Below are 565,238 nucleotides of genomic sequence, written 5' to 3'. Positions count from 1 at the left end.
CTAATGAAAAGCCTGAAACTATAAATGGGCAGGAGTGAAAGAAGAACACCAGAATATTTATGTGTGTAGGCAGGAGTGGAAAGAACAAAACACAAATGTGTTACATATTTTACAGCCAATGGAAAAATTTAAGTAAATGGGTAGTCGGCAATGAGCAACTTAACAAGATGTGGCCAAATATTAGCAGGAAATTAGTCTAAAAAAAAGAAAAGAAAAAACAAGAAATTACCTGAAAATAAGCAAAAAAAAAAAAAAAAACTAAAAACAAAAAAAACAAACAAACAAGGAAAGTAAAAACAAGAACAAACAAGAAAATGACCCACAAATACCTAAATCTTTGAAAAAAAAACATGTATTTTTTTTCTATAACACAACTTTAAATATATGGATATAGTAATTAATTAATTTTTTCCTGAATTTTTACATTTTCCTCTTTTTTTAAATTAATTTTCAGGTCATTCTTGTCACCTTTTACAGCACAAGAAACCTAATCCAGATTTCAAGGGGTTAAGTACATCTCTGTGTACTTTTTACTTTATGTATATGACCAGTACTACAAACGCTTACTTATCTTTTTATATTTTTAAGTATATTTTTTCCAATATAAGTTTTTGCTTTTTACAGGTTTTACATGAAATTGTGTCATTTTATATTGTAGACTTTCAACTTATAAGTAATACTTGATCAGTCATCTTTTAATCTAAAGAAAGAAAGAGTAAACTGTCATAGCATAGAGCTACAAACACACCATCTCTGTGCTCTGATGTTCATTTCCATGTAAGACTGTAAAAAAATAAAAGATTAAATAGTGTGAAAGTAATAACAGCTACATGGACTTATTAATACTAAGATAGCAATCAATCATAAAGTATGTGTTTCTTCATGCACGCACAATTTCATCTATTTTAAAATTCACGTGAACACACACTGTCATGAACATGGCTAACGTATCTTCTATACATATTTCATAATTGCAGAAGGCCTAATTTATGCATTTTTCATATCCTTTGAAATATTGCCTGCCTTGATACACATCAAGTCATTCTGTATAAAATATGCAGTTGTGGAGTACGCTGTAAATTAGTGTGCAGCATGTTTGCGTAGTGTGTGTGTGTAATGCAACACCTGATAGTGATTTCTATCATTTAGCAAACATTATGCACAGCGACATGGATGTAATTAAAGCACATTATTGACTAAATAATAGTTTATGGCTCTCTGGGCATTTCTATTTGACCAGAAGTCCTTTGTTTTACACTGATGTGCTTCATTATTATTACATTTGAAAGATGCATACAATCTGTCATCATGTCTTACATTATGTATCTGTAATGACTGTGTTATGAGGGTGTTACCCCTACTGTTCCTTCAGAAGGTACTCACTGCCTTGAGGTTGTGCAAATTGCACTGAAGATTATTATATCATGGTCATTATGGCTGTAATGAACTCATAAGCTGCTTTTAATGTCTAATGTCCAGTGCTTAGAGGAGAGGGACACAGGCATTCACCAAAAATACAGGACATGAGGTATTGTTCTCTTCTGTTAGAGCTCCACAAAATGTGACAGGAAGAAACTTTGCTGCTCGCCGTGGGGAAATGTGGTATATTTTTAAGAGGAGCAAGAAAGTAAAAGAAAGCTACAAGTATGTCAATGTTTTATTCCTGGACCTCCATGACAAATGCGTCGCCAAATTACACCCCTGACACTTCCTCATTTTGAACGGTGGCTGCCTCGGAGGATGCCTTTGTGGCCTTTTCAAATCCCTCACCACAAATCCTCCTCTACCTCTGTTATGTAGATGGGAATACAACTACAAAGCCACACCACCCAAACAGGGTTTACACAGGCTTTTCAGCCTTCCTGTTCAGCCTCAGCTGCTGCGACAAAGCATTTTCCTTTCTCATGCATCAGGTAATAATTCATGGTGTGGACAGCCCTACAAAATAAACAGTCCTTTGAGAATTGTGCCAGGATACTGGGTCAAATGTTTAACTGGTGCTGACTGTCTCTGCTGGGGATATACTGGCCTAAATCAGCCACTATATCCCTGATTTACCATAAGAGGCACCGACACAACAATAAACCTCAATCAACATTCAAACCTGTGATACAGGTTGGCTGTTCTCGACCAGAATAATTCACTTATGTGCCGTCATGTGCTGCTTTCAAAGGCACCACAACAATATCAGTAACTTTTCATTTGCACAAGATGCGTTCATGCATCGCAGTCGTTGAGTGTGGGTCAAGGGGGAATTCAGCAAGAAGCTGTCTTCATCAGGAAAATAAGAGTGTTGGTCATTTGTCAAAGCACTTGAAGAAGTGGACATTTTGGAGACATTTTGGAGATACGCTTATTCACCTGCCAAGAGCTGGATGAGAAGATTGGTATCGCTCTGATATCTGTCCATTATGAGAAGCTACAGCCAACAGATGGAGAGCTTAGCATACAGACATGAAACACATGGGAAATGACTTGCATGAGAGCGGCATCAATCTTCTCCTCTTACTCTCAGCAATACAGCGAGTGAAAGTATTTCCCAAAAGTTAAAAGTTATTCCTTTAAAGGAACTGTGTGTGCAGGGTTCCCACGCAATTTCACCAAAGGAATTTCAAAACTTTTCCATGACTTTTCAAGGATCCGTTGTTGTAGAAAATTTTGTTCTCTTGATGAACTGATACATGAAAAGGTCAACTTGATTAATGAACTTGATGAAAAACTAAATGAACTTGATGAGTGATGAAATAAACTCGTTGAGCCTCAGTTGTTCTTACTTGAATATATGTTTATCACACAGATCTGATCATGGCAATCAAGACCATGGATGAATCATACATTCGTACAATCATTTGTTTACATTTACTTAATTTAATGGTATAAAAATAAAATTTTCTACAGCAGTTCCCCCTTTTTTGATTTCGTATAAAATACTAATTCTGCATCACCCATATTAACTTTTTTCTTTCCCCACATCTCGTGGTTTTTGTTGGACAAACTCTATTCAAACATAATTTTAATGTCATACATATGCCAAATACGGTTTTAAAAAATTACATCATTAAGTGGAAAACAGTAAAAATAAAATAGTACGATGCATGCTTTTATGCTACGTTGCCATGGAGATCAAAAACTGCAGATTGAATAGGTTTCAGTGCATTTTTTTGCACGTCACAGTATGAATGAAACAGTTTTGTTTACACAGTGCATTTTAGACTTTTTGTAAGAGCTGAGCTGGAAATTACAAGATGGAACAAAAATACACAATCTTGCCAAAATTTATATCATATACATGAGCACAGCCAAAATGATCAAAAAAATGAAGAATGAAAATCATTTTTATCTTTTATCTTCTTGTCATGTCTTGTATGTTTTTTTATGTAGAGTCTGAAACTGTGTCAATGGATGTACTTTCTACTGCAAACCAAATCTACCTATACGGGTACAAATAAAGTAACCTCTCCCTGGCAGCGATGCTTCTGAACCTGCCTCTTCTCTCCTAACTTCATTACTTAGTTTAATTTAGGTTAACCTTTCTCCAGACAAAGTTCTGCCCGATTTAATATAGTATCACCCAGTATAAGTACAGATTGTGCTGAACTGCTTCTTCTAAGTTTAATTTCCACCCAGTAATGAGATCATGTACCCATACTGTCATCTTTCCACTCTGGTGGCATCAATTCCAATCAAACTTCAGCACATTTGAATCTCTCCATTCAGAGGTAACTTGACGACTGCACTACAAAGCAAAACTGTGAGCCATTTCTAAACAAATGAGATAATCATTCTCCAGTCTAACATTGACCTCTATGTGCACTCCATGTTTTCTGTAAAATCCTCTTCTCTTCTGATTTTCATATTTTCTGATAAGTTAATGCTCCTGGGTCGAGGGAGTTATTCAACCTCTTGGGCTCACATAACTCTTCCATTACAGAGTAGATAAAATCAAAAATGCATCATCATCCAGAAAAACTAATGCTTCTTTCTTACATTTGCAACTATCTGTTTTTTGATGAATGATGGCTGGGAAGCTTTCCCTGCCCTCTTCATTCACCCACAGCTGACTTTACACCGTTACTGTGGTTTTAGAGTATCAAGCTGTTGTACGATGAGAATTTGACTTTAATGACTTAAAAATGTACTTTAACCAGGCTCTTTATGGTGTATATGAATAGTTATGTCAATGCATCCACCACGGGGGTTGGGGGGCTTACATTTCTTAGTTAACTGACCTTACAGTAATAGTCAGGAAATACTTGGTATTTCTGCTGTTTGCAGAAACCTCTAAGTTTCTGTCGGAGCAGTTGCACTGCTGTGGTATTACATTAAAGGGAAACTTCGTCAATTTTACACATCAAAGTCTGTTTGCAGATCTTGGGGAGTACTACTGCATGTGTAAAAAAAAAAAGAAAAAGTTATATAAAGTATTTTTTGGCTCCAAAGGGAGCTGTGTGAAATCTGAATTGCCTCGAGTAATGTCACTTGAGTCTGTGTTGGTGAGAGCTGAAACCTACAAGATTGAAAATGAAAAAAAAGAAAAGAAAATCTGGGGATGACGAGTTAGAAAGAAGTGAGCTTACTACACCTCTGGAGCCTGCTCCTCATCTCTGCTTGAGCGGCTTGAGCAAAGATGTACAATAATAACTAAAACAGGACCCATGCTGTCTGTTCAATTGCTTGGCTGACACAAAAAAAAGAAAAAGCTTCTAGTTTTGGGGTCTACTTTTGGGACATACAGCCCACTGAACATGCGCAGTAGTCTCTCTCCCACTGGATCCGCCCACGAGCTGCGACTCATAGACTTTAAATTTTGATCACGGATTCTCACCTTGAGGAAAGTTTGCAAATGAAAAACCTCCATAGATCAAAGCTTCATAATAGAAAGAGTCATAATTGACCTTGTTTGCAGTTTGAGGTGTCCTGTCAACAGTTTTACAGATCTTTTTTATAATGACGATTAATGAGGAAAATGATTTTTTTGGAGCAGTAGTAGCAATACTGGGAGTGGCTGCTGGGAAAACAGTAACAGTGAGGCAGTAAGGCTGAACAGCGTTCTGGGGGCCTGAACTTGAAGCTAGATTAGCTGCTAAGAGTACAAGCACACATGGATCTCCTTCTGACCTGTCAGAGGTCAAGTTGTTTTGTTGTTAATGTAGGCGAGTTTAGACGAAGAAGAATGTGTGGAGCAAAAAAGAGGAATCTCTAAATCACTGTCCTCGTTCCAAGCAAAAATGCAGACATTCGTTTTTTCTGAAATTCTCTTTTTTATTGAGTTATGAAAAGGTTGAAACAGATTGTCCGCAAAGGGCTGAGTGGCTTTATCTCTCCAATCAGAAGATACTTCTTAAGCGAAGGTAAAAAATACAGAAGCTGTAAAAAGGGCCAATAAAGTAAATATAAGTATAGATATGAACCTAGAAAAACAAATTTTAAAAAGGGAATGTTGCAAATAGAACCACAATGTTGGGGTGAGTCTTCATGATACTTTAGTCAGTTTACAAACAAGCATGTGAAAATGATTAAAATAAAATAAAATATAATAAAATAATTAAACATTTCATTTATGGGAGCCTTCCTGGATACTCAAGGTGACCTTACAGATACAATAATAATAAAACAACAATATATCAGGACAAGTTTTGAGGTGGGATTTGAAAGTGGGGAGAGAATCAATATCATGGATAGTTTGTGGGAGAGAGACGGCTGCACGGCTAAAAGCTCTGGACCCCACAGGAGATAAACAGCAGGAGGTGCAGTGAGGACATTATGTTACATGACAGATGCAGTTATTTTAACCATTTGAAACCTGGATCGACATCAGTTTTCTTGTTCTGCATTCTGACGCCTTTCACAAGCACTTCAACCTCTATAACGTGAGCACATTAGTTTGAGTTCTTTCAAAAACATAGGGGAAATGGAATCAGTAATTAGGCAAGAAATCTTTTTTTTCTTTTTTAGGTTTATTTTTTGTAGCCTTTTTGTAGCCTTCTTGCTCATTTTGGGTTTATTTTTTGTTAAATTGCTCATTGTAAATTTCTGCAGGTCTCAAAGAGATAACACAAAAGCTAATAGTTTATCTAAACATAACCAAGTCATTTCTAACTGTGGCCATTTCATTACATCAAGTATGTGTTAAAATTTGCATCACATATATACACTAAAGAGTGCCCTGTGCATTGCTATCAGAAGCTGAGGGGTGTGACAAAACGAGTACATTTGAGCAGGGAAACAGAATGGGTTATGTGCGTTATTATCTCGCTGTATACAGGACAGGAGATGTCATGGGTGCTGCAGCTGAAAACTCTTTTATGTGTTGTGCATCAATTTGCACCTCTTATTATTTTGGAAGGCTCACAGCCATTTAGCTTGGCAAACCTTAGCAAAAATTTAATTAATACATTTTAATGAATCCTTGTTCAATGCCTTGGAAGCCTTGAACTTTTCTAATGGTGCATCCTCTTTTGCTGTACTTGAAGCTTCCTCCCACTTCACATTTATCTATTTCCATTAAATTTTGCAGATTGTTGAAAACAAATTGAACATCATTTAAAACTGCTCCAAACAATCCACTCACTAACTTTAAATGTGCAAAAGCATTTCCCTTTGACAGCTTTAAGACTGTAATTTAAAAGTAAACTCTGTGAGGACAAAAGCAGAGTCAGAGCTGAAAGTCAGACAAGATTCAACTCAGTGGGTTGTTTCAATGTTAACAGGATGACAGATGTTTTCTTTCAGAATCTCATCTACCACCTCAGCTGAGAAACAGTAAGAGCAGAGAAACACTGATGGAAGATGGTCGTTCAAAACATCCTCTCAGGCCTGACCTTTTTGCTCTTTATTCACTAGTTGCTGTTTTGCAGTATTTCCAGATCCACACAAATTTTGGCCTTTAGCCCTGTCAAACCGACCTGTTCTCATTCCGAACTTGTGAAATAACGCCTCTGTATCAGTGCTTCTGGTGTACAAGTGTGACATCAAAAGTCACCTTCCGTGTCCACATGCAAGGCACGGACGGTGTCAGATGAGAATGTGGTCGGACAGAACTGATGGCGTTGTTATTGTACGCTGGCGAATGGCCGCAAGGCACCAGGTGCTTCAACATGCAACGTGCACAGACGTTGTAACTTGAGAGGGAACCAATCGCATGAAACGGTGCAGGACAGCATCAGGTAATAGAGTGGTGAAGGGATGACGTACTTTTGTAGGCCAACCAGGAAGTAAGCATCACACTGGTTCCCTCGTCAAAAGCCTTATGGGATTTTTGCATGGGATTTTCGATTATCGCCAAAAATAAGCTCTGTGACGAACACAAGTACACGTTTTATTCAGCATTATAATCTTAACAGCTGAACACCACTTTGTGTGTTTTGAAGCGGGAATGAAATCACCAGAAGTAAAAAGCTATTGTAAGGCTATATACAAACTACATGCATGACTGTTGCTATAAAGCTGTAAAGGCGGCGAGTGAGTTTAATGAGTTTTTGTGTCCGGTGTGATGACGTCGAACATCCCCGACAAATACTGTAGTCCCATTTAGACACTTGTTAACAACCGCCTTTTTTAAGATGCATAAAATCTTAAAAGTTCAAAAATTGTGTTTGTATGGACGTATTTTATGTTGCAGAAAAAAGCATCTAAATATCTTTAGCCTGTGTAAACCACGGATCTTATTTAAGGCATTTAACTGAAAATCCATTCAAAAAACCCAGAGATTTTGAGACGAGTGAACTGGATGTGCTAAAAGGCTAACGGACTTCTGCATTTTAGGACTCATTACTTCACCACTCTGTAATGCTCTTCGTAACCATGTAATATAAGGGTCCCAAAAACAATAACTTTCATGTGGGAGGTTGGAGTTCATTTCCCGTGTAGATATGCATGTGTGTGTTTTTTCTACGCCTTGCCATGTGCCTCTTTTGCCTAAACCTAACCAGCTGTGAGGTAGACGTGGAAGGTCCTGACAGAGCGGCACCATGTGATGAGCTCAGAGTAAGAACGTGTTGGTCAAAGATACCATGAAGATTCAAATGGCTGGATGAAAGTAATAGTTGACTACCAGTGTATCAAATTACTTGAACCTGCTGTGGAGCTCCTATTAAATGCTGGAAAAAGTACACTGAAGCAGCGGTGGAGTAAATGTACCATTGGTCCTTCTCCCCAAATGTTACTGTGGTTTCTGAAACCTGTCTGCTCTATTTATCTCTGTCTGCCTGTGGATCCCTCTGTGCCTGCCTTTCTACCTCCTGTCTCCTAAGCTGAAAACTAATGAATTAACATCTACCCACACTGCACTGCCTAAGGAGTTCTTAAGTACTTCATCAACAGCACACTTTCTGATTCACTTCCACTAAAGTGGTTTATCAGGCGTTAAGTTTAACTCAAGCTACTTGTGTCTTTTACTTAAGGGTATCTACTTCCTCACCTCTGCTTGTCTCCCCACTTTTCCAGTGTTGTCATTGGACAGAAGTTGGTCCAGACTCAGTTGCATTCGTCATTGTCACCGCGTCTGCCTGTCACTCTTTCAGCTGGTCTATTTGCCATTCTGTCGTTTAGGCTTAACTGTCAGCTTACAACTCCATCTTCCTGCTGTCTACCTGTAGTCTTTCTCTGCATCTTCTTCTTATGATGTTGTCATTATGGAGATTTGTATTATCCATTTTATATTTTATCTACATATTATTTATCATATATTTTCATGTGTTGTTGACTTCATAGCGAACTCGATCAGAGGGTTAGCCAGGATCTCAGAAATACTGAGGTCGTATTTTCATTTATTTCCTGACATGAAAGTCTAAATCCAATTTAAAATTGTTTATAGGGCTGATTATACAATCAGCAGCAACATAAAAAAAAAACTGACAGGTGAAGTAAATAACATCAATCATCTCATTACAATGCAATGTTTTGCTGGGAAGTAAAAGGCTAAAAAGCCAAAAAGCCAGTGATCACTTGCTCAAACAATGGATTTTGTTTTATGTTGGAATTGAACAGTGGTCTGCATCTTGGCAGGGATCTTTCCAACATGCCTCACCATCTACCAGCCCCCCCCAAGTGACAAAGTATGCTTATATACTATGTCACTTCAGAGATGTTGACATGATATGAAACTTGCAAATGTAACATATCCATGGTTTGCAGAAATGTACAATACCAACATTTTCTTCTTGTGACTGGGCTGTTCAGCCTTTAATTTGGTCCATCAACCACAGCTCTGCTGTTCTGGTTCATTCTCATGGCCCTTGTCAGCATTGTGTTGCTGATAGCAGGCAGTTGTTTTCAGTAAAAAAAAAAAGAAAAAAAGCAAGAAAAACTAGTTGTATGTACCCACTCTGTATCACCCTCTCTATGAACCCAACTTTGTCCTTCACTGCACTGGCTTCTTTTTTCATTCCCCTGTGGTGATGGCGTTGGTTTGACAATCTCAACAACAGAAAACTAGACACCATCATGCTGTGAGGCACCCTCAACATGAGTTTTAAGGACATTTAAAGGACGATGAATCTTTTACATTTTATAGACATTTTTGAGAAATTTCCAGAACTCTAATAAAGAAATTAGACACAGCTCGAGCTGTAACTTATAGACCATCATCTGGACCATAAAATTTAGTACCACAGGTGTTCCAGACATGCACTGTTCAACAGGGACCAACGTATATCCCACTGGCTGAGTTTCCATCACAGATTTTGTGCAACACCAAAGCGATATTTTCAAAATGTCAATAAAACACAACTGAAAGATGACTGCGTTTCCACTGAATGATATTAATGCGACTTCTTCTCTCGTGATTCCAAGAAGCATGGCGATGGATGTTTAAAACATTAGCAGGTTTATTTCTGTTGCAGCCACCACACTAGCCGTCATTATTTCCAATAGAAGGCGACTTAGGCGTGTTATGTGAGTAATAAGGCAAGGCAATTTTTTGTATAGTATATTTCATACAACAGTGCTTTACAGAGCAATAAAATATAAAAACATAATAAAAACAATGGAATGGAAAATAATGGAAAGGCAAGCACAGCACCTTATACGTTGAAGCAGCCACATATGAGGGATTTCTGGGAGGTGATAGTCAACAATTTTCCACTGGAACTGTGGATCCAAAACTTCCAGATGATCTGCTCAACTTTTGAAGAGTTATGCAATGCAACAACACCTCTTGTAGCGCCTGCTGCACATGCCCGAGGGAGCCAGGTCCTACAGACAAGCGCATAGCCATAGCATCACATGACCTATAAAAGTTAAAGAAATTCTGTAGGTGGGTTTCCATTAACCCTCAAACTGTGCAAATTGAAATTGCCTATACCAAATACGCCTAATGGAAACGCGTTAATTTTGAAAAAACTCCTGTTTATTGCAAAAAAGTTTTTATGCTTGCATGAGGTGGTATTCCAGGAGATTAAAAACATATTTCACAAAACTGCAATGGAAACACTTTTTTCACTTTTATAGCTCATATGATGTGCAACACCGGGTGGCAGTAATGCCACTTTATGGATGCCAACCGTGGTTACACCAAAAGAAGAGGAAGAAGTACAACAAAGTCACATGACATTTTGGACATCCATCGCCATGCCTCTTAGAACGTTATTGTGAGAGAAGTTGAATAACATCACTCAATGTAAACGCAGTCATCTTGCAATTGTGTTTCTTTGACATTTTTGTGCAAATCTGTAATGGAAACCCACCTAGCTGTGAAATATGGCTTTTCCGAATTGCCTGAAATACTACCCCATGTTAGCGTAAGAACTTTTTTTCCCTTATTTTTCTCTCGAAATTCACGTGTTTCCATTAGGTGCATTTTATATTCAAAATTTCAATTTGTGTAATTGGAGGGTTAATTGAAACCCGCCTACTGACAACCTGCCATGTAGATGCTGCACCTTCTGACAAGCGCCAAAAAATCACCGTAATGTTCTTATAATATTCCCCAGGAAACTAATAGCTTGCCTGAGGTGGTCAATAAGCTCCTTACAATGAGTGTGATGTACTTTATGATACATTTATCTCCTGCAGTGTCAGTACAGTCATCATACAATATTCCTTTGGGGAATTATGCGCATGTGGTAATCAATAGTGAGTTTACTATGACCAGATTGTACTGATGGCAAGCAGCAGTGGTCTCTCTCTGTCTTTTTTTCTCTTTTTACCCCCACTGACCCTCTAGAGGAGCCCCCTGCTAGAGTAGGCGAGAGAGAAAGGGAGAACACAGAAACAGCAATATCCTCCAACAATATCTGACACAGGATGTCATTTTCAAGAGTCTCTGCTTTCGTCCCACTGCACCGAACTGCCTGTAAACACACACACACTCACACACACACACACACACACACACACACACACACACACACACAAACATAAAGTTGTCCACTCACTGTAAACCCTCACTCACTTACTCATCCTCTGCAGCCTTTTTACAAATACACCACACACGCTGGCACACACACACACACTTTAAAACTCTTGTTTCTCACACACACAAATGAGGGCGAAGCATCATGGGGATATTAATGGAGCCAGAGACACAGACGGAGTCAATTGAGCTTTTAATAGAGCAGCTCCTCTTCCTCTGTATGGATAAATAATACAGCAGTCAGCAAATCTGGATCTAATAGATGATATTGACCTTTGGGGGTGGGAAAGGGGAGGAAGGGAGTGAGCGACGGGACAGTGTGAGCGGAGAGAGATAGAGAGGGGGAAATAGAGAGCTGAGAGAGTTGTGATGCAGAGGAATACACACAAGTGTCAATAGAAGCAGAGCGCTCAGACAAAGCATCTTAATCAGAGTGCGACAAAGCGGTGATCAATCACGAGGATGACGATGTAGCAGCGAGTTGCAGAGCCGGAGAGGCCCTGACCTCAGCTGCACTGCAGATAGAGCAGAGAGGCTGGCTGGCCAGTCCCGGCCCCTCAGAGACTCTCTTTCTTCACTTTTATTCTTTTCTCTCTCCCTCCGTTCCTCCTTCCTGCCTGCATTGTGTCCTCCTCTCCTCCTCTATCTCTCTACATCTCCCTCTTTCCATTCTGATTACTCTCTGCAGCTTCATCCCTCTGCCCCCTCCTCCCTCCTTCCCTTTCTCCCTATATTTCTGTCTGGTACCCACCATCTGTCATCCGTTGTCTTCCTCTGTCACCAACACCCCCCTCTCCCACTCATTTTCACTCTCGCAATCCAATTCAAGGAGCTTTATTGGCATCATAAGATGAATTTTACTGTCTCTCTGACTCTGTTTCTGGTACATTTGTCTTCCTCTCACTAATTCCCCACTTTTAATGCCACTCCACAAAACTCTGCTGCGTCCTGTAAAGGCTGCACAAGTCATGGTCAGCGTACAGTGAGTCCAGTACTCGGTATCACATCAATATTGAAGTCAAGGCCAAATATTCTTTATTACGTTGCTCATGAACAAGCAGGGTGAAACTGAAAGGCTGTTTTACAGGCATGGGGGATACATGAGTGTAAAGCCAGCCTAGTAAAGCGACTAAAAAGTAGTCCTATAGTTTGAGACTGCCTTTAAAGTGACTTTTATGCGCATAGTGACACCATGTGGAGATGCTCTGCAACAGATTCATCAGTATTTGCTGCCTATATTGCAGGAATGCAACTGAGTTGTTGTTCTTTTTTTTGTTTTTGTTTGCTCTTACACCTTTAAATTTTTAAAGTAGTGGTTCCCAACTGGTCCAACACCTGGGTCCAGATTTCTCCTTACACATTAGTTCAAGGTCTGCAAATGGTCTTAAAAAACAATTAAATAAAGCATATTGCAAAAATAAGGTGCAACTGGTTAAACCCAGGGGTGTTTCAAGCTTTCAAGGACCATAGGGGCTTAGCCTGGACCTCCGTAGGAATAAAAACACCTTCAAAAAAAAAAAAAAAAAAAAAAGCAAACATGTTTGGAAGGCATGTTTTCTTTAAAAAAAAATTGCAATTATTTTTTTCTTTTCAATTTTTTGCATTTTTCCCTTTAAAATTTGGCTTAATTTTCAAAACAACATTTAACTTTTTTTCATTAAAGTTGCTTTATTTTATTTTATTTTTTAAACATTTTGGTGATCTTTAAATTTTTTGGATGATTTTCTTTTCCTCTGAAATCTTTTGGCATTTTTTCCCTTGAAAATGTTTGGCTGTTTTTAAAGAAAACACACCTTCCAAACCACAGGCATGCCAAAAATAAAAACAGCCAAAATGACACCATTTATCACAGCCAGAAACTTATAAAAACAGAAATGATCATTGAATTTTCAATTTCTGACAGTCCTTCAACACGTCATGTGGGAGGAACATTTCATGCAAGTCACTCAGGGAGGCTCAAGGAAAAATATTTGTAGCTTTAAAAAAAACAAAACAAAAAACAACCAAACAAACCACCAGATGGGAGCCATAAAGGATCAGTGTGTAAGATTTATGAGGATATGTTGGCAGAAATGAAATCTATATATATAATATATATATAATAAGTATGTTTTCTTCAGTATATAATCACCTGAAAATAACAATTGTTGTGTTTTTGTTACCTTTGATTGACTCATTTTTATCTACATATTGGAGATTGACATGTTGTGCGGCCATATTTCTACAGTAGCCCAGAACTGTCAAAGCAAATATTGGCTTGAAATACAGCTGTTCGCATTTTGGCGTTTTCACGTTGGCCACCGTAATACAAAGCCCAGCTGCAATGAGCAGCGCCGGAGTTGCACTGTTTGTGACATGAATGTGCTTTAGTCAGTGTTTCTAGCAGTTTACATCAGCGAATCTATTTTTTTTGAAGAGACTGCAAACTTTGTGGATAATTTGGCTTGAAAACCTTCTGAACATCTAGATCATAAGAGCAATCTGAGCAAAAGGGTGACTTCACATTAGCATGTGTTGAAGTAGCCTCCCACAACGAATGCCAAAGTGTGTCAGAAATACATGTATTTTTAAGCTGAAACTGGAATATTTGGTTTTTGATCAGCTTAAATCACTAGTTCTATTTGTTTTGGAAAGGAGGAGACCTCTCAGGATAATTCAGCTCATGATGAAAACCTCCTGAATCCGCAGAAGGTGAGGACACATTAACTTATGAGAGAAAAGGGGTGATCACGATGTGAGTGAGCAGCCCGTCCCCAACATGCCAAACTGCATCAGAGATTTACTGTTTTGAAAAGTAAAACTGCTTTATTTGGTGTTTATAGCAGTTTAAATCATCTGTTTTTTTTTGTTTTGGCCTCTCAAGACCTCTGTGGATAATTCGTCTGCCAATAAAAACCTCCTCAGTAGTGAAGACTGAAGGAATTCTCGCCGTAAGATGTTTAAGATAGTTGCAATCGCCACCAAAATCCCTCTAAATTTTAAACACTTTTAAATAACTTTAAAAAAGATCCAATTCTGAACCAAAGCAGATTGTAACCACTTAAAAGATGCTGAAAATGAAAACACAAGTTTATATTGTGTGATGCGTGTCTAAACGTTGGGTTGAGTCCTCTGTATATGATGCTTTTAGACCTTTTATATAGTGTAGTGGCTTTACTCTGTATAGAAATTACAGAAACTGATCCATCTGCATGTCTGCTGTCAATTAACTGGCTTGACTGATCCCAAAAAAGGGGCCCATGGACACCAGGGGACCTCGAGAGTGCCCCAGTAGGACCCCACCACATAAAGGAATCATAAAAAATAAACTATAATCTATAATTTTCATGTTATTATAGCTCTGTGCCATTCATATTTTGCTCAGATGTTTTCAGATAGAACTGTGCTTAACATCACGCAGTCTTTCAGATGTTGTAATTTGAGGCACTATCACATCAAATGAGGGCCAGAAAGCAGTCATGCTGCTCTCTAACCTGAAGTTAACAGTTAGCTGCCTAAGTGCCACCCAGACTTTCTCTAGTACTTTTCCGAGAGGCAGTCAGCACTTTGTCAGGGGGACTTCTCTCTGTATCCAGGAAGTGACGGGGAGGACTTGATGGGGTCGAAACAAGCCGAGGGAGGTCGTCCCGTCTCTACAAAAGAAGTTTTGGGTGGAAGAAGAGCCCCATCATGCAAGCACGAGACAGACAGGAACACACAGGAAGTTAAAGGGTTGGGCCTTCAAATTAAGAGCACACAAGGTGGAAAAGTAGGAAAACAAATCCGTGAACCATATGAGATATCAGCTGGCAAATGCCTCCATTTATTTCTTATATTATTTTTATTGTCTTTCATTTATTCTTATATTTTCTTAACACTTTATTCATTGAGTACTTTAACTGCCTTTATCACTTTTGCTCCTTTTATTTACTCTATTCTTGTTGACCTTTTGTATACGCATTTTGTTCTTGACCTTTTGTTTGACTGTTCTTGACCTTTCTCTGTTTGGTATGTTTGGTATGATGTTTATTTGATTATTCCCTGTGTTCCTGCCTGTGCTTTGTCTGTCAAAGACCTTTGTAAACAATTGTTTTTAAATGTGCTATATAAATAAAGTTATTGTTATTATTATTATTAATATTACATTCAACATTTGGAAAAGTCATATAGGTGAATATTCTGATGATAATTACTTTTTACCAACTCCTGTGTTCAATTTGAGTCTTGTGTTGTGTTTGAGTCCAAGTCCAACTCTGAGTCACTAATGAAGAGTCCAAGTCAAATCCGTGTCAACATTACCCGAGTCTGAGTCCTGAGTCATGCATCTTCAAAGACCTGATATAATGTACATCTCAGAGGGAGACTGATTAAAATTGCACTCTTTATAATCATCTTCAATTATATGAACATCATAACATTAAAATAATTAAAACCATAATGCCCTGTTAGGGACCTCAGGGTCTATTTTTGGATAACTGATTGTGGTAAAGATGTGTATTATTTTTTCAGGTGTTATTTTGTTTGACTGTTTGTTTGTTTGTTTGTTTGTTTGTTTGTTTGAAGCAATCTTTCTTACCGCTGTATAGATATAACTATTTTTGTAGTGTGTTTTAAAAAATCACTTCATTTATTGATGTGAGTGATTATTCATGATAATAAAAAAAATAAATAAATCATTTTACTTTTTATTTTAAAAAAAGTCTGTTTTGGAATGGACGGAAAACAACAAACAATAAGTAAGTAATAAGCAAGTACGCTAGTTATATATTTTGTAATTATATGATTAAATATTTTTTAATGATATTTACAGAGCAATAACATATAAAACATGATAAAATATATAGATCAACAATAAGATACATGAGATAAGATATAAAAAGTAAAAATAATTACCAAATGATTTAAAAAATCAAAATCAAAATCAAAATCACTATTTAAAATAAAATTGCAGACAAGAGGTGCACAGATAAAAAGACGATTTAAAATCAAGTTTAAACGAAATTTGTAGTCATTAGTCATCAGATACTTTCAGACAGAAGTAATATTCTCAAAAGTCACTTAAACTTCTACAAAAGTCATTTTCTGGTGAGACATCTCTATTTTTACTCAAATGTGGCTTTGAGATACTACATCCACCACCGGTAATCACATTTAACGCTGCAAAGATTTCTCATCTAGCGTTTTATTTTGAAAACGCTCACCGGAACACCTGTGTTGCGTTATGTCTGTTGTCGCTCCTCGCGAGCTGTGGGAAGGTGGTCCTGGGCGAAAAACACCGTCCAGAAAAGCAACCGACGGGGCAAGTTTATGTGTTTTTGTACAGTCCCTTCATCTCCAAAACAAACCCGTAAACTGCTTAGTTGACCCAAAAATGTCGCTAACAGATGAAGTGACGTTTTTGACTTGTTGGTCCTCCGGAGGAAAGTTGGGAAAGTACGAGGTGAAAATGGAGAGCCCAGCTGAGTGAGAGTGGGGTGAGGAGGCTGGATTTGGCAAAGTTGGGAGTCCTGCCCTGCTGCTAGCAGGCTAGTTAGCATGCTCAGACTCTGCGCTATCTCGGATAAGTAAGTCACCTTTTACATTTGTAATGTTGAAGTTATTTGTGAACGTTTTTACAGACTGTCTTGGTTCTCACTATTGTTGCTTAAAATAACGGTGAAATTAGTTTTGGGCTAAAGAAAAAACACTGACATGAGTGGGGCCTTGTCATTTTTTATTTTAACTTAACTTTAATGCAGTTGTCCATTAAATTTCTACTGTAAATGCAGCTTTGACTTATGGTTTCAAGTACTTTGAACTTTCAGTTTTGTCTTCTTATAGCTGTAAAAGTAAAGTAAGTTGATAAATATTTTGTACTGACAACTTTAAACAAGCATAATTCCAACATTTGATGCTCGGGATATAAGTGACCATCTGTGTTAGTGAAGCTATTTCTTACAATGGCAAAGCCCTGTTTTCTTTCTTGGCCATGATTAAACATGTCTGGATAGCTGTAATCATATCTTGGCTGCAACTTTCACAATATGGCCCCATCACGCAACTTCTTATACAGAAATGGTGTGTGACTTTTGTGCTAAAATTATCAGTGTGTTTATGTGCTTGGCCCTAATTGAAATCTGCTCCTGTCTACTCATGCCCATGTGTGAACCTAACCACAACACTCAAGATTTCATTTTGTGTTTCTGCATTTCAGAGCTTCCCTGCGCTGCTCTCCAGCCTGTGATTCTCCAGGGGAGCTGCTTTATCTGTGGCAAGACCGCTGCTGACATTGCAGCTTCCCCCCATGGATGGGAGCATAGTTGATGATCTTATTTTCTGTGGAAGTTGTGACTGAATCTTTCTGCATTTCTCCTAAAGGCAGCAGCACTTAAACTCCTTTTTTTTTCAAGAACTTCTCCCCCCGCTTCCCTTTGCCCCGATCGATCATTTTGGCCCACAAGTATCCATAGAGCTGCACTCAATTTTCTCTCAAACATTCAACGTATTACCACATCTGAGATGGGGCCCTGGTAGGTTCTTAAAGGGGCTTGAGGTACCCCCTGCCTGCCGACTGTGCAGCCTGTGTGTGTGAGACCCACTGGCACAGGCCTATAAAAGAATACTTTCACAAAAAGACAACCAGTGATACAGCAATTGCTGATGGAGCCGAGATGCACAACGTGTTTGCCCAGAATATATTCATGAACTCTCTGACTTTTTAAACTGGACTTAAGTGGATGTATCGGGTGTATTCATGAACTGTGACTGCTGATGCCAGCTCATTGGGACCGGAGTGGGTGTAATCGGCTTTATTCATGAACCCTTTGTCTGAGTCTGGGTACGGCCTGGATGTTGGATGCCCTGCGTGTGTTGAATCGGCTGTTGCGGTGATGAGGCAGGGCTCCTGGTGGCCTGTGTGGCTGGCTGGGCAGGGGCCCAAGGTGATGTGATGGGGTGCAGGAACAGTAAGGTCCTCCCTGAGCCTCCAGGGGATGTTCAGTTGGACCTGGTCAAAAAGGTCAGTAGGACAACGCTGTTAATGTTGCTATTAGTAAAAGCAGCAGTGCTACGATTACTGCTAAGTACACCATTACCAGTGTTAGTATTGTTAACACTAACTTTAAGGGATAGTCCAGGTTTTATTAGGTTTCGGATTCTAAGTTTCAGACTTTATGAGATATTTATCTATAGTCAGTGCGTTGAATACAGTAGATGGCGGTCAATGCACTCTCTGTTTTCAGAGACAGACAGGGCTACCACCCCAGAAACTCCGTTATGCATTGCTGTGGACGAGGGTAGACAGCAAAATATGTTTTAGCCACTTGAAATGCTTACCAAAAGAAATCATATCAGTCAGTGGACTTTGGATATTGAATATGTTTATTGCTTTACCTTGCTGTCAGTTGTGTATTCCCACCAAGGAAAAAAATATATTTCCCTTGATGCCCAGGTATCTACTGTATGTAATACACTGACTATAGAGATGTATGTATGTAAAAAAAACTATCCTTTCTTATAGAGCTGTGATTATTTTTTTATAATTGATCATTCTATAGATCATTTTTTACTGACAGATGAATCGTAGTGTCTAAATGTCAGAAAAAAATGTCAGTGATAAACAGTAAAACAAGGTACAGCAGTTATATGTTTGAGAAGCTGGAACTTGAAAGTGATTGGCTTCTTTGTTTAGTAAATGACTTAAACAAATTATTGAAAATCAAAACTTTTGATGACTAATTTTCTATAGATCACTGAAGCCCCTATGTGTAAAATTTAGAGTGATTATAACACCTATCAAAGTATTATTATTTTTTATTGTCAGTGTCTCCATGCCTGATACATGACCCAAATGCCAATAAAATTTTAGATTGATAAATTCTAGGGATGCACGGTATTGGATTTTTTGCCGATATCTGATTTGCTGATATATAACGCCTCATTTGGCCAATAACTGATATCGATATATCCACTTTTTTCCCCACCTAATTTTAGCGGTCATTATCAATATCAACCTCAAAAATTCAGTTTTGGTCAGGCTATCCTAACGATACATCAGCTATACAAATCTATATGCCAGTGGCTTTAGATAGGACAGTTAATTTAATCTTTCTGCCTTTCTCTGCAGAAAATTAATCAACGTTTGTTCTTCTTCTCTGGTTTGCATCTGTGAAGAACTGTGTTTCCGTATTTTTCAGGTTGATCCTCCCCCACCTCCTCAGACTGATATCTATAAGCACTTCATACGAGGGGATGGCACCAGGAGCAAGATGGGTGGGGCCGGCGGAGGTGGAGGTGACAAGGCTGGCTCCACCTCCCCTAATCCGGCCCTGGCCCATGCTGCCACTCCCACTGCCTCCGCCCCGCCCCCTAAGGACCCATCCGATCTGTCGGACCCTCAGCGGAAGAAGGTGGCAAAATATCGAGCAAAGTTTGACCCCCGGGTCACGGCCAAGTACGACATCAAAGCTCTGATAGGTCGTGGGAGTTTTAGCAGGGTTGTTCGCGTGGAACACAAGAGCACGCGACAGCCGTACGCCATCAAGATGATCGAGACCCGCTACCGGGAGGGCAGGGAGGTGTGCGAGTCAGAGCTGTGTGTTCTGCGACGAGTCCGTCACACCAATATAATCCAGCTGATGGAGGTCTTTGAGACTGCAGAACGCGTCTACATGGTGATGGAGCTGGCCACTGGAGGAGAGCTCTTTGACCGCATCATTGCTCGCGGCTCCTTCACAGAGCGGGACGCCACGCGGGTGCTGCAGATGGTGCTTGATGGCGTTAAGTATCTCCACACTCTGGGGATCACTCACAGAGACCTGAAGCCGGAGAACTTGCTGTACTACCACCCCGGAGCCGACTCCAAGATCATCATCACTGACTTTGGCTTGGCCAGTAGCAGGAAGAAAGGAGACGAGTGTCTGATGAAGACGACCTGCGGCACGCCAGAGTACATCGCCCCTGAGATCCTGGTGAGGAAGCCCTATACAAACGCTGTAGATATGTGGGCACTGGGGGTGATATCGTACATCCTGCTGAGCGGAACCATGCCCTTCGAGGACGACAACCGCATGAGGCTCTACCGGCAGATCCTCAAGGGGAAGTACAGCTTCTCTGGAGAGGTGAGGACTCACATCTGTCACACACTTTCTCCCTCAGACACACACACACACACACACACACACACACACACACACACACACACACACACACACACACTCTCCATCAGACTTAACCCATATTTGGAATACTTGACTTCAGACTTCAGACTTCTTAGAAGTTCAGCTTTTCTCATAAGGTGACATCACTTAACACACACACATTTTCACACACACAACTTCACACTTTACACACCTTTACTTCACATTTACATGATGGTAGGAAAAGTTGAATTATTGTATTAGTTGGACTAAAACTGGACTTTGAAAGTACATGTAAACATGTTAATTTTGACTAAAATTATGCTAAGTTAATTTTTCTAGAAGTCAGATTAACACACCTAGATAATGTGATTTGGAATTGAGCTAATCTGTAATGTATACGTCTCAGTCAAACCTAAACTGGCCTTGGCGTTTGGTGCATGGTTCATAGTCTTTGTGCTTGTACCCCGAAATGAAACAGTATAAATTCGTAGAAGAAAGCCTGGAAAAACAAAAGAAAAAGAAGATGGGAAGGTACCAAGTTAAAAGTGTAGGGTATGTATGAAATGTACAGCCCGAAAAGTTATCCATGTTTTCACTGTTCAACACACAACCCGTATAGCACTAATCAATCAAACAAACTGTAACACAAAGTGCTTCTTACAGTAAAACCAGAACTCCCCACCTCAGATGTGGTAAATAGAAATATAGAAATAAACGAATAAGGAAACAAATAAATAAAGATATAAAGTAATAATAGTAATAATTAAAGATAAATAAGTGAAATAAATAAGAGGTAAATGACAATAAGTAAAATAATAAATATTTTCAAAGTGATAAAAGGATAAAGGAAGTAGCAAAAAACAGACGTAAATGTATAAATAGTAGATAAAGTTCAATTCAAAGTCAGACTAAAAAGGAAGGTCTTGCTGACTTGTTTGATATGTGACGCAATAGGTCAACATGAAGAGGGTCCAGTAACAACGAGCTGAAAGGGGGCATATTGCACCTATAGTGGTGGAGTTGGACATATTTGAGTCAATAAATCGATTCTCTCGATGCTTGTACACTTGGACAATGACAGTAAATGGCCTAATCGAGCTTTAACTGCAGGGCGACTCAACTGTGCGTGTAAACGTACGGACTAATCATCTCACAGCTCACGTCTCTCTCATGTACCCGTTACCTTTTACCTAGCCTTACTCCCTCTCATGTCCTCTCTAAGTCAATATGCCCTCCCTCGAAGTGTGTATGTGTGCACAATAATTTATGCTCTATCTGTGTATCTAGTTGGAAGAATGCTGAGTCGTCCGTTTCTTTGTTTCATAGCGTGGGATGTTTATGTTGCCAGTGAGCTTTACAAAAGGGGCCCTTGGTTAATGTTTGCCCCACATACAGCCACTCCAGCGCAAATAATAGCTGAGTAGTTTTGTAATATTTAGTGAGGAGGAGAGGTTGAATCATCTCAGTTTTCTTGGAACTTGTCCAAATCTGAACTTCTCAAGTGTCTGACAGGTAAGGTAAGGTCAGGTTTGACACTTTTAATAATTGAAATCACAGAAGAAGGGAGTCTGTATTTTAGCTGAGGTTTGCAGATAGTAAAGCAGAGCCTCTGGGTGAGAAGTAAAAGACCCCTCCAGTGGAATCAATCATTATGCATTCTTAGGATGATATCGAGGTTATTGACTTGATATTGTGGTCTTAGTTGTCACAGAAAAGACTCTTAAGTTTTAAAAGAGGAAGATTTCTCATGAGAGCAATGACAGAGCAGTCTTTATTCTCTTTTAACATGAGTACAAACTAAAAATTGATATTTCCGTAAAGATTATTCCTGGCATTTCTGTTTGAAAAATGACAGGGGGGAGAAGGCAGAAGGATGGCTTGATGTGAGATTTGGGAGCTGATGTTCAGCTCGCAACTTTGCAGCTTACAAGGACACACAAATCCAGGTTCAAGTAATAAGCCGAGCTATTGTGCCATGAAATGCCACTTAAACCTGCAATAACTGATTTTTTTGGACACTGGGGGGCAGCAGACACAAACCGTCACTGACATATTAAAACTTTTCATTTTATTTGTCAAATTGGTTGACTATTTACACATACAGATGATTTGAAGCAACATCAGCATTTGTATGGAGTCGTCTGGCCACTGACCTCTGAGGGACCGAAATATTTGGCTTTTCAAATATTTGTTAATAAGGCAGGTATTCAACTGAGGGATTTGGAATATTCTTCTTTTTTTCCAGAGGATGAATGTCATTTCAATTTCAATGTTTGTGAGAAAAAATTAATAAATACAATTTAAATGATAGATTTTTTTTGAGTTAGTGTGCTCTGCTTCTTTTTCACAGGGCTTTCTCGGGTAATAATGAGTAGTTTATAGTTTTATAATAATGTCACAAAAAGTGCATAGAAATGTCACATAATATTTTCTTTAAAAATCAGCAGTAAAATACATACAAAATAAAGCCACTTAAATCTGTATGCCCTTTCTTAAAGTGAAAATAAAAAACATTCAATCCCAAGTGCTTGAAAAATCATCTGACATCCGTCCCCCCTTTTGCACTACCCCCCTACAGTCCCTAAGTTATATGAAGATATAATTATATTGAAATAGTTAGTTCTAATCCTGAACAGATTTTCCTTTTTTTTTAAAAAATGATATTTAAAAAAAAACAACAAATATCATCTAGTAATGGCAAAGAACAGAGTGAACAGAGAATTTATGCTCTTTAAAATTTGCCTCAAAGTCCTGGAAAATTATTTATAAAAACATGTATAAACCTTTACTGCGACGCTTTACAGTGGCTCTGAACACAACTCGGACATTCATAACTGAAGACTATCACTATATACAACATTATGGCACAATGCATGGCAGCAGAGGGGCCTGTGACCTGTTGCTAAAGAAAATCGTGTCCTAAGGGTAAATGGGAGGTGGAGCTGCGGTAGGACAGACTTGAATGCACTTTCCTCGGGGGACTTTATAGCTGCAATAAATAATGTTCACATTTACAGCTGCAGTCCAGGAACTATCACAGCCAGGACATTGTTGTAGGTGGAGTACAAATGTATGTCTGAGGGCTTATATATGTGTCATGTATCTTTAACCAGCACTGGTAATTTACCTGCTGTGTGTAGAAGGGGGTTAGTTGTCTACGGGGAGACTGAAAACACAGCTGGTTGCCAAGCAGGACATCATGTACAAACCGTGTGTGTGCGTGTAGAAAGGCATGCAGCGTTGATATTCCCATTCCTGTCTAAGCAGGGGGTAGAGTTTGACTCACTACCAGTCACTCTTACTAAGTTGATCCCGGAAAAGAGAACGGTTTGCTTTAAAGGACATTTTACATAACATTAGATCTTTTGGAAACATGAACTCTTGAAGCAAAACATATACTATTCAAATCGCCACCCCACACCCATTATTGAGTCTGAATATATCAAAAGACCAAGAAGACTCGTTATCACATTGAGTCGAATAATCTAAACGTCTAACTTGGTCAAATGACTGAGCTTTTTCTGGAGAGTACAGTTCTCACTAAACACTCTCCTCTCATATCACTATGCTGTCCTCTTGTGTCCAGTGAACAAAACTGCACTGATTCCAAACAAACTAACATCTGAATATTTGTGTGTCACTGTGAAGAATGACGGATGTTCAGGGTTTGACACTAGACGACTGTTTTAACTGTCATCCACTGAAGGTAAAAAGTTTCTCTGCACTTAACTTGAATCAGAGTTAAATCAGAGATGTGTACTTGCAAACGTGTTTTTGTGACAGTAGTCTGGAAGCCAGTCATGTTCCTCTGTGCAACTTACTAAGAAACATTAAACCTCCAGTACACTTACACTGAGAATGGATTTTTCATCGAAATAGAAAACTAGAAAATAAGCTTCTGAAATGAGCAATATCTGCATTTTTTTTTGTATAAATGAAAACCACAGCCAATACTTTATTTTTTAAATGACTTGGAGGGCATCTTTAAAGATATACTATAAAGGATTTCCCTAAACATATAGACCTGCACAGAAGTGATCCCGCTCAATAATCACTTATGACTCTGAAGAAATGTGCGGCTGTGTGTTTTTGTGCAGAATCTGCCCTCTGCCTTTACGTTTATGAGCGTTTACCGCCACATAACAAGAATAAGCTCTGTGGTAAACAAAGGTCTATGATACTTACATTTTTTGTTCATTAAGATAATCTTCTCAAATGAACACCACTTTCAGGATTTTTGAAGCCTAAATGCAATCGCCAGAAGTAAAAAGCTGATGTTAGGTTATAAATGAAGTACACTACAGTCACCTCTACAAGGCTGTAAAACCTGTAGTGTCATTTAGCCACTTGCGAGCAACCACGCATTTAAAGACACATAAAAGCTTAAAAGTTTGCAAATGGGGTATTAATTGTCATATTTTACCCATTGACCTTGAGACGAGGGAACCAGAGGTATTGAAATGCTAATTCATTTCTGGGTTTTCTCTAGAATATGACACGACTGCTGATGTTGTCACTGTTCCCACATCCGGTCAAGGAAAACCTGCTATTTTTTGGTTCCAGTTTGGATTTAACTTTTAGGTTCCAAACCAATTTATTTTTGTTTGAAATGCTGCAAACAGTTTAAAATTGGGTACAGGAATCAGAAAGGAACCTGTGGTGGAAAAAGGATATGAGAGGACCACTGGTTTAGACTGTTTAGAGTACTGGGGTACCAGTGTTCACTGTACCCAGTTTGTGGATTACCATGTTGTCTCACATCTGTCTGTCCTCTGCAGCCGTGGCCCAGCGTGTCCAACCTGGCCAAAGACTTTGTGGAGCGGATTCTTACGGTGGACCCCAGCGAGAGGCTCACAGCTGGCCAGGCCCTCAAGCACCCCTGGATCGTCAGCATGGCCGCCTCCTCCTCCATGAAGAACCTACAGCGCTGTATATCTCAGAACCTCCTGAAGCGGGCGTCCTCACGCTGCCACAGCACCAAGTCGGCGCAGTCCACTCGCTCCAGCCGCTCCACCAAATCCAACAAAGCACGGCGGGTGCGAGAGAAGGAGCTGCGGGAGCTGAACCGGCGCTATCAGCAGCAGTACAATGGATGAAACAGGGAGCATGACCGCGAGCGACTGTAACGGACCTTTTTCTTTTGGGGGAAACAGCACTACAATGAACTTTTACAATAACCAGCGCCATTCAAAGTTGCTGCCAGTGTTAGAGGCCAAAATGGCTTCAAAATCGATTTAAAAAAAAAAGGGCAATGACGTGACTAAACCCAGCAAAGGTAGAACTAAGGTTGAAATGTAAGTGCTGAGAATTCGTCTGGCGGCGTGCTCCTGATGAGCACAGAGAAGGACACACCAGTAAAGTTTTGAACTCCCAAGGGTTACATCATCTCTCCATCCATTCCTCCACCTTTTCTCCGGCGGGATGGTGCCTTCCACTCTTTGCTTTTGTTCTTTCAATCCCTGTGTCTCTACATATTTATTTATTATTGTTGACATGATTATTAGTCTCCATTCAAATGGTCACTGGATAATGACCTTCCACGAGGATCTGTTGAACAGAGTTCTGGGTACTGAAGTTTCTAGGAAGAAAGGGATACTTTTAGAAGAGGGGAGGGGAAAACAAATTCCCCTCACTCATTCCTGATTTAAAATTGCTGTGAATTTATTATTGTACTAATTGTACAGACCTTGTCTTAAGATGTGGGTGATGCGAGCACATTGCAACAAAACCACACCCTTGAAGGTCAAAATGAAGGCGTATTTTTTAGTAGTCACTTCTAAGCTTATCTAATCTTGCCATTATTGCTCTGTTTATATCATTGTTCTGAAGCTGTCAAAAGATTGTGAAGCTGTTTTGTGTTAAATCTTCAATGTATTGCATTAGATAATAGGCCACACAGCCCCGCTCCCAGTGATTTTTATACATCAGTACATTCAGTCATGAAGCACCTGCCTTCGTGTTGAAGAGCAGTATTCAAATTATTCACTGTTTTATTAAGAGGATGTGGCCGTATAGGGTGTTGTGTTTTACAGTTTGTCTGTTACAGTGAGAGTGGCTCATGAAGTTCAGGATGTATGCTGCAGGTTGCACCAGCTCCTTGTAAGTAATGCATACTAAGTGGCAATTAACACACATCTAGATTAAAGCATGTTGCACAAAGATTGAATAGCAAACAAATCTGCAACTAGTGAAAACATGCATAACAATAAAAATAAAGAAAAAAGGCCTTAATTTGTAATAAACATCTTAAATAAATCTTTAAAAGTCATAAAAATGCTTAGACAGGGTAAATAGGATTTTATCAATATTTTTTTCTGATGTTGCATTGTGAAATCTCAGAATAATTGGTAACAACTATTTTTTAAATAATTTACCAAATGCCTGTTGCAAATGTCACACAGATCAGAGTAAAAAATTGTCATGTTTCCTTTTTGTCAATTTTGCTTGTAAAATTGGTCTTAAATTTTATTCTAATTGGCATTTAAAAAAAAGTCTTATTTATTTAACCTTTATTTAACCAGGTTGGTCAGGTTTAACCAGGTTGGTTGAGATTAAGAATCTCTTTTTCAAGGGAGGGATTTTTGTCGAAATCAGTTAAATATTCAGCCCCGAAAAAATCTTCTGGATAACATTAAGCTTCTGGCAATCTTTTCTCCAACATTCAGTCATGTTTCCACTGTTTTCTTCCTGCAACAAGTCGCCTCTCATGAGACTTCCTTTAGCGTGACTTGGACACCAGACTTACTGGAACAAGAGAAAGGTACGGGAGAATGTTTAATTTCTCTGTCGGGCGCTCTCTGTTATGTTGTAAGACGTTCATAATAACACTCTGAGCCTGTTGAGCCTGTGTAACTTAGTAATGGATTTACAAACAGCTGGTGCAACCCAAACCTAGTTGCAGAGAACAGTCGCTCATAGACAGAAAAAAACACCGTCCTAAACTTGTTTACTACACTTGTGACCAAAATGAAGGAAACCACTGAAGATGATGAGGGGCATGTAGAGGAGAATCAAAGGACCGTTATTATGTATGAGTAGAAAATATGTTTTACAGAACAAGCACATGCAATCTTATGTATATGTTTTGTTTACTCTGGAGAGGCTACCATTGTCTGAAAGTGCACTTAAATCAGAATAAATTACAAAAGCTTTACGAGAGACAAACTATTTTTAAAAATCCATAACACTAATAGAAAAGAAACAAAAGATTGCAGCTCTCATGTTCTGCACACTCTGTTGTCGGCATCCTTACATAACAAGGTTTTGTGAATCCTGTGTTAGTCAGAGTCTTTAATATCATAATAATCTGAAATGAGACTGAATTTTGGATTTTTTTGACACATTGTGGTATGAAAGGGTTAAATGATTTCAAATGATTTATCCTCAACTTTGGTAAAAATGGCGATATTTGATGATAAAATATTTTCCAAAAGTAGCACAACTTTTCTGATAAATAGGTGAGGATTGTTTGCCTTTTTTCCCCTCCTTTTTCTGGCAAAGCACTTATGTTAAAATTGAATTGCAATCTTCTCTTCATTGGACCTTTTTACTGCGTCTTTATGTCTTTTGTTCCTTCTGAACGCCCTCAGAGTAAATCAGTTGCTACAGTGTGGTCTTCTTTAAAGGAGTATTTTGCTGTGATCTACCCCAGACTTATAAATTGTGTTGCTGTTGTGAACTTTTTAACACATACTGGAAACCTAACCGAGCCATGTCAGCTGACCTCAGTTTTTTTCCTTTCTTTTTTTTGTTCTTTGCTTGTTCTAGGATGCTCTGTCGTATTTCCTTTGCCCTTGATGTAAATCAGATTTGAAATCTTATATTCTTTTGTCCCACTGCTGTTATCTGCCCTGATGTCTCACCTCTTGGTGGGACTAACTTGTTTATAAAAGACTGTAAATGAGGCTGATGTTGGGACTGGTTTTGGTACACTCAGATCTTCACTCTGGCTGCATTTTAAGAGATTTTTCACCTTAAATGTGTCCTTTTTTAATATCAAATTCACTTTCTGTATGCTTGAAAAGATGCATCTCAAAACAAAGATTTTGGGTGAGGTATCACTCAAAGGTCATACCTTCTGCACCATACAGTATCATGAGGTGTCCTAAATTCTGGTAGCTACTTCATCGACTACTCCTACAGCAGAGATACTCAGCTTACTTTGCCTGGGGGCCACTTTTGCACAGTGACAGCAGGCTAGGGGCCAGTCGCTGTAGTCAGCATATATGTTTCTAGGATTTTAGAAAGTTTCTCAGATTTTAGGATGTTTCTACGATTTTGTGATATTTCTAGTATTTTGGGACGTTTCTAGGATTTCAGGACATTCCTAGGATTTTAGGACATTTGTAGTATTTTTAAGATGTTTCTAGTATTTTTAGGATGTTTCTAGGATCTAAGGACATTTCTAGGATTTCAGGACATTTCTCGGATTTTAGGGTGTTTCTTGAAGTAATGGACATTCCTAGGTTCAGGACGTGTTTTGGATTTAGGGGCTTAACTGTCGTGGGGTGCGGAGGATCCTTCACTGGCGCTTTTTCTGATAAGCAAGCTAAGTTTTGATGCTGTTTTATGAACTCAGTGTGCATAAGGCGTCAAAGTACAAAAACAACTGCCAGTATTAATCACTTTATTTTTATTGTGAATTAGAAAATGGTTGGGGGCCACCTGGCATCCTCTTGGGGGGGCAGATTTGGCTCACGGGCTGTAGGTTGAGTATCGCTGTACTAGAGCATAGCATCTATGTGAAATAGACATTTTTAACCTGTTCCAAAATATCAGCTTTAATACTCACAGTCAGAGTAATAATTTGGATTCAAAGGGATTCCTGTGGTTGAATTAGTCAACAACATTGCTGAGTGCCTATTATGCACCACGATCAATAAATAACCAAATCAGTTCATTAGCAGAATGTCAGCACATTTGTAAAAGTGTTTCCTTTCATGTTTTTATATATCTGTGTGATTTTATATAAATGCTGTTGTCCTAAATGAAGTAGCCAACTCATCACTGTTATCTGAAAGCAGTTTTTTTTGTTATTATGTGTCTAAATGAATGATAACACTTTGATTCTTCTATTATTAACTTTTTTATTTTTTTAAACGGTGAGTTGTATGTGCCAATAAAACACTCGAACCTGACTTGCTGGATTGCAAATGGCTTTTGACACGGTTACATGTGACGCTGACACTGCTGACTCTTGTTTGTGATTGGTCCAACAGGTCACAGAGTTTATGTGTAAGTTAGTCAGAGCGCAAAACAAGAAATTGGTATTTCTTCAAATTTGACACAAACATCCTCTTAGACTGTGTGATGAACTGATTAAATACTTGTTGTCATGGGTCAGGGTCATGGTGACCCTGTACGTCTCGTTCTTGTGAGCACGATATTTTAAGAACAGCTCGAGGGAAATTTTTCAAATTTGGCACAAACGTTCACTTACACTCAAAGCTGAACCGATTAGGTTTTGGTGGTCAGAGGTCAAGATCATTGCGACCCTGTCCGTCACATTCTTGTGAATGCAATATCTCATGAAGGACTTGAGAGAGTTTCATCAAATTTGCACAGTCGTCCAACTGGACTTAGGAATCAACTGATTCAAATTTGGTGGTCGAAGATCAAATGTCAAGGTCACTGTGACCTCACAAGACATGCTTTTGGCCATAACCATGAAAAAACTTCACACAAATGTCTAATACAACATAATACTAAAGTAAAAAGATCAAAGATCAACTTCACTGTGACATCCTGATGCTCTGTGAAAACGCTTTCCGGCTTTTAATCAATAAATCAGGAACAAAAGAAGAAACATTTGGTCCGAGACTGAATTGGTGACACTGACCCTGTGTGCCCATCTTGAGACTGTGCTGATGATAGAGTTCTTCAGAAGATGTGTGTGTGTGTGTGTGTGTGTGTGTGTATGTTTTTCACAGTAAATAAACCACTGGAGTAAGGATGAACAATATTGAAATTTTTGCCAGCATCCGATATGATAATGTATAACAACTCGTTTGGCCGATAATGGATGCTAATATTGATATATATCCACTTTTTTCCCCACCTGTTTTTAGTGATCAAGTTTCTTCTGTAGTGGAATTGACATCATATTATGCATAGACTTACTGTGATGGCCCACCAGCAGATGGAGACATAAAATACAATGCTTTTCAATGTATGTATATTCATTAATTGTAATACTTTAACTTGGGGTTGATGTTTTGTGCGTGTTCAATTTGTCAATAAGAAATAAATAAATAAATAAATAAATAAATAGTTTATCTGATTCTGGATATTCCATTTTAAAGCCAATATCTGCCGGTACCGATGACATGCAGATATTATCATGCGTCCCTACACTGGAGACAGTACAATGGCCATTTACATGTCTAAATACTTCAAACTTTAAAGTTGAAGTTGGAGTACTACAAGCTGCAGAGCAGCTGTGCAATACTGCCATGGTTTAATAATAATAAAAAGACAGCAGCACTGAGTACATCAGTTTATTTGGTTTACATTTTACATTATAATAGGTAAATTAACTTAATTAATTTGTGTATGCCTACTATATGTCCATCTTATTTACAGCCCTGTTTCCTGGCTGTAAACAGCGCCTACTGCTGGAAAACCCGCAAAGTGACCGGGACGGCTGGACTCGAGAGGCAGCTCGAGGCCCGGTGGGTTGCCAGGTTTGATGTAAAGCGTCACACACTATAATCAAATACATCTATGAAAAAGGATGGGAAAGCAATCACACTAGCGTGAGTTACAGCTTAAGGTCATACGAAAACATTACATGAAAACAAACATCTTTTAATTTTGTACATTATCTGATATGAAGCGACGAGCTGGCTTTGCCCGGCGGTTTAGGAGGATGAGTTAACCAAACCTGGCATCCCTGCATAACCAGACGTCAGTGGTCTGCGGCTGTAGCGTTTGGTGAGTTTGCTGCTAGCTTTTGTTCGGTGGACAATAAACTACCTAACGAGTAGCTATCAGCTCAGTAATACACGGACAGTGATAAATACAGAAAGATAACTGTGCTGTGAGAGACGTTGTTCATCTCGGTGAGTAATATCAACACACAAACCACCAGCAGATATACTGTAAATTACTACTAAGCTAGCTAGCTAGCGCTGTACATGTGAGAGGCTGCTGGAGCTAAAAGACCTATTAGCATGTCTTTTTGTTTACAACGCCTATTTCAGATGACTAAGTGTGGCTTTTGCGACATTAACATGTGCTGTTGTGTTTTTTAAAATAACGTCCAGTACTTCCGATGTGATGTTTGTCCTCTTCTAAGATATTTAGCCCTATCCTCCAGCATGTGTCTGCTGCTATTTGCTTTGTTTATGCACATAAAGTCGTCACTTATGTTTGGAGACATGGCTTTGGTCATTTTGGCTTAGTTAGCTAATTAGCTAACGTGTTTTATAAATGTTGTGTCGCACAGCAAAGCAGCTATTTGTTACTGTATCTCATGGCCCTATCGACGCTGATTTTGTGCCAAACGTAAATCCTAGTTACGCTAACACTGGGTCTTTTATGCGCTTACTTAAGTAAACTAAAGGCGTTTAAACGTGTGTGTATTTTGTAGTGTGTCTAGTGTGCTTAGGGAGTTAACCACGAACACTACATAGAACAAAATAAAGTCTGTTTCATTAATAACACACTGGGAGTTAAATCTGTTGTATGTCCTGCAACCCAGGCACCCTTTATGTCAGTGATACTCACATCTGACCACCAATAGCTTTCTAATTCATGATAATAATAAAGTGATTCGCACTGGGATTATTTTGTATTTTTAAGTATACATTGTGTGACAGAGTGCATAAAACAGCATCAAAATAGAGCTTGTTGTTGTAGGACCTCAGACCGAGGTCCTACAACCCCCTAAAGTCCTAGAAATTTCCTAAAATCTTAGAAAGAAATCTTCGTAAAACTAAGAAACTTGCTACAATCATAGAAACATCTTAAAATTGTCCTAAAATCCCAGAAATGTCTTAAACTCCGAGAAACATCATAGCATCATGCTAAAATCCTGGAAATGTCCTGAAATCCAAGAAATATCCTAAAATCGTTGACAGTTTCTGAAATCCTTGAAATTTTCTAAATGCCTGGAAACATCCTAAAATCTTAGAAATGTCCCAAACCTTAGAGACATTCAAAAATCCTAGAAACATCCTTCAGTCCTAGAAATGTCCGAAAATCCTTGAAATGTCTGAAAAATAGAAACGTGTTTGGGACTGCTGCGACGGGCCTCCTGTCATTTTGCAAAGGTGGCCCGCAGGCAAAGTAAGTTGACCATCCCCGTTTTATTAAATATACACTGTAGACTGATTCATACATGTTTTGATGATCAAAACAGCTGCTGTTCATTTCCAGTAGTCTGTCTTTCTAATATTTATTTTCCAGTTTTGGTATCATTGTGTTTGTAGGAGACAAAACTGGCAAAACTGGTGCAATTTACACCAAATTTCTGCCTAAAGTAAAAATGTTCGACGGGACTGTTCTGCTATAATCTAAATAACCATTTCACTCCTTCAGATTGCTCACAGCGCTGTGGATCCCTCCTCTTCCCCCTGATTGTGGTTGGGGGGGCTTTCCTAGCTACTAATCTATATTTGCCTGGAGGTTTGATGCCATTTTTGTGGTTTAGTGTTATGTTGACTCAGGTAGCCCCAGCCTGTCTTTTATAGCCCTACCCTAACCAGTGGGGCTATTTTTAAAGCCCTAGGTCTAAACCAATAGTAGTTAGCTGTATTGTTGTCTCAGACAGGCGGGGATCCTGCCCCGAGCAGGAACTGGTGGTGATTGAGCCCCCTCCTCTCAGACCAGACCGTCCAGGGGCTTTAATTACATCCTCTAAACGTCTGTCACTTGTGTAGGCCCATATCTACAGAGTTTATCTACTGAATCATTGAGTTTGAGCTGGGATAGCCATGTGACTGAGGAGACACATAAAACAACAGTTAAGAGCAGGAATCGAACTAGTTTTGGTAATTTGTGTGGTCTTGTGTTTCCCTCACAACATTTGACTTGAGCTTGTGTAATACTGAGAAAGAAAAATTGTCAGAGATACGTCATTTAAAAAACCACATTTAGTGTGTTAAATTCAGACAAATTAAATAATTTCACCCCTCTGTGCTCAAGAACTTATTCATATTATGAGCAACTTGGTGCTAAAAGTTAGGAGACAACTGTCGAACATTGGCTGTGATTTTTCACATAAAAAGCAAAAAGGAAACATTTCACAGAATACCACAGATTTTCCTTCTGGATCATAGAAACACATTTCAAAATTATTACATTATTGACTCATCAAGGTCAGTAAAAATTGTTGGTCATGTCCATATATTGTACAATATATATAATATTATAATATTGTAATATCATCCTTGTGTTTATATTTGTGTTTGATTACTTAAGAATATCACCAACATTTTAGCTAGCATGATGCCAAAATATTTTTTTCTGAATAAAACATTCAGGATATTTTAATATTTCTTTCCACATTCCAATATCTGAATATTTTTAAGAATTAAAAGTTAATTGGTCCCTGAAAGAATGTATTGGCAAAGGGTTGGGAATCATTAGAGTTACGATACAATATTATTGCAATTTTAAATGTTTTGCAATATGTGTAGTATTGCGACAACATATATTGCAATGTGTTGTGATTTATTACCCTTTAACAACTTTAAATTAAGAAAAAAATCATCAGCATTTGTTTTTATATAATAAAATAAAGTTTTTAGTCTGTTCATTTCACTTCATTTTTATTGCAGTAAAATGTAACTATCAGACAGAAAAAGCAATTGAATTTAATATTCTCGTATGCTACCAAATTTACCCTGGTTTAATAATTTGCATAATTAAATATTGCTATTTGGTATCTGTGTATTGAAACAATATTGCGAGACTATCAGTCTTTTCACCCACCTCTAATACTTGCATTATTATGCTAATATATTATCATATCAGTGGCATAAAATAGTCTTAAAATGACAATTATGTCATTTATGGCCATAATTTCTGTGACAATACATTGTCCACAAAAAGTAGGTATTATAGTAGGCCCAATCGCAGTTGAGAACTAAAAAAAAATCTGCAGATTCTGTTTTGGTATGAGTTATGAGTAATGTTTTGCTGGTGTTACTTAAGTCTCCATAGAGGACACGAAGACATCAACAGGAGAACCAGATGGCTTAGATTATAGGCATGTGATTCGATAGTTAAAAGCCAGTTTAGATATCACCACAAGTATAGGTATATATGGACCGACAATCTGGGCTTGTTTTCACTACTTTGCCATGTAAATCGAATTGTTTTTGCTCCTCTTTTTGTGGCAGTTGTACCATTCAGCATTCATACTGTTAGCACAAATATAATACTTGATGTGGTTGTTTTCACCCTTTGATGGGAGTGTTTGATTTGCAGTGACAGTGACAATAGATTCATGCCTGCTAGGATAAAATAGACAAAGTATTCACACGCACATTGCGCACTGCACATGTGCACACTCAGCTCTGGAACATGTTGCACACGTGCTCTGTGCAGCAGTAAAGCTAAACAGTCGGAGCAGCTGGTCCATGGAGCGCTAACAGTAATTATGAATGCTAATAGATGAAATAAGGATGGGTTTGGTGCTTAAATGTAAAGAAAATAAAAAATAAAAACGAGAAGTCCATCTTCTGTGTCCCTCTGGTGCAAGGAAGGAGGCTCTGCAGGAAGGGAGGTCGTCTTATGTAATCTGGGCTGGACAGTCAGTCAGCGCGGAGCTGGTTCTCATGAACTCTGGTGTTGAGCTTGGCAAATGGCTGTGTGTGTGTGTGTGTGTGTTGGAGAGTCATATATCACACAGCTTCAGGTCAGTTGAGGCTGCCTGGCTGAGTCGTTTTGTGCTGTGTATCTGTGGAAAGTTCTTTGTGGAGTTAAGGACGGCATTAATTGCAATGTGAAGATGTGTTTTTGATGAGTTTGTTTTAAAGCACCTCAAACAGGGTTCCCGTGGTTATAAAAAACCTGGAAAATCATGGGATTTCACAAACTGTTTTTTACAGGCCTGGAAAAGTCATGGAATTAGTTAAAAGCATTGAAAGTTTTGGAAAAGTCATAGAATTTTTTGTGTTTAATGAAAGTGATTTTACAGTAACCATTTGTGGATAACTTTCCACATAATGTAATGGCAAATTTATTTTCTGTAAGTCAGTTGTTGTCACAACATAGCTCTAATATTTTTTGACTTAGAGGTGCATTAATCCATTAATCATTTAAGCATCGACATGGCGATGTGTAGCAGTCGCATCAAAGGATGTACAGTGTCATCAAGTAAGGCCAATTAAGTCACACTACTAATTTGCTGCTTGATACAAATGGAAACTCATGTAGTTTTCTCATTTTCCATGACTTTTACCGGCACAGTACATGTGATGTACTGTTGCAGCGCTGTTATGGAAAGCGAGACTCTGTGTGTGTGTGTGTGTGTGTGTGTGTGTGTGTGTGTGTGTGTGTGTGTGTGTGTGTGTGTATAGAAAAGTACCATAGGTGGGCTGGCAAGTGCCATAGACACAGTGAAGTGCATGCTCTTCTTAAATGGAAATTTTTATTATTTTTCCTTGAAAAGTTATGGAAAAGTTTTGAAATGCCATCCATGAAAATGTGTGGGATCCCTGCTTGTAGTTATCAGCTATGTGTTGAGTCTCTTCACTGGATCTGCTGCCTCTGTATAACTAGGCAGTGCCATCCTCGCAGGTGAGATAAAGTTTTATCTGAGAGTACGTGCTCTATCTAACAACAGGGTTGTGCCCAGAGGGCAGCACAAACTCTCCCCTGAGTGGCTAAATGTGGGAGGAGTGGTCAATACCACATTCAACATCTCTTTGCAGTGCACCCAACACCTCCCTTCCTTCCCCTGGCACAGCGAGGAAATGCTTTTTTCTCTAAACACTGAGGATAGAAATGGGAAAACAGCCTGTGTAAGGGTTTTTGTTTTTAACCCTGGTGTTGAGAGGATAAAAAATAATCTAATTTGTTATCTCTGCAAATATGATGTTTTTGACTTGATTTGGCTTGTCAGCCAGCAACAGAATTCCAAAACATTTGGACAGATTTTCAACACATTTTGATGGACAGATAAGACCTGAGGCCAAGGAACGACTGAGAGGAGTTTGGTTGATAATAATTAAGCCTGACTGATATATCAGGGCTGGTATCATATCTGCATCGCATAAAAGCTGAAAGATAAGCAAAAAGAAATTGCAGAGCAGTGCAGCAATACATGTTTATAGGCTATATACTATATATAGCCTATAAACATGTATTGCTCAAGGTTGTTTGGTCTCTGTTTCTTTGTGTTAACCGGGCAGAAGCGGTCATAAGTGGAGCATTTTAACCAGGTTTTTAAGTTATATGATGTCTGGATCTTAAGTTATCAGCAAAACAAGCCGAGCAAATGCCAGCTAACTCTGATAAAGCCTCGGATAAACACTGATTTCTCACTTGAAACTGCTTTGTTCGGTGTTTTTAACAGTTTAAATCACTGTGTCCGTTTATTTGAAGAAGAAGAGACCTCTGTGGATAATTCTTCCGTGTTAAAAACCTCCTGAACATTTGGATCTTAAGAAAAACAAACTGAGCAGATGTAAGGCGCTGAGTTAGTTCCCCCTTCACAACAAATTGATTGGCATTGGAGAAACATTGATTTTTAACATGAAACTGCTTTATAAAGTGTGTCTACCAGTTTCAATCACCTTGTTGTCTGTTTTGGAAAAGAAAGGACCTCTGCGGATAATTCAGCTCCCAGTAAAAACCTGAATAATGAACACCAAAGAAATCCTAACCAGGAAAAACTGACTGCAATGACCTCCTGTCTAGCAGTGTAAAATTGCATATTGTACATTTATATTATTTTTGTACATTTGTGTCTTTTACTTCTGTTTATTAGAATTATTTCAACTCTATTGTTAAAGATAATCATAGTGTTATATTTACAGTGACATATTTTCTAATAAAGGTTTATCATTCAAGTATTAAATATCCTGCCCCAGACATGTCTTCATAACTCAAATTTGAAGAGCAATTGCGCAAAAAAAAAAAATGTTATTTGAGGGTTTTATGTAAAAACAAACACGACATGACTTACGGTTATCTTATTTTCATTATTCTTAAGTATTGATTTTGGGGTTGTGGCCTCAAAACAGCAGTATTTTCTGGCTCCAATCTGAATCTTGGATTTCAGCGATCAGATGTAGATTGTTTTGCAGCCACAGCTGTGACAGTAATGGAGAATTGATTCCATATGCTGAGAGTATGTGTTTGCACGGTCACAAAATCAATTTGCAATTAATCTAAAGTGATAGGAATCCATGTTTGTCGGTGTAACAGCATTTCGTTCATTGCAGGTAGATGTTTTAAAAAAAAATATATTGCACTTGCTCGACACTCGTACTTACATTTAAATGTCAACAAGCTTTGTCCTGACTTCTAAAGACTCATTTTGGCGTTTTTCTCATTCTCTTCTAGATAACAGGAAAGACTGCAGCTGAACTTTAAATTAATACCAGCATCTTCCTCCATCACTGCTCCCACCCTCCTCCCATCCATCCACTGCTCTTACTGGTTGACTCCTCCACTTCTCAACATGGCGACTATGTTCCTACTCTGGCTGTGCCACTGACCTCCACCCTGGACTACCACCATGGAGAGAAAACGCAGAAAGAAATTAATCTAGCTGCTCAGGCCATTTGCAGTATGGACTCATTTTTGGAGCTCTGGACCTGAAATGCTCTGCTCTGACCCCTAACGCCAAACCAGGTTTTAGCTGCTCATTTTTCATCTGAAACGGCACATCTGCTGCTGGAGTTTCAAAGAGCCTGGTCGCATCTATGGTTTGTGCTACTTCACCACTCAAAATGCTCCTGCTTCCTGTGTGGGCGTCCATGCTTTTGGGGCTGCTGATGGGCTTCCTGCCAGTGGTGGGGATGGAGCCAACGGGAGGGGCCAAATCTCAGTCCGACCATGCCCCAAACACAGAGCCCCTTCCTGCATCATCTGGCTCCAACTGCTCCCAGTTAACCCTCAAACTGGAATTTTCCTCCCAGGTGGTGGAGCATGGTAAGGAGAAATTGTTCAAAGGGGCGGATGTGCTTTTAAATGTGTCTTTATAAGCTGCATAAATGTTCCCACCAGATTTTCTCAATTATTTTTAAATTCTGAAAGTACCCAAAGTTACTGGAAAGCTTCAATATTGAGTATTTACATTTCAGTTACAATGCATAATTGAATTGGCCCTTCCTTAAAACAGGAAAGCCTTGTCCTCATTGTGATCCCAAGAATCAAGGAGATTCTAAAAACTTTAGAGTTTTTAAGCTTGTTTCATCTACTATATGGCAGTGTTGAAGGTTTTAATGTTTCTTCACTTTGTAACAGTCTAACTGAAAAATTTAGACCATGATGTGAAACGCTTCGACATTAAACCAAACACCACAGCGATCCCCTGTACTGAATTTTGCGAGGTGTCCCATTTGACTCTGCAGCATGCTAATGAGAGATCATGATAAAATGCAACAAAAGTCATCAGCAATGTAAAGTGATAATGTTGCAGGTTCGTAATGTGTCTTTATCCACTGAGTATTTTTCCATAGGCTTTTGAAAATGTCTCCTTGTGTGTTGCTAATGCTCTCTTCAGCAGGCAGCAGCATGGAGAGCTTGGACCTGTGGGTCCCATTGAATGTTATATATTAGCAAATCTTCCCTCTTGTCTGTTCTTTAAAATATTCTCCTCTCGCCTCTCTGTCTCCTCAGAATACATCGTAGCATTTACGGGGTATTTCTCTGCCAAAGCTCGCAGCCTGTACATCAGCAGCGCCCTGCGGAGCGCTGGGGACGGAGCGCTGGAGTGGCACATTGTTCCCAGGGAAAACCCAGCCTCCGACTTCCCTAGCGACTTTGAGCTGGTCCACATCCGTCAAGCTTCGCCCAGCCGCCTGACGACCTTAGAGGACCACCCTTACATCAAGAGGGTGACGCCGCAGCGCAAAGTGTTCCGCATGCTCAAATACATTCCCTGTGAGTCTGACATATGACGTTATTGTGTAGGAAAAAGGATCAAAGTGTCTTTAAGGTTGGCACATCTTCCCAAGAAATAGAAAACTCTGGATGGGATACAGAAAGCTGTTTGTCTGCTACAGTTAACAGAATGTCTCTTTGTTTGTAGAGTCAGAGGATGCATTTCTCTCTCCACTGTGTTTGTGGTGCAGAAAAGGATTGTGTATCTTAGTGTGAAGGGCACGCCAACTAGGGGGTTGTTGATGCAGGATAGGGTGTGTGTGCGTGGTGTTGGGGGATGGGGGGAACAGAGAACGTCTGTTTGCTCACCCTGGGAGGGAGTAGGTGAGTCAGTGTGGCGGGGCTTGCCTGGACAGGGGGCGGCACGCCCTGCGCCTGGCACTGGATGAAAGACTTCAGTGTGCCCCCAGCCGGCATATACACATGCACTATCAGTATGGAGGCCATGTGTTGCACATGAAACCTTTTATGCACTGGATGCTTGAAAAAGGAGCAACAGGTTAGGGTTAGTCTGTGTCTTTGATGGCTTTAAATGTTTATCTTAAAGTTGTTTTTAACGTTATGAAAGGGTATTTACTCGGCAAAGTTTGTGAGAGAGTAAAAATGTGTTTTCCCTGTTTTTTTATTTATCAGGGATAGTTGTTTTTAGATTATTTTGGGGCTCTTTTACCGTTATTAGATAGGATAGCTGGAGACAGGAAAGGGGGGTGCAGAGAGAAGGGACTACATTGCCACAAGGGCCTAAAGTTGGAGTTGAACATGGGCTGCTGTTAAGGACTCAGCCCTAAGTATATGGGGTGCATGTTTGAGCTTTAATCTGGCCCAAAAAAGGAGATCTGACCTTACGTGAACCTGCATTGTTTCTGTCCAAGCCCAACCTAAGCCTTGAATTTTTACTGTTAAAAAAAATGTTTTTTCTTTTTTTAAAAAATATTAAAACTTTTTATCAACTTTTACTCGATGGGTTAGGGGGTGGAGCGGGTGCCCCATGTACAAAGGCAGTGTCCTTGCCGCAGGAGCCGTTGGTTGCTGCATGTCATCTCCCCTTTCATAATACACTGTCCTTTCAAATAAGGGCAAAAAAGCCAAAGAATAATCTAAAAAAAACATCTTATTACAAGCTAAAGCACATGTTTCCTTGAACCACTTCTCCTTCACTCCTTTCATTTATTTTAATCTTGAGAATCTGTCAGCTCTGTTTCTCAGACATGAAAGTCTCAGCAGAGCGGGCTGTGCCCTTCAGTGCTTCTTCATCTTCGAGTGCACACGGTGGTCCATGGTAATGCGGCATGCAGATGATGATCACAGCTCTCCACTGCATGTTACGCACATCTCTCCCAGTGCTGGGGAAACAGAGACAAGCACTGTCAAACAGATTATCTTGCAGCCTCTCTTTCCCTTTCTTTCCACAGCTAGTACATTTAGTCAAGACATTACACAGACTGTAAGGTCTGCATTTAAAATGTACTGAAAAACAAAAAACAAAACAAAACAAAAAAAAACAGGGAAGTTGGCATAAACCAGACCCAATTCAAGACTGAGGAAATTTTAAGAAATAACAGCCCTGCTCAGCCTGAGCACAGCAGGTCAATCACGTCGAGCGCACACTCTACACGCTGATCTACCGGGGCGCCCCATGGATAATCAGTTTTATAGTTTTTTTATATTAGCGATATTTGAAAATGTTCTGTTAATTCAGGAGATTATAAAAAAATGTACAACCTTGTCATACTTTGCCAAATATTCATTTAATCATTTGTCAGTCAGATAAATGGACAGTATGCTTTTTTAAAAAAAAAACCAAAAACACATTAACACTTTCTCTGTACTTGATCATTCAGCCTCAAACTTCTGCATCGTCTGGACGTTATTGGTGAAGCTCAACTTTTAAATATAGTTCGTACGCATGGAAGTGTACAGAAGAAAACTTCAAAACCATTCCTCTGCAAACTCCACTTCTTTATGCATTTCATTGATCATTTCCACTTATTTATTGCTTTCATGGATTTTCTGTCATCTCAGTTTAAGTTTCAGACTTAACATCGGACAGAATGTTCTGTTGGGTGATATCACACACTCTGCGGTTCAGCTGTAAAAATTTTCAAACAAATATGTCTTTCACCGTAGCGATTCCTTTATATGCAAAGGCAATAAAAATGATATTTTAATAATGCCAGCGACTGACACACATGATAAGCCACATTTAGCCCCATTTCACAGCCATGAGCTATATTTCATTTTATAAGAGCTCAAACTAGAGCCCTCTGTAGAAACTAATCGAAATACTGCAGAGCAAGTCTTGCCATGTTTAGCTCAATAAGTCACCAAATGGTTTGTTTATTAACTGAAGTGTGAGAATTTATCCTGAATGCATGAGAGAACATCAGTGGATGTCAGAAATAAGCAACAGGTTTGCATTTTGTGCACTGAATTCTGAATTCATTTCATACCGGTTATAACTGAGTGGCATGTCTAAAGCTGTTGTGAGGAGACTTTTCAGTGTTGTCGTTAGTGGAGAGAATTTGGATTGAAAATCAAGATGGAAATGGGAAAAGAGTCATCCCCTGAGGCAATCATTGGTTGGAAAGTGGCTGTAGTGTCTAAAGCCCTTTCCCATTGCATAAAAAAACCCACTAACACCTGCCAACATCTAACTTTTGTATGTAATGGGAAAGGTTACAATCGGCATTCACACCTGCGCCAAATGACTCTGCTGCAGTCATGGTTATTTATTGGCTCCACTGATGGAAAAACAACAGCTGGGTGAATGATTAATTTTAGCCCTTAATTGGCAAGATGCAGTGATGTGCCACCACAAAATACCGTTTATCTCTGCCCAAGCAGCGTTCAAGCATTGTTCCAAATTCACCTAAATTTTGGTAGAAAAGGGATTATTATTGTCTTTACTCAGTCTCCTGGGAATGTGATAGGACTCAGTCCTGTTTATAGAAAATTTAGACCACGTTCACTGGATTTGTGCTCTATGAGTCACTTGAAGTCCATGAAGCTGCTACCTAGTGAGGTAATTAAATAGCAGGCAAGATAAGAGAGAAGACATCACCCTGGCTGCATTTCACTCCTACATTAAAGGCATAAAAAGCCCTGCAGGGCCCTGCTGCTGTTTGCTAATGACCTTGTGATCATTTGTTCTGTCCAAGTGATTGAAATTGTGATAAAATTGGCTGAAATGAGGTTGGTGTGATTAGCAGCTAAAAGATAGAAGGGGGAAGAGAAACAGAAGGAAGAGGAAGATGGTAAGAGGGAAAAAATGACTTGAAATGTGAGATCAGAACATGATAGGCATGATTAGGTTAACAGGAAGATTGTGTCTGCTGGAGGGGCTGTAATGGTAGACAGAAGAAACAGGGCATTTCATCATTAGCTGCAGCCCTCCAGGGAGAATAAGTTGTTCATTAAGTAACATTTTAAGTTAAAATATTTCTGTGTCTCAGTAAAGTTTCAAATCATAAAGTCTCAAAGTCAAACCAGTAGTCACACTGAATACGGTATTTAGAATACCTTTTAATTTTACCTTTGTTTTAACACAGTTTCTTGTGGTGTGTCTCCGTAGCACCCGAACCTGCTGCACCCTGCAACGCCACCCGTGGGACGCAAAAATGGCAGTCGTGGCAGTCATCCCGGCCTTTCAGACGAACCAGCTTGTCATTGGGCTCGGGATTCTGGCACGCCACTGGTCGCCACTCCAGCCGGCGTCTGCTGCGGGCCATCCCACGCCACGTTGCCCAGATCCTGCAGGCAGACGTACTCTGGCAGATGGGACACACTGGTTAGACCTCACACCTTTGACTTCTCTGTTAGTGGGCAGGGACAGAGGGGACTACAAACATCTGCCTCAAAATGTTCATATGATCAAATGAGAAATGAAGAAGTGCTTTTGATGACTAATGACAATGGGTGTGCCAGATTAACTAAAAGAAAGAGAACATCTATTTGTTTTTGCTCTTAAAAACTGTGTGCATTTCTGGCAAGTTGTAGCTGGAGGCATTGAGTTAATCCTTTTCTCCTGTGTGTGCAGGTTCTGGTGTGAAGGTGGCAGTGTTTGATACAGGCCTGAGCGAGAAGCACCCACATTTTAAGAACGTGAAAGAAAGGACCAACTGGACTAATGAAAAGACACTGGATGATGGTGAGGAGGGAAAACATAGTGAGGAAATTAGTTTGGTCCGTTTGCAGTTTATCTGGTCCGGTGTACGGACATAAACTGGTTTGATTTTATGCAAACTGTCCAAACTGGCGTTTGTCATTATGACGTGATCTGGAAAAAGTAAAATGTAGCCTAAATCATCCACCTATGGTAACAGCATCACGGTGCTCAACCTGCCGTGTGTTGCATTAGTAAAAGCAATATAGCAATGTTATTGACACTAGTGTCCGACAGGCTGTGCACGATTTACTGCTGAGCACTAGCAACATGAACGAGATCAAATTAGATAAGTAGATGGAGAGTGGTGTAAAATGTGTTTGTTTTATTAAAAAGTTCATGTGTTTTTTGGGATGACAAGACATAGCAGAGTTAGTCTCTCAAGTAAATTAAAGCTGTGCCAATACGGCAACACTTAAGATTTGAAGCTGACAAATGAGGTGTCCTAAATGGCCATGAGTGCCCCGTTTTAACCTGAACTTTTGTATAATGCCTATTTATTCCTGTTGCTCGCTTTGAAAGTTCTGCAGTAATCGAGGATCAGCAACTTCAAAAAGTTAAATTTAGGAATTTTTTAAACAATACCTCCTCATTACACTACAAAGTCCAAAATTAGGTGGCAGCTTGCTGTAGGGACATCGCCATGGACTTTAAAGTTTCTGGTAAATGACAATCATTAACAACAACAACCTACTTGCTGTTGGCTCTATTATATGTAATTTCCAGAGAATATCATAATATAAAATATGTGTTTTCTGTTTAAAAAGTACAAACATAGGAAGAGTAAAATTCACTATACTGGTCTGGTGTATTGTTTGGCTTAATATCAAACCCTTTTTTAAAATTTTATACCGGCCCAACCCTGGTAATGATGATGATTAAGACATCAATAGTAATACTGTTATTAATGATAGGTATGACTACTATTGCATTAACAGGATGTACTGTGTACATAGTGTATTTGAGGGTGGTGGAAGCCCAAAAATAGGCTGCAGTTGTACTGGGAGTGCTGGAATGAGACCTAAAGGGTGTGTGTGAGAGAGATAAAGAGTGTCGGATGATGATCAATTTCTTGTCCTATTTTTCAGGTCTGGGCCACGGTACATTTGTAGCAGGAGTGATAGCCAGTATGAGAGAGTGTCAGGGCTTTGCTCCAGACTCAGAGCTGCACATCTTCCGAGTATTCACCAACAACCAGGTACATACCTCTACATCACACTGCTTTAATCCAGTTGTTGTTGTTATATATATCATAAAATATATATGAAAAATATATTAATGAAAGCTCAAAGAAATCTTTGTGCTAGAGAAGATGATTATTTGCGTTTTCGTTACCTAAATAAATAGTTCAATATTTCTGGGTAACACATTCTGGTATATACAACCTCTGTAAAACCACAAATAGTCATTTAAAATGTCACTAGGTTTTGCATTGATTAAAAAACCCCATTGTGTGACATGTTGATAAGTGAGTTTTAGTGGTGCTGGACTGGAGTTTTTATCTTTGGACAGAGCCAGGTTAGCTGTTTGCCCTGTTTTCGCTCTCTCTGCAAAGCTAAAAGCTGTGACTTCAATGGGCAGACATGAGAGTGGTCTCAGTCTTGTAATTTAAACTCACAGCAAGAAAACAAATAATGTATTTCCCAAAGTGTTGTTAAACAGTGTTTAGAATTTATTTTAAAATGCAGGATTTACTTTTCTATTCAAGCGCTGTGAATTCTAGTGTCGTTTTATGTCAAGTGTATGATTTATTTAATTTAGTGTTACATGCTCCAGTGCAGCTTTTTGCACAGTAGTTACACTGTCAGATCCAACAACAAAATAACCAAAAACTCTTATACTATAGTAAGCCTTCTCCACAAGTCAATAATTTATCAAATACCCCTTTTTTTTCAAAATTAGTGTGTGCACGCAGGTTTTTAAACACAAGCAGGCTGCTAGTAGACCAGTGCTGCGTGCATGGCTCTGCAGCAGATGACTATGCCTTAAGACGGATGGTATTTTGTGGTGTCCTGTCAGTGCATCTCACTGGTTAAGGGCCTAAAATTAGCAGGTTAACCCGGGAGTTGTGTTGTCATCACTGCTGATTAGACCCAGAGCTGTTGTGAATGACGATTGTAACCTTAACCATTGCATTAAAAAATATGATATTAGCAGTTTTTCTGTTCATTTTAAAAGGGGCGAAAGTCTGTCTTACTTCAGATCAAATTGTGCTTTTGATGCGCTGAGGTATGTGATGTATTTGTCTTCATTTCCCAGGTATCGTACACCTCGTGGTTTCTGGATGCTTTCAACTACGCCATCCTGAAGAAGATTGATGTTCTCAATCTCAGCATTGGAGGGCCTGACTTCATGGACCACCCATTTGTTGATAAGGTAAACATTTAGCCGGCTTTGACTGATTTTTAACCGGGTTGATAAGAACAGGAAGCCGATGTTTTTGATGTTTGTCTCAGCATAGAAGTCGTCAACAAACCACCCACCCTCCCTCTAAGTTACACCCATTTCACAATGTGGTAATGAGCTTGAAGTTAAACAGGTCAACTGTCGGTGCGAACAGGTCGAACCAGGCGAGAAGACAAGTGCATGGCAACGATTGAACTCCATGTTCACTGCTCACAGTGAGCAGAAAAACAACATTTAATCTGCTACATTAAATACTGAATATAGAAATATATCATTTTGTTGTTTCAAGTTGACAGGCCGCAAGGCATTTGACCTTTTACAGGGCTTTTTGTGAATTGCATACTAAAGAACAGGAACGTGGATCCGCATGTGTAAAGTGCAGAAGCAATCAGAGTTGTGACACAACTCATGCTCCTAAAAACAAATAACTGAAGTCCATCCATACTGTTTTCTCTGTGTGAGCTTATTGCTGTCCCAGTAAAGAAATTCAAAAGAAGTAATTAAATGTTACCCACTGGGAAAATGGTGTATTTTTTCCAACAAATTTTCTTCTTTGATTTACAGGTTTGGGAGCTCACTGCCAACAGAGTGATCATGGTCTCCGCTATTGGCAACGATGGACCTCTTTATGGGTACACTTTTCACTTTAACTTCCAAATAATGGCATTTGTACTTATGAAGAAAAACATTTCGGAAAATGCTTAATCCTAAAATATTATGATCTCTACTCCATCTCACCTTTTTTGAAAAGCAGAAAATGTGGTTCCTTTAAAGAAGTCCTTCTCTTCTTCTTGTCTTGAATATTTTTGCATTACTTATACTTTTTTAAATCCAGTTGTGGGCTATCCAATCATGAAACCCACTGGCTTTCATCTAACATCTATAAAGCCTCCGGGGGGAAAGAGCCAGTGTTTTGGGAGATCCTGGGAAGTCGGTGAACATCTAAGCCAAGACTCGTTCGTGGGCTGGTCACTGTTTACAGTTCAATTAGCAACTTAAGACAAGCCCAAACAACATTTCAGCAGATCTCTATAAACAGATATTTGAATATCTTTAAGTGCCGCATCATTATCGTGTTTTGTCGCCAAGTATCTTCACCATTAGTCCATATGGATATTTTCTTCATTTTTAAATGTTCTTACTGTAGAATTTCACCATTGTTGTTTTAATGAAATCCCTGTTTAGTTGCATTGAAACACTCACTTTCCCTCCACCACTTTGACCGCTTTAATTATCCAACTGTCCCCCTGGCCAACTGGATTTACGGCCCCGCTGCACATCTGCTGACTCGTTCTTGTCTGTCAAGGACCATTAAAAGTACAAAATAGGAAAGAAAGACTCTTTTTTGCACTCTTGTGTCGGAGTGATGAAATTTAACTGTGAACCTTTAATTCCTAAAAGATTCAAAAAATGTTATTATCTATCAAATAGTGACAGAAAATTGCCTTTGGTTTGGGGCACAAATAACATAAAAACAAGCATTCACACCCATGAGACTCAGAAAATCACACAAAAAAATCACACAACAGTTCCGTAGATCAATAAAGACATGTGTGCAAAGCTGCTTTTGAAAAAGTCATGACTACTATCGCGCCTTGTTTAAAAAGTATTCTGCAGTGGGGATCAAAGAGTTCTTGTAAATTTTCCTTTTGGCCAGGGGAATTAAAGGAAGTTTGTCTTTCTCTCTCAGCACCCTGAACAACCCAGCAGACCAGATGGACGTGATTGGGGTCGGAGGGATCGACTTTGAGGACAACATTGCCAGGTTTTCCTCCAGAGGCATGACTACCTGGGTGAGTTACCCCAGAAAGACACACACTCAGCCCCACACACACATATCTTTTATCAGTTTAAGGGCAGACATCTCCCGTAGAGACCTGCCCTTTGCTTTACAAACTAGTCAACCATAATGTAAGCTCCTGATCTCTCATCCATATCCCATCAGCCGTACACACACACACACACACACACACACACACACACACACCACTTTCTTTATCAGTCATAGCCCAGAGCAGACGTCTGCTTTGGGCTATGACTGATCTGATTAAGACTTTCTGTGATCCAGTCAGTCTCTCTGCCCACTCAACCACTGTCAGCCAGCCATGAAGAGGCCAAAAGGAGCAGACGGCACCCACTCACCCACTCAGCTCTCCAACCTGAATAAATAAAAAACATTTTAAAATGCAGCCTTTTTTTAAAAAGAGAGATTTCTCTGCTTACGGTCATTTTCTCCTACTTCCTACGCTTTTTTTCTCACCCTCTGTTTTAGTCGTTTTCACTGTCTGCTCAGTCCTCTCCGCCTCTCAGTGTGTTGGCGTTGAGTAGTAATGTACATGAGTTACATCACATATACAAACAACACCTGATGTCCATATTTTCAGCAATAGCTGAGCTTTGGGTGGCTTTAAATTGCCTCTGACTGGAGTGTGACTTCATGGTGTAGGCGTAATGACATGAACTAAGACATATGCTTAAGTATGTGAATTAGAGCTATTTTTAAATCTAGAATTATAGCTTAAGTTGTTGCTTTCCAGAGAACAACTGTGTGTGTGTGTGTGTGTGTGTGTGTGTGTGTGTGTGTGTGTGTGTGTGTGTGTGTGTGTGTTTGAAATGCACTGCAGCATTTCAGTGTAAAACAATGGCACAGTTCACTCCTCACACAGATAAACTGCAGTGCATGTTATGTCTGGCTTCCTTCTCTGCATTTCAATCTCTGTCTTTATCTCATGATCTGTATCTGTCCCCCATTTCTGTGCAGGAGCTGCCAGGTGGTTACGGCAGGGTGAAGCCTGACATCGTCACCTACGGTTCTGGCGTTCGGGGATCAGGGATGAAGGAGGGGTGTCGCTCTCTGTCTGGCACCAGTGTTGCATCTCCTGTGGTGGCTGGTGCCGTTACTCTCCTGGCCAGGTCAGTGACACAAACAGAACAGTGTTGTCATTAAGTGACTGGAGTTTCATCTTTTCTTGATTTAAAGAAAGGAAAAAATCTTACATTATTAGAATTTTGTGAGACTGTTGTTCAATTGTAGGTTTATATATGTTTATTAGTGGGACTTTAAGTTGAGTGTTGCCATAAAGTCTCAGTCAGTAAATTTACATATTGTTAGAAAAAGTCAAATTAATTTGTTGATCTGACTAAAACCGGACTTAAATACATGTAGACCAACTAAAATCAGACTGAATCTTCTGAATATTTCTCGAAGTCAGACAAACAGCCAGATAACGTGACCGTAATTCATTTTCTTCTGTCATGTGCACACCTTAGTCAGACTTTCACTGGCATAGGCGTTCTGTGTTTGCTCCTCCTCACCGCACCGGCTTCCCTAGGTGGTTAGGGATAGGGAGTGTTTGTTATTTCTGAGGGAGGAGGGGGTCCTGCAGGATGGGTCAGTTATAAAAAAATGCGCACTTTATTTGAATATTTGTTCTTTTTTACCTTCCACAACAGCTGATGGAGGCAGTAGTAGAGCAGCAACTCTGCCGTCCTGTGGAGTAAAATGACTGTTTTTCTCAGTGGAGTCTGGTGTTTCTGATGTAACGGCTTTGAATCCCCATTATTCAGGGCTGTCTTATGGCAAGGTAAAGCAGTTAGAATATAGTAAATATAGAGTGTACTTAAACTGATATTGATTTTTTTAGGAGGCAGAAATCTAATCAGTGAAGACAGAGTTTGCTCAGCGCCGTTTGAATATATGGACGTGATGCAGCATTTTTTTTACCCTGAAGTTATTGTGAATAAATAGTTGTGATTGTAATTCAGTCTATATCATAGACTGTACAAATAATATAGGTTTATTGCAACTAGCTGAAAGGGGCACATCACCACCATCAGAGTTGGACATACTTATGTCAGTAAATCGATTGTCCCCCGGTGCTGTATACTGGGACAAGGACACAAGTGTGATTAAAAGGCCTAATCGAGCTATAACCGTAGCTCAACTAAACTGTGCATGTACACGTATTAATTGTTAAATTGCAGCTGTTATTGGTGATTCCGTGTTATTATTTTCATGCCAAGACAGCATAGCTTCAGGCCTCTAACCACTAGTACGCTGTGTTGATTTATGCTACGGACTTCTGTGGCCCTTAAAGTTTTCCTCCAGCTCCATCATCACACTTTTTTTTCCAGTCCTTTGGTTTGTGACTATATATGACGTTCCCATCTGCCTCAGCTGTACTTCATGTTTTGTCAGCAGTGCTCTAAAGTAAAATGCTGAACATGTTAAACACAAGAGACCATCTTGCGATGTAATCACTCCAGCTGTGATTACAGCTAGTCCTGACATATATTGAATGTGGGCCAGGGGATTAAATGTGGTGGCTAATGGCCCCTTTCCTGCTTCAAATACAACATGTTAAATGTTGTATTTGTATTCTGGCAGTCTAGTCATGACAATATGTCTCTTGTAGCATGGAGAGCCACTGGAAACTGTGCTGAGTAGTTTTAGATGAAGTCTGGAGCTCTCTGATGCTCCTCTGTGATGGCTGAAGTGATGACACTCCATGTGAGAGTGCTGTTACAGCTGACCTGTAGAGGAGTTTGACATCAGAGGATACATGTAGGTTGATGTGGTGTAAGATGATGTAATCTGGATGAGCAGGCAGTGAAATGTGTCCCAGAGGAAGGAGGTGTGCTGCTGATTAATGCCGGGTATTATTGTCAGTCTGTCAATATCCCGCCTTTACATGGTGAAAGCCGTCTTGTTACACGGCTGTAAGCGAGCTGATTCTGTGAGCTCATGTTTCCGGGTTAAACATCATACCACCCTTGTTGACAACAGGCACCTCTTCCATCTCCCAGGGGAGTGACACACATGCATACACACAAATACCAGCCCATCCCTCTTCTTTCCTGCAGCACTGTTATGAATTAAAAGCTTTGGAATCTGACTCTCAGTTAAAAACTAACCCCGCCTGTCCTCCTCTGTCCTCCAGCACCGTCCTGAACAGGGAGTTGGTGAACCCAGCCTCCATGAAGCAGGCTCTGATCGCCTCGGCCCGCAGGCTGCCAGGGGTCAACATGTTCGAGCAAGGCCATGGGAAGCTAGATCTGATTAGAGCGTACCAGATCCTCAACAGCTACAGACCTCAGGCCAGGTACATGTCTCAGTGCACACTGATCCTTAATGAGCGCCTGCACATGTACAGACATGGAGCACAAGTTCGTGGATTCAGAAACCTGTGTAAAGACAGACACTGTGCTCTCTGCGACATGGATCACACATGTACATTAATGTCATCCTGCACAGTTTGGCTCTTTCACAACAGTTTCATAACGCTAAAGGAGATCATACGTCTCTGGGAGGAAAAGGATGGGCTCAAACTGTAAGAATCAGAGAGCTCCGCTGAAAATCAGTCTTTTGGGTTTCAGATACTTACTGCCTGTTTGCTCTGTAATGCGGCTCTGAAGGTTTGTAGTAGGGCTTGGCGATATGGCTTTAAAATAACTTTGTGATATTTTAATGCTGAATCACGATACATGATACATGTCACAATATTTTTAAATATCCTTTAAAGTATTGTTAACTAAAATGTGTGTATTTGAGAGGCGCAGAGCCATACCACAGAGCAAGAGAACCAAAACACACATGGCCATTTATACTCGATGTTGGCGATATAGTCATTTTATATATCGTACATGCCATACCTTGAGTATATTCGATATATCGCCCACCCCTAGTTTGCAGCCAGCTCCGTCATGTTGGACAGCAGCTGTAGCAAGTTTCCAATCCCAAAAGTAACAATGGATTCCAATAGCAAAACAGAGAATCAGCAAAAATACTCATCAAAGTGGATGCATTTTGGTAAAGTGGATTATCCCACAGATGCCTGAGGGGTTTGAAAGGTTTGTTTGGACCATACCTGTATATGTTGGACCTGTATATAAAGATGGACAACATGTCCCCACTAACCCCCACGACACAAAAGTAATGCCAAATTATCCTGGATACAGCCACCGCTATCTTTCCCAGGTTGTGTGGTTGGATGTTGTGGTGGAGCTTCAGCCCATACACCCGTCTGGACCAAGCACACTTAAAGGCGCACTCAGCTGTCAATCATGATGTCAAACCATATTTTTATAGCATCAAATAACTAAATAAAAACAAACTTATCAGAAAAACAAACACCAGCATGTTAATAACTACATAAAATGACAGAAACCATTTTTAGGAAAAATTCATATCACTTGTTCTTTGAGTTTAAAGTTTGGCTCATGTCCTTTTCACTTATATAGAGTTGAGGTTTTGGAACTATTACCGCAGCCAGCCACCAGGGGGCGATTGATCACTTTATTGGAACTGTTGTGCCATCCATCATTACATACAGTCTATTGACATTTTAAGATTCAGCGGAGTACTCCGCAAACATCTTTTACTGTAATTATAGATAGTAGAACCAACATATCTTACATCCATCACATCTTAAAAATGTAATTGTGACTGGTCTGTGTCTGTTTTCACATTTGTTATTGTGCACATCAGAAATCAAACATCGCTGACCAAAACAGCGCTGTATGATACTGAAAACATTATCTCCAACACTTGGCAACTAAAAAACTTGAATTATCTTGAATATTATTAAGATGTTTGAATTCATTAGCTTTAATCTAGACATACTGACAGGGATATAGTGACACATAATGGTGAAATCATGTTATACAAGTGATTTTAATGGTAGTTTTCCCTCACAGTTGTTTTAGCCCTGTCCTCTTGTGCTATGCTGTTTCTGCATGTTTGGTGGTTTGTCTCAGACAGAAAGCATGAACAGGTTTGTTTCAGCAGAATCAGAGTAATACAGCGTCCTTTTTCGCCTTGTCCGCTCCCAGTCTTTCTCCCAGCTACATCGACCTGACAGAGTGTCCGTACATGTGGCCTTACTGCTCTCAGCCCATCTACTATGGAGGGATGCCCACCATCGTCAATGTGACCATTCTCAACGGCATGGGCGTCACAGGCAGGATTTTGGACAAGGTGCACACACAAAACTACACAAAGAGAAATCTAAGTTTCGTTTTTGTTAAATGCTATTTTACAAATAACGCACAATTTTCTGAATATTATGTCCACAAGTTTTGTAAGAGGACAAGCGTTTTGCATCATAATGAAATCAGAGTTGTTGAAAAAAAAAAAAAAACATCCTCCCTATAAGCCGTCTAAAAGTTGCTCTCTCCTGCTCAGCCCATCTGGCAGCCCTACCTCCCTCAGAACGGTGACCACATCGACGTGGCGGTCTCTTACTCCCCCGTGTTGTGGCCGTGGGCCGGCTACCTGGCTGTGTCCATCTCCGTGGCCAAGAAGGCGGCATCGTGGGAGGGAATTGCTCAAGGTCATGTGATGGTCACGGTGGCGTCACCAGCAGAGAACGACGTGAGTCACTGCAGCAACACCTGAGCCCAAACCTCCCCAAACGTTTCTGCCACACATACTCGCACATCCTTATCAGATCATATACACCCATCACGTTTCAGATATCAGATAAGAGTGGCACAGACAAATATGAACTCTTTTTTTTTTTTTAGAAAATTGAATTGTTAATGTTCAGGCTGGTTTTGTTAAGTTTGTTTTTGGGTTACCACCACTGAGTTACATAAATAGAACCTTTTAACCATATGTTTTCTCTTTAGCTATTTATACTGTTCATATACATAGGGAAGCAGAGATTTTTAAAAATTCTGGGACAATATTAATACCAATGTTAAAAATAACAGTTTGGCCAATAGTAGGTCAGGATGTTTTTTTGTTTCGTAACTAATTTGTTTTTGATTTTATTTTTTCCCCAAAATAAAAAAGTGTGCACTATGAACGTACCAGTTCTGTTTAAAAGTCATTCAGCCCTTCATTTCTTCATTTGAACGAGCAAAAGTGAAAAACCAGGACGTGTCCCCTGATGCGTTGATTGTGAGTTTACTGCATCCTTTTGTCCTGAAGGCGCTACTGGGGAGATCTCAGTTCATCCCAAATACATTTTCTGTTCTACCTTAGACAAAGTTAGTCTTGATAGGCAGATGGCAGTCGACAAGGCGATTATCTGCCGATGCCGATGTCGGCTGATAAATTGGTGCATCCTTATCATGAATTAATTTTATACTTTTGTTTAACTAGTTACTAATAGCTACTAGTAGCATTTATTTATTAATTTTAGATAGATATTTTTTACTTGCTCTCAATTCCAACTTGCGGTTTTTAATCTTTTGTAGCTGATTTAGGTTGGTATCAATCTTGTGCAGTTGATTACTCCTCTTCAGTATGACCCATTCATCTTGTTAACTTTTCACCTTTAACCCCTTGCAGTCTGAGGTGGGCGGTGAGCTGACATCCACAGTCAAGCTTCCCATCAAGGTGAAGATCGTGCCAACTCCCCCGCGTAGTAAGCGGGTACTGTGGGACCAATACCACAACCTGCGCTACCCGCCCGGCTACTTTCCCAGAGACAACCTGCGCATGAAAAACGACCCACTAGACTGGTGCGTGTGTGTATGTTTACTCGATGTCTGTAGCCTTTTTCACTGCACCCGTCTCGTCTTGCATTTTGTTACCGTAATCAGCTGAAATTTTTGTTGATTATTTTTTAAATTTTTTTATTTTTTTTTCCAGGAATGGGGACCACATCCACACAAACTTCAGGGACATGTACCAGCACCTGAGGAGTATGGGATACTTTGTCGAGGTTCTCGGAGCGCCAATCACCTGCTTCGATGCCAGCCAGTATGGTAAGAGCACAGAGACAAAAAAAACGCACAACAGCAGAATTAGAGGGTTTCCACTTTAAAATGCCGACCACAGCTGCGAGCTCTTAATGAAGCTTTTTTTCCTCAAAGTGCTGTTTGTTTATGGTTGAGCAAAAAAATAACAAGCTAATGGGTTGTTTGCCACTGTGTCTCTGCAGGCACATTGCTTATGGTGGACAGCGAGGAGGAGTATTTCCCTGAAGAGATCACCAAGCTGAGGAGAGACATCGACAATGGCCTGTCGCTCATTATCTTCAGCGACTGGTACAACACCTCGGTAATGAGGAAGGTCAAGTTCTACGACGAAAACACCAGGTAATCATCAATGATTTTAATTTTTACTGCTGATTAATGTCATCATAGCAACACTGGCTAATGTTAAAGGCCATTAAAACCTAATTTCTTCTGTCTTACTGTAAGACATGAGCTCCTACATGAACAAAGATACACAAATTAACAGAAAATAACATTTAAACAGTTCTTGTTGTTGTACTTGAGATGTTTCTGTATGTGTTTTTATCTTCTTTCCGGTTTTAATTGGGTGGTAAATGCAACGGTAAATCGATGATGCCATGTGGCTTTTTTACAAAGGCCACAGTTTATCAATATTTGGTCCAAAGTCAGTGTTGTTGGTGTTTGCTCGTGTTGCCGATGCTGCCATTGAATCTGATCAAACCACACCCAGAAACACAGAAAACAGCCCAATGTAAAATATTAAACAGAATATGCTGTTTATATATTACTGTGTATATTCTTTATTGCATGTCTTGGTCTTTTTTGTCTGGTTGAGTTTTGTTTTCTTTCTTTTGCTGATGTGTTTAAAGAAGTCTTTAAAACTATATGTCCTATTTCTTTGTTCTTTTTGCTTTGTTGTTTTTTTTTAGGAAGTCTTGTGTAACACCTTTGCCAAGGGACCGCAGATGAAAAAATGCCTCCTGGCTAATTCTGGCATTTTTCTACCTTGTGTATTCATTAATTTGCACTGTCCCTTTTTAAATACAATAAACATAAACCTGCATGATAGAAATCAAATTCAGAATGTTGTCATCTTCTGAATAACATGCGAATATTAGTGTGCAAGTAACCGTAGCCATTTAGACACTTCATGAAACTGTATTAGCTCCCTGTGGAGCCACAAAGTAGTTTACTCACTTACCAAGGCCGGTAAACAGACTTTGATGTGTAAAATCGTCAGTTTCCCTTTATTAGCTCTCCTAAATTGAGCTAATGTGCTTCACCATGTCAGTGATGTTGTGGCTCCCTTAGATTCGACTGAGATTTACCAAACAACCCACCAACTGTCATCAGATAATGATTCAAATCCTAATTGGTGCACAGACACCAACTGAGCCTCGTCTTCTTCAAACCAGTGAGAAGAGCTCGAATAAAAACACAAAATACAGACTGTGACAGAAAGCAACCCAAGCTGTTGTAGCTTTGGCAGAAAACAGTGTGTCCCTGCAGGACCTCACACTCATACCGATTATTTCTTAATCGACAAGCTGATTAAGAAAATAAGTTTCAGGGCCTTTAAAAAATGATTCCCTAAATGGCAGATGTAATACACTTTTGGCACTGACTCACACTTGACGATGCTAAATTGCAGCATCAGCAATTATAGACAAATTCAATAAGTATTACAGAGTGTTTTTTTGATTAATTGTGTTTCTGTAGAATGAGTTGTAGGAGCTTAAACTGTGTTGTTGTGCAGCAGCGCTTTAAGGTCCTCTCTGACTATAATTGCTCTTATTTGGGAGGCTCCCTGTGTCTCTTTCTTTCAAATGATCTGTGTGTCCTCATCCTCCTTTATGGGACAGTTCAGTGATTAAACTTCTGCTTTCACCAGTAGCTTTATCATGTTGTAATGATCGCAAGATAAACTGTGTTGTGTAGTTAACAGCCTGCTGTATCACAGTTTCTGTCCGACTCTGCAGTGCTGGACTCCATTTATGCCTCTTTGCTCTGTAATAGATGCAGTATATCACGACTTTTCACATTCAGAGCTCCTCATGCAGAGCTAAAAATTACTCATGACTCCTCGCTGCTCCATTCACATCCCGCCCAAGCTGTTGCACAATATCCACAGGAATAAAAGTCTTAAACACAGTTAAATATAGTCTTTATGGCCTCAAAATATTATGCTGAGTAATTCAATTTTAATTGGATGGCGATGGCTCATTTCAGATTTGTTCATTCACTGCAGCCTTTCTGGACAAATAAATCCTGAGACAGAAAACTGAATTAGGAGCTCAGCTTGTTCCCTTCATAAATGTACTGCTTTTGTAGTTTTTTCCCCTATTTTGATTTTTTAAAGTTGCCATTTTTATCCCTTAAAACCTGCTATTATTTCTGCAAAAATGACTTTTTCATGAGCTTTATTTTCCTTAAAGGGAAAGTAATACACATTTTTCCTCTTACCTGTAGTGCTATTTATCAGTCTAGATTGTTTAGGTGTGAGTTGTCAAGTATTGGAGATATTTGAAAAACTCAGCAGCAATGTCTCTTTCCAGAAATCATGACTCGTGGCTTAAGATAATCCACAGATCTTGTTGTGAGCAGTTTAATGAAGCAACTATTTTCTTTCTGTCGGACTACACCCACAAAATTGATCACTGTGCCGAAGGAAGCGTGCATCTTCTCATGGACGAGAGAGAGGCTCGTGTTTGTGACAGCTTGAGATGTAAACAGTAATGGCATCCTCTCTAGCTAAGTTTCGATAGCTCAGTGGTGCTAGGTGAGCTCGTAGTAGGTGCACGCTTTCCTCTGAACAGTGATACGGTTGGCAGAATAGTTCAGTGCCATTGAGTTCCATTATATTGTAGAAAAGGCAGAAATCTTTACTCCCGATATCTTCAACACTCCAACACAGTAGATGTGCACTCTCTACTCTGTGATAACATTGACGTGTGTTGTTCAGTGGCAAGAAAATAGTTCCTACATGAAACTGCTCACAGCAGGGTCTGTGGATTATCTTGAGTAACTGGGTCATATTTTCTGGAAAGAGACATTTCTGTTTTTGAAATGATTTTTTTTTTAACACCACAAGCCTGGTGTCATCTATTTTTTATTATATTGGAGAGAAGGCAGACATTTCTATAGCCGATATCTCTCTGAAACTCACACAAAACAATCCAGGCTGATAAATAGCACTACAGATTAGAGGAAAAGTATGTTTTTGAATTTGGGGTGAACTGTCCCTTTAATCAATCCTCTGTTTGTGGCAGATGTCAAATTGAAATGTAATGCTTAGTTCTGTTCTAATTTGCTAGAGCGGATGATTTCGTGGTTGTCATTTTTCTGTCTGAATTGTTGTAAGGATGGTTTTCTTGATGTAACCTGCAGGCAGTGGTGGATGCCAGACACAGGGGGAGCTAACGTTCCAGCTCTGAACGACCTGATCTCAGTGTGGGGGATGGCGTTCAGTGACGGGCTGTATGAGGGAGACTTTACCTTGGCTGATCATGACAGTAAGACACACTCACACATCCTCTGCAGTTTCTGACAGCATTATTCTGGTCATCTTAGGTATTGGTTCACTCACACATTTCTGCAGAAAATAAAGATTTATTTTCTCTCTCGTTCTCAGTGTATTACGCCTCAGGCTGCAGCATCGCCCGCTTCCCAGAGGACGGAATAGTGATTGCCAAAAATCTAAAGGACCAAGGTACCAGCAACCCCTGTTAAAGTATTGAACCCAGCGTAGTGGAGCACAGTGCTGGCTGGCAGCCACGCAGGCTGACAGAGAACTTTAATCTGTGTGACTTTGGTTCAGATATAACACTACTGTGATTGTGTGTGTGTTCTTTTCACAGGTCTGGAAGTGTTAAAGCAGGAGACAGCTGTAGTAGAGGGAGTTCCCATCCTTGGGCTATACCAAACACCGTCTGACGGGGGAGGTCGCATCGCTCTGTACGGTGATTCTAACTGTATAGACGACAGCCACAGACAGAAAGGTAACCTCTTTGTAGAGTGTAATTATGTGTGTATTCTTTATCACTTTTTACTTACGATAAACAGGGCACATTGAAGTAATATTTGTTGTGTCTGCTCCCTCAGACTGTTTCTGGCTGCTCGACGCTCTCCTTCAGTACACCTCCTACAGTATGACTCCCCCCAGCCTCAGCCACTCCCACAGCAGGGTAGCACCCCCCACAGGCACCGAGCGCCCACTGCCACAGAGACTGGAAGGTGAGGACAGAAATCACACAATATAATAAAAGTCATGTCTAGGTTTGTGCGAAATGATGAAATATATCATCTGATGATTAAAAAAAGAATTTCGTTTCATATTATTCTATATCACTTACGTAATCTGATCGTATCGGCGGTATTTCGGTATACCAGGGTATTAAGAAAACCCAGATATATGTTTTTCAATACAGTCACAAATACAGACACTCCTATTTCAATTAAACTCATTGTACGTAGTGCACAGCATGCACCACCAGAGCTCAATCCACAGTCTCTAGTGGAACAGACAGCAAAGCTGAAAGACACCATGACACCTAGTGGTAGAGGGAGAAGTTACAAGACTGTAAACAGCCGGGGGTCAGCAACAGCAGAGAGAAACTGGGAGGATTAATAGCGTGTTTTTTAGCGCTGCATACTTATACTGTCATGTAACAAATGCCCCTGTGAAATTTAAGGAAGGTGTGAAATATGACATACTGCCCAAGCTCACACCCAGCCTGTCCAGATCACTCACGATAGTGTGTTAGCAGATAGGGCGTGTGTTTTTGTATCTGCAGAGCTTCTGACTGCTATTTAGTCACATTTTGCAACCACTGAGCACTAGTGCAACATGCAAATATTATGAATATATGAAATTGAGAGTTGTTGGTTTGTTTCCAGCTCAGAGTGAATAAATCCTCACATTGAACGTTGCTGTGGTTATGGTTTAACTTTTTATCTGCTAACATTTTACTGTTGACCGGGTGCTTCAAGTTTACAGCAAAAATCAATACTTCAGCCAGATGCTTCCGAATAAAAGCACCAGTGGTTCTGCTTTGATTTATTTCACATTATTTATGTAACATTACTTTTTTTTTATAACAGTGCTGCATTGAACTTTCTTGTAACTGAAGTTTATTTATTGGTTTAGTTTTTAGTTGTCTGCAGTAGTTTAGGGATATCAAAATATCTAGTGTCTTGTGATGTAGCCTAAAATATCACAATATTATTTAGATGATATTGCCCTCATCTGAAATATTGTATGTTTTTCTGTCCTTGTTTCTACCCTGCTATAACAGGATTGTTTTTGTCATATCTATTATCATTCAAATATATTCTTTCCATGCTTTCAGGCAACCACCTTTACCGCTACTCCAAAGTCCTAGAGGCTCACCTGGGAGACCCAAAGCCCCGCCCACTCCCAGCCTGCCCCCACCTGTCTTGGGCAAAGCCACAGCCACTCAATGAGACCGCACCCAGGTAAGTCTGATGAAACAACAACCTTTAACTTATATCTATATTCCTGATGCAAAATAAGAATTTGCACCTCTCCTCTTAGAAACCAGTCTTTATTTATGACCATTGCACAAAAAGATTTCTCGGAAATGTGTGTACGACACTTTTTAATCATAAACTAAAATTCCTTTTTGAAAAATTGCCGAATAAATGCGCTTAAAGTTAGAGGAACTCTGACCCAGGCGGAAACTGGCTTCGCACACAGTTCAGTGATGAATTAAAATTGATTGTGGAGATTAAATTTGAGAGGAATTGTTATACATGTAAAAAAATGTCTGTTCACACATTACTTCTAGATCCACTTCATAAACACTCAAATGCAGTGTTGATTGTGAGCCTTAACTTCCCCACCAGCACCTTTGAATTGTAAAAGATAAAAGTGAGCTCCAATCTGAAATCAAATTTCACTCAATATTTCATCAGCGCTTTCCTTTCCCAATATTCTTAACCACTTTAACTGATGAAATTATCGTTGTCGGTTGTAGAAATCCAAGATAACATCAAACAGTTTTATCGAACTGTAGAACAAAGCATCAACATGTTGGTGAGGATTTTCGGTTGTCCAGGTCATAGTAACTCTCAGTGGTCCATCGTCGGCGACTGGAGTTTCTTGAAGACGTTTCTTCTCTCATTGGAGCAGCTTCTTCGGTGAAAAACTGAATCAGAACTAACTTTTATAAAAGAGGAACCAGTTGTCAGTGAACATGGTTCAGTGTTTTGACGTCTCTTCCTCACATCTACAGTGACGACATTTGAACGTCTGTACGTGGTGTTTGTTTTGAACATGGCAGCTTTCTTTGCTAACTTCGCAGGTGCTATTTTTCTAAAACAAGTCTGAAAGAGATTATTTTGAGTTATGTTGTTTGTGCAGTCTGCCAGAGACAACATTTTAGCTCCTTTTCCTGCAGTCACTCCACACAGAGAAGAATGCATGTCTCCCAGTAGGTGGCCAACTCAGTTTCACTGAGACATTACTTTGAGTTAGTCTAGCTGTTCTAACATTTGTTTTTTGTGGCAGCAACAGCCTTTTTTCCAACCAGTCAACAGCGAATCAGTGTATAAACCCATAAAGTCACATTCTTTGATCAGGACCTTTTAATGTGAACAGACGTGAACATACTGCGACTCAAGGTGGCCGGTAGTGGTAAAGCTCATGCATTATTTTTGCCCAGCCTCACCTTTTCTGTCCCATCGGTAATTAAACTCATTAAACACACACTGGTCTCTCTGCCAGCCCGTTCTGTCGTCAAACCGGAGGTCACAGTCCCTTCTTGGCAGCAGTTTTCTTTTTTTTCTCCATCCTGTCAACACAGTGAATCAAAGAAAAAATGAATCAAACGCAGTAAAGCTTTGGTTTGGTGACAGACTCAACACCCACACACACACACACACACACACACACACACACACACACACACACACACACACACATTCGTCTGAATACATTAGCCTCTGTCTCACCCTCTCTCTCTCTCTTCATGTTTCTGTCTCTCCGTGTCGCACTCTCAGTAACCTGTGGAAGCACCAGAAGCTTCTCTCAGTTGATCTGGACAAAGTGGCTCTACCCAACGTGAGGGCGTACCGTCCCCAGGTCAGACCTCTGTCTCCCGGAGAGAGTGGCGCCTGGGACATCCCCGGAGGTAACACACAGTTCAGAATCATTACTTTAAACCATCTGACTTTGAGTTTAAAGCTGTGTTTCCTTTTGCTTTACAGCTTTGTGCACAGTCCAAAACCTTTTATTTAACTTAAAAGGTCATTTTACCCCCATATCAATATTTTTCCTCTTCTCTGTAGCACTCTTTATCAGTCTAGATTGTTTTGGTGTCAGCTGTACAGTGTGGAGGTGTCTGCCTTCTCTCCAGTATAATGGAACTAGATGGCACTTGTCTTGTGGTGCTCAAAGTACCAACAATAAAATTTTAAAAACTCAACAACAATGTCTTTTTCCAGAAATCATGACCCATTACTCAAGATAGTCCACAGACCGTGTTTTGAACAATTTATCATGAGGAGCCATTGATGAAGAAACATTTTCTCCCTTTATTAAATTAAGTTTCAGGTCATGTCATCGTCACCTTTTACAGCCTAGTTTGTGGGACATTTCAAGTCAAGTTGCCTTTTTCCTCATGTTTTCAGAAGAAATCAAACCCATTTGCTCGGGTTTCAAGGGTTGAAAAGCTGGTGAAAGGCATCTAAACGCTGCACAAGAAAAACCGCTCTTAATCCAGGCTTCAAAGGGTTACATAAAAGGACTGACTGCAGTGTGTACAAATAAAGATGTTAAGGTAGTTACTGACCTGTGACTTCCCCCCCTCAGGGATAATGCCCGGTCGCTACAACCAAGAAGTGGGCCAGACCATCCCTGTGTTCGCCTTCCTGGGAGCGATGGTCGTCCTTTCCTTTTTCGTGGTCCAGCTCACAAAGGCCAAGAGCAAACCGAAGCGCAGGAAACCTCGCATCAAACGACCCACATACCTCCAGCAGCAGCAGCAGCAGCAGCAGACGACGACCGGGAAAAATCCCACAGTTTGACCGCAACTGTGAGCTGCTGCAGGAGATCCACCTCCAGAACTGAGACGCTGTTAAACGGACAACATGTATCGAGCAGCGACATCGGAGGTGTCAAACTACACAGAGTCTAATGAACCGCTTAAAGTCCAGCCTGCCAGACACCGACGACTCTGGGCATCTGATACAGTCTTTGTGCCTCTTGTCTGTTGAAGGCTGTCCGTGGGTGTTTGTGTGTGTTTGTGGACTAATGAACAGTGTTAGGCAGTGTCACACACGATGTAAAACACACACCTGGTCCTGAAAAATGCCTGTTTGAAACAGACATGTTGTCTACATTTCCCACTCTTCTCTTCGACCAAACTGTTTCTTTATGAATGAATTGTGTCTGACTTTTATATTTATTGAATTTGTTCGTACCCTAAAACACTCAGAAGTACAAGAGATTTCACACACACACATACACACACACACACACGATACATACTGTATGCACTTTAACAATAAAGCAGTTGGCATACACGCGGACAGAAGCACCCCAACACAATCATGCAGACATTTCAAACTCGAGGACCATTGGATGATTCCTGTGTCCCCATCCACTGTTTCCTACGTCCTGCCCATATCTGTAAAAAGTATCTGTCTTTTCATTGTTTTTATATTTTATATGATGAATGAACTCTGGCCAGGCATTCTGTTGATATCCTCCTTCATGTCGTGTTCAACAAAGTAGCATCGACAGACTTGTTCAAATATATCTCATCAATTAAAAAGCATAATCAAAGTGATGTGCTTGATTATTATCTTTGCTTTTGTAAATGCATTGGGTTTTTTTTTGGTGTTGCTTTTGAAGTCATGTCTAATTCATCTCTCTGTTAACCCTTTGAAACTTGAGTAAATTGGCTTAATTTCTTACAAAAGCATTGGAAGAATGCAATAGGAAACTTTAAAATAAATAAACCTCAAAATTAACAAGATTTATTTATTTATTTATTTTTTTAAAAAGGAGAAATTACCTGAAAATTAGCACAAAAAACAAAACAAAAAAAAGAAAGTAAAAAAATAAGAAGAAAATTACATGAAAAATTAATATTTTTTTTAAAAAATATTGTTTTAAATCTTGTAATTTGTGGGACCCTTTTTGTCAAGTGGCTCATTGCCTTTTTTCCCATGTTGTCAAAGAAGAAATTAAACCACTTTGCCTCGTGTTCAAAAGTTAAAATACTTGTGAAAGGTACCTGAACACAAAAGAAAAATGATGTCTCTCCAGGTTTCAAAGGGTTTAAGTCAGGATGTCTGTCGTTCCAACGTATGTCTGTAAATGTTCCTTCTGGCTTAATTCAGACGTGACAGGACGATTACAGGACGAGTGAAGATACTTACACCACATTTGACAGTTAATGCATGAGGGTACATGCCACTGCTTTATACCAAAGGTAAGTTTAATAGTATTTTTTCAGTTTATTTTATAACATTTTATGTTGTGATAAATATATTACAATAGTAATGATAAGGTGAGTGAATGTGAATTTTATCTTTTTTTTTTTTTAGACTTGTGCTTCTGCAGAAAGTGATGTGAAAATGTTTCTGGATCCAACTTAGTGCACGCCAGTAAGTATACCAGTGTGTGTGTTTCATTAAATGCTTTCAGGTATAATATGTACTTGGTCCTCTGGGGGCTGCTGTTTTTCTTTTGTTTATAAAAAGCTACACAAGCACACAACTGTACAACTCTATTTTTCTTCTGGCAACAATTATTTTCTTTTCTCTAGTTTTCCCTCTTGTGCAAAGAGTGGAAATCCATGTGCTATTCCAATAATCACAGAGAGTTCAGTCAATACCTGTGAGCAGGAACACATCTCCCACCTCCAAAATCGACAGCACCAATATTACAAAGGGGAAGCACCTGGAGCTTTTTGTGTTTGTACAAAATGTGATCATCCCAGTAGAATCGTGTAATGGGTAGTGTTTTTTTCCCCAGTTTTGGGGGGAAGTTTTGCTTTTATTCAGAAGTAGAGAAGCAGGAGATGACTGGTAACAATCACAGAGAGAGCGATAGGAAGAGGTTGCTGTACACATGTACGTGTACTGAATTAGATGAAGTGAATATCCAGTTAAAATGGCTAATAATGAGGATTTGCTTGGTTGTTTTTTTTATGCATTTTCTTGTAATATGATGAAAAATTTGGCTACAGTCACCACAAGCACTGAACAGAAAAAATGAAGGTTATGGGTGGGTGATTCACACTGGGAATTGTTTTTGTACTCTTAGGTTACTCAAAGGTGCCACAAAATGGTGTCAAAATAGGGCTTGTTTATCAGAAAAGTGGATCCTCAGCATCCCCCGACAGAGGTCCTAACTAAGCCACATATGTCCTAAAATCGTAGAAACATCCCAAAGTCCTAGAAACGTCCCAAAGTCCTAGGAACGTCCTAAAATCCCCCAAACATCCTCAAATCCTAGAATCTGCGAAATTTAGATCCTAGAAATGTATGGCGCTGCTGCGACTGGCCCCTGGCCTCCCTGTCTTTTGCAAGTGGCTCCCAAGCAAAGCAAGTTGAGTATCCCTGCTCTAAGCTAACAAACAAAAAAAGCCCAAAACAATAAAACAATAAGGACGGCACAGTGGTGAAGTGGTTAGCACTGTTGCTTCACAGCAAGGCGACCCCCTTCTAAGGCCCCTCTGTGTGGAGTCTGCATGTTCTCCTTGTGTCAGAGTGGGTTTTTCTCTGGGTCTTCCTCCCACAGTCCAAAGACTTGCAGGTTAATTGGTGACTAAATCAGCTGTATGTGTGAATCTGAGTGTGAATGGTCGTCTGTCTCTCTGCGTCAGCCCTGTGATGGTCCGGCGAGCCCCGCCTTTTGCCCAATGTCACCTGGGACAGGCTCCAGCGCCCCCGTGACCCTGTACCAGGATAAGCAGTGACGGCTAAAGATAAGGTATGTGCACATCTTTCGTGCATCTCAGTCAGTTTTTGCCTTTTCATTTTTTGTTATTCTGATGCTCTCCACATACATTTCAGTCAAGCATGTATTTATTTATTTATTCATTCAACCTTTATTTAATCAGAAAAACCTCTTGAGATCCAAAATATCTTTTTTTAAAGAGTGTCTTGGCCAAGACTCACAGCAACAAAAGGTACACACAACATGGTACAAAAATATATAACTCAACAAACAACAATATAAAACACAAAAAGAACACAAAATATAGTTACCACAAGGAAGGACTAGAAAGTATAATTATATATACTATAAGTAAATCATAAAAACAAGACAATTAAAAGACCAGCTTTGATACACCCTGACATTGGCATGTAGAAGATGACAGAAAAGTCCTGCAACAGTGCTTTGAGACGGCGTAGAGGGACCAAAGAGTGCAGCTTTAAGAGCCGTACCGGTCACTGCTCCAGCATGTTCTGACTGTGATAATCACTCACAGATAAACACCTTAAGGTGGGGTTTGGGGGGCCGAGGCGGCTGCCTCTGTCGCCTATGGGAAGATCCGCCTCTGGTTAATCTTGTGACATGAGTTAATTCTTTACACTTCTGCAGTTTAAGTGAAATGTATTCATTCCCTGGAAAAGAAGCAATAATAGCATTTTTTTCTTCTACACGGTAATTATAGATTGGATGGACTAATTCCATCTCACTCGTGGGTTTGGTTATGGGCCAAATTCAGTGATGCAGGTTGATTTCATCAGAGGTGATGTGCGTCGGTGTGCTCGGGGGTCTGAGCTTTGGCTCCTTATCCGAGCCTAATAGGCCAGATCAGCCTGTGAATCTGTCACCCGTCCTGTTGGATGACGGCCCCACTGGAGAACTAATCTCCCCCGGAGCCTTGGGAAACTGGGAAATGACCCCGGAGCCAGCTAGCTGTGCTAACAAGATTTGGGAAAGCTGGTGGTGAGTGGAGGTCACATGCCCTCTTTCCCTCGACGGTTCCCAGATGCCAGCACTTCCTGTCGGGCCAATCAGGTCGCCCGCTCACATCCTGGACAGGCAGTTGAAAGAGACAACGTGACGGCTCTCAGCTGAACCCTCAACCCCCCATCCTCCAATTCATCAGTTCCTCCCTCATCATCTGTCCCACCAGCCTGTGCCTCTCCCCGTCCGTTTTACCATTCAGGTCTGCGTGAACGTAAAAGGCGAACATGGTCACTCCTGCTTTTCCCTGCAGCCACACCTGTTCATGTGTCCTCCTCCATGTCTCCCATTTGTCCTCTCAGGGCAGAGACTTAAATAAAAATGTTGCTGGCTGGTTGGAGATTTTTTTTTTTTTTAACAAAGAAGTTGTGACTGGAGTTCACATGACTTGGACTTGAGTCAGACTCGAGTCATGATGGCTTCTGGCTTGACATTTAGACTTTGACTTGAACACAGATGACTTGTGACTTCACTTGGACTTTAGCCTTTTAACTTGGAATCACTTGATATCCTGCCCAAGCCCAAAGATTAAAAATTATGATATAACAGAGCTGCACATCGGATAAACTGACACCATCGAAATCATCTGACAGGTCCGCCTGCGATCGCTTAGGAAGCGGCCGATGATGACGTATGAGCAGGAGAAGCAGAACACACTCTCAACACACACTCACTAGCGGGTCCGTTTGCGCAAAATTGTGATATTTTAGAAATGCTGATTTAACACAAGTGCAAGATGACTGCCTTTCTGCTGAGTGATGTTATGCAACTTCTCTCTTTATAACGTTCCAAGAAGCATGTTCAAAACATTAGCAGGTTTATTTCTATTGCAGCCGCCGCGCTAGCTGTCACTATTTCCAATCGAAGGCGACGTAAGCGAGTGATAATGGAAAGGCGAGCTCCTTATACGTGGGAGCTGCCACGTATGAGGGATTTCTGGGAGGTGATAGTCAACGATTTCTCAGAGGAATTGTGAATTCAAAACATAGGGCATGCTGAATCGTGCACGAGGGCGCCCGCTCCAAGCACATAGCCATAGCATCATGTGAAAAAAGTGAAGAAAGTGTTACCATTGCAGTTTTGTGAAATGTGGCTTTTTCAAATCACCTAAAACACCGCCTCGTGAGCGTAAAAACGTTGCTAGAAATATTCACAAACTACTGCATATTGTATATGACTGTATTCCTTTATATTTTAACACACTTTACACTCTCAGCGCATTATACATACATACTACTTCTACTACTACAATACTTTATTTATAAAGCACCTTTCAAAGAAGGGATGCAACTCAGAGTGCTTCACAATAAAATGCAACACAGAAGGAAAAAAGATAAACAAGCAATTTTAAAACATTGGTTTAAAATAAAAGCATGAAAAAGTTTTTCAGCATCTTTAGAGGACAGGGACGCATTGCAATGTTTCTTATGTGAAAAATGCTATTTTTAAATACTTATATACCAGTGCTAATTGTTTTACTTTTACAGTATTTCTATATATTTAATTTTTTTACATACTCTGTGCTTATGTTCTGGTTGGTATAATTCTCCACCTCTAAAAAACAATGACAGATAATTAGAATATTTTTTGTACCACATGAAACAAATAACAAGGCACAACCAATCATAGAGCTTTCAAATGTTATTAAGTTTAATTGAAAGTTATAAATGCCAATTTTAAAGAGAGCAATGCTCAGAGGTTTGTGAGGAAAGAGAGCATGAGTGAGAAGCTCTGGAGGAGGATGGGGAGGAGGTGAAAGGTGAGAGGGGTGTCAGAGGGGTGAGGCGGGGGACACAAGAAGACATCTGTGTGGGGCCAGAATGTGTCCCCCAGCTGGCCGGGCGATCACATGCAGTGAAGTTCAGACGTCACAGGAATGAGGGGGTTGATCGAGCCCCACGTGGACAAGATTGTTTTCGCAAAAGATAAAATCAGTCGCTGATGACTTTTTATGATGATGAAAGCAGTCTTATTACACTTCAAGTATTTTTCATGAGGAAGGCCTTTTCACCTTCTTTGCTTAATTCAGACAGCCTTTATTAGACGTTAGAGGAAGGATGTGAGAGGGGCCTTTCCAGTAGTGTTTCTGTTATTCATCCTTAGAAAAATTTGCATCAATTTGCTGCTGTTAAAGATAAATTGAAGATGATGGAAATGGAACTGCTGCTTGCACAGCTTTATATGTTTTGACTCCCCTGTCCTGTCCTGTCCCCCTCACCCCCGTCCTCCTTCCAATTTAAAAGCTTTCATCATTTTTGTCTTTTGATGTCAACACAAAGAATGACTGTTTTTGCCCATGACTCATAGCTCTGCAGCCTGTATGACCCAAACATGAAGCCGTCACAATTACTGGAGAAGTGTCGAGTTGCGGTAACACAGGGACATCAACTTGCACATTTCATGCACAGAATTGATTTGATGGGCACAAAAGCCGAAAACATATTGAGTTCTGCCACAGAACTACACCAACGTCACTTTTTTTTCACTCGTGAAATTGAGTTCCTGACTTTTAATTTCATGGATGAAAATGAAAAAGCAACACAAATCAATTTCCTGCGGTACAGTCGCAGGGTAACAGATTGTACCCCGTAGGTTGAAGCGTCCTGCTCTGTAAAGGAAAGGAAGGAATCAGGTAGTAATATGATGATTTGCATGCATAACCCTTCTGTTTATAATTTACAGGAACAGTGAGGAACACTAATCTCACAAATTCTCAAAGCATATACATATATATATATGTGTGTGTGTGTGTGTGTGTGTGTGTGTATATAGAAAGAGAGAGAGTCCTGAGTACATAATAAAGACATAAAACAAACCATTAAAATGTACAATATCAATTATTGTAAATTAAATGATTTGAAAAAAAATCCTAATTAATACTAAAGCAAAATATTACATTATTTATATATTATATTATTATTATATTACTCCTTTTACCCTTAATCGTTAAGAGGAGTGAAAATATGGCGGGCAGTTCTTTCACTGCTTAGGTGTTGCAGGCATAAGATCAATGGCACCGCCAAAAAATTTTGGGGGGATGTAAAGTCGTCTAGCTGCGGCATGATGACGCTGTGTCGTCTCAGCCAAATAACTTTAGCCAATATATTTTTTATTTATTTTTTAGCACTTTTATTAATGTCATTCTTGTTTTTCCCTTATCTTTTTTGTGTTGCTTATCCATCCATTCATCCATTGTCATACGCTTATCTGAGGCCGGGTCGTGGGGGCAGCAGGCTGAGCAAAGCACTCCAGATATCCCTCTCCCCAGAAACGCTTTCCAGCTCCTCCTGAGGGACCCGAAGGTGTTCCCAGGCCAGACGAGATACGAAATCCCTCCAGTGTGTTCTGGGTCTGCCAAATTTCTTGTAACTTTTTACTATTTTTTTGCAATTTTTTCTGTCCAGTTTTTAAAAAGTGCTAATCGCCTTCTTCCCAATTTGCTCAGGTCTTAAAGGGTTAATAAGCTGTTAGCGTTTTGCTCCACTGTGCTGAAGTACTCAGTCATCTCCCCGAGTGCCACACTCAGGCAGGACGTCACACTTTACTGTTTATCCATGCAGCTCCCTCCATTCCTGTAACTTTCCCATTCCTATTCCCCACATTTTCTTCCCCCTCACTTCTTGACATCACCAGATTTGACAGTGAGCCAGGCAGCCTAACACTCACCTACACACTCCCACACACACACACACACACACACACACACACACACACACACACACACACACACACACACTACCATGCACACACTGTGTCTCTTAGTTTCATGTGAATATATTGAGGATTTTAACATAACACACAGCCAAAAAACTATTTTCAAGATTTCTAGGCGCCAATATCTGGCTGATGATGAGAAATGTGTTGTTAGGCAAAACTTCATGTTATTGTTTTTGCAGTTTGGTTTCTTTGTAGACTTCTTGTCAACAGTGTGTGTGATGATTGTTGTTGTACAGGGCTCACAGTTACAAACACAAACCCTCAAAGGTGCTTTTGTTTATTTTTTAGATACCATTGTTTTGCATAAATTTGATATGTGCCGTTTATGAAATGGTTGGCCCTATATGTTTATGTCCTTTATTTAACCATGTAAAAGACTCGTTGAGATTTAAAATCTCTTTTTAAGAGTGGCCTGGCCAGGAGGGCAGCTTAAAACAAGGTTACAACAACAAATGCAGACAAGCAAATACAACTATCAAGCAAATACAACTATCAAACAAATACAATTATCACACAGTACAAAGAGCAAGCACAATCTGCAGTTAAAATGCGAAAAGTGCAATCATCAAATTTCAGTTATCACTGGAGTAGCAGTCACATTGACCAATAGTGCTATTTTCTTGACCTTATAAAGTGACTTAATTTCCCCGATAGTGATCAACTCAGACAGTTTTAGGCCCTATAACAACAGTATTTCATACAAAAAAGAAATGATGAAATTGATCAATATTTTGACTACCTTCATAGGTAGAAAAAGTGTATAATAAAACCCTTCAGGTGATAGAGAGGGCACCCACTTAATCTCATGTAAGGATTCCCCTTTTACTTAGATATATTTCAATCAATAGGAATCTAAGGAATCTATTTACTATCTACTGTATCTCTATTATCTCTCTCATATATATATATATATTTGCTGAAACTTTTGCTGGAAATATCAGGCTATATCAGCATAAAAATTAAATTAAAGCATGCCATTATATAAATATCATACCACCATTTTTTGTAATGACAGGCAGCATTGCTTAAGTGATGGTAATGTTGTGTTATTTACATGAAGGGGGTCATTGAAGTGTTTCTCACAGTTTCCGAGCCTAACCTGAAGGCAGCAGCGGGCCCTCCCCTCCCTCCTCCCTGCAGCCGGCTCACCTTGCTCAGTGAGCGGCCCGGCCCACACGGCGCGGCTCGGTGTCCGGGGAGGGGTCGAGAGCTGACCGGCAGCTCGTGCGGGTGTATGTATGCAGCTTGTGAGCGCGCGCGTGCGTCAGTGAGTCCTGCCGCGAGGTCCACGCCGGTTGCAGCATGGAGGAGTTAGCCAGAGAGAGCATCAGCCTGCTGGCTTCAGCCTCAGCCAAGCCCCCGCTGGACGTGGCCTCCGGGCCGCGGCTCGGCTCCATGGGGGCCATTTTCATCATGCTGAAGTCGGCCCTGGGCGCCGGGCTCCTCAACTTCCCCTGGGCCTTCGAGAGAGCCGGAGGCATCCACAGCGCGGTCACCGTGGAGCTGGTGAGTAAATATAAAGATTTCTGCTCGTTGAATGTGAGGTTTCTCGCCGCTCCGGGAAGTCGATGCAGCCAAACTGCTTTTGATCAAACTTTTTATATTTATTTTTATTGCAAGTTTGTTGTTGGGCAGATGCATCTTATCTACAGAGTGCTGAGGTCCACTGAGATCAATTAAGGAGATTGTGATCTGTTCCACCTGACAGGAGAGCTCATGTTAGACTTGACCTCAGCCCCTTTTCAGATTCACTTTGTCCTTATCAGTCTGGCTTTTCTCCTGTTGCTCACCTCTTCACTGTCACTCTGCAGTATTGAAATGGTTGTGGGGATTTTCTTTTTTCCCTCATCTCCAAACATGTCTGGTTCTAGGCTGCTTTTAATAGGGGGGCCGGTAAGAGATGTTGGTGAACTGTTTTTATCCGAAGCTTTTTGATAAGCAAGCTCAATTTTTGTGCCTTTTTATGCACCATGGCAGTGATACCTTACTTTCAGTACCAATACACTGGAATTTATTTATTTAGTACTTTTAGTATACATGAGGTGCAAGAGTGCAAAAAATGGCATTAAAATAGAGCATGTTTATAAAAAAAAGTGCAAAAAGTGCCAGTGGAGGAGCCTTCAACAGAGGTCCTGGCTAAGACCCTTATGTCCTAAAATCTGAGCAACATCGTAAAATCCTAGAAATGTCCTAAAGTCCTAGAAACATTTTAAAATCCTAGACTAATATCTTCGAAATGTCCTAAAATCCAAGAAATGTCCTAAAATCAGAGAAATGTTCTAAAATCAGAGAAATGTCCTAAAACCCTAGAAATGCCCTTAATCCTAAATATATCCCAAAATGCTAGAAATGTCCTAAAATTTGAGAAATGTTCAAAAATCCTGGAGACTTCCAAAAATGTCCTGAAAACCTAGAAATGTCCTGGAATCCTGGAAATGTCCTAAAATCCTACAAATGTCCTTAAATCCTAGAAACATGTATGGGCAATTTGAGTATGCCTTTGTTTGGCGTAAGTGGGGCAGGTGGAGCATTTGGGGTAACTGCCCCCTCATGTCTAGAAGCGTCCTCTACCCAAACCAAAACTGTGTGTAACCTTTTTTACTCAGCTCGTCATCACATTGACCCTGAAAATGGATCTCTGTTTTAGTCATGTCTTAAAAGTTCCCACACTTCCCTCAAATCCAAATCCAGTTTCGGGGGCTATTTTCCGTGTGGTTGATGGAAACTCAACACTAGTTTTGGAGTTTGCTCAGAGAGGAAAGGAAAAACTCAAATCAGATAAAGGATCAAGCAAACCAGGCATTCCTCTTTTACTTATTTTTGTGTAACTCTACAGATAAAACTACTGTCCAAGACTTTAATAGAAAACATAAATCATTCTTTTATTCTCCTGGTGTCGCTGCCTCGCTGTCACTGGCCGTCCTGCTTTCTAACTTCTACTTTGTCTTTTTGGATGAATCACCGAGATGGGCTCCATTAATCTGATCTTTGAAAAGTACTCACTTCAGTGAATCTGCTTCTTTTTGCCGTTCTTCCTTTTTGATTTGTCGTCCTGCAGACTTTGGACAAAATAAGGTCTAAGTGTGGCCTAAGTTTGTTTTTACGTACCTTTACCTTTTCAGTTTTTAATCCTGTGGAACCTAGGCTTTAAAAAAGGCAATGAGGAACTTAAGCAGAAATTTTCCCAGAATTTAACAAGAAATTAGTAAAAGAAAAAATACAAGAAATACACCTAAAAATTAGCAAAAACAATACAAAACAAAAAAGTGAAAAAACATCAAGAAAACAAGGAAATTACCTAAAAAAATCTTTAAAATATAGTATTTCTGTAAAATAATTTAAAATCCAATTGTGTTTTATCAGCATTTTGGAAATATAGCTTAAGTTTTGCACAAACCTGTAATGTAAACCCACCTTGTGTTGTCGCCAGCAGCGCATTAACTCCACTTCTTCTGTTTTTGCCTTTCACAATAAAACCCCTAGACTGACGCCACATTGCTGCTCACCAGGGGGAACATGTTTACACGCTGGGACTGTGGTGATGAGCTGGTTAATATATTTCAATGATTTTGCTTCAGATTTCGCTCTGGCCTCTTCTTTAAGGTTATTAGATGGTACTTGGCTTGTAGGACGCGAAGTTTCAAAAAATACATTAAAGAAAAATTCAGCAAAGTCTCTTGTCAGAAATCTGCGTACTCGAGATAATTCACAGACTTCGTTGTGAGCTGTTTTATGTAGGACCTATTTTCTACAACTGCTAACCATGTCACTGCGCAGAAGGAAGCGTACATCTACTGCCAGCTCACCGAGCATCACTGAGCTATCGTAACAGCTCAGCCGAGGAGGACGCCGTTAATGTTTACATCTCACGCCGTCACAAGCAAATGCATCCTTCTGTGTGGTGATTCGGTTGTTGGGTGTAGTTCAGTAGGAAGAAAATAGTTCCTGCATGAAACTTCTCACAACAAGGTCTGTGGATTATCTTTAGTGAGCGGGTCATGATTTCTGGAAAGAGACGTTGCTGTTAAGTTTTCCAGATGTATTTTTTTGGCACTTCAAGCACCACAAGCCGAGAGCCATTTAGAGAAGGCAGACATCTCAATGGCTGATATTGCCAACACTCGGTATCCCACACCAAAAAGATCTAGACTGATAAATAGCACTATAGATAAGAGGAAATATGTATTTTTTTGATATGGGGGTGAACTGTACCTTTAAGGTTGAAACACATTATGTATTTCATAAGATTATAAAAGATTTGGTTGTGTTTTCTGTCTTTTTATATTGAAAACTTTTTAGTTTGGGACTGTTGTATTTGGGCTTTGAAAACTTGTGACAGCAATTACATGTACTATTTGTATATATGCAATGATTAGTTGAAAAAATAATATTTAAATTAAGTAGCAATTTAAAAGAAATGAATCAGATATTAAAAAATTAAGGTCATATGATGTTGGCTCTTAGACCCTCCATTAATCCAGAACATCTTGAACTGGAACGATGCCCTGTACTATTCAATGCTTAAAGATTAGCACATTTAATATCTTTAATCATGGCAGCATTAAAAGTTGGTGCCGGTCAGTACATGTTTGGCTTGTAACGCATTGTTAAAGAGCTCTGGCATTGTTTTCCTCCTATAATCTCTGAAATAAATTCCTGTTCAGTGTATACTGTTTGGCGCTAAAGGTGGTCAAAGACCTGAGACTGAAGTTTTTTCTCTTTACTTGCCAGGTCTCCCTATGACACTGCAATCTAAATATCTGATCGGACACTTGACGGTAACTTTAGGGCTTAATTGGATCGGAGACTTTTCTAGTTTGTAACTAAACTTGCTCATTTCCACTCTTCCAAAGTCACTCCCACGTGTTTTCCCCACGGATCTTCTATACAGCTTATTTGCATAATTGCTGTCATTTGCTTGTCCATGTCGTAATGACTAATTTCAGACTGCGACCTTATAGCTGTTCAGCAGGGATCTATAACCCTGACAGATGCTTCCTCTCTCCATTGTTTTTCCTTTCTCTCTGTTTGGGTTATGTGGCTGCTTTTCTTATTGTTATTGGTAAAACACTTTATCTTCCACACCTCTCATTAGAGTTCAGTAACTCTCTGCTTCTTAGCAGCATATTAACCCAGAGGACAGTGACATCCATCCTGATGCACAGCAGGGAGGGAGGGTTAACCTTTGGGCTGTGAAGGTAATTACTTAGCACTCCTCTTGTGTAGAAGTTTAGTGTAGTGATATTCAACTTGTGGCCCACGGGCCAAATCTTGCCCCTGATAGGTTGCCAGATGGCCCCCACAAACATTATTGAATTTACAATTTGAATAAAGTGATTCACACTGGGAATTGTTTTTGTACTTCTAGTATACATACAGTGCCAGAGTACATAAAACAGCATCCCAATAGAGCTTTTTGGTCAAAAAAAGTGACAGTGGAGGATTCCCCACCCCCCTGAAAGAGGTCCTAGGGAACCTCTTAATGTCATAAAATCCTACAAACGTCCCAAAATCCTGGAATTTTGAGAAATATCCTAATCTGAAAATTAGGACCCCCTCGAAAATGAAGTTATCCTTCCAATACATTTCTGAAATGTCCTAAAATCACAGAAATGTCCAAAAATTACAGAAACATCCTAAAATCTTAGAAATGTCCAAAAATCCTATAGGACTGTCCATAAATTCTTGAAACGCCCTAAAATCTGAGAAATATCCTTAAATCCTTGAAATGTCCTAAAAGTCCAAGAAAAATCTTGAAATCTGAGTGTCCTAAAATCCTAAAAAGTCCTTAAATCCTAGAAATGTCCAAAAATCTGAGGAATGTCCTAAATCACAGAAAAAACAGAGAAAATGCTCTCATATCCTATACCATCTGAAAACCTGAGAAACGTTCAAAAATCTTAGAAATGTCCCAAAATCTTTGGAAGATCCTAAAAAATTAGCTTTTTTTGCCTTTTATCTAATGGCTACAATAGTCTAAAGTTAAACGGATGATATGGTTAACTTAGCTTTGTCAGTTTATCTGGGTCCCTTCCCCTTCGTCTGTCTCAGGCCTCCAACGTTCAGAGAAATCATTTGTGAAGACACAAAGGAACATTAAAAAGATAGATTCAGTATATTTGCATTTCCATTTCAAACCCAGCGGAAAGCTTTTCAAAAAGCTGCTCCTTTCTTATTAATTTTCCCTTAGTGTCATTTTTCACTATAATCAGGTTCATCCACAAAAGCACTTTTCATTAAATCCACTTGTCACACTGCTTTACAGCCTCTAAATGACACTCATCCACCTGTCACTCAGCAGTTGTATTAGTGGCATTTGTATTATTAATCAAAACCGCATGCCATACATTTAAATAAGTAATAACAAAGATGATATGAAGGTCAGACAGTGGAAAATTTAATTTTCCAGAACGAAAATGAAACTTTCTTTTCCGTACAAGCAAAAAAACAAATGACTGTTATCTTTGACTTTGTCAGCCTGTGCGTCACTGATGGCCTTCGCCCAGGGAGTGCAGATGAGCTTTTAGCTGTATCTGTCACGATAAGTTTATTGTGCATAGTCACTGTAAAATAAAGAATAAAAATCAAATTAATATTTTAAATCTATAATCTACAATATAGAAGGACGAGGCACTTTTCTTTAAAGACCCCTTTCAGACAAAATGAATTTCTTTAACTTTGTAACGGCAACTAACAACTATTATAGTCAGTTAATCTGTCGGCTATTTGCTTGATTACTTGATTAGATGTTTGGTCTATTAAATGTCAGAAAACAGTGAAAAAATGGTGATCAATGTTGAGCTTGAGATGACGTCTGTAATTGTCTTGTTTTTTTCTACAACCAAAAGAAATTAAGTGTAATGTGAAAGTATAAAGTAAAGTATAAATATTCACATATATGATGCTGGAATCAAAGAATTTTGCCTTTTTTGCCTTAAAAATGACTCAAACAAATTAAACAATTATCAAATGAAATTAGCTGGGGATTAATTAAGTAGTTCACAACTTATTTATTAATTCTGACATCTGGATTGTTAACATGTCCATATGTTTTTTGTTTTTTTATGAATCTGATTAGAACAGGTTTAAAAGCCTAAACAGTTTAAACATGATCCATATAAACACCTTAATCAGCTTAAACAAGCGCAAACGGATTAAAATTTAATCAGCTGCAGAGGGGTAATTTACAAACCTTTTCAAAAACCGATCAAAAGAAGATTAATATCGTTTTATTTGTATCTATCTTCAGTCTGATTGAAGATTTCATGATAACGAAAAAGGGTGCATGTAAATGTAGGTAATGACTGTCTCAAAAACCCTGATTCAGCCAGTCAGGATTTATGTCACGTCACATAAGGAAACAATCCTGTCAATTTGCGAAATGAGGGTTATCAGAGGAGAACCCAGGTGTAGCTACTGATCGGGAACAAGGTTTCTCTAACAATATCTGTACTTTGGCTGCTCGATATGAATATTTCACCTTTTTTTTTTTCCATATCACGTTTTAAAGTTTGAATGGGCTCAGTGGGTTCTAGTGTTTGCCAACACTAGATATAAAACAAGAGCCAGAGACTGTATCATATTAAGTTTAGTTGTAAATTCATCACTTTTGAACAGAACGTCTCTCCTCTCCTCCGTGCTGCTGCCTGCATGACCGCAACTCCCTGTACCAGAGAGAAGTATGAAAGTAAAGAGCACTCACTCTGCAGCAAAATCCGGGGACCTAAACCTCACTGGAAGTACACTGCGCAGCACTGATCAGCAAAAAAAAAAAACAGACTACTCGACCTGAAGTATTCTCAGTAGATTGAGGGTCTTTGACTTTCAAGGGGCAGCCTTAGTTTCTAAAGTTGTAGAGAGCCAGAGACGACCGGGGTCGAAGATGAGACGGTGCGGGGTCAATTTACATGTCCATAGATTCAACGAGGCAAAGGTGTAGAGTTTCTTCTAAGGCATTTTAAAGCATGAAGGGATGGTTTTAATTGGCAAAAAACTTCTCAATATGTAATTTTAATGAACAAAGATAATTTTTTAGGGCTTTAATTGCTGCCTGGAAAGCCACTACTGTATGTCTGGGATTCAACAATTCTTCTTTTTTGTATTGTGAATGTGATTTCTTGTTGATATCAAAACAGCTTTTTCTCCTTAAACCTTACCAACCTTGTTTTCTGTTCAAGGGTCACAATTCTCAAGTGCTGAATGTTGTCTAAGATAAAGCAAGATTGAGGGTAATTTTAGAAATTGTGTTACAATTACATAATTCGTCCACCAGAGAGCACTGATAAGATGATTTTTCAACTACACAATGTCCATTTCTGTATTGATCTGGGTCACAATTCATTATAAACAAACCAAAAAATTGGGTGGCACTTAAAAGTATTACGTTTTGATGCCAAGTTCTATCTGGTGGTATTACTTACCTCAGATAAATGGGCTGAAACACTGAGTGCACCAACGTTCACTTAAATCATCTCATTTTTTTACAACCTCACACTTCAACAATCTCTCAGACTAATTTCTAAGATGCTACAATCACATTAAAGTTCAGCATTCAGCGGCTTCAAGGTATTTGGTTCTCATGTCAGTGCCATCGCATTAGACGGCGTTACGTGACACCCTGACTTAAAATCATCTGTATCTCTTCGCTCCATCAGTCTTACTTCCGTTATGCCCGCAGGTCTCCCTCGTCTTCCTGATCAGCGGTCTGATCATCTTGGGCTACTCCTCGTCCATCAGCGGTCAGTGCACTTACCAGGCGGTGGTGAAGGAAGTGTGCGGGCCGGCCATCGGTCAGCTGTGTGAGGTCTGCTTCGTCTTCAACCTCTTCATGATCTCTGTGGCCTTTCTGGTCATAGTGGATGACCAGCTGGAGAAGTGTGAGTTTGAAAATCTGTAGAGTGAAGGCCGTACCACGAAATCCAATTTTTATTTTTTTTTGTCTTTTTTTTGTTAAACATTATCATTTATAGTTATTTTTTTTAAATAATACATTTAACTTCGAACAGACCTCCTTTTGTTTCCTCAAACCTTTGAGCATCTCTGCTGTGTGAGTGCCTGAAATATAGCCCGGACAATGGGGAAAAGGAAACATAATGTGGTCATAAAGAAATATTTCACCAGTTTTCAACCAGCTCTGTATCATAACAGTATGGGAAGTATGTTTAGATGAACTGTGGTAAAGTTTTCTCCACCTAATCAGTGCCTAGATATCCCTCCTCCCCCATGGCGAAACTCTGCCAAATTACGTAATTTACATTATTAGGCGAAGTTTCACTGGCTGTTAGCCTGTTGCTGAAAGTACAGGCTGCACTTCCGCATTTTCGTATTGCTCGCCAACCACCGCTGCCACGTCATTGAATTGTACACAGCTGATTAAGAGGCACACCTGCCCTTCTCTCTGTCTCTCAAACTCAGATTGAAATTTGATATAACAGTAAACTAGGCAGCGCTGATCGAATATAAATTAAGATTATGTCCCTGCACTGCCTGTAAAGATGTTTTCAGAAACATATTTTACGATACGATACGATACGATGCGATGCGATGCGATGCGATGCGATGCGATGCAATACGATGCGATACGATACGATACGATACGATACATAATCCCAGTTACACCTAACACAATATTGCGCATACAACGCTCATAACACATATCACTCACCCAATAATGAAACGCTCCGTTTCACAGTAGTGGCAAGAGTTTTTGAACTGGAAGTGGGCGCCATCCTGCTGTCAGCGTAGCGAAAACAGAGGCTGAAAAAAACGGATATCAAACAGTAAAACTAAGCAGCGCTGATCAAATATAAACCAAGATTCTGTTACTGAGTTGCATATTTCTGTATTTTAGCTTACCATTTAGCTGTAATTCAAGATCCAGCTGGCCGCCATCATTTCACACGGACCGTTTCACATTACGTCAGGTGCATTGCACTCTGGTGTTGTAGTTTTTCTGGGATCATGTGGCACCAATTTCAAAAGTATTTGTGCCTTTTACTGCAGAGACGGCCTGGTTTTATGTGAGGCCTGTCTTTATATAGACACCATACTGGGGTATACAGTATATATCGCTATCAGAAGTCTTTAAGTGGAGTCTGTTTCCTCCTTGAACTTGACTTTGAATCTCTTGGTGTTTATTTTGTTAGTGAACCAGCTCACCTGTTTCTCTCTGAATTAAAAACTGATCGATAACGATCTCTCTCTCCTCTTATGTTAGAGAGGATGAATACTCTGCGACCTTGCCCGGCTCATGTCTCCTCTCAGCTTAAGGGCAGATTTATGTTTGCTGAGTGTAACTTTATAGTTCACATTGTGGTGAAATGGCCTCTAATATTTGGTCTAAAGCATGTTTCTTTTTTTCCTGTCCAATCACAGTTGTATTAGTCTTCATTTTCCTTATCTTTGGGACAGATACAGTTTATTTAACAATTTCTATGCTTCCTTCCTCCAGTAAATGAGTTACGTGCATGTCGTGTGTGTTCTTGTTCACCGTCAGTGTGCGGCTCCTTGTATGAGCTGGTAACTGGTTTGCCGGAGTCCGAGATGCCGTACCACTTCTACACAGACCAGCGCTTCGGCCTGGTGCTGCTCTGCGTCCTCCTCATCCTGCCGCTGTCCATCCCCAAAGAGATCAGCATCCTGAAGTACATCAGGTCAGATGACACACGTGGGAGTGCATGCATACATAATGTGGCCAGTCACACACATCCAGTAATTTGTCTACTCCGGTTTAGAAATAAGACATACAAACAGTATGTTTATCAGTTTTATCGTTTTGTACTTGAAGTTTTTTTTCATAATAGAATTTTCCCAACTTTTAAATATAGTTTGGTTTGGTATAAATCTTGGTTTTTTTGTGTTTTATTGGATTTTACAGAAATAGAGAGTTGACACTTCACTGCACAATTATGCCCACTTTCCTTCACCTGCTCAAGCCCACCCTCCACCGCATGGCACGAGTGATTAAAGAACATAATAATAATAATTTAACATTCATGTATAAGGGACAAAGTGAACACAATAAGAAAAAAATATAAATAATGATAAGAAAGAAAGAAAAAGAACTGTTTTCCAAGATTCATTCAGTCATCAGATTTAGTGTTAATGGTCACCGCAGGCTGATTCCTAATCATTGTGATGATCACATAGCCTTTTAAGTTACTCTAAGTTACTCTTCCTAAAAAATCGTCTTCACCATCAGTTTGATACGTTATGAGGTCGCTCAAAAGCTAAAAGCGAGATTTCCACAAAATTTAAATGGAAATATCAATCTAATGTCCACATATTTAATGTATGTTTACATTACTCTATTTTTAAAATCTGTCTGTATGAGCTTTTCTCCAATGTAATGCGTCAGAATGTCCAAATTACACACAAGATATCTCATGACCTAATAGACAGATGCTTGAAAGTTACGTGTGATTTGATCACAGATTGACAGAGTAAACAAACGTAAACGGCATCAAAGATGCGTTTTGATCCATTCACTCAAACCTCCCTCTCCCACTTTTTTTTGTCGCTAATTTTCTGGTCACCTTTGACTATTTTACGGACATTTCTTTCCATGTTGCTGATTGCCTTTTTTCCAAGATTTTGAAAGAAATCAAACTAATGTCAGGGTTCAAAGGTGTATAAATGCTTGAGAAAGGCGTCTGAATGCAGCCAAAGAAAACTGCAGTTGACTCGGGTTTCAGAGGGTTGAAATGCGTTTTGTTCATGGTGAGGATGCGAGTCTTTGTGACTGTCACAGTCATGCACGTGAGTGATTGTGGATAGGTGCCGACCCCTGCAGTCAGTTTCCAGTAATCTACTCGTCCATTGCACTTTGACTCAAATGTCTCTGTGTTTGTGTGAACGCGGTGCTTTGTCTCTGTCCTCTCACAGTGTTCTCGGCACTCTGGCTGCAACCTACCTGACCGTTGCCATCATCGTCAAATACCACACCATGTCTTCTGTCATGGTTCACGTCACCCCTCTCTACACTAGTGGGTATGTATGTATGTGCGTGAGTGTGTGTGTGTGTGTGTGTGTGCAGGGGTGACAAATGATGGCATCCAGGGCTCCAAGCAATGCAGTTGCTCCACTGGTCCCAACAGCTTGTAAAGTCAAAATTAGTCTTGAGAGTAAATGTGACGAGTTGAGATCAGGAGTGTGTCCACTGAGTTATCAGTGCTGACTACTTTTCAGTTTTGCATGTCTTTATGTTTTTCATTTAAAAAAGTGTTTTTTTTTTCATGACATTTAGAGCTACACTCATGCGCTGTTTTACAGGGAGTTGGGTTAAAATATTGAAACCACTCTCAAATATGTCCGTTAAATATGACGCTATGGCCAGGTAGCAGGGGGAAATGGGTAGCTAAAATGCAAATTAACATTTTTACACTTTGGTGTTTTGCATGTATTAGATGATACATAGATCAATATATTGATACAATGATCATTGATTCAATATAATTGAGGTTTTCAATTGTTCCTGTGACAACAGGACGACGTTAGTCTGGAGTCTGGGCCTTCGCAAAGTTAAAGTGACACAATAAATATGGGCTGATACCCCAGAGTGTGTGGCACATAAATCCGTCCATTCCCAGTATTTACTGATATAATGTCATATTGATTGCAGGCCCCTGAATCGAATTGAATAAAATTTGTATTGTGGCAGACTTAGTGGTAACAGAAAATATCATATTGTAGTCCAAAGAATCGATATAATATCGTATTGTGATGAAACTAACGATTGACAACCCAACCCGCCTGTCACTGGTCTTCATGCAGAGCAAAGCTGCAAGTCTGTTGGCTGTAGCTCCATTTTTAGTAAACAGACATGAGAGGGATGCTGATCTTAGTTAATTCATGGCAAAAAAAGCACATTGTGGTATTCCCCAAAATGTCAAACTATTCTTTTAAATTGGTTTTGGTTTTTCATAATGACAACTCACTCCTGTGAATATATGCTTAGCAGTGTGTATTTACTGTTGTCTGCACAGCTGAAGCAAAGTGTTTAATGTGCCTGCAAACCTCAATTTCAATTCAGTTCAATTCAAACAACTTTATTAGTCCCACTAGGGGCAATTAGTAAAGAGCAGCATGTTAAAACTACAAAACAAAAACCCACATAGCAGCATTCACAATATACAACCAGGCGAGTGCACCAGGAGCCAAGATGGTTCACCCAACCACACCATATACAGCTGTATAACACTTACAGGGAATTTAGAAGTCTGACTGCTGAAGGGATAAAAGATTTTGCATGGCGTTTTTTTGCAAGCAGGTGATGCATAACGACGCTCTGATGGCAACAGAGAAAATTCACCTGCAAGGACATGCCCTGTGGAGGCAGGGTACTTAGTGCCTTCTGTAGGATTTGTTGGTTACAGTAGGCAGTAAAGTCTCTCTGTCTCACTCCAATGATTTTCGAACAGATTTTTATAATACTGTTCAGGCTGTTCCTGTCAGGCTCTAAAACCAGCGAATAAAAGAAAAACTTAAAAGACTCAAATAGTTTGGTAGAAATGAAGAAAGAATTGCTGGACCAAAATACTAAACAGTATTAATATATGTGTCCTTTTTTAGGAAAAGTTTTACATTCGAGGTCCTCTTTTCATTGCCATAAATGGACTTTATCACCATAACAAGTTCATATAATGAGGTTGCTTTCAGGAAATATGACTGGTATGCGTCTGATCCATAAATCAGTTTTGAATTCAGGCCACCAGGACAGACAAAGTCGATGAAACTGTCCTGCTCGCTCTTCTCCTTGAACTCCTGTGTCACTGCTAGGACGCTCTGTCTGGCTCACTGACTTGCCTCCGCTGCTCTTGTCAGCCGTGCGCCTCTGATTGACAGATGAACTCTATGGCGAAGCGTCTCTAAATGCCGCGGCATTATGAATGGTGCCCTAATAATAGCTTGTTTCTTCTTCTTCTCGTGGCATTTGTGAACTCCAGAGAAGTGACTCTGATGTCTCCTCCTGTCTGTGTGCAGGATCAGCTCCTGGGCTTCCACCTTTAGCGTCATCCCGACCATCTGCTTCGGTTTCCAAGTGAGTGTGACAACTAAGAGATGTTTTCATGCAAGGCCCTCTGAGACGTGGTTAACACGTGTGTGAACATCACGCTGTGGTACGGCTGGAGGCCACCGAGTGTGCAGCTGTGTGTGGGAAGCTTTATGTATGCATGTTTCAGTTACAGCTGCAGAACTGCAAATACATGCATGTGACTACATTAAAAACTGATTACCCAGCAAGTAATGAAATCTCCAAAACCATCTGACCTTAAAGGGATAGTTCACCCAAATTACAGAAAACATATTTTTCTTGATCATAAAATCTAACTTGGCAGAGGAAGTGCTACTACATCAGGGTCAACGTCACAGTGACACGATAACTTTTTTGGACCATTATTCAATATCACATCTCAGTAACAGACGGGAAGACATTTGGTTTGGTGACAATAATCTTGGGCGTCCACCTTTAAACTGAGCTGATGTATTGATCATCTGTGTTGCCGTGTTGAATATTGGCAGAAGCATCTACATTTTTAAAATATGTTGCTCCTTTGCAGCAGCATCTGTATTTTAAGCATCTCTGCTATCAAGGCTACATGTGAGCCTGGACCAACTTCGATGTAACGTTAGCGGTTGGCAGAGCTGCACAACCTAATTCTAGTTTTTAAATGTGATGTTTCAGAGCTGTAAACACCACAAACAAAATTCCATTGACTTCCATTATATTTTCTCAGAGGCAGGCTAGAGGTACGCGAGTGTTTCTGAATAGTTCTGTTGCAACTGTAGCAGACATTGAAGTGCTTTTCTCAATAATCTTTAGGACGTGGGCTTTCTCGTGAGAGTGTGTTAAAGTGTAGGAAAGGTCATCAGGCTGGCGCAGCCCGGGGCCGCTGTGCTCCGCAGGATCTCGGCAGAGTTAGCTTTTCATATTTAATAGCAGGGTAGAGCGCAGGAAAAAGATCATTGTGTCAATCCAAAGCACTGCAGACTGATGTGTAACTTCCCAAGTTGCCAAGGTAACCCCTGAGGGATGCTGGCAGGATCTAATAAAAGGAGGTATGAACGGACTGATGCACGTCCTTTCTCTCACACACACACATAGACGCCCTCCCTCAGGGTGACTGATTGCACTGCAAAGGGTTGAAAAGAGAGCTGATGAGATCCTGAGAGCAGTGGAAGAGGCGACGGCAGGAAAAGGGGAAGCGAGATTTAAAAGTGGACGACGGCAGCTGGGATCAAGTGGGGACAAGAGTCTGTATCCTGACCTCGGAGATGATTTAACTCACCCCAATGTGCCACTCGGAGCTCATGGCCTTCATTTAATTCCCCATCTCCTCTCAGTTCATCACAGCAGCAGAGAGATCAGAGATAATAAGACCTTTGGATCCACACTCTGCACCATGAGCTCTAAACAGATGAGCAAAATACAAGGTTGGGCGTCAGAGAGACACACAATGTGTTTGACCAACAAACTAGTCTCTGTTTCATCTCTCAGCAGATCTGTGTTTAGTCGCATTAGGAGTTTATTCTAACCAACCACAGCAGCAGTTGACCCCACCTATAACTGCGTTTAATCACCCTGTATGTGTTTTTAAGTGCCACGAGGCGTCCATCGCCATCTACAGCAGCATGGAGAACCAGCGGCTCTCCCACTGGGTCTTCATCTCTGTGGTCTCCATGATCTTCTGTCTCGTCATCTACTCCCTCACAGGTCAGACAAGCTTCTACTTCCCCTCTCTTCCACAACACTTTTACACGATTATATAATTCATCTGATTAGTTTTGGCGCATTTCCAGTGCAGCATGAGAAACAGAGGAAACCTCAGGAGCAGATCAGCTGTTGTGTGTGTGAGGTTTTGATACAGTGAAGTTTATCCCTGAGGTGTGATTAAACCACTTTTCACAGCTATGTGGGTCACATCAAGGGGAAGTGAAAAGCAGGTCGCAGCTTCTGGGTTGTAAAATGATGCTTCAAAGAAGTTATTTCTTCATAAAAGAAAAGGATTTTAGCCCCTCAGAGAAAGGCGGTTTAGGTTGGTGCACTGCTTTGGTGCATATTGAAATATCTCAAAATCTTTTGGATGGATTTAAGTGAATTTTTCCTATGACCTCTGGTGGAAATGTATAGTTATGTCATTATTAATTACATATTTTCACATATACCACACACACTCTCAGCTAAATTAATGACACGTTTTACATCACTGTCACAGGTTGTGTTACGCTGGCTTCATCAAGGACATCTAAAGTTCAGTTTATTGAACAAACATGTTTTCATGGTACCTCCATCAGATAATTTTAGGGATTTTTAGTTAAAAATCAGGAAGAGAGTCTGTTTTTATTGGTGTGTGGAAAAAGAGCCAGCCCCTCTGAGAATTTATATCAATATATATATCAACGTGGCATGCTTCAGTGGCTTTGCAAACCAACTCAGGTCATTTATGAAAGATCTTCGTACTTCTTAAGGCTACGCTTCAGAGAAGTTTCATTTTGAGTTAAAAAAGTACAAATCAGGTCGATTTATCGATATTGATAATTATCAAGCTAAAAAAGTAAGTGTTATTTCAAGTTTAAAAGCTATTTTTCCTCCTGAGTGAAAGAAAAACAGAGTTGTTTTTTGACAATGGAAACAGAATAAATAGACAAAACAAAAATCTCAACTGATTTTAATACAACAGATGAACTTTGATGACATCGTGAAGTAACGTGGGATCAATTATTGCGGATGAAAGTCTTTCTAAAGCGACTCAGCCAAAAAATAATGTTTATGGACAAAGAGATGTGTGATAGATTTACTCATGTTACCTTTAGTCGCTTTACGTCATATCATTCTTTTGACTGTTTCCTCAGACACATTACCATCAGCGTTAGACGAGTCAGCTGTGCAGCGGCTGCAGCTAACATTATCTGGTGATAATAATAAGAGCCCAGCGCTCTTATTAAAAATAAGTTTTATTCACAAATTCAAGGTAACACGCAGTGAATAATTGATAGACAAATGGTCATTTTGTATTGAGTATTCTCTTTAAAGACTGTGCTTGAGAGATATCAGAAGGTTAGCCTTTTCATTGTGAGAATATTGGCATGCTGGTTTTACTATTTAGCTTCCTTTTCTTTCTTTCGCAGGGGTTTATGGGTACCTGACATTTGGAAAGGACGTGAAAGCCGACATTTTGATGTCGTACACTGGCGATGATATTCTGATGGTCATCGCCAGACTGCTGTTTGGAATCTCCATCATCACCATCTATCCCATCATCCTGCTGCTGGGCAGGTCAGGGACACGGCCACAGTGAATTTACTTCATCTCAGTTCAATCTTTTAAAAGGTCTCAATCTTTCTCACTCGAGTTAAATCATCCAAAGTCATCAGAAGTTTCAATATAGTTGTACACAGAACTTTGGGCGTCCTTAAATTCTGTGCCTGGGTTACCTGATGTTTGGCCCAGTGATGAATGAGGTTTTCAAGTAGACCAAAAATTGAAATAGCGCATGAAAGATTTTACCCTCTAGTGTACCAGTGAGCCAAAAGGCTAAAAAAACACACTGTAAGTGAGGCCAGTAAAACTCTTCCAGCTTACTTATCCTGGATGACATTGACCTAATGCAAGTTTTAGGAAAAATTGCTCCAATGCATCACAATCAACTGGATGTCATGTTTTTGGTTTTATTTAATTTTTCCGTTGTTGAAACTAATACAGTAATGTCCGTGGCAGACAATTGTTTTTTTTTTTGTGATTGTAATGTCTAGTAATTCTTAAACTTTGTAATACCCTGAATGCATTTTTATATTTGATAAACAGAGATAATTATATTCAGTAAATGCGCTTTTACACCTCTGCACCGGCAACAGCTGAGGCCGGAGACAATATGTTTATGGGTTTTCCGTCCGTCCGCCTGTCCGTCAGTATGTCCGACCCGTTTTTGTGAATACGTTATCTTTACAACACCTCAAAGGAATATGTTCATATTTGACATAAACATTCACTGGGGCTCAATGACGAGCTGATCAGATTTTGGCGGTCATAGGTCAAAGGTCAAAGTTACTGTGACCTTGTCTGTCTCATCCTTGTGAACTCAATCTTTTAAGAAAACCTTAAGGGTTTTTTTTCAAGTTTGGCACAAATAACTCGAGAATGAACTGATTTTGCCCTGCAATAGTCTGGCGACCTATCCAGGGTGTACCCTGCCGTCTGCCCGATGACAGCTGGGATTGGCTCCAGCCCCCCCGCGACCCTTACGAGGACAAGCGGTTACAGAAAATGACTGACTGACTGAACTGATTTTATTTTGGGGGTCAAAGGTGAAGGTCATTATGACCTTGTCAGTCTAATTCTGTTCTTGAGAACACAGTATCTCAAGAACACCTCTTTTCTTTAAAATTGGCACAAAAGTTTGAGTGGAGTCAAGGATGAACTGATTAGATTTTGGTGGTCAAAAGTCAAGGTCACCGTGACCTTGCAACCGTCTCATTTTTATGAAAACAATATCTGAACATGGCCTTAAGGGAGTAGTTTCTTTAAATTTAGCACAAACATCCACTTGAACTCAAGAATTCACTGATTAGAGTCTGGCGATTGAAGGCCAAAGGTCAAGGTCACAGTGACCTCATACAACATGTTGGATATCCAAAACTGCTGATTGTGGAGATCTTCTGTGCTGCCGGGGGGAAGATGTGTGTGAGACACACAACCACGTGGTGATATATCTAATTTTTTTAAAACATTTTCCTCATTTTTTACTTTATAAAGGGCTTTGGACATCAAAATTGCATGTCACGTCATTGGCTTATTTACAGAGGATAATGTTTTGGCCACACTGTCTGATCAAAAACACACCTATGTCCTGCACATCAGATCAGTGATCCAGGACCCCCTGCTGAGCTGGCGGCGGAGACGGGACGGTGCCGTGACAGCGGAGTTCGAAAGCCGCAGCCGCTACGTGCTGACGGTCCTGTGGATAATGGTGACACTGCTCATTGCCACATGTGTACCCGACATCAGCAAGGTCATCAGTGTGATCGGAGGGATCAGCGCCTTTTTCATCTTCATCTTCCCAGGTAACACTCGCTGATTGCAGATTCATATTCTCCCAGAATGCGTTGCAACCCTTTAACGCTGCGATGTGTTTGAACAGGACTCTGTTTGGTGTTTGCCATGCAGTCTGAGCCTGTCTCATGTAAAACAAGGTGAGAACAAACTTCATTTAAATGATAATGTATTGTAAACATGCATTTGAGTGATAATCCAAAGAAATACTCAAGAGACGAGGAATGAATGTGGTGAAATAAGCTTGAGTGGGAACCCCTGAAGATGAATAGTTTAATCCTAACAAAAAACTTTTGACTGGCGCTAAACTTTTAGTACATTAGGGTTTTTTTGCAAATAGACAACAGTTTTAGGATGCTGATGTCTTCTTGTCAGTTTTTTTCCGTCCAGTTTCGTTAAAACTTCAGTTAATAGCCTGGGCTATTTTTGTAGGCATCTCTATGGGACAGGCTTTTATTTCCTCACAAACTCACAAAACTTGCTCAGCAAAGATGGAAATACAATCAAATTATTTATTTAACCTTTTAAAACTGGGACAAATTGGCTTCATTTTATTTTTCAATAAACGGGAAGAAGTTAATGAGCAGCAACAGAAGAAATGACCCAGAGGTTAGCAAGAGATCTGTGAAAAGTCCCAAAAAATGACATGAATTCCAAGCAAAGAAAAACAGTTAAAAAAAAAAAAAAAAAGGAAGATTAAAACAAAAAACAAGACAAGAAATGACCTAAACAAAAAACGCTTAAAAATGATAATAATTCTGTAAAATTATTTTAAATATAAAATTATGAATATAGTTCACTGGACATTTTTTCCCTAGATTTAAGAAAAAATAGCCTTTTTACATCTACTAATCCTTTTTTGTGTCTCTCTTTACTGTGCCAGTAATTCTGTCTTCTTTGGTGCTCATGGTTTCAGTAAAAGCTAATCGTGTGTAGCCTATCCATATTGACAAAAGTTTAAACATATTTCATGGTGTATGTGCTAACTAACGTTATCTCCAGCAGGTCGCCAACAACCTGGTTTTAAACATCCAAAGAACTTCTATAAAAATGAATTGCATGGTGACCGGACCGGGCCTCCAATTGAGACAGGCCTATATTTGTCAAAATGTGTTGCAACAACCAGTTAGTTAAAGGGGCTGTGCGTTTAATTGGGAGTAGGATTTTATTTCAAGATTCACGATACTTTGACACATTCATATCCATATGTAGACATTTATACAGAAATATAGGCAGGACAGAAAAACAAACAAACAAAAAAAACCAGATGTTATATTTCTCTTTGTCACCTGTGCCCTCTCCTCTCCAGAATCATCCTCACAGTGTGGGGGATGGTGACCCTGATCTGCGGAGCTTTCATCTTCGGTCAGAGCACCACCATCGCTGTCATGCAGGTCATCGGAAAGATCTGACTGTTTCCTCGTCCCTCGCTCGTCCAGAGCTTTTCATGAACACTCCTTTCTTTCCTCTAAAGAGCCCATGGTGACTTATGGCCACCATGGGCTTCAAAAATGGACATGAACTCTGGACAATCGAGACGCCCCCCCCCAAAACTTGCAACTTCTGGCCTTTTCCCCAGTGGACTAACCTCGGTAAGAATTCCTCTCACCTTCGGTGTCAAGGTATGCCATGGGTTAATTGTTCTTAGTTGAACCATGACGACGAGCTGTCTGCCAGTTGCCACGCTGAGATCACTTCAGGTTCTTCTACAGTTTGATGTGTTTTATTTGATCTACTGTTGTCACATTTATTAATGGATGTTTGTGCTTATCAGCATTAGACCTGCTTGTATTCAGAAAACATTCACACACAGTCTGCAAGATGAAGAGATTTAAACCGATAGCGTGCACGGTGTTATAGGAGGTGATTTTCTTGAACGCTATATTTGGCTTTAATGGTGTGTAGAATATTCGATTTTCAGTAGATATTTAAAAAAAAGCCAGAGCATTGTACCAATATGAAGCTAGAACTTGAAAGCTATTTTCGTGTGTGCATGGTGCAGCAAAGCAGGACGATGTCGATTGTTTGCACAGTCTGCATGTTACCACTAGATCATGTAATCAAGGCCTCGTTGTTGATATTTCCAAGACCAGTTGGTAGACTGAGCTCTCAAAGGTTGCTTGATGGTGCCACAACTGATGGGGAGGGAGGACATTTCGATGTTTCTGTATATTTCGGATTTGAGTGTGTAAATAAGTCATATCTTACATCTTTTTGTATGGAAAAAAAAGAGCTGCATTCTGGTATTTGATAAATACTTAAGGATGTGTAAAGCAGTCACGTTAACAGTGAATATTGAGTTAATGAAAAGGCAAGTGAATAAAATAATTTTTATATGAAACTGTTAAATTTGCATCCGTTTTCTGTTTTAGCATACAGTACAAAAAAAAAAAACAGAATAAGGGATATATAGGGTTATAGATGTATGTTAAAGCCTGTCACTCCTGTAATAATAATTTTGTAATAATAATAAAAATAAGGCAAAGTACTGCAAAACCAAGGATTTTAAATACAGAACAAAAACACTGATGTACAAAATATGGTAAATACTTAACATGTACATTGTAGCTGTTTCAGAGTCAGAGAACTGTTATATTTTTGTGCAAAGATGTGCAAACGTGTTTAGCAAGGAATGTGCAAATGTAAAGCAAATATGCAATATACAAAGATAATAGTCCAAGGTGTGTGTCAGTGTAACGCATATAGATTGATAGTGTCTATGGGGGGGTCTATTTCAGCGAGGGCCTTGGCCTTGTTGATGAGGCCCACTGCAGTGAGGAAGAAACTGTTTTTATGCCGTGAAGTTTTGGTCTCGATGGACCGCAGCCTTTTTTCAGAGCGGAGTATAACAAAAGAGTTTCTCTCTTTGGTGGGAGGGCTCTGCCGTGATCTTTCCTGCCCGCCTCAGAGTCCTGGAGTTGTGGAGGTCCTGGGGGGATGTCAGATTGCAGCAATCACCTTCTCAGTGGAGGAGATGATACGCTGCAGTCTGCCTTTGTCTTTTGTGGTGGCAGCAGCGTACCAGATAGTGATGAAGGAGTTGAGGATGGACTCAGTAATGGCAGTGGAGAAATACCTCATCACTGTCTTTGGCAGGTTGAATTTTTCAAATGTCGCGGGGAGAACATCCTCTGCTGTGCTTTTTTTGATTATGGAACAGATGCTAAGCTCCCGGTTCAGGTCCTGAGTGATGAAGGAGCCCAGGAAGATGAAAAAGTCCACAACATGAACAGGGAAATCTCACATGGGTGATGGAATGGGTTTGGTTTTTCAAAAAGATACATTTTCTAGGATGCTATACAATAATATTTTCATATGCTAAACTATCACATTTTATGGCATTTTTGATGAATGCTTTATGATTTCTTTTTATGGCATATTTTCTAAGATGCTACACCGTGGCATTTTCCATTTTAAAAAATCAGAAAAAAAAAATTTGACATGTCCAAAAGACAGCTAAAAAACACTAAGTATACCATGTAGAGGCATGTTATGTTATAGAATTTTGAAAAAATATCCAAAAAAAGCCCCAAAACGCATGAAATTGCTTGCTGAAAAACTGAAACAGCAGGGCAAAAATGTCAAAATTTGACATGTCCAAAAAACAGCTAAAAACCACTGAGTAGAGCACAAAGAGCCATGTTATAGTGTACAGTGTAGAAAAAACATCCAAAAACGGCTTAAAAACTGATAAAATTGCATGTTGAAAAATGGACCGAAGAAGCAAGGCTATAGTATGGCAAAAATGTCAAAATTTGACATGTCCAAAAAACTGCTAAAAACCAGTTAGTATAGCACGTAGAGGCATGTTATCGTGTACAGTGTTTAAAAAACATCTACAAATGGCCGAAAAAATGATAAAATCACATGTTGAAAAAATGGACCGAAGAAGCAAGGCTATAGTATGGCAAAAATGTCAAAATTTGACATGTCCAAAAAACTGCTAAAAACCACTTAGTAGAGCACGTGGAGCCATGTTATAAGATATATTGTTGAAAAAACACACAAAAATGGCTTAAAAACCGATTAAATAGCACGTTGAAAAAGCGACCAAAAAAGCAAGGCTATAGTATGGCAAAAATGTCAAAATTTGACATGTCCAAAAAACAGCTAAAAACCACTGAGTAGAGCACAAAGAACCATGTTATAGTGTACAGTGTAGAAAAAACATCTAGAAATTGCCCAAAAATTGATAAAATTGCATGTTGAAAAATGGACCGAAGAAGCAAGGCTATAGTATGGCAAAAATGTCAAAATTTGACATGTCCAAAAAAATGCTAAAATCATGTAGTATAGCACGTAGAGGCATGTTATAAGATATAGTGTAGAAAAAACATCCAAGAACGGCTTAAAAACTGATTAAATAGCACGTTGAAAAAACGACCAAAAAAGCAAGGCTATAGTATGGCAAAAATGTCAAAATTTGACATGTCCAAAAAACTGCTAAAAACCATTTAGTATAGCATGTAGAAGCATGTTATAAGATATAGTGTTGAAAAAACACACAAAAAGGGCTTAAAAACCGATTAAATAGCATGTTGAAAAAACGACCAAAGAAGCAAGGCTATAGTATGGCAAAAATGTCAAAATTTGACATGTCCAAAAACAGCTAAAACCACTGAGTAGAGCACAAAGAACCATGTTATAGTGTACAGTGTAGAAAAAACATCTAGAAATTGCCCAAAAATTGATAAAATTGCATGTTGAAAAATGGACCGAAGAAGCAAGGCTATAGTATGGCAAAAATGTCAAAATTTGACATGTCCAAAAAAATGCTAAAATCATTTAGTATAGTACGTAGACGCATGTTATAAGATATAATGTAGAAAAAACATCCAAGAACGGCTTAAAAACTGATTAAATAGCACGTTGAAAAAACGACAAAAGAAGCAAGGCTATAGTATGGCAAAAATGTCAAAATTTGACATGTCCAAAAAAATGCTAAAAACCATTTAGTATAGCACGTAGAGGCATGTTATAAGATATAGTGTAGAAAAAACATCCAAGAACGGCTTAAAAACTGATTAAATAGCACGTTGAAAAAACGACCAAAAAAGCAAGGCTATAGTATGGCAAAAATGTCAAAATTTGACATGTCCAAAAAACAGCTAAAAACCACTTAGTAGAGCACGTAGAGCCATGTTATAATGGACAGTGTTTAAAAAACATCTAAAAATGGCCGAAAAAATGATTAAATAGTACGTTGAAAAAAGCGACCAAAGAAGCAAGGCTATAGTATGGCAAAAATGTCAAAATTTGACATGTCCAAAAAACTGCTAAAAACCACTTAGTATAGCATGTAGAAGCATGTTATAAGATATAGTGCTGAAAAAACACACAAAAAGGGCTTAAAAACCGATTAAATAGCATGTTGAAAAATGGACCAAAAAAGCAAGGCTATAGTATGGCAAAAATGTCAAAATTTGACATGTCCAAAAAACAGCTAAAAACCACTTAGTAGAGCACGTAGAGCCATGTTATAGTGGACAGTGTTTAAAAAACATCTAAAAATGGCCCAAAAAATGATAAAATCACATGTTGAAAAAATGGACCGAAGAAGCAAGGCTATAGTATGGCAAAAATGTCAAAATTTGACATGTCCAAAAAACTGGTAAAAACCATTTAGTATAGCACGAAGAGCCATGTTACAGTATACAGTGTAGAAAAAACATCCAAAAACGGCTTAAAAACTGATAAAATTGCATGTTGAAAAATGGACCGAAGAAGCAAGGCTATAGTATGGCAAAAATGTCAAAATTTGACATGTCCAAAAAACTGCTAAAAACCACTTAGTAAAGCACGTAGAGGCATGTTATAAGATATAGTGTTGAAAAAACATCCAAACACGGCTTAAAAAGTGATTAAATCACACGTTGAAAAAACAACCAAAGAAGCAAGGCTATAGTAGGGCAAAAATGTCAAAATTTGACATGTCCAAAAAACAGCTAAAAACCACTTAATAGAGCACAAAGAGCCATGTTACAGTATACAGTGTAGAAAAAACATCCAGAAACGGCTTAAAAACTGATAAAATTGCATGTTGAAAAATGGACTGAAGAAGCAAGGCTATAGTATGGCAAAAATGTCAAAATTTGACATGTCCAAAAAACAGCTAAAAACCACTGAGTAGAGCACAAAGAGCCATGTTATAGTGTACAGTGTAGAAAAAACATCTAAAAATGGCCCAAAAACTGATAAAATTGCATGTTGAAAAATGGACCGAAGAAGCAAGGCTATAGTATGGCAAAAATGTCAAAATTTGACATGTCCAAAAAACAGCTAAAAACCACTGAGTAGAGCACAAAGAACCATGTTATAGTGTACAGTGTAGAAAAAACATCGAGAAATTGCCCAAAAATTGATAAAATTGCATGTTGAAAAATGGACCGAAGAAGCAAGGCTATAGTATGGCAAAAATGTCAAAATTTGACATGTCCAAAAAACTGCTAAAAACCATTTAGTATAGCATGTAGAGGCATGTTATAAGATATAGTGTAGAAAAAACATCCAAGAACGGCTTAAAAACTGATTAAATAGCACGTTGAAAAAACGACAAAAGAAGCAAGGCTATAGTATGGCAAAAATGTCAAAATTTGACATGTCCAAAAAACAGCTAAAACCATTTAGTAGAGCACGTAGAGGCATGTTATAAGATATAGTGTTGAAAAACGAACAAAATGGCTTAAAAACTGATTAAATCACATGTTGAAAAAATGGACCGAAGAAGCAAGGCTATAGTATGGCAAAAATGTCAAAATTTGACATGTCCAAAAAACTGCTAAAAACCATTTAGTATAGCATGTAGAGGCATGTTATAAGATATAGTGTTGAAAAAACTAACAAAAATGGCTTAAAAACTGATTAAATAGCACGTTGAAAAAACGACCAAAAAAGCAAGGCTATAGTATGGCAAAAATGTCAAAATTTGACATGTCCAAAAAACTGCTAAAAACCATTTAGTATAGCACGTAGAGGCATGTTATAAGATATAGTGTAGAAAAAACATCCAAGAACGGCTTAAAAACTGATTAAATAGCACGTTGAAAAAACGACCAAAAAAGCAAGGCTATAGTATGGCAAAAATGTCAAAATTTGACATGTCCAAAAAACAGCTAAAAACCACTTAGTATAGCACATAGATGCATCTTATATGATATAGTGTTGAAAAACATACAAAACGGCTTAAAAACCGATTAAATAGCATGTTGAAAAAACGACCAAAGAAGCAAGGCTATAGTATGGCAAAAATGTCAAAATTTGACATGTCCAAAAAACTGCTAAAAACCAGTTAGTATAGCACGTAGAGGCATGTTATAAGATATAGTGTTGAAAAACATACAAAAACGGCTTAAAAACTGATTAAAATACCACGTTGAAAAAACGACCAAAGAAGCAAGGCTATAGTATGGCAAAAATGTCAAAATTTGACATGTCCAAAAAACTGCTAAAAACCACTTAGTATAGCATGTAGAAGCATGTTATAAGATATAGTGTTGAAAAAACACACAAAAAGGGCTTAAAAACCGATTAAATAGCACGTTGAAAAAACGACCAAAACAGCAAGGCTATAGTATGGCAAAAATGTCAAAATTTGACATGTCCAAAAAACAGCTAAAAACCACTGAGTAGAGCAGAAAGAACCATGTTATAGTGTACAGTGTAGGAAAAAACATCCAAACATGTCCCAAAAATCGATAAAATTGCATGTTGAAAAATGGACCAAAGAAGCAAGGCTATAGTATGGCAAAAATGTCAAAATTTGACATGTCCAAAAAACAGCTAAAAACCACTTAGTATAGCACGTAGAGGCATGTTATAAGATATAGTGTTGAAAAACCATACAAAAACGACTTAAAAACTGATTAAATAGCACGTTGAAAAAACGACCAAAGAAGCAAGGCTATAGTATGGCAAAAATGTCAAAATTTGACATGTCCAAAAAAAATGCTAAAAATCATTTAGTATAGCACGTAGAGGCATGTTATAAGATATAGTGTAGAAAAAACATCCAAGAACGGCTTAAAAACTGATTAAATAGCACGTTGAAAAAACGACCAAAAAAGCAAGGCTATAGTATGGCAAAAATGTCAAAATTTGACATGTCCAAAAAACAGCTAAAAACCACTTAGTATAGCACGTAGAGGCGTGTTATAAGATATAGTGTTGAAAAACCATACAAAAACGGCTTAAAAACTGATTAAAATACCACGTTGAAAAAACGACCAAAGAAGCAAGGCTATAGTATGGCAAAAATGTCAAAATTTGACATGTCCAAAAAACAGCTAAAAACCACTTAGTATAGCACATAGATGCATCTTATATGATATAGTGTTGAAAAACCATCCAAAAACGGCTTAAAAACTGATTAAATAGCACGTTGAAAAAACGACCAAAAAAGCAAGGCTATAGTATGGCAAAAATGTCAAAATTTGACATGTCCAAAAAACAGCTAAAAACCACTGAGTAGAGCAGAAAGAACCATGTTATAGTTTACAGTGTAGGAAAAAACATCCAAACATGTCCCAAAAATCGATAAAATCACATGTTGAAAAAATGGACCGAAGAAACAAGGCTATAGTATGGCAAAAATGTCAAAATTTGACATGTCCAAAAAACTGCTAAAAACCACTTAGTATAGCATGTAGAGGCATGTTATAAGATATAGTGTTGAAAAACCATACAAAAACGGCTTAAAAACTGATAAAATACCACGTTGAAAAAACGACCAAAGAAGCAAGGCTATAGTATGGCAAAAATGTCAAAATTTGACATGTCCAAAAAACTGCTAAAAACCACTTAGTATAGCACATAGATGCATCTTATATGATATAGTGTTGAAAAACCATCCAAAAATGGCTTAAAAACTGATAAAATTGCATGTTGAAAATGGACCAAGAAGCAAGGCTATAGTATGGCAAAAATGTCAAAATCTGACATGTCCAAAAAACAGCTAAAAAACACTTAGTATAGCACGTAGAGGCGTGTTATAAGATATAGTGTTGAAAAACCATACAAAAACGGCTTAAAAACTGATTAAAATACCACGTTGAAAAAACGACCAAAGAAGCAAGGCTATAGTATGGCAAAAATGTCAAAATTTGACATGTCCAAAAAACAGCTAAAAACCACTTAGTATAGCACAAAAAGCCATGTTACAGTATACAGTGTAGAAAAAACATCTAAAAACGGCTTAAAAAATGATTAAATAGCACGTTGAAAAAAACAACCAAAAAAGCAAGGCTATAGTATGGCAAAAATGTCAAAATTTGACATGTCCAAAAAACAGCTAAAAACCACTGAGTAGAGCAGAAAGAACCATGTTATAGTGTCCAGTGTAGGAAAAAACATCCAAAAATGTCCCAAAAATCGATAAAATTGCATGTTGAAAAATTGACCGAAGAAGCAAGGCTATAGTATGGCAAAAATGTCAAAATTTGACATGTCCAAAAAACTGCTAAAAACCATTTAGTATAGCACGTAGAGGCATGTTATAAGATATAGTGTTGAAAAAACATACAAAAACGACTTAAAACTGATTAAATAGCACGTTGAAAAAAACATGGACCAAAGAAGCAAGGCTATAGTATGGCAAAAATGTCAAAATTTGACATGTCCAAAAAACTGCTAAAAACCATTTAGTATAGCACGTAGAGGCATGTTATAAGATATAGTGTAGAAAAAACATCCAAGAACGGCTTAAAAAGTGATTAAATAGCACGTTGAAAAAACGACCAAAAAAGCAAGGCTATAGTATGGCAAAAATGTCAAAATTTGACATGTCCAAAAAACAGCTAAAAACCACTTAGTATAGCACAAAAAGCCATGTTATAAGATATAGTGTTGAAAAACCATACAAAAACGGCTTAAAAACTGATTAAAATACCACGTTGAAAAAACGACCAAAGAAGCAAGGCTATAGTATGGCAAAAATGTCAAAATTTGACATGTCCAAAAAACTGCTAAAAACCACTTAGTATAGCACATAGATGCATCTTATATGATATAGTGTTGAAAAAACATACAAAAAATGGCTTAAAAGCCGATTGAATAGCACGTTGAAAAAACGACCAAAAAAGCAAAGCTATAGTATGGCAAAAATGTCAAAATTTGACATGTCCAAAAAACAGCTAAAAACCACTGAGTAGAGCAGAAAGAACCATGTTATAGTTTACAGTGTAGGAAAAAACATCCAAACATGTCCCAAAAATCGATAAAATTGCATGTTGAAAAATGGACCAAAAAAGCAAGGCTATAGTATGGCAAAAATGTCAAAATTTGACATGTCCAAAAAACAGCTAAAAACCACTTAGTATAGCACGTAGAAGCATGTTATAAGATATAGTGTTGAAAAAACACACAAAAAGGGCTTAAAAACCGATTAAATAGCATGTTGAAAAAACGACCAAAGAAGCAAGGCTATAGTATGGCAAAAATGTCAAAATTTGACATGTCCAAAAAACTGCTAAAAACCACTTAGTATAGCACATAGATGCATCTTATATGATATAGTGTTGAAAAACCATCCAAAAACGGCTTAAAAACTGATAAAATTGCATGTTGAAAAATGGACCGAAGAAGCAAGGCTATAGTATGGCAAAAATGTCAAAATCTGACATGTCCAAAAAACAGCTAAAAAACACTTAGTATAGCACGTAGAGGCGTGTTATAAGATATAGTGTTGAAAAACCATACAAAAACGGCTTAAAAACTGATTAAAATACCACGTTGAAAAAACGACCAAAGAAGCAAGGCTATAGTATGGCAAAAATGTCAAAATTTGACATGTCCAAAAAACTGCTAAAAACCACTTAGTATAGCACATAGATGCATCTTATATGATATAGTGTTGAAAAACCATACAAAAACGGCTTAAAAAGTGATTAAATAGCACGTTGAAAAAACGACCAAAAAAGCAAGGCTATAGTATGGCAAAAATGTCAAAATTTGACATGTCCAAAAAACAGCTAAAAACCACTGAGTAGAGCAGAAAGAACCATGTTATAGTGTCCAGTGTAGGAAAAAACATCCAAAAATGTCCCAAAAATCGATAAAATTGCATGTTGAAAAATTGACCGAAGAAGCAAGGCTATAGTATGGCAAAAATGTCAAAATTTGACATGTCCAAAAAACAGCTAAAAACCATTTAGTATAGCACGTAGAGGCATGTTATAAGATATAGTGTTGAAAAACCATACAAAAACGACTTAAAAACTGATTAAATAGCACGTTGAAAAAACGACCAAAGAAGCAAGGCTATAGTATGGCAAAAATGTCAAAATTTGACATGTCCAAAAAACTGCTAAAAACCATTTAGTATAGCACGTAGAGGCATGTTATAAGATATAGTGTAGAAAAAACATCCAAGAACGGCTTAAAAAGTGATTAAATAGCACGTTGAAAAAACGACCAAAAAAGCAAGGCTATAGTATGGCAAAAATGTCAAAATTTGACATGTCCAAAAAACAGCTAAAAACCACTTAGTATAGCACGTAGAGGCGTGTTATAAGATATAGTGTTGAAAAACCATACAAAAACGGCTTAAAAACTGATTAAAATACCACGTTGAAAAAACGACCAAAGAAGCAAGGCTATAGTATGGCAAAAATGTCAAAATTTGACATGTCCAAAAAACTGCTAAAAACCACTTAGTATAGCACATAGATGCATCTTATATGATATAGTGTTGAAAAAACATACAAAAACGGCTTAAAAACTGATTAAATAGCACGTTGAAAAAACGACCAAAAAAGCAAGGCTATAGTATGGCAAAAATGACAAAATTTGACATGTCCAAAAAACAGCTGAAAACCACTGAGTAGAGCACGTAGAGGCATGTTATAAGATATAGTGTTGAAAAAACGAACAAAAATGGCTTAAAAACGGATTAAATAGCACGTTGAAAAAAACGGCCAAAGAAGCAAGGCTATAGTATGGCAAAAATGTCAAAATTTGACATGTCCAAAAAACAGCTAAAAACCACTGAGTAGAGCAGAAAGAACCATGTTATAGTGTACAGTGTAGGAAAAAACATCCAAAAATGTCCCAAAAATCGATAAAATTGCATGTTGAAAAATTGACCGAAGTAGCAAGGCTATAGTATGGCAAAAATGTCAAAATTTGACATGTCCAAAAAACAGCTAAAAACCATTTAGTATAGCACGTAGAGGCGTGTTATAAGATATAGTGTTGAAAAACCATACAAAAACGGCTTAAAAACTGATTAAAATACCACGTTGAAAAAACGACCAAAGAAGCAAGGCTATAGTATGGCAAAAATGTCAAAATTTGACATGTCCAAAAAACAGCTAAAAACCACTTAGTATAGCACATAGATGCATCTTATATGATATAGTGTTGAAAAAACATACAAAAACGGCTTAAAAACTGATTAAATAGCACGTTGAAAAAACGACCAAAGAAGCAAGGCTATAGTATGGCAAAAATGTCAAAATTTGACATGTCCAAAAAACTGCTAAAAACCACTTAGTATAGCACGTAGAGGCATGTTATAAGATATAGTGTTGAAAAAACATCCAAAAACGGCTTAAAAACTGATAAAATTGCATGTTGAAAAATGGACCGAAGAAGCAAGGCTATAGTATGGCAAAAATGTCAAAATTTGACATGTCCAAAAAACAGCTAAAAACCATTTAGTATAGCACGTAGAGGCATGTTATAAGATATAGTGTTGAAAAACCATACAAAAACGGCTTAAAAACTGATTAAATAGCACGTTGAAAAAACGACCAAAAAAGCAAGGCTATAGTATGGCAAAAATGTCAAAATTTGACATGTCCAAAAAACTGCTAAAAACCATTTAGTATAGCACGTAGAGGCATGTTATAAGATATAGTGTAGAAAAAACATCCAAGAACGGCTTAAAAAGTGATTAAATAGCACGTTGAAAAAACGACCAAAAAAGCAAGGCTATAGTATGGCAAAAATGTCAAAATTTGACATGTCCAAAAAACAGCAAAAAACCACTGAGTAGAGCAGAAAGAACCATGTTATAGTTTACAGTGTAGGAAAAAACATCCAAACATGTCCCAAAAATCGATAAAATTGCATGTTGAAAAATGGACCAAAAAAGCAAGGCTATAGTATGGCAAAAATGTCAAAATTTGACATGTCCAAAAAACAGCTAAAAACCACTTAGTATAGCACAAAGAAGCATGTTATAAGATACAGTGTTGAAAACCATACAAAAATGGCTTAAAAACTGATAAAATTGCATGTTGAAAAATGGACTGAAGAAGCAAGGCTATAGTATGGCAAAAATGTCAAAATTTGACATGTCCAAAAAACAGCTAAAAACCACTGAGTAGAGCACAAAGATGCATGTTATAGTGATACAGTGTTGAAAAACCATCCAAAAACGGCTTAAAACTGATAAAATTGCATGTTGAAAAATGGACCAAGAAGCAAGGCTATAGTATGGCAAAATGTCAAAATCTGACATGTCCAAAAAACAGCTAAAACCACTTAGTATAGCACAAAGAGCCATGTTATAAGATACAGTGTTGAAAACCATACAAAACGGCTTAAAAACTGATAAAATTTCACGTTGAAAAATTGACCGAAGAAGCAAGGCTATAGTATGGCAAAAATGTCAAAATTTGACATGTCCAAAAACAGCTGAAAACCACTTAGTATAGCACAAAGATGCATGTTATAGTGATACAGTGTTGAAAAACATACAAAATGGCTTAAAAAACGATTAAATAGCACGTTGAAAAAACGACCAAAAAAGCAAGGCTATAGTATGGCAAAAATGTCAAAATTTGACATGTCCAAAAAACAGCTAAAAACCACTGAGTAGAGCACAAAGAACCATGTTATAGTGTACAGTGTAGAAAAAATATCCAAAAATGTCCCAAAAATCGATAAAATTGCATGTTGAAAAATTGACCGAAGAAGCAAGGCTATAGTATGGCAAAAATGTCAAAATTTGACATGTCCAAAAACAGCTAAAACCATTTAGTATAGCACAAAGAGCCATGTTATAAGATACAGTGTTGAAAAACCATACAAAAACGGCTTAAAAACTGATTAAAATTGCATGATGAAAAAACGACCAAAGAAGCAAGGCTATAGTATGGCAAAAATGTCAAAATTTGACATGTCCAAAAAACAGCTAAAAACCACTTAGTATAGCACATAGATGCATCTTATATGATATAGTGTTGAAAAAACCATCCAAAAACGGCTTAAAACTGATTAAATAGCACGTTGAAAAACGACCAAAGAAGCAAGGCTATAGTATGGCAAAATGTCAAAATTTGACATGTCCAAAAAACAGCTAAAAACCACTGAGTATAGCACAAAGAGCCGTGTTATAAGATACAGTGTTGAAAAAACATCTAAAAATGGCACAAAAACTGATAAAATTGCATGTTGAAAAATGGACCGAAGAAGCAAGGCTATAGTATGGCGAAAATGTCAAAATTTGACATGTCCAAAAAACAGCTAAAAACCATTTAGTACAGCACAAAGAGCCATGTTACAGTATACAGTGTAGAAAAAACATCCAAAAACGGCTTAAAAAATGATTAAATAGTACGTTGAAAAAACGACCAAAAAAGCAAGGCTATAGTATGGCAAAAATGTCAAAATTTGACATGTCCAAAAAACTGCTAAAAACCACTTAGTATAGCACATAGATGCATCTTATATGATATAGTGTTGAAAAAACATACAAAATGGCTTAAAACCGATTAAATAGCACGTTGAAAAAACGACCAAAACAGCAAGGCTATAGTATGGCAAAAATGTCAAAATTTGACATGTCCAAAAAACAGCTAAAAACCACTGAGTAGAGCAGAAAGAACCATGTTATAGTGTACAGTGTAGGAAAAAACATTCAAAAATGTCCCAAAAATTGATAAAATTGCATGTTGAAAAATGGACCGAAGAAGCAAGGCTATAGTATGGCAAAAATGTCAAAATTTGACATGTCCAAAAAACTGCTAAAAACCATTTAGTATAGCACGTAGAGGCATGTTATAAGATATAGTGTTGAAAAACCATACAAAAACGGCTTAAAAACTGATTAAATAGCACATTGAAAAAACGACCAAAAAAGCAAGGCTATAGTATGGCAAAAATGTCAAAATTTGACATGTCCAAAAAACTGCTAAAAACCACTTAGTATAGCACGTAGAGGCATGTTATGAGATATAGTGTTGAAAAAACATCCAAAAACGGCTTAAAAACTGATAAAATTGCATGTTGAAAAATGGACCGAAGAAGCAAGGCTATAGTATGGCAAAAATGTCAAAATTTGACATGTCCAAAAAACAGCTAAAAACCATTTAGTATAGCACGTAGAGGCATGTTATAAGATATAGTGTTGAAAAACCATACAAAAACGGCTTAAAAACTGATTAAATAGCACATTGAAAAAACAACCAAAAAAGCAAGGCTATAGTATGGCAAAAATGTCAAAATTTGACATGTCCAAAAAACTGCTTAAAACCACTTAGTATAGCACATAGATGCATCTTATATGATATAGTGTTGAAAAAACATCCAAAAACAGCTTAAAAACTGATAAAATTGCATGTTGAAAAACTGACCAAATAAGTAAGGCTATAGTATGGCAAAAATGTCAAAATTTGACATGTCCAAAAAACAGCTAAAAACCACTGAGTAGAGCACGTAGAGGCATGTTATAAAATATAGCGTTGAAAAAACAAACAAAAATGGCTTAAAAAATGATTTCATAGCATGTTGAAAAAACGACCAAAGAAGCAAGGCTATAGTATGGCAAAATTTTCACAATTTGACCACCAAGTAGAGCATATACAGGCATGTTATAGTATACAGTGATGAGAAAATACAATAACAGTCCAAAAACCAACAACATAAGATGAGGTAAAACTTTATTGATCCCACACAGGGGAAATTCACTTGTCACAGCAACTAAAACAGAAATTAGAACATATACAAACATAAGAAAATACAAAACATAAAATGTTAAGTACTCAGGAGTATTTACAGTATATTCACTTTTCAGCAAGATTTCTACAGTGCGATACACATTGTGGAATAAACATTGCATAGAGATAAAAAAAACAACGTGAAAACATACAGTATTGCACAAGGCAGGGAAATAATGAGTTTTACAGCAGACATAACAGTGCTACACCAATTGGTGCTGTTAAAAAGTCTGATGGCTGATGGGATAAAGGACCTGCAGTGACGTTTTCTCTTGCACTGTGGGTGCAGCAGACTGCTGCTGGATGATCATGTTGGAAAATTAACCAAAGAAGTAAGGCTATAGTATGGCAAAAATGTCAAAATTTGACATGTCCAAAAACAGCTGATAACCACTTAGTAGAGCACAAAGAACCATGTTATAGTGTACAGTGTAGAAAAAACATCTAAAAATGGCCGAAAAAATGATAAAATCACATGTTGAAAAAATGGACCGAAGAAGCAAGGCTATAGTATGGCAAAAATGTCAAAATTTGACATGTCCAAAAAACAGCTAAAAACCACTGAGTAGAGCAGAAAGAACCATGTTATAGTGTACAGTGTAGGAAAAAACATCCAAACATGTCCGAAAAATCGATAAAATTGCATGTTGAAAAATTGACCGAAGAAGCAAGGCTATAGTATGGCAAAAATGTCAAAATTTGACATGTTCAAAAAACTGCTAAAAACCATTTAGTATAGCACGTAGAGGCATGTTATAAGATATAGTGTTGAAAAAACATACAAAAACGGCTTAAAAACTGATTAAATAGCACGTTGAAAAAATGACCAAAAAAGCAAGGCTATAGTATGGCAAAAATGACAAAATTTGACATGTCCAAAAAACAGCTGAAAACCACTTAGTAGAGCACGTAGAGGCATGTTATAAAATATAGCGTTGAAAAAACAAACAAAAATGGCTTAAAAAATGATTAAATAGCACATTGAAAAAACGACCAAAGAAGCAAGGCTATAGTATGGCAAAAATGTCAAAATTTGACATGTCCCAAAAACAGCTAAAAACCACTTAGTAGAGCACAAAGAACCATGTTATAGTGTACAGTGTAGAAAAAACATCTAAAAATGGCAGAAAAAATGATAAAATCACATGTTGAAAAAATGGACCGAAGAAGCAAGGCTATAGTATGGCAAAAATGTCAAAATTTGACATGTCCAAAAAACAGCTAAAAACCACTTAGTATAGCACATAGATGCATGTTATAAGATATAGTGTTGAAAAAACACACAAAAAGGGCTTAAAATCCGATTAAATAGCACGTTGAAAAAAACGACCAAAACAGCAAGGCTATAGTATGGCAAAAATGTCAAAATTTGACATGTCCAAAAAACAGCTAAAAACCACTTAGTGGAGCACATAGAACCATGTTATAGTGTACAGTGTTTAAAAAACATCTAAAAATGGCAAAAAAACCCCCAATAAAATCACATGTCAAAAAAATGGACCGAAGAAGCAAGGCTATAGTATGGCAAAAATGTCAAATTTTGACATGTCCAAAAAACTGCGAAAAACCATTTAGTAGAGCACGTAGAGGAATTTTATAAGATATAGTATTGAAAAAACAAACAAAAATGGCTTAAAAACCAATTTAATAGCATGTTAAAAAAAACGACCAAAAAAGCAAGGCTATAGTATGGCAAAAATGTCAAAATTTGACATGTCCAAAAAAACTGCTAAAAACTACTTAGTATAACACGTAGAGGCATGTTATAAGATATAGTGTTGAAAAAACATACAAAAATGGCTTAAAAACCAATTTAATAGCATGTTGAAAAAACGACCAAAAAAGCAAGGCTATAGTATGGCAAAAATGTCAAATTTTGACATGTCCAAAAAACAGCTAAAAACCGCTTAGTAGAGCACGTAGAGCCATGTTATAGTGTACAGTGTTTAAAAAACATCTAAAAATGGCAAAAAAAGAGGATAAAATCACATGTTGAAAAAATGGACCGAAGAAGCAAGGCTATAGTATGGCAAAAATGTCAAAATTTGACATGTCCAAAAAACTGCTAAAAACCATTTAGTATAGCACGTAGAGGAATTTTATAAGATATAGTATTGAAAAAACAAACAAAAATGGCTTAAAAACCAATTTAATAGCATGTTGAAAAAACGACCAAAAAAGCAAGGCTATAGTATGGCAAAAATGTCAAAATTTGACATGTCCAAAAAACAGCTAAAAACCATTTAGTATAGCACGTAGAGGAATTTTATAAGATATAGTATTGAAAAAACACACAAAAAGGGCTTAAAAACCGATTAAATAGCATGTTGAAAAAACGACCAAAAAAGCAAGGCTATAGTATGGCAAAAATGTCAAAATTTGACATGTCCAAAAAAACTGCTAAAAACTACTTAGTATAACACGTAGAGGCATGTTATAAGATATAGTGTTGAAAAAACATACAAAAACGGCTTAAAAACCGATTAAATAGCATGTTGAAAAAAACGACCAAAAAAGCAAGGCTATAGTATGGCAAAAATGTCAAAATTTGACATGTCCAAAAAACAGCTAAAAACCATTTAGTATAGCACGTAGAGGAATTTTATAAGATATAGTATTGAAAAAACAAACAAAAATGGCTTAAAAACCGATTAAATAGCACGTTGAAAAAAACGACCAAAAAAGCAAGGCTATAGTATGGCAAAAATGTCAAAATTTGACATGTCCAAAAAACTGCTAAAAACCACTTAGTAGAGCACGTAGAGGCATGTTATAAAATATAGCGTTGAAAAAACAAACAAAAATGGCTTAAAAAATGATTTCATAGCATGTTGAAAAAACGACCAAAGAAGCAAGGCTATAGTATGGCAAAAATGTCAAATTTTGACATGTCCAAAAAACTGTTAAAAACTACTTAGTATAGCACATAGAAGCATGTTATAAGATATAGTGTTGAAAAAACATACAAAAACGGCTTAAAAACCGATTAAATAGCACGTTGAAAAAAACAACCAAAAAAGCAAGGCTATAGTATGGCAAAAATGTCAAAATTTGACATGTCCAAAAAACAGCTAAAAACCACTTAGTATAGCACATAGATGCATGTTATAAGATATAGTGTTGAAAAAACACACAAAAAGGGCTTAAAATCCGATTAAATAGCACGTTGAAAAAAACGACCAAAACAGCAAGGCTATAGTATGGCAAAAATGTCAAAATTTGACATGTCCAAAAAACAGCTAAAAACCACTTCGTGGAGCACATAGAACCATGTTATAGTGTACAGTGTTTAAAAAACATCTAAAAATGGCAAAAAACCCCCAATAAAATCACATGTCAAAAAAATGGACCGAAGAAGCAAGGCTATAGTATGGCAAAAATGTCAAATTTTGATATGTCCAAAAAACTGCGAAAAACCATTTAGTAGAGCACGTAGAGGAATTTTATAAGATATAGTATTGAAAAAACAAACAAAAATGGCTTAAAAACCAATTTAATAGCATGTTAAAAAAAACGACCAAAAAAGCAAGGCTATAGTATGGCAAAAATGTCAAAATTTGACATGTCCAAAAAAACTGCTAAAAACTACTTAGTATAACACGTAGAGGCATGTTATAAGATATAGTGTTGAAAAAACATACAAAAACGGCTTAAAAACCGATTAAATAGCATGTTGAAAAAAACGACCAAAAAAGCAAGGCTATAGTATGGCAAAAATGTCAAAATTTGACATGTCCAAAAAACAGCTAAAAACCACTTAGTGGAGCACGTAGAGCCATGTTATAGTGTACAGTGTTTAAAAAACATCTAAAAATGGCAAAAAAAGAGGATAAAATCACATGTTGAAAAAATGGACCGAAGAAGCAAGGCTATAGTATGGCAAAAATGTCAAAATTTGACATGTCCAAAAAACTGCTAAAAACCATTTAGTATAGCACGTAGAGGAATTTTATAAGATATAGTATTGAAAAAACAAACAAAAATGGCTTAAAAACCAATTTAATAGCATGTTGAAAAAACGACCAAAAAAGCAAGGCTATAGTATGGCAAAAATGTCAAAATTTGACATGTCCAAAAAACAGCTAAAAACCATTTAGTATAGCACGTAGAGGAATTTTATAAGATATAGTATTGAAAAAACAAACAAAAATGGCTTAAAAACCGATTAAATAGCACGTTGAAAAAAACGACCAAAAAAGCAAGGCTATAGTATGGCAAAAATGTCAAAATTTGACATGTCCAAAAAAACTGCTAAAAACTACTTAGTATAACACGTAGAGGCATGTTATAAGATATAGTGTTGAAAAAACATACAAAAACGGCTTAAAAACCGATTAAATAGCATGTTGAAAAAAACAACCAAAAAAGCAAGGCTATAGTATGGCAAAAATGTCAAAATTTGACATGTCCAAAAAACAGCTAAAAACCATTTAGTATAGCACGTAGAGGAATTTTATAAGATATAGTATTGAAAAAACAAACAAAAACGGCTTAAAAACCGATTAAATAGCATGTTGAAAAAAACGACCAAAAAAGCAAGGCTATAGTATGGCAAAAATGTCAAAATTTGACATGTCCAAAAAACTGCTAAAAACCACTTAGTAGAGCACGTAGAGGCATGTTATAAAATATAGCGTTGAAAAAACAAACAAAAATGGCTTAAAAAATGATTTCATAGCATGTTGAAAAAACGACCAAAGAAGCAAGGCTATAGTATGGCAAAAATGTCAAATTTTGACATGTCCAAAAAACTGTTAAAAACTACTTAGTATAGCACATAGAAGCATGTTATAAGATATAGTGTTGAAAAAACATACAAAAACGGCTTAAAAACCGATTAAATAGCACGTTGAAAAAAACAACCAAAAAAGCAAGGCTATAGTATGGCAAAAATGTCAAAATTTGACATGTCCAAAAAACAGCTAAAAACCACTTAGTAGAGCACGCAGAGGCATGTTATAAGATAAAGTGTTGAAAAAACTAACAAAAATGGCTTAAAAATTGATTAAATAGTACGTTGAAAAAACGGCCAAAAAAGCAAGGCTATAGTATGGCAAAAATGTCAAAATTTGACATGTCTAAAAAACAGCTAAAAACCACTTAGTAGAGCACGTAGAGGCATGTTATAAGATATAGTGTTGAAAAAACTAACAAAAATGGCTTAAAAACTGATTAAATAGCACGTTGAAAAAAACGGCCAAAAAGCAAGGCTGTAGTATGGCAAAAATGTCAAAATTTGACATGTCCAAAAAACAGCTGAAAACCATTTAGTATAGCACGTAGAGGAATTTTATAAGATATAGTATTGAAAAAAACAAACAAAAATGGCTTAAAAACCGATTTAATAGCACGTTGGAAAAAAACGACCAAAGAAGCAAGGCTATAGTATGGAAAAAATGTCAAAATTTGACATGTCCAAAAAACAGCTAAAAACCACTTAGTATAGCACGTAGAGGCATGTTATAAAATATAGCGTTGAAAAAACAAACAAAAATGGCTTAAAAAATGATTTAATAGCATGTTGAAAAAACGACCAAAGAAGCAAGGCTATAGTATGGCAAAAATGTCAAAATTTGACATGTCCAAAAACTGCTAAAACCACTTAGTGGAGCACGTAGAGGCATGTTATAGTGTACAGTGTTTAAAAAACATCTAAAAATGGCCAAAAAAAACCGATAAAATCACATGTTGAAAAAATGGACCGAAGAAGCAAGGCTATAGTATGGCAAAAATGTCAAATTTTGACATGTCCAAAAAACTGCTAAAAACCATTTAGTATAGCATGTAGAGGAATTTTATAAGATATAGTTTTGAAAAAACAAACAAAAATGGCTTAAAAACCAATTTAATAGCATGTTGAAAAAACGACCAAAAAAGCAAGGCTATAGTATGGCAAAAATGTCAAAATTTGACATGTCCAAAAAACTGCTAAAAACTACTTAGTATAGCACGTAGAGGCATTTTGTAAGATATAGTGTTGAAAAAACATACAAAAACGGCTTAAAAACCGATTAAATAGCACGTTGAAAAAAACGACCAAAAAAGCAAGGCTATAGTATGGCAAAAATGTCAAAATTTGACATGTCCAAAAAACAGCTGAAAACCATTTAGTAGAGCACGTAGAGGAATTTTATAAGATATAGTATTGAAAAAACAAACAAAAATGGCTTAAAAACCGATGTAATAGCACGTTGAAAAAAACGACCAAAGAAGCAAGGCTATAGTATGGAAAAAATGTCAAAATTTGACATGTCCAAAAAACAGCTGAAAACCATTTAGTAGAGCATGTAGAGGCATGTTATAGTATACAGTGCAGAAAAAACATCCAAAATGGTCCAAAAACTGATTAAATTGTATGTTGAAAAATTGACCGAAGAAGCAAGGCTATACTATGCCAAAATGTCAAAATTTGACATGTCCAAAAAACAGCTGAAAACCACTTAGTAGAGCATGCAAAGGCATGTTACAAGTTACAGTGTTGGAAAAACATACAAAAACATCTTAAATACCTATTAAATAGTACGTTGAAAAAACGACCAAAAAAGCAAGGCTATAGTATGGCAAAAATGTCAAAATTTGACATGTCCAAAAAACATCTAAAAACCACTAAGTAGAGCATGTAGAGGCATGTAATAGCAAACAGTGTTGAAATAACATCCAAAAACGGCCCCAAAACCAATTAAATAGCATTTTGAAAAAAACGACCAAAAGAGCAAGGCTATAGTATGGCAAAAATGTCAAAATTTGACATGTCCAAAAAACAGCTAAAAACCACTTAGTAGAGCACGTAGAGGCATGTTATAAGATATAGTGTTGAAAAAACTAACAAAAATGGCTTAAAAACTGATTAAATAGCACGTTGAAAAAAACGGCCAAAAAAGCAAGGCTATAGTATGGCAAAAATGTCAAAATTTGACACGTCTAAAAAACAGCTAAAAACCACTTAGTAGAGCACGTAGAGGCATGTTATAAGATATAGTGTTGAAAAAACTAACAAAAATGGCTTAAAAACTGATTAAATAGCAGGTTGAAAAAAACGGCCAAAAAAGCAAGGCTATAGTATGGCAAAAATGTCAAAATTTGACATGTCCAAAAAACAGCTGAAAACCATTTAGTAGAGCACGTAGAGGAATTTTATAAGATATAGTATTTAAAAAACAAACAAAAATGGCTTAAAAACCGATTTAATAGCACGTTGAAAAAAACAACCAAAGAAGCAAGGCTATAGTATGGCAAAAATGTCAAAATTTGACATGTCCAAAAAACAGCTGAAAACCATTTAGTAGAGCACGTAGAGGAATTTTATAAGATATAGTATTTAAAAAACAAACAAAAATGGCTTAAAAACCGATTTAATAGCACGTTGAAAAAAACAACCAAAGAAGCAAGGCTATAGTATGGCAAAAATGTCAAAATTTGACATGTCCAAAAAACTGCTAAAAACCACTTAGTGGAGCACGTAGAGGCATGTTATAAAATATAGCGTTGAAAAAACAAACAAAAATGGCTTAAAAAATGATTTAATAGCATGTTGAAAAAACGACCAAAGAAGCAAGGCTATAGTATGGCAAAAATGTCAAAATTTGACATGTCCAAAAAACTGCTAAAAACCACTTAGTGGAGCACGTAGAGGCATGTTATAGTGTACAGTGTTTAAAAAACATCTAAAAATGGCCAAAAAAAACGATAAAATCACATGTTGAAAAAATGGACCGAAGAAGCAAGGCTATAGTATGGCAAAAATGTCAAATTTTGACATGTCCAAAAAACTGCTAAAAACCATTTAGTATTGCACGTAGAGGAATTTTATAAGATATAGTATTGAAAAAACAAACAAAAATGGCTTAAAAACCAATTTAATAGCATGTTGAAAAAACGACCAAAAAAGCAAGGCTATAGTATGGCAAAAATGTCAAAATTTGACATGTCCAAAAAACTGCTAAAAACTACTTAGTATAGCACGTAGAGGCATTTTATAAGATATAGTGTTGAAAAACATACAAAAACGGCTTAAAAACCGATTAAATAGCACGTTGAAAAAAACGACCAAAAAAGCAAGGCTATAGTATGGCAAAAATGTCAAAATTTGACATGTCCAAAAAACAGCTGAAAACCATTTAGTAGAGCACGTAGAGGAATTTTATAAGATATAGTATTGAAAAAACAAACAAAAATGGCTTAAAAACTGATTAAATAGCAGGTTGAAAAAAACGGCCAAAAAAGCAAGGCTATAGTATGGCAAAAATGTCAAAATTTGACATGTCCAAAAAACAGCTGAAAACCATTTAGTAGAGCACGTAGAGGAATTTTATAAGATATAGTATTTAAAAAACAAACAAAAATGGCTTAAAAACCGATTTAATAGCACGTTGAAAAAAACGACCAAAGAAGCAAGGCTATAGTATGGCAAAAATGTCAAAATTTGACATGTCCAAAAAACTGCTAAAAACCACTTAGTATAGCACGTAGAGGCATGTTATAAAATATAGCGTTGAAAAAACAAACAAAAATGGCTTAAAAAATGATTTAATAGCATGTTGAAAAAACGACCAAAGAAGCAAGGCTATAGTATGGCAAAAATGTCAAAATTTGACATGTCCAAAAAACAGCTGAAAACCATTTAGTAGAGCACGTAGAGGAATTTTATAAGATATAGTATTTAAAAAACAAACAAAAATGGCTTAAAAACCGATTTAATAGCACGTTGAAAAAAACGACCAAAGAAGCAAGGCTATAGTATGGCAAAAATGTCAAAATTTGACATGTCCAAAAAACTGCTAAAAACCACTTAGTATAGCACGTAGAGGCATGTTATAAAATATAGCGTTGAAAAAACAAACAAAAATGGCTTAAAAAATGATTTAATAGCATGTTGAAAAAACGACCAAAGAAGCAAGGCTATAGTATGGCAAAAATGTCAAAATTTGACATGTCCAAAAAACTGCTAAAAACCACTTAGTGGAGCACGTAGAGGCATGTTATAGTGTACAGTGTTTAAAAAACATCAAAAAATGGCCAAAAAACCCGATAAAATCACATGTTGAAAAAATGGACCGAAGAAGCAAGGCTATAGTATGGCAAAAATGTCAAATTTTGACATGTCCAAAAAACTGCTAAAAACCATTTAGTATTGCACGTAGAGGAATTTTATAAGATATAGTATTGAAAAAACAAACAAAAATGGCTTAAAAACCAATTTAATAGCATGTTGAAAAAACGACCAAAAAAGCAAGGCTATAGTATGGCAAAAATGTCAAAATTTGACATGTCCAAAAAACTGCTAAAAACTACTTAGTATAGCACGTAGAGGCATGTTATAAGATATAGTGTTGAAAAAACATACAAAAACGGCTTAAAAACCGATTAAATAGCACGTTGAAAAAAACGACCAAAAAAGCAAGGCTATAGTATGGCAAAAATGTCAAAATTTGACATGTCCAAAAAACAGCTAAAAACCACTTAGTAGAGCACGTAGAGGCATGTTATAAGATATAGTGTTGAAAAAACTAACAAAAATGGCTTAAAAACTGATTAAATAGCACGTTGAAAAAAACGGCCAAAAAAGCAAGGCTATAGTATGGCAAAAATGTCAAAATTTGACATGTCCAAAAAACAGCTAAAAACCACTTAGTAGAGCACGTAGAGGCATGTTATAAGATATAGTGTTGAAAAAACTAACAAAAATGGCTTAAAAACTGATTAAATAGCACGTTGAAAAAAACGGCCAAAAAAGCAAGCTATAGTATGGCAAAAATGTCAAAATTTGACATGTCCAAAAAACAGCTGAAAACCATTTAGTAGAGCACGTAGAGGAATTTTATAAGATATAGTATTGAAAAAACAAACAAAAATGGCTTAAAAACCGATTTAATAGCACGTTGAAAAAAACGACCAAAGAAGCAAGGCTATAGTATGGAAAAAATGTCAAAATTTGACATGTCCAAAAAACAGCTAAAAACCACTTAGTATAGCACGTAGAGGCATGTTATAAAATATAGCGTTGAAAAAACAAACAAAAATGGCTTAAAAAATGATTTAATAGCATGTTGAAAAAACGACCAAAGAAGCAAGGCTATAGTATGGCAAAAATGTCAAAATTTGACATGTCCAAAAAACTGCTAAAAACCACTTAGTGGAGCACGTAGAGCCATGTTATAGTGTACAGTGTTTAAAAAACATCTAAAAATTGCCAAAAAAAACGATAAAATCACATGTTGAAAAAATGGACCGAAGAAGCAAGGCTATAGTATGGCAAAAATGTCAAATTTTGACATGTCCAAAAAACTGCTAAAAACCATTTAGTATAGCATGTAGAGGAATTTTATAAGATATAGTATTGAAAAAACAAACAAAAATGGCTTAAAAACCAATTTAATAGCATGTTGAAAAAACGACCAAAAAAGCAAGGCTATAGTATGGCAAAAATGTCAAAATTTGACATGTCCAAAAAACTGCTAAAAACTACTTAGTAGAGCACGCAGAGGCATGTTATAGAATATAGTGTTGAAACAACATACAAAAACGTCTTAAACACCAATTAAATAGCATGTTGAAAAAACAACCAAGAAAGCAAGGCTATAGTATGGCAAAAATGTCAAAATTTGACATGTCCAAAAAACAGCTGAAAACCATTTAGTAGAGCACGTAGAGGAATTTTATAAGATATAGTATTGAAAAAACAAACAAAAATGGCTTAAAAACCGATGTAATAGCACGTTGAAAAAAACGACCAAAGAAGCAAGGCTATAGTATGGAAAAAATGTCAAAATTTGACATGTCCAAAAAACAGCTGAAAACCATTTAGTAGAGCATGTAGAGGCATGTTATAGTATACAGTGCAGAAAAAACATCCAAAACGGTCCAAAAACTGATTAAATTGTATGTTGAAAAATTGACCGAAGAAGCAAGGCTATACTATGCCAAAATGTCAAAATTTGACATGTCCAAAAAACAGCTGAAAACCACTTAGTAGAGCATGCAAAGGCATGTTACAAGATATAGTGTTGGAAAAACATACAAAAACATCTTAAATACCTATTAAATAGTACGTTGAAAAAACGACCAAAAAAGCAAGGCTATAGTATGGCAAAAATGTCAAAATTTGACATGTCAAAAAACATCTAAAAACCACTAAGTAGAGCATGTAGAGGCATGTAATAGCAAACAGTGTTGAAATAACATCCAAAAATGGCCCCAAAACCAATTAAATAGCATTTTGAAAAAAACGACCAAAAGAGCAAGGCTATAGTATGGCAAAAATGTCAAAATTTGACATGTCCAAAAAACAACTGAAGACCACTTAGAATAGCTTTTAGAGGCATGTTATAGTTTACAGTGTTGAAAAAACATCCAAAACGATCCAAAAACCGATAAAAATTGCATTTTGAAAAATTGACTGAAGAAGCAAGGCTATAGTATGGCAAATATGTCACAATTTGACCTGTCTGAAAATTTTCTGAAAACCACTTACACAGTGTTGAAAAAACATCCAAAATGGCTTAAAAACCAATTAAATAATGGCGAAAAATGTCAAAATATGACTTGTCCAAAACACAGTTGAAAACAACTTGAAATAGCATGCGAAGACAGGTCATAGCAGAGAAAGTTGCAAAAACGCCCCAAACAGTGTAATTTGGAATGTAGAAAAAACACATTGAAAATACCAAGGCTATAGTATGGCAAAAATGCCAATATATGACCAAACAACAGCTGAAAACCACTTAAAATTGCGCGCCTTGACATTTCATAACAAGAGAAAGGCGCAAAAATGAGCAAAAAGATACCATAATATAGAATGTAGAAAAGTCCACCAAAAGGGCCATTAATATATTATGGCGAAAAATATCAAGATATGATGTGTCCAAAAAAACTACTGAAAACCAATTAAAAAAGCGTGCAGAGACGTCATAGCAGAGAAAGTTGCAAAAATAGCTAAAAACACCATCATATAACCATCAAGTAAAAAACCCCCACCAAAAACACAAATAGAATGTCTTTTGAAACTTGCCATGGTGTAGCACTTTGAAAAAAAGGCTCAAAACGTCACAATACAGCATGTTGAAAAACCTTCTGAATCCCCATAGTTTATAGAATGGTAAGAAACCTCAAATTTTGACATCCCAAAAATGGCTGAAGGCTGTATATTATAGCCTATAGAGACACGCGATGTTGTAGCACATTGAAAAAAGGGCCCAAAACATCATAATATAGCATGTACAAAACACTGCCAAAAACCACATCATATAGCTTGTCAAAAAAAGGCCAAATTTTGACATGTCATAAAAATGGCTGTTATTGTCGAAAAAGCCAGATTACATTATGTAATAATGCAACTGAAACACATTCGAATTGTCTGAAGGTTTAGTTCAGTTGGGTAGAGGGCTTGCCTGCAGACTATGGGATCATTAGTTTGAACCGCACGCAGGACAGATGAATTCAGTTGTCCAAAACAAAGACGTATATTCAAGGTAAAAAACAGGTGAAGTGTCAGATGCATTGGTTCTGCCTGTTAGAACACATACTCATAAAGAAGAACGCAAGTTTAAGTTCAACAGAACATCGAAAACATGTAAACTGTCAGGAGGTTTGGCTCAGTGGGTACATCAGGTGAATAGTGTGCCTGAGTTTGCTGGTTCAAGTCCTCCCTGGAACAGGTTACTTCTGATTTATGTAGGCATAAATAAAATAAAATATCAGTTGCTATATCTGTCTGCTCTACTGATTTAAGTCATTGATGACGTACCTTGCAAGGACCACTTAACACAGTTCAAAAACACACATTTGTCTCCTTGTCTCCTGAATCTTTATATACTGAATACTGAATTTTCCCTGCCAAGAACTTAGTTGATTATTGGCCTGACTCATACATCAGTCGACATTTCGACAGCCATGCCAATAGTGTCTAGAGGTTTAGCTCAGTGGTTAAATCAGGCGATTGGTGTGCATGAAGTTGTTGGTTCAAGTCTCGTCTGGGACACACAAATTTTAAAGACTGAGCTAAACCTAGAGCAGGAAAAGCTAAAGGGAATGCTGAATACATGAAGTTAAGAGACAGGAAGTTGGGGGAAAGACAAGAAGTTAGGTTAAGAAACAGGAAAGTCAGTCAAGTTACATGCAGGTAGGTTGTGAGACAGGAAGTTGAGGTGAGAAACAGGAAGTTGAGGTGAGAAACAGGAAGGTTAGTCAAGTTACAAGAAGTTAAGTTGAAAGACAGGAAGTTGAGTTGACAGATGGGAAGCTGAGTGAAGGTAGGAGGTAGAGGATAAGAGTATAAATAAAATATTGGCTGGTAGAGCCGTCTGCTCTGCTGATATAAGGGTCATAATGGTGTTGAAACACAAAATTCACTTTCGGCAGTGACGTCTGTCGAAAAAACTTGTCTGATATACGAGTCAGACCAATATTCCTTGATTTCCACAGACGAATCTGCCTATACTGGTGTTACCTGTTTCGGGACAACTTCACCCAATTTATCAGCTAAAACGATATATCAATCAACTTTATGTGCCTCAATTTGTTCTGCAATATCACAGGCAGTGTCTAAACTATGAATCTACAGCCAAATGATATTTTATTGCATAAATAAAATGAAATATCGGCTAATATCTGTCTGCTCTGCTGATATAAGGGTCATATGGTGTTGAAACGCATAATTCAGTATCGGCAGTGACGTCTGTCGAAAACGCGACTGATATACAAGTCAGGCTGATATTTCTTGATTTCCACAGACGCATCTGCTGATATTGATTTTACCTGTTTCGGGATAACTTCACCTGATTTATCAGCCAAAACTATATATCACTCGACTTTATGTGCCTTAATTTGTTCTGCAATATCACATTCATTGTCTAAACTATGAATCTACGGCCAAATTGCATTTTATGGGTTAAGTAAAATAAAATATTGGCTGATATATCTATCCACTCTGCTGATATAAGGATAATATGGTGTTAAAACACAAAATTCACTGTCAGCAGTGATGTCTGTCGAAAACTCGACTGATATATGATAATCAACTAAGTTCTTAGCAGGTAAAATATACTCTCATTCTTTTACCTTCATCTTCTGTCTTCACTCAACTTCCTGTCTGTCAACTCAACTTCCTGTTTCTGAACTTAACGTGATGTAACTTGACTAACCTTCCTGTCTCTCAACCCAACTTCCTATTTCTCACCTTAACTTCCTGTCTCACAACCCAACTGCATGTAACTTGACTGACTTTCCTGTCTCTTCACCTAACTTCTTGTCTTTCCCCCAACTTCCTGTCTCTTGACTGTCTTTCAACTCAACTTCATGGATTCAACGTTCCCTGTAGCTTTATGCTTGCTTTGGGTTTATCTCAGTCTTCAAAATTCACCTGTCCCAGATAAGTCTTGAACCAGCAACCTAGGAGACCCTATCCGTCTGCTCTACCCACTAAGCTAAATCTCCTGACAGTTCATGTGATATCGATGTTCCCTTTAGCTCAGTATTGGCAGTGATGCCTGTGGAAAACTCAGCTAATACATGAGTCAAGCCAATAATGAACTAAGTTCTTGGAAGGGACAACAGAGGAGACAGATCTATCAGCCGATATATAATTTTATTTATCCCATAAAAGTCAAATGTTACCTGTCCCAGATAAGACTTGAACCAGCAATCTCAGGTACACTAATCACCTGAATTACCCACTGAGCCAAACCTCATGACACTTTAAATGTGTTCGACGTTCCCTTTAGCTCTGTGCTAAGTCATCAGCCTTCAAAACTCACCTGTCCCAGATAAGACTTGAACCAGCAACCTCAGGTACACTAATCACCTGAATTATCCACTGAGCTGAACCTGCTGCCAGGCTATATGGTTTCGACATTCCCTTCAGCTCAGTATTGGCAGTGACGTCTGTCGAAAACTCGAGTGATATATGAGTGAGGCTGATAATCAACTAAGTTCTTGGCAGGGAAAATTCGGTATATGAAAATTCAGGAGACAAGAGAGACAATTGTGTGTTTTTGGACTAAAAATGGCCGACTCCCTTTTGGGTTTCTGGGGTGGTTCCAAGAGGCTTTTTTGTACATCTGGACATGATAGACGTGTACCAGATTCCATACATGCAGGTGAAATGCAGTGAGAGGGCTGCCACCTTGAAGTATTTTAGGGGACGCTACTGAGGCATTTAACACACTGACAGAAAATTAGCATGTAGACCCGGGCAGGGCTTTGCCACCAGGCAAAGTTTGGAGAACATACGAGCATGTGCAGTAAAGTTATAAAAACTTCCCCCTATACAATGAAATATCGACATTCGATGCTAAGCCACAGACAAATGGTAAAAGTTTTGCGCAGACCTTTGATAATATTTAATCACCAAGGTTAAGAATGGACACACCAAATTTGAAGTCATTCAAAATAACCCTGTAGGACAAGTTCGCAAAAATACGAGGCCTGAAATCACCAAAAATCAGTGCAAAACTAAAAATGGCTGACTTCCTGTTGGATTTGGGGGATGGGTCCAAGAGGCTTTTTAGTGTGTCAGGGCATTATTCATAAGTGTACCAAATTTTGTAATTGTAGGTGAAACTGGCCATTGGGGCTAAACATTAGGGGGCGCTGTGGAGCCATTTTGCCATGTTTCTGAAACCACCAAAATACAAAATTTTGCGCCAGGCTGGACATACTTACTAAGTTTCATGAGCATTTGAGCATGTTAGACCTCCAAAAATGTAATTCACTCGTCAGAAAAATAATAATAATTCTTGTATTCCAAGAGGGTCCTCTCACCGCTAGGTGCTCGGGCCCTAATAAAATACAAATATTTATATGTGTATAAACTGCTGCTGGTGCGGCTGCTAGTCCATTGACCCACTGTGCTGTCAGCTTGCAATTAGTAATGGTAACCTGTCGGCCTCCTTCTGTCCCTCTGAAAGTGAAAAAGATGACAGTAGTGAGTAAATCATAACAATCATTACATTATTAAGACTGAATAAGGATTTGACTGCTCTTGACTACCGTACGAGATTAAAGTCATAATTTAACAAGCAATAAATAGCACCCTGCTCCTTTACCATGGTAAGGTAAGTCTAAAATATGTCAGCATAACCATATATGTCATATCCGCATCACTCATATTTATACTGTGTAACTATACATTTTACACATAAATGTACTATATATATATTTATTATTTATATAGATTTTTCTTTTTATTTGATATAATTTGCATTTTAGCATTTAGCATTCAATCACTTTTTTTCTATTGCCTCTGACTCTTGAGCTGCTGAAATGTGTGAATCTCCTGAGTATGAGATTAATAAAGTCGAATCTAACCCTAGCTGTTAACATTAATCTTCAAAATTTTCAAATATTAGCATGTTTTACTTAAAAAAAACCATCATAATGTAACTACATACGATGTGCTCCATGTATATTGTTAATCAATGCCGTTATTGACTGCTACTTACCAAAAATCCGAGTTTTGTCTGTCCATATTATGTATTCAAATGGCCCGCCAAAGACTTCGGGGAACTATCTGAAGTTGACGTGAGTCACGTGACGCTCATTTTGAACTTCTGTTGTCAGTACTCTGTCTATTCTAGTGCACTACTGGTCTACATGCACTACATGTCACAGTATAGCATACCAAAAAACTTCCAGAACCGACAATATATTTCATGTCGAAAAAACGGCGGAAAATTACATAGTTAACGTGTCGAAAGATGTCAAAATTTGAAAGGTCCAAAAAAGCTAGAAAAACAACATAGCATGTGACAACATACACGAGTATGAAGTTTTGGTCGGATTATGATGTCATAGTATAGTGTGATGTTTTAATAAAATATTTGACATTATACTATACTATGATATTTTGATCAAATTTTAGATGACATACTACAGTATGACATTTTGCTAGGATTTCTGACGACATACCATACTAACTACTAACTGACAAAATACTATACTGTGCTGCTTTAGTCAGGTATTTGACGAAAATTTGACCAAAACGTTATGATATAGTATGTCATCAAAAAACGACAGTGTATTATGTTGTCCAATATTTTTTGCAGTGATATAGTAAAGTATGTTGTCTGAAAATTCATACAAAAGATATAGTTTAGTATGCAATTGAAAAATTAAATTAAAAATCATAAAAACGATGCAGTATATTATTTAATCCAAAAAATTATAAAACTGACAGTCATTAGCAAGATTTAAAAACAAATCAAGGGAGTTCATTTATCAGTTTTATAGTTTTATTGAATTGCATCACTCTACATCATCTAGAATTTCAACAAGATATTCTTTTAAGACCAAATATAATACTTGCATCCCTGCATTAAGTCTCTACACTTAAGAAGAGAAAGCAGTTTTACTGAAACATACATTAAGAATTAATATTTCATTAAACATTGCCATAAAAGTGTTCATTCTTGTATGCCATTTTTCTAGTCATATATATATTTTATATAATAGATTTTAGTCTCTGTCTCCTTCATAGGAATACTAGAAAAGAAAGAAGAAGGTAAGAAATGCACAAAACCCATTGAAGAGTAGCATGGCCTAATACTACAGCAAAGAAGTTACTGGACATTCAGTTGACATGCACTCAGTTGAAGGATAGAAAAGAACACAGCCATAGAAGGGAAGAGTTATGGCCTCGATCAGTTTGGCAAATTCCTGATTGGCTTGGTATCATGAGGTAAACCTGGTGACACACTTTCTGTCCACCAGCTTCCCTACAGCTACAGAAAGCGACGCTGCTGCCTGCAGGAGGCTAATCTCCACATATTGTGTCCTCCGCTGTTTCATCTTTACATGTTGCCAGGAAACAATCAAGGCCTGTTTCACTACAATTCAGCGGCATAACTCTTTCATTGTATGACGAAGCACAGGTTGCACTGAGGAGTATTAGGATAGAAAAGAACAGGTTGCACAGTCTGAGGGAAATTCAGGAATGTATCAATAGGAAACAGTATTGGCATTTCTGACAGTTCACTATCTACCTCATATACACAACCCAACTGAGCTGGGCACAATGTACAGGAAAGGAACCCTCGATTAGAGCATGTGGGCTGCATTTAGCTGGGCGCGCGAGTACTGTAAAACTATGGCTATCAGTATAGTAAGTCACTGACATGTTAACATCAATCCATGCAATATGGCTTTGTGTTTCTATTCAGAATACAGCAGCTCCTTCTTGAACGCAAACAAGATTTGGCACAGGAGTGCAAGTAGCTATACTTTTTTAAGAAGTGAAAGATTAAAGGTGCCCTTTGGAGCTTTCTTGCAGCAAGCCAAAGTTTTCTTTACAAGCAGTGTTTCTCACTATTGTTCTGTCATTGGACTCAAGTCACAAATTTGATGACTTTAGACTCGACATGACAAAATCAAAAAAGACTTCAGTTTGACTTGGACTTTAACACTAATGAGTCTTGACTTTTCTCGGCTTGAGCCTTTTGTCTTAAAAAGACTTGATTCCTTCCCCCAAGGCCAACGATTAAAAAAGCATTTTATTCAAAAAGTGTGCAAAGAATTAGTTAATTTCCCTTAATTTACTGAATCAACAAACATTAATGCTAATTATTCCCAGCAAGTTAGCACCAACCCAAAAGCATCCAATCAAGCTGCAGGAGAGAAACGTTACTTTTTTGAGCAGCAATTGGAATTTTTTTTTAAAAATTACTTTTGTGTTAAAATTGGCATTACATTTTATGAAGGGGGCAAAATACTTGTTTAGGACTCAAAACTCAAAGATTAGGACTTGGGAATTGACTTAGGACTTGAGAGCAAAGGCTTACTTGTGACTTGCAAGATAATAACTTGGTTCCACCCCTGCAATCTAGGATCGGACTACTTCTGATGGTTTAAGGTAATATTATATCTGTATTGAGGTTTTTAAAAAATTGGACAAATAAATGCTAAAAAAGATTAGTGTCGCAACTGTCTACAGAAGGGATGATAATTGCAAAGCCATTTTTTTTACATTTTAAATCTTGAATTGTGTATGTTTGCTCGTAGCCTTTTTGTCAATGCCTTCGTTGTGTATCCTGTCCTGAAGCTTGCACCATACAAACAAGTGGATCCATTCATATTAACATTGCTCCACAGCACCACCAGTGGTAAAAAACTCCACAGGGCACCTTTAACACAGACACTGAAAGATTAGCAGATACATTTCACAAATTAGGCAGCGACGCCTTTGCATGCCAGCTCTATAAGCCTACTGTAATACATACTTCTGTCACAGTATATGTAATAATATTCAACACTTCCACACAGTCCTGCCCTGCTCAATGCAGCCCAATGCGGTGCCAGATCAATATAAGTATGAGTGTAGCTGGATCCCGACTCACCGCTACCACAGTACTGTCATTCACATGTGAAAATAGAGAAAATAGACACAACAGTGAAGTGGATGGCAAAGTGGCACCTTTAAAAGTATAGAGCTATAAAGAAGGAATGATTCATCAACACATCTTTAACCAGATAAACTGTAATACGATATACTCTTTAAATACTGTCATCATACTCAATAACCTCTAATATACTGTATCTTTAAGTCACAATATTGTCTCATTTTTACATTGTGCTTTCTGAGTGAGACTGATTGTATTACAGTGTTGGACTTATAGTAGTGATAGTAAGGGGTGATGTTAGGTGAGGCGTCTGGGGGATTGAGTCTTGACCTGGATTAAGTCATCCCAGACTGGATGGATGATTTTGGGCGAGATTTTGACCCAAAGTTAAAGAACGATCACTACAGATGCAGAAGTGGGTCAAGAACACTGGACTGGCCAAACACCGAAATTATGAGAAAAATTAGACAAGACTTAACCTCCATCGAATCAGTTTGTTTACCTAATTATTGTTTTTCAGAGTGATGAATTGCACTGAAGGAATGAAGAGTTTCTAAATTAGCCGATCTGTGGTAACATGATCACTTATATATATATAGTTATTAACTGTAAAGGTTTCAATCTACTTAAACCACGTCAATAAAAAAGGGTACATACAGGAGTCAAAGATATGACCCTGCATCCTGTTGCACCAGCTGTGTGTATGTTCTTTCTTAAGTTTGGGTGCAAAGTCCACGCTAAACGCTACGCTGAAACTAGTTTGTTTATTACCAAAGCTGTGTGGATGTTTGGTTGCATCACTGAGACGTAAGGTTCATCAGCTGCATTGGCGTAAAGTCCACACAAACCAAAATATTGTCGCAGCAAACGGCGTTTTCACTGTTGCCATATTTACGTTTAAATCCGAAGGTTGGTTAATTTGGTTATAGCCTATCTGTCATGAGCCCTCCTCGTCATTACTGTATTGTAATTACCCATGTCCTCTCAGAAAATAAAGTAAGTTACTTGTGTTGTCAATCACTGTGCTGACTGTTGTTTTTAATGTAGTGTTATTTTACAACTATATAATATATTTATATATATATTTTTTTTGAGTCTCTGTTCTGCAAAACAGAATCAAGAGCGTATATCAGCATCATCATAAATATCATAAGGATGCAGTGTGTCATGTAGAATGTGCGACCACGATAAATGAGGAAGAAATTGGTCATCATCATCACCACCAAAAAACCCTCTTTCCTGATAATGTTGTTGGTTGAGTTAATAACAACTTTACATCCAGTCTGAGGAAGGTGTACATTTTTAAGTTATATCTCAGTCTTATGTCGGAACTACCTTGAAGGTGCAACCGCCAAAATTGAGTTATAGCATAAATCACCCCCTGTGTAATGCCTTAAGCTATGTTCTAACTTCCATGCAGCTGGTGCTACAGGCTGCTGATCTTTTGTTGTATGGTGGCATCTTTCGTGCCAAAGTTGACTTTTCGTTGGTTGCATGGAAATATCATGCTCATCAGAGCTTCCAGATGTTGTCTTATTGTTTGAGAGCCCAGACCCAGCTGATCAGACCCATCCGGCATTTGATTCTGATGGTTCATATTTTTCTGTAATATCCTCCAGGTGAGTCATAGGCATTGAGACCCTTGTTTCCTATTGTCTACATGATCATAGTGCGGTGGAGTGATTGATGCTGCAGTGGTTGATCTATCAGCTACAGATGCTAATGGATGTAATGGCCTATTGCAAAATCACGGTTATTTTTCAGTCATGTGTTATTGACTGAAAAAGGTCAATGAACAGAAATCGAATGCGATGGAGAAATGTTTTTTGTAGAATTAATATGTCAGTGCAACAAAACATTTGTGTCGTTTGATCTAATGGCAAGAATTCAACAAGACCGCTAATGGGCATTTCCCTGCTTACCGGGAGATCACGTCACACCAAAAAACAAAGTCATCTTTTAAAATCCCTTAAAACCTCCTCTACCATGTGGTGATGTTTAAGGCTTTATATTCAATGTCATTGAGATGGGATTATCTGTCTGAAGTGTCTGATGGTAGGTATTTAGATTCAAACAAACTGTTACAAGAAGCTGCAGCGCCTACAAAGCTACTGCCACTTCCACTGAGGAGAAATCTGCACCATAGCACTAAAAGATGTCAATAAATACAAATCTAATCATAATAGAACAACATTTTCCATATGTACAATCTCTACTAGACTTACACAGCTAATATAAGCTACCCACCGCCAATTCAGACAAAGGATACACAAACAGAAGGCAGAAATTAAACAAACTTTAGCTGCATGGAGAACAGTGAGGTGCTGTCTTTATCTCTCTACTTAGTCTCTTCTGTCTCAAGGTAGCAGCAGACTCTTGTCTAAGTCACAAATTATCCTTTTACAGCAAAACAATCTAATCATCTGACCTCTTAAATGACCCTAATGTCATTGCTAAGAGACTCAACCCCAATGTGGTTCATGAAATAAAAGCTACATAAAGAAATCTAACTCACTAACTCTCTGGATGCTTCTCCACATTTGTTGCACAAAACCATATACAAACCCAAATATATTATAAGACTGACATCTTTTCATTATTCAGTATAATGAACTGGCCCTCTCGCATTGACTGGACACCTTGTGATGTAATCGTTGTGTTTGGCTTCACAGAGATTTGGGTTTAGCGTTCTGTTGCTCATTCTCTTGCTCTGTTTACACATGCTAAATAAGTTCCTACCACTTTAGACATTACTCCCACAGCAGCCATTTCACATAAATATACGAACCCAAAGAGTCTGAAATATGCAAGTAAGTCAACCTAAAGGTACAACTGTAACTCTGGTTCTCTTATAGCGTGAGTGTGTAGAGGAGTGTACCCTATAGTGAGGTATTGAGCCAATGCTGCTCTCGTTAATCTAAAGGAGAGTAGTGGTTATTATTACAGTAAAATACCTCAGTAAACTAGTCCACATATCAGAGCCAACTGGAGATGGACTTTGAGACGGTAAAATGGCAAAATGTAGGTCGTCTTCAGGCAAATATTACAGCTAGCTTTCAGAATCTAACAACAGTGCTGTCTTTAGGTCCCTCTGGGAAGCTTTCCAAATGACATTAATGGTATGTACGGATGCTGTATACCTTACAAAATTGTATTAATACATATTTTATCAACTCATTAAACTAGCAGATATGCAATTTTACTGCTTTTTTCTAGCTTTAGCTAACTCTTGTCCATGTTAGTGCAGAAAATCTTAGACTACATTTTGTACCAGGCTTGGGCAGTATCACCGTATTACAGTATACCAGGGTATTAAGAAATCTTGAAGGTATGTTTTTTAATACTGTAAGAAATACAGGCAGTCTTCTTTTCAGTAAACTTATTGAATGTAGTGCACAGCACGCACCGCCAGAGCTCAGTCTCAGGTCTCTATGGTGGAACAGGCGGCTGAGCTGAAAGACACCATAACACCTAGTGGTGGAGGGAGAAGTTACAGGACAGTAAACAGCCAGTTGCCAGCTTTTTTCCTTCTTCTTACTTTTAACTTGGTGAATTAAGGATTTATTTTGATTTTGATGATTTTATTTTGTTTCTGTTGAGTTTGAATGAAGTCTGTTTCATGATGAGTTAACGAGGCAAGTAAGCCTCATCAGTCTTCCATGACTGAGAGAAAGTTGAATTCAGAAGGTGTCCAATTGTATTTCTCTGTTTAATGAAAACAGGTGTGAGAATATTGCTTTTCTACACATTTTTTTGGGTTTCTAGTGTGTACTTGTTAATATGAAAAGCTGAGCATAAGAATTGCACTTGCTGTTGGAGATGGATGGGTGGGGGGTATTAGTGCCATGCACTTATGTGGTCATACACCGTATACCCCAGAGAAATTTCAGGACGGTATAAAAAATTGGATATCGCTCAAGTCTTTTTTGTACTTGTACCCAGTCAGTACTTGCACTTCATGGTTTTCACCCTAATATGTATATATATATGTTTTTTTTTTTATACAACCCCAACTCAGTTACTTAGAGACTCAGAAAAGCAAGTGTGACAGCTAGCCAGGGAGCTAGCTAACCTTCAAGCTGAAATTAAGCATTCAGTTTTCCTGAGATTGCGAGCTAATCTGGCAACTAAGTCTTACGCAACATGTCGATGCGAGTTCAGAATGGCTGATGTGAGAATAATGTCCAGAGCATTTCATCAGTTACAAAATTAACAAAAAATGTAATTATTAGAGTACTGTGTATGGGAGCAAATGTGGAATGAGCGGCTACTATGACTAATGGCTGACTAGATGAGCTACCTGTGGTCAACCCTAACAGGCAGTGGTGTGATGGAGGGTATTCACAGGTGTATGGGGTACAACCATCATCTTTTGTGGTAATTTACAGAATAGCCACCTATCAGCCAGAAAGCCACTGGAATATGTTAGGGAGTTCGCCCTATTCCTCTGTAACTTGCCCACCTACGTAGTACTTCAGCCACCTCATCAACTACCACTACACCACTGCTAACAGGAGTGAAAAAACCACATCCCAAAATGCACTACCCCAAAACAGTAACTGCTACATGAAAAACTCAACGCCAGGGTCCTTGCTACATGACAAACTCCACTTTACAGTGGCTCAAAGCTACTTGAAACGTGAACATGACATAATCCAACATCTTGAGCCAGCAAACTATGGTGAGATGCAAACGCATTAGTAATCTCACATCGTAAAACGCACTGTTTGTTCAATTTTCACTGCAGTTGACACCATTCATTTGCACTGTGTAAACATGTACTTACAAAAAGAGTTGAGGAATGTGAGGGTTGAAAGAGGAGGGGATTGGGGAGGAGGGAGAGAGCGGGTGAAACGCAGGGGTGGAAAGGAGGGGTTCGAAAGGAGGTGGGAAGTGTCCAGGAGTCGTGGCGTGTAGTTGAATATTTTCATGCTCAGTCCCTGTTCACACTGCACCAGGCGGCTGCAAACAGAGAGAGAGATGACAAGTTAGAAAAGGAGGTTAGAGAGAAAGACGGAGGTTTGTAAAGAAAATGAGGCCCGGGGGGGAGCACAGACAGAGAGTCGTGCGAGGAAATGAGAGGAAACAGATTGAATAGAGATGAGGAGAAATTTGGCGAAGAAGAAAGTAGTCAGAGAGTGAGCGGGGAGAGGGTGGGGTGAGGAGAGACACATAAAAATAATGAGCAAGACAAGTAAAAAGTACAAATGGCAGTCTGCCAGGCATCACCTCGAGTCACTGACAGCCTCTGCCTCAGAGCATGGAGGCATGCCAGTGTCAGTGGTTTAAATGGTGCCAGGTTGCTTTAATTGTTCAGAAAGCCTCTGAGCTTCGACTAATTACACAGCCAGCCTTACTGACTAAACACTAATCAGTTTCTCAGGATTATGCAGAGACTGTATCATCATTCATTTCTGCTCTGTAATTATGTATTTTTATACCATTTCCTTATTTTCTGGTTATTACTGACTAACTTTTATTTTCCTTTTTTGTGTTCTATAAGAGCTAAAATAATTAATATTCTGTTTTTTTATATCTGGTTGCATTCAGGTCGTTGGGTGGGAACTTGATATTGGGCACAATTTCCGATTGCTACAGCACAGATGCTCCAAATGATGTCACCAGTGCAAGATTGACAGCACTTGTATCTGGAATATTTTAGCTTCTGTTTTGTACAAAGGGAGGACATGTCGTCCATCTTCGTACGGAGCAGACCCATTCTTACTTTTAGCCCTTAGGCGAATCAGTCTCCGAAAAACAGTGAATAACAACTAAAACTAATTTTCATAAACTGGCTTTTCTGTAACTTTTTTGATTTGTTGCTTTAGTTTCTGAGAAGCACTTTGTAATACTGTTTGAAAGGTTCTACATAAATGAAGTTTTATTGATCTAAACTTACAAACTAAATGCCCCTCTGTTTATTTCCTAACTCAGTTTTTCATCAGGCACATTTCAATGGAAAGTAAATCTCAATGTTTGAAGTCCTGCTCCTTTGAGCGATTACAAAAATAAAGTTCTGAGTATTGTTTGACTCTGTAGTATGTCATCACTGACCTGGCACGGCTACAGAGGACATGGCCTCCGGCTGGCACAGTGTATCCACCTTCACATGCTGAAAGGCTTTGTTGGGGGCCGACTGGAGGTGCCTGAAATCAGAAGGGAGCGTATGAGAGCGCGCGCACACACACACACACACACACACACACACACACACACACACACACACACACACACACACACACACACACACACACACACACACACATAGCTACGCACATAATACGTATGTACACGAGCACTTGCATCTGTGCAGTCACTCAAGCACACATGGCCTCAAACCGCTTAGCACGGCCCTTAGCCTTTACTGTAAGGGTTGAAATATTAATGGCAGCGGGATGCTGCAAGCAGTGGAGCAGAAACTCAGATCAGCAGGCAGCTACATCAGCAGCCTCTCCTCACGCCCAGCACCGGCACCATCACTAAATCATGATGACCTGACGCAACTCAAGTGCTTCAGCAACTCTGGAGTGAGCGAATGTCTGAAGAACGCTAATTAAAAGTGGATGGAGGAATTTTTCCAACAAGCTCATGACAGTAATGGAGGAAAAGTGAGCGCTCTCTTATTTGGCAATCACCAATCAATGAAAACAATGGCAGCAAGAAACGGCAAGCTCAGCTCCAGAAAATCTTTCAGAGGAGTCAGAGTGCTGACTCACAGTTATTTTCAGAAACGAAATGAATGTCCACACTCAGTAATGACTTTTAATGCTTTTAAGGTGGATCAGCATTAGTTATGATACATTCTGCAGCAAAGGGCCTTTCCCAAAATTTACAGTTTAAGTCTGCCAGCTGATTTGACTCTTTTTTAGTATCACAGCAAGACCGTGACCAACTAGTAATTTCAGTATATTTCAACCTGGACCCTATTTTCCCACATTTTTGTGTCTAAGAGACTACTATAACAATCTTTGAAACTTGTCTGGTATTGAGAGAGCACGCTGCAGCTGGCAGCTGCGAAACAGGCTGCAACGTAACCACTCGGGCATTTGTGTATCGTCAATTTACAGCCACTGAAAGTGCTTGTTTTTGTCACTTACAAGCTCAGATTGTTAAGTGTCTGACAAGTTTATGGAAAGGATCCCTACAAAAAAAGACCTTTTTCTGTTTAAGATTAGGATAATTTTTGTTTAACAATAAACAGCCTGCAAAATTGCTTCCGCAAAACCCACCAATTAAAGAAGACCAAACACTTTTTTTATCACCGTAAAACACATTTCATTCAAAGTCAACAAAAAAGGAAATAAAGATCACAAAGACATTTTGGTTCGTCTTTAAACAAAACCTACCTAGTTAGATGTGAAAATATGCCATCTTTATACACACTAAAAATCACTGTTTATTTAAATGAAGTCAGGCGGCTTTAGTGAAAGTGATTTCGGGGTTGGTTCTGGTTACAAATAGGATCTTACTCTAAAACGAAAAAGTCTATTTCTGTATGTTTTATAGCCCTCCAAGGTGAATTGTTATTTGTGATACTGGACTGTATAGATCACATTGAAATTGAATTGAAATTACTATTCGCACAGCCCTTTAGGCATGCTTTGTGATTGGCCTACATGAACTTTGACTTGACTAAGTAAGTAAGCACTTTGGGATGTCATTAGGTATCACATGTGCTATATAAATAAATTTGCCGTGTCTGTAGAGATCCTTTCCATAATGTTAGCTAATATAACAATGCTTAGAATAACAGCCTTTCGTGGAAGTGAACTGCTGGTGCACAAATGCCCCAGGTGATTTCACTGAAGCATGTTTTGTGACTTCTGTCTGAAGCCCTCTTACTCAATACTGGACCAATAGAAAACCCAAGTAATGAGTCCTAAAACCCAGACATTTGTCAGCATTTCAGCACCTCTGGATCCCTCATCTTAAAGTCTATGGGTTTTTTGTTAGATGCCTTAAACAAGGTCTGTGGTTACTGCAAACTGAGGACACTTTCATGTTTTGTTCTTCGACATCAAATATTTAGTAAATACCCCACTCTGTACTTTGAAGGTTATTTGTGCATCAAAAAAGGCAGACGCTAATAAGTGGCTAAAGAAGAATACGGTCATCACAGCCAGTCGCACCAAACACGGCTTTACAGCGTTGAAGTGGCGGCAATGCAAATTTAGCGTAGTTTGCTTATAGCCTAATATTAGCTTTTTACTTCTGGCTTTAAATCCTGACAGTGATGTTCATTTGTGGAGATTATCTTCCAGAACAAAATGTGTCAGTATCATATTTGTTTGTTTATCACAGAGCGTTTTTTCTGCAGTAATTCTAAATCCAATGGAAAAATCCCATAGGCTTTTTGATGAGGGAACCAGGGCGAAGCTAACTTCCACATCAGCCTACGGAAAAACGTCATCCCTGGGACACACTTTCAGAAATGGCTGTTTCCATTAGCCATTTAGATACAAAAACATGGGAAAACAGCATCCGGCTTGAAAAATACCAAAGTTACCCTTTAACTGCTTTTTTAAAAGCTTGTTCATGTCAAATACAGAAAATCAAACAGATATTAGCCCGGGGCTTAGGCTTAAGATTGAAATGTAATTATTATAAAGCCACATGTGGCTGAAAACCCACCTCTTCCACTCCTCCTCTCCATCCCAGAACTCGTAGACGACGAAGGATAAACCGTCCGGCAGACGCACCGCAGTCACACTGGAGCAGAGACAGAGGAGAATGGTAATGAGTGGATAACACAGGAGGGAAGGTGGCGTGGAAAGTGACGGGTGAGGAAGTGAGAGTTATGGCAGAATGGTAAGTGGATCAAGGGGAGAGGAAGAGGTGTGACAAAGGAGATGCACGTATACAACAGATTGACCGCATAAGTGATGGAAGAAGAACAAAAAAAACAGATTAGACATAGCAGAGGAGAAATGTGGAACCATGAGTTAAAGAGTTGACAGATGGAGGATGGAGAGGACATGAGGTAGATAAAAAGAGAAGGAAATATACATTATGTCATCTGCACATTAAAAACACATTTTTGAAATGAAAAAAAGGAACATTTACACAATAGTTTCAGGGGAAAAAATGGAATTGTTGCACCATCCTGCACAATATCGACATAGCACTTAACATCATGATGACGGCTTAAAGGCTGCATCCATCTATCACAATGAAACTTGCAGTAATACAGTGGAACAATTAATGACCAGGTCAGTGCAAATGGAGGAAGTCGGATGTTCCTGGCCAATTTTATAAGACAATTTAAAGGTTTTATTTTTCTGTAATGAACAAGGGCTCCATGTTACCTCAGAAGCATTTATGTGTCAAAATATGGGTTCAACAAGGGGGTGAAAATGATTTCACAGGGGGGTCATTGTCCTTTTTTCCTTGATAAATATACTCTGTTTTCACAACAACTGGAACCACTGTCATGTTACAACAACCTTCACTCACTGAGAAAGTGTGTTGTCTTGCTGAAAATGTCCATTTGATAAAAAAAAATAATGACCTGAAAAAGGATTTCAGCTTTCCAGCAACAATATTCTAGCTTTGAGTGGCAGAAAAATGGCACTTAAAGGAACTCCTTTTAATATTCAGAGCATTAACATATAAGCAAAAAAATATTTTCTTTTGTGATATAATCCAAGCATTCCTTGATACAAGCATGAACTACTTTAGGCTCTATGATTCACTGTACATCCTGAGATACTAAGAGTGTTTATATGGCAAGACCCAGCGGCCTTTAATTTAGCAAACAGCAGCACCAACACAGTGTGATCCCATTTTCATCTTACTCGAGTCCATTACTTGCACTTGGCCCTGTTTGTTAATTGTCCGGTGCTAAATGTATTGCGACGAGAGGAGTGGAGCAGCTGAGGTGGTGGTTATGCAGATCAGGCGGAGCACTGCAATTTTGGTTCTTGTTTCGGCATGAAATTACACTCACATTTACGCCCGCTCGGGGTACCTCTTATCACAAACACTATTTTCGTTCCAATTTTCAAAGCAATTTTCACGGTGCAGGCACAGAGCTCTCTAAAAACACACAAAATCACCTCTATTGAAAGCTGAGTTTTGCCTCTTTTCGCATTGTTATATATTCTTTATCTAGTACAAGTTTAAATGCCCAGAAACATGGCCCGCAGTGTTTCTCCACAGCAGAGAGGTAAACAGTTACACAGTGATAGCAGGTGCATTATAACAGGCATCCTGAGCTCCATTAAACAACAAAAAATATAATCAAAGTCATGTTTTCTGTCACGTCAACAAGATTATGAAGTCCAGTCCAGACTGTTCTTTACACCATTTGAAGGAGTAACACTACTGTAGTGTATTGTATTATTGTACGTAAATGTGCACACACGATTAACTGAATGCAACATTTTTAATGACCTCATAAGATTTTATGCAACAGACAGTAATAATGGGAAAATAAAATATTTGAAAAATTTTGAAAAATCTTAAATATTTTCACATCATTAAATTTTGGACCAGCCTGCCTGGGGATCTGAGAGGAGCAGGAAATATTGATAATTTTAAACATAACTTTTATGGTTTATACTTATTCTATTTATCAAAATCAATTTTTTAAAGGTCAGTTTTCATTTATTTCCCATGTTGTTGTTGTTTTTGTGTCTTCAATCAAACTGTAAAGCACTTCAAATTGCGTTTCATTTGTTTAAAAGTTGCTAGAAACATTTAATTTATTGACTGATTGATTTATTGAATAATTAGTCAAAGGAACTTCATGCACTGTGAATCTGAAGTGCTGTGTATTAATCTGTGCTTTGTAATAACAGCCTGGACTCTCTTACCGGACCATTTAACTATCAGATGCTTTTAGATGGGATGAAAAGAGCTCATGTAATTGATCTCACTCGTGACCAATTAAAAAAAGATGTTTTCAGATCTGTAAAGCAACTTTGAAAAGGAAACTATACCATAATGTCCCACATATACAAATACTATAGAGCACCAGCGTTTCCAATATAATGAAACTTATGACCACATGAACAAAAGTGTTCCTTACAAGTTATTAGTTTACATTGTTTTTTATTTCATAATGCCATTTTCCCTGTGACATTTTTATTTCATGTCACTTTTGAGTCCATAGCCATTTTTTTGACAGTGGAGGGTGTCTCCCTTTCAGTGTTTAATCTTTACACTGTATGTAAATATGGATGACATGACAGCTTCCCAAAAGTGAAGCCAAGTCTAAATGGTGCTGTATGTTGAAATTATTTATCCTATTACGAAATAAATTTTAATTTAACAATGAAATAACATTACATTATAAAGAGTTTTAATGTTTTCTTTAATTATTTAATGATATATCCCTTGATATATGTTTGCACCGTTTATTCTTATAATTATTTGTCATATTTTCATGTTTTTAACAAAATATTTAACACTAAAGGGCTCCAAATATACAACTTATCATAATTAATGAAATGTGAAATGCTCTGCTGATGGGAAATTTAAAGGTGCTACCTAGTATTCAGTGACTCTGGACAGACAGCTATGACTATTAGTATGTACAATACCAATACATTGGCATTTCTTGTATTTTTAAAAAGGTAGTTCTTCCCTGAACCTGAGGGGGGCACTGGGGGGACGGGCTGCTGCTGCTCTCTGGCTCCTGTACAAATGGCTTAAATAGAATTAACTTGAGTTGTGTGAGCTCTGCCGGAGGATATGATAAAGTGTGTCTGCATGTAATCACACATTCGCCCGTAAAGATAATGAGCAGGGAAGGCAGAGACTAAATAAACTGTATATATATTACAGTTAGTTAGTGCAAGATTAAATGAGGAGAGAGGAAAGGAAAGATACGCCATGATAAAAAAAGACAGAAAGAACGAGGCAGCACACATGAGAGAAACGTCTGTTGGAGGGTAATGAACAGGCTTCCTCTATCAAGGAAGCTTCCTCTCACTCATACATTATTTACTCCAGCTACCTACAAGAACTGTGCTGCAACCACATTCACTGATAAAGTAAGAGAGGAAGAGTTTACTGATCTCAGCTGAATCACAGAGGACAGTTTGTCTCCCTGGAGCAGCGTGTCAAGTAGACTGAGTGCGATTTACTGTAGTAACGCTTCTTATCTGTTAGAAATCGGACCTTGAAAACCCTTGAAAGTTTGTGAATTACAAAATATGGTGTTTGAAAGTGGATGGATGATAAAGTAAAATGACCAAATTCACCAAGCAGCAGCAAGTGTAGTTTGGTAAAACAGTTACATTTTCCTGTGGTGGGAGGCATATTCATGTGTTGCAGGAGGGAAGAAATTATTTGTAACATAGATCAACATGCCACAGGAGTGACGATACTCTGTTTATTGACTGATTGCAGTATTCTGTGGCTGCAGTTTGCCGCCAAAAGTTAACCTATCCCCAACTTTTACTTTGGCCGCACTTCCCTCAGAGTCAAACGGCTGCAGCTCGTTGAGCTCCGAGCAGCCACCGCAGCTTTCCTTTGAAATGCGTGGCCCAGTTTTCATTTGAATGCAACATTTTTATATTAAAGGATTTTATGATTTATTCATCTAAAAACTAATTTGTCATGTTTCAACTTCATGTTCACCATAAAAGTAAAAAAAGGTTATAGCCACATTAGCAGCTAACATGCTATGATATCACAGACATGCAGCACAGACCTACACTTCTACAAAAGGCAATGCTGGACCAGCTTTCATGATGGAAGTTTTTGTGCTTGCAAAATACTGTTGGAATCTGCAACAATGAGTCGCTTGCTGAACTTTCACAGAAGCAAAAAAAGGGTTTCATAACAGAGTTTCCAAGGTTGAAACGTACAATATCAAGTTTCATGCCACGGCTCACAGCGGGGCTTCGATTGTATGTGACTAACTTTTTCATAACAGTGTAAGCCTGCGGCACTACAGCACTTCCCAACCAAAAAGATAAACAACTTGCTCTGACTCTGAAACCTTTGCCCTGTTCTACTTTCCATCAGGATGACTTTGGACATTATTTGCTCCCTCAGCGCAGGCACCATTTCATTACTATGCTGCCACGACTCTGTTGGGAGGTCACAAAATGTGGTGAACTAAATTGGAATGAGGTGGGTGTAGTCTGAAAACGTTGGCAGCATTAAATCTTGCTCTCGGTCCTCGCCCAGTCACCCCCCTTGAGTCAGTATTTAAAGAGGCACCTTTGGCAGCAATTACAGATCTCCGCCGCATGTTGCTCTCACCGCCGTGCGTCATGGTGTGAATGGAGTGTTTCTGCAATGTGGTGTTTGGATTACACCAAACTGTTCGGAGTGATTGCCAAAAAGCTCAGTTTTGGTCTCACCGGACGCCCCAGCCCAGATATCATCTTGAAGATCTTAAAGTCACAGCTGGTAAAGCACCCAGCCAGCAGCTCTACCATATGCAGGTCTCATCCATGAAATGCTAATAAATCTGTGAGCAGAGATGCACATAAAACAATTTGGTGCTTAAAACCTACACTGGATTCATGAACACCGTGGGCAACTCAGATTTGATCATAGCCACATATTCATGAATGCCGCTCAATAGTGAATTGACGGCGCACTGCCGCTAGTCAGCATTTAGCATACATCCGCGCCCATGAACAGCCAGGGACCACCATATATGGAGGTGATAATTACTATTGATAGGTTCATCCTGTCCACCAGGCTGTAATTTTTCAGAATTCCCTCGGGCTTGAATCGGGTTCAGGTTCTCACCAGTTTAACATTTATTTCAGTTCTTTTCTTTTATGAAACTGGCTTGAATTGTCTCATGCTTAAATGACACTTTTGAAGAGTTTTAATGAACTCAATCAAGAGGGAAAGAGAGAGAGAGAGAGGACGGAGAGAGAGGAAAGAAAAAGAAATACAAAGTAAGTGAAGAACCAGGGGAGCGAAACAGAGAGCACACTCGAGTGAGAGAGACGTCAAATGAGAGAAAAAGAAAGGAGGGCTGCAAGGTGACTTGGTTGACAATGTTGTGCTAAACATGCAACGTAACAATCTGCGTGCTACGTTGCCGTGGATCGCCGAGCGTACAAGACGCACCAAAGCGCGCAGCCTGCTTTGCTGAACCTGTCATGCACGAGATGACAGACTAACAGAAGAAACAGAAGGCAGAGAAGTAGTAAGAGGAAACACGCCAGCCCTTCACTTGTAATACATTTTTTAACAAATAAAAAAGATTTATTTTATAATTTATAAAATGTAATTTAATATGGGCCTATTTTTGTCATTTTTAACCTGCGTGTTTCATAGGCATCTACGTATTGTGAACAAAACAGAGCCCAGTACAAATTGTAATTTCTAATAACGACAAACAATTTTTATTCATTTACACAAGCACCACGAGCAGCCAGAAGCAGGTGTGGATTTTGTTAGTACCTACGGACCGGAGCTATTAACATATTGATGTATGCCAAATTACACACAAATTCATTCTGCTCACCTTTAATGAATGAGACCCAATGTTTCCTTTCTCTCCTGCTGAACCCTCCACGGTGCACAAAAGCCTCATAGTGGCCTTCTTAATTTGTGCATTTCCCTCACAGGAGGGAACCACAACGGTTTCAAATATATATATTTTGAATTTTTATAACTGACTGTATTGTACTCTGAGGGATATTCACAGTTTTTATTGTGTCAATCAGATCATATGTACTTAGTTTAATAAATGTCTCAGATGTCTTTGTTCTTTGTGCTGTTAAACTGACAGTGCAGCAGATACATGTGTATTTTAGGCTAAGATACTGTCTTATCTTAATAAAACACAAATCCCTCTATTCAAATAATTATATAACTACTAAAAACAGTTGGCTTTTCCACTGATGAGTCACCAGTGTTGGCTTAGAAGTGTCACAGTCAGGGAATGAACACTTGGTGAATCATTTATATCTTGTTTTTCCACTTAATTCAGATCTATTTGAAGAGATTTGTTTTCATTTGACATTAAAGAGTATTTTACTGTGAAACAGTGTAAGAAAATCCCAATTACACGAATCAATGTTTTGAAACACTGAAATATGAATAAGTTGAGTGTGGCAGCTTGGATGCTTTTTATGGACACTGTAGTTAGATTTGTACCTAGTGTTTGACTTGTCTGCCACATAGCACTGGCAGTTTAGATAGTTTTATTTACATTTAAAGCTGCTATAATTAACATTTTCATGTTAACAATGGATCACAAAAACTTGTGGTGATGAACCCACAGATAATCCCCCAAATCTACAGTCCTTCCAAATTCAATTGAGCATTTTAGCAAATTTAAGCTAATAGTTTTTGGTTTTCCTTCCCTTAACTTGACTTTTTTGTTCAATCTCACCACCCCCTGTGTCATTTACAGACTCAAAAGGCTGTTTTTAGCGACAGAGCGAAACTGAGCTAAAAGGAGAGTAAATATGGGACTCAGCATTCAGAGGGTGCCCAGAGACACAACTTCAAATGGATGATAATGTTGTTCTGTGGCTGCTGGATGTGCAAATACCATATTTGCTAACATGTTAGCCATATCAGCTTAAAGGTGATGTCAATGTTATGCTTAAAGGATGTTCTGCTGTCCCTAAGTGGTAAAAAAAACTCACTTAACACTGGATCACTGGAAGCCATAATAAGCTTTTTATGTCTTAAACTACTTCACAGGTATTGAATATTATGTGAATGTACTATGCCTACTGTGCTAAATGGAGTTATCAAGCATTTTCCATCTTTGCAGACCTTTTATCCAAAGTACAGACTGCGGTAACAAGTGGGAGGAAATGTAATACAAATAGAAGAAATGCAATGGAGCCAGATCCTTCAAGTCTTGCCAAGGGCATATGCAGAATGACTCTGGACTATGCATGCAGCATATTGAGTCTGGGATTTGGAGAAATCTCTCCAGATATAAGACTGTTTCACAGCACCCTAAGGCTCCGAGTGGGAGGCACAGGGGGTTCAAAACAGGCACAGTAGGTGAATATAAGACTATATTACAGGTACAATATTATACACATTGGGTATGCCACATGATATTAGTATCTGTCTAATTTAAACCACCTGGGAGTTGCACAAGTTTTTTTTCAGATTTTGGAAAGGTAATGATGAAATACAGTACCTGTTCAACTTCACTGAAAAAGTTTTTCATGTGTGTGCGTGCATGCACACCAAAGAATACTGACACAACCAATGACCAAAGAAGGATATATTTGAGGTAATCCTTAATAAAGTGAGAACAGTGAGGTCCTGACACTGAAAATGGAGCTTATTAAATATTAAAGATGATTAGGGTTATGGTGCTGCACTCTGCAGCAGCAGCGCAGTTGTGAAAATGTGGAGCAGTAGTTAGACTTACTGAAAGCAGTCTCTCTGAGTGGAGACATTCTTCAGGTACTGCTTCAGAGCCTCACAAAACTCGCCAAGCTTTTTCTGGGAAACCACCATCTCCTGACGAATCAGCAACAAGGACTGTAGAGAGAGAGAGAGACAGGAGGTCAATTTTGTGCTGACAAATTTATATTAGTGCAAGCCATCGCATTTGTTACAAGCAGAAAGATACAAAGACAAAAATATGTATAAGGTCCTGTACAAAACATTCAGTACATTTACATGCACAGTTAAGTTGAGCTATATATACAGCTATAGTTATAGTTATAGCTCGATTAGGCCATTTCATTGGACTACGGTCTTTGTCCCAGTGTACAAGCAGCAGTGGAGAATCGAATTTGTTGACGGAAGTAAGTCTGACTACACCTCGGTAGTTGGCAATATGCCCCCTTTCAGCTATTTGCTATTGGACCTTGTTCCAGACCTGTTACATCACATACCAAACAAACTGGCAAGCAGCAAATGGGTTGCATGTTGAATGGTGACAACATGGATTACTTTTTGCCGTTTTACATTCAGTACATTTCCTGCTTTACTTGGTGCCTTTGTCATGTTTTTCTTTCTTCCCTTCCTCTGCTTCTTCTTTTGTTTTTCCCAGCTTTCTTCTACAAATTTTTGCTTTTTCGACTTCCGCGTCAAAGCCTGGCATGGGAACTATTAAGCATGCACAGAACATCTAGGCCAGTTCAGGTCTGACTGAGGCGTATAAATGAAAGAGTAAATCAATCCTCCCTCAGTTGCATTATTTAGTTGTGAACTTTGAGAAATTCGACTAAATATGAATTCAGTCAAACATGTTTACGAGTATTTTAAAAGTCTAGATTTAGTCAGACTAACTTAATATGACTTTTTTTAAGCTTTACATGACTTGAAATTTCTCATTTTATGTGCTGACATTCAAATCAGCATCGATCTCTGAACAGCTCTCTGACTATGATTTTGTTTTGTACTACCTTTTTTAATCCATTAATCTGCATTTATTTGCAAATACTTGTTTCTCTAGATTAGCCAAAATGTTCAGAGACTTTATTGTGATCAATGCATTCCCACTCTCCACATCAAGTGTTAACCTAAAACATAATTTGTCATTACTACTAAGACTACAAGTACATCACAAATGAAAACAAGAATGCTTCCGATACCAAAATCTTGTACTGTTGTCTATAGTTTCTCTATACATATGCCGATATGTGTTTATAGAGATTACCTCAGCATTGACTTTTTCAATTATTAACCTAGACAATAATCAACAATCATATGTATTACTTCATCAAAGGCTACAATGACTTTGAACAGTTTATTGTTTTTGTTGTGAGGATGGCAAAGTTAGTTTGTTTGTCCAAAACTTTGGTCCAGACTAAAATATCTCAACAGCTGTTGGATGGATTACCATAAAATTCGGTATGGACACCATCATTGTGTTAATATTTGAAGATTGAAATCTCAACAAATATCGGATGGATTCACACATGATTTGACCCACTGATGTTCCCCTCATGGTGAACATTAACAACTTTTCGTCTATAATGCTATAATAATAATAACTCTTTGTAATAATTACAATACAAAAAGTTTAGAAAATACCCGTAAAAGTAATGACATTCCCATCAACTAACTTTGTTTATAGTGATATTTAGCTAATGTTAACATGCCAAATTAAGACTGTAATAATTATGAGCATCTGCAATAACAGGCAGCTTTGTGATGCAAACGCAAATCCTTTATTTATCTGTTCACAAGTGTTCTGCATCCTCTACAGCTACAGGCAATTTCTCTGGTGCTGAAGTGCAATGGGAGTGCATAAGACAGTGTCCCTTCACAGTCCTAGTTTCCTACCGATAAAAGCAAACTGTTCATAATCTCACAGAGTATAATAATGTTTTGATGGACGCTTGGGGACCCAGTGGTCTAAAGAGCAAAAGATGTAGCCGTAACAACCTTTGTGTGTTTGCGTGGGTGAGAGAAAAATTGAACAGATTTTTCTGTTGTCATATTCTTGTGTTTGATCTCAACTTTCTGTATAGTACAATAACTCTCGTCCCAGTGGGCCAGTAAGTAACAAAGCTTTAGTGTGTGGAAAGTGTGTGTATCTGCATAAGTGTGTGTGTGTGTGTGTGTGTGTGTGTGTGTAAGTGGTCCTGTACAATAAGAGCCTGGAGGATCATTTGCAATTATTTGTATAAATCTCACTTATAACAAGGAGAACCAAAGAAGTGCTGCTGCACTGGTTTTGATCAGATGAGATTAGCTGCTATCTTCATCTTTTCATGTGCCACCATAGTGTAGCTCACTACAGTACAATTAAAAATTCATCCACTATGACCTAGATAACTCCAGCAGTGTTTCACTGAGACTTCACAATAGACATCACACACACACACACACACACACACACACACACACACACACACACACACACACACTCACATACACACTCAAATATCACGTGCACACACATACGCACGTGCTGTCTAAAATAAAGTCTATCCTTAGATAATCTCATTCTGTTTGATATGAATTTATGATGTCCGGTGCTTTCCTGCAGTTGACTTTTAACTGCTGAAATTGAGCTAAAACAGTAAAAGCATTATCACACTTTATCAAAAGCCTGGAGCATATCTTTTAGCATTTGGTTGTTTGATTTTAAAGTAATAATTTGGGATTTTTGAAGGGGAGCTGCATGAGATATTTATGTATATTAAAGAGGCCTTCCTAAAAAAACAATATGCTGCAAGTCTTGAATGGGTTGTAAAATATAAAAGATTTAATAAGAATCTTAATGTACTGATTGGCGATTATATTTTTTTGGGGGGGCAGTGGTGATACAGTTTGAAATATAGGTTTTCATTCTTATAAGTATCCAGTTGCAGAGGCTATCAAGACATTTTTTTAAAAAAAAAAAAAATCAGTTTTAAAGATTGAATGAGACACACAACTGGGTGTCATCTGCATAACGATGGTATGTGAAACTTCGTTAAAGTGACTTATATCATGTCTCAGGGGTATCGGACGCAAATGGAATAAAATGGGGCCGAGAACAGAGACTTGTAAGACTCCACATTACATAAAAGCTGGGGAAGAATTTCAGTTATCAGCTGGGACATTAAGAACTGTTTTTAAAATCCACACAAGTAGATATGAAACTGAAACACAAATCACTAATAACTGTATACTTCAGTCACAGTCTTCCTTAAAAGTTTGCTGGCTATTTAGAAACTTATTTCTCCATTTGCCCTAATCAGTCTGACTGACTTTTGACAGAGTTCTCACTGCATTTTTTTTTCACCTACTTGCTTTCTGCCTTGCACTAATCCTTTTCCAGCTTTTCTATTCTTGCTCCCACTCTTCTCCTCCTCCCCGCACTTTTCTCTCTTTCCTCATTCTGGGTCTCCTTTAGAATACAGATGTGCTTAAATCCTATTTATCTGCATGGAAATCACTGCTGCTCTCTCTCTCTCTGGCTACCCTGCTGGTAAACCCCTGTTGGCTACTGTTTTCCACAACTGTCTGGTTCTGTTTTTATCTTTCACTCATTGTCCCTGACACATATTGGCCTAATAATCCTTAAGATACTGGCAGTGACTTCCGAAACAGGAAGTGTTGCTGCTCATCCCAAGACAGATATTACATATGAGATAATGCAGCTGTTGTGGAACTTGAAATTGCGTGCTGTAAAACAGCGTAATTAGAAAGCTCTCTATATTTAGCAGATTATAGCTACAGCTCTTGCAGCTTGGGCAACATGCAGGGTCTAAGGATTCAAAACATCTGCATCCACTCGTGTGTGAATGTGCCTCTGTCAATTTGATTGTCTGTTTTATTGGCATGTAATAACTATTTATCACTTGACATCAGCGTTTATCTGCTGCCATTAACTTAAATTGGTGTCATGAGGCAACAGTGTTAGTGACACATTAAGCTGCAAGAATTAACACCTGTTTGCTCGTTCATAAAGATACACGTCGCATGTTTGTGATGTGATTTATGAGGCAATGATTACATGGGTGTGTTTGAAGCATCCATAAAAGTGATAGATTCCAACGGGCTTTTGACTGCTGCACAGACTACCAACACACACATACACACACAACACACATAGACATCCTACCAACTAAATTAGAAACACTACATTGCCCAGCAGCCTCTGTTAATCTAATAACTACCACTCCATTAACCATCCTGCCTCCCTGATCGAATCAGTACGATAACATCTGCTCCCTTCTGACACTGTGGCCACGCAGAACTGATAAATCAGGAGCCTCTAACTCTCCGGCTCTCTTTGCACCACACTGCTAACCTCTGTCTTAACAGCCAGCATCAAAGGTACATCCATGAAGATAACAGGCTCTTCTCTTGAAGCCCGGTTCTTTTATTCCCAAGAAACTGACAGTCGCAGTCCAGTAAAACCACATATATCATTAACATCTTGGTCTTGATAGCTGAACAATACAACTGAGCGGCTGAAAAAGGAACAGACTAATCGCATCAGTGAAAGAAAAAAAGCCAAAGAGAATAACTTGAGTGATCAGATTACAAAAGTAGTGCTGATCTAATAGCACAACAAAAAAAAGAGTACACAAACTAGATTAGATAGTGGGAAGGTTGCCATGCATGTAAAGCAACATTGTAACATTTTGGGAAATACACTTATTATAATACTCATATAAAGATGTATGCATTTATTATCAGCCCTTTGAAACCTGCACAAATTAGTGTAGTTTCTCTCCAAAACATGGGAAGAGGGTGACTAGCAACCATGCAAGAAATGGCCCAAAAATAAGCAAGAAATAAGTAACTATATTTGTTTTAAATACCTGAAAAAGGGGAAAAAAGTGTCAATATGAGGTTGCCAAGAAACAAGCAGAAACTCTAGGAATTCACTACTCCAGCACATAGTTCAAATAAAAGCACAACTTTGTGCTTAGTCGAGTTAAACATCTGTTGTCTAAACTAAACTCAGCTAAAATGTCGAGCTTGTCTGCTAGGTACACTTTGACAGAAATATTGGTAGTAACAACACATAATTATTATTAATTGATTTTGGTTAGTTTTGGGTACTGATGTTTTATATTAGAGGAAAAGTGTGTTCAGGGCTGTAATCTGGATTTTAGAAATACCTAGATCATTGGTCTGTATTACCCCTGAACAACTCCAACCAGCCTGATACATTTTTAGCTAGCCACAAAAGAAAAGAAGGCTTTTTCTTTCTTTCTTTATTTTTTAAAATTTTGAACATTTTTAATTAATTTGACTGCTTACACTTTTTCTGTTCATTGTATCTCCCTACATTGTCTAAATGCTGTTTGAAAACCTCCACAATGCCATACTAAATCTCCTTGACTCTAAAAAATATGCTGGAATCAGCCTTCAGTGTCTAATTTGTGTGTGACTGTGGACAATAAACTCCCCAATTTAAAGAGAAATAGTGAGGACATGTCTTCTGTGGCTTCAATTAGAGTTCCAGTGTTGTTTGAAATATTGTGGCAGTATCAAGAAACAATATCTACATCAGGCATCTCATTAATGCCTAAATTGCTTAAAATCCTTTCAGCAAATGGTTTTAATTTGCTGAATTGAACTGAGCCATCACTTCAATACCTGACATGAATTATTATCATTCATTGTGCCACTTTAGCAAGGTTTTTGCTAATTTTACAAAGTAAAACTTCAGATGCATTTTCCAATTGCTTTCTGAACATATTATCCATTTGAATATGTGGAAGTCATATTGAGGTATCTCAGAAATAGGAATTCATTAGATGCACTTAAAAAGCCTGATACTGCAAGAAGAAGAAAGGTGAGAGGAATGACAGGTATAATAAACCTATTATGGACTATTTTCTTTTAAACTGTCCATTACTGCTTGTACTACCTCTGCTGGCATTGTGCAATGAGAGAACAATTGCTTAGACGGGGAGAGGGATGTGATTCCTTTTAAAAGGTATTGTGTAATATGTAATTATCTTCTAGTAAATACCCAGCAATAGTCGTTACTGTCATCTAAAGAAGTATTAAAATAATGTGTTACTTCCAAAGCCGATGGCAAACCATAAATTAACGACAAAGGGGAGATTTAATGGATGCAGAGGTTAAGTGTGAGTGTTAGGGTCAATGAGGTAGTGCAGCCATACTTCATTGGTGCTGTCATCCCTACCATCAGTGCAAATGCTTCTTTATACATGAACTGATTCATTTTCCTCCAGGCAATGATATAACTTAGATGTTCAGAAGTCCCACAATGTTGTGCATTTGATCAGAAAAATCAGACTATAATGAAATAGATTAATATAAATGCCAATATGACAGATTTCTAAAAAAAAAAAAAAAAATACACAAAACCTATTTGCAATAATCTATTACAAAATCAATGAAGTGGTGGTGAATATAACCTTTGTCAGTATCATGGTATTACCAGGCTATTTAGAAACCTCAACAGTATGATTTTCAATATAGGAGCTCCTCTTTCTATTAAATTCATTGTATGTAGTGCACAGCATGCACCACCAGAGCTAAATCTGCGATCTCTACTAGTGGAAGAGGCAACTGATTTAGTGAATTAATTAATTATTTTGACCAATCCCGAGCTTGTGATTGTTGGAATAGTGGACATACTAACTAGATTACTAGCAAGAGTAACCAAGGCAGTAGATTTTGCCTTGTTTCTATCGAGTTTGAAGTGTTTTATGATGAGTTAAGGCAATTAAGTCTACCGTGACCGAGACAAGATTGAATTCAAAAGATGTGTAGTTGTTTTCTCTGTTTAAAAAGGAAAGTAAATGAGAATATTACTTCTTTTAACATTTAATGTGCTCCTTGTGTATTCATAAGTCTGAAAAGCTGAAAGTAATCGCACACTCGTCATCGGGGGGCGGGGTTAGCACCATACACCTATACTGTCGTATGCCGTGAAATTTTAGAAAGGTGTTAATGTATGAAGTAGTATATGCCGCCCAAGCCTCGGTGAATACTTTTAATTATGTTGCTGTTGGAATTTTAATAATACCAAATCTGACAGTTCAGGTTCAAATCTTTGTTCTGGTACTTGAAGTCTGATTGAAGTTCAAGTCTCATTTCAGGCCTATAGCTGTTTTTTTTCGAGAACAAATAAAATCATAACAATTTGCCCACGATGGACTAAAACTAACAACGTATAAACCCTTTCCCTTAGACGACCCGCCAAATTTAGTGAAATTATAAATTGAATAGACAAAGAGTTTCAGTGGTAGGTAGATGTTTAAGATGCAGTGAAATAAATTAAAGTTCGATGATATTAAGCAGTGTGTATGTTGTTATTTTCCCCAGAGACCCACCAGTTTTGAAATATGCACAGACTGCTGTTGGAGGTCTGAGGCTCATTTTATTACATGAACTGCCTCGAGCTTTCAATATAAATGATATAATGGTGCTTTGCCAGCGTCTGTTCAGTATGTGCCTGAATGTATGTTGTGTCAGCAAGAACATATATAATGGTGCTCTTTCTTGCGCCTATAAAACCGGAAAGTTTTGCATGCAGTGTGTGTGTGTTTTTATGGACACTATTGACTCTACAAGGTCTGTTTGGACAAACAACTGACTATAACCATGTCGTAAAGATTCATGGAGCCTTGTTCATAGTCTTGTATAAATAATATTGATTTCTGTCTTTATCCCCAGCATTCTTCAATACAATCTTTAAAAGTAGTTCCTCTGCTGCTGCTGCTGCGTCCTGTCAACATTTTTACATCATGATTTTGACCTCACAAGACATGCCTTTGAAGAGTATACTGTAGTCATTAACATAATAACACACTTTTCTATGATGTACTACTGAAATTCTACATTTAAAATATATCACTACACATACCTAAGATGTCAAAACTTCAATTTAGAGCTGGGAAATATATCAATATATCTACATCATGATATAAGACTAGATTAGAGTTGCAATGGTATGAGATTTTACAGCTACATCATGAAGGTGTTTGTTAATCTCAGCTCAGCATTCAACACAATCTCTCTCATGAAGCTGATGGGAAAACTTAACACTCAGCTTCAATACAACACTGGATACTGGACTTCCTCACATGCAGACCCCAGAGATTTCGAATTGGCAGTCACACCTCCTCTACATTAGTGCTCAACACCGGAGCCCCCCAGGGCTGTGTGCTAAGCCCCCTTCTGTTCCACTGCACTCACAGACATCAAGAGAACTCTACTGTGAAGTACGCGGACGACACCACCATCATTGATCGTATTACAAACAATGATGAGAGTTCATACCGGGAGGAAATCAACAGTCTTGCAGAGTGGCGCACAGAGAACAACCTACTGCTCAGCGTCAGTAAAACCAAGGAGCTGATTGTTGATTTTACAAAGAGGGAGGCAAAGACACACACCCCTGTCTACATCAGTGGAGCTGAGGTGGAGCAGGTGAAGAGCTATAGGTTCCTTGGAATTACTATCACTGAGAATCTATATTGGTCAGAAAAGGCTGTACTTCCTCGGCTCGACAGCGGGTGATTAAAACTGCCCAGAATATCACTGGAGCCGATCCAGGGTCAAGGCCCCTTTTCAGCTCCCTGGGGGGGATATCTGGGTGGCTGTTATTTATTGGGGTCTATCCTTCTGCATCTATTTAACTGACATGTGCACCACTATTAAAGTCCACCACGTGTACAATGTTTATAGCATCATCTAAATAACTTTCGGCTAGCACTGTGAAGGTTTCAGAGCCAGTCAAAAATGAATGCAGTGTATGTGTCTCATGCAGTAATTTTTGATACGACCTCTAGGAGGCACCACAGTCAGAAAATTCACACACTCAGTGGGACAATTCACTAAAACCTTGATGTACTAATGAGAACATACATAGGCAAATTTAAGTGAGCTGAAAGTATGTCAAATGTAAATCATTAAAAAAATTCTGTCATGCTCTGTCTTTCTAATCCCCCTAGTGAGGCTTTCATTGACAACGTAATAAAACATGCAGAGATCATCTCCATCTATCGGGGACACGTACTGTACTATAAGTGTTAAACGCATGTGTGTTTGGCATGCCGTTGTGGTGGATTTTATCCCCGTGGGCATAAAAATGGAAATAGCAGGAAGATGTGTGAGTATGTGTTGTAGAAAAGGGGAGGTATCAGTTTTGTGTTACCATGGGAACTGGGAAATACCACATTCAGGTCTTCCCCCCACACCTTCTCTCATTTTTGACCCCTCATCTCCCCACACACTTCCCCATTCTGTCATCTCCTAAGGCTTTCCTTAACCACTTCTCTTCATTGCCCTAGTTTTTGTTTTTGACATCTCAACGCTCTGCAGCCTTCTCGTATCTTTTTTCTCTTACGATGTCCCACTGTCCCTATATTTAGTCTCTTATTTCCTCCCCTATACATCTCTTCTTTTCTACATTCTTCTTCCTTCATCATCTCTCTTCTCTATCCTCCCTCCTCCTCCCTCTTTCCCTCTCTCCTGCTCTCCCTCCCTCTTGCTCGCGGCTCGAGGAATCCCTCACTTATTCAAAAAAAAAAAAAAAAGAACCCCTTCGTTAATTCAGGGAGAATTTGCATATTTCTCCTTGGGCTGCAATAATAGATGGATGACTACAGTATGGCTTACAGTGCCCCAACCTGCTGACTGCAGCAGTTGGAGAAGAAGAATAAATACCTTACAATAAGCAGCAGCAGCGCAACAGTGGTTGTCATCATTTTTGGCCTGCAGCACCTTGTCGTTCTTTGATTTTAGGCTATTTGACTTAACTTAAAAAACTAGTGCACTAGTAGTAGGTTGGCTCAAAAGTGGATGTGTAACAAAAAAGTATTTATCTGGCAGTCCAAATATAAAAAAACATTTTGGTATAAATAGATGTGTGCAGTTGCTCAGGTAACTTAGAGAGTCGAACTTGTGGGTGTGAATGGAGGGCCGTCAAAGGAAAAAGAAAACATAGTCCTGCCAACACTGTTTGACTGACAATCAATGTCTGCGAAACGCTGTGCAGAAACAGCAATCATCTTTTAATATCTAGAAACCAAAAACAAAAGCAGCAACAAAACAAATTAAATGTAAGCTGAGCCTCCAATTATAGCGTTGGTTAATGGATCCAGATTGTGGTTGTAGTGTGCAGCTCCCAGATGTTATCATGTGTATTGGGACTACTACTGCAAAAATAAATGGGCCAACTTCACTGGTGAATGAATGGCTGCACTGAACACTTTGGGGTTTCATAAAGTAGTAATGTGTGGTGGTATTGCAGGCTCGCTCATTCATATTTTGCCTGATAAAACAACAACAAATCTCCTTAGACATGTTGCTATTTATAGGGCGCTACAGATATGAATTCTTTACCTGCAATAAACAGTTACATACAACATTAACCTTATAAAAAGCTTTCAGAAAAATTTAAAGCAATCCTTTCTCTAAAACCCCAAACATATACCCTGCATTAGAATTGGGCAGCCCCTCCAGTTCATGTATGAGCAGTCTGTTCTTAGGCAAGCTCAGAGGATAATGACCGACCCATCATATATCCAACACACAGAATACGAGCACTTGTAGCAGACAATACAGAGTTCCCCACTGCAAACATGATGATTTAGCACAGGGTGTGTACAATATGTGTATGCAATATTTTGTATGTGAAATGTGGACTATGTGCAGTTTATTAGTGTGATTTGGTATAGCTACGACTGTTTTGTTCACTGGTTTGTTATGAATGTGAAGGCATTTATGTGTGTTTTCGGGGAGTCCAAGACAAATTTCCCTAAGGGGAGAATAAAATAAATCACATCATAGTATCATGGTAGTACAGTGTACCACAGTATTTAGAAATCCAAAAGGTATGTCTTCAATACCGTTATAAATAAAGGTGCTCCTCTTTCTGTTAAACTCACTGTAAGAAGTGCACAGCACGCACCACCAGAGCTCGGTCTCTACTGGTGGAAAAGCCAGCTAAGCTGAAAGACGCTGCGATACAAAGTGGTGGAGGGAGAAGTTACAGGACGGTAAACGGCCTGTGGCCAGCAACAGCAGAGAGAGACCATGGGGAATAACTGCATGTTTGTTTTACATCTAACTTGGTAAATTAAGGATTTATTTCGACCAAACTGAGCTAGTGATTGTTGGAGCAGTGGACTTACTACTGAGTTTTATTTTGTTTCTGTTGAGATTTAATGTGGTGTGTTTTTAATGAGGCAATTAAGCCTCATTAGTCTTCAGTGACTGAGAGAAAGTCCAATTTCAAAAGGTGTACAGTTGTATTTCTCAGTTTAATAAGTAAAGGAGGGGGGAGGATATTACTTTTTTTTTTTTTTTTTAGCCATTTAGTGGGTTTCAATTATATTATAAATATTCCACTGACATTGTCAAATAACATAATAAGGAAGGTATGAAAGTATGAAATATTACACATTACAAATCCACCCTGCATATTCACATGCTCATCTGTGCTAATTAACTTTAATTTGATGTTACACAACAGTTTGTTATTATTTGCTTTGATCCCCTGAGGTGCGATCAGGTCACAAACCTCATAAAGAAGAATCGAAATGGCAGCTGCCACTGACGTCCCATAATGCAACACCAGCTGAAATATTTCCAAGGGCAAATTCTTTTTTATTGCTGCCACCTTCACTCAATCTTTTTATCTGTCTCTGCCTGACTAACATATTCTCTGTAATGCTGCATGTCTCTCTTTATCCCCATGACACTCTCTCTCTCTCTCACACACACACACACACACACACAAACACAAACACACACAGATATCTTGCGTAGAAGCTCCCTGTTGAGCTCCACTGATGCAACCAGCCTGTATAGCTATTCACCAGAGGTATCACTGTTCTGTAATGCTCTCTTCTGTCTCCTGGTTTCTACATGACTCATTCTGTATTCTTTCAGACTATATTACTTTGATACTTTGTACGCAAAACAAAATTAGGTATTTTATATACTGCAATGACCTCCAAGTATAACTATTTTATTTAAATGACTGAATGCATTTAATAAACCTCAATTTACTCTTTGTTATGCCGATGAATTTTGTTCTCCTCTGCTTACAAATTCCTCCAAACATAAATATATTCATTCTCTTTCTTTCCCATCTGTCCTCCAAATTATTCCCTGAATCAATGTTGACATCTCCTGCTGAGGGATGTAGTTTTTGGTGTGGGACTTCTCTCTATGCATCTCAGTTCACAACAAGCATGTTTACAGAAATACACTTGAGCTCTGAGGACTTCAGATACTCCTTCAGTTCAGGTTTGTTTGGGCAGGCGAGAACAACATGATTTGAATTTCAGAAAGGAAGTTAATACCTGCACTAGCTGTTTGTCCTTACCCGAGAGAGCTGCGGTGCAGTTTGGTCAGATTGAGAAATTCAGAAAATCTTTAAATGACCCCAAAACATGAAGTTTTAAACAGTCAAATGACCTGAAGATGAAACACAGTTTGGACTAATGCACAAATTAGACAATAGAATAAAGTGCACCCTTGGTCTAATCAATACCCTCAGAAATGTTGCTGCAAAAGCCTTTTTTTCAAGTGTGACCAGTAATGTATGGGGCCGTAAACCCCATGTCCTTAAAATTACGTTGTATGTATATATCTTCACTGTTTTCACAATAACATTGCTTTGAGATTTTGTTCCAAGACTATGTGGTAAGTGAAGACCCTAAAAAGCCATACTTGAGCCATATCTTTCCAGAAAATGACTTTGGTAGAAATAAAACGCACCTATTGAATGTAGCTTAAGTAAAAATCTGTAAAGTATCTGATATTTACTGTACTGAAGAATCAAAATGAATTTAATGATATTAAATGTAATTAAGTATTAAAATCTAAAGTAAATGCTGTTACTAAAACTCTTACTGGCCTCTGACATCTTGTAATTATCAATAAAAAATAAAGTGATTCACACAGGGATTTTTTTTGTACTTTTAGTTGCCAGAGTGCAAAGAACAGCATCAAAATAGAGCTTGTTTATCAAACAAAAGTGCCACTAGAGGATCCCTCACATTCCCTGACAGAGGTCTGTGCTTAGCCCCTAACGTCCTTATATCTTAAAATCGTCCAAAAATAATAGAAATGTCCTAAAATGCCAGAAATGTCCTAAAATGCCAGAAATGTCCTAAAATCCTAGAAACTCCCTTAGTCCTAGAAATGTCCTAAAATCATAGAAATGTCTTAAAATCCAAGAAACATGTACAGGGCTGCTGCGACTGACCCTTGGCCTCCTGTCATTTAGCAAAAGTTGCCCCCAAGCAAGTTGAGTGTCCCTGGGATGGGGGTCAGAATGACAACATTGCCGTGGAGTTGTCACTCACAGTTCAAAAGTGCTGCTGCTGGCTAAACGCTGCGTTTAAACTTCATAATTTTGTTCATGCCAAAAAGACTTTCCAAACATTGCTTCTACGACACAGTCAAACTACTATCACTTTAAACACTATACAGAATATTACAGGAAACCATCAGGAAACATCATCGTCATCACTGCTTGCAGCAATTTCATTTCTTTCTTGCGTTTATAAACTCATTATGTCCCAAACCTTATCTACATTCCCTGTAGTGAAGTCAAACACCAGAGAGCTCCGTCTTTCACCTCCATTTACCGTCCGTCTCTCTGGATCTATAAATCTGCCTCACTGCCTTTACTACCTGACTCGCTCTCCTTCCATCTCTATTGTCCGAAGAATATCGACATTGTGATTCACATTCATTGAGCCCTACATGTGCGTGAAATAATGCTGCGCTGACTCAAAGAGACAATGAAAGGCACCGGGACTGACTGCAACACAAAAGAGCTGACACTGTACAGTGTGTGTGTGTGTGTGTGTGTGTGTGTGTGTGTGTGTGTGTGTGTGTGTGTGTGTGTGTGTGTGTGTGTGTATTGTCGAGGTTATAAATTAGTGAGGTTTCTTCTTTTATTGGAGCTTATTTACTGCATCTCTGGAGGAAGAAAATTCACACAGAAATGACAACATCCAAGATTTACACTATGCACGCACACACTTTATCTATAATTAGATGCATACAGAGCGACCTGTTGGCAGAAATACTTTTGTTTGTCTGTGAGGAACCTCTCTGTTCTCCTAATTTCTTTTCTTTCCCTCTCTGTTCTCCTCCTGTTTTCTTGCTCTCTGTTCTCCTTGTTTCCATCCTCTACCTTTCTTTACTCCTCATCTCTGTTCTGTCCTCCTCCCTCTTCTCATCCTCCTCTTTGTTCTCATTTCTGTTCTCAGTATCTTTTCTCCTCCTCTGCTTTCTCTTCCTCTATTTGACTTCTTTCTGTTCTTTCTCTTCCTATGTTCTCCCCTCTCTGCCTCTCCTCTCTATTCTTCTGTTCTTTTCTCAAACAGTCACATTTTTTGTGGCTTCTTTTCTTTCCTTTTTAACAAAAAGTCAAACGTAATCTGCTGTAATCTTTGTTTTCTTTGTTTTTTTTTTTTTTTTACCATTCTTCCTCTCTTACTCCTCTGTATGACTTATTTTCTTTTTGAGGAATCAGTTAATAAGACCTCACTGATTACATCACATTATGTTGCTTGGAGATAGTTTCAAATAAAAGGTTTGAATAAATGCATGTAGCAAGAGTAATACAGTGATAACAAACAATGCACAATTTACACAAATAAAAGAATCTGCCTATAAATCTGACTGGACTACTTTAAGGGCTTTTAGTTTTTTGTTTTTTTGTTTTGTTTTGTTGTGTGTGTGTGTGTGTGCGTGTGCGTGTGCGTGTGTGTCAGAGCTTTGATCCTAGGGTTTTTTTTTCCCTCTCCTCTGGATAATTCTCTTGTTTTTGTTGTTTGCCTTCATCCCCTATGACCTTCTGTTGCATTCACCAAAATCTTCTAAACTCATTCTCATTAGTTGTGCTAAAGGGAGCCTACTGTTTTGCTTTATTATTTAAATATGGGTCATAAAATGTGTTACTGTTGCAGAGCAAAAAAAAAAAAAAAAGAAAGAAAAAAAGGGTATGGCTTCATTTGGAAAATAAAAATAAATTAACAGGGCCTTTCGATACAGTTGGGTAAGTAGTCGGCTGGATACACGCCTGCAACAAAATGGTCAATGAAGTCAATTAAAGAGAGAAGGAAGGCAATAAAGGCTATGTCAAAATATATAGAGCCAAAGCAGAGAAACACACACACACACACACACACACACACACACACACACACACACACAAAGAGGAGTTGAGCAAGCTGTCAGTTTTGCAGGGTAAGTGGTCTAAATTGTGTTGCAGCAGTAACAGAGAGAGGGAGGGGAGAGAAACAAATAGCGAGAGAGGGGGAGACAGAGTGGGCTGTGGTTGATTAATGCACGTAGGGGTGGTTATTGAATTTACAGAGAAAATCTCAAGCGCCAAGAACACAAACAGCCACCAGGGAATTGGGGCCATTCAGGGAACAAGTGCCACCATTAATACATCAAGACAAGAGAGACTGAAAAGATCCAGATCTCATCAGAACCCTCTAACCGACAGGACTGTCAGATGTGACAGATTTTGATGAGCCTTTTATGACCCGGTCACGTGTTTCTTTCATATTTCTTAATAATATAGGCTATTCATGCAATGGGAATAAGAAAGCCACAGAAAGCCACCGGTAACTCTCAGCTATGCTACATCAGCTTTTAGCATATCAATTATTAGGACTGTAAACAAACCATTGGTGACAAGAGGAAGCCTCCTCTGGTGTTAAAGAAGAAGGCTGCCATATCAAAAGAATAGAAAAAGTATAAGAAGTAGGTAAGTAATAGGTAAAAGTAATACAATGACAGTTAAAGGAAGGCACACATGAAAACACATGATCACCAACATCAAGTATAAAATGGGAAGTGAGCGATTATTTATTTTACTCAGTAATGGCAATTGTGCAAATGGGCTGAATTACTGCAAATATAAAAAATAGTTAAATAGTACAATACAGCTTGAGCGTGTGTGAGTAATCTACAAATGTGCATCATAATCCTTCAATCAAAATGTTATTTTTGGATTCATGATCTTTTGCTGGTCTGCCATGGTTACCAATAGGTTACCAAATTTGGGGTTGCCCCATCACTTTGAGTAAGTAGGTGGCACACTGCTCTTACATGCAGCCAAGGGACTACAATTTTGTTTTTAATTCCTTCTTATTGGCTGATAGGGTTGTTACTGCTTGTGTTGTGCTATGCTAACTGTTGCACTACTTCCTCAGTATTCAAGTATCAATGCAAGTCATTAGCATAAGCTTTAGCATTAGCAACAGAGTTAGCATGGTAAGCTGGTGTTAGCCAACAGTTAGATCAGTTCAGCTTCCTGTGCTATGCATGTAAAGAGTAATCACAACCAACTGAAAGAGACACCAACAACAAACACACAGCTTAAAGGTCCTTATTTAAAAAAAAATGTGTTACCAAGTGTTTTGTCTGATTTCATCCATTTAGTTTCACCTTCCCACAGAGCTTCCTGGTCCAGTTTTCAAACCAGAGGTGGAAGAATCCAAAGACATTTATAGGGGAGGGGAGACCCAGAATGTACCATATGTAAGCAGTGCAGAGGGGTGTTTCTGTCAGTATGGAGGAAATGCTCTTGTAGGGGCCTTAAATAAATATGCACTCATGCTATTTCTGCGTCAGGATAGATTGATGCACAAAGATGTTTTTGACTGTGATGATTGCATACGTTGATTGATCTGCTGGACTGCTTTACAACACAAAACAGAGCAAGAGGGTGCTCTAAAACAAATGGCATTATGTGCTTTGGCTGTGCAAAATTAGTTTTTATTATAAAATTGCGACACATCACTTATATCAGAGATTCTTCCAAAGACTAATGAGAGAAAAAACAAAAACAAATAAAAAAAATGAAAAAAAAACCCCAAAAAACACTTTTAACATTTCAGCCAACCAAGATCTTTAACAAAAATAGCAATTAATATAACTATTTATTTAAAAAATCCCCATTATCTGATGCCAATGACACCAGCTTATCTTCCTTGGGTCCAAAATTCAGTACATCACATTTATATCATCACATGATGTACACAGGCATGTGTGTGTGATGTACATTAGATTAATCACAAAGACGCTGTGACCAACATCACATCTGTTCTACCTTAATCCCATCACATATGTACCTTAGTTTATGTGACAATAAGTGGTTGTAGAAGTACAACAGTGATGCACATTCAATAACACTGACACAAGTAGTCTTGAGATAAGTCCATGAATTAGCCACAACCCACAAAGCAATTTTTGGTCCTTAAATGTTCTGAAAATGTAACAATGCAACCACTGAATGTTTTGGTAACATCTTCATAGGCATATTTTCTTAAAGTTCAGGCAAAATTCTCTTTAAACATCAAAATATGTTATTTATTTTTATTTTTTTAAATTGTTACCATATCACATTTCATTACATTTTTATCTGGAAAAGGTCTATAATCTTAGTTCTCAATAACATTTTCTGAATGTTTGAAAATGTTCTTCCTTTGTTCTCATGTAACATTGTGGGAACGATTTATAAAGAACATTCAATGATCCGTCGCCTCTCAACATCAACAAAAACATCCTCAGAACGTTGCAGTTATAAATTACGTCTTAGTCAGCATTTAACCTTACAGGGATATCATTTGAAATGATAAACATCCTTAAACAATCTTTGAACATTAGATTAAAATGTTTTCTTTAAAACATTACTGCAACCTGTAGGTAACGTTAGCCAATGTCGTGGGAACGTTCCCTGCTAGCTGGGAAAAGCCATCACCAGAGAACAAGAACAAGTTGCGACCAACACTGGACCACTGATCAGCTGCTGAAGTCTGCAATTGTAAATTACGTCTAAATGAGGATTTACTGCTGGACTGGCATATGTAAATAAAAACAGGTTTTTGAGTAATGCTGTTAATCTTTACGATTACTAGCACTTAAAATGTGAGACATAACAGACACGACTTCTAAACATATCACACTCAGTTTCACACAATAACAGAGTGAGATTTAAATTGCTGCAGTACCTTTAAGTGAGGCTCATGAAGTCCTCTAACGGTTTATTGTAACAAATCCTGCAGCAATTTAACACTTTTCAGGGATATTCCCTATCAACAGAACAGGTGTATTTTTGCCAGAAGGAGAAAAACTCTTTCCTCCCTCCGCTGGGAGGTCAGAGGTCAAACTGTGCTGTAGAGCCTAAAGTTGGCAGGGATTCATCTTGCTCCATGACGCTGCATCAGGGGAGGCATTCTTGCTATAGAGCTCTGCAGCTACACTTGTCTCTGTGTATTGTTCAGCACCCCGCTGCCCTCCTGCCCTCCTGCCTCTGTTAAGTTTTGATGTGGTTTAAGCTGCAGGTCTGAGTGCTCTGGTAAATTCTGCAAATTTTCTCGCCAATCACTGTACTCTTTAATATTTCAAGTATTTCACCACTGGAGGTTGACCTCTCTCGGATGCTTTTTCATTCTCAATAATTCACTTAGTGTGCCATAAATATAGACACGAATGCTGCCAAGGTTTCACCCTCTGCAACAGTCACGGCATTCTTTGATACTGAAACATCAATCTGAAGCCAACAACGAATCATTTCTCAATCTTCTGAGTCATTTCTTTTCTACGATTTGATAACTTTCAAACATTGACAGCAATGCTAGTCCAGTGAAACTTCCACTGATGGCCCAAGGGCCATATCGAGCCCCTGATAGGATGCCAGGTGGCCCTCCGACTATTTTCTAATTCACAATAGAAATAAAGTTATTCACACTGGGAATTGTTTTTGTACTATAAGTATACATAAAGTGCACAAAACAGCATTAAAATAGAGCTTGTTTATCAAAAAAGTGCCAGTGGAGGAAACCACGCACACACTGACAGAGGTCCTTGCTAAGCCCCTAATGTCCTTAATCCATGTCCAAAAATCTGATAAATATGCAGAAACGCCAAAAACATTTCAAAATCAGAGAAACGCCCTAAAATCCGAGGAATGTCCTAAAATCCTAAAAATTACAAAAAAACCCAAAAAACTTAAAAATCTGAGAAATGTGCAGAAAACCTCAAATCTTCAAAAAATCCTAGAAACATCTCAAAATCAGACAAATGTCCTAAAATCCTAGAAATGTCCTAAAATCTGAGGAATGTCCAAAAATACTAAAAAGTCATTAAATCTGAGAAATATCCTAAAATCTGAGAAATGTCCTAAAATCCTAGAAACATGTATGGGGCTGCTGCAACTGGCCCTTGGCCTCCTATCATTTTCTAAAAGTGGCCCCCAAGCAAAGCACATTGAGTATTCCTGGACTAGTCATATTAAATCTTGCAGGGCTGGAAAATACCTGCTATACCCACGACTCTTTCTGTGATTGCTTTATAGTGTGGCTTTAATCATTTCCTAAATAAATAAAAATGCCCCAGTGAGAATAGCTTGTATTATTGAAGTTAAGAGTTTTGTGAATTGGAGAGAAGAAAAGACTTATTTGGAGCTAATTTTAACCATAAAAGCAAACTGGACCGTAATTTGCTTTTTGGGAGACGTAGCGGTGGTTGTTTTTAGAGACACAGTCAGAATAGGAGGATGCGAGGGATTCTCTCCACACAGACATGTTCACCAGCGATGTGTTCTTGTTCAAAGCAGCTTAAATCAACTGCTCCACTGGAGTGCATCTGCAGGCTTCAGGAAGCCATATGTAAGACTGCTAAGACCTTTCAACGCATCATAGAACTGCAATTAAGATTAGTGTAAAACCCAAACAGACAAAATTACAAATATAGATATTTTTTGACTAAAAGGTTTTTTTTTTAAAAAAAAAAACAACTAGAAAATATAACGCAACAATAGTGACAATGTGGGAGGAAACTTTTGAGATGCTGTTATGCTTTTAAATTTTTTTATTGTTGGACAGAGCACGGCTATGTTTTTCGAGTCTTCGTGCTATAAACTAAGCTATTCAGCTGCTGGCAGTAGATTTATATTATGTGTAGCTTACAGTGATATCTGCTCAGTACCTAATGATAAAAAAACGTTAATTGTTCTTTACAACATTTATTGCACCTCTGTCTGTCCTGGGAGAGGATCCCTCCTCAGTCGCTCTTCCTGAGGTTTCTAACAATTTTTTTTTCTCCTATTGAATTTTTTGTTTTTTTTGCGGGGAGTCCAATGTTTAATATGATGTTAATGAATAATAATAATTTGCCACCACAATTCAGAGCCTAATTTTCCAACTCTGCCTTTTCAAAAAAAATGACATAACTAAAGAACATGTAAATGATCATTCCTATATTACAATTTTACATTACAGAATGAACCCTCAGCTGAATTATGTGTACAGCTGGAACAACAAAGCAACATTATGTGCAGCTCACATGTATTAGCGGTAATGTGGGACCTATTTTACACTTGGGTCTCCATCTCGTCTGAGTCAGCACCGGTGCTGTTTGAGAATTATGGATAATTCAAAGAGCAGACCCGTCTGAGCGAGAGCTGCTGTAGAGTGCACGACTCGTTCAGACGGTAATATCCATATTTATAACCTCTTGATTTATTTTTAATAAGGATCCTGAATGTCCATCTGTGAACTTCGCCTTCTCCTCTCAGCCCCGACTGTCTGTTCCACTTATCTACTACTTATCGGAGCATACATTTTGTATTTAAACCCTATGCGGGAGCTCTTACTCATTAATCACGCAGTAGTAATTTGATTTATTTTCTTTGCTCATCCCGTTTCTTTCAGCTCTAATTTTCTCAGTATTCTCTCTTTTGTGTCTCAGCTGACTTATTTTTAAATGCCGTCTTGTCGCCTCTTCTTTGTTTTCACACACATTCTTTTCATTAATCTGTTATAGTTTTTTAATTGGTCTGTTCTGCTAATGGTTTTGGAAAGAAGTCAGTTTTGTCTGTCTGGTTGTTGGCAAGCTATGGTAATGTTTGTAATGTAAAGTGTTACAGAAAATTAGGCTGAAATGTGACATTCTCCCTGAGGATTAGTTTCACAGCTAGAGAGCGGTGCAGGAATGAGTGCTGAAACATGGATATGAGTTAGCATTTTAGCACTGCTGCTTCCCTCGTTTTGAAGTCAGTTTGGTTTGTGGTTAGAAGCCTGAAACAAGGTCTTTGGTTAACATTTTTAAGCTTTTAGGAGTCTTTAAAAAAGGCAGTTTCTGACAAGTTGCTAAATGAGACTACAGAACATCACAATACCGACTTGTTGTGGTGGCAGTAAGTGAGTTCCCATTACAGATTTTTTTCAAATCGCCTAAAATACCAACTCATGTGACCATTAAAATGATTTATTTTTTCAAAATGGGTGTTTTTTTTTAAATTGATTTGTTTCCATAAGGCGTATTTTGTATTTGCAATTTGAATTTGCGCAATTTTAGGGTTAATAGAAACTGTGCGCCCTTACACATGAGGAAAAGTAGCCTAACTTGTTAATTTTAAAAGTACAGCTTTTAGTTTTGCTGCTTAAATATTTGCTGCAGTTACATTACTGAGCGCATGGAAACGATAACAATTATTGCAAGCAGCCTGTTTAACTATTTAAGTAGATAATTAAAGAAAACATTCATACATCAATATAATACATACTTTTAAAAGGCAGCATAGCCTACAGGTAGAGGGGGAGTGAAATGTCCACGGGGGTGTGGTTCTCTAAATCGGAGCAAATAATTCATTCAGGTGTGTGGCGTACACTTTAAAAAGACACTATTTGTTTTCACCTAAAAAAAAGTTCAGTGTTAAGACTACCTTAAATTTTTAAGTTGACTAAATTTAAAAAGACAACTTAAATCAGTACAAAAAACCTAAAATGTTAAGGCAGCAGGGAAACGTTTTTAAGTTAAAAACAAAAAGTTTCTTTTTACAGTGTATGCACAGATTTAGATATTGTCAGAGCCGATCCGCACATTACTAATTATCATACCGGTGCATATAGTATATAAAACAGTGTATAGCCATATATATTTTATTGTGCGAAGCACTAAAAATGTTTGAATGAAAAGTAGGTTAATATTTAAAGAGATATATATACATTTTTAACTATATACTGAACACACAGAAACAAACACTTATTTCTATCTACCTTAACAATTATATATTCTCTCTCACTCTATCAGCTGTGTGTTATGCCTCTTTAAAATGTCAAGGCCAAAAAGACTTAGGATACACTTGCATATCCTCACTTACAGCTCCCCTGGTAAGCCTCCTCGCTCCTTAATGTGCATTTTGGGAATTGGGACGTCCTTCAAGATGGAGCTCTAAGGTCTATTTCCATGTCACAAGCCGGAGGAACGAGGAGGCACGAAATCGGGAAATGGGAAAGGCCTACAGTCTTGGTGGATAATACTGTATGCGCTAGTGGGCAAATCTACAATATCCAGGTCAGCTGTTCAGCATCACTGTATTCAAGAGATATTTTCTTGGAAGATCAAACCCTGGAGACGAATGATAATTTGGAAGCTTTGCAAGAGGGAGAATACTTGAGTGTTGGCGTAGGTTTGTGCTCTGTGCTGAGTGCTTTTCTTGTTAATTATGTGTTTTGTTTAAATAAACATGGCTGTGCAACGATGCTGTACACAATAATGAAAAAGAGGAGCAAAAAATGAAAAATTTGTGTTGTTGAGATGAAGACAGAAACACCTCAGGTGCAATTAAAAACACCCTTAAAAAACAGAAACATGCTCGTGTCCTTTTGGCCTTTTCTTTTTCTCGTTCCCTCTCCTCATTTCTTCTATCTCAAACGTATTACTCTGTAATCTGCCCCTTTATCCCACTCACCCCCATATACATCTTCTTTTTATTTTTTCTGTATTCCATCGGCGTCTTTTATTGCCTCTGTCCCCGTTTCTGATGTGCCTTCAGAGGATCAAAAGACTGACAAGATACAGTGGATGTGATTAATTTACCTCCTTCACATGACAGAAATCATTGTCGGCCACCTACTCAATGCTCACGAGTGTCCACTACAAATAAAATGCACATGCAAATTCAGCTCCACAACTGCATTTTCTCTGTCTCTTATACAGTATATGATGTTATTATGATCCCCTGTGTGGTGATATGGCTCACCGAGGCGTCTTTGTGCGGAGAGGGGGGATGATTGCTTTGACAGAAAGGAGAGGAGGTGACGGGTAATCAGGTTTGAGTCTTTCCTCTGGTGAAGAATGGAGGGTCGAGGGGGATGGATTGAGCCGTGGGAGGAAGGGTGAAATTATGTAAAGGTGAAGAGGAGCATGACCTTGTTAAAAGTAATCTGTGTTTAGAAGCAGGAGAGAGGGAGGTTACCGAGGAACACAAGGCTCCAGGGGTGATGATGATACACCGGGCTGAGTGGTGAGAGGGCGAGATGAAGACACAAGACAAGAAGGTGAAAGGTGGATGGTAGAAGAATTAAAGGAAAGTTTCATTCAGTGTTAGTTTTGTGAGTTTAGGAACAAAAAAAATCTGATTTCTTAACGATTTCCACATAGATTCAGAAACATAGGCCTCATTTCTACTGCATAACAAACACCTGCTAACACCTGGCTTTTTACACCCAGGTCAAATGACTGCAGTAGACATCGCCTCTGGCTCCAATCGGCATTGATGGAAACAGAGCACCTGGGTGAACATGCTAATTTCAGCTCTTTAACCGGCAAGATGCAATGATGAGCCAGGACTAATTATCATCCATCTCCTCCTAAGCGGTGCCAGAAAATCGATGCAAGTTAGTCAAAGAGAGACTGAACAGGTAAGAGAGAGATAAAGAAAAGTAACCACAAAAACCTTTTGCAAACCTCTGTCCATGCTGCTTTCTACTGTTTACCTTCTTTCCGGCCCGTCTTTGACATCAGACACACACACAAATAGAGCACCAGAATGGATAACTCAAAGAGCAGGCAGCCAGCTGCTTCTTTCTAAGAAGCCAAGAACACTATCAGGAGACAACCTGTCACTTAAAGTATCCCGCCCTCAATGAAGCGTAACTTTAAGCAATAATAAAATGTAAACAGGTGAGTTATATAAAAAACCCTTGTTAATGGGAAAATTAGCTACAGAGAACAAAACTGATCCTTTTTCCTTTTTCCTTTGATTTGCACCAGGCTGTAAACATGTTTATTTTTCTGTAAAGTTGGAGGTACACAGGGATTGACTAGCTCTTGGAGCCAGCCTCAAGTGGCCATTCAAGGAACTGCGATTTTTGGCATTCTGGCTTCATTTTTCAGCCCTGGAGGTTGCAGCTTGAAGCAAGGATTTGAAAGTTATCTCGTATGTGCAGTCCAGAACACTCCATGACCTGATGGTGGAGTAGCTTCCTGCATTAGTTCACTGCAGAGTAGGCAATCCTATCAGTAAATTCCTGTGTGTAATTAGCTATTGCTCCGTGTAAAGTTGATATTTTCATGTTACCACTGCATGTGCTATAATACTGACCTAAATCTTTTTTTTTAATGGGAATCAAAAATTAAAAGAGGTGAGTAAGTGTACCGAGGTTTAAGTGAAAAATGGAGTTGAGGATCAGCTTTAAAAGAATTAAAAGAGCTTCCTCCAAAGTGCATCTAAGACAGTAAAGTGAATCCCACTGTATGGCTACGCCACACTTTGAACGGTCACTATGTACTGCAGGGCTGTTATGAATGCAGATCAAATGCTAAACTCAGGATGTATCTTACAGCTACCGATGAGTCACACATGATCTCGAAACCTGAGTGTTTTTGTAAACAGTTAATAGGTTTTCATATGCTGTTCATATAGCCTGTTTGTACACCTGAAATTGAGATGAAGCTCCTGCTACATTAGCATGGGAACTGAATCCAGTGTTATCCCTGTCAGTGTGAATGCACAACTATGTTTACCTCAAAGACAAAATTTTCCCTGCAGGTTGCTTTAACTTGGTTTTTGTACTGTAGATCAACAAGCAACCAAACAGACCCAGGAAATGAAGGTAATTGCTGAACTAGGCAAAAAAGCCTTTAATGTGCTCTTGCAATACACCGAAGGACCTGAAATTATTAGGGCTGGTCACTATAGAGAGTGAATTTTAAAGGGTTAAGTAAATAGCATCCTTGGTCAATATGATTGCATTTAAAGACATACGCAGAATTTAAAACAAACAAACCAAAAACCCTGAGACTCACTTGCTGTGTACCCCAGTGACATTATTTTTTTCAGTTTTGCCTCAAAGTGTTTTTTTTTTTCTTTTCTTTCAGACTGTGCCCGCAATGACTAAGCTTTCCTGCTTTCAAATAAATGATTTTTACTGGTTCCTCAAATACATTTTCCTGTTTCTTACTTTTGTACTTTTGGTGGCAAATTTTTCATACATTAATCAATTATAACTATAAAATGGACAGATGCTTTGTTGCCTATTCATCTTTATTAGTTCACAGTTTTCAGCTATAGACTGAGAAAAATATAATTCAGTTCACTCCACAGCCCAAACGCCACTGTGGGCAGCCTCCGGCAACTTTTAAGGTGGAATGTTTTCTTGCATGTTACTCAATTCACCAGTTCACAATATTAATGTATCGACACCTTAAATATCAATATGAGAACTTTGACAAGTCCATGATTTTTTATTGTCTCCCTTGGATGGCATTTATTTCAGCAAAGAGTGGATCTTCATGCGTTTAAAAAATATATGTGAATTGTGACCAAATTGTGAGAATGCATAAATTCTAATCTGTGTCGGAGTGTTGCTCTGGTGCTGTTGCCTAAGAAGGACTCAATGCACAAACATGCTATTTTTGAATATCACATCAAGAGAGACTCTCGCTCCAGCCTATTCTTTCCTGTTCTAAAAAAGTCAGCGTGCAACCCCGTTCTGTGGACGAAAAACGAGGCGCAGATGTTCCTCTGCATCACCAGTGAAGAGGAAATACAGCGAGAGCTGGATGGAGCAGCAAGTGACAGAAAGCCTGCCTCGATTTAAGTGGAGCAGTGAAAACACTTAACAGCTCAAAGAACATGTCCATATAGGTTTTAAAGTTACTGTACCAAATGTTTTTCAAGGAAACATGGCTTAATAAGCGTTGTTTGTCAGGAGCTCTACGAGTGTTTCTTTGAGATGCAAATCACAGCTCAAAACTTCTCCCTCTCAGTGCATACGAGCAGTCTCTTAGAATAACCTCTCTGCATCTGTGCCCATGACAACTGGACAGTTTAGTCAGGGCTCTCACTGCTTGCCGGCAGCTAATGGGGAGGCATAAATGGCCCGACTGCTGTGGAAAAAAGTGCAATAGGTGATTATTATAGTAGTCTCCTGCAGGCAGAAGATTTGTTTCAAACGCTTTCAGGCACAGATGCATTTTAATGATTGAGTTATCTTTCAGCCACACGATCAGCAGCATGGTTCCAGCCTGGCAATGTTGGTTGGTTAGTCTACTATTTTGGTTCAGACTCAAGTTTCGCCACATCTATTGGATCCATTGCTATTAAATTTTTGACTTCCGTGACAGCCTGACATCCTCTAATGTCATCACAAGTGGTTTGGTTCAGACAGGTTCCTCTAACTGGTTTCCCACGCATTCATTTATTTCTGGGCAGCTCACCAAGATTAAAACATCTGCCACCACAACACAAGAAGATTTTTTATTTTATGGAGTTTGATTGTTCATAAGGAGCATTGTTTAAATATAGATATTTTTCAGTTTCACATTAAATCTCCGGGAGCACAGAGCATACTCTGGGCACAGATGGAGCAGCAGAACTTCAGATGAATTGAAAGTGATATGTAACCTTTTAATCTGCTGGGTCTAAAAGTTTGCATTCATTCACTGCAGCTGCTCCTCTCATCCATCGATATGATCTGATCAGCTGTGACTGGATTGCCAGATCAATTAACCACCCTGCAAGTGACAAACTGCTGCCAAGGGGGAGAAAAAAAAGAACTCATGGAGAGATCCACAAAAAAACAACAAAAAAACACTGCCCTAGGATGAACTGTAATAACTTTTCATTTAACACCATCATCAGATCAAACTTTCTGTCTAGTACTTTGATAGCAAATATAAATATTGTTTAGCAAATTACCTTCAAGCTATTTCAAATTAGCAAGTCTTAGCATGCTAACATGCAAAACTAAGATGGTGCAACAGCTTCACAGAGCCGCTAGCATGGCTGCAAACTGATAATTTTGATACTTTTGGCAATAAATGCTATCTCAGGATACACGATATTGGATTTTTTGCCATTACCCGAATTACTAATATGCCAATATAAAAACAACGCATTTGGCCAATGACCAAATTTTAGTGGTCATCATTCTCTTTTGTAGTGGATTGACATTATAGTCTTATTGGGATGGCCCACCAGCAGACGGAGACATAAAATACAATGCTCTTAAATGTAATTATTATTTATCCATTGCACAAAATAAGAAAAATACTTAAACTTAGGGTTGTTATTTTGTGTATGTGCACTTTGTCTACTAAAAAAACAAACAAACAAACAACCAAAAAACAGTAGGTGATATCAGCACAAATTAGCATGTTGGCCAATTCCAATATTTCATGTTAAAGCCAACATCTGCTGATACCAGTGGTGTACCAGTGTTATACAACATCCCTAATACGATCATTTCTTTTATTTCCAATAGAGGCATCATTTTACAGTTTTTTTGTTTTTTTTATTTGCTGCGTTTCATGTTCTTTATTGTGAAGCATATCTGTTTTGATAACTGTGCCATAAACTGAATTATTGATGAGTTTTCTGACGTTGAGATCACAGGTACATGTGTTGAATTAGTAATATGTGTGCTATACATAGCCACAGCCGAGAGCAATGGCTGCTTTTAATAATTGCTGCTATGGCATTGTTGAAGTACCTTGCTGATGTGGCTCAATCGGCAAAGCTGAACTTCCTGCTGTTCTCTCTGTTGACAGGTCTGATGATTGGTGAGATGCAAACGGATAATTAAGTGTGGGTTTTGATTCCTTTTTGGCTAAAAGTGGGCATGGAGATGACGCTTGTACATGTGTGCCCATTTCCACAATGATTGAAAATACAAAATCATGCATACATACCATTCTGATGGAAAGGTCACATGCATATTTCTGCCTTTGTGCTATGTAGTGAATCTAAACAGTCTTTTTTTGTAGTGATAGTTTATGTGAAAAGAAATGGATATATTTTTCCATTTCTCTCTTGTTCTGATGTAAACATATTGTAACTTTATACTGGCGCCAGCACTTGGTCAGCCTGTTTCATAAGCAAGAATCGATGTAGTGAACTGCAGCATCTAAACCACTTCCAACATATATGACCGACACCTTGCAGTTCTTGTTAGTGCACTTTCTTTACCCATCTCATGTATCTTCTATGCATTACAGAGTGTTTCCAGTAAAGTGCATGTGAATACAATAAATCTGTATTTCTCGAGGACACAGATTGCTTATAGCTTTTTGCAGGCATTCAGACCTGCAAGATAGCTTTTGGCTCTATTTATTGCACTTTTATCTTTACTTCCAAGTGCTGTATTTGACAGCGACCTCGGGTGAAATCTTATTGGAGAGTAGTGTCAAATAGTAAAGCTTCTGTAACTGAAATTTTTCTGATTTATGATTCAGTTCAAATACAACCCGAAAAGAAACAAACCCACATGGTGCTCCTGGATTTTTGTATTGAATCATTGATCATAATCACAGAGAGTATCATACATGCTGAATATGTTTCCAGGCCAGCTGATATGTTCTTTTCTCTGCGGGTGTTAGATATTGTAAGATAGTGTGTGATTCTTCCTGAGAATACTCAGCGTCTATAAATTATTCAGGTCTAGACAACAAAACAAAACAAGCACCTTTCCTGGGAAATAATTCAAAAGACCAGCACCCATAGGACAGGCACTGAGACCTGGTTTATTTTTGGATGCCGCTGGTCATGCAGGAGTGCTGTCCCATGTTAATTACATCAGAAAGTCATGTTACAGCCTTGTAACACTCAGCCTGAGGTGCTGCTGCAGTGGATGTTGGCCTTTGTTAGGCAGCAGTAAGTGATGCTGCACCTGGGGCTGTGTGTTGCAGTGTAATGTACAATGGTTATTCATTTAGTGTCTACTTACTGCGCTGGTAGTGCCATCTGTGTCTGTTAGCCTCTGGTGCAGATCAAACCAGACTGTCTGCAAAGGAGAAGCACAACAACAACAAAAGCGCCAACATGTCAATCAACGAGACCAACTACAGCAACTACTACAGCCACAGATTGAAGCAGACATGAGTCACTTACAACGAGAGGTGCTAGTGGACACGCTGAGAGCAGACATGAAAGCAGAAATGCCTTTTAAAGATGAAAATAAAGTTCAGCAGGGAATATGGGTGGAGGGTTCAGGGAGGAGGCGGATGCATGCCAATAAGATAAGCCCGAAATGAAACAGAATGACTCATATCAGCATAAAAGAGATAAACATACAACACTGAAATGCCAAATCTAATTGAAAATTATGATGCATGAGCTAAAGATTGTTTTTTTGTTTTGTTTTGTTGCAAAATACAGGGTTCCCTCACATTTTCATGGAATTAAATTTCAAAACTTTTCCATGACTTTTCTTTTTGTGATCAATTTTTATTGCGTTTAAATGTAAGTATATAAATATATATCTCATGCTTTGTGTTTACATTTAAATGATTAGTAAATAAAGAAATAAGCATTTTTAATAATCATTTAACTGCTTAATATTCAATGACTTTTCAAGGACACAATATTTTTTACTTGGCTTACTTGAACAAAGGGTCAAAATAATGACAAGCATTTGTTACATATCGATTAATATTAGAATTATGTCAGAAAATACATTTGCTATTATTTTACATTACATTACACACAACAAAATTCCATGACTTTCCAAAACTTTTAATGATTTTCGCTAATTCAATGACTTTGCACACACAGCTTGTATGATTATGCGGTTTGTTTGAATTTGCATTTCACTTAAGAAATAAGTGTTGTTTTGGTGATAATTCTCACTATACACCGTATGCTTGTTGCATTGGCACCTATGCCTAAATATATACAGTATATTAAAAAAAATGGTTAGAATAATATGGTGGAGAAAAGGTCATGAATTTTTCTCCTAGTCACTCTGGGAGGCTATAGGAAAAAATATTTATGGCTTCGGGGAGGGTCAAGATTTAAAAAAAAAAAAAAAAAAATCACATTTATAAGCCACTTATAAATGAGTATAGTCCCTTAGCTGGACATGCTAATGTTTGCAGCTCACGTAATCCGTTTCTACCATTGTGGCCCTTGTGTTTTTGGTTTTAGAAAGGCTTAAAAAAAGACACCACCCTTCAAGCACCTGAGATAATGAGTTTTTCTCTGATTACATCCCTATGCTGCTTCGGGATTTTAATGAAAGGTCAATTATTCACATTCAAGACTTCAGTGAAAGGGCACAATAAATAGTTCAGATAGGCCCCCACTCTTGAGACAAGACGTACTTAAAGCCAGGTGGGCTAATATTACAGTGTGTTTATGTGTGTGAGGATGATGAGACATTGATTTCTAGTGTTCTCTCCTGCTCTCAATGCCTGTGAGTCAGAGTTATATAAACCTGTTCTAATAAATCACAGGAAGCGCTGCAGGTTTCTGTCACCAAGGTGACTGATGAGTATCACTATTGCTACTGTGAATGAATAGTGTCTGCTTCGCTTGCAGGCCAACTGAGATTTCTACCCAACGCAGCAGGGAGAGTGAAGGCAGTGGGATCTGACACAGTGGGCAGGGGACACACACTCACACAAATACACACACTTGTACTGTAAAAGCCACCAGAAACATACTGAGCTGTAAGATTAATCATTTAAGCCTAATGTGACACAGCCTGGTGCAGCTGGACTGAAATGGAAGGTGCTGTGTGTTGTTGGTTGTTCAGCATATAAAAGACTCAGAGGTTAAGACTCTCAGTCTGCTCTCTTTTTTAGTGCAGAACCTAAACCCTTTATTATATGTCAAACACAGTTTCAATTTTCCAAGGAAGACATGTTGTTTTGTGAAAAAAAAGACATAACATGAATAATGGCTGCATCCCTTTAAACCTGAATTAATGGACTTTTTAACATCTTTTGCTTATTTACACATCCAGCACTCTAATTTTTAACTCTATTCACTGATCAATGAGAACAATATCTAGCTTTTAAGCTGCAAAAAGATCTACCACTAGCTAGTTGCTACCGTGTTCTGCTGTTTGGTGCTATGGAAGTAGTGTACAGTTGGTTTTCAAGCTTTTTCACTGACAATTCCAATCCAAGGCCTTTAAGATTAGTATCTGTCCATACTGAGTGTGATCCGGCACAAATGTTTACTAAAATTATGATTAAACATAAAGCCTGCAACATCAGACCCAATCACATATGTGAATAAGTTGAGAACCATTCATTTCATTTTGTTTTCCGACAGGAGAAATTGACGGACACAGACCAAAATGCCTCCGGATGCCTCTAGATATACTTACAAAAAAACATAATTTACAACCAGTCAACAAAATGTGTGATGTAGTGCTGGGCTGGGGCGGTGCCTGGTCCATTTTCAAGCAGAAAAAAATGGAAGCCTGGTAAAACACTTTCTCAAATTACAAATAAACTGCACACCACAATAGGAAACAGGCAATGCAGTGACAGAATCTTGAGTTCTATTTGATGCTTAGTTTGACAGTTTGATCTGAGTTTTGTGGGCCAGGCATGTTGCGCTGGACGGAGCAGAGACCGGTGCTGCTGCTCTGTCAATCATTGTATCAAACCTGCCGTATATTAGATAAGCGGTTGTAATGCCTGCCCAGGATCTGGCCGGGCGGAAATCTGTTTGAATGGAAGGAGGACCAGATGCATCTGCCAGAGCAAATGAAACACAAGCTTCATGCAGATTCCTGTGGTTCCCGGGCTCCAAAAATGTGTCTGAAACACTAAAATAACACATGCAGCCTTTTTAATTCTGCGAAGCTCCTTTTTTACAAGGTACTATTTGATCCACTTCATTTCATGATTCAAAACCATAATGCTGTACGCTTTCATATTAATATATGGCCGCTTAAACAGTCCACTCTTGGTTGCTCATTAGTGTTAAAGAGTGATGCTCTTTTACTTTATAAACATTTGTCAGTGCAGACACAGAAACCGGCAACTGCCAAGTTTAATGTTGGCCTGCCAAGTAACTCATGAAATCTGCATTTATTAGCAACAGCTTTTTAAGACCTATACTGCTGCTGACAATGTTTGTTTCGGTAACTTGTTAACTCATCAGTCAGTGCCGGCTTAAAAGAAGCTGCTTTCTGAATGTTTCATACACTGCTATTTGTTATTAAACTGCCATAAAAATCCTATAAAATAAAAAAAGCTTCGAGATCTGCCATTTCAGGACAGTAAAGGTAAAGTTATCAAGGCCAGGATGATATTTTGTTACTGCAAAAGGAGAACAAAGCTGCATCACTTTGCCTGACAGTGTTCAGCCCCGGGATCACCTATACGAGATGTGCTACTACAATCAAAAGCTATCATCCTGAGACTGATTCTTCCAGGTGAGAAACACATTTTCTTGTCTGTGGCACCCGGACGGCAATAAATAATCATATTTTGTAACCAAAAGAACAAACAAACTCCCAGGGGAGTGTTGAGGAAGACAGCGGGGGAATGTGAAAGTGAGACCGAGCAACAGAGGCAACATGAATTTGCCACTTTTTTTTTCCTTTGCAGGTAACAGGATTTCCAGTGTGTTAGCACAGTGCAAAGAGGCCAACACAGGGCACTATTTTCATCTCGCCAGGCATCACTCAGTGTGTAGCTGGCTTATTATTCATTCAGTAAACAATTCATGATTCACTCTGACGCAGTGTGATAATATCATTTCCTATTTCAAGACTCCTACACAGTCTTAATACTGAAATCCAGGTAATACTTGGCCAAACAGAGCGACAGAGACAAAGCCACATTCAATACGCATCTTCAAAGCCACATTTTCCTTTGATATGATTACTGCAGTGTACTGTCTGGCCTTCTAGAAATGTAATCCAGCAGAAAATGTCTACTCATTTGCTTTTCTTCAGCTCTGATTATTCCGAGAACAACATAAAAGTTTGGTGACCTACTTTCTTTTCGATGTACAGTGTTTTTCTGCTGTTCTCTATTGTCACTGGAAGAGTAATTCTGGGTGTTATTTGTTGTTTTCACAAAGAAAAGAACATGAAAGTGCAGCAGCCTTAAATTAAAAGTGTGACAAGGTAATGCTTTAAAATAAGCCATGATGTTTCAATTTATTTTTGTCTTTGATGTGTTTTAGGTTTGTTCTACAGTATTTTATTATCATTTCAAAAACATACACTGACTGCTTTATATCTACAGGTGTAAGGGTGAACCCCCTTAGGCTTTGTACCTTTGCAACCGCAACAATGTGCATTGTAATAATAATGATAAAGGACTCAAAAAAGTCCACATATAAATGAAAACATGAGTTATTTCATTGCAATATTGACACTGTACTGTTTCCCCATTTTTTGCATAAGACTGGCTGTAATTTAATATAAAATTACATTTTTTTACGCAGATGACACTATTTTGTATAGTTGCAAACTCCAGTCACATGAAAACCTCACACTGTCTTTGATGAAAGTGTTTTTGCTCCCTTGTCTTGGTGACAGCTACAGAGTCACCAAAAACTAGACTATATTATAAACCTGGGAGATTTTGAAAATATGATTAAGGACTTCTTGACCACTGAATGCACATGTCTGGCTACCCAATGCTGCTAATAATAGTTGTAATAATAAATAATAAATAAAGTAATAATATATGTTTTAGTGCAACAAGCTATCCATGCAATCTTCCTCATTATCCATCTTAGCACTGCTACTTTTTTATATATGCACTGTTTTAGTATTTGCACTGTTTTACTATTGAATAATGTGTTTATTATGTGGGGAATGGGTTAGTGTGTGTGTTATGTGTGCAGTGCACATGTCATGTTTACTTACTTATTTATTTTAATTGCACTGATCAGGAGTAGCACTCCAAATTTCACTGTATCTTGTACAATGACAATAAAGCTTTTTATTCTATTATATTTATATTTGTACTTGTAAAGCCTCTTTGAGTATTTTGAAAAGCGCTATATAAGTAAAATGCATTATTATTATTAGCATTATTATATTTTGTTTCTGGGACAATGCTTGGAGCTCACTTGAGGATGTTGCTTTGGATTTGGCTCGTTGATGAGATGTAAAAAGAATTAAATGAAATCGTCGTCATCTCAATCTTTTCATTTGCAAACTTCAAGCTTCAATTAATCACTGGATATTTTTCTGCAGAAAAAAAACCAAACCAAACAAAACACTAAATAAATCATTCCTAAGGAGATCTAATCTCCGTTACTGTCTAAACAGGTAAAAATCAGCTCTGACTGTGTTTAGTCATCCGTGAGACGCTGTGCCTTTGTGCCACAGTCACTCGAAACAAGTCAGCCTCTGAGTGGAGTAATGGACTCTCAGGAGGGCATCGGGGTCACAGGTGATTATCGAACAATTGTTTGGTGGAAGGCATTTCAATCATTTCTTCTACAGTAGAGGTGAACCGACTGAGTGGAACAGTTCAACTTAAACCTGGGCAATTTGTTAGAAGTATATCGAATTAGCATCTTGGGTTAAGGGGTGCAGGTTGTTTCTTAACTGGCGTCATGGTTTGAGACACAGGTCTATTCACACAAACAGCTATTCCACTATAAAAAAAGCATGATCAAACATGTACTCTCTCTCTCTCTCTTCTCCTCATTTTGTATTTTCTCTCAGTGATTCCCCTCCTCGTCCTCCTTCATCACTGGCAGCACATTGTGTTTATTCTTAGCTCTTTCTGCTGTAGTGGCCCGATCTCCCAAAGACAGCTGAGTCTGCTGGGGCTCCATTAGCTTTAACATGTTCAGTACTGGGCGGGACGGAGGCAATGCAGAGGAACGGAGAGACAGAGCAGGGAGGGAGGGGGAGGAATGAGGCAATAGATGAAAAGATGGAGGAAGGAAGGGGGGGAGGATGAAGAGGCATCTGGGACCAGAGAGCTGCTACAAAGAGGAGAAAGTACAGGAAAAGACGATTGCAGCAGTTTGTACACAAGGCCTTTAATTGCCTCCTCTGTCTCTTTCTTCAGCCACACCATACCTCCATCCTTTCCTCTCCATCTCTTACTGTTAATTAACTACTTATCCAACTCCCCACTTTTTCTTTTTTTCTCCATTTTTCCTTTCTCCTGTCATCTGCAGACCTTCAGCTTCAGTATGCTGCTTTGGCATTGGCCAAATTGGCCAATGTCCAACCTACAAATCCTCAACTTGCTGACAACATGGTAAAAAAAAGTTTATGTGGTGACAAGATCACTGGCTGGTGCTGTTTGCAGTGATGGAGGAGTAGAGCTAAAACTAATGGGAGGCACTAACAGCACAATAGAGTTCGCAGTCCATCAGTCTGCTTGTCAAGTTTGGTCTAACTCAATTTTTTATCTTAACTTATGTTGTTCATTCTCTGCAGAACATCTAATCCTTTTACACACACACTGCCCCAGCACAGTCAAATTATTTCATTACATTTCTTTACAAAATGACAGTGTCAAATAAGTTAATACACATTTTATCTACTCTAATAAATTTCCCTCTTTGTACCTGAATGGCAGGCCATATCAAACATGATATATTTGGTTTAATAAAATAGAATAGCACAATCTCCCTAAGAAGGTGAAAAGTCTGTGTACTTGCATCAATCATTTTGTAGAAAGAAAAATGATCAAAGAAATACATTATTGGGATTAACGAATATGGCAGACTGGTTTTGTATTTTTCTCATTGCCAAAATATTCCATTAAAAGACCAGAACCAACAATATATTAGTCTGTCTCTCAATACTTTGAGAGGGAATGATGTGTTTTTTCAAAAATTACTCTTTGTTTTATTATTTGCAAATTACTAGGGCCGTATCCCACTCAGGATTATGCCAGTGGAATCAGATTTGCAGCATCGACGTAACATAATGAACAAGCCAAACGCGCTAACACCAAGTCATACATGTGCAACAACATTATTTACTGACACTAAATATCAACAAAAACTACGTTGTATTAAATTCCTGTGAGCTTTAAATTCACCACTTAGAAGGAGAAGCTCTTTCTTCTCTTCTCCTCCGTGCTGCTGCCTGCATGTCTGCAGCTCTCTGTACCAAAGAGTAGCGTGAAAGACAAGAGTGCTCACTCTGCAGCAAATCTGGAGACTTAAACATCCCCATAAGTACGCTGCACAGCAAACTGACTAGCAAAATAAAAGAAAAAAAAAGACTGAGGTGGACTCCAACTGAATCTCCGACTTTCAGGGGGCAGCCCTATAAATTACTTAATAGATTTACCTTTTCAAGGCGCAAAGGAATACAATTTATTGATAGATAGAAAGACACTACTTGTTAACACAATCAATCATTTTTGGTGTTGTTCTTTTAGTGGGATTTGTTGACAAAAGGAAAAATATTGAATATTCCTGACCTCATCCTTTAAAAATCTGGCTTTGATTAATGTCAGGGCTGGGCATGAATGGTAAGCGTCCTGGGAATAAATGTAGTCAAAGCAAAATCTTCATAAATGACCAAAAGAGGTTTTTAGTGTGTGCGTCTATATTCCTTACCTTATTCTCCAGTCGTCCGATTAGTTCAGCCAGGCGGTTAATCTGAGCATCCAGACCCTCTTTCCTCACCTCTACTGCACCTGCAGCACAGAAAAACACACACTCTAAACACACTGAATAAACAAATACACATTAGCTTGCATCTCTTGATCTGATGCAGCTGAGTTACATTTATTCAAAATGTCTTACACATATTGAAACCAAATTGATGTCCTTTAAATAACTCATCTTTTTGTGACCCTGAATAAGTTCTCAGCCTTTGGGTAAGTGTTGGTGCCACACAATAGGTGCAGTAAAGACATGGCTCCACTGAGCAGGGACGTGAAGAGTTATACCACGTGATATAACACTATGTTTGCTCTTTCCTCCTCATCTTTCTCTCTCTCTCTTCATTCCCATTGTTTCATCATGAATATTTCATGAAAAGTGGGAGTTCCAAAGTGGCTGATAAATAGGCAATTATATCTGTTTATCGGAAGAAGCTCGGCCTGTTCAAAGATAGTAAAGATATGGGAAGATGGGAAGCCGCCTCCTTTGAGGTACTCTGTTACTGTTTATTCCAATGTGATATTCAGATACCACACTGGGCTGTTTGTAATTAGCTTTGGTCTTACAGCACTTTTTCAGTTTGGCAGAAATGCTTACTTTGTAGTGAGACAGATTGCTAATGGGGTAGAGGAGCAATGAAAATGATTGAAATAGTATAAATGATTTGCATCTATATTATTTCATATTTCATTTTCAATAACTGCAAAACATAACGGCCTTACGACCTTACATCACCAGAGTTGTGTGTTAAAGGAATTAGGGAAGCATATTTGGCGGCAGCCCTGTCGCACCTTGTATAGCACTACACTTCATGTAGCATAATGACGTTATCACAAATGTACAACATAATGACAATGACAGAGTATACAGAAGCCTTAGCTTACTGCTGCAGAAAGAAAGTATATCCATGTAAAAAGTGTCAATATTTGCCTTCTCTTGATGAAGGAAAAAATCTGGGTGGCTGTGTTTCATCTTTTACTCTTGCAATTAAAAACGATTTGAAGTGCAATCATGAGGTTGCTCGATAAATAGTTTTCTAAATAAATTTAGCAACTTCTGATCAATTAATATCAACTTCATGAGTAAAATTAACAATGTCCAGTTAGGTTCCACTTTTTTCAGTTAAAGACCACCCACTTCAAGTAAAGGTACAGATATGGATATTTTAGTTTATCAAACAGATACAGACAATGGTGTACTTGCTCATTACTTATTAACAACATTTTTTTTTAGTGTACAAAAAAAAATCCTGCACAAGGGTCCCTTTAATGTGTTTATAGTATTGCCATTAAAAACATTGCACCTTTAAGTATTTAACTCCCACAAGAAATGTGATTCTGTTAATCACCATCTTTGTTGATGATGGTTGCTTATTTGCGCGTGTTGGTGCAACTAAAAAACGGAAATAAGATTAAAGAACACTGAGAAAACATGTTTCCCTGTTATTCAAGCCTCTGTCTTCACCTTCTTGTCCCTGCTCTTTAATTCCTTCTCCTCTCTTGGTTTTCCTCCCTCTGTCTCCTTCCTCCCCCCTCGCCTGCACTGCCGTCATCCCCTGATGGCCCCCTCACTGCTAATTGGAGAGTTGGCTGCCCACTCTTCATTAAAAGCTTTAACAGGCAGTCAATTAGGAGCTACCTCACACACACACACACACACACACACACACACACACACACACACACACACACACACACACATCACCTAAACCATAGTCTGTAACCATGGAGACAGTTGGAGATAAAAGCCCAGTGGTCATTTCGATGGACTTGGAAAATAAGTGTCCCGGTCAATTATAGAAGTGTGTCAGGAATAACAGCCTTCAAATTTGGCAGTGGAGTGAGGGGAGGAGTAATGGGTCTCTATTGAGTTTCTCCTCAATTAAATCTAATTTGACTTATTACACATTCACCTAATTTAACTTTCTAGTCCATGTCAGCCAATGTTTAAATGTAATCACATGAATCATGAAAAAGTCCTTAAGAATGTGATATTACTTTTTAGACCTGGCATAAAAACAAATAATGTTGTAAAAAATATCGTCTAAGGTCCTCCACTGCATTCTTTTAGGAGTTCCTATTGTTACCGACAAGAAATTTGGTGAAGCTGCCTTCACTAGAAGACCACAAATAGATGCAGAGGAACTGCGAAGGGACGCAAAACAACCAAAAAGACAAAAAATTACCTAAAAAATTACAAAATGATCTCAACCGGACCTAAAATGACCAAAAAGGGACCAAATGACCTCAAAAGGACACAAAACAACCTCAAAGTGAACCAAAATACATACAGACGCAAAGTAAATATAACGCCACATGGTTCTATGTCTCCACACACCAGTCAAGTTGCACTTACAGTTTACATCCATGTGTGTGATAACAAGGATGTTTCACACACAGAAGATCTATACAGTCAGCACAGTTTCAAGGTGGTTCTTGAGTTATGGCCAAAAACATGTTGTATGAGGTCACTGTAACCTTGACCTTTGACCACCAGATTCTAATCAGTTCTTTCTCTGAACGTTTGTGCCAAAATTTGAGGAAACGCCCTCAAAGCTATCTTCAGATATTGCTTTAACAAAAATGAGATGGATGCAAGATCACAGTGACCATGACCTTTGAACACCAAAGTCTATCAGCTTTTAATTAATTCCCTCAATGTGTTCTTAAGATATCATGTTCACAAGAATGACACAAATGCAAGGTTACTGTGACCTTTGACCATGAAAAATCGATGAAAAATCACTTCATTCTTCAGTTTACTCGAACGTTTCCTCAGGGCGTTCTTGAGATATCGCTTTCACAAGAATGGGCTGGATATAGGTACGTACGCAAAGACGGAGAACTCGAAAACAAATTGCCTCCCACCATGGCTGTCCCAAAAAGATTTAAAAAATTCCCGAAATGAAAACCCTTAAAATGACCTCAAGGAGACAAAACAACAACAATGGCAATGAAAAAAGAGGCAAAACCACCACAAAGTGTGTGTATCTGCTTCTGTGTAAGAGAGGTGGTGGGGCCTTTTGCATGTCTGTGCCCTCTGGCCCATTGTCTCATGATCCGCCCATGCCCTAACTATGGTTACCCTTCTATCTTCTGTTATTGCTTTGATTGAGAGGCCCCTCGTTGCAGAAAATGGTATATTGTGTTTTTTTAATCAGATAGACTTGCTTTTGCAGAACATTTTCTGAATGTTATCAAAGGTTATGAAGCACTTCCAATATCAACATGTTTCTGGAAACAAGTTTGATCTTGGCTAACCCAAAAACCAGTTCTATGGGTTCCATTGCCACCAATAAAATATACTCTGCCTGGAAATGCAGTGCAATGTCCAACAACCAAAAAATGAGAGATTCAAGCTCAATGTTCATCAAACCACACATTAATGCAGAGGAATAAAGATTTGCCAACATCATGTCTTGGTATTAATCATTAATTGTGGGGATGTTTCTGCATTGTGCTGCCCACAGATTACCTGTCAATCAAACAGTGTGAGTTTTGTCTTGTTGAAATATAAGTTTCAAGTTGTGTCATACTAACTAGCAGCTTTTTGTTATATTTATGTAAGATCATCAGAATTTATTTTGCTGTTAGGAGCCTGACAGCCAATGATTAGGATGCTAAATATTTAAGCTCAACAAGTTAAATAACACAAAACAGAGAAGCCAGCATTTACAAGCTGAGGGCCTTTCCTCTGCCCTCCTCGCACAGACCCACTCATCCATTCCCACCCTCTCGAAGACCATCTCATCTCATCAGGACTGAAGACGTCTTGCCACGGATGAACGCAGAACATGTCATGCTGATGGTACTACACTAATCAACAGTATCTGCTTGTCCGACAGTGCAAAAGTGGAAAAATCATCCACTTGAAAATTCATTTCTTGAGCAAGTAACAGTGAAAACTATATCAAATGCTATTTAGAGTAATTACAAGCCACTGTTTTTCCCTATTTTTACCGACATCTGTCTCTGCAGACTGGAAAACATATGGCGACTCCATTTTCTTTACCATCACAGTCCCATAATGTCAGGCACAGCTGGGCTTGCACATGAACGTACATTACACACACAACCATACAAAAGCATAATATATTCTGTAAAATATATGCACATATTGCACACATGCAATTTTACACATTTGTACTTGAATAAATCCATACAAAAGAAGGAAGATTACTATACTTGTACGAAAAAAAACAAGCAGCAACAACCATTACGAGGAAAAAGTCCATCATCTCAGACGACTACAGCCTCTTGCAGACTGTGATTGTTGCAACCGTGTAAGTTTAGTAAAGCTACACTCTGCAACGGCAATCTTAATAAATGTCGGTATGACATCAAGTTTGATATATGCAGACTGTGCGATGACATCACATACTGAATCGCAGGGTACGACATAGGTCCATCAAAGTCAATACGCAAGAAAAAAATGTCCTCAGCATGCGTCATCTATCTAAGCCGCTGTGGTGGTAAGAATAAAATGTAAACAAACAAATCAAGCCCTCACTATAGTAGCATTTATGTGTGGCTGAAGAAGACCCTCTTTTGGGGAAAAGAAGCCAACCCGATCTCTTTTGAAAACATGAGAAAAAAAACTGCAAATAAAAAGTAAAAGGTAACAGGAAAATGATTTGAAAATTAGCTGGAAGGGATTATTAAATGTTGTCGGAAAAAAAACATGGGAAAATGTCCCAAAAACTATTTCTTATCAGTTTTATAATTATATTTTAAAAACTATGATACATGATGATGATGGCTAAAAATGGCATATTATAGCGTGTAGAGTCGAGTCATAGAATACAATCTCGAAAAAAGGGCCCAAAACATCATAATTTAGCATGTCAAAAAAATGGCTGAAAACCGCATAGTATAGTATGGCGAAAAACGACAAATTTTGACATGCCCCAAAAACATTTGACTAAATTCGTGTAAATTTTTGGGCCATTTGTTGTAAAGTTGTTCATTGTCTTCTTCCCATGATTTTTAAAAGAAACCAAGCAGATTTACTGAGGTTTCAAAGGGTTAAACCACAATTAACCATCTTCGGAGCAAAAATCCACTTTTAAACTTTAAAGAAATAATAATTTTATTTTTTGGTAGATCATTTTCAATATGGATTAATATGAAATTTTATATCATGATGAACATTTTTGGGCAGATCGCCCAGCACTACACCCTCCCTAACCTGCAGGATATCTACATCAAGCAATGCAGAATAAGAGCGAAGTGGATCGCCTGAGATCAAACAACAGACTGTTTTCTCTGCTGCCATCAGGGAGACGCTGCCGCTCTCTGAGGGCTGAAACGGAGAGGATGAGGAAGAGTTTCATCACTCAGGCCGTCAGACTGCTCAGTAACGCTGAGACATGAGGACTTCACTTCGCTCCTCTCATGTATTTACATGGCTGGAATGACAAACAAGAATCCTTGAATCCAACCAGACATGGTGTTTTCGACCAGTTCATCAAACTACTGCCTAATTAGCTGTTGTCATTTCAGTTGGCAAAACTGACAGCCACTGGTAAAAAAAAATAAGAAACCTGCTTTTTGTCTACCTTTGTTTAATATTGCAAAAACTGCTTTGAAATGTGGGCGATAAGTCTGTCATGGCGTTATCACTGAAAACATTAATTAGTGCTCACAGGAAAATATCTGTGAAACACACCATAAAACGTATGGATAACATCAAAGAATCTTCCTCCATGTTTCCACAAGTCAAAACACACACACATTCCTCGTATATAAATTAAGGCTGTCAGCATTAACAAGTTAATGGAGATGTGATTAAGGTCCGTGATTAACACATTCATTTTTTTCGTGGTAATAGCCTGCCTACATTCCTGTCTTTAAGAGGCTGTACTGGGCTGAGTTTTAAGGCCACATGGACTATACTGGCATCATAAGAAACTAGAAGACTCGAGGAACCATGTCTAGCTTCTTAGGAAAGGGACAGAATAATGCTCCAAAGTGAGGCTAAATTTTGGCGATGGAGAAACGGCGTGAATATTTCAAAGGGTTGACCTTTGAATCAAGACAATTTGGTAAATATTGCTTTACCCTGTCAATATGGACTTCAAAACTGTTTATAATGCATAGTAATGGAATTGAAAACGTGATTAAAAACTGCAAGTAATCACTATTAACTGTAGAAATTCCGTGATTAATTGAGATTAAAGACATTAATCGTGTGGCAGCCCTACTATAAATGCACATGAACACACACACACACACACACACACACACACACACACACACACACACACACAGTGTGATTGTGAGTGTATCTGTGCCTGAGAAAGCACTGAACAATAAACTGCAGTTCATTTACAATTAAAACTCTTCAGTAAAGTGACAGATGCACTTAGAGCAGATATGCACTGAAGCGCTGCAAACGACAATGCACTGGTCTTAAAGGTGGCGGTGGATATTTTTAGCTCTCTTATTCTGTTTCCTCCTCTTGCTCTCTTCCTCGCTCTTTGTCTCTAACCCCCGATGTCTCCCACTCGCTGCTTTATCTTTTCTGCTCCATTCTCGTTCCCTCACTGTCTGTGTCACTGCAGAGACGCTGTTCAATTTACAGTGGAAACAAACCTCATACACATACCTCTCTGTACGCTTTTACAACATGGAAAGATAAAACTTCAATGAGACTTCATATGGATGCAACCATAAGGAGAACAATAAGGGAAGAAGAAATGACTCAGAAGTGCAGTTATTCATATATACCTTCCTGAGACCTGGAATTTTATACTTGTCCTCTCTGGGAGATAAATGATCGAATTTATGAAGATATATTGTTTCTGTTCTTCATATGCAGAGTCTTAACAATCTGAAGTGTACATTAATTTTAAGCCTTTGAAAATAAACATTTTAAACCACGTCCTTTGGGGAATGCGGGGACTTGCTTCTTCTCATTTTCAGCCATTTTCCATACTTCAGGAAACAGGAAAAACTTTAAAGCCAGGCAGTGCAGCATGGTTTTAATGGTCAGAGGACATATCATCTTAAGAGAAGCCTGAGGAAGACTTAATTGGCATCCAACACTCATTTTGGGTTTATAATAGTGACTTATAATAGTGATTATTAAATTTGAGCTATCTGACATATTCAAGGAAGAGTACACAGAGATTATTTTTCATTTTTCAGATTTTTCATAGCCACTTGTCAAAGGTATATCTCGCCTCTTGCCAAGTAACAACTGAAATAATATTTAAAGCAGACCCCTACAGGTTAAATTACGTTAAAAAAAAAAAAAAACAACTTTTTTTTTCAACTGGGTCTCAGGAGGATACTGGGGGAGGTTGAGCAGTAGGACAGAGAGAGGATTTGAGAGTCATTAATCAATCGACTTGTCCCGACTGGAGACAAAGCGCAGCTGACATCAAGGTCTGCGGCTGTCAGAGCTTCTTTACAGCCTGCAGTATAGAAGAGAGGGGGAAGAAAAACTGAGAGATGTGACAAAGGGAAGGCATGAGGTTGGGGTGAAAGAGCGTGAAGTTGTCAAAGAGCACTAGAGCTGCTTTTGCATCTTTGCTTTGTTTTAGAATCAGGATGTATTTAACCCTTTGAAACCTGAGCAAATTGGTTTGAGTTTTGGGCCCAAAATCAGCAGAAATTAGTAAAAAGTAACAAGAAAATTACCTGAAAATAAGCAGATAAAAAAAAAGAAAAGGAAAAAAAAAACAGCTGGAGCCCAGCAGTCTGGCTTAATGTAAAAATGACAAAAAACGTTTTTTTATCTGCTGCAGACATAAAGCAGACCACAGCAGTTTGGCTCAATATTACCAAATGTCTTCATCAGAACATGGAGGCCGTACAATGACCGGAAACGCTCCAATTCCAATTCCCAAACCAGCTGGGAAATACTGCAGCGTTTTATCCTTCACCAACAGCTTCTGTGCCACCGGTGGTGTATAGCTGTTAATTTGGTGACCACTTGTGCTGAAATCACTTAACAGCATAAATATTTCTAAGCCTGCGTCTGCAGTATGTAGCTCAGACGCCTTTTCTGACACGCTATAAGCTCATATATATCCTGGGATACACTCTACTGACAGGTGACAGATGTTATGACTCTGAAAGAGGAAGAACTGAAAATCCTGTCAGTTTGAGCTGTCATCTTTTAATGTTTCATCCAACATGAATCGATTTTTCTATGCAGCAACAAAAACGCAGCTCATAGTGATACTTTGCTGTAGATCAGACGCATAAATATCACTGACACAAAAACTCCCAAGTGTCACTTGCAGTGCATATAACTTGATGCAATAACAGAAAGAAAGAGCAAGAAAGCCTGTTGTGATACATATAAGTAACAATAACTACATTTTTGTGCTGCATATGTTGCAAAAAGTGTAATAAAAAGCACTAAAATAATGTCTTCATCATGAGACTATGAGTAGTCAGCTTATTTGCAACGCTCAACACAAAGTGTGGTATCCTCATTAGAGAAGATGCTTATGTTGATCCACATGTGTCACCTGTTTACAGTATATATAATTGGATGGCACTATGAGAATGAAGTCTTATAATACTGGAGCTTTTCTTCAGTGTCATGCACTGTTTTGGTAAAACTCTTCTGAAATTCTTCCTGTATTGAAATTGTTTTTCTGTCAGATTCTAGAGGATTATTTATCTATTTTTTAAGAGTTATATATAATATGCACTTTGAAAAGAGCTTTGAACATTTACTTGCAATGAGCAGCAGAAGCAGGCAAATTTATTCTCTTCATTAACGATGATGCTCCACTGGTTTAGCGCCAAGCTCTCTAATAATAATAAAAACCTTTTATTTATGAATTTATTTATTTATAAGTTCAAAACAAAAGCTTTATTTTAAATCTCAGGTGATCTGTAGATTTTTTTTAAGATTATTTTTTGTTCTTTTATTGCCTTTATTACAGTGCAGCTAGAGAGTGACGGGAAAGGGGGAGAGAAAATTGGGACGACATGCGGCAAAGGGTTGCACCATTTGGGTGCACTTGGTATATTAGTGCTTTTTGAAGCATTTACATAAATAAATAAAGCAGAATTTTAAATACAGAAGACCATGTATGTCAGCCAGTTCTCAACCCCAGAGCAAATGCTCTGATAGTTTTAACCCCTGAAACCACTGATTTTCACAAGAAATTTTAGGTTTTATAAACATTTCACCAACATTTTAGTTGAAAATTTCAATGTCCAGTTTTGGAAAGTATGGGATGTCCTATAGAATTTAAAATGGTTAAATGGATTTGAGCAACGTTTACTGAAAAACAGGAGATTTGAACTTAGGTGACCAAAGCTGTGTTTCCTGTGGACACAGACCTTTATTTTGAAAAGAAACTATGCATATAACAAGGCAGCTTCATCAGTGGCTCTGCGCTTCAAACTATGATGCTCTGGGTAGAAGGTAACTCTTTAGCGTTAGTTTTGGACGGCATGTCAGTTTCTTAGATAAAGTTCTTCTCTTGGTTGTATTACACCTTTCCATGCCATAAACTCTTGGGGCGAGGTCTCTAAACCCAGAAGATATTGGGGCTGGATAAATGAAAATTGTTTTGCTGTGACATTTATCAGCAGCTGATCTTTCATACGCACTAAACGGCGAGACAAGAACGCTTCATGAATCACACACAAATGCTACTGTAGGAGGATTTCTGCACTCAGATCTGCGCTGGTTTGTATGTTAGATTGATAAATGAGGGCCACTGTGTCGTACAGTATTCACTAGGGACTACTTTATTACCCAGCAGCACCTTGGTTCTTTTTTTTATTGGACTGCTATGTCACTGTCAGTGGCCTGGGTAATGTCTTGCTCTTATCGTCTTTATTGACACATCCTTATCTGGGTCAGGGTCGCGGGCCACATATCCTTAGCCGATTAAAGGAGATACTATTCAATTAAAAATATCTCTTATTTTATTCTTGCCCAAAGGCAGGTTAATCAATAATTTACAAGCAGCCCTTTAGCTTTGCACAAAACGTGGACACAGGGAAACAGCTAGCTTGGATCTGTTATATTGTGGTTTAATTGTCCAGAAATTATTTTTACATTTTGATTTTTTGTACAGATTAAACAAACGCCATTAAATACTTTCGTTTGTGAGCTTTAGATGTGTTCATAGGCAGACTTACGGACTGAGCAAAGCTTGCTATTTCCCTGTTTCCAGTCTTCAGGCTGAACTGAAGCTAACTGGCTGCTGTATTAACTTCATATTTAGGCATACAGACATAAGAGTGGTATTGATCTTATCATCTAAGTAATGCTATTTTCATGAAATAACAAACTATTCCCCCAAGTCAAAATAGATAACAACATCCAAAAGTAGTGAAATAGGATTTTCCATCAACAACTACTCTGTGGATTTAGAGCATGTGGAGTTTAACAGTTGCACAAAAATATTCTCAACTGAAATTCAAAGACAGTTACTTTTCCCTGTATTTATATTCTTGTCTTCCTGTGTATTTCTACCAACTTGAGCAGGTAGTATCAGACTTCCACAAAGTCTCACGTAGGAATAAAAGACTCTTTTGTCATAACATAGTGTGTAGCATGTATGAGGATGTATTTTTGGAGATATAAGATAAAGAGTAAACTGTTGTTTGGCAGTGTGCTGTCAAAATCAAAGCTATGTGACAATAAAGAGCCATCACTGCCAATCCCCATCCAATCTGACAGCAATGTCAGAATCTGTGTGTGTGCGACATCCCAGTGAAACAACATGATTTATAGAAACAGGTAACTGTTCGAAAAACTCTCCTCACTTAACTGCATCAGTGAGGACACAAATCACTAAATCGCGTCACAGCGACCAACTCTCCAAAACCTAATTTGTTTTTCATGTTAAGTCTTTACAAAATTGATCCGGTCACACACAGCTGGCCTTGGTTTATATGATGTATATATTCTAACAGTGAACATATCGATGTTTTATGTAACCTGTTGTTGTAAACGCTGTTGTTTTCTGTCACAGATTTAGTTCAGCAAAAGGGTCAAATGTCGAACACTTTGCTTATTAAAACATAGAAGATTAATCTCTGCTTAACTGATCAGTCACTAAATCAATAATGGCTGTGACAACAGCTCGATTGTTTGCTCTATAGCACTCAGTGAGTACTCACATGACCATCAGGAGCTTTTTCCAGTTTTGAACGGGCATTTATAGATGTTCTCTGATTTGAATGTTCATTTACAAGCTGCTGGTATTTTAGTGCAGACGATATCATTAGTGAAATTATATAACATTTCAATCTCACATTAATAAATCATTATCATGTTACATTTGAGACGTTGTAAATGTGTATGATTTTGTTGAAAGTTTACTCTATTGCTTTACAACAGAAGTTCTCAACATTTTGCATGTGAAGGACCCCTAAATGTATACATTTTAGGTCATGGACCCCTTTTTGATAAGATTTTCCTTCAGGGACCTACATCTGAAAAAAATGTAGTTGCTGACAGCTACAGTTCAGCAGAACATTGTGGATAAAGTAAAACCTATTAAACAGAATGCTCACTCTTATGACTTTTACTTGCATTAGGTAGCTAATAATATATAATAATAATATATCAATATAATACAGCCCATTCTCATTCCGAAGTCATTAAATACTGCCGCGTTTGCAATACTTTCTGCATAAGATCTGGACACCAAAAGGCACCTTTCCCATCTGCATGATAGGCTGGTGGACAGCATCACTCTCTCTCATTCGGGTCCAGTGTTCGCTTCCCATCTGAATGTGATTTTTGAAATGTCAACAGCAGACGCAGATTGATACTTATGGAGCGTAATACGGTCTTCTGTTAGTTTTATACTTTTTACTGACTGTTTATTAGTGTCAAGAAACACAGCAATGCACCAAATAAGCAGTTAGGAAGAAGACTAGCTAGCATACATGAATGTACAGAAAGGATATTTTAAAAATGCCGCAAAATTCGCAAAAGTTTGAGAAAGAGGAACTGAATTCACCATGCTTGTTTGAATTCAAGGATATAGACAATGCAATGAGTTTTTGATAACATAGACATAAAAGTGAACCAGTGCTGTAAAAGTGGCAATAAAGGGACTTTAAAGTTCATTTCTATCTATCTATACCTGCTGGCCACTGTGACATTCTGTACATATCATTTATACATTTATAATGTTTACCACAGTATGTCAGGTATATTTTTTATTTCCTTTAAGTTTTCTAACCCTGCTGTCCCTCGACAAATGAGACGCTGCCCCTGAAGCGACAGCACCGCACACCTTTGACTGACACTTGTCAATAAACACATCTGAGGAGTGATTGATTATTTTGCCCTTTGAGGCTTTCGTCTCCTTTCGCATCGACCCAACTGTAATTTTCTTGTTTGACTCGTCCGTGAAGTTTGTGTTGCGATACAGTGATGCCGTATCTCAACAACCTCTGAAGTGTCATTTCTTTAGCGAGCAATTTGTTCGAGTGGGTGCAGAGTGCAGAGATAAGCGTGCGCTGCAGTGTTAACTACCAGCTGGTGGGAGAGAGAGAGAGAGAGAGAGAGAGAGAGAGAGAGAGAGAGAGAGAGAGAGAGAGAGAGAGAGAGAGAGAGAGAGAGAGAGAGACAGAGAGAGAGAGAGACAGAGAGAGAGAGAGAGAGAGAGAGAGAGAGAGAGAGAGGGAGAGAGAGAGAGAGAGAGAGAGGCCGACTGTAACAGAGTCAAATAGTGAGGGAGAGAGAGAGGGGGCATGTGCACAGCGAGAAAGAAAGAATAACAAGGGTCCTGCACATCCTCAAAGAGAACCACCAGCCTCAATCAATTTGTGTCTGTTTACGCTGCTGTAACACACACACACACACACACACACACACACACACACACACACACACACACACACACACACACTCCATAAAAAACAGCCCTACATAGCAGATTTTAAGTGTTAAGTGCTGACTCGAATCATACACACTTACAGGTTTGACTTTAACACTTTCCGATGTATTAACAAACTCTCTACCTTGGCTTCCTCAGCCTTCTTTCCATCTCTGGTCGTCTCGTCTTTAACTTCGTCTCTCTGCCTTCCCTCTTTATCCCTCCCCTCCCTCCCTTCTCTTTCTCCAACACTTTATCTGTGCAGCCCGTTTGCTGCCGGAACGCTGCATCAAACCTGTGCAGGTGGCTGACTGAGGAGTTTGACAATGGCGAATAAATCATGTACGGATGAGTGTGTGTGTGTGTGTGTGTGTGTGTGTGTGTGTGTGTGTGTGTGTGTGTGTGTGTGTGTGTGTGTGTGTGTGTGTGTGTGTATGTGTGTGTGTGTGTGTGTGTGTGTGTGTGTGTGTGTGTGTGTGTGTGTGTGTGTGTGTGTGTGTGCAGTGGATGAAAAACTGCTGAGTGGCAGCCAGAGTTTGATTTCTGCTCACCCAGAGTGTTGTCCCCATCACCAAAGGTTGTGATATGAGGCTAATCATACAGTACAAGTGCATAACGGATGGCCTCCTACCTCGAATTTAGAGGAGGAGCTACTGTGTGTGTGTGTGTGTGTGTGTGTGTGTGTGTGTGTGTGTGTGTGTGTGTGCATGCTTCACCTGAAGCAGTGTTGATGGTCCTGACAGCCTCCCTGGCACTGACTCTGTTGTTAGGGGGATAGTCAGGGACGGTGTTTTCGTTGCGCCTCTCTGACATCCGTGGACTCACCTTGGCAGGTAGATGACTGGAAAAGCGAAAGAGGGAGGAGGAGAGAGAAAGGGAAAAACAGAATTAGATGATGAGAAAACAGTGTTGGTGTGGGGAAGGGTGATAGAAAGAGAGAGAGAGAGCGGGGGAAGAATGATAAAAGAATTAGGATGGTGAAAGGAAGGATCCACAGGGGATGAGGAAGAGGAATAAGCGAGAGAAAAAAGTGATGAAATTGGGATAAACAGGAAGAAAACGTGTGTATGGGTGTGTGTGTGTGTGAGTGAGCGACAGATATTTTAACCAAAAATGATTTGTGCTTAAAACACTGCCTGGTTTCCATTATGACCGCTGACAATCTGAGTTTTACACACACACACACACACACACACACACACACACACACACACACATTCCCAATTTCACACATAACAGCCTGACACAGTGATACCCTCCTTGGCTCACCCTGATTGGCTGTGCTGCTCATCAATTGCATCCACGGCGCTCTCCACAGAGCTCAGGAGAGACTGGATCTGATTGGCTGATTCCTTCAGCAGGAAACGGGTCACAAATTGCTCCACGTTGGTTCCTCTCTCATAAACCTGAAGAAATAAAAGGGGGGAAAAAGTGTGATCATGTATGTCATTTGTAAACCTCATTTTTTAGGCTGGTCGTTTGCTCGGTTGGTTGGTCGATATGCTCTTGTCTGACCAAATTCTCATTAATCGGACAATCACTGGTGTTACTTTAACTCTTTGAATCCTGAATAGAAATCAGAATTTTTCTTCTGCATTCAGATGCCTTTCACAAGTATTTAAACTTTGAACCTTGAACAAATTGGTTTGAAACCTTTAAAAAACAAGGGAAAAGGCAGTAAACAACTTGGCAGGAAATGTCCTGCAAATTTCAAGAAATTAGCAGATTTAGAAAATTATTTTCAAAAACCTTAGGAAAAACATAATGCAAGGTAATTTGCTCATGTTTCAAATGTTAATATGCCTGTGTGTCCATCAAAGTGTTTCTTTTCCTGGCTGAAATTGGCAGTTGTTGTATTTGTCCTCTGTGATAGTTGGTCAATGTGGTATTTGTCCTTCTAATCTTCACTGTGATTGGATGGCTGGTGACAGTAGCAAGTTCAACGTTTAACCTAAAGTTAAATATTTTGCAACTCTCATTTTTATTCACAGAACAGATTAATAATTACAGAAGACATTCAGTGTTGGATTTATCTCTATGGATTTATTACATTACATTAAACTGATTGTATGTAGTGCACAGCATGCACCACCAGAGCTCAGTCTCTGGTCTTTACTGGTGTAACAAGACAATTTCAGTAACGAAGGGATAAGTTACAGGACTGTAAACAGCCGGCAGCAGAGAGAGTCGGTGGGAGATAACGGCATGTTTTTTGTACATCTAACTTGGTGAATTAAGGATTTATTTGGACCAAACCAGAGCTGGTGATTGTTGGAACAGTGGACTAACTAACTAAATTATTAACTCAGAGTAACCAAGACGGTTTGGGTTTTATTCTGTTTTATGACGAGTTAACAAGGCAATTAAGCCTCATCGTCTTCTGTGACTGAGAGAAAGTTGAATTAAAAAGGTATCCAGTTGAATTTATTTTTTTTAATTATGAAAAGAAGCATTTTTGTGGGTTTCTACTAAAGCTAAAATTAAGTAGCACACTTGCTGTCACATACAGTAGCTTGTATCTGACATCTTCAACAGCAGAGTTAAATTCCATAGTGCCCAGTATGTCAGATTTTGTCATCAGTCCTGCTCAACTCTCAGTGGTGAGATGGACTCTTGATGCAACTCAAGTGGAAAAATGTTTTAGGGTTCAGTTTATTTTTGGATGATATTATACTGGAGATCACATTTATTTTTCCCTCAAGGCATTCCACTTGGCTGAAAACCGAGTTTACTTGCCCTGGGCAAGTGTTAATGTGGAGACCTCTGACCAGGAAAAATTAGCTTTGCTGAACACACAACGCTCCCAGGTAGACTGTGCCGATTTAGTAAATTTAAAGATAACATGCAGATTTTTTTTTAGCCATCAACCAATTGTTTAGTTGAAGAATAGGCAGAATGTCAGTCAACTGAGCTTTTCTTTGGTTGACAACAGCCCTAATTATTTTAAACTTAGAGCGAGTTATTCCGTAAAAGGTTTTAATACCAAAATGTCTATAAAAAGTTTGGTTGGAAAAAAAAAGGCTGTGTCTTTTCCACTATCCTATGTCTTTCACACATCACAGCGCAGCCTCTCTCCTCACTCTGCTCCCTTCACTCCTCTGAAAAGACTTTCCAGCACAAATCTCCCAGAGTTCCTTTCTTGCATGCGTTTGACGGTAGAAGGGCTTATTGGACAGGCAGCGTGCGGGGAGGCAAAAATAACAAGTAAAAATAGACTAGTACCTTTCACTGCTGCCTCTTCCCCTTCTCTGTTCCCTCACTCTCTCCTCAATCTTTTCCCATGCTCCCTCAGAGCCCCCCTCACCCCCCCTACACTGTTATGACTTTAACCTGAAAGTTTGTTTCAAGCCTTAAAAACCTTTTAGTCTGAGCTTAAAGCCTGGCCCGAGGGGAATCAAAGTGCTGTTTTGAGGTTTCACTGTATATTATATCAGACTCAGCAGGAACAACACAAGGCCAGACTGAAATGTTATCCACCTTCTCTTATTAAACACAAAAGCATTATGACAAAAAAACCCAACAAAAACCTGGAAATCAATTCAATCTTCAGCTGTCAGCCTCAATCACTACTCAACACTAACTCCCAAATAAAAACCAAGCACTGTAGCTCATACAACATTCAGCTCTCAGCGTATTGATCCATAGGTAATCAATCATTTTCATTGGCCTGTTTTAAATTGTCACAAGAAGACCTTAAGAGTAAATCTATTCAAGACCCCTGAGTGTGTGGCGGACAGTTTGAAGTTTGTTAACCTGAGCAAGACTTTCTTAAAGAGAGGAATGAAAAAAAAGAAGGAGATGACATGCTGGCGACAGCATCAAAGAGTTTCTGAGCTGCTCTGCCGACGGCGTGAACACGGTGAACTGTCAGAGGAGTTGGGTCTTTCAGATAAGACCGGAGCTCCTGCTTAAACTCTAATGACCTTATCACGGCCACCTTTTAATTATTCAGGGATTTGACTGTTCTCTAAAAACACCTCCCGAACAATGACTATCCAATCATAGCTTAGCAACTGTAAGATGTGCACGGCAGGCCTGTCACATTTTGGATTTATACTCATATTGAAACTGTTTGCATGAGGCTGTAGAAAGCAACAGATACTTGTTGTCTGAGTGGTAGATCTGCCATCGTTAATTGTAAACGGAACAAAGAGTCCCCCAACCCACACGACCACATAAGTCGTATGTTCCTTCCCTGTAAATATGACCTAATAGATGAGAAGTTGCACTTCATATGATATCATACAAATTAGTGCCCCACAAATGTCCTTAATGTTCCGTTACGGAGGTCACGTTTAGGCAATAAAGGTTGCTGTGGTTAGATTGAGGAAAAAAAAATGCTGAGGACATATCTTAAAAGTTTCTCCAGGGCAAAAATCTGGACTTTTGTGACCAATCGACAACCCCAACCTGCCTCCTTGCAAGACTGCTTGAGACTTCTCCCTGATTTGCTCCCATCAGAACATTGGTCAGCCTTTCAAAAAATGTGGGATGACGACAAATTTGAGTGCGTTACTTTTCATAGGACAATGTACGAGGGGTTTGTGAGAACAGCAGACAACTGAATAAATGAAACTTGGATTACAGTGCACAAGGGTGTGTGAGAGTTTTTAATCTGGTGTCGTTGAATTAGTTTTGTTTTTGTTAAATGTGGTTACCAATCACTTAATCAGCACTGCCTAGCTTTACAGTTTGATCTAAGTTTGAGAGAGAAAGACAGAAGGAAGAAAACCCATTACCATACATCACAAAAAAGGTTTTGCTTGAGGTGGTATTTCAGGCGATTTGAAAAAGCCATATTTTGCAACACTGCAATGGAAACACTTAAAAAACCCTGTATAGGTCACATTATGGCTAATGGCTACGTGCTTGTCGGTAGGAGTTGGCTCCCTCGGGCATGATGCAGCAGGCGATACAAGACGTGATATTGCATCACATAAAAGTTTACACAAAAGTTTACTGGATCATCAGGAAGATTTGAATCTACAATTCCTCTGTGAAATCGTGAACTATCACCCCCAAGAAATCCCTCATATGTGGCCGCTCTCATGTATGAGGGGCTTGCCTTTCCATTATTGTTTGCGTAACATGCCAATGTCGCCTTGGATTGGAATTAATAATGGCAAGTGCGGTGGCTGCGATAGAAAGAAACCTGCAACATCGCCATGCTTCTTGGAATGTTATTTTGAGAGATGAAGTTGCATAACATCCCTCAACGGAAACGCAGTCATCTTGCGATTGTGTTTTATCAACATTTTGAAAATATAGCTTATGTTTTGTGCAAATCTGTAATGTAAACCAGCCTAGAGAGAGGCGATCACTTTCTGAAGCCACTTCTCTACTTCTCTTCTCTCTACAGCCCTAGAGCCAACGAAAATCTGCCAGATGACATGACACATGAGAGGTGAGCAGGAAGATCTGGACGCTGGTAGGACGGAGGGAGGTTTACCACAGTTCATTTGCACATACCCACATTGTAATGAGACAAAGCTGGTTAAAATCACTAAAGCATCCTAAAGCCAAAGATGTTTTGGACTAACATATGCAAACCTCACTATCAAACACCAGGCCATAATTGACTACATACTGTACGTTCTCCAGAGAGAAGAGTCAGTCGGTCATGTCAGCTTTACTGTCAGAAGTCACAGTGCAGTGATTCAGGGAGACAATTAAGGTTCGTGTGCACTCAGCCATTATCTGCTGCACTCTAATCAAAGGCAAACGCTCCCACAGGATGCAGAATCACACAGGTCGTATTGACTTCCATTATAACAATCAATGGCTTTTACACACATCCACACAAAAAACATGCACACTCAAACATACAAACACACATTCTCATCAGCTCGTGTGTGGAGTTGTCCAGTAAGCGTGTTCCTGGTTTACAACAGCATTCACTCTAGAGTTGGGTAAATTTCTGCTTTTGCTGGTCTGGTCTGGTGTACTAGCTCAAATCGGTTCTATTGATGCAAACCAGCTGAAAATGCATTTGGTATTATGAAATGTTTTGGCAAATTTAAAAGTAGCCAAAGTCACAGCGGTAAATCCAACTCAAATTGCATTCGTAATAAGCAATATGACTGCATGACTAATATACTATTATGTTTATAAATGGACTAAGGGAGCCGCTAGTGTCCAACAGGTCATGATTTACTGCTGAGACGGCAAGATAAGAGAGATCAAATTTCAGGAAAACGTGTTTGTTTACTTTTTGGGGCTGATGAGAGGAGACATGGCAGAGTTAGTCCATGAAATAAAACTACAACTGCCCCCGTATGACATTTTGGATTCAAAGCTGATGAAAGAGGTGTCCTTACAGGCTGCAAGCTGAACTTTCATCGGATGCTGTGTTTCTATTTATATCTGTTGCTCGCTTTGAAAGTGCTGCAGTGGAAGAGGACCAGTTGATTCATGAAGTTGAAATGAGGAATTATTTATATGAAACCTCCATTTTTTTTAACTACAAAACCCTAAAAAACAGTGTCAGCTGGCTGGAGGGATTGCCAGGGAGCTGGAAGTTTCTGCTAAGGTAAATGACTGTTGCTAAAAACAATATAAAACCTGTGTTTTCTTGCTTTAAAACTAACGTTACAATTGTAGGATGACAGCAAATAGGCTACTCACCCATCTTTTAAATGTTTATGTCTACAGTCTAATCTCAAGTGCACAGCTGATAGAAAAATGTTGTTTTTTTACATGACGTAACAGAAGTGCATATTTAATAGATTCAGTATAGACACAGCTAGGATGCGATGCGATGCCTCCTGATAGTTAGACGCTCTGTTCTCTTGGGACATGATGTTATTAGGCTACACTGAGGAGCAGCTGTTGAGTCAGTTAGAACAGCTGGTAAAATTCAATAAACCGGTTTGTTCCGATATTTGGGTTATTATCAAACCAGTTTGAAATTTCCCACTGGCACAACCCTAATCCACTGAGAGCATAAAACACTATGTAATACAACCAATCACGATGATTAAAAAATGTAGGCTTGTGGTACCATTTTCATTTGCCATTTTACGCAGGAAGCACTGATGTTTCACTAATGATTCACTCCATGAATCAAAATGCTCAGATTAAATTACCAAAGAGGGATACACATCTGAATAAACAGAAGTGATAAAGGAATTTCTTGGAGAGATTATGAATGCATTAGGAGGCCATTATGGCCACTTAGTCATTAAAAAGGAAAATGCTGATAGATTCTTGGTAGAGCTTGCTGTTTATTTGGCAGACTGCGCATGCTGATCTGATATAGCTTCTCTACAGTGTTATGCAGTATACACACTAACATTTATTTGACACAGTACAATGGACAAAGAGACAACTGTACAAGATACTGTTCTCGATTTTCCATGTGGATATTGATGCTGTGATCGCCTTAATATGCTGCTCCATATGTGTTACCTTATGTGTGGGTGCTTGGGGAGGGGGGGTTGTTATGACTTTTGAGTAGTGACATATTTAATGTGGAGGTGTAACCAATATATGAGTCTGCCGAAAGCAGACTGAATCACATCTTCAGTTGACTGGATAAACACTGCACACCCTCGTCTTCTTCTTCTACTTGTACACTAAATGATATGCTGATTTCACTTGCTGTAAGAAAAGAGGAGGGATGTGTTTGTGTGTGTGTGCATGATTGGTGACGCTTACTGTTTAATTGCGTGACTGCTTATGCACTTGGACTCAGATTAAATTAAATAAATTAGATTTTAATGGACATTATTGGGTAATGGTGCCACAATGGAGCAAAAACCGAAATAGTAAGCATTAATGGACTTAAACAGGATTAAAGAAAACAGAGTTGAAAACACCCACCACTCAACAAATCTAAAAGGAAAAAATTGATGAAATTACCTGAACAATTTGAAAATTCTCAAGCTGTGATCCCCCCAAAAATGCCATCAAAGCAGTGGTGTGGTGTGATGTGGGTGTACTTTGAGGTAAATGAGGTTACAGGGAAGGAAGTGGGTATAGTAATTAGGTCATTCCTGTGCTGTCCTGGGAAATACAAATTATTCGCCGGGCCACACAGCTGTGTAATCCCAAGTTCTCACCCCAACTCATCACATAGTGCCGCTCTGTCAGCGACCCGCTGCATCTGCTTATGACGTTTAAGGTATCCTTCTACGTCAGCTGTTTACACACATGGTGGGATGAAGCAACATGATCCTTGTATTTACAGCGCAGACCATCACGACAGTTAGGTTTAGGCAGAAGAGCCACTTCCACACAGGAAGTGAACTCTGGACTCTCGCATAAAAGTCAGTTGTTTGAAGGACCCATACTTCACCCACCCCACCCGCCCGCCTGCCTTATAAGCCCACTGGCGCTCCTTAAATTACGTGGTAACCAGCAGCATTATTACCTGACGCTGTCCTTCAGCGTTTCATGAGCACGCAACTGGTTCTGTTCGATTGCGTTCTCAAGTGACGTCTCCTTTGCGCACTGCATGTGGACGCGCCTGGTGCACTCCGGATGTCTGTCAACGTATAATGACAATGCCACCGGTTCTGTCTGAGTGTGTTCTCATCTGACATGGTCCAGACATGTTCCAGTTGGACACAGAAGGTGGCTTTTGGCGTCATGATCATATGCCGAACGCACTGACAGAGCGGTGCTAATCTACGAGTTCGGAGTCAGCACCGTCTGGTAATCTGGGTAATTTTGGGTAAAGAGAACTTCTGTAGCTCTATGTGCCACTGAGCAACAAAAGATCCTCCACAAGACAGGGCCTCAAGATAAATGGCAAATGGACTGTATTTGTATAGCGCTTTTCTAGTCTTTTTGAAAGCGCGTACAAGTTGCCACCTGCTACTCAGTAACCATTCACACACACTCACACTCCAATGACACAGCATTGGGAGCAATTTGGGATTCAGTATATTGCCCAGGGATACTTTGACATGTTGCCTGGAGGAGCCGGGGATCGAACCGCTGACCTTCCGATTAGAGGACGACCCGCTCTACCTCTCAGCCACAGTAAAATAATAAAGTAAAAGTCAAGACCTCATCAGCTCATATTGCACTTCAAAGGTTCAGGGACAGGGAGCAGCTGCCCACTTTGCCCAGTTTTAGATCAAACTTTGCTTCAGAGGAGCAAGGAATCCAGCATCAGCAGAACAGCCACACCACAGAGGATTGATTCAAAAATGCAGCGTGCCTTCTAAAAAAAAAAAGTCAGTGTGATGTGAAATTGTAGTTTCTATTTTAAAACTTTGCTCCACAGTTCACCCTGTCTTCCTCTCCCCTCTCTTTCTCCCCCTCTGTCCTTCCTTTATGTGTCTATCACACCTTCTCTCCCTCTGCTGAGTGTGTCCCGTGGGCCTGACTACAAAACCTGGGATAGAAAAGCTGTGATCTATAATTCACACAGATCACTGACCCGGGAGGAGATACACTGTCTCTCTCTGCTGGCTCCCCGAACAGCCTGGTGATTAGCTACAGAGTGTCTTATTGTTAGCACCTGTGAGTGTGTGTGTGTGTGTGTGTGTGTGTGTGTGTGTGTGTGTGTGTGCATCTACCTACTGGCGATCTGTATGTGTTTGTGGAGGTCATGGTGGGAGGAACTGAGTGTGTGTACTTGTGTTGATGTGCTTGGTTTTGGGTGACAATATGATTAAATAATTTGAGTGTTAAAGTGCAATAACATAGCATATTCAAAAAGCAGACAAAACCAAACAGAAAAGAAAAACAAACAAGTCAAGACAGAGTATTCTGCATATCTTAAAGATATTTATCAGTAAGGGCTGCGGGAAAGTGTGTGGGTGGACATTGGTAAGAGTGTGTACAGTGATGCTGGGATGTCTATATCGAGCACATAACGCTCTCTCTCCAGGACTTGTCACACCCACAATGTTGTTATGGTATGTATTTTCACACCGAAGGCATCATTGCAAATTGCACACAAAGGCGGCACATATGGAGCTGCAATATGCCCGGAGGACAGAGTCAGGAAGTATCAAGTGGAGGTGATGTAATGTTTATGGGATCTAAACAATGTAATCTGGTACAAGTAACTGACCGAGTCAGCGGGCTTATTCAGCCTGTGAGTGTGTGTACATGGTTGTGTTTGCTTCAGATCTTGAAGTTCCTACCATTTTCTTAAACATCTTAAGGTTAAAAATCTCATTATCATCCACCTACGCATCTGCACGTATGTAGCACTGCGTTAGTGCGCGTGCGCTGCGCGTGCGCGCACACACACACACACACACACACACACACACACACACACAAAGTCCTTTGTAAGAGGATGGCAGTGGCTGATTACAGGGAGTTGTAGGTGGTAATCAGTGATTATAGAGGTTGGTCTAGTTAGGGGAAATTATTCCATCTTCAGCATCTCAGATGGAGATACAGAAGCTTAGCGGAGTTGTGGAGGTGAAAAGGACGTGAGCTGATAAGATCACGCAGATGGAGTTTAGAAATCTTCTAGTGACTGTTGTCAAATTTGGCTGTTCAATTTGCCAAAAAAATCAATCAAAAAAACACAGCATGTAACATGGTGCATTGTCCCCTAGCAGGACGATGCCACATTGCAAAAAATGCTCAGAAATGGTCCAAGGAGTGTGACAAAGAGCTCCAGGCATCGACCTGGCCTCCAAATTCTACAGATCCCACTATGATCGAGCATCCATAGCACGTGCCTTAACCCCATTACACAACCAAAAGGACTCTTAAGGATCCGCTATCAACTGGAGATTTGATTCTCTGCCCGAACCTGATTCGGCCCGACACGACCTGCCGGGTTCAGGCCGGGCTGTGATTTCTCACTATTGCGGGTGTTGTGAGTCAAGTGACATTCACATGACTGCAGGATAAATTGAACATTGTTATTCACTTCTCCAGCCAGTGGTTTTAGTGTTTTGTCTGATCAGTGTATATTTTCGAAATATTTTTACATCTCTCCTTCTATAACCACCAATGAGGAATACTGATTGGGATCATACAATGTTGTAAAGACTTGATATTTTCACAATAGCCTTTCAACTGTGCAAAGATAAGTGCTGGAGTGACAAGCATGAAGGCTCTGCAAGCTGACTGGTGCTGACGAGTGGAAGAAGGGATGTAAGTGTTAGTATTGATCCGCTGATAATTCCCTATATCCTTCAGCTTAGCCTGAAGGAGCTCTATCGGTGTCACAGGAGGGAAATCAAGTCACCTCAGTCAGCTTTCAGAGGAGAGAAGAAGAGAGCTGCCTTATCGTGCACCTTATGTAGGTCCAAAAATAAACAACTCCATCAGAAAATGACCCCCATACCACCCCTACCCTGCTTCATATGACAGAACCTTTTGCTGTTTACTTCTCATACATTACTCATGTAGTCTCTGTGGCTCTATCATCTCCTGCCTGCCCTCGTTCTACTGTTGCCAGGTGTATTCTGAGACTTGTTCCCGGACTAACTGGTACAGAAGTGTCCACTTTAGATAAGTGCTCATATAGGCGTTAGATGGTGACAACATCTCATCTTGTGGTCCACTGACAAGGTGAGATGATGGGCTGTGGTGTACAGATGTCACATTTGGCATCTGTCCACCTCTCAGCCAACTCTCCCTCTCCTGTTTCCAGGTCAGGGAGAGTTGGCTGCAACATCTCTGGATAGGTGCAAAGACGATGTGACTCAGAGGTGTGGCTATGTAGGCCAACATGGCAGAAAGGGGTCTCTAACCCTTTTCATCAAATTCTGGGCAGATTGCAAGCTGCAGCCTCCCTTGCCGTTACTCTGGTGATATTTAGGACTGCTAGTTACAAGGTCCAAGAAGTCCAGTATGAGTAACAGAAGAATGGCTTGGCAGTAAGGGTGAGCAATATATCAAATATTCTCATGGTATCGCAGCTTGTTCCACGTGTGAGATATAAAATGACTATATTGCAAAAATCGAGTTTAAACTGTCACATTGTGTCTATGAGCCACTGGAGTTTTAGTTCCCTTGATCTCCTAAGGCTATCCCTCTCTCACAGACACACACACACACACACACACACACACACACACACACACACACACACACACACACACACACACACACACACACACACACAAAGCAGGGCTTTTGCAGATCTCCAGACCGTGTCTTTCAAAAAACACTTTTGTATTTGCAGAAAATGCCTCTGCTCGTTAGATGCATAAAGTCTTTTAAAAAATAAACTTTTAAAATAAAATAAAATGTCCTTGGGCAACATACATACAGGGAGTGAGCAGTGGGCTCCTGGGTGAAAGTCCGGGCCCGATTCAACTTCCCTCCTGTGCACCCAAACAAGACTCTCTAACTTCTTATATTACATTGTTACCAGCAGTGTTTCAAACTGATGCAGCAAAAGTGCCTTTTTGTTTTGGTGTCTGACACCAAAATCACTGACCAAGCGGTGGAATTTGAGGAGCTGGTAATGAGAATGGGCTGCTTTATTGGTTTGGGTGAACAGCTTGACAACAGCATCAGCAACAGTGGTGTTAGTCCTGCCTGCGGTGCTGACTTGATTGTTTTTTATTTTAACTGACAAACCGCACTTTCACGTCAGGATGCATGATGAATCAATCAGCTGGGTGTAGCTGTTGGATTTAAGAGTGTGGATTGAGGCAAATCAGTCAATGGAATTTGAATTTCCTACATGGGTCCATGTAGCACTAATGATGCAGGACATCAACAAAACTGTCCAATGAATGAGTTACCTGTCAGCCCATATTACTTAAAGCTTACAGCTCACATTTCATTGCTAAAAAGGCAGTGTGAACACAAAGCTGAACAGAACTAAAAAGCAATAATGCATCATTTTCCTGTGATCTAGACCAAATGAACTAAACTACAGGTGTGAAAGAGTCTGTAGCTTACAGCAGACACAACTGTAATACTGAGCTTTCTTTCCAACAGTGTCACGCTCTTCCATCTCAGGAGTTGTAAAGGACAGAAGAGAGAGAAATATACTCTGTCTTACAACGGAGAGTGGAGAAAAGAAGGCACAGCTTGTATTTTCCAGCATGTAGCCTATAAGCAATTTTCTGCTCATGCACTTTTTTTCAACTGGTCTTAAAACAGCTTCAGGCAGTACAACGCCCACATTTCAGTCTACCAAGGTGTGTTCTCTGGAGGTTTCCTGAGCTGCCTATTTTTAGATATTTTATTACTTTCTATTGGCTTGATCTCTTTTGCCATGGCAACCAATAAATGTAGTTTATGCTGCAGCAACTATCTGCTGTAAGAAGTTGTGCTGGATGTCAGCGGTAGTGTTTCTTTTATTTCACAGCTCAGGAGGTATCAACTCTTATTTCACAATTCTCTGCAGAGCCAGCATTGTCTCACTACAGTGGGTCTCTATCTGAGAGGATAACAGAGGTCTGATGTGTTGGGAAGCACAAGCGCAGCTCCCCGGCTGGCCCCGCTACCTCCGAAAACCCCCACAACCCTGCCTCGGCTTCACACATCAACCAATTAAAATGGTATCCTAGCAACCGCAGTCAATATGTCTCTAAGCAACACCGTTTTAGCAGTATGCAGGAAATGATATCTGAGCAGCACGCTGAGAAAGATATTCCTTTTAAATGTCTTGTCTTTCTTCTCCTGGTCTCCCTCAGTAACCACAAACTCTCACAGGCTCATGGCTCTGTTAAGTCAGTGTGTACACACACACTTACAAACACACGCAGGCAGAAATGCGTACGCACTCATTCAGCCTGTTTCTCGTGGTTATTATTCTCCTCCTCCATACTTTTTCACTGTACCATATTGGCTTCCTCATGTGATGAAGACATCCCAGCTGCAACACTCACTGACCATAGAGAGTTCAGCCACGTGTACACTGCCAGTGTGTGTGTGTGTATGTGTGTGTAGTTAAGCACTAATGGTGGTCTAGTATGACTGACCACCCGCTGCACCTCCTCTCGAGACATCTGCCAGTCCATTAGCAGGACACTAACCTGAACACAGAGACACACACACAGACACACACACACACATGGACACACAGACAGACAGACAGACAGACAGACAGACACACGCACGCACGCACGCACGCACGCACGCACGCGCGCGCGCGCACACACAATGCACTATCAGCATCTCTGCCTCAATTTTGTGGCCACTGTTTGTAGCTGTAGCTCCTCAGAGGAGAGGAACTTAATCTGACAGGAAAGACACAAACAGGACAAATCTTTCCTACAGAATCTGAATACAGTACAATATGTAGAAAAATGACTATTGTAAATATGGTAACTACTAAAATTGTGATCTAGATGGGATAGATCAGATCCATCACTGAATTAAAACCTAACCTAAGAAGTCAAATACTGAACATATGGTATATTTGGACAGTATTCTGAGTTTTTGGATTCATGGCTTCATCTTTGGTTCCACATCTAGGGGTGTGTGCACACTGCAGGACATCCAACAGCGAGCGTTCCCCTGTGGGCACAGACCTGACAAACCTCCCGCCCTCCCTCTGGTTCTCCAACATGCTCTGCGGGCCTTGGCTCTCCTCTCCCCTGCTGTGACTGCCTCTCCCACACTGTTAAGGCCTCCAGCATGCTGCAGCCTTGGCTTGACTCTCAGCTGCCTGGATCTTTCCCACAGCTTCCAAGCAGCCTCCAGCAAGTCGCACTGACCCGGGCTGCGCTCTGCTCCTCGCCAGAGAACCAGTGGAAGGTCGGGGGGTCAGTGGAGTCTGAGCCCACAGCCAAGGGCCTACTGTTGGTTTTCCCTCTGTGTCCACATACTCCTGGAGGTGAAGATGTGGACTGGGTATTTCGTCTCCAAACGTTTGCTCACTATGATTGGACAAACAATGTTTTACGCTCTAAGCAATCTTAGCACAGGAAGGATGAGCTTGCTAGGAAAAGCAGTGGGATCCATAAAAACGCATCACCAAGGGATTTAAAGAGCAGCTAGGGGAGACCGCCAGCTCACCTCGTAGAGTGTGTGCCCCATACTGGCTGAGTCCTTTGCAGTGACCCGTGTTTGAGTCCAAGCTGCAGCCTTTTGCTGACTATCATACCCAGTGTTTCCCATACATTTACTCTTCCTGACTGGCCTGCCCAGGAAGATAAAATCCGAATTCCACTGTTTTTTCCAATCAACAATGTCAGTTACGGTGTTTCCACCAGTGTTTCCCATTAATTACAGACTGTCTTTCACTTCCCAAAATCTGCAAATACCTCCTCACATCTATTGATCTGATCAGCTGTGAACGTATCAACAGATCAATTATCCACCTCAGGAGTGACATTCAGCTGCGAAGGACATAAAAAGAACTCTGCCTGCTGCTGTATTCACGGACCCGCAAAAACGTCGGATATTAGAGTGACACCACAGCTACAGTGATACTAACCGCTACGCCGCCGCGTGCCTGACACGTATGTTATATGTCACACTAGAGGATGACCCTGTTGTGTCATACACCACGTCCCTATTCCTCTTTTAAATCCAGAACACCATCATGCCCAACACGTTCTCACCCCAAGTTGTCACATATTGCTGCTTTTCAGTGAACGTCCACGTCAACATACTACGCTCTAGGTATCCTTTTTTGTCAGCTGTTGACGTTCTGAGATGCTGCTACTGTGATGTAAACACAAGCACATGGTGGATCACTCCCGCAGCAGAATCCAGGGTTTGTTGGATCCATAGGGACATTTGAGCTCCCTATATTATGTCTTTACCTGCAGCATTTCAACCTAACGGTGTCCAGTGACATATTATGTGGAAAGGACAGGTTCTGTCTAGCTGTGTTCTCAAACTGATGCTAACCATCGCGTATCATGCTGCCACGGCAGGTGATGTCCGGCTTTCAGGGGGTGTATAATAACACTGAACGGTTCTGTCCGGCCGCGTTCTCAGCTGACAACGGGATCTTACATTTCAAGCACTGCAAAAGCAGTGGGATTTGATGACTTTGAAATAAGAAGGGACTGTCATGCCATTACAAATCACACACTGGGGTGGCATTGTACCTGCAATGTTTGGTTCAGCGTGAAAAAAAGCACACATGGCAAAACAGAGAGTCCTTGTTGCTGCAGTATTGTGGGATCTCTGTGTAAAAAAGCCTACATTGAAGTTAGTCATCCTGCTCCTCCTCCTCCATCCTCCAGTAAGGACTGGACACAGCTATTAAAAGAAAAAGATAATACATCACCAAATTTTTTGGCTTACTGGAGAGATTTAACTGGTGGAAGTGACTGTTGGAAATGTGGAAGTAGTTAACAGCAGGCATAGCGCCTGAGTTTGTTTCTAAACAGACGGCAAACCCACTAACAGGCATCAGAAACATACAGACTCCTCAGAAATCATGCCAGCTTCATCTGCCTTCAGAGGGAGACACGAATGGAGGGAGGCGAGGAGGAGGATGGAGGATGGAGGAGGAAAGGCGGGGAGAAACAGTAGGAGGGAGAGAAGGTGCTGGAGGAAATGGAGATAAGAGGGGAGACGAAGGAGGCGGGAAGTGGGAAAAATTGGAGGTTCAGAGAGTAAGACCATAAAGGGGCATAGGAGAAAAGGAGGACAATGTGCTGTACTGTACATTGTGTTGAGCTTTCTGTTTCTTTGTGCACATTCTCACTCCTTCAATTCTCTACTAAATCCCCAAGTGGAGTTCCTCTCTCTTCTTTCACCCAATTATCCATCCACCTATCTCTCTTTATCACACACACACACACACACACACACACACACACACACACACACACACACACACACACACACACACACTTTCTGACTCCTACAGTCCTCTGCATTATTCATGCTTTGGGTGTAACCTCATCAGTCAACACACACCCAGCTGACAACACAACACACACTCTGCCAGTCCTTTTCTCTCTCTCTCACTGCCACATACACACTCATACACAAATTATTTATGTCCACATCATTAACAGTTGTGGGAGACACTGAAAATGCAGTCAGTCAGTCAGTCAGTCAGTCAGTCTACAGTCATATCGTCTACCTCCGCTCTACAAAACACCATGCTCCTAAAGAGGATGCAAAAAGGTACACATACAGCACGGCGGCTGCTGCAATTGTGAGAGGAGCAACTGGAAAAACCCTATCTGCAATGCTAATGTAGGAGAGATGGGGGGGGGGAGGTGTTGTACTGTTACGGTACAGGCTGGTTTCACAGAAATTATTGTAGCTTCTGATCTGTAAAACTCTGCCGGTTAAAAAATGAACTGCTGTCTCATCAAAAAAGTACTCAAAGTGTCGCAGCTATGAATAACTTTGGTTGATCCAGGTAGGCCACCTGTCAGTCCTCATTTATTCATGACAGTGTGTTGTCATAGTACAGTGTAATCTTCTGAAATGCAAGCGATGAGATGAGGGAATGTGTTGAGCCAACATGAGAGGATCTGCAGGGAGCAGAGACGGCTAAAGCTGAACATCTGTGCAGCTCGATGGGAAATGGCGCTCCCAGAGACACGCGGGGATGGATGAGATTTGAATATATACACAGTCAAAGTCTCATACTAGCTCAAGTGTGTAGTAAACATTGCCTACGTGCTCTTTTCTCCATATACTTAGAAAGAACAAGTACTTAAAAATGGCAGTTTATAAACAGCTGCACTTGGTAGGAGGCATGCAAATGCAATGTAAGAAAAAAAGCCTGAGGATGAGCAGAACAAGAGGCCCCACCAGCCAATTAGATAAAATCATTTCCCCCCTACCACCTCAGTCAAGTTATGGCAGTTATTACAAACTTCTATGTCTTAATTGTCATCATTAGAAAACTATAAAAAAAAAAAAAAGGATATAAATATATATAGGCCACCAAGATTAAGGGCCATATCTCACACCCTATGACAGGCGGCACACAGCGCAGCTCAAATAAAAATTTAAAACCGACGCAGTTATCATTTTTACGGCCAGCACCCGTTGAGTACATTTACATGCACATAATAGTGCTCTTATTTCAAAAAAGACATTATTTCTGCTAAGCTGTTTACATGGGCATTGAAAATGAATATTGCACTAATATTCCCGGTTACATGCAGCCATGCGTACTCCCATTAACGTGTCAAAACATCACGTCAAAATATGGAAAAATAGAATAGCTAGAGTGGCTTGTCATTTTGCTTTGCATAAGAATAAGATTTTTTCACAGTTTCCTACTGGAAGTGGGCTTGTTGGGCCGTGTGAGCTCAGAGCCCCTCTTTCATTCCTCTCTCAGCCATCCACACCGGAAAGGTTGGCGTTGCTATATTTGCTCATATCTAAAAAACTTGTTGAAATCCAAGTCTTGGAAACTCCAACCTTCTGCCATCACATGAATGCCGCAATGGACAAGTGCAAAACAAGTTACATGAACGAGAAAAGCCACTGAAGTGACATGTTTGAGCAAAGTCATGTAAGCTTCCACTCAGCAGCTGAATGATGAAATGAAACCATGTAATCACTCATCAGTTTCACTGACTGAGCTGCTGAGTTTACTCCTCATCCAGACAGCGATGGCAGCCATGAGACAGATGTGGAGCTTTGTTTCTGACCTCCCTCTCACTGTGTCTGGCCTCTTGCCTCGACTCAATCTCCTGTTCTATTATATCAACTCCTACACTCCCTTCAGCTTCTTGTTTGCGCCTTCATTCTTTCCTTCATTTCTTTTCTGTTTCTCTCAAACTCTTTGTGCACTTGCCCTTTATGAAACTCTCCCTCCCTCTCACTTTTCTTCATCATTAACTCCTTCCCTTGCCTCCTCTCATCAGTCTAGCTTTATTTATTTAACATGCATTATCCTGCTCCCTGGTTACCAGGTTCCGGAGGCTGAGAGATGCACTTGTCGTCAAGGTTGACATAGCAACGGTTCTTGCATGAAATGTTAAACTTTTGTTATGGTTTGGCCTTTCGTTCACACGACAACAGCGTTTTGGGGGCGCGAAAATGCAAAGTTTTGAAACTGCGTTCCAGAGTGTAATCTTTTGAAAATGCAGCCCCTCTGTTGACATGTAAACTGTCAATGTGCGGACCCTGTGAGAACGGCGACATCAATGTCGCACTTCACGCAAGTGCGTGGTGTTCTTTTATGGTGTGTCATTACAAAGTTACACCACCAACTACTGGCCTGGCGTGCATACTGCAGCGTTTTTGGTTGTTTTTGCAGACCCCTATACACAAGGATCGTTTTCACAAAACGCGAAGAAAAGACTTTTCCTCTTTAAGTTGGTCATCACCTAAACGTGGCCTTAGAGATGTGTATATATAATTTATGTGTGTGTGTGTGTGTGTGTGTGTGTGTGTGTGTGTGTGTGTCTGTCTTTGGGCTGCTATGATTGCAGGAGTGCCCCAGTCTGAAGTCCCTGGCACCAGGTGCTACACACACTCCTCACAAACACACACTCAGGAGCACACACTGCTGCCTGAGCACTGCAGTAAAATCACCTTGGGACATTCAGCAATTTGTAATCATTAAACCTGCCTTGTATGTAATCTATGAGGTGGCCTCACATTCTGGAGAAAGTTATCAAATTGTCATACAGTGAAGGCACAAAATAAGCCCTCTCATAATGTCTCACCTGATCTAACTGAACTTGAAACCCATGAATAAATAAATGCCATATCTAATTATTTATTTATTCCTTTTCCCCTATAATTTCTTTATGCTAATATGACAAGCTAGGCGTTTCCACTTGCTGTCAGAGATGGAGATCAACCCGAAGAGCTCTGCTGTTGCTACTTAGCAGAGTATGTAATTCAACCCTTAAGTTTTAACTGAATGCATAACGGACTGAAACATCTTATATCACTAAAATTAGCATACATCCGCATTTCTCTGTTACTATTTTGTACATTTTTTGTTGTTGTTAGTAATCTTTATGATTATTTTGTTTACTTAAACTATTATTATTTGTATTATTAGCATTTGACTGGTCATAAAATTACTTTTATGCACTGTCATTCGTCTTTGTGGCCTCTGTCAGCTGTCAATCAGCTGTCGTCTGTTTACAGACCTGTCAATGGGATGAATCCTCCACTGTGCAGAGGACTGTGGGTCAGAGTAACAAGCAAATCCTGCTGACATGCATACTGCACAATTCGATCAGATGTGGCAGAACATCCTGTATTTTTGGCATACAGCATTTGACATACTATGTATTGGGACCATAGACTGTATATCAAAATAGACAATGCACCACATTCAACCCCACTATGCTTAAGTGAAGCTAAAATCCTGGAAACGTCCGCTGTCATCTTGCGCTGGTGACATCAGTTCCTGCCAAAACACCTGTCCGACCAATCACGAACAGCCCCATTAAATGCTAGCGCAAATACAGCTGTCAATCACGGCAGAAAATCCCCTTTTTAAATAATTAATAACAATTAAAAATATAAAAAATATAAAAATATAGATACATATTTTATATTGAGATATATCCTAAAAATATTGCAATATAATTTCTGGCCATATCACCCAGCCCTACTATATAATGTGTCAGTATGCGGATCGGAACGCACAGTAAGTAAATGCCGCCACTTCTTGTTTCAGAAAGCTCTCTGGCGTTTCATGCACAGTCCAGCCATAAAGGCTTTGACCTAGTCTTGTTGACATTGTGCAATAACCTTTTACTGCCTTTTGTCAGTTTTCAGGCTTCATACATCGAGTGTGTGAAAGTCCATCTCACATGACAAAAGTTCAAAAGCACGTGCTCAGCTTCAGCAGTGAAACACTCCAACCCTGCAATTCCAACATACCGTAATATCTACACACAATGTGGGCCTGAAACCCCATTAAATCCTAATGAATAAGTGATGAACGCTCCACAAAGAATCATATCTCCTCCACCGAGTGAGCCAGCTGATGTTTTACACACCGACTTCTGTTTCATCCTTTTATTCATCACTATCATCACTTCACGCCAACCTCTCTCCACACCCCCTTTGCCTAACCTGCTCTCGTCTTTCCTATCTTTACTCCTCCTTTCTTCTCTTCCAAATCTCCTCCATCAATCTTGCGCCCATCTTACTCTCCTCATCCCACTCACACGTTATTGTGTACAGACCAAATCGCCTCCCTCTGCCCTGTGATCCGCTTCACCTTAATCTTCATGAAGAAAGGAGAAGGATGAAGAGGATGAGGTGGGGGAGGCAGCGATGGCTCGGGGGTGGAAGAAGACAATAGCGCGGGGATGAAAGAGGAGAAGATGAGAGAAAAGAGAAGCGAGAGGAAGAGGAGGTGGGGAGGAGGAGTCAGATGAGAAGCAGCTGAAAAGCTCATGGAGGGTCACTAACCGGCGCGAAACAATTTCCCGAACTGATTTTGAGAAAAAAAAACAAAAGACAGGCTTAGCAAGATTTTATTCTTAGAGAAACTATGTGTGTGTGCCTGTAGAATTGTAATTTTGTGTGTGTGTGTGTGTGTGTGTGTGTGTGTCAGCTCGTGCGGTTAAAGCTTAAAAAAAATAAAGTGCTAATGAGAGTGGCTCATTAAACATAGCATTTATACAGGAAAAGACAGGACAGGAGATTTAATGAATACTCTCTCTTCTCTTTTTGTCACCTGCTTTAGCTCTCATCACCCCAAACACGCACACACACGCACACATACAGTCCTCATGGGAGGGGCCGTTATTTATCTCCACCTGCTGAAGAGCCAATTAAAATTGTTTTCTGGAACCACTTCTGATTCTGATGCCATAAAAGCTCTCGCCAAAAAAAAAAAAAAAAATAAACAGTTAGTTGAAACAACACAGGATATGGAAGCATTTCAATACATTTGCTCCATCCCCGTGGATTATATATTTGTTCTCTAACGCTGTCTAAATCATGACATCCAAAGGCGTCAGCTGGGAGTATGAGTAAGATGCTGCTGTAGTTAAGATGCAGACATGCAGGAGGGCTTTCTCCAAATCCTTCTTGGCCAAACAAACTTTCAGTCTTTTCTTTCCTGAAGTTCTCTCCTACTGTAAACTTCCCTTTGCTGTTCATAATTGCTGATGGCCGTCATCTTTGATCACAAAATCAGGACTCTTGGAAATTGGTGCAACTGCAGTAAACTGTCGGGAAGATATCAGAGAAATGAGGCCCTGCGTGACGCCAGATGACGACATGCGGGGGGTCTGCTTGCAAATATCTGGTGGACACCCGAATGATGTCTTAACAAGCTTGCTTCATGGTGAGTTACATCAACTCAACATCTCCAAGACAACCATCCCCAAAGTATCCTGCCTCTATGGCAACCGTCACCATAGTAACCTGCGGGAACTATTGAGGTGGTGGCATGCTGACTTGAGCTGTAGTGGCATGCTAGGATACAAAGTTAATAGTTTACACTTTACACTACATTTCTTTTTTTTGTTCAACTTTGAACCTTAGCTTCATACTTTAAAGATTCAATATTCTAAAAAGTCATGTCTTTTTAATATAAACCAGGCATAGTTGCCATATAAATATTGCCAGAAAAAAACGCTCTCAATCCAAAGAAAAATGCACGCAGTCCGTATTCAGAAGCTGTGCCTTTAATCGAGCGGTTAGAGGACTTCCATGAAGCTGTAATGTCACAACTATACTTATGCACAGTTCCTACGGCCCAAAGCAACCTAGATTTAATACTTTTTTAAAACTTTTTGATGCAACTTGGTAAAAAATTAAATACCAATATTATGAACAATGTTTATTGTAACTTAAAAAATTAGTTTTCATCAAGTCAAGTCAAGTCTATTGTATTCATAAAGCCCATTTTTACAAATCACAGTTTGCCTCAGTGGGCTTTACAGCATACAACATCCCTCTGTCCTTAGACACATCGACTAAGAAAGTTGAAAATGTTCTGCTGTTGCTTATTTGAAAAAAGTTTTAAAATATAGATTTTTAAATCTAATCTAATCTAATCCAAAACAGGAGCATATTGCAGATGTATATGGGATGAAATTTGTCATAATTCTGCAGTGTTAATAAGTCAATAAAACAAATACGCAACAGACGGCTCAACAGACACAAAGCAGATGATAGTGTTTATCCACCTGTGAAGATGCTGCAGTAATCTCAGCATCTAAAGATAATGATGTCTTCCTTGCTGCTTCCTTCGTGCATTAGCAGGATAATTACAACTAATACCTGGGCTGATCTGATGTGAGGTCAGAGGTGATTTGAGTTTATTAATCACCACTAATTACTTTATGATCAGCTCATTTCCTGAATCTCATGAGCCTCTTAAGACGGGCAGCGACTGCTTCCACTAATTGATACCATGACAGTCAAAATAATGAATAACGCATGAAGTGAATGGAAATATCAGATTTGCATTAATTATTACTGTGTTGGTTGTTCCTCTGGGTTCCTCCCTCCTCTGGGAGGAAGGCACGATGAGCGATGGTGACACAGACAGATTCAGTATCTTGCTGGTGTCTAGTTTGTTGCCCAGCTGTTTGGATTACAGCTGTGAATCTAAAATTTAGTTTTAGAGGGACAGTTCACGCCCAAATAAGAAATACATATTTTTTGCCTTATGTACTATTTATTGGTCTAGATCAGGAATACTCAACTTCCTTTGCTTACGGGCCACTTTTGTAAGATTACAGGAGGCCAGGGGCCAGTTGCAGCAACCCCATTCGTGTTTCAAGGATTTTAGGACATTCCTAGGCTATTAGAATGTTTCTAGGATTTCAGCACATTTTTATGATTTTAGCATGTTTCTAGGGTCATAGGATATTTCTAGGACTTCAGGATGTTTCTATCATTTTAGGACATTTCTTGAATTTTAGGACGTTTCAAGGATTTTAGGAAGTTTCTAGGATTTAAAGACATTGGGGGCTTAGCTAGGACCTCAGTTGGCGGCCGTGGGGGATTCTACGCAGAGCTTTTTTAACAAAAAAAAGTGCCAACTTTGATGCTGTTTTATGTACTTTGGTGCTTTGTGTATACTATAAGTACAAAAACAATTCTCAGGTTGAATCACTGTATTTCTATTGTGAATTAGAAAATGGTTGGGAGGCTACCCAGCACCCTGTCTGGGGCCAGATTTGAACCACGGCCACTGGTCCACTGTTTTGGTGTGATATTGTTTAAGAGTGTTGGAGGTATCGGCCATAAAAATGTCTGCCTTCTCTCTAATATGCTGCTAGCTCAAACCTCTTAGGTCATTTGAGGAGGATGCAATAAATGTTGATTTCTCACACTGTCACAAGCTCAAGCCTCTCATCGATGAGTAGATGCTCTCTTCCTTCTGCATGCTAGAAGGAAAAAACTTGAGTAACCAGGTCATGATTTTTGGAAAAAGACATTGCTGTTGAGTTTTTCAAATGTAGACATCTCCATGGCCAATATCTCCAACATTCAGTATCCCACACCAATACAATCTAGATTGATAAAAAGCACTTCAGGTAAGAGGAAAATATGTTGTTGTTTTTTTTTATTTTGGGCTGAATAGTCCCTTTAAGGGATACATTCAGACAATGTTTTTTCTGGCCTTTATTCTTTACTCCGTTATTCAGCCTATTAAGTCATGCAGGTACTGCACTGGCTAATGTAAAATGTCTTATTGCAGGAGCAGGCTGTGATTTTATAAATCCTGTCCAGCATTGCAGGGATTTGGTAAGGTTTTTGCACCATAGCAAAGCCAATGCTACTGGAGTACATTTCAGCTGAATAATCTGGCGACCCATTTTATCTCTGCTGCAAACCGCAACTGGGTTACAGCCAAGTGCTTTTAAGAAGAAACCCCAAACACACACACACACACACACACACACACACCTATGGACACTACTGTAAGTAACAGCAGAGCACAAAGTCTGCCTTCCTATTCCACTCAGTCTCCCTCTCTCTGTGTCTATATTCATTGAGGTGAATGGAGAGGTAATCAATTCTCACTGAGCTCTAAAAGGCCAGGGCTCAGGCTGCAGCCTTCTGCTCAAGCTAATATCACGCTCTGTCTTTTAGCTCCACCCACTCCACCTCCTCACATCTGCCTCAGTTTGGACATTTTCTCCAGTTTTTATATGGAGGTTGTCCTGAGACTCTTTAAAAGCCACAAACAACAAGCGATTGGATGCATTGCTTTTACTGTTTTCTAATTCACAATATATTGATTACTCAGTCTTGACGTCTTGATAGAGAATTGCAGTAGTCGGGGAGCAGGGTGAGGAGGTAAATAATGAGACCAACAGTACAGAGAGGAGGTGGTAAAAAGAAGAGACAAAGTCGAGTGCAGGAGGAGAAGATAAAGAAAGGAGCATCACCGTTGCTCCTATTTTAAAGTGTAATGTTAAACTGAAACATATGCAGCTTTTACTGCCAGCCCAGTGACTGAGGCTTTTATCTCTACTGGTAGATTAGCACTCAGACCAGCCACTTAGACCTTTGCTGAGGAGGAGATAAGCTCCAGCCTCTGAAGAGGCACCATTTGAAACAAGAACTAGCTAACCATGAACACTGGAAGTGTTGCTCAAGAAATCAAGGGTGAATTTCAAGTAAAGCCTCCTGCAGACTGTGGGATTTTAACAATCTTATAAGTTTAGTGCAAGCAAAAATGTGCGACATGGACCTTAGTAACATCAAGTTTGACCTATGCAGATTGTATGATGACATCATCTAATTTGTACATCGACATCAATACACATGAACAAAACATTGTCAGCGTGTGTCATTCATCTACACCACTGTAGTGGTAAGAGAAAAATGTAAACAAACACATCGAGCCCTTGCTATAGTGGCATTTATGTGTGTTGAAAAACTTACAATGTTGTATATTTTGCACAAGCACATAAAATGATCACTACCTACCAGTTTCAGTCATGTACGTAGCTTCAGCCCATTCTCATTCCGAAGTTGTCAAATGTGCTGCTTTTGCAGCACTTACAGTGTAAGATCCCCATGCCAAAAGCCGCCTTTCCAGTCTGCATGATACGTATGATATGCTGGACGTCCTCAGCTTACGAAGTGACCTTACAGAACCAATTGCGGTTTTCTTATACGCTGTTGGACAGCCAGAATGCACCTGCCGTAGCAGCATGATATGCAGATGGTTTCCGTCATTTCAGAACACAGCCGGATGGAATCGGTTGCGTCTGCAAGATACGCCACTGGATGGAGTCAAGTTAAAACGTTGCCAGTAATGAGGTAATATGCGGTCCCTATGGGGCAGGTGGGTGGGGCAGTGGATGGATCCAACAAACCCTGGACTTTCATGCAGGAATTTGGTGTTTGCTTCCCGTCTGAATGTAATGTGTCTGCCTTAAGTAATTCCACCAGGAATGTGTGCTTCCTGGATTTGCCGATGCAGCAACTTGCTGTATGACATCATATTGGCAGCCCCATTCTCACCAGATTACCTCCATCAAAATGAAAGAGGGAGTTGTAGGTTATTTCATGCAGAGCTACTGCAGATTTTTCACTTAGCTCATAAAGAGCTCCAGTTTTGGGTGTCTGAGCCAATACTGCATTGGTCACCATCAAAGTGAAAAAGGGAACATATTGTAACAACAACATAAAGATGCAGAGGAATGACCACAGCGCAACAGAAAATCTAAAAACAAGTGTTTGCTAATTGACAGACAGCTGCAGATTGGTTTTGAAACATAGTAGAGATAGTTTAGCCTCAATTCTCTCTTTCTCTCTCTCTGCAGCAAAATCTATTATAGCCGTGAAATCTGAAACACACAAAAACCTCCATCAATATTTGACTCGTCAGCAGTGTCTGAGCTTCAGTTTGGCTATTTGACTCTTTGAGCTGGTCCACCCCATGAACCGCACCGCTGGAGCTCTGCCACACTGCCGGCAATAATGATATCACAGCCCCAGAGAAACGAGAGATAGTGTGTGTGTGTGTGTGTGTGTGTGTGTTGGGTACAGGAAAAAGGGACAGTATGAATAAGAGTAAGAAGAAAAGAGAGTACAAGCGATACAGCAGCAGAACAAGAGAGACACTTGACTGATTGATTGAACAATGGCTGCTCATTAAAAAGAAACTAGCCAGAGGTTTTTTTTGTATGAGGGCCAGCAAATGTGTGTATGTGTGTGTTTGTGTGTGTTTGTATGTGTGCGTGTGTGCGTGTGTGTTTGAGTGCCACTGAAAGGCCTGCAGCTGCAAGAAAGATAAAGACAGAGCTGTTGGATAGAGATATAGAGACACACAGAGCTGATTCAGAGTGCTACATGCACGCATGTGTGTGCGCGCGTGCGCGCGCACACACACACACACACACACACAGGAGCAGAACCCTGCTATAAATAGCACATAGGAAAAAAACTAGGATAACACATTAGTGATCTCCAGATGACTGCCACACACACGCAGTACACACTCTCTCTCTCTCTCACACGGACACACACACACACACACATGCAGTACACTCACGAACACATGCACTCACACACTCACAGACTGAGAGAACACAAGGGAGAAACTTGACATATCATTATTTTGCTGTCCTCCATAATGCACACACACACTTTTACCTTTTTGGTGAAGTCCATGGCTTTGAGGATGGAAAGGTTGAGTGTTTCCAGCGAGGCCAGCACGCCCTCGTAGTCCCCCATGTGCTTGGCAAAGTAGTCTGTACACACATAGGAGCAAAATGGCACAAGATTTACACAACTGTTGGAGTCAAAGAAATATTTGCAGTGGTTAGTGGCTGAATTGATATTGTACATTTAAAAGAAAAATAATTGCATTTCAACAGAGAAGTACTTCTTAATAATAGATAAGAAAGAGAATGAGGGCAGCGGTAGGGACATGTTTGTGTGTGTGTGTGTGTGTGTGTGTGTGTGTGTGTGGGCAGGCAGTAGACTTACCACAGAGTTCCTTAGTGTCAACATTACTATCACAGCACGGCAGAGGAGCAGCAGAGGGAGAAAGGGAGGCAAGGAAGGAAAGCAGGAAGAAAGGATGGAGAAGAGCAGGGTCAGAAACAGAGGAAAGGCTTTTTTTCATGCAGTCTGTCTAACACACACACACACACTCACACACACACTCACACACACACACACACACACACACACACACACACACACACACACACACACATTTGGAGTTTGGCAGGCGGGGAGCGATCTAACAAGACTCTCTGACAGGAGTCTGAATCAATCCACCGCCATCATTCATGCTCAGTTCACTGTGCAGGGACTCATTTGGCAGCGGATTCTTCACTGGCGTTATGAAGACTTTCTCTGGTTGACTTACCAGGAGAAAAGGAGATGAAAAAGGGAGGAGAGACAGAGACAGAGAGGAAAAGTGAGACAATGAAGGAAGAAGGAGGAAACAGCCAAAAGAGAGATGTGATATGTGACTGATGATGGGAGAACTGGGGACAGCGGAGAAGACAGGCAGAGAGACTCCATCTGTGCATCTGTTCATCTTAGAGTAACTATTAATAAATGTTCAATAATGCTGCACATTAAAGAGATTTTATAACCCTCAGGGCTCGCCTTAATATTACACACACTCGTATCGCTCTGCACACAAAATGCGCTTTTCAAAATCAAACTTTAAAAAAACGTACATTAACTTAATTTTCTACTTTCATTGAGTTCATTTTTTTCAACCGGCATCAATTCTAATCATAAATATCAAATATTCATTAATTTTCAGGATTTTGACCCTATAAATGCCAGGTTTTTGTTAGGATGCCACTATGTTTTTAGATGAAGTATTGTAAATATACTACATGCTAAGATTTTTTTTTTCTTAAGAAAATCACGTTCATGAGAATGGGATTAACAACCCGAAAACATAATGCCTCTGGCCATGCCATTGCTGGCCCATACAGTAAGTGATGTTAACCCTTTATTCATTGCTATTTGAACATTTAAATATCAACAAAATGCCCTTTAGTTTATGTGCTCTGTTGTGATTGAAGGATCTTCTTTAGACAGTCTAAATAACTCATTTCCTTTAATTTAACATCAGTTTTACTTCCATTCTCAGGCTGTGCCAGAATTAATCCTGCTGCAGCACTGTGACAGATGGGCTTCAAGTTATCCAACAAAAGTTTCTCCCAGCATTCAATGCATTTTCCTGTTTACTTATAATAACATAATGACATATGTAGATTAAGCTGCATTCCTGGGTGTTTGTCAGTGCTGTAAAACTGTTCCAACATTGAGTTGAGAAAATAAAAGTGGCAGATTGTTTATGATCCAAATGGTAGCTCCAGATGCTGCATTTCCACAGAGGAGGCAAACAAGTAATTATGTTGTTCACTGCAAGTGATACAGGCGCCCATTTCGTTACTGAGAAGATTATCCCTCAAAGTTTCATTAGTACTTGGGATTCCACCTTTGGAAATTAAGAATTCATTACAGTACATAAAGTACTTTTTGAGACTATCTGTTCTTTACTTGAGATTTTATATTTCTGTCAACTTTCACTTTTATTACACTACATTTTCTCTGAGCATTTTAGTTACTACAAAATAGGGGAGGAAGGTAAGAAGGAAGGAAGGGAAGGACGGACGGAAATAAGACAGGGAAAAACTAGATTTTGTTCTTTAAATCTTTTAAGTTGTAAAAAAAAATAGATGTGTTTTTTCTTCAGGTGTATAACAGACTCCATGTTTATTTCAAACTAGCTTTTCTATTAAAAGCACTTCTTACTTGTACTTGTACTTTTACTTTTGATACTCAAGTAAATTTAATATTATAAATTACTTTTAATACTTTCAGACTTTTAGTTAAGTAACATTCTAACAGGTGACTTCAACTTCTTCCAAAGTCATTTTCTGTTAAGATATCTGTACTTTAGCACAAGTGTGGCTTTCAAGTACTTCATCCACCACTGGGACACAGACGGACCGCTGAAGCTGCTGCTCTGCTCTCACTACACCTTCTGTGTAGATATGCTGTAAACGTCAGGACACCACAGCCTCTGCTGCACTAAATTTTGACAGTTCTTTGTTAAATGTCCCTTAGAGTAAGTCAGGGTTTTTTTTAAACTATATTTCACTAAATTTTGTAAGTACATATTTTCATTTCAAAACATTTTCAATTAAAAAACTTTTAAACAAACAACAAATCCTGTATTTCTTTAAATTTTTCATTTTATTTTTTGTGAGAATGAGGTAGTCATTGGTTTTATCATGTGTTACTCAAGAAATAAATGCAGGTGCTCTTGAAGGAAAGGGTCATCACATGGGAGGAAAACAACAAAGGAACAAATGCACTTGGATTTAAGTTGGTGGTAGAAGTTAAAAAGCCTTTATTTCAAATATCGCTACTTGCATCAATACACTGACCGGCTCTGACCCAAAGGTCTTCATCTGGGTGCAAAAAGGATGCAAAGTGGTCGGTGTTTTAATACCTTGGCCATGTTCTAAATACGGCCTTTTAACTTAATCCAAGTGCATTTGTTCCTGCTCCACGCATGAGTGCCTGAAGTTTGCTTTTTCCCCTCTAGTGTTTTTTTTAACCTATCAGATGTATTACTGGGCAAAAAATGAGACAAATGTCCCCTCCAAAAGGTAAAATAGGGTAGGGTAAAAGTATTTTATACAGAAACAGAAGTGCAGGAGAGGATTTGTCAGAAACGGCGGAAGACATTATGGATCGAGAAAGAGGTGATGGGCAGACTGATAGAGAAAGACTGAACAAGAAGAGCCGTGCAGAAATCTTGAAAACAGTCTGACAGGGACAGAAAGTCGGGAATGGGAGGAAACCAAAGAGTGACAGAGACAGTTAGACAAATGACTGGAAGCAGGACAGCGCTCAGTCTCTGCCTGCTTCGTCCCTCCTCCCCATCCATCAACTTCCTGCCTCGACAGGAAACGCTTACGCCATCATTTCTCCTTTTACTTGGACCAATCAATAACCTTATCTGCTGTCACATGATAGTGCTGCGGCCTGGCACGCGGCTGCCGAGTCTACTTAACTGTAATGAGAAGAAACTTTTCTGATTGCGCGCACTGCGGTGAATAAGATTTATAAAGTGCGACCATCTCCAAGAGTCAAGATGGCTGACGTCAGAGAGATGGCGGCGGTTGCATGGTCTACTTGCTGCACTGATTTAAAAAAGGAAAAAAAAAAATCCACTAATGGCCGAGCCTGCTGGAGGATTTATATATTGAACCTAATTCAATTCTACAACAACCATAAAGGTCAGCTTTTGTTCTGCTTGGTTTGATTTTATTTCAAGGCCCTGCAGGTTTCTGAGGTTGTTTAAATTAACAGAGCCGGTCTTCTGATTACTCAGATCCCACTGTGTCAGCACACTTCTCCTGATTGCAGGCTGGATGAGCTGATTGGCTGATTAAAAGGGGTCGATAAATTGATATAATGGAAGCCAATCAAAACAGAGCGTCCTGGGGAGCAGCAGACGTACAGTAGCGACTGTCCGGAGAGGTTTTGATGACTAATGCAGAAATAGACGCAAAAAGAGGGAACATTGAAGTGATAGTTTGGGAGTTTTTGTAGTCGGGCTGTATTAGATATTTATGTAAAGACTGTGTTGCACACAGTAGCTGGCGGTCGAGCTCAGCATTACCACGCTGTACAGAGGGGTCGATATCAAACTGCGTTTTAGCCACTTTTAGCAGCCTAACTAAAAAATATAATGTCCAGCATACGATATATTGAGAGTGTTTTCAACATGAAGTTTTGTTTCAGTCAGACCGTGTTACAGCCGCTAATGGCACTTTCTTTTTTATCGTCTTTTATTGTTTTTATTCTTCTATTTTCTTAACTTCATTCACTGAGTACTTGAAGTTATTGTTATTATTATTATTATTATTATCATTATTATTAATACACTGACTATTCATAAGTATCTCATACAGCCTCACTTCAAAAATCTACAACTATCCCTTTAACTTTTCTCAGCTTTCACCCACCTTTCATTATTTCCTCCCACTGTCTTTCACCTCGCCCTTTATCATTTTTTAATTTTGTTATTTTCATATTGAAAGTGTCACTGTCAACGTAATGGGCTTTGGTACAAAAGGTTCTCCATGAAGAGAGCTTTCAGAACAGGATGTGACATTTTCTAGCTGTGCACCAAAGCGTACACACACACACACACACACACACACACACACACACACACAGATTCTTGTACTTCTATCTTTTTGAGGACCTTTGATGTGATAATGCATTCCCTGGCCCCTTACCCGTTTTTAAGAAACAAATTAAATTTGATAATAAAACAACACTTTTACAAAATGAACAGTGGGAACAGTACAAGTGTTTTATATTCACATTTTAAACTCCATCATTTACGCAACTTACAGAGCCTTTGCCCAGACTTTTTTATCCAAACCTTCACAAAACCTAACCTAAACCTATAGCTGCATTTACACTGTCGCTCAAGCTGCCTAGCTTTTCCATATAGAACTTCCATCCACGGAAAGGGGGTACAGAGTTGTCTGAGCCGGGAACGAAGGTAGTAACAGTGCCAAAACGAGGTCTGTGTAAAATGTAAAGCCAAAACAAAGAAGAACAGCAGCCGTAAATGTCCGCAAACTGGGAAAAATATAAGATTCAGGAGCTCCTTACCGTCCGAGATCAGCTGCCATATAACAGAGAGGTAAATCATTGTGATTGACATATTATGCCTTTGTTAATGTTTATAAAGTGCTTCCAACATCTATATTTTATGTCACACTAGAGGCGGACGCTTGTGTGTTTAACATCACGCCCATAATGCATGACTGTGGGATGCCACAGTGCACTGCTTAATCACACACAGGAGCAGCATGATGCCACCATTGTTTGGTTTGTAAAAAATGCAGGGGCGGTACAAAGGGGCGACTTCGCTGCAGCCCTATAGCACAATTTTTGTGTGAAAACAGCTTATGTGTAATCTAAACCCCAAAATCAAGTCTTTACCCTCAAACAGATCTTTCTAAGAGTGAGGAAAGGCCAAAACATCCTAATATTCCCAAACTGTTCTCACTCTGTTAAAAGACGCATTTCTGTCCTCACAATGTAGCAAGTACAAGTATATATACACACACACACACACACACACACACACACACACACACACACACACACACACACAAAACTAAAAAGTGTGATATTGAGGCTGTGCAGCAGCAGGAAAGCAGCTGCATGCTTCTCTGCTCTTTTTCATAATTGATAGTGAGATGTGATCAAAACCAAAAGTCCCGCTGGAGTGAGCACACAGACACCTACACACGCAAAATTTTCAAATACTGTCTGTTGATTTATTTCATGCAGCCACACAGCCGTCTCGCACGCTGCAGACAAACACACATGGACACAGTTGTGGTGCAGTAGTGCTGACCTGGTGTTATCGGAGTCGATGGTGTGAAACAGCTTCTCCAGCTCTTCCTCGTTCAGAGTGCCATCGGAGAAGAAAGCCTGGAACTCATCCAGAGACAGCTTGCCATCATCTGCAGGAGACACACACACACACACACACACACACACACACACACACACACACACACACACACACACACACACACACACACACACACACACACACACATCACTTTGCAGTAGGGAGCATCCTCACAATGAGTGCTGAGTTCTGTTTAAGAATGTTGACATTTGTTCTTGCCAAAACAGTCAATATTTGACAATATTATTAAAAGGGAATTTTCGATTTTAAACTACCACCTTCATCTCAAACAATATTAAAAGGTGAATTCTGGTATTTCTCCAGGTGCCTATATTACTGTTTGTGGGAACAACACTTTTTGAAATTAGTCCAGTATTAAAATAGAGTGCTCTACCCTGAAGCAGCAAAATGAGCTAAAATGTAACCACACAGGTGCGCAGCTTCAATTCATGTCCATTAAAAGTGTTTGTATTCGCCACTAACAGGTTAAGATTGTTTTTATGAGTGTCTTACAACATTACAGAAAGGACCTAGCAGAGAAATGGAACATAATTCTGTACCTTTCGTCTGCTCCTGCCTGTTTGGTTTCCAGGTTTTGCTAAAGGAGAAATCTTGACTTTTCTATATTGTCAAAATCAGCAGGATATTCTGTCACTGACACTGGAAATCTTTTATGTAAGGGTGAGATGTGCTTTAAGTACAATTTTATCAAAGGACCTTTAAACCTTTAAAGGTCCTTTAATTACTCCACCCTGATTGTAATTCAGACTCTGTCTCTTTCACGTGAACACGGTTGTAGCTGAATTTGAAAACCCAGAGTTGATAGCCAGCTTTGTCACAGCAGTTATCCAGAATGGCCAAGTAACCCCAAGAGAGCCAGACTCAGCTTTACTTCCGTCCTGATCGAGGTCCCCGACACTGACCCTCGCCTTCGTCTTCTCTCCACTACAAATGCCTGTACTTCTGTCTCAGTCACACTTCCTTATTACACCTCCAACCTTTACTGAACGCAGTCACAACTTATAACAAGACTCAAACAGAAACATCACAGGGCCCCGAACCTTTCTTTTTCGCCTGTTATTTTTAATTTAGTTCAAGGTTTTAGTTGTGATTTTTTTAAGCTTGTCTGGGCCTGATCATTGATCTGCATCCCAGACCGTTCGACCCTGTACTGTATGAGTCAGAGTAAATGCTCGGATACTTGATACTTTTAAAAAAAAGAAAAAGAAAAGGTTTTGTCAGTCTGTAACCTGGCAGCTCAGGTTCCTGAGAGACTTAACAGCCATCCACAGTGGTGCAGCTAGCCAGACGATATGATAATACGCTTACAAATCTGTATTATTTAAAATCATTATTCAAGATACACTATTAGTGATTTCTTTGCTACTTGTTTGTCTTTAGTTGCCCAGATTTTGTCCTAAATTCATTTTTTGTTGTCATGATTATGATGAGCCTATTTTTTCTTATCAAATTTTGATATTTAATTCCTCTTTGCTTTGCCGTGCCATGTTCTCAGCCTCTCACACACACACACACACACACACACACAAATGCTCAGTGTGATCCCAGCCTTCAGTGCTTTCTCAAGCTGCTGTGAAATCAATTCAGCATGCGCTCCAGTCTGCTGCAAACCTTTAGCTGTATCCCTGCTGTCTGTGTGTCTCTGCACTTTAGTAAGCGCACAATGCCGATTATGTTTCAAGGCCTTTTGGGAAGCATTGATAACCAGCAAGCTCATGAAACGATACTGGATTTCTGCTCGTTATGCCTCGACTCAAGTACTACAACCCCTACACTATGCTGCCTTGGTTCTGTGTTCCCAGGGTGCTTCACTGGGATGCATTTATTGACATTTTTGTATTTAAGTATATTTTAAAATGTTAAGCCTCACTGTGTTGTTTAACTGTGAGTTTAAATTTGCTTTTGCAGTTAAAAAATAATGTTGACAATCATTTTATGCTTTTTTATTTGTAAGTATTGGTTCAGGAACAGTTTGGGTACCAGTACTGTTTTAAAAGTATTGTTTTGGTATAGATATTGGAAAATAAATAAATATATGACACCCACCGGTGATGTCACAGGATATTGGAGTATACCTCTACATCACAAGAGCAGGCTAAGAAGTTAAAAGACTACAGTTCTGCAAAAACAAGCTGCTTAGGGGGTTTTACTCAAATACCCAGACATTTTTTAAGTCCTTCACTTCTTCCTCTTTGAGAGGGATATGCATCTGGTCTCAAATGAAGACATTGCAGGCCCTTTATGATACACCTGTGAAAAAGTGTCTTATCTTTGGAGGAATGTATTCCTCCTGTACCTCTCTTTCTCCTTGTGCAGAAATTACATTAATATTGGATGTTTCTGCAGCATGCAATGTTATGTGCTAGTTTTAATGTAAAGCAAAGAGTGAAGCTGTCATGATCCCATCTCTTATTTATATTTAACCCTTTACAGCGGGGCTTTGGGATGACCACAGGTGAGGTGGTCTGCGAGGCATTATGTTTTTGGGTTTTCCTTACACTTTTACGTCTGGCTCACTCTTGTGAACGCGATATCTTGAGAATGCCTTGAGTATATTTCATCAAATTTAGTGCAAAGGTCCTCTTAGACTCGAGGATGAACTGGTTACATTTTGGTGGTCAAAGGTCAAGTTCACTGTCTCTCTCATTCTTCTCAAAGTGATATCTCATAAACAATTTAAGGGATTTTTTTTCAAATATGGTTTAAACATTCGAGTGGAATCAAGGATGAACCTATTCGATTTTGGTGGCCAAAGGTCAAGGTCACAGTGACCTTGCATTTGTCTTATTCTTGTGAACATGATATCTCAAGATCACCTTGAGGGAATTTCTTCAAATTTGACACAAACATTCAATTAGACTAAACGATGAGCTGATTAAAATTTGGTATTAACAGGTCACCCTGCATCCTTTTCATTCTCGTTAACGCAATATCTGAAGGTGGCCTTCAGGGAGTTTCCTCAAATTTGGCACAAACGTCATTTGCACTTAAGAATGAACTGGTTGGAATCTGGTAGTCAAAGTTCAAGGCTACAGTTCCCTCATAAATCAAAAATAATACATGCACAAAAATGTCTAATAGGATAAAATGATGACGTTTTGATTGAAGTCCAGGTCAACTGCGACAACTGAAGGGAGATATTTGGTCATATACTGACACCTACACCTTAGAACTTTGCTGATTGTATGGATCTTCTGTGAGTGAAGTATTCACAGATATACTTGTGCCGAGGCATTATTCTGTATCTAGAGCAAAACAATACAGCATAGCACATTTTTTTCCTTTTACCAATCCAACAACCAACCAACACAATGCAGCGTAGCTTTTCTGTGGTGGAGTGGTGGCTCTGCAGCAGGGAGTGGCTACTCAAGGCTTTGACTCCATCCTGTATCTGCTTGCTAGTATGCCTGACTGTCTGTCTCACCACATGATGTAGAGCTAGATATCAAATATTAATTCCCTCGCCCTCACAGTGTGTTTGTCCTTGAGTGTGGCTGACTGGATGCAGCAGGTTGAGCAAGGGGACCACTGCAGAGCGCTGGGAAACCACCGGTACAGGAGGACTGCAGCCTTACAGAGAGCTGAATTCAAATGTGCTGCTCTTAAGTCTCCCTCATCTATTCCCTCTGCTGTTTCTTAGTTACAGGATTTATGAACTTCTCATTTTACTACCAAGAATGTCTAATTTTTCATTACCCCCCCCCCCTCTTTCTTCTGAAATTTTGCTTGCCTCTTTTCTTTTTTTGCCCTCCACCACTCTGACGTAGCAGAGAGACAGCGAGCTGCACTCTTTGGCTTGGCTCGAGTTTTGACCACTCATGAGAAAATCTTCACATGCTCTTTAAAACAAACTGTCAAAAAACTTCCAGCTACTCCATAAGTATAGCCAGCCACACTTCTTTTGGCCCTCCACTCCTCCTCACTTTGTCTCCCTATTAGTCGAACCCTATCTTTTATCCTTCCTCTCTTCCAGCTCCTTGTTAGAGAAACACAAAGTCGAAGCTGACTCTCCGATGTTGTGCCATGTTGATTTCTGCTGCACACAATGATGCCGGCTAAGAAACGGCGCTTGGCATAACCTTTCCGCGACAGAAGGCATGTTTGTTTGAGGCGGACTTCTGAAATGCCACTTCTTGTGTTCACAGCACCAGTCCCGCTCTCCCTGTCCGCCCAGGCTCGACTGTTTATTCGGACTCTGAGGCCGTGACTATTTCTAACCTGCCCTTCTCTGGCATAGCAGTGAGGCAGCGCTGAAAAGCAGAGGCACTGGTGTTTAATTCAGCAGTGACCCAATTTACTGCGTGAAGCCAGCTAGCCCGGTTAGACCCACTTAGGAATACTCCCGTAACACAAGAAAGGCAGCAACACATACGCATACACACAAACACAACTCAAGCAACGCAGATAGCTGGCTAACCCCATTTCCTAAAGCATGAAATACACACGTTAAAAAACTACAGTTTCTATTGTCACTCTCTCATTATGATATACTGAAATGCTTCCGTTTTGTCACACGATGCCCTCTCACATGTGTAGTATTACACCTGCTTGTTCTCCGTAGGGGAATTCTCTTTTTGCATTCACCAAATAGGACAGTCAGGCATTATGGTCAGCTACTGAACAGCATCCACAGAACATTTCAGCGGCATCCCATCATCTGAAACCTCCAGCCACTAACTCACCCTGTAACTCCTTTAAAGAAGGCCCTTACATAAAAGTAGGCCGTCTCTGCAGTAGAACGATGAAAATACTTTTGAGATTGGTGCTGCATGACCAGAGAAAACAGAAGAAAAGAGTGTTTTTCCCTCAAGAGGGAGGACATCTGCAACTTGTGTTGCGGACTTCCATGTGAAAGAATGGCAGCCGACTGGATCTGGCATTACAGTTAAACTGTAAGCTAAAAAAAATGTTTCTGAAAACATTTGGTGCAAGAATTTGGAAACTCAGCAACAGAATATTTGCTCAACACTGCTTAGTTTTATCGTTTGAGCTCTGTTTTTTCAGCACCGTTTTCACTGTCCTGGAAGCAGTGTTGCGCACACTGTTAAAACACTCTTGCCAAAATGGGGCGTTAAAATATGTTTCTAAAAAGATTATAGTAAAAATAGGTAGAACAGTAACATAATCTTGACCTATAGTCGAGTTTGAGCGACAGAGACAAGCAAGTGGGTCTCTTGATTAGCTGTATTCTTACTAAGTGGCGGCAGCAGGGTTGGCAGCGGTTGGTGGGAAACACAAAAATGTGTAAGTTCAGCCTGTAGTTTAAGCAACCACCCAAGAGCCCAAGAGCCAGTGAAACACCACCCAAAAATCATTTGGCGGCGTTTTGCCAGGGGCGACATCCAGGCACTAGTCAGACGGAGGAAAAGTTACCCCAGTTCATCATCTACACGTACTACAAAGATTATTTTGATACAAAACTGCTTTAAAATCAGCAAAGTATGCCTTTAAGAAAACCCCTTTATAAATAAAATACAAGAACCCTGACAAGCACTCTCCACACTAACCTCATAAATTGGAAACAGAGGAGGTGATGCAACAGCCGAGAGCATCCTGTCTCTGAGTGAGACTCTGCAGATTTGCCCTATTTTCTGGAATTACCATTATTCTTACTGTCCAAAATAGTCCGAGGAGGAAAAGCATTGTGATGCAAAGGAAATGTATGTTTTACTTGCATTCATCACACATCAATTATCAAATCTCTCAAGTGATTTTCCCACACAAATAGATTCCCTATTTTTGGAGCTGGACTGTGTATTAGGAGCACCATTGAAATATATTTACCCTTTGGTTATGCACTGCATCACACTCTCGGAGCACAGCGTGTACTCAAGGTGCAGAGGGAGCAGCAGAATGTCAGAATGTCAGGCACGTAAAAAGTGATACTTTCTGCTGGGTCTACTTTTTTTTTTTTTAAAGAAATGTAGCTAAACTGACCATTTTTAAGCACAAAAATCTTAGATCGGGGCTCTGAAAGTTTTATGACTGACTGCCATATTCTTAATTTGGCACCCAGTCATAAAAGTTTCAGCATATGATTGAGGGCCGCACAGGAAAAATGCACACACTGTGACTTTTTCAAAGACTTTTTTTGGCATACTATACAATTACTTTTTCTTTTTAATTTACTCTTTATGATATACCATGACATTTTTATGAAATCTGCATGATTTACTATGTCTTTCTATGGCATTTTTTTGACAGACCAAACATTATAAAAACTATAACAGTCTCATTGGTTGTACAATTACACGATTACTCTCTGAAACTTTGGCCTGCGAACGCACATCACCGCACAGAGCAGGTCTGATTATGTCTCCTCTTAACTGAATCCCTGTCCTTGTTCTCATTGCTAACAGTACAAAGTCCCGTACTGCTAATATGATGGCAAGATTAAATTATGGAAATCAGAGATACACACACACACACACACACACACACACACACACACACACACACACACACTTATGCACACCTGAGTCACAGTTCATTTAGATCTGCTGGGAATTGACAGTTATTAGAATTAGATCACAAACAGAAATTTTACCTCTGAAGCTGACAGACGGCTACATTTTTTTTTTTGGTAAATCATAAATAAATAAATTCACAATCATGTCACGCCTCACAGAACAGTTGATTTAGTACTATTTGGGCAAGAGCAAAAACAAATCTTCCCTTGATGTAACGCAGAATGATGAAACCCTACTTTAGTTCTTTGTAATGTCGTAATTACGCCCAGAGTCGTAAACAGCATGGCATTTTCAGACCTTTTCTTTCATCAAAGTTGTTAATTTTGAAAATACCACACAGCAAATCATGCATCTACAAACCTCTTTGTTCAGCCAATCATGGAAAAAGGCAGATCCAGATAGTGGTGGTGCCATCTGTAGTGTTGCAAATTACAGGTGGGGAAATTGCCATCAACGCAACCCGTCATTTTCAGGCTTAAGTGGTTCCTAAGTGATTTAAGATTTGATTAACCTTTTTAAAAATGACAGGTTTCTTAACTGTTGCATGCCTGACTGATTTAAGGGAGGTACTTATTTTTGCAGAACAACCAACCAGCATAAAATCCAAAGTCACTGTCTGATCGCTCACTTTGTGTTTACTGATGTGTCTATAAGTCTGCATGATGATCTGATTTGACTTTCAGATCCGGAACTATTGAACTAATTTAAATTTAAAATGTTATTCTGAACGACTGAGTTGTACATCAACAATCACTGTCCTATCACATCACTTTTAACATGTGCATAAACTGTAAAGTAGTCTAGACTCTGAAGTCCTTTAAAGTCACGTTCGCACCTAAAACCTTTGGTATAATACCTTTAGAACCAAAGATAAACCCTATGAACAGGTACTGAGATGTGGTTTGTGTTTCCACCACAGACAGTACTCTTACATGTGGGCGGGGATGTTGTCACAGTCTAAAGACACAGCAGGGGTTCCATAGAGGATGCAAAAAAAAAAAAAAGCGGGGTCATCCTGTTAAAGCGCTGGATGGATGTCCATGCTGGGGCACTTAAATGTCATTAACCTGTAAGCACAGAGGCCACGCTGTCCACCAAGGAGAGGGCAAGAGGGGAGAAGAGGGAGAAAGGAGGGGGCGTGCCAGACGACACTTTGAAAACGGAGCTAGGTGAGGTTGAGTTGAATTTGACACAAACCTTTCAAACTTGTGCAATGACAAGTGAATAAACCATCACAGATGGTGAATACAAGCTGCGTTGTAAGTGGCGTTTATTTCACACGTTCACTTGAACAATGATTCAGCTGATCGTGGCATGTCAGATACAGGAACGTTTTTGTGGAGTTTTCATAAAGCGGCTGATTTTAATCAACTCATCCTTAAACTCCAGAGATGTAGCAGGTTTAAGGACACGTGTAATTTTGTTCTTAAAACTTTGTTTAAAAAATTAATGATAAATCTAATCTACCTTCAAGGATTTTAGGACATTGTCAGGATTTTAGGGCATTTGGGGGCTTAGCTAGGACCTCTGTCTGGGGGATCCTCCACTGGCACTTTCTGATAAATAATCTCTGTTTTGATGCTGTTTTATGCACTCTGGCACCATCTGGTAAACTAAAAGTACAAAAACAATCCCCAGTGTGAATCACTTTATTAATCTTTGTAAATTAGAAAATTTCTGGGGGACCACCAGGCACCCTGCCAGGGGCCAGATTTGGCCCGTGGGCCATATGTTGAGTATCACTCATACTTTGTTAATCCCCAAGGGGAAATTCAATTTGTAAGGGTTAAGGTTTTTTGTTACCCATGAAGTGTGTGCAGCTGCTTTCTCATTGGCAAAGCATCATGCTGCTGCCTGTATTCTCTCTCAATTTGGATTTGTTCATGTTAATTACATTTTGGATCAGTTCTTCTGTCCTAAAGTCTTCTTCCAATGCCTTCTGTTATGAAAATTAATACATGCAGATTCAGACTGGTCCAGACTAACTCCCTTCAAAAGTCTAGCCTGCCCGCCTCACTGGGACAGACACGGACACTAATCCATGCTCTGAAATAATCAACCAGCATTTCTGCATCAGCGAGTGAAGCCTCTTGTTTGACTATCACAGAGGGAGGTCATGTCTTCTAGACGATTAGGACAGTATGAAAGGGTTTAGGGTGAACACTCTGGGGTAGAGACGATTTGAGAAAAAAGATATTCACTAAAACTGACCCTGAGTGCTGCATGTGTGTGTGGGTGTGAGAGAAATATAGAAATATAGAAGGGACGTTCAGAGCGGTGGACCCACTGCGCTAACTGCTCTCTCTTTTCTCAGTGCAGACTAAAGAGAGGCAATTAGCACTTCCTTCTTCCTGCTGGGCACCACATCCTGCACACAGCACTGTGGAGGAAGACAGCCCGAGTGTGCCTTTCCCTCACTTCATGTCTGAGACACACACACACACACACACACACACACACACACACACACACACACACACACACACACACACACAGAGCCTGTCTCCACGTGTATGTACATGCATTTCAATGTGTCTGATACAAAAGAAGTTATTTGTTCTTGTTTTCCTCTCTCCTGTCTCTCCTCTCACTGCCTTTCTTGCTGTTTACCATTATTTTTGGGGCGCTACATGATGGGTTGTCATAGCAACAAGAAGAGGGGAATTGACCCTCCTTTCAGGCTCAGGATTTTTTACCATCTCCCTCTGTACACTATTAGCACACACACACACACACACACACACACACACACACACACACACACACACACACACACACACACACACACACACACACACACACACACACGCACCCTTCTTGGTTTCTCCATTTCTTCATTTCTCTCCTTTTTTCTTATCTCCCTCTTTTTGCTCATGTAACAACTCCTCCAGTCCTCTTGATTTAACTACTTCTCTCGTCCCTCTTTTCTTTGTGTCTCTCCCTTTATTACCTCTGCGGCCACAATCACCTGCTTTGTCAGTGAGAGTTAAAGACTTGTTCTATGAGCTGGTCTTTCCCTCTTTGTCTGAATTATCTCACTTTTGCAAATAATTCTTATCAGCAGCTGTTGGCGAGAGAAACATGTGTGTGTGTGTGTGTGTGTGTGTGTGTGTGTGTGAGTGAGAGAGGGAGAGAGATGCTGCCAGTGAGCTGTTTCATCTGATAGATGAGGAACAGGAGTGATTCTCACTGAGCTGTCAGCTCTTGTCCTTTCTCCCTATCAATCACTGCAGCCCACCTGGAACACACACACACGCACGCACACACGCACGCACGCACGCACACACACACACACACACACACACACACACACACACACACACACATACACACACACACACAATAATTTGGCATCCCACTTAGCATTCCCTCAAGAAGCATTATTTTAAAAGAACTGCAGTGTCCAATCAGCCCCCTTAGCTGTTGACAGGACCTTTTTGGCGCCCAGTGTCCACTCTGCTAAAATGTCCCTGAGCAAGAGACTGGATTAAAGTGTCACTCTACTATTGACCTGTGTCTCTGCAGCCTGATTCCACCAACAGATTCAAATTAACACAAGGTTTCTCAGTATTCTTGATTAACTAGCACATGTTGGGGCTTTGCAGTGGATTACATGTCTACATGTTACATTGTTGGTATCGTTCTGCACTTTCTGCTGTTTTTTTGGGATGCCATGCCGTGATGTTAACAAATACATATGTTGGGAAGACGCTGCATGTGGTTATGTTTACACAACACAAGCACATGGCAAGCAATGCCAGGAACGACAACAAAAACAAAAGCTGGCACGGATGGTTAGGTTTAGGCGGAAAGGACACAAATCCATCTAATTTAAACAGGAAGGGAACACCAATCTCCTACATTAAAGTCCAGGATCTGTTCAATCCAACCAGCGCCTCTCCTGCCTGCTCCATAGGGACTGTCCTGTCCCTTATATTACATCATTACTGGTAGTAGCGATTCATGCAGACTCTTCAGGTTCTGTCTATCAGCTGACACCGCCGTCCCCCTATCATGCTGCCGCAGCAGGTGCCGTCGGGTAACATATGATAACACCACAAACGATTTTTTCTCAGCTGACACCGTCCAGCGGTGTTTCATGAGGACATGAAAGGTGCTTTTCGCGTGCTTTTTGTGCACTGCAAAAGCGACAGAACTTGAGGACACAAAGCCATCAGATTAAGTGAAGGCAAACCATCGTGCAACACTCAAACTGACTCTCAGTACAAGCAATACTTTTGTTTATGCCATTTATACTTAATCTAAGCTTTTACTAAAGCATGAGCAGAGCACTCTGTGTATCACAGAGGAACTCTGAGGAAAGATAACGCAGTAGCACTGCAAGATGATCACTCCATTACTCTGCAAACGGGGTCATCACTTCAATCAGATTCATGGGAGCTAACATTGGAAACAACGTGCCTCATTCACCAACTGTTCTTAAGAGGAAATTTACTCCTAAAACCCACTTTTTTACAAAGATTCGGCCATTCCCCAATGTTCTCTTAGACCTTATTCCCCCTGCAAAAAAACCCCCTAACACCCGCTAACATCTGACTTTTTAATACAATGGGAAAGTTTACTATTAGCATTCAGACCTGGGTCAGATGACTGCAGTGGTCACGGGTATTTCTTGCCTAAAGCTTGAATTTGTTATGAATCTGACGTAGACTTTTCTTAAGAACAAATTTAAATAAAACTTAGGTAGACATTGGTGTATGAGGCCCATTGCTTGTTGACAAAAAGGCTTCATTACACAGCAGTGATTATGGATGACTGTAACCCAGTTTCTAAGCACTCAGTCTTAACCTTGATTTGGAGGACATGTGAGGCTCCAGTGAATAATCTTAAAAAGAAATGTAAATGAATCTTGAATACTTAATATGTGAACCTGATCTGTTTAATATTCATAAAAACGGCAACTTTACTTTTGTCTCTGTGCTTTAATATGTCTAGAACGGTGTTGCTCTTTCTTTTTTTTTTATTTTGGAGGACACAAGCTGGAATGATTCAGAGACCTTTAACTATTACTGCTGTGACGTTACAGCTTAGCCGACAAGGATGCCATTAATGTTACCATCTCTTGCTGTCAAAAGCACAAGCTTTTTGTAGACGAGTGCTTCCCTCTGCACAGCAATATGTCTAGTGGGTTTTCTTCAGCAGAAAGAAAATAGTAGGGATGCACAATATTGGATTTTTTGTCAACAGCCAATATGCTAATATAAAAGCAACACATCTGACCGATAACCAATACCTATACTGATATATCAGGTATTTTAACCTTAAGCATAGAGGGGGTAAGTGAGGCCATGTCATCCATCTTTATATACAGTCTATGTTGATCATCAAATCTCTTCTGTAGTGGATTTAACATCATATTATGTATATTCTTATAGTGATTGCCAGCCAGCAGATGGAGACATGAAATACAATGATTTTAGTGTATGTAGTAAGAAAAATACTTCAACTTAGGGTTGATGTTCACTGTCAGTAAAAAAATATATTGGTTTGTGATCATTTTAAAAGCCAATATCTGCCGATTCCGCTGATATGCCGATATTATTGTGTATCCCTAGAAAATAGTTCTACATGAAACTGTTCACAACAAGCTCTGTGGGTCATATAATCATATTCCAAGGCACCTGTCCATCTTTTAAGACCCAGGAATCATTTGGGTTTCTGTAACAACAGTAAAACATGCTGAGTCAACCGTAGTTAATGAGCTGCAGTAAGACATGCACCACCGTCACTGAGGTCATTTACATCCAATAGCAGCAAATATCTGGAGAGGCACACAGTGAAAATTCAAAATTGTGTAACTTAACAAGCTGCTTTGTGTGCAGTTAAGGCATCAACCTCCTCCTAATTTTTAATAAAAAAATGAGATGCGGGTCATCACTTTTCTTAATGAGGAGGATACGACCCTCTCTCCATCACCGCAGTGACAGATGGCTCCCTTGTGTAAACAGTACGATGTCTGTCTGTCTGGATGATGAGATGAGCCACAGTGGATGATCATCATTCACTCTTATCTATTTTCTGTCTCAGCGGAGAGTGGAATGATATGTAATCATCATCAATCTGCTGACTGAACATAACAACGTTATTATTAGAGGAGTGTGGCTGCACGCGGCACAATGGGTGTAATAGTGCTGAGGAGATGTGTGGTTGATACGTACAGTTTGGGAGTTGCTGCGTGTGTATGTGTGGGTCTATCCTAATGATGAGTAATCCTAGGTGATGGCAGATAATAGCAGCGTGTCAGTGCGCTTGTGAAGATGATACATTCAGGTGCCCGCCTTCGCCACGGATCCTACCATGTGAAACCCATTGGCCAGCCTCTCCTGCTTCAATCAGCCCTTTGAGGAGACCTCATTTGCACAAATGGTGTTTTATGGTTCCTGTTACAGCCAGATATGCTCCTCCACCAGCCTGTAATTGACTACCATTGCCCACAACGGTGCGTTTTTAATGCAGCGTGATGGTGTTTAATGGCAGATAATAGAACGTCGGCACACTAAACGAGGTCATTTCTGCACGTTGTGCCGGTCCTCTTTGCTGTTATCACATGGCGCCCTAGTGGCTCGACAGATTAACGAGCTTGCCAGGGAAGCTGTCCATATTGTGTTAATGCATAGACGGATTTGTTCTCATTACAAGCATCAAAGTATCTTTTCTTTTTTTAAACAAAAGGCTCTAGATGTGAGCGAGGAGATGTTCATATTTATTGCCTCTGATAGGGAACAGGTCCCCTGACCTCTCAAAATCCTGTTTTGTCCCAAAAAAACTTAAATATCTCTTTAAGTGTATTTTCTTCCTCTCTGGGTAACAAAGGATATAGAAATGTTGATTGCCTGCAGTTAACCCTCTGAGACCTGGTTAGAAGTCACTTTTATCGTGCTGCTTTCAGACGCCTATCACAAGTCTTTAAACTTTTCGGCCCTGAGCATATTGGTGCAATTTCTTTGAAAAACATAGGAAAAAAGGTCATGAGCAACTTGGTAAGAAATGTTCAGCAAAAATGTGTGAGTAGTTACTGTGTTTCTAGTGGCCACACCTGGCAAATGTTCCAGCTGTTTCCAGCCCCCAAAACTGGGTGTTTTTCAATGACCCGTTACTGTTTTTCTCGTGGCAATTTACCAAAAAAAGCAGTTGTTTTTCATTGAGACATTGCTGCATGTCCGTCCAGGAAATTGGCCCTAAATGTGGGTACTTTAGGTCAAAAGCTTAACCATAACCAATTGTTTTTTGTGCCTAAATCAAACACATTTACCACGGCTTTGTTGAAATGTAAAGTTTCAATGAATCCGCTACATAATAATGTGCAAATGTTAGATATCTGTGTTTTGCAGACACGTACAATGCCAACATTTTCTCTGGTGACTGGATTATTTTAACTGCTTAAGAGCTTTTTTTTTTAACCTTTGACTGATTATATTAAGAGATACAATATAATAAATGCCAAAAACACAAAAAAGTGCCTCCATTACTCTTATAGTGTAGTTTAATGTGCTGCTGTGTAAGCAAATACAAATTAAATCACCTGCTGAGTCAGTCCCCCTGGAGCTAAAACCTCAAAATGTTCAGCTGTTCACAGACATCAGGGAGCTCCATCACAACAGCAGCTGCTTTCTCATTACTGGCTGCAGCTTGTCAGCTCAACAGTCAAGGCCAAGGTTACAGCCGGTTGACACATTTCACCAAAATCTGCTCAGATGTTTGAGACACCACAAAGTGCTCCACACGCACCAGACTGGAATGGCAGCTTAGTTTACAAAGAGTTTCACATGGCCAGTCCCTCGCTGTCATGGCCTGCGCAGAGTAATGATTAATAGAGCTGTAGAAACATCTGACAGGTGGAGGCAAAAAGAGATGCTGAAGGGAGGAGACGGAGAACGGGTTAGGGAGGGACTGAGAGACACTGAGAGTTCAACTCAGTGTGAGGGACGGATGGATGGAGGAAATGAGCAGAGAAATCAGAGAGAAAGTGAAATAAGGGAGAAAATGTGAACGTGTTTGCTGCTCTTTGCTCCTTCTGTCTACACTGAACTCTCCCCCATCCTCCTCACCCTTTTGTCCCTCCTTCTTTGCTCCTTCCTGCATCCAAACATCCACTCCGGCCTTCCTCCGATAGGACTGCTGATGAAAAACTCCCCTTTTTTTTATTTCCATAGGGGATTAAAATGTTTCAATTATATTTTCATTCCATCCGCCCCCTCTCGCTCTCTCTGTCATGCCAGGCGGCATCCTCATAAAAGAAAAGACAAGAGAAGAAGAGAGTGGAAGAGAAGGGTCAAAGTTTGCCTTTATTCATTTTCTGTCAGCGAGCAAAGCTGACGTGCTGAGGGAGGATGAGCGGCAACAAGGCAGACAGTTAACAAGATGTTAACGCACACACGCACACACGCACACACACACACGCGCACACACACACACACACACACACACACACACACACACACACACACACACACACACACACACTCTCTCTCACACACACTCTACAGTGTGGATCCACTACGTTAGCTTTCATAAAATGGCCCAAACAGCCTGACAGAAAGGACTGAATGATTAATCACATTCAAACTCACATCGCGATGCAATAGAACGCAATTTTCACATCGCAAAGTCTGGGAAAAAACAACAACAACCAGAGTCGGTAACAAACTGGCCTCATGGGCTTCGAGTGCACACGCGCTGCCCTACACTCCACGTGACATATGCGAAAACATTTTGTATATTGCCACATGCAAGTTTAGATGCTCGCAATACTACTGTGTGAAAATGGCAAAGGCCGGCTTTAAGTGGATTACACATCTTTTACTGATGTATTATACTGACTGGGTGGCATAATGTAGTGAGAACAAGAGTGCCCGAAAGACAGAGATAGTAAACAGGTTCGGACAGCTGCTGCAGATCAGAAATTAACAGTGAAGTTGTTAGTAAATGTACAGTGTACGTTCATTTTAAATTTCATAAAAAAAGTCAGTGTGCACTTTAGTTTGTCTGATTTGTTACTGCAAACAAGTGAAGATGAGTGAGATCCATATTGATGTTTCATTGGGTTGTTTTGCAATGCTTTGTTGTTGTTTCAGATCTTTGAAAAGTTGAATCATGATGATTATATTACATAAATATAAGGCTTTAAGTGACAAAATATATTTTCTGGTCCTCAGGTCCTATTTGCCATGTGCTCGTGTGTTATGTTAAACATAAGGACGTAATCCCACTGCATGCATTTGATGACATCACAGTAACGGCTTCCCGGAGTATTAACAGCTGATGCAGACGAATACCTAAAACGTCATAAGTAGACGTGGAAAGCCACTAAGGCGGGTTTCCATTACAAATTTGCCCAAAAGTAAAGTGATATTTTTGAAATGCTGATAAAATACAATTGCAAGATGACTGAGTTTCCATTGAGCAGTGAAATGTGACTTCTCTCAGGATGTTATGCGACTTCTCCTCTCACAATAACAATCCAAGAAGCAGAACAATGGATTTTCAAAACATTATCAGGTTTGGTTCTATTACAGCCACCGAACTAGCCGTCGTCATTCCCAGGCGACGGTGACGCAGGCGTGTTATGTGACTGATAATGGAAAGGCAAGCCCCTTATACATGTGGGCAGGCATGTATGAGACATTTGGCCGGTGACAGTCCACGTTTTCACAGAGGAATTGTGGATTCAAAACTTCCGGATGATCGGCGCAACTTTTAAAGTTATGTGATGCAATAACAGCTCTTGTAGCTCCTGCTGCATCATGGGAGCCCGTTTCTACTGACAAGCACATAGCCATAGCATCATGTGACCTAGAAAAGTAAAAGAAAAGTGTTTCCATTGCAGTTTTGCAAAATATGACTTTTTCAAGTCACCTGAAATACCACCTCATGCGAGCATAAAAACCTTTTTTGCGATAAATGGGAGTTTTTCGAAATTGACCTGTGTCCATTAGGTGTTTTTTATATTTGCGATTTCAATTTGTGCAAATCAAGGGGGCCACTGATCAGGCTGCGCTACTTGACATCCTGCGAATGTGAAAGGGTTTGCAGGAGATATTGTGTGTACTGCTCTACCTCTACGCCAATCAAAACATCCACGCAGGGAAACTGATAACTATTTTAGCCTCGAGTCAACAAATCAGCAGAAGACGCTGAAGCGTGCGCAGCGTGTTGTGACTGAACTCATATGAGATGCTAATATTTATCAGCTGAAAGTGGAATTTTTGGCCTTTAACCTGACAAGTGTTTTTGTTCATCTTAGCAGGGGTGTGATTTAAATACAAGATACAGAGATGAGGTGCTGTGGGATAGCAAACACTGCTTTTTCATGCATCTATAGGCGAGTCTTGCCTGTGTTTGAATAATGTTGAAATGATTGTTCTTCCAAATCTTTACATGAGAATGTCCTGCAGTTCCTGATTGTATTCTTTATGCACACGTGCCCATTCCTGATCAGGGCAATGGGGACTTGAGGCTGTCCCAGCATGCATTGGTTTTGAAGTGAACACAGTGAAAGAAACCTCTGGCCTCTATGTGTTGAAAGAAAAAAACAATGAACACAAAGATGCCAGGCCCTGCCAGGAGCTGGCATCTTTGCCAGGACCTGATTTGGGATTTAGACCCAGGTCGATTCTGCTGTGCAAACCGCAGAGCCACGTAATAATTACAATTTTGAATACAATTCTGTGGGAGATGTGACATGGGTGTATATCTGTAAATAACAGATGTTGTACTAGATGGCAGCTGTAAAGTGAATAATAAATCTAACTCGACAGTAAATCAGTGAAGTGTGTCGGTAATATGGGAGCAGCTGTGATGTGACAGCAGAGGCATAGACGCAGGTGTGGAGAGAGGCAGATATCAAATACTATACTCATCTGCAACAATATCAATACCAAAAGGGTATTCTGATGCTGCCTTCACGTGCTCCTCGGAAATATCGTATTTACAAGTTACGAGCACATGAATGGCCCTCCAAAGTCATAATTACAAGTGGGAAATTTTGATGACATCCCCGACGTCGAGCTGTGACGTTTGCGTGATGTTTCAGGGCTGCGGAAATGATGGAAAGCATGGAAATAGTGTCAAAAATTGACAGTAAACAATTATAGATTTTGTTCCTAGTAGCTATAATTTACTTCTAGTAATTACACATTTTAGTATTTGCATCTATTAGCTATAGCAATCAAGCAGACTTTTCACTATTAAAGCATGCCAGGCAGGTATACAAACACTGATGACGACGTTATTTTATAACACAACTTGACGTTATAATGCACAAACATGGCGGGCAAAAGCAAGTGTTTGGTTGATGGTAAGGAACTTGTTTATTAATTCATGTGCTGACTGCTGTCCATGCAGAGCGTTCAAGATTAGTTAGAAACGTTATTTATTTAGCATAAACCCCGATAACAAGTCAGGTAAAGCTTTTTTGAAGCTGTATTTTAGTGGTTTAAAATATATATCTTTGAAATCATGGCTCACCTTTTCTGTTTCCTTGGCTCTTCATTGTTATAAAAAAACTGGCTCTCAACCTCTTGTTTAAATGCTCTTTGCATTAAAATGCATCTGCTTTGTAGCTTCCATGTTGTTTCCACTTTTACGACCTCAAAGCACACAAACACAACGAAGTTGGGAAAACGACTTCAAAACTCGGAAACTCCGACCTTCCGACATCAAAGCATAAATCCACCTGAAACCCCCCAAAAAAGACCGTATTGTCTCAGCTCGGTGTGTTGCAGAGAGGGCGACACCTGAGTGCAGATTATCAACTGAAGGCCAACAGCTGCCCACAGTATGTGACAAAATGACAAAAACAACTCCTCAGCAGAGTGCTGTTAGTCTTGTGTGGAGGAATTTTTTTTTTTTTTGGGTGGTGGGGGGGTTTGTCATGGCAACAGCAGTCCATAAGGCCTCATGGGAGGTGAACAGAGGGATGCTGTAACCAGGGGCAACTGAGTATAACTGGGGTTACTGTTGCCTTGATCTGAGCGGCTGTAAACTGCTTGTTCTGTGTTTTATTTAAGAATCCTAAAACCTTATTTTTACCTTTGTGTGTGGTAGTTCTCGGCTCTGTGAGGATTAAGTATCACTACACTCTTTCATTAGTTGACTGGCGAATTTGGATCTAAATTCATGCGTATTTTAAGCTTTGGTGTCATCATGAAAAACAGCTCAACGGGTCTACTGGCGGATAATACAAAGCAAAGCTCGGAAATCACAAAAAAAAAATAAAAACGCTGTCACTGTTTGAGTCCGCTCCAAATTGGCTGATTCCTCTTAGAGACCTTTAGGCAGAGTGATTATGCACATGACACACACACATTAAGACACACCCAACAAGGCCCCAGTGTTAATTATGAGGCACATAAATGTCATGTCTTAATTGCCCCTGGTGCTGCAGGTTCATAACATACCCCCACTCTTTCAATAATACACACAGACAGCGTGCACAGATACTAATCAGACTACACACACCCTCTCCTGAGTGGCAGCTCCCGACTGCTGCTCATTAAGAGAGAAAAAGTCAGGAATTAGCAGCCGCGGCTAGATTCTCTCCCAACGTGAAGCTCGAGAAGAACAAACACCGAGCAGCTTTGCCTCTGATCATCAACACTGCCAATCATCTGCTGGAGCTGCGTTCACCATGGTAACCCCACTGCTTTTTGACGCCGAGGCGCCTTACTTTTCAAGTGCTGTGACAGGTCCTTCCTCTGCTAATAACGGTGTAATCCAGCAACAGGAAAATTTCATAGAGAGATAATGGATGCTGCTTCCAAAACCGGCATCGTCAGATGTCAGATGCTTCAGTGCTTTTGTCCTTCAAGATACACGACACTCAACTGTGCTGAGATTGTGAGAAAATTTAACACATTGCAGGCAGATTTCATTCTTTTTATTTTTGAGTGGCCAGAGACTCTGCAGCTGTCAGCACTGAACAAATGCAACAACTAAAAGAATAGTGACATTACAAAAATAAGGATCTTGTAAGGCTGCCTTCTTCCAGCATTAACTTTATAAGTTGAATTACTTAAGGGCTGTAGAAAAAGCACGTGGAGAACGTCTCAGTTTCTTACTTTAATGTCCCTTTCCTCAGTAGGACAACTTAAGACACAGTAAGTTGATTCATAACTTCACAGCTCTCATATCACTCCGCGACTTAAACCATCCTTGACAAAAAAGGGAAGGTGCACCACCTTATGTAGTTCCTAATTAAAACTTAAAGGGGAGCATACAATATGATGAATGAATCTACCATGAATGAAAATAACTTATTTGTCTTAGGAATCAGAGAATAGAATAAGGTTATCTACAAATAAAATAAACATTTACAAAAACAAATCTAATCTTACATTCTTCCCCTTCTTCAGATGAAATGTCCTCATTTCAAAATCTCATGAAAGACTAATCTCATCTTGAAATATGATCCTGAACACACTGAGACACTGTGGAGGACAGTCACATCTCAGACATGCGGTTCAATTTAAAGTTTGTGTTGTGCGCTGCTAAATTAGCCTAATGAGCTAACAGAGCTATTGTTCCAGCGTTAAGGCCGAGAAGGGTCTAGAAAAGCGTTAGCAGCAAATCACACAGACTTTGTGGAGGTTTTGCCTCTGTTTTGTTGCTGTTCTGTGTGTCTTTGTATTATTTTATGTCTCTCTGAGCTAATTCTGTCTCTTCGTGGGTCCTTTTTTGTTATCTCTCTTGTGGATGTTTAGCCCTTTTTTGAACTTATTTTGTGTTTCTTTGCAGTTCATCTCTTTGAGGTTTTTTCAGGACTTTTCCTGATTCGTGCGTCTTAATTTGAGCAACACTTTGCAGACCTGTGCCCCCTAGACCCATTCACAAACCCATCCATGGTGTTACTTTCATTATTCAATCTGACTTGAGCTCCATTTTTGAGAATCAACACCAAAATTCACAATTAAGTGCACCTGTCGCAAACGCAAATCCCAAATCCAAAAGAACGCAGACATTGTACAAACCTCATTCCTGTCTTTAAGAGGCTGTACCAAGTTGCATACTTATAGGACCTTTTGTTCCTTATTTCACTGTACAATAGGGCAGAATAGCAACATATTTTAACACTTATTAGGGCTGTCAGCGTTAATGCGTTAATCACAATGTGATTAAAGCCGTACAAAGTGGAGGGTTTTTATTGGAATCAATCACAATTTAAAAAAAAAATAATCGTTTGACAGCCCTGTCATATATTAATTCACCTAATGAATAAAACCCAACCACAATAATTTAACCCTAATAACAGTTAGAGTACTAATAACAGCAAAATCAATTTTAAGTTGGGATCAATAATTGTCTTTAACTCATGAGAGACTCAGCAGCCGGATATTTTTCCATTAACTGTTCAGGAGCAGTTGAGATCGTCATGGTTAATGTTTGGAGTGAGAGGATTCAGTCGTCAATATTTTTGACTCTATACATGCTACCGGCTGATCTTTTTGTCAGTCGATGATCCAAACACACACACACACACACACACACACACACACACACACACACACACACAAAAAAAACCCACTGGATGTAATCTGCTCAGGACACATACAGCTCTGATCTCATCACTGTTTGTTTGTTTAGAGTCTCAAGAGGATCCTTGTGTGTGTGTTTGTGTGTGTGTGTTGTGTATGAGTATGAGAGTGGTTGAAAAGGTCACATCAGTGAATCAATGATTGCCTTTCACAACTCCGGCACTTAAGTAGAGAATCTGGATGGACTGATTAAAGGCTTTGCGCTGTTCCTAATGACTTGTTTAGACCCATAATTTCCTTGGCCTTTGGTTCCAATCTTTCCCTTTCTCATAACATCAGTCAATAGTCAGAAGACTGCTTAAGACATGTGTGCTGCTTCAGTAAAGGTGATTGTGAAGGTTTCTGACAACCAGTGAAAAGGGCTGATCTGATGACACGTGTGCCTGCGGCGCAAATGTGACCCCCCAACCTTTTTCAGATTCACAGGATTATTAAAGTAATTCACACTGGGAATTATTTTGTACTTTTTGCATACGTAAAGTGCCAGAGTGCATAAAACAGCACCAAATTAGAGCTTGTTTAGAAAAAAAAAATTGGAGGATCCACCGCACATCCCGACAGAGGTCCTATCTCAGCTCCTCATATCCTCACATCCTAAAAAAAACTTCCCCTGCGTACAGCACTGCTGGGACTGGCCCCCTGTCATTCAAAAAAATCAAAGCAAGTTGAATATCCCTAATCTAAGACAAAAGTGTTGTATTTGAATTGTGTTTGGTGTATAATGTTGCATGGATTCAGTGAGCACAGCACACAGCACCAGAGCTCAGTATCCAGTCTCTACTGGTGGAACAGGTAGCTGACCTGAAGTTACAAGAAGGTAAATAGCTGGTGGCAAACAACAGCAGAGAGAGATCATGGGGAATAACCGTCTTTTTTTTTTTACATCTAAATTGCTAATTTAAGGATTTATTTCAACCAAAAATGAGAATAAGACACAACATGCTCACTGGCAATGTTACTTTTTGAGACTGGGCGCTGAATCCTCAAAGTAGATATTAATGCAGCCAAGATAAGGACAGCACTGCAATTTTTTTTTTCCACATGGATGTTTGACAATGTTTTATGCCCTTCTTCAGCACGTACATTCAGCAGTATCGTAAAGAAAGTCCACAGGTGTTTTAAGTCCACGCTTGGAAACACCTACAGTGCATCACAGCAAGGGCAACAGACATTTTTCAGACACAGAATCACAGTAATATGTATTTAAATCATAAAGAAATGAAAAATAAAAAAATAAAAATAGATCAATAAGTAAATAAATTAAATGATAACAACAAAAACTAAACTAATAATAATTATAATAATAATAAAAAAATAAATTAAATTAAAATAAGATAAAATAAAATAATATAATATGGTAACCAAGCTGCACAGTCACACCGTCATATACCCTTGTGAAATTTCAGGAAGATAGGAAGGTATGAAATGTTATTCCATACTGGTCATCACTCCAAGTTATTACTCATTTACTTTAATACTTAAGAAAAATGAAAAATGGGATGCAATTCTTCTGCGTTGTGACACAAAGAGTACAGATTCTGATGAAAATTGCAGCAATTAGGTAGCTTCAAAGTACCTTAACTGCCCCATGAGAGCCAAACCACGTCCTCCCTTCAACTCACCCAGGGGAAGCATGTTTCACAGTCTGAAATCCTCTGTACTACACTGATATCTGCCTGTAGAGTGCCATATTTAACCAAACCCTATTGGAGATAGCATTTCATAATCATTATGAATCTGTTTAACTCTCCTATTGTCTGTCTTCCTTTTTCTCCCTCTGTCACACGCTGAGAGCTCTGTTTTGGAGAGGAGATCAGTAGCTGACGGAAGGATGGAGAGCGGAAAGCGAGGACAGAACAGACACGATTACACTGGAACGAGGAAGAGCCGTAGGACACGCTGACAAAGAAAAGTACAGTGAGAGATGAAGGCAACAGTGAGAGAGCTGGAAGAGATTGAAGGAGAAGAGTTGGGAGTAAAGGGTAGAGAATATACAGAAGGGAGTGCAGTGAGGAGGGACATGAAGGAGAAAGAGAAGGGTGAGGGTGCCAAATGCCCACTCATCCCACATGCAGCTCGGCTTTGTTTCGGCTGTTTCTGCCAATTGTGGTTCAGCCAGAAAGCCCTGCCACACGAGCACCACGGCACAATATAAAAAGCCTTGGTACACTACAGAGAGGACCAGAGAGGGAGAGAAATGATGGTGGGATGAAGGGAAAGAAAGAAGACGATAAGGCAGGAAAATTCAGCTGTTTGACAAAAAATAAAAACAGGATGGAAGAGCAAATAAAAAATCTGCTAATAGCTCCTAAATCACTCTGCTGCTCAGAGTATATCTCTTAAACATGCTTGTGACATATGAACCTTCTCAAACCCTCAGGACCCATCTGGGGCCGGCCTACTGAGCATCCCGAGCGTTATAGCAAAACATGGTGAAGACGCATTTTGTTATCATGCAGCACAAACCTGGAAAAACCTCCCAGATGATTTTGGACAAGCTGTAATGACTGCAATTTCATTTTTGAACTTGAAATAAATCATTTTCATTATTTTTTTGTCACCTCCTGTCGCCACTTTTGCTATTTTTAATGGTGATTTTTAGTATTATTTATATATCTTTAAGTATTATACTATTTATTTATAGTTTATTTATTTTTTATTGTAAATCATAGTCTCTATCCTTTAACAGGTTTTATTTACTGCTGTGTAAAGCACTTTCAATTGCCCTGTTGGATGAAATTTGCCATGCAAATAAAGCTGCCTTGCCTTGTCTTTAGGACTACTTTTTGTCCAAAACAATGATTTATAATTTGAAAATCCCAAACAAAAACATTTGCATTTTAAAATATAGGTGGTACATGTTAAAAGAAACCCAAACTTGGGTTGCTTCTTTGCAAGGTTCAGATATTTTAAATCTTTTGAAACCCTCAACTGAGGCTCCACAAGTTAAAGACTTCTGTTATATTCTCCTTTTTTTGTGTATTGGACTGATTTCAAAATACTGTACCCAAATCCAACCATTCTCCACTCTTCTATCCTTAAGAAAAGCATGTTTATGAATTTTAAATTCTGTATCTTAAGGCTTCCATTTCAGCTCTGTGATCTTGCCGTTTTTATACTGTAAAACTTTTCAGCATGAATGAGGTGAAAAGAGAAGGAATTGATCCCGACCCAGTGGAGGGCAAAAAGCGTCAGGTGAGGAAAAATGTCTTCAAAGGGCGTCTTAACTCACAGCCTTTGATCCAAATCCAGACGACCAAGACGGTGAACAAAGAGGCTTCAGTCCTCTCTAGTCTACTCCCTCCCTCGCTCTTTCTTTTGAAGGCCACCAAAGGAACCTGAGCACAATCCTTTTTACTTTTCACTTCACTGTTTCCTTTACATCACAAAACTCAAGCACGTAGTGTTAACTCATTCAAAATGACTGCTGTACTGCTGGGGTTTTTTTTATTTTTTCACAAAACTAAAGGAGCCATCTGATATGCAAAACTGAGGGTCTAGTCAAGAAATTTCATTGTGATGCCTCATTTTGTAGACTTAATGTCCACATAGATACTATTTAGTTTTAATTCACACACCACAAAAACTTGCCATCACAGTGTTTTAATGCAATGGAATAGTGTATAATCAGCATTCACATGTGGGTCAAATGACTCTGTAGTAGTCACAGGTATGTATCGCCTCCGGCTCTGATCGACATTGATGGAAACACAACATGAACATGAACATTTCAACTCCTTAACCAATGAGATCCAATGATGAGCCACCACTAATTACTGTCACTCTCCTCCTAAGCTGCACTAAAACATAGATCCAAATTAGTCTGCATTGAGTTTGACAGAGACCAAAAAAGTAAGACATATACATAGAGACGTAACCACCGTAAAGTTTTCACAAACCTTTTTACATAATTCTGTTGCCGATGTTCTCCGGCCTGCCTGTGATGAAGAATCTGACACACCAAAATAACCCATATATGCTTGTCAAATCATCATAAAACATACTTCAATCAAAATTAAACTCTCGCAGTCCATCTTGGTTACTCATGTTTGTAATCTAGTAAGTTCACTTTTTCAGCAATCACCAGCTCTGGTTTAGTTGAAATAAATCTTTAATTCACCGAGTTAGATGTAAAAAAAACCAAACAAAAAACATGCTGTTATTCCCCAAGGCCTCTCTCCGCTGGCCACCGGCTGTTTACAGTCCTGTAACTTCTCCCTCTAGGTGTCTAGGTATCTTTCAACTCAGCTGCCTGTTCCACCAGTAGAGACCGGAGACTCAGCTCTGGTGGTGCATGCTGTGCACTACATACATTAATTTTCATAGACAGCGGGGTGCTTTTATTTACAACGGTATAGAAAAACACACCTTCTGGGCACCCAGTAGCCCAGGGCTATGTCCTGACCGCAGCGGTTGAAGGTTCAAGTCTGGCCTCGGCCCTTTACTGCATGTCATCCCCTCTCTCTCCCCCTTTCACGCTGTGTCTGTCCTATCCAATAAAAGCAAAAAAGCCCCTAAAAACATCTTTCAAAGAAAAGAAAACCACACCTTCGGGATTTCTAAAAACCCTTGTATACTGTAATACTGTTATACCGCCCAAGCCAGGTGAGAAATGATCTTATCTTAAAAATGTCTTTAAAACTTTGTGTTATAGATAAACCAGATGTTGATAAAATTCTCGTTTGGGGACACAATATACAGATACAGAAATACATTGCAGTTTATCTCATTACATGTTATTGCAACACTCACACAACAGAGATATACACACACCTTAAACATGAAAGCTGCTTTTGGCTTAAGCTAAGGATCTTAACTCAGTGTTGAGTTAAAGAGTCACTGTAAGCAGTTGAACGGATAGTTGTAGTGTTTCAGCACTAGACAGAGGTGTAATGAAGTCATTTTAGACAGCCAACCAGCTGTTCATAACCCTACAGCCAACACACACTGAGATACTGAGTAATGTGGAAGAAAGAAATTACCCCTGATTTATTTTGCAATCACTCATTTTGAAATCACAGAGCTGTAGGAGTCATGGAGGCATATTTGCTTAGTTTATTCAACAAAATAAGAATTGATTGATGTCTCAGTGCAGTGGTGAAGGAATACGGTTTTCCTTGGTTAACAGGTAACATTCAGGTTGTCCTAACTAAGGGGACGTTGACACGGCAACGGTTCTTGCATGAAACATTGAACTTATATTGCGGTGTTTTGGGGGGACTGAAAATGCTAATTTTTGAAACCAGGTTCCAGAGTGAAATCTTTTACAAACATGTGAGACGAATAAAGCGGTTTTGCCTCTTGTGAGAACTGGGACCTCACAGCTGCACTTCGCACATGTGCGTAGTTTTCTTCTATGGTGTGTCATTACAACGTTACTTTGCCAACTACTGGCCTGGAGTGCATACTACAGCAGTTTTGGTTGTTTTTGTGGATACACGTATACAAGGATCATTCTCAATATGTTATCATATGAATGCAATTTTTTTCAAAAATGCAAAGGAAAGACCATTTTTAGTAGTGCCGTTCTCATCTAAAAGTGGCCTTAGTCTATTTTTCTGTTGTTCAGGCACTTTGCAGTGAACAGAGATCTAGGATGTGTCTTGTCATTTTCACATATGTAATGGCATTTTCAATTCTCGCTAGTTTTAAGCAGCTGACAGCAACAACAACATACTCTATGTCTGCAAGTTTCTCCTCTCAGTTTTTACTTTAGTTTTATGAAAACAATGTATCAGGCTTTCCATGAAAAAAACAATAGTGACAGCACATCCAGGCTTGTGTCCTACAGCAAAAACACGGTCCTCCCTGTGTTTTTCCTCCCTTTCCTGTCACTCTGACAGAACTTCCCCTCTCTATTCTCTCGTCTCGTCTCGGTCTCCCTCGAGGTGCGGCACTTTGGGGCTTGTTAGCACCAGCGTCAGTGATTAAAGACCGCAGGTAATTAGATACACATGACACCATTCTGACTGACTGAGGAGCTGTAGCATCTACTCGCAGACGAGCTCAATGCTTCCCTGTTCACAGTCAAAGTCCTTTCCTCCTATTATACCAGATAAACACTCAGTGTACGCGCATAACTGTTCATTTGAGTGCTCTGCATGATATTTTGCAATTTTACGTTCTGTTTAATAGAATGTTAGCCTCACTGGAGATGTTAAAATATTCAGGTATAGTATAGATAATAAAGCAAGTATTTCACTATACCATATTAACAGTGATATTTTAGCCCTTAAATCTTTAAAATTACTAGATGATTTATGATATTTTTAAAAAAAAAATCACCAATAAAAAATAGCAAAAGTGTAGACAAGAGGTGCAAAGATAATTTCTGGGCAACACTGAGTGACAGCAGAAATAATTCTACAGTATGTTTCTATGTAAACAAAAAAATCTCATACTGATCCAATACTCAAATGTTTTATATCACTTTTATATCACTCCATTTGCGCCACGTATAGATTTGATTTTTTTGGTGCTGGACCTTTCACTATGAGCACTACTGGAATATATATGTACCGTTTGGTTATGGACTGCACTGAACTGTCAGAGCAAGGAGCGCTCTCTGGGCACAGATGGCGAAGCAGAACGCCAGGTGCATTGAAAGTGAAATGTAACCATTCATTGCACTGGCTCAAAGTCTGCAGCAGCTGCTCCTCTCATCCATCGATCTGAATTTGCCACACAACACAGTAGCTCTATAGTCAACTTGTCCAATACTAATAGTACATTACCAAGTAAGTGTGACTGGCTAAATGGCTATTTCATTGGAATACTATAACTTGACTAAAGGTAACATGAATAAAACTTTCATAAATTTCCTCGTCCATATACATGATTTCTGCCTCTGTCACATCAGGTGGATTTTTCTTCATTTCTCACCCAGGAGCAAAAATCAGCCTTTCACATTTTGCACGAGATAATTATCGATATCAACCAATCTGGGCATTTTTATAATGATAACATTTTTAGCCATTTCGCCCATCCTCATGTCAATCAAAATGGTAAAAAATGTCAGGTTCCAGTGTAACCGGAAGTTATTACATCAACTGACGAGACTTGGGATGGAGTCAAGCATGCTATGTCAAGGAACTGTTCCTTTAAATGTCCAAAGTGCTGAGAAGTCTTCCTTAAAAACTTCGACCACAGGTTTGGGAAACGGCCTGTTAACAGAGATGTAACTCAGCCTCTTTTAAAGACCTGTGCACGACTGAATCAGCTGGCTCCTGCTGAATAAATCATGAACTCAATGCTCCAGTACGAGTCATCATGCTGCACATGTCTGCACCGCCTCATCTCTCGCTCCGGTCTCTCCCTCATGTCTGCTACTTGTCAGTTTTTCTTTCTCGACTGATTTATCACTTACTTTTTTCTCTGTCCAATTCTTTGTGTTGACAGTGACACAGCTAGCTCTCTTCATCCAAATCCTTGTCCTCATCCTCCCTCACCTCCTGCATTCATATTCCTGCTGCTCTGACACACACTTTCAACAAATCAACTCTTTTAAGTTCTTGTAAATTAGATAATGACTTACTGTTTATTCATTAGATAATGACTTAACAACTAGTAATAAATAATAAGTTATGAGAAGAAGTTGAAGCAAACAATGTAGATTAGTGATTAGTCCAAGGGCGTAGGTTTGCATATGGACAGTGGAGACATGTCCCTACCATTATCTTATCAAACTTGTTCGCATTATCCCCGTTCTAACAGTTCTGTGCACAAAGTATATGGGACAAATTGGGTCTTGTATTGATTCGGTAAGGTAAAGTGCATTTTATGTCAGGGGCTACTTTCGGTATTCCACCTCCAATAAAGAGCAGTAAACAACTGCTTTGCATTGTATGATAGTCTGTTTTCATATTTTAAAGTGTCACCATTTGTCTAAATTTTCTGTTGTCCTTTATCATTTCCACCAAAAACTGATATAGAAAAGTTCACCAACTGGCTGGATTGGTCATTCAGTAAACTGGTCGCACATTCACAGTTTTGCTCTCTTCAACTCAATTGACAATGCCAGTGCAGAAAGCCACAGTGAGCAGGGACGAGTCGACATTCACATGGAAATAATGATTTTTTTTTTAATCAAGGGAGAACATGTCTCTCTAAAAACCAGCTAGACTTGTCGCTACGCTCTTTTTGAGTGACTGAAGGGGTCTTAAAAAATGCTAAGTCTAGAGAGAAAATCATTAAGTTGGCAACACCAGCTATAAATTAAATGTACTGTACTTAACAACAAAAGAGAATCACACAATGCTGAACACAAAGTGCCTCTGGATTGAGCACACTGTGGTCAAGCGATACTAAGTGATGATGACTAACTGCTGCAAAACTAGAACCAACATTTAATTTTCATCAGAGATGACTGGAGTAATGGCAACTTGTTGCACTTTATTAGCTATGACAACGTGCAAATATTGTTGACAAAGGGCCATGATGGTTATCTAAGCACCGAAGAGAGAGATCTGATTAATGAGTCTCAATATATGAACAGAAGCTTGTTATAATCAGTACAAAGAAGATTAACTGGGCAGAGAAATCAGAGCCACATCACCAGCTGATATTCCTGTCTTTAAGAGGCTGTACCGGGCCGAGTTTCAAATCCAGAGTGATGATACTGGTAAAAGACCTGAGGAATTCAGTGGTACCAACCATGCCATGCTAGATTCTCAGTAACAGGGCTGAAAATTACTCCAAATCTAGGCCAAAGTTTTGCGATAGACAAACTGCATGGCCATTTCACGGGGACCCCTTGACCTCTGACCACAACATATCTGAATTCAATGAGGTTGCATGACAGTGTGCAAATATTGCGACTTTTACAAACTAGAGTATAATCTCAGGCAGCGGCTCCTCTGGCAGCAGCACAGTGCACAGCGTGCAGGCAGGAAAGAGTTAAATGGTTAGTTTACAGCTTTCACAAGGACCACTTAACAAAACCACTTCATTTTACACCATGCTTCACTGGATTCGGGAACAAAAGGATTGATTCTGAAAGTGCAACAGTGTAACGTCTCTGGGCTGTCCATCTGTAGAGGCAACACGCTCAACTTTCTGCAGAACCTTGAAGTCCTTTAAACTGCACGCTGAATGGTTCAAACCTCCACGTCGGCTGCTGTTAATTGACACCTCGTCGTACATGGTTTCTTATTTCTTACTTATTGTAGAAAGGGTTGCATGTCCAAACTGCACCATATCTGATAATGTCCGTTCTTGAGTTCCCAGCAATATACCAAAGTGTGAAGTAGATCTGATGAACAGCTCCTGGGTTGCACATCAATCCATCCATCTATTTATCCATCCATCCATCCATCCATCCATCCATCCATCCATCTCAGATAAAATGATTAAGTAGCTAGCATGGGTTATGATACCAACAGCAGAAAAAGAAAAGGAGCACAGAACCAAAAAGAGGCTCAGGAAAAAGGGGACAGATACGCAGGTGACAGGTGGAAGTGGATTACTCAGCTAAGAGCACTTCGGCACCAAATGTCCAAACAAATACAACCAAATAACTTTTGTTATTTCACAAATATAAAGAGAGTCCTCAAATAAAACTAAGCTGTCTATGCAGTAGAAAGAGCTCTATACTCTTTAAGTACGGGGTGGTTGGCGGGCTAAATGTGGAGGGTACAGCCAGTAGTGAAGGAGGGGGGGGGGGCACTGTTTAAATGGAGTCAAGTCCACCACAGTTCATTTACACACACTAAACCACATTGTTTAAATAAAATACTAGTTAAAAATTGGCAAAGTATCCTTTTGATGTAACAGTGATGAGCTCTGTTTGGACACACTGAGCAGAAGCAGCTGCACCCTCCTATTTGCTTTTAGCTGAAAGGTTGTAATTGTGTCTAGTCTTGACAGCGTGGATAAACAATCCTCCCTTAACTCCATCTGCTTTCTGTCTTTATGTCAAACACTGTGTCGATAATTAGCAGATGGCTGATGAGTCACAAGGCAAGAAGCAAAGAAAAAAGAGACAAAAAAAAACATCCGCTAACTGATGGGAACACAAATAGAAAATGTCTCTGTCTCTGGTTATGTCAGTGTCTCTCCACCAAGCTGTCAAAGTCTTAGTCAAGTCAAGTGAATCTTATTTATAGAGCCGATTATCACAAAACATGGTTTGCCTCAGAGGGCTTTAGTGTACGACATCCATCTGCCCTTAGACCCTCACATCACCCAAGGAAAAACTCCCGAAAAAGAACCCCTGTAACGGGGAAAAAAGAGGAAGAAACCTCAGGAAGAGTGGTAGAGGATGATGAGGGATCCTTCTTCCAGGACGGACAGACGTGCAATAGGTGTAGACGTCACAAATTATTTTCACCCTTAAGAAAAAAACTGAGGCAAAGATTCAGGTTCTCTTTAACTCTTAGGGACTGTTTGTTGCATTTTATGCATTTTTCATTATTAATTATTTTGATAATTTTGGCTGTGATAATCCATATGGCATACATTATGCCAGGATTGTGCATTTTTGTTTAATCTTCAAATCTCCATCTCAGCTCCTACAATAAGTCTAAAATACACTGTGCAAACAAAACTGTTACATTCATACTGTTAAGTGCAAAAATGTTGAAACCTATTCAAACTGCAATTTTTGATCCCACAGCCATCAAAACATAAAAGCACATATTGTATTATTTCTGGGTGTGATTCTGGGCTTTTACCTCAGAGTTTGTAGTTTTTACTATTTTACACCTGATGATGTCATTTTTTATCGAGTGGTGTTGAAAAAAAAAATAACTAAATGAAAGTTAAAAAAAAATAATATTGGTGTATAATATTAACTAAAGCTTGATTTTGAAAAGCACATTTTGTGTGTAGAGCAATGCAAATGTGTGCAATATTAAGGCGTGCCCTGAGGGATAAAGGAAGCAGGTTGAAAAAATAGCCTTACACTAAGTTTGGTGACTTCACATAATTCCCTGCATCATTATACACAACTTCAACTGCTGGCTCACTTTCTCACTGGGATGCTTAAATAGAACAGAGCCATCGTTAATGTTATTAGTAACACTGCTTTTCCGAAGGCAAAAAGTCAGCTGTCTGCTTTGAAAATGCCCTCTACTTTCTATGTACACTGAGTAGTGGGTGATGTAACTCAACGGATAAATAGTTACGTTGTTGGGATTAATTTCTTAAAAAGGTCCCATATAGGGTGGACGATGTATCCAATATACTTGAGGTATTGCAGCTTGTTCAACGTGCAATGCTTAAAATGACTATATTGCAAACACTGGGCGGCAGCGGAGCAGCGGTAACAGTGTAACTTAATGAGTAGCAGTGGGGGTAGAGTGAGCAGGTGAAGTGTGTGTTTGTATTTGCAGAGCTTTAAGCGTGACTATTTTGTCACATTTTGCCACAACGGAGCACCAGTGCGACTTGCAAATATCAGTAATATATGAGCTGGAGAGCTGTTTGTTTGTTGCCTGCTCTCAGTGAATAAATCCTTGTGGTTAAAGGCGCAGCAGTATCTGTTTAACTTTCTGCCTGAGACGAAAATAAAAGCACCAAAGGTCCCGGTTTGATTTATTGACTATAACAATAGTTTTTAAAATTTCATTATAAAAGTGCTTTATTTAACTTCCTTATTTTCCATATTTTGTCAAATGTTATTAATGTTTTTCATTATTATATGAAAGTAGCTACTTTGTTTAACTTTATTGTAATTGAAGTTCATTTGATACTTTTTTATTTTAGTAGTCAACATCAGTTTAAAGGGCATTTTGAAATACTGTGATGTATATTTTGTATTGAAATATAGCCTTAAAATATCGCAATAATATTTTAAAAGACATATTGCCCAGCCCTAGTCCCATATTGTAACAAGTCTTTTTTCCCATATAAAGCAGGTAAAGATGCTTTATAAATACTGTAAAAGTAAACCACAGAAATACTGACGAATAGGAGTAGACCGGACCTTTTCAGGACGGGTGCTTCAAGAGACAGCGTCTCAGAAAGAGGAAGAATACAGATATAGTCGGGCAGAAATTATGACTAAAATAAATTGTTTTTTGACCATTAAAGCATGTAAACATGTTCTAGTACAATATACAAATACAAGTGTGAACCTGAAAATGAGCATAATATGATACCTTAAGGGTTTTGTGTGCAGTCCTTTTTTTCAAGTTCAATGCAAGTAAAAAGGGAAAAATAATTATTCATGTTAAAAAAAAATAATTGTGCACAAGTTTAATTACATTTCAGGAAGGATTAAATGTGGTTTGAGTTCATTTTTGGAAGCGCAATTAAAATGCAAATATGACTTGACTCCATTCAGTGAGGAGTTACAGAAAACATGCAATTAAAATAGTAACCCAACTTATTATTTCATAACATTTTACTTGCAAAGATTAAGTTTCAAACAGCAGGAGCTCGGTGGATTGTGTCATATTAGAGGTGCTGCTGCAAGTGCAAACAGTAAACTAAGTGCTGTCAAATGATGCAACTATTTCATCCCGTTATTGGCTGCTGAAACATTCCACCTGCTGCATGACAATATCTGAATATCTGTGAGTCAGCCGTGATAATCACAAACAATGCACTCGCAGAATGCACACATATGCGTGCACAAATACTCATGCAAACAAGCTAAAGCATACTGATGCTACTTATAATACACACGGAAATGCTCTCCGATGCATGCAACTTTTATTTGAAGTGTAGGCATAATGCACACACACAGTAATGCACACATACACTCTCCCCTGGATTGCTGTTTCAGCAGCTTGGGGGCAGAAAGGCCAGCGCTGAAATCTGTGTTATGAATGTAAAGACAGAACTCGGCCAATTAAAGCTCAATTACTGACCCGTTGTCAGAGATCCCATACTCTCTCTTATTGCCCCGCTCCTCTTCCTCCCCTCTCCCTGCTCTGTTAGCCTTCTCTCCGTTTTTCGACTCTGCCACCCCCTGCCTCTCCTCCTGTCAATCTCTCCCTCCCTGCACCTTCTTTTCTTTTTAACAATTCTCTCCTCTCCCCGTTAGCATCTCCCTTCTCCCTCTCTCACTCATTAAAACAGTTCCCCGGTCTTCTCCCAGGAGGGAGGAGGAGGATAAAAATAGCTCTTCTTCAGCTTCTGCTCACTGGTTCTTTCTTTCCAGCTTGCGCTCCATACATCAAATAACTACGTTTTCTCATAATAACCATTGTGTCTTCTTCTTCTTCTTCTCTTTGTTCCTCACTGACTCTCAGTCTCTCCTTTCACTTGCTCTGATGCTCCTCACCCCCCACCACACTCATATCTGCCTCTTTAAAGACAGTTTGCAGCTGCGTGTTTCTACCAGCGAGAGTTGTCCCCAAGAGACTGTTATCATGAATTTGCACACAATCCTACTGCTCTATGTGATGGAGAAAGCTGCTTTATCGTTGAAACAACTCGAAGTGAATATATTTTGTTGTGTCTTAACCCTTTGAAACCTGAGCAAACTAGTTTGATTTCTTTCAGAAACAGGGGGTGAAGGCAATGAACTAAACAAGACATGGCCCAAACATGAGGTAGAAATAGGTGAAAAGTAAAGAGAAAATTACCTGAATATAGACAAAAATGTAAAAAAAAACAAAAAAAAAAACACATACATAAATAAAATAACATAATAAAATCATAAAAGGATACAACAAAAACAAACAAGGATAAAACAAGTGCTGAAAATTAAAAAAATATATATATCTATACATTTTTCCTGTGACATACATTCAAATATATGTATTCTAATACATATAATAATTATTATTATTATTAATAAGACAATAAAACAAGAAAGTGGCCTGAAAATGATAATGATAACAATATTAATAATAACAATTATTGTTATTATTATTATTATTATTATTATTATTATTATTATTATTATATAATGGTTTATTATTGTTAAAATAGTGTTCTGGGTATTTTTTCCTAGTCATTAAAGTCTAGTCCTAGTGTGGTCTATTCTAAATTTCCCCCTTTTAAAAAAATCATTTTCAGGTCACTTTCTTGTTATTTTTTATAAATTTCTTGCAATTTGTGGGACATTTTTAGCCAAGTTGCTTATTGCCTTTTTCTACTGTATTTTTGAAAGAAATCATGGGGTTAAGTAGCTTGTGAAAGGCATCAATGTGATGTTCAGTATCTGAGCGGTCGGTAATTAGGTACTGCAAGCATTCAAAATGTTGACAGTTGATGCCACAGTCTGTTGTAAAGGCACAATCATCTCTCAGAATTACCCCAGGTGAGATAAAAATGTCATCTATAGCAATGATGTCAAAAGTTAAATCATCTGAAAAAGTGTTTATGTTCGCTAGTCTCCCGCTTCAGTTGATAAATGGATTGTATACAGTGTCTACACACACAGACGCACAGAGATATTGTGTTAACAACTGCTGACACACAAGTCAGACAGATGACTGCCACAACTAAATTAACCGCCATGGTCGTGCACATAAAAGTGAACAGGTATCTTTAACCTTTTCCCCACGGCACAAAAAAACGCTAACACCTGTTAACATCTGGCTTTTTAATGCAATGAGAAAGTGTACAAGTGGCATTCACACACGGGTCAAATAACTCTGCAGTGGTCATGGGTATTTATCGCCTCCGCCATCAGCATTGATGGAAACACAACACCAGGGTGAACGTGCTTTAGCTCCTTAACCAATGAGATACAATGACAGGTCACCACTAATTACCGTTCGTCTGCACGTAAGCAGCGCTAAAACACTGATCTTAATTAGTCTACATCAAGTTTGAAAGAAAGACTGAGGAAGTACAAAGAGAAGTAACCGCCATAAAATTTTCACAGACGTCTCTCAATGCTGCTTTCTACTGTTTACCTGTTTGCCAGACTGTCCTGACAAGAACCGGAATAAACAACCACGCACAAAAATAAACAACCACACACGCACAGAAATGCAAACTTGTCTGCTGCAGAGCCCTGTACACAGCTCTGCTCTACTGGCTATGGGAAAGCAGTCTATAGCCTATGTTTAGCGCGTTTACCCATATCCAAAAAACCTGCTTGCACATACTAATTTTGGTGAAATGGGGTATTCTATACAGAGACACATTTTGGGGACAAAGCTCTGCTGGAGAGGAGGCAAAGAATTGATCAGTTTGGATAGCAGAAAAACCCCCTCCACACACACACGCACACACACACACACACACACACACACACACACACACACACACACACACACACACACACACACACACACACACACACACACACACACTGGAGGAGCAAATGGCCATCTGGCTGCTATAAAAGCACAGCTTTTCATGCGTTTTCCTCATTAGTTAAATTCTTTTTAGTCAATGACACAGTGTTAGGATAAAAGAGGAGAGGGAGGGAGAAGATGAGATAGAGAAAAAATGGATAGAGCACGGAGAGATGTAAAAGGAGAAGAGCAAGAGAGTGTGGAGAAGATGAAGCGATCGAGAAAGTAGCAGTACACGCGATGCCAGAGGGTATAAAAACAAACTGCTCACTGGCACAGCTACACAGCAATATAAACTTTACCCTTTTGAAAACACTTTAATGTCATAACATGCTAAAAATACAGCACGCTGCAGAAGCAGCAGCTCAGACAGCAGACAGACGGAGCTTCATGCTTGGTCGTTTCCCACTAAACAAAATGCTTTAGAGGCAATAAATCTCACGTCTGTGTTAAAACACAATCATCTGTCTGTAAAGCTACACAACAAGGCCAAAATAGTTCAGGAGCAGGTTGCTCAATTGTGAATTTTTGCCCCTGGAAGCAGAACTGCAGATGCAAACAGCACGGAAATAGAAGTGGTCCTTCAGAGAGCAAATATAGCTCTGCCAGGGCTGTGCAATTCTCTAAAGTTGTTATTTTACTGGAAAAACCTTTAAAAAAAAAAATGTTAAAGTAGACATTTGACTTGCCATTGCTAGAGAAAGCACAGAGGTAACTCCATTTTCAAAAGTGAACAAGTATGCACAATATCTGGGCACTGAAATACCAAAGTGAAATGCAGCATTTAATAATGTTATCAGTGACATCTCTGTGTCTCTGTGTTTACTGTCACCAATAAAAATATCTATGAAAATAGGAAAATTTTGAAGTTATAATTTGAACCTTGCTCTCCATCAAAATAGAGAGATGGACAATGAAGAGATACAACAAGCACTTTTTTTCATTCAACTTAATCCAAAGCTTGACATGAGAAAACTTTGGAAGAGTTCAAAAAATGCCTTTTGTTATGTTCAATGTTGAGAAACCCTTACAGAGAAAGTCTTCTTCTGCACAAATAAAACATCCCCATAAAACAAATACAACAATAAGACATCAATGGATATCTGCTGATGCACTATCATTCAATGTTTTCATCATTTTTATAATTTTTACATCATTAAACAGAAGTCTCTCTATCAGATAATGCTAAAGAAAAAAATACACTATACAAACTAATTAAGAGAATCAAATAATTTGCTCACCATCTTTGTCGGCTCTTCTGAATATCTGTAACAAAAGAAAGCAAGACTGCAGTTATTATCACTGAATTTATCTGCAGAAAAATGTAGACAAAAAAATGTACAGTCACATAAAAGCCATAAAAATGGGCAGTTTTAACACTGTCGATCTAAGTGTTTTTGGAAAGTTACTTCTTAGTGATGAAGTGGACAGTATGACAATTTCAACTCGTAGTCTAACGTAATCTAACACTTTACAAACACAATCTTAATGAAAATTTCACAAAAATATTTACTAACGGGCTCTGGTATTTCATTTATTTTCATTGTTTTAACCACGTTTTCATTGTAACATGTCTACTTCCTATATGTCATTAAAAGTGCTAACTGTGGGCACCCTGTGGTTCACCTACGAGAGCAGGCGCTGCAAGGTTATGTCCTTGCTGCTGGTATGATTCAAATTTTAGCCCTTTGCTGCAAGTCATCCCTTCTCTCTTTCGCTTTCACGTCAACTAGCAGCAAAGAGCCCCAAAAATAATCTTTAAAAGAAAGTGCTTACATAGTACTTTTACATTTTTCTTAAGTACTGTATTAATCTAATCTATAAGGTGCAGTCACACAAGTGCCATTTGAAAGAAGAAGAAAGAGGGCAAATCAGCCACTACTGGTTTATCACATATGCAGTATAACAAGGAGCCACACAAAAAACCTCATCTGCAATTCTCAGTAGGAAAGACTGCACTTAATTAAGTTTTTCTAGTCTGAGAAATGTCACAAGACTTTTTATTTTGCAAGTGCTAAGAAGCTACTAAAGTTATTGTGTGAGTGCAAAAGATAGATAAATGCACATCTTCTACAATGGCTACAAATAATTCCAAATGCCTTTTTCCATTATTTTATCTCATAAGTGACAGGGTGTTGCAGAAATTAGTGGGGATCAAAGTGCACAATAAGAGCTGGGAAATACAAAAATAAAAATACAAAAATACAAGAACGGACCTTGGTTCTTTGGATTCAGAGTCCATTACAACATGGAGCCTGGGTCAGACAAGCACATACCATTCACATCCTCATAAAGACATGCCACGTATTGTATTGAAGTGAAAAAAAAGGACAAAAAAGTAGTTTCTCCATTTGGCTGAAGGTGATCCTTCAGTAGACTTGGATTTAGAATCATCTGTTCACCTGATGACTTTATATTTGAGATAGAAACAGCCAAATGCAATGGCGACTTCCCTACAACATTCTCAGGTGGGCATTATATACCTTGCCAATTCATTTTAAGTGCAACAAAAGCATCATGTGGACATTTATTACCAGCATGGTCCTTATGCCCTGTTTCAGACTTCTTGAATGAAAAAACCCTTACTCAGAAAAAAGGTAACATTTTTGCTCTCATTTCACACAAAAGGCTCCACTAAGACTTGAACTTGGATTTGGCAGTAAAATCAGTCAAACACAACTGCTCCATTCTAATAAAGTTGCTCAGTGTAAAAACCTAATTTAAGTCAGATCAGCTTTAGGTTCAAATAACTGGTTTCTCAAAGGTCTTACACCCACAAAAGTCTTTGAATGGTTGGTATGGTGTATCATTTCTGAATGAAATCACTAAACTATTCTGTCATCTTTTCCAGAAAACTGTCACATTTTCTTTTGATGAAGACTGAATACTGAACATCAGAGTAAGATATTTGGCTATAATGTGGTGCTTTTTAAAAGCAGAACAAAATAACCAATTCTTTGCAGCAAAAAAAACCCCCCAAAAAAACAAAAAAACAGTGGGAGAATAAGTGCAAATAGGCTAACAAATTGAATGGAAGACCAAACATTTCTGTGCAGCCGGTACAGCACACACAGAGAGTAACCAGATAAAATGCACTGGGGTGTCGTAAGACTTGTTAGGAGCCACGGAACTGAATATGTCATTGTTGTGGCAGAGGATGAAACTCACAATTATAAACACACACACAGAACAAAGTCGCTGCACGCAGCTGATAGAGGACTATTTTCTGTTTATGTGTGCACCATGTTTAATGCATGTGTGAACACACGGGATTCTGGGAGCTAATTTATAGCTTCAGTGAGAGCTTCTTTCCCCTATGGAATCAGAAGTGGCAGGTCTGGTCCTTTCATCAGTGTTTCGGAGTGTGATGTAAACCGTTTCTGCTTACAACTGCCAGGAGACAGCACAATGACAGGTGGAAGACAGAGAGAGAGACAAGGTGAGGGGGGTGCAAAAGATGAGATGTACAGAAAGTAAGAGGGAGAAGCATGCAGCTAGTGTGTGGGTGTATAATGATTTATTCCATGCATCAGTCACGTTAATCATGAGCAAGTATTTAGTCATGTTTTGCCAAAAACAGCCTTTTACTTGAAACACAGTGTACATTCGGATGGATTGAGGAGAAGTGGGTTATGCTGCATGGGCGTGTTTTAAGAAGTTTCTTTGGATACTTTTTTTTCCTGAGAAACCTGTCACCAGTAGGCTGTTGTAGCTGTAATTGTTCTTGGGAAGGACAAAACTGACAACTTTAATCGGCGTTTTTCCAACCTACAGGGGATGAGTGGGTGGCACTCTGAAGATTTTCAGTGGGTTATCTCTTCAACTTATCTCCAGACAGGATGTGGAAGTCTGTGAAGTACATAGATTCCTTTCCAACACACTTGAGAACAGGACTGGAGCAGATCTTATATGAATTCTCACCTAAAAATGTATGAAACTGTCAGAAAAAGGTCTTTAGAGGAGACTCGTTTTTTCAGTGTTGAACTGTTTAAACTCAATCTCTGACTAACACATTTATACTTCAAGTAAAGATGAAATGATTAATCCATCAGTGGACCAAGATACAATTACTCTGCAACTATTTTGCTAACTGAGTTGTTTCTCAAGCAAAATGCCAAACATTCTCTGAAAGGATTTGATGCTTTTCTTGACAGTAAATAGGAGATTGTTGGGTACTGGACTGCTGGTTGCAGGATTTCCAACACATTAAATCATTTGTGGCGGCTCGGCATTATCAAAACTCATGCTGCCATGATTAAATTTTCTATTTTTGGATCTGGATTTTTCATTAGGAGCACTGTTGGAATACATACACTGTTCAGTTATTCACGGCACCACACTCTCGTAGCACAGAGCACACTCTGGGCACAGACGGAGCAGAAGAACACCAGGAGCAGTGAAAGTGAAGCAATTCATTCTGCTGGAACTAAAAGTATACTTTTGGTCACTACGCAGCAGCTCCTCCTCTCATCCATCCATCTGATCAGCTCTGACCTTATCAGTTATCCATGCTGCAACTCAAACTGCTTCTGAGGGATAAAAATAACTCTTGAGTTTCACCTGTGCTCCATTCACCAGAAAAAAAGTCTGAACACAAGCACTTGGAGGGATTAAGCTGCACGTGGTTATGGTTAGTCAACAAAAGAACACGGCAACCAACGTCGTGATGTCAACAAACAAACATGCTGGGACGGATGGTTAGGGTTAGGCAAAAGAGGCATATGGTAAGGCGCAGAAAAAAACATCACACTCAGACAGGAAGCAAACACTGGACTCCTGCATGAAAGTCTGGGATTTGTTGGATCCATCCACCGCCGCTCCCACCTGCCTACCTAATAGGGACTTTTTTGCATCTTATATTATGTCATTACCAGCACTGAGTCAACCTGACGCTGTCCAGCGGTGCATCACACAGACGTGACAGATTGCTTTTGGTATCAAGATCTTATGCCAAAAAGCACTGCAAAAGCAGTGGTATTTCACAACTTTAGATTGAGAAGGGGCTGAAGAAAACACAATAATCATTTTTGACTATTTTGGATTGATAGACAATGTAATTGATTATTTGTTGCTGCCCTTATTCCACAACAATGTGAACAACAATCACGACTTCAGTTCAAAACCATCAGGATGTAAATGACAAAACTTGCAAACTTATTATTCGTAATGTACAAAAGTTCATAAACAAAAGTACATAAAGTAGTCTAGAGCTTTACTCTACAAGTGTACTGCTTGTAAAACTTTTAAGTGTGCCGTGCATTCAGGCAGTGATGCGGCCATCTGAACAGGCCAAAGTGAAAATCATTAACTGCTGAGACACATGACGTTCCAAATGACAAGCTGTTCTGCATTGTTCTGCTCTCCTGCTGCACCCTGGGGCGCACTCAACTCCGCAGAAAACAGCCAACTCTGGAGCTGCTGGAGACAGACAGGCTCGGAGAGGATGGAAAGTGTCGCGGTGAGGAGGCGGGGTGTGTGTGTGCACATGTGTGTGTATAGAGTTGAAACAGAAATACGGAGTGAGAGGAAAATGACAGCAGAGGAGAGAAAAAGATTGAACAAAACAGAAACAGAAGACAGAGACAGAACGAGTGAGGCTGTTGCATCCATCTCCTAACCTTATTAGGAATTGATGTTTTCTTGGCCTAGTTGAAGAGAAAGAATGAGGAGGAAGACAAGAAAGATATGAAGAAAAGGAAGAAAGGTGAGAAGGAGGGAGAGGGAGAGGACAAAGGATGAAAGAAGTTTAAAGAACAGGAAGAAAGGTGCGTCAGGGGCAAGATGAAGGAGAACACGAAAAGAGCAAAGGATGAGAAACAAGCGAGCAGAGAGGGTCTAATGAGCAGAGTGCTGCCTGCAGACGCACAACACACACACACACACTCAATCTCTGTGGTGTGGACTTCTTCAACATGATAATAATGCTAGGGTCAATAATATCGGAAAATGGCAAAAACGATTAACATTTCAAAGTTCAAGCCAATGCAAAAGTGAGCTGGAGAGAAAATGCCAGATAGAGTTCACTGCTTATGTCAGAAGGCGCGGCTTGCAGTGTATATCGACCAAACAGTGTGAGTAAAGCAGATATCTGTGGTGCTGAGGGCATCAGTTAGATTGGTCGATTGGTTGTTTCGATTGCATTTCGGGGCATGCGATCGATATGGGCCGATATTATATGTCATTTAACACAGTGGGTCACAGGAGAAGCTGCCACTCCTTACTTTGCTTTTGGCCAGAAAAGATAAAAACGATGTTGATGTTGATGTTGCGTCATCGTTGCTCATTTAATCAATATATCGATGCAAATTGATGGATCGGTACACCCCTACAAACTACACGTATTTACATGATTAATAAAATTATAGTAATAATTAAAACATATTTTTACTTGTCAGCTGATAACCCCCTGATAAATGGTGAGGTCCAGGTTCAAACCAAGTGGCAACCCTCTGAGGCTGAAAAATGACGCCAATGTATAAGTGCCAAAAACTGCAGTTCCTCTATTGGCCACTTGAAGCTGGCTCCAAAATAGGATAAATCCTCACAGATCTCCATGTTAAACGCCAAACAGCAGAAATAAACATGTCTAAAGCCTGGTACAAAATATTGTTTTGTCTCTATAGCTAATTTCAACATTCATGACAACTGTACAGGGGTGAATTTGTATTATGATGCTGTTTACATTTTATTAAGGCCCAAAGGTACGCATATTTGAGTGCAGGGCAGCTTGAGTGACAGGCTGCCTGCAAGACATCACTACAGTGGAAGCTGAACGTGACAAGAGCTCATCAGACTGGCAAGTAAAATCCACTGAAGTTCGCTCAGTTTTAAAACCAGAATGAAGATACTGGTATCATATGAAACTAGACAACCAAAGACGACCTATTTTTGGCCTAGAAATATGTTTTAAAAGTTTCTCTGGAGCCGCAATACATATCTGTGTCTTATAATTAAGGTAACACAGTCTACTGAGTCAATATTATCCCATCAACATTACTGATAGTTCAAAAAGAGATTTCAGTGATATGTTTTACCACAAATTAGCTCCTCTGTGGTCAGTAATTTATGATAATTGGGTACTTTAACTTTGCAGCATTCAATCTGTCCAAGCACTACTAAGTTCTCAATTTTCATCTTAGACATCTCCTTTTTTGAACTAATTAAGCTTTTAAGTTTGACGTTCTTTCGAAAACAGGGGCAAAAGGCAATGAGGAACTTGGCAATAAAGAAATTATTATTTAGAAATATAATCTTTGAAAAGCTTGGGGAAAATGTCCAGAAAACTATATTTCTAATTATCATAATTATATTCATAAAAATATGTTAAAGGAGTTAATATATTTTCTAAGCACTTGTTCAGGTAATTTGTTGTCTTTTTAACTTCTGTTTTTTTTTTTTTTATTGCTTGGTAATTTTCTTGTATTTTTAAATAATTTATTGCTAATTTTGGGGCCATTTCTTCTTAAGTTGCACATTGCCTTCTTTCCATGTTTGTGTCTCATGTTTTAATGGTTATGGTAAAATGAGGACTATAACTGTCTCAGCCCTATTTGACAGAGAATTTTTCTGTTTTTCAAAATAACTGACTTGACTTTTTGTCCTTTTATTCATATTCAGATTATGTATGCCAAACAGAGCATGGCCTGGATGCGTTGTTAGAAACACGATCTCTGTCACTACAGAGCTAATGGCCAAGAGCTTGTTTGACCTGGTTGAATTTGAAAATGTAGAAATTCAACATTTTTTAAAAAATATTTCATGCCTGTAATCTAACTTTCAGAAACGCAGTGATGATACGCACCAGCTGGGTCTCACATCAGAAACAGGTCAGAGAGAGTAAGGGTTAAGAAGCCCTGCCCTCCTGTCGAGGGAGGAAACATCAGCAGCAAACTGGCAAGAGCCCTATCAACCCCTGCACACACTCACAAACACACACAAACACACACACACACACACACACACACACACACACACACACACACACACACACACACTGAATTAGTTTACTAGGGTACTAGGATACATTGGCCCTCTGGTGTTGATCATAATTAGTTTTTCATGGACCCCTTCTTTATTTGGGTCGTGGTCAGGGTCTGCAGAAACTGAACTACTTTTCTTTTGTTTTCTGGTAAAGCATTAAAAGCAACATCCGCTGATCTCGAGGGAAAAGTCTTAGTGGGCCGGTGATGAAAAAAGGAACCCAATAGTATTGATGAGTTGACCTAAATCGACACTGTGCTGCGTAATTGACACTTCAAATAAAGAAAGGCTGCATGCCTGGACAGGCTGGGGACATCGGGGGCAACTGTAACATCTCAAATTGCTACAAGCAGAAATGAGACAGAACCGTGAAACTCTACATATAGTCTGTGATGATCCCTCTCTGCCTGCCAAAGGGCAAACTGATATCTCATACTTGTCAGAGTCTGTCTCCCAAGACTCATTTTTGAGGCACAAAAGCATTTTTTTCATCAAAAGTGTTTTCCTCATACTGCCTTTACATTTAATTACCTTGAATTTAAATGTGGATAGTTTTGATGTCCATTTTGTTGTTTAAAATTTGATATATTTGTCAAATCTTAGCTTCATTGTTTCTTGACTGTAGGGTAGCTTGTGTCGTGGGTGGTACCACTGGGGCCAATTGTAACGCTTTTGGACCCCTTCTTTATTTGGGTCGTGGTCATGGTCTACTTTTTTCTTTTGGTCTCTATTAAAGCATTAAAAGCAACATCAGCTGATCTCCAGGGGAAAGTTTTAGTGGGGCGGTAAAGAGAAAAAAAAGAACCAAATAGTATTGATGAGTTGACCTATATCGACACTGCGCTGCGTAATTGGCACCTCCAATAAAGAACGACTGCATCTCTGCACAGGTTTATCCGCTGGCCTCATGAAATATCAGCTCATCACTCTGTAACACCGAGATCAATAAAAAAAATGTGATCGTAAGGCATTTTCATTAATAATTAAATTGTTGTGATAAAACTGCCTTAAGCATCCTTACAGACTTTAGTGATGCTGCTTTATGGGTGTAGCTGCTGAGCGGAGAAGTGCGGCGGTGCGCGTCGGACTTTCTTTAAACGGACAGATCACAAAAAGTAACGCTATACTGCACTGACCTGAATTTGTGGCGACTTATGTGTTGCTTTGGAAAATAGGTGCACAAACTGAACAAGGTATAAGGGAGGATTGGTCAAAAAACAAATGTAGTGTGGATTTTTTTTTTTTTTTTTGGGATGGGGCAACTAGGAAAAACATGTTAATGCACGGTAATGACAGACACGTGCGAGCCAGAGAGTCAGTTTTAATCAGGCAGATTACCCGCTCTGCTGAGCTCGAGCTACAAGCCTTGACAGAAGATAGTAAGCTCGTTTCTGTGCGTAAGTGCGCACTGCACCGGTCCGTACGCACTGCTCACTGGATATCTTCATCCCGCACACCCTCCCACCCAACCTGCCAAGCTGACCGCTGCCTCTCCATACTCACATCCAAAATCACGGAGATGCCTCTCCGCGGCTCCGGGGCGAAGAACTGCTCCTGAGCCACGGCCACCTCCTCCTTGCTGGAAGCGTACTCCCGGCTGGAGATGTTCTTGTTGTCGCTCATTTTGGTGACGATCCAGCGGACGAGCCCGTCGATTCCACCGGGCTGGGCGCCGCTGTTTCCGGACTGCGCTGCCGTCGCGGACTCGCTGTCCTGACCGGCTACGGGTTTCGGCTGCTCGCGGCTTTCTTGGGCTCGAAGTTTGGCTTGTTCTTTGTTAAGCAGTTTGTGGACTCCGTCCCTACAGTAGCGCGCTGCCTGCTCACACATCCTTTTGCTGCGGAGCGCTCATGCTGCGCTCTATGGGGGAGAGAGAGAAGCCCCCACCCCCCCACCTCCCCTGTTACATCACAGCACCCACCCCAAAACACACCCACCCATCCTGCATATCCCACATAGCCCCAGTGTTGCATATATAACGAAAAATGGTAATTTTATTCCCTAGGAGACTGATATTGTTAAGGTTTGAAGAGTTTAAAGTGACTTTGTTGCACTTACCGTTGTATCTCTCACATTAAAGGTCCCATATGATCATCATTTTCAGGATCGTACTTTCATTTTTGGGTTTCCACAAAAACATGTTTACATGCTTTTATATTAAAAAAAAACGTTATTTTTTTTCACACTGTCTGTTTTTGTATACACTTGTAGTCACCATCTGGTCTGAAATGCTCTGTTTTAAGGCCTGTCCTTTTAAGGCCTGTCCTGAAGGAGCACAGTCTGCTCTGATTGGTCAATCTCAAACTGTTTTGCACTGTTTTGCTATAATTCTGGATAAATAATAATAATAATTTTTTTTTAAATTGTTGTGCAACAGGCTTTGAGGAATGTTTTCTCCTGTTAGATAGGTATATCAGATGTGCTACCCAATCAGCAGAGACATAAAATGTCTAGTAGATATTTACTTATCATACTTAAATGTTTGGTTTAGATTTCACACTTGCTTTGGTGATATAAACATTTGTTTTCCATCCCCAAAAAGTCATTTGAACTGAACTGATTTAAACCTGCAATATTAAAAGTCAGTGCACCTGTGTAAAACAACGGGGTGTTCAAGTACAACACCATTTCTGTTTAAATAAATGTTTTGTTAGCACAACTTGTTTATTTCTTTTGTCATTTTAGTTGCAACAGATAAAGATAGAGTTAAACATGGTGGTTGGACCTATCTGATGTTTCTGTTGTGCTTATTTTTTTAACTGTGTTGCTTTGCTAACATCTTTTATAAACCAAATCTACCGGCACAGAAGGTGACTGACATACTGTTGTGGATTGTGCCGTAGCAAATCATATTTTAGCCACTTTAAAATAAATCTAAAAGTGTAAGTGTACACTATATTTGAATATTTTCTCTGCTTTTCCTTACACAACAGCTGATGGAAGCAGCGGTAGACCAGCAACTCTGCCGTTATTGAAGTATTATGATGTTGTCTCAATGGAGTCTGGTGTTTTGACTTCAAATCTAAAAAAAAAATAATTAAAAAAAATCTAAATATAGCATATACTTAAACTGACGACAAAGTCGTTTTACATGGGGTGCACACTCTACCAGGTGAGCTATCAAGCATCCCAACCAGCAGATTTCTACCTGTAAGTCATGTAAAATAAATGTTGTGATTCGGCCTGTATGGTATATTTGTGACATCACAAATGCACAGAAGTCCTAACGGCTTGTTTGAAAGCAGTTTCTGAATACAGACTGTGCATTTCTCTGTGGATTGAGCATTTTGATTGACTTTTACAGTTTTTATATAATCCTTTACCTGCATTTGAGTTAAAGAGAAATCTGACTTTTTACAATATAGGACCTTTAAGACACAACAATTATTTTATATTCTTATGAGGTCCATATCTCCATCACTTTTGCTGAATACTTTTTTCTATCTAAAATTTAAAAAATATGAGATCAACTTGTTTTTATTAATCTTTAGTGTGGTTGTTGTGGGCAACCAGGTAACATCCATCTCTCCTTTTGGGCTCTTAAAACAAGCCAATGGGTGTAAAACAAGGAATTACATCTTTTTTGGTTTGTCGTTCCTTTAATGTCAGTGCAATATCTCCCACATTTAATTTAAGCAGTCACAGCAGGTGTGGGTCTGTGGCTCACTTTGTCCCAAAGGGAGGATGAGAGGATTTCCTCTTAGGGTAGGAGGAGTGTCTTTTGAACTGTCAGTCCATCTCCTCATTAAAGGTTTGGGTGTGTTTGAGTGTGCATGTGTGTGTGTGTGTGTGATGTGACAAATCTAACCTTTGGTAATGAGCATCTCCTCCAGCGCTGCCCTTTCAGCTGAGTAGCTAGTCTTGCCTGTAATGTGTTGTGTGTCTAACAGCACACAGAGTGGTTTGGACAAATTAACCCCGGGTGGAAAGTTGACACCTTAAACATGCAGGTTATGAGTATGACCAAAAGACAGAAATGTAAATAATGAATCATCCTCTTTCACTGGAGCGCTTAAGCAGATAAAACTCACATGACATGATTGCCCCCATGTGGAGATAAGCGTGCAGTGACATACATCGCCTGATTTTTCTTTTTTCTGCAGGACTTATTCAGCAACTGTATTTAAATATTCATGATCATATTTGTGACAACAAATTATTTACACCACATAAATACACACAGGCAATTTTGGCCTTTGACATTAACATTTGAATTCAGGCTCCGGATAGAAAACTTGTCAACACATTTAAGTGAAGCATCACAAAAAAATAAGTTATACATTGAATAGTGCAAATGGTTTCCTGTGTGCATTTATTTTGGCATCTGTTTGTGAATGCTCTTGTGTGTGTAAATATGTCTCTAAGACGTGGGTCCAAACTTTTTTTGAACAGGGCCAGATGAGATGATGCGAAAACACCCAGGGGCCAGCGGCTTCTTACAACAAAAATCATGTGCAAATGAGACAAACTCAACTGTTTCATCTCTTAAAAAAAACAAACAATTTTTCCCACCTGTAAAAGCAGCAGCCCTGGTTGTTGACATGACACTTCTTTGCCGGAGGGCTGTGTATTTGCAATAATCTGGGGATACAACACAAGGGTTAAGATTAAATATATTCCCATATATAGTAATACTGTAATATGTTGTCAAAGGGCTGAAAAAGATTACAGCACGGCTATCTAGCAGTTTGAGTTTAAACCCTTTGAAATGTGAGCAAATTGGGTTGATTTCTTTCAAAAACATGAAAAGAAGGCAATGAGCAAAAAAAAAAAAAAAGAAGAAACTAGAAAATTAGCTAGATGTTAAGTAAAAGTACAAGAAAATTACCTGAAAAGGAGTAAAAAAAATTGTTTTAAATTTAAAAAATATTGAGAAAAAAAAACAAAATAAGGAAAAGACATGAGAAAAGTTCTTAAAATATTTAATAATTCTATAACCTAATTTCAAACATGTAACTATGATTTTTTTTTTCTTTTTAACCTAGAAGTTTTCTAAATCTACTAATTTCTCGCAGTTTGTTGAACATTTCTTACCAAATTGCTTGGTGCCTTTTTTCACACATTTTGGAAAACCGAAGGTTCAAAGGTTTAAATACTTTAAAGGCATCTGAAAGCAAGACTAGAAAAGTAATGTCGCTCCAGGATTCAAAGGATGAAACAACACAAAATGAAGCACTGCCACAATTTTTTTTCATGTACACTATTAATTAAAAATCCAAACTGTGTTTTTGAAAATAAAATCGCAATAATCAAAGTGTATCAAGGTTCAAGGTAGATTTCTGAATATTGTTTTTAAACGTAGTTTAAAAAAGGATACCAGGATGTTTTTTTTAAAAATGTAGTTTAAAAATTGAAACTAAAAATTTGTCCTTAAATCCTGCTGCATCTTTTGGAGTGAAAGGAGGAGTCGACTAATAAATCTACCTTGTACCTTCATATTTACTTACACCCCTGCTTTTCTGCGTTTATGTCTGCTACCTAACAGGAAATGCTTGCTGTAAGGTAATTGTTCCTTTGCTTATTTATTGTGTATTTATGAAAACTAATTAGCTCCCCATACGTAGTTTCTACTTCAGGTGCCTTACGAGGTTGTTTTGGGTCCTTTTGGAGAGGATGGCATCCACTTCTTTGACAGCAGAACAGGGTTTTTCCACCTGTGAGCAGGGTAAATGAGGCTCACATTTAATCAATTACAGACATAATATGAGGATGAGCTAATTAAATTTGAGTACTTTGTAGAAGCTGGAGGTGTGAGGAGTTGTAGTCTAAACATGAGCCTATAAAAGCCAGACTGCACACTTTATTTACTGTAACTGTTCCAGGCTAAAATTAAAGCTGCTCGCTTCATGCTGCCTGGCAGAGAACCCACAACTGCCAGCCAGAAAATGATTTCCTTGGATTTCAACAAATGCATCGGCTTTCTGCACAGCGGTTGTATTGGAAAGCAATTAATAGCTATCATCCTCAGTGACACCAATGCTTCTACAAAAATATCTCATTTATAACTTCAATCCGCTCTACGTTACCTGAAAGCAGAAACTGGCGGCCTGCAGGAATACATTATTGAAGGGGACAGTCACGTTTCTACCGGCCATGATGCTAAACGAGCTGTGGGAAGGAGGCAGATCCCACGCAACAGAAAGATGTCGTCAACACTGATTCCCGAGGACACGCTGAGCTGGCTTTTCACTTTCTCCAGCTGATGAGGTTCAAAACAAACCTCCACGCTGACCTCCGACCATCTGGAATCCCAGAGAAACACCAAATCTCTTGTTCACTATGATGTCCGAGCATTCAGTCTGCAGGAGAGAGACAACATCAGGGATTCTCAGCTCGGGGGCCACTTTTGCAAAATGTCAGGAGGCCAGGGGCCAATCACTGCAGCCCCATACAGGTTTCTAGGATTTTAGCACGTTTCAGATTTCAGGACATTTCTAGGATTTTAGGATGTTTACAGGATTTTAGGACATTTTGGATCATAGCACTTTTGTATGATTTTGGAACATTTCTAGGATTTTAGGACACTTTTTCAATTGTAAGACATTTCTAGAGTTTGAGCCTGTTACAGATTTTAAGACATTCCTAGGATTTTAGGACATTTCTAGGATTTTAGGACAATTCTAGGATTTCAGGACATTTTTCAGGACAATTTAAAGGAGTGGAATGTCAGAACGTACAAAACATGTTCTGCAATCAGTTTTTTTATTAGTTTTTTTTTAAAAAACTGGAACAGTATAAAATAAACTAAATCAAATTTCCGAGAGTTTAGACTTACCCACAGCCAACGTTTATTTGCAGGTATGAACATCAAGCAGGAACAAAACATCAAGCAGGAACAAATCATATTTTGTTTTTATATAAAGTTGTGACTCAACAAAGGACAAATATTCATTGAAAATGAATTTTTACCAAAAAATGATTTATTTATTTATTTATGTATTTTTGAATTTTAAAGCCTCTTTTATGCCTCCCATGTGCCTAAAAAACTTTTGCAAAGGATACACCTCTGCATCCTTGCTGATAGTCTCATCTCCCTCCTAAGTCCCCGAGATGCATTTAGGAATTGAGTATGCTTTAAGATGGCGCACTGATATTGATTAGCAGATCAGGAGGACAGAGGAGACGAGGAGGCACCCAACAGAGAAATAATACGAGCCCAAGAGGTCTCTATCTCAAAAAGAACAAGCGTCCTAGCAACAGCGCTTTAAACTTGCTATTCTCAGGTGTGTGCTGCCCTCTGCTGGACAAACTGAATTAAATGCACCTCTTTATTTTGTTTTCTGTGCTGTGATATCACAGAATTGATTGTGATTCCTATTATATGAGAATAAATGCTGTAAACTATTGTTATGGCTGATCATGTCTCTCTAATTGTTGCATATTTACAATTCAGTGTTGCCTTTCAAGAGCTGCAAGAGTGCAAATACAAATGGAAGAAAGGCATGGTTACTTACATGGTGACACAAAACACACTGCTGTATCAATTTTTGCCAAAGTGCTGCTCATTATGACTATGATTATGTCTTGTATTTGACATTGTCACCTGCTTTGCTCCTTAACCCCTTGAAATCTGAGAAAATTGGCTTGATTTCTTTAAAAAAAAAAAAAAAAAAAAAAAAATACCTGAAAGTTAGTAAAAAAAAAAAAAAAAAAATTAAAAAATAAATCAATTCTGTAACATAACATTTCAATATGTAATTTTGATGACTATGAATAAAGTTTTACCTATTTTTTTATTGACATTTCCCCTAGCTTTTGGAAAATATTTCTTTAAATGTACTAAATTCTAATACATTTCTTTTTAATTTCAAGTTTCTCATTGCCTTTTTTCCCTCATGTAAAATACTTAAAATTGGCATTTGAAAGCAGCACAAGAAAAGTGATGTTGCTCCAGGTTTCAAAGGGTTAATTAACTCACCATTTCTCCCTCCAGCTTCTCTGAGGGCTGAGGAGACTCTGCAGGTAATGCTTTGGTTGGAAATAAACCACCTCTCTGCTGAGATGCACTGTAACAGCAAGGAGGACCAAATATCAGCAATCAGATTATTATTTACCACATATTATTCACATTTCTGTGGTGCCAAAGTATTGGAAAATAATAAAGTATTTCTAAGTATTTAAAAATGTATTACCACTACCAAGTATTAGTATTGCAAGTGTATGAGCTCATTAAGAGAAATCCTGAAAAGTGGTTAAATTAACCTGATCTGACCACACGATGGCACCACAGAGTGGCAGCATACTGCTCCGTCATTGGTGTCCCTCATCAGTTTGCATGCAGTGTTAACACTTTGAGACTTGAGCAGATTGGCTTGATTGTCTGTTGAAAACATAGGTAAACGGCAATGAGCAACATTAAGAGGAAATGGCAAAAAAACAAGCCAAAAAATCTGTAAAAAGTTAAAACAAATTAAAACAAAAAAGCAAAATAAACAAGGAAATGACCTGAAACATGTGCTTAACAATAATAATAATTCTATAAAATAAAATTAGAAATATAATTATGATAATTGAAAATATATTTTTGGGACATTTTACCCTAGTTTCACTAAAAATAATCTTCCAAGTCTACTAATTTCTTGCAATTTGCAGTACAGTTCTTACCATGCTGGCCATTGCCTCTTCCCCATGTTTTTAAAAGAAAGCAAATCAAATTACTCAGATTCTGAAGGTTTAAATGTTTAAATACCTGTGAAGGTGTCTGAATGCAGCAAAAGAAAAGTGATACAAGGAATACGTCACCCACAGAATGATCATTTGCATAACAATTACTCACCCCATGTTACAACAACTTTGCAAATTAAACTTTCTTGTTTGTGCAGGCCTTAACGGTGAAGGACAGGAGAACCGTTTTTGATTTATTGGCGTAAAAGGAGTTCGCGTTTATCAACAGCAAAACTTTATCAAAACATCTGTTTACCATCTCTGACACAACTCGTGCAGCACAATCCAAGTCTCATTTATCCAGTCGTATGCCAAGTACTTCCTAAACCAATGCATTTTCATTAAAACCTTACTAATTAAATATTTTGAATTAACAGTCTCATGCACAAACAGTAGGAGTAGTGTGTCTCAGCAAGCAGATTGCCCAGGCATGCTACTCATATGCTGAATTGTTTTAAATATTACTTTTTTAGCAAAAATGCATGTGTTTAGGAAGCACCGACCATACAATTGGTTAAATTTGGACTTGGATCATGCTGCCTGGGTTGTTTGAGAGATGGTAAACAGATGTTTTGATATAGTAATAATAATAATAATAATAATAATAATAATAAAGTTTAGTTTTAGCATGTGGGTGTTTTTCTTTATTTCAATGTAACAAAAGACTTTGCCTTGAAAATCAACATCATTAATAAATGTCAAAATTAGCAGTATGGATTTGTGGGAGGGATCACAATGTGGTATGAAGGAAAACAGCCAATGCACACCACGACATCCGTCAATTTGCACAAGAACCACAGAACAAAAACAGCCAGATATTATTCATTAACCCAAAGTCTTTGAATTTCACAACACAGCTCTTTTTTTCAGTCCAGTGAGTAGACCATCTGTTCATCCAGTGTGTGTGTGTGTGTGTGTGTGTGTGTGTGTGTGTGTGTGTGTGTGTGTGTGTGTGTGTGTGTGTGTGTGTGTGTGTGTGTGTGTGTGTGTGTGTGTGTGTGTACTCACTGGCTAAGTCTGAGCCAGACTGAGGGTCCTTGTGTGTGCCTGTGCTCCAGCAGGCGACCGGTCACAGCGAGAGCTTTCTGTTTGACCATCGATCTCCATGTGAAGCAGCTCTTCATACTAGAGGCAGCGGGGGAAAGAGAGAGATGAAAAAGGGAGAGGGAGAGAGCAGGAGGGGTACACAAACACTCAAAAGTTACTAGAAAAGTGTTGAAGAGTTACATAAGACATAAAGTGCACAATTTCAGTGGTATGAAAAATATTTCATGGTACCTCTGGGCTCTACACTGCCCTGTTAGGAGCACATGTAAAAACGTTTACAGCTATCTAATGCGGCATTCATGTGATGTCAGAAGGTCATCGTTTCTGAGTTAGGAAGTCGTTCTTCCGAGTTCGCTGTGTTTATGTGATTTGAGGTCGTGAAGTGGAAACAACATGGAAGCTACGAAGAAGATGGGTTTAATGATAAGAGCGTTTAAACAAAAGGTCGATAGCCGTTTCCAGTTTACTTATCTTTTTATATTTGATTTAATTTTTTAGAAGTTTACATATATATTATAGGTCCTCTATGCGGACAGCAGTTAACATTAATACCATATTACACATTACGTGTGATCAAAAATCGGTATTTAATACGTGAATTAATAAAAAAGTTTCTTACCGTTGACCAAACATTGACTTTTCTCCACGATATTTGTGCATTATGACGTCAAGATGGCAACTTATGTTATAAAATTGGGTTTTTAGCAATATTAGTGTACTGGCCTGGATTAGCTCATAGTTAAAAGTCTGCTGGCTTGCTGCAGCTAATAGATGCATATGCTAAAATGTGCAACTAATAAATGTAAATGATAGCTTCTAGGAACAAAAGAACAAAATATATATATTTTACAGTCAATTGTTGCCACTGTTTTGATGCTTTCTGCTATTTCTGCTGCCCTGAAACGTTATGCAAACATCACAACTCAGCATCTCTGGTACCATCAAAATTTCCCAATTTTCAGCTTGTAATTATGACTTTAAAGGGCTGTTCATAAATACAATATTCCCATGGAGCATGTGAAGGTAGCATTAGTTGAGTTGAGTTTTGTGTCAGGAGACACACCTTTTCAGTTTATCTTTTATCTACTGTTCATTTATACATTTTTGTCTGTTTCATGGTTTTAATACTTCCTATATCATTTTATTGTTTTTAACCTGTTTAATGTATTATTTTACTTGCTGCTATCCTTTTATTTACCTCTTATAAACAGTTTGTGTATTTTTACTTTTTTATATTGTATTATTACTATTATCATTTTATTTATTTATGTACTCTTTTTTATTAATCTTTCTATTTATAGGTATTATGCTACCTCTGATGTCTAATCTCACTTAGGTTAGCATTTCCTCAGTTCCTGGTTTTCGTTTTTTCGTGTTTTTATTAACATTTGTATGTGTGTGTGGGATGTTGTTGTTGTTGAAAAAAACATTCCCTGTATTGAGATTATTCATTATTAAATATTATTATTTTGGTTACTGACTACAGTCAGTCTTATTTAAGAATTGAGAGGCAGAAAGCCTCCAGTAAATGGTACAAAAGAGAGAAGTGGTGTTGTCGTCTTTCTTCAATTCACTACACTTACGTTGTCCTTAACAATGACTTCTATGTTACGTCAAGTCACCCAGCCGCCTCTGCCTCTCAATCTATTTTTAGTAAGCAAAGCTCTTTGTCTCATCACATATACAGTACAGAATGACAGCTGCATGTCATTCACTTCTGACCAGTAAAAGTGATATTTTCAGCTCTCACTTGATGTGATTCAAAGCTGAAAAATGGAAACTGGTCTTTTTAAGCAGAGCTGACTTTCAGTTTAGATTTTTTTTTTTAGTTTAGGAAAAAAAAAGAGCCACATCCTTTAAAGAGCTCATGATCGTGGCATTTGTGGTGATGGAGAGCTTTGACATTTGCAGATTTGGGATGATCAGTTGCCCACATCAAATCATTTTTACAACCCTTGGCGCAGAAATGTTGGGAAATGACACGCACAGTTTTGATCTCTTAAACAGCAAGTAAACTTTATAATGGCAGTTGAAGAAATCCCAAATCTGTCTTACTGAAACTCCACTCAGTGCTGAAGCACGATAATATTGCAACATCATCGGTATCTGCAGATAGCAGCTTTAAAATGAAATATCAGCATTGGTCTGAAATTTCTGCCGATATAAGAGGCAAGATGGTAATGTTGCCAATTTGTCAGGTCATGCGCAGGTATCACTGTCCTTATCGTTCCTACCTTTATCTGCTATGAAAATATTTGCTTTTTCATTTTAGTGGTTTGGGGAGATGCCTGAGATGTCGCTGCAGCAACACACAAAACCATAAGTAAATACTGGGATAAGCAGAAAATAGCAATTTCCATTGTAATTCAATGGGTTTTGCCAACTCCCTGGGAAATCAATACAGATAAGAAGCAGTAGAAGCGCTGTAGAAAAGGCTGGTTACTAACAGCAGTGATGTAGTGGTACTGACAAATGGAGAAAAAGTATATCTGGAGCATGCACACTACATATGTTGACTACAATTGCATGCGTTATCTCTAAATACATACACATAAAACATCATAAAAAGGAAACTCTGAATAGAACTACTTCTTCCTGTACTGGAGCGAAGCATTCAGATTTCACCACACTACATACAGTATGTGTCCAGAATAATTCAGGAGATAAGGTTTTCATTGCATAACATCGGTGCAGTTTATCTCAGTCACTGACTGTGAGGGTGCAGATGGCCTCGGTTGTTGCTCCTCCACCTCCAGTGGTATTTCCATTCATAAGCTCCGCTCTGACTCTGTCTCCCTCCACAGCTGTTCTGGCCGGCTGCACCACATCACTGTGGAGCATTTCTCTGCTGTAAGGGGAATCAGAAATAAAGAGTTGTATTTGTGTCTTAATGTTTGTTTGCATGGAGGCATGATTATTAGGGTGACCTGTCCATTAACTGAAAGATTTGGGTTCAATGCTTTCTAATGCAAAAAGTCAGACAGCAAAACTGCACAAGGATTACTTATAATAAGAAAAATTCAATAAATAAATATAAAATAATAATAATAATAACAATAATTATAATAACTTAATTTATATAGCACCTTTAAAAAAGATTTGTACTGTACAAGTACTGTGACAAACAAGGTAAAGCAGAAGCAAAAAGGTTTTCTGGCAAAGAAAACATAACTATAAGAGCAAAAGAATAATGTCAGACTATGGCAAGACAAAAATTAAACAAGAATTAAACAAAAGATCTGAAGCAGAAACATATTAGGAAGACAGATGATCATGAGAAACAGAGACAGAAACAATTAATTGAATAAATAAAGATTAAAAAAACCCATATCAATAAGAGTAAATACCATTAAAAGAATAAGTAAAAACAGAATATTAATAATAATGAACTTAAGCAGGATCAAGACAGATTAAAATAACAAATTACAAGACAGGAGGCCCGGGGCCACCCGCAGTAGCCCCATTTATGTTTCTAGGATTTTTCGGATTTCAGCACAGATTTCAGATTTTCAGACATTTCTAAGATTTCAGGACATTTCTAGGATTTTAGGACGTTTCTAGGATGACAAATGTTCCACAAATTGCAAGACATTAGTAGATTTACCAAATTCTTTTTAAAAAGCTGTGTAAATGACCAGTAAAAAAGAAAAAAAGGAAAAGGAAAGGAAAATTTATATTTGTAATTATCATAACTAGATAATTTTTTTGAAGTATGTTTCTTTTTCTTAACTTTTATAACTGATTTTCAAGTAATTTTGTACTGCTTTTTTATTTCTTGGAAATGTTTTTGGGTCACTTTTGTTGCTCATTGCCTTCTTCACATATTAAAAAAAAAATCAAGCCAACTTGCTCATGTTTCAAAGGTAAAGACTAAACATATTATGTTTTTTTTTATTTGTACATTTGAGTTCATCCTTGTTGGTTTGCTGAAAAAGGACATGATCATGTGTCTGTGCGTATGAGTGCACGCTATGCACACACAGTTTCCAGGGCAACTTCAGACTGATGGTTGGGAACACTCCCTCTCCAGTCAGCGTAACGTCCTGCGGTGGCAGTAAAGCCACCTGCAGCTGAAGGCGTTTCTCAAACACCTCAGGGATGCCCGGGAGGTAGAGCGCACGTAGACGCTGCTCTGCACACACATCAGTGTAGCCCGGGACACAAATAAACTAGTAAAAAAATAAACCTTATACATAATAAATGACCCTCCCACATCTGAAATAGTTTCTTACTCACCATGTTTGGGATGACAATGGACCAGCCTGGAATGAACTCAGGTACTTTCTCATTTTGCTCCTTTTTCAGGGCCTCCCTCTGTCCCTCCTCCTCATCCTCAGTTTATAAATGTATGCTGAATGGTGAGAGTTAAAACTGCTTTTTTAAACTATTAGCACCTTCATTTTCATTGGAGGTAATGTGAATTAGCTCTCAAAGGTGATACAGTGCAAAAAAATAACAGCCATTTGGTTGTATGCCTGTGCACATTAGTCAAATTGTGCTTTCAGTTTAAATCCATGTCTGTGAAAATGTGGATGCTTCACACACATTTTCAACCCTGCAGCACAGAAGATCTAAACAATCAGCACAGTTTTAAGGTGGGCACCCAAGATTAGTGTCCCCAATTTAGTATCCGAACCAAATATCTCCTCTTCTGTTCCTGAGTTATGACCTAATGACCAGAAAAGTGTTTCTGCAGAACATTATGACGTCACAGTGAAGTTTACCTCTTGAGTTATGGCCGAAAACATGTTTCATGAAGTCACAGTGACCTTGACTTCTGAATTTTAATCTGCTAATTCTTGACTCCAACAGGGTGTTTGCATGAAATTTGCAAAATTCCCTCAAGGTGTTTCAAGAGGTACCGTCAACATCACAGTGACCTTGACCTTTGGCCAAAATCATATCAGTTCATTCTTGAGTCCAAGTGGACGTTTGTGCCAAATTTGAAAAAATTCCCTCACTTTTGTGTTCACAAAAGTGAGACAGACCAGGTCACAGTGACCTTGACCTTTGGCCTATGACCACCAACATTTAGTCAGTTCATCTTTGAATTCAAGTGGACATTTTTGCAAAATTTTACGAAATTCCCTCAAAGTACTCTTGAAATATTACGTTCACAAGAATGGGATGTACGCACGTGTGTACCTGTGGACAAGCCAAAAACACATTACCTCCAGCCTCTGCTATCAGCACAGAGACATAAAAAAACAATTTTCTTGAAAAGCATGCATTAAATTGGCCTCTGTTTTAACCTTATGGTTTATGGTAATATCTACAACATATAATGAAAATATAATAAACGATAATAGTAGCTGGTCGTATGACATGGGCACAATGGAATTATTATTTGCATAGTAAAAATAAGAAAAAGTGAGAGACAGTCACTTGTACATGCGCAGAGGAGGGTGTTTCAGGACTCCCTTGCTAATATGTATGAATCTAATTGACCACCATAAACAACACAAGGAGTGAGACGGAGAGAGAGAGAGAGAAAGGGAGAAAATAAAGCAAGAGAAAGAAAAGTGCTGAACAGACAGGAAGGTCAGAGAAATGTTCTGCTGAATCGCTCATTTCAACTAAATCAAAAATCAATATGTCCTTGTTTTGAATATCAATGATAACTGGTCTGGAAGGCTTGCATACTTAAAGAGCGGGTGGAAGTGCAAAGGACCAAAGTGTAAAAAACTACACAATGACATTTAAAGTTCCCCTGATTCCTCTCACCAGTGTTTTTGGGGCATAAAAACAAAACAAAACAAAACAAAACAAAACTATAAAATAAAATAAGCTGAAGAAGAAAAAAAAAGTGAAAACAAAGTATAATGAAATAAAATAAAAAGATAATAACGTTTAAACAGAGTTAAGTTCTTCTTCTTCTTCTACAAACAAGGCAAAGCAGAAGCCAGACAGATTTCTTGCAGTGGAAATATAACTATAAAAGCCAAACAAAATGGCCTAAAATAAGGCCAGACAAAAACTAAAGTGGAATTAAATAACAAATCTGAGGCAAAAACATATTAGAAGGAAGACAGATGATAATGAAATAAAGAGACAGAAACAATTAAAAGAAACAAAAATTAAAACTAAAAAATAACAGTAAATACAATTAAAAGAATAAAAGCAGTAAACACAGAATATTAATAATAATCAAATTAAGGAGGATCAAGACAGATTAAAACAATAAATTACAAGACAAATTAAAACAGATGATTTCAAACACAAGCAAGTCTATAAATGTGGGTTTTAAGAAGTGATTTAAAAGAAGTCACTGATTGTGCAAGCCTTATCTCCTCAGGCAGGCCGTTTCACAGCAGACAGGCTCTGATTATGTGTATCCCAAAGACATACAATCACTTATCCACAATCTGTTCCTCAGCATTACAAATGGAAAAAGTTAAATCAGATTGTTGGTCAAAACACTAAGTAAGTAAATAAGTAAATGATCAGGAAACAAACTACAGGCATGCAGCAAACACTCTTCACAAACAAATCTGTCACACTCCCCTCCCAGGCCTGTCAGTGTCATTCTGAAACTCACCCAAGTTTTTCAAAATCTAATTAGTTTTGTATGAAGTATCACGCGTCAAATATGGATGAGCAAACAGACAGAAAGGAAGAACAAGGACAAGAAAAGCAGGATAATAAGGAGGCATGTTTAACACAAGATAATGTAGCTCATAACATAGTAAAGGAGAGTTTTGCTCGACTATATTTATTGAACGGTGGTAAATCCTGCCTCCTTTACCTTCACCAGCAGACTCCAGTGCTAGTCACGGCACTTATTTTAGCCTCAAAGATGTGAGCAAACTAAGCTGAAACATAACATTTTGATTGGTAAAGCTGTGGGGATAAAGGGCAAAGGAGATAAAGTCAGGGTGAAGGAACCCCGTATACAAACCTGCAGACCACAGTCAGTAGGTAGAGTCGAGACTGTAGCTCAGTGACACTCAACTTATGGCCTTTGAGCCAAATCTGGCCCCCTGATAGGCTGGCAGGTTGTCCCCAAACCATTTTCTAATTCACGATAAAAAAAAGTGATTCACACTGGAAATGTTTTTTTTGACTTTTAGTATACATAAGATGCCATAGTACGTAAAACAGCATCAAAATAGAGCTTGCTTAATAAAAAAAGGGCCAGTGAAGAGGACCTAGCTAAGCCCAGAATGTCCTAAAATCCTAGAATTGTCTGAAAATCCAAGAACTGTCCTAAAATCCTAGAAACATCCTGAAATCCAAGAAACATCGTAAAATCCTGGAAAAATCCCAAAATCTGAGAAACTTTCACAATTCTGGAAATGTCCTAAATGCACTGTGCAGCTGTACTATTTAGGAAAAAAGAAGTACTGGATAGGGTGGTATCAGCAGATACTTGTTATTAAATTACTTGGATCGGCTTCAGGGCCAAAAAAACATGATCAGGACATCCCCAGCTCATAATGCAAAGAAGTGCGTATGTGGATGGGTGTGACACGTGCATGTTGTCTACCTTCACAGCACTGCAGCCTAGAGACAGGACATGACTCGCCCATCAGCTGCAGGCTTTCTCCATCCCCTGACAGAGTGGAAATCTCAGGGGAAACCTTAATTTGTTTACCAGTGAGTATTTGCCTACCTCTTCCACACCCACAGGGCGCTGTGTGCACCTGAAAAGGCGGTAAAGAGTGTTTTTCTGGACTTTTCTGCTCCATCTCTGCCTCCAGCATCTGTCTCTCTGTGATGGCAAAAATGATAATGAAGTAAAGTTTAATATTTTTCCCCCAAAATCAAAGTAAAGCTGCATAAACAGACATACAATAAATTAGATTATAACACATTTTCATGGACAGAATTTCAAAACTTTTCCATGACTTTGCAGGTATGCATATTTTTTCCAGCCTATATTATTACTAAAAACGTATTTTAAACTTGATTAAAAACATTTCAAATTATCTTTTTTTTTATCTTTGCATCTTTTTAATATATATATATATATATATATATATATATATATATATGTGTATATATATATATATATATATATATTTTTTTTTTTAATTTTATTATTATTTTTTAAATATAATTTGGTATAAATGTTACCTTTCATATCTTATCTCTTTACTACTATTCTAATATCTAATTATCTATCCTTTATTATGTTTGATGTTTTATTTCTCTGTAAGGCCCTTTGAATTTCCCTGTCATATGAAATATGCACACAAATAAAGCTGCTTTCCCTTTCCTAAACTTGCCTGTAATTGTAATTTCAGCTTGCTGGCATACTTTTAAGGTGAGTTGGAACGTGGGGAGAAAATGAAGAAACGTGATGTAACATTGACAGCTTCAGAAAATAAATGTACCGTTATGCTGCATTACATGAAAGGTTTTCCAAAGAAAATAACTATAACAATTTCTTATCGCACAATAAAATTCCATGATTTTTTTCCAAAAATTTCAATGATTTGTTTACCAATTCCATAACTTTTCCAGGTTTTCCATGGTGGGAACCCTGAAAATGGTGAAACACAGGGATAATCAATGACAAGAGACAAGGATGAGAAGAGAAATGAGAAAAGGAAAAAACATAAAACATTTACCAGCTTCATGAAAGTAAACAGTCAAAAGCGTGAAGATGTCCAATAGGAAGCAACATGCACGCAGAAAATGTGACAGCAACTAATATAAGCATGTATTGTACATCCAATATATCATTAACATATATTGTAATGCCCAAGTGGAGAAGAAAATCTTTAGCACCCCAAAGAACTCTGACTCTCATTTTCTCTCTCTGTTCTACTCTCTCCTTCCCTGTGGGATCAGACTGGGTGCATCCATCAAGTTAATTAAACAGAGTGTTCTATAATTAAGAGGAATTTTAATAGGCAAGCAGCAGGAAACAGGTCAGGATAGATTGCAGTGAAGTGCTGAATAAACATGGAAGAGAATGAAAGAGATTTAGTGAGTGAAGCCATCTCAAAGCTGGGCTGGACAAGTTCTATATTAAATCACCAAACACTGGCTATTGCTATAGTGTGTGTGTGTGTGTGTGTGTGTGTGTGTGTGTGTGTGTGTGTGTGTGTGTGAGTGAGAGAAAGAGAGAGAGAGAGCTTGCACACACGCAAGGATGCATTCAAGTCTGCACACACATTTGTCAGAGCTCCCAGGAATGCTATAGAGCTGGCGTGTCAGCTGATAATGCATTGACGGCAATGATGCAACCACCAGGGGGCACTGTGGTATGGTCAGTCTGTGATGAATGCTGCTGTAAGGGTACAAGCTGGCCTGATGTCTGGCCTTGGGGAGTTCACAAATTAGTACTTCCAACACTGTAAGATGCAGGGGATGAAAAATACTGTAGGTCAATGTCTTCAAAAACAGGATGCTTTTTTTGGTGGATGAGAGTTCGTAAGAGCTCACAAAAATCATTTGCCCCCCCTGTGAAGAAAAGAAGCTTTTTAGAAAGAGTTTAAGACCCACTGGTGCGGACAGAGGAACAGATGGTGAGACAGCAGATGATGACTCCGCAAGAGCGAAGCTCAAAACAGAAATAGCCTGCTCTGACATTCTCATATCTGTCTCTCTCTCACCCCAATCTTTTCTTTCCTTCACGGGTGGGTGTGACTGTTTCCCTATGTTCAGCCTCTCTTAAATTCTACACTTCAGTGGCCACTGAACCACAAACACACTTCCAGCTGATTGTTAGAAAATAAGGAGTGATGGGAGAAAGTACAAAAGATTTTAATGACTGCTGGGGTTACAAATTGTGAGTCAGAGTATGTGTGTATAAACCTTGGTTTTATTACTTTTATCTTCTCCAGTTTGTTTTAGTCATATTTTTAATAACTAGAAATGCACCAACAAGGATAACCAGTTTCACTTGTCTCCCATGCAAATGAGCTTTTTCAAAGGTTGTGTCATTTTGTTAATGCAAAACCAAACTGCAACCTCTGGGGCTGAAAAATGACGCCAACATGGCTGTGCCAGAAACTGCAGTTCCATGAATGGCCACTGAAGACTGGCGCAAGATGTCAGTCCCCATGGGAAAATGTCCAGATTTACAGCAGAAATAAACATGTTTACAGTCTGGTACCAAAATAAAATGGTCTTTATAGTTTCCCCTTCAGGACAAATGAACGGGCAGTGACATTTTATATGTCCCACATTTACATTTTGTTAAGTCTCACAGTTATGCTTATGTAAAGTCCTTAAAGAATCTTTATCTTGTCATTGCAGTAAATCAGTGATTCTCGACTTAAGGAGCACGGGGCAAGAGGAGGAACCCCACAACCCCCCACAGAGCTCCCAGCTAAGCAACTAATGTCCTAGAATCCTAGAAACATCCTAAGATCCTAGAAATGTTCTAAAATTATAGAAATGCCCTTAAAAAATTGAGGTCACTGTGACCTCCTCTGCCTCATTCTTATAAACACCATATCCCAAGAAAAACCTTGGGGGAATTTTTCAAATTTGGCACAAATGTTCACTTGAGACCCCCAAGATTTTGGGGGTCGAAAATCAAAGTTACCGTGACCTTGTCTGCATCATTTTTATAAAAGCATTATCTTAAGACTACCTTGAAGATATTTTTTCAAATTTGGCACAAACGGACACTTGGTCTAAAGAGGCCTAATTGGAATTTGGTTTTTGAAGGCCACATGTCAAGGTGACGTTATACGGCCACAACTCAAGAATTCATACGGCAATTATGACAAAATTTCACTTCACACGTCACATATCTCAGAGTCCTAAACTGGAAAACTACCAACAGTATCTGTATAGCAGAGTTGCCAGTCTCACCAAACATTAGCCTACTGCACGGCATTTTTACTTTGAAAAAGCCACATGGTCACCTGGACAGAGAATAGCTTAGACCAAGGAAATAAAGGTAATGGTAAAATTTTATTTGAACTTATGTCAACAGATCATGCAGCCTTTTTGTTGTTACTTTCATAGGGTTGTAGGACAAAAGGAGGCTAAAGCATCCTTGTTCTGTAAGACTTATTTGTTATGGAACCAAAAATGTTCAGAACTGAAGTATCCTGAATATCCTGATTCAGGGACAAGAGCAGATAGGATCGCAGCCATATATTAAAACTGTCCGGTGGGATGAGTCAGTACAGTAGCTATACATTCAACCCTCTGAACTGAAAGCCAAATCCATTATAAATTCTCTGGGGAAGACAAATCTACTGATTGTGTACTTAGCGTTACAGTGTGCCTCTCAAGCCTTTGCTTTGGCTCCCGTTCCTTGAAATGAACTGAATGCTTTAGTAGTCCGTCCGTCTATGGCCTTGAACCAACTTACTGCTAAAGCTCTGCAAGATTTATCACCCACCACCATCTTTTTCCCTTCCCCCTCTTTCATCTATTGGTATTCTTGCTTTTTGCTCCCTTCCTTGTACTCGTCTTAGGGTTTTACATTGCCATTTATCTTTCTTTTTTTTCATTTCCCTCCCTGCTATCCTCCGCCTCCTCTACCCGTTCCTCTGCTCCCTACCAAATCCTTATCAAGCTTCTCTTCTCGTCTCTTCCTTCACCCTTTCTCTCTCAGATTGTGACCTCGCTTAACAATCTGTCTCATAGGCCGTCCCGCTAATTAAATGGAGGCCTCACTCTGTGTGCGCTCTCTCTCTCTTTAAAGTCTCCTTCTCCCTCACAAAACCTGCACTATCTAGCCGTGTTCGGCTAATTACATCCCTATCAGTAATTAAACCACAGCCCTCGGAGAGGGAAATTTCAATAGAGCAAACTCTTTTCTGTCCATCTATCCCACTGATAGATAGAGCCAGTACAATGCATTTAAATATTGTTTTTCAGTCTTTAGGATTCTGTATCAGGTAGAAGTAAACTGGAACATTTTTTACTGCACTGTAGCTGCTTGTATGAATGATGGACGGGATCACTGGACACCTGAGAGGCCAACTGATCACTCAAAAGGAGGAGGCTAGGGGCCAGCAGCCTCATAAATGTTTCTAGCATTTTCTGATATTTTTCTAGGATTTAAGGATGTTTCTAGGATTTAAGAGCATTTCTAGGATTGTTGTACATTTCATGGATTTTAGCATGTTTCTAGGAATTTAGGACATTTCTAGGATTTCAGAATATTTCAAAGATTATGAGACATTTCAAGGATTTTAGGATGTTTTAAGGATTTTGAGACATTTCAAGGATTTCAGAACATTTCTAGGATTTTAGGACATTTTTTAGAATTTTGGGACTTTTTCATTGTAAATTTTAAGATGTTTCTAGGATTATATAACATTTCAAGAATCTCTGTAGGGGGCTGTCAGGGATCCTCCACCAGCACTTTTATTGTTAAACAAGCTTTATTTCAATGCTGTTTTATGCACTCTGGGGCCTTATGTGCACTAAAAGTACAAAAACAATAACAGTTTTAATTACTTTATTTTTTTTATTCTGAATTTGAAAATGTTTTCGAGGCCACCTGCCATCATATAGAGGCCAGACTTGGCCTGTGGGCTGTAAAATGAGCATCACTGCCATTGGCAATGTAAAATAATGGACCCAGTGCGACGTCAACCCATTAGTTAGCAGCCTGCATTTAAAGCTAAGGTTAACTGATAATATGAATATTACTTTTTGCAGTCAAAAAACAGGTTTAAAACCATAAAAACAAAATGTCCTTATGGAAAGTGAATATTCGCTGGAAAAAAATGCTGAACAAGACTACTTTAGGTGACAAATAGTTACAGATAACTTTAATGAATTGAAAACACACCGAAATATAGACCGAAATTGTTGTTTGCACCGGGCTGTCTATTTCTGCTGTAAAGTTTGCCATTTTAGCATGGGGGTCTATGGGAATTTAGTTTGGTGCCAGCTTCAAGTAGCCATTGGAAGAGGAAAATTTGCGAATCCTTGGATAATTAAGGACTGTCCCAACATACTCTTGACTACATTGACTTACCCCAATATTCCTTCTCTAACAAATCCCACTCCTTTTGCCTAAACCTGATCAATCCGACCAATGAAGGCAATGAGTAATAGCAGCTCAAAAGGAGCATAGGGCAGGTCATTCCTGCGTTGGCTTCATTTTTTTAGCCCTGAAAGCTGCTGCCTGGCTACGACAGGACGCGTGCCTTTGCATCTGTGGAAGGTTACAGCACCTCATGCTATGACTGAAATGTGATGCATGAAAATGTCTCCCTTGTGGGGGCACTCTCCTCTAACTGTGCTGCACAGGCCATTGAGGCCTACGCTACGGATGGACCTGGAAAGATAGATGTGTATATCATATAGCTGCATAATCACATCAATATTTCGGTGTAACATGAGATAATAGAGGTATAAGTAGAGCAATTTCTCCTTGCCTGACATAAGTAAGATAAAATATCCCCTTACTAAGATTATGATAATGGGTAGATATTAGGGTAGTGGTGGAGAGATAAGTTACAAGACTGTAAACAGTCGGCGGCCAGCAACGGCAGAGCGAGACCGCGGGGAATAATGGCATGTTTTTTTTACATCTAACTTGGTGAATTAAGGATTTATTTTGACCAAATCGGAGCTGGCGATCGTTGGAACATTGGACTTACAAACTAGATTATTTACAAGAGTAACCCAGATGGTTTGGGTAAGTTTTACTTTATTAAAGTTTGAATGAAGTTTGTTTTATGATGAGTTAACGAGGAAATTAAGCATCCTCAGTCTTCTGTGACCGAGAGACAGCTGAATTAAAAAAGTGTACAGTTGTCTCACATCTTTAAAGGGAGCATAAAAAAGGGCAACTGCTATACAAGCTTAATATTCAGCTCTGTGGATTGTTCGGTTGCATTTATTGGAATAAAGTCTAATGTAATGAGAAAACAGCTGTAAATCTTATGTTCATCTCCAGTCCTTCAACAAAGCCCTTCACTGTGCTCACTGTACTGGATATATAACTGACCAAGCAGTGGTCGGGATCACAATCAATGTTCTATATGGCAACTCTGTTGATGAATGGCTGGAACATAAACTTTTAATTGGGATTTTGAGAACAGACGCAGTGAAGCTTGGGCACTTTCAATGCCGATAGGACAACACGGTAGATTGTTTATCAATGGGGGAGAACGTCTTTGCTCAAATACTGCAGTTGACATTTGTGTTGCCTTACTGAAGCAAAGACTGTCCTGAAAAATAATATTGGACAAATAAAATATGAATATTCAGTTTGATGTGTGAGGCATCTCTGTTCAATCGCCTTGTAGAAAAAGACGCGTTTGAACAGAGATGCCTCACACAAGCAAGTGACTTTAGGAGTCATAGATCACTTTCTCAGCGTTTGTATGATTGGGCAAAGGAGCCGGTGAAAGCGAACTTGGTGTGGATCGATACGAGGGTGATCACAGCAAAGGGGTGGGTAGAGTCAGAAGAGGAGAAAGAGCAGGGGGTTGACTCCCCAGAGAGAGGAGCAAAAACACTGGAATCTCAATAATCACATCAAAACCTACTGCATCCCACAGCTTGATTAGCATTGATTGTTTTTTGAATGCAGCACAAGTCAAAAGGGCTTAGAGTCCAAATCTGTGCTGTACGTTGTACAGCTATCAACAGTACACCAGCCGGCATGAATCCTGCATTGGTGCGGAAGTGACCACTGGAGCCAGTTCTCCTGTTAAACATTATATGGCACAAAATAATCAATATATTGTAACGTGAATCCCATGTGGCTAATGTTTCTGGTTGCTAGCCAGGACCTTTTTTGGGGGTTAGGGGGTTGTTGTTGTTGTTGTTTTGTTGGGTTTTTTTAATCATTATTTCATCCCATATGGTCTATGTGATTTGCTTGTACTGGCTATTGCTGTCAAGTGTGTTTGGTATTTTCTGTCTGTTCTAAAAATGTAATAAAATCTTGTTTAAAAAAAAAAAAAGCTTGAATGCTATTCCTCACATCACACACTCTGGCTGCCGAGATATCTTTGACACTGTATACAATAATCAATAAAAGGTTGCACCAGAGATGGAGTCGTGGTTCATTTCTCACAGATGGTCACTTAGATGACAAGCAAGTGTGGATACCTTCCGCAATATACCCGCAATCTTCAGTCATCAGGTCTATCTGTGTGGCTCTCTGCCAGCCTATTGAGCGAGATATAATGTAATTCAAGGAGAATCTGCATCGATTGATGCCTGAGAGCGCAGGGGGGAAACTCCTTCCCTCAACACTGCCTCAGAGGAGAGGACAGGGTCATGCAGCTGCACTTACACAGGAATGTCTGTGTGTGTTTGAATTTGTGCACGTGTCTATGCCACATAGTATTGTGTCATAGGAAATTTATTTTCAGTGTTATGCCATGTAAAGCAAGAGAAGGGCGTTCAGGAGGCAAGTAAAAAAGCTGAATATGATGAACTTAAGATCTCAGGTAGTTTAACCCTTTGAAACCTGGATCAACATCACTTTTCCCGTGCTGCTTTCAGGTGAATTTCACAGGTAATTAAAACTTTGAACCTAAATTGGTGCGATGCCTTTTTTTTAAGAAACCTTGGACTGGGAAAAATATTTAAAACATTTTTAAAAAATAAAAAAAGGAAAAAGGTCTATAATTACAACTTTTAAATAATTTTTCTAAAATCTAAAAATATTGAACCATGATTATATAGTGATATTTTGTTTAACATGGTTTTCCTTAAGTTTTCATTGTTTAGAATGTTAAGTCTTGCACTGCTCTGTTTGATTTTTAATTTAACAGTTGTTTTTATGTTTTTCTTTTTGTGTTGTATTTATGCTTTTTTGTGTGTTTTATTGTGATTATATGTGTAAAGCACTTTATAACTGGTTTTGATAAGTGCTATAAAAATAAACATTATTACTATTATTATTATTATTATTATTATTATTATTATTATTATTATTATTATTATTATTATTATTATTATGTTGCTCACTTCTATCACATAAAGCTATTGTACTGAGATGGAAGTGAGCCACTGTCTTCAATATGCATGTGCTTTGCCTTGACAGGTTTTGTTCATGTCACTGCTCTATGAGTATCTGCCACATATATGTACACACAAAAATAAATAGTTAACTACAAACATCTCAACCTGATCAGACATATCGTAGCAGGCAGGTAGAGTGCTGTTGCTTGTCAGCCCCACTTTCTTTTCATGGGGCTGATCGAGGAAACACCTTTGAAAGTACAACACTGGAGTTTCTACCACAACATCAGGAACAACACACCTATTGACAAAGAGGAACAGCCAGAGAGAGGAAGAGAGAAGAAAAGATCTGAGGCATATTTATGAATCACAACAGTAATTGCGTTACTTCATGCCAAAACTGCAGTCTATTAATTAGAACTGATTCATAAATTTACAATGACGGTGATTGCCGTGAGGAAGCCAGATTACCATTGCCCTATTCTGAGTGATGGTGCAGGTGACATTCCAATGTATTATTATGCAAATGGGGCTCTGAATATTTAACACACACTCCACTGATTTGTCGACACCTGTACGGAGGTTCAATAGACCACATTCACAACTTGTCAAAGCAGCAGCGACAGCCAGAAGCACAGCAGAGGTTACTGCCTGAAAAGAAGGCACTTTACTTGAAGAGAAAGGGTGGTGGAAGAGTACAAAGAAAGATGCACTGCTGTTTTATGGCATCTTTTGACACAGATGTTACACTCATTTTAGAAGAGGAGATGATATTCCATGTTACTAGGACAGAAAGGCGGTGATTCGTTTTTATCCATTAATTTTTCATGAAGCATCTTTTCAGAATGGAAAAAATCCAACTGTGTTGTGAAAGAAGAGAGAAAATAAGATACGACTGACCTAATAAGCTGTTCATGGCCTGAATGTGCAAACAATACGTATTTGACTGCATCTTGTGACATACCAAGACTAACATCCGTTGATACCTGGGCTAAGTCGGCTTGTTTACTTCCAAAAAATTGGATAAAGGCAATGAACCTAAAATAAGCAAGAGAGTATTTGAAAAAAATATTTTAAGCAATAATAGAAACAAAAACAACAACAAAATCAACTACTAAATGGGAAAGTTTAAAAAAAAAAGAGAAAAAAAGAAAAAGCAAATGACCTGGAAAAAACAGCTAAAAGTTAGAGTGATTCTTTAAAATAATTTTAAATATAATTTTGATAGATTTTTTGCAGTTTGCAGTACATGTCTCGCCAAGTTGCTTGTTGCCTTTTTTCGCGTGTTTTTGAAAGATATCAAACCAGTTTGGTTCAAAGGTTTAAATAGTTGTGAAAAGCATCTCATTAATATGATAAGCAACCCTGACACTGCTTATGAGGCTGTTTTGGGTTGTTTTTATGAGTTACAAAATTCGCTAACTTCACCTGAAGGTCATGGTAAGTGGTTGAGGCTGTCCTGTGACAGTTAGCAGCAAGTACTCACAGAAAGCTCCCAAGATGCGACTGTGGAAGGTGACTTTCACAGTCTGGCAGGTTCCAGGGGGAGCAACACCTTCCTCAGGACTGAAGGAGAAACAGCGGCCGAAAGTCGTGTCAGGGCTTGACAGCCTGAGAGAGGCATCAATCAGTCCTCTGTTGTTCACCTGCACCTGGACAAAAAGAAGGATCCATTCATTCAATATTCAAGTCATGTTTTTCTTGTATGAGCCATCAAAAATCAAGTAATATGTGCTGCATTTGTTTTGTGGTGTCCATTTGGGTTCAGCTTTCATAGAAAAAAGAAAAAAGTTAAGGGCCATTCACACCAAGCACTGTAACCATAACGATAACGATGTGAGCATCCACACTGATGAACAATAACGTTCTGTAGAGCACGCGCTACGCACTCCATTCATACTTTTGTCAGTATAACTTGGCTGACATTGTGGCGATGGTAAAAGACGACATCAGTAAAGACAAAACCAGCTTCAGAGACCCCATCAGTGTCAGAGACCAATTAGCTGTATGTTTCAGCTAGCCGTTAACAGCTGTGATTGAGTGATTATACCATGTTAATGTTTTTTCCTAAATCCTGAATGAAAGATAAGCTGCAATTAATTGGCTGATATTAAGCACTTCTGAAATTTTATTTTGTAGAAAAATGTCCCTGAAAAATACTGATGACACCCAAATTTAACACTTTAAATTCAGAGGACTTGGATCTAGATTCAAAGTTTGTTATGTAGCCTATAAATCGTCATATTAAGGTGATGTTTTCTAATCAACATGTGGAACTTTTTTCTTTCATCTTCTTCTCCTGATAGCAGTCAACACCATCATCTGCTGGCCAGAATCTGATTTAATTGGGGAGACGAATCAATTATTGATGACAAATTCACAGGGATAAAAACAAAAAGAAAAGAAAACAGTAAAATAGACTTCATACATCTTTTTCAACGTAAAAACATACATTCTGTGGTCCAAATTAGGTGTCAGGATCTATGTTGGGTATGACGTCTAAATAAGACAGATTCTGATTAGTTAGTATCTCTATCGTTAATGAAATCGCTCTAGAAGTGATCCAAACAATATTGCCTGCCACTTTTGTTGGCGTTATAGTTGTAGTGTGGATTCAGCCTTCCACCTCAGTTGGAACTGGATTTTAAAAACTTAAAAATTCAAAAAAAGTATTTTTATTAAAGTTATAGTCATTGTTCTTGGTGTGGACAGCCTTTTGGTCCAAATACAAACTGTCCCAGTAATTGCTAAACATTCACTTTGGCGCAGTTTCTTTCTACTTCTCCCTCTCTGTGAACTTCTTAAAGGGCATATGAGTTCTATACTTCAACTTTGCTGAGTAAGCTTCTGAGTTTCTTGCAAAGTGAGGAATCAGGGTAGTCTGTGGTCCGGTTGCCATTGACCTGGGCTGGTGAGGTCGTCACCTGCCTCAGACAACATGGAAATTAATGTAAATCTGGCCTCCGGCGCAGAAGACACACGTGACGGCCACATGCAAATTTCCCCAACAACCTTTTAAAAGCACTGAGGTGAGTCGAATATTCCTGGGCCTCATGAGTGCATTGTCTAATATGAAAATGACATCAAGTGGCAGTAAGTCATCCAGTGGTCAAAGAATTCAGGTGGATTTAGGGGTTCATTTGTTTTTCTTCAACAAGTTTCAGCGCTATACACTGAAGGAGAAACATTAGAGAAAGGAGCAGTTGTTTTCGAACAATAACCAGACAGAGAGACATGGTTCACTACCCAGGCTCGTCTGTCTAACCTTTGTCTGCACAGAACCCACGAAGGGAAGGAGAATCTTTTATGAGAAAGCCGGAGCTATTGATTTTACAGCAGGAGTGTGCAGGCTGCTTGAAGTTGTTAAAACAATCAATTCCAACGTGTTGAAGAACTAACAAAAGAAAGAAGTTATTTTCTAGTTCTCAGATGATTTTAGTTCAAGAAACCTGCCGACTTTGTATGAGGTGCTGCTGTGAAATAGCTGTAATTGTAGGCCTTCATATGTATTCTAAGCTTGACCTTTAACCTTACCAGCTGTTAGTCATAATTTGATCCCTCGACCCTCCTCCAAATTCAACATTATGGGGTCACAGTGAAGTTGACCTTTGACCTTTTAATATATATAATGTCTTCACTTTATCTTTTTATCCCATTAGACATTTATGTGAAATTCTGTCATAATTAGCATAGAAATTGTAGAGTTATGGCCAAAAATGTTTCGTGAGGTAACAGTGACCTTGACCTTTGACCTTCAGCTATCTAATTCTAATAATTTCATCCATGATTTAGGGGGGGTAGTTTGTGCCAAATTTGCGAAAATTTCCGAGAGGCCTACTTGAGATACTGCATTCACAAGAATGAAAAAGACCAGTTCACCGAGACACTGACCTTTGACCTGTGATTACCAAAGTCTTATCAGTTCATAGCTCAAGTGGATGTTTGTGCCAAATTTGCAGAAATTACATCAATGGATGATACCATGTTCATGAGAATGGCAAAGGTGGACGGACAACATTTAAACATAATGCCTCCGGTCACAGCTATCGCCAGTGCGGAGGCATAAAATGTAGATTTAAACAGAATTTGGAGTACAATAAACTTAAGACCAGAGGGACAGTCACAGCTGCAGTAGAGCCAAAGAAGCACACTTTCATTAATTAATTTCTATCTGCGATCATTAAAATAAAACGCCAATAGAGATAATCTGCAAAATGCCAAATAAATTGTCGACCCCTAATAAAAACCGATTAATTATAATAATAATACATATTATTTATGAAGCGCTTTTAAAGGAACTCAAAGACACTGTACAAAGGATAATGCAGCAACTATAATAACACACAAATACACAGCAAGCAAATCAATGACAAACCAACAAACAAACAAAACAAAGGAAGGCTCTGTCCCCCAGGGTTCGGTGCTTGGTTCTGCGTGGTGGAGAGAGGAGGTTGGCGGCTGAAGAGCAGAGGCTGCAGGAAGGAGTGTGATGACGAAGGAGGTCAGTGAGATAGGAGGGGGCCTGTTGATTAAGGGCTTTGTGGGCGAGGAGGAAAGTTTTGAATTGAATGTGGAAGGGGATGGGGAGCCAGTGAAGATTTTGCAGGACAAGTGTGATGTGGTCACGGTTGCAACAGAGTTTTGGATATATTGAAGTTTATTGAGAACTTTGGAACATGTACCATAGAGGATGCTATTGCCGTAGTTGAGTCTGGATGTGATAAAGGCGTGGATAAGGGTTTCAGTAGCAGAAAAGGGGAGTAATGGATGAATGGAGGCTATGTTTTTAGGTGAAGGAAGGTGGTTCTAGTGAGCTGGGTGACATGTTCAAAGTTGAGGTGACTGTCAAATATAATAACAAGGTTGCGGATATGATGGGACGATGATACGGCAGAGGTGTTGATTTGGAGGGTGAAATTTTGTACGGATTTTGGGAGTGATTTGGGGCCAATGATAATTGGTTTGAGGACCATCCAAAGTTCATTATAGCACCAGCCTGACAGTGTGAATGGACAAGAGGAAGTTTTATGAAAAGAATTTCAACTGCTTTAATATCAGTGTGGAAAACAATGTGAGAGTTGACATCCACCTAAACTCTACACACACCAACCGTCTCACACCTACACCTGCGTGACAGTGTGTGTGAGTGGGTAGGTGGGTTTGTGCATGAGTAGACTGCTGACCATTTCTCTAAAATGCCCTCTCAAAGTTCGTGTTGTGACTGGCTTAGAGACTGTTTATTCTCTCCCCCGCACTTTCTCTCGCTCCTGCCCTCTCCCTCTGTTTTTCATCTGTCTCCTCTCAGGCTCTGCCCAGGGAGCCTGGATGAGTTGAGCGGAGGAGACACTGGCAGAAAAGGGGGGATGGTGGTGTCAGAACAGGTCAGGCTACCTGAAGGTCCCTGGGCAGAAGGGGCTAAGTCCGTGAACCTCCCGTTACTGAGGAGTCAGATCGGATTTACATTCAAACAACAGCTGAAACAGAACTCCTTGCAACAAATCTAATTTGATCTTTTTGGGGAAGTCCACATAAGATTCATCATTCATCATTCATTCCTTACAAAGAAGCATACAGTAGGTGGCATACCATGTAGAGTAGGGATACTCAGCTTGCTTTGTTTCTAGGCCACTTTTGCAAAACAACAGGAGGCCAGGAACCCCATAAAAGACTCTAGGATTTCAGGACATTTCTAAGATTTTAGGATGTTTCTAAGACATTTTTAGGATTTCAGGACATTTCTAAGATTTTAGGATGTTTCTAAGACATTTTTAGGATTTCAGGACATTTCTAAGATTTTAGGATGTTTCTAAGACATGTTTAGGATTTCAGGACATTTCTAGGCTTTAAGGACACTAGGAGCTCAGCTAGGACCTCTGTCAGGGGCTGCAGGGGATCCTCCATTGGGACTTTTTCTGATAAACAAGCTCTATTTTGATGCTGTCTTATGCACTCTGGCACCTTAAGTATACTTAAAGGACAAGACAATTCCCAGTGTGAATCTCTTTATTGTTATTGTGCGTTAGAAAATGGCTAGGGGGGGTTAGGCCAATGGGCAATCAGTTGATTGTCACTGATGTTGCAGGTAGTGTCCTTCATCCTAAGGACCCCATTTCAAACATCCAATCTTCTCAAGTTACAAGTTAGTGAATCCCTGCCAGCTCAGAGGAAGTTGTGTAAAGGTATGTTAACCCCCTTGGCATTAATGAAAGTATTATATTACTCAGACTCATCATGAGAAGTTATTATCTCTGCAGTACAGTCTTAATGAGGAGAGAAACTAAGCTACAAATCCATAGGTAGGGTGTGGAACCTGACAGATACTAGGCAAGAGGGATATGGAGAGACAGGAAATCTCTGACCCATCGCTGGCTCCACAGTTATGCAGCAGTCAGTACCTTTTACATGATGATAGAAAAAGTTAAATTATTGTGTTAGTCCAACTAAAACTGGACTTTTAATATACATGTAAACATGTCAACTGAAATCATACAGTCAGACTAAGACCCCAGATAATGTGGTTGGGAATCGATTTACTCTATCATGTATACACCTCAGTCAGACCTGGACTGGCCTAACCGTTTTGCACATGCTCCATAGTGCCCATGCCGGGCTTTGAACGAAATGTACAGTGCTGAAAAGTTATCCATGTTTTCAGCCTTCAACATGCAACCTGTTTGCCACTTGCTAACTTGTTTGGTATGTGATTTATAAGGTCAACCGGAAGAAGATCAAAGAGCAACTAGCTGAAAGGGGGCATATTAGCACCTACCGTGGCAGAGTCGAACATACTTACTTTAATAAATTGATTTTTTGTCCTGGTGCTTGTACACTGGGACAAGGACAGAAGTCCAATGAAATGGCCTAATCAAGCTCGACCTAACTGTGGATGGAGACGTACCGTGTGTGAGACGGCGAGGAGTTCCCCAGGCTGCAGCCTTCCCCAGAACCCTGGACAGCACAGGGAGGCGATGGATCACCAAGGGGTCGGACTCACAGTGAAGAAGCATATTGCTCCCTCTTCTCCTCCTTCTCCTGTTGGAGGGGTGAGCTCTTCTTGGAGAAATGGAGGAAGAGAGGACAGGAGAACCTCCTATTTCTCAACATGCCTTCAGAGTTCCTCAGTGATAGATCCTCAATGTTCCCTTCTCCCATGCCGCCATAAATAAATAAATAAATAAATAAATAAGAGTGACATGAAGATTGTCATTGACTTCTGGAAAACCAGAAAACCTCCCACTAAGCCTCCTCTGCTCTGAGGGCTCAATTGTTGAGACGGTTTGGTGCTACAACGACCCGAGAACAGCGAACGACATCCTGAACTACTACCTCCGCACATCTGCCACCCGCAGTGGCTGCGGAGACGCCCGCCGTCATCCAGCTCGGACAAACCAATGTCACAAACCTAAAAAGCAATATATTGTTCCAGGTGCAAGTTGTACATCTGGCGACACTGAACGAGGTCTTACATGGAGAATTTGGAGCTCAGTCAGAAGTTTGATTTAAAGTCAGTCTCGTAATTCTAACATGAGGTTTGTACTTTTTGTTTCTCTGTCTATTTTCCTTTAGAAAAATATAATGAAATTTGTCATCAACTCCTAAGAAACTTCAACTTGTTCAACAGTTTTTCCTGCTCAGTTCGTTAGGAAACATCAACAAGACCTGCTTCATCAACATCGATGGTCACATTTCAGTTTAATACAATATGGTGATGTCAGGGTTTGATACCTTTTCTATACAGGAAAAAAGTAGAAATGCCAGAGAAATTTCCTTTATTTTTTTCCTTGAGCACGAAAAATCATCAGTATTTAACAACATGGGAATGAAAATGAGTTATATCTTCAGGATTCACAGGAGTACAATGATGCCACATACTGAAAACATGGCAAATGGTTATAATCTTAGAAACATAGTGTAACAATACAGAATAGAGACCTCAAATGGAACATCATTATACTGCTGTGTAAGAAGATCAGGATTATCATATGCAATGGTTAAAGCAACGTCCTAAAGCTGCGTGACGCAGAGACAGTTACACTCTGCACATACAGTACTCCACAGGGTGCTGCCTTGCACAAAACAGTTCTACTCACTGTGCAGCCACTGCTGCTCCTCTGGGAGTCGCGGGCCTAATGTGGGCAGGGGATAGAGGAGAAACTCACAGTCAAGGACACACTGCAGAGTCCAGCTTTGAAAGACTGGATCTGGATCAAAAGGCCTTGCACATAGATTAAAATGACTCAAAATATCCTGGAAAACTGGCATCAAAATCGACCAGCTTTATTATGTTGCTAAGTGGCAGTAATGTGAAATACATCAGGATGAAATACATACGAAATGTTTAAAGCATAATGTAGTATACTCTGGGTAAATATGATTTCCCACGATACCCAAAGCAATTTATGAGTGTAATTCTCTGGAGTAGAGTTTAAAAACCACATGAGACAAAGTCCTCAGTGGTATATAAGGACATCTAATGAGTCTCTGTGGTAGTAACAGGGAGCTGCAGCCACAGTGTGCACACTTCCAACAGGGGGAGAAAGAGCAACAATAAGCAGCAACAAAAATAAGATGCAAAACAAGGTTTTGTATAAAGCCACCAAGAACAAGGGCTTATGGAAATTTAGGGATTGTTTGTTTACATTCAAATCATAAGGACTGAAGCTTTAGCCTGTAGATACACACTGCTTATCCTGAGATTATTTTTATTTGTATATCTGCGGAGGTTATATTTTTCAAATTAGGACAAACTTCAAGCTACCTCCACTCACACATTTTGGATGCAATATAAGGGGATGTCTGAATACTCTGGGCACTAGGGTTCCTCTCGCCATGTTTCTGTGGTTTTTAAATTCTTTGATACAGTATTACATTTCCCTTGCGTAAATGAAAACACAGATACCACGGTCAATTAAATTACTAGAGATAAAATCTGAGATCAAAGAGACATGGGGGATTTTCTCATTTGCAAACAGTGCAACTCATCGAGTCCAATGGGTATTTCATTAAAATGTGATTGTTGTGCTTTTCAAAGCTTGTCTCCAGCCAAAACAGCCGTGGAGACTTGCCATTAATTACTTTACAAAATTGAATGGGAGTGGACAAAATGATTTACAAGTTCCAAGTGCTCTGGAATGCAGGTTTATTCGACTGACTGGGAGGATTGATGGTTGCTCTGCAGAATGGTGAGTGAAATCCTGCTCTTGGCTGAGGATAAGAAACTTGACTCCAGTTTGACAATGCAAAAATTTTGAGGTCTGAAATTGCACCACTGCACTTGAACTGATGTGACTCCAACAGTTTTTAAATGAACAAGGGCAAGTTGTCATTGACCCAAAGCACCCCAAAACGGCAGCACATATCATCCATTTGCAAAGCTGCAGTGCCAGCAGGTTCAGGGCTGCAGCTCTGGACCTGCAGTTTGGCACAGAAACCAGAGGCAATTCTTCCTCAAAATGTATAAATGTTATTGTGTGCAGGCAAAATATGTATAATCTTCTGAAATATTGCTTGCAATCAATGAGCGTTAGACATTTTTAAAGTCAGTCATGAGTATTGTTTTAATAAACATGCTTAAACTGAGAATGCTTCTTGTGCCTCAATGTAAGGCAAACTCACTTATTTTATGAGAAATTTAGTCTTTTCATAAACCTTTTTTGCTAATATTAATTCTAACTTTGGTGTTATTTTCAGTTTTTTTAAATAATATTAATCCTTAATGTTGTCTTATTAATACTGGAAAAAATACACATTCTTAAAATAAGTTAAATTAAGAGACCAAAATACTTGTTTTAAACAAGTCTATCAAGTTTTCATTGGTTGTAATGAGCACAGGTTGCTTGAATTTTGACATTTTTGTCTAGTTTTAAGGCCCATTACGGTCTTTCAGTGGCTTGAAATTAATGATCATTTTAAGAATTCTAGTTAAGCAAAATCTGCTTCCATTTTTCTCAATTGAAGGCTGTTTCATAATATTTAAGAATATTTTTATTTTCAAGCAACATTTGGTGTTTTACCAGCACACATTTCTATTTGGGTAATTAAGAAATAACAAATTAGGTGAAAAATGTGAACCAAATGCATGCACAAGTTGAACAAGTTAAACAAAAAATGCACAAAAAAATGAGCTGTAACCACTGTATGAGTGCATAGCAGAGGTGAGGTGAGTTAGCCAGTGCAGACATACAGATGCACCAAAGTGCACACGGTAGTAGTGTGACTTTATTGTCTGCTTAGGACATCATTACTCCACTTTATCTTTACATAGAAAACCGTTTGCTAAATAGTTTGCTGCATTAGTAATGCCCTGAATGTCACATACACAATATTTAAGCACATTTGCTCATACATCAGCAAACAGATACAACTGTAAGTGATGACACATAACCTTCCTTTCCTATAGCTTGTTCTTCTGGTGAGAAACATGGAGCTACTTATATTTAAAAGATGCTCACATGGCGCATAAATAAGTGAGTTTCTGCTTAACTCATAGACTTTACGCTGTGATGACATCACAGATTTTTAAATAACTTTACAAATATAAAATCTTTATGGATCAAAAAAATCCTCATAGGAAGAGTTGCATCTCAAGCAGACTGAGATTTTGCAATCGTATGAGTTTAGTGGAAGCTACACTCTGCAACATGGATCTTAATAAACTTGGGTACAACATCAAGTTTAATGTACGCACACTGTGCTTCATCATCTACTGAATCGCTGGCTACAACCGACATCCATTGGCATCAAAACACATGAACAAACATCCTCGGCGTGCGTCATCCATCTACGCCACTGTAGTGGTAAAAACAAAATGTAAACAAACAAATGGAGCCCTTGCTATAGAGGTATTTATGTGTGTCAGAGAAGTCTGAAGAAGAGGAAGAGGAGAATGTGGATGTGGTTGTGACTGGGGGGAAAAATGGCCAGCTTGGCACACTAGTTTTACAACGAGAGCTCAGAGTATTAGCGCCTATTCACATTTAGCATTCATTAGCAGAGTCGCGCGAATCAGTGTATCATTTCATGCTGCATTTCTATTGGTTGGTTGGTAGACGTAGGTTGAAACAGCAGTCGTACAGTGCAAATGTCTGATCCTGTCAGAATTTTATCTCAGATTGCATGACCATGATAATAGCCATCAATGAACCTCTCTCACTTTGTGACGAAGGACCACTGTTTTAGAGCCATGACCAAAGACATCGCCATGTTTCTGTTGTTTCTGACATGTCAGGCTAACAACCTGTTCATAAGGACTAAAGCCATAAATATAACATAAGAAACAAATGTTTTTTTTCATTTATGTTTACTTAACAAAGGCAGTCAGGCCGAGATCCAGATTTGTTTTTTTCTCACAAGACCTGGCAAATAAATCAATGAAGACACCAGAGAAGTGGGGTAGGACTCAGTGATGAATCAACCAAAGCACGGACAGTTTCCAGGAGATTTATCCTCCACAATAATAAGCAAATGTGTTGAATTTTCATAAGATAAGCCATCCCATTAGGTTTCAAGTCCTGCTCAATGCAGGCTGCATAGAAGAGCTTTTAATCCATCTCTGCCTGTGCTTGAACACGACTGAGCACAAGTGATTAATTGGGACCTGAGATACCTCATTTCTGAGTAACATGAAAGCCTCAATTGAAGTAAAACTCTCCCAGTGTGACTTATTTAGTGTTGAGCTGCATCAACAACAAATTGACCCCAATCCTAGTTAAGGGGAAAAAAACACAAGGTAGACTGTGAAGAATGTAGGCTGGTTAAATCTGTACAATGACCGTACGTGCCCTACAGTAAAAACACATATTACAATTCAAGAAGAGCTCGCTTTTGCTTCCAACGGTCCAATTATCACTGAGATTTCCATCATGTACCTGGAGGCAGAAAGAGGAAACACTAAAAAACAAAGCTTGGCATAGTTCCACAGGTCTTTGCTTTTACTGCAGGAAAGACTAGAAACTGTGAGATATCATTGGATGGAGGAGAACAAAAGACAACACAGAGGACAGAGGATGAGTGATAGAAGGAAATGAAGGGGAAAGAAAGAAGAATTGGGGAACACAGAGAGAAAAAGCAATTATCTCCCAGCATCCGGATGCTATGACAGCAGTTGACAGGCAGGGAGAGCTGCAGCTTATTGCTAAGCTTTCATCACAGCTGTCCACCAAGCCGTCCTTCCCCCTCCCACTTTCCCTTCCCATAATTTCTCTATGTACACAGCGAGAGAACTTCTAAACCCCCTCAGCTACCTTTGATTACATACAGCAGCTCTGCAGTGTGTGTGTGTGTGTGTGTGGAGAGTGTGGATGCACGTGCTTGTACTTTTGGGTGTTGGTTCATGCATGAACGCTTGCTGTTTGAGTGTGTGCGCTCTCCTTTTCTAAAAGGCTGCTGTGCTGAGGTCCCTTCGGTGCTATAGCCCTGTCAAAGCAGATGCCTCAGCGCTCCCTAAGAGCTGTCCGTCTTTTCATTTAAATCAGCAGCAGTGACAGATGAGTGTGGTGTGTGGTGTGTGTGTGTGTGAGAGAGAGAGACAGAAGGAGAGGGTTACTGGAGCAGCACAGACTCTCTGCTCACTTTCAAGGCAAAACAAGGATTGTCTAAAACGGCACAACAGAAAACAAGCGAGCTGAGCAAACGATTATCTTTAAAAGACGCACTGGCTTTTAACTGACAATTGTAAATAAAGACGCGGCGTGTACCTGCATACTACATGCAAATTGACACACTAACACACACATGCTCACACAGGCAACATCAGCCAGCTTATGCTGAAGTCTCCAGCGGCCCCTCAGCAGAGTAAAGCCTTCTGCAGCAAGCTGACCTGAAACATACATGAGCGTGAGGGAGACAGGGAAAGGTGCTAAATTAAAAATGATAGTCTCTTGATGGGCTGTAAGTGGTGTTCTGGACCTGGACTGGCCCTCCTATTATAAAAGCTTAATGCCGCTGAGCGCCGTAACTGTTACCAGTCCTTCAGCAGACCTGCCTGTTTGCGTGGCCAGTCAGTACCCGTGCTCCTTTAAGGTCACGCACACAGGTTAAAAAAAAAACTTTTATAGAACACAAAAACTGAAAAACAAAACACTCATCTACAGACATTTTTTTATAGATCTGATTAAGTTTTTTTTACTGAATACAATCATCATTAAAGAGCTATACATAAAAGTTTTATCAGGTCTCTCTCAGCTCTGGGGAAAAGCATCACAATAATTAAATGATAAACTCAAAATGAATGAATATAAATCTGGATTCAGAACACTTCAGCTCTTATCCACCATTATCCAATCATAAACAGGCAGGTTTTTCACAAGGTGACTTTGATGTGGTCGAGTTTCGGGACTACTGACTACTGATAACGGAATGACTGTCGTGTCAGCATGCTACACAATTTCCCCTCACACACACACACTCACACACACACACACACACACACACACACACACACACACACACACACACACACACACACACACACACACACACACACACACACACACACACACACACACACTGCCTCACAGTAAAAATGGAGGTATTGCTACACTATATATCCACCCAGGTGACGCATAGCTAAGGGTGAACTCAAAGTCTTTTTGTTTCTGCGTGTGAAACTGGCGTTGCTCTACTGTATTTTTTGAACACCATGGGATTATTCTATCTTTTAGGGAGCTTTGAGCTGAAATTAGCTTTAGAGGAGACTTTGATGTGGCCGGCTCGGGTCAGGAGAAAGGCTGATTTGATTCTGATTAAAGCATCCCTCCAGTTAATCAATCCAGCCGGTCATGTTTGCTATTTTCAGCTACCGATGTTTAACTGGGAGCTCACATGAAATGTGAAACTAATTGCTCTTTTCTCATCGTCACATACTGCACTGTAAAAATTGGTAGGGTTCTGCAGTGAAACCTTCAGTTTTTAAAGAAGTATTTCACTGATATAAAGGGGATGGTCATATAAAACACAGCTGTCTATGCAGTAGAAAGACACAAATACTTTTGAAATTGGTGCTACATGACCAGAAAAAGGGGTGCTTTTTCTCAAGAGGTAGAAAACCTACAACTACCAGAATGCAGTGCACCATACCAGACCAATAAACACTCCTGCTGGCAAGTGATGTAAAGCAAACTTATCCATTTGACACAGTGGTGGCCGGCTGGTAACAAACGTTCTTGTATTACAGTTAAACAGTGAGCTAAAATATGTTTCTAAAAACATTTGAGAAAAGAATTTTGTTGATTATGCAGCCACCCTGTGGACAGGGGCGGTGACGTTACCACTATTAAAACCATAAAATACAACTGTCTAAGATCCTGCTCCTGGTGCTTCTTTTTTTAACTGGATATCTAACTGATAAAAAGTGGCCACTTTAATTGCTAATGGTATTATTTGCTATTGTGGGTGTTTATATTGCATACTGCACTAAGTGGGAAGGAAGCAGCATAACGTCCACTTCCTGTTTACAAACTTTCTCCATTACAGCTAAATATAGTAATATACAGTAAAATAATCTTGCAGTAACGTTATCTTGGTTTTTATTTGATGCTTAGTTTTACTGTTTTATCAGATTTTGGTGTGAATAGAGAAGAGATAGCGAGGCACAGGTGTGTCTCTTGATCAGCTGTTTACTCTTTGTGTTGCAGAGGCGGCAGCATTGGTGGCGGACAACACAAAAATAGTACAGCTTATAGGGATGTCTGGCCACTGGTTAGATGGGGGAAAGTTTACCACAGTTCGTTTACACATACTAGCCACCTTGAATTAACACAAACTGGTTGAAAATCGATGAAGTATCCCTCTAAATTAATGTTACATATTTGCCATTCCTAATCCATCTCCTGAATCAATGTAATGTGTTAAAAACAGAGAGCTAAAACATTTTCAACAGACTAAAGCCCAATTAAATCATCCCTTTCAACAGACTGGTGTCTTCCAGCAACTTTCTCCTTTTACCTCTAATTGATCCCCTTGTGTGTCGACAGCAGAAGTCAAAAGCTTCGTCCTTTTGCCTTTGATGTTAAGGAGTCTGGCTAATTGTGCAGGCGGCCTACCCTAAAATAACGTGTGACCAATAAGTTTAACAGTACAGTACAAGCACAAGTGTGGGTAGAGACCAGGAATCCCTCACACTGCTAACAAGATTATCATAAATGAGTAGATTCAACACCAAAACGCAAATTTAGAAGGAAAATAGTACTGCAAGTTTCCATTACAATTGCATGAGTCATTAGTTTATTGCAATGCTTGAGGTGAGTCTCGACAGAAGAACAAACAAAATGAATTTAAAAAAACTAATAAACAAACCGTGGATTTGTCTACGTTTTTTTTTGTTTTTTTTTTTAATTCTGTGCAGAGAATTAACATTTTGCTATTTGTGTCCAAGAAATGGCAACATTTAAATGTTGCCATTAAACTAAACTAAACTAAACTATCTATGAGTCCAAAGAGAACGTTTTGGGAGTCCGCTGTACAACCAGACAGGCTAAAAACATCGACATCCCATAGAATCTTTTCTTTCATTATATATATATTTATATATATATATATATATATATGAAAGATCAAGTCGACTCTCCACTGCATTATCTAGGTGTGTTAGTCCGACTTCAAGAAATTTGATTCGATTCGATTCGATTCGATTCAAAGGGAGAAGAGAGGAGAGGAGAGGAGAGGAGACAAGTCCTCAGAGAAAGCTCCACTGAGCAGTAAATACAGTACAGCGCAGCCATCATGGGCTGAATCGTCACTATGTTCACAGCCGAGTTCCCTGAGGATGTTATAGATTCTCCTCATTATCATTACTTATGTCACCTTTGACTTCACAGCCCCAAACAGAAAAAAACACACGAGCTCCAAAATACCTTGTTAGTATCTACCCACCTGCTACATTTAAGGTTAAAGGATCCATCTTTAACCTTCCATCCACCTAATCCAAAACCAGTCATATTCACACAAGTAAATACAGGACAATTCCAAATGTACACGGTTATATTTGAAAACATAGATTTTTCTACACATTTTGGCTATTTTTTTTCCATAAATGAGGCAATATTTCATGCAATAGTGAATGTGAACAAAGTAGTGCTAGCTCTAACATTGCTAACAGGATTTCTAACTAGGGCTTGGAGAAAATTGATATAGCGTAATATCACAATATGTTTATGTGGCAATATTATATCGTCACACAGATGCCAAGTATCAATTTAAAAAAATGTAATATAACAAATACAAATGAAACTTTTGGTAGCCCACTACAATAGGGTAATCATATATTCACACGAGCAAATACAGGGCTTTTCCTTACATATGCGGTTTTATTTGAAAATGTCAATTTTTCTAAGCCTTTTGTCTATTTTTTTAATGCATCAGAAATGAGGCGACATTTCATGCAATAGTGAATGTGGCCTGATGTAAAGGTTACGGTTATATCACTGTCTGTTGGTTTGGCATGCTCTTGACACAACGTTTTCATTTGGATGGAGATCTTTTCATAATAACGCTTGTGTGGACGGAAATGTTTTTAGAGAGCAAAGGATGGAAAAACCCTGTTTTCAAAAATACCCCTGTCTGTAAAGGCACACATGCAGTGTACTAGGTTTGAAATCAGGCGGCAAAAAGACAGTTAGAAAGGAGACAATGCACAGGTAATTGGTACAGCTAGGGCAATCTATCTGTGAAGGGCTGCTGCTGATAAGTGAATAGATGGAAAAAAACTCATAAGGGTTGCATATTTAACAAAGTCACAACAAAACACACACATGCAATAATACTGAAAGCAGTAAGTAGTAGAGTGAAACAAAGTGGCTGCACGTCACTTAAGTGAATGCATGTCTGGTAGCCATTATCATCAAACCCTGAGCTACACTGAGAAAGCTACAGTAACCATTGTGTGTGTGTGTGTGTGTGTGTGTGTGTGTGTGTGTGTGTGTGTGCGACAGTGCCGATGGTGGACCCTGTTTAGCAGTCCCGCTCTGCTTCAGGGTCACCATTGCTGCAGAAAGAGAATCTCATTATGGTGTTTACCTCAGTGATTACAGTAAACACATTCATCCTTTTAGTTCCACTCCATTTGACACTGCTGATTACGCAAGATTTTGCTTCCATCCGTGTGTGTGTGTGTGTGTGTGTTTGTTTGACTCTGCTGTATGTACTTGTGTGCATGTGTGGGCCACATCCTAACAGATACAATGAGAAGATGCACTTTGTTAAAGTGACACTTCTATTATTGTTTGTAGTTTTGCCGTGTGGGTTCATGTTGTGTGTGTCACAAAGGAAAAAAAAAGTTGCATTAATACTAAATCGCCACATTTAGAGGGAGCCAAATGAAATCTATTTGTGTGAGAAAGTAGGCGGATTTCCATTAAACTTCAAATTGTGCAAATTGAAATTGTGAATATGCAATAATGGAAACATCAATTTAAAAAAAAAACTCCTATTTCTGCAAAAAAACTGCTATGGAAACACTTTTTTCGCTTTTATAGGTCACATGATGGTAGGAACTGGCTCCCTCGGGAATGATGCAACAGGCTCTACAAGAGGTGTTATTACATCGCATAACTCTTCAAAAGTTGAGCGTAAAAAAAACAAAAACCTCATGGTTCAGCCAGAGATATCTCAGGGTATCACTACATTCATTAGGATTAATTCTTTGGGGGTACTAAAAGTCTGTAAAAAATTCAATGGCAATCAACAACAAAACCATCTTTGGACTTTGGACTGACTGACCATTTTTGGTATCCCTGGAGTAACGCTTCTTGCAAAGCAAAAAACTGTTGACAGTGGCGCCCACTGTAAAACAGTCATGACACACAGAGGGGATTATGTTACCTTTAATATAATGTTACTCCATTTAATGCTGACCTTTGCTTCTCAGGTGCCACTTTCTCCCACTGTTTCAGTAAAAGAGTCGACCAGAGGATGTGCTGGTGTAACCTGATACCTGACCCTTGACCCTTTACCTCAGGGAGACTCAACTTGCTTTGCTTGGGGGCCACTTTTGCAAATAACAGGAGACCAGGGGCCAGTCACAGCAGCCCCATACATGTTTCAAGGATTTCAGGAAATTTCTAGGATTTTAAGAAGTTTTTAGGGACTTGAGGATGTTTCTCAGATTTTAGGGACATTTCTAAGACTTTAGGATGTTTCCAGGATTAAGGACATTTCTATAATTTGTGTAAGTTTCTAACATCTCTTGGATTTCAGGACATTTCTCAGAAAGAGAAAGAGTGCTTACTTAAGAGTATTGTCTTTCTAATTTTACATTCTTACCCGCATCCTATCCTCTGCTTCCCTACAGGTCTGATTACAACTTTATCTGATCATCTTATCTAAATTCATTATCAGCCATCAGTAAATCTAGACTTATGTATGGTACTCTATGGAGCAGTCAACCTCCCCTCTGTCATCCGTACCTTGTTCCCCTCCAGGGGCTGAAGTCGACAGTAAAAGCAGCAAACAGTCCTGGCGCAACCGTTCTGCATCCTCTGGACCGCCCACATGGAAACACTCTGCGTCCTCCATCTCCAGCTTCACTTGTCATGGAACCTTGGCAAAAAAAAAAAAAATAAATCTCACAAACTTTATGAAATTGCAAACCACACACAGTAACAAACACAGAGCCAGGTACACACACACACAAGTGATGATTTATTCATTATTACTCGATGGTGTCTTGTACAAATTGCAGTGATAAATCTCCTCCAATCCCCCATGACCTTTTCCAATCATTCTGCTCCCTGTACACACACACCCCAAACACACACACACACACACACACACACACACACACACACACACACAAACAAACACACAGATGCTGTAAACTTTTTTCTCCTGCTGTGGTCAAAGCTTCCATATCCCAGCTGATAGTTATTGAAACATCAGCTCAGCAGCCATGCACTCAGTAGATGTTTTTCTCTCAAATTTTGGTTGCAAATTTGTTAAATCAATGATAGTGAGCATCTGTCATTTACATCCACCTGGCAGGTGTTGTATATCAAGAGGCTGATTAAACAGCATCATGTGCAATTTTATTGCACAACATAACGCAACAGATGTTCCTAATTTTGAGGGAGCTTGCCGCTGGCAGGCAGGAGTGCATGAATGTCTTTCAGAACTGTTGCCTGTAAACTTATAGGCCATGTCCAATGTTGTTCCCCTGAATTTGTAAAAGTTCAAAGTCCCTTTATTTGTAACTAAGGGTAAATTTATTGTGAAGACAGGAAATTCAGCACAATCCAAAACAAGACTCCCAAACACAAACAAACAAATTTGTGGTCAAAATTTCAGAGAACTAAGCTTTTTGTGAGAGTAGAAAAGGTAGCCTATTCAATCTTTAACTTCAACTTACAAAAAATAAGAACAAAAACAAGTGTTACACTTAATTTGTGCAAAATTAGCATAACATTATACATCTACCAGACTTTTTTGGAAGCATATGGTATTGTATTATTATTATGTATAAATGTATAACCTGCATTAAATGCAGGTTATCTTAAGTTAGTGGGAACACCTATGAATTCATATTGTTGATTTTTTTCATTCTTAAAGGTAGGTTTGACATTTTGGAAGATAAAACTTATTTACTCTCTTGCGTTTAAGATGAGAATATCGACAACACTCTTTAATTAGAGTTGTTATCAATCTTCTTATCTAATTCTCAGCAAGAACACAATAAGCACGTTTTCTAAAATGTTGAACTATTCCTTTAAGAGTTTATAATATGTATGAAAAATATGCCTCGTATCAGTTAACTTAAGTTATTTTCATTTACTTCTATCACTTTATTGCCAGTCAAAGAATATAAATAATACTTTATTGTATATTAAAGCACACCATTTTGTGGCTTTTAGGATGACCTAAAAGATCTTTCTGGTCATTGCTTTTGCTTACCACCTACAGTGGCCAACCATGGGGCTCATTCAGATTCACATTTGCATATCTGACAGTCAACAAAATCTGTGAACAGGGTGAGATACAAAAATAGGCCCTCCTAATTATGATGAGGGGGCATTTATTAATTTCATAGAAATCTCACAAACTTTTGATGGCATTTTGCTCCAAGCCCCCTGTTAAATTCTTGCTCTAAAAGTACAGAGTGCTCAGTCACATTGGTTGCCCTTTGCCCATCAATTAGTGTCTGCTGACGAAGGGAAAGCAACTTTGGTACAATGTTAATGACCTTAGCGGACAGCACATGTTCTGTATGCAGGAGATGAATGGTAAAATAATGAGATGTTTGAATGTCAATGTCTTTTTATTTTTCTCATCTTCTCGGGCAGTTGTTAATGTATTTAGTTCCCTTTCTATGCTCTCGTCAAAGCCACAAGACTGCATTGAAAAAACAGTAATTTTGGCTCTCTTAGCACGGGAGCTGCTGGTCTACGGTTGCCTTGATCAGTTAGTTAGTTTGTGTTAGTATTAGGATTGGGCCTGTGTGTACATTTTCAATATTAAGCCAAACACCGGGCCAGTTTACTGAATTTTACCAGGTGTCCTGATTGACTCAGCAGCTGCTCCTGAGAATGACACCGTGTCCAAAGAGACCAGACAGTCTATCGATCATGTAGCATCACATATCATTGGAGCTCTAATCCATTTAAAAATGCACTTCTGTTACTTTAAGTAAACAAATAACGCACCCATCAGCTGTGAGATCAGACTGGAGACGTTAAGGGTGAGTAGCAGACTTGCTACCTTTGCAATGTTACATTTTAAAGCAGAAAACCCAAATTTATATCGTCATATTCACTGGAAATTGCATAAAGTATAGCCAACAGCAGGTAAAGCTTTCAAAGCCACTGACAGGAATAAACAGAAAAAAAGCATCCCATGAAAGTTCAGCTAACACACCTGCAGCCAGTGAGGATACTTTTTTCCTCAGCTATGAATCCAAAATGGTGTCATATTGGTGCTGTTCTAGTTACTTTTTAAGAGAATAACTTTGCCATGTCTCCTCTCATCACACCAAAAAGTAAACAAACACGGGCGTGTGCCGCGCTCCCACCTCCCCTGTCAGCTGAAATTTGATCTCTGTTATGTTGCCGACACCAGCCGCCTCAGCTTGGCAGTAAATTACACACGATCTGTTTGAGTGGCTGTGTTTACCATTAACAAACATAATATTTTATTAATCGAGCTATCATATTGCTTATTACTAATGCAATTTGAGTTGTATTTAGCACTGTGGTAGGCTACTTTTAAAGTTGTGAAAACTGGAAACTGAGCCTTATGTGACTTTGTAGAGTCTGAAGTAATCCTTTTTACATACAAAAGTCCCACAATAACACAAACAATCTAACTAACTGAGGCAGCAGCAGCAGAGCAGCAGCAAGCTATTTAGCTTGTGTGTCCACACGCCTGCCGCTTCTCCGAACTGGAAAGGTGTCAGCCAACATCTACCGTAGATAATACACTGATTATGTATAAGTACCTCATACAAACCTACCTTAAAAGATCCAAACTATCCCTTTAAATGTGTTTCCAATACAAATTCTCCTATAGTAATGTCTAAGTATTGCATAAGTAAGACTGGGAACATGTTACAGGAGCAGTTTTATATACATTATTATATATCCTTGTGGTCTGGGAGTCTTTTGTAGCGGGGAGGCATTTGTCAAAATCTGATGCAGAATCTATTTTTGAGTTTTGAACGTTATGGTGGACTCCCCAGGGTTTCATTCTGTAAAGATGAAAGTCAGCAGCTGAAGCTTGTCTGCAGATAGCGGTGGTGATAGCAAACTCCTGTCCAACTTTTATCTTTTGCCGTAGGCTGTTGTCATCTCACAGCTGTCACTGATGGTATTGGACCAGCCTCTAGTTAGCATTTCAAGCTAAAAGAAAAACAATGGCATGTTTTAACGGCTCCATCAACCTAGTTATTAGTGCTTGTTGTCACCTTTCACTACTGTGTCATTTGCATCCATTTTTTTCTGGTTGCTCTCTCATAAGATTTTTTTTTTAAGTAAAGTGAAATTATAGCAAGTTATTAAGCTACAGAGGCATCACAACATTTGCTGAACTTAACTTACTGATGCATAGCCTCGGTCATGTCAAGCAGTTCCAGGATGCAGGACTGGTTCATCTTGTTGGTGTTAGCCAGGGGCTCTTCTGCACCGTAACATCTCGTCAGTGTAAACAGATGGAGTCACCTGCAGACACACAGCAGCCCAGGTTATTAAGCTGATTGATTTCAGTCTCTTAATTCAGCAGTGATGAGGCACCACCTCAACCAAGACTGTTACCAATGGTAGAGAAAACTGGAAAAAGATAATGAGCTCAAGAGCTGTCACATTAAAGCTGTCAGCAAAGACAATATATGCACAGACACCTGCATTAAAAACTCTTCTATAAACTGATTTCATCTGCTTGAAAAGTGTTCTCTTCAGTGAGGACTACCTGCAGCATTTTGTGGTTAATATCCTCTCCACACAATCCTCTGACACCTCTTTATCAGAGCACCAGAGGCAAAGAAACATCTAACTGCACTTAGCCTATTTCAAGGTTAGGTCAGAGGGATTTTAGCTTAAAATCTAGATGAATAATGCAGCAGAGGGGGTTATCTTATATGCAATATTCAATAGCTGCCAGTTAGGTGTGTATTCATAATACGCATCGTTCTATTATTCAGGGACAACAAAGTTGCTCGAGTAAACACTGTTCTTTAAAAAGCTGTGAAATGATGTGGCTTCTCATTAGAAGATAACTTCTCCTAAATTATAATCATTTGGTGCTGACATGGAGAGATACGGGCAATAATAGCTCACAGTACTTTAAACACCGTGTTGTGGGATATAATGGTTGCATTGCTTTATATACTATGAATATATATTATTGTCCTGTTATATGTGCATTGTTTTTTTATTACACCGTCACCTACTAATAGACATAGAGCAGTGACACTCAACTTACGGCCCGCAGGCCAATTCTGGCCCATGATGGGATGTTGGGTGGTCCCCCAACCGTTTGTTTTAATTCACAGTCAAAAATACAGTGATTCACACTAGGATTTTTTTGCACTTTTAGTATACATAGGGTGCCAGAGCGCATAAAACAGCTTCAAAACAGAGCTTGTTTATCAAAATAAGTGCCTGTGGAGGATTCCCTGATCCCCAACAGAGGTCTTAGCTAAGCCCCCAATGTCCCAAAATCCCAACAATGTCCAAAAGTCCTAGAAATACTAGATATGTCCTGACATCCTAGAAACGCCCTAGAATTCTAGACATTTCCTGAAATCCTAGAAATGTGCTAAAATCCTTAAACATCCTAAAACCCTTAAAATGTCCTACAATCTTAGAAAATTCCTAATATTCTAGAAATGTCCTGAAATCTAACAAATGTCATAAAATCGAAGAAGTGTCCAAAAGTACTAGAAATGTCCTGACATCCTAGAAACATTCTAAAATTATAGAAACATTGGAAAATCTTTGAAATATCCCAAATTCCAAGAAAAATCCTAAAATCCTAGAAACATCCTAATATTCTAGCAATGTGCTATAATCCTGGCAATGTCTTGAAATCCTATGAATGTCCCAATATCCGAGAAACCTCTTTAAATACTAGAAATGTGTTAAAAATGTCCTAAAATCCTTGAAACATCCTAAAATCCTGTAAATGTCCCCCAATCCAAGAAATTTCCTTAAATACTAGAAATGGCCTGAAATCCAAGAAATGTCCTGAAATGCTAAAAGTGTCCTAAAGTACTAGAAATGTCCTGACATCCTAGAAACGTGCAAAAATTATAGAAACATCGGAAAATCTTTGAAATATCCTAAAATCTACAAAACATCCTAAAATCCTAGAAACGTGTTGAAATTCTAGGAATGTGCTGAAAATGTCCTAAAATACTCGAAACATCCTAAAATCCAATAAATGTCCTACAATCCAAGAAATTTCCTTAAATACTAGAAATGTCCTGAAATCCTAAAAAAATCGTAAAATCCTACAAATGTTCTAAAATCCTAGAAATATATATGGGGCTGCTTCCAATTGGCCCCTGGCCTCCTGTTATTTTGTAAAAGTGGTCCAGCAGCAAACCAAGTTAAGTATTCCTGACAAAGAGACATTTAGAAGACTTAAACTACTATAGTGACCGCTGTTATTTAATCATTAATTAGTGTATGCACTGGCCTGATTTCTGTTATTACCCAGACACTGAGGAAGACAAGGTTTGTTAGATACTAAAAACAAGCTATCACCAAACTTCATATCAACATAATCAGCTGTAAGGACATAGCATCGAGTTTATGTGAATCTCATTTTGACCTGTTAAAAACCAAATTTAAGTAAAGCAACAGTACCTCTAACTTTTGTCCCCAACTCTCGATAACGTCACAGACACAAGCAGCCAAGGAGAAAGCAGGGACCTAAAATTGCTGAGGTCACTGCAACCAAACACTGCAGTCAGGTATTGATTTCTGTTCCCTCTAAGAAGCCAAGGTAATTATTAGGACAATTTCTCATTTGAAGCAGCTTCTTTAAAAGGATGGGACAATGTCCAACATGTGGGTCACAGGAAATTGGGCCCCTGTTAATTCATGAGAAAACCTGGTTTCATGGTCTGATTCATTTTGGCTGGATACTTCTAATTCTTTAAGCCTTAAAATGTCAGGTTTTTGTCATGATGCCACTATGTTTTAAGATGGAAAAAAAAACACAATATACTACATTCTTATCACAGTTTAGATTATCACAGTCTAGGATATGTCAATAATTAGCAGCAACAATGTTTTTTATAAATTAATATTTTTTGTGCAATATTAAATACTCACAGTCATACCGCTCTGCACATAAAAAGCGCTTTTCAAAATCAGGCTCTCAAAAATGTCATTCATTGATACCATTTTTCAACTTTCATTGAGTTTATTTTTTATTCCAACATCAGTCCTTATCATAAATATCAAATATTCATCAATTTTAGAATTGTTAACCCTTTAAATGTCAGGTTTTTGTCATAAAGTCAGTATGTTTTAAGATGAAAAAAAAAAAACACAAAAAATAATATTTTCAATATATACTACTTTGCAAACTTGCAAAGTAGATTTTTTTACATGATCACAGCCTGAGATATGTCAATAATTAGCAGAACACTGATTGTAACCGTGGAAACAGCATGTAGTTTCTCACTATGCCAAACATGGTTAAAATGACATCATCGGGCAAGAAATACTAAAAATAATCATTTCCAAGGCAAAAGCCCAGAATGACGTAATACAATGCATGTTTTTATGCGTTGATGGCTGTGGGATCAAAAACTGCAGTTTGAATGAGTTTCAGTGGGGCTTTTTTTGCACTTAACAGTATGAATGTAACAATTTTGTTTACACAGTGTATTTTAGCCGTAATCTAGGAGCTGAGCTGGAAATTCCAAGATTAAAAAAATACACAATCTTGCCAAAATGTATCATATGACCTATAGAAGCGGAAAAAGTGTTTCAATTGCAGTTTTGTGAAATATTTTCGAAATACCATCTCACGTGAGCAGAAAAACTTTTTAACGATAAATGGGAGGGGTTTTTTTTAATATACGTGTTTCCATTAGATGTATTTTATATACGCAATCGGGTTAATGGATGTATGATAGATAGTATGTCCCATCTTATTTTCAGCAGACAAACTTGATGAACTTGTCCCACTCTGACTCTCTAACACACACGTAGACACAGATGCAGGCACACACACACACAAAACCAATGCTAACTGAGCTCTCTCTTTCTGTGTGTGTGTGTGTGTGTGTGTGTGTGTGTGTGTGTGTGTGTGTGTGTGTGTGTGTGTTCAAGAGGGTCATTATAAGGACAAGTGGGACTACAAAGGGGATTTAAAAGCCCAGTGAGCGTGATGACAGGGCAGGAATTTCTAATCGAGTCTACAACTTAACAAATCCACTCATTTATCCCTCTTGACTGACTGTGTTCATGACAGATTTATTTGGACTGATATCTTACAGAGATTACTAATCTTTGACCCTGATCACCACTGGTAGGCTAAATATTTTTCCCACAGACCTCCATCTGAGAATGTCTTTTTTTTTTTTTTTACTTCGACTGACATTTCATCAAGCTTTAAATCAAAGTCATAATGTGAGGTTGTAGATTTACTAAACTGTGTATAGCTCTAGTTATAATAGCTTAAATTAAAATTTAAAGAGTTTATTTAAGAGTTTAGAGTTTATTTTTAAAGCTCTTAACGGTCTTGGTCCGAGCTATGTTTCAGATTTGCTTCTATCAGTGGAGTCTCTGTAACCCTTAGGTCTGAGATCTTTTAATAGTCCCAAAAGTTAGAAAAAATACTGGCAGTGAGGCATCTTTTTATGACTATGCTCCTCCTCTGTGAAACAGCCTGCCTGAAGACCTAAGGGCAGCAGACGATGTTATTTCTTTTTTTAAAGCAAACCTTTTTAAATATATTTTTTAATTATAATTTTTTTTATTTTTCAAGCATTTTGTTTATTTATCATATCAACATATTTAATATTATTATTATTAATAATAATAATAATGTAATGTTGTTTATTTTATTTTATTTTCTCATTTATTTTACTGATCAATTTTTATCTTTCTAACTATAGATTTTGTCCTGTCCTGATACTTTCTTACTTATAGTAGCGTTTCCTCAGTACCTGTTTTTGATGAGTACTCTGATTTTAGTGCTTTACTTAACTACACAGTCATGCTTTTGATCCACGTGCTTCTGTGTGTGGGGTTGTTTTATTGTAAAAGCACTATGCGTTACAGTTTTGTTTGTATGAAAGGTGCTATGCAAATAAAGTCTGATTGGCTGATTTGATTTCTCATTACACCATAAAGGTTTATAGTTCTCTTGACTACAGCTGTTCAGTTTTGTATTTTCTCTCGCTATCACTTTCATTCTTTCCTTCTAACCTACGAGTCAGCACTTTGAATTGTTGTGCAGCCTCTCTGTTTGTGTGTCTGTGTGAGAGAGAAAGACAGCGAGGGAAACTACCTGTGGGCAGTGTTGGAAGGGTCACTTTTGAAATGTAACAGGTTACAGATTACTAAAAATTTAATGTTATGTATGTATTTTAATAACATCTTCAAAGTAATGTAACTTATAGCATTTGATTACCTTTCCAAAAAATGTTTTAAACAGGGTAATAAAGCTGAAAAGGCCTAAAAAAAAAGCGCATAAATGTTACTCTCAAATAGTTTCAACTGCATTACATAACCCGTGTTGTCCAAAAAATATGCTAAAAGAAGGCATCCCTACACGGCAAAATGATGTAAAGCAACTGAATGATTTTTTTTAAACATATGCATTTTTTTTACTTAATAGACTTTTTTCTGTAACTCCTTTTAAAATCACCAATATTTTTGATAACTTACTTAAATTGTATTGAACATTTTTGTAACTGATGACAATTACATTTATTTTGAAATTTAATTATTGTAACTATGCAGTTAGTTACTCCTCAACACTGCTTGTAGGCTACAACATGTTTCAGTTCTGACAAATACACATTGCTCAGTATTTGAGGTGTTAACCCTTTAAAACCAGAGGAAATTGGCTTGATTTGTTAAAAAAAAAAAAAAAAAACATGGGATGAGGGCGACAAGCGATTGAACAAGAAAACGTACAAGCAAATTACAATGAAAATAACCAAACAAAAATAAAAGTTAAAAAACATAAAGACAGGTTTCTAAGATTTCAGAGGTTTAAATGCTAGGGCCCTCGGGAGCTCTGGGGTCAGCCTGCTGATGGTCCCAAGAGTCAGAACAACATGTGGTAAAGCCGCATTTTGTCATCATGCAGCACAAACCTGGCGTAAACTCACAAATGATGACAACCCCCGACTCTGACCACTTTTACGTCAAAGCTGAAAATGTTCCTTTTTTACACTGCCTACTCCACCCTGTAATGACTGCAAACTTCTTTTTAACTTGATTTCAAATTATTTTAAATATTTTTTTTATCTTTGCACCTATTGTCTGCACTTTTGCTTTTTTAAGGGTGATTTTTCTTTTTAATAATTTAAAATTGATTTTGACTTTTATTATATTTTGATTGCTCTTTAAAGATTCTGCTTTTTTTTTATTAAGGTATTTTTGTGGCTTTTTTTTTTGATAGGACAAACATAGTGTAATGGGGGGGGGGAGGGGATTACACGCAGCAAAGGGCAGAGGCCGGACTCGAACCTGCAGCCGGTGCAGCAAGGACACAGTCTCTATATACTGGACGCCAGTCCTACCAACTGAGCCAAACTTCCCTTGCCTTAAAGACGTCTGAATGCAGCACAATAACACTACTGTGGATCCAGCTGTTAGAGGGTTAAACCAAACTCATAGCACTGATAAGTTGCAAATCTTATCACTTCCTTCATCTTTCTGTTTATCTTTCCCTCTGCTGCCCTCTCATTGTCTCTCCCTCTGTTCCCAGCTCTGCCTCGGTCAGTGCACGGATCAGTGAGCTGCCCAGCCTGGTAGAAAATAGGATTTACTGTCTTCTTCAAAGGGACCGGCAGTCAGCTGAGGCCCCGCCCCTTCGCCCTGTGCGCAGTGACGTCGGCGCGCATTATGACCTCCGGCACTCCGTCCGCCGCAGCAGGATCTCCATCAGCCGCTTCATTACCGTGAACCGAGCACAGGAAGCGTCGATCAAACAAACACAAACAGAGTCTTATCGGTAAACTGCTCTTCATCAGATATGGAAGCGGCATCCTCCTCCTCCTCCTCCTCCTCCAGTCAGTGCGGCAGGTAAGAGAGATAAGGCTGCATGATGGTGAAGCGGAGTGAAATGAGCCTCATGGTTGTCAAGGCTACCGTGCTGCCTAATTATATCAAGAGATATCAGGTGGTGTTGACAGCACTGTGTAAATAGTGAGTTTACATCTTTGTTCGGACTGTTTTATTTGAGGAGCCGATACAGTAACACGAGCGCTTTATACCGAGGATTAGTAGCATATGGGGGCTTTCCTCCCAGGAGGACACCTCTCACTCTGACGTAATCGTGTCTCCCAGGTGGTATGAGCGAGACAAGCGATGTCATAACAACAAAGTATGCTTTCTGTTTACAAATACAATTCAAATTGATGTCTCGTGTCTCTGTATAACTGACAGCCTCCGAGTTTAGCAACAACCAGAGCTAGTCAAACTGGCGTGCTGTGGTTGCCAAAAAAATGTGTGGCAGGCTGACAATCCGGTTTGTGCTCGCGTGCCTGTATACAAAGTTCCGGCAGTACCACGGACAGCTCCGCGAGAGCCAGGGAGGCGCACGAGCTCACTTCCTGCTCTGACTTTAATCACTTACTCTGCTGTTGCATAATACTTACTGTGTTTTCAAAGGCATGTGAGACCTGTTTGATTATTATTATTATTTGATACAAGGTTAATTTATTTTGTTTTTTTATTATTATCATTATTATCATTATTATTATTATTATTATTATTATTATTATTATTGTTGTTGTTGTTGTTGGCTCAGTTTTGGAGGGTGTTTTTTCTGTTACTTTTTATTAATTCTGAGTTTTTGGTTTGTTTGTTTTTCTTTAATTGTTTTTATATTTTTTTGAGTTATTGGGGTGTTTTTTCTTTCATTTTTCTAATCATTTTGAGTTTTTAGGGTGCTTTTTTATTGTTTAGAATTTGGGGTGTGTTTTTTTCTCGTTTTTACATTTCTGAGTTTTGGGGGTGTTTTGTTTGTTTATTATTCAGATGTTTCAGCATTTGGTACTTTTACTTTTAATATGTTCAGTACTTTTTCCTTAATATACTTTATTACTTTTACTTAAGTAAAAGTTTCATTGCAGGACTTTAAATTGTACAAAGTATTTCAAAGTATTATTATTATTTTAAGAAAAAGGGAACAAAGAAGACATAAATGAGGGACTTTGCTCTATTTAAGCCTGCGACTCAACTTATGGCCCACAGGCCAAATCTGGCTCCCGATAGGGTGGCAGGTGGACCCCCAACCATTTTCTGATTAACAAAAAAAATAAAGTGATTCACACTGGGAATTGTTTTTGTACGTTTAGTATACATAAGATGCCAGAGTGCATAAAGCAGCATCAAAAAGTCCTAAAATCCTAGAAAATACAAATGTCTTTAAACCTAGAAAATGTATGAAGCTGCTGGGACTGGCCTCTCGCTTCCTTTCATTTTGCAGAAGTGGTCCCCAAGCAAGTTGAGTATGATTAGAGCTAATCTACTATGAAACACAAACATACACACACACACACACACACACACACACACACACACACACATATATATATATATACTGATATTAATATATACATTTTTTCCCACCTAATTTTAGTGATCAAGTCTCTTCCGTAGTGGAAATAACGTTACGTTATGCATACTCTTTTCATGATGGCCAACCAGCAAATGGAGACAGGACATACAATGTTTTTTAATGTATGTAATATTTATTTTTAAAAAGTACTTCAACTTTTGCACATTTTTGTAAATGTAAACAATATCGGTTTTTGAAATCGGCAGAAATCAGCATGTTGGCTGATTCCAATATTTCATTTTAAGGCAAATGTTTAGTGATGCAGATGATGTGCTGATATTATCGTGCATCCCTAATATTTTCTTAGTTGCCAGATGCTGGTTTGGACAAGCTAGTCAGTTTTTAGGAACTTTAGCTTTTTTCAGCAGCCGGACACATTTAGTGGTCAAATTAGTTTCCCCTTTAACATCCTCTGTGTTTATGAGAACATTTCAGTGATGCTCACATAAAACATACATGACAGCAGAATCATAAAACACATAAAATGTCATTGTGTTTTTGTTGGATTTGAGGTGTTTATGGCTATGTTACACACACACACCGGACACCTCTGCTGACGTCTCCACATTTTAATTTCTCGGGTTTATAAATCACTGATTACATAAAGAGGTTGTTCAGTTGCCAGGTTAAGTGACCTGACTTGCTGTCTTTCATTCCTCACCTTGTGCTGGCACCAGCAGTGACTCTGTTTATGATTCATCACGCACCAGCAGAACGGCAAAAGTTACAGCAGTTTGTCTGTCTGAGTGTGTGTATAACTGTGTGTATAACTGCGATTACCACCTGAAGAAATATGTGGAGGGAAACCTCTGCAACTGACAGGCCAGCAATGGCCTCTATACAACAACTGTGTTGAAGTAATTTGTGCTGTAGAATAAATTAATCACCTGTTGCCTAATAAATCTTTCACAAATTTTAGAGACAACAGAAAAACACTTCACCTTGTCCCAGGTAAAAACACACCTACTGTAATTAAAGATTACCAAGCTTCTTTTTGAGGTTGAATTAAACCTTTTAAACAACTTGTGACTCCTTACAAGTGCATTAAACCCTCTGAAACCTGAGAAAATTGGTTTAATTTCTTTCAAAAACACAAGAGGAAACATAATGAGCAACTTGGCAAGAGATTTCCTGCAAACTGCAAAGAAATAGTAAAAGCTGACAAGGAAATTATCTGAAAATTAGCTGAGGGGCAATTATAAGATTTCCCAAAAAAAAAAAAAACAGGGAAAGTGCCGTCAACTGTATTTGTAATACTCTTAATAATATATTTTAAATTACTTAGCAGAAAAAGATGTATTTTTAAGCACTTTCTTGAGGTCATTTTCTTGTCTGTCTTTTAACTTTTTTTTTTAACTTACTTATTGCTAATTTATGGGCCATTTCTTGTGAAGTTGCTCATCACCCTCTTCCCATATATATATATTTTTTATTCCCATCAAGCCAATTTGCTCAGGTACTAAAGTGTTGAATAAGGAGAAAAGGAGGAAATGTGGAAAGATTGAAAACCCAGGACTTGCCTGATGTTGCTGTCGTCTTAGACGGCAGCTCTAAAACGGGCTCAAAATCATCAGGCTCTCAGATTGGTTCGGTAAAGGCTGCAGCCTGAAGTGTCATTGTGTTTTAATAACGAAGCTTGAGGCACAGAGGAAGCATTAACAGGGACATAGCTTTACAACCAGATTTATAACCAGAATTACAGACTGTTTCAGACTTTGTGTAATGTAGTACCTCGAGGCATTTCCAATCAAATCAGTGTCCCTGAATAATAACATGGCTGGTACACTAAATATCAAATAATCTGTGAAATACACACCGTTCGTTATGAAACTGGCTAATGTTATGTCCACTGGCTTTAACCTTAATAGATATTTTCAGATCCCTCAATAGATGACAAGCAAGTTAAACTGCAGGTAACTGACAAAACTGAATTACTTTGCTTAAAGGTCTAGTTAAGTCTAGGATTTGGTAGCATTTAGGAATTGTGTTGCAGAACAAAACTTCTACCATGTCCCAAACATGTAGGACAAGGATACTCCACTTGCTTTGCCTGGGGGCCATTTTTGCAAAATGACAAGAGGCCAGAGGCCAGTCACCGCGTACATGTTTCTTAGATTTTAGGACATTTTTATGATTTAGGATGTTTGCAGGACTTAAGGAGTTTTCTAGGATGTTACGACATCGCTCGGTATTCAGGACGTTTCTAGGATTTTCTGTGGTTCTCGCAGAGCTGTCCGTGGTGCTGCCAGAACTTTGTATACAGGCATGAGAGCACAGAGCGGAGTGGCTGCCTGCCACACATTTTTAGACAAACACAGCACGCCCAACTAGCTTGACCAGATCTGGTTTTTGCTAAAACCGCGACGTTGTCAGTAAACCAGAAATACTGGACTGGCTTGTTAGTTAAAACAAAGCATCACAAAGCCCCATAGGGAGTGCTGACGCGATGATGATGATGATGACGTGATTTCTTCCCAGTGCTCTGAATGTTGAGGTGAAGAAATTCAATGAGGCGCGGGTAAACGGCAGGAGTAACTATGACTCTCTTAACCAAGCAGGAAAATGCACTTTTATTGACATTATTTGGAATTGTTTGTGTAAACAGAAACATTCGGGGCTTGGCTAGGATCTGTGCCGGGGATTGCAGGAGATCCTCTACTGGCATTTTTTTTGATAAACAAGCTCTATTTTGATGCTGTTTTATGCACTCTTGCACTTTATGTATACTAACAGTACAAAAAACAATTCACTTAAAATGAAGGTAACACAACACATACAGTCAAAATTAGCCTATCAATATTATTAATGGGTCTATATGAGCACTCATTAATATGTTTTATCACTGTTTGTTGTTACATTAACTTTGCAGTGTTGGTGGTAAAAATTAACAGATCTATCCGTGCACGATCAACTTCTCCATTTTCCTCTGAGACTTCTGATAATTTGGATTTGGAATCCATAGCTAGTCAAGCTTTTTTGATTCAGGACTACCCACCACTTTTGAAATTTGGCAAAATTCAGCAGAAAAGGCACCAAGGCCACAGAAATATGATGAATATTTTAGTTAATGAAATGCTAGTACATTTTCATATTCTGTGTACAGGCTACACATTTTTGCAACTGAAAAATGCAAGAGTAATTTTAGGCCTATAACAATGATAAAACTGAATGAAAATCTTTTTTAAATAATCGCTTTTTATTTCCATTTAATTTTTAGTCAGAGACACAGGAGCCACTGGAGAGGGGCTACAGAGTGGCATGTGGTTCCAGAGCCATAGGTTGCCCACCACGTAGTAGTAGAACTACGAAGGCCGGCATGAAAACGCTAATGACCCTGTCCAGAGACAGTAGTGTCCATAGTGTAGCCCACTATGCACAACACAAAGTGCCCCAGGGATGACGTTTTACTGTGGGGTAACACAGAAGTTAGTTTCGAACTGGTTCCCTCATCAAAAAGCCTGTGGGATATTGCATCTGATTTGCCAGTTGGAGACAGTAACCATGGGAACCCTCACCAATCTAAGCTCGACTGGTAATAAATATATATATATTTTAAAGCTACGATGCAAAGTGAAATCTTACACTGCCTTCATACTTACACTTAAATTGAAGCGTCATTGATGTAACACAGCTGTCTTGGTCGCTGTCCTTTGTGAAAGTTTAGGGTCCCCACTGTCATGGAAAACCTGGAAAAGTCATAACATTTCACAATCAAATTCTCCAGGCCTGAAAAGTCATGAAATTAGTGAAAATCATTGGAAGTTTTGGAAAAGTCGTGGATTTTTTTGTGTGTGTAATGACATAGTTACAGTAATCCAACACAGAGGACCTCTGTTCATCAGTTTAAAATTAGGAAATGTTAACTAGCTATCTTCAAATAATCTCCAATCAACAAAAGCCTAATAATTAGCAACAGGCTAACGCTAGGTTAAAATATGATATCTAAATCATGTGAAAACAATGTTAAAATAAGCAAAATACATATATATACTTACAATCCAGGCGATTTCCAAAACCACTGAGGGATAGCCGACTTCAACAACTTCATGCTAAAAACAAAAACAGCGCGCCATGTGCATCATTTATTAGCGTCCTCCGGAAACACTTTCCCATGTGTTGCACGGTCTGTTTGAAAAGCTGCGCGTGCGCATTGAAATCGACGTTCTCGTGCGTCACGTTGGTGAAGATGTTAGGTAAATGCTGCGCGTGTGTTGTCAAACGGATCTTCTCGTGTGTGGTCGAGTTAGTGTGCTCGTGCGTCGTCAGATTGCTGTTTCTGTGTGTCCTCCAGGTGGTGAAGACGTTTTGTAAATGCTGCGCGCGTGTTGACAAGTTGGTGGATATGTTCCCTCATTTGCTTGTTTTGGGTCTGTATGAACTCTCAGAGCCACCGTAGACTATTCATAACTTTAGATAAACAAGAGTTACTTTATTTATCCACGAGGGGAAATTCTTTTCGATTTAATGTAATTTCTTTTCTTTCTTTTTTTTAACTTAACCTTTTGAAACCTGGAGCTATATCACCTTTCTTGTTGGCCTACTGTTGTTTGACGAAATTTGGTTTGAATTCTTTCAAAAACTTGAAAAAGGGAAATGAGCATCTGAGTATGAAAATTTTCAACAATATTAATAAATTAGTAGATTTAGAATTTTTTGAAAAAAGCTAGAAATTTGAAAAAAAAAAAAACTATGTCTATAATTTTCATTATTACATTCCATAATTATTATAAATTTTAGGCACTTTTTCCCATATCTTCTTTGCTTTGTTTTTTCTGCTTTCTGTTTCTTTTTTTTGTTTATTTATTGAATGATTGATTTTTTTCAATAATTTTAATTAATTTTCTTCTACTTTTTACTAATTTCATGTTAATTTGGGTGCTTTTTGTGTTATTTACTGCATTCTTCTTGTAAGAAATCAAGACAATTTTCTCAGGTTTCAAAGGGTTAAAACGAAACTGATATATTGTAATATATTGTATTACGACAGAAATAGTGTATTTTTTATACGAGTTTATAAAATATGACGTTTTCTTATTAATTAAATTAGTAAACCGTTTTCACGAGAACAGCTGCAATTATAAGTTATTTATTCATTCAGAGGATTTACAGAAAAATTATTCCCAACTATTTTGATAAGTCTTTCTTTGGTTTTCATTTTCATAATTTTGGGGTTTGTTTTTTTAATCTGTTTTTTGGACTTACCTTATTTTTTTTCATATATATATATATATATATTTATTTACTACTTTTGAGGATTTGGGGCACTTTTTTAGAGATTTGTGTGCATTGGGTACTTTGACTTTAGTACTTTTTGCACATTTTACTGATTTTACTCACTCACTCTTAAGTAACATTTCAAATACTTCTTCCACCACTGAATATTTAACATTATAAAAATTCTTTGCATTACTTTCAGATACAGTTATGAAGATTACAAAGAGACAGCAGACTGGCTGCTGGCCCACACTGAGCAGCGTCCTAAAGTCGCCATCATCTGTGGTTCAGGCCTCGGCGGTCTGGCTGACCTGCTGGAAGACAAGACTGTGTTCCCTTATGAGGATATTCCACGTTTTCCTACCAGCACTGGTAAGCTATACTGACAAATTGCTTTTCACCTAAAACTTATTCTAAGTTTTTGGAAGTTTTCTGTGCATAAACAGCTGTTCATACTGCACTTTGCAGTGCCAGGCCATGCCGGTAAGCTGGTGTTTGGGAAGCTGGGGGGTCGTGAGTGTGTCTGCATGAAGGGGAGATTCCACTTCTACGAGGGCTACAACATATACACGGTAAGCTACAGTACATTTAGTGTTTTTTTTTTTGGTAATGTATTCAAAAGTATTTCACAAATTGAAAATCTGCTTGGAACATTTGTAGGTGTATGTGTTGCCCTATCAGGTACTGGAGAAAAACAAGTATCGTCTCGTTTTCAGAACTTTTGCTTTAACTTGGTACCTGAACATCAGTTCTTTTGACATCCCTCAGCTGCACAATGTCTGGGCCACTCTTAATATATATTGAGATATTTCTCAGGATCAGTGAAAATTCTAACTTGCTGTGCCACTAAAGGAAGAAAATCACATTATCACTAAATCTTATGGCAATGCAGCCAACATCTGTCGAGATATTTCAGTCTGAATCTAAGTGGTGGACCGTTCAGAAACATAATAATGTTTTTGATCTCAGAGGTTCATTTGGACCTGTCTACTTTGTTATTGGTATTGCCGGAAATACATGAATTAATAAATGAAATTTGAATGATATCCACGTGAACACTGGCTGGTGCAGAGATGCAGACAAATCCATTTGATAAACACTCTGAGTTGCCTCGTGAGCAGCTTTTTGTCTCGGTGTCTGTCATGTGCCAACTTGCTTCGGTATTTTGAAACCTTGCTGATGTGAATGATATACTATACAGGATAACTGAGCTAAAGCTGGAAGTTTAAACTCTGACTTTGTCAATAACTTTGAGAAAAACCTTCACAACTGTGTGTGTGTGTGTGTGTGTGTGTGTGTGTGTGTGTGCCTAACCTTTAAACCACAGACATATACAAACACTAACTAAGTTATTCTTGTCACGGAAGGACACACCTTTTAGTTTTTGCAAGATCTACTAAGTTCCAGTTCTTGCATTGGCCTGATAATTGTGGCTAAAGTCTTTGTACCTGTAATTACCTGTAAAAGACATTTTTTTCTTTTTCATTTTGCAAATGTAACAACTTTAAAGCTCAAGGTTAAAGCTCATAACTTTATTTCATTTAGTTCCCCTTCAGAGTAAACAGCTCTTACAGACACTTAAGCTTTTATCTCATCCTCAGTCATTATCTTTTCATTTTATAATGTTAAGTTGTATAAACTTGGTATATGACAGACCATAGTATGGCTCACAACTTACTGTGTGAGATGAATAATCAGCATCAGAATTGTGATGACAGTGAGAAAACCACCCAGTGTGTCATAGTGGCGATATGGGACTGGCCTTTGGCCTGTGGAGACACTGTATCCTGGTTTTATTTATTTTATTACCAGCTGTGATGTGCCATCTCCACATAAAATGATCCATATAACCGCACTGAATCATAACATCCACTTCCATACGGACAGAAATAGAAAGCCAGATGCATTACGGCCCTCCTGTATCCAGCTGAGCCTTCAACACTTCCAGCTGAATCACCATAAACTGAGTTAAACTTCAAAAGATTTGATTCCACAGAAGCCATATGAGTTAGATTTTAACCAGATAATATGTGTTATATATTAACTTTCTGGGCAAACTGAACAAAATCCTAAACTGAACCAAAGATCAGATGAGATGAGAATAACTTTTTAAGTTAATGTCAGTCTGTCAGGAGGTTTTATGCCTCCTTGTGGCCGGAAACATTATGTTTTCAGGTTGTCTGTCCCAGTCTCGTGAAGGCATTACCTGAGGAACGCATAGAGGGAATTTCTCCAAATTTGGCGCAAACGTCCACTTTGACTCAAGGGTGAACTGATTCGATTTTGGCGGACAAAGGTTAAAGGTCACTGTAACCTCACAAACATTTCCACCAAAGTGTTTTTTAACAGCTGAAACGGCAGGTGCTCGTTAGAAAAAAGCCCAGCTTGGAGTGTTTGAGAGCACTTTGGAAGCGCAGTGGTTGTTGTTTTTTTCAACTGAGAAGCTTTTGCTGCGTCCGGTTGCTATGATACGGGAATATCCGTGGAAGCAAACATGTCGGCTCGTTGTAAAGTACCTGCACTGGATGAGTGGACGGCTGAAGCGTGCAGTGAGAAAGAACAGGCCAGCTGGTCTGTGTGCGTTCATTACAGGAAACATATACAGTATATTACAGCATATCAACAGATTGCCCCTCCATTGTTGTTGTTGATCAGCGCTTGTTCATGTGTGACAGTTTGTGTTCATAGTAGGCTGTTTGTCCCTCCTCCACTGTGATTGAAGTGTGACAGTGATGAGCGCAGTGTTTTACCCAAAGTTTAACATTTTTCAAGTCTGGGCGCTCTGAAACAAAAACACCCAACCAGAAGAGCGATGAGTCACTCTGTGTGGATTTTGTGCTGATCGCCTCGTCATGCTGCTGGCGTTAAGTAGCACGGCATGAATACACAGTGCTCCCATTGCAAAGCATTAAAACAATACACTGGCTACTGAAAAAGACACCTTGGTAGATACGGCCCCTAACTCACATGTTATAATAATGACAGATTTTCTACTAATTTTTAATTGGATAAAATAGTGAAGCGATGACATCTGTCAGCTGACATTGTTGTGGCTCAGGAGGTAGAGTGGGTCGAGAGAGGCTTGATCCCACCTTGAAGTGCATGTGAATGTTTCATTTTGCCTGTATCGTAGCCTCAGCCACCAATGTATGAATGCGTGAATGTCGCGTAAAAGCTCTTTGAGTGGTCAAAAGACTAGAAAGGCGCTATGCAAGTCCATTTACCATTTTATATTCAAAAGGTCAACTTTACCATGACATCATAATGTTCTGCAAAAACACTGCAAATATTTTGATAGAGTCCACTCTTAATTAACATCCCCATGCAACAGTGTAACTACCAACAGTCCCGCTGTTACATGTGCAGCTTACAGTGCTTACATTTCATCACTAACAAGGCCACAAGTCAACTCACAACCCAGCTCACTGTTATAATATGCAAAACTCATATCAAACAGGCCAATGTTCCAAAATGACAGCTGTGACCTTATCAAGAAACCAGAGGGGTACTTGAAAACATTTCTGCACTAACTAGCAAAACACTTTCACAGGCAATTCAAGCTTCAGAGAAATGTGAAATAGAAAAAAGCAATTTCCAAATGTGACTGCAGTGAGAAGTAACAACAGTCATTTACGGGCCATCGGCTGCCCTATAAAGGTTAGTACAGAACCACAACTGTTTGAGACATGCACAGTTCAACAGAGACCGACAGTCATAAAAACGCTCGAGTCGACTGACATCAACGTTTGCAGAAGCTGTCTCTTTTAAAATATTGGCTCCTCATGTGATGATGTGTTTTCTCCTCTGTTGTTCCCAGGTGAACCCTGTCTTGTAACTCCCATTTGTAATAATATGATATGCATCAAAACAATAAAAAAACAACTTTATCTGTCTCTGAAGCACAGCGTGTTTGTCACTCCAGGTGACGTACCCAGTGCGAGTCTTCTTCCTGCTGGGCGTCGAAACTCTGATTGTGACAAACGCTGCGGGAGGACTCAATGACAGCTACAATGTGGGCGACATCATGCTCATCAAGGATCACATTAACATGCCGGGTTTTGCAGGGCAGAACCCCCTTTGTGGGCACAATGATGACAGGTACAGCCCAAACACCGAGGCAGGACTCTGGAAATGAAACTTGTGCATCAAATACACCTGTCTCATTGCAATGTCCCTTTCATTTGTTTCATGTCTCTCCAGGTTTGGAGTGCGTTTCCCTTGCATGTCGGATGCGTATGACAGAGAACTGAGAGCTCTGGCCAGGCAAACAGCAGTAGAGAAGGACTGCGACAGCTTCCTGCAGGAAGGGGTTTACTGCATGCTGGCTGGACCGACATATGAGACCATTGCAGAGTGCAGAGTCCTGCAGTTGCTGGGGGCCGATGCTGTCGGTTAGTACAGCTCTTTGATGCTCATTTAAAGGGATGCTGATGTGTTGTCGGACTGCCTCTCGATAGTGCATCTGCAACAGCTTACAAGGGATATTGAAAAGACTTTAAACCTTTATTTAAGACTTGGGAAATTAATTGAGGGAGACCCTCAGTTGTTCATTGCATGAAAAAAGACTTCAAAAACAATCAACAAGAAAGTAAATAACAGTTAACATAGAAATAAAATTGTACAATGCCACAAAAAATAAGAAATGAAAAGAAGTGTAAATAGCTAAAATTAAAAAAAAAGAATAATTAAAAATACAAGATAATAAACATGTAGAAGTATAATTAAAAACATTTACAATCAATTAAAACAAGATATGAATGATTGATTTGAACTGCCGTAATGGTGGAAAAGTGTCCAAGTTTAAGTTCCTTTGCAGATTATTTCATGTATAAGATGCATTTTAAGAGAGTTAAATTTTACCTAGTTCTGTTTTGGGGATTGTGGAGCAACAAACTATTCTGCGACTAAGATATATGTGAGTTTAGAGTTAAAAGGGATAAAAATATAGGGAGAAAGCATCTGTTTCGAAGCTTTATAGATGAATAGAAATCAATGCTGATCCCACCACAGCCAAATGTGGCCAGCTGACCTTTCGATAACAGTGGCTGTGGTGGGTACTGTAAGGATAACTGGTGATGAACCTTAGCATCCAGTCATCCAAATGAATTCATTATTCGCATGAGAACAGATACAACACAGTTTTGCAATAGTATGCCCCCTGAAATGGGAAGGTAAAGCGGTATGACTTTCCATGATGCAGACTTACCAAAATGTAAACAAATAGAGCTATAGCTGTGGATACTTTTAATTACGATTTTCATACATTTAGTGAGATTCCCCTTCAGTAACCTTACAGCAATGTTTGGCAATGCAGGATAAAGCTTGACAAGGGTTGCACAGGTGTTATTTTCATGTCATGAAGCCTGGCACCTTAAGACAAGAGACCTTTTTGGAATAGTAAATAGCTTTCTCATATAGTTTCATTGACACTTTACTCAAATCTCATCTGGACCACCTCCCACTGCATTAACAACCTCATATTTTTGAATTTCGCAATATGACCCAATGTGCTATTATTGTCCGGTATGTGCCAATACCTCTTTAATTTTTTTTTGTCTTAGACACTTCAGACCAACCTTACATTTGGGCCATCTCCCATTATTTTCACAGCATCCATTTTTATAGTAGAAAAATCGAACAGTATGGCCTGATTGTCTCCCTCAGAATTTCCCACACATTCATTTATTTGTGGCAGACTGCCACAACCAAATCATCCTCTGCCACAAATAGATTTTTTGAGCTGCACTGTTAATTAGGAGCGCTATTGGGATGTATATGCGTTCAGCTATTTATAGCGCATTTGGGACAAAGGCATCACAGCAGAGTGTCAGGCACATTTAAAGTGAAACTTAACATTGCATTCACTTACAATCATCTGCAAACCACTTGTCTTATCCATTGATGTGATCTGATAAGCTGTGAAGGGAATTACAGATCAATTATCCACCCCATGAGTGACAAACTGCTACAGAGGAAAAAAAGGAAGTCATGGAAACTGCACTTGCTGCGCTGCATTCACAGACCTGCAAAATTTTTGGACCTTGATGATATGATTATATGATGATGATTTTAAAAATACAAAAACAACACATCAAAGACATAGAGCAAGTTGATGGGTTTATGGAGATCATACAACCACAAACCGATAATTTATATTTTTCATACAGACTATCAAGCAGCTTCATTCAACTGCAAGATTTTTGACTAGAGTTTAGCGGGACGTTCATGGTTATAGCTACATTTACTATAGAAATCATCTTATGTTATCCTTATGAGCTCATATGTGCTAACTACTAATGACAGATCGGACATGAGCAACTATATTTTTTGTTGACACTAGATATCAGGCAGAAGCCAGAGACTGTGTAGTATAAAGCTGCTGGGAATTTACTTCCTCAAATTAGAAGAGAGTGTTACCTTAGAGTAGAGATACTCAGCTTTCAGCCCACAGGCCTAATCTGGCCCCCTACAGGGTGCTGGCTGGCCCCCTAACAATTTTTTAATTCAGAATAAAAGTAAATTCATTCACACTGGGAATTATTTTTGTAATTTTTAGTATACTTAAGGTATTTATTAAACAGGCATTATTAAAAAGGCTTATTAAACAGCATCAAAACAGAGCTTGTTTGTAAATAAATAAATGAAAGTGCCAGTGGAGGATACCCAGTATCCCCCAGCTGACGTCCTAGCTAAGTCCCTGATGTCCTTACATTCCAGGAACATCTTTAAATCCTAGAAATGTACTTAAAATAAAAAAAAAGTCCTAAAATTAAAGAAATGTCCTGAAATCCTAGAAATATCCTAAAATTTTGGAAATGTCCAAAAATCCTAGAAACGACCTGAATTTGAAAAATGTCCTAAAATCCCATAAACACATATGGGGCTGCTGCGACTGGCCCCTGGCGTCCTGTCATTTTGCAAAAGTGTCCCCCAAGCAAAGTAAGTTGAGTATCACTGAGTTACAGCCTGACCGGGCAAAGCGTACTCGCGTCTTCCGGGCAGCTGCCTCCGTCTCACTCAGACTCACGCTGGGTCTGGGTCCATAGCTGCTTGTACCAGTTGCAAGACATCTTCACCAAGCTGACGGGACAACTTGACGTAGTGTAATGATTTTACCCCGGAGAGCAGCTTGAAAGCAAGGAGCGCTGACTCTGCAGCTTTGAAATTTCCTCAGCAGTACAATGAACAGACTGACAAAAAACAAACAAAAAATGACTGCCTGACTTAAGAATCTCAATCGACTGTGGTGATCCAACTGATGGTTTGAATCTTTCGTTTTCAGGGGGCAGTCCTCAGGTTCTTCTTCTTATTATTATTATTATTACCTTATATACTCATGATGAAGTCAGTGCACCTGAACCACACTTCCTGTCTCTGTCCAGGTATGAGCACTGTGCCAGAGGTGGTGGTGGCTCGTCACTGCGGCCTGCGTGTCGTGGGTCTGTCCCTCATCACCAACAAGGTCGTGACAGATTATGACAGCTATGAGAAGGCAAACCACGAGGAGGTTCTGAAGACCACCGAGAGCAGAACCCAGGACCTCCAGAGGCTCGTCAGCAGCATCATCACCGAAATCTAGTATCGTCATCTGAAAGTTGCTGACAAAAAAACATCCAACCACACAATTAAGTCACTGATGACTAATAATAACTTTGAACAAAAGGTAAAAGTAGTTAGGTGCAGATGGTGAACTGGTCAAGTGTTTGAGTATTTTACTGGTTATCGTGTATTTTATTGGTTATCATGGTTAACTGATGCCCCTTAGCAATAAGTGGGACTTATAAATCATGACATGTGGAAATGAGGGTCAGGAAATGTTGTGAAAGTAGAATTTTCGAGTGTCTCTCAAATATTGACTTTTGTTGTGTGTTTGAATCCAAATCCAGAGTATTGTGGTGGCTAGTTTTGCTTACAGGATACCATTCCCTTATTTAAAATGGCCATGTTCTCATATATCCCAGATCATGGATCAATAAATGTAGTAGGGTTACAGCGGTGGGTATTGTACAACCTCCACTGGTTTGTATTTCTATCCTCTAACGATGGTTCAGGGTTGTTTGGGATTTCCCTTCTACGTGTAAAGGCAGCGTACAAAAAGACAGGGACATCTCTGATGGCTGAACTTGTACTGTGTATTCAGCCCGTTCACATTCCGAAGTCGTCAAATGCTGCCGCTTTTGCAGTTCTTTGGGCGTAAGACCCCGACGCCAAAAGCCACTTTTAGTGTCTGCATGATATGCTGCTGGACAGCGTCAGCTTAGAACGCAGCCAGACAGAACCGATTGCAGACGGCCGGATGGCACCTGCCGCGGCAGTATGATATGAGCAGATGGTCATGGTCGATTGAGAGCACAGCTGGACAGACCCCGTCATGTCTGCATGATACGCCGCTGGAAGGCGTCAGGTTGAAACGCTGCCAGTAACAACATAATATAAAGGGCGCAAAGGTCCCTATGGGGCAGGTGGGATGGATAGTTATGGATCCAGCAAACGCTGGACTTTCATGCAGGAGTCTGCATGAATTTTTGACACCTTACGATGTGTCTCTTTTTCCTAATCCTAACCATCCATGCCAGCGTGTGATTTTGTTGACACTCTTGTGTTGGTTGCCATGTACTTTTGTTGCCTAAACATAACCACATGTAACGTAATCCCACCATCTGCTTTTGTTGACATCACGGTAGCGAAATCACGGGAGCAGCATCCCGGAACGTGCACAGCAGACACATACGGATACCTAGGGCGTAATATGTAGACGCGGATGTCCACTGCAGAGTGGCAATATGTGACGACTTGGGATGAGAACATGTTGTTATATTTGAGTGCATCTAAACAACATAATGAATGTAAGACAAGACTGCTCACTACTAACGACTACTTACAGACGCATCAAACATTTATACAGTATATACACACATCCTGTTCTTGTTGAAGGAGACTCGGCAACATGTTTTTTTTTTTTTTTAAAATTTACCTCATCTTTGGGTGATTGTCTATGATTAAGGCTTGTAAAGTGATACCCTCCATTATTTATGTCTACATTTGTTATATGAACACATGCTGTATGTCTTATTTGCCTTTAGAGAGAGCAGTGTATTCAACTACCACCTATGAATCCATCATCTACTAGCTTTAAGGGACAGTTAAGGGACAGGCAGTTTTCACCCCCAATGAAAAAATACATATTTGTCCTCTTACCTGTTGCACTATTCATTAGTCCAGATTGTTTTGGTAAGTGTTGGAGATATCGGCTCTAGAGATGTCTGCCTTCTCTCCAGTATACTCAAACTAGCAAGCACTCTGCTTATGGTGCACAAAGTGCCAAAACAAAAATGAAAGTAAATTGTTTCTACGTGAAATTGCTCATTACAAGGTCTGTGAATTGTCTTAAGTAACCGAGACATTGCTGTTGAGTTATTCAGAAGTATTTTTGGGCGCTTTGAGCACCACAAGAGGAGTGCCATCTAGTCCCATTATACTGGAGAGAAATTTCTGTGTCACACCAGAAAGATCTAGACCAATGAATGGCAGGTAAGAGATTTTTTATATTTATTTTGGGTAAACTGTCCCTTTAATATGTATTCAGATGACACTGTGCACTTTTGCACTGGCCTTGATCTGTTGGTGCAGGGGTTGATGAAACAGCACATTTTTTTTCTCCAGCAGTGTCTTAGAAAATAATCCACATAATAAGAGTTGCTTATTAGAGGGAATATAGAAAAATTATTGTGAGTATTGGGACCAGCTGGCACCTAGCTTATTTTGTGATTGCCTGTTATTAGCAATGTAAAATAAATTCTTATTTTATCTATAAATCAAAGTGGATATATTTACACACCACTGTGAAATTAAGAGTTTATTTTTTAAATAGAAGAATCACTTATTTTAACTATCTAATTTATTTATTGATTTAAAAAAAAATGACAACATGGAAATGACGTGTCAATCCGAATCCTTTTTTTGACACATTGATTAAGTTTTAGCTGAATCAGTGTGTGAAAAGCCTGCCCACAATGTAAGCACAATATAATCTGAAAGAAATGCACAAAATCAAAGGCTAATGTGGTGAAGCAGAAGTGATGTATGAGGGTTTTTCTGGTGTGGATTGCATTTGGATGCATTTTATTTGTACACCAAGAGACCACGGCACTGTAATATCAGAGAGGGCCATTAGACCTCGGCCTGCACTTTTCAATCTGGAACCTCCTGCCAGCTCCTCTTGACCATCTCATTCATTAAAGCTGCAAAGGCCGGAGAAACCCTACATCAGCAGTCCACCTCTTAGACCATTTGTATCAGGCTTTACATCAAGATGCTAATGGAAGTCTTAAAGGGGAATTCCACGAGTGCCATCATGGAAATGTAAAATCTGGATCTGCTCCATACATCATAAACGGGGATATTAACATGCAATTAATTCATTTTAAAGACCACTACTTTCCTGTATGGGCATTACTCTAAACTTTGCATTTTTGCTTCCTTCTTAGGAACTGTTCATTATTTATGAGGTGTGAGGGGGTGGTGCAAAACAGGGGAAGCATGTCAAGTATTTTTGTTGGCACTGGGGAAGGACGTGTAACTTTAAATGGTTGTATTTTGTATTTATTTTAACTATTTGAAACCTGGATGGGCTCAATTCTTTAGTAAATTAGTAAAGTATTAAAACCTTTGCAAATAGGTGTTAATTCTCTTCATGAACATGGGAAAAGAGCAAATTACAAGAAACTGGTAAAAGGTTACAAGAAATTAACCTGATAATGTTAAAAAAAAAAAAAAAAGAAGAGAGACTATATTTATGGTTATTAGAATTATATATTCAAAATGTGTTACACCATGTATAATATTTTTAGATTTATTAATTTTTTTCCAGGTAATTTCCTTGTTTGTTTTTGTATTTGCTTTCATTTTTTGCTAATTATGAGGTATTTTTCATGTATCTTTGTACTAATTTGTAGCAAATTTTTGGGTCATTTCTAAAGTTGCTCATTGTCTTCCCACAATGTTTTTGAAAGCAATTAAGCAGATTTGCTCAAGTTTCAAAAGTTTCAAATACACTCTAAACCTCAGTCCGTCTGGCAGGTCTGAAAGATATGTTCTCTTGAAAAATTCCCCAAATTACACCATAAATCACTGTCATCAAATTTTCAAATTTCCGATGGGTCTACAACACATCATTTTTTGATTTTTTGATTGATTTTAGATCTGAAAATAAGTTGTTTGTTTTGGCCATTGCTGTCACCCCCTGTATGCTTGTTGCATTGACTCCAATATTGATGTAAATGTGAAAATGATGGTCATTTAAGGTGGAGAAAGCATCGTGCATTTTCCCCTTGTCACTCAGGGAGGCTCAAAAAAATATTTGTACCTTCGGGGAGGGCCAAGATAAAAAATAAAAGAAAAAACATATCAGCTACCTTACGCCTCTGATAAATAATTTACAGTCCCTTCGTCTTCTGTTGTCCGGTTTGTGAAGTTCTCCACACATTTGTATTTACTAAATTTGCTCATTTATATATATTGTGTGCTCGGCTGAATCATATAATATACTGTATAATTCATATACAAGCTAAATCTACTATGTCTCTATTGACTTACCAGATATTGCTGCTGTCAAATAAAACCTGCAGATGACATTCAGGTGTTTTCTGTCATGGTTGAGTGCGTGTGTGTGTGTGTGTGTGTGTGTGTGTGTGTGTGTGTGTGTGTGTGTGTGTGTGTGTGTGTGTGCGTGCGTGCGTGCGTGCGTGCGTGCGTGTGTGTGCGGGCGTGCACGCGCTGAGGGGTTATGTCCCCAGAAACAATCAATATGGCTGTTTTCAAGGAGAAAAAGAGTTTCTTCCAGCGATAATGATGATGGGTGAACAGCAGGGAGATAAAGAAGGGACACACACACCAACACATCCGCTCTTTATATCCTGAGCTTCTCTTCCTCGATCCTTCACTTTAAGCACACCTCAAACAGATGAAGACGCCATGAGATTGAGATGAAGTGGAAATGGCTGTTGCGTGCCGCACGCCTTTCTGTTACATAATTCATCTACATACAGCCCACTGTGGAGCTGAAATATTAATACAAATGAACCGGGCAGGCCGACAACACAAACACAACACCTTTACTGGGGTGGATTGTATTTGCACACAAATGCCTCACAACTGAGCCTCGACAAGTGAGACGTCTACAAAGATATGCATGTAGAATGCAAATAGCAGGCGCTCTGTTTTGAATGGAGGGAAGTGGCAGACCAGAGACAGAGAAAGACAGACGACAGGAGGGACTACAGAGAATAAGAGAGGAGAATGAAGTGTGTTTGAGTCCCTGCAGGCTGGCGACAGGCCTCATCTGTAATGTAATGTTGATCTATCTATTGTCGCCATGCCAACTGAGCCCAGAGCCCGCTATTGATTATTATAAGGTGAAAAGAGAAGCTGAGGAAATAGAGCAGGACAGCTCTGCTGAGTTTACAGTCTTAAACACTATCTAACACACACACACACACACACACACACACACACACACAAGCTCCTCTTATGCACTGTCATGTACCTGAGCCCACACAGGTTATGAGACAGCACAGCTCCTGTTAGTGAATGTGACTTTTACAAGCATAAGAAATAGCGTCGTTGAGGGAACGTCTCCGCTGACTTTCACACGCCGCCTCCAAATGGGAGTCGGCTGCCAGCAGTGTGTCAGCACTGTACTGAAACAGCATGCAGAGTGGATCTGGAAAATTACTGCTCCACCTCTGAGGAGACATGACAGGTCAAGTTCAACGAGGCATCTATATGCATGATGGTGCCAACTTGGTTTGTCTTGATCATCTTAATTATTTGCCTACTCTGCCTCAGCTTCAGTTGGGGTAACCTTGATTTATAGCCCTAAATGCACAGCGCACTGCCAGTGCTGGGCAGAGAGATAAGCTTTCTGTTAGAGTTTAGATTACAGAAACATCATATGAATTAGTGAAATTTGGAGGAATTCTGGAGAGAGCAACGCTATCTGCTTCCCCCAAGGCCCCAGGCTCTGATGCAAATTTTAAATATGGCCAAAAGTGGAATTACACTGTCTGAGTCCATCACGTAATGTCCACGGGCCCAGAAAGACTTTTTCCCATTGACTAACTTTGAGAAATAGACGTCTGTAAATCAGTGGATAATTTTTTGCGAGTGCCGAACCCCCGCATGAAATGACTCATTTCACTATTTAGATTTAAGCCATCAGTTCAATAACATTTGGAAAGTCTAAGACAGCCGCAAGATAACATTTTTTTAGACTAACATTTAAGCTAGCAAAAAGCTAAACCGAAAGTCAGTCGCTCTGCAGGCGGAGGTTACCCGCTCGGCCGCTGTAGTTCTCTTATGCGTAAGCCTTATGGCTGAGGATCCAGGTACTTTCATAACGCAGAAATATAGCTTTTTTTTGCTTCATGCATTACTGAGCATCTCTCATAGGAATGAATGGGGCTCCTCCTCCATGCTGTATCCAGATCTTTTAAATACATCTATGGTTTCGCCCTGCTCCCAGCCTTTATGCTAAGCTAGGCTAATTTCCTCCTGGTGCCAGCTCCATACTTAAAATACATGTTAACATGTTAGTCTGAAAGTTGGACCAACACACCTAGATGCTCACGTGGGGGTCAGTTTCTCTTTAATGTATATGCCTAAAATGGCCTATCGTCTTTGTGCCGTGCTTTGACCCAGAAGTCAAACTGCATAAATTCAGTCTGCTTCATTTTTCTGTATCAAAAATGACTGAAGTGAGATGAAAATCATATTAGGCTATAAAGAGACAAAGTTTTCCTTTTGGGGCATCATCTGTGTAACAGTATAAAAGCCTTACATTAAGTTGTATTTCCAGTTAACATTTGATAATTTCAGTATATATTTTTTTCAACTTAAATATTCTGACGAGTATTTGTGAATTTTATCTAAGTGAGTTATTTTCATTTGCTTTTATTTCTATTTTCCGGTAGAAATGATCATTTTTGCATTTCATGACTTAGGTACCTCCTGGCTTCCCGTAGCTCCTCCCCTCAGTTCCTCACAGTGCTGCTCTGCATTTCTGAAGGTAAGTTATGTGGGAAAACGCCCCTGCGTTATTTGATTATTTATGTTGAAAACAGTCATTTAAGTTGTAAAATATTGGTCTACGTTGTTAACTGTAGTAAATATGACGTTACCCTGTGAATTTGTGCTGTTCTGGACTGTTAAAAGAATCTCTGCACATCTGAATTTGTGACAGGTTTGTCGGAGTAGGGTGCAAAGAAACAAACAAAGACAAAAACGTTGTTTTATTCATTCACTTAAAATATCCGCAGTAAGTGTGACAGTCTGCAGGAGTTTTTGCTCTTGTTTTGGACAGTAAAATATGAGTTTTTGTGTAACTTTCTGAGAGGCACCTGGCTGCAGACACAGGTCTGCAAGCGCATGCACAATTGGCATCTCTGCAGGAGCATGCGCAAGAGTCTCAGTTGGCAGGATTTTTTTTAAAAATAAACTTTATTGACCGTTAATATCAAACTGTAAAAAAATGCACATCATGGTTCTGTTCACTTCATTCACATACACTGACCTGTGCCAAGGCAGCAATCAAACAAATTAAAATATGTAGCAAGTTGATAAGTAGAGAGTAAATCACAATACAAACAATAGAAAAAAAAAAACATTGTAAAACATAAGTGGTCATTCAGGAATTGGGGCACATAGATGATTATACAGATTATACAGGGCTTTTTTCCTTTTCCCAATATTTCAATGATCTTTTAAATAGTTTAATCTCAAGCAGGAAAACAATAAATATGGGAGAGGTCTTAAGAAAACAACATTTGTGAATAAAAAATCAAGATACCAAGAGAATTATGATTTCCAATTCCTTTCATTTAAAGACCAAGTGTGATTTTCTGCTAAGTGCTGAGACCTCTTGTGAGCACACACTAACGGAGGTCTGTGTTTGCAGCTGAGGAGATTTTTCACTTTATTCATATGTAAAATCTGCTGTTTAGGAGCTGAGGTGCAGAAAGTGAGACCAGGAGGAAACTGATCTGCCATATTTGTCTTCTGCGGGTATGTTATTTATTAAAGTTGTTTTTTTAAATATGCTGTTTTCATGGTTTTACGATGAAGTGTTAATGCATTTCATTGTAAATTTAAGGTTTTTTAGATCATTTCGGTAGCACTTAATTTGTATCTAGCGTTAATCTAACGTTACATATTTAAATGTAATTTTATTACATTTTTATGCATTGTTAATGTAAATGTGACCTCACACAGTATTGCTGAGGGAGCTGAGGTGCATAAAGTGAGACCAGGCAGCAATTTATATATCATTATTGTCTTCTGCAGACTGAATGAAATGCTGGAAACCAGTCCCTGTGTTGGCCTGTATGGCCTGACCTCATCCGTTATGTTTGCAGCTGAAAAAAAGGTAATAAGTCATTATATACTGTATCACAATACTCAACATAATGCAACATGTTTAAAATCACATTAATATTGTATTCTGACTCAAGTATCGTGATAATATTGGTTATTCCCACCCGTATCAATCAATAGTCTAATGATTAAACGCACCCACAGCTCTTATCACCTCGGAGTCAACTGAAAAATATTAATATTCTTCATGTGTGAAAAGACGTCTCTTAGCAGGAAAAGGCTTCTAGGGGTACTTGCCCTCCTGCTCATTACAGTCTTATTACCTCGCCCTGGATATGATCACCTCATGCAGTAAATGAGTTGAAGAAATATATATGAGTACATTTTTTTTCATCCTCATTCCCCTAATAGGATCTGTGGCTTCGCCTGCCCCTCTGCACAGCAGACTGGTCATTAATGAAAAAAGTTCTTTTTGCCTTTTTTTCCCCAGAATTTACATTTATTATGTGGGCTAATCACTGCTGGCTGGAGGCAGTGTGGGAAATGTGATTAGTGTGTGAGTTCTAATTAAGACTGTGAAGCCTCTCACACACACACACACACTGGCAGACAGGCTCGAGGAGCTGCACGCTTAGATACACACACAGATGTACACAGGAACACACTCACACACACAAACACACGCATGCATAGAGAAGTATGGGAATTCGCATGCATGCACGTGCACTGGATTGAACACAAACACGGGATCTACTGTAAAGCATGACGATGCAACAACAAAAGAATCTGCTCACTATCTGCATCTCTCTCTCCTTTACTCTCTCTCTCTCTCTCTCTCTCTCTCTCTCACACACACACACACACACACACACACACACACACACATATACATCAGTCTGTCCACTGCAGTGCCCAGTCCTATCACACAACCACATCAAACTTTAAAGCGCGCGCACACACACACACACACACACACACACACACACACACACACACACACACACACACACACACACACACACTCACACTCACACTCACACACACAGAGAGAGAGAGGCGCTGACTCAGATGGATGTGTGTCGGTGGCAGTGCGCCCCAAGCGGCGGTGCAGCGGCGCTACGGCTCCTGCGCCGGGGTTAAAAAGCGGCGGGCGGCGTGCCGGGGCCACAGTGTGGGGTGCGTTTGAACACGAGGCACAGAAAAGTTAGCGGATTTGTTTCTGGCGTCTGACCTGCAGCAGCAGCAGCATCCGTCGAGAGCATCATGGCAAATAAAGCACAGCAGCCTCCTCACCTGCACCTGGCCGAGGTCACCGCATCCCAGTTCCTCGACATTTGGAAACATTTCGACGCTGACGGTAGGTCACTTTCTAAAAAAGTTATTGCAAAGAAAGATTACTGAAAGATATGTGACTGCTGTAAATTGCAGCCCATGAAGAAGAAATGCAGGCAAATGAACAAAAAAGACTGAAATTAATCCTCCTTTAAAAGCGTCATGAAGCTGAAAATAACCGACCAGTACACCACAACAAAAGTTTATTTTTGTGTTTTATTTTTCGTGTATTAAGGTGACTTTTTTTTAAAAAAACAACAAAAAAACATAATATAAAATGGGTTCTGGAGGCTGAATTATGGGGACAGTTTGGTATTTATTTAGTGATAATTAATTAATCCCCCAACAAAAGCGAATTACAGACAATAACGCCACAGTTTGTTTGTTTTTTTTTGTCGGATAAAAAAGCGACTTTTTAAGAAGCCATAATGTAATATGGGATTCTATAACATCAATTTTGGGGACGATTTTGTATTAACTTCATGCTAATATTCTTTACTTGAAGTTTGATAGATTAATGGGAGTGTGAGCTGATTGCAGACATACCGAATTGCTGCAACCCTTAAAAAAAGTTCGACCTTTCGAAAATTAATTATTGATGCGGACCTCTCCCCGCACCACCTGGTGATTGAAATGCACAGACAGATGCATTATTTCCCATGAGAAAACTTTCAATCAAATAATAAATAAAATGATTTTTAAAAAACCCAATGTTTTAAATTAATTATTTAAAAAAATGATTTTTATTAAAAGAACCCCAAACAATTGTTAGAATTATCTGAAGAAGGCAAGTGAATCAAAGTTCAAATGCATTAGTACAGCCTTTTTTCTTCCCTCTATTCATTTTTATGAGCTCCAAGAGAACAATGCATGACTCTGACATTGTAGTTTTCCAGTAATTAATTGATTTAAACATGTTATTTTGCAATCAATTCACCATTTCATTGAGTTCATTTCATTCAGTGGGTTAACCTATTGACAGTTTGGTTGTTCCCTATAAGTGATTGGCTCTGCCTAATGCTCCTTGTATTTATATCCATTATCAATCAAACATTGGCTTATCTCATTCATCGATAAGTGCAGTCTGTCAGGTGGTGACGTGCCGTATGCAGTGGAAGAATCACAGTGTGAAAATGGATTTGATGAAATTGTCCCATCTACTAATTTATTCAGTGACCTCCTCCTCCCCGCTTCACACGCCCCGTTTCTTCAGTCTCAATCTGGATCAGTGTCTCTCTCCGTCTTGCGTCGGTGCTGTTTGCCTCCGTGCAGATTTGTCAGTTTAGTCTTTCTGCAAATATCTCTGTATGCATGTGTCAGTGTTGCAGTGTGACAGCATGACACGGGACAAATTCCTCCTCTGTGAAACAAATTGCCAGTGAAAGCCTCGTGGAAATCCTCTTCAGTGGATTGAGGACATTTTGATAAAAAGTGCTGATGAAACTCTTCTGAGAAGCGAAAAAGTCCTCAGTGATCAATCTGAAAAGTATAGGCCTTTTTTTTGATGTTGGACATATGAGACTGATTCCCAGCTGTCGTTATCAGACAGTCCTCGCTCTTGCTCGTTTAGTCACCTTTCTTGAGGTGTTCAAATACACCTGCAATCAAGGCGAGTGTGTTACACCTATTTTGTTTTACACACATCCTCCCGGGTATTCATTGTTAATGCAATCTGTTTTGATGCTTGCACGCATGCAGAAATGTATTCCACGGGGAAATCAGGGCACAATGAGGAGATGCATGATGTGGAGGGGCTCAGGAGCTGAGCTTCTCTATATGAGCCAACGCGCAGACGAAGTATAGTTTTTACTCCTTAGGATATCATTCCTACCACCCAGGTGTTTAAGTCCTGCTGCTGCTTTACATATCGTGCTTTTCAATGAGCCACTTTGCAAATCAAATACAGCCAGAGTGCATCAACAGATTTGGCTACAGTGTTTGATTTCTACACTCATTACTGGGAGTGTCTTCCAGCTCGCGAGAAAGAAAAAGGAGAGCTAATTTGTTTGCTCAGATTGAGTAAACATCTCTTGAGTTGCAGATAAAAATACACAGGAGGCGATGCACCCACAGATGATGAAACCACATATTCCCCTGTTGGTCCCGGATCAAGTCTCATCTGGATTGCGACTCTCGCAGCTCCTCCGCTCTGCGTCCCTCTCATCTTTCTCTGCCGTCTCTTGTCAGGCCTTCTCGATTCAATCACTTCAAAGCTGAGAGAGGAAACAACTGCAGTTCCTTTTTGCTAATTATAGAGCATTTGCTGTCAATTATTTTTATTAACCTGGATATGGAAATTCAGGAGGCAAAACCGGCTTCCTGAAGTGACCCCGCTGTGATCTCAACACAAAATATTTGAATAGACAGGGCTGCACTCTCTTTTGAAAGGCAAATGCACTTTATATAGGCTTTAAATATGCACTTAGTTGGCACAGCTGCCCACTTTGAGAGTTTTCCTGTGTTGGGGTTGAATTTTAGAATCAGAATCAGAGGAGTTGAAGCGTCTTTACCAGCGTCTCCCGGGAATGTAATGACGCAGTATCCAAAAAGAGTGTGTATTTGGGCCAAAAGTGGTTTTGGAAACCTTTTATCTTGCTGGTTGGTGCAAGCTTTAAGTGCTTGTGCAAAGAGACCCAAAGTATATGTAAGCAAGTTGGTAGGAGCGCCCTCATTACGGCATATAAAACGAGTTATTTGACATTTAAATTGAATGATGTGGAAGTGAGTTGAAGTCAGCCATAAAATGTATCTGCTGGCAGTGACTTTTTTTTCCTGCACATTAATGTTGACATTGACTTTCAGAGTATTTCAGTGTTCACTTGATGGTTTCAGGGCAGTTTACTGCAACATTAACACACTATAATTAGGCTGCAGTACATATAACATAGGGTACTTTAAGCATGTTGTTGTGGCTTAAAGGTTGATTAGAACAGAATGCACTTAGGGACTGTATGTAATTTATAAGTGGGGGATGGGGGGTGGTGGTGCAAAACAGGGGAGGCACTTCAAATAATTTTTTAAGCGTCAAGGTTATGAGTTTTGATTTTGCTTACGAAAGGGACATTCAGCTTAATTTGGCTGTATTTTGTATCAATTTTAAATACCCTGGGAAACCTAAAACCACAAGTGGGTTTGAAAAGCACCATTTCTTTAGAAATCTCCAAAATTACACAAAGTGTCATAGCTAGAAACTTTGAAATATAGTTATTTATGCTGGAGCACATTTTCCCATAGTCACTCAAGGACGCTGAAAAGGAAGAAAAAGTTTCTACCTTTGGGGAAGGTCGAGATGTAAAAAAAAAAAAAAAAAAAAGAAAAAAAGTCACCCCTAGCCAACTCCCTACTCTGATTAGTAAAGTTCATTCCCATTTTATTATTATTTTTTTAAGCAATGATGAGGTATTTTATATTTTTTGTTTTTATTTTGGGGTTTTTTGTTCTAGGGAAGAGACATACAGCTTTTAGTGGCTGTATATTGTATTTATTTTAAATAGCCTCTGAACCCCCCAAAATCGACCAGCGAGTTTGAAAAGTGCTTCCTTAAAAACTGCCAAAATCACATCATTTATTACAGCCATAAACTGTGAAATAAGGTTATTTATGGTTGAGGAAGGGTCACTCAGGAAGGGTCAAGGAACAATATTTGTAGGTCCGGGAGGATAGATATCAAGATATTAAAAACAAACAAACAAACAAAAATAAATAAATAAAATAAAATAAAAAGACGTCACCCCACAGCCACCCCCTACTCTGATAAATAAAGTACAGTCCCTGTTTTTTAAGCACTGGGAAGAGACTTGTGTTTTGTTTGTTTTTTTTAAGCTGAGGTGAGGGACATACAACTGAAAGTGGTCGTATATTGTATTTATTTTAAATAATCTCTGAGCCTGAAAACCCACCGGCTGATTTTAAAGGCATGTTTTTTGGTATGTAATGAAATTGTTAAAGTAATCTTCTGTGGATAACTGTCCACAAAATGTCACATCAGGGTAAATCTCATTACTGTAGCTGTTGACGTAACATAGCTCAAATTTGCGTCGATGTGTGATGTTTTTGTTAACCATCACATACGTGTTTTCATTTTCTCCCTGTGTTTAGTCTTTCCTTGTCTGACAGCTAGCTGAAGTTATATTTGAATAGAGTTTGAATCAGTTATGTTTGAAAAATTATGGGCAAGTGGGAAAAGAAAAAAGTGTCATTGGTCCTTGAAAAATTTTGGAGAAGTCTTGAATTTTCATCCATGGAAATATGTGGGGAAAAAAAAGTTACACCCCAGCCACCCCCCTCCTCTGATAAATAAAGAACAGTCCCTGATTCTATATCTGCAGAAGCCCAGAACAAACAGATGCTCCCTTATGCATAAAAATAATGGGGTGTATGAATCTATTGCCACATTTTTTGAAGGTATGACAGCCGCTCCAGCAAAATGTATTCGTAAATCTATTTTTATTGTCATTTTATGTCATTCGCCTTGTAGTCAATCACGTCTTACTGTGTTTAATTATCAAGCAGGCCATTTCTCTCCAGAGTGCTAAATGTCAATAAGACCCACAGGAGGGAGGCTCGATAGCAGCGAGGCATTTTACTGTCCCATTTATTGAAACAGCAGAGCTTGTATTCATGAGTTTCGATAACATCACTAAGGAACGTGCGCGTGCCCACACACGCACAAAACATTTCCATGGATAGAACAAAGACGCTAAGATGTTGGCTGGATAGGGAGAGGGAGTTAGATGGAAGATGACAGAAAGAGATGGGCGAGTTAGAGGGAGAGGGGAGGAAGTGGATGGCATAATAATCTTTGTTAGAGTTTAATGAGGCAGCTCTGCCTTCCAGGGTTTTATTGAAGCAGCTAGTCACATCGTTTGGAGCCATCTGTCCAGCTATTCAGCGTGCTTGTTGATAGAATATTGGCACGCGTTCACAGACTACCTGGGTGAAGCGGGCGTACTCGATCGTCTTCTGAATGGGTACTGTCAGGGCAGCAGGGCACCAGAGGTGAGGATGAAATAATATAAGGAGGAAATCAACTTGAGCTAAGTTTGACATGACAGAATCCCATCTTAGGAGCACATTTGACAAAAGTGACTTTTAGTCTGTCAAATTGATCGACAGCATTCAGTAAAACAAAACATCTTAAAGAGTTCACTCAAAAATGAAAATTCAGTCATTATCTACTCACCCTCATGCTAATGGAAAGTCGTTTAGTTTTATAGTCCACAAAACACTCCCGGAGGTTCATGGGGAAAAGGTGTTGCAATCATCTCCCAAACAATTGAAGAAAATGGTGACCAGAATTCAAACGTTAAAAAAATTACATAATAAAACCACAAAATGTCTCCATACTGTGTCCTGTAGCCCCAATGTGCCAAGTTGTTTTGAAAAATGTCACTAGCATCATGTTTTTAGCCTTGTTGTAGCCCTAGTGTGCCACCAAGAGCTCGTGGTATCTGCATGCCAGTGTTTACATACTACCTGGAAGTCTTCCCCACACACAGCGGTTTTAAATCTTCTATTTTGTTGTTGCTGCTAACTCCACAAGGCTCTCTCTTTGTGTGTGCGGGAGGCTTCTATGTAGCATGTAAACACTAGTGTGCAGATACCATGAGCTCTGCTTCTGCAGGCTACAACAAGGCTACAAACATGATGCTAGTGACATTTTTCAAAACAAGTTGGCATGTTGGGGCTTCAGGAAACTTGGACTACTTTGGACGAGCAGTATGGAGACATCCTATGGTTTTATTATGTATTTTTTATATGTGTTAATCCTGGTCACCATTTTGCCTTTTCCCCGCAAACCTCCAGCAGTGTTTTGTGGACTATAAAACTAGAGTAGATAATGACTTAATTTTCATTTGGGTTGAACTATCCCTTTAAAACATCAGCTGAGCTTTACTTCCTCATGACAAAATATCATGGCTTTCACAAGCCTAAATGATCCTAAAAGACAGAGAAATTGTCTCAGTACACTGTTATTGATATTGATTTGTGCCATTTGCCTAACTCCCCGCTGAAGGCAGTATTGATCTCCGTGGAATAAAAGAAGCTGCCGGTGGATCATCACCTTCAAAATCCCAGAAAAACAATCTTCCATATATAGCTTCTCCTTGCATACAACCCTGTGAACACAGTCTTTGAGGAGTGATCAGTTTGCATCGTGTCAGTCAATAGTCTGATCTATTGAGCCAGAGGGGAAGGAAGAGAGTTACTGGTAAAAGGCTCATGTTTGAATCAATACCCAGAGCTAAACCGAGCCACGCAGGGATCTGTTTGACACCGTGACACTGTCACCACATATGTGCTGATGGTTTTTTTTTTGCATGTCAGCAGTACTGGAAAACCTCTTTGTGGCGTGTAGCGATGACATATGTTTATGGTCTGTCTGTCTCCTAGGTAATGGCTACATCGAGGGGAAGGAGTTGGAGAACTTCTTCAGGGAGTTGGAGATGGCCCGGAGAGGAGCAGGAGTGGTGAGTTCAAGGACTAGAGATTAAACATGGATTAACACATGCTGACCTCGCAGGTTTCACTTGTGCTGAGAATAAAATGTTTTCTAGGACCCTTCAAACCCCACATTCAGAGAAAAGATGAAGGAGTTCATGCAGAAGTTTGACAAGAATAAAGATGGAAGAATTGAGATGTCTGAGGTAAGGCCTTGGTGCTTTTTTGAAAAAAATTATTAAGCCTGGTAATCTCATTGAAGGAGTAGATTGACATTTGGGCATTTAGCTCATTTGCCTTCTTGCCCAAAAAATCAAAGGCAAAGATTGATACCACTCTTTTTTATTGGTTTGATTTCTTTTTCTCTTTAAAAAAGAAAAAAAAAACCTAATGGGAAAAAAAGAAAAAACAACTTGACAAGAAATTTCCCGCAAACTGCAAAACACTTGAACAAACATCAGGGTGACGAAAACTTCCTTCAGTGACAGAAACCATCTTTGGGAAAAATGTATTTTGGTGTGTGCTTTGAGTTTGGTCTTGTCCCATTCACTAACATGGAAGGTGCAGGCTTTATGACCTGTACTGCAGCCAGACACCAGGGGGCGATTGAAATCGAAAAGTTACACTTTAGAGGAACTGTCATGTTATCCATCTTTATATATAATCTATGGTACTACTATGTAGCCACAGCCAGCAGCCAGCTGTCTCAGTTCGGTATAAAGACTGGAGACAGGGGAAACTGCTTCCTGTGTGCTTTCTATTAAGGGTGAGAAAAAGTTGTAAAAAGGAAAAACTGAGAAAATTCACAGAGCCAGAGGAATACAGTACAAGTGAGAGGCTTCAGAGTCTTTGGTCAATACTCCGATCGATTGCATAAATACAGTCTTTATGAGTGCCATTTTTGGATATTGCTTTCATTTTCGGAGTGCCATTTGAAAGAGATGCAAGAAGGAGGACCTCTGCAATATCAATAATTCACCAGCAGCATGGAAATTCTGCCAATAGGTTTTAGGCTCAGTCGTGGGGTAAAAATCATCTTCGTTCAAACCAAAAACATGATTTAAGAAAAGAAAATCTAACTTGGGCATAACCCGGCTTCTGAGGTTATGGCTCTCAATTATTTATGTATGAGTTGCCCATTTGAGGGTTTGCAGACAAAAAGCTCCCCCAGTCTCCATCATCTCCCGACATACCAGCCCAACCATCTTTTGTTCTCACCACTCCCCTTTTCCTGTCATTTCTCTCTCCAGCTGGCCCAGATTCTCCCGACTGAAGAGAACTTCCTGCTCTGCTTCAGACAGTTTGTCAGCTCCAGCGCTGAGTTTATGGCGGTAAGAGAGTGTTTCTCAATGTGTGTGTCGATGGGCTGGTATATATAATTATTTATGCAAAGCTGATGTCTCCCTCCTGCTGAACTCTGTCATTTGATCAGTTCTTTGTGATACTTTTCGTACAAAGGCTTCTTGTTTGCTAAGAAAGGCCATTAGTCAAGACACACTTACTCTAACCAACCATACATTATAGACCAGAGTCGGTCAACCGTGGAGGGGAGACAGCCTGCATGTTCTCATTCCTGCCTACTAGCTAATTTCACGGATTAATTCCCTGTCTATGGTTGAAGGTGAACTAATTAGTGAAATAAACTGGAGTAGTGTGGAAAGAAAAACGCAGACTCTCTGCCTCCATTGCACACGGCTGCCCATTTCTGCCTTTGAGATCTAGCAGTTGGATCACAATCGGAGCAGCCACACCTGGCTCATCCTAAACATCGGCTGTAGAAAAAAAAATCAAGGCTAAGTGAGCAGGGAGAGGTCTTTAAAAGACAGCTGTGGTATAAATCCCTTTAGCAGAGATAAAAGGAGCTTTGAATAGTTTGAAATGTCTCCTTCATTTAGCGTTTTGATCACTCAGTACATTTACATGATGTAGACTTTACATGATGAGGACATGATGAGGACTAATACTCCTAGATAATGCAGTCAGGGGTCGATTTATTCTCTAATGTGTATTTCTCAGTTGGACCTGAACTGGCTTTGGCTGGAATTATACTTGTTTTTATTAACTGTCCCGGTGGGCTTGATTTAGGACCTTACGTACCACCGATGTCGCCACTGTGGCCTTTTCTGCCTTGATCTTAGCATTAACATAACAGTAACCTCCTCGAGCGTCGTCATGTCTGTTGTTTATATCCCCTCCGTTAGTTGTATACGGCCCTCTGCTGACGTGTCGCGTATAGGCAAGTATATATACCCAAGCACTTGTGATGCAGCTGGACGCGTGTACTCAAAAACAGGTTAAACAGCAAGTATATCTCCGGCCTTAGGCAAGTCGAACAGCATAAATTTGTAGAAGAAAGCAGGGAAAAACACAAGAAGGGAAGAAAACAAAATAAGGCATCAACAAAAAGTAGTAGAGTAAATACCAAATGTACAGAGCGGAAAAATCCATGTTTTCACCGTTCAACATGCATTGCATGCCACTTTCTAACTTCTTTGGTATGTGATGTAACAGTTCAACCAGATGATCCCATAGCAACCAGCTAAAAAGGGTCATAACGCCACCTACTGTTGTGAAGACAGACAGAATTTTGTCGATAAATTGATTCTCCCCTGGTGCTCGCATACTTGGACAAGGACACAAGTCTAATTAAATGGCCTAATCGAGCTATAACCGTAGCTCGACTTAACTGTGCATGTAAACGCACTGAATGTAAACCCTCCTGTTCTTTGTTGTTTCAGCTGCAAAACAAAGGTCTGACTTAAAAGGAGGAAAGAATTAATGTAGTGAACATTAGTGCTAATGTTTTATGCTCAGTACCTGGGCAGTGTTAATTACTTAGGCTGTAAATGGTTCTCCAAAGATGCATGGGAATGTCTCCGCTGCTGGTCTACGCAGAGAAGTTATGGGTTGTTATGGGTGCAGAGAGGCTGATACTCACAACTCCCAAATCCCAATGCTCAGCGTGGACCTGAACATCAATCGTGATTGATTCAGTTCCTGTCAGGAGATGGGTTCGAAGCAGAAAAGAACAAAAGACAAGGACACTCCATCCTTAAAATCTGTACAAGTGGAAAATAAACAGCTGCATGAATGACCCCGAGGCACGTTTGGCTGGAGAGGAGGTGAAATCACTTTTGGTGCATCTCTCAGTGGCATTGCTTGAAGATATCTTGATAGATGCTGAATAACACTGGTGAATGTAAAGTGCCTTAGTGTCATGAGATGTGGAGCAGGTGGACCCAAACGCAGGAGAGGACCGGCACCAGGAACTCAATAGATCACTTTATATTTCAAGGGGACAGCAACTGAACATCACACAACAAAATCAAGGACAAACCGAACTGAAAACCAGGACTTAAAATACAAAGTAGACTAATGAGGGTTGAAGTGCAGGTGGAGAAAAAGGACAGAGAGGAATAAGGTGATGAGGCAGAAGAACAGGCAGCGAGCTGATTGGCTGTTAGCGAGTGAGGAGCAGAAAGGACTAACGAGATGCAGGACAGGTGTTCAGATGGTTAATGAGGAAAAGACAGCACAGGGACACAAAAGAGAAAAACACAGTAAACTAAAAAGAGAGACACACTAGCTAATGAAGGCAACTTAGTCCAGTCTTCCCAAAAGTATGACAGCACCAGGACACAGCAGAATGTCACTGGGTTTCCATCAACCCTCAAATTTAAATTCTATTATATAAAGTACGCTTAATGCAAACACGTCAATTTCCAAAAAACTCCCATTTAATGCAAAAAAGTTTTCAACCTTGCATGAGGTGGTATTTCAGGCGATTTAGAAAAAGTCATATTCAGCAAAACTGCCATGGAAATCGTTTTTTGGCTTTTATAGGTCACTTGACGCTATAGCTATGCACTTGTCAGTAGGAACCGGCTCCCTTTGGCGTGCTGCAGCAGGCGCTACAAGAGCTGACATCACAATCATCCGGAAGATTTGAATCCACAGTTCCTCTGTGACATCGTGGACTATCAGCTCCCAGAAATCCCTCATACGTGGCCGCTCTCACGTATAAGCTGCGTGTCTTTCCATTATCGCTCGCTAGTGACGGCTAGTGCACTGGCTGCAATAGAAATAAACCTGCGAATGTTTTGAACATCCATCGCCATGCTTCTTCGAATGTTATCGCGAGGGGAGACGTCACATAACATCGCTCGGTGGAGTCTTTTCGCAATTTTATTTTATTGACATTTCAAAAAATATTGTTTAAGTTTTGCGCAAATCTGTAATTGAAACCCGCCTTGTGACACTCTGCAGCACCAAAAGAATGATAGTTAAATTTTAAAATTGCCATTTTCTACCGATTCTCTCTTTCAACTAACTTAAAAAACTCCGGGTTCAATATTGCAGTGCTGTGACGTTTTATTGCGCAAGTTGATGATATTGATATATTGCACAGCCCAGCGAGCAGTGAGACATTATCATCACACAGAGTTTATGGTTGCCGTCTCTGTTCTGTGACTGTACAGCCGCCAAGTTGTGTGTTTAAGAATCTATTTAAGTTCAAAGCACAGTATAAACAAGTTTAGTGCTGCTGTGAACAATGAATAATGAATGACTGTAGGAATAACAAAAAGCCTTCAGTGGAGCAAGATGTGTGTTGAAAGGTACTAGAAAGGGAAATCATTTATTCCACAAAATACCTCTAGGAGATAAGAAAATGGCAGATTTCATGTTAGATCTGCCGCAATGAAAGAACGGAGCCAATTAGAAACCAATTACATGTAGGGAAGAGGCTGTCCTTGTCTCCTGTGTCATACTGGGAAAGAGAGTAATGAAATGGGAGGAGGAGGATGAGTGAAAGTGAAGGTGCCGGAGAGAGACGGATACAAAGGGCAAACAAGAGAAAGTGGGAACAGAGAGGACGTAAATGAAATGTCGATGGGAAGTTGAGAGCTGGAGTTTGGGAGCATAAAACAAGAGAGGGGGATTAATCAGTCTTTGTTGAAGGGTGCAGGGGAGGAGGAAGGGGGCAGGGAGGGTTTTAAAGGGTTAGAATGAGGAAGCAGAACCTTCTATTTTCAGAGTCATATATAATGGATAACACCACTGTAGCTCCTCACTGCAGAGCCCAGAGGAGGAGCAGAAAGGGCGGAGGAGGAGGAGGAGAGGAGAAGGAGAAAGGCCATCCATCTTTGATAAGGAGCCCTTCTTTGGACAGGGACAGCTGCTAGATTAAAACATTCATTAAAATGACTTTCTCTGCCTTGCTCATTTCTCTGTGTGTCTCTGGATGCCCTCTGCTCTGTATGCGGGCGAGTGGGATCGTATTGAAGACTGTTTGATTACAGTGACGGTCCGGGCTTTTGTGGTCGTCCCCCCGGAACGATTTCTGCTGTGCACCGGAGAAAAATCAAACTGTTTGCGCAGTTAAAGAGCAAGCCGGGGTTTGGTCAGAGAGGATCTATGTAAGGGGGGAGGGGGGCGGCAGAAATGTAAATCACTCAGGAGAAGAGTGTCTTTGTGCATCAGTGCTGAAAAAACACTTTTAATCCACTAACTCTTTTGTTTTGTTGATTTTTTTTCAGGCATGGAGGCGATATGATACAGATCGCAGTGGCTACATTGAAGCAAATGAACTGAAGGTATGTTGTAAATATATGATCCTCGGTGATACTGCAACTCATTCATGGAAATGAATTCTCTGTGATATTGCTGATAATTAAGGCTGGGCACGTCAATATTATATCGATATCATGATATGAGACAAAAATCATATTAGATTTTGGAAGTCATAATATCCTCAGTCAGTGTTACTCAGCTTGCTTTGCTTGGGGTCCACTTTGGCAAAATGACTGGAGGGCAGGGGTCAGTCGCAGCAGCCCGATGTTATCCAAAGATTTCTGGGATTTAAGGATATTTCTACAATTTTAGGACATTTCTAGGACTTTAGGACTTTTTTAGGATTTTTGGGCATTTCTTGTATTTTAGGAAATTTGGTGGATTTCAGGATATTTCTAGGATTTTTGGACATTTTTAGGATTTTTTCTAGGACATTCTTAGGATTTTCAGACATTTCTAGGATTTTTAGACTTCTCTACAATCTCTATGACTTCAGCACATTTCTAGGACTTCAAGGACATATCTAGGATTTTAGGCCGTCTTTGTGATTTTAGGGTGTTTCTAGGATTCAAGGAGGTTTCTGGGATTTCACAACTTCGCTACGATTTTTCTAGAAACATTTTAGGATGTTTCCAGGGGTGCAGGGGATCCTCCACTGGCACTTTTTTTGTGATAAATTCGTTTTACTTTGATGCCATCTCACTTATATATCCACAATACCGATGACTATTTATTGTGTCATTGCGTAAATATTTTGCGACAACACCAATAATATACTCTACAATATCATCAGAATTATCAGTTTTAAGTTATTTTATCAAAAATATTGTGATATTTGATTTTCTCCATGTCGCCCAGCCTTACTAGTAATATGTCCACATTTGAATCCAAAAGACAAGCATAACCAAAATACAGATATTGCAAATACCAGTTATTTATTTTGCTTACTTGTTTAAATTTATTCATATTTTGTTTTGTCTTTTTTCTTTCTTTCTTTCTCTCTCCCACACACATTCAATGCACATCCAAATGCTCACTAAAGAGCACCTACCCCAAACTGTAATTACCAACAGCTAGTAGCCACTTAAGGGTCTACTTAAACCATGTTGCCTATCTTTTCCTGTAATCATTTACATTTTATTTACACCTTTACATGTATATTTTAAACCACTGTAATGTTTTTATTTTGTTTTTCCCCTCCATGTATTTCACCTATCATTAATTAATTAATTTTGAGTGTAATAGTGTAGATTAAATGTCTTAACTGTATGGATATTTTTATTCATTTATCGCATTCTAGATATTTTATTGTGTTGCCCCAATAAAAAGAAAGAAAAAAAAGAGACAAAAATAATCATTTACATTTTTTGTGTTATGATCAGTAACTACTTTACTATCATATGGATTCTAAATCTGTCAACACAAAGCTAATTTCCTGTTGCCACTATAGATGTTGTATATAAAGACGGACAGGCTGCACTGTTTGTCCGTATACCTAAGAAGAGTAATGCATCACAATTTGTATATAAAACACATTATCATGAGTCAGTAATTTGTGCATAACTCTAAGACTCAGGAAGGCTGCAATCATGAGACCAGTGCAGCAAAGTTTTACATAAAGACGCAGGTGGAGCAGTGAAAGGGTCAAACAAGCACAGGACTTTTTCCCAGGGCACCAGTTCAGTGTTAATGAACTTTGTGTTTCCCAAGGTGCATTGTCACCATGTATATTTTCCTAAATCTAGCCTTTGTAACTTAACATTAACTACATAACTTCATGTTTGCTACAAAACCAACAAAAACAACAGTATTCGTGGGGCGCTAATTTGTTACATGTTTCTGGGATTTTAGGATATTACGAGCTTAGCTACAACCTTTGTCAGGGGGTGTGAGGGATTCTCCCCCTTTGTTGAGAAACAAGCTCCATTTTGATACAGTTGTATGTACTCTGGCAGCAAGTACCAAAACAATTCCCAGTGTCATTCACTTTTACTGAAATACATTCATTGTTTAGCATTATCTTCATGTTCAGTGAACAGACATGAGAGCTGTATCTGTCTTCTTAGCTAGTTTTCAGCAAGACAGAATAAGTGTATTTCTGGAAAAGTTAAACTTTTAAGGCCATTAAAATATCTAAAAAAAATATGCATTTTCATATCTGACTTCAAAGATACAAACATAAGAAACTGACATAGTAAGTATAGCTGAAGATGTAATCTTTGCACAGTCATTTCTGAAATCAACATTTCAAAGTATTTATCTCAGAGGGGTTTCAGAGTGATTTTTTTTTCTTTGATACATGTGAACATATGGGTCAGTAAAGCCAGGCAGCAGCTTTTGACAGAGGAGAGTTCACTTGCTGCTCTACAGGAAATCCTCCAGTGACCATGAGTGTTTTTTTCAGGTGAGGATTCAGATGTGAAAAGGCTTTTCAGATTGCACAAATGTTGTTCACTTCAACACCTCTAGGAAATATGTCAAATAATATAAAGGAAAGAGCGCCATGCTGGGGAGTTAGACATGTTTGGGGTCAGTGATTATACTGTAGGTGTCATGTACAGATTAGGCTGCTTGGGTTGATGTGGGATCACATTTCTTCCAGCTGACCAGGTGCAGATGAGTTACTCAGGTGTGGCCTTTTGAAAGCGGAAAGATGCAGATGAGATCAGCAGACATGTCTAACCTCGCATGACTGTGAGCAGACGTAGAAAATATCCGAGAGTATTGACTCGAGTGCTGAACAAGAATAGATTGAGATAACTGCTGGACTTCTTACCTAATGGCTTTACTTACTCATAAGTGCGGAGCAGGATTTCACAGACAAAACAGATCGATTATAATTAATATCACTGATATCATCATTTTTTCTCTCTTCATGCATCTTTTCCTTTTTTGGTCTTTTACATTCTTCCTTCCTTCCTTTTTTCTTTTTGTTTCAACCTTTTCTCTGCGTTTTCCTTCTTAATTTGTTCACTTTCTTTACTCATCAACTAATATGAAAACGTGGAAATCCCCAAACTGAAAAACAAACTGTGCAATATTTTAAGTTTGCAAGAGGATACTCTACTTTGCTTGTGTTGTTTGTAGGATTTAAGGAAATTTCTCTGATTATAGGACATTTCTCAGATTTTTGGACATTTCTAGGATTTTAGGAAAATAGGGGCTTAGCTAGGACCTCTGATGCTGTTTTATGCACTTATGTGTACCAAAAGTACAAAACCATTTCCCAGCGTGAATCACTTTATTTTTATTCTGAATTATAAAGTGGTTGGGGGGTTCAGATTTGACCTGTGGGCCGTAAGTTGAGTATCACTGAAGTAAAGCCTTGCTTAGTTTTTTTTTTTTCAATTGAGGAAAGTGTTGACCCCTTATATGCTATACTTATTGCATAGTACGACTTACTACATACTTACTACTGCATTATCTTCCTCATTTATTTATTTCTTTTTTTTTTTATTTCTGTGTGTCTCTGTCCTCAGGGCTTTCTGTCAGACCTGCTGGAGAAGGCTAACAGACACTATGATGACCAGAAGCTCCAGGAGTACACACAGACCATAGTAAGTCACACACACACACACACACACACACACACACACACACACACACACTCACACTCACACGTGTTTCGGTTCTCATTATGAAGCATTTATAAGTACACACTCATACACACAAACACACACTCACTCATACACACAATGTGGAGTCTCATTGTAACAGGACAGTTATCACTAATATGTTGGACTACATTTTATCTTCAGTTACAATAACATAGTACTCATTCTTTTCATTTTTATATATTTTGAAGGGAGGCAGTCAATTTAAAGTGTGTTTTACCCAGATTTTATGTCACAATCAAAATGTTGTGTTTAAAGATGTTGTTTTGCTGCAAGAAGACACTTTTTGCCACAGTGTAGTAAACTAGATTCTCTCTGCTCAGAAAAAAATGGAGAAAACAGAAATGAGGTGCTAATTTTGCATCAGTGTCTCTTAAGAAGGTAGAAAAATTAAACAATGACTATACTAAGGGCTGCATAGGAATTCTGTTAATATTATATCCATATCGTGATATGACACTGGATATCGTTTGATATTTTGCACATTGTAACACTTGAAGTATTGAATATTTCTGATCTTAAAAGCTGCATTACAGTAAGTGTTTCAGCTCATTTAGTCATTATATCCACATTACTGATTATATTTATCAAAACCTCACTGAGTAAATATTTTGTGAAAGCACCAATAGTCAAACCTACAACATGGTCACAATATCGTTATCAGGTATTTAGTTACATATGTTATTATATTAAATTTTCTCTATGTCACCCAGTCCTAACTAAAGTCAAATAATAAGTAAAATCTCAAAAACACTAATTAATCTTAGGGAGACACAGTCAGCCATATGCAGTCTTGACGGAGATATATCTCGAGTGTCGGTCTGGCCTGGAGGACCTCAGATCTATCGTGTTGGTGGCAGCGGCGCTGTTCGGCTGGGTGGTTGTGACCCATCATGCCTTGCAGGTTGTGTGTTTACAGCACAGATGCCTGAACATCTGCTTCTTCCTGGAAGCTCCAGCGTTGACCTGACCTGATTTTCTGAAGCAGCCTCCACAACAAACTGATACACTTGGTCATTATTCTTTATACCTTCATGACACATTTTTTAAATCTGTGGCTCCACCACAGAAGCAAGCAAGTTTTAGAGATCTGAAAAATTAAAATGAATTACTATCTTCAGCACTCAGCCTACGAACGAATCAAAGCCTTGATGATATTCAGTACGACAGCATGACCCAGAGAACGGCGGTATATCAGATCCGTCCATGGCAGCTGCTCCCCTCTTGGGCTGCAGGTCGAGGGCTTTTGCACGAGGCGGAAATTTGTTCATGTATTTTCTGAGCAATGATACCGCTCAGAGGAGATTTCCTCGCTCTTCAAGCACTGATACAATCTACGGTAACGTTAGATAATTACCAACAGTTAATGTTTGGCTAATTAATGGTTTAGAGCAGCTGTAAAGCGGAGTGATACACGCAGAAATAAAAGTCCCAGTGATGTTGTACTGTATATCAGCACTCATGGAATACCTCTGGACCAATGAAATTGCTTGGTTGAAACTAACTGTTGTATATCGCTGATGTCAGGCACGAACCTCAGGAATTAGGAAAAAAAAGGTTTTTAACAGGATCCAATGGAGATAGTAAGAAATGTTTTAAAAATACATTTCATTGGTTGAGAAATGGTAAAAACCCACTGATAGACGTGGAGGGGAATCAACAGAATTAATTTATTAGGAAAAAAAAAAGAAATTAGTGAAATGTGGAGACACAAGGTTTGCGCCAGACAAAAACAACATTATACAACAGTTTGTTTCAGTCAAGCTCTTAATCATATTCCTCCGGCCATTCCTGAAAAGTTTTTGTGATGTGACAGAGTGCATTATCCTGCTGGTGGGCCACTGGCATTGGGGAGTTGGTCCACAATTGTGTTTCGGTAGGTTGAGTGTATAAAAGTGACACATGGACGCAAGGACCCGAGGAATCCCATCAGATCATGGCATTGTGACAAAATGATTGATTTTATTCACTTCACCAGCCAATGGTTTTAATGTTTTCCCACCCCAAGATTTTCAGTGACCCATGTGGCCAGCCATCTGAAATATTTCTGGGGGGTTCCTTGGTCTATTGTGAGTGCGATACCACTCAGCACATCCGGTAGTCACTAATACGTCTTTTCACAAGACAAGAAATTATTTGTCAACAAATTGGCCTCCTTTTTGTTTCATACCAAATATATGTGTAATAACAAAATATTAGCAGCTCGCCTCTAACTTTTCTTTAAGGGAAATGTAATATTAAGAAAATCTGATTTTTCTCTTTTGTATTCTTTTCTCCTTCAGTCTCCCTCAAAAATGAGAGCTTTTAGGTTATTATTCTGTAAAAAAAAAAAAAAAAAAGTAGTTGAAGCCTGTTTTATGGACAGTCCCTTTACTGGTCCTCTGTTAAACATTCAGAACTTTGAAAAAAAAAGTTGTGTATGTACAATAAAGGTAGAAACTTTATGGCTGTCCATTCTGTTTCTCAGTCACATATTTGCTTTCATCTTGACAGCACATACCTATAAAAAACTTTCCTTTCAGTCTCTCGCCTCTGTCCCTCCCTGTCTCTGTTCTGCTTCCACTTTGTAGCTCAGGATGTTTGATCTGAATGGAGATGGGAAGTTGGGCCTGTCAGAGATGGCGAGGTAATGTACACTTTTTCTTGCCTGTTTAAATGTTGAAACATGCTGCCTGCTGATGTTCATTCACCGTTACTGGATTTGAATAATTTCACAAACTATTGTGTCCGCTAATGAAGTCCCTCTCTCCCGCAGGCTCCTCCCCGTCCAGGAGAATTTCTTACTCAAATTCGAGGTAGCCGATGGGACAAACACGGGGCAGAAAGAAATGTTCTTTTCAAACAAAATGACTACATTAAACACAGTTTAACTGAAATACGTACTATGCAGCAGCTATTTAAAAAAAAAAAAAAAAAAAAATTAAAATTAAGTTATGAGTTGGATGAGTTTTGTTTTACTGTGGCTTCTGCTGTTTGGTAATCTGTTGTCTCATAAAGTCAAACCGTGTTTTCACAGGGTGTCAAGTTGACTACTGACCAGTTCAATGCCATCTTCACATACTATGACAAGGTAGGTGACATTTTATTTAAGGTGGTAATAAATATAATCGTCCACTATTTTCCGTCCACTCCCAAACAGCACAGCTAAAGTCTGGCCATACTCCTGGTTTAGCCTCTCTGCCACTAGCGTTTTGGGATAAATGAGGGTAGTCTAAACTTTTTTGAATGGTGGCCACATTAGATACTTTTAATTTACAATGTATAAATGAATTTAACGTGAACATCCAACTGCTTCAAGTACAAAGCAAAAACATTAACTCCTCCAGCCTGAGACGAGGCGGTATTTAACAGTATTTTATTTAACTTCATTTTATGGCAGTAGCCACTTTATTTTTTAACTGTAGTTCATTGAATAACTGTGTCTTATAGTATTTTATAGTAGTTTAGAAGACATTCCAAAATATTGGATACATATCATATATTGTGATAAAGCCTAAAAATATTGTGATATTTTTAAAGTGATATCATCCAGCCCTGAAATGAGACAAATGCAACGAAAACACAAAATACTCTCAGTTCTGCCTTTCTGTATAATGCTAAAATAAAATAAAATACAAATTGTATGAAAAAATGAAAGAAAATTATTGCCAACATTTTTTTATTGCACAAATTGAACATTTAACTGAACTCAAAAGGCACCAATAAAAAACAATAGTTACCCTTTAAAGTGTGGTTTTCCACTGAAACTGTCTTTCAACTAAAATTCCTGAGTGCAATATTGCGATCTTTCAACATGCATTTATCTCACTTGCTGAAATTGTAATGACTAAGATTGGGTGGTATATAATATTTCATACCTTCCCAAAAATTCTCCATTCAGTATATGATGGTTTAAGGGTATGGCGACAGCAAAGGTAATATATCAACGTCGTGACACGACTTGAGGAATGTGCCAGAGCAAATTGCAACAGAGTTAAAAAAAATTAAAAAATAAAAAGAGTCTAGACTCTTAAGGCAAGTTGTCTGGATGACTCAGCACTGTTTGTTTTGGAGTTTCCCTTTTTTCAAAAACCCTGAATATGCAAATTCCTTGTTTTGCGCCTTGGGCGCTCCCCAACTACCTAGGGAAATGAGTTAAGCTTGGCGCACCTGTCCCTTTGTAAACAACTCAGGGTGGTTGAGCAGTGGCTCAGTTAATGGCCACATTTTCCACATTAGCAGGAGATTGGTGGGGAGGGACTACAGGGAGCAATATGATACAAGACAGACGGGAACTCAGCAGAGTTACAAGGGAGAGCTGTACATCTGCGAAATCATTTTTCTTATTTATGATATCTTGTGAGTTTTTGTCAGCCTGAGGGAGCAGCCATAATCTAGGTAGCTGTGAAAAGGCTGAATCAATTTCCGAGGAAATAAACAACTCAGTTTTATGTGGCACAGCACCAGTGCTCCAGGTAGCCTAGCTGTTAGCTCAGTTCTGTGCTAAATACTTCTGTATACTGCTATTGTTAGTTATAAACAACCTTGAAGATTTAAAAAAATCAACTCTCTAAAGGATAGATACTACAAGTACTTGATTTTGGAGTGAAAAAATGTATTTAATGTACATATTTAGTGTGTTTGGCAGAGTCCTTGTGCACTGTTAATGTTACATTTTGAATATTGTATTGCCATTTAATTACAACACAATATCAGTGTTTGGTCTGTTGGAAGAATGTGATTTGATGCATCTTGAGATCTCGGGAAAGTTTGTTTTAGGGATGTGATGTAGGCCTAGGTAGAAGTTTTAGATTAAGAAACCATCAAATCCCTTTTCCACCCAAATTAGTGCATGCACACAGCTTTTTTAAACACAGGTAAACCTGCTAAAAATAGGACATAGACTCCTTTCCCATTGCCAGTGGAGCAAATGTGTGTACACGGCTCTGCAGCAGCAGAAGAGTATGCCTTTTTGTGTGTGGGGTTGTTGTTTTGGTGTGTCCGTTTGATGTCACAGACACACCAGCAAACAGTAGAAAGCAGCATGGATGGAGGTCTGTGAAAACTTAACAGTGGTTACTTCTCTCAATATATCTCTTACTTATTCGGTCTCTCTTTCAAACCCACTGCAGACTAATTCGGATCGATGTTTGAATGCTGCTTAGGTTGAGACATACGGTAGTTTGTGTATGCGCATCACTGTGTCTCGTTGCGAGTTCACCCAGGTGTTTTGTTTCTGTCAATGCTGATCGGAGCCGGAGGTGATAATTATTTGTGACTACTGCGAGTCATTTGTCCTGGCTGTGAATGCTGTGTCTTCGCTATTGCATTAAAAAGTCAGATGTTAGCATTTTTTTTGTGCAGTGGAAAAGAGGCTTTAGAGAAGAAAAATGGAATAATACTCAGAGCTCATCTATGATTCAAAGGTTGTCTGCACACGGTTCTCAGCATGAAGGTGGCTGAGCCTGCGGCTAGCAGCTAATGTGTTGCTGACAATGCAGTGGCTTGCATGGCTTCATAAATTTGTGGAGTACTATTTTCTAATTTGCTGAAAAACATAGCAGCAGGCAATTCTGCAGCACCATGGCGGCAAAAATGCTGTCTGTGTGAACAGTGCACGCAAAAATCCTAATAAGAGGCGATTGTATGTTCCATATTTGGCTGTACCTATAAAATGATCTGACACTACAGTTTCATGGCTATAAAACCTTGACAAAACACCATTGGTCATTATTATTTACAATTACTTAATTACATATTGTTAACATTATTAAGTTCTACATTTTCCAGAACTTTCAGACACGTTTTTTTTTTTTTTAATCTACCAATGATGATTGGGAAAAACTCTCAATAAATTGTCAGTTGGTTGATTTGTTAAGAACTTTTTGTCAAACTAGTATTTCCAAGGCCAGTGACGAACCTTTAAGCTTTTCTATTTTCTTTTTATTTCTTGCAACTGTTTAGGCCCCATTTAACAGGGCCAGCTCTTATCGCAGTGGGTGGGTGGTTGCGTGCATGCTCCTGTCTCGGGTTGGACTGAAGGCAAGCACTCTCCAGCTCACTTGCAGAGGACAGGGTTGAATATTCAATTATAGATGAGCTGCTGCGGTCCATTCATGTAGTCTATCTGTGCGGATGGAGCACTCCCATTTATGGGTGTAATTAGTTTCATCATTTTGTTATGAGCTCAGCCCCTGCAGCTGAAACACAGCAGCCGCTGTCACTGGTGCTGAGAGATCGTAGGCAGGGCAGCGTGCGATCGGTCAGCTGAATGCTAACATGGCTCACAGTGCCACAGCCCCAAACCGTGCGAGGCCCTGAAAATGTCTGAAAATCCAAGATGGCACGCAACTTCAACAGACCAGCTGATACCTGATGTTGCTCCGCTTTCCCATTGTTCTGCAGAGTCGCAGCTCTTTCATCCTTAAAGTGAAAATAAACAGCACTTTATTCCCAAGATCTGGGACACTTCAGTCTAGCTTTGTAAACATCAAAGAGCGTCTCCCAAAGAAAAAAATAAGACTGGCAAACCGCTCAGCTCTGAAGTCATCTTGAGACTGAGCCTAGATGAACAGAACGGGATTTAGCTGCACTTGCCAAGGGAACGTTTCCAACAATTTGGACTTATTTCTTGGCCCCAAACTCTAAACACTACTGTGAGACATAACTCATTAATTAGCAAAGTGGCTCCATATTGACTTTACAGCTAACCCCCTTTACAGAGTTGTGAATGGGGAGTCTTTTTTAAATCATCATTCATGAACGGCCATTTGGCTGAGGCTTTCATGATGGCTGCCATAAAATATTGAATAATGTTGAGCAGCAGAGCAGGGCTCAGAAATCAGGAAGCTCGGGATCTAAATATAGCCGGTACACACTGTTTGGGAAGGAATGCTGGATTATTTGGTGAAAACAAAACAAAATCCATCAGACACATGCCTATAAAGGAAACAATGCCAAAGGCACACTCATTGCTCAGTGCTTGTGGGAATGTAACGTGCTCAAAAGTTTTTGGAGGGAGGTTCTTGATATGGCTCGCCAGAAAACAAAACTGAAAAGTTGTGTATCTTGGGTATTTATCCAGGTGGTTTTACTACCAGAAAGAGTGACTGTGCGCTAACTGACATGTGTCTCTTACAAGCTAAGAAAGCAATAACTATAGGATAGAAGGAATATATCAAGGATTTTTCAACATGTGTTGCTTTGGAAAAACTAACATATATTTAAAAAGAAGGCCGGCAGTTTTCGAAAATATATGAGGGAGCTTCATGGACTTTTTGAAACAAAATGTTGATAAAGACCAATAAAACCAAAGAAAGGGGTGGGGCTGGGCAATCGGAAATAAGAATATTAAGTGTTGTAGGCAGTGTAATCTTTAAGAGTTTTGTTTTTGGTTTGACTTTTCATTTTATGGTATACAATAATTATATGATATATATAATATTTGCTGCCAAGAGCATTTTATTTCTATGTCATATCTGTTATAATTGAAAACCCCAAATAAAGATATTGTTAAAAGAAAGAAAACAAAACAAAACCAGGCGTAACAGGCAGCTACATATTGTTGAGCTGTTGTGTAAATGGCTGCAGTTTCATTATGTTTCGAAGTCTGCATTCAGTCTACTCTGAATATTTAGAGATGAAAGTAACAGTTGTGTTTCTGTCTTCTTTCAGGATGGAAATGGCTACATCGATGAGCAGGAGTTGGATGCCCTGCTACGAGACCTTTACCAGAAAAACAAGAAGGTAAGATGGGGGGCTTTGGTAAAACTTCACTGGCATTTTGTATACCAGTGCATGATATGGTGTGTGTGTGTATACATAGTAAACTAAGAGCCAATGGTTGGCTGTTAGTCAATGTTGGACCATCAGTAGCCCTGGTTTTTCTGGTGTGTCAGCTTTTTTGCTGATTATTTAATGTGCATCTGTATGGATCATTGACAGCAATCTCATGGGCGATTTCACAAAGAATGGATTGTGGCTGCTGATGGCACCATGAATTTTGCATCACTTGCAACAGCTATTTGCTCGATCTCAAGTCAGCGCAAAAGCTCGGTCTAGTGTCTTGGACTCACAACATCCCCCTCATGTTGAGTGTCAGATGCTTCCATCAGGACAAGGGTTTAGCCTCCCTAAATGCAGCATGATGTGTTATAAATCATCCATGGCTTCTCCTCTCACAATAACGTTTCAAAAAGCATGGCGATGGATGTTCAAAACATTAGCAGGTCTATTTCTATTGCAGCCACCACACTAGCCATCATTATTTCCAACTGAACGCAGCGTTGGCGAGTTATGTGAGTGATAATGGAAAGGCAAACCTCTTATATGTTGGAGCAGCCACATATGGTATGAGGGATTTGTGGGAGGCGATACTCTATTTCAGAGAGGAATTGTGGATTCAAAACCTCCAGATGATCTGCTCACCTTTTAAAGAGTTATGCAATGCAATAACACCTCTTGTAGGGACCGACAAGTGCATAGCCATAGCATCATGTGACCTATAAAAACCAAAAAAGTGGCTTTTAAATATGGCTTTTTCAAATAGTCTGAAATATCACCTCATGTGAGCTCAAAAACTTTTTTGCAATAAATAGCAGGTATTTTGTAAAGTGACGTGTTTCCTTTAGGTGTATTTTATATTCACAATTTCAATTTGCGCAGTTTGAGGGTTAGTGAAAACCTGCCTAATAGCAGAGAGAAAAGGGAACCCAATATTTTCAGACCACAAGCTACAGGCCCTGATGTATAAGGCACAGAGGCACAACGATGCCTTCGCATGGCTACGATCACTGCTGGCATGATCACTGTAAAAGTGTGGGTGTAACACCCCTTTTAAATGTGTTCCAGTGCTTACCAGCTCTCTGAAGACGCTCATAATGTCACAGTAACTGTGTGTGGCTATTGGATCTGTGCAAACTGGACTGTTTTTGCAGTGAGGGTTAGTTGAATATAAAGGGGCCAATTTTGCACCAAATGTATGCATATTACCTTATTTCAAATAGTACAAGATCATCAATGTTATATTAAGTCTTTACTGGCAGCGTTTCAAGCTGACGCCATCCTGCTGCATTTCCTGTGGACATGACAGGTTCCATCCGGCTGTAGTCTCAAGTGATGCAGCAGGTGCTGTCCGGTTGTCCACAGGTGTATAATAACAAGGTGACCGGTTCCATCCGGCCCATTCTCACCCGATGCTGCTGAGCAGTGTTTCATGCGGACGCAAAAGGTGACTTTTAGCATTGCAATCTTATTGGCAAAAAGACTGTCAAAGCGGCGGCATTTTATGAGTTTGCAATGAGAATGGGTTGTACTGTCTTCTTAATGTCACTTATTGGCACTACTGACTCTAATCACATGCTCCTCCGTCTCCTTCAGGATGTGGACGTGAAGAGCCTGACAGGCTACAAGCAGAGCATCATGAGCCTGTCTGACGGAGGGAAGCTCTACCGTGGCGAGCTGGAAATTGTCCTCTGCAGGGAGCCAATGTGACTTTTCCTCCTCTCTTGTTGTGTATCATCATTTTCTCTGCCTGCCCTGCTCTCCCGAGACCACACCCACATCCAGCTGCCTGGCGACATATACCAGGTGCATGTGCCAGACACCCCCCCCATCCTTTCCCCAACCCCCTCCTAAAGTTACAACATCAGAACGAGTAAGTGCACTGTCAGCACGCAACGGCTCTTCCCCCCTCAAACCCCCATTTTCTGCAACCTGACCTCTTGACCCTAACCATGACCTGTCTGAAACCTCTACAGCAGCTTTTCACCTTCTCAACTCTCCCCCATGTCCTTTACCATTTCTGACCTCATGATCGTCCCTGCCATCCAAGCTGTGCCTGACTTGCAACTCCTGACCAAAAGCCCAAACCCGTCATTCCACAGAAATGACCTTTTGACCCGTTGATATCTCCCAAACCTTGACCCCGGCTTCATTGACCCCTCCATTCCCTCGCTCTTTTAACTTTGCATTAGATACAATATATAGTCAAACAAAACAACAAACAACTGTGTTTGAATTGATCTAATTATAGTCTGTGATGGAACTGGTATTGATTTCTCCACCTCTGTTTGTCCAGAAAACCTCTTGTTCCATTGCCAAGATATGATTTTCATTTTCAATGTTTTTGGCTGATACCGTCAATTGAAAATAATAATAAAATGTCTTAAGATAAACTCAGTTTTGAAATTGTATGCACATGATTTTGTTACAGTGTTAGTGCCAGTGGTGGTTATGCAGCATTGGGAAATGTAAAACTATGGTACCAGAGGCTTAAAGCTATAACATTTTGAGTATCAAATTAAGTGTTAATGTGTAATTTAAAAACAACACGTATTCAAATGAAACCCCCCACTTCTGGCTTGAGTGTTTTCTCCCTGACATGTGTGTGTAGCCAAAATGCCGAATTTGAGGCTTTAGAACAGCAGTCCACAAACCAATATGCGGCGTCACTGTGGCCATCCATTAGTTTATACAGAAAAAAATATGACACCGCAGAGCAAAACCACTAATTGTAAGTGTTACAAAATGGTCTAATTATAGTACATTATGGCACTTTTTGGCATTATTGATTGTACATTGTACAGAGGGCAAAATTATCATACCAATATGACATGTATTGTACAACTGGTAACACAGTGGTTATACCAGCTTAGTCAAATACTGCCACTTATGCTGTGATTTTGGCGTAAGATCCCGATGCCAAAATCCACCAACCGCTGGACGTTGTCAGCTGAAAACGCGGTCAGACCGAACTATTTATGGTGTTATCATGCGCTGCCAGATGGCACGAATGGGCGTCGTCAGGAGGGAACTCGGCTGGAAGGAACCCATGGCGTACGCATAATAAGCTGCTGGACAGCGTCAGATTGAAATGCTGCTGGGTGGAAGGTTCAGTGGATGGGTCCAGCAAACCCTGGACTTTCATGCGGTAGTCTGGTGTTTACTTCCTGTCTGAATGTGATGGGGGTGTTTTTAGCCTAATCCTAACCATGCGTGCCAGCATGTGCGCTTGTTTAAGTCCTGGCATTGGTTGCCACATAGTTTTGTTGCCTAAACATAACCATGTGCAGCATAATGCCATCGTGTCCATCTGGTGACATCAGAGCTGTGTCATCCTGGGACTTCAACAGTAGACACAGAAGTCCACTGCAAAGCAGAAATATGTGACGATCTGGCAAGAAGAACGTGTTGGTGTGACTCGATGTAAAGGACTCATCCTGGTCCTGCTTGTGCCTGACAGAATATTATAGAGCCATGCAATATTGTGTCATTCCCCTTAAGTTACACTTCCTGATTACTTTCTGTTGTGCTGACCTTCTGCTTACCAACTTGATTATTTTGTGAAGGCCTCCCGGCTTTAAACTGCTCCCTCGCCTTCAGTACACTGGCGTAAGCATAAAAAGGATTAATGATGGATGCAACCACAACAGGAGCAAGATGGTGCACAATTTAAAGCTATTGTAAAGTAAATTTAGAAACACACTAAAACTGGGCTCTCATGTAGATGCTGGTTGTCCGTGTTGAGCAGCTTAACACCAGCAGCTACAACTTTGAATGCTTTCCCCGGGAGCATATTGCTTAGTGTGCACTGGAAAGCAAGAAAATGATAGAAATAATGGCTGCATCGCTGTGGCACTGACTCAGACAGCTTTATTTGTGGCATGATGTCTTTCTCCCAGTTGCATAATGAAAATGACTGAAACAAGTAGAGTGATATTGCTGAGTCGGCGCTGCGAGGCATTGCCTGTGTTTTCCCTTCGTGTGAATGAAATGAGGCAGCATAACGAAACTCTTCTCCGCTCCCTTTGAGTCACTGAAGCAAACCTCGAGTGCTGCACAAAGCAAAAGCTGACCTGAAGTTCCGGTGAGCATAAATTTAAAATCAGCTTCTAATGGATTTACAATTTAGCTCCTGCCACTCAGTTGGTCTCAGGGAATTTAATTAAAGAGCATCAGGCTTAAAATGTTTAATAAGATGGAACATTTAAACTTAAGTAGGCCCCAAAATTGAAATTGATATAATAGCATTTAAATACAAATTGGGAGACACGTAAAAACTAACTGAGCCTGGAATTTTTCCAACTCGTAAATCTCAAAGGGAGATAATCTGATCCGACATCACCTAATACTAAAACCAAAAACCGTCTCAGAAGCTTTAAATGTCAATAGAAACATGAATGCAGAGCTTATTTTCCATAAAACTTGCAAAAATTTAACCACAAACCTAACCTTCACAATGATTTAAACTGACAACCAAAAAAAATTGGGTAAAAATCCAGCGGTTCACCAGAAGCCTCCATCTTTTCCAGTTAAATATATTGGGAGGTGTTCATTGCTCCTGAGCTGAGATGTTACTCCTGACATACCAGGACAGGACATGGTATTTCTCGTAAAACCCCTGTAATTGAGTTGACATGCTTTTAAAGCCATCTGAATAATACAGCAAGCACACAAACTCCCATCTCAATGTGGAGCTGGTGCAAACCTGCATCAATTAATCAGAAGCATTTAAATCTTTATATGACATGCAGGCTGCTCAAGGAAAATGCACGTCACTAAAATTGCAAAAAGAATTTGGCTGATCACAGCACCTATGTGTTAATATTGTTCTAATCGAGCTTTGTGTAACTGTGCACAGTAATTAGAATTTTGAATATATATTTATACAAATCATACTTTTCCAGACGTTTGCCCCTCGTTTTTGGGTCGTATCCCACCACAGCTAACCCCCCGCCCCCATGTTTTTAATACTTGTGAAAGACAAAACTGATGTGGATCCAGGTGTTAAAGGGTTAAGCTAACATGAGCTACCATAAGCTACTGGCACAGCTAACCTTCTGAGCAAGTATTTTTTTAAGCTACTTATGAAAAAGACATTTTCACCAGAGCGAGACTTCTTTGAGAAGTTATGTAGTCTCAAAACTATTATGCAGCAGATTTAAGAATTTCTGTCTTGCCATCAGAGCTGTCAGAATGATATCACGCTATATTTTCACATGGAATTATGTTTTGTTCATTAGGTTTGGTCTCCTTTAATCTGCACACAATTATGTCAGTGCATGTTTATAGTCCAGTGTCCACATGCAGATCCCTCAGCCTGTCATTTCACACACCTGCAGCTGCTCTGTGAGTAACGTCTGACAGGTGGGTCTCTGACGAAAACTAACAGCGGCACACACCTGTACTTCAATGCACGACTGTCTCACTGTTTTTGACAAAGTGCGATCTTTAATTACTGTTTGGTAGTGAACTACAGAGATGACTCAGCTGATGTCGTCAGTCTGTCTAACAGGGGAGAGTGCTTTGAAAAAAATGCTTAAGGGAGTGAGTGCATTGGTGTGGGAATAATTTCTTACAACTCCACATCATTAAAAAGGAGCTGCTGATAGAGTTTGGAAAGGAGGCACATCTAATTAAAGTTTTGCTGAAGATGCACCGGTAGAGAGATTGAACAACTGTAGATACCTTAGTGGCACGCCTGATAAGTCTCCCTCCAACAATATTGTGTCATTCAGAAATAAAGACACCATCCCCACATGTTCTGTACATTCTGCATCAGCAGGAAAATGTACTTCCTAAGATACTCTCGCAGCTACTTATAAATAATTCTCACTTGCTCCAGTCCTCTAAGAAAACCATCACTTATGAGTGATAACCTGCGTGGGATTTACAGAAACAATCTTAAATAAAGGCAGCACTACAGACGGCAAGAGGCATCTACAATCCCTGAACGCAGTTTGACTAAGCATCGCCTTCTGCTGCCATCTGAGAGCAAATTTCACATTAAAAATGAGAGTGATCTCAAACAGATGCAGGATGAACTCTGTTCTTTAGCTGTAAATCTGCTCAAAAGGGAAAATGACAAACTACAGCCTCATATTACATTATAATTTGACAACAAAGGTCAGTCTTAAGACTTTTATCTTGAAGATTTCATTTTTGTCAGAAATGTTCTCTCCTATGCTGCCCACTGTTTGGTGTTTTATAACACATTGTATACAGCATGTTATACTAACAACAGAGAAAAAGATCAATAATAATAATAATGAAAAATGCAACATTAACCCTTTGAGACCTGATCAAATTGCTTTGATTTCTTTCAAAAACATGGGGAGAAGGGTACAAGCAAGTTATCATGGCAGTGGTGCCTGGAAGCAGAGGAATTGCAGTTTTTGGTATTTCCATACTGCGTTCATTTTATGATCTCAATTCTCTTGTCTACATTTTACTTATTTATTTATGAAATGCATTTTTGTACTTCCACCCCATATGTTCATGTATGCAGTGCTGTTTAACATGTGTGCTCTAATATATATAATGTTCTTAATTTTGGTTATGTCGCAAGGGGAAGGGGGGTATTTCTGATATCTTATTTTTATTCTCTAAATCTTATGCAACCCTCCCCTCCCCCTCACTGTGCAGAGAGTATTTGAGCACACCTGTCCTTAATCTGCTGATTAGGAGCATGCAGCATGTGAGGACTGGAGAAGTGAAATGTTGGAGCCAGCGGGGGTGCTGTGTGCTGGAAACACAGACTGAAGACACTGGTGTTGCAGTCCAGCAAAGGCAGGTTGTTAAACTTTGGGTAGAGTGATTAAAAACACATCAGCGTTAACTGTTACATTTAGTGTGTCCCTTTCTTACACAGAGTACACACCATCGTTTTTGATCCAAATGTTTGTTGTTGTTGTTTTTAAGTCAAGGTCTGTTGCATAGATATTTCCAAATTATAAATTCAAGAGCAAATGTTTAACCTTTTGAAACCTGTGCTGCTTTCAGACGCTTTTCACAAGTGTTTAAATCTTTGAACCGACATCAGCAACCTGGTGAGAAATGTCCCACGCATTGCAAGAAATTAGTAGATTTAGAAAATTAATTTAAAAAGGGAAATGTCTTGCGAACAAAGGATGGGGAAAAACTATATTTATAATTTTCATAATTACATATTAAAACTTTATTTACATTTTATCTACATTTATGCACCTCTTTTTTGTTGCCTTTTTTGCTCTAGACTTTTTTTATTTTTATTTTTTTAATAGTGCTTTTTTCTTTCCTTTTTTAATTTTTTTAATTTTTTTATTTTATTTTATTTTTTTAGTAATTTCTTGCTAATTTTTGTGTCAGTTCTACTGCTTATAGGCTTCTTGTAATGTTTTTTTAAAAAAAAAAAAAAAAAAAAAAGATATCAAGCCAATTTCCGGTTTCAAGGGATTTAGATTTCCAATTTGGAAAAGAGGTTAAAACAATGCATTTGTTAAACGAATATGCCATGAATTCCTGAAATGAAGGGCATTCTCCTTCAGCAGGCTAAGTGTTTAAGGGTGATTTTTTTCTGCTGATATGGTCTTTTCTGAATTGCACTATTTTCTCTTCTGTTCAGGCAGACTGAATTTTCCTCGGGACATTAAACAGTATTGAATCTTAAATCGTGCTCAGAGTTTCACATGATGGCGTTATTGTAAACAGTATTTACACGAGCACGCTCAATCAGTAAATAGCTGAGTAGACTGAATAACCAAAGGATACTGTTGTGCGTGTAAACACACTCAATCATACATCTCGCTCGCTGTGATAAACTAATGTGATAAAGACCGAAGGCAGAGTACTACACTGAGCACAGGGGAGACAGAGAGAAGAAAATGTGAATACAAGAAGATAACGGTTATGATTTATTCATTGATGAAAGGTACCCTGGTATTTTATTTATGGTCTCTTTAAATATAGCTCATGTAAATTAAATAAGTGATTGAAAATGGATGTTCCAACCTAGATTCTTGTGTATCTCACACACCCGGGCGCATGCACTGAACACAGGCATGTGCACACACATTCACAAACAAATACAAGGTAACCCTTTGCATCCAGAGGAAGTCGGCTCAATTTATTTAAAATATGTGGGAATAGGGTGACAAGCAACCTAGCAAGAAATGAGCCCCATATAGTAAGAAATTAGTAAAAAGTTACAGGAAAATTAGCTAAAAACAAGAAAATGCTATAAAAAACAATTTTTTTCCTCCCCTTTTTGTAACATAATTTTAAATATAATATTAAGAAATTATAAGTATAATTTTATGGCCATTTTTTTCCTTGTCTTATTTTATTTTTATTTTATTTTATTTTTGCAGTTTACAGAATATTCATGCCAACCTGAGAATTTTTTTGTTTTTCAATGTTTTTGAAAGAAATCAAACAAATTTTCTAGATTTCAGAGGTTTAAATGTTAGTGAAAGGCATCATAATGCAGGACAAGAAAACAGATGCCAATCCAGTTGTTTAAGGGTTAATAAATCAAGGCACACACACTGACTTTGTTCTCCAATGTTGCTCCTGACTGACAGCTTTATCTCTCTTGGATGCAGCACAGTTACACAAAAGCAGCTGGATTGGCTACTACTGAAAAAAAAAACCAGTCTGTAACAATTCATCAGTTTATTGTGATTAAAAAGAAGAGTTCTCTGGAAAGAAATCACCCAGCATTTTGGTCTGGAGGATTCAAATGATTATTAATAACAGATTGGCCAAATGAAGTCGACATGTCACCAGGAAAATGTCTCTGCCAGCTCATTTCTCAGTTCAATGAAATAATTATACTTCTTTCATGAGCTGACATGACTGAGAGTTAATGTAAGCTTTTTATGGTCTCGTCAACAAAAAGTATAATAAAACTAATTGTGTTTTGGATTTTGGGAAATAAGGGAGAGTGGGTACAGTTCTAACACTTTTGTCTCAGCATATAATGCCCGAGGGATGCCAGTTTCTACCAACACGCTGTTGCACATCATGTGACCTATAGAAGCAGGAAAAGTGTTTCCATTGTAGTTTGTGAAACATGGCTCTTTCGAATTGCCTGAAATACCACCTAATGCTGGAGTAAAAACTTTTTTTGGCTATAAATGGGAGTTTTTTCAAAATTGAATTGCTTCCATTTGTGTATTTTTTTACTCTCAATTTCAGTTTGTGCAATTTTTGGTTTAATGGACAGTGTCATTTGGGATATTGTACCTCTTAAAAGACAAATATAGACACAGACAGACAGAAGAGTGATATCAGTCTTGTACTCTAACTCCTAAGAAATCTAATGAGGGTATTACTTTAAAAAAACAACCTTTTCCCTGTGTTAAACCTAAATTTATAGCCATTCGTAAATATGAGCCTTTTTTATACCAAGACTCTAATAGAGCGGTGAAGTAATGAGTCCTAAAACGTGGAAGTCTGTTAAACTTTTAGCACTTCTGGTTCCCTCGTCAAAGTCTATGGGATTTTTTGGGGGTTTTTTTTATGCCTTGGCCTGTGGTTAACACAGGCTATAGATATTTAGACATTTTGTTGTGCAACTAAAACTACGTCTGCTTAAACCCTATTTTTAAATGGGCCTACAGTGCTTGTCAGGGACGTTAGACGTTATTACACACCGGACACAGACACCATTAAACCCACACGTCCACCTTTACAGCTTCACAGAGTCGCATCCGAACTTGTAGATTTATCTGTTTATGATATTTTTCGATTGTGTCTTAGCGTGTTTTTACAGTATTTGTAGTGGTGACGTTTACATTGTGCGACCATGTTGTAGTTCGTGTATAGCAGAACAATAGCTTTTAGCTTCTGGTGATTTAATTTACGCTTCAAAACACACAAAGTGGTGTTCATCTGTGGAGATTATCATACTCAGCAAAACCTGCAACTATCATAAATTCGTGCTCGCCACAGAGCTTATTTTTGGCCATAATCGAAAATCCCATTAAAAAATCCCATAAGATTTTTGAGGAGGTGAACCAGTGTGATGCAAACTTCTTTGTTGACCTACAAAAAAACGTCATCCATTCACCACACTATTGAACCGAATGAAATAATATATTCAGTGTTGATGAACAGAATCTTCTACATAAAATCACAACAACCCAGAGTCATATTACCAAAGTTTTCTGTGAGATCAATGCATTTGCTATCCAAAAAACATCAAGGTAGTTCCCTTTCTCCTCCGTTTGCATAAAAAAAGTCAATTTATCTTTTCATCTCGACAGAGTCCCAGTGGCCCATTAATGTTTACTCCTTACCCCAAAGCCAATACAGGATGATTCAGGAAGAACATATGAAAGAGGATCCTGAAGGGATGCAGGGAAAGGAAGTACTATAAAAATGATCAATATTGCCATTTTCAGTTGCAGAGAATCCTTCTGGAGCGACTCGCCCAGGCTTTCCTCTTGGTTGAATGTTACACAGCCACAGAGAGTGTGATGCTTAATAAGTTATGTCTTCATCCTGCTGATTTTGCCTGACCTTGGTAATAATTCAAGCAGAGAGGCAGATGTGCAAAGAGATGTGACAAATAACCAGCGGGAACGTCTATAGCAGAGTAAATTGTGCATTTAATTGTAATTGTACTTTAAAGAAATGCCACTGTGCTATCTTGATGAATCACGGCGAAATCAATGCTTAAGACAGGGTTCTTCAATGTTTTTCAAGCCAAGAGTCCCTTTGCTGAACAAGCGACGGAGCAGAGAACTTATTCTACAAAACTGAGCTGAACTTCAGATAATTATCTGAACATTTTTTGGGTTTTGTCTCATTTGCACTTATGTGTAGCTGCTAAGTCAGCAGCAGTTGCAGCAAAGCTAGATGCATTGGCCTCATTCGACACTTTCACTAGTGGTTTCTTATGTCAGTCTCATTCACAAGATTGTCTGTACACTTGGAATAATAATACGGCTAATTGGCCGATGTGTTTTAATGATATAATATATATATATACAAGCACATTCCCGAAATCAAATATCAACAAATTTTCATTATCATTTAAAGTAAAAAGAGGAAGTTACCACCTGGTGATTGTCAAACCTCCTATTCATCCCTGTGCCGTGTGAAAAACATGTTTTTATACATTACTTTAAACTGCTTTATATTTGGACACTGTTTTAGCTTCACATTAAAACTGTTCCATATAGTTTCACTCCACAGATTAATGTACAAAAATGTTTCCTGTTGGTAAGAACACTGCAACTTTTGATATTAAATTTAAATTTTCCCCTTAAATTGTAACCCTACACCGGCCATCAGGCTGTAAAATATCTCACATAATCTGGGCTACAAATATGACTGAATCCTTTACTGCATACAGCAGATTTAAAACAGTAAACTATGACATATAACTATCTTGAGATAAGGAATATGAGAGGGGTCCTTGCTTTTTTATGTTTCAAAACTTGAAGTTCACTAACTTTACTCAGAAAAGATTCCTGTTTGGTCGGAGATAATCGCTCTGAAGCAGCTGTTTGAAGTAGCACCAGTCGGACATAAACTCTGGTGGACTGTCCACTTGTGTCTAAAGTAGCAGCAGGACTGGCAAAATGGAAACATCACATTCTGAACTGTCCCTCCGCCCCACTTACTCAGCGGACGGACCAACTGTAATCCCAGGCATTAAGTGACTGTGGATTTTTCTGTGGAGACAATACCTCACTATTGTGTACGCTTAGGAGAGCCAGTTAACACTCTGCAGCTTCAGGATCACAGTTCGGCACCGCACATTGTACCACGACCAACCCATCATTTGCTGCTGTGCTGTGTGCCAAAGTAATGTGTTCTGTAAATGGAAGCACTGAAGCCAAATTCCAAATTAACTGACCTGAAGCAGACCAGGGGTATCTGCTGCTCCCAAGCACCAGAAGCTTTAAGAAAATCTGGATTTAGGAGGCTGCCAGAGAAACCATCTGTGTGCTGGGACTGCATAAGCTCTGTCAGCTGTGCTGTCACCCTTATCTCTGCACCTCCATCTTAGCTTCAATATTTAAAAACTAGCTGAATGCAAAAGCAAAGGATGGGGACGCTTCTCTCCTTCACAACATTAGTATTCATGAAATGCAGACTAACTAATCATAAATAATGAATGGATCAGGAAAATCTAACTCTTTTATTAATATTGTCAACATTTAATTCTTAGAAAGTGCCCCTTTTATTTTGTCAAGTAATTTAATAACGATAACACAATGGAAGCAAACACGAGCAAATTATGTGAAGAAAACAGCAATGAATTTTACTATTTTTAGAAGCATTGTCACATGCTGAAGATATACTATGTAGGATTTTCTTACTCATACAGAAGTTAAACACCCTCAGCTGTCACTTATGACCCCACTACAAGTTTGTAGTTTGTGGTAGTACACACACACACACACACACACACACACACACACACACACAAACACAAAATCTTCTTTAACACACCCCAACTAATTTTCAGGTCATTTTCTTGTTCCAAATAGGCTTAATTTCTATTAAAAACCAGAAAGGAAAGAAATGAGGAACTTAACAAGAAACAAATTGGTAAAAAGCTGCAAGAAAAATACCAGAAAATTAGCCAAGAAGGAAAGAAAAATAAATAAATAAATAAATAAATATGTTTTGCGTAACATATTTTGAATTTATAATTCTAAAATTCATAGCCTACATCGTTTCTGGACATTTTTCCCCTTAGAAAAAAATAAAAAATTGTGTTTTAATTTTGAATAGTTTTGTCTAATATTTCTCTCACCCTTCTGTCATTAAAAAAAAAACAAACAAACAAAAACAGATTGTTTTATTTTTGACCAATGTCATGTAATTTGCATGTTTTTTCATGTTTTTGAATAGAATTAAACATTTTTCGCTCAGGTTCAAAGGCTCAGATACTTGTGAAATGTGTCTGGATGCAGCAAAAGAAAAACTGTTTTCAAAGGGTTAATATCTAACTGCTGAACTATCGCCCGCGCGTGCACCGTGGAGTGGTTTGGTCCAGCTGGTTTGGTCAAGTCCAGTGGAGCAACCCCCCCACCTACCGGGCGAGTCGCGCGACACCTGCAGATTTAGCAAAGCCCTGTCACGAGCACCATCCATCTGCACAGAGAGCTCACGCGCCGCGGGCTGCTGAGTGCAGCGTTTGTTGCAGGTGACACTAACAATGAGCAGGATCGTGAATTTTAAAAACTGCGGCTCTGTGCTGGTGACGGGAGCCAGCCGGGGTCTCGGGCTGCAGATAGTCGACTTCCTCGCGAGTGGAGGTTTCTCACCGGGCAAGATTATCGCCACGGCCAGAGATCCCGCGAGGGCGCAGGTAGGCTACACATCAATACCTACGAAGAGCGTAGCTTTGAAGCTAACAGTAAAATTCATTGTAGTTTGAGCTACGATTAAAAACGACCCGCGACACGGTAAATGTCGCGGTTATTCAGAGATGTTTGATATTTAAGTTCGCGAGAGTTCGTCGACATAAACAAACCTGACGTCACGGCAACATGGCGACGCAGTGAACCGTAAGTACGTCAGTGTTTACTGTATGCGGTGTTTAATTCGTTGTATTTGTGCTGTAAAATGTGCTGAAACAACGTTACAGCGCATAACAACTCTCTGCACCCATGCACACAATTCTGAGTCAGTCCACGTTATTACAACAACAAGCAACAATGGCCGCTGTTTCTCTTCGCTAAGGGACTGTTCGTTACTTGTGAGAAGGGAGGGGGTGGTGCCAAACGGGGGAGGCACTGTAGATGTATTTTGAGTTTCTATGAAATATTCTCAAGAATCCATAAGTGGGTTTTACACGTATGTTTTCTTCAAAAATATGTAAAATCACAAACTGTGAATTATTATTATTTTGTTATTTACGGTGAAGTGGTGAAAGGGAGAGTCATGTATTTTCTCCCTGTCACTCAGGGAAGCTCAAGACAGAAAAAAAAGTTAATTAATTGGTGTCCAGATTTCAGAACATCATATTCATATCAACATTTCATATACACAGGTGTGTGTGTGTGTGTATGATATACATTAGGTTAATCACATCTGTTTTACCCTGATTCCATCACATATGTCACATATTTATGTCTCCGTAAGTGGTCGTAGAAGGACACTGATGCATTAATAGTGATACATATCCAATAATATTCACATAATTAGTCTCGTGCTTAAGTAATGCAATCATAAATAACACCTAAATAAGGATTTACTATTGGATTGGCGTATGTAAAGGGAGCAGCTATTCCAACACTTGATGGCATGATAAATGCCTGTCCTGTTGAAAGCATTAGATTTTAGGCAAGCTGACATGATTTGACGTGTCCATCGCTTGGCGTTCTGGTGAAATGACCGAAAAAGTATATATATACTATATGTATTTCTTTCTTTCTATTACCCGATTATTTAATTTATGCACATATATAATTTTAGCTTTTTTTTCTCTGTTTTTCTCTTCTCTTTTTGTCCTTTTACTATTTGCACCGTGGGCATGGAGAGAAACGCAATTTCAATTCCAGTATGTCTAACAAACATGTCAGAATTGACATAAAGATGACGTCAAACCCCGTCAACTGGCTTGATATTGGCCACACATACATAAGTTTGTTGCATGCATGCTTTTGGTGCTTTTCCTGTGTGTGGATGCACTGGGATGCATTAGTGTCCGACTTGCAGTGGACTGAAGCATACACCACCTGCTGTAATGCTTTTAATCTGGTTTAATGGAGAAATCATCTACTTCTGCACGACACTGAACTGACTGAAGTTAGCGGGTAGTGTAGCTTACAGTTGATGAACTAACGTAAAGACAAAGGGCGCCACTGTTCCCCCACTGGTTATTTACAAATGAACAATGACATGATGTGGTTCTGACCTACAGAAACTTCAGGAGCTGGCACAGAAACATCCCAACATCCACATCATCACTTTGGGTAAGATGGAGAATTACAGTGGTGTGTGTGTGTATGTGTGTCTGTGTGTGTGTGTGTAAACAAACTGTCACAATATATAAAATTAGGCCTACTGTAATAGTTTTTTTTTGCATGTGTAAAAAACTAACATAAACACAAAACCCTCACTTAGCAACATGAGCGCCTGTAGAATGTAGATGTGAATTACTCATTTTAAATGTAAATGATTATTTATACACATTAAGCACCAAGAAACAAAAATTCCTCAATTTAAACCGGCCAACATCTTACAGCACAACTACATGAACTCATGCAAGTTTAAGCTTAAAAGCATGTAGAGTAACGAATAGGTGTCAGATAGATAGATAGACAGACAGATAGACAGATAGACAGATAGACAGATAAATAGACGGATACTTTATTGATTCCCGCAGGGAAATTCATGTATCCTGCAGCTCAAAAACCACATAACAGTTAATAAATAAATAAAATCAAAGATGATAAAAAAACACACTGGGAAAAGGGTTTATTTTTTAATAAATTAATAATTATGTCATTTTCTGTATTTAAGTAAGAATACTAAGCAGTGTAAATATAGAAGAAACAAATGTGCATTGTCCAAAAACAGTAACGGTCAGTAACTTTTATCAAATTCTTGACATGATATTGATATTGACATATTTGATATTGAAGTCCAGAAGTTTATAAATTAATTCAAATCAATGAATACATTTGAAAAGGTAACTTCCTCAAACAAAATACACAAAAGTGGAATGAAGATTGAATCATGTCCATTTTTTTTTTGACCCAGCAGGGACAACATTAGATGGAAAAAAATCTGACATATAGGAAAATATACTGTATAATTGAAAACAATACAGAATGTCTGAGAGCCTTGCATATTTTGAATTGTCCCCTGCTGCTTGAATTTTGTGTTTTTCTTTATCTAAATGAACACCAGAGGCATGCTGAAGAATATAGATAAAAAGATAATGATGATGTTAATGATAATGATAATAATAGTAATAGTGTTTATTAGTATAAATTTATAAATTAAATTTAGAAAAATGGATAGTATAGTAAGATAAAAATAATAAAATTATATATCATTTAGTAAAACAGAAATATATATTTATAAATAAATAGTCAATAAATAAAAAAATTGTTTAAGTTCAATTCAAAGCCAGACTAAAAAAAACTACGTTCATATTGTGTTTTCTTTCTTCCATTTTGATCAGCTTTCGGTGATTTGCAGTGTTGATGTGTCTTTTTACCAGATGTAGTGAAGCAGGAGAGTATCGAGAAGTCAGTGGAAGACGTGGAGCGGCTGGTACAAGAAGACGGTCTCAACTGTCTGATCAACAATGCTGGGATCAACGTGGTGGCCGACTTTCACACCGTCACCGCAGAGAAGATGATAGAAAACTTCCATACTAATACTGTGGCTCCTCTAATGATCACCAAGGTAAAGATGATTGTACGATCATTTTTCTATATTGTGAGCTTCCTGTCTGCTCGGGAGTTGCGGATTAGCTACTCAGTGACAAAAAAGGTTTTGTTTGCATTTTCTTCAGCTCTCGCTTCACCAGGTAGCGAAATAAAAAAGAAAAGAAGCTACTCTTCTGTTTGGTTCAGACACCAGGAGCAGGACCTGCAAGTTTCTAATTTCTTGAACTCTGCAAACTAAAACAAAAGGATGACCTTGATGGACAGAAGTAACAAAAACCCTCAGCACCGGGGCAGGCTGTGTTTCATAAATATTAATTGAAAGTCTGGTTTCAGTTGGCCCCAGAGCACAGGGCGGACTGCAGAGCAGCACGCTGTGCTGGTAAAAATTCGGCTGCTGATCGAGAACGTGTCAGCAGGGCATTTGCTTGCTGACAGACAATTTGCTCCAACTGAAGGACAGTGTCTCGAACTACAAACAGGCCAGACTGCTGCCGAATTGTGCAATAAAGGGGGCCGCCTGTAATAAATCGCATAAAGTAGAAACTTGCCGCTTCGCCCTTACTGGACTGAGACTTTAAAACATGCTTTACTCACATACTAAGGTGAAAGAATGAGTTGATTATTGGATTAGTTCAGATGGAAAAGATTCAGACTACTCATAATATTATATCTGGCAGTATTGTAATAGCCTGTTGGCATTATACAGAGTGTTAGAACAGGAAACACAGGAAAACTAAAAAGAAAAAAGAATTCTCTGGAAATAAATCGTGTGTCATTGAGTGTTAACCCTTAGGGTCTGTTTGCACATTTACAGGCTTTTCATTATTCATTAAAAAAAACTACTTTGCATGTAGTATATTGAAAATAAATAATTTTTTGTGTTTTTTTTTTCTCCAAAAAACATACCATCATCGTGACAAAAACCTGGCATTTAAGGGTTTAAAATTCTGAAAATTAATGAATATTTGATATTTATGATAAGGACTGATGTAAGTTAATAATAATATAATAATTTTTAGAGCCTGATTTTGAAAAGTGCATTTTGTGTGTAAAGTGGTATGAGTTTAAGTATTTGACACCGCACAAAAAAATGTATAAAAACTAATTATAACATGTAGTATGTTGAAAATAATTCTTTTTTTTTTAAATCTAAAAACATAGTGGCATCATAAGAAAAAAAAAAACCAACATTTAAACGGCTGACATTCTGAAAATTAATGAATATTTGATATCTGGGACTAATATTGATTAGTAAAGTACTTCAGTGAAAGTAGGCAAATAATAGCATGTATACTATTTTTGAAAGCTTGATTTTGAAAAGCGCATTGTGTGTGCAGGGCGAGTCAAGTGTGCAATACTAAAGCGAGCCCTAAGGGTTAACTGTGTGTTTCAAAGGCATCTGTGTATTGTGAACATAACAGAGCAAAATAAGAATTAAAATTATAATTTCTTATAAATACAAGCACTACGAGCGGTCAGTGGCGGGTGTACAAAAAGATCGGAGCTACTAATATATCGATGAATGCTGGAATAGATGTAAATTTCCGTCCGTGAACACTTTACACACAAATTGTTTGTGCTCAGGTTTTATGAATGAGACCAAATATGTTGCGGTATATTTCAGTCATTACAATAAGAGGCTTCACCGCATGTTGCCAGTTTATTAGGCACATCTAGCTAAAATAAATGAACTTTAATACAACAGTCCTGCAATAAACGTTATGATGTTGAGTTTTTGTATAACTGTCTAATAGAGGTGTTGACAGTACTTTTGAGGATTTAGTTTGTGGTGCTGATGATCTGTATTGTGTAATACTGACATGTTTTTCTGTTATTTAGTCAACAGTCATAGAAATAAATGGTGTGGACAAAGTAATAGAAATGCAATACCGTGTTTATAATGTTTCATCACAGAAAAATCTAAATGGAGAATAAAAGCAATTTCCTTGTAAAATGCACATGCGACCACCAGAGGGCACTGCTGTTATTCCTCCAAACACATACAGTGAGAAGTGTGTTTTAAATCTGTTTAGGTAGGTGTACTATAAGATGTTGACTGGTATTTATATTTAGAGTTTTCCTAAAATTTAAGATTTGTTATTGCGATAATTTCTTAAAATTGTATTTATAGATCTGTGCTCTTCATGTTTCAAATGCAAATGTACTGGTAGTTTTGTTATTAATATTATACATTATTTGCATTATTAATGGTATTATTAAAGTCATTACATAAAAATTTAGTCATAGTTCAGACTAATCACTCACCAATGGATTTTGAAGATTCAGGAAGCTCTGATGCAGTATTGGTGACATCTTCTGCTTTTGGCTCCATCTGATGAAAACCCTGTACAGTCGGTTGATGTGTTTTTTTTCTCTCCCCACTAAAAGGCCTTCCTGCCTCTGATGAAGAAAGCTGCGTCCAGAGGAGGAGCAGCGGGGAGCATGAGCATCCAGAGGGCAGCAGTTATTAACATGACCTCTCTGCTGGGCTCTGTGGAGCTCAACTGGGGGGAACGGGCCAACAACTTCAAATGGTACCCTTATAGGACGTCCAAGGTAATGTTACCGTTGGGTTTTTGTATTTGCTTGATAACAATTAATAATGATAAAAAGTACAAGACTGTTGAGGCATGTGACGTAGAATAACTTTATTATGGCTACAGAAAGGGAGCTTAGGCTGGGTATTGAATTTGTGACCTGGTAAGTAATTAGAAAATAATAAGAAAAAGAAAGCAGAAAGAAAATAAATTCACAAGTGCTCCTCTGATTAAATGTTTAACAACAATAGATTTTAAGATAAATGTGAATTATCACTTGTATTTCACACGCACATTTCAGAAAAAAAAAAGGCAAACTCCATGCTTGCGATAAATTTGTCTTTAATTATGATTATATTTTATGATATATTTTTTTGTAATGTATTTTATATATGGATTATACATTTTAATTTATGTTAATATTTATGTTTGATAGAAATGTATTTTATATATTATTATATCTATATTTTTAAATTTATTTTTAGATTTATATTTAAAAGAAATTTGTGTTCAATAACAATAATATTTGATAATATATATATTTTTTAAATTTAGATTTAAAAGAAATATTTTAGGCTAATATAAATCTTTGGTGAGATATCATCTTGAATTTGCACGGTTGTTGTGGTGTCCTTATAAATTAAAATAAGTAGAAAACATAGAGAATGTTCAGAGGAGAGTTACTGAACTAATTCCAGGTCTGAAAGAGATAACACATGAGGACAGTTAAGAAAATAACTTTTACAAACAGGAGACACAGAGGTGACATGATGTCTTATATAGTAACTTGTTTCTCTCAGAGTGCCCTAAACATGGTGAGTCGCTGTATGGCTGTAGACCTGGAGCCTGATGGGATACTCTGTATGGCTATACATCCCGGCTGGGTCCGCACTGACATGGGAGGGTCTGAGGTGAGCGTCTGCTCTGTCCCACTCTGTCCCACTCTGTCCCAGTCTCGTAGGAAATCCCTTAAAAGAGTTGTGATTACCAAAAACTGAACAAATTTGAATGTCTTTTCGTACTCTGGGCCTTTTTTTAAAATTTTTTTTTTAAAAATGAATTAGTGAGAAAAATGTTTTAGACATAGTTTTAAAATGTATCAACTGTTACGGTTTTTAGAATGACTTTACATTTTAGTGTCCTAAGTGATACAAAGGGATCATTATCAGAGATGAGAGTAAGTCACACATGTGCAAGTCACAAGCAAGTCTCAGGTCTTAAGGTCTGTCCACACCAAGAACTATAACCTTAACTAAAAAAAATACACACTATAACTATAACAACAACGAAAGTGGCAAACGATATCATTTTGATCACTCCAAGAGCAATTTATGAACAATAGAAATACTAACAGCCAATCAGAATCTGTCTTATTTAGACGTCACATCTAACATAAATTCTGACATCTACTTTGGATCACAAGATGTATGTTTTTATGTTGAAAAAGATGTATGAAGCTGTGGACTATTTTACTGTTTGTTTTGTTTTTATTCCTGTGAATTTAGTCATAGATTAGATTATTAGTCTCCCTGATTGTACCAGATTCTGGCCAGCAGGTGGTGGTGTTGACTGTTATCAGGAGAAGAAGAGGAAAGAAAAAACTTCCACATGTTGATTTAAAAAACATCACCTTAATATGATGATTTATTGGCTACATACAAATTTTGAATTTAGATCTAAATCTCTGAATTTAAAATGTTAAGTTTGGGTGTCATCAGTATTTTTATGGGTGTGCTGAGAGAGGACATGGAGATAGTTGGAGTCAGAAAAGAAGATGCAAAGAACAGGGAGAGCTGGAGGAGGTTGATTTGCAGTGGTGTCCCCAAAAATGCTGAAAGGAGAAGAAGAAGAGTGTCATCGGTATTTTTCAGGGACATTTTTCTATAAAATAAAGTACTTACAACATCAGCTTATCATTTAGGGTTTAGGAACAAACTTTAACATGGTATAATAACTCAGTCACTGATATTAACGGCTATATTACCATTTGTTGGGCTGCAGATTACACAAAAAGTAATTTGACCTGAGACACTCAAGCCAAACAGTCTCTGACACTGACAGGGTCTCTGAGGTTGGTTTTGTCTTTACTGTCCTCTTTTATGACCGCCAGAATGTCGACAAACTGATGTTGACTTATACCAAAGTACGAATGAAACTTGTCTTCAAAAGATGACAGCTCTCATAATAGAAATTTTGATTCTCCCGATTCCTGTCGTCTTTGAAGAATTTCATTTGTTTGTTTCTCCTCAAACTCCTCGCAGCGTACGGCAGTGGCAGCTCATTGGCATACGTCTTCGTGGAGTGTATACCGCATGCTTTGTGCTGCTGTTTACAGAAAGTTATCGCTTATCAGTATGGATGCTCATATTGTTATCGTCATGGATATGGTTATAGTTATAATGCTGAGTGTGGATGGCCCTAAAGTTACACGTGCGAGTCTCAAGTCTTAACCTTTAAGTCGCAAGCAAGTCTCAGGACACTGTGGTGAGAATCAAGCAAGTCAAGTTGAGTCTTTGCTAAAATTTAAGTAAGTTGAATCAAGTCATACTCACAAACTCATGAAGACAAAGTAAATAAACTGCCCCTGTGGTGAAATGTAACTAAAAGTATTTCATGGGGCACTGTAAGTACAAATCTGACTCTTTTCTTTTTATGCCACAGTTTCTTTACACTTTACTACATTTATCTGACAGCTCTGGCTACTTTACACATTAAGGTTTTTGCACACAAAAGTAGTAGTAGTAGTAGTAGTAGTAGTAGTAGTAGTAGTAGTAAATCTAATAAGTAGTCAACTAATAAACTGACAGAAAATGAATTGCCAACAATTTTATAACCACTTAAGTAATTTTTTAAATGCAGTACATGTCATTGCTCCAGCTTTCAAAAGAATACAAATATCAGAAAAGAAAATGTAACTTCTTAGTATCTAGAAAAAATTTAATATTGAATAAAAAAAAAGTAAATTCCTTTAAAGTCCTCTGCCTCAATTTATAAGTCAAGTCTCGAGTCATGATTACCAAGTCAAATTCCAGTCCAATCATTCATCACTGTTAGTCAAGCAAGTCTCAAGTCCTCAAATTTGCAACTTGTGTCGGACTTGAGTCATTTCGTGTGACTCAGGTCCCTTGCCTCTGATCATTTTATGATGTTTCTTTGAAATGTATCTGAAATGTTAATTTTCTGTGTTTATCCGTCTCTTTCCAGGCTCCACTGAGTCCAGAGGAGAGCGTTTCTGCTATCTTGTCTGTGATTGGTGGACTGACTGAAAAGGATCATGGCTCATTTCTGAACTTCACAGGAGAGGTGTTGCCGTGGTGACCCTGATTATTATATAACGGATCCTAATGGCCATTCAGCCACAGCTATGCAAAGATAAACATATCAGTGACTCAGAGTGCACAGCGTTAAATCTTAGTTAAGTTCTACCTTTTAATAGAAATCGTGCATTTTCCACCTGGATGCGACGTCATTACAGGAGAGCTACAGGGTTCAGTTTAGTTATGAAGAGATTACTTGAGTATTCAAGTACTGTAGAAGATGTGCTGTTTGTTGTAGCTTGTTTTTAGGCTGCATTATACATGCAGTACGCTGTTAGGGAAGTGCAGCTTAAACTTGTTGCAAAAATAAAAAAATATGTGTTTACATGTAAACACACAGTTACATTTCTTTCATTTAATCAAACTCACTGTTCCAGACAAATGGACAAGGTGTGTGTGTGTGTGTGTGTGTGTGTGTGTGTGTGTGTGTGTGTGTGTGTGTGTGTGTGTTTGAAAACTTCTTTTTCTCTTTATCTCTTATATAAAAACGGTGTTTTAAATGCTATTTTGAGGTTGTTACTGTTTAGAGCTTTTTAGCAGCAATAACTTAAACGTGGCAACAGCATTTTTGTTTTTGTTTGTCTTTTGTTTTCTGAACCTGAAAATGTGTTTTGCCATTTTAGGGACCTTATTTGTTGAGTTATTAAGATTCATAAGAATTATATCTTTATATTATATTTATGCATTTATAAGTGAGCTTATTAATGAAAATGTGACGTGAGAGAGCGTTTAATAACTGTTATACCAAATGTTTTTTTTTCAGTTGTTTTTTGTGTTTAATCTGTAAGTTTACAGGATTTGAATTTCAATCCTTATTAATGTATCCACCCTCCGTTCCTGGTATATAAAATACTGTGGTGTGCACAAACAAACAAGCAAGCAAGTCACTACAAGAATTAAAATTTACTTTTTCTTTTTCCATCATTTTTGATGATGAAAGCAGTATTGAAATATCCCTTATGATATATATGTATGTATACATTGCAAATGTATTTGTTTTGCACGTTTTGCAGTTTACTGTCTCTATATTTTATATGTTAAAAAAAGTGGTAGCCACTGATGGTAACCAAAAGACCAAAAACTTGCCAGTGGCTTTGATTATTGTCCAGCCCTGTGAGATAATATGTTTTCAGCTGTGTAGCTGCTTTTGTCATGAACTGTGAGATTATTAGAAGATGCTGCGACACAGTCTCACAGAAAAACCCGTGGAATGGACACATGGGCATGAAATGTGTTTCAGTTTCGTACTGGCATCACAAAAATAATGCCATTACAGTTTAGTTTATTACAAACAGTTGCGGTTTTTATTGTGAAATAGTCACAGTTTGGTTAGGTTTAGGGAACAAAAATACTAAAGATAGTGGTTTCGGCTAAATTGGGCGTAAGTGACGCATATTTGCACACATAGTGACAGGAAGTACCTAAATATAATACTTGTTGTAGTTGTGTAAAGTTATGTAAGTCCTGGTTGAAAGTCATTTTTTGTTTGACCCCCATACACTTTACACTGGCATTGCTTTCATGTTGCCGGCATGTATTTTAACACAATGCATTAAGAGCTGTGTCCATTTCTTATATTTCTTTAAAAATCACATACTGCTATGAGAATGGGCAGCTAAAAGAGATTTATTTTCTCACAGTTTTTAAGGAGATCATGTCAAACAGGGAAGTTAAGTCAAAATGTTTTTCTTCCTCATTCTTGGAAAGGCGAGCTTAGTCTGTAACGTTACCTGACCGTATCTTTGCCTTCCAGCAGGGTGACTTGACATGTTTTTATTGTTAAAGACCTATTTTTAGGTGAATTTTCTGTTTCCCCTTGTGTGTCTGTCTTTCAACAGGCAGTCCTGCAAAATAAAAGGTGACGAGTCTGCGAGATAATGACAACAATGAAAAGCTTATAAGGTAAATGCCATGTAAAGTCATTGTCCTGTCTTGCCTGGTGGCACTCGAGCTGTTAAAGTTGTGAGAGAGTCGAGTGTGTCTTATCACCGTCCTTTTACTGCACCTGTAGCTCCAGCTGGTTTGGGTACAGCTGGATGATAAAACAGAGGTAAAGTTGAATGTTTCAAACCTCCTAACAGTTTGTGATCGGATTATTACTTTAAAGTGCTTTAGAAATGCTGACCTTGGCACATAGTGGAGAAACATGCAAACATGCAGAACACATTTTGGGAAGCAGACCTGTAGAGGGATTTTGAAGAAAAGGAGACCTGTATATCAGGTCATGTTAAGCTCCCTAAAATGTCATTTAAATCTAAGCAAACCAGTTTGCCCAGAGAGGTGTGCAGGAAGTCATGTGCTGGGTGTGTGTATGTATGTGTGTGTGCGTGTGTGTGCGTACGTGTATGTGTGTGTGTGTGCGTACGTGTATGTGTGTGTGTGTGTGTGTGTGTGAATGTGGACAGTAAGAGGAGAGAGAGAGAGTTTGCCTCGAGAGTCCAAACCAGGAGGAACAGTTATATGATACGTTGTTGCTTTGAATTTCTCAGTCTAACTACTTATTTTGTTTCTGTGGACGAGCTCTGCATGGATTTACAGCACAAGAAGAAACTTGCATTTCTGAGGGAAAAACATGCCTTGAGTTTTATCACTTGCTACAGGTAATTGTGTCTGCATGTTACTGAAGTCCTGACTTTGTCTTTGACTTTCACCAGTCTTTAAAAAAAAAAAAGAGAGAATTGTCACTATTGTAGCTGCTTTGTTGAAAGGGGGTTATGCAAACTTTCTTTGTTTAAATACAAATACTACTCTCAACTTTTTTAGGTTTTTCCTTGCAAGGTTCATCTTGTTTTGCATGCAATGTGAGCAGGACAAGTGCTATTTGACTAAATTGATAGGAGATAATCATGTTTTTCTGACTACGCCACGGCTGAACCAGTTTTCTTTACCTCAAAGATTAATCCAACTATTGAAGTATGTTCATTTTCAGGAGTGTGGACATTTTGACCTGATCACCTGGGCTCTTTTCTAGGAAAACAGGTATGTAATTGTATCATTTTTGTAGCTGTAATCAAATAAAAAAAAAAATAAAATAATAACAATATATGAAGGTAGTAGAAATGGAAATAACCTACACACACACTCTCTCTCTCTCTCTCTCTCACACACACACACACACACACACACACACACACACACACACACACACACACATATATATATATATATATATATATATATATATATATGTATATATTGTCAGAAGCAGAACTGACATAAATATGCAAGTTGATCCACTGACTGACTTACCTCAAACTCAGGTCAATCCAGGACTCATTTAGTGCTGTTTGGCCTGCAGGCCTAAAAACACAGGTTTTACCATTAACATAAAAAATGGTTCAAACGGTGACAGTTTTTGGCGTGAGAAAGCATGAACAACACCAGGATCCTGAAACTGAAGCAAACTGAATATATTCATCATTTCTTTTATTATCTACACCTGTGCTTTTCATATCTTGAGATTTTGAAATTATTTGAAGACTTTGGCTGTGATCTTGATCCATTTTTACCAGAGTGCCCCAAATGTCTCTGTCCAAACAGTATCTTCAAATATGTTTTATTGTTACTATCTATCCGTTTTACATCTCTCATCTCCTGGAAAATTTTGCCAAATGACAGGAGGCCAGGGGGCAGTGAGAAAAGTCTCACATTTCTAGGACATTTCTAGGACTTTAGGACATTAGGGATTTAGCTAGGACCTCTGTCTGGGGGTGTGAGTAATCCTCCATTTGGCACTTTTCTTGATAAACAAGCTCCATTTTTATGCTGTTTTATGCACTCTTAAGTATTCTTAAAGTACAAAAACTAATTCTCAGTGTGAATCACTATTTTTATTGTGAATTTGAAATTGTTGAGGGGGCCACCCGACACGCTATCGAGGGCCAGATTTGGCCTGTGGGCTGTAAATTGAGTATAAATGATTTACAATATGTTCCCCTCACATTGTTTGTTGCACTGCAGAGGCATGTGTAAGCCACATGGAGTTGGAGAGTCATGGTCACGCTGATGGACCATCAGGGGCTGCAGTCGGCCGCTGGAGAGCTGAGTATGCCGTTCTCAGACACGGTCAAGTACTGCATCCTGGGCATCTCGGTCACTCTCCTCCTGTTGGCGCTGGGCATCTTGGTGTGGCAGGCTTTCAGATGCTGCACAAAGACAAACACATACACCTTGCAAGATACCTGTGAGTAAATTACGATACCAAACAGTACAACATATGTTGCTGACGCTTGGTGACTGACCAAGAGAGTAATTACCAAATGCAAACTTGTGTCTAATTTCTTTTGTAGTGAACAATGATCTTCTGTACGAAAAGTCAAGACTAGCAGGAAATCACTTAGGAGCTCCAAGTACTAGGGTAAGAGGAAATGCAATAAAGAGGTGTGGAAAGAACAAAACTTTTCATTTAAACTTATTTTCTTATGACCATATGTCAAATGATCTATGGCCATATTGTATCAGGTGTCCCAGAGTTAAAAGCAGCACCTGGACTGTTCAACATAAAGGTAGATTTATTAGTCATTATTAAGGAAAGTTTAAAAACCAAAATTATAATTTGTTCTTAATCCTGCTACATCTTTGGAGTTGGGAGGATGAGCTGATTAAAATATTGCTTCTGATGGCATCATACAGTTCTTGCAGTGCATTGCAGAGTAAAAACTGAAGCATAGCCACAGTTTGCGACCTTTGAGGAAGCTGCAGGGCGCCCCAGGATGTGTGTTTCAGTGAGGTGGATTTGAACTGTGAAAACTGACTTATGAAAACATTTTACATTCAGTTTCAAGCCAATGCAATTAATTACACTATCTGCAGGTACTAGTCTCTTTACATGCATGACTAGTTTGTTTTTGAGATGCGGATTTGAAATGCGATTGGTTTGTCTAAATGTTTTGACTGTACAAGGAGGCGGTGTAAGGTTATAATTGCTTTGAAAAAGAATTATGGACAGAAAAACAAACTATGTAAAAAAAAAAACCCAACTATATATGGTAAATAAGATCTGTAGGGACACAAAATCAAGAAAGTCTTCTTGGAAAATGTAGATTTACTTAGGGTGTGATCTGCCAGTTCATTATTTTAAATAAGTACAACATGACTTCAGACACTAAGACATTTTGATATGACCTGTTCATAGAGATGAAAAAAAGTCAGTCAGCCTCTTGCAGAGTCTTAAGAAAACCTTTAGTGTACATTTCTCTCCTGACTTGGATGTGTTTAGCAGCATTATTCATATTTCTGTGAGAGGAGTCAGGTTGGGTGAGGTTTCTCTGTTGATTTTATGCTCCACTACACGTGAACTGTGTTTGAGAAGTCATTTTTTATTTGGACAGCCTTCTGTTTCCCTTCCTATCACCTGATCTGACTTGTGTTAGTAAAGCCGTACTGAGAGTAGAAACAGTTTGTAGCTTGTACAGCGTTTGGACAGGATTAAAGTTGAATTTAGGGACAAAGTAGAGTTGGCTGATAAAGTGGGACAAGGACTGCACTGCCATCAGGTCGGGGTTAATTTCAAAATTATAGGAGCACTTATTAGGGTTTGTACAGTCACAAAAAAAACTTGGAAAAGTCCTGGAATAACAATTCCCACACCTGAATAGGTTTTGGAAAACTAAATATACCCTGAACTTTTTTATAAAAATCATGACATTTTCTTTCACAAACCTGTATAATAACACACAATGTGTTTAACAACTATCATAATCAAAAGTTTCTGGCTGTGATAAATAGTGTAATTTTTAGTGATTTTTAAAGAAAAATGTCTTCCTTTTAAAGGCATAAAAAGGCTTTTTTTTCTTTAAAAATTGCCAAGAAATTCTTTTTTTTAAAAAGAAAACAGAGCATGTTTTTTGATGGTCATTTTGTGAATGTATCATCTTTAAAATTTGCCTTAAAGTCCTTGAAAAATCATGTAAAAGTCATGGAAATTTATTAGTAAAATGTGTATGACTTTTCAACCTTGGTTTGGTATAACCAAAATCTACAGCCTTACAAATCAAACATCTTTGACATAGTGAGAATTGAATCATAAATTTCTCAAATATTTTATTAGTTTCTACTTTTTAATTTCATTTTATTTGTAAAATATTACACTATATTATTCCTGTTATTTTGTTCAGACCCAGTAATGTGTGGAGATGCTTCAAGTAGGCAACATTGCCTGTGTACATAAAGATTAACTTAACAAAAAAAGAGTTGGGACTTGTCACAAGTCAAATAAAATCTGCAGGTGCGGTACTGTAGTTGTTATTAGAAAAAGAAAGAAGAAAGAGAGATAGAAACGGCCTGTATGTCTTCGTGATCCCCAGGTGGAGGACGTCAGCACAGAGGTCCGCAGGCTGAGTCACTGTCTGTGTCAGGCTTCAGCGCCCTCCTCAGGATCCAGCCAGACGGACGGCGACATAGGGGAGCCAGCCAGCATCAAAAAGGTAGCGTTACATGACTTTAAAATCCTGTCATTATTTGACAATTATTAATTAATAATTTTTGTTTGTCTTTTTATTATCTTTATCTAATGGTGTGTGCTCCTCTCATCTTCTAAAACCCATTCAGGGTTCCCTTATCAATCAATCAATCAATCAACCAATAAATCAGACTTTATTTATATAGCACTTTTAATACAAGCAAAACTGTAACACAAAGTGCTTTATACAATAAAACCAAAACCAAAAAAAAAATGTTTAAAATAATAACAATAACAACAATAATAATGATAATAATAGTATAGCTGGATTAGGCGGTCTGCATGTGCTCCTAGTTGCCGCGCTGGCCTCCCTCTGTGTTTACGGATAGACATTGTTTGTCCCTTATGGGGGAAGGGGTGTTGCAAAACAGGTCGGGCATTTTAAAAAATGTAAACATTGAGGGAGGATTTGACTTTAATTTTGGCTTTGGTTGGGGACATACAACTTAAAAAGGTACTATTTCATATTTACTTTAGAGAGAATACACAGTGCATTTCACATTTTCAAACAATATCAACAGCATCATTATGTGCTTGGTGTCTTCTCTAACACCTCGTCTTTTACCAGGTGGATGGATCTCTACGTTTCTCCGTTTATTATGACCAGCTGCAGTCCCAGCTGGTGGTCACCATCCTGCAGGTGGAGGGACTTCTGGAGGACAGCCAGACACGCAGCTTCCAGCCATTTGTGAAGCTCAGACTCATGTGGGCAGGTTCAGACGGAGCTGAAGTGGAGGACAACACGGATGATGAGGTAGTTTTGCCCTTATTAGTTAACACACAGGCTATAATATGTCACTGACTGAGTCAATCAAGTGTCAGCCACAGAAATGACAGCATCTTATTTTGGGAAATATACCACTATTCTTTTCTCCTTTTATGCTTTTGTAAAAAAAAAAAAAAAAAAAAATTGTCAGCACTGAGTACATTTACATAATGTGTTAAAAAAAGTAGAATTATTGTGTTATTTTGACCAAAACTGGACTTTTAAAACACATATAATGATATGGCAGCTCAGTCGGACTTTAATTGGACAAGATGTTAAGCACGACCTGCTAGTCCCCGAGCCATCCTCCCTCAGTGGTAGAGATAGGGACTGTTTGTTAATAGGGTCAGGCATTAAAAAAAGAAAAAAAAGTAAGCACAGAAGAGAGACCTGTGTTATTAATTTTGTCTTAGGTGAGGAAAATACAACGTGAAAATGTAGTATTTTATATTTATTTTAAATAGAAAAGTCACACCCCAGTCACCTCCCTCCTCTGAAAAATAATTAAAAACTCCCACAACACCGGCACTAAAGCGACGTGATGTAGTGCTGTGGACGGAGCCGCTGTGCCACCTAAAAATATCAATATCATAGACTGTATAAATGATATAGGTTTATTGCAACTAGCTGAAAGTGGACATAGCTCCACCTGCCATGGTGGAGTCGGACATATTTCCGTCAATAAATCAGTTCTCCCCCAGTTCCTGTATACTGGGACAGTTAAATGGCCTAATCGAGCAATAACAGTAGCTCAACTAAACTGTGCATGTAAACGTACTGAGTGTCCTTCAGATTCGAAGCCTTGGAGCAGTGTCTCTGTACTGTGTAAAAGCGTGTTATAAACCACATGCTTAAACTATGGAACAGCCTTAATGTGGAGCTAAAGCAATGTCCAGACATAAACCAGTTTAAAATATAACATTTTATAATATATCATATAATTTTATAATTATATAATTTTAAATTTTATATAATATAAATAAATGTATAAAAACATGATTTTCACGAGATGCAGGGATGAAAAAGAGGTTTGACAATCACTAGGTGTTTACAGGGTTACTGTTTATTTAGTATTTATTTTTTCCTAGTTTATCTTTCTCTTTTTCTGTGAATAATAGTGAAAAATTGTAGACATTTGATTTTGAGTGTGTGGGTGTATGTATATATTTAATCAATTGTAGTATAAGTTTAAATTAATGAGGAAGCTGGTTAGTTAAAATTCAGTGATTTATGGAGAAGGTGAGATTAAATAATTTTTTTGTTCTTCTCACTCCTTTTTGAATATGTAAACCAAGTCATCATTTCTTTTGCTTTATGTTTTTCACTGTCTGTAAAAGATATAATTTTTTTGTCTGTCTGCTTTTGTTTAATAGTTTCTCTATTTCCTTTTTTTCCATTTTCAAAATAAATCAAATCAAAATCAAAAATCGAACTGCTGTGACTCTCTCAGAGCGAAGGGACGGCGCCTGTCCTGTGGACGGTGCTGCAGGAGTGGCGGACTCGCGTTGTGAAAGGCAGCTTTAACCCTTTGTATGGAGACCAGTTCAGCTGTATTCTGCAAGATGATAAAGAGCTTCATCACATCAATCTGCGGATGGAGGTCCTGTAGTAAAACACACCCATTTCTCACATTCAGTATCTGTCAAATCATAGGAAATTATTCTGTCAGTTGAAAAAAAGGATCTAAATAGAGGGGAAGGAGTGTTTACTTCTGGAAGTAAACTGTGTGTCTGTCGTGTGTCTGTGTGCAGGTGAGGGACTTTGATAAATTCTCGCGGCACACAGTGTTAGGAGAGGTGAGGGTTCCTCTAGGGCAGCTCAACATCTCCTACCCTCTGGAGCTACAAGAAGATCTGAGGATGCCCCAGAAGGTACAGTAAGACGTCATGCTTATTGCCTCACATGCTGCCTCACATGCTCCTGTCCAGCCAAAAATCTCACATACCCCCTGCAGTACTCCAGAGTACCACTAGGGGTGCCCCTGCCCCCATTTAAGAACCACTGGTGTCAAGTATGTTTACATGATTATAAAAGTAAACGAGTTAATAAACTGTTATGCTCCCAGTCTGTTTTTGTTTTCCAAACGTATTATTTGTTTAGAAGAATTAGAATTAGATTATTATAATTTAACTCTTGAACATACAGAACATAATTTTAAAATATTGAGGGAAAGAGTTTAAGGGAAAGACATTACACTATAATAATATAATAATTATTATTATATTGTTATTTAAATAAGTGATGAGGCATTTGCAGAATAGAGGGAAGACAACTTGATTCTTAGAGTAGAAAAAGTACCAAACAGAATAGTAAAATTACCATTATGTTAAGTATTTGTGTACCTGCTCGTGGGGAACATTTCTTTTTGGGATTGAGTCTTGATTTATTTATTTCCTTTTTTATTTTATTTATATATTTATTTTTTTAAAAATTTGGGGTTAATTGTTATATATATGATTATTCCTTTTACACTCATTTTTTGCTTGAAAATGTCATTATTAAGTAATAATCGAAGATTGATTTCTTAAATTTTCAGTAAATCCCACCTTCACCCCTGAGTTACAAAAGAAAGGACTCTGTGAATGAACTCTATCTTTTGAATTACAAGCATACTGTAGCAATTAATTTTATTACTTGCTGCTTACTATTATTTCACATATAAATACACACATATTACCTGTTGAATGCTGTTATTTATGGTGCTAAGAAACATATTTTGTGCTTAAATGTTATTCCTCCCTCTCTCTGGACAGGATCTCGTGGGAGAGGTGCTTCTGTCTTTAAAGTTTCTTCCCACCTCTCAGAGGCTTGAGGTTGGATTGCTAAAGGTCAGAACGGTCGGCCCAGAAATACGTTCAGATGCAGGTAAATAACAAACACCTCTATCACCTGATAATGTGTAAATTTCCTTAAAATGTAAAAACGACAAAAAAAAAGAAGAAAAAAAAAGTAATAATAACCAATAATGTAATAACTTGAACAATAATGTAATAAAATGTCCTGACTCACTTTGTGAAATATTTGTTTTTAGGTAAGTGCAAATTGTGTTACATTTTTAGGCATTACAACTTTTTCAGTAAATTATTACATTATTGGATGCTACAAAAACCTTTATAATCTGTTGAAAAATTGTCCCACTATAACAATAACCCAACATAATGTGTGTTTTTTTCATGTTTACCTTTTCCTCTCTTCTGTTTCATTGCATAATTATTTCTGTCCTCATCTGCCTGTCCCCTCTTATTTCTACTTTTATTATAGTCTATATATATATATATATACTTTTATTATAGCCTTTAGATATATATATATATATATATACTTTTATTATAGCCTTTAGATATATATCCACTTAAGGGTTTTCTGGGATTCCCCTGCATGTTGCCTTTCCTTAAAATATATAATATTGTAGTTTTTAATATGTACTAAATAAATCAAATTACAAAAGCAAAGTTACAAACATTCAACTGTCATATAAATATACATCACATACAGATCCCAATTTGCCTGTTTTGTGTTGTACAGCCTTGTACGCCAGAATCAGTGTGCAGTGCAACCAGTGCAAGCTGAGGTACCAAAAAACCTCTGCGGTGGCCCGCTGTCTGGTTACCATCTTCAATGAGGTCCTCATGTTCTCCCTGCCAGAGTTTCCTCTGGAGCGGTGTAAAATACTGGTTTATGTGTATGAGACTCACACGACAAGAAAATCAGCCAAACAACTGATCGGACAGTTGACTGTGGGGAAGGAGATGAGTTCAGAAGACGAGCACTGGAGCTTAATGATGCGCTCAGTCCGCCAGCCAATAGCAAAGTGGCATGGCCTGCTGATCTGACATGAATCCCATAAATACTCTCCTGCACTTCCTAGATGTTGGTACCTGGTTTTACGTCCCTGAAAGCGGCGGAGCATGATTATCCGGCTGTAGCCGAATCTGCAGCTGCTGAGCTGCAGGCCAAACATGGACTCCTGTGCTTGATGACACTAGTGGTAGTTACTCAGTCTACTTGTGTCTCTTATCCAACTTTTTAGAGCTCTTAAGATCTAATACTTGCCTTTTTTCTGATGATTGGTTTAGTTTTGCACTCATTTGTTGCTGTTGTTTGTGTTACTGTTATAGTTATCTTTAAGACGTGCTGCCCTTTAGTGCATGTTGTAAAACTCAGATAATTCTGCATTATTAAATCTTTGTATTGCAAGTCTGAATGTTCCAAAAAACAAACAAACAAACAAACAAACAAAAAAAACAAAAACAAAAATAAACTGTAAATAAATAATAACTTATGGCTTTTGTTTAAGAGAAACCAAAACATATGAAATAATAAATAAATATTCCCAAGGATAGGCAAAACAAAACATACTATTCATGTAATAAGTGGTCAACTTGTAATAATAATAATAATTATTATAGATTTTATTTATAATGCACTTTACATTTAGCAAAATCTCAAAGTGCCACAGACACGGTATAGGGACAGTAGAATAAAAACATTAAAAAACAAGGCAAAAACTAAGAGCAGATATAAAACAAATTTAAAATTTAAAAAAAAAAAAACAAAAAAAAACAGTGCATAAGATTAGGCAAAAGAGAGAAGCAAACATGAAATAAAAAGCTTACAGTTCTGGTTCTGGTGGAGAAGCGGTGAACAACCAGCACCAGCATGCTCTCCCCACAACTTGTATTTATTTATTGTTAGAAATGCTCTGCTCACACTTACAGTTAAACTTGCAACACCTAATTTTAATTGTTAGTTTTAGGCTGAAAGGTGTTTTTGTCTTTTGAGACTCATCACTGGCTGTACTAAAGCGATTTCCTGCATTGATTTCATATCAGGCCTCTGACACCATCTGCTGGTTTGAAAATTCATTTTGTGAAATACATTTGCTTTTATCCTGTGAGCAGTCAGTAACTGAATCAGGATTGGAAGTGATGGTAAATAATATTTTTTTTTTTTTTTTTTATAATTTCACAATATGGATCTTTTCTTGTTACCGAATTTGTGATAATAAATAATAAATGTAATAAAACAATACATTTCCATTTCAAGATAATCCAAATGTTTAAAATCTGAATTGAACTGTCAATAATTCCAGGATTGCTTAATTACAGAAACACTTTTCTATTTATTGGAAGTTTTTACCACAGTGGGATAAAAAAGGATTTTATTACTAATAGCAGTTAGTATTATTATTATTATTATTATTATTATTATTATTATTATTATTATTATTATTATTATTTCTACACTAAATTTAATGATGACATTTTTCAGCATTTTTTTTTAAGACACCATTATTTCAGACCCTCAGCAGGCTGTTACAGTACTGCAGAGGTCTGTATTTCGGTAGTGCGTGATGGTAAGGACACACTCAACTACTCAACTAGAAATGTTAAATTTGTAACTACTATTAATGTCAGCATCATGTTGTTTATTTCGACCTTTTTTTTCTTTTAAATTTTAATTATTTTAGAATGTGTAAGCCTACGTAATTATTTTTCTATCACTATTTTAACGTTAGCTAGTTAGCTACACTGAGTTAGTAGCTAGAAAGCTAGGTTAAGTAAATGGCTAAATAGCAATGTTAAGTTCATAACTATTATTAATGTCTGTATCATGTTGTTTGTTTCGACCTTTTTTTTTTTAAAAGCTTTTATTTTAATCATTTTAGAAATAGTTTTCCTACCTGATTATTTTTACATTACTTTCATTTTAGCTAGCTAGCTACTAGCTCGACCTTGCGAACTAGCTAAAATGAAAAGCTAGCAGGCTAGATAGCTAGCTAGGCTAAGTTAGTTGCTGGCTAGCTACTAAAAACGTCTCTATATGTGGGACAAGAGACCATGAAAGGGACAAAAGATAGAAATGCTGCACTGCTCCAGTGGTGTTTTACTACTTGTGAAAGGCACATGAATGCCAGTTTGAAAACACATGAAAAGCGCCAACCAGCAGAGAAGACATCCGGTCCTTTCTTTAATGGTAAGGGTACATTTAAATAAAAACATTACTCTAAACTTTAGGTCAGATGCATTAATCTTATTAATGTCAGTCTCATGTTGCTTATTACGACCTTTTACAAAAGCTTTTATATTTTAGAAAGAGTTATACTACAGAGTTATTTTCTGTTTCTATTTTCATATTAGCTTGTTGGCTACATTAGTTAGTTAGTAGCTAGATAGCTAGGTTAAGTTGATGGCTAGCTAGCTAGGTTAAGTTCGTAGCTAGCTGGTAAAAACTTTGTATTGTCATAATTTATTTATTTTCTTATTTATTTATTTCCATGGTGCTATTTTGATGTGGCAGGAGGCTTCAGACATGCGCTGTCAGAAGAGTGACACTCAGATTTGTCATGATGGTGGAGAAGATTTAAAAAATCCAAGTGGACCAACCGAGTTCACCAACTGGCACTGCCTGGGTATGATGTCCGACTTACAGCTAGCAGTTATGACCAACTCAAAGTTATGACTAGTGCACCAGTTAGACTTGAGGCTTGTATTTGTAGAGCCTTGGTTTAACTTTCTAACTTTTTGCCAGAAAGGTGAAAGGAGGATGGCAGCATGACTTTTGCATTACATTAAAAGGATAGTTGTGGATTTTAATCCACTGTAGCCATGGTTTTGTGTAAACAAAATAAATACAGAAATACAGCATCAACATACAGAAAGAAAAGTTCTGATCCATATATACATAAAGTTAGAGTCAAATTGAGTTAAAATGATTGACATTTTAACTTATTGAATCACAGCTTCTCCATGTACATAACTGGAATAAGTTCATACCACCATTTTCATGGTTTGTGCATGGTAGGATTACTGTCTTTGAGGAGTGTTTTTGCTAGTACCATGCCCATCATCAGGGTTGTTTGAATGTGGGACGGGAGAATATAATTAAAGTCCTCAGAGCATTCAAAGAGAGAGTGAGGGAAAGAGGGATTTCACATTTGCTGTGAGCCATGGCTGTGAATCAGGTTGTGATTGAAGGCAGGTGTGTCTGGGTGTGCCTCTTCACTCTGTTGGTTAGTGCTGCAAGCACTGGTGGCTCTCATGCTGTACTTGCTCCTTGTCTGTGCAGGTATGGTGTGGATGTGAGTGATTATTGTAATTATTGTAATTGTTATTATTGTAAGTGAAAGACAGTTTTAGGCCCAGCAGAATGAACGGTTCAGTTTCACTTTTAATGCGCCTGACGTTCTGCTGCGCGTCTCTGCCGCTGCTGCGCTACAAATAAATCAACAGTGTTTTAATATGGCTCTTAATTAACAGTCCAGCTCCATTGAGACTATGGCGGGACAAATTAGACTATGGCGGTATGGCAGTATGGGAAACACTGGTGGGGCTTAAGGGCGGACGGTCTGTATGCACTATAAAATTGCATCGTTGATTGGAGAAAACAATGGAATTCGTGTTTTATCTTCCTGGGTGCAGAGTATATATATTGGAAACACCGCTTCTCATACAAATTGTATTTCTGGAAAGCCAATTTCCCAGTCTAATAATCAGCTCGTGGGGGAAACAATACAATAAAAAGAGTAGGCAGTGTAAGTGGAACAAAGAAACATTTATTTGATAGCATATTTCACATCATATTATATGATTAGAAACAGCTGATCAGGTAGTGTGCTTCACTCAGCTGCCTCTTTTCCCTAAAAAAAAAAACACACACACACACACAAAAAAATGGGTTCAGGTTCATTCATCTCAAACTTAACTGAAAGTGACTTTCTGTGGGAAATGCTTTTAAAATATGATTTAGGTTGAATTTGATTTGGTCTTGATAAATGGAATTCTATATTTACCTTTCCAGAGTCACGGCTCTTAGCTCTCAGTTTGTTGACCTGGGACTCTGCGATGTCAGCACGCTCCTCAGCCTCCTCCAGCTCATGCTGGATCTTCCTGCACTTGGACAGATGAGCATTGGCCTGCTCCTCCTGAAATACAGTACACATTATTTTAAGGTAAAGCGAAGGTAATGTGAAATTAAAATGCTTTTGGTCATTATTATGTGTGCAAAAATAATTAATTAATTTAGTTTAGTTTCCAATGCCTAAAACATGATGGATTATAATACTCAAGTATTATAGAGAATAATTGATGCTATGCCTGTACTATTGCTTTGATGTATTTTATTTTTATTTCAACAAGTAGGCATAATCTGTGGATCAGTAGTGAAAATAAATGTTTTGGCCTTACCGCTTCCTCAGCCTGCCTCTTGTAGGCCTTCACCTTCAGCTGCAACTTGTCAACCAGATCCTGCAACCTAGCAACGTTTTTCTTGTCCTCTTCAGTCTGTGATGGAAGGTAAATTGGCATCCTGAATCGTATTAAAAACTAGATATGTTTTTCGTTTATATTAACTTGCAAAGTGACTGTACCTGATAGGTGAGCTCCTTCACTCTCCTCTCATATTTACGAACACCCTTAACAGCATCTCCTCCACGTCTCTGCTCAGCTTCAACCTCTGCCTCCAGCTCACGTACCTTCAAGAAGGAAAATGAATTGAACATTTAGAATCAACATTTTCTTAATTTTTTTTTTAACAGTGCAGATGTCAACATGACTTTCTCACCCTAGACTCAAGTTTCTGGAGCTGCTTCTTGCCACCCTTCATGGCCAGATTCTCTGCCTCATCCAGGCGGTGCTGCAGGTCCTTAACAGTGACCTCCAAGTTCTTCTTCATCCTCTCCAGGTGAGCGCTAGTATCCTGCTCCTTCTTCAGCTCCTCAGCCATCATAGCAGCCTAGAGGAGATAGCATAAAATGTTAATTAGAAATGTGCTGAAAAAGCAAAGGAAAACATATAACAAAGGAGTAAGAATGACTGAAATTTAAACCTACATCAGTGATGGCCTTCTTGGCCTTATCCTCTGCGTTCCTTGATTCCTGAAGAGTGTCATCCACTTCACCCTGAACCTGGATCAGGTCAGCCTCAAGCTTCTTCTTGGTGTTCAGAAGGCTTGTGTTCTGGAAAAGAAATGATTGAAACATGTAAGTAATCACATGCCTCATTTTTACGTTATTTAAAAATGTCATTAGAATTTTGAATTATTGAATAAATGATTGGGTTTGTTCACCTGAGAGTGCAGAAGTCCAACACGCTCGCTGGCGTCCACCAGCTCCTGCTCAGCAACTTTGCGGCTTCTCTCTGTCTGTTCCAGAGCAGCTCTAAGTTCCTCAATTTCAGCGATCATGAGACCGTTCCTGCGTTCTACCATAGCAGCTTGTTCCTTGAAGTCATCCTGGGCTCTGACGGCATCATCGAGGTGCAGTTGTGCATCCTAGAAAAAACAAAAATCAGGAAAGCTTAAAAAAAAGTATTTGTACTGACCATAGTCTGTGCAACAACTCTGTCTTACAATACCTTGAGCTGTGCCTGCACATTCCTCAGCTGCTTCTGGGACTCAGCAGCCTGGCGATTGGAGTGGCTCAGCTGAATCTCCATCTCATTCAGGTCTCCCTCCATCTTCTTCTTGATTCTCAGGGCATCATTCCTGCTTCTGACCTCAGAATCCAGAGTGCTCTGCATGGAGTCAATCACCCTCTGGCTGTTCCTCTTGATCTGCTCCATCTCCTCATCTTTCTCTGCCAGCTTCCTGTCCACCTCACCCTTAATCTGGTTGAGCTCAAGCTGGACACGCAGGATCTTAGACTCCTCATGTTCCAGAGTTCCCTGATCATATCAAAGAATGAAATGTTAATGTGTTACTTCAAACCTTTTACAGTATATTTGTCCATGATTTGTATTTTTTGTTTTCAAAAGTTCTCCTCAGAAAAAAATGTACCTCAGCCTCTTCAAGAGCTGTCTGGATCTCAGCCTTCTCTGTCTCCACCTGCTTCTTAGACTTCTCCAGCTCGTGGATGCTCTTTCCAGTCTCACCAATCTGTTCAGTCAGATCTGAGATCTCCTCTGTAGAGAGATACATGTGTTTCTTATTAAGCCTTAAAAAATATTAACAGTGTATTGTAGGATATGAACATGTTGAATACAATGTAATTGCTATATAAGGTAGAACTTACGCTGCAGGTTCTTGTTTTCACGCTTCATGGTCTCCAGCTGATCCAGAGCTTCCTCATAAGAGTTCTTCATCTTGAACAGCTCAGTGCTGAGAGAACGAGCCTCCTTCTGAGCTCCCTCAAGCTCTGCCTGACCCTCCTCGAACTTCTGTTTCCACTCTGCCAATACCTGAACAACACAGTGAATACAGTTCAGTTAGCTATTTAGCAATATGAAGACAATTAAATGTATCGTATTTCAGTGTTTGTATGGCTTGGCTAGACAAAGTAAACAATGCTACCTTGTCAAAGTTCCTCTGCTTCTTGTCCAGGTTGGCAGCCAGCCCATTGGCCCTCTCCACATCAATCATGAGGTCCTCCACCTCGCTCTGGAGCCTCTGTTTGGTCTTCTCAAGAGAAGCACACTTGGAATTCACTGCCTCAATCTGCTCCTCAGCCTCCTGAAGGCGCTGGGCCAGCTTCTTCCTGTTCAAAGATTTTTCTTTCAGTAATAAGATACCTGAAGTCTCAGTAACAGAAATCTGCATAGTGAGTTCTTAAAACATTATGTAACAGATAGCTGAATCCATTCTTCACAACAACAGAAATCCTTTTTGAATGGATCCTCCCTGTGTAACACTGGTTGGAAAACAGGGCGCCGCAATGTACGACTAGTGTGGTCTTATATTTGAACCTTTATGGTAATAACATGTTTTATATGAAGATTTATATGAAAATACGAAAGCAGAGCTGGAAAATGTCTGCAAGAACAGACTCTTTTAATTTTTGTTGTTGTTTTTTAAAGTAATTTGTTAAATCTATTTAATGTAAGTATTGATACCAGTGATGCAGTTGTAAGTTGAGGTATGCTAAAAATTTGCACCTCTGAGCTGGCCATTAGATTGTTTGAATGTTACTCACTTGGCTTCCTCAAGTTCCTCAGTGCGCTGGATAGCATCAGTTTCATACTTGGACCTCCACTGAGCCACCTCACTGTTGGCCTTGGACATACCACGCTGCAGCTCAGCCTTGGCCTCCTGCTCCTCCTCAAACTGCTCCCTCAGCAGGTCACAGTCATGACGGGCTGATTGCAATCCATGGGCAAGAGCATTCTTGGCCTGGTGTAAGATATAATATTGAGGTTATAAAATTCCTAAATCCCAATTTAGTAATACAAATGCACACAGTCTCTTACCTTAACCTCCTCTTCAACATGTCTCTTCAGCTCCTCAATCTGCTGTGTGAAGGCCTGTTTGCCTCTGGTCAGCTGGGAGACAAGAGCTTCTTTCTCCTCAAGTTGACGGCTGAACTCACCTTGTAAGAAATATGTCATGATACATTAGTTTGTGTTATGTTTCTGAATAATACACAGCAGATCAATTGGTGATAATCTGTATATACCATTTTCTGTCAGGAGACGGGCTTTCTGTGCGCTTGCGTCATTGATTTGACGAACATTTTCATCATTCTTGGTCTTCAGTTCGCTAAGTTGGTCCTCAAGAGTGCGGCACATCTTTTCAAGATTTCCCTAACGAGGAAGAAGCGAGATGAGATCAGTGATAAGATGGTATTTATAATATTACCTTATTTAGTATAGCAATTTGGGTATTAAAATAGCACTTAAAATATTATGTACCTTTGCTTTAGCAACATTCTCCATGTTGCTGGAGAGGTCATCAATCTCCATCTTGTATTCACTCTTTTCCTTCTCAAGCTTCTGCTTGACACGCTGGAGATTGTCGATCTGCTCTCCCAGCTCAGCAACGCTGTCAGCCTGCTTCTTGCGAAGAGCAGCAGCAGTGGCTTCATGCTGCAGAGTGGACTCCTCAAGGTCACGACGGAGCTTCTGGAACTCAGCTTCACGCTTCTTGTTCATCTCAATCTGAGCAGCGGTGGCACCACCAGCCTCCTCCAGCCTCTCGCTGATCTCCTCAAGTTCCCTGGAGAGGTCAGCTCTCTGCTTCTCAACCTTGGCACGAGCAGCACGCTCAGCCTCAATCTCCTCCTCCAGTTCCTCAATACGGGCCTGTTGAATTAAGGTGTGATGTCTTTCAGTAAACTTTTACTTTGAATACACAAAAAGGGCATTTGAACTAATCATTATTTTTTTATGTCACAGAATTTGTCACCTGAAGCTCCTTAATCTTCTTCTGGAGCTGAGCACCCATTGACTGCTCATCTTCAATCTTGCTAAGGAGCTGACTGATTTCAAAGTCCTTCCTGTAAGAATAATAGATGAGAACACATAGAGTTTAGGTATTTGACCACATTAATGAATGGTTAGATCATAATAAAAGAAAGAAAGAAACAAACAATGAACAAAACAAAACAAAACAACTTTACTTTTTAATTTTCTCATCAGACTGCTGCTTGTCATTCTCAAGATCCATGATGGATTCCTGGGCCAGTTTCAGATCACCCTCAAGCTTCCTCTTGGCTCTCTCAAGGTCCATGCGCAGTTTCTTCTCTTGCTCCAGAGAACCCTCAAGCTGAGGAATAATATGATTATTAAAATCATATTCAGGAAAAATTGCCTTTCCATTTGAAGTGACTTTGTAAACTTACATCATCCACTTGCTGCTCAAGCTTGGTCTTGGCCTTGGTCAGAGTGTTGACTTTGTCCTCCTCGGCCTGCAGGTCATCAAGAGTCTGCTGATGAGCCTCCTGAAGGGCTTTCTTTTCCTTGGTCAGCTTGGCAATGCTCTCATCCTGAGAGGCCATCTCCTCAGTCAGGTTCTTCACCTAAGTGTGCAAGAAAGATCTTGTCATTAAATTGTAATCATTATAATCTTACTTGACTTGCTGGACAGAGTTTTATTTACAAACCTTGTTCTCAGTGGCATGTTTCTCTTTCTCCACTTTGGCCAAGGTAAGCTCCAGGTCATCAATGTCCTTCTTGAGCTCAGAGCATTCATCCTCCAGCTTTCTCTTCTTGGCAGTAAGCTCAGCATTGATTTCCTCTTCATCCTCCAGTCTCTCATTTGTCTCTTTGAGTTTGGCCTCCAGCTGGATCTTACTCTTGATAAGTCCCTCGCATCTCTCCTCAGCATCTGACAGATTCTCTGCTTCCTAGTTAATTTTATGAAGATACATTTTAGCATATCATCACTTAAAAACTCCAAAAAACACAACTGTCTGTCGATGTATACATACAGATGCTACTTGAAGCTGCAGATCATTCTTCTCCTGCAGAAGGGACACCATTTTCTCCTCCAGTTCCTTCTTCTTGGCCAGGGCAGCAGCCAAGTCACTTGTCATCTTCTCATAGTTCTCCTTCATGTTTTGCAGTTCCTTCTCAGTTTCAGCACTCTTCAGCAGAGGCTTGATCTTGTAGTACACCTTCATCCATGGCCAGTGTTTCACATTCATGAATGAGCGGACATTGTACTGAATGGTATAAATGGCTTCCCTGCAGAGAATAAGAGGCTGTTATGGACAATGTTGTTTAGAATTTTTCATACCATCTTTCAGAATGAGTTGTTTTTCACATGCCTCCTTTCCATCATCTTGACAAACTCCTTTCTCATGACGTAACCACGGCACAAAGCCTGAGTCATGGTGACCAGAGTAGCCAGTTTTTCATCTCTCATCTCCTCTAGGACACCCAGCAGACCGGCCTTAAAGAACACCTGAACCAAGAAAAATTGGAAATGATTGCAGGATATAGTCATGTAGTGAATACTTCACACCCTGTAAAACAGCAAGAACAACAAAAAATCATCAACAACAAAAATCCTCTATCAGGTTCTAAGGCAAAGGTGTTCTCTGGGGGGGGGGGGCAATGTGCTTACCTTGGTGTGTCCGAATTTATACTCATCGTGGTTAACATCAATTGACCCAAGCAGCTTCTCTGAAGCCTTCTTGTTGTCAATGAACTGGCCCTCAGGAATGACGCTTGCATTCAGCACCTTGTACCTTTTATGAGAGAGTCAATGGTAATTGTGAGCATTTTCTTTTAATAATCTACATCAAAACTCGTTTAAAATAATAATTGATACCTCTGCTTGAAGTCACCATAGAGGATTCTGCTGGGGAAACCTTTTCTGCAGATTCTGATACCCTCCAGCACACCGTTACACCTGAGCTGGTGGATGACCAGGAAGTTCTCCATCAGACCTGACAAAAAAAGAAATTTCTCAGTTTTTTTTTTTTAACGAAATAATCTCTTTGTTGATGAACACAAAATTAAGTAAACCACACTAACTAAACCAAACAAATCCTTAAAGACTCAATGGAGGTTATGTTCTCCATTTACCTGGAGTCTTTGACTCATTAGGAATCAGGCAGCGCACAAAGTGAGGATGGGTGCTCCTCAAGTTAGTCATCAGTTTGCCCAAGTTCTCCTGTAGATCCAGAATGATTAGTGTTATCTGGAGTGTAGTTGAGTTTTAACTGAGATATGGAAGATACATTTACAATGTTAAACCTTACCCTAAACTGTGAGGACACAGTCTGCATAGAACCACCCTTCTTCTTGCCTCCCTTCTTGCCAGCCTCTGTTGATAATTTTAAACATGATTTGTTAGAATGTGTCATAAAATTTACATTAACACGTAGTATGTTTAGTTAAAATTATACAGCATGTATAACCTTAAATGCGTATTAGTTTACTGTAGTTAATATCATACCCTCAACAACGGGAGGATACAGAAGAACCAGCAGTTTCACTGAGGATTTCTGGTACAGCTGCACCACAGAGTCATTCAGTGGGTCCTTGTTCTTGTCCAGCCAGCCAATGATGTTATAATCAACGGTGCCGGCATAGTGCACCAGGGAGAAGTGGGCCTCAGCCTTGCCCTTGGCGGGCTTTGGCTTTTCAAATGCTTTGTTTTTGCCAAGATGTTGGTCATACAGCTTGTTCTTGAAGGATGTGTCTGTGGCCTTGGGGAACATGCACTCCTCTTCAAGGATGGAGAAGATGCCCATGGGCTTGAAAGAAGTGGAAAGAAGTAAGTCATCAAGAGATACATTTTGTAAAATTAAGAACAATTACAGTCACAAACTGAAGTGATTACCTTTTCAATCAGCTCAATGCAGGCAGCCAAGTCCATGCCAAAGTCAATGAACTCCCAGATAATACCCTCCTTCTTGTACTCCTCTTGCTCCAGGACGAACATGTGGTGGTTGAAGAACTGTTGCAGCTTCTCATTGGTGAAGTTGATGCACAGCTGCTCCAAGGTGTTGAACTGTGACGGGACAAATAATCAGCATAATGTCTTGCAGGCATCAAGAATAATTGTATCATGACAAGTATTGGCTGCAGAATTTTTGAAAATGACGCTTACATCAAAGATTTCAAAGCCAGCAATGTCCAGGACACCAATGAAGTACTGCCTTGCTTGTTTGGTGTCCAGCATCTGGTTGATACGGATGACCATCCACAAGAACATCCTCTCATAGATGGACTTGGCCAGGGCAGTCACTGAGTTATTCACCTAAACAGTACATAAGGATGTGATTTCATTAAAGTCGATCAGCGGCTTGTAAAAGAATAGAATACTGTTGTCAAGTTATCAAATGTAGAGCTTAATTGCACACTGCATTTGATGTCATAAAAATTAAGAGGAAGTTAGACGAAGTTTTCTCACCACTTTTTTAGAAATATAAATACACATGTACTACATTTTGATTAAAATGATACTAGTATATCTTGCTTACTTGAGGTAAAATAATTCATGATAATTCGTGTTTACCTGAGGAACAGTCTGTCCCTTGGTGACAAACTCATTTCCGACCTTCACTCTGGGATAGCACAGAGCCTTCAGCATGTCAGCAGAGTTCAGACCCAGCAAGTAAGCGACCTTGTCAGCCTCTGAAAATATTTCAGTGATTTCCATCAGAAACCAGTGTGACTAAAACTTTATTACTGTTTTCCACAAGGAATTTACTTTGAGCTGATAACGAATACTCACCCTCTGTGCCATCAGGCTCAGCCTGCTCCTCACGCTGCTTCTGCTTGAACTTCATGTTACCATGGTGGAGCACAGCACCAGTCATTTTGTAGATGCTTGTCTTCTCTTCAGCTGAGAAGCCCAGGATGTCAATGGCATTCTGAGTTCATAAAAAAAGATCACTTCAGAAAATGCATCTAAAAGGGCAGTTTTGATGTTGCAATTGATGCACAAAATATATTCAAATATTTTGAAGGGAGGATCACTGACATCAGTGGCTTCCAGCTCAACTTTGTCATCAATGCTGGCCACGGTGATCTGACCCATGCTGCACATGGGGAAGTCGTAGGGGTTGGTTGTGATGAGTGACAATTCTGGAGATCAAAAAAGAGTGAAAATGTCAATACATTTGTTTCATATGAGGAAGAGTAGGTTTACCTTTGTGTAACAACTCATTTTGCTTACCAATCAGCTCAGGTTTGTGGTTGGTCATCATCTGGTAGAAGATGTGGTAGCCTCTTTCATCAGGAAGCTGGAATGTCACTCTAGACTTCTCCAGCAGATCTACAAATATTGTTCATAAGTCAGAGCCTGGCAAACTCTCATTTGCAGTCGTTTCTTTTCATTAAGTATTATTACTTACATGTCTCAATATCAGCACTAGCCAGTTTGCCAGTTGTGCCGAAATGAATTCTGATGAATTTACCCTGTTTGGAACAAAGGGATTTTTAATGTCTTACCACATTGGCAATCTTTAACGAGACTTTTGTTGTGCATAGAAATTTACCCCATACTTACGAAACGAGAGGAGTTGTCATTCCTCACAGTTTTGGCGTTACCATAGGCCTCCAGCAGGGGATTGGCTGCAATAATCTGATCCTCCAGGGAGCCCTATAGTCCAGATTTAGAATTGCTATCAGAAAATGACTATTTATTCTTTCCCACTGGAAAAATATTGCAAATTTAAAGATCCCAGAATTGTGATTATCATCCAGTGACATACCTTTGAGGTGTCCCTCTTCTTGTCTCCACCAACTGAGATGGTTGCAAAGTACTGGATGACACGCTTAGTGTTCACAGTCTTTCCAGCACCGGATTCTCCACTAGGTATAGACACAGATTTATCAGACATTATTATATAATTGAGATATCTGACTGTTTAACAAAGTCAATAAATGTAGATATTACAAACTTACGTGATCAAAACAGACTGGTTCTCTCTATCTGTTACATAAAAAGAAAAAAGATACTTTCATTGTTTTACCGCAACAAAAAACTCATATACTGATAAACTGTACATTATTATGATTATGAATGACATACCAGTAAGCATAAACTGATAGGCGTTGTCAGAGACGGAAAAGATATGGGGTGGAGCCTCCATACGCTTCTTGCCTCTGTAGGCAGCAACACATTCAGCATCGTACACTGGGAGCCACTTGTAGGGGTTCACAGTGGCACAGAACAACCCGGAGTAGGTCTAAAAGTTATCATAGAGATTCAACCATTAATTTAACGTGTCCTAAAAGTAAAGCCTTTTGCAATAATTATCTATTCTTCTTAGGCTGATAATCTTACGTAGATCATCCATGCTGCATAACGCTCTTTGAGGTTATACAGCACAGAGGCTTCATTGAGATGGGTCATCATGGCCATGTCCTCAATCTTGTCATACTTGGGAGGGTTCATTGGAAAGACGTCATCCTCTTTAACTGTCCTCTCCTGGAACAGAACATTTGTCATAATGAGTGGGTCACCTGGTCACCTTGAACTTCCAGTTGACTCTGACTTCATGATACCAACCTCTTGAGTCTCCAAGATTTTGACAGAGACTTTGCCACCGTCTTTCTTAACGATTGTGCCCTTTACGTACAGCTCCTTGGCATCGCTCACATAGCAGGCACTCTTGGCATCAAAAGGTTTGCTCTGAGCCTCAATTCTCTCCTTTTCTGGCTTACGGAGATAAATGGCAGCTTTGCCATAGACGGCCATCTCTGCGTCCGTACTCATGGTGGCGGCTGATGTCTGCGTAGCAAATCAAACAATGGCAATCTTAGAATGAACAACTATGTGGTACTTCAGGCATGTGTCCGAATAGCCCAGAATCACAGTCCAATCAAATAATTAACATATACCCATCAAACTGATGTCTGTGCATCAATAACTGAGCTCACCATAGCTCTGTCAGTATTATTTTCTCAGAACTGCCATCTTAGAATTTACTTTTAAGTTCATGTAATCAAACAGCATATGAACTTGAACATAATATATAAATTATATAAATTAAACAAACAATACACAAATTAACACACATTGCAAAGAAATGCAAGAAGTTAGAGAAGATACCCCCCAACCCCTCCCAAGGCTCTAGAAAAAAAGAAAATAAAAATAAAAAAACAACTAAAGACTAGGATCTCCTGATTAAAATCGTATGTGCCGAGTAATTTAAAAGCAATATAAAAGTAAACACATCAGTTTATATAAGTTGTGAAACAACCAGATATTCCAATGAAAGGAAAAGCCTTCAGCAAAATCTACAAAGGGGCTCCAGGGTAAAACAATGTCCTTGTGATTTTTGCCTATTTTATACCTTAGCTTTTCCAAAGGTAAAAAACAAAAGCACCTCCGGCAACTACTGCATAAATGACGGTGCTTTGTTTGACTTTCAGTTTAAAAGGATAAGTCTGTGAGCAAGTAATTACGCAAAAGCCACTGCATTTGCTCATCAGCCTGTTAATTTGAGGTTTGAGGGTGGTACGCCAAAGATAGCTATATGAAAATAGGGGGTTATGGTCTGATTACAGATATGGGAGAATACCTCAAAAATATGTCCCCAGTAACTATTGAGGGAGGGTGAACTTAATATTTCATTACAGGTGGGCTTTAGCTTTACTCAAAGTCATTTTCATACTCATTTTTTACTCCGAATAAAATGCTAACCAATATTGTTGAGTTTTATTAAAACGTTTGAATGAATAATGTTGGACATTGAATGAAAGATGAAGATTTTACATATACATATAACACTTGCATCCTAAAGATAAGTAAAACCTTTAAATGGAGTCAGAGAGAAGTTGTCTTACCTGACCCTCTCTATTTCAAAAGTATTCACCAATCCTATAAGAAAAAAAATGTTGTTAGAGTAGGTGTAAAAACAAGACAACAAATGTTTCTGCAAGCATATGTTAAATAAAGAGTACAGTCAAACGGTGTAAAGCTTAAGAGAACAGTTTTACCACAAGCAGGAACTCACAGGTCTTCAGTGCCACACACTGTGTCCACAAGTAGCCTTTATATTGAATCAGATTTTAATGACACAGCACAAGCTAAATATGGTATACCTACCAAATGTGGTAAGCCAGATAGGCAGACATAAAAGACATGTTGTAATCATATCATCTGATGTTTCAGGTTTCAGTTTATATGGCCAGGTCTCGACTTTTGCTTAACTATAACTGTAATCGTTTATTTTAGGCTCTTGTACACCCTATTCATTTTACAGAAGGTATACCAATTTAGAAAGACAGTTGTGTTCTTTTTTCCCCCAAACTGTTTAATTATTTGAAATAAATCATTATAAATATTGTTTAAAATGTAATTATTTGTATGTAAGTTGTGTATAATATTTAATTTATTGAACTGTATGTCAGTCATACAGTTTAAACAATATAGGCATGTCATGACTAAAGTAAAATTTTTCTGTTTTACTTGTAAGTTTGATCTTCAGTTTTGTTTCAGCATGAGGCCATAGCAGTAAACAAGCACAGTAAGTACCAATTAAGTAAAGACACTATCAGTGGGAAAAGAAGATGAACCTGAAGGCTGATTATTCTCTGAAATATTCAGTTAAACATTTCTATTGAACACATAAAAGTCCCTTAACCCCCCCCAGAAAACAGTTTGGTTCATCATGGCAACTGCAGAAAGCACAAAATTTTGCATGAAGCATGAGTTTTGTTTATTGCCCACAGTTGGCTGTATGTTTCAACTGGCTCCAGCATCTCACAGCAGCTGATGCTATGCATGTGTCTCCAAAATTAGACATAGGCGGTACACTTTTACAGACTGTGCTGCAGTTGCTTCATTGAGAGGATCAGTCAGAATTTGATGGTAATTAATGTTCTGTATTCTGCTTCACATCCACACAGGAAGACTGTTATGTACAAATCCCAGGTTTATAGGGTGAAATTGTTTGTAATAAGGCAGCCCTTATGGATGAACTGTTTCATTTCAAAATCCGATATAAGCTCACAACCCACTTGATTCCCCCCCCGACTGTAGATTTCAACAATAATATCAGTCAATATCAGCTCACGAGCTTTGAAGAGGGCGAAATTGCATCTAATTAAAACATGGGTCTCAATGGCGTAAAATAGCACCATTGTAACTGCCTGTGGTAATAAGGTCTTTGGTCTGGTCTTTGTGAATTAGATGGTGCTTGCATTGAGGCTTATTTGCACAGGAAGGGGCAATTTTGCGCCAGATGTTTACATACATGCAAATGGGACAAGCGCAGCCAAGAAGCTATCTGCTTGGCAGTATGATTTGCACGTATTTCACCCTTTGCATGTGCTATGTGGATTGCAACCTATCTCTTTCTCTGATTTGCACAGAATTACAATGACAATACTGAGTATTGAATTTGGTGGGGTAGACGCTCAATGGAGTAGACATATTGTTAGACACGTTAACCGCACCACCTGAATCCTCTACACCAGGCATGTCAAACTGGTCCACAGGGGGGCCGGTGTGGCTGCAGGTTTTTGTGCCAACCAACCAAGAGCACACAGTTTGACCAATCAACTGTCTGAAGACGGAGATCAGTTGATTAAATGAGTCAAGTCTGGTGTGCTGCTACTTGGTTGGAAACAAAACCTGCAGCCACACCGGCCCCCCTGTGGACCGGTTTGACATGCCTGCTCTACACAATGCCTCCTAAGACTGCAACCAAGACAAATGATAAACTGCACTGAAATAAACAACACCAGATGGAAGCTTGAGCAAGAAAAGTTTTGGTGTGCTAGCGAAAACTCACAGGAATAATCCTGTAACAATGGAGACAGATTCCACAGCGGCATCAAAGGAACCCTCACAATCAAACCTGCTTCTTGTAATAACAAACTAAAGACCAAATGTGTCAGTTTCTCAACTCAGATTCATAAGCTTCAGTCAGGTGATATGCAGACCAGAGAGCATGTTGTATTGCTTGAAACTGGCATCGGCAACCACCTCAGTCAGTCAGAGGAGTCACTTTGTACCTCCCCCATGTCCGAAATAAAACTCATGAAAGCCAAGCTAGAAACACTGAAAATCAGATCTAGATGCCACAATATCAGAATCGTCCAGATCCCATTGGTAATTGAGCGAGGGAAACCTACAGAATTTATTACGTAGCTGATACCGTCTGTATACTTTGATGTGCAGTTCATAGTTCACTGTGCCCCCCCCCCGGTCTCTTGCTGCCAGGCCTCTTGACGGCGGTTGCCTAGTTGTGCTGGGAGCTAGACTTAAACAATTCAAGATCATACATAGACTCCCCTACACAAAAGCAGGTCTCCATGCTTTATATCCTAATGTCTCTCCTCTATGTGATGAATGCAAACAGGAAATGGGTATCCTTGCCCATCAACTATGGCTGTACTCCAAGCTCCACTCCTTCTGGTCTTTTATATGTGATTATATATCCAAGGTTTATAGTAAAACAATAACACCAGACCCCTTTCTTGCCATATTTGGATTACCTTAGACCTCTTCCACTGATAATCACACTGCTCAGGCTCTCTCGCTCTGCACCCTGCAAAACGCCTCATTTTACAACACTGGAATTCAGAGTCTAGCCCACATTCCAGCAATGACTGAGGAAGCCTGGAAATGTGATACATATAGAAGACCTCTGATGTAAACTTGCCAACAAGGAAATATTTACCTTTCTAAAAATCTGGAAACCTTTTTTCAACAAATTGTCTACAACCCAGCAGAAATGAATTGACTCATATCTTGGAAGCTTGACGTGAGATGGGTTGATCCTCTCCATGGCGCATCGCATCCCTTTTTCTGTGATCTCCATGTTGCTAGTTTTTTTTTTTTTGATTTCTCTTCCTCCTTTATACTGATAATAACCTCTGTTTTTTCAAAGTGCATTATTTTGTTTTAAATTTATCTTTAACGTTCCCCTTTTTCTCATTGGTTGCTACTTTCTTTCTTTGTTATTTGCCTCAGATGTGCATTATTATATTTTATGTTGGATGCAGAGTGCTGCCATTTCAGTGTATACATTACTTGTGCTTAAAAAGCTCAATAAAGACACTTAAAAAACCCCAACAACAAATGGTTACAGCAGGTATTAGTGTCGTACAGTATACTTTTGGTCTCATACTCTTTGTAACTAGCCTTTGTGATAAGGATTTTAGACATTTTTTTCAGCTGTGTCACAAATTATGCAAATTTTTACAAAACAATTAGACAATAAGATCAAAATAACACAGACAATGCAATTTAAGGTCAAAAAATATTTTATTATGGAATATTTCACTTCATATTATATGATTAGAAACAGACCATCAGCTGAAATGCTTTACTCTGATGCTTCTTTTCCCTGTAAGGATTTAAGAAAAGACAAAAAACAGTTAGGGCATACAGGTGATATGGGCCTATATAGTACATGTAATAGTCTGTGAAATATTTTTCTGTCGTTAACTTTATGAACCAATTGTGGTATTTTTTTTAGTATTGCAAGGCATACATTAGAGTGGGAGGAAATGCATTTAAGTTAGTATTCATTTAGCTGAAATATTTATATATTTACCTTGCCAGTGTCACGGCTCTTTGCCCTCAGTTTGTTGACCTGGGACTCTGCAATGTCAGCACGCTCCTCGGCTTCCTCCAGTTCATGCTGAATTTTCCTGCACTTGGACAGATGAACATTGGCCTGCTCCTCCTGAAAAAACATGTAATTTGACATTTTTTGTGTGTCCAAAAAAAGCAAAGGTCTGTTTTGTGCCATATAACAATTCCACAGTATTACATTTTCAGCATTGAAAATGTATATATTGTCCTTACCGCCTCCTCAGCCTGCCTCTTGTAGGCCTTCACCTTGAGCTGCAACTTATCAACCAGATCCTGCAGTCTGGTAATGTTTTTCTTGTCCTCCTCAGTCTGTTAAAGATAGTTTAAAAGTTAAGTACAAAATAAATGTACATGTTGACTTGATTTTTAGTAATAAGCATACTATGTCAAGTGGATTTGTATGTTAATTAACAAAGTGACTGTACCTGATAGGTGAGCTCCTTCACCCTCCTCTCATATTTGCGGACACCCTTAACAGCATCTGCTCCACGTCTCTGCTCACCTTCAACCTCTGCCTCCAGCTCACGCACCTTCAAAGAACCAGAAGACAATAAGTATCCATCGCCCCTCCCCAAAATTATGCTTCATCTGTGGAAATTCTCATCATGACTTTCTCACCCTAGACTCAAGTTTCTGGAGCTGCTTCTTGCCACCCTTCATGGCCAGATTCTCTGCCTCATCCAGGCGGTGCTGCAGGTCCTTAACAGTGACCTCCAGGTTCTTCTTCATCCTCTCCAGGTGAGCGCTAGTATCCTGCTCCTTCTTCAGCTCCTCAGCCATCATAGCAGCCTTGAGGAGATAGCATAAAATGTTAATTAGAAATATGCTGAAAAGGCAAAGGAAACATATAACAAAGGAGTAAGAATGACTGAAATTTAAACCTACATCAGTGATGGCCTTCTTAGCCTTATCCTCTGCGTTCCTTGCTTCCTGAACAGTGTCATCGACTTCACTCTGAACCTGGACCAGGTCAGACTCAAGCTTCTTCTTGGTGTTCAGAAGGCTTGTGTTCTAAAAGGTAAATTGATTTAGACATTTTATTAATCACATAGTTCATGTTCACATTAACGTCTTATTAGGTTTTTAAATGAATGCATGAATGATTGGATATTTATACCTGAGAGTGCAGAAGTCCAACACGCTCACTGGCGTCCACCAGCTCCTGCTCAGCAACTTTGCGGCTTCTCTCTGTCTGTTCGAGAGCAGCTCTAAGTTCCTCAATTTCAGCGATCATGAGACCGTTCCTGCGTTCTACCATAGCAGCTTGTTCCTTGAAGTCTTCCTGGGCTCTGACGGCATCATCAAGGTGCAATTGTGCATCCTGAAGAAAAACAATCAGAAAAACTATCAATAAAAAAAGATCTGCACTGCCCATAGTCTGTGCAACATCTCTGTCTTACAATACCTTGAGCTGTGCCTGCACATTCCTCAGCTGCTTCTGGGACTCAGCAGCCTGGCGATTGGCGTGGCTCAGCTGAATCTCCATCTCATTCAGGTCTCCCTCCATCTTCTTCTTGATTCTCAGGGCATCATTCCTGCTTCTGACCTCAGAATCCAGAGTGCTCTGCATGGAGTCAATCACCCTCTGGCTGTTCCTCTTGATCTGCTCCATCTCCTCATCTTTCTCTGCCAGCTTCCTGTCCACCTCACCCTTAATCTGGTTGAGCTCAAGCTGGACACGCAGGATCTTAGACTCCTCATGTTCCAGAGTTCCCTGATCATATCAAAGAATGAAATGTTAATGTGTTACTTCAAACCTTTTACAGTATATTTTTCAATGATTTGTATTTTTTGTTTTCAAAAGTTTTCCCTGGAAAAAAGTGTACCTCAGCCTCCTCAAGAGCTGTCTGGATCTCAGCCTTCTCTGTCTCCACCTGCTTCTTAGACTTCTCCAGCTCGTGGATGCTCTTTCCAGTCTCACCAATCTGTTCAGTCAGATCTGAGATCTCCTCTGTAGAGAGATACATGTGTTTCTTATTAAGCCTTAAAAAATATAAACAGTGTATTGTAGGATGTGCACATGTCGAATACAATGTAACCGTTATATAAGGTAGAACTTACGCTGCAGGTTCTTGTTTTCACGCTTCATGGTCTCCAGCTGATCCAGAGCTTCCTCATAAGAGTTCTTCATCTTGAACAGCTCAGTGCTGAGAGAACGAGCCTCCTTCTGAGCTCCCTCAAGCTCTGCCTGACCCTCCTCGTACTTCTGTTTCCACTCTGCCAACACCTGAACAACACAGTTAATACAGTTCAGTTAGCTATTTAGCAATGTGAAGACAATTAAATGTATCTATTTCAGTGTTTGTATGGCTTGGCTAGACAAAGTAAACAATGCTACCTTGTCAAAGTTCCTCTGCTTCTTGTCCAGGTTGGCAGCCAGCCCATTGGCCCTCTCCACATCAATCATGAGGTCCTCCACCTCGCTCTGGAGCCTCTGTTTGGTCTTCTCAAGAGAAGCACACTTGGAATTCACTGCCTCAATCTGCTCCTCAGCCTCCTGAAGGCGCTGGGCCAGCTTCTTCCTGTTTGAAAAATCAAAGATTTTTCTTTCAGTAATAAGGTACCTGGTACCTAATTTTTAAAGTAATTTGTTAAATCTATTTAATGTAAGTATTGATACCAGTGATGCAATTGTAAGTTGAGGTATGCTAAAAATTTGCACCTCTGAGCTGGCCATTAGATTGTTTGAATGTTACTCACTTGGCTTCCTCAAGTTCCTCAGTGCGCTGGATAGCATCAGTTTCATACTTGGATCTCCACTGAGCCACCTCACTGTTGGCCTTGGACATACCACGCTGCAGCTCAGCCTTGGCTTCCTGCTCCTCCTCAAACTGCTCCCTCAGCAGGTCACAGTCATGGCGGGCTGATTGCAATCCATGGGCAAGAGCATTCTTGGCCTGGTGTAAGATATAATATTGAGGTTATACAATTCCTAAATCCCAACTGAGTATTACAAATGCACACAGTCTCTTACCTTAACCTCCTCTTCAACGTGTCTCTTCAGCTCCTCAATCTGCTGTGTGAAGGCCTGTTTGCCTCTGGTCAGCTGGGAGACAAGAGCTTCTTTCTCCTCAAGTTGACGGCTGAACTCACCTTGTAAGAAATATGTCATGATACATTAGTTTGTGTTATGTTTCTGAATAATACACAGCAGATCAATTGGTGATAATCTGTATATACCATTTTCTGTCAGGAGACGGGCTTTCTGTGCGCTTGCGTCATTGATTTGACGAACATTTTCATCATTCTTGGTCTTCAGTTCGCTAAGTTGGTCCTCAAGAGTGCGGCACATCTTTTCAAGATTTCCCTAACGAGGAAGAAGCGAGATGAGATCAGTGATAAGATGGTATTTATAATATTACCTTATTTAGTATAGCAATTTGGGTATTAAAATAGCACTTAAAATATTATGTACCTTTGCTTTAGCAACATTCTCCATGTTGCTGGAGAGGTCATCAATCTCCATCTTGTATTCACTCTTTTCCTTCTCAAGCTTCTGCTTGACACGCTGGAGATTGTCGATCTGCTCTCCCAGCTCAGCAACGCTGTCAGCCTGCTTCTTGCGAAGAGCAGCAGCAGTGGCTTCATGCTGCAGAGTGGACTCCTCAAGGTCACGACGGAGCTTCTGGAACTCAGCTTCACGCTTCTTGTTCATCTCAATCTGAGCAGCGGTGGCACCACCAGCCTCCTCCAGCCTCTCGCTGATCTCCTCAAGTTCCCTGGAGAGGTCAGCTCTCTGCTTCTCAACCTTGGCACGAGCAGCACGCTCAGCCTCAATCTCCTCCTCCAGTTCCTCAATACGGGCCTGTTGAATGAAGGTGTTATGTCTTTCAGTAAACTTTTACTTTGAATACACAGAAAGGGCATTTGAACTAAGCAGTAATGTTTTGTGTCACAGAATTTGTCACCTGAAGCTCCTTAATCTTCTTCTGGAGCTGAGCACCCATTGACTGCTCATCTTCAATCTTGCTAAGGAGCTGACTGATTTCAAAGTCCTTCCTGTAAGAATAATAGATGAGAACACATAGAGTTTAGGCATTTGAGCACATTGTGTAAAAGAGTGGTTAGATTATAATAAAAGAAACAAACAAACAAACAAACAATGTACAAAACAAAACTACTTTACTTCTTAAGTTTCTCATCAGACTGCTGCTTGTCATTCTCAAGATCCATGATGGATTCCTGGGCCAGTTTCAGATCACCCTCAAGCTTCCTCTTGGCTCTCTCAAGGTCCATGCGCAGTTTCTTCTCTTGCTCCAGAGAACCCTCAAGCTGAGGAATAATATGAGTTTTTAATAATCATATTCAAGAAAAATGTTGCCTTTCCATTTGAAGTGACTTTGTAAACTTACATCATCCACTTGCTGCTCAAGCTTGGTCTTGGCCTTGGTCAGAGTGTTGACTTTGTCCTCCTCGGCCTGCAGGTCATCAAGAGTCTGCTGATGAGCCTCCTGAAGGGCTTTCTTTTCCTTGGTCAGCTTGGCAATGCTCTCATCCTGAGAGGCCATCTCCTCAGTCAGGTTCTTCACCTAAGTGTGCAAGAAAGATCTTGTCATTAAATTGTAATCATTATAATCTTACTTGACTTGCTGGACAGAGTTTTATTTACAAACCTTGTTCTCAGTGGCATGTTTCTCTTTCTCCACTTTGGCCAAGGTAAGCTCCAGGTCATCAATGTCCTTCTTGAGCTCAGAGCATTCATCCTCCAGCTTTCTCTTCTTGGCAGTAAGCTCAGCATTGATTTCCTCTTCATCCTCCAGTCTCTCAGTTGTCTCTTTGAGTTTGGCCTCCAGCTGGATCTTACTCTTGATAAGTCCCTCGCATCTCTCCTCAGCATCTGACAGATTCTCTGCTTCCTGTAGTGAATTTGATGAAAATAGCTGTTAGCACATCAACATTGAAAAAACATGAAAAAGCACAACTGTCTGTTGATATATACGCACAGATGCAACTTGCAGCTGCAGATCATTCTTCTCCTGCAGAAGGGACACCATTTTCTCCTCCAGTTCCTTCTTCTTGGCCAGGGCAGCAGCCAAGTCACTTGTCATCTTCTCGTAGTTCTCCTTCATGTTTTGCAGTTCCTTCTCAGTTTCAGCACTCTTCAGCAGAGGCTTGATCTTGTAGTACACCTTCATCCATGGCCAGTGTTTCACATTCATGAATGAGCGGACATTGTACTGAATGGTATAAATGGCTTCCCTGCAGAGAATAAGAGGCTGTTATGGACAATGTTGTTTAGAATTTTTCATACCATCATTCAGAATGAGTTGTTTTCAACATGCCTCCTTTCCATCATCTTGACAAACTCCTTTCTCATGAGGTAAGCACGGCACAAAGCCTGAGTCATGGTGACCAGAGTAGCCAGTTTTTCATCTCTCATCTCCTCTAGGACACCCAGCAGACCGGCCTTAAAGAACACCTGAATCGACACAAAAAAGAAATAAATACAGAATAATCTCAGATAGTGAATACCTCACCTATCCCACATGGTTGAAGCGTTCCAAGGCAATGGGGTTTTATGAAATGAGATGTGCTGGCTACTCATCCTTTGTATCAACATTTGATTACTCATTCCTTCACACCAAATTCATTACATACAATACATAGTAAGATATTCCAGTTTATTAATATCAATGTATACAATGTATTCATGAATAATTAATAGGAAACAATTAATCACACTGGACTTAACAACGTAACAATTCATGACTGAAATAAGGAAAGCATAGTGCTTACTTTGGTGTGTCCGAATCTGTACTCATCGTGGTTAACATCAATTGACCCAAGCAGCTTCTCTGAAGCCTTCTTGTTGTCAATGAACTGGCCCTCAGGAATGACGCTGGCATTCAGCACCTTGTACCTTTTATGAGAGAGTTAATGGTCATTGTGAGCATTTTCTTTTAATAATCTACATCAAAAGTCTATTAAAATAATAACTGATACCTCTGCTTGAAGTCACCATAGAGGATCCTGCTGGGGAAACCTTTTCTGCAGATTCTGATACCCTCCAGCACACCGTTACACCTGAGCTGGTGGATGACCAGGAAGTTCTCCATCAGACCTGACAAAAAAAAAAAAAAGAAATTTCTCAATTACTTATTTTGAAGGAATAATCACTTTGTTGATGAACACAAAATTAAGTAAACCACACTAACCAAACCCAACTAATTAACAATAAAAACTAACAAGAGGTTATGTTCTCCATTTACCTGGAGTCTTTGACTCATTAGGAATCAGGCAGCGCACAAAGTGAGGATGGGTGCTCCTCAAGTTAGTCATCAGCTTGCCCAAGTTCTCCTGTAGATCCAGAATGATGAGTGTTATCCAGAGTGTAGTTGAGTTTTAACTGAGATATGTAGGACACATTTACAATGTTAAACCTTACCCTAAACTGTGAGGACACAGTCTGCATAGAACCACCCTTCTTCTTGCCTCCCTTCTTGCCACCGCCAGACTCTGTTGAAAAATTTTAAACATGATTTGTTAGAATGTGTCATAAAATTTACATCAACATGGAGTATGGTTAATTAAAATTATACAGCATGTATAACCGTAAATGTGTATTAGTTTACTGTAGTTAATATCATACCCTCAACAACGGGAGGATACAGAAGAACCAGCAGTTTCACTGAGGATTTCTGGTACAGCTGAATAACAGACTCATTCAGTGGGTCCTTGTTCTTGTCCAGCCAGCCAGCGATGTTGTAATCCACGGTACCAGCATAGTGCACCAGGGAGAAGTGGGCCTCAGCCTTGCCCTTGGCGGGCTTTGGCTTTTCAAATGCTCTGTTTTTGCCAAGATGTTGGTCATACAGCTTGTTCTTGAAGGATGTGTCTGTGGCCTTGGGGAACATGCACTCCTCTTCAAGGATGGAGAAGATGCCCATGGGCTTGAAAGAAGTGGGAAGAAGTAATGTCATCAAGACATACATGATGTCAAAGTAAGAACAATTATATCTGATCACCAACTGAAGTGATTACCTTTTCAATCAGCTCAATGCAGGCAGCCAAGTCCATGCCAAAGTCAATGAACTCCCAGATAATACCCTCCTTCTTGTACTCCTCTTGCTCCAGGACGAACATGTGGTGGTTGAAGAACTGTTGCAGCTTCTCATTGGTGAAGTTGATGCACAGCTGCTCCAAGGTGTTGAACTGTGACGGGGCAAATAATCAGCATAATGTCTTGCAGGCACCAAGAATGATTCTAACCTGAAAAGTATCAGCTGCAGAATTTTTGAAAATTAAGCTTACATCAAAGATTTCAAAGCCAGCAATGTCCAAGACACCAATGAAGAACTGCCTTGCTTGTTTGGTGTCCAGCATCTGGTTGATACGGACGACCATCCACAAAAACATCCTCTCATAGATGGACTTGGCCAGGGCAGTCACTGAGTTGTTCACCTATACAATACACAAGGATGTGATTTCATTAAAGTCGGTCAGTCGGTATGGACTTCTGGTATTCTGAACCTCTCCTAATTAGGAAAATGCTATCAAAGATTTTTTATTCTGCATTATGCATTTTGCATTTAATGTATAAAAGTATTTAAGCGTAGCAAAATGTTGTTCTTCATTAGAAATGCAATTTTTTTTGCCAATATGCCCTGTGCTACATTTATTCACCGGAACATCAACAAAAAACACAAGTAATCTGTTTTTCAATAATAGGATATTAGATATTGATATTTCATGTTTACCTGAGGCACAGTCTGTCCCTTGGTGACAAACTCATTTCCGACCTTTACTCTGGGATAGCACAGAGCCTTCAGCATGTCAGCAGAGTTCAGACCCAGCAAGTAAGCAACCTTGTCAGCCTCTGAAAACATTTCAGTGATTTCCATCAGAAACCAGTGTGACTAAACCTTTATTACTGTTTTCCCCAAGGAATTTACTTTGAGCTGATAATGAATACTCACCCTCTGTGCCATCAGGCTCAGCCTGCTCCTCACGCTGCTTCTGCTTGAACTTCATGTTACCGTGGTGGAGCACAGCACCAGTCATCTTGTAGATGCTTGTCTTCTCTTCAGCTGAGAAGCCCAGGATGTCAATGGCATTCTGAGTTCATAAGAGGTGTCAACACACAAAAAGATCACTTCAGAAAATGCATCTAAAAGGGCAATTATGATGTTACAATTGATGCACAAAATATATTCAAATATTTTGAAGGAAGGATCACTCACATCAGTGGCTTCCAGCTCAACTTTGTCATCAATGCTGGCCACAGTGATCTGACCCATGCTGCACATGGGGAAGTCGTAGGGGTTGGTTGTGATGAGTGCCAATTCTGGAGATCAAAAAGAATGAAAATGTCAATATATTTGTTTCATATGAGAACAAGTAGGTTTATCTTTGTGTAACAACTCAGTTTGCTTACCAATCAGCTCAGGTTTGTGGTTGGTCATCATCTGGTAGAAGATGTGGTAGCCTCTTTCATCAGGAAGCTGGAATGTCACTCTAGACTTCTCCAGCAGATCTACAAATATTGTTCATAAGTCAGAGCCTGGCCAACTCTCAATTGTAGTCATTTGTTTTCAGTGAGTATTATTACTTACATGTCTCAATATCAGCACTAGCCAGTTTGCCAGTTGTGCCGAAATGAATTCTGATGAATTTACCCTGTTTGGAACAAAGGGATTTTTAATGTCTTACCACATTGGCAATCTTTAACGAGACTTTTGTTGTGCATAGAAATTTACCCCATACTTACGAAACGAGAGGAGTTGTCATTCCTCACAGTTTTGGCGTTACCATAGGCCTCCAGCAGGGGATTGGCTGCAATAATCTGATCCTCCAGGGAGCCCTATAGTCCAGATTTAGAATTGCTATCAGAAAATGACTATTTATTCTTTCCCACTGGAAAAATATTGCAAATTTAAAGATCCCAGAATTGTGATTATCATCCAGTGACATACCTTTGAGGTGTCCCTCTTCTTGTCTCCACCAACTGAGATGGTTGCAAAGTACTGGATGACACGCTTAGTGTTCACAGTCTTTCCAGCACCGGATTCTCCACTAGGTATAGACACAGATTTATCAGACATTATTATATAATTGAGATATCTGACTGTTTAACAAAGTCAATAAATGTAGATATTACAAACTTACGTGATCAAAACAGACTGGTTCTCTCTATCTGTTACATAAAAAGAAAAAAGATACTTTCATTGTTTTACCGCAACAAAAAACTCATATACTGATAAACTGTACATTATTATGATTATGAATGACATACCAGTAAGCATAAACTGATAGGCGTTGTCAGAGACGGAAAAGATATGGGGTGGAGCCTCCATACGCTTCTTGCCTCTGTAGGCAGCAACACATTCAGCATCGTACACTGGGAGCCACTTGTAGGGGTTCACAGTGGCACAGAACAACCCGGAGTAGGTCTAAAAGTTATCATAGAGATTCAACCATTAATTTAACGTGTCCTAAAAGTAAAGCCTTTTGCAATAATTATCTATTCTTCTTAGGCTGATAATCTTACGTAGATCATCCATGCTGCATAACGCTCTTTGAGGTTATACAGCACAGAGGCTTCATTGAGATGGGTCATCATGGCCATGTCCTCAATCTTGTCATACTTGGGAGGGTTCATTGGAGAGACGTCATCCTCTTTAACTGTCCTCTCCTGGAACAGAACATTTATCACAATGAGAACTGGTCACCTTGAATTTCCAGTTGACTCTGAAATCATGATACCAACCTCCTCAGTGTCCAGGATTTTCACAGTGACTTTGCCAGCGTCTTTCTTGAGGATTGTTGCCTTCACGTACAGCTCCTTGGTATCAGCTACATAGCAGGCACTTTTGGCATCAAAAGGTTTGCTCTGAGCCTCAATTCTCTCCTTCTCTGGCTTACGGAGGTAAATGGCAGCTTTGCCATAAATGGCCATCTCCGCGTCTGTGCTCATGGTGGCGGCTTATGTCTGTGTAGCAAAAACAATGGCAATCTTAGAATGAACAACTATGCGGTAATTATAAATAAGAGTAGTCCTCTTTATCTTTTTTATTTTAAACTATCCTCTTCAGGGATGTGACCAAATGGCCCAGAATGACAAAGTCCAATCCAATAATTGGCACATCGTTAATCAAATTGATGTCTGTGCATCATCAGAAGTGATTTCACTTTAGCTCTTTCAATATTATTTTCTAGACTAAATTTATAGTGATAACATTAACATTAAACTGCATCTTGACAAAATTGGATGGAAAAAAATGTTTTTACACAATGTAATGGTCCACATAAAATATATACAAATTAAAGATATTTGATAAAGGTTCATACCTGACCCACTCTCTTTTAAAAAGTTCGATAATATTCCACAATCCTGTTGAGAAAATATCACATATTTTCTGGTATTGATGAAGGCATTGGACACAAGTATTTCTTTAACACATATGTAAACAATTTGAATTTGAAATAATTTCTCAATCAATTAATGTTTTACAGTGCTATAAGGGAGACAAAGAATAACAAGCTCACCACAAGCTGAATTCTCCAAGGGTCCTCTACCACACAAGTCCATGTCCCATTGGACTGCTTATATTGAATGTGCCTTGCTTACGTAGCAGTGGTTAAACATGGAGACATGCCAAATGTGGAGTGGACAACAGACATCGATAGGAACAGGTGTTGACAGTATACACATATTGGTTTGGATTCAAGCCAATGAGACCAGGTCTCTTTTTTTAAACCTTTCCAAATATGTTATAATTACTCTCTTAAAACGGATTTCTATGACAACTCATGGCATTATCTGATAAAAAAAAAGAGGTGTGGAAATAAAGTAGTATTTACACTATTTTTAATTTCTGAGCAGATTTTTTTTTTTAATCTCCAGAAGGCATCACTAATTGCCTCTGACCATGTCCCAGTGATTAACATTGTATCACCACTGAATGCTAATCAGTTGTGTTTGTTTGATGTCACCAGATGCAAAGATGATAAACAGATGATAATACAGATCTTCATAGCATAGGGGTGCATAGCATCTCACATTTCACTCATGCTTTACGAGTGTAGCCAAGACCTCAAGCATTTTCACAGGCTGTAAGTCTATTTTCTAACTTTCACTTGAAGGTTTTACTCTTCTGGTTTCAAGATTTCAAGTACACGTTTGTCATTATAAATTTGTCATTATTATTTGTCATCCTTGTCAATGTGCATATATATACACAGTACCCTTTAACTAAATATTTTCTTTCTTTTGTAAAATATTTTCCAAAACATGGTTTCCTAATGTCCCAAATGGGTTTGAATGGGAAATGAAACTGATCAATGTACGATTATCATTTCTAAGTAGAGAACTGGGAACAGTGTTTTCCAGAACATCTTCTGAGCTCTATGATAAAGGTTAGTGGTGTTTGCTACTGCATTATAAAGATAAAGACAATGTGCAACTCTTTCAATCAGAATGGAAGAGACCTAAATAGGATTGCTACTAATATATGTGCAAATATGAGTAACACACTGTTGATATTTTAGCTAGAAAAAAAGGCAATACTGTAGCACATACTAATAAAAAATAATCCACTCAGACAGTGGGATTATGCTGTAGAAATGCTTTGTAAATTGAGTACAGCACTTTTCTTTACAATTTTTAAAGAGCATGAAAGGGAGCTCCTAAAGCCCCTAAATCATACTCATAGTGGCTTTCACCTTGAGCTAACTACTATATGCTTCAGCCTGATATCAGTTTGTGGTATGTATGTAAATTTGCATGCTTTAAATGCTGTCAGTGATAGCTAGGTTTTATTTTTTGTGTTGAATGTCAATGTGAAAATCATTTGTTTATGAATGCACTGCTTGCCGATCTCTATCCCTCTGCCTTACCCAGGCATTGCAGGCACTCACTTGCATCAACAGCTGCTCAAACACTTTGCAACCCTTCTCCTTCTATTTTTGAGGACCCCTTAGATCCTCAGTTCCTGCTACATGTTGACTGACTCTACTCATAGTGGGAGGTTACTTATGGGTGTTAATTCTACAATTATGTTAAATCAATGTAATTGAGATGTACTAAACAAGAAATGTATTCAGAAAAAGCAATTTATCAGGCAAGAGTTATAGAGCAAGTAATGACTTAAAAATTCTGCATATACTTAATAATAACTAGGATTCTCTGAATGTTTATTTAACATCATGCTATTTCACCTTGTGTGTCCCTTTAATCCAAACCTAACTTTTATTTATTGTAGGAAACATAGTGAAGAATAAATATAAAAACATTTACTGTGTTTTGAAGCATCAAAGTAGATAACTTCACAGACATGAGCTTCATGGGTCTGATAGCTACACCCACAGACTTGAATTGGAATCTGTGTATTGAATGTGCTCGCTTACAAAGCACAAGTTAAATATGGGACACATGCCAAATATGGTTAGGATGCCAGCTGTTGCTTCGCCAACATAAGTGACACCTGTTGCTAGCAAATACATATAATGTTTCAGGTTCCCATCAGCAAAGGCACATCCTGAATTTGTGGTAATCCCTACTTTAAATAGGTAACTTTAAAGTGAAGGTCTTTTGAAGAAATAAAAAAAAGAAGAAAAAAAGTATTCAAATCCTTCTCACTGCTTTTTTGTTAGATTGAAAAAAAAAAAAATAATAGTAATTTAAAATCCTTTATACTAAATGGAGCAAAATTCTTCAAAATAATGTCATTTAAGATAAGCACTACTGTTTAACTTTTGTTAATAGTTTTACAAGAATTAAATAATGAAAAATAACTACTACTTGTGATCAGGTGTAAGAGATATGTCTGTGGTATTCACGCTCATATGTCAAGCTATTAACACTTCAACTGACTCTGCAGACACAGCTCCAAGTCCATTTTTGGCTCCATGCACTGCACTTTGAATGTCAACGTCATTCCAGTTGCTGAGCAAAATCATTTTTAAATGTCATAGGCTATAATGTTGATTTAGCAGTGTTAAAACTACTCTAAAAATTTCCACAATAAATTGTCACCTACTTAAGTGAAATGCCTTTGTAACTTGCTGAAAAAAAATCTCCTGTGATTAAGAGTAATACATTCAGACATGTTTAATTAACTTTAAAAGTTAGGTGTACCCAATAATCACTCATATCACACCTAAAAACAGCTGTTACAGAGCAGCCCATATAATGTCACATTTGATAAGCTACTTTACCATGTGATGCAGATTCCTTTTAATTGCTCTGAAATGCGAACTGTTATTATTATAGGATATAATCCAACTAGTTTGCTCTTTGCCTGTTTCATTCAATATTAATATAATTGTCAATATATAGTTACATTTGTTGATTTTATAAGCAAATGTGACTGACTGCTTTCTGATCAGAGCCAAAGTTGTGGTTCTAGGATGCATGAGTTTATTTTGCTTTTGTTTTACTGCCCTCAAAGACAGCTCACGATGAATTGCTCTTGAATCTGGTGCCTGTTTCCAGGTAAGGATTAAAGTGACTTAAGTCACGCACATTTGCTTTTTCCCCTTGTTTCCTTGAAAGATGCCCATACCACTTTCACCTCAAATGTTAAGAATGTTTTTAGCATCGTTTTGGTGACTGGTTAGCTGAAAACTTTGCAACATATAAGTGCGATCCCATCTTTTTTTTTTTTTTTTTTTGAGCATGATTTACATGTTGAAAAAGGTAATACAAATCTCACAACAAATACCTTTCATGAAGAGCAAAGAGATGAAAGTATTACAAGGAGAATTTAAGATCAACAGCTTTTACTTTTATTGTTCCATCATGAACTACATCATATTATATGATTCATCACGGCGAAACACTCTGTGCTTTACTCAGCTGCTTCTTTTCCCTGTAAAAAAAAATGGTTTGTGTGAGTTTGAATCAGCTTTAGGTGACAATAATTATGATCAGCTGATTTTATTTTCAACCTAATGGTTTGTTAGGTCAATATAATACTGTATAGAATCTGCCCAAACATAGTGACAGGTATATATTGAGGAATTATGTTTGCTATTTTATTTATTTTCCACTAGATTGACATGTAATTACCTTGCCGGAGTCACGGCTCTTTGCTCTCAGTTTGTTGACCTGGGACTCTGCGATGTCAGCACGCTCCTCAGCCTCCTCCAGCTCATGCTGGATCTTCCTGCACTTGGACAGATGAACATTGGCCTGCTCCTCCTGAAATACGAGATGGAAAAAAAGATTAAATCTTCAAAAAAGTCCATTGGTCTATTGTGTGCTAAAAAATCATGACATATTATCAAGTAAACATTTTTTTTCCAAAATAAATGTTTTGGCCTTACCGCTTCCTCAGCCTGCCTCTTGTAGGCCTTCACCTTGAGCTGCAACTTGTCAACCAGATCCTGCAGTCTAGTAATGTTTTTCTTGTCCTCCTCAGTCTGTGAAAGAAAATATAGATTTTCATGTTTAAACATAGTTAATAGTAGGTATATCAGATGAAGTTGTACTGTACATGTTAAATATCAATGTGACTGTACCTGATAGGTGAGCTCCTTCACTCTCCTTTCATATTTGCGGACACCCTTGATAGCATCTGCTCCACGTCTCTGCTCACCTTCAACCTCTGCCTCCAGCTCACGCACCTTTAAAGAAACAGAAAATTCATTGAGTATTTAGAATCCGTAATTTATATTTTATTACATTTGTTCTGCTGTGCAAATGTCACATAACTTTCTCACCCTAGACTCAAGTTTCTGGAGCTGCTTCTTGCCACCCTTCATGGCCAGATTCTCAGCCTCATCCAGGCGGTGCTGCAGGTCCTTAACAGCGACCTCCAGGTTCTTCTTCATCCTCTCCAGGTGAGCGCTAGTATCCTGCTCCTTCTTCAGCTCCTCAGCCATCATAGCAGCCTTGAGGAGATAGCATAAAATGTTAATGAGAACTGTTATGAAACAAACAACAATACTGGAGTAAGAACGAATGAAATGTAAACCTACATCAGTGATGGCCTTCTTAGCCTTATCCTCTGCGTTCCTTGCTTCCTGAACAGTGTCATCCACTTCACTCTGAATCTGGACCAGGTCAGTCTCAAGCTTCTTCTTGGTGTTCAGAAGGCTTGTGTTCTAAAATGTAAGTTGATTTAGACACTTGAGTGATCACATGCCTCAAACTTGATTAGGTTTTTAAATTAATTAATAAATGATTGGATATTTATACCTGAGAGTGCAGAAGTCCAACACGCTCGCTGGCGTCCACCAGCTCCTGCTCAGCGATTTTGCGGCTTCTCTCTGTCTGTTCCAGAGCAGCTCTAAGTTCCTCAATTTCAGCTACCATGAGACCGTTCCTGCGTTCTACCATAGCAGCTTGTTCCTTGAGGTCATCCTGGGCTCTGACGGCATCATCTAGGTGCAGTTGTGCATCCTAGAGAAAAATAAATTCAGAAAAACTTTTTTAAAAAAAGATCTGCACTGCCCATAGTCTGTGCAACAACTCTGTCTTACAATACCTTGAGCTGTGCCTGCACATTCCTCAGCTGCTTCTGGGACTCAGCAGCCTGGCGATTGGCGTGGCTCAGCTGAATCTCCATCTCATTCAGGTCTCCCTCCATCTTCTTCTTGATTCTCAGGGCATCATTCCTGCTTCTGACCTCAGAATCCAGAGTGCTCTGCATGGAGTCAATCACCCTCTGGCTGTTCCTCTTGATCTGCTCCATCTCCTCATCTTTCTCTGCCAGCTTCCTGTCCACCTCACCCTTAATCTGGTTGAGCTCAAGCTGGACACGCAGGATCTTAGACTCCTCGTGTTCCAGAGTTCCCTGATCATATCAAAGAATGAAATGTTAATGTGTTACTTCAAACCTTTTACAGTATAATTGTCAGTGATTTGTATTTTTTGTTTTCAAAAGATCTCCCCAGAAAAAAGTGTACCTCAGCCTCTTCAAGAGCTGTCTGGATCTCAGCCTTCTCTGTCTCCACCTGCTTCTTAGACTTCTCCAGCTCGTGGATGCTCTTTCCAGTCTCACCAATCTGTTCAGTCAGATCTGAGATCTCCTCTGTAGAGAGATACCTGTGTTTCTTATTAAGCCTTAAAAAATATAAACAGTGTATTGTAGGATATGAACATGTTGAATACAATGTAACCGTTACATAAGGTAGAACTTACGCTGCAGGTTCTTGTTTTCACGCTTCATGGTCTCCAGCTGTTCCAGAGCTTCCTCATAAGAGTTCTTCATCTTGAACAGCTCAGTGCTGAGAGAACGAGCCTCCTTCTGAGCTCCCTCGAGCTCTGCCTGACCCTCCTCGTACTTCTGTTTCCACTCTGCCAACACCTGAACAACACAGTTAATACAGTTCAGTTAGCTATTTAGCAATATGAAGACAATTAAATGTATCTATTTCAGTGTTTGTATGGCTTGGCTAGACAAAGTAAACAATGCTACCTTGTCAAAGTTCCTCTGCTTCTTGTCCAGGTTGGCAGCCAGCCCATTGGCCCTCTCCACATCAATCATGAGGTCCTCCACCTCGCTCTGGAGCCTCTGTTTGGTCTTCTCAAGAGAAGCACACTTGGAATTCACTGCCTCAATCTGCTCCTCAGCCTCCTGAAGGCGCTGGGCCAGCTTCTTCCTGTTTTAATAGGGTGTAATTTGTCTCTCAGTTTAATTCTAAAAGATGAAAATACTTTATCCAAATATTTTTGCATGTACGTATACAATGAAAATAATACATTTCGATAACCTAGATTGAGATGTGAAAGCACTGATTTAATCTAAACCATTTAACCTCAAATAAGATACTGAACACATGACAAAAACTCAGTCAATATATTTTGTCTAAATCTGTTTAAACGCAAGTATAGTGATGTAGTTGTGGTTTGAGTTACACTAAAATGCTACACTTTTGAACTGGCCATTAGATTGTTTGAATGTTACTCACTTGGCTTCCTCAAGCTCCTCAGTGCGCTGGATAGCATCAGTTTCATACTTAGTTCTCCACTGAGCCACCTCACTGTTGGCCTTGGACATACCACGCTGCAGCTCAGCCTTGGCCTCCTGCTCCTCCTCAAACTGCTCCCTCAGCAGGTCACAGTCATGGCGGGCTGATTGCAATCCATGGGCAAGAGCATTCTTGGCCTGGTGTAAGAAATAATATTGAGGTTACAAAATTCCTAAATCCCAACTGAGCAACACCAGTGCACACTAAACAGTCTCTCACCTTAACCTCCTCTTCAATCTGTCTCTTCAGCTCCTCAATCTGCTGTGTGAAGGCCTGTTTGCCTCTGGTCAGCTGGGAGACAAGAGCTTCTTTCTCCTCAAGCTGACGACTGAACTCACCTTGTATGAAACACGTTATGATACATTAGTTTGTGTTATGTTTCTGAATAATACACAACAGATCATTCAATGATAACTTGTATATACCATTTTCTGTCAGGAGACGGGCTTTCTGTGCACCCATATCATTGATTTGACGGACATTTTCATCATTCTTGGTCTTCAGTTCGCTAAGTTGGTCCTCAAGAGTGCGGCACATCTTTTCAAGATTTCCCTGAAGGAGGAAAAGAGAGATAGGATCAGTGATCAGAATTTATTTTAAATATTAATTACCTTAATAATTATACCAATTTGGGTATTAAAATAGAATTGAATGTGTTGTGTACCTTTGCTTTAGCAACAGCCTCCATGTTGCTGGAGAGGTCATCAATCTCCATCTTGTATTCACTCTTTTCCTTCTCAAGCTTCTGCTTGACACGCTGGAGATTGTCGATCTGCTCTCCCAGCTCAGCAACGCTGTCAGCCTGCTTCTTGCGAAGAGCAGCAGCAGTGGCTTCATGCTGCAGAGTGGACTCCTCAAGGTCACGACGGAGCTTCTGGAACTCAGCTTCACGCTTCTTGTTCATCTCAATCTGAGCAGCGGTGGCACCACCAGCCTCCTCCAGCCTCTCGCTGATCTCCTCAAGTTCCCTGGAGAGGTCAGCTCTCTGCTTCTCAACCTTGGCACGAGCAGCACGCTCAGCCTCAATCTCCTCCTCCAGTTCCTCAATACGGGCCTGTTGAATGAAGGTGTGATGTCTTTCAGTAAAATTTTACTTTGAATACACAGAAAAGGCATTTGAACTAAGCAGTCATTTTTTATGTCACAGAATTTGTCACCTGAAGCTCCTTAATCTTCTTCTGGAGCTGAGCACCCATTGACTGCTCATCTTCAATCTTGCTAAGGAGCTGACTGATTTCAAAGTCCTTCCTGTAAGAATAATAGATGAGAACACATAGAGTTTAGGTATTTGACCACATTAATAATTGGTTAGATCATAATAAAAGAAAGAAAGAAACAAACAATGAACAAAACAAAACAAAACTACTTTACTTTTTAAGTTTCTCATCAGACTGCTGCTTGTCATTCTCAAGATCCATGATGGATTCCTGGGCCAGTTTCAGATCACCCTCAAGCTTCCTCTTGGCTCTCTCAAGGTCCATACGCAGTTTCTTCTCTTGCTCCAGAGAACCCTCAAGCTGAGGAATAATATGAATTTTTAATAATCATATTCAAGAAAAATGTTGCCTTTCCATTTGAAGTGACTTTGTAAACTTACATCATCCACTTGCTGCTCAAGCTTGGTCTTGGCCTTGGTCAGAGTGTTGACTTTGTCCTCCTCGGCCTGCAGGTCATCAAGAGTCTGCTGATGAGCCTCTTGAAGGGCTTTCTTTTCCTTGGTCAGCTTGGCAATGCTCTCATCCTGAGAGGCCATCTCCTCAGTCAGGTTCTTCACCTAAGTGTGCAAGAAAGATCTTGTCATTAAATTGTAATCATTATAATTTTACTTGACTTACTGGACAGAGTTTTATTTACAAACCTTGTTCTCAGTGGCATGTTTCTCCTTCTCCACTTTGGACAAGGTAAGCTCCAGGTCATCAATGTCCTTCTTGAGCTCAGAGCATTCATCCTCCAGCTTTCTCTTCTTGCCAGTAAGCTCAGCGTTGATTTCCTCTTCATCCTCCAGTCTCTCAGTTGTCTCTTTGAGTTTGGCCTCCAGCTGGATCTTACTCTTGATAAGTCCCTCGCATCTCTCCTCAGCATCTGACAGATTCTCTGCTTCCTGTAGTGAATTTGATGAAAATAGCTGTTAGCACATCAACATTGAAAAACAAGAAAACGCACAAAGCACTGTTGATGTATACGCACAGATGCAACTTGCAGCTGCAGATCATTCTTCTCCTGCAGAAGGGACACCATTTTCTCCTCCAGTTCCTTCTTCTTGGCCAGGGCAGCAGCCAAGTCAGTTGTCATCTTATCGTAGTTCTCCTTCATGGCTGCCAGTTCCTTCTCAGTTTCAGCACTCTTCAGCAGAGGCTTGATCTTGTAGTACACCTTCATCCATGGCCAGTGTTTCACATTCATGAATGAGCGGACATTGTACTGAATGGTAAATATGGCATCCCTGTGGAGAAGATGTTACCATTAGGTACAGAATCATTTTTCATTATTCATTGAATGAGTTTGCACTAAAAATGAGCTGTTTTCAACATGCCTCCTCTCTGTCATCTTGACAAACTCCTTTCTCATAAGGTAACCACGACACAGAGCCTGAGTCATGGTAACCAGAGATGCCAGTTTATCATCTCTCATCTCCTCTAGGACACCCAGAAGACCAGCCTTGAAGAACACCTGAACAAGGAGAAAATTTAAATCTTATGTGTGTCTGCTCAAAACACCATGCCACACATTAAAATAGAAAGAACTCAGGGAACATGTTCCCCTAACAATCATCTAAATGTCTAATATTATTAAGAAACAATTTTTAAAATATGGATATGCATCAAAATACTTTAGACAGTGAAAGATAATTATGCTAAATGTCTGATGGCAACTGTGCTTTCTTGAGGAAGTTTCATTCCTGTGTGGGCTCTTTTACTACTTAAAAATTGTACCATATTTTAAGAAAATGAGATTTATGATAACCAATGTATTGCCATTTAAAATTATGTTCATATTTATCATAATTCTGAAGCTGTAGACAGAATGCCATCAAGGTGTACAGGATCACATGGTGCACAAAAAGGCAAAGTAGACTGCTTCATTCCTCGCCACATGGGGGCGCAATTTTTCTATTTATTTCCCTCTGCTCCTTTCTTGGCTCATGGCCTAATTTCCCATCCCAATAGTTGAAACTGGGCAAGAAGATCTGAGATAGCCTTCTTTACAAACTAAAAAATGGACTGATAGTCCTTGATTTGTAAACATAATGATACAAATGCAATCATGGTCTTTACCTTGGTGTGTCCGAATCTGTACTCATCGTGGTTAACATCAATAGACCCAAGCAGCTTCTCTGAAGCCTTCTTGTTGTCAATGAACTGGCCCTCAGGAATGACGCTGGCATTCAGCACCTTGTACCTTTTATGAGAGAGTTAATGGTCAGTATGATATCTTTGAATATTCAGCATAAAACTTTTTTTAAAATATCCACTGATACCTCTGCTTGAAGTCAGCATAGAGGATTCTGCTGGGAAAACCTTTTCTGCAGATTCTGATACCCTCCAGCACACCGTTACACCTGAGCTGGTGGATGACCAGGAAGTTCTCCATCAGACCTGTAAAAAATGACATTTTTTAGTTACTAATTTGACTAAGTAGTCTCTAAAATTAAGTAAGCCATAGTGAGAGACCCAAACCACTCCTCAAAGACATAATTGACATTATTTTCTATATGTACCTGGAGTCTTTGACTCATTAGGAATCAGGCAGCGCACAAAGTGAGGATGGGTGCTCCTCAAGTTAGTCATCAGCTTGCCCAAGTTCTCCTGTAGATCCAAAATGTTATATTTTTAATATGTAACAACTGTGAGTTGGGGTATAAAATGGGATATATAGATTTACAGTGTTAAATCTTACCCTAAACTGTGAAGACACAGTCTGCATAGAACCACCCTTCTTCTTGCCTCCTTTCTTGCTACCACCACTAGACTCTGTTGATAATTTCAAGTAGACATGTTTTGTTAAAATCTGACAAAAAGGTCATATCTCAACACGTTACAATCGTTGAAAATATACAACATCTATAACCTTAAGTGTTTATTAGTTTACTGTAGTTAATATCATACCCTCAACAACGGGAGGATACAGAAGAGCCAGCAGTTTCATTGAGGATTTCTGGTACAGCTGAATAACAGACTCATTCAGTGGGTCCTTGTTCTTGTCCAGCCAGCCAGCGATGTTGTAATCCACGGTACCAGCATAGTGCACCAGGGAGAAGTGGGCCTCAGCCTTGCCCTTGGCGGGCTTTGGCTTTTCAAATGCTCTGTTTTTGCCAAGATGTTGGTCATACAGCTTGTTCTTGAAGGATGTGTCTGTGGCCTTGGGGAACATGCACTCCTCTTCAAGGATGGAGAAGATGCCCATGGGCTTGAAAGAAGTGGGAAGAAGTAAGTCATCAAGAGATACATGATGTCAAAGTAAGAACAATTATATCTGATCACCAACTGAAGTGATTACCTTTTCAATCAGCTCAATGCAGGCAGCCAAGTCCATGCCAAAGTCAATGAACTCCCAGATAATACCCTCCTTCTTGTACTCCTCTTGCTCCAGGACGAACATGTGGTGGTTGAAGAACTGTTGCAGCTTCTCATTGGTGAAGTTGATGCACAGCTGCTCCAAGGTGTTGAACTGTGACGGGACAAATAATCAGCATAATGTCTTGTTGGCATCAAGAAAGATTCTATCATGAGAAGTATCAGCTGCTGAGTTTTTGAAAATGACGCTTACATCAAAGATTTCAAAGCCAGCAATGTCCAAGACACCGATGAAGAACTGCCTTGCTTGTTTGGTGTCCAACATCTGGTTGATACGGATGACCATCCACAAGAACATCCTCTCATAGATGGACTTGGCCAGGGCAGTCACTGAGTTGCTCACCTATACAATACAGAAGGGTGTGATTTCATCAAAGTCGGTCAGCTGCTTGTAAAATTATGGATCACTGGTATTTTGAACTTCTCCTCATCAGATAAATGTTATCAAAGATCTAAAAAAAAACCCCAAAAAAACAACCAAAAACATCTCAGTAATTATTTGTTTTATTCTGCATTATGCATTTAGCATTTAATGAATAAAAGTAATTAAGAGTAGCAAAACGTAGTTCTTTTCCGCTGCAATTATTTTCCCCAATATGCCCTGTACTACATTTTTTTTTCACCTGAACATCAACAAAAAAACAAAGTAATATGTTTTTCAATAGTAGGATATTAGATATTGACATTTCGTGTTTACCTGAGGCACAGTCTGTCCCTTGGTGACAAACTCATTTCCGACCTTCACTCTGGGATAGCACAGAGCCTTCAGCATGTCAGCAGAGTTCAGACCCAGCAAGTAAGCGACCTTGTCAGCCTCTGAAAACATTTCAGTGATTTCCATCAGAAACCAGTGTGACTAAACCTTTATTACTGTTTTCCCCAAGGAATTTACTTTGAGCTGATAATGAATACTCACCCTCTGTGCCATCAGGCTCAGCCTGCTCCTCACGCTGCTTCTGCTTGAACTTCATGTTACCGTGGTGGAGCACAGCACCAGTAATCTTGTAGATGCTTACCTTCTCTTCAGCTGAGAAGCCCAGGATGTCAATGGCATTCTGAGTTCATAAAAGGTGTCAACACACAAAAAAGATCACTACAGAAAATGCATTTAAAAGGACAGTTTTGATATTGCAATTGATGCTCAAAATATATTTCAATATTTTGAAGGGAGGATCACTCACATCAGTGGCTTCCAGCTCAACTTTGTCATCAATGCTGGCCACAGTGATCTGACCCATGCTGCACATGGGGAAATCGTAGGGGTTGGTTGTGATGAGTGCCAATTCTGGAGATCAGAAAAGAGTGAAAATGTCAATATATTTGTTTAATATGAGAACAAGTAGATTTAACTTTGTGTAACAACTCATTTTGCTTACCAATCAGCTCAGGTTTGTGGTTGGTCATCATCTGGTAGAAGATGTGGTAGCCTCTTTCATCAGGAAGCTGGAATGTCACTCTAGACTTCTCCAGCAGATCTACAAATATTGTTCATAAGTCAGAGCCTGGCCAACTCTCAATTGTAGTCATTTGTTTTCAGTGAGTATTATTACTTACATGTCTCAATATCAGCACTAGCCAGTTTGCCAGTTGTGCCAAAGTGGATTCTGATGAATTTACCCTGTTTGGAACAAAGGGATTTTTAATGTCTCACCATATTGGCGATCTGTAACATGACTTTCCTTGTGCATAAAAATTTACTCCATACTTACGAAACGAGAGGAGTTGTCATTCCTCACAGTTTTGGCATTACCATAGGCCTCCAGCAGGGGATTGGCTGCAATAATCTGATCCTCCAGGGAGCCCTATAATCCAGGTTGATAACTGCTATCAGAAAATGACTATTTTTTTCTTCTTGAAAAATCTTCCATGTGTACAGAACCCTGAATTTTGATCTTGATTTCATATAGTAACAAACCTTTGAGGTGTCCCTCTTCTTGTCTCCACCAACTGAGATTGTTGCAAAGTACTGGATGACACGCTTGGTGTTCACAGTCTTTCCGGCACCAGATTCTCCACTAGGTATAGACACAGATTTATCAGATTTGATCAAGATATTTTACTATGTTAAAATCAACAAATGTAAATAACAAATAACAAACTTACGTGATCAAGACAGACTGGTTCTCCCTATCTGTTACATAGAAAAACAAGAATTATTAATTGTTTTACCAAATCAGAAAACATATATACCAATAAATTTTACATTGTTATGGTAAATACCTACCAGTAAGCATGAACTGATAAGCGTTGTCAGAGACGGAGAAGATATGGGGTGGAGCCTCCATACGCTTCTTGCCTCTGTAGGCACTGACACATTCAGCATCGTACACTGGGAGCCACTTGTAGGGGTTCACAGTGGCACAGAACAATCCAGAGTAGGTCTGAAGGTGATCACAGAAATTCAACAATTAATGCTACATTTCCGTCAAGTATAGGTATTTTCAATAGTTCTCTTTTTTTCAGTAGGCAGCTTGTCTTACGTAGATCATCCATGCTGCATAACGCTCTTTGAGGTTATACAGCACAGAGGCTTCATTGAGATGGGTCATCATGGCCATGTCCTCAATCTTGTCATACTTGGGAGGGTTCATTGGAGAGACGTCATCCTCTTTAACTGTCCTCTCCTGGAACAGAACATTTATCACAATGAGAACTGGTCACCTTGAATTCTCAGTTGACTCTGACTTCATGATACCAACCTCCTCAGTGCCCAGGACTTTCACAGTGACTTTGCCAGCGTCTTTCTTGAGGATTGTTGCCTTCACGTACAGCTCCTTGGCATCAGCTACATAGCAGGCACTCTTGGCATCAAAAGGTTTGTTTTGAGCCTCAATTCTCTCCTTCTCTGGCTTACGGAGGTAAATGGCAGCTTTGCCATAAATGGCCATCTCCGCGTCTGTACTCATGGTGGCGGCTTATGTCTGTGTAGCAAAAACAATGACAATTTAAAAAATGTTTCTGTTGTTGTCATTAAACAGTGCCTATGTGCATGTTATACTAAACTTCTATGTCTACATCAAAAGGAAGTTTTTGCATCATTACAAGAGGCCTTTTGCTTTGTTAAAGCTTCTCTGCCCAACAAAGCAATTGTCTACACTATGCATTTTTTTATGTTGCTCCATTCTCTGCACTCAACATCTATTGCATGTCTGTTTGTCCAAAGAGAGAAATCCATCCTCAATTTCTCCTCCTGAGTTGTCTCCCATTTTCCCCCATTAAAAGGGTCTGAATGGAAGGTCTAAGGACACAGACTTCTTTATGCTTTACAGATTGTAAAGCCCTTCAAGCCAAATTTTTGATTACAAAATTTGTCCATGTAAATAAAATTAAATTGACAGAGTCAACACTAGTCTTTATCTGAGTTCTGTCCAAATTGCATTCACAACCCATGAGGTCACCAATTAAACAAATGTTGTAATCAATGGTAAAAGTTGTACGTACCTTTCTCTTACCCTTGGTGAAATGAATATTATACTCCACACACCTATTGAAAAAAAATCTGTGTTAGCCAGTGCAGGAAACTTCCAGTAATTTATTGTAAACTTCCTCCACACACATTACATTACAAAGTTAGCAAAAAATGTGAATCTCATCTCATGTCAAGAATCCACAGAGTCAGATACTAAATTATATTTAATAAATTTAAATTTAAATTTTAAATTACATATGCTGAATACATCTAATTGGTACAGTGTATAATAGTAGACCCCCTCACCACAAGCAGGAACCTCACTGGTCTTCCACCACACTCTCTGAGGCTCTCCTTGGACCCCTTATATTCAGTCTAGTGTGCTTACAAAGCAAAGGTTCAAGCAGACTAACATGCCAAATATGGCAAGGATGACAGCTGGGTCTTGAAGCATTTGAAATATTTTGCTGGTGCTAAATTTGGGTGAATCCATGGCAACTTTTGAGTTCTTCTTTTTCACACATGATTTTTTTTTATTTTTTAAATTGTTAACAAATTATTACAACAGAAAGTTGGGGTATTATGGACTTGCATCTTGAGGTATAAACCCCTATAAGATGTTTGATGATTGATAATTGATTGGTTAACATTCCTTAATATGAGACTATGTTGTGAGATTTTAGATTTATACTGGGACATTAAATTTTCATATCTGACAGTCAGAAAACACATACTTGACAACAGATGAAAGTTGACATAATGGTCTTGCAGATGACTTTTTTTTTTTTTTTTTTTTTTAAAAATGGATTAGGGGCATTACTTTTGGTGCTTGTTTTGACATGACATGATTTTATGCTTATTTTTCCAATTAATAAATTAATTAAATGTTAATTAATTTATTTGTTAATTGGAAAAAGTTTAGTATAGCAGGCATCCTAAGAAAGCATGCCGAGCTCCATCTTCTGAATAATCAGAATAGTTTTACACATAAATTATATTATTCTGGAGATCTAAACATGCCCAGATATGACTTGTTTGTAACATCTTTAATCAGTGAGTATGTAAAAAATTAATTGAATCACAGTGTCTTTTCTTATCGGACATTTATTGTTGTCTTTTAAACTAATTTAACTTGATTTCACAGGAATGTCACTGTCTCCTGAAACTTAAATCCAGTGCGTTCCAAGCTCTGTGTTGTCTTCTTAGAGGAGATTCATTCTATATTCCAGAATTAGTTGGATTTAGCGGTCAGAGTGAGCCAGCTGTCAGCTAACTTTGGATGCAATAAGAAACACTTGTTATTTCTCTGTGAACCACATTTGTTAGGGGCCCTCTGTCATACTCCATCATGTAATTCGAGTGGTTTTGAAAGTTGCTGTGTGAAGGTTAAGGAAGTGGGCATGTTTTCAAAGAGTGGGAGGGGACAAAGCTCACCCTTGATTGGTTGACTGTATATTGATTAGGCAAATAGAATGTTTTGACCAATCTGAAATAATGCTCTATTTATTAGGAAACATACTGTAAATGTAAAAAAAGAATTATGTTGCCAGAATGCTACTTTGAGTTTTACTTTGCACATCAGTCTACTGTAGCTATGTCAGACAAGAGACAAAAAAAAGTGAAATAGTTACAGTAAAAGTGCATCACATCTCTCTCTCTCTCTCTGCTAAAATCTCATTGAATAGTCTGTTCACTTAATGTTTTGTGTGGTGAAATCCCACACAGGCTCCTACAGTTCTTCTTATTCCTGTTTCTAATCAAATATTGTTTCTTGATTTGATTTATTTGACTTTTTGATGTCCAGGTGATGGTTTGCCCACCCAGGCATTGACAGTGAGTTTGCAGCTCACTGATGGCTCAAAGCAAAGCCCTCCCACTTTGGTGTTTACCTCACTTGGTCAGATGTTAGAGCCATGCTATTTCGGCTACTTTGCAAAGGATAAAGAATTATGTTACAATTTTCTTTCCTTTCCATTTATGCTCATGAAACATAACGATTGCCTGACTGATTTATAAATTACCTGACTTTAATTTCTGTGTTCAAACAAAAAGTTCACCTTCACAGTCTTAACTGACAAAATTAACTAATTGATTAATCAATTAAAATATGTGATGGTTTCTAGTGGTGTCCCACTGCCCCCACACCCCCCAAAAAGATTATATTGTACAATAAGCTGCCTGTGTTGACAGCAGGTCCGTAAAAAATAATTATGTTTGTTTGTTGTTTTTTTTTCTTTTTACATGTTTTCTTTAACTCGCCTTGTGTGTGCGGCATTTTGCCATCTCAATGTAATTAGATAGGTGTTGGAGCACTGAGAAGGAAAAGAGAAGCTGGGGGGTCAGAGGTCAGGTGGTGTGATGGGGGTGGGACGTTTGAGGCACAAGACAGTTGTTGAAGCTTCTGTAAAAAGCCAGCCTGCTCACTAGTTCCCAAATTGAGATAACACAGCGGAGAAAAGCTTCGACCACTTATGGTGTAATCTATTTGTGTCTAAAAAATGAGGACAAAAAGGGACTGCCGCTCACAGAGGGTAGAGAGGGAATGAGCAGAATGACGGGGCATCTTGTTTGTTCGGTCTCGCTGAAAGTACTTACAAAACACCTTTCCTTCTCTGTTTTTGTTGAGGTGGCTGCACAGCAAGTGTTTTTCTCAAGGAACACAGATTAGGAGCACTTCTTAACATGAGTTAAAATACTTGATATTGAATATACATTGCAACAGGCACCATAGGTCTACGTTTTTCTGGATCATGGCAATGAAGAGGTCATAATAATAATGGATTGTCTCCCCCCAGAATCTGACTGATTGAAACTAGATCATAGCTACAAGGACATATTAAAAAATGAAACTGCATAGTGGCACATTTTGAGCCATAACTCAGGTCAAGATCCTCCTTCACTTTCTGCAGGGGATGTTGAATGGACTGGGGCTCTTGAGCAAGGCCAGTGATGTATTGCAGCAAAATAATAATACTCTCTTACAGTACTTGTGTATTTCTTAGGAGTATGTAAAAAAATTGTAAAAAATAGACGATTTTCTTCTTGAAGTGTATTATCAGCTCCATTTTAAGGCTTTGTATGTTACAAAGAAGTAAATGTCATAATTCTTAAAATCTGACGGCTTGCTTTTTTATTAACTGCATTGACTAGTACTATTACTTATTATTATTACTAGTGTTACTATTACTTTCGATACTTCAGTTGATGTAATATCATAAAATCACTTCTGATACTTATGCAAAGTATATCTGATAATTTAAGATGTTTACTCTAGTAATATTCTAATAGGTGACTTTAACTTCTACCAAAGTCATTATCTGGTAAGACATCTGTACTTTTACTTGTGTGTGGCTTTCATGTACTTCATTCACCACTGGTACAGCCAGCACTTGAACATTTGTCTGACATTGTACTTCTGTTCTATTGCTCTAGTTCACATTGAGTTTTGCACTGAGCTGTAATTACTTAATTTTATACTTCCCTTTAAATTATATTAAACCTGATTCGAATGCAGGACACAATTCACACACTTCACCGGGCCACTTACTGGCCCATCTGACTTTGAACACCAGCATTTCTGAGCCTTCTTTACATGCTTGCCTTTATATACCCCGGATTCACGCTGTAGTCTGGCAGCAGACACTGTGCGCTTGTTACATTTGATCATAATGGACCTCTTTCAAGTTAATTAAGCAGTAATGCTGTCTCTCTCTCTCTCTCTCTCTGCAGCCGGCCATAGTGACTGCCTTGCCGCATTTATTTGAGTGAGCCACTGTGCAAAAACGAAACCAAAACTATATATCCTGCCTTTGGTTTCGTTTTTAAATAATAGACACCCTGGCTGCAGAGAAGTGCAGTCCACGACAACAGTTGTTGGTGAGTGCTTATTTTCTTTCTCATCATTATCTAATTTTGAAACGAATATGAACTACATCGTTCAGTGCAGCCTTGTGTCTCTAAAGATCCCTGCCGAGATAAGACTGGCACACTACGTTTTCGTCACCTTAAATGAACTCGGCTGGAGGGTATCAGGAGTAACAGCAAACTGTCTGTCCTCGTGGGGGTTTCCTGCGAAACTTAATTTACACTGAAGACATTAAACTTAATGGCCGTTAAACAGGAATAATTTACAACCCGAACGCTCGAGCTATCTACACAACCCCCCCAAAAAACAAACATGCATTAAAAAGTGCTGCGCAACGGACGCGCAATGTGATAATGTGGATGGACATATGCATAGATAGCGTTATAAATGAAAGCCAACATGTTTCTTAACTCATTAAAGAAGTTAAATATATGTAACCTGTTAATGAACTTCCATAAAAAAGCAACTTTGAATTGAAAAGAGAAGCACTGAAATGACATGACATTGTCTGCTTCTGTGATGATCTGAAAACAACCATAAATGATCTAAAGTGAAACCACTGATATATCCGCATATTTAAAATGCAGGTGCAAATGCATTTATTTTAAAATTTCCGTGGCACATCTGTGTCACTGTTTATGTCCAAGTGTACCTCATTCCTGAACATTTAAATAGTGCTAATGCCCTTGCACCTGGCAGGTGATGGTAAATCTACCCTGTACCTTGTACCTTTTAAGCATCCAAGAAAAAGACTATCAGGATCACAGGCCATGACTTTAATCAACTCAAAACCATAGAGAGACAGACTTTGTGATATCAGATAATATCATGCTTTCCAAAGAATAGAAAACCTATTGTATTGAATTACACCCCTACTTCCCACATTGCCATTGGTAGCTTCTGCCTGATAATGATGTTGGTGGTGGTAATTAGGTTTATAGCCCTTTGAGGTGTAAGTGTGTGAACTGTGTTTGTTTGGATGTTTTTACTAGTTTAAGCCATAATAAAGTAGGTGGCCCCAAATTAGTTTAATTTAATTTTGTTTCTTTTTTTTAACGCAAGTTTCAGCTGTCTTTGAGATGTAGGATTGTGGTACTCTATGTAAGTGTGCTTGTGTTGATGTTTGCTTGTTTGTTTAACAGCCAATGGAGTCTGACCATGGATAAAGAGTTTGACCCTGATGATGAAAATGTGAACGTCGTCTTGGCTCAGGAATCCTCAGAACTGCTTCACATCTTAAGCAGTGAGTCACCAGCAATAATAATGAAGTTGTGCCAAATGATGCCCACTGATGCTAGGGGGAACCTCAACCTGGCCTCCACAAGCTGTTCTGAAGCTGCAGTAGAAGAACAAATCAAAGCCATGTTGGATTACTTAAGGCTGGCCAATGCTGCAGATTGCCGCAACTTCCTTCAGAGCTTGTGTATGTTGTGTGAGAACATCCCCATGCGCCTGGAGTCGAGGCTCATGTCAGTGGCTGGATATGCAAGTAGTGAGTATAAAATTATGCTTTATTGACAAGCAATGCTTGTCTTTGACTAAAATGCTTATACTGAGTGTTTACAGTTTACAATGCCAGAGCATCCTTGTACCCCTTTTCCACCAAATTTGGCGTGTGCACACAGGTTTTTAAACATGCATAAACCTGTTAAAAATAGGCTATAGACTGCTTTCCTTTTGCCAGTAGAACAGAGCTGTGTACACGCCTCTGCAGCAGATGAGTATGTGTTTGTGCTCTGTTTGATACACAGACAGGCTGGAGAACAGGTAAACAGTGAAAAGCAGCATGGACAGAGGTCTGTGAAAACTTTATGGTAGTTACTTTTTTTTAGATCTCTTTTTCTTATTTAGTCTCTCTTTCAAACTCAGTGCAGACTAATTTGGATTGATATATGAGGGCTTCTTAGGTGGAGATATACAGTAATTAGTGGCGGCAAATTATTATATCTTGCCGCTTAAGGAGCTGAAATTAGCGCATACACCCGCATGTTGTTTTCCCATCAATGCTGATCAAAGCTGGAGGTGATAGATACCATGTCTAGTGCAGAGTCATTTGACCTGTGTGTAAATGCTGGTTGATTGGAGCCAATCCCAGCTGTCATCGGGCGGAAATAAAATTTAGTGTGTATGTTTATTAAAGGATAACTGAACAAGAAGGACAAGTATTACTTTAGATTAAGCAACATACAGTAATTACTCCAGATTTGTATACAAATGGTGTGCCAGTGCAGTATGTACCAATACAAATATGTAGGGTGCTGGGGAGTGGGGGGGTGGGTAGCAACATTTTTTTGGTGTTTTATGTCTTTTCTTTTCCCCCTCTCTACATTCCGACATTTTTTTGGGTCCCTGAAATCAGTGCAGTCTCTTAATTACTTTGTTGTCTTCTCAGCAGTAGTTTGTGAGTCTTGCTGATGAGATCAGATCGCTGGAGAGAAACAGCTGCTACAGAGGCGAGTTAGACCAAAAAGAAGGTTTTTAGGTTTCACTTTTGATGGGCCTAGCGTTCTACCTCTCTGTCTGTGCCAGAATGTGTTTGGTGCTCCAAGAGTGTGGTGCAATGAATAACCAAACGGTATCCATGTTTCAGCAGTGCTCATAATGAACAGTTCAGCTCCAATAATAGAAAAATCTATCTATGTCGGCAGATGTGTTGATTGTTGTGGGCCGCCACAAATAAATAAATGTATGGGAAACCCTGACCTTTGTTCACCCTGACCCTGCAGGTCACACATTGATTGCAGTGTGACCTGCAAGTGCCACCCCTCATTGCCCTTAGTAATTTACCGGTACTGCATTTACACAGTAAACAGTAGTCTTTTTTCCAAAATAAACAAAATAAGAGCCTAATCAGAATAAAATGTATTAATGTAATTTGAACAGAACCAGTTTGTGTGTTCTGTTTACTTTTGGGATATGTAGACTCCATCTGTGCATGGCTGCACATTTGAGTTGAATAAGGTGATTACAACTTTTTACACCTTAAATTGTATGCTACCTACTTTTTCCACAACAAACTTAGTTGTTATTGACTTTTTTTCTGTTGTGATGTATTTGCATATCTATGCAGTAGAATCAGCCTCATTGACAAACCAAAGAGAAAAAGTGAAAGTAAAAGGCAGCTGTGGGGAGAGGCAGCCACAATTGGCATATGTTTAGTAATTCTTATGACTTTTGATCTTGTTGGAAATCCCCGGCATTCCCTTGCATGTTTTTCGGGGTGATTTAAAAACTAAAAGTGACAGACAGTGAACATTTTGCAGCATATGCAAAATTATTGATTACTTCAGTCTTTTGGGATATTTTTAGTATCCCCCTGTGTTTTTTTATTTACAGTATGGTTTGTATGTGTTTTTATTCACCTCAGACGTTGGTGAAAACTCCAGTCCCAGGGTAACGCATGGAATATCATCATTGCCGCCTACAGAACAGCAGCTCATCAAACGCCCGCGGATTGGTAAAACACACACAAAGCTTCAGTATTGTCACATTGCAGCTATAAACTGACCTGGCAAAGGGGCATTCGCTGATTAATGCCAATGGATTTATTAAGAAAACTGGATATAGTGTGGCAGAGTCAGCCATACTGCCAGTATGTCCTACTGGCAATTATAGTGTATATATGAAATTCTTATATGCAAAAGAAGCATCTTCACCAAAGGAAGTGTGTCCTTTAAAAGCTAACATGACATGTAAAAAATGACACAAGGGCATTTTTTTCCTTCTGTAATGTGAAATTTTTAACTTTTGAAGATTTATATTTTTGACCGTCTCACAGAGATGAGAATAACATTTCTTTGTTTACAATTTTCATGTTAAATATATAACAATAAATTATAAATGTCATGAGTTACATAAAAAAAACAAAACAAAACAGGAAGAGTATAGGGATTTTTTTTTTGTATCCAGTTCTCATAATACAGTGGTTTCCAAATGTTCCCATCACGGGGTCCAGATTTTTCCTTAGTCATCAGTTCAAGGTCCACACATTAGATAAATTACCACATATTTAAATTTATTTCACAGAATGCAACACAATGTTGGCTTAGAAATAAACATTGCCAGAATAAACAGACACGGCACTTCAAAATAAAAGCTCTTTTGGACCACTACCCACCAGTTGGGAACCACTGTCATAAAACATCCTACTTAAAGTCTCATTTAGGTTCATCTTTGAACATTTTATCACCTGTAACATACTCTGTCTGGACATAAAGCACTTGCTCTGACACTCTGACACAGAGTTATTAGTAAGTGCCACTTCCTACCAACATCAAGACATGGCTGTAAAAGTCATAGTAAATTTTAACAGCGAAAGTAATGAGATGCTTCCATTCCACAGTAATGTGTTAACTGTGGGGGTAAACCAGGCATCTTAACTATGCTTCTTTTACTGAGTATCATATTACCAGGCTCAACCAGTTCTCATGTTTAATCGTGCTTACCCAAAACTAGTTTACTTTTATGAGCAAGAGCCAAGTCCTTCGGCATGACTGCCAAGCACCTAATTTAGTTTTGTATGTTGTGTTTTGGATTCCATTAATTCTTTAATATGGCGGACACACGCAGACTTTATGAAAACAAATAATTCAGTTCTCGTACTGTGACTTTTCTAAGTGTTGTATCTTGAATGTTCACATTTGTAAAACAAATTAGTGTGTATGTTTGAATATAATCAGGAATTTGTCTGTTTAAACTGCAGTTAAATATAAAAAAGGAACCATCTGGCTCTGTGGGGTGTAGCATATTTAAAAAACTAGAGGTGCTTATTTGTGCATTGCATCTCCTCAAGAAAAACAATTTCCTCTGCACAACTGCCTTCTACAGAAAAACTATGTTTAATGATTTTTACATTCCACACACAGATTACTGGGAGCAGTACATTGCTGCAGTGATGCGTTTACTGCAAAGGAGGTGGGATCGACTCCGTGTGCACCTGGTAAAGGAGGTCCAGCTGGAGAATGTGTGGGTCAGCCTAAGAATGACGAGCAGGGGCAGGGAAAAACTTGACCAAACCCCTGGATCAGCAGACAAAGGGGGCAGAACACCAGGTCAGCGTGACTTCCTTTTCCTCTCATTGTACATCAAGAATCTGTTGAATTTACTTGAAAATCTTATCTTCAAAAATATAAATATATTAGAATATATTAGATATAATTAAAAATATACTTTGATGTATTACACACAGGTGAAAAAAATGACATCAAAAGAGTAAAAAGGGAAAACAAAATGCACTTGCTCATGCGTAATTTAAATCTGCTTTACATTATTGTAACCTTTTTTTCAACAAACTCAGAGCCTGATGGGGATTACTGGTCTACCGATTCCAGAGTGACTTTGGAGAACTTCCTGCAGGGGTGTGCAGGGAAGGTGACAGTTCTCGTCGGCCAGGCTGGGTCAGGAAAAACTTTGCTGATGTCTTGTTTAGGAAAACAGTGGGCACATGGACTAGTAAGTTTCCTGTTTTCCTTACCACTGAGTCACTTTTTAAAAATAAGTAGTTGCGTCGTTATCAGGGATGCCCTGTGTCAATGTGGTTGATGTCATATTATTAATAATATAATATAAGCAAATTATACAAGTTTTAAACTTCTTCAATCAACTGGGATCTACACATTTTTATTTGTGCAATCAAACTGAGTCAGTTGATACATAAAAAAAAAAATTGTCACCTGGAAACGCTTTCTGACACACATTATTTTGAGTAAATGAACTGTGGACCAGAACAAACAAAAACTTAACAGCTGCCAGTTCCACCTAAAGGGGATCCCCACCAATTTACACATCTGTGTCGGTTTACTTGTCTTGAGTAGTACATGTGAACAAAGTTGTATTAATCTTTTTTGTGGATCCAGAGGGAGCTGTGTGAAATCTGAAAACGTCTTTTTCTCTGAGAAATATTGGTATTTGCTTGATCCTTTGTTCAGTTTTCAGTGACCATGTGGGCCTTCATGGTCATACTCTGCGAGTGAAGCCTCTTGTTCTTGATTAACTGTTGTTATTGACTCTATTTTTGTAACAACCAGGGCCCTATTCCTTCATCATACCTGTTTGTCCTGCTGGAGTTTCGTCAGCTCAACGTACTATCCCAGCCTCTCTCCCTGCCTGAGCTGTTATTCCGACACTGCCTCCATCCGAAAGGGGGCAACGAAGAAAAGGTATGCAGGTAGCGGTACTAGAACAGTACGATCATAAATCAGGACTTTCTTGATGTTAAATTTATCTCATTTTTGTCCATGAGTAGCACAGTCAGAGGACTTGTGTGGAGAGACTTTAGAGAGAGGTTTGATTACATTGCCACACAACGTTAGGGATGGGTATCGGTAGCGGCACAACAATCAACGTCATAGCCTACGTCATCCCCTGATGCCGACAGCTTTGTCATCATGCGGGGCAGATTGCAAGATATGTTAGAATCAGGTTAGAATGAATTGGAGTTACACAATTTATGTCAGGAATACTGATAAGACCACCATTTGTCATGGAGCTTATCTGTACTTAAGTACAGACCGAATCACGTACCAGTACCGATCAATACCGGTTCTTGATACCCATCCCTACAACAGGTCCAGTCAAAGACTGTATTTTAAACCATTTTACAGGTTCCTGGGAATCTTTTTTTAACTAACTAAGTGAACTAACACATGTCTGGTGTTATTCTTTAATTTCTCATATATTCTGTGTCCTGAGCAGAGAGCCATTGTGGATTACCTCCTTTCAAATCCTGAGCAAAGCTGTTGGGTGCTGGATGGCTATGATGAGTTTCACAGCAAAGTCCCCACACAAGATGTGAAGAGAGAACTTTTGGACCCAGAAAAGCAAATGCCTGTTGCAGACCTCATCTCAGGGCTGTTAAATCGTCAGCTTCTTCCAGGATGTACTGTGGTGGTCACCTGTCGTACACGTCATGCCAGCGATTTGGAAGGTGTATCAGATAAAGTTGGGCAGCTGCTGGGGTGGGACAGCTATGCCATCAAGGAGTATGTGGAAAACTTCTTTCGACTAAAAGGTGAAGCATGCATCCTTTAATGTTTACATTGTCATAATTGTTATTATGTTTGGGTGAGAGAGGGTGGCAACAAGAGAAGGGCCCAAAAGCAGACAGGAAGATTTAATTGGTTAATTGATGAAATATACCTAACAGGCAGGTAAACAAATGAAGGCAGACTTGACCAAACTGGGAAGGCAGTGGGTCAGGCAGGCCAGAATTAGCAGTTAATTGACAGACAGGTAACAGAAACTTGATGGAAATGACCAAAAACCACACTGCAATTTTGATGATTTTACAGATGAAGAAAGGATTTGGGGTGGTATAAAGAGAATAGCTGATGAGGTGGATGGGGAAGGTTAAACAGAGCAGCAGAGCAGATGAGGGAATAGATGAGTAGATGGGTAGTGTTTTAGGGGTTTGGGGAAAGGAAGGAAAGTCCAAGGGCACCAGGTGGATGGATGGAAAATGGCAGGTGAAGGTCAGTTATTTTTGCAGGGTGGGGGATTTAGAGCCAATCTTAGCTGACATTGGGTTGGGTAAGGTCGTGAGTTATTCACAGGGTGGACACTTGATACAAACAAGCACTTGTGCTCACATTTACACCTACGAGCAATTTAGGGTCACCAATTAGACTAACCTGCATGCCTTGGAAAACTGAAGGACCAAGGGGTACTTGTAAGGTGACAGTGCTAACCACTGTGTCACTGCGCAGGCCTTAGTTTGACAGACTGTAGCTCAATAATATGATTTTGGAGCTGTATACTTGGTTTTTGTTATTTGGGTCACTTGGTTTGTGTTAAGCAGTTATTTTTGCATTGAAGAAAATTGCTTATTTATAGCATTCCCTGTAGCAGTCCCTTCAATACATAGTTGAATTAAACTCCACAAACTTGACTTATCATTTGGAGTGCTAAATTACGTATACTGTAGAAATAGTTTCAAAATGTATGATGTTGCTTTCCAAAGTTTGAAAAAATATAAAAATATTCTCTGCTGTTCAGATCCTTGACTCCTGGTTCACTGCTAATGTACATGAAGCTACATGCAAACATCAGGGAAACATGTAATCTTGGTTGCTAATGTTGTAAATTTCTCCCCAATTTTGGATCATATTCCTGCTGGAACATGTCTGCTTGTGTTTATAAACTTTTATTGGTAAATTTTCACAGTAGAAATTGCCTGGTTGAAATGGCGGTGCAGAGACAATGAAATACTGAAGACCCAATATAGGTGTTCCAGCACAGACAGTATGAGGAAAATAATATATATATATATATATATTTACCATTAAAGCATGTAAACACGTTTTAGTAGAAACCTTGAAAGTATGAACCTGAAAACGAGCATTATAGGTCCCCTTTAAAGCTAGTTTTGAAACAATTAATGTTGGCTGAAATTATATGTTGCACTTTCCTCATGCATGTTTTGAGATTGATCTTGCATTCCCGTACACGTGTTTTGAGTTATTTCGAGTTATTCTAGCTGCTCAACTTGAAGTCAGGCAGAGTCATAAAGCTTTCAGTCAAGCCCACTGTGAATACGCCCTCACAGTCATACAAGAGGTCAGATCAGACGAGTAAGTGAAAACACCTGTGTGGGTTAACCTTTAATTTCTATGGTCTTAAACTAATTTATGTCTCAACTGCAAAGGTCACTCAGCAAACAAAGCTCTTGGGGAGCAGGCAGCAGATCTCCTTCTTTCCAGTCAACACCTACTCGCCATGTCATCCCTCCCTGCCCTCTGCAACATCTGTTGCATCTGTCTGGAGCATTTGCTGCTAGTAGGCGGAGACCCAGGAAGGACGCAAATAACTGAAGAAAGAGGAGGTGAGACAAAGAGAAAAGTGAGAAGAAAAGAAGAAAAAGAAGCACAGATTCCAGAGGAAGGAAGAGGGGAAGATGGCGATAGAGGAGCGAGTTACGTACACAGGGGAGATCAAGGAGTAAGAAGAGGAGGAGGTGAGGACATAATGATGGACGGGACAAATGGTAGAGCCCAGCTGCCTCCAACACAAGCCCAGATTCCCTCCACGCTCACCCAGGTCTACCTCACCGTTCTTGGTGCCTTTCTGAGCCGTGATCCGAATAGAAGAGGAGGCAATGACGAGCCAGTGACTATGAGACTTCCAGAGAGGTGAGGGCTGAGTAAAACACTAAACAAAGTAACACATTTAACACTGCTGACACACCAACAAACGTATATACAATTTCAAAAATTTCATTGACGGGGTGAATTAAGAGGTTCATTCCTTGCTATTTTAGTTTTAAGCATTTTACATTACATGGGGGGAGAAGTGATCCAGAAAAAAATCCCTAGAAATATCTACAATTCTTTTAAAAATGACAAAAAGATTGTGCAGAGGGTATTGCTTATTATGAACATGGTTGCACATATATGTTGTGCACAACATAAAAATATTTCCAGAGAATGTTGTTTAAAAACCCACAAGTGCAATGTCTTCACTTTAACAATAACGCCTAATTTAAGGAATAGTTTAAAACTTTTTGGAGTTGTATAAGGTGCTTGACCATAGGCTGAGTCTGACATGAAAGCCAAGCAATGTATTGCTGTGGTTGGGGTTCTGCAACAAAATGTATTTTAACCACCAAAAAAAGTCAGTTTATTTGTTGTCTATATTTATAGCATTTTCAGTAACCTTGCCAGAGTTGGTGATTTCCCACGGCATACAGAAGCTCTTATACTGCTCTCTTTAAAACCAGACTCCATAGAGAAAAACAGTGATTTTAATATTGTTGAACACAGGAGCTGCTGGTCTGATGCTGCTTCAATCAGTTATTTAGTTAATTAGTGAGAAAGTCACACAATAATACAAACAAATTAATCCACTGAAACCACAGCAAATTGGTTTGATTTATTTCAAAAACACTGGGAGAAGGCAACAAGCTACTTGACAAAACATGGCCCAAAAATTAGCAGGGAAATTAAAAAAAAAAAAGTAAAAAAAAAAAACCCAACCCAAAAACAAAACAAAACAAAACAAAACAAAAAAAACCCCAAGAGTGCTGAATATGATTTTAAAATACATATATTTTTTCTGTTACATAATTTGAGATGTAAAATTATAGTAAACATAAATATAGATTTATTAACATGAAACATTGAAATATTTTTCTAATTTTAAGGTCATTCTCTTGTCTACTTCTTTAAATTTCTTGAAATTTATGTGACATTGCCCCATGTTTTGTCAAAGAAGTCAAACCTTTCTGCTCAGGTTTCAAAGAGTTAACTGATCAATGCATCTGGTGACCAGCAGTTCTTGTGTTCACCAAGCCAAAATTAGATTGTTTTAGGTGGCTAAAATATTTTTGCTGCTGACCTCCATCCACAGCAGTACATTGTTTAACTTCCATGTCGCTCCTCCTGCCTGCTATTCCAAGCTCGGGGTGTACCTACAAACATGTACACAGACTGTAAAAAAATATGCCATACAGCTCCATTAAAAAAAAAAAAAATCCATACTATCCCTTTATTTTTTCCCCAGTTTTAACTTTAACATAATTGATTATATAATGCACCAGTGCAGCAAATGTTTGTTGTGTCATTATTATCTTTTTTTCCGTCTCTTTGTGCAGTATCACGTGCACGTTGACAGCTCTGAGTCGGTATCGATCTGAGTTGTGTGAGCTCAGTCAGCTGGCCTGGGAAGGCTTAGAGAACAGCAAGATCCTCTTCACAGAAGAAGACATCTCTCAGGATGTTTTGGAGTTTTCCATTAGAACGGGGCTTTTCTCGCAGGTCAGACTTGACTGTAGAGTATGTGGTGAATGTTGTCTACATATCTGGGGACATGTAGGGTGTCTGAAACTAGAGGGCAGTGTTAGTTTCGGAGGGGGGAGGGATATATGTGGTTTGTATGCATGTGAGCAACTGTTGGTGGTGTTGTGCAAGTTCCCACTTCATCAGAGCTGGCTCAAAGTTTTCTCAGTTCACAGTCCCAAAAAATGAACCAGTTTATGCTCATTTCCTCCCGTTTTTGTTTTCTTTTTATATGAGCTGCTCTGAGCTATTTTCATTGAGTAGAACCCCTTCCCTACATCCCCAGCCCCAGTCATTCCTGCTGCCCACTCAAAATACATGAAATTGTGTATATTACAATAAAGTCAAAGAGATTACTTTTAAAAGACAAGAAAAAAACAATGTGAGTGCATGTTTTACCATTTAAACAATCCATCATACTTTGCTGAAAGTGGAAAAAAAGGAAAGATGTACTGTAAACTAAATAATACAGCAAATGAAAAACATTACATGTAAAATTCCTATGCTTAAGGAAAATACTAAAAAACAGTTACAAGAAAATTACCTGAAAATAAGCAAAAAAGGAATATAAAAAACCCCCAAAACATGTCCCAAAAAATGGCAGAAACAAGAAAAACAATAAAGGGATGAAAATTATTTAAAAATATTTATGTTTGACTGTTAATAAATAATACTTTTGTCCATATCTTCCTGTCAGGTGGACCTCAGACGTGAGGATGGGATGCTTGTCAGCTGTTACTGCTTCATTCATCTGACATTACAGGAGTTTTTGGCTGCGCTCAGAATCATGACCAGTACTGATGTTAGTGACGCACAGCTCAAAAAAAGGTAAGGAACCGAATTCAAAAAAGCCAAACTGGAAAGAACATGGTTATATTTTTCAAGGCAACTGCAAGCTTCCTCTACAGAGCTATTGATCAAGCGGCCTTTCTAAATGCAAAACTTTGGACACTATTCAAAAGTCTTGTATGTAACATTCAGAGCATTAATATAGCAGTAAACCTCGTAATTTGAGCTTCTCTGTTATTTGTTGGGGTGAGCAGTAGTGAGTGTGTGCCGCATTTGCTAACGCCAATTTGCACTGCGCTCATTCTGCAGTCATATCAAGAGGGTGTCCCCACAAAAGTCTTGCACCCACAGAACGGATCCCCTCGATTTTTCACTGTTAGCTCCATTAGCACTGTAGCTGCTGTTGACGCTGTTTATGGAGTTAGCATCACCAGCTGCTAGCCGTGGGCCCCTGTGTTGAGAACCGTGTGCAGACACCTCACACCAAGGTGACAATCAACTTGCTTTGCTTGGGGGCCACTTTTGCAAAATTACAGGAGGCCAGGGGCCAATTGTCAGCAGTGTCATGCATGTTTCAGGATGCTAGGACATTTCTAGGATTTTAGGGCATTCCTAGGATTTTGGGACGTTTCTAGGATTTAGGACTGTTTTATGCACTCTGGCACCTTATGTTCAGGATACTAAAAGTACAAAAACAATTCCCAGAGTGAGTCACTTTATTTTTATTGTAATTGCCACCTGACACCCTGCAGATTTGGCCTGTGGTCCGTTAGTTGAGTATTACTATCAGACACTCTAAATTTCACTTAGAGCCCCTTTAATGACAGTCGCAGTAAGTTGCTCAATGTACCTGCATCTGTGCATGGAATTAATAATAATTACAATTAACCACAACTTTTGTTTTTTCATTGTACAACACTTTTAGTTTGCTCTGCATTTTCTTCAAATATTTAGTTTGTGCCTGTTGAAAGAGTCACCAGATTAGAAACCAAACCAGATCACCAGAGTGGAAATGCATGTATATTTACTTTGTAACATGTACTCTATGACCTGATTTCAAAATATTCTGAATACCAACACCTAGCTTTGTACTTTCTCAGTTGATTGATACTGTTAACACCTTTCCACCCACTATCAGGTCAGGTAAAAGCCAACTGTGTGCTGTGTCACCAAACTAAAACTCTGCAATCTAAGCTTTAAAATGTATTTTGTTTGTAGAAATTCCTGACAATTATGCTATTCAAGAATTAAACAATCTTGGGAGGTGACATCTAAACTAAATACAAATTTCACCTTAACCATCAATGTGCTTGACGTACTTCTGGATTTTCTTAGTAACAGCACAGGGTTCAGAGAACTATAGGATTTCAGCATATAAGGTGACACTCTCCCAGGAACATACCAGGAATAACCTCGCTGTGGAACTAGATGAGTCGTGTAAGTTGAGTACAACGTGAGATGTCCTTACTCCCTAGAAGGAGGCCTGAAATTCACTGATGCAGGCATAAAGCGGATGGTCCAATCACAGTAGGGGAGGGTCAGGCAGCCAGCAGAAGTGGAAAGCACTGACACAGCAGACGTCAAGCAGCAGGAGGTGACTCCGGTCACCCTATAAAAGCCATCTTGTGATGCTCCATGTTTACCCACAGTACTCTCTGTGCTCAGAAACTGTGGTGTGATCAGTAACTAAATGGTGTTCCAATAGTGTTCCTAATGAACGGTCCGGCTCTGTTTTAATTGTGGTGGGTCACCACAAATAAATGAATGTGTGGGAAACCATGGCCACATACCAGACAACATCTTGCAATGTTGCTGCAACATTAAATCAGTGTTTATGTTGCAGTGTAACTCATGACATGAGAGAAGAGATTTTCACGATTTATTCAGTATGCCGAAAATTGGTTCAGTTGAGGGAATGATTAATTGAATCTGGGATGTGGCAGTCTGCAACTTAAAATGATTGTGGGCCAGGGGTGTAAAGAAGGGGCGCAAACAGCCCGTTACTTACGTCCCACCCCCCTACTTTTAGCACCCTTGCTTGGATCACACCCACCTTTGCACTCAGTCATCGTGATCACAATAACACACCAGTGAAGTATTTTGAATGCATCTAGAAAACCATACTGGATGCATTCAAAATATAAACACCTGGAAAAGTACTTAAACCAGCTTCAGTAAATTCACGCTACATTAAGTGTCTACAAGGCCAAGGCCATATTACGCAAAGAAACGGTCAACAAGTCTTACTGACTTACTTGAAATATGTTCTTTATTTGATAAACATTTATCTGCACTTTTTTTTTTAACTGCAAAAGGGTGTTGTTTTGACATTTCATGTTTACTCCTCTTGATTCGTTTGTATAACTAAACCAAACTTAAACTAAACTAAACTAAATTAAACTAAACTGCATTAACAGGTGCTGTACCAGAACTAAAATGCAACAATGTATAATTTCTTTCCCTTCTCTGGACCAAATTGCAGATGTGCCCAAAGACTTCTTTTTATAACATCCATAAAAACAATAAACCCCCCTCAGAGTTTGCAGCTCGTAGTAAAATGTGTCCATGGTTTTGCTCCTGTTAACAAACAAGCATAATAAAAACAATTAGTATTTATCTCATGCCAAAATATGCCATGTGGGAATGATTTTTTTTTAAAAATTTTTCTGCTTTCTGCATCATGTGAGTTATCCTCTTATCCGGCTGGAGCGACCAGGAACTGTTCTCTACACAGCAACCAAATTAAGAGATGATTTTGCTCAATTTCCCCTCCTCATTGCTGTCTTAGATTCAGTCTGAGAACTCGCTGGATGACCAAGTCAGACCAGAGGACAGTCTTCACTGGATCCCTGCACCAGTATATCTGTGGTCTGGCTTCCCCACAATGCACTGCAGCCTTAGCTCAACTAGCCAGGACCTCTGGTGGAACAGGAGGCCAAAGTTGGGTCCAAAAACGGCAAACTCTCGTTGTGAAACTACTGAAAAACCTTTGTAGCAACACCCTGACTGGACCGAAGGTAGAATATGAAATTAAATTCAGACAAATGGATATATGACCGAACTTTTACCCATTCTCTCTGTTTCTCCCCTTAATGATTCTTCCTTCTTACAAATTCACAGATATTAGAGCTTTGCCACTGTGTCCAGGAGAGCCAGGATACCCAACTAGCAAAGCAGGTCATGGGGACAAGATCCACCCTGGAGCTGCGCAACATCCGGCTGTTACCGAATGATATTGATGCTCTGGCTTTTGTAGTTAACTCAGTAGGTGACAGTGGCATCGGATTGGACTTTGGAGCATGCTCAATGGAGATGGAGTGTTTAGATGTCCTGCCCAGGTGTCAGCACATTCACTACCTCAGGTACCAAAACACACACAAGCAAAACATGTTTTGCAAAAAGTCATGGAAATGTGTTTCACGAACCTGTGTAATAGCACACGATGTGTCCAGGGACCTTGGAAATGTGAAAATCCAACAATAATTTCTGTTTTTACAGTTTCTAGCTGTGATAAATGGTGTCATTTTGGTGATTTTTGGAAGACATATTCTTAAAGGAAAAAAAATAACCAAATATTTTGTTTCTGATTTCCTTTAGGAATAAAAAGGCAAATTGTTTTGTTTTAGAAAAAAATATATCAAATGTTTTCTTTAAAAAAAATTGCCAAAAACACCAATGCCAAAATGTTTTCTCCAAAAATGAAAAAAGAAGCCTACATGTTTTCTTTTAAAGATAAAAAGAAAAAAAAGGTTATTAAAAAATTTTCCTAACAATAAAAATCCCCAAATGTTTTCTCTAAAAATTGCTAAAAATTTTTCAAGACAAAAAAAAGAGACCATTTGTTTTGAAGAAAACAAACCTGCATGGTTTTTTTTTTTTTTAAATCCTCTGAAGTTAAACATTTCATGTTATATTCACCCATGAAGGATTTTCTCTTCAGTTGGAGACTACCAGTTATGCAAAGTGTGCACAGACAAAATGCTAACACATAGCTTTCGGACGTGAGCTTAAGACCTATTTTTATGGCCAGAGGCATAACATTTGAGAACGGTACAGTAAGACGGATGGTGTTGAATTGCCAAGGGTCTTAAATCTGTTAGGCAGTGAATGTGGCTCCGGAAAGAGCTGCTGCTTTGCCCTCAACATTCCTCAGCTGATCGGCCACCTGTCCCACACACTGTGAATCTGACTAAAGCTCTTCATTTCCTGATGTGTTCTTACTGTTGGCCGAGTTTCTTTGGAACAAGTAGTCATGCAGTAGCCCGGACTCAAGTGCAAAAAGATGACAGCTGGCACCATTAAGGGATATTTTATCAGATCAACTCATAAGTGAATGAGCTCCTGTGCACTGTGTACACACAACTCCAGAAGAAGATTAAAGGAAACTGGTCAGTACATTGACTCAGCTGTAAAAAAATATGTTCAGACTCTATGAGATAAATAAACTGAAGCTCTTGTGCGTAAGCTTGACAGACAGCTATGAAAGCATGGAGTTCTGCACACTTGATTTAGTTTATGCAAATGGCAGCATGTAAAGTTTTATATTTTGCATGGGCAAGTCCCCACACAAAGGAAATCCTGATTAATAATTACAACAAGCAGCTGCAAGTGTTCCCAGTAGCTCTCAAGGCCTCTGTGTCACTGGTCCCTGAATCACACAGAGCTCCCATGTACTTGTAACATGCTTGCCAGGAGCAGGAGAAATATACTGCGAAATTACCTGAAGAATGTGCTAAAAATTATTTTTCTGTAACATAATGTTAGATATATATAAATAAAATAATTATAGATATATATTTCTGGACATTCCTCTGCTGTTTTCTGATAAAATCTAATTATTTTCTATATACATTAATTCATTTGTCTTGCTAGGTGTCTCATTATGTATTTTTACTTTTGAAAGAAATCTAACTTATTTCAGGTTTCAAGGTCCAGTGTTAATTAAGGTGTCTGAATGTAGCACAAGAAAACATTTCAGGAGTAAAAGGGTTTAAAAGTCTGAAATCTTACATTCCTTGAAGTATAGGAACCCTGACACTGTCAAGCTGTCCAGGCAGGTGAAGCTGTTTTTGGGGGGCCCTTTTGGCCAATAACTGTACAGATTAAATCTCTTTAAAACATTTTTATGACATTTCCTTCTATGTGCTCAACACATATTTTAGGGATGTCTTTGCATCTCAGCTTGGACATGAAGGTTTGTTTAGTCTGTGTTTCATTTCATTCTTTGTGTGCCTTCAGTTTTCGCAGCCGCAAGTATGGCGACAAGTTTGCAGAGAAGTTGGCCTCCATATTGCCAAAAATCACAAGCCTAAAAAAATTGGAGTAAGAGACAGATTTCTTTCTTTCTTGTCATTTTCCCATTGTATTTTCTTTCAGCAGTCTGTCTTTAATTCTTATATAGTTTAGCAAAAGTGGTGTATTTTAAATGCTGTCCTTTCACAGACTACACTCACAGATTTAAAGATAAGTGGCTGATTTTGTCTGTTTTCTCAAGGTTTTGTGGTGCCAGTCTGACTGCCACAGGAGCGGCTAGTTTGGCCTCTGCTTTACCGAACTGTCCAGACATCACTGAAATCAAGTATGTATGTTTCACAGAACTTCACTGCTACAGCAAATAACATCTCCTCTTTGGAGGTCCTCAGTACTTTGGAAATGAGTAAACAGAGGATTCGGTTTCTGAATCCTCATACCTGATATGAGGTGAGATATTTTGGCTGCAGGTTAAAACTTTAACACCAAGCTTTTGTGTATGTGTTGCAGTCTGAATGACAACAATCTGAAAGACACAGGGATTAAACACATCGCTGATATTTTCTCCAAACAACCAAGACTAGTCTCAGTAAGGTAAGTACATACTGCCAAAGAGATGGTACTTTTAGCAAACCCAGAATCTCAAGATCTTGCAGATTTGTAGCCGACTCTATGCAGCAGAGTTAAGTGTGTGTATGTGCACTCTGCAGGCTGGGTCGAAACAACAGCTCTCTGGAAGCAGTGGACTATCTCATCAGGAAAATGTCTTCATGTTTAAACATCCAGCAGCTTCATGCAGAGTATGATCCTACCCATGTACACACACATACACAGTGCCAACTTGTTATTTTTTACATGACTTAACACAGCAGCCATGCATACAGTACATCCACACATGCTTATAGGTGTGTTTCCATTAACTCTCAAATTGTGCAAAGTGAAATTGGGTCATTTTCCACTCGCTATCACGCTTTCAAAATTAGACAGCGATTATTAGACTGCAGAACTCTTACTGTCAATTTGGTGTCGTCAGCATTTCTGCAAGCAAAAATATCTTCTCAGTCTCATGCAACTGAGAGTCTTACAAAGCTATGGTGTAGACCTCAAGGAAATTACATAAAAGTAAGTCATTAAAAAGTAAGAACATAAACATGGTTTTACAGCTGTTTTACAGCATTATTTTTTTGTTTCGGTTTTGCAGTGGGATAAAGGAATTGAAAGTAACTTTCTCCCAAAACTCTGACCAGAACAGGTGAGTATGATGATTAAATAAACATGAGTAAATGCAAAGCAGGTATTAACCATACAGCGTGTCAGTGAATAACATCCTTATTAATTGAATACAGCACATACTAAAATTCTGTCTCATTCATACATTCTCCTCTGCAGCCATAAAACTAAGTCTGAACCAACAATCAGGTGAGACATTAGACTGTAACTCTCATAAAATGTTGACCACTCTCCAGATCTTTACTAACAGAGCCAGTTTCCTTGAAGAACTTTGTTCCTTTTTTTTAAACAAGGTGCTTCGATCTTGACTTGTTAAATAATCTTGACTTGAAAGGACCTCTGAATCTATGACAGAGCTCCTGCTGGACAGAGAGCTGAGTCTGGTTAATTCATGTGCAGATTCATTGTAATGATCAATTTTGACATTGAGCTCTTCAAAAAATTGTTCATAACATTTGAATCTTATGCTACCATTTGATCTACAGCTTGTTGAACCAGAAATGGAGCAAGCCTGAAATGCAAACAGTTGCAAAGTCATTGACACGTTGCCCTGCCTTGTCTGTTTTGGAGTAAGTAACCCTAAATACACCTCATTTTAAATTTAGGATAACCCCTTCCAATAATACAACATACTGAAGCAGAAAGATGATGTACTGAGTGCAATAACAACAGCCAGTTATTGACTTATGAAAGAGATACTCTACTTGCTTTGTTTGGAGGCCATTTTTAGGATTTTAGGTATTTTAAGGATTTTAGGACATTACTAGGATTGTAGGATGTGTCAAGGATTTATGACATTTCTAGAATTGTAGGACATTTCTAGGATTTTAGGACATCATGGGGTTAGCTAGGACCTCTGTCTCGGGGTGCAGGGGATCCTCCGCTGGTGCTTTTTTTGATAAACAAGCTATATTTTAATGCTGTTTTATGCACACTGGCACCTTATGTATACTAAAATATAAAAACAATTCTGTGTGAATATCTATCTTTAATTTTGAATAAAAAAAAATTAAAAATCCAACCGAGAGTCAGATTTAGCCCATTGGGCTGTAAGTTGAGTATCATTGACTTATTAAATAATTTTTCCTAGCTTAACTAAACACATGATCTTTAAAGCTATTTTTTTTTGTGAGCCATCACTTCCCTTTTTGCCATCAGAGCAGGTTTTGCCATAACTGTTAATATGCATGATTTCATCAGACAGTCAGCACTATAATTGACACCGCTAGTCAAATTCTGTCTGTGCATCAGATTGGGTCATTTATAATTGAAACACACACTGTTTTACTCATTATAAACATCGTATTTTTATTCAGATCAAATGGTAATGAAGTTCTGTGTGTTTGTGTCCATTCTAGTATGTCTGGAGACCTTATGGATGTTGAATGTCTGAGGACGCTGACTCAGTTTTTGCCAAAGATCACCATCATCAAAAAGATCATGTAAGACTGGATTTATACCAAACTACCTATCATATGGCTCATAAGTGACATAAAGCTACATGTCCGTTGCATGTAACACATTTTTACGACACTTTCTTCTTTACAATATGTCAGATTGCTTTACGCTATCCAAAAATTAGCCTGAAGACACGTAATGTACTACTTAGCGTGTGGTGTTTAAGGATAAGCGAGTGCAACAGTGCTCAGCATCCATAAGAATTGAACAGCTGTCTTGTTGATGTTCAGATGTCTCTTTTCAGTGTGAATGACAGCTGCTCTTCAGTGGAGGGTTTAGTGCTCCTGACTGCTCTGCTCTCTGGTTGTCCTGCTGTGGTGGAGCTTCATATCAGGTACAGACACACTTGCAACGTGCATTACATACAAACTTTAAATACACGCAAGCATTGACCTTTAAAGGAATTCTTCAGTCCTCAAACGACTTTTTGTGTATCATGACTCACCCAAGAGTTACTTTGAATTTGGGAAGAAAACTCTCTTTTTCTTGAATGCCTCGAAGGGAGACGAAAAATCCAAAAACACCAAATTGTTTGATGAATTGTAGTCATAGGGAGCAAAACTATATCAAAACATCCATTGATAAACTCCCACAACTGGTGCAATATAATTTAAGTCTCGTTTATCCATTTGTATGCTCACTACTGCTCACACTCACGGATTGTTCTGGTTTCCCAGTTTTGAAATTCTTGAAAAGGTTATGAAATTAGAAAATCTATTTTCCAGTCCTGGAATTAACTGAATGTTTTGGAAAGGTTTTGAATATACATTATTTTGGCTATTGTTTGAATTAGGTTCATAAAATTACTCAAAAATGTCGAACATTACGCAAAATATGTTTGTTTTTTTTTTAATCTAGTGCGTCATTGCTTCATTGTTGATCGGACCTTTGGTTTTCTATCCTCCAAGAAGGTACAGCATTGACGTTTTGCAAACGACTTGCATGTGCTGGTCTGGTCTGTTGGGATATGCAGCTCGTTGTCAACAGGAATGTCTAACTTGCGAGTACAGATAGCAGGCGTTGGCAAATGCTTGGGAAGTGCACGTGTACAGGCCTACCCATTTTAAACTACTTAAATGACGTTATGGAAATGATGTCAAATATTGTGGTGAAGCTTTGAAAATTCATTGGTTAAAATGTGTGGGAACCCTGTACAATTTTTAAACACTTTCAAATTGAAAGCACAGGTGCGCTACTCATTGTGAGTATTTTCTTTCTTTTTTTTTTTTTGAAGTATTCCTTAAAACACTGTACCATCAAGTACATAATTCTCATTACTCACATAAGACAGCACTATTATGCTATTCTTCTGCAACACTCTCAACATTGTGTAAAACAATCAACAAAATTTAAATTGTATTAGTAAGCCTTAGTTGTCATTATTTCACTGCATTCTGCTTCGTTATAAAACAATAGGAGCATCAACAAATACTCACATTCATAAATTGTATAGTAATAATAAGCCACATAAATAACTAAATTTAACACTTAAATAGTGGTGTCACCACATAAATTTTACTGTATTTCTTTCTTTTTTTTTTTTTTTTTTTAAATGTTTCAGACTACAAAGTCCTGTCCAGGCGTCCATCGTGTTCTCTGAAGGGAGAGAAAAACCTGCACATGAAATGTCTAAAATGCTCTGGTATGTACGAAGTCGTTGTCACTGTGTAACAGCGCAGTATTTCCAGTTTTACACCCAAACGCATGACTCAGAGACCAGGCACGTTAAGTTAAAGATCAGATTCACTCATCTTTCCATAAAATGTAGAAAACTCAGTTAATCTGTCTGTCTGTCTGTCTGCATTAATTTGTCTCCTCAATCGGTTGCCCAATCACAAATTGCACATAGGCATTGAATATTGCCATAGGTAGAGATTGACGAAGCCCTTTGTCTCATCTATCCACTGCCCGAGCCCGTTTTGTATAAAAATATTTCAGAAAAACCGTTGACTTGCTTCTTCTCCTGCCCACAGTCAATGAGTGAAAAACACGGACAGTGCCACTCTGCCGTTGCAACACACTTTGTGGTTGAAGGAGGAATTGCAGTTTTAGTGAGATTCAATTTTTTTGGCATTCAAGCTAGCAAAGCGATAAGTCGGGAGTCAGTCGCCCCGCCTGTGGAGGTCACCCGCTCAGGCACACTCGGCTGGGCTCGGCTGTTATAAGTCTTCAGTGTATAAGCCTCATGGGCCTGGTAATGCAGAAGATCTTGGATCTTTCATAATGCAGAAATAAAGCTGTTTTTGCTTTATGTGCTACTGAGCTCTTAGGAATGAACAGTCTCCGCACTGTATCCAGATCTTCTTAATATATCCATATTAGTAACTTATGTTGTTGTCATGTAGCAAAACAGTGCCTACAGTTATTGTTCCTCAGAAGATAACCTTGTCTCAACTAACGTTACTGTTATTGACGGAGCTGCAGAACAGCAAACTGTAACGTTACAACACTGGATGCTTTCAATTCCAAAAACAATAAGGACAAGTGATATTAGGCAAGCCTGCTAACACAAGGTTGTGGCATGAAAATCCCCTGAAGTCTGCTTGTAGTTATAGTGCACATGACCCCATGTATGCACTAGTAAATGTAAGTCAATACCAGACAGGCAACGATGGTAAGGAAAATGCATCCGGTTTAGGGATCAGTCAAAAGTCTGGAGATTCATTCTGATGCCGGGTGTTAACAGATTTACCGCTGTCCACTTCACCCAATACACATGTTAACAGCAGGTGAAAACAGGGCCTCAGTTGAAAGCACTTAAAGCTGTCTGGTGGAGAATGAATGTGAATGGAACGTAAAGGGGGAAGTGCGAACAAGTTGGCAGGAGAGGTCCAGGAATGTGACTGTTAGACCCACAAAGGTTACTGCAGGACATGAGTAAGCGGCAGCATCTGAAATAACAGAGGTAATATATGCCAAGGGTAGAAAATGTGGAACTATAATCTGGTTTTGACACACTGTAACAATTAATAATGAAACAGGACTTTGAAAGCATCCTGTTGCAACATGGGCTACACTGCAAAAATGGCCTGTCAAATTTAAGGCCAAACACCCTAGATTTAAGCATACTTGCACTTAAAAGAAGCAAATTTGGCTGCCAGTGCAGTAAGCAAATTTTGCTTGTCTTAAAACCAGTAAAACTGTGTGACTGTCATTATAGCCCATAAAATCTTGAAATAAGATCAAAAACACTAATTTCAAGCAATTTATTTAAACCTAGTTGGACATACTAGTGCTTAAAATAAGGTTTCTATAGACCTGAAGTGGATGTTTCCAGACTTGTCTCCTGTATCTAGTTAAAAATAACTCAGAAAAAGACAAAGATGCTTAACAAGACCAGGCAAGTGATATTTACTTGAATTAAGTCAAATGATCTTTCCTAGTCAGCACTAGATAATCCATTTATACTTAAAACAAGATTAACTAGATTTTTTAATCTAAATATAAGATTATTACACTTGGTTAGATCGGCAGTTTTTGCAGTGTACGATTTCATGCACACTGATATTTCCAGTTTAATTAGAAAATGGCAATATTCTGTAAACAGCATATTTCGTTTAAATATTCAGAATTAGGTCTTTTTCCGAATGTAGCATTTTCCGATTAAGACTTATGAGTTATGCTGGTATTATTCAGGTTTTAGTAGCATTATTTGGACATGTATACAGCCAATTCAGAATATGCATCTCAGTTAGGATTTAAAAGGCAGTTTGTGACACATGGCCGCTTGTCTGTTCACGGTCAGATACTTTGTACACAAAACAGCTCGCCAACAGATTGCAGGGTTAGTGTAGAGATGCATTCAAAAGAAAGTCCAGCGTTCCTGGTTGGAAGGAGACACACACCTGCTCTTAAACATCGTGAATTATTTGAATATCAACAGGTTTTTAGAGGGGAACTTTATTTCATAACTTGATACGACTGAATATTTATATTACTGGTGTTGATTATGTTGATGATGATGATGGTGATGATGATGATGCCTCTTTCAGTCTCAGCTGCTGTGGTCTGCTGCCTTCTCATCTGGACAGAGTGTGGAGGAGTCTGGGAACCTCTTCTGATCTGACTTTGCTGGAGTAAGATACACAAAAACAAGTGCAAAAACCATTTACACAAAAATATAAACACAACACTTGCTTTTGCTATTAATTGTCGTACATTAAAATAAATTATCTTCTCCTTGGTGAAGCTAATGTCTCTTAAATTTGTCCACAGATTTGTTAACCCTGGATTGATATCACTCTTCTTGTGCTGCTTTCAGACGCTCAGAAGTATTAAAACCTTTGAACCCTGAGAAAATTTGCTTATTTGATTTGATTTCTTTCAAAAACATGGGAAAAAAGCATTGGGAAACTAAAAAGTAAATAAGAAGATTTAGATTTTTTAAAATTTTATTTAGCTAGGGAAAATGTCTAGGGGAAAAAAGAAAAAAAGTAGTTTTTAAGTATTTTTCAAAGTCCTTTCCTTGTTTGTTTTTTTTTTTTAACTTTAAGATTTAAGAACTTTAAGCTCTTTTAGATTTTCTTTCTTTCTCTCTCTCTCTCTCTCTCTCTCTCTCTCTCTCTCTCTCTCTCTCTCTTTATTTCTTTTGCTAAATTTCCAGGTAATTTTCTTGCTTTCTTTCTTCCTAAGTTGCTCATTGCAGTCTTCCCATTTTTTCAAAGAAATAAAGCTGATTTGGTCAGGTTTCAAAGGGTTAAAATCCAAAATAAGCTGTAGAATCTAATATTTCATAGTGGCATTTTACTGTTGTTTATCAGTATCTTGGTATGCCGCACTTGTCAAATGGATGGATTATCCTGGCAAAGTCGTTTCAAAATTTTAACAAATGAATGAAAACAATTTAAGTGAGTTAAGCCTTTGTCCCACAGGAAAAATCTAAAATCTTTAATATTATATCAAGAGAAATGTGAGCAAAAACAGAAGTGCTGCCTTTATATTTTTGTTCAGTGTACATGTCTAACTCCTTGCATGCTTAAACAGGATCACTGAAATTCACTTGGCTGATACATTTAATAGTAGCACTATTAGTAGTCATTAACAATTGTCATTGTTTCTGCATAGTAAATTCAGATGTGGCCACAAGTCGTAATGCAATGATTTTATGATCTCTTACACTGTGTTTATATTTCTCGTACTCCAAGTGTACTTTGGTGTTTTTTTAAATTTTTTTTTTTATTTTGGCATGTTGTACTCTTTGTTGCTTCTGTTGTTATCTTAATCCCACATTCTTGTCTGTCAGTCTGTCAAGCAACCGTTTAGGAAATAGAGGCCTGAGGAAACTGCTGGACGTCCTGCCTTGTTTGTGTAGCATCCAGGAAGTAAAGTAAGACTCACACAAATGATAACAGAAGATATATACAAAACATTTTTTAAAAAAACAACCTAAAAATGTACGGGGGGTCTTTTGGGGATCTTTATAGCAAAGCCACAATATTAAGTTGTACGATATGCATTTGATAAAAATGAGTTACTGAGACAGGGAGGGTCTTTTAGATAAGAGATAAGACTCTGTTGTGCTACACAGAGCTGATGGTTATTTGGCAAAAGCAGATTGGTTAAATTCTCGCCAAACCGGTTGTGTAGAAAATGTGTGAGCAACGGCAGCTGCTAGGTTTACCCTGGGGCATTATTCAGTGTAAATGTCTTACTGAGAGCTAAATCATAATAATAATAGTAATGATAATAAAAACTTTATTTATATAGCACCTTTAAAAACAGAGTTTACAAAGTGCAAAGCAGAAGCGAAAAGGGTTTCTTGCAGAGGCAACATAACTTTAAGGGCTTAACAACAAATAATGTCCTTGACTAAATAATGTCCTTCCTGTCTCTCTTTTGTGTGTGTGTTTGTTTTTCAGTGCCAGTAACAATGAGATTGGCATGGAAGGAGTGGTGATGCTGGCTGGTGCTTTGTGCTCCCATCACAACTTAATACAAATTCACATCAGGTACTCTTTAGTTTGACATTTTAGGAATTTAAACATTTTATTAGAGCAGAGACAGAGTAAGCAGCTGTTTGAGTAAGCAGCTGTTTGACCACTTTTGCCATAGAGCTAATTAGGCAGATTTCCATTAACCCTAAAATTGTGCAAATTGAAATTCTGAATATGAAATTGGTCTAATAGAAGCACGTCCATTTCAAGAAAAAAAAAAAAAACATATTTCACAAAACTGCAATGGAAACACTTATTTGCTTTAATAGGCCACATGATGCTATGGCAATGTGCTTGTCAGCTCCCTCATGATGCAGCAGGAGCCACAAGAGGTGTTATTGCATCACATAACAATTCCTCTGTGAAATTGTGGACTATCACCTCCCAGAAATCCCTCATATGTGGCCGCTCCCATGTATAAGGGGCTTGCCTTTCCATTATCGTTCACATAACTCGCTTTCGATTAGAGATAATGATAGCAAGTACAGGGGCTGCAATAGAAATAAACCTGCTGATGTTTTGAACATCCAGCGCCATGCTTCTTGGAGTGTTATCGTGAGGGGAGGAGTCACTCAGTGGAAACGCAGTCATCTCACAATTGTGTTTTATTGACATTTTAAAAATATTGCGCAATTTTTGCACACATTTGTAATGGAAACCTGCCTATTTTCATCTGTTTATGTAATACAAGTATGTTTGGTGTGTAAATCTGCATTGAACTGAATTGATTAGACAATGGTCCTGTTAACTCTAAAGTGGTTTTAAAAGGTGCAGACTGTTAACTTAATTGTGTCCTTTGCAGTGATGGAGGGCGAGAGCAGGTGATCTTAAAGTTCTGCTCTGGCAAAAGGTAAAAAAGCTGCCTCTGTGAAGTTCTTCCATTCATCAGGATACCACTGTATGAACTTCTGTATATTAATTCTATGTCTTCTTTTAGGGGTGACAAACAGCAGCTAAAGATGTTCAGGTACAGTAAACTGAAAAAGAATCTAAGAAAAAATACATTTCATATACTTTTAAGTTCAGTTTTCTCTTAAATACAGTCTATACCAAGTCATTAAACTGAAATTAAGATACTAAACCCCACCATCTTTATGCTGTAGGATAAACAACAGCAGCCTTGTGCCATCCGATATCAGCACACTCTGTAGACGACTGGTCCAGTGTCGCTCCCGTGTGGAGTTAGAGTGAGAGTTTAGAGTTTGATTACTGTATTTCTACACATTATTATTTCATGATTATGAGCAAACACTAAGGAAAACATTGATATACTTTCATTTCAGTTTGTCTCACAGCACATTGTCGGACAGTGCCATCGAAAATCTGCTGAAGGTCCTGCCGAAGATGATGTCACTGCAGAGAATCAAGTGAGACACACACACACACACACACACACACACACACACACACACACACACACACACACACACACACACACACACACACACACACACACACACTAATATATTATCATAGGTGATTGCGTTTGTAAGTGGTGACATATTTTGTTGGATACAATTTGTTATGTTTTTTTAAGTGAAACGTAGACCAATGCTATTGGGGTATAAAGAAGAATTCATCTGTCATCTGCACAACAATCACAGTGGATCAATTGAACAATTTTTTAAAAAATAAATGTGCCAAATCTGTTGGCAACTTAACACAAATGATTTTTTTATGCTGTCATATAAAGGAGAAATTCCACAAAATATTACTGCAGTTATTTTAAACCATGACATATAAAGGTATTGTTTATTTTATTTATTCATTTATTAATAGTAAATTAGTAAAAATTTCAAAAAGACATCAAGCAAACTAGCAAAAAAAACCCAAACAAACAACAACAACAACAGTAGTAACACCAACTGAAACAAAAACCAAACAGATAAGATGATGAAGATATTGAATGTAGCATTAATTTGTTATTATTATCAATTACCACCTTCTCATTTAATTTGTATGAACTCTATCTTTTTCTTGTTTAGTGTCAGCCACAGCATCACATCCACATCTGGAGCACTGATGTTGGTCAGATGTTTGATGATCAGTCAGCGAATCACATCAGTGGAGCTCAGGTACAATTTTTTAAAAGTTTTTTTTTGTGTCCAGGCAGTCAGTTCTGTTGTAGCTACAACTAATAGGTGTTATTCAATATGTCATTTATCCATCACTGATAATGTTTTTGTTAAATACAACTTCAAACTCTTCTTCAGGCCTCAGACTGAATCCTTCATCCAGTTTGACAGCGTGAAAACTGAAGAAGCCAGCTGCAGGTCTGTGATCAGAAATTGACATACAGTATTTTTAAATGCAGTGTGAACTGAAAGAACTAAACTGAAACAAACTTGGCGGATGTTTGCTTTTATAGACTGCTCAGTCTGTCACTTGTCAAATCTAGCTTCCTCTAGTTTCTCTGTCAGTCTGTCAGTAGATATGTTTTAGTATAAAAATGATTATAAAACTGCTACCACCAGTAGAAAGTGCTGTCTGCCACAACTGAATATTTAAGTTGGCAGCAAAATGACATTTCTCAAACTGTAAACAGGAAACAACATTCTCAGGGGCTGTTTGGATGGCAATGTTTCCTGCATGAAACGTTAAACATTTGTTGCTGTGTGGCCTTTCTTTCATACAACAATATTGTTTTGGGGCCTGAAAATGCAAGCTTTTAAAACCGGGTTCCAGAGTATAATATTTTGAAAACATCACCCCCTCTGTCGCAGTGTAAACTAGCAATGCATCTGTCCTGTGATAACGGTGATGTCACGGCTGCACTTTGTGCATGCACATTACGTTTCAGACAAATAGTGAATAGAAGGACAACAATAACAATGGCGAACTAGCAAGCTGTGTTTGTGCTGCTGACTCTACTGAGTTTATCAATTCTTCTCTTGCAGAGTGTAGATTTGCTGCATCACTACTGTGCGTTCGCTATCGTCTTCTTGTTCGCTCTGTTGAAGAGCGCCTTTATGCACAAGTGTATTTCTGTGGTGTGTCATTAAAATGTTACACAGCTAACTACTGACCTGGCATGCATACTACAGCGTTTTCAGTATTTGCGGATTCGTGTACACTAGGATCGTTCTCACAAAGGAAAGACTTTTCTGTGTTTAGTAGAGCCATTCTCATCTAAACGTGCCCTCAGCCTTTTTTTTATTTTAATTTTTATTTTAGTAGTTAACAGAAAACAAAAATACACATTGCAGACTTAATATTTTGCTCTCTAAATTGTTAAACTGAAAAATTATATAACTTTTTAGAGCAGCTCGATATACTGCAAAAATAATGGAGGTAGCCTCCGTGACCTCACCCATTGGTTTCTGGACTGAAAAAAAAAAAACTCCCCCTGGAGTTGTCATGAATGTTGAAATTAGCAACAGAGACCAAAACCGTTTTAAGTACTAGGCTATAAACATGTTTATTACAGGGTTTTTTAAATTGGGTTTTTAATTCTGCTATAATTCTTTATATATCTGTCTTAACTGCAATATTTGGTATAATATTTCAACCACAGCTTTCCTTTGCGCAAATATTCGAGTGTGCAATATTCTCGCGTGCAACTCTTGAATGTAGGCTAAATTTAACTTGTTACACATATTGTATATATTCTTATTGTTATTCTTACTAATGCATATTTCTGTTGTACATATCTGTAGCATTGCACACATATTTATAATTTTAACTTACATGCTAGTTTTTTTACATTGCATTGTAGCATAAGGCACGGATTTATACAATTTACACACTCATGCCCTGAGAGCTGTTTACTCTTAATGTTATGTGACGTCATGTTCTTAATCAGCACAAAATAAAGAAGGCATTTTTTCTGCAAAAAAAAGATAAGTATGACAATGCCATAACTAGCCGTGCCTCACTCCTGTTTGTCTCTGTTTCTGACTGACTGTGTGTGCACGCAGGTTAACTCATTGTAGCCTGAACGCTGACAATGTGGAGGAACTGCTCGAGATCTTACAGCAGGGTCCCCAACTGTCTGACCTGGAGTATGTACCACTCACAAAACTCACACACAAATCCAGTCTCACTCACATACGTGTTCCAGTACTTACTCACACACTATTGGATCGGTAGCTGAGTTATTCTTTCTTTTGACTGCAGTTTATCAAATAACCAACTGGACGATGAAGGGGTGAAGAATTTTTTGGTTTCTCTGCAAAACCTCAAAATCACCGGCTATGTGAAGTAAGAAACATGTTATGAAATATTGATGTTCACCATTTTTAGCACTTGCATGCTTCAGTAGATAGAAAATACAGCCATTTAAAGTTGTATGCCCCTCCCCTAAAGCCAAAATAAAAAAAAAAAAACATATGTCCCTCCTCAGTGCTTAAAAAAATTATTTGACATACCTCATCCTTTTTTCACCACCCCCCCCTCTCTAAAACAGTCCCCAAATTATATTTAAATATTTATTTTGTAATGTAATATACATTTTGAAAAGGTATTATGACGTAGTGAAAAAAAAAACAACAATAAGGAGTATAGATTATTTCAGAGAATGCGTGGTCTTTGAAATTAACCTCAGTGTTATGGAAATGTCATAGAAATTTATAGGTAAAAATGCATATGAACCCTGCTGAAACTGAAGCAGCTAAGTGGAATTTAGCCCTTATTAATTTAGTTTATTAACCTATATGCCTTTCCTACTGTGATATGTCAAAATATCTTTTGTGAGAATGGCCCTTTTCAAAAAATGTCATGTCATATCAAGTTATTTAAAAGAAAAGCCAATATATTAATTTTCTTTTACCCTCAAATATCTGAATCGACAACATATACCACTCACTGCATAGACAGAAGTATAGCACATATGATAATAAATGGGTTGAATGCAGAATGACACTTTTCTGATCTTTTATGTGTCTTCATCCACAGTTTGAGCCACAATGGCCTGAGCCAGCAGGGGCTGTTGGAAGTGGCCGGCATGCTGTGCGTCTGTGACAGCATCTCCGCTGTGGATGTCAGGTGAGTGGAAATGAGAAAACAAAGGGCCGAGAAAGAAAGCAATAAATAAAGACATGAAAAATGGCAAGAACTAACAAAGTATTCATCCCTGTCTGTCGTTTTGTTCATGGACTCCACTTTCTGATGTCCGCTGATAGTTTGGGAGCAGAGGAGAGGTGTCTGATCTGGTTTACACAACATGAAGCTTCTGTAAAAACACTGAGGTAGGACAAAAATCCAAAAATACAGTAGTGCAAGTTAATAGCATGGGTAGAAACCCATTTAAAGGAATATTGTTTTTCAGTTCCTCACCCCGTGTTATGCTTTGATCGCACCCTAAATATCAGAACCCTACATGAACACACAGTTTCTGTCCAAGCCTGACCTGAACCAGTCTTTGTCTTAAAAACAAACCCTTGATTTCAATCAAATGATTAACTGGAACCATTTAAAGTGAGAAAAAAAATCTAGCACAGCACATTGTAGAACTTTACTGTGACTTTTTAGAACGAGCAACGCATTTCACCTGTAGTGTAGTTCTGTTCATTGTTTCGCTAACGGGAAACATTGTTTCATCATGTTGAATAACATATTTGATTGAATCAATATCATGCTGTGCCACATATTTATGATATAAACATTTATTATTTTATATTTATTCTTTTCATTATTACTTTACAGGAACTTGAAATGTATTTATTACAATTTTAAAAAATATTTATGTTTTGTTTTAAATAACATTTATGCTCTTTTTATGTAATATTTATGTTTTTTTTAAATAATATCCACAAAAATTTTTAAAATATTTTTTTTAATCTAACTTTTAATTCCAAGCAAAATCAATTAGTGTTAATGACTCATAATCATAAACCACATCAATGAGACACCAAATTACTTAATAAAAGTCTTTTAGTTTATAGCTTGACAAGAATTTATTTATTTTTTAATATTAAATCATTTATTACATGCTAAGGGCTTATGTGTTTCCTTGTATCAGGTGTCTTTCTTCTCTTCCTTCTGTTAATTCAATACTCTGTGGTCAGCTCTGTGTTTCGCTCAACTCTCAGTGCATCTTTGTATGTCTGGTATGCAGACACAGTAATGGGACCAGCAGATGATGATCACTGGTCTCTGATGCATGTTACACACATCTTTTTCATTGCTGGGGAGGCAGAGTTAACGCTGCCAACTAAGACATCGTTTAGCCCCTCCCCTTCTCTATCTCTCATTTTCAGTCCCTCTGTCTCACGCTTTATCTCCGTCCACTGGTTCTCTACTTTATTGCTGCTTTGTCCTTTCAGTCACTCCTCTCTGTATCACAGGTGGCCAAAGTCTGTGCCCCCCAAATAAAATATCATCATATCATCACATGGTGGTACGATTAATACCACAGTAGGTCAGAGTGACATCAGTGTTTAATTTTTTGCAGAAAGTTATGGGTCTTTCTGTTTGTTGTCTAATAGGCTAACGTTTCAGTGCACACTGCATTCATCACTTAAGCAGTGTAAACCTTTGAGTCCTAGTGTCTTTAATTATTCTCTGTTTGTTCTCCCTCCTGCAAACTTTTCTGCCTGTGTGCCAGTGTCAGAGAGAGCAGTTTGGAGCGTGACCATCTGATCAGATTAGCAGAAATCGTGTCTGTCTGTCCCAGGCTGACCAAACTGGAGTAAGTACAACTTCATCCTCAGACCATTTTATACTAACTCTCATTTTATTTTCATTTCAAGGGACTGTGAAAATACTGTTTTTCATGCTTTAAAACTTTTTTTTTTTTTTTTTTTTTTTTTTACATTTTTCTTTCTCTCCAAACGTAATGTGAGGACAGATTTTATAGAAACTGATCAGAAAAACATCTACGGAATAAAGTGTCTCAGGTTGCCTGGTGTTGATTTTATGACTGGTTTGTCCAAAGGTTCAGGAACAATCTGCTGCAGTCAGATTGGATTGAAGACTTTGTGAGACTGTTAAACAGCAGTCAGAGAGGATTCAGTGTCAGGTAAGAAGTAATACTGTAGATGTAGCCAGGCTTGTTGTGTGGGAACATTTCTCTGTAACTTGTTTCTTTCACTGTAGTGACAAAACTGCTGAATTATATTGTTTATACACTGAGCTGTATCACACTTTCTTTTTCTTGTCAGTATTGAGGAATGTTGGATCAGATCTGAAGAAGCTGTCGGGTTGTTGTGTCGCTGTCTGGATCTCTGCAGCAACATACAAACTATCAGGTGAGATATGCAAATGCATGCAAATAAACAAACATATTGGAAGACTGTAGAGTCTACAGTGTAGACTCTCTGTAGTGAAACACATATTCAGCTAAAGAATGTCCCACATCACCACATGTCCATTGTTATGTGTAACAGAAGTATACACATTTACTTTGCAGGATTCACCACACTACGCTACACCTGTTTCTGATGAAGTCCACTGAACTGACCTCAGTCAGGTAGTATATTTCGGTTCATATTTCAAGTCCCCCTCCACTCAAAAATATATTAATCTTATTGTTAGATTTACCGTCACTGTTGAGAATTATGTATGTTCAGGGTTTGAATCTGTGAGGCATCCATCTTCTGATGCGTGAAAGTTTTTCTCAGTTGAAAGCATGGAGTGTATAAAATAATGGCCGTACCAACACGACATCACCCATTTTGAGTTGGTGATTTGTGGACTCCGGTTGTTAAGCCTTGAGTATGGCATTTTGGCCATCACCATCTTGGATTTTTGGAGTCAGAAGTGACTATACTTGGGGGAGAAGGTGCAGATAACCCCATTCTGGGGTTACGTCATGGTTACATTAACAAATCACCGTTGTCACAATGGTAGCATCTTGTCAACAGATGACATGCATAACTTTAAGCCTTAATATGTGCAAATGGGTGAGTTTTAAAAAGAAATCCTCCTAGTTCAGTTGTCATGGACGTGGAAAGTAGTTATTGAAACCAAAAATGTTTTTTTTGTTGTTGTTTTTTTTGTACCGGGCTTTAAACATGTTTATTTCTGCTGTAAAGTTGGTCATTTTAAGGCGGAGGTCTATGGGGATTGGCTTGCTTTTGGAGCCAGCCTCAAGTGGCCATTACAGGAACTGCAGCTTTTGACATTTTCAGATTGGCTTCATTTTTCCAACCCCAGAGGTTTCCGCTTGGGTTTCGTGACATCACAACTGTTTAGTAAGCCAGTCATTTTTGGGTTTTGTTTTTTTGTGTTTTCAGTGATGACTCTGCAGATGTGACTCCATCAATGGCCACAGAGAAAATAGGGTACTTTTTTCCTTTATATGCATGATACTAAACATTGCATAGCACAGTTAATACCTTGAAGTGATGTACAGCTTTATCACAGCTCCACTGTTCTGCAGGCGTAACATTATTTCATTGTAGCTTGACTTCTGAAAATAAAAAACAAAGTTGGTCATTAACGAGTTAGACTTAAGTTATGATCCGCTCTCTCGAAATAAATAAATAAATTTACTTTAAAGTGAACGTACTTTGTGTAAAATTAAACAAAGTGCTTGCAGGTGATGCACCTTGAGAACATTCATGCATATTGACAGAACATGAGATTTAAGAGGCGAATTTATCTCTCCTCTCCTCCAGCCTCGTGGACTGTGCAGTAGATGGGTACCAACTTGAATCTATGAAGAACATCATCCTTCAGTGTCCCTTACTGACAGAGCTGGAGTCAGTACTCTTTGTTTTATGTGCGGATATAAAATATGCAAAAGACAAAATAACAAAAAAACAAAGTAAAAATAAATCACGTTTCTTCAAATTATTCGCAGTTTTTCCCACAACAGCATGGGTATAGAGGGAGCTGAGTTTTTCTATTCTGTCCTGCCCTCGCTGCCGAACCTCACATCTCTCAGGTGAGTGCTTTAATCACTGACAGTTTTACTTATGCCTGTTTTACTGTAAAGTTCCTGCATGACAAGCAGTTACTTTTGTCATCTGCAGTATTGGATCCAAAGAGACTTGTGTGACTGCGTTTGAGAAGCTCTCAGAGGCCGTACTGCAGGCTGCAGCCATTCAGTGCTTAAAGTGAGCAACACATACACTGACACATTTTATTATTCATCTGGAGTTTTTCATTCTGGGAAAAAAAACAAACTGTGGCAAGGCATGATTTGAATTTTGCAGATAGACAGAAATTTTTCTTATGTTCATAAACTGAAATGAAATCTTCATTTTTCTCTCTCCCAGTCTGTCAGGTCATGTGATTAGTGACACAGCCACCCAAATCATGACCACAGCGCTTCCCCGTCTGAGATCACTCAAGTAAGCATTTAACATCCAGCAGAAAATTTCTGTAGAAATGTACATTACTTCACAGAGCGATCGTCACTGATTATGAACATTAGACCATGTTACCCATTTGACTCCTCTTCTCTAGTCTGTCTCATTGTGTGTGGTCAGCTGCTGGAGGACTGAGGCTCGTTCAAACACTGCAAGATTGTATCCGTCTGGAAAACCTTTGGTAAAACACACGTGCATGAATGAACATGTATGCAAAAATGTCTGAATTTAAATAAGTGGTTTCAACAACGCAGGGATACTCAACTTGCTTTTTCCTTTGGGGACGCTTTTTCAAAATTACAGGAGGCCAGTGGCCAGTCACAATAGCCCCATACAAGTTTCTAGGATTTGGGATTTCAGGACATTTCTAGGATTTCAGCATGATTCTAGGATTTGAGGACATTTTTAGGAATTAAGGACATTTCTAGGATTTCGGGACATTTAAAGGATTTTAGGACATTTCTAGAATTTAAGGACATTTCTAGGATTTTAGGATGTTTCTAGACTTTTCGGACATTTCTACAATTTTAGGACGTTTGTACGATTTTAGGACATTACGGGCTTAGCTAGGTGCTCCCCTGCGGGGGGTGTTCCTCCACTGGCACTTCTTTGATTAAAAAAAGCTCTATTTTTTTGTACATCTAAAAAATGATTGGGAGGCCAGATTTGGTCCGTGGGTTGTAAGTTGAGTATCACTGCAGTAATGTCTGAACGTTCTAAGAGAGTCCATGTTTGTGTGTGTGTCTGTGTTTCTGTGTGTACCCAAAGTCTGGACTCCCTGCAGCTTAATGAGGAGGGCACGCTGTACTTGGCACACGCACTGAGAAATATCAGCTCCATTCGCAGTCTCAAGTAAGAAACACCATCTGCTCTACTGTAGCAGTCTCATCATTCCTGACCTTTACTACTAATTCTAAAGGCTAAGTAAGTTTAATTTGGCCTGTTTATAGCCCCTCATCATGTAGTTGAATTTATTTAATATACAAAACTAAGCCTGCCAAGCTATTCCAGGCAGTCTTATTATCTACTACTGTGGTCACATTGAGGCACTTTACTCACACATATCCAGTGCCTCTCCAATAATCTGCTCTATTTATGATTCACTTTCACTGTAACTGCCAGAGCCGCTGCTCGCTGCTCACATTGCAGCCACCGTTGCTGCAGCTCGTCATACCAGCTTGTCATCGGCTCTGCAGGCACCTCACTTACATAAGTTCAGAGGTCTGATCCAACACTCAACCCCAGGAGAAATTGCCATTCCCTGTTCTGTCATAGTGCTAAGTTGTAAAGTGTTATACGGCGATGAGCTGCAAGGTCAGGACTCGGACTGAAGATGTCAATGCTGTTTACACAGCATATAAATACATATCATACTTCCAGAGAGATCCACTCAGAGTCTGGCACCAGTACAACAGTTTGACAGAGCATCAGATTGCTTGGTTGAGCAGTAAAAGTGACCCTTTGTTTTTGCATTGTGTGTGTGCCAGGCTAAATAAGATTGCAATGGGACAATCAGAAGCAAACAGTGTTTTAGGTCTTCTGGCTGCTATGGAGGGACTCACACGCATGGAGGAGATAGAGTGAGCATGCTGCACATAAACAATTACAAGTAACCTCATTTTAGTCTGTTATGAAGCAAAGTTGTCAACACTGATTTGGGATGTGTTCTTTCTTTTGTCATCAGGTTGGAGGGCTGGAGGATGGCTGATAGAGGGATAGAGCAGCTGAGCAGACTTCTTCCTATCTGGACGGAGCTCAAGAAGATCAGGTAGGCAGAAGATGTTAATGGTAAATAAAAAACAAAACCCCGAATATATAAACCATAGTGCATGTTCTGATTTTGTTATGCTTACACGACCACAACAGCCACGGCACAATGTTTTCAGGTTGTCCGTCTGTCCATTCATACCTACATTTGTGTACACCTGTCTTTCCCATTCCTGTGAAAGCGATATTTCAAGAACGCCTTAATGGGAATTTCCTCAAATTTGGCACAAACGTGAACTTGGACTCAACAATGAAGTTGGAATTTGGTGGGCAAATATCACTGTGACCTGAAAATGTGTTTTGCCACTATTACTTTAAATTACCAAACTGTAATTAGGCCAACCCCCCTGCAGTAACGCTGAGGACCCTCTTGGGATCACAGACTCCACGTTGAAGACTCTTATAATTTGTTGCTTCTTTGCAGCAACATCCATATTTGAGACAATGCCTACTGTCATGACTTCATATAAGTCTGCTTTCAGGGTTTGTACAGTCATGAAAAACCCAAAAAACTAATGGAATTTGCAAATTCTATTACAAAGTAATAAAAAAGAACCGATAAGAGGTATCGATGGTCGTTTTTAGAGAATGTGTGGTTTTTAAAGTTTGACTGAAAGTCATGGAAAAGTCAGGAAAATGTATTGGTTAAATTGTTTATGAACCCCGTTCTTTGGTATTTATCATTAAATTCAAGGGAAAGCTGTACTTAAAGATCACTCACCAAATCTCTGTCGTGCTTATATGACGTGACACTCGCTTACAGTCAGACATTTCGGGCCTTTTATTGGACTGTCACCACCTCGTTTATGGGGACCAGCTGTTTCTGTCAGCAGCAGGTTCCTTCTTTGTCCAAGTGTTGGACTGACAGCTGCCGAGTGTTGCCTTCATCAGATGTTGCTGCTTTTATTTACTCATGACGTGATGCATTGAACATGTATGTCTTTTATAGCTGGTATGATGGAACGGCCGCAAGCTGTTTCATGGCTCCTCATAAAGTCAGCGTGTGTGTGGTACCACCTAGTGGTCGTATCCGAGAAGACACTTTTGCATTCTGCCTCTGACTACTTAATGAAAAAAATGCTTATTTTACATTTAATGTTGTGTGTTTATGTGTCCGTCTTTCAGTCTGTCAAAGAACCTCATCGATGACCAATCAGGAGACACACTACTGGAGGCTTTGACGAGCTGCAGACACCTGCAAGAGCTCCAGTAAGGACTCTTTTTTTTAATATGTGGTGAAATTCTGTCATCTATTAATTTTGCATTTGCACTGTTTGTAAGCATTGCTGACAACACGATGTAACATTCAAAGGAAACAAAAGGGACTCGGATGAAGACACTGTGGTGTCAAAAATCTGTTTGCATTATAAGCTCCTGTCCCCAGTTTCCCTTTGGAAGATTTGCTGTCCCGGAAATGAGAAGTAGCTGAACCTTGTTTTAGGCTTTATATTTAGATCCAATCAACACTTTTTAATTACCTCATATGAACACATTTAATCCTTAAAATTGTGTTCTTTGTCTTAAAGTATAATTTTCTATATGACCTTTTCAGCTATATAATAATATTTTGGTTAACTCTTTGAAATCTGAGCAAATTAGCTTGATTTCATTTAAGAGCATGGAAAAAAGCAATGAGCAGCTTCATAAGAAATGACCCAAAAATAAGCAAAAAAATGAGTAAAAACTACCTTAAAAAATTCAAGAAAATTACCTGAAATATAACAAAAATAGAAAGACAAAAGGGTTAAAAAAGAAAAGATAAGAAGACAAACAAGAAAATGACCTGCGGGGAAAAAAATAATTATTTTTATAGCATAATTCTAAATATATAACTGTAGTAATTCGAACTACATTTGTCTTTACATTCTCCCTAGTTCTTTGATAATTTTCCAATAATTTTCTTCCCCTCTCCCCTCCCCTCTTTTTCACCTTTTATAAATTTCTTGCATTTTGAGGGACAATTCTTACCAAATTGCTGATTGCCTATTTGCTCACATTTCAGAGGTTTAAATGCTTGTATAAGGTGTCTGAATGGAGCACAAAAAAAAAAAAAAACTGATGCTGATCCAGGTTTTAAAGGGTTAAAGCGAAGAACATAAACTAAAAAACATTTTCTTTTGCACATTTATATCAGTACAGAATAAAAACATAAGTTTGTGCTTTTTTCCAGTCTGTCTAGTAATAGCCTCGGTGATCTCACTGCTGCCAGGATGGCTCTTGTTCTGCCGTCACTGACGCACCTCACTGTGTTGGAGTAAGTCACACACACACACACACACACACACACACACACACACACACACACACACACACACACACACACACACACAAACACATTTACACACATTTATTATTACGTTGGTCTAACCTGTCCTGAGGTTTACGTGTCTTTTTTAGTCTTTCAGAAAACAATATTGGACAGGAAGGCTCAGCGAGTCTGTCCAGAGCAGTAATGTGCATGAGGAACCTCACCAAGATTCAGTAAGACTCTCAAGATCCTCCCACTGTGTTGAGAATCACAACTCTGACGGACAGGGTCATCTAAAACCTTGAAAAGTCATGGAATTTGCAAATAGCAATTTACAAGCCTGAAAAAGTTTCGAAAACTATATATACCATGAAAGTTTTGAAAGAAACATGGAAATCTGTGTAATTAGGTCAATCAGAAATATGAAAATCCCTCTTTTCTTTTTATTTTTTTTTTTTTTTACGGTTTCTGGCTGTGGTAATGGGTGTGATTTTGGTGATTTTGAAGAAAACACACCCTCCAAACATATTTTCTTCAGGATTCACCTAAAATTTTTAAAAGTCCAAAAATGTGTACAATAAAAAATAGACATTTTTTTCTATTGTTTCTTTGTCTATTGTCATGTTTCTTTCAGAAATCAACAAAAGCCAAATTAAATTAAAAAAAATGAAAAATATGCCTTCCAAACCTGCAAGCGTAGGGATTTGTAAAGCATATTTTCTTATATATATATATAATTTAAAAAGCATGCCTCCCCTTTATGCCCCCATAAAAAACAGACCCTTTGTTGTATTTAAATATTCTGTTTTTATCCTGTTCTTAATGCATTATTATTATTATTATTATTATTATTTAAATAATATTTATTTCATTAGGCTGTTATATAGTCTTGAAATTTGCCTCAAAGTCTTGGAAAAGTCATGAAAATGTATTGCTATAATGTGTATAAACCCTGAATGGATGACTTCTTATTAGCTTAACAGTAAATAATATGATTCTTTTTCTTGTGCGTCAGTCTGACCTCTGTTGGGACTTCAGAGCTGTGTGCTGTAGCTGCCAGTCTGTCCAGCTGTCCCCTCATACAGGATGTGAGGTAGGTTAAAAAAATGATAATTATATAATATATTGTCTGTGAATTATGATCACTGAAAGACAGATATTACAGGTACTGCTAAAGTATCTCTTTAAAGGTTTACAAAACAAAATCAGTTTTCTATAAACCGTTTACTAAACTTAAATAACATGAAACTGATGTTAAAGAGGCAGTTCACCCCCAAATTAAAATATACATTTTTCCCTCTCACCAGTAGTGGTGTTTACAGTCCTGGCATATATACTGCAGCGTTTCAGTGGTGTTCAAAGCGCCCAAAAAAATACAATTAATATACTCAACAGCAATGTCTCTCTCCAGAAATCATGACATGGTTACTCAAGATAATCCACAGACGTTGTTTTGAGCAGTTTCATGCAGGAACTATTTTTGCAACAGAATTCACTTTAAGATTTTGTTAACTATTTTTAAATCCTTGCATGGTTTGGCTCTGATTTATATTTCAGAACTCTTAACCCTTTTAACAACTTTGTAACTTTGGTTTAGAAAAGCTTATTAGAAAGCTTTAGAAAAGTTTATTATTATATATATATTATTATTATTTTCTTTCTACCAAATTACACTGGTTAACTGTATCACTGTGCAGAAGGAAGCGTGCATCTACTCATGAACGAGAGGCTCGTACTTGTGACAGCATGCTGATGTAAACATTAACGGCATCCTCCTCAGTAGAGCTGTAATGTAAGCTAGCCCAGTGCTCAGTGCGAGGTAAGATTAAAAAACAAATAAAGATAATTTTAATAATAAAAGATAAATAAGAAAAATGCTCAAACTGTAAATAAGTGATAAATGACAGAAAAAATAAAGAAATATGTCAGAAATAATAAAAGGATAGGAGGTAGTAAAACTGTGAAACAGACCAAAATGTATAAATAAATAGTCAATAGATAAATAGATAACATTCAAGTAAAAGCCAAACTAAGACGCTAGTTTTCATTGCTGCCTATAATCACAACAGTGAGCGACGGCATTTCTCTCCCTGCGGTGACGGAGCTCTGAAGCAGCTTTAAGCCGCCTACATGTCACATGTACCTGAACATGACATAAACATGATTGATTCTGACTCCAGCACTGATCGAAGTGTTCAGAGGAATTGTTTGTTTCGAAATTCTCAATGACTGCGTCTCTTTCTGTCTCCAGTCTGGGATGGAATAACTGTGGTGATGAAGTGGCAGTGGAGCTGGCCAGAGTTATGCCTCTGTGTCAGAGGCTGACCAGAATAGAGTGAGTTTTCACACACACACACACACACACACACACACACACACACACACACACACACACACACACACACACACACACACACACACAGTTTTTGTGTACATTTAGTACGATTTCAGTTATTTGTAATTCCTAGTCTTCCTGCAATTGCACCGGTGGCTTAACATTTCTTTAAATCTTTATTCAAGTTGTTTAGTTTAATGTCTTTACTCAGGGTTCCCACAGTCATGGAAAACCTGGAAAAGTCATGGAATTTCACTGTCATATTTTTCAGGCCTGAAAAAGTAATGGAATTTTTAAAAATCATTTAAAGTTTTGGAAAAATCATGGAATTTGCTGTATGTAATAAAACTGTTAAAATAATCTTACGTGGATAACCTTTTACGTAATGTAACATACAGGAGAATTCATTTCCTGTAGCTGCTGACGTACAACAACGTGGCTCAAATATGCGTTGATGTGTGACAGCATTTTGTTTAGCGTTTTGTCTTTCCCTTCCTGTATGCCAGCTGAAATTATGTGCACACCCTGCAATGTGGAAAGAAAAACAAAAATCTGTATTATATATGGGTCCTTGAAAAGTAATGAAAAACTTTGACTTATGTTTCCCTCACACACTTGGAGTGAATGAAACGCTGTGTATGTGTGTGTTTGTTTCCCTCAGTCTGGAGTCAAACACCGTGAGTGTTTTCGGAGTGGAGGCCCTGTGTAGAGCCTTACAGTCGTGTCCTTCTGTCCAGCTCATCAGGTAAACTCGTAGTGTCTCACCCAAGGTTTGGCTCATACAGGCACCTGTAGATTTTGTCAGTCACCTTCACCATCTGCTGAAAGCACATTTGATTCCTGCTGTATTTGCTGTATTTGTGTTTGTTTTTATGCCTCTCGAGGCTGGAAGCATTATGTTTTCGGGTGTTTTCATCCTCATGTATGTCCGTCGTTAAGCCGAACCATTCTCATTAACGTTATATCTCAAGAACGTCTTTAGTGAATTCAGCACTGTGTTTTTCTGTCTTCTGAAATAAAAGACATAAGAGACAGTTCCACACCATCCACCACTAAAGGTTCATGAGTTAATGTTAATTCTTTATTGTCTTTTCCAATTTCTTTCCAATCTGTTTGATTAGTCATTGAGTTTATGTTATTATTCATCAAAGTGAAGATTTTCCACAATAGCTGAAACGTCCACTTGGACTCGATGATGAACTGGCTAGATTTGGTGGTCAAAGGTCACAGTCACTGTCTCATTCTTGTGAACGCGATATATTAAGAAAACCTTGAGGGAATTACTTCAGATTTGGCACAAACATGCAAGTGGACTCAAAAATGAGCTGATAATAATTTGGTGTTGAAAGGTCAAGATCACTGTGACCTTGCATCCATCTCACCTTTGTGAACACGATATGTCAAGAGTTTCCCCAAATTTGGCACAAACGTCCACTTGGACTCACGAATGAACTGATTAGATTTTAATGGTCAAAGGTCATGGTGAACTCATAAAACATGTTTTTGGCCAGAAATTCATACACTCAAAATTCACACAGATATCTCATAAGATATAATGATGAAGTTCTGACATTTTTCTTTCAAGAGGTCAAATGTCAAGTGTGACATCATAATGTTCTGCAAAAACACCTTTCTGGCCACACACACACTGATCTCAGGTGTTCACCTTGAAAATGTGCTGATCGTATACATCTTCTGAAGATGTGAGTGAATCAGTCATGTTTTCACAGATATGGATGTAAACTAAGTGCATCTTGACTGGTGTACGGAGACATACAACCATGTGTCGGTATTCCAAGGCCATGTCCATACGGAGACGAGTTTAGGTGTATCTGCAAAATTTTTTCATCGTATGGACATTTTGTCCACACCAAATTGGCGTTTTGGGAGCCCAAATACGCAAATTTTTAAAACCAGGTTGGGTTTCCATGTTTACAACCCATACGCATCTTTCTTGAACCGATGACGCCATAGCCCCACCGCTAACCCCGCCAACAACAACAATGGCAGATTACAGTGTTGCATTCGCGCTGCAGAAGCTACTGAGCAGGATATGGCTTTTACAGCAAAATCTTCTGCTCCACACAAGTGTCTTCGTATTCTCCGCCATCTTCTTCTTCGTGTGTTTGTTTACATCGCACAAGTTTTATGTGCATGCTCCGTGTCTTATTCTCTGCTTTTGGTGTTTTTCTGTGGCAGCGTACAGCGCCACTTACAGGCCTGGCATATATACTGCAGCGTTTCAGTGGTTTTGTGTGGACACACACGTCTTGAGACGATTCCGTGTTTACGGAAAACTTTTCCAAAACGAAGAAGAAATAGATCGGTTTTGTCTCCATGTGGACATGGCCCTAGTTTTTAATGTATTTATATATAAAATGTCCCACCACTGTGCTTTTCAGGCTGTGGAGGAACAAAGTCTCCTCCAGTGAAGCTCAGAGTCTCAGTGTGACGGACAGGAGGCTGAATTTCTCATCTACCTGATACGATGTGTGTCACTTGACGGTGGCGGGGAGAAATAACAATCCAGTCCTCCAGAATCTGCAGAGGTGAATCACTTCTACAGCTACAGACACACATGGCATTCAGGTGTGTTTTCTCTGCAGTATGGTCATCAGAAAAGCATGAAGAATTATATTTAATTAATAATTAATATTTTAATTTAATTAGTTGTGTGTTCGATTACTGCTGCAGCTGGCGTCTAATAGTATGAGGAGTTTAAAAGCCACTATGTGGTCTACTATTTTTTATATGTACTGTATATATTGAGTTCTCATCCCTAAAACATCTTGGTGTTAATAATTTTAGGGCCTCTGCAGGGAGCATTGTGATTATTGCACTATTAGATGTTTTTAAGGGTCTTGAGAAAAGCAAAAATGAATGCACTTATTGGCCTCTAGTTTCAAAATGGTAAACTGATGTAATCACCTGACAGTGTGGTGATGGTCACATTTACATGCACACTAAAATTACACAATTATTCCAAACACAATCGTCGTAGTTTGCTGTGGGTCATGTAAACAGCATATTATGTTTAGATATTCTGAAAAGAGTGCCCCAGGGATGATGTTTTTCGGTAGGCCAACCCACAAGCTGATGTCGCCCTGGTTCCCTCGTCAAAAAGCTTGTGGGATTTTTCCATTGGATTTAGCATAAAATAAGTTCTGTTGTAAAAAAAAAAAATGTTTACGATACATGTTTTATTCTGCGAGATAATCTCCACGAATGAACACCACTTTCAGGTGTTCATTTGAACACGATGACGGTTGCTGTAAAACCGTGTTTGGCGCAGCTTGATGATGTTCTGTAGTCTTATTTAGCCTCTTTTTTAAAGATACATAAAAGCTTTAAAGTTTATGAGTGGGTTATTTACTGACGTATTTCATGTAGAGAGCAAATGTGGAAAAAATCTCCTCAGCTTGTGTTAACCACACACCTTATTTCAGGCTTAGAACCAAAAACTCATTAAGAAACATTGACTTTAAGACGAGGGAACTGGAGGTGCTGGAACAGATTTCCAGGTTTTAAGGGTCATTACTGGGGTTTTCTTTTTGTCCTTTTTCTGAATTAAGCATTTCTGATTGTGCAACATGGTGGTTGTTACAGCTTCTCTAAACAAACAAAGGCTCATCTAGAGACTGAAACATATAAAGGAAGCAATGACACAAGAAAACACACCCACTAGGATGTGCGATACAATATATGCAGGGCCAAACATAACACTGGTATTATTTGTTTTAATAGCATTCTTTAGACATGAACACAGCACATTCAGATTATTGTTGAAATTCAGTGTTAAAAGTCATTAAATTCCACAGATGGATGGATCTTAGTGGTGAACTGAAATTTAAAAAAAAAGCTCTGTAAAGCTGCAAAGAGGTTTGATATTACATTCTGAGTTAGCTGGTGGAGAGACGACCCACAAAGCTTATTTTTATGGATCAGCCGCACTTTCCGCCACACCACACTGCCATGGACCTAGAGGCCATTCATTTGTTTCCACCAAGTTTCATGTGAGGGTAGGAATTTAGACTGATACTTTGAGTCACTTTGCACTGTAGTGTGTTTACAATAATTAGAGGCCACATCAGTACTAACTCAGCGAATCATAAACTCACAGTAAAGGAAGAGCTGAAAAGGGGGGACCCCTCCTCTCTGTTATCTGCTCTCATGGTCAATTTAGGTTGTGGTCTCTATCCAGTTTGCGTATTTATTTCTGATATTATCATGGAAGGTTATTTATTTATAATTTAAACTTCTACATACGTAAATCTGAGATGATAATAGATGAAACAACAAGTGTGACAGCACCCGTGCTGAGAATAACGTGTTGGTGTCTCGCCTCCGTCATCTCTCTTGTTCCTTGTTGTACTGATAATGCAATAATGCTCTCGTTCCTTCCTCATTATATTGTGTATAGTTTTGTTTCTTTTTGCAGTTTGTTAGGTTTTATTATGATTCACAGAGACACACAGCATGTTAATGAGCACAGGCAGTCCTGTGGTTCCTTTTATATGTTTGATTTCCTCTGTTGCCTCTGTCTTTAACATTAATTCATGATGTCAGGTGACATTAATAAAGCAAGACTACCTTGACTTTTGCTCCTTTTTTTTTTTCTTTTCTTTTTTTTTTTTTTACACTTTACAGGATTAGTCTGTTTTTCTTTCTTGGTTACTTTGTCTGTTATTTCTGCATGTAATCCCATACAAGTTTTTTTGTGCTATCTATCTATCTATATATCTATCTCTCTATCTACACACACACACTTACACACACACACACACACACACACACACACACACACACACACACACACAAATATGTATGATTGTACATATATATATAATATAGGACTTTTTTAAGGTCATTCTTTTTACTTTTTTATTTAACTTTTTTTTGTAACCTTTTACTAATTTCTTGCTGATCGTCTTCCTCCCATGTTTTTGAAACAAATCTCGGGTTTCAAAGAGTTAACTTGCCATTACATTTGGTTTTGATTCCTGTTCTTACATATACATATACATATCAGGCAAGTTTATTATTGACTGTAAAATGTTTTGCTATATGTGGGTTTTTGTTTTTAGTTAAGATAAGTCAATATGGTTTGGGTTTTTTGGAGTACATAAGTCACTCTTTCCCTTCGCCTTGCACAAAGCGTCCTTTATGAACCCCCGACTTTTCATTCAGACTAATGCCAACAAGAGTTGACAGCTGTGCTCGACAGTGACATGCTCGCCAAACACATTCACAGGATTCCCATTTCTTTACTTGTGATCGGGCACTCTCTTGTGGTTAAGACTGGTGGTGCAAATGTGAAGCAGTTTCTGCCGCTCTGCTGTGTGCTTTGACAGCTCCTTTATGAAATTGTACTTTGTCATCAGCTTGCTGTGGATTTTTTTCTGGTATTTCCCTGTCACTTTGTACTTTATGACATGTCTTGCCAAATTACACATTATTTCTTTTCCCTTGTTTAACAAAACACAACACCACACAACAAAACATGTACAAAATTTCAGAAGCTTCTGAAGAGCGCCTGAACACAGCAGGAGGAAACTGATGTCGATCTGCGAGTTGAAGGGTTAACTACAGATAATGTGCAGGAGTGAGCATCAAATCTGCCAACATGTACTTTGTGGTACAAATGTGTATGAGAGGTCACTTTACAGCAGCCAGTCTCTCTTGACCTTTTGCACCAAAATGAAGGACAGAGACGACTGAAAGGCCACCAGCTGCATTATGATACAAACGTCCAAGAGAGAGTCAGTTACATTAAACATGATCATTTTATCTCAACTGTTTGTATCACAATAGAGATTATGTTCATTTACAATTGTCTGTGTGTGTGTGTGTGTGTGTGTGTGTGTGTGTGTGTGTGTGTGTGTGTGTGTGTGTGTGTGTGTGTGTGTGTGTGTGTGAGAGTGTGTGTGCATGCGAGAGAGAGAAAACCAGCTCCTTCTCACACTTCCCCCAACACTGTGCATATTGAGGTGGAAACTGAGGAGGGAGTGTCTGAAGGAACGACTCTGGCAGGTGAAGGTGTGAAATCACACACATGGAAGAATTGGGGGTCCTCTTGTTAGAGGTATCTGTCTAATCCTGATGACTATTGAAATGCTAATACATGAGGCCACATGCTGAAGAGGGCCAAAGAGCCAGTAAAGCTGCTATCTACCAAAAGCTTTCAGTATAGTACCTTTGGTACCAAAAGTAGCCCTTTGGACACAGTACCTACATCAGTGATATTCAACTCATTACCCACGGCCCAAATCTGGCCCCTGATAGAGGGCTGGAAAATTTATACTGAGAGAATTGTTTTTGTAGGTTAAACTTTTGGTATACTTACGGCACCATAGTACATAAACCAGCATCATCATAGAGTTTGTTTATAAAACAAAAAATGCCAATGGAGGATCTGCTGCACCCTCCGACAGAGGTCCTAGCTAAGCCCCTAATGTCCTAAAATCCTATAAACTTCCCCAAAGCCTACAAATGTCATTAAATATGAGAGATGTCCAAATATCCTACAAATGTCCTAAAATACCCCAAATGCCCAAAATCCTAGAAACATGTATGGGGCTGCTGCGACTGGCCCCTGGCCTTTTTTTTTTTTTTTTTCTCCAAAAGTGGCCCCTAAGGAAAGCAAGTTGAGTATCCCTGATTCATTCAGCATTTCCACTACATGCAGCACTCATAGAGAGCTACTGCCTGCTCCTTCTTTTTATTTTATTAAGCTTGTTTGACAGCAATTAATAGGCTAAAAATAATAATAATAAAAGAAAAAAGGGAATATTCAAAGTAAAACTGACTCAAGTAATGAAGGAACAACCACACAACCATACAGTGTCAGGGGTAAATAACAAAGCTGGACACAAACATGAACTGAAAACAGTGCAATAAGATTTAAAATAAACAAATAAACATGAAAAAAGTGGTTGTAGCTGCAGCAACACAGAAGTAGCGCCCCATCAGATAACGTGATGCAGGAAACGAGATGAAGGAGAGAAAAACAAGAGAAAAAAAACAAACATGTTGACTGGATGATTCATGTTGTAATCGACCTCCCGCACAATTAATGAATTAACTGTACTTGAACCAGCTAAAGTTGCCCGTAATCTCGCTTTGTGGTATGCTATCACATTGGTAATAGTGACCCATGTTGTTTTGACACTCAAACTTTGTAGGACTGCGCTCTTAGTGAAGTGAGGTGGCTCTTAAAAGAGCCGTTGTGGTTTGTGGAGCAGCAGATAATTTAAGCTCTCTCTCCACGGATACGACGGGCCAGCTGGATGTCTTTGGGCATGATGGTGACTCTCTTGGCGTGGATGGCGCACAGATTGGTGTCCTCAAAGAGGCCGACCAGGTAAGCCTCGCTGGCCTCCTGCAGAGCCATGACAGCGGAGCTCTGGAAGCGCAGGTCGGTCTTGAAATCCTGAGCGATTTCACGGACCAGGCGCTGGAAGGGCAGCTTGCGGATCAGCAGCTCGGTGGATTTCTGGTAACGACGGATCTCACGGAGAGCCACGGTACCGGGCCTGTAACGGTGAGGCTTCTTGACGCCGCCGGTGGCCGGGGCGCTCTTACGCGCAGCCTTGGTGGCCAGCTGCTTCCTGGGAGCTTTGCCTCCGGTGGATTTACGAGCGGTCTGCTTGGTTCTTGCCATGATTTCTTCTTTCTCTGTTAACAGTAGAAATGTGCAGCTGAAAGAGCAGAAACGCTGCTCTTAAACTGTGGGACCGGCTGTCAGACGGTGACGCTGCTTCAGTCCTCCGCCTCCTGATTGGTGAGCGGCCCCTCCTGGAGCTCAGCACCGCCTCGAGGAGCGACCCACCGCCCCAATCTCCGCTGCTTATTGGCCGAAAAATACTTTCAAAAAGTCCGCCAAAACGCACTGTGGACCCCCGCTGCTCTGCTTCAGCCTCTTTTCTGGTTGGTCTGGCAAGAACCGTCCCGCGCTCTGTCAGTATATAGAGGAGGGTCTCAACCGCTGAACCACATTTTCTCTGAGTCTCAACTCTAGAAATCATCAGTATGAGTGGTCGCGGAAAAACCGGTGGCAAAGCCAGAGCTAAGGCAAAGACCCGCTCCTCCCGTGCTGGGCTCCAGTTCCCAGTCGGTCGTGTCCACAGACTGCTGCGCAAAGGAAACTATGCGGAGCGCGTCGGTGCCGGCGCCCCCGTCTACCTGGCGGCTGTGCTGGAGTACCTGACCGCTGAGATCCTGGAGTTGGCCGGAAACGCTGCCCGCGACAACAAGAAGACCCGTATCATCCCCCGTCACCTGCAGCTGGCTGTCCGCAACGACGAGGAGCTCAACAAGCTGCTGGGAGGAGTGACCATCGCTCAGGGCGGCGTGCTGCCCAACATCCAGGCTGTTCTGCTGCCCAAGAAGACCGAGAAGGCCGCCAAGAAGTAAACTGACACACTCGATCACTGCTGCAAATCGCCCCCCAAAAAGGCTCTTTTAAGAGCCACCCAATCACTTCAGAAGGTGCAATGTTTCTTAAACTCTACGTATTCCAAAATAATTCCAAATCCAATCTCTACTGTGGTCGGTTGGTGAGGTAGTCAGCAGTAGATGTAAACTGGTTCAGTGCAAAATTAAACGACTAGTCAAAAATGATTATATTCTTTATTGCAACTGTTGTTTGCACATCATCATTTTTAGTCCCAATGCGAGATATGGGGGAGTATGATTATTCCTTACTTAAAATCAACAACACAATGCGAGGAATAGCAATTTAGAGAGAGCAAATTCAAATTCTTCTATAAAGTAGATCGGTAGAACCAGATCTGATCTCTTTGACAGTTTAAAACAAATGGGTGCAGGGGGAATGAGATTACTGATGATCCACATGAGATGTCCAAAACTGCGATTTAATATACACGAGTAGAATTAACCTGCATTTGTATGGGTTTCTTTCTTAGTGTTTATTACTTTCGGCTTCACTGCTTGCTCACATGATTGTTGTGTTTAGAGCAATTTTATCATTGAAGTAAAATCCAAATGAAATCAGACAAAACACACACACACACACACACACACACACACACACACACACACACACACACACACACACACACACACACACACACACACACACACATCATATTTTCGAGATTAATCTAAGACGGGCTTTTCACAGCAATACTTGCTTTTCTGATCCACCCCAGTACTCAGGAGTAGAGCAACAACCCATTCGGTCACCAATGATATCTAATTGCAGCAAAGTTATTTATTTATATATTTTAATTGTGATGACGCAATGATGGATGAATTATGATGCTGTGAGAACATGAGCTTTTCTGCGGGACATCTAGTACACAAGAGTATCAGCCTTAAATCTGTTTTTAAAGCGCTCAGCACCGAAGTCGCTGTCCAAGGTCCTGTTCTGTTTCTGCCACCAACACGCACTTATTTATTTATTTATTTTTAATCTTGTCTCAGATTAAATACATGTGTGGAAAATGATCACCTAACCACATTGTACCATAATAATGAGGACGACTGTGGTGTGCATAAATCAGACTTGCTCACAGGGACGGTGACTGGTGAAGCGCATGCTCAGTGCCTCTCAGGAGGAAACCAATCCTGTGCGAGTGACAACACAGTAACATTTACATCCAGTGGATACAAAGACAGCAGTCTGAGCTCCGTGTGGTCATCCACTTTAGGAATCTTCGGTAACCAATCATGCCTGAGACCACCGTGAAAGCGCCCAAGAAGGGCTCCAAGAAAGCCGTTTCTAAATCGGTCAGCAAGACCGGCAAGAAGAAGAGAAAGACCAGGAAGGAGAGCTACGCTATCTACGTGTACAAGGTACTGAAGCAGGTCCACCCCGACACCGGTATCTCCTCTAAGGCCATGGGCATCATGAACTCGTTTGTGGGCGATATCTTCGAGCGTATCGCCGGTGAGGCCTCCCGTCTGGCTCACTACAACAAGCGCTCCACCATCACTTCCAGGGAGATCCAGACCGCCGTCCGCCTGCTGCTGCCCGGTGAGCTGGCCAAGCACGCCGTGTCTGAGGGGACCAAGGCCGTCACCAAGTACACCAGCTCCAAGTAAACCTGCTCTCACAGCAACAACACAAAGGCTCTTTTAAGAGCCACCCACTGTCTCTGAAGATATTTTCCTCTATGATTGATTTGATTTTTTTTTAGGAGGGTAAAACAAAGCAGCACTGAATTATGGTAAAACTAGTGCATTTACAGATATTAAAATCTCACCATAAATGTCCCCGTGTTTACCAATCCAACGACATTGTACAGTCAATACAATATAGTGCCATGTATAGAATGCATTAACTTGGTAATTACAAACCATACATCTTATCTAGCCAGAAACAAACAAAATGATTCAAATTATATTAAAAAAACAAACAAAACAAAAAAAAAAAAAGTTCTAATGAATAAATATGATTTAAAAAGATATATAATAAAATACATAAAACATTGGAGCTTCATTTTTTGTATATGTGTATTTGTATTAGCACCTTTAGATAGTATTTATTCCTATATTATCTCTGGTGTGTCTTTATCCTTGCTTGATCTATGTTGGATTAAGATAATTGTACTTAAATAGTAATCTTTAATGAACAATCCTTTGGTTTGACCTCCTTTCCCCTGCATCTATAATAAGCCTCTCTTCAATGTTCTTACCAGACACATACCAAGACACAATCTTGGATATGTTACTATAGATTTAGAGTTTAAGGGAGATTAGGGCTATTATTAGATCTCCCTTGAGCGTAATAAGTGGCTTGGATGTTACAGTTGGTTTAAACTGTTAAGCTGAAGTCCTGAATACTGGAAAACGTCCTCACCAGAGAAATAACTTAAAATAAATAAAGTATAAAACAAAGAATACGGGGTGGTTAGGGACTGTAGGTCTAACTATTTGTTTAAATGTTGCTTTTGTAAAAATATTTCGGTGACAATCTCTAGAGGTGCTCAAGTTTTGTTACATGTGTAAAGAGGAAAGAAAGAGACAGACATAGCTCTTATTATTATTATTATTATTATTATTATTATATAATCAAAGTTATTTTTAAAAAAATATGCATGTGTGTTATGTTATATATAATATAGTATAAGCTAGTTTTAAGAGGCTACCTGAATAATGCAGATAAAATACATCAGTGACAGCAGTAATGTCAATAATTGCACACAAGCACCCTGGACAGCTCCTTAATCACTTACCTGTTCTCAAACTGGGAATTAATAATAAAGATGGAATAAATGTCACAATTTTATCAAATTTCATTCAAGCAGCTGTTGATTAGCTTCACCTGCCGAATAGCTTTCCATTTGGTTTGTCAGTCATCTGTCAACTGATTTAACTACTGCAGGCACCATAATGAATGACATTCACTGAATATCGTAGCGTACATACTTTTATACATTACGACAGCAGTAGATACTTTGCAGATGAAGATGTCAACTAAATCTGAGAAGCTGGAATGATCGAGTGCGTAGTCAACTCGAGCCATTTCTCCTCTAAACATCTCTGATGATTTCACTGAAACTTTTTGTCTATCAGTCATTTGTTGTTATTTTTCTGTCCTCTGCCATTAATTATCTCACGACCCTTCGGATTTATCTTGTGACCAGTTTATTTGATTAATAATACTTTTGTATTTCCAAGTTAACTTTTGAATTCAGAAAAAAAATCATACTGTTGTAATTGTACTGTCATGTAAGGATCTGACCTCCTTCTCAATCACTGGTGACCAGAACTCAGAGACTCATCTCGTCTACAAACAGGTCAAAGATTTATATTTGACATATTTCTCATTGTTTCATATTTCATAACAACACAATGCACCCTAATTATTCACTTTGTATCTCTGGACAGCAGCTCTGTCAGTTCAGCACCTCAGACAGCGACAGCAACACAAACCTCTGATACCATCAAAATGTCAAATAACTGTGTCTTTACAGTTAGTTATATGTGATTTCTGTTTCTCCTCAAAAGTCTGCAGCTACTGTCTCTTCAGTACTTGACCTCATTAGCATTTTAACAGTCAGCAGAATAGGACAGATACCTCTAACAGCAGGACCCTGTCTGCAGTTCATGCATGTGTTTGATTTCACACCTTCACCTGCCAGTCACTGCTTCAGACACTCCCTCCTCAGTTTCATCACCTCGTGTGAAATGTGTATTTACAGTCAGTATTCAAGCAATTTACATGTCTCGGGTAAGTATGAAAAGGAGACAGTTGTGGCCAAAAAAAAAACCAAACAAAAAAATAAATTACATTGTGAGCACATCTATTTCAACATTTACTAACTTATCTTAAAGATGATAATAATAATAATAATAATAATAATAATAATAATAATAATAATAATAATAATAATAATAATAATAATAATAATAATAACAATAACCAATCACCTTTAAAATAGCAGGAGGTGCAAAGAGAGAGAGAAAAAAGATTAATTAAGATGATTTAAAATCTAGTTTAAAAATGAATTTTCCAGTCATTACTGGGTGGAGTAGGCAGCAAAAATAGCAACAGACAACAGACAGAACATCCTGCTACAGCTATCTCTGTAGATTTATCATATTTTCACATCGTGTTGATTCTGTATTTCAGTACAATGGTGAGTCGGCCTACTTGTTCTTATTAACACTTAACACTTTCTGTCTGGAAGCATCAGCTCATGTGGGTCGGAGACCTGCTGTCCCTGATTCATGCTGCTGCTCAGCAGGTGGCGCTCAGCCACCAAAGAGTTAATCATCAACAAGCCCGCCTCTGCCTTCCTTCACGTCCTCAGACAGGATTTAAGTAGCCGGGAAAACTGGGTTAGTAGGTATTGAGTAGAAAGACTCTGACTGCTGAAAATGTCTGGAAGAGGAAAGGGCGGTAAAGGACTCGGTAAAGGAGGCGCTAAGCGTCACCGCAAAGTCCTCCGTGATAACATCCAGGGAATCACCAAACCCGCTATCCGCCGTCTGGCTCGCCGTGGCGGAGTGAAGCGTATCTCCGGTCTGATCTACGAGGAGACCCGCGGTGTGTTGAAGGTTTTCCTGGAAAACGTCATCCGTGACGCCGTCACCTACACCGAGCACGCCAAGAGGAAGACCGTGACCGCCATGGATGTGGTGTATGCTCTGAAGAGGCAGGGCCGCACCCTGTACGGCTTCGGCGGTTAAACTCCTTCATATCTGTGGAGAAACTAAATCAAAGGCCCTTTTAAGGGCCACCCAAATACTCACAAAGAGGCGATTTTTCTGTTAATTATGTAATCAAGTAGAATCTGTGTTTAAGAAGGGACATACTGGTCTGTGGTGTATGTATAGGATAGCGGCTGTAATAAATCTTAAATAAAATGTAAACGGGAGGTGTGATCTTATGTTATCAGTGTGTTGTCTCAGCTACATGCGGGTGCTGTACAGGATGCTTGTGCATATTATTTGACATAACTGATAATAGTAAGTCATTCAATATTGTCTTTTTATGTAGTGAACCTTGTAGTGAGATGAAGTGTCATGAAGCATTGAAGCTTTCCGTCCAGTTGGTTCAGTCATGGTGCTTCATTTGCTCTACTGTGCCATCAAGTGGACAATAAATGTAAAACAGGCAGAGTGATTATAATTATAATCACGCACCATTGCTTTGGTGCGTGAAGATGTGAATTGAATTGTGCTTAAATGATAATGCTAATAAACCAATAGAATATTCATAAGCTCGAACAGAATTAAAACAAACGCGCAATAAAGTCCAAAGTCAACAAAATGTGAGGGGACAGTGGAGGTCCGTTGCGTTTCGGTGCCCCATATATTTCAAATCGCACGCCAAACCCGTGAACCAGTCTCTGAACCCGTCACGTAGTACGGCTGGGCCCCGAGGCTTTAACGTCACCACATGCGCCATCGATACAAGCCTCCATACGCGCTTCACAAAAATCTTCATGAATTACTCGACACGGAAGGACGCATCACTAGTATCTTGTGTACTACATTGCTTGTGTAACTGGGAGCTTGTATATATCATTTAGGTTTTTTGTTTTAAACTCTTAATATCGACACTGCTGCCCTTCATAAGCAGCATGTTCAAAGAACATCTGTCAAAGTCAAAGTCCTGCTCTCTTGTTTAAGTGATTGGCTGTGTTTATCTTCAAACTGCTCATCTGTTCTGTGGCGCAATAAAAGGAATCAGCTGAGATGCAGGAAGAAACTGAAGATAATAAACATTAATCAATGAAATTTAAATATGAGGTGTGTTACCCTGTTATCAGTGAGAAGATTCAGTCATTGCTGGCGGTTTTAGATCATCAGTGTGTGTACAAGTAAACATGAGGGAGCTGTCCAGGGTGCCTGCGCACAGATGACATGACTGTCACTCAAAACGTATTCATGTACTTGTATCATTTATGTAGCATATCGGATACCACAAATTGCATGTAACAGGGAGCCTGTATGCTATTTCAAACTCAGTTTAGAATTTATTACATGATTTAAAAATGATTTGCACTCCTGTTCCATTTTGTTTTTCTTATTTTCATTTATAATTTCAATAGTTTAATTCATAAGGACAATACACATTAATCAACATTTCTGTAAATGTGTCAGTGTTAGCCACCTGGATCTTTTTAGAGCCTCACTGACCCTGTTTTTATGTTAGCAGTTTTCAACTGGCCTCATTAATAAAGTTACTGTGCTAGGTGCATAAGATGTAAGTGGCGTCTCTCTCCTGAAATTCTGTACACTTTATACATAAATACCAAACGTTTATTTTTTTTATTGTTACGTTTCCTAAAATCTGCCTGTTTTATATAATGTCCAACTGAGTCGCGTGTTAACATAATCCCCATTAGACGAAGGAAACTGCGATATCTTTAATGCTTGTGCAGTTAATTCCTGATAGAAGTTAATGTGTGTACAATGTTTTGTGTATTAAAGCTTTGTGATATTGAATTCTATAGAAAATCCAGGGCTCGTCCGGGATTTGAACCCGGGACCTCTCGCACCCAAAGCGAGAATCATACCCCTAGACCAACGAGCCATGTAAATGACGGGAAAAAAGTGGTTTAAAGTTTCGTCTGCTGATATTTCAGCTCTGCAGTTGAACTCTTCACGTGTGATTTGGCAGCTCGGAGTCTCGTTCTTCTCTGTCCAAACAGCGCCTCTGCTGCACAGCATTTTACAGAAAAGCTACAAAGACTGATCATCAAATGTGTAACGAGTGGAGATGTGTCAGCAACATTATGTTGACCTACATTTATTTATCACTATTGATTTTTGGAGACATTTCTAGCAAGCTTTGCAATTTCCAATTTTCTGAGTGACTTGAACGCATCACCTGCAGGGTCCTCTCATTAAAGGCAGGTGTGCTCAATCAGAGAGGATAAAGCCTTCAGCAGCCGTGTGTTTGGTCAAATTCTAGTTTTATTTGTTCGATGAATTTGTTCATTTGAACAGCGAGTTGAAATTTGTTTTTTGTGGATGCAAAATCTACGGAAGAAAGATTTGTTCGGAGGTTTTTATGTTTGTTTTGACGCGACAATCAGTTCAGATTCATCCTGCAAATCAGTGGACACCTGAAGCACCGTGGATCATCTGACGGTGAGTACAAGCACACACAGCGAGCTGAGCTTATCTACAGTCTGTGGGCGGATATTTTAAGCTTATTTAGAAGCAGGTAGTGATGCGTCCTTCCGTGTCGAGTAATTCATGAAGATTTTTGTGAAGCGTGTATGGAGGCTTGTATCGATGGCGTTTGTGGTGACGTTTGAAGCCTCGGGAGCCAGCCGTACCACGTGACGGATTCAGGGAAAGGTTCGTCGGTTTGGCGTGCGATTCGAAATATTAGGGGCAACAACATGCAACGGACCTCCGCTGTCCCCTCACATTTTATTGACTTGGGACTTTATTGCGCGTTTGTTTGCAATCTATTCGAGCTTCTATATGATTTATATTATTGGTTTATTAGCATTATCATTTAAGCACAATTCAATTCATATCTTCATGCACCAAAGCAATGGTGTCATTATTATAATCACTCTGCCTGTTTTACATTTATTGTCCACTTGATGGCAGAGTAGAGCAAACGAAGCACCGTGAAGCTTCGGCCCATGAGTGACCCAATTGGATGGAAAGCTTCAATGCTTCATGACACTTCATCTCGCCATCATTAGAAGCAGGAATTAAGTTGGCATTTTAAAGCATGCATAAGGGGGAGAGAGGTGGAAAAAAATATGCACCCCTATATTATTTATTGAAATTTAAAGCAATTGAACAGTGAATATTAATAAAGAGTCAGAAGAACAAATACAATGTGCAATATATAACGGGCTGTTTAATTCACAAAATGATTTGTTTTGTCGCCGTTGTTTCAAATAAGCATTCTGGTGATATTAGTTACGAGCGCGAATAATTTTCATCGGTGTAATGGTGAAAAAGAAACACAGCTCTTTGTTGTGATTGGGTGGCTCTTAAAAGAGCCGTTTTGGGGACCGATTTGCAGCAGTGATCGAGTGTCTCGGTTTACTTCTTGGGGGCCTTCTCGGTCTTCTTGGGCAGCAGAACAGCCTGGATGTTGGGCAGCACGCCGCCCTGAGCGATGGTCACTCCTCCCAGCAGCTTGTTGAGCTCCTCGTCGTTGCGGACAGCCAGCTGCAGGTGACGGGGGATGATACGGGTCTTCTTGTTGTCGCGGGCAGCGTTTCCGGCCAACTCCAGGATCTCAGCGGTCAGGTACTCCAGCACAGCCGCCAGGTAGACGGGGGCACCGGCACCGACGCGCTCCGCATAGTTTCCTTTGCGCAGCAGTCTGTGGACACGACCGACTGGGAACTGGAGCCCAGCACGGGAGGAGCGGGTCTTTGCCTTAGCTCTGGCTTTGCCACCGGTTTTTCCGCGACCACTCATTCTGATGATTTCTAGAGTCGAGACTCAGAGAAAATGTGACTTCAGCGGTTGAGACCCTCCTCTATATACCCACAGAGCGCGGGACGGTTCCTGTCAGACCAACCAGAAAAGAGGCTGAAGCAGAACAGCGGGCAGTGAGTTTTGGCGGACTTTTTGAAAGTATTTTTCGGCCAATAAGCAGCGGAGATTGGGGCGGTGGGTCGCTCCTCGAGGCGGTGCTGAGCTCCAGGAGGGGCCGCTCACCAATCAGGAGGCGGAGGACTGAAGCAGCGTCACCGTCTGACAGCCGGTCCCACAGTTTAAGAGCAGCGTTTCTCCTCTTTCAGCTGCACATTTCTACTGTTAGCAGAGAAAGAAGAAGTCATGGCAAGAACCAAGCAGACCGCTCGTAAATCCACCGGAGGCAAAGCTCCCAGGAAGCAGCTGGCCACCAAGGCTGCTCGTAAGAGCGCCCCGGCCACCGGCGGAGTGAAGAAGCCTCACCGTTACAGGCCCGGTACCGTGGCTCTCCGTGAGATCCGTCGCTACCAGAAATCCACCGAGCTGCTGATCCGCAAGCTGCCCTTCCAGCGCCTGGTCCGTGAAATCGCTCAGGATTTCAAGACCGACCTGCGCTTCCAGAGCTCCGCTGTCATGGCTCTGCAGGAGGCCAGCGAGGCTTACCTGGTCGGCCTCTTTGAGGACACCAATCTGTGCGCCATCCACGCCAAGAGAGTCACCATCATGCCCAAAGACATCCAGCTGGCCCGTCGTATCCGCGGAGAGAGAGCTTAAATTATCTGCTGCTCCACAAACCACAACGGCTCTTTTAAGAGCCACCTCACTTCACTAAGAGCTCAGTCCTAAATATTTAACACTTTATAATTAATAGTAAATCAACAAGTGCTACAAAGTGGCAATATCACAGAATAAAATGTCATGACAGGAGGTGATAACATGCCATGATTTGAAAATAGATGAAATAATTGGAGAGATTATCTTCAGTTCATGTCAAATGCTAAAGTCTTACAAGAAAACAATCAAATCAATTACTAGTAAATATGTATATGCTACAAATTAAAAAAAAAAAAAGGAACTGCTTCACTCTCCCTAAGAGCTCTAGTATGAACACATCAGTGAAATTCAACAATTTACCATGAAGCACCCCTCTCTCCTACAGCCTTTGAATAGCCATCTAACTCTTTACACACCCAGCAGCGTTTAACAGTCCTAGTACAAAGTCCTGTTTGTTTTGTTTTTGTTAAATGAAATTTAATTGCACTTTCACCATGAAATGACCTGTCAAATAGAACCTGGCTACAAAGTGCCAACACAACAAAAGAAGATCAATAGGTAATTATTACCAACGCAATACTATACCATATAGTGAGAATGCATAATTAATGTGTTACTTTTGCACAATGCTTGTTTTCCCTTTTTAATAATTTTGAATAACATTCAGTGTTCAGTACAAAAATACATTCAAATAAAAGTGAGAAGAACGAAACAAAGTAAAATAAACTTACACACAGGTCTTTACACATGTAGTTACACATTTATAATAATTTAAAAAGTTGTAATATTTGTATAAAACGATAACTTATGTTGAGGTTAACTTTTAATTACATATCTTGAATTTTATTTATTTAATATAATCACAAAGCACATGAGTGAAATATACTTGCCAATATATCTTTGGAAAACTCATTTTGAATTAGCAGCACATTGTACAGTTCATTCATTAATTGTGAAACAGCAGCAACAGCTTGCTTACCATCATGCACAAGCTTTTTGTCTCTCAGGACTCAACTCTTCATTAAAATGATACAGCTCTAAACTGACTCAACTAATTAAATAGCTTACTTATTAAAAAGTACATGAAATGTAAGAACCTAAACAGTGTTACTTAAACTTATGAGGTAGATCATATAGTAAGATCTGACAAAATTACTATTATTTAAATTTATATGGAAGTGTAAGTCTGTTGTTTTAGAAAAGCCTCTCATCTCAGGGAGGTGATAACGTACCATAAAGTGAAAAAAAAAAGTATATCAGTTCTTGTCAGATTTTCTCATGAGTTAACATATCATTCAGAATGAGAGCAAGGTGACTCATTCAGTCACTAAAGATATGCTATTGCATCACAGCGTCATTTATTCACACAAATTTGAGCTCTGCGATGACGCGATGACGCGATGACGCATGAGTGCTGCTGTGAGAACATGATACACACAGAGAATCAACCATCAATCTGTTTTTAAAGCGCTCAGCGCCAAAGTCGCTGTCCAAGGTCCTGTCCTGTTTCTGCCACCAACACGCACTTATTTACTCTCTATCTTGTCTCGGCTGACATAGGATGTATGCAAAACAACTACACACAACAACTACATGGTATCCTAGACATAGTGGACAGAGGGAAAAAAAAAACGTCCTCACAGGGACGGTGGCGCATGCGCGGTGGCTCTCAGAAGGAAACGAATCCTGTGCGAGCGACAGCACAGTAACATTTACATCCAGTGGATACAAAGAGACCAACCAGTTCTCATCCAGAGCTTATACGATTTTGGAAATCAATCCAATCGGTGAATATGCCTGAGACTACCGTGAAGGCGCCCAAAAAGGGCTCAAAGAAAGCCGTCTCTAAGTCGGTCAGCAAGACCGGTAAGAAGAAGAGAAAGACCAGGAAGGAGAGCTACGCTATCTACGTGTACAAGGTACTGAAGCAGGTCCACCCCGACACCGGTATCTCCTCTAAGGCCATGGGCATCATGAACTCGTTTGTGGGCGATATCTTCGAGCGTATCGCCGGTGAGGCCTCCCGTCTGGCTCACTACAACAAGCGCTCCACCATCACTTCCAGGGAGATCCAGACCGCCGTCCGCCTGCTGCTGCCCGGTGAGCTGGCCAAGCACGCCGTGTCTGAGGGGACCAAGGCCGTCACCAAGTACACCAGCTCCAAGTAAATCTGCTCTCACAGCAACAACACAAAGGCTCTTTTAAGAGCCACCCACTGCATCTGAAGATATTTTCCACTATGATTGTTTTGACTTTTTAGGAGGATTTAAAAAAAAAAAAAAAAAAGCAGTAACATAATACTAACTATGATTCTTTTCTTTTCATTCTTGTTCTTTTTGGGGGGTAAAACAAAACGTGTTAAACAAGTAGGTGTTATAAAGCAGACTCCAATCGCTCGTAACGGCGTAGCAATGAGATGCACGATCCGAAGTCTGATAAACCTAATCATTTAACCTTATAATTTATTGTTATTCTGTTTTAGTGCTGTCACAGTGTCAGAATATTTATCAGACTTGAAAACACGGAAAAGGAAGTTGATGCAGCTGCTCGCATTCACTGGATTGAAGACACGTGATTTTTGACAATATACTCTCGCAGGTAGTGTGGAGACATGAATGTACCTCCCAACCAGATTTTATTGATTGACACACCGGATATAATCACTTGTTACTGCAGCTCAGCGCAACGTGAAACAGGAATATAGAATACATATAAACATTGTGTATTAGTAAGGGCCCTAGATATTAATTTGTGGCATGACGACATGAGAAAGGACAACAGGTTGTCTTCTTGTCTCTTCTTTCATCTCTGTTAGCGTTATTTAATACTGTTCATTTGCATATTTTACATAACCTACTGAGATCCAATGAGCTCACTCACTAATACTTCCACCCTACTTTCACCCTTGGCCAGATACTTTTGACAAGAAATGTAGTTTTTTTTTTTGTTGCTGGGCGCTGGGGAACATATTGCATTCATGTGTTGTGATTTTCCCCATCTGATGTCATTTAATCATTTTTCAACATAAAGGCAGCTATTTATACAAACCGTGTGTTTATCGCTCTCCTAAACTTGGTACAGTTGTTATTAAACAAACTAATGTCTTAATTCCAAAGGAAAACACTCTTTAAGCTGTTGTGGGTGGCTCTTAAAAGAGCCTTTTTGTAGAGAGTGATGATGAGACTGATGTTCGCTCATTTCTTCTTGGGTGCTGCCTTCTTGGCTTTGGGCTTAGCGGCCTTCTTTGCGGGGGCTTTCTTGGCTGCGGGCTTTTTGGCCACCTTCTTGGGGCTCTTTGCTGCCTTTTTGGGGCTCTTAGCGGCCTTCTTGGGGCTCTTAGCTGGTTTCTTGGCCGCTGCGGGTTTCTTGGCCTTCTTGGGAGATTTCTTAGCGGCTGCTGGCTTCTTAGCTGCAGCTGCTTTGGGCTTTTTGGCCGCTGCGGGCTTCTTGGCTTTAGCAGCGGCTTTCTTAACGGGCTTCTTGGCCTTTGGAGGAGCAGCAGCCTTCTTGCTCATCTTGAAGGATCCGGAGGCCCCGGTCCCCTTGGTCTGCACCAGAGTGCCCTTCGCCACCAGAGACTTGATGGCGGTCTTGACGCGGACCTTGTTCTTTTCCACATCGTATCCTCCGGCAGCTAAAGCCTTCTTGAGGGCGGCCAAAGACACGCCGCCCCGCTCCTTGGATGCGGCCACAGCTTTAACGAGCAGCTCGTTGACGCTGGGACCGGCCTTCCTCGGTTTGGAGACCTTCTTCTTGGCTGCTTTGGCCGGAGCGGCGGCGGCTGGAGCTGGAGCTTCTTCTGCCATGTTGTCCCGCAGTGCTGTTCCTCGTCAGGATAACAGAGAGTCAGACTGGACTGATGAAGAGCTCAGAGCACGAGGCTGCACTTAAACACACCATGAGAACCGTGGAGACTCAAGCGGCCCGCTGCTCCTCTGTGCAGCGTGAAAGCTGCAGCACTTGTGTTTTCTGAGCACTGATAAAAGCTGCAAAAGTCAAAGTGTGAGAGGTGCTGCAGGCTGACGGTGAAGCAGCAGATAGCGGACTTGTGTCTCTTCATATTCAAGTCATGTAGAGCTCTGATGCTCTCTGCTTTTTGTCTGTGGAGCCTCCAAACCTCACCGATTCACCGCCGTCAGCAGCTCTGCTCGGCGGCTTTTCACACTTATTTCCCTCCGAAAATGATCAAAAATACATCATAGCTCCACTAAAAGCCGTTTTCCAGTTGCTCCACATGTTTGTTCAGAGACTCGGTGTAAAAACAACCGTCTGATGTTGATGATTTCGTAATAAAGTGAATTTTTTCTGGTCGCAGCAAACACACTGATGATGGCTGAGGCTTCTGGTGCAGCTCGGACAGACTTCTGTCAAAGCTGCTGTAACTGTCACACAAAATCACACCAATAAATTGCACAGATCTCATACTGACCGTGCAAAAATAATGCACATAAATTACATATAAAACATACTGCACACACCCCGTTGTTAAGACATCATGGAACTATTGCACAATCCCTGTAGCTTAAACAGCATCGTTTAATAGTTTGGTAGTGGTAGGAACAAAAGAGGTTTTAAAACAGTTAGGTTTGCAGGGGAAACTCTATCTTCTTCCAGAGGGCAGCAGCTTATATTCTGTGTGGAGATTATGTGTTGGGTTGGTCATTATCCTCTTAGCTTGCCGAAAAACAGACTGCTCATACATCGACTGGAGAGGCTGGTATTCCCTCCTTCCCATCACCATCATGGCAGTGTGTCGGCTACCAGAGGAGAGAGCTTAGCTTTTACATGTACAGTGAGGTCACCATACCACTCTGATATCCCATATCTGAGCAAAATCTCTATTACATTATGATTAAAAAACAAAAACAAAAACATAATTCTTCTTATTTATTGAAATTTAGTTCTGAACTTCCTTAAAAAATCTCAGAGTAAAAGAAGTTCAGATTCCTCAGGAAAGATAACAACTTGACTAAACCAGTAATGCTACGACAACAACAGCTAATACTACTACTAATACTAGTAGTAGCAGTAGTAGTAATAATAATATTAATTTCTAACAATTTGTTCATTAAGGTATTTATTTGCTAAGATAATGGACAGATTGGCTCATAAAGTGACACAGTGATGTTCAGTATTGTTCAATGACGGCAGTCTTACTTTAAGATAAAATATCGCTGACAAATACACGCACACACATGTGTAAAAACATGCAGAGGCTGCAAACACATCCTCAAGGACAATACAAAGGTAAGAGTTCCTTGTGGCATACAGGGATAATTTTATGGAAATGAGTTTTCGGGAGCTGCTTAAAGCAAGGCGAAGATTTAGCATTTCTGATTTCAAGGAGAGGCTGATCCAGAGTTTGGGAACAACAACTGTAAAATCACAGAAGCACAATATTATTGTTATTATTATAATCATTATAAATATATATTGTGATGTGATGTTATATGATGTGATGTAATTAATATTAACAATATTTATAATTCTTCCATGACAGTTTTACAAAGTGCTCCACACATTACCACCACAGTTGTATTTAGGGATTGTTGGTGTTTAGTGGCCTTGGATTTAGTCAGCGAGGCCTCTAAATTCGAGTCTGAGCGTCAGGCTGCTTCTAAAACAGACATCTCTCTGGACTCTTCATTAAAAACCACATCGTCTGGTGCGCTGGGAGACAGATGTGCAAAGGTTCCTTAGTTACTGCTAAAGAGAGGTTGAGTCTGGGCAGAAGGACTTGTAGTCTAGTTTTTACTTTGAATGTAACAATGTCACCAGTGTCTTTTTGTTTAATCTTCTCAGCTGTGTCTTTGCAGTTGGTGTTGTGTGTTTTTGGTTCCTCCTCAAAAGTCTGTTGAGTACTCGGCCTCGTTTATTAGCATTTGAATAGTCATCAGGATTTAACAGATACCTGTAACAGCAGGACCCCCGTCAGCAGCTCCTGCATGTGTGTGATTTCACACCTCAGAGTCGTTGCTTCAGACACACCCTCCTCAGTTTCCTGCTTTTCATCAGGTATTGACCACGATCAACACGCTAAGGACATGAATAGAAACATTTTGTCCATTGTATTTCTTATTTATTTTTCTTTTTGAAAGCGTTTTAGCAAAACTTCTACCTTGGATTATGATGTGTTATCATTTTACATCATGTTACAATTTTCTATCTGTCAATCCATAAAAACACAGACACAGAGAAACTAGTGGGCAAGGAAGATTTATTTGTACAGAGGTGCAAAGATAGGAAAATAGAAGTAAATGAATTGAAGTCAAGTTCAAAAATAAATTTACAGTCATTACTGGATGGAGTTGGCAGCAAAAAGTAGCCTACAAAACAGACAAGTAGGCCTACTTATACTTTATTAACACTAAACACTTTCTGCCTGTAAGCATCAGCTCATGTGGGTCGGAGACCTGCTGTCCCTGATTCAGGCTGCTGCTCAGCAGGTGGCGCTCAGGCACCAAAGAGTTAATCGTCAACAAGCCTCTGCCTTCTTTCACGTCCTCAGACATGATGTAAATAGCCGGGGAAACTGGGCTAATAGATATTGAGTAGAAAGACTCTGACTATTGAAAATGTCTGGAAGAGGAAAGGGCGGTAAAGGACTCGGTAAAGGAGGCGCTAAGCGTCACCGCAAAGTCCTCCGTGATAACATCCAGGGAATCACCAAACCCGCTATCCGCCGTCTGGCTCGCCGTGGCGGAGTGAAGCGTATCTCCGGTCTGATCTACGAGGAGACCCGCGGTGTGTTGAAGGTTTTCCTGGAGAACGTCATCCGTGACGCCGTCACCTACACCGAGCACGCCAAGAGGAAGACCGTGACCGCCATGGATGTGGTGTATGCTCTGAAGAGGCAGGGCCGCACCCTGTACGGCTTCGGCGGCTAAACTCCTTCATATCTGCGGAGAAACTACATTAAAGGCCCTTTTAAGGGCCATCCATATATTCACAAAGAGCTGACTCCCTTTTCATAATTTTATCACTATTGTGTTGTATTATATGTTATATCAATATGTATTGTGTTGTGTTAATTTGGTTGTTGCCAGTCACAGGTTTACACAGTTTTACCATATGCTTTTTTTTTTTTTTTAGGTAAAGCTACAAAATAAATTAAAGTGCTGTCCAAGGAGCTAGTGTACAACTTAACATGGCATCTACTTTTTTTTTTTTTTTTAAACTTAAAAAAGCATACTTTCACTGCTGTCCCACTTACACAATACTTTATTTGATCTGGGTGAGAAGTAGTGTGCATTAAATTTAGTGCACTGATACAGATCTTAAGTTTGGAACCAAGCCCTTGATTGGTTTTATTACTGCAATTGTTATGTTTTTTTTTTTTACACACAGTTGAGTTTGCAGTGGAAACACCTGCTGAGTATTGTCACTTACTCTCCTCTTCACTCTGTTGTCATGTTGGCTGTCGGTTGTTGGTTGGTTGTCACAATTTAAACAGGTCTCAATAATTGATGTTAAAAGTGCTGCTCTGCATGTGTATAATATGCACAGCGTCTCACAATCTAAAATATTGTATACTTTGCAAATGAATAATAGAATTTATAGAATTAATAATTAATAGAGTTATTGTTACAATTTCTTAAATGAGAGTGGGTTTTTTGTGTTTTTTAATAATGTTCAAATGATTCAGTGTTATAACCATTTGTGATAGAAGTAAACTGTGATATATATATATATATATATATATATATATATATATATATATATATATATATATATATATATATATATATATATATATCTCCTTTTAATTTAACCAGGTAAAGGACTCATTGAGATTTAAAATCTCTTTTCCAAGGGTGACTTGGCCAAGAGGGCAGCTTAAAACAAGGTTACAACACTAAATACAGACAAATACAACTATCACAGCAGTGTACAATGCACAGTGCTATACGCGGTATCCACAGCCAGTAATAAAACGTAAAGCACAATTGTAAACTGTGTCTTTAGGCAATGATCAGGTGCATTCATAAAAAGCAGATCACCATAATCCAACTAGGTAAAAATAATGCAGAGATCATGTGTTTCCTTGACTGAAGTGAATAACAGGATTTATTTCTGAAAAGGAAACTTAATTTGAGCTTCAGCTTAGAAACAAGTTTATCAGTGTGAGGTGTGAATGACAAAGTTCGGCCAATAGTACAAACCCCAATTCCAATGAAGTTGGGACATTGTGCAAAACATAAATAAAAACAGAATACAATGATTTGTAAATCCGTTTCAACCCATATGTAATTAAATACACTACAAAGACAAAATATTGTTCAAACTAATCATCTTTATGGTTTTTAATTCATTTTGAATTTGATGCCTGCAACAGGTTCAAAGGAAGCTGGGATAGGGGCAACAAAAGACTGGGAAATTTGAGGAATTCTCAAAAAACACTTGCTTGATCATTCCACAGGTGAACAGGTTAACTGCAAACAGATGAGTGTAATGATTTGGTATAAAAGGATCATCCCCAAAAGGCTCAGTCATTCACAAGCAAGGACAGGGCTGAGCAGCTGCCTTAGCAAATAGTCTAACAGTTTAAGAACGACATTTCTCAATGAACAATTGCAAAAAAAATTTAGGGATTTCATTGTCTATAGTCCATAAAATCATCAAAGGATTCAGAGAATCAGGAAAAATCTCTGCATGCAAGTTGCAAGGCCAAAAACAGACATTGAATGCCTGTGACCTTTGATCCCTCAGGCGACACTGCATTAAAAACCGACATTATTCTGTAAAGGAAATTACCACTTTGACTCAGGAACGCTTCGGAAAACCATTGTCAGTTAATACAGTTCACCGCTTGTAAGTTAAAATTTTACCATGCAAAGTGAAAGCCATATATCAACAACACCCAGAAATGCCACCAGCTTCCCTGGGCCAAAGCTCATCTGAGATGGACTGACGCAAAGTGGAGAAGTGTGCTGTGGTCTGATGAGTCCACATTTCAAATTGTCTTTGGAAATCATGGATGTCATGTCCTCCTGGCCAAAGAGGAAAAGGACCATCCAGACTGTTATCAGTGCAAAGTTCAAAAGCCAGCATCTGTGATGATATGGGGGTGTGTTAGTGCCCATGCCATGGGCACCATTAATGCTGAAAGGTACATACGGGTTTGGAGTAGTATATGCTGCCATCCAAGCAACGTCTTTTTCAGGGACGTCCCTGCTTGTTTCAGCAAGACAATGCCAAGCCACATTCTACACGTGTTACAACAGTGTGGCTTTGTAGTAAAAGAGTGCAGGTACTAGACTGGCCTGCCTGCAGTCCAGACCTGTCTCCCATTGAAAATTATGAAGTGCAAAATACGACAACGGAGACCCCGGACTGTTGGGCAACTGAAGTCGTACATCAAGCAAGAATGGGAAAAAATTCCACCTACAAAGCTTCAACAATTAGTGTCCTCAGTTCCCAAACGCGTATTAAGTATTGTTTAAAGGAAAGGTGATGTAACACAGTGGTAAACATGCCCCTGTCCCAACGTATTTAGAACGTCTTGCAGGCATCAAATTCAAAATGAGTGAATATTTGCTAAAAAAAAACCAATAAAGTTTATCAGCTTGAACATTAAATATCTTCACTTTCCAGTGTATTCAATTGAATATAGGTTGAAAAGGATTTGCAAATCATTGTATTCTGTTTTATTTACATTTTACACAATGTCCCAACTTCATTGGAATTGAGGTTTGTAATACCAAGATACTTAAAGGTGTTAACCATTTCAGTTTCAACTCCTTGGGCAGATAGGATCATAGGAAGAGTAGATAGGAGTTTTTTTTAACATTTGAAAAGAGCATGACTTTAAATTTGTCTGCATTTAAAACAAGCTTGAGTTGAGTCAAATGGGACTGATGGGACAACATCAAAGGCAGACTGCAGAAAAGTTTGGGCTGGTGAGGGAATAGCTTTAAAATCTACAGAGGTTTTCAAACAGTTAAAACTAGTAAGATCAGGACCGGATTGGGTTGCACATTCCCTGAGAGAAGAAACAATAAGACAATCAGACATGTTCTTCTTGCTGAGTTTTGGGTTTGCAGAAAATGAGTATTTCTAGCCCCTGATTTATTTGGATTAAACAGGTAGATTGAGGACAGCCAGTTATAAGGACTAAAAATTTTAACAAGATGGGGAACGGTTATGGGATCCACAGACATTTGTGTTGGCCCGTTTTGGAAAAATATGAAATTTCAGTTTGTGTAATAAAAAAAGAGGCACATTTTGGTCTCCACATCTTCCATGCACCTCATGTGGACAGAGTACAGTAAATAAAAGAAAAAGAGGTACAGAAAGAAACATGCTGCGGGTTGTGCCAGAAATATGGGTTTTGAAGAAGTCCGAGCCAGTGCAGATAAAATCCCACCTGGCTGTCAATATATACAATTCTTTATATGTCCGAACTGTTATGACCTTGAACCTTTATTTATTTAAAATCCAGGGCTCGTCCGGGATTTGAACCCGGGACCTCTCGCACCCTAAGCGAGAATCATACCCCTAGACCAACGAGCCATGTCCATCTATGAAGACTGTGGTGTAAAATGTCCTCCCCTGTTATTTCCAGCTCTGCAGTTTGACTCTTTATTGGTGATGTGGCAGCTTGAAGACTTATTCTTCTGCCCAAACAGCGCCCTCTGCTGCACAACATGTAACATCTCACTCAGCTCTTGTCCTCTGAGCTCCGCACATCATTCTCCTGTAGAGCTGAGCCTCATCTGGGACATTTTAGTATCTGACATCAACACCTGCTGCTGAAGTGTTTCATGGTGCCTGTGAGGCAGCCTCACACATACACACCTCAGCTCAAAAACTCTCAATTTTAAGAGTGTTATATGTCTGCTGTCTCTCCTTCAACTCTGAGAAGAGTTCACACTCATCCAGACGATCTTACACACACACACACACACACACACACACACACACACACACACACACACACACACACACACACACACACACACACTTTTTTTAATTTTTTTTTTTTAAAGTCTCTTGAACGCATCACCTGACCTGCGGCTCGGGATCATTAAAGGCAGGTGTGCTAAATCAGTCGAGCAGAAGACGCCAAGAGGATTGTAGCCTCTAACCGCCGTGTGTTTAGTTAATTCTACGTTTTATTGTTTGTTTGATTAATTTAGATTTAAAGTTAGTTTATCGCCTTGTTGATTTGAACGTTAAAGTTCTATTTGACGCGACAGACAAATGAGTTTCGGCTCGTTCAGCAGCTCTCCACACATCCTGCAAATCCATGGACACCTGAAGCTCCGTGGATCATCTAACAGTGAGTACAAGCACACACAGCGAGGTGGTTTTATCTACAGTCTGTGAGCGGCTAATTGCAGATTATTTGGGATCCATAATACGGTTATGATTTAAGAAACCGCCTTTAAAGCTTATCAACGACAAGGAATGCGCAAAACATCGTGAACATCTCCTTTATTATTTTAATGAAGGATGAACAATAAACACGACCCATGTGTTTAATTGAAAAACTATCTCCACTCATTTATTAACACAATACTCAACAAGTAACATTTGAACACAAGAGAAATGCTTTGTATCGGCGAAATATTGTTAGTACATGAGAGAGGCATTTGAAACATAGCTCTTGAGGTTTTTAGGTGGCTCTTAAAAGAGCCTTTTTGGGGGGCGATTTGCAACAGTGATCGAGTGTGTCGGTTTACTTCTTGGGGGCCTTCTCGGTCTTCTTGGGCAGCAGAACAGCCTGGATGTTGGGCAGCACGCCGCCCTGAGCGATGGTCACTCCTCCCAGCAGCTTGTTGAGCTCCTCGTCGTTGCGGACAGCCAGCTGCAGGTGACGGGGGATGATACGGGTCTTCTTGTTGTCGCGGGCAGCGTTTCCGGCCAACTCCAGGATCTCAGCGGTCAGGTACTCCAGCACAGCCGCCAGGTAGACGGGGGCGCCGGCACCGACGCGCTCCGCATAGTTTCCTTTGCGCAGCAGTCTGTGGACACGACCGACTGGAAACTGGAGCCCAGCACGGGAGGAGCGGGTCTTTGCCTTAGCTCTGGCTTTGCCACCGGTTTTTCCGCGACCACTCATACTGATGATTTCTGGAGTTCAGACTCAGAGAAAATGTGACTTTAGCGCCGGAGACCCTCCTCTATATACCCACAGAGCGCAGGACGGGTCCAGTCAGACCAACCAGAAAAGAGGCTGAAGCAGAGCAGCGGGCAGTGAGTTTTGGCGGACTTTTTGAAAGTATTCTTCGGCCAATAAGCAGCGGAGATTGGGGCGGTGGGTCGCTCCTCGAGGCGGTGCTGAGCTCCAGGAGGGGCCGCTCACCAATCAGGAGGCGGAGGAGTGAAGCAGCGTCACCGTCTGACAGCCGGTCCCACAGTTTAAGAGCAGCGTTTCTGCTCTTTCAGCTGCACATTTCTACTGTTAGCAGAGAAATAACAAGTCATGGCAAGAACCAAGCAGACCGCTCGTAAATCCACCGGAGGCAAAGCTCCCAGGAAGCAGCTGGCCACCAAGGCTGCTCGTAAGAGCGCCCCGGCCACCGGCGGAGTGAAGAAGCCTCACCGTTACAGGCCCGGTACCGTGGCTCTCCGTGAGATCCGTCGCTACCAGAAATCCACCGAGCTGCTGATCCGCAAGTTGCCCTTCCAGCGCCTGGTCCGTGAAATCGCTCAGGATTTCAAGACCGACCTGCGTTTCCAGAGCTCCGCTGTCATGGCTCTGCAGGAGGCCAGCGAGGCTTACCTGGTCGGCCTCTTTGAGGACACCAATCTGTGCGCCATCCACGCCAAGAGAGTCACCATCATGCCCAAAGACATCCAGCTGGCCCGTCGTATCCGCGGAGAGAGAGCTTAAATTATCTGCTGCTCCACAAACCACAACGGCTCTTTTAAGAGCCACCTCACTTCACTAAGAGCTCAGTCCTGTATTGTTTTTTAATATCAATAACAACTTGATAGACCATTACTAAGTAGTCATCTCTCCAATAGTCTAAAACAAGCACTCAGCGCTAAAGTGTTAAACAGTCGCTGTCCAAGGTCCTGTTTTTTGGTTCTTTGATACAGAACATTGATCATGTATTTCCACAGTGATAAGTGAAATGGCCTAAAAATTTAAATATGCTACAAAGAGACATTACACCCAATAGAATATATATTCAGCAATAAGTCTTTCACATGCCAAGTTTGCCAAATATGGTACTGAGTTTAGTCCAGTTTCCTTCCCCTTGAGTTCTCAAGTACATGTTTGATGACCATGTCACTGTCTATAATTATTTGTTGTGTATTTATGGCACATCTTGTCCTCCAGTTTGAAGATCCTACCAGTTGAAACAACTCTTTGTTTTGGGGCACCTTCAATTCCAACAGTCCACACATAACAGTTATAGTATCAAATGTAAATCTTTTTTTAACAGATGTCCTGTGTTCTCAAACAAACTTATTAAAAGGTGCTTTCACAACATCAACACTTCTATGCTTTTTATTCTGTCTCAGCTGACACAAATGTGTGCAAATTAATTAACAACTAATACACCAGTGATGAGATTAATATTAATGACCGGGAGGGGCACATTTTCATAAGAAGACATAAAGAGTCAATACAAATGCATTGTCTATAAACTACTGGAGGCTAAGGATACTTGACTGTAGCAGCCAATTTTTGGTTAAAATCAAACAATCAAAGGGCCACTAATGCACCATGGACATGTGGTGTACACAAGTGAAAGAAGTCCAATGTCCATTTATTATCCATTTAAATTACTTGTGATCTTTGGATTAATTTAGCCAAAAACAAGCAAGCAAACACAGTATAGAAGAAATCATGGCCTCAGCTGTCGCTCTCGCTCTGGTAACAGAAATCATTTGCCCCTCAAGTGCATGCTGGTCCTGTCTTTCTACCTACCTTAACCGCAGGTACCAAAATTCACTACAACAACCATTTACAAAATAAAACAACCCCCAGAAAAACAAGACAAAATAAAAACCGCCAAAAACAAAACAAACAACAATGAACAAAAAAACTCTAGAAAAACTAGAATAACAAAAACATTACTTATGTTTAGCAAACAGATAAAAACTACAAACAAATGGCTCTGACACATCAGCGACTGGCACACGCCACAGAGAAGAGTGGCTGAGAGGAGGTGAAAATATATAGGTATAATCTTATGTGTGTGTGTGTGTGTGTGTGTGTGTGTGTGTGTGTGTGTGTGTGTGTGTGTGTGTGTGTGTGTGTGTGTGTGTGTGTGTGTTGATAAATATGTATGTGTGTATATATATATATATATATATAGATAGATAGATAGATAGATAGATAGATAGCAGATTTTACCACTGTTATGAATTTTAATGACACATAATAGATTTTAAAAGGTTAACTTTTTTTTTTTATCTTCACCTAACAGAAAAATGTCAGAAAACTGAACCTGCACATTGTCTAACTTTATATCAACTTAAATCACTGAGGCGGATATGCAAAGAATATCTGTTTGCATCACAGGGTCATTTTTTTTTAATATATTTGAATTCTGTGTTGAAGCTATGATGCATGAGTTATGCTGCTGTGAGAACGCGCTTTTTCTGTGGGACATCCACACAGAGTATCAACCCAAAATCTGTTTTTAAAGCGCTCAGCGCCAATGTCGCTGTCCAAGGTCCTGTTCTGTTTCTGCCATCAACAAACACTTATTTACTTTTTATCTTGTCTCGGTGGACAGAAATGTGCGCAAAATGACCACCTAACTACATTGTATCATAATAATGAGGAAAACTCACGTCTGCTCACAGGGACAGTCGGTGGTAGAGCGCATGCTCAGTTAGAAACCAATCCTGTGCGTGCGTCAGCACAGTAATATTTGCATCCAGCGGATACAAACAGACCAGCCTATGTCACTAGGATTTTATCCGCATTTGGAAATCACCGTTAATCATGCCTGAGACCACAGTAAAGGCTCCCAAGAAGGGCTCCAAGAAAGCCGTCTCCAAGTCGGTCAGCAAGACCGGCAAGAAGAAGAGAAAGACCAGGAAGGAGAGCTACGCTATCTACGTGTACAAGGTACTGAAGCAGGTCCACCCCGACACCGGTATCTCCTCTAAGGCCATGGGCATCATGAACTCGTTTGTGGGCGATATCTTCGAGCGTATCGCCGGTGAGGCCTCCCGTCTGGCTCACTACAACAAGCGCTCCACCATCACTTCCAGGGAGATCCAGACCGCCGTCCGCCTGCTGCTGCCCGGTGAGCTGGCCAAGCACGCCGTGTCTGAGGGGACCAAGGCGGTCACCAAGTACACCAGCTCCAAGTAAACCTGCTCTCACAGCAACAACACAAAGGCTCTTTTAAGAGCCACCCACTGCATCTGAAGATATTTTCCTTGCAATGCTGTTTCTGTGGAAAATTTAAAATAAATATAAAATTATGTAATTGTTTGTTTATCTACTTGCTGCATTATGATTTTTAGACTGATCACAATTGACTTTTTTATCTAGTAAGTGTTATTATTCACTACGATCATTGTATCTCAATCTTAAGAACAATGAACTTTTACATGTTTTAAATTGAACCCTGAACACCCCCAGTAGCGCGGCAACGAAAATCATTCTTATGTATGATTTGCTGTTGTTTGAAACTACAACTACAACAAAATAACGCAAAATGTTGTCATTACATATACTCCCATGTTTGTGTCCCATATTCTTGTTCTATTAAAGGCATTAGTGTATTTACACTATGTTTTTTGTTTTTTTTTTTCCTTTTTTTTTTTTAAAAACGTTACTCTTATTTTTCATTCTGTTCCTTCTCTGCTTATACTTCTTCATACCTCATGGCTGTTGTAATATGTCACTGCAGGACTAATCAATTATTAATAATAATATTGATATTATTTACACTACTGTACTGCCTACTGCCATTATCAGCACAAAACAGGATGGTCACATGGATCGACATCATTGGGATGTTGATTATGTTATACAATGCAAAAACCTAGATAGTTGCAGAGTCTCTCCTAAATTGCTGTTACAGATATTATTAAACAAACGGATGTCTTCTTTACAAAGGAAAAGACTCTTTAAACTGTTGTGGGTGGCTCTTAAAAGAGCCTTTTTGTATAGAGTGATGATGAGACTTCTTCTCACTCACTTCTTCTTGGGTGCTGCCTTCTTGGCTTTGGGCTTGGCGGCCTTCTTTGCGGGGGCTTTCTTGGCTGCGGGCTTTTTGGCCACCTTCTTGGGGCTCTTTGCTGCCTTTTTGGGGCTCTTGGCGGCCTTCTTGGGGCTCTTGGCTGGTTTCTTGGCCGCTGCGGGTTTCTTGGCCTTCTTGGGAGATTTCTTAGCGGCTGCTGGCTTCTTAGCTGCAGCTGCTTTGGGCTTTTTGGCCGCTGCGGGCTTCTTGGCTTTAGCAGCGGCTTTCTTGACGGGCTTCTTGGCCTTTGGAGGGGCAGCAGCCTTCTTGCTCATCTTAAAGGATCCGGAGGCCCCAGTCCCTTTGGTCTGTACCAGAGTGCCCTTGGCCACCAGAGACTTAATGGCGGTCTTGACGCGGGCCTTGTTCTTTTCCACATCGTATCCTCCGGCAGCCAGAGCCTTCTTGAGGGCGGCCAAAGACACGCCGCCCCGCTCCTTGGATGCGGCCACAGCTTTAACGAGCAGCTCGTTGACGCTGGGACCGGCCTTCCTCGGTTTGGAGACCTTCTTCTTGGCTGCTTTGGCCGGAGCGGCGGCGGCTGGAGCTGGAGCTTCTTCTGCCATGTTGTCCCGCAGTGCTGTTCCTCGTCAGGATAACAGAGAGTCAGACTGGACTGATGAAGAACTCGGAGCACGAGGCTGCACTTAAACACACCATGAGAACCGTGGAGACTCAAGCGGCCCGCTGCTCCTCTGTGCAGCGTGAAAGCTGCAGCACTTGTGTTTTCTGAGCACTGATAAAAGCTGCAAAAGTCAAAGTGTGAGAGATGCTTCAGGCTGACGGTGAAGGAGCAGATAGCGGACTTGTGTCTCTTCATATTCAAGTCATGTAGAGCTCTGAGGCTCTCTGCTTTTTGTCTGTGGAGCCTCCAAACCTCACCGATTCACCGCCGTCAGCAGCTCTGCTCGGCGGCTTTTCACACTCATTTCCCTCCGAAAATGATCAAAAAAGCATCACAGCTCCGGTAAAATTCGTTTTCCAGCTGCTCCACATGTTTGTTCAGAGACTCAGTGCAAAATCAACCGTCTGATGTTGATGATTTTGTAATAAAGTGGAGTTTTTCTGGTCGCAGCAAACACACTGATGATGGCTGAGGCTTCTGGTGCAGCTCAGACAGACTTCTGTCAGAGCTGCTGTGACTGTAAACATGTCCTCTGCTGAGGTATACTTCTGTTTTATTTATTTGTTTATTTTTTGTATTTATTTCTCATGGACAGCTCATAGTAATAAACATTACTGTAAACATGCCAGAGTTATCCAGGAGGAGGGGTTTTTTTGTGTAGTCCCTGACCAGATGTAAGTTTGTGGCAGCTTAAAACTGACAAACAGGATTAAGAACATTAATCAAAAATCATAAGAAATCATTAAAAAAAAAAAATTTAAAAAGTAATTAATTAAAAAATAAAAATCATAAAAACCACATCATGTACAGTAAAAACAAAGACACTCATAATATTTACACAGACATGGGCAGCAATAAAGCAGAATAACTTCTATTCAAGAAAGCATAAACAGGGCAGAGCATCTTAAATAGATTTTTATTTCAGGTCTGCAGAAACAGACATAATCAAAGATATTAGCAACAAGACAACAGCAGCATTACAGTTTGATAAGCAACAAGGTAATTTAGCAGCATACAAGTTATGCCTAATATAAACAGTTAAAAGTTCTACTTTTAATGATCAAACACGCCTATAATACATGTCACCCGTCTGGCGAGATAAGATAAAATAATCCTTGATTAGTCTCACAGTGGGGAAATTCTCAATGTCACAGCAGCTATGAGGTAAAGTAAAAGCAGCGAAAGAACAATACAATAGTAAAATATTAAATGATTCAAATGTTAGATAACAAAGAACAAGGTGCAAACAGTAATATAAAATAAAATAAAATTACAGTGTAAAATCTTGGTAATCTCTGGATTTTAAAATAATAACGGGGAATAGTTTGGAGATCTTGATGTGCTGATCAAAGTAGAATACCAGTAGAATAGGACACATCTCTGCTATATATATGCAGGGGTCAGGCCATGCAAAGCCTTGTAAATGATGAGTAAAATTTAAAATACATTTTGTGAAAACAGAAGGCCATTGAAGAGATGCAAGAACTGGGGTTGTTTTGATTAACAGCCTGGCCGTGTTTGTGTCATTCGAAGTCAAACTGTGGAGGACTGAGTGATACGAGTGAAGAGGGAATTGCAGACATCTAAACAGGACAGGATTCAAGTATGCACCATAAGTTTTATGCTGAAAGTGTTGGTTTGATTTTTGAAACATATCTGTACTGGAAGAAACGCTCTGAATGAGTTTTTGTTATATGGGATGTGTAGTTCAGTTGTCAGGGACTTCCAAAGTTTTAGGGCCCTGGCAACAAAAGCAGTCTCCTTTAGTGGTAAGTCGTGATTGAGGGGCTGTTAGTCAGTTTTAGTGGAACAATTTGAGATTGCGTGCAGGTAATATAGGGACATAAAAGTTTGCAGATATATGCAGGTGCTGGACCATGCAATGCTTTAAAAGTAATGAGTAATTACTCTGACTTTGGTTTCATATTGTGGCAGCCACAGACAGCAGGTTCAATACTGTTAGGACATAAACAGCTAAGTCAAGTCAGTTTTATTTATAAAGCCCATTATCACAAAACATAGTTTGCCTCAGAAGGCTTTACAGCATACAGCATCTATTTGCCCTTAGACCCTCATATCACCCAAGGAAAAACTCCTGAAAAAGAACCCCTGAAACAGGGATAAAAAATAGAAGAAACGTCAGAAAGAGTGGCAGAGGATGATGAGAGATCCCTCTTCCAGGACGGACAGACGTGCAATAGGTGTCGTTAATAACAATTGAATAACAATAATGACAAAAAGGAAAGCAAACGAGAGAAAGGAAGTGAGATGCACAGCAATAATTGTAGCAAATGCATGTCATATTACAAGAGTGATTACAATACTAAATGCACTCTATGATAGCATATGATGTTATGTGCAAATATTGTGGGTGCTGATAAAAGTCCCATGAGTATATTGATAGTGGAGGCATGCAGTAGAAGGTTGTGTCAAGCACAGTCACAGCCAGGGGCACGGTATCAGTGCAAACACAGCACGAGCATGGCCAAAGGCAGGGTTACAGAACCACTACAGCTATCACCACGATCAGGCACATCCAAGATTGCAGCCAGGACCCGGGAAAACTTGGAAACAAGGGAGCAGGAATGCAGGAAGAGTTAATGATATGTAGTAAACAGATATGAGTATTTGTAGATGGAAGGAGCAAGAAAAGGAAAAAAGAGCTTAGTGTACCATAGAAAGTCCCCTGGCAGATTAAACCTATGTCAGCCTAACTAGGGGCTGGTCCAGGCAACCTGAGCCAGCCCTAAATTATACGCTTTTACAGTTGCTGCCTCTTCGGTACTTGGCCTCATTAGCATTTTAATAGTCATCAGAACAGGACAGATACCTCTAACAGCAGGACCCCCATCTGCAGTTCATGCATGTGTGTGATTTCACACCTTCACCTGCCAGAGTCGTTTCTTCAGACACTCCCTCCTCAGTTCTCACCACCACCTCATGAAATGTGGACTCAGATTCAGTGTTCAAGCATTTTGAACGGTGTTGGTGTGAGAGTGAAAAAGAGCTGGTTGTAACAAAAGTTCTGAACATTTTCACAGGAGCACATGTATTTTAACATTTGATGATTTACAACGACAATACTAATAATAATGATGAAATGAACATCACCATTAAAAAATCAAACATGAGGTGCAAAAACAAACAAAAAAATAGTTAAAACTATTTAAAATCAAGTTTAAAAAAGAATTTGCAGTCATTTCCGAGTGGAACAGGCAGCAAGTAGCCTTCAATAGTCAGAATAGTCTTCTACGTCAACCTTTGAAGATTTATTATATTTTCACATCATATTTGTCTTTGATTCTGTATTTCAGTACAATATTAGAGTTGGATTTCTTGTTACTTACTTATTACTTATTAATTACTTGTTCTTTATTAACACTTAACACTTTCTGTCTGGAAGCATCAGCTCATGTGGGTCGGAGACCTGCTGTCCCTGATTCATGCTGCTGCTCAGCAGGTGGCGCTCAGCCACCAAAGAGTTAATCATCAACAAGCCCGCCTCTGTCTTCTTTCACGTCCTCAGACATGATATAAATAGCCGGGGAAACTGGGCTAGTAGGTATTGAGTAGAAAGACTCTGACTATTGAAAATGTCTGGAAGAGGAAAGGGCGGTAAAGGACTCGGTAAAGGAGGCGCTAAGCGTCACCGCAAAGTCCTCCGTGATAACATCCAGGGAATCACCAAACCCGCTATCCGCCGTCTGGCTCGCCGTGGCGGAGTGAAGCGTATCTCCGGTCTGATCTACGAGGAGACCCGCGGTGTGTTGAAGGTTTTCCTGGAGAACGTCATCCGTGACGCCGTCACCTACACCGAGCACGCCAAGAGGAAGACCGTGACCGCCATGGATGTGGTGTATGCTCTGAAGAGGCAGGGCCGCACTCTGTACGGCTTCGGCGGTTAAACTCCTTCATATCTGTAGAGAAACAAATCAAAGGCCCTTTTAAGGGCCACCCAAATACTTACAAAGAGTCAATTTCCATTAGAAGTCATCAATTAAATTACTGGCTATGTTGACCCTAGAACTGTTTTTCAGAGTTAATATACTGTTCTGTGGCAGCTGCATTAATGTGATAACTGATGTGATAACTCCATTAAGGTGTAATAAAACAGCTTTTGATGAAGATATTGTTTTTCTAGATCAATCAGTGAGAAGACAAATCCATTTGATCATGTTCATTGATTTGAGAGGAAGTTAAAGATGAGTGAGCTGTCCAGGGTGCTTCTGCACAAAGGCAGTTTAAATTTTCACCAATCCAGTCATAGTCTCATTCACATAACACATTGTATATTTGTTTAAAAATATGTATATATCTTCTCCACCTTCCAAAGTTTAGAGCAATGACCTTTAAAACCAATCTGATCAATATCATACAAACACTTGAAATCATATAATTGTTGAGCTTTAATACACACTTTCTCCCCTGGGTCATATAGTGTTGTATTATTGGAAGCAGAAGTGCAAAATAAAATGAAATATTAAAACTTAAACTCAGGGGCACATGTGGTGAGTAAAAAATGAATTTATAGGTACTGATCTAAAAAGGTTTATCATTTTCCCTTAATTACACATGCTCTGCCATAAAATACTAACAAATTAGATAAAGATTTTTTGCTCGGATTTGGTGAACCTGCTGTGGTTCCAGGACACTTTTTTAAAAAAAAAAAACACACAAATTCATTAATGATAATAATAATAACAATGATAATAATATAATAATCTAACTACTGATTACTTTGTGTGTGTGTGTGTGTGTGTGTGTGTGTGTGTGTGTGTGTGTGTAAACCAATGTTGAACCCACGGTGGTGCCATGAAACAATTACCCATTAGCAGCATCACAGCTTAATGTTACTTGAGACAATAAGAAAATTCTTGTCAGTTCTTGTGTTGGTGCCCAGGAAGAGGACAGGACCACAGACAGAGACTTTGATGCATTAAAAAAGGCACAATGTGTGGAGTGTCCTCTGTCCCTCATAGTGCATGATAAATAAAAGGGAAGGAAAAAGCTCCACTAGTTAGGTATCTGGAAGAAGACCATCTTTATAAAATACAAATCATGATGAAATCTTCAAAACAAACATTTTCTATCGCAATTGGGGAAAAAACTACCCTTAAAAATCCCTCAATTCAATTACATTTGAATACTCTCTGTAAATTATGTGGCTGTTGCATTTTTTTTGTTGCATTTTTTTGTTTATCCATGCCTAATCATGACTCATATTCATCTCCTTGTTGATAACAAATAACAAAAACCACGTGACACTATGAGCACTTTGTAAGACTGATATTAATCTATATATGATCTATGAGACTGTTTCCAGGGTGGGGGAAACTGTAGTTACAATACACTGTGGTAAAATCCATCATTCAAACATCAGTTTCTATTAAAAAGCTGTTTTCTGTGTTTGTCTGTGACTGACATTTGAATCACAGATCGTGCACCTACTGAATCGTGTAGAAGTATTATTACTAACTCAGTTATTAATATGAGCTCCCAGCTTTTGGGGCAGTATTTGTGTTTTACTGAAATCTGGTTTTAGGAAAACGGAACAAATCCTAATCGACCTTTAACCCTGCACCTTTTTTTCTTTGTTTGTTTGTTTGTTTGTTTGTTTGTTTGTTTGTTTTGGTCTAGAGCGTGTTTCCCTGATGACGTCACGTTTTAAAAGCCCAAAAGCTCTATGAATGCAGAAATTTTCCAGCCGGGTGCGGTGGCGCGCGCCTGTAATCCAAGTTACCGGGAGGCTGAGGCTGGCGGATCGTTTGAGCTCAGGAGCTCTGGGCTGCAGCGGACTGTGCCGATCGGGTGTCCGCGCTAAGTTCGGTATCGATATGGTGCTCCTGGGGGAGCCCGGGGTCACCAGGTCGTCTAAGGAGGGGTGCACCGGCCCAGGTCGGAGACGGAGCAGGTCAAAGCCCCCGTGCCGCTCAGTAGTGGGATCGCGCCTGAGAATAGACGCTGCAGTTCAGCCTGAGGAACACAGCGGGACCCAGTCTTTTCACACTCTGTCTGCTGATCAACAAGCAAATAAACACACAACAATGTGTTACAGCAGCTTCATCACTGCTGCTTCATTTTATTGTTTCCATGAAAACCGTCACAAAGCGCGTGTTTGTTTGTCCTGCAGCGCCTCCACCTGGAGGAGAGGAGCGATGAGCATCAATCCCAGCAGTCAGTGCAGCAGCACAGACAAGCTGCAGGACAACAACAGCTTTCTCTGTCAGTCACTCAATGAACCTGATCCATTCATCCAGAAATGACCATCAGAACATCAGGGCTGCAAATATTTAACACTGTGTTTATTGTCTTTTTGTTTTTGAGTATGTGTGTAACATCCAGTGTTGAAGTGTTACCTTTGAAATGTACAGATACTAGTTACCCATTTAAAATGTTATAAATTCTGTAACTACTGTAATTACATCATCAAACTGATATGATAATTTTGTTTTAGTTACTGAGAAAACATATGTAATCAAATTTCAGACACGAACAATTTCAATAGCTCAACACAACAAATATTATAAGAAGTTTCCTCAAACTCCACACAAAATGCCACTTTTAATGACAACTGCAGTCTCAAAATTATTCAAAATTATTCAATCCCCTAAATAGGATCTTTCATAAGAGCACACATTTGCAAATCAGGTGTTGTCTCAAGCACATTACCTGTGTTAATTGCCTGATTTGCAATGGGGGTTGAATAATTGTGCAATTGTATATGATTACATTTTGATTAGTAACTGAAATTTGATTACATATCTTTTTGCAGTAACTGTATATGATTATAATTACATATATTTTGTAATTAAATTACTGTTAGCCAGTTACTCTCCAGAGTATTATTAGAACTTTAATCATTTTCTTTCACTGATTATGAAGTCACACTTATTGGAAAAACTTGAACATCTGTGTTAAGGATCACTAAATGTTTATGGTTTATATGTTTATAATATGGATGGAACGCTTCCTTGTGCACAGTGACATCTCTGCTGTGAGACTTTGTGTTTTAGCTTCAAATAAAAACTCAATGAAGGCTAAAATACTTGACAGAATGGCAAAATATTTTACTTATTCAGATTAAATGTAGCATGGGTTCTTAGTCTTAATCAGCATATCCTGACAGTCGTGATGGACTCATCCTGAGGACAGCTGTATAAGTTCTAGATGTTTTTCTGAAATCCACCTGGAATCTGTGTGAAACTGCAAAACCTCAAAATCCTCACTGATCCTGTTGTCATGTTAGCAGATTTAAACAGGCCCCATTCATAAAGTTACTGCTGCTGTGCTTTGAGCATAAAATGTGAACTCTCAGTCTAAAATAATGTATACTTCGTACATGAATACCAGACTTTTCTCAATAGATTAATTGTGCGTTTTCTTGAATATTCATCATTTTAAGTAATGTCCATATGGTTTGTTCAGTGATATATCCCCTAACTTGTAACTTTGGTGTTTGTGCAGAGGGATTGTGATAGTAGTTGTATGTTGTAGCTGCAGCTGACTGTTGGCTGTCTGTGTGTATAATGTGTTATTGTTGTAGCTATTGTGACCTTGAACCTTGACTTATTTAAAATTCAGGGCTCGTCCGGGATTTGAACCCGGGACCTCTCGCACCCTAAGCGAGAATCATACCCCTAGACCAACGAGCCATGTCCAGCTTTGAAGATTGTGGTGTAAAATGTTCTCCCCTGTTATTTTCAGCTCTGCAGTTTGACTTTTCATTGGTGATGTGGCAGCTTGAAGACTCATTCTTCTGCCCAAACAGCGCCCTCTGCTGCACAACATGTAACATCTCACTCAGCTCTTGTCCTCTGAGCTCCTCACAGCATTCTCCTGTAGAGCTGAGCCTCATCTGGGACTTTATTTTAGTATCTGACATCAACACCTGCTGCTGCTGCTGCTGCTGCTGCTGCTGCTGCTGCTGCTGCTGCTGCTGCTGCTGCTGCTGCTGCTGCTGCTGCTGCTGCTGCTGCTGCTGCTGCTGCTGCTGCTGCTGCTGCTGCTGCTGCTGCTGCTGCTGCTGCTGCTGCTGCTGCTGCTGCTGCTGCTGCTGCTGCTGCTGCTGCTGCTGCTGCTGCTGCTGCTGCTGCTGCTGCTGCTGCTGCTGCTGCTGCTGCTGCTGCTGCTGCTGCTGCTGCTGCTGCTGCTGCTGCTGCTGCGTGTTTCATGGTGCCTGTGAGGCAGCCTCACACATACACACCTCAGCTCAAAAACTGTCCTGTGATTTGACCGCTGTCTCTCCTTTAACTCTGCAAAGAGTTAATGATGGGATCAGCAGCAGTCTCTGTTCTCCTGAAGTCTGACAGCATCTCTTCGGTTTTCTGATCACATTCAGGAGCACGTGGTTCCTCTGCAACACTTCAGCAAAACTAACCGCGCGACAATAGTGTAATAAGTGCAGTTTAAGGTTTGTTGGAGCAATTTCCCACACGCTCTCATAATTTCCTCCCTTTTGTGAGTCTCTTGAACGCATCACCTGTCCTGCGTCTCAGGATCGTCAAAGGCAGGTGTGCTAAAACAATCGAGCAAAGGACGCCAAGAGGATACAGCCTTCAACCGCCGTTTTTGGTTAAATCTTAGTTTTATTGTTTGAAAGATTCATTTATCGCCCCGTTGATTTGAACTTTGTTTTAGTAAAAGTCTGTTTATGTTGTTTATTGTTTATTTCCATTGCGTTTTGACGCGAAAGTCAGACAAATCAGTTAATCCTCATCCAGCAGCCCTCCACACATCCTGCAAACCAATGGACACCTGAAGCACCTGGATCATCTAACAGTGAGTACAAGCACAAACAGCGAGCTGAGCTTATCTGAAGTTTGTTGTCGGCTGTTTCGAGCCGCAGTGAGGTTGTTTATAATTTTATAAACCGCTTTCAAAGCCTTAACAACAGTGACCGCGGAAAATAGTGTGCATGTCTTCTTTGTTATTTTATAAGAGTTGATCAGTGGATATGAAGTATGTCACTGGGTGAAAAATGCAGAATGTGAACCGCTCAGATGCATGAGTTTTGTCATGATGCCACTGTTTTTAGATGGATATATATTTATATTTACCGGCACACGATGAGCAGATTTTACTATTATCACTTCCTAGGATATATCAATGATTAACAGCAACATTGATTTTTATACTTTATTTTCTTTTGTGCAGTGTCAAATATCCACTGTATTACCGCACTGCTTTTTTCAATGTGAAGCAACAAAAAATAGCCATCATCCATATTCTACTTACATTATTTTTTGTTTTTTTTAATCAGTCCTTATTAAAACCATGTATGGTCATGATGCCATTATGTTTATAGATGCATTAAGAGCACAGCAAATTTCATTAAAAATTTCGGCTGAAAAGCGCGTAAAATGCACAACACAGTCCCAATAAGTGACAATGTACGGAGTGATAATTTTATGGTTGTATTTAATAGCCTACTATTAGTTATTGCAACAGACAACGACGAAAAAGAAACACAGCTCTTTGTGGTGATTGGGTGGCTCTTAAAAGAGCCTTTTGGGGGCCGGTTTTCAACAGTGATCGAGTGTCTCGGTTTACTTCTTGGCGGCCTTCTCGGTCTTCTTGGGCAGCAGAACAGCCTGGATGTTGGGCAGCACGCCGCCCTGAGCGATGGTCACTCCTCCCAGCAGCTTGTTGAGCTCCTCGTCGTTGCGGACAGCCAGCTGCAGGTGACGGGGGATGATACGGGTCTTCTTGTTGTCGCGGGCAGCGTTTCCGGCCAACTCCAGGATCTCAGCGGTCAGATACTCCAGCACAGCCGCCAGGTAGACGGGGGCGCCGGCACCGACGCGCTCCGCATAGTTTCCTTTGCGCAGCAGTCTGTGGACACGACCGACTGGGAACTGGAGCCCAGCACGGGAGGAGCGGGTCTTTGCCTTAGCTCTGGCTTTGCCACCGGTTTTCCCGCGACCACTCATACTGATGATTTCTAGAGTTGAGACTCAGAGAAAATGTGACTTTAGCGCCGGAGACCTTCCTCTATATACCCACAGAGCGCGGGACGGGTCCTGTCAGACCAACCAGAAAAGAGGCTTAAGCAGAGCAGCGGGTAGTGAGTTTTGGCGGACTTTTTGAAAGTATTTTTCGGCCAATAAGCAGCGGAGATTGGGGCGGTGGGCCGCTCCTCGAGGCGGTGCTGAGCTCCAGGAGGGGCCGCTCACCAATCAGGAGGCGGAGGACTGAAGCAGCGTCACCGTCTGACAGCCGGTCCCACAGTTTAAGAGCAGCGTGTCTCCTCTTTCAGCTGCACATTTCTACTGTTAGCAGGGAAAGAAGAAATCATGGCAAGAACTAAGCAGACCGCTCGTAAATCCACCGGAGGTAAAGCTCCCAGGAAGCAGCTGGCCACCAAGGCTGCTCGTAAGAGCGCCCCGGCCACCGGCGGCGTCAAGAAGCCTCACCGTTACAGGCCCGGTACCGTGGCTCTCCGTGAGATCCGTCGTTACCAGAAATCCACCGAGCTGCTGATCCGCAAGCTGCCCTTCCAGCGCCTGGTCCGTGAAATCGCTCAGGATTTCAAGACCGACCTGCGCTTCCAGAGCTCCGCTGTCATGGCTCTGCAGGAGGCCAGCGAGGCTTACCTGGTCGGCCTCTTCGAGGACACCAATCTGTGCGCCATCCACGCCAAGAGAGTCACCATCATGCCCAAAGACATCCAGCTGGCCCGTCGTATCCGCGGAGAGAGAGCTTAAATTATCTGCTGCTCCACAAACCACAACGGCTCTTTTAAGAGCCACCTCACTTCACTCTAGAGTTCAGTCCTAATAACGTTACATGTTATCATGTAATTATTATTCATTTATTAACTAATATGAAATCATCAATGAAAGCAAGTCAGTGTACAATGACGTTGCTTTCTCACAGCCCAAACAATTTATATATTCCTGTGTCCCTTTAATTGAAAATGGTTAAAAACTCTAATAATATTTACAACATAGCTGGCCATTATTAAGAATGGTGGACCATAAGCTTTTTCACATAAAGTGAAGTCAATAAACAGGAAAAAAGAAATCATGGTTACATACAATGGTATAAACCCAAAAAATACTGATTAACAAAATACAAAAGGGTAAATATTTACATTAAGAGAACATAGAATTACAACCTACAGTTGCAGTTTTAAAAAAATGCACAAAATCTGTATTACATAAAGTTATGACAATAAAAGACATTAAATAGTGAAAAATGCTCACATCACATGCTTAAGCCAGTCTTTAACTTTATATAAAATAATATCTTGCATTAGTTAAATTCACTGAAGTACCGCTCTGGCAGATTATGAGGTGATTTTAATTTATGTGAGTATCGCCATAATTGCTACTTTATGTCTACTTGCACTTATGACTATTTACTTACTACTTACAACTTACTTATGAAGGCAAAAGTTACTTTACTGGATGAAGAATTTACATAAAACAATTAGATAAAATAGTATGATCGGTGGTTTAAACTTTTGGGCTTTTGACTCCTTGCAAAATTTCAAAAAAACAAACAAACAAACAAAAAAAACAGTGTGTAGTCTGAGCCCTGTGTCAACCTGAACCATTTCCCCTCTAAACATCGGCAGAGGACCGAAAAATAACCAAACTGATATACAAGTTTGAATCAATCATCTCACGACCCTTGGGATATATGTCGTGACCCTTTGGAGGGCCTCAAACCCTAGGTTGGGAATAGCTGGACCAAACTATATAATCTAATATACAACAAAAGCAGGTGACTTTTTTCACCTTTTGATTCCTTCAGTTTATTTAATTGGTAAGACTTTTGTTTCTGTAATTCAAAATAAACTTTTGAATCCAGCAAAAGTTCATATTCTTGTATTTGTATTTTTATTTAAGTTAAGAATATGCGTTCCTCCTCAATCACTGATGGCCACATTTCAATGATGCATCAAGTCCTACAGGTTTTTATTTTACATATCTCACAACAACACAATGCACCCAAATTATTCACCTAATATCTCTGTACAGCAGCTCTGTCAGTTCAGCACCTCAGACAGCGCCAGTCACACTAGAACTCTGACACCAACATAATGCCAACTAACTTGTGTTTTCTGTGTCTCCTCAAAAGTCTACAGTTACTGCCTCTTCAGTATTCGGTCTTATTAGCAGTTCAACAGTCATCAGAATAGGACAGGTACCTCTAACAGCAGGACCTCCGTCTGCAGTTCATATGTGTGATTTCACACCTTCACCTGCTAGAGTCATTCCTCCAGACACTCCCATCACCAACATCATAAAGTGTGTATTCAGATTTATTATTCAAACAAATTACCACTTTTACGAAGTATGAAAAGGAGGTGGCTGTGACCAAAGGTCTTAACACAGGAGCACATCTGTTTCAACATTAATAACAATTATATAATAATTATAATAATATATAATAACAATTCACCATGAAAATAAAATAAAATTAAAAAAAACTTCATCATAGAACAAGCAAACACAAGAACAACAACAAAGAAATCTTGTTTAATAAATAAATAAATAAATAAAAATAATCATAATCATAATAATTAATAATTTCCCACCCAGATGCCTGCTAGTCCTACCTACAGGTAACCCATATTTCCCACGACAAAACAAAACAAAACAAATAGCCCCAACAAGTAGAGTAGGCCTACTTATACTTTATTAACACTTAACACTTTCTGCCTGTAAGCATCAGCTCATGTGGGTCGGAGACCTGCTGTCCCTGATTCATGCTGCTGCTCAGCAGGTGGCGCTCAGCCACCAAAGAGTTAATCATCAACAAGCCCGCCTCTGTCTTCTTTCACGTCCTCAGACAGAATGTAAGTAGCCGGGAAAACTGGGTTAGTAGGTATTGAGTAGAAAGACTCTGACTGCTGAAAATGTCTGGAAGAGGAAAGGGCGGTAAAGGACTCGGTAAAGGAGGCGCTAAGCGTCACCGCAAAGTCCTCCGTGATAACATCCAGGGAATCACCAAACCCGCTATCCGCCGTCTGGCTCGCCGTGGCGGAGTGAAGCGTATCTCCGGTCTGATCTACGAGGAGACCCGCGGTGTGTTGAAGGTTTTCCTGGAGAACGTTATCCGTGACGCCGTCACCTACACCGAGCACGCCAAGAGGAAGACCGTGACCGCCATGGATGTGGTGTATGCTCTGAAGAGGCAGGGCCGCACTCTGTACGGCTTCGGCGGTTAAACTCCTTCATATCTGTGGAGAAACTAAATCAAAGGTCCTTTTAAGGGCCACCCAAATATTCATAAAGAGCTGTGTTTCTGTCCTGAGGATGACATTGACAGCCATTGTTAGGCCAAAGCTGCTTTTCAGTGGTGATTAACTGTCCTGTGGTGTGTGCATGAAATGATTAGTCTCTTTGACTAACTGAAGATGAATTCATATAAGAAAAAACTAATGAACAGCTGCTTGAATGAAATTTAATCAAAGTGATATATTTATTATTTAGAACAAGCAACTGGAAGAATCTGTCCAGGGTTCTTGTATATAGTGACAATTATCACCAGAGATTACCTGCACTGTTTAGCTTGTGTGCAAAAACAGGGAACATGTGTGCCTTTTTTTTTTTTTTTTTTTTAAATACAAAAGTAGGGTAGAGGTCATATGCAGTTTGTACAGTGGTACATATCCAAGTTTGGAGCTAAAAACCTCCATCTAATAAACAATAAGTGATTATTGTTGATGCTGCTACTATTCAGGTTAGTGTTTGTCATGCTGGTTATAAACATGCTAGGTGTTTTTTTTTTAATATATATATCTGTATAGAATCTGAGCTGATTTTTTAATTTTTTTTATTTATTTTTTTTTTAAAAAATCTAAATTCCAGCCAGTACTCACTTTCAACTTAATACTTTCAACAGAATACACACTGCAATGTGACAGATAAGTTTTCTAATCAAAAATGAAAACATGTTTATTAGGTAAACATAAGGTTATACATAATTCAGAGATCATCAACAAAAGACAGTCATATACAAATGCACATATAGTTCATGTTGACAAAAAGCACTTATGAGGTTCCTTTGCATCAAATGTCTGTGAAGTTATGTCCATCGATTGTTCTCTTTCTGAGGTCAGTGAGCTGTTTTATTGTTGTTTCACTGCAGTCGACATTCATCACAGTCACATTTCACATTATAAACCAGAGGCCTAGCAACTTCATCCAAATGTCCTGAGCCCTGTAGCACTCATTCAGCAGATGTTTCATATCTTTCTCTCTTTTTTCATTCAATCATTGAATATATTCTATTTATATTCTAATTATATATAATATTTTAAATTACCTCAACAACTTCATACATGTAGCAATACCAGACCATTTGTTGAGATGATGGCTGAAACTTAAAAACAAACAAACAAACAAACAAACAAACAAAAAAAAAATGTGAACAAATAGTCAGATCTACAGTCCCTAAACACCACATATTCTTTATATATATACATTGGGTCTTCCCCCCTATATTTTAAATCTACCTCTTTGATGATGACATGGTATTCAGGAAATACAGCACAACAGTGTAGCCTAACATGCAAGCCACTTATGTTTCCCCAGAACTTTGTATTTCTGGGTGTGTTTGAATGTTGTTGTTGTTGTTGTTGTTGTTGTTGTTGTTGTTGTTGTTGATGATTAAATAATAATAATAATAATAATAATAATAATAATAATAATAATAATAATAATAATAATAATAATAATAATAATAATAATAATATAATTTATACTAACAATGATAATAATAGTTTTAGTAACGGTGTTTGTCATTTCAGATCAAACTGGATTGATGAAAGTGTTAGAAAATGCCAAACAATTTATTTTAGCTCTGGAGAATCTGATCTGATGTGTTACACACAGATTTTTGAAGGAAGTCTAAATCTGTTTTTCAGTCATTCCTCAGCAGAATACGCAGAATAGCTGTTACACTTAAAAGTATAGAAGTTGTATAATATTCAGGAATTATATTAATAGTGAGCGAACATAAGGACATGTTTACAGTCACAGCAGCTTTGACAGAAGTCTGTCTGAGCTGCACCAGAAGCCTCAGCCATCATCAGTGTGTTTGCTGCGACCAGAAAAACTTCACTTTATTACAAAATCATCAACATCAGGCGGTTGATTTTACACCGAGTCTCTGAACAAACATGTGGAGCAGCTGGAAAACGAATTTTACCGGAGCTGTGATGCTTTTTTGATCATTTTCGGATAGAAATAAGTGTGAAAAGCCGCCGAGCAGAGCTGCTGACGGCGGTGAATCGGTGAGGTTTGGAGGCTCCACAGACAAAAAGCAGAGAGCATCAGAGCTCTACATGACTTGAATATGAAGAGAAACAAGTCCGCTATCTGCTGCTTCACCGTCAGCCTGCAGCACCTCTCACACTTTGACTTTTGCAGCTTTTATCAGTGCTCAGAAAACACAAGTGCTGCAGCTTTCACGCTGCACAGAGGAGCAGCGGGCCGCTTGAGTCTCCACGGTTCTCATGGTGTGTTTAAGTGCAGCCTCGTGCTCCGAGCTCTTCATCAGTCCAGTCTGACTCTCTGTTATCCTGACGAGGAACAACACTGCGGGACAACATGGCAGAAGAAGCTCCAGCTCCAGCCGCCGCCGCTCCGGCCAAAGCAGCCAAGAAGAAGGTCTCCAAACCGAGAAAGGCCGGTCCCAGCGTCAACGAGCTGCTCGTTAAAGCTGTGGCCGCATCCAAGGAGCGGGGCGGCGTGTCTTTGGCCGCCCTCAAGAAGGCTTTAGCTGCCGGAGGATACGATGTGGAAAAGAACAAGGTCCGCGTCAAGACCGCCATCAAGTCTCTGGTGGCCAAGGGCACTCTGGTCCAGACTAAAGGGACCGGGGCCTCCGGATCCTTTAAGATGAGCAAGAAGGCTGCTGCTCCTCCAAAGGCCAAGAAACCCGTCAAGAAAGCCGCTGCTAAAGCCAAGAAGCCCGCAGCGGCCAAAAAGCCCAAAGCAGCTGCAGCTAAGAAGCCAGCAGCCGCAAAGAAATCTCCCAAGAAGGCCAAGAAACCCGCAGCGGCCAAGAAACCAGCCAAGAGCCCCAAGAAGGCCGCCAAGAGCCCCAAAAAGGCAGCAAAGAGCCCCAAGAAGGTGGCCAAAAAGCCCGCAGCCAAGAAAGCCCCCGCAAAGAAGGCCGCCAAGCCCAAAGCCAAGAAGGCAGCACCCAAGAAGAAGTGAGCGAACATCAGTCTCATCATCACTCTCTACAAAAAGGCTCTTTTAAGAGCCACCCACAACAGCTTAAAGAGTCTTTTCCTTTTTAAAGAAGACCTCAGTTTGTTTAATAACATCTGAAACGACCGTTTATTATTATTATTATTATTATTATTATTATTATTATTATTATTATTATTATTTATTTATTTATTATTTGTTGTTGTAGTATAACATAAACACTTCAATGTTCAATCTGTGAGCAGCTCTTCTGTGTTAAAAAAAAAAAAAAAAAAGAAGCCATATTACATGACACGTGCTGACACTGCTCAGACAGCAGTGTATAGGAGATAAAGTAATCCTTTCTTTGTCCCGCAGTGGGGAAAATTCACATTATTACTGCAGCTGAGGTATGACGAAGTATAAGCAGCAAAGGAACAAATAAGAAATAACGTAGTAGTAAAAAGTAGTGTGTAACTAGTGTGCATGACAGGGTGCCATGTCTGAAATACATAGTTATCAGGCACCTGATCAAAATACTGTTACTATGCTTTTAAGATATCAGGGATACATAGTAGGAACATAAACATAAACATTTATCGTACATTTTCCCCTGCATTGGTATATACATATATAAGATGTAGATTTAAGTTCTTAATGATTGTGTTTATTAAACCCCAATTCATACTTAATACCATTATATATGTCATTGCTACACCAGTATGTAAAAAAAAAAACAACTTTTTTGTTTTTTTACCCTCTGAATAATAAAATGATTATAACGGAATAATAAATGTGTATTGTGGCCAGCTGCAATTTGATCAGTATTTTAGTAAATAGAAAAATAAATCCAGCATTTCAGGTGATTTGTTATACTTTCAGTTTTCTACAAAAAACAAAAGTAACATGGGAAATATCTTCAGATGCAGTGGGTGGCTCTTAAAAGAGCCTTTGTGTTGTTGCGGTGAGAACAGGTTTACTTGGAGCTGGTGTACTTGGTGACGGCCTTGGTCCCCTCAGACACGGCGTGCTTGGCCAGCTCACCGGGCAGCAGCAGGCGGACGGCGGTCTGGATCTCCCTGGAAGTGATGGTGGAGCGCTTGTTGTAGTGAGCCAGACGGGAGGCCTCACCGGCGATACGCTCGAAGATATCGCCCACAAACGAGTTCATGATGCCCATGGCCTTAGAGGAGATACCGGTGTCGGGGTGGACCTGCTTCAGCACCTTGTACACGTAGATAGCGTAGCTCTCCTTCCTGGTCTTTCTCTTCTTCTTGCCGGTCTTGCTGACCGACTTAGAGACGGCTTTCTTGGAGCCCTTCTTGGGCGCTTTCACGGTGGTCTCAGGCATGATGGGTTTTCGAAGTTTCCAAATGTGGATAACCACAAGAGGCTCAGACTGCCGTCTTTGTATCCACTGGATGCAAATATTACTGTGTTGTCACTCGCACAGGATTGGTTTCCTCCTGAGAGGCACTGAGCATGCGCTTCACCAGTCACCGTCCCTTATAGCCGAGTAGGTTTATCTATAGATGGCAGTTTGGAACTGTTTCGAAACAATTTCCTCAATTCCGACTTCGGCACGTAGCTCGAGACTGGTTTCGAAACATCGCGTGATCGGTACCAAACCCGGACAGTTTAAGTCTCCGTTAATAAATGAAACTATAAAAATGTTGTAGAGACTAACTGTAGCATAGCATAAGACCAATGTCATCAGGTCACATAGCTAATAATGATATGGAATAAGAACTAAATCAATAGCAGTTTGATTTGCATGACATCTATTGAGGTAAGCTTTTGGGCTGAAGGAAAGGGCGTTTACAACAAAAACAATGATAAATGGGTGCAATGCAAGCTTCTTTTGAGGTTTTGAAGTGTTTCAAAGCAATGGTTTAAAAGTACACAACGTTTCAAAGTTCTGAATTCGCCATCTCTAGGTTTATCCTCAACATTAGGATACAGTGAGTCAGTTAATTAGTGCGTGTTGGTGGCAGAAACAGAACAGGACCTTGGACAGCGATTTTGATGCTGCATGCCAAACAGATGTGGGGCTGATTCTCTGTGTGTATTATGGTCTCACAGCAGCACAATTCATGAATCATAGCTCCATCGTAAATGGGTTACAGTGCTCTCATTCTGAATGATGAGCTGACTCAAATAAGCAAGTGTTGCTCAGCGACTTCCCGGCCGAGTACTGGACATCTGTTAAGGGCAGATGTTATTGCGAATGCACCGTCTCGTCACAATGTTGCCTATTTAAGGTTAAGTTATTTTGTTTCTTGCAATTGTGCAAATTCAAGTAAATGAGCAGCTTCGACCGTTTTACACTAACGTGCTGAGTGCTTTAAAGACTGATCATAACTTGGTTTGTTATTTGTCTGTAATGTCTCTAGCTGTTATGGTTCTCATTAGAGGACTGCGCTCTTAGTGAAGTGAGGTGGCTCTTAAAAGAGCCGTTGTGGTTTGTGGAGCAGCAGATAATTTAAGCTCTCTCTCCGCGGATGCGACGGGCCAGCTGGATGTCTTTGGGCATGATGGTGACTCTCTTGGCGTGGATGGCGCACAGGTTGGTGTCCTCGAAGAGGCCGACCAGGTAAGCCTCGCTGGCCTCCTGCAGAGCCATGACAGCGGAGCTCTGGAAGCGCAGGTCGGTCTTGAAATCCTGAGCGATTTCACGGACCAGGCGCTGGAAGGGCAGCTTGCGGATCAGCAGCTCGGTGGATTTCTGGTAACGACGGATCTCACGGAGAGCCACGGTACCGGGCCTGTAACGGTGAGGCTTCTTGACGCCGCCGGTGGCCGGGGCGCTCTTACGAGCAGCCTTGGTGGCCAGCTGCTTCCTGGGAGCTTTGCCTCCGGTGGATTTACGAGCGGTCTGCTTGGTTCTTGCCATGACTTGTTATTTCTCTGCTAACAGTAGAAATGTGCAGCTGAAAGAGCAGACACGCTGCTCTTAAACTGTGGGACCGGCTGTCAGACGGTGACGCTGCTTCAGTCCTCCGCCTCCTGATTGGTGAGCGGCCCCTCCTGGAGCTCAGCACCGCCTCGAGGAGCGACCCACCGCCCCAATCTCCGCTGCTTATTGGCCGAAAAATACTTTCAAAAAGTCCGCCAAAACTCACTGCCCGCTGCTCTGCTTCAGCCTCTTTTCTGGTTGGTCTGACAGGAGCCGTCCCGCGCTCTGTGGGTATATAGAGGAGGGTCTCCGGCGCTAAAGCCACATTTTCTCTGAGTCTCAACTCTAGAAATCATCAGTATGAGTGGTCGCGGAAAAACCGGTGGCAAAGCCAGAGCTAAGGCAAAGACCCGCTCCTCCCGTGCTGGGCTCCAGTTCCCAGTCGGTCGTGTCCACAGACTGCTGCGCAAAGGAAACTATGCGGAGCGCGTCGGTGCCGGCGCCCCCGTCTACCTGGCGGCTGTGCTGGAGTACCTGACCGCTGAGATCCTGGAGTTGGCCGGAAACGCTGCCCGCGACAACAAGAAGACCCGTATCATCCCCCGTCACCTGCAGCTGGCTGTCCGCAACGACGAGGAGCTCAACAAGCTGCTGGGAGGAGTGACCATCGCTCAGGGCGGCGTGCTGCCCAACATCCAGGCTGTTCTGCTGCCCAAGAAGACCGAGAAGGCCCCCAAAAAGTAAACTGACACACTCGATACTGCTGAAAATAACACCCCAATAAAGGCTCTTTTAAGAGCCATCCAATCATCTCATACTAAGCAATTTTCCTTATGTGTCTCATGCAGGGATGGACAAAAAAAGTTGTGTGTTAATAGTCTGAAATTATTACATAACAAGAACAGATCTTGTGTTAACAAGTAATGTGTTCAGCTTAACTGCAGCCTATCCGGGTTTATTCTATCTATCTCTACACACGCAGTTAGTTGATTTTCTTTAATAGCTCATTTTTTTGTGCTTGTGCTTTTAAATAATTCCTTGCAAATTTACAAAAAAATACAGAGTATTTTTTCTTTTAAGAAAACAAGTTTGAAAGGGTTACGATTTATTTTTGAGGTACATCAGATTATAATCCACTAATATGGATGCAAGCACCCAATGAAGTTGCTTTACCCCCACCAGTATCACCAACATCAGGTATTAACAGTGAGCTATCATTAATAATACTCTTTACATATGCATATAAATATACATATATATGCTGGCATGCATATCCACTAAATTTACAGGCCACTGCAGAGTTGTCCAAACCTTTTTGGATGGGGGCCAGATAAGAAAACGCGAACAAATTTAAGGGCCAGTTTCTTCTTTCATAATATGGGTTACTAAAAAAAAAAAAAGAAAATCACATACATGCATATTAGAAAAAGTTATTCAGTCAGTTGAAAAAGTTTTCACCTCCTGAAAGTGGTGGCCCTTGTTGCTGCTGCTGTTAGGCTTCTTTTTTTGTTTGTTTGCTTATTTATTGTCTGTTTATGAAAACACATCAGTTCAACCTGTGCTATTCCTATATGATCATCCTACCATGAGTCCAAAAAAAGAAGAAAAATGCTAACTGGTCTTACCTGATTAATCTTTCTTATTTATTTAAAGCTAAAGTTATAAGGCAGTAAACAGTATAGAGAATATACTAATACACTTCAATATACTGATAGTAACAACATGCTAAATACAAAATAAAACAAATGATAACATAAACATAAAACTATATATAGAGAGAGTGAAGTGCAGTTTTAGTTTTGAGTATACAGTGAGGTAGAGTAGGGAGTGATGGAGAGGGCTATGAGGATTGTTCACAATGGATAACTGTTCAGTTTCCTCTACACCACAGTTTTGAAAATGTTCACTTTGCAGCCAATATATAATTTGTAAAGATATGACACTAATAGTGGCCATTTTTGCTGCATAAAAGGTGTTTTTGCATTTGTCTTCGTACATGTTGATGTCAATACTTACTTCCACCACACATAATTGCAATCTGTTTAGAAGCTATTACAAACTTAGATCACAGTACCTAAATTCACCACAAGAGGGCACTAGGGGAACAATAGATTACCTGTATTAGAATTTAGAATACCATATTAATATTAAAGAAACACGTGTCATCCATAACAATACGGTAGAAACATTAGAAACCTCCCTTCCCCCGTTTTTTATTTATTTATCTTTTTAATGTGTTCATATGATTATCTTCTGGACTGATTTTCAGTTAAATCTCCAAAGACATTTTGGCAAGAACATTTCACTCAAATAACCCGCTTTGTTAATAATATTAAAAATCCAAATTTCTCCAAGAATGAACAGTAGGCTATATAATTTTTATTTCATGAATATAACATTTAGCTAAAATAATGAACAAATTAAAGAAATAGCCCTCATATACCACTATTTATAAAAATCAGATCTAGATGCATATCTTCAAAACAATATCAAAATTAAAAATACGCAATCACTTTTGTCATTATTTTCATTTGTAAATATTGGTCATTACTTTCCACTTTATAAGCTATCTGTTTCTGCTAACCACTGAATGAACTGTTTCCAAACTGTTTTAAAACAGTTAATAAAAAGTAATACATATGTAAAAAAAAAAACCCCAAAAAAACCCCAAACAAACAAACAAAAAAAAACACGTTGTATTACAGAAACTGCTGGTCACTAAGGCATGGGAGTCACAAGTATATATAAAAGTATAAAGTATATATAAGTGTACAAAAACTACATATGTTTGTATTAAGTTCTTTTAAACCTGCAATGACATTGCTTTTCTCATGCTGCATTTTTACAAGTATTCAAACCAGCCATGTCCAAACTCTGGCCTGGGGGCCAGTTGTGGCCTTCGGCTTGACTTTCAAAATATGTTCCTTATAGCCCGCCACACAATATTGGTTTATGAAGCATGATCACTTTGCATTTTCTCCCTTCACCTCAAAATGTCAGGACTTTCATAATAGACATGCATCAGGAACTACGCAGGCAGAATTAATATGTTTTCATAAACTGAAAGTAAACAAGAAAACAGAACGGTTACTGAATAGCAAACATTTTCTGCTAGACATGCCCATGAAAGAGGCGTAAAGTTGACAGTGAGAACCGCTGATTTCAAAAGCAGTGTAAAAATGGATACTTTTTACTAAACAATGAAACAGTTGCATTTGTCTCAGTTGTAAGGGGTTTTAAATTTTATTTTAAATAACCCATTTAATGCAAATAGCATCTCTCAATTTTTCCACATTATTTTTTTCTGGCCCCCCTTTAAAAAAAAGTTTGGACACCCCCTTTTGCCTTTTAGTTTTTACATGAGTGAAAACTGAAAGGCAAAAATGACAGTTATCCCTTATTTAACGCACCAAAGTAGCTTACATCACTTGCATTAAATAAGGGATAACTGGAGCACTAGTGTGTGTTAAATATTTTGCCTTTTTAAAAAAGCTGGTAAAATAATAATAATAACTATAATGTCCATGGCTGTATTTATAAGGATCATGAAAATATCTTTAAGATAAATTTTTTAAATTATTATATTTTTTAAGCAGTTTTTTAAGGTCATTTTGACTTTTCCCATTATTTTATTTCTGGGCAATTTTTTAGGTAAGCTACCATATTTATTGCTGGGAGGGAGGGGAAAATCGCCCTAAATTATTCATTCCCTTAGTTGCCCAGGTTCCAAAGGGTTAAACAACATTAACAACAGGAAAAACAGTTAAGCCGGAAGCGCTTTGCATCTGCTCGACGGCGACGCTTTTATTGTGTAAGGAAAATTCTTGTAACTTCCGGTAATTAGCTTAGCCCCATTAGCTTGACGCAGCTCGGTCCGTCAGCGGCGGAGACAGAAACAGAGTTCAGGTGGATACGAGGATGATTTACACACTGTTGCGCCTTCCAGGATACTCGGGATAAAACAATGTCAACAACAACTTCAGTTTTAGCTTTTTGGTAGAGATAAAAAGCTTCGGAGGGGTTTTATTTCTCCTCACTGAGCGCAGAAGAAATTGTCAACTGAAAAGCGGCGAAGAAGTTGGACGTCATTTATTGTGGTGAGTGTGACACCAGTTTTTTTTTTTAATTTCTCCCTTTTTTTAAAAAAAAAAAAAATATTGGAGGTTTAACAGTTATCTGTGGTGTGGTGTTTGCTGTTAGGCGGAAAAATACGTGGTCAGAACGAGTCCACAGTCAAAATTTGGTGGTTACACGCGGAAGGATGTGACATTTTGCTGAACACCTTTGCACGCGGGGGGATATGTAAAGGAAACGTTGTTGTGCACTGTTTTGCTTATCTCGTGCTCAATTTAAACTGACACATTATTGTTGTTTACAGTCATCATTTCTGATGGTCACTTTGGCTCGAATATGGCAGGCGAGACATGTAATTAGACTTAATGACTGAGCCCACTCTGCTATTAACAAGTATGAAGCAGCGTCCATGCTGTTTTGCTCGTGAGTCAGTCTCACGCGTGCTCCTGTGCGGTGTGACTGTGTGTGAACGTCTTCATCAGGGTCAGCCTGACACCTGAGCGAGGCTGCCAGGTGTCTGTCGACCCGCGATTTTAATATCTGTTCACACTTTTATCTTCAGCATCTCAAACATTCAGCTCCAGTCTAGGGCCAGGTGATATGGTTTAAAATTTAATCAAGATAAACATTCAATTTTAGTCGATATCTATGATTATTGTTCTTAAAATTATTATTATTATTATTATTGTTATTATTATTATTATTATTATTATTATTATTATTATTATTATTATTTTTAAAATCAGTTTTCTTTTTTCAAGCTTAAATGCTTTGTTTTGTTGCTAAGTGAAAGTTGAAGAAACTAATTATAGGGCTGAAAATTTTATGGTGATATTTTGAGGCTTTATCTCCATACACAATATATATCTATATCATCATTTTTTAATCAACTCAAAACCACTTTATTATTGCTATATTTGGGAGTTAGAATTAATCATTAAAATGTCTTATTTATTTATTTTTCTTCCAAATTCCCTTGTTGATGTGACAGTTAGGGGTCAACTGATATTGTTTTTTTTTCATGGCTTATACCGATTATTAGTACTTAATGAGAACAACAAACAATATTTGAAACTGATATGCATATACAATGAAAATGAAAATTTTCACGAAATTTAGAATTTGGAATATTACAAACTCTAACACAAAACTTTGTTAAATGGCCTTTAGAAAATGTTTAATAAAAACTGAAACTTTCATCATCATATACAGCAAGTTCCCTGCACCCCCCTTTTTTTTAATAAAGTAAAGTGAAAATTTAAATAAATAAATGTAATAAAAATAGCTCCCGGAAGTTTTTTATCCGCAGTTATAAAAATAAAATGCCGACACAGATAATTGGCAAAATACCAAATATGGATCCAGATAACTGGCCATACCGATAATCTGTTGAACCCCATTGACAATATTGTAGGAATAGAATAGAAAGCTTTACTGTAATTGTACATGAGATGATATGGTCTTAGCAGCAGGTCTGGGTTGTTTGCACTTTAACACAATGATTCAAGTGGACATGTACGTTATGGCCTCAGCAGCTTTTTTTGTTAAAATTGGAAAACATTAAGATTATGTTTTTCCTGCCTGCAGCTTTGAAAGTTAGGTAAGAGCCTTTGTTTGTATTTCCACCTGATGTAACTAAGGTTCTTGCGCTGTGTTGCGATGCCTGACACAGGCTACTTAATCCTGAAACCTAAGCAAATTGTTTTGATTTCTTTTGAAAACATGAAAAAAACAGCAATGAGCAATTTAACAGGAAGTGTTCCACAGACTGCAAGAAATTCGTAAAAGGTGCCCCACAAAATAACCTGAAAATTAATTTGAAAATTTTGAAAAATAAATAAATTTTTTAAAATTAGAAAGTTTAGTTTAAAAATGTCCAGGAAATTATATGTGTAACTATTAATACAATTTATTTAAAATTATGTCACAGAAAAAAAGAATTCTTCCTGGGTCATTTATTTTATTTTTTTATTTTTATTTTAATTTTTTTAAAAACATATATTCGCTTATTTTCAAGTAATTTTCTTGTTCCTTTTTTTTTTTTTTTTTTTTAACTTACTACTACTACTACTACTACTACTACTACTACTACTATGATTACTATTACTTTCCTTTTTTAAAATTTTGGGCCATGTCTTGTTAAGTTGTTCATTGACTTCTCTCCATGTTTTAGAAAGAAGCCAAACTGATTTAAAATATATACAAAAAAATGACCATTTAAGTTGGTTTCCGCCCCCTTAGTCACAGACAAAAATCACAACTCCCTCCCCAGTACAGTACTAATAAACAAATTATTATAAGTGTGTCACATTGCAGCATTATGTTTGAATTGAGTTAAGTGTCTGATAATGACATGGGCTAATATTTCATTATGTTTTTCATTTTTACAAGCTCATTTTTGCAAAAAATGAAGTGTAATATTTCAGTAATTCATCCTTTCATCAACCACGAACATTGAATGAATGAGTAAAAGTATTTTTAGCCGGTCAAAACAAGCTTTTCGCCACCTATGAATGACCGAGTAAATGAATGAAAAAAATCTCACTGGTATTTTCAGTGCATCACCACTACCAGTGTGACATCACAGGAGCAGAGCGGGAGGAGCGCGCTGGTTATGACACATTAGTATCTTAGCAACAGACAGCATCCTTTTAGCTTGCCGCTCCGAGAACAAAACCACCTTTATGGGCACAAGGTGCTGGGTTGTTTATCTGTCCTTTAAGCCTCCGGGAAATCATTTCAAATATGACACATAAGTTATTGTTGAGAACAACACGTTCAGACACATGGTTTTTATTACCCCGGAAAAAATGTTTCAAGATATGTGTTTTCTCTTTATGCCTTTTTCTCATGCCTGAGGCTTCTCCATTTTGGAGGTTCTGTGATGGCTTTGATCCGTGTGTGTGTGTGTGTGTGTGTGTGTGAGAGAGAGTGTGTGGGTGTCTTTTGTAATGTTTAATATTGGATATTGTGCGAGGGCATACGTGACCTATACGAGGGTCAACTTTCATGCCCAAGGCCTCACATTCTGCGTGTGTGTTTACGCCTGTGTTTAATTCTTCCTCAGTGTGTATTTCTACCTGTGTATTGTTGGTCTAATTAATATGAAGTCTTTAGGGCTGTAAAACCACAGGAGACATATTGTTTTATTGTATGCAAAGTACTTACTGGTATGCATAGATTATATTTCTGAACGCATTCAAATGTTACCTGAACGTAACAAATTCAGTGTCTTTTGCAGCATTATTTTGTGATCATTTATACCTGTGTGAAACACTGATTTCTGTGTATAAATGCCCTGCATGGCAACAGATATGGACACCCAGGGTGTTGCGAGCATCTTTTTTTTTTCTCTCTGCAGCGTTGTTATGATTTTGTTGGCTTTTGGTGAAAGACACACATAACACACACTTGCTCCTGTCAAGTGTTACATAAGACCCCTAATGAGTAACTGCATGTTATCCTAAACACCAGCCAGCAACGTGTGTGTATGTAACAACTTGTAGTACAGTGCAGTTTATTTCACAGGGATCGTGTTAGTTAAACCTTTCATCTTTAAATTGTGTGATAGAAATGTCTTTGTTCATTTATTTTGTTAAGGAAAGATCCCTCCTTGACCAACAGTTATCAGTTTTTGTGATATTTTTTGTGCAGTTTAGTTTTGCAAGTTTGTTTTAATGACAGTTTATTATTTGTTTGTTTGTTTGTTTACTTATAAATTGAGAACAATATAAAGTAATATAGCAATAAATGTGCAGGTGTACATTTTAAGTTTTTTATACAAAGAAAAGAGGAGGGTTAATGAGAAACATTTAAGTTGCTCACATGAAAGAAATTAGAAAAAGTGAGAAAAAAGGGAAACAAAATAAAACAAAGAGAGCAAAAAGAAAACAAAAAACAATAATTCAAGCAAACCAACATCTACACACCACACTCTGGCCCGTTTAGAGTGAAAAATACACATATACATAATAAAATTTAACAACACCAGCCCTTAATCCAGCAGGACCTGTAAATCTGTGAAATATGACAGAAAAGGTTGCCATTTGTGGAAGAACTTGTCTGTGTGTCCTCATATTGTGTTCTTCATTTTCTCAAGTTTCAGAAAAAAACATTGTCTTTAAGCCATTGTGAAACAGAAGGAGCGTTGGGGGATTTCCACTGTAGGAGCGGGCAACATTTGGCTATTAAAGATTGCAATTAATAATTTCTCTTTGCACAGAAACAAGTCATTGGCATGACTCATCTGGGGTCCCAAAGATGGCAATCTATGGACAGGGTTGTAAATGTATTCTGATAACAGCAGACATTACATTACATTACATTACATTACATTACACTACATTACATTACATTACATTACATTACATTACATTACATTACAATCACCAGACCAAAAGTTATTTAAGCACTGGCAAAAGAAAAACATATGGCTCAAATGCCAATGTGAGAGTTAAATATCTGTTGATGTTGATAACTTTTATAAAAAAAAAATTAAAAAAACTTTTATCCTGTTTGCTGAAACTCATCATATCCACACAGTAGTACATTATGGAGGATATTTTTGGTCATAATTAAAATGAAAAAGCCAAATAGATCATTAAAGGAGATAAACATTTGGAAGATTGGGCCATAATTAAACTTAAAAAAGAAAAAGGAAAATGAAAAAGCAAATTTAAAATGCAAAATGATCATTTGAAAATGTAAAGTGGCAATAAAAAAAGTGACATTTTAAAATGCCAAAGCTTAGAACGAAATGCTCAACCTGAAATCTTAAATTGTAAAGATGAATACAATAAATTAATACTTTTTTAATAAATAAATGATCTATTTAGCTTTTAATATAACAAACGTTCTCATTTTGCAGCTAAACAGTACACTAAAATATGTTTCTGAAAACATTAAATAGGTAATGCACAAACAGAGTTTTGAGTCACGAGCAGTGATTAGCATTATTGACTCCTCGGCTCTGATTGGTTATATTTGTTGATGTGAGGTCGATTCTCGCAAATGCCATTAGGATGTTTCTAGGATTTTGGAACAGTTCTAGAATTCTACAAAGTTTCTAGGATTGTAGGATGTTTTTAGGATTTTAGGACATTTCTAAGTATTTACAACATTTCTAAGATTTTAGGATGTTTCTAGGGTTTCAAGACATTAGGGGCATAGCTAGGACCTCTGCTGGGGTGTGCAGAGGATCCTCCACTGGCTCTATTTTAATGCTGAATTGTTATGAACTCTGGCACCTCATATATACTAAAAGCACAAAACAATTCCCAGTGTGGATCACTTTATTTTTATTGTGAATTAGAAGATGGTTGGGCAGCCACCTGGCACCCTATGGCCTATAAGTTGAGTATGACTTCATCATCTAATACTATGGTTTATGACTGAATACTACTAAAAATATTAACATGCCAGCACATCTAACTAATATGGTCAACATAATGAAAATTGTACCTGTGTGTGCTTGTGCTCACAGCAGCACTGTTCCAAAAACAGCCAGTGTGGGATGGTGTGTGGGCATGTATGAAACTAAAGTTTATTCTGCTTGTTTCTCTGTTTTCTTCTCTCCAGGGTGATTAATTGACCTCGGATCATGGCCTACACTTTAGGCTCAACCACTGAGGGCCAGACGCGCAGTGTCGGACCTCAGCACTGCATCACTCGGGTGGAGCTGTCCGTCACCGCAACCAGCCTGCTGGACCGAGATGTAGCCTCAAAGTCGGACCCCTTCTGTGTTCTCTTTCATGAAGTAGACGGAAACTGGGTGGAGGTAAGAACGGAGGGATGGTGGGGATAAGAGAAAAACTGACAGATGGAGAGAGAAGTGGAGGAGGAGATACTAGAGCGAGGGACAGGAGTCAAAAAGAAGCATGTTTTGTGTTCACAAAACAGGTGGAAAGATGGAGAGAAATCAGCAGAGGATGAAAATGGCAGATTGAGGAGAAATGGTTGAACAGAGAGAAAATATATTAGTGTTCAGATCATGAGGAGTCAAACCCATTTCTGGTGCTTCTTCATGCTGTTTATTTCAACTCTGGGGAGGTGGAGAGAAGAGGATAAAAGGGAGGCAGGAATAAAAAGAAGACTGAAGGGAGGATGGAAAATTTGAGAAGTGTTAGAAGTGCTTTCAAGGTCACGTCCACCATGCTGGCTGTTCCAGCAAAGAAACACCAGAGGATTTTCTTTGTTGTCTCTGTTGCTTTGCTCAGTAAATGTTGTGAGCCAGATCCAAACTCATGATGCCTTGACCATCTGGCATGAGCCCCGGCGTGCTGAGCCCAGTAGGATGTGATGCAACATTTGTGTTGTTCAGCGTTGTATTGGCACTGTAGTCTTGGTTAAAGGCGCTGTTTGGGCTGCCAAGTTAATGATATAAGGCTCTACAAGTAGGCTCCCTAATGGACGGATATTACCCCATTATATATATAGTATATATCTGTTTTAACCCTTTGAAACTTGATTTCTTACAAAAACATAGGGAGAAGCCAAAAAGCAACTTAATAAGAAATTACTCAAAATAGCAAGACATTTTGAGTGAAAGAAAGTCTCACAAAAATTAGAAGAAATAAATAAAGATGAAAGAAAGAAAAGAACATTTTTATGTAAACAGCTAAACAACACTCATTATGCTTGAATGGGCTTCTTCCAAGTGTTTGCTGTCTCGGTCCAAAGACATGCAGGTTAAAGACTTGGTCACATCAGGAGTTATTTCAAAGAAATATCAATTAATGCCACTGGAATCATCAAAATTGGTAGATCTGTTAGCCTAGCCTCTAGCCTCCTGTCATTTTGCAAAAGTGGCCCCTGGGCTGTTTAACAGCATGTTTAAACGACACTTTACTATGGATTTGATGCGTGGAGCCTTTGGACGGTGCTGCGTCAGTCAGCGGATAAGTCGAGGCCAGGCTTTTTGTGTTCTGTTCCTTGTTAGCGGCGGCTTCTCGCCTCTTTTAATTCTGTGAACAATATGCAATGTGAATGTATAATAAAGCTACAGTTTTTTTCATGGTGTAGAGAAATAAAAACATGAGTGCTAAGTTGAATCTGCTGAAGAGGAACATGTTGATGAAGTTTTGGTTTGTGTAGGCTGCTGCTTCGAGGCTTTTCTGGAGCGAACAGCTGGTCAACAGGGCAAACTGGCCCTTTTTCTCTGTGTGTGTGTGTGTGTGTGTGTGTGTGTGTGTGTGTGTGTGTGTGTGTGTGTGTGTGTGTGTGTGTAGGCGAGTGCCTCGGGTTGTAGCTAGCTGTCGGTCAGCAGGGCATGTGGCTCCGATGTGGAATTGCCAATGGTTACTATGGTAACGGGATGAGAAACAAAAGCTTAGCGCTCCTGGAGTGAGTGAACGATGGAGGAGGCGAAATGAGGCCCGAACCTTTTTCTCGGATATTATCCACAGCTCGCTCTTTCACTCACACTCCGGCTTTCTCACTTTCTCTGATCCCCCTCCTTTTAGCTTTGTTTGCTCTCTCCTCCTTTCTCCGACTGTCTTTGTCATTTCTGTCGCTAGTCTTCCCCTCTCTGTCTCACTTTCTGTCTATCTTTGTTTGTCTTGTGAGATAGATGTGTGAGAAGCAGCTGGGTCCATGGGGGTGGTGGTGGGGGGGGTAAGGGTAAGAGAGTGTAAAAGTGTGAGAGTGAGGAGGTGTGAGAGAGGGAGATGAGGAAGAGTGTGAGGGGAAAACGAGCGAGAGAAGGAGAGGAGATAGAGAAATAGAGGAAAATGTGAATGAGCGACAGATAGAAACAGAGTGACTGAACATGAGGAGGATGAAGGAAACCATGATGGAAGATTATTATAGCAGCTAAAACTGGTGTTAGAGAGAAAGAAAAATGGATCTCAGCTATGTAAATGACGTGGCACCCAGTTTGCAGACCGTTTTGGCTATTTCATTAATTCCTTTGATTTTTTTCCCCTCTCCACACTGTAAATCCTCATACTAATCTCCACACGTGTTATGGACACAGCTATATGCCTTTAACACTGCAAGTGAGAACTCACATTCAACGTGATGTTTTGACACGTACAGTAGAACTAAAATCAGTGGGGTTTAAAATCACATTTTTAGTGCAGCCTTATGTAGCCTTGAAATGTCATTTGCTGGATCATTTTTATGATACTGAACCAGGTCTGGGCAATATAAAATGATATTGCAACATTTTAAGGCTATATCACGATACACAATATATATCTCAATATTTTTGAAATGTACTTTAAACTAATATTAATTACTAAAATACAGAATTATTCAATAAAGTGCAGTTACAATAAAGTTAAATTAACTAGCTACTGCCATATAATTAAGTTGACTACACTACTGTTATAATAACATCTAATAAAATACATCTATGAGGAAGTTAAATAAAGTGCAGTTATAATTAAAGTTTAAAAAGCATTATAATTATTAATTAAATAATTCAGAGTGGGACCCATGGTGCTTTTATTTTGAAGCAACTGGCTCGTTTAATTTTGTTTTGTATCTGCTTGATGATTAAATGACCAACTGTTTAGTGTTTAGAGAAATACAGTAACTGACTTTGTTTTTTAATGCAAGTATGTGTTTGCAAGTTTTCCCAGGTGATAAAGGTGATTCTTTTTTATAAGCAACTTCTCTGATATCAGACATTTTAAAACCATTTGGGCTTGTCTCATTGATCCAACCTCCTGAGCACTGAGCTGTGGTGTCTCTTCTCTGACTATTGAACACCAGAAAGAACTCAGAAACTTTACCCAACCTCGTTATGGTCATACTGGTCATTAACAACTTTGAAATCCCACGGGGACATGCACACTCAGTGCTAAGCCACACACACACACACACACACACACACACACACACACACACACACACACACACACACACACACACACACACACACACACACACACACACACACACACTCAGAGTCCTATAGTCACCACTATAGTCACAAAAGTCCTTTCAAATTAGGCTGTAAAAATCTCATCCATGCACGACCTTAAAAAGTTTCAAAAAGTTCCAAGCAGTTGTGTTCCAAACTCCCAGTCAAACCAGCAAACCCTAACGAATTGCCAAACATTAAACAGTGTTCTGATATAGCAGAGCATCAGCCAGCAGGCAAAGCAGCAAACTGGTCAAATTGTGGGACATTGTGAAAGCTTTTTTGATATTTATTCTGAAAATGAAGGGAGATTTGATGGCATCAGAGGTGAATTGCACATTACAACCATGTAAATCTTCTTCCGGGTATAAGTCCTTCAGTTTTGATTATTTGGGAGGTTTTTATCAGGAGCCAAATTATCCACAGAGGTCTTTTCCTCTCCTGAACAAACAAACCAGGTGATTAAAACAGCTGTACACCAACTAAAGCAGTTTTGCGTAACAAATCAGTGAGTCTCTGACACAGTTTGGCATCTCAGGGATGGGCTGCTCGTGCACAACCTTTTTTTCTCTCATAAGTTAATGTGTGCTCACCTTTTTCTGATCCAGATGGTCAGGTTTTTACCTTGAGCTAAATTATTTGTAGAGATCTCTTCCTTCCAAAAAAGACGAACCTGGTGATCTAAACTGATCAAAATACAGAAAAAAGCTGTTTCAATTTAAAAATCCATGTATTTTAGACACAATTTGGCATGTTGCTGCAGGCAGCCAGTCCAAGACATGCAAATGTGAAAACAACTTTTCTTCTCTGTTAACTTAAGATCCAGACATTCAGGAGGTTTTCCCCAGAAGTTGAATTATCTGCAAAGGTTGCTTCCTCTCCAAAACAAATGGATGTGGTTATGTAAACTGCTAGGAACACTGAATAAAGCACTTTCCCATTACAAACTGTGTACCTCCTTGTGTACCTGATTATGCAGCTAAAGTTAAAAAAACAACAACAACAACATCATATTCCATTTCTGTCAATAAAGCCCCCAAAATCTACACACTGGCCCTTTAAATCTGACTACAATCTAAAGACATTCTTGTTATCATAACCTTGTCGTAAACTATTGTTGCCTCCAGCTGTTCACATTGTTATTATTGCACTATTTGTATCTCTGGGGAAAAGCTCTGTTGCAGATGCCTGTTTTGCTAGCTTCTTTTAGTCTCATTATCTGATAATAAACATGAACTGATAAAAAAAAAAACAGGGTAGAAAATGGATGAAGTGCCACAAGGGTCTGACTCATTTCCAAAGCCCGGTGAGCCAGGTTTAAATCCACAGCGGCACAAATATGAGACATGCACTTGAGCCTGCCGGGCTGCCATGATGCCCCAGCAATATCAGTTTTTAAGCCACAAAGTGCAGCCGTACTCCTCTGCTCTCTTCCCATGCGTCAGACAGATGGATAAGTGCTGTAAGCACTGTTAGCAGGCTGAAGTTAAAACCCTCTTCCCTCTAAAGTAGGTCTGCAGCCTGTCTCCTCTCAGTTCTTTAGGAATAACAATTTCTACAGTCGCAGAAATGTAGATTGTTTGGATAAAGCATTCATAATGACATGTAAATGGTACATTTTATAGATGTACCTTATGTCTGTACAGTTATTTGATAATACTGTGTTGTCAAAGTGAAAACACTGACAAAACTGATCAGTTCAAACACTAGTGGAGGTTTTTCATCTGCCCTTGGACAGATCAATTAGGACGCATTGTTACATATACTGTATATATTTTCCACTGTGAGCCAGTGCAAGGCATAGATATGCCAATGCTTTGAGCTATGTTGTTATGTTGAGCTAATGTTCACCATCTTTAGTGCATTAGAATGTTAACATTTGATAACCAGCACAAAACATTAAGTACACTGAATGTGAATTGGAATGTCATCAGTTTTGTGGGTATTTAGAAATAAATTAAAGTACTGGATAAATTGAAAAGCCAAACAGGTGTATAATGACCAGTACATGAATGTACATGTAAATTCTGAAAATCCAAATTTCCTCTCCCAAAATAAATAATAAAAAAACAATAATAATGTTTTTTATTATAGGATATTTTATTCCCAAAGAACTTATTCAGATACTCAGACACTTTACATAACACACTGAAGCCTCATCCCAACTGCACAAAAAACCTGTTAACACCCGCTAATGTCTGGCTTTTTATTGCAATGGGAAAGTGTTCAATCGGCATTTGCACCTGGGTCAAATGACTCTGCAGGAGTCATGGGTGTTTAACGCTCCTGGCTCTGATTGGCATTGATGGGAAAACACTGAGGTGAACACGATAATTTTAGCTCCTCAATCGACGAAATGCAATGACAAGCCACCATTAATTATAGTCTGTCTCAACCTACGCAGCGCTCAAACATTGATCCAAATTAGTGTGCCCTGAGTTTGAAAAAAAGATTTTAAAAAAGTAAGAAATAAATTAAGAGGCGCGACCACCACTTTCTATGCTGCTGTCTGCTATTTACTGTATCTGTTCTCAGGTCTGTCCATGACATTGAATGGACACACCAAAACTACCCCCCCACACACAGAAAGGCATACTCCTCTGCTGCTGAGCCGTGCACACAGCTCTGATCTGCTGGCATTGGGAAAGCAGTCTATAGCCTATTTTTAGTGGATTTACCTGTGTTTTAAAAACATGCATGCACAAGCTGGCTTTGCTGGGAAAGGGGTATTAGATTCTAATCCTGCTTCATGGTGCAGCCCTCTGACAAACCAGTCTTACCACCACACTCCTAAAAAGGACCAATAGGTATTGTGGTCATTACCAACCTAAGTACTCGCTCTTTATTTGGTGTGTGAACTAGATCAAATCAGCTCACTTGAATTTACCAACACTTCTCTCCAAACACTTAAACACCATGTCACCAAAACACTGTAATAGAATATGACAACAAACAAAGTAAAGAGCTGTGTTTAGTGCCTGTTAGTAAGCAGAAGGACAGGTGTAATTGAGTCCCAGAGTGGTGACATGTCATGGCAGTCATCTCTGGTTTATCAGTCTAGTGACCATTCAAAAAATGCCTTTTACATTCACCTAAATTCAGAAGTGGTGACAGGCTAGACGTATTCTGACCTCATCTAATGGTGGATAAACACACAGTGCAGTGTGTTCAGGGTGAGCCAGACTGGAAAGTAGCACGGCCTGTGAGTGTTAGTCATCCAGCCACCTGGTTTAGAGGACCCAGAGCAAATAACATGACTCTCACAATGCTCTTACAGACGCCCACACACTCTGATCTGTCTGTGTGCTGTTGAGCTACTTTTTGGGGACCATCAGAAGTTATCACTTGAAATACCTCAAAGTTGGATCCACCCGGGAATTGTAATTTTGCACGAGGAAATTTAAATTTAGGGTTAAGACATTAATAATATACAAGAATCTATCTTTTTAAATTCAACGTTTAATCAAATGACTCTGTAACTTGAAGGGATCACTCAGAGTCTCATGGCCTTTTTAGCTTCTTCTTTGGGTTTTCGGTACCTTTAGCATGTGGGTCAGTGTCACTATATTGTACTTGTGGTTCGAATTGCATACTAATTCTTTTTACTTGGGATGTCCTGATCAAGTTTTTTTTGCCCCAGATACCAGTGTGAGTCATTTGATATTGAGTATTTGCCGATACCAAGTCCTGATCCAATACTTCTATTTACCTGGATAATACAGCTGCACAATGTATACTTCAAGTACTTTATAGTTATTAAAATCAAACTAATGTATATGCTTGACGGTTTGATAGTTCTGCAATGCAATACAAGAAAAAAATGTCTGTATCCAAACAGTCCCTAAGGATTTTTTCTTATTTTTTTATAAAATAAGAAAGTAAACAAGGTAATTATTGTTTTTTCAACAACATTATAAAGTAAACAAACTAAAAAGTGTCTTCAGGAATTGCTCTCAAATCACTTAGTGCAGCATTGTAATAAAAGGTTAGAACAGTATAAATAAGTAATATAATCACAATTTGAATTCAAAGTATAGCTGACCTCAAACGTTCCCAGTCACTACAAATAAAAATTGGTCACAGTTCTGTTACAGCATTATTGTAAAACTAGTTTACTAAAAATGAAAAAAAAATAAAATAATAATTTCCACTTAAAGTGGAATGTAGCAGCTTAAGTTAAGTTGAACATGGAAAACACTTATTGGTGTAGCAGCATCACAATAAAACCTGAATATCTGCTGCAAATGTGCTGTCCATTTACATCACCTGTGTGACGGCAGACTTAAACAAAGGATCAGGTGGCACACGTTGTCAAAATAATCATTCAACTGATTAAAAAATCAATTCATAGACACAGATGCTAAAGGGTGCCACACGCTGAGGGGTGTATGAAAACATGTTTTTAAATCATTTTTTGTTTTAAAAGTCTTCCTCTCTCCTTTTGTCTTGTCTTTTAGCTCGGACGCACCGAAACAGCTGTGAACAACTTGAACCCGGTGTTTGGAGTGAAGTTTCAAGTGGACTACCACTTTGAGGAGATCCAGAAGCTTCGCTTCGCCATGTTCGATGAAGACAAGTGCGCCACACAGCTCTACGAACATGATTTCCTGGGAGAATTCATTTGCACTCTTGGAGTGGTATGGAATGATTTCTGCTTTTCAGTCCAGAGGTGGTTGTTAAAAAGTATAAGATGATTCGTGTAAGTTGTCCGAGGCCGGAGGCATTATGCTTTCGGGTTGACCATCTGTCTGTCCCATTCTCGTGAACATGATATCTCAGCAACAGCTTGAGGGTATTTCTTCAAATCTGGCACAAAAATCCACTTGGATTCAACAATTAACTGATAAGTTTTGTGGTCAAAGGTCATGGTCACTGTGACCTTGCATCTCTCTCATTCTTGTGAACGTGATATCTCAAGAAAACCTTCAGGAAATATCTTTAAATTTGACACAAACGTCCATTTAATCTTAACATTGACCTGTTGAAGATTTTGTGTTCAAAGGTCAAGGTCACTGTGACCTTGCGTACGTCTCATTTTCGTGAACAAAATATCTAAAGAAGGCCTTAAGCAAAGTTCCTCAAATTTGGCACAAATGTCCGCTTGGACTCAAGAATTAACTGACGAGAATTTGGTGGTCACTGTCTGTCTATCTCACAAAATGTTTATTTGGCCATTACTCAAGAATTCAAATGCTAGTTATTACAAAATTTGACACATATGTCTAATCGCAAAAAATGATGATGTGATGACATTTCATATCCAAAACGTCAAAGATCAACTTCACTGCGACATGATAATATTCAACAAAAAACACTTTTCTGGCTATTACTCAACATCATGTCTTAGGAACAGAAAGGGAGAAAAACTGTGCTGATTGTATAGATCTTTGTTGGTGGTGTAAGATGTAAACTGTAAGTGCAACTTAAGTGTTTTGCTGAGCTACACAACTGTGATTCTAGGTTTTCTTAGTTTACAGTAAATTTTGTTATGTACAAAAGACAAAACTCATTCCACATTAATGAAAGACTATACTTTTATTTTGAAAAGAAAAATTAAGGCAAAAAGGAATTAGTGGGCCATTTTTAGGACAGTATCAGTGTGTTGGGTTTGTTCCATTTCTGGTTTTGTCTTTAAACTTGTGGTCGCCCTTCCCGACTATATTACACTCAAACCAAAAGATTTCTTTAAGTTGAGAAAACACATCTACATTGAGAAGAATAGAAAAGGCTAGAAAAATGATGTTCACTGGTTCAATCTCATATTTCTTTAGTTTTTTCTTTTTCCCTAAGTGATCCTGTCTTGTTTGTTTCACTTTAATTGTCCACTAGATTGTGTCCAATAAGAAACTTCACAGACCGTTGATCTTAGCCAATGGGAAGCCAGCTGGCAAAGGATCCATTACGGTAACAATCAGAACTGGCTCTCTCTCTGCATCTTAAACTTTCTTTCTGTCTGTCCTATTGACAAAGATGCACACACACACACACACACACACACACACACACACACACACACACACACACACACACACTACACCATGTTATCAAAAGTAGTCTGTCATGTGCATGCAGTTGCTGTTGTTTACTATAATGGCACGTCTGCTATTGTGAACGACAATGACAGTGATGATGAAGTAGTTGTGGAGGCTGCTGCTGTTACTGCTATTGACGACTGTTATTTTTGCTGCTGTTGTCCCCGCTGATGTTGATGTGAATGTGAATAGTTGCCAGTTCTTCTGCAGAAGCTAATGTTGTGCTGTAATGTTATTTTAGATAACAGCTCAGGAGCTGTCTGACAACAGAATCATCACTTTGACCCTGAGTGGGCGTAAACTGGATAAGAAGGTAGGCTGTTAGACCCACACACACACACACACACACACGCTCTGGATGCAAATGCAAGCACACACACAAACTGTGTTCTTGAGAAACACATACTACTTAAGGACACAGAAGTAAAGCCCACACAAAAAACATTTACGGTAAATGTTTTCACATCCTTCACCTTTGTCCGTCAACTAATGGGCTATCAGGTACAAAGATAGCTGGAAATGATAACCGTGCAGGATTTTTATTTATTTTTATAACAGTAATTTTATTTTCAATCTTGGACCTGTGGAGTAGCTGCTGGTGTAGGGAAAGGAAGAATGACAGCGGGTCAGAGACAGCACAGCTTGAATTGTGATTTGACCTCATGCTGCTGTGTGCCTGCTGTGCACCCTCCGGTTAAACCACCAGGATAAACACGATGCACCATCATTGCAGGGAATCAGAGTGTCTTTTGATAAATACATTAATCAAACAAAAAGAAAAGACTCCTCAGTTCATTATGTTTATTTATTTTCAACCACTGCAAATTAGTCTACTGTAAGAATTAATCAAATCATGTGCTGCAGTTTGCCTGAGGATGGGAGGCACTCAGATAAAACAGGAATTATCTTTATTTAAGACTTAACTGTCTGTGTTCTGTGCAGGACTTCTTTGGGAAGTCAGACCCCTACCTGGAGTTCCACAAACAGGGAGAGGATGGAAAATGGATGCTGGTGCACAGGACAGAGGTGAGTCATCAATGGGGATCAAAAGTACCTTCATTTAACTGTCATTATTGTCGCCCATGAGCTGTCATTGTCAGCTGAACCAGGTCTTACAGGAGCTCGTACACTGTAGCTTTAACAGTAAGTGCACAGCCTCAAGTGTAGGTTATTCTACCGTGGCTACAACTGCATTATGTATCTGTTGCTTGGTAATTCAATGATTCTGTGTCTATTTCTGTGTGTTTGTGACTTCAGGTCATAAAGAACACTTTAGATCCAGCGTGGAAACCCTTTACTGTGCCGCTCATTTCTCTCTGCAATGGAGACGTGGACAGAAACGTCAAGGTTAGTCATTATCTGTGTGGAATTTCTGCTTTATTCAAAGTTAGCAGTGCAGATTGACTGAAAAAAAGGACAGGATGTAGCATGTTTATGCGTTGGTTTGCATAGCACAAAATTAGCCAGATACTGTGTGATAAACACAAAGTCTGGACAATAGGCTTGGGCTGTATCAAGGTATTACAATATACCAGGGTATTCAGAAATCCCAAAGGTATGTTTTTCAGTACTGTAATTAATACAGGCGATCCTCTTCCTATTGAACTAATTGTATGTAGTGCACAGCACACACCACCAGAACTCAATTTGGGGGGGGTTAGCGCCGCACACTTGTCATATACCGTATACCTCGGGGAAATTTCAGGATGGTATGAAATATTACATATTGCCCAAGCCTACTGGACAACAATATCATTTGAAAAATCAAAGTCCAAAAAA

At 39.1% G+C, this 565,238-nt stretch overlaps 33 protein-coding genes, 1 long non-coding RNA gene, 4 other non-coding genes and 2 pseudogenes across 42 annotated transcripts in view; 23 read left to right on the top strand and 17 right to left on the bottom strand.

Moving 5' to 3' along the window:
• The first annotated feature begins 16,348 nt into the window (after positions 1-16,348).
• On the top strand, positions 16,349-29,588 carry pskh1 (protein serine kinase H1). The gene is made up of 4 exons (XM_042496490.2): positions 16,349-16,896; positions 17,526-18,329; positions 19,507-20,430; positions 25,230-29,588. Exons 2-4 carry the CDS (start codon positions 18,261-18,263, stop codon positions 25,545-25,547), a joined length of 1,311 nt encoding a protein of 436 aa, XP_042352424.1. The 5' UTR covers positions 16,349-16,896; positions 17,526-18,260; the 3' UTR covers positions 25,548-29,588.
• A 1,758-nt stretch (positions 29,589-31,346) lies between these two features.
• mbtps1 (membrane-bound transcription factor peptidase, site 1) lies at positions 31,347-63,575 on the top strand. The gene is made up of 23 exons (XM_042496306.2): positions 31,347-31,511; positions 37,969-38,559; positions 39,250-39,513; positions 43,085-43,300; positions 43,550-43,660; positions 44,764-44,873; positions 45,935-46,051; positions 46,646-46,713; positions 47,772-47,874; positions 48,843-48,994; positions 51,022-51,183; positions 52,913-53,057; positions 53,265-53,453; positions 54,378-54,550; positions 54,681-54,796; positions 54,973-55,129; positions 58,157-58,281; positions 58,401-58,478; positions 58,627-58,767; positions 58,871-59,002; positions 60,118-60,244; positions 61,790-61,920; positions 62,601-63,575. The coding sequence occupies exons 2-23, from the start codon at positions 38,331-38,333 to the stop codon at positions 62,813-62,815; spliced, it is 3,261 nt and encodes a 1,086-aa protein (XP_042352240.2). The 5' UTR covers positions 31,347-31,511; positions 37,969-38,330; the 3' UTR covers positions 62,816-63,575.
• An 8,019-nt stretch (positions 63,576-71,594) lies between these two features.
• On the top strand, positions 71,595-91,833 carry slc38a8a (solute carrier family 38 member 8a). Its single transcript, XM_042496389.2, has 10 exons — positions 71,595-71,942; positions 79,114-79,312; positions 80,932-81,088; positions 82,320-82,424; positions 84,417-84,474; positions 86,034-86,148; positions 87,564-87,711; positions 89,293-89,495; positions 89,573-89,624; positions 90,794-91,833. The coding sequence occupies exons 1-10, from the start codon at positions 71,739-71,741 to the stop codon at positions 90,894-90,896; spliced, it is 1,344 nt and encodes a 447-aa protein (XP_042352323.1). The 5' UTR covers positions 71,595-71,738; the 3' UTR covers positions 90,897-91,833.
• A 30,802-nt stretch (positions 91,834-122,635) lies between these two features.
• On the bottom strand, positions 122,636-269,833 carry necab2 (N-terminal EF-hand calcium binding protein 2). The gene is made up of 13 exons (XM_042496124.2): positions 269,459-269,833; positions 261,217-261,241; positions 223,673-223,781; positions 218,230-218,255; positions 217,894-217,991; positions 191,791-191,927; positions 191,238-191,362; positions 177,657-177,736; positions 170,086-170,142; positions 141,075-141,187; positions 133,382-133,459; positions 130,805-130,896; positions 122,636-129,712 (listed from the first exon to the last, which is right to left on the bottom strand). Exons 1-13 carry the CDS (start codon positions 269,783-269,785, stop codon positions 129,684-129,686), a joined length of 1,296 nt encoding a protein of 431 aa, XP_042352058.1. The 5' UTR covers positions 269,786-269,833; the 3' UTR covers positions 122,636-129,683.
• A 4,152-nt stretch (positions 269,834-273,985) lies between these two features.
• LOC148189138 (uncharacterized) lies at positions 273,986-277,720 on the bottom strand. Its single transcript, XR_015776876.1, has 3 exons — positions 277,628-277,720; positions 275,874-275,961; positions 273,986-274,254 (listed from the first exon to the last, which is right to left on the bottom strand). It is a non-coding gene; the product is annotated as an uncharacterized LOC148189138 (long non-coding RNA).
• A 1,573-nt stretch (positions 277,721-279,293) lies between these two features.
• hydin (HYDIN axonemal central pair apparatus protein) lies at positions 279,294-327,865 on the bottom strand. The gene is made up of 8 exons (XM_088079754.1): positions 327,754-327,865; positions 327,358-327,444; positions 315,541-315,660; positions 311,923-312,055; positions 295,008-295,173; positions 286,113-286,151; positions 285,279-285,377; positions 279,294-280,514 (listed from the first exon to the last, which is right to left on the bottom strand). Exons 4-8 carry the CDS (start codon positions 312,007-312,009, stop codon positions 280,435-280,437), a joined length of 471 nt encoding a protein of 156 aa, XP_087935880.1. The 5' UTR covers positions 312,010-312,055; positions 315,541-315,660; positions 327,358-327,444; positions 327,754-327,865; the 3' UTR covers positions 279,294-280,434.
• On the top strand, positions 322,033-340,605 carry pnp6 (purine nucleoside phosphorylase 6). Of its 2 annotated transcripts, none has more exons than XM_042496262.2 (6): positions 322,033-322,218; positions 329,175-329,344; positions 329,441-329,544; positions 332,895-333,070; positions 333,173-333,363; positions 336,355-340,605. In XM_042496262.2, the coding sequence occupies exons 1-6, from the start codon at positions 322,169-322,171 to the stop codon at positions 336,549-336,551; spliced, it is 888 nt and encodes a 295-aa protein (XP_042352196.2). In that variant the 5' UTR covers positions 322,033-322,168; the 3' UTR covers positions 336,552-340,605. The 2 variants fall into 2 exon arrangements, with proteins under 2 accessions (XP_042352196.2, XP_087935879.1); XM_088079753.1 differs by lacking the exon at positions 322,033-322,218 and adding an exon at positions 327,915-328,090.
• Positions 340,606-345,481: 4,876 nt separating this feature from the next.
• On the top strand, positions 345,482-371,457 carry calb2a (calbindin 2a). Its single transcript, XM_042496413.2, has 11 exons — positions 345,482-345,698; positions 352,067-352,143; positions 352,231-352,320; positions 353,365-353,445; positions 357,652-357,708; positions 361,165-361,242; positions 363,870-363,925; positions 364,055-364,094; positions 364,316-364,369; positions 368,953-369,024; positions 370,657-371,457. Exons 1-11 carry the CDS (start codon positions 345,605-345,607, stop codon positions 370,768-370,770), a joined length of 813 nt encoding a protein of 270 aa, XP_042352347.1. The 5' UTR covers positions 345,482-345,604; the 3' UTR covers positions 370,771-371,457.
• A 10,639-nt stretch (positions 371,458-382,096) lies between these two features.
• LOC121950645 (uncharacterized) lies at positions 382,097-391,593 on the top strand. The gene is made up of 6 exons (XM_042496717.2): positions 382,097-382,369; positions 383,927-383,978; positions 385,235-385,422; positions 387,795-387,962; positions 388,744-388,854; positions 391,148-391,593. Exons 1-6 carry the CDS (start codon positions 382,217-382,219, stop codon positions 391,259-391,261), a joined length of 786 nt encoding a protein of 261 aa, XP_042352651.2. The 5' UTR covers positions 382,097-382,216; the 3' UTR covers positions 391,262-391,593.
• A 138-nt stretch (positions 391,594-391,731) lies between these two features.
• On the top strand, positions 391,732-403,496 carry syt19 (synaptotagmin XIX). 3 transcript variants are annotated; one of them, XM_088079752.1, is made up of 10 exons: positions 391,732-393,162; positions 394,190-394,239; positions 395,221-395,443; positions 395,550-395,617; positions 397,566-397,685; positions 398,289-398,474; positions 399,937-400,086; positions 400,238-400,357; positions 401,240-401,351; positions 402,012-403,496. In XM_088079752.1, the coding sequence occupies exons 3-10, from the start codon at positions 395,254-395,256 to the stop codon at positions 402,317-402,319; spliced, it is 1,254 nt and encodes a 417-aa protein (XP_087935878.1). In that variant the 5' UTR covers positions 391,732-393,162; positions 394,190-394,239; positions 395,221-395,253; the 3' UTR covers positions 402,320-403,496. The 3 variants fall into 3 exon arrangements, with proteins under 3 accessions (XP_087935878.1, XP_042351471.2, XP_087935877.1); XM_042495537.2 differs by lacking the exon at positions 391,732-393,162 and adding an exon at positions 393,169-393,860 and having other exon boundaries at positions 402,012-403,495; XM_088079751.1 differs by lacking the exon at positions 391,732-393,162 and adding an exon at positions 393,169-393,860 and having other exon boundaries at positions 394,175-394,239; positions 402,012-403,495.
• A 2,525-nt stretch (positions 403,497-406,021) lies between these two features.
• Positions 406,022-417,684, bottom strand: LOC121949773 (myosin heavy chain, fast skeletal muscle-like). The gene is made up of 41 exons (XM_088079750.1): positions 417,599-417,684; positions 417,446-417,479; positions 416,166-416,387; positions 415,941-416,084; positions 415,686-415,842; positions 415,559-415,586; positions 415,366-415,465; positions 415,161-415,253; positions 415,006-415,069; positions 414,828-414,926; positions 414,633-414,736; positions 414,384-414,522; positions 414,165-414,283; positions 413,757-413,906; positions 413,487-413,657; positions 413,100-413,400; positions 412,903-412,967; positions 412,727-412,814; positions 412,470-412,587; positions 412,263-412,386; positions 411,964-412,100; positions 411,625-411,880; positions 411,298-411,540; positions 411,037-411,213; positions 410,815-410,960; positions 410,601-410,691; positions 410,108-410,497; positions 409,873-409,999; positions 409,667-409,785; positions 409,393-409,589; positions 408,774-408,957; positions 408,496-408,661; positions 408,261-408,385; positions 407,840-408,148; positions 407,553-407,756; positions 407,317-407,442; positions 407,049-407,219; positions 406,855-406,959; positions 406,673-406,768; positions 406,279-406,410; positions 406,022-406,125 (listed from the first exon to the last, which is right to left on the bottom strand). The coding sequence occupies exons 3-41, from the start codon at positions 416,370-416,372 to the stop codon at positions 406,105-406,107; spliced, it is 5,793 nt and encodes a 1,930-aa protein (XP_087935876.1). The 5' UTR covers positions 416,373-416,387; positions 417,446-417,479; positions 417,599-417,684; the 3' UTR covers positions 406,022-406,104.
• A 3,172-nt stretch (positions 417,685-420,856) lies between these two features.
• Positions 420,857-431,136, bottom strand: LOC121950199 (myosin heavy chain, fast skeletal muscle-like). Its single transcript, XM_088079749.1, has 39 exons — positions 430,915-431,136; positions 430,696-430,839; positions 430,441-430,597; positions 430,314-430,341; positions 430,121-430,220; positions 429,916-430,008; positions 429,761-429,824; positions 429,583-429,681; positions 429,389-429,492; positions 429,125-429,263; positions 428,906-429,024; positions 428,460-428,609; positions 428,190-428,360; positions 427,798-428,098; positions 427,594-427,664; positions 427,418-427,505; positions 427,152-427,269; positions 426,945-427,068; positions 426,491-426,627; positions 426,152-426,407; positions 425,822-426,064; positions 425,561-425,737; positions 425,335-425,480; positions 425,117-425,207; positions 424,624-425,013; positions 424,389-424,515; positions 424,183-424,301; positions 423,909-424,105; positions 423,547-423,730; positions 423,270-423,435; positions 423,035-423,159; positions 422,614-422,922; positions 422,326-422,529; positions 422,094-422,219; positions 421,827-421,997; positions 421,634-421,738; positions 421,422-421,517; positions 421,168-421,299; positions 420,857-420,957 (listed from the first exon to the last, which is right to left on the bottom strand). Exons 1-39 carry the CDS (start codon positions 431,119-431,121, stop codon positions 420,937-420,939), a joined length of 5,799 nt encoding a protein of 1,932 aa, XP_087935875.1. The 5' UTR covers positions 431,122-431,136; the 3' UTR covers positions 420,857-420,936.
• Positions 431,137-434,910: 3,774 nt separating this feature from the next.
• LOC121949775 (myosin heavy chain, fast skeletal muscle-like) lies at positions 434,911-446,444 on the bottom strand. The gene is made up of 41 exons (XM_088079748.1): positions 446,412-446,444; positions 446,138-446,180; positions 445,396-445,617; positions 445,177-445,320; positions 444,921-445,077; positions 444,800-444,827; positions 444,612-444,711; positions 444,406-444,498; positions 444,251-444,314; positions 444,073-444,171; positions 443,878-443,981; positions 443,613-443,751; positions 443,394-443,512; positions 442,890-443,039; positions 442,620-442,790; positions 442,229-442,529; positions 442,020-442,093; positions 441,841-441,928; positions 441,601-441,718; positions 441,398-441,521; positions 440,656-440,792; positions 440,310-440,565; positions 439,981-440,223; positions 439,720-439,896; positions 439,494-439,639; positions 439,280-439,370; positions 438,787-439,176; positions 438,548-438,674; positions 438,342-438,460; positions 438,063-438,259; positions 437,570-437,753; positions 437,293-437,458; positions 437,058-437,182; positions 436,637-436,945; positions 436,348-436,551; positions 436,128-436,253; positions 435,870-436,040; positions 435,669-435,773; positions 435,474-435,569; positions 435,217-435,348; positions 434,911-435,016 (listed from the first exon to the last, which is right to left on the bottom strand). Exons 3-41 carry the CDS (start codon positions 445,600-445,602, stop codon positions 434,996-434,998), a joined length of 5,802 nt encoding a protein of 1,933 aa, XP_087935874.1. The 5' UTR covers positions 445,603-445,617; positions 446,138-446,180; positions 446,412-446,444; the 3' UTR covers positions 434,911-434,995.
• Positions 446,445-449,850: 3,406 nt separating this feature from the next.
• nlrc5 (NLR family, CARD domain containing 5) lies at positions 449,851-495,598 on the top strand. The gene is made up of 55 exons (XM_088079747.1): positions 449,851-449,981; positions 451,113-451,462; positions 453,338-453,427; positions 454,836-455,021; positions 455,267-455,421; positions 455,997-456,128; positions 456,664-456,979; positions 458,612-459,095; positions 460,556-460,718; positions 461,437-461,567; positions 464,317-464,545; positions 464,649-464,890; positions 466,767-466,850; positions 467,023-467,106; positions 467,289-467,372; positions 467,489-467,578; positions 467,980-468,030; positions 468,168-468,197; positions 468,494-468,577; positions 469,367-469,450; positions 469,711-469,800; positions 471,028-471,108; positions 473,459-473,542; positions 474,709-474,792; positions 475,325-475,414; positions 476,202-476,249; positions 476,337-476,366; positions 476,503-476,586; positions 476,683-476,766; positions 477,385-477,474; positions 477,613-477,672; positions 479,317-479,400; positions 479,516-479,599; positions 480,293-480,382; positions 480,520-480,585; positions 481,944-482,027; positions 482,274-482,357; positions 482,500-482,586; positions 482,748-482,807; positions 483,574-483,621; positions 483,958-484,041; positions 484,143-484,226; positions 484,315-484,398; positions 484,561-484,635; positions 484,751-484,834; positions 485,422-485,505; positions 486,141-486,233; positions 486,338-486,421; positions 487,546-487,629; positions 488,591-488,674; positions 488,818-488,901; positions 489,684-489,761; positions 490,920-491,003; positions 491,665-491,748; positions 493,406-495,598. The coding sequence occupies exons 2-55, from the start codon at positions 451,129-451,131 to the stop codon at positions 493,485-493,487; spliced, it is 5,817 nt and encodes a 1,938-aa protein (XP_087935873.1). The 5' UTR covers positions 449,851-449,981; positions 451,113-451,128; the 3' UTR covers positions 493,488-495,598.
• A 2,103-nt stretch (positions 495,599-497,701) lies between these two features.
• LOC121940195 (histone H3) lies at positions 497,702-498,841 on the bottom strand. The gene has a single exon (XM_042483018.2). It carries the CDS (start codon positions 498,661-498,663, stop codon positions 498,253-498,255), a length of 411 nt encoding a protein of 136 aa, XP_042338952.1. The 5' UTR covers positions 498,664-498,841; the 3' UTR covers positions 497,702-498,252.
• Positions 498,842-498,976: 135 nt separating this feature from the next.
• On the top strand, positions 498,977-499,478 carry LOC148189136 (histone H2A). The gene has a single exon (XM_088079738.1). It carries the CDS (start codon positions 499,032-499,034, stop codon positions 499,413-499,415), a length of 384 nt encoding a protein of 127 aa, XP_087935864.1. The 5' UTR covers positions 498,977-499,031; the 3' UTR covers positions 499,416-499,478.
• Positions 499,479-500,672: 1,194 nt separating this feature from the next.
• LOC148189135 (histone H2B 1/2-like) lies at positions 500,673-501,412 on the top strand. The gene has a single exon (XM_088079746.1). The coding sequence runs from the start codon at positions 500,694-500,696 to the stop codon at positions 501,066-501,068; it is 375 nt and encodes a 124-aa protein (XP_087935872.1). The 5' UTR covers positions 500,673-500,693; the 3' UTR covers positions 501,069-501,412.
• Positions 501,413-503,657: 2,245 nt separating this feature from the next.
• On the top strand, positions 503,658-504,596 carry LOC148189134 (histone H4). The gene has a single exon (XM_088079744.1). It carries the CDS (start codon positions 503,850-503,852, stop codon positions 504,159-504,161), a length of 312 nt encoding a protein of 103 aa, XP_087935870.1. The 5' UTR covers positions 503,658-503,849; the 3' UTR covers positions 504,162-504,596.
• Positions 504,597-505,941: 1,345 nt separating this feature from the next.
• On the bottom strand, positions 505,942-506,013 carry trnap-ugg (transfer RNA proline (anticodon UGG)). Its single transcript has one exon. It is a non-coding gene; the product is annotated as a tRNA-Pro (tRNA).
• A 378-nt stretch (positions 506,014-506,391) lies between these two features.
• LOC121966545 (histone H3) lies at positions 506,392-508,698 on the top strand. The gene is made up of 2 exons (XM_088079733.1): positions 506,392-506,573; positions 507,954-508,698. Exon 2 carries the CDS (start codon positions 508,242-508,244, stop codon positions 508,650-508,652), a length of 411 nt encoding a protein of 136 aa, XP_087935859.1. The 5' UTR covers positions 506,392-506,573; positions 507,954-508,241; the 3' UTR covers positions 508,653-508,698.
• On the bottom strand, positions 507,342-507,988 carry LOC148189133 (histone H2A-like). Its single transcript, XM_088079742.1, has one exon. The coding sequence runs from the start codon at positions 507,876-507,878 to the stop codon at positions 507,495-507,497; it is 384 nt and encodes a 127-aa protein (XP_087935868.1). The 5' UTR covers positions 507,879-507,988; the 3' UTR covers positions 507,342-507,494.
• A 1,643-nt stretch (positions 508,699-510,341) lies between the features above and the next one.
• Positions 510,342-510,865, top strand: LOC121966548 (histone H2B 1/2-like). Its single transcript, XM_042516625.2, has one exon. The coding sequence runs from the start codon at positions 510,446-510,448 to the stop codon at positions 510,818-510,820; it is 375 nt and encodes a 124-aa protein (XP_042372559.1). The 5' UTR covers positions 510,342-510,445; the 3' UTR covers positions 510,821-510,865.
• A 124-nt stretch (positions 510,866-510,989) lies between these two features.
• On the bottom strand, positions 510,990-513,140 carry LOC148189132 (histone H1 pseudogene; annotated as a pseudogene).
• Positions 513,141-515,212: 2,072 nt separating this feature from the next.
• LOC121966549 (histone H4) lies at positions 515,213-515,671 on the top strand. The gene has a single exon (XM_042516626.2). The coding sequence runs from the start codon at positions 515,228-515,230 to the stop codon at positions 515,537-515,539; it is 312 nt and encodes a 103-aa protein (XP_042372560.1). The 5' UTR covers positions 515,213-515,227; the 3' UTR covers positions 515,540-515,671.
• A 3,421-nt stretch (positions 515,672-519,092) lies between these two features.
• trnap-agg (transfer RNA proline (anticodon AGG)) lies at positions 519,093-519,164 on the bottom strand. The gene has a single exon. It is a non-coding gene; the product is annotated as a tRNA-Pro (tRNA).
• Positions 519,165-519,699: 535 nt separating this feature from the next.
• LOC121938584 (histone H3) lies at positions 519,700-532,257 on the top strand. 2 transcript variants are annotated; one of them, XR_015776949.1, is made up of 2 exons: positions 519,700-519,933; positions 531,078-532,257. XR_015776949.1 is itself a non-coding variant. In XM_088079734.1 (2 exons), the coding sequence occupies exon 2, from the start codon at positions 521,080-521,082 to the stop codon at positions 521,488-521,490; it is 411 nt and encodes a 136-aa protein (XP_087935860.1). In that variant the 5' UTR covers positions 519,706-519,933; positions 520,792-521,079; the 3' UTR covers positions 521,491-521,536. The 2 variants fall into 2 exon arrangements, 1 of the variants encoding a protein (XP_087935860.1); XM_088079734.1 differs by lacking the exon at positions 531,078-532,257 and adding an exon at positions 520,792-521,536 and having other exon boundaries at positions 519,706-519,933.
• Positions 520,132-520,911, bottom strand: LOC121966547 (histone H2A). The gene has a single exon (XM_088079739.1). It carries the CDS (start codon positions 520,714-520,716, stop codon positions 520,333-520,335), a length of 384 nt encoding a protein of 127 aa, XP_087935865.1. The 5' UTR covers positions 520,717-520,911; the 3' UTR covers positions 520,132-520,332.
• On the top strand, positions 523,529-524,226 carry LOC121938581 (histone H2B 1/2-like). Its single transcript, XM_042481805.2, has one exon. The coding sequence runs from the start codon at positions 523,564-523,566 to the stop codon at positions 523,936-523,938; it is 375 nt and encodes a 124-aa protein (XP_042337739.1). The 5' UTR covers positions 523,529-523,563; the 3' UTR covers positions 523,939-524,226.
• On the bottom strand, positions 524,410-526,363 carry LOC121938583 (histone H1-like). Its single transcript, XM_042481806.2, has one exon. The coding sequence runs from the start codon at positions 525,379-525,381 to the stop codon at positions 524,770-524,772; it is 612 nt and encodes a 203-aa protein (XP_042337740.2). The 5' UTR covers positions 525,382-526,363; the 3' UTR covers positions 524,410-524,769.
• Positions 528,998-529,400, top strand: LOC148189130 (histone H4). Its single transcript, XM_088079743.1, has one exon. It carries the CDS (start codon positions 529,034-529,036, stop codon positions 529,343-529,345), a length of 312 nt encoding a protein of 103 aa, XP_087935869.1. The 5' UTR covers positions 528,998-529,033; the 3' UTR covers positions 529,346-529,400.
• Positions 531,144-531,442, top strand: LOC148189129 (signal recognition particle RNA). Its single transcript, XR_015777114.1, has one exon.
• Positions 532,258-533,020: 763 nt separating the features above from the next.
• Positions 533,021-533,092, bottom strand: trnap-agg (transfer RNA proline (anticodon AGG)). Its single transcript has one exon. It is a non-coding gene; the product is annotated as a tRNA-Pro (tRNA).
• Positions 533,093-534,764: 1,672 nt separating this feature from the next.
• LOC148189128 (histone H2A) lies at positions 534,765-535,433 on the bottom strand. The gene has a single exon (XM_088079741.1). It carries the CDS (start codon positions 535,367-535,369, stop codon positions 534,986-534,988), a length of 384 nt encoding a protein of 127 aa, XP_087935867.1. The 5' UTR covers positions 535,370-535,433; the 3' UTR covers positions 534,765-534,985.
• A 137-nt stretch (positions 535,434-535,570) lies between these two features.
• On the top strand, positions 535,571-536,192 carry LOC148189127 (histone H3). The gene has a single exon (XM_088079736.1). The coding sequence runs from the start codon at positions 535,733-535,735 to the stop codon at positions 536,141-536,143; it is 411 nt and encodes a 136-aa protein (XP_087935862.1). The 5' UTR covers positions 535,571-535,732; the 3' UTR covers positions 536,144-536,192.
• A 1,799-nt stretch (positions 536,193-537,991) lies between these two features.
• LOC148189126 (histone H4) lies at positions 537,992-538,666 on the top strand. The gene has a single exon (XM_088079745.1). The coding sequence runs from the start codon at positions 538,306-538,308 to the stop codon at positions 538,615-538,617; it is 312 nt and encodes a 103-aa protein (XP_087935871.1). The 5' UTR covers positions 537,992-538,305; the 3' UTR covers positions 538,618-538,666.
• Positions 538,667-539,450: 784 nt separating this feature from the next.
• Positions 539,451-541,795, top strand: LOC148189125 (histone H1 pseudogene; annotated as a pseudogene).
• A 691-nt stretch (positions 541,796-542,486) lies between these two features.
• On the bottom strand, positions 542,487-542,967 carry LOC121939942 (histone H2B 1/2-like). Its single transcript, XM_042482848.2, has one exon. The coding sequence runs from the start codon at positions 542,940-542,942 to the stop codon at positions 542,568-542,570; it is 375 nt and encodes a 124-aa protein (XP_042338782.2). The 5' UTR covers positions 542,943-542,967; the 3' UTR covers positions 542,487-542,567.
• A 1,060-nt stretch (positions 542,968-544,027) lies between these two features.
• LOC121939902 (histone H3) lies at positions 544,028-544,696 on the bottom strand. Its single transcript, XM_042482825.2, has one exon. It carries the CDS (start codon positions 544,482-544,484, stop codon positions 544,074-544,076), a length of 411 nt encoding a protein of 136 aa, XP_042338759.2. The 5' UTR covers positions 544,485-544,696; the 3' UTR covers positions 544,028-544,073.
• A 103-nt stretch (positions 544,697-544,799) lies between these two features.
• Positions 544,800-545,286, top strand: LOC148189124 (histone H2A-like). The gene has a single exon (XM_088079737.1). The coding sequence runs from the start codon at positions 544,848-544,850 to the stop codon at positions 545,229-545,231; it is 384 nt and encodes a 127-aa protein (XP_087935863.1). The 5' UTR covers positions 544,800-544,847; the 3' UTR covers positions 545,232-545,286.
• A 3,038-nt stretch (positions 545,287-548,324) lies between these two features.
• cpne2 (copine II) overlaps positions 548,325-565,238 on the top strand; it is a 53,799-nt gene continuing 36,885 nt past the window's right edge. The window contains exons 1-7 of the mRNA XM_042496366.2: positions 548,325-548,584; positions 554,139-554,337; positions 561,885-562,064; positions 563,257-563,331; positions 563,701-563,772; positions 564,402-564,485; positions 564,717-564,806. Coding sequence (XP_042352300.1) covers positions 554,161-554,337; positions 561,885-562,064; positions 563,257-563,331; positions 563,701-563,772; positions 564,402-564,485; positions 564,717-564,806 — 678 coding nt within the window. The 5' untranslated portion in view covers positions 548,325-548,584; positions 554,139-554,160. The remainder of the gene's footprint in view (positions 548,585-554,138; positions 554,338-561,884; positions 562,065-563,256; positions 563,332-563,700; positions 563,773-564,401; positions 564,486-564,716; positions 564,807-565,238) is intronic.

The sequence above is a fragment of the Plectropomus leopardus genome, chromosome 7, assembly GCF_026936395.1.
Source record: "Plectropomus leopardus strain MGB_pleo_1.0 chromosome 7, ASM2693639v1, whole genome shotgun sequence".
Classification (NCBI taxonomy): Eukaryota; Metazoa; Chordata; class Actinopteri; order Perciformes; family Serranidae; genus Plectropomus; species Plectropomus leopardus.
Note: the sequence above shows the minus strand (reverse complement) of the source record. Positions and strands in the feature narration are given on the sequence as shown.

What these genes read in the sequence shown, in the direction of transcription:
- pskh1 (XM_042496490.2), top strand. Translation starts at nt 18,261, where the DNA reads ATGGGGTGCAGGAACAGTAAGGTCCTCCCTGAGCCTCCAGGGGATGTT. An exon ending in AGTTGGACCTGGTCAAAAAG is followed by an intron (nt 18,330 to 19,506) that starts GTCAGTAGGACA and finishes CGTATTTTTCAG; the next exon opens with GTTGATCCTCCCCCACCTCC. An exon ending in AGTACAGCTTCTCTGGAGAG is followed by an intron (nt 20,431 to 25,229) that starts GTGAGGACTCAC and finishes TGTCCTCTGCAG; the next exon opens with CCGTGGCCCAGCGTGTCCAA.
- mbtps1 (XM_042496306.2), top strand. Translation starts at nt 38,331, where the DNA reads ATGGTTTGTGCTACTTCACCACTCAAAATGCTCCTGCTTCCTGTGTGG. An exon ending in CTCCCAGGTGGTGGAGCATG is followed by an intron (nt 38,560 to 39,249) that starts GTAAGGAGAAAT and finishes CTGTCTCCTCAG; the next exon opens with AATACATCGTAGCATTTACG. An exon ending in CTTCGATGCCAGCCAGTATG is followed by an intron (nt 54,797 to 54,972) that starts GTAAGAGCACAG and finishes GTGTCTCTGCAG; the next exon opens with GCACATTGCTTATGGTGGAC.
- slc38a8a (XM_042496389.2), top strand. Translation starts at nt 71,739, where the DNA reads ATGGAGGAGTTAGCCAGAGAGAGCATCAGCCTGCTGGCTTCAGCCTCA. An exon ending in GCGCGGTCACCGTGGAGCTG is followed by an intron (nt 71,943 to 79,113) that starts GTGAGTAAATAT and finishes TTATGCCCGCAG; the next exon opens with GTCTCCCTCGTCTTCCTGAT. An exon ending in CCATCTGCTTCGGTTTCCAA is followed by an intron (nt 84,475 to 86,033) that starts GTGAGTGTGACA and finishes TGTGTTTTTAAG; the next exon opens with TGCCACGAGGCGTCCATCGC.
- necab2 (XM_042496124.2), bottom strand. Translation starts at nt 269,785, where the DNA reads ATGTGTGAGCAGGCAGCGCGCTACTGTAGGGACGGAGTCCACAAACTG. An exon ending in TGACACTAAGGAACTCTGTG is followed by an intron (nt 217,992 to 218,229) that starts GTAAGTCTACTG and finishes ATGTGTGTACAG; the next exon opens with ACTACTTTGCCAAGCACATG. An exon ending in CCATGGACTTCACCAAAAAG is followed by an intron (nt 191,928 to 217,893) that starts GTAAAAGTGTGT and finishes TTATTTCTTCAG; the next exon opens with GTTTATGAGAGAGGAACCAA.
- hydin (XM_088079754.1), bottom strand. Translation starts at nt 312,009, where the DNA reads ATGTGGGCGGTCCAGAGGATGCAGAACGGTTGCGCCAGGACTGTTTGC. An exon ending in AGCCCCTGGAGGGGAACAAG is followed by an intron (nt 295,174 to 311,922) that starts GTACGGATGACA and finishes CTTTTTGTCCAG; the next exon opens with GTGCAGGTGAACAACAGAGG. An exon ending in TCGCATCTTGGGAGCTTTCT is followed by an intron (nt 286,152 to 295,007) that starts GTGAGTACTTGC and finishes CACCATTTTCAG; the next exon opens with GGTTCCCACCATGGAAAACC.
- pnp6 (XM_088079753.1), top strand. Translation starts at nt 327,945, where the DNA reads ATGTTAGGTAAATGCTGCGCGTGTGTTGTCAAACGGATCTTCTCGTGT. An exon ending in ACGTTTTCCTACCAGCACTG is followed by an intron (nt 329,345 to 329,440) that starts GTAAGCTATACT and finishes TGCACTTTGCAG; the next exon opens with TGCCAGGCCATGCCGGTAAG. An exon ending in TGTGGGCACAATGATGACAG is followed by an intron (nt 333,071 to 333,172) that starts GTACAGCCCAAA and finishes ATGTCTCTCCAG; the next exon opens with GTTTGGAGTGCGTTTCCCTT.
- calb2a (XM_042496413.2), top strand. Translation starts at nt 345,605, where the DNA reads ATGGCAAATAAAGCACAGCAGCCTCCTCACCTGCACCTGGCCGAGGTC. An exon ending in TTGAAGCAAATGAACTGAAG is followed by an intron (nt 357,709 to 361,164) that starts GTATGTTGTAAA and finishes CTCTGTCCTCAG; the next exon opens with GGCTTTCTGTCAGACCTGCT. An exon ending in GGCCTGTCAGAGATGGCGAG is followed by an intron (nt 363,926 to 364,054) that starts GTAATGTACACT and finishes TCTCTCCCGCAG; the next exon opens with GCTCCTCCCCGTCCAGGAGA.
- LOC121950645 (XM_042496717.2), top strand. Translation starts at nt 382,217, where the DNA reads ATGAGCAGGATCGTGAATTTTAAAAACTGCGGCTCTGTGCTGGTGACG. An exon ending in CTCCTCTAATGATCACCAAG is followed by an intron (nt 385,423 to 387,794) that starts GTAAAGATGATT and finishes CCCCACTAAAAG; the next exon opens with GCCTTCCTGCCTCTGATGAA. An exon ending in ACCCTTATAGGACGTCCAAG is followed by an intron (nt 387,963 to 388,743) that starts GTAATGTTACCG and finishes TGTTTCTCTCAG; the next exon opens with AGTGCCCTAAACATGGTGAG.
- syt19 (XM_088079752.1), top strand. Translation starts at nt 395,254, where the DNA reads ATGGTCACGCTGATGGACCATCAGGGGCTGCAGTCGGCCGCTGGAGAG. An exon ending in AGCCAGCCAGCATCAAAAAG is followed by an intron (nt 397,686 to 398,288) that starts GTAGCGTTACAT and finishes GTCTTTTACCAG; the next exon opens with GTGGATGGATCTCTACGTTT. An exon ending in AGAAATACGTTCAGATGCAG is followed by an intron (nt 401,352 to 402,011) that starts GTAAATAACAAA and finishes TGTGTTGTACAG; the next exon opens with CCTTGTACGCCAGAATCAGT.
- LOC121949773 (XM_088079750.1), bottom strand. Translation starts at nt 416,372, where the DNA reads ATGAGTACGGACGCAGAGATGGCCGTCTATGGCAAAGCTGCCATTTAT. An exon ending in CCACAAACCTGAGCTGATTG is followed by an intron (nt 414,737 to 414,827) that starts GTAAGCAAAATG and finishes TTTGATCTCCAG; the next exon opens with AATTGTCACTCATCACAACC. An exon ending in AGAATGTTGCTAAAGCAAAG is followed by an intron (nt 410,000 to 410,107) that starts GTACATAATATT and finishes CTTCCTCGTTAG; the next exon opens with GGAAATCTTGAAAAGATGTG.
- LOC121950199 (XM_088079749.1), bottom strand. Translation starts at nt 431,121, where the DNA reads ATGAGCACAGACGCGGAGATGGCCATTTATGGCAAAGCTGCCATTTAC. An exon ending in AAATCCTGGACACTGAGGAG is followed by an intron (nt 430,840 to 430,914) that starts GTTGGTATCATG and finishes GTTCTGTTCCAG; the next exon opens with GAGAGGACAGTTAAAGAGGA. An exon ending in CTAAGAAGGCCATCACTGAT is followed by an intron (nt 421,998 to 422,093) that starts GTAGGTTTAAAT and finishes TATCTCCTCAAG; the next exon opens with GCTGCTATGATGGCTGAGGA.
- LOC121949775 (XM_088079748.1), bottom strand. Translation starts at nt 445,602, where the DNA reads ATGAGTACAGACGCGGAGATGGCCATTTATGGCAAAGCTGCCATTTAC. An exon ending in GCATTGAGCTGATTGAAAAG is followed by an intron (nt 442,530 to 442,619) that starts GTAATCACTTCA and finishes ACTTCTTTCAAG; the next exon opens with CCCATGGGCATCTTCTCCAT. An exon ending in TGCAGCTGCAAGTTGCATCT is followed by an intron (nt 440,224 to 440,309) that starts GTGCGTATACAT and finishes AATTCACTACAG; the next exon opens with GAAGCAGAGAATCTGTCAGA.
- nlrc5 (XM_088079747.1), top strand. Translation starts at nt 451,129, where the DNA reads ATGGATAAAGAGTTTGACCCTGATGATGAAAATGTGAACGTCGTCTTG. An exon ending in CAAAGGGGGCAGAACACCAG is followed by an intron (nt 455,022 to 455,266) that starts GTCAGCGTGACT and finishes CAACAAACTCAG; the next exon opens with AGCCTGATGGGGATTACTGG. An exon ending in CAGCAGCTAAAGATGTTCAG is followed by an intron (nt 476,367 to 476,502) that starts GTACAGTAAACT and finishes TTTATGCTGTAG; the next exon opens with GATAAACAACAGCAGCCTTG.
- LOC121940195 (XM_042483018.2), bottom strand. Translation starts at nt 498,663, where the DNA reads ATGGCAAGAACCAAGCAGACCGCTCGTAAATCCACCGGAGGCAAAGCT.
- LOC148189136 (XM_088079738.1), top strand. Translation starts at nt 499,032, where the DNA reads ATGAGTGGTCGCGGAAAAACCGGTGGCAAAGCCAGAGCTAAGGCAAAG.
- LOC148189135 (XM_088079746.1), top strand. Translation starts at nt 500,694, where the DNA reads ATGCCTGAGACCACCGTGAAAGCGCCCAAGAAGGGCTCCAAGAAAGCC.
- LOC148189134 (XM_088079744.1), top strand. Translation starts at nt 503,850, where the DNA reads ATGTCTGGAAGAGGAAAGGGCGGTAAAGGACTCGGTAAAGGAGGCGCT.
- LOC148189133 (XM_088079742.1), bottom strand. Translation starts at nt 507,878, where the DNA reads ATGAGTGGTCGCGGAAAAACCGGTGGCAAAGCCAGAGCTAAGGCAAAG.
- LOC121966545 (XM_088079733.1), top strand. Translation starts at nt 508,242, where the DNA reads ATGGCAAGAACCAAGCAGACCGCTCGTAAATCCACCGGAGGCAAAGCT.
- LOC121966548 (XM_042516625.2), top strand. Translation starts at nt 510,446, where the DNA reads ATGCCTGAGACTACCGTGAAGGCGCCCAAAAAGGGCTCAAAGAAAGCC.
- LOC121966549 (XM_042516626.2), top strand. Translation starts at nt 515,228, where the DNA reads ATGTCTGGAAGAGGAAAGGGCGGTAAAGGACTCGGTAAAGGAGGCGCT.
- LOC121966547 (XM_088079739.1), bottom strand. Translation starts at nt 520,716, where the DNA reads ATGAGTGGTCGCGGAAAAACCGGTGGCAAAGCCAGAGCTAAGGCAAAG.
- LOC121938584 (XM_088079734.1), top strand. Translation starts at nt 521,080, where the DNA reads ATGGCAAGAACCAAGCAGACCGCTCGTAAATCCACCGGAGGCAAAGCT.
- LOC121938581 (XM_042481805.2), top strand. Translation starts at nt 523,564, where the DNA reads ATGCCTGAGACCACAGTAAAGGCTCCCAAGAAGGGCTCCAAGAAAGCC.
- LOC121938583 (XM_042481806.2), bottom strand. Translation starts at nt 525,381, where the DNA reads ATGGCAGAAGAAGCTCCAGCTCCAGCCGCCGCCGCTCCGGCCAAAGCA.
- LOC148189130 (XM_088079743.1), top strand. Translation starts at nt 529,034, where the DNA reads ATGTCTGGAAGAGGAAAGGGCGGTAAAGGACTCGGTAAAGGAGGCGCT.
- LOC148189128 (XM_088079741.1), bottom strand. Translation starts at nt 535,369, where the DNA reads ATGAGTGGTCGCGGGAAAACCGGTGGCAAAGCCAGAGCTAAGGCAAAG.
- LOC148189127 (XM_088079736.1), top strand. Translation starts at nt 535,733, where the DNA reads ATGGCAAGAACTAAGCAGACCGCTCGTAAATCCACCGGAGGTAAAGCT.
- LOC148189126 (XM_088079745.1), top strand. Translation starts at nt 538,306, where the DNA reads ATGTCTGGAAGAGGAAAGGGCGGTAAAGGACTCGGTAAAGGAGGCGCT.
- LOC121939942 (XM_042482848.2), bottom strand. Translation starts at nt 542,942, where the DNA reads ATGCCTGAGACCACCGTGAAAGCGCCCAAGAAGGGCTCCAAGAAAGCC.
- LOC121939902 (XM_042482825.2), bottom strand. Translation starts at nt 544,484, where the DNA reads ATGGCAAGAACCAAGCAGACCGCTCGTAAATCCACCGGAGGCAAAGCT.
- LOC148189124 (XM_088079737.1), top strand. Translation starts at nt 544,848, where the DNA reads ATGAGTGGTCGCGGAAAAACCGGTGGCAAAGCCAGAGCTAAGGCAAAG.